Raw genomic sequence first — 576,716 nt, 5'->3', positions numbered from 1 at the left:
ATTTAGTTCCGGGAGATTACTGGCTCTGTGGCAGGAATTGGGCTGCTGAAGGCTTCTTTCTCTGGGCCAGTTTCTCTTTTGGATGACGCAGCATCAGGCACCTCCACAAACACATCATTTGCAGAGTGCTTCTAGATTTGCTTGACCCCCTAGAAATCCATCTGTTGTGTTACTCTCACTGATCCTGGTCCTCAGAGTGGCTGTGTCTCTCCTTTCTCTGTCACCTTTGGCAGTGATCTGATGTCCCATTGTGTGTTCCCCATCACTGGGGTGTGTACCTCACCAGACTCAACTTGGGAGTCTTAACACTGTTTACTGGAGAGTGAAATGGAGGCACAGGAAATTAAAGAGAGGGAGGTCTCGGTCTTATGCCAGTGCTACCTGGGACTCTTTGATAGGAGAGTGGCCTCTGCTTCCTGGTCCCCCTTCTCTGAAGGATCCCCTGAGAGAAGGAAGGGGATGGTCCAGGAAGGGGAAGGGATGGGCTCTGGGGACCCTTTGGGCCTTGGAGATTAAACTTGGAGCTTTGGGAAATTTTCAGCAGGCCAAGATTCAACTGTGCACTTAAATTCTGTAGAGATGGAGCATGTCCAGCTTCCCCTTTCCCCTCCTCACAAACCTATAATCCTTTTTCCAGCGACATACCTCTCATGAACACATACTGTGTGCCAGGAACTCTGGTGGGTGGTGTGGGGATCCTGATGGAACCAACAGATCTCTTCAAGAGCATCTGGGAGGAAATGGCATTAATTACAGTACCAGGGAGGAAGAGCTCAGCACATGAAGTGGTCCAAATTAAATGGTATGAAACTGGGCAGGCTTTGTGCACAAGAGATAAAGCAGTGTTGAAGACAGTAGCCATGTATCCTCAGGCCTGAAATACAGTCTTTCAACTAGTTTATGAACCTGGAAGTGGCTCCCACTTTCCTGCTCTGTGAAGAGTACTAAGTTTAACTTCTGCCTGTCTCCATTCCATTCAACATGGGCATGTGAACTTTTCCATCATTGATCCCATGAGCTCCCTAAATCAAAGGGCCAAGAAAGGCCGGCAGAAAGGGGACCTGGATTTCTGGCAGACAATTTCCCCAAAGGAGCCCTTAGCAGACTTGGCTGCATTCAGGGAGTTCCTTTGAGGACAATGAAACAGAAGTTCACCATGTGCTTATTGGAGGTTACAGCCTGCTAAACAATGATGGGGCACGTTACCCAGAAACATCTAGCTATTTCCTTTGCCAGCCACAAGCATGTAAGTTGAAAGGTCTGAGGGAGGAGTTCATTTCGTCTTCCCTTCCTCCCTCCCTTCTTCCCTTCCTCCCTCCCTTCATTCCCTCCTTCCCCATCTCTCTCTTTCTTGACAGGTGTCAGAGGCCGAAGTTGGGGGAAAAGGTTTGTTCAAGCTCCCCATTTTAACAAAATGAGGAAGAGAGAAACTCTACACCAGATAACTAATCAGAAACGTTGTTTTTGCTTTGGTAGTTACTCTAAGGAAAAAACTGTTTGGGGGACAGGGATGAGGGGGTGTGGATTGAATCCGAGCAAATTTTAAAATGCAGCCTGGCACAGCTGCAGTGCGAGCATTCGTTAGGTAAACGGTGGTTTACCTAGCCCTCGGAATGGTCCAGAGAAGTGAGCACGTGAGGACAGCGCCTAATGCCGGCGGTCTCCAGGCTAGCGGCGGAGCGCGAGGTGTTTCAGTGGCTTGACTAGGGGCAGAGCGCGGGTCCCCCACTCCCTGGGGATCCACGGCACCTTGCTTGCTGGGGCCCAGGGTCCACCCCACCCTCCCAGCGTGGCGGCAGTGCCATCTGCGAGCTCCCAGCGCCGATCTCACGCACCCATTTTTCCAACCACCACCCCTCCTCAAAGTGAAGAGGTGGACGCCTGGCATGCGCGTCCTGCTTCTTCCGCCCGGGCTCTCCCGTCTCCTCCACTTTTGCGCCCGACGTCCCAGGACAGCGGAGCAGGACACGACCCTGGGAGGGCGCAGCCTGTGCGCCTCGAGCGTGCTCAGGGCTCGGCGAGGATGCTTAGCTGACTGCAATGGCCGGGATGCAGACCCCAGCTCAAATCCCTGAGAAGAATATCCTCCTCCCCTTCCTTCTGTCTCCCTTCTCCTGCCCGGCTCTGCCCAGCTCAGCCCCGCTCCTCTCCAGCTCGGACACGGGTACTAAGCGATCCTTCGCGCGCCACTTTGAGAGGAACTTTGGCCGGCTCCCTGCGCCAGCCATAGAGGGATGTTAACGAGGGAGGGTGACCCTGCGCTAAGAGCCGGCAGGCTCCTGCGCTGCGATTGGCTGAGGCGAGGCGGAAGGATGGCGTAATGCAAATGAAGGGGCGGGCCCTTGCCACGCGGGCCCCGCCTCCTCCCCTTGGGGTTAGTGTGCTTGTGTTTAGCTCCGCGGAGAGTCAAACTGGATTCCATAGGGAAAGCCTGCAAATCACTTCTATTTTAGCAAAGAGAAAACAGAATCTCCGTTCAGTAGGGTCCGCCTCTCTCTCTCCCTCACCTCTCCTTTCCTCTCTGTCTTTCCCTACCCTCCCCCCTTTCCCCACCCCACTCTCCCTCTCTGGTTTATCTGTCTGGGGCAACCAGCGTCCTCCTCATCTATACGCACTGAAAGGAAAGAAACATCTTTGGTTGTGAGAGAAGGAGGAAAACAAAAAACAAAAAAAGGGAGAGAGAGGAAAAACTTGCCTGGTAGTGGAAAATGACACTTGAAGTAGCAAAGCCGGCAGCACGAGTTGAGTCTATTGTTTCTTAAATTGCCATCAGGGTTGGTTTATTTTTTCTTCCTGCTTCTTCAAGTGAACGGTACCTCTACAAGAGGAAACTCCAGCCCCTCCTGTCTTCCACTGGCCTGTGATCATTACAAAAAGAAAAAGAAAAAGAAAAGCACCCAAGCCAAAAATTAACCAACCAAACAATCCCCAACAGCCAAGCATACATCTCTGTTTTTTAAATTTTGGTCTTTTTATTGGATTTTCCCTTCCTTTTCTCTCTCCTTTTTTTTTTTTTCCTTCGGGTTATGCCTGGTCTGTAACTGTTTTCATTTTGTTTCAAGCCTGAAGAGGCATCTCACCAGTATGATGTTGGATATCTGTGTTTTTGTGTGATTGCTGTTTCTTTTCAGGCCACCTGTCTTTTCTTTTCTTTTCTTTTTTTTTTTTGCGGTACGCGGGCCTCTCACTGTTGTGGCCTCTCCCGTTGCGGAGCACAGGCTCCGGACGCGCAGGCTCAGCGGCCATGGCTCACGGGCCCAGCCGCTCCGCGGCATGTGGGATCTTCCCGGACTGGGGCACGAACCCGCGTCCCCTGCAGCGGCAGGCGGACTCCCAACCACTGCGCAACCAGGGAAGCCCTTGTCTTTTCTTTCTTTCCTTCCTTTTCCTTTCCTTTCCTATTTTTTCTGTTCTTTTTCTTTCTTTCTTTCTTTCTTTTCCTTGCCTTTTCTTCTCTATTTCTTTCTTCCTCCTTCCTCTCTCTTCGTTCTTCTTTTCCTTCCTCCTTTCTTTCTTTCCTTTTCCCCTTCTTTAAAAACTTTCCTTCTCCTTCCTTTCCTCCCTTACTTCCCCCTTCTTTTCTTCCTCCTTTTCCTTCCTTCCTTTCTTCCTCCTTTCTTTACTTCCTTTCTTTCCCCCTTTCTTCTCCTTCCCTCTTCTTTCTTCACTCTTTCTTTCTCTTTCCTCTTTTTCCTTCTCTTAACTCCTTTTTCTCCCCTTTTCTCTTTCCATGTCCCCCTAGAATCATCTCTTATTTCTCCTCTCTGGTTCTCCCTCCCTCTCCCTTTAGCTTTCAGTTTTTCTTGGTCCACCCGAAGAACAGCAACTCCTAACTTTAATTCTGATGTCTCCTAAAAGTCTTCCCCACCGTCTAGGACCATGGCCCCTTCTAGCCCCTCTGCCACTCTCAGCTCCTGGATGCTAGGCTGTATGGCCTAGAGGCACTGCTTTTGGAGATGGACCTGGGGGAACTTTCCTGGGCACCCTCAGTACCCTTTCTGGGGACTCCTGGTCCCAAGTGAGATATATGGTCGCCCCCCCTCTTTTTTTAGGCCACCTGCTGGGCTTGGGGGAATGGGAGATCTAGTGGCTCCGTGCTCTCTCCGGCCCAGAGAGGGCGGAAGGGGAAGAATGAAGATGACTAATTACATCACCCTCATCTTCTCCGGGCTGGGGACAAGTGTCCACAACACTGTTCCCATCCCCGATGATAATAAAAATGGGGGTAGTTGGTAGTGAGAGTGAGTTGGGTAACTGGGCTAGAAACGAAAGGGTGTGTGTGTGTGTGTGTGTGTGTGCGCGCGTGTGTGTGTGTGCGCGCCCTTGTGTTGGCCAGGGTGGGCTGTCAGTGGCCGCCCTGTGCCCCCGGCGCCCCAGGCTTCACCCCCCGGGAGGGCGCGCTCAACTGTCAGCCCTTATCCATAGGATTTCTGGAAAGGGTGTGAGGATTTCTGCGGAACAGCGAACCTTTGTCAGGACAGGTCTTTTTTTAAAATCCCCAATTCCCTTTCCCACAGCGACCACTCCTGACTGCTCTGAGTTCCACCCTCAGATCCTTTGTCTCCACATGCTTTTTTCTGGGCGGGGGGACGGGACAGACGGCTCCCCGAGGCCGGGCACCCGAGGCTGGGCAGGGGCGGCAGGGGGCGCATGAGGTTTCCCGGAGGATGGCTGCTGCAGCGAGGAGCTGAGCTTGTTCCCCATCCATTCGCACCTGCGCACGGGAGATTCAAGGGGGTGTCGAGAACCAACTCCCATGCCCACTCTCCCCCTAAGTTGTAAACGACCGGCTTTGTTCCACGATCGCGTGTCCCCTCATCCACCGCTACTTTTCTTCCTCCCCACGCAGTGCGCGTCAGGTCGGAGTAAACGCGTACAGCGTTTTGTCTCTTGCTCAAAACCCAAACAAAACTTTCACACCTCTTCGTCTGGCTCGGGGGGCGCGCACGTCCTCGGCGGGGAGGAATGGCCAGGCGACAGCACGCATGTCCTGTCGCCGGCTGGGCCCGGGGCGCCTGAGGGTGTGTGTAGGGGCCCCATGGGGCGTTTTGGGGGCAGAGGAGGCGGGTATTTGAGGGTTCGCGCGTGTGTAAGGGGTGACAAGGGGTCGCGGGTGTTGTCCCGCTGAGCCGTCTAACTGCGTCTTTGGCCGCAGCGGGGTGGGTCTGGCCCGGGCTCACTTTCAGAAGCAGCCACCTTCCAATCTGCAGAAATCCAACTTCTTCCACTTCGTCCTGGCCCTCTACGACAGACAGGGCCAGCCCGCGGAGATCGAGGGGGCAGCCTTTGCGGGGTTCGTGGAGAAGGAAAAAGTAAGTGGGTGCAGCGCCGCTGCCCCTCGCCCCCGGCCGGGGAGCAGGCCCAGGCGCCTCGGGAGGCGCGCTCCCCCGCGAAGGCGAAGCATCCGTAACACGCCCCGCTCGCGGTCCCCCAAGCCGCTTCCCGTTCCGGGCGAACGCGGGCTCCTCGTTCCTGAGGTTCTGCTCCAAAAAAGTTCGTGCTGAGTCCCGAAAGATGGAGAGAGGCGAGGCCGGCTTCGCACTCCAGAGTCAAGGGCGCCGGGATGAATCCGCCCTCGACCGCGCGACCACGTGCAGCTCCTGCCTCTGCTGGCGCGGGCTCGAGCTCCCAGGCCCTAGGAACGGGATCGCCCGTGCGCACCCCACGGAGTTTTTTGGAAAGTTGGAGCAGTAAGGGGCTCCGGGCGGCAGAGGGATCCCAGTTGGTCGCAATTTCTGCTGCTCCCGGGCCTGTCTGGCTCCCAGGCCAGGGGTCCGCGCTTGGGGAAAGTTGCCTCGAAGTCGGTCCACTAGCTCACACCGACCTCCCTCCTGCGCCTCTAGTGTCTTTGCTTCCTGCTGCGACCCAGGACGCCAGCAGCGAAAAGACCAATAACGGGATTCACCACCGGCTCCAGCTCCCCCACAGCAGTGCTGAGGCTCCCGTCGGGGCTGCGCCGGCACCCCGGGGCTCCGGGCAAGGGTGGGGGGCGCGGGAAGCTTCAGGTGGACGAGGACCCGGAGCAAAGCTCAGTCGTCCGCCATCCTCGGGGTAAACCGGCCTCTCCTAAGTTTTGCCCGAAGAGGCTTCACCTGAGGAGGCCCTGAGTGGCTCGAGGGCGGCCGCATTAGCGAGCGCGTACCTGGGCCCAGGTGTGGCGCCTCGGCCCCGCTGGGCCGCTTTCTTTCTTCTTCCCCGTCCTAAGGCCGGGTTCCTCGGCTTAGCATAGATTTCATGCCCAGGTCCCTTGCGTTCAGCGGGCGAGAGCGGTCAGGGCCTTGGTGGCTCCCAAGAGCACGCAGAGGGACTCCAGCCGTGGGAAGGGAGAGAACCCGGGCGGAGGGGTGGTCCGCCCGGTTCCCAGCTGCTGTGCTTGGGGGCGGAGCTGCCTTCCAAATGTGCTCGGGCTGGGCCAGAGGCCCTCGTCCGGAAACTGGGGAAGGGGGTCCTGGCTGTGCTTCTCTGGGACAGTCGGCCTTCCATCAGCCTCGGAGCCCCATTCTTTGTTTCCTGCAGATCCTCTCTCACTTAATTCTCCTTCGTTCCCCTATCCCCCGTCCCTCCCCCAGGAATGAGGACGCAGCGGGATTTCTACGTTCGCCTCATTGACTCCGTGACAAAACAAGTGACTTTCTTAAATTCGCGCTGCGGGGGTGACTACGGTCGCGAAATTTGGGAGAGTCAAGAAGCCGGCTACTCCTTAGCGGGAGGGCTGGGACTCGAACTCTCAATGCCAGGGCGGACCGCGCTCTTAGCGCAGCCTTGCAAGCGCCCCAAAGCACGTTGACTCGCCGCGCGGGAGATGGCTGGGCGGCCCCTTCTTCTCAAGGGAACTTCAGACCTTGCGATTTGAGACTACGGGTTGCTGCACGGGGAGAGTACGGGCTGAACTTCCTTTGACCTGGCCGGGGGGCCCCAGGGGGCGCAAAGTTGCCCAGAGACCCTGGTGCAGACCGGGCTGAACTTGTGAAACCCAAACCCTCAGGGCCTCCCCCGGGGGCCAGAGGTAGAGGAAGCGGGTGAGGGGCAAAAGCAGCTTCCCCAGGAACGGTGAGGTGGTCTGAGAGCGTGCTTGACCCACTCTACACATTTTTTAGAGAAGAGATGGTGGTGGTGGTAGTGCTGGAAGATGGAGCGACAATTGTCAGAAGATATCTTGCACATATCCCCCTGCTTTTGCCTCCAAGTTTGGCAAGAAGCCAGGCAGCGTGAGCGAGCTTGTGCTCTTAAAGGTACATAGACGGCATTTTCTTACGCTTCCAACACGCGGGCGCCGAGCGGTATACATTAAAGGTGAGATATGGTTTAAAAGACACAGTTATGAGCCGAGTCAGAAAAGAGGTCTGACGTTTTTACGAGGCGCATGAACATTTTTTCTTTTCAAGAAAAAGTTTAGGAATTAAATATCTGGTTAGGTAGTTGGAGGATTTCGTGACAAAAAAGAAGACAGTTTTGGGCTTCTCTGGTGGCGCAGTGGTTGGGAGTCCGCCTGCCGATGCGGGGGACGCGGGTTCGTGCCCCGGTCCGGGAGGATCCCACGTGCCGCGGAGCGGCTGGGCCCGTGAGCTATGGCCGCTGGGCCTGCGCGTCCGCAGCCTGTGCTCTGCGGCAGGAGAGGCCACGGCAGTGGGAGGCCCGCGTACCGCAAAAAACAAAAAACAAAAAGAAGACAGTTTTATTGGGTGGGGGACAGAAATCAGAACAAAGAGAAAAGTTACCCATTGTGTACTAACCACCAATTCAGTGAGAGGGTTAAGACTGGTTTGCTTGATGGAGGTTTTAAAAGATTCCCTTTAAAATAAGGGGTGTAGTTTTCATAGATGCTGGCTTGGAAGGTTTCAAATTAGAGTATACATGCATATTTAAAAATTATTTTTAGATACCCATAGCTTAAATATGTTGTACCAAATGCACATTAATAACCTGTTGGGAGTTTTTAAATCTACTCAGCAGGAACCAATTTAATAACAGCTAATTGTAATTATTACCTTCATATTTCATTTTGAAACAAGTGAAAAACATGAGGGTATGACATGTATTTTTTAAAATGATAAATACATATCTCTTGAGATCTATTTCAAGTTATTAGCCTAAAATATTTGACTTTCTTGAAGCTCTGTTTTATTTCTTAGTTGATTGTTCAGAGTAAACGCACATTTATACTTTTGGTATTATTATTGTTTTTTATTATTATTACTATACTGGTTTTGATCATTACATAGGATAATTCCCTTTGATTTGGACGCTCTGTATTTTGTTAAATTTTTTTCCTGCCAAGCAAAAAAATGCAAGAGCCTGATTTCAGTAATTTTTAAAACAAATGATATCAAAACAAAAATGTCTTAAGTGGAGTTTTGTCTTTAAAAAATTGTCTTTGATACCCTGGATACCTTTTCCTGCCATTCCCATCAGAGGAAAGAAAAGCTGGGAGGGGGAGAGGGAAAGTATGGCTTCTAATACATGTTCCTTAGGTACTGATTAGAGTTTATTTTTTAAAGAATAAAAAGTCCCCACAAACCAGTATGTAAGACTTGTCTGCTTGTGAAACATTGGCCACTTAAATATTAAATTATCGGCAACTCTACGAAGGGGACCCCTATTTAGGAGGGGACCCCTAAAAACTTCCAGCACAATGGGAAGTCTAAGGTACGATAATCAGAACTGCTGTTGTAGTTCTCTTTCCAGCTAATCTTTATATATTTGTTTTGATGTTCCTGGTACTTTAAGTTATTGATGCAAGTGGACAGTTGTAAGGAACACAAAATTAGGACATGTCTGACGTGATACCTTCTCTCAAAACTTTATTTTAGACCCCGTAAACCAAAAGTGCCACAAGAATTGATCTTCCCATTATGAGATGAACCGACTTTACACACTCTTCTAAGGAGGAAGAATAATCTTGATTCTTATAAAGCAATACATCTAATATCATTTTACTAACAAGGTCATAGAGCTTAAGGAAAACTATAGCTTAAGGCATTCTTTGACTGCACGGTTTCATAAATTCTATCGTGGTGGAGATGGGGCCAGAATAAGATACAGTGTAGTAGCAGCAGGTATAAGAGAGTTACTTGCCATACTGTGACATCTCACTGAAAGTTAAAATTATAAATGTAGGCAATTATATATTTTGGTGGGGAGTGAGCTGAACAAAAGGCTTAGTAATTATCTGAATTTAGTCTAAAAATATCAAGAAAAAAGATTTTTTCCAGGCGTACCTGTTTGCTTTCATAATAGTTGTCTAATGCTCATAATAGTTGTCTAATGCCTTCTCTGTAGCTTTTACTTTGAAAGGCAATCCCTGCCCGTTATCCAGTTGCTTGTTCCTTGATTCTGTGCTGTAAGAGTTTGGGAAGTAGGTTAGCTTCTTGTGTACACAGCTAATACAGTAGTCTTCAAAAAGCAGATCAGCGTGAAGAGCATGACTTTCCTTAGCTGTGACACAATTATTACGTTTTAGCTTTGATGAGTAAAACAGTGGATTCTCATCTAGCTTGAAATTATTCTGTGATAATTAAATGCCAAGTCTGATTTTTAAATTTCTTAAATTTTTGATTTAAGTGTGCAGTGACCCCTTCAATCAAAAGTAAGTCTTGACAGAAGGTGACTGATTAAACAGTTACTTTTTTTTTCCCCTTGTGAAATTCTTCCAGGTAGATTGACTCAGGATTTTGATATTTAGAGTGCAGAATGGAATAATTTCAGTGATTGATGAGTTCTAATAACATCATAAATTTCAGTGGGAATAGCTAAGCATAGTTCAAGTGTCTCTTAGCTGCTTATTTATCATAACATTTTTCACGTCAGAGATGCAGCTTTATGTATGTGATGTCATATCTTTGACTCACAAGTTGGGGTTAAAACTTGAAGGGAATCTTTGGCAAGCAAAATTCAAAACTAGCTGTGCACTTTATAGTTTCATAGAATGTTTGTGATCTTGGGTGGAGTTAGCAGCATTGAGATCAAACAGAAATGTACTCAATCAACCAAGATGTATTGGTAGGACACAGTATTTCACACCTTTTCAAAGTGTCTCATTACACTATTTGGGGTAATGACTCTTAATTTTGGACTCTACCAGGAAAGGGAAAGCTTTATTAGAAGTGAATGTGTAAGGATCTGAGCCCTCTTATCCCTATGCTTTTCTTATAAAACACTAAGGATATAATTATATTTAAAATATTTGTCCACCAACTAGAAAATAAGAAGCTTGCTTTTGGGAGGGGTTTTTCAAAACCAAGTTTAGCTGGACTAAAAATAGGGGTTTTTTTTGTTTTTTGTCATTGCTGTTTTTGGTATTCCATTAGTGAGCATGCAGAAAGGCCTGTAGGATCCAGAAGTTTATGGCTGTTGCATCTGGAAACAGTATCTACTGCAGAAGCTCAAATGAACTTAGTGGGAGAGGTCTGAGTTTTAATGTGCCTCAGTTCAGATTTTCCTGTACTATCTGAGATATAATTACATTCTGTGATTGCTTCAGTGAGTTATCTTTAAATAGTTTTTTTAAAAAAAAAACTTTAACTTATCTGCCCTCTTACCATCTTGCTTTGAAGAAAGGGACATTTTTATAATTCAATGAGAGAGTACCAAATTCCATAAAGCTATCAAAAACAAAACGTTCCCTGCCCCCAAACCACAGCTCTTTTTTGGAAAGGGAAAAATAATAAGTCACATAATCCTTGTGTGTATGGATTTGAAGGTAGGTGATATTGTGAGGGGACCCCTAAAAAGTCCCAGCACAGTGGGAAGTCTAAGGTACAATAATCAGAACTGCTGTCATAGTTCTCTTTCCAGCTAATCTTTATATATTTGTTTTGATGTTCCTGGTACTTTAAGTTATTGATGCAAGTGCATTTTCTCCTATTGATTGTTTCATCATATCCTGCCACAGCTACATAGATTTGATTAACAGCCCTTTCTGTTCATGGTTCTTCATTGGTAGATAAGCACTTTTTTTTTTTTTTTTTTTTTTTGCGGTACGTGGTCCTCCCACTGTTGTGGCCTCTCCCATTGCGGAGCACAGACTCCGGACGCGTAGGTCCAGCAGCCATGGCTCACGGCCCCAGCCGCTCCGTGGCATGTGGGATCTTCACAGACCGGGGCACGAACCCGCATCCCCTGCATCGGCAGGCGGACTCTCAACCACTGCGCCACCAGGGAAGCCTGATAAGCACATTTTTAGTGTATCAGTATGTTCCTAAGGAATTCACCTAGGCCAGCAGAGAGGTTCTTTCGTATATTTGGGGAAACAAACAAACAAAAAATGACACGGCAAGTTTATAGTTAGAAGCCATATTTTAGCATCTGTCTCTCTTCTTTGGTAACATGTCAAAAATGCAGGTGAGGGCTTCCCTGGTGGTGCAGTGGTTGTGAGTCTGCCTGCCGATGCAGGGGACACGGGTTCGTGCCCCAGTCCGGGAAGATCCCACATATCCCGGAGTGGCTGGGCCCGTGAACCATGGCCGCTGAGCCTGCACATCTGGAGCCTGTGCTCCACAACGGGAGAGGCCACAACAGTGAGAGGCCCGCGTACCACAAAAAAAAAAAAAAAAAAAAAAAAAATGCAGGTGATTTGAATTTCCTTGCACATAGAAGAATGAAGAAGTTTGGAATTTTTATGCATGATCAGGACCTGTGTTTGGGAAAATAAATGTAAACTCATCACAGTGGAAAATGTGTTGTTTGGAGTCTGGGGGTGAAAACAAAGCTGATGGTTTTGGAGAGATTGCCAGAGCCAGATGGCCTAGTACTTTCCCAGTCTGGCGGTCCAACTGCTCCCTCCTGGATAATATACAGCCATTTGTTTGGGGATATTTACACTAGAGCTGTTTCCATGTGAATGTTTGAACAACATTAAAAACGAACATATTAGTAGTGGTGAATTTATCGAATTTGTATGACTACACAGATAATCTGTTCTTGTGTCTTATATTGCTGAGAGGAATGAAGGAGTGTCTGGATGTTGGGGAATTGTTTATATAGTTGTTGAGCAAGAATGATTTGGTCTTAGTTATTAAACTATGTAAGCATTTGGAAACTAATTGAAGTAATGGCAGCACATACCTGGAAGCTCAGTTGTGAAAATTAAATGAATTCATACATGGAAAATGCTTAGAACAGTGACTAGCATACATTAAGTGCTTAATAAATTAGCTGCTTTTATTATTACTATTATTACCCCATTGAGTTGACAAAGCCAGTTGTATCTACTAATTTGGTGTAAATGTAGTTATCATATGAGTGAAATATCTTTTATTACTGCTAGAAAGAAATATTGTATGATATTGTTAGAATGATTCAGTTTTTATCTTGGTGTTTGAATAATATGAGAGATTTTATTTGAGACACAAAAGATGCATTCTGAAGCTAACTGCTTTTGGTACACATTCTCTTGTTATTCAGGGCTGTGATGTAACTGAACAGCATACTGAATATGATATTCCTATGCAACTTTCCTAATTCAGTTCTGCAAACAGGCCTGCTTAGCTGCTGAGCTTAAATTACATCTTTGTAATTTGTTCACTAGTAGCCAAGCTGCTAATTGAAGCAAAATAATTTTTTATTTCGCTATTAATTTTGGATTGCTGTTTCACACAGTTGTTTATGAAACGTCAAATTTGTAGTGTTTTCTTTGGCACAGGTTAATTTTTCACTAAGGCTCCCTCACCTATTGGAAATTTCTCGAACTGCATTAGTTAACACTTTTTTTTTTTTTTAATGACAAGCAGTGGAACTTGGTGGTTGAAAGTAATGATTAATATTACAGCATGTTGATAATGTAGGTGTTCATATTTTTTTATTAGTTTTGATTCTTGGTGACTTGCTGCCAAAGTCGTGTTGACAGTCTGTATTTAGAGGACACTTTACTTCTGGTTGAAGGAGATACTTTGTACATTCATGAATGTATTCTTTAAGGTGACAAATTAGGTTTGGCGTTTTATACTGTATTTGGAAAAAAGAGTGATGTATTTTCAAGGTTACTGTTTTGATTTAAATGGAAAATTAGGAGTTTTTGTTAGTTATAGGTTACATATCTACCTGTCTTCCTTCCTCCTTTCCTTCCTTCTTCCCTCCCTTTCTTCCTTTCTTTCCTTTCATTCTTTCTGTCTTTCTAAATTAATGATGACAAGTCTCCGATTGTTGGTTTGTAAACCAAGGAAGACTCCTAATGAAAACACTTTGTTCCTAAAAACCTTTCAGATTTTAATGAACCAAAGTCAAAAGTATTCTCTTTGTTCACTTTATTTTTGCATGGAGCACAAAGAGTTAAAATTATTTGAAAAGTAAACAAAGAAAACTGTGCTCAATTATCTGTATTTCTTTCGGCGTGCCATTGAAGTGTGATCCCTGTGTAAGTTCACCATGTATTTTTTGTTTTACTATGTGGTCTTTATCCATAGTAAGTTTCAATTAACTTTTAAGACCCAGTGATATTTTCGAAAGATGGAGATGAACCACATTTCACAAGATGCCTTCTAAAACACTGGCAACAGAGGCAGATTTTTTCTATTGATTGATTTCTTTTCAAAGATTGATTTCTTTTCAAAGATGGTATAGGTTAGTGTGTAATTGGGCATTTGAAACTGATGGCATTTCATCCTCTCACAGCAAACCTTCTGGCACTATTGTGTAAGAATGTGAAAGTTTAACAATTCCTATTTTTTCCTTCATTTTTGTTAATTATAAAAAATTATTCTTGAAAAACCCCTCAATCAGAAAGTCAACAGAGTATTAAAAATAATTGTGACATTTTCATTATGCTCATTAGAGGAGAACATTGAGGCTAGTATATCAGAATAAATCTGCTCCAAATATGTCAAGTTTTGACAACTTGTTTATCAATTTCACTGTTTTTAAAGTTGAGATGAAGTTCGTGCTGTGTATTTTTTTACTTTTTTTCCTGTACAAGCATTCCTGCCACCTTAAGGGATTTATTTGCATTGGCAGGATTAATGTAAATGTCGTTTTCTATTTGATATTGTATTTTGTTGTTGTTGTTGTCGTTTCTTAGGTTAAAACCTCAACTTGCTTCACCATCAATTCATTTATTTAAATAATACATTTGATATGCTTCCTCTCCCCCTCCTGCCCATCTCTGTAACAGGCCTCCCATCCTTACTCCTTCCTGATGAACACGCTGATTTCTTTAAACCACTGTTGTTTTTGTCACTCTCACGGCAGACTTACCTTCCTCCCAGTGAGCAGAAGTATGACTTACTATGGAGGATGAAGATAAGCCTTCTTCTTGGTGTTCCATTGTCTAGGTCCTAAACCAGCTGTCTGTTAAAATCGTTTCACTTAAAGTAGTCAATGCTGTTTATATGCTTCTGTGATCTCCCTACTGATCCGGCCTCAACGAACTTCATTCACACCCCACAGAGGCATATATTAAATTGGGAAAACAAGCAGAAACTTCTCCCTAAGCTGGTGTTAGAGGACCCCTTTCCTTTTAGGCTCGGAGTCTGCATTTGCTGAACTGTGAACCAGTCTCGACGTGTGTACTAAATGTACACGGTAGAGATTTGATGTGTGTGAAAGCTGGAGGGAGAACTTGTTGACATTTTTAAAAAGTCTGTTTTATTGTTGACACTCTACATTGGAGACATTCATCAAAATAGATTTATCCTGTTGTCCCATGTTGGATCTCATCAGAATGTCGATTTCTTGGACCATACTTTTATATGATAGTGTGGTATGTGTGTGTGGTGTGTGTGTGTGTGTCTGTGTGTTTTAACAAGCTTTTTCTGTAACAAAAACTCCTTAGGCGAGGTTGGAGGTGGAGCTGCCTTGGACGGAGTTTCACTGTATAGCTAACTCTATTACACTGAGGTTCTAGATTATTACTCTGTTTCCAGGATTTTAGTTCTACTCCTTAGGAGAGAGGAAAGACTCTCTGTTTCACTTGTTTTTATCTCAGAAGTCACAGAAGCAGCAAGCACTTCTTTGTGTTTATGTGCTGAAAAGTATTGTTCTGCTGAGGCCCCAAGAAAAGGAACAGAAGAAACTTCATGTTTCCTTCCGTCCCCAGAGTTTAACTATTTCTGAGCAAATCCAAACTCATGCTTTCATTTTTCTATGCTTGATGTACAGAAAGATTCTCCATTTTGACTCTGCTGCCAGAAGCGAAGTGGCAGGTTGACATTTGGTAGAGATGTATTACGGAGGCCCTGGGCCTTCAACGAATGATGTTCAGTCACCAAAGACAAAAACTTGGAATACCTGGGAGACCATGGATCATCTACTCTTTGGGGGGATCGTCAACATATTTTCACTACAGCATATGTTTTTTTTGGGGGGGGGGATACGCGGGCCTCTCACTGTTGTGGCCTCTCCGTTGCGGAGCACAGGCTCCAGTTGAGCAGGCTCAGCAGCCATGACTCACGGGCCTAGCTGCTCCACGGCATGTGGGATCTTCCTGGACCGGGGCACGAACCCGTGTCCCCTGCATTGTCAGGCGGACTCTCAACCAATGAGCCACCAGGGAAGCCCCCTGCAGCATATCTTTAATTGAGTATCATCACGGGCCCACTGATTTCAGTGGAACCAGCAGCCTCAGCAAAAAATAATATTGGTATTATCTAGAAAGACTCAAAATGAGAAGGTCTGATGTAATTGATACTCTTTTCTCCTCCCAAAACCATTTTTTTTAAAACAGGAAGGAAAACCCCATTAATACCTGTGAATTTCATTTACCAAGTTACTTGTATTAGTTTAGCATGACAGAAAACTAAAGTTGAACCAGAGGTTTTCAGGGGTATTAAGAGAACATACAAAACATGTAGTGATATTAGGATTTTGCAGAAATGCATGACAGAATTTTTTAGCACCATGTATGAGATCTAATCAGTTATTTACAGTGTTTCTTTGATTTTTTAAAGCAGTGATTGCAGTAAATAAAGCAGGCAGATGTAAGTTTTGGTTTTTAAAACATTTTCAATTTACTTAATGCATTTTCTTGAGTAAAGCAGCTTCTTGGGTATTTAAAAGGCCTTTTAAGATTGCAGGAATGCATCATCAGTGCATGCTAAAACTAATGGGTGAAAATTTAAGTCATAATACGATGTGAACATAATCTAGATGATTTCCCCAGAAGATAGTTATGAATTACTTCAAGTAGTAACTTTACAGTACACAAAGCTGGCTGTGCTCTCTGATGGGTGGCAGGTACCCCCTTAACCAAATGGTCAGAGTTTACTGGCATTAGTGGAACGAGTTGACAGTGTGATGTCATACAGGGAGAAGAACTCAGCATCATGTCTGTGGTATTCTGGCCCTGAATTACATAACTTTAGTCTAAGCCTGAGGAAACATTAGACAAATCCAAAATGAGGATGTTCTACAAAATGGCCTGTATTCTTCAAAAATGTCAATATCATGAAATACAAAGACTCAGGAATATTCCTTTTTTAAGGAGATATGACAACTGAATGCTGTGATTGGTATTGGTTTTGTTGTTGTTTGCTATAAAGGACATTATTGGGTATTTGGTGAATCTCAGGTGTTGATTATTGTATTGTATCAATGTTAATTTTCTGATTCAGATAATTGCGCTATGGTTATGTAAGAGAATTCCTTGTTTTAAGGAAATACATTCTGAAGTATTTAGGGCATGTCTGCAGTTAACTAATAAATGGCTCAGGAAAAGAAAATAGAGAAAGAAAGAAGAATAAAGCAAATTTACTAAAATGTAAACACTTGAGGCATCTGGGTAAAGAGTATCTTGGAATTCTTTATATATCCTTACAACTTTTCTATACATCTAAAATTATGGCAAAATGAAACATTAAAAAATATAGGGTTATAACAGGCTAACCATAAAAAATACTTTTGATGGGCCAGTGGTAGAGAAATATTTTCTCCTTATACAGGTACTTTTTCTCATTTTTTAATTTGTTGCAATTTTTGTTTTGTAATGGAGTTAGGTAACAAAGCAAGAGCCTGCTCTGAGGGTCTGCACACATAGTGTCATAAGCTGTCCTCCATCATTTACAGTTCTAAAAGTCTCAGGTTCATAAACAAGCACATTCCGGACAACTATAAGTTAGTTCCTGCAGTTTTTGTGTGTCCTAAAAAAAGGATAGTCTCTGGTTAATTTAAGTAGTTTCGTCACCAAGAAATTGAGAGTTATCTGAATGTGTGAAAGTAATTTTATTAACAATTTGAAGCTGTGTTATATTAGTATTATGCAGTGCTACATTGTTTAGTTAAAATGTATCCCCATGCAGAGCACTGCTCTACCCATAGCTGTGAGCTTTTCTCTGGCCCAGGTATTAACATGTAGATCTTCCAGTAAGCAGAGGTCTCAAGGAAACTTCCAGTGACCTTATGTAACATGTTTGTACACATATTACTAAAAACATCTTGGCTGGTGAGGTGGTTTGGGACTCCAAAGTTTGAGAGTCAGATGTAATTCTTCTTAGTTGAGGGAGATAACTATGGCTTAACTCCCCGCCCAACCCTGCCCTTCCCCCAGCATATGCGGGCCAGTATTACTGTTTGCGTGGTTATACACCCCAGAGAGCACATGTTTTCAACCTGTAGGCAGGAAGGATTTCCCCATTGATGAAGCATCGCAAGACAGTGAGTGGACTCATAACCATACCCTCAATTGTTTTCTGCTACTTACCTCTAGAATATTACATGTTGGAGTTGGAAGTAGTAAAATGAGGCAACAAATACGAATCACTTAAAAATAAAATCCATGTGCTTTTCTATATTTTAAGTCACTAGTATCTCAATCTGCTAAGCCTTCTGGGTTTTTCCTTCCCCGTTGGTTAGATTTATTTTTATTCTGAATTGAAGAGAGAATTGTGGTTGTCTTGACGACAGAAGCCCATCTCATACAAGGATCCAAAGATGTGTGTTATAATAAGGTGGTTGATGGGACAGAGAGGCACATATCCCCTTCCACTCAATTTGGGTTGATCCTTAACAACTGTCTTAAAACAATCAGCCCAGTGAGGCCTTTGGCTCTGAAAGCTAGTTGGCCTTGCAGCAGTGGTGAATGGTCAAGAACTCGATTGTGGTAGTTAGTCCTCTGCTACTTGGTTCCATTCTTAGCTCATATCGTGCCTTTGTTTACAGGCCATAGTATATTGAAGGCCAAGACAAGAACCCAGAAATGTGCCGAGCCTTGCTCACACACGAAATCATGTGCAGGTAAGAAATACCTTGTTCTTTCCCTTTAATTAGCAAAGAGAAGATGAATTTATATCTCAAATCTAGGTGAATTCAGGTCTATTTTTTGGGTATATGTTTATCTTCTGTTAGACAATATAAAAACTGCTAGATGTATTTGGTAGTAAAGTGTCAGGCATCACAGTGGTTCTCGATTATTTATTAGATTTCATCCTAAAAGATGTATGTTTCCATTTTGATATCACATTGTTAATGGGTGCAAAGCAGTGCTGTCCCCTTTTTCCTTTCAATCAAGTAAAATACAATATAACCCTTTTAGTGTTAATATATGTGCTCAACTGCATTGCTAGTAAAATAAGAGTTCTATTGATGTCAGCAGAAACCTCTGTTTGGATAAGACATGAAAGTTATAGTTCCCCTTCATAATTCTTCCACTTAAAAATGTGACCATCCATACATAGGCATCATTCCTCCCCACACGAACCCTGAAGCTGATCTCTTAATCTTAGTTACCTTTTATATAACTATGACAATGTAGCTAACATTGCTTAAATGTAGTGAGCTTTTGGAAGGATGGCAAAGATGAGTCACTGAAAAGTATAAACATTCATGTTTTCCACAAATGAGTATCTTTATTTTTGTCTGAAGCTACATTTGAAACCAGGTAAGCAGACCACATTCACTTCCATGGCCTCAGCCAACCCTCCACATGGAAGAGAGTAAACCAGAGAATAGCCTTTTAACTTGTAGTTTAGGATTCTAATTCTTCGTAAAATAGCACTGGCACCTTGCTTCTGATATATTCTGAGTAATTGGATAAAGCATGACGATGACGCTCTGCATCAGGGAAGGGCTACTAATGGCTTTGTCAACCACGCAGGCTCTCCTGGCACAGAGCGTTCTCAGCTCCTGGCTGTTACTGACCAAACCATTTAGGACTTTCAGCTGCCGCTTCGGCATGGGTGGGTTTATTTGCTGCCCACGGACCTGTGGGGAAAGCAATCTGAAAACTCTACAGGTGGAAATAAAATAGAAAAGAGATTAATGTGTTTCCTTAGTGAAGTCCCAAATAGTAACTTCTTCTGTAATAAGAAAAAAAAAATACTTAAAGATATACTATGCCTTTCACACACAAGCCTACACTCTATTAATGCAGTTTATATTTTTCTTGTTCTTAAAATTCATTGGTCCAAAGTACTTTTGGGTAACCCTATTGCATGAGCTGTCTAAAAGGCTTACTGCCATGGGATTGTGATTATTGTCTCTCTTTGAGACAAAACCCCTTTGACTTGATGGCACAGAACTCTTTCCATGGAATTCTGGGAGAAGTTCTGCATTTTTGGTAAACTGGAATCTATTATACCAATCATCATTATTTCATTTTGCTAATACTTGGTGATGAAACTCTTAAAAAGTATGGCCCCGTGAAGGATTTTTTTTTTTTTTTTTTTTTTTTTTGCAGTATGTGGGCCTCTCACTGTTGTGGCCTCTCCCGTTGTGGAGCACAGGCTCCGGACTCGCAGGCTCAGCGGCCATGGCTCACGGGCCCAGCCGCTCCGTGGCACGTGGGATCTTCCCGGACCGGGGCACGAACCCGTGTCCCCTGCATCGGCAGGCGGACTCTCAACCACTGCGCCACCAGGGAAGCCCCAAAAGAAACAATTATTGCTGTTACATGAAACATTTAAAAATAACTAGAATTATGACCGATAACATTTTACCAGGACATACTAGATTTTTAGGAATTCCATGTAATTTAACATACTAATCAAACATTTTTCTCTGAGATGGCTCAGGGGCCTTCTAAAGCATCTCAAAGTTAGCTGGAGATCAAAGGAACTGTTAGAATTGGCCAAACACTTATTCACTTAACCAAAGCAAGGAGATTTCAAACAAAAATACAGATCACAGACACAGGGAAAGGAACTCACAAGCTGTTATCAAAAGCAGTGTTCCAAGAAAACTTTGGAGGGAGAAACCAAAGCCAGTCTTGCCCTAACCCACTTCCAACAAAATCCATTTACCCAACTAAATTTAATCCAATTTTAGAAAATCCTGATCATGCACAACTTGTTTTCTCAGTGTTTCCTTTTCACAAATTTTCATCACCTTCTGTATCCATCTTATTTTGCCCCTTATTTTCTTCCGCATCCAGAAACAAACAGCTCTAGTAACTTTCTTTTCTCTTTGTACTATCAGCCTGGTACCCAGCTGCTCACTTTGTTTATTACGTAGCTTCATAAATGCTTGAACATATGGAACTTCTTTTGTCTTTCTCTTCCAGTTACAAAATAACTCTAGCTGAAGGGTAGTACAGTCATTTAGGCTACCATTCAAAGACCACCTTTCCTCATTTTCAAGAATGTATCCATATGTTGGCCGAACAAAATTACAATAGAATTTCATTCTTTTCCTAGTCTTAGGTTTACAACTACAGGTTGACCAGTCTGCCAGGATTTTTCCCATTGGCTATCAGATGGAATTGAAGAAGAAGCACTTCCTATGTTTGAACCATAGAACACTCATACGCGGACTAAGAACAAAACAAAATCCTCACCACTAAGGGAAGCCTAAAACCAAAGGAACCAAAAGTCAAACAGAAACCAAAAAGCAAACAGCACAAGACTCAAGTCAGCTTCCAAGTCTCAACTTAGCCTGTGACCTCTGTCCAAGTGGTGCACCTTCCAAATGAAATTTCCTGGAATGAAAAGTCACCCAAATGGGAACTAAAGTTCCCCCAAATGTACAGGGCTAAAAGGACCTTAGAGTGCATGCTAGGGGAGTTACCACATGCTGGCTGAGGTATCACAACATCCCAAATGCTACTTTTCTGGTTTCCCAAAATAATCCCTTGGAGTAGGACATTCGGGGCAGTCCAGGAAGGAGGAAGAGAGGAACATCCTCTAGGCAAAGATGGCCTTGGCAGTTGCTAGGGTGGTCCCTCTTCTGCCATCTTCTCCTGCCCCAGAGTTCCAACTGCTGGGATGGCAGATGGGGTATGACTGGGGCTTGGCCTCTCCAGGCAAGGGTCCCAGGCAGTCTGGCCTCTGAAGGAATTCTCCAACCCTACACTCTCTCAAAAGAGGCTGGCATGGAGAAAATCATAGAGTGTCCAATCAAGTCACGGGATCCACAGGGGCCATCCCCAAGTCAGCCCCATATTGGGTACTAAATTTGATGCCGAAAGCTCGACCTCTGTGCACCAGTGGCAAATCAAATCTCAGAGACAGAGGTTTGGAAGAAGTAGAAAAGAATAGCTTTACTGCTTTGCCAGCCAAAGGGGGACACACAAAACTCATGCCCTCAAAAACTGTGTGTCCCAATGCAGGAGGATCTGGTGAGGAGTTTTACAGCAATGGTTTAAGGACACAGTTGCTCCTAAGGATTAGTGTGTGTACAGGGCCTTAACTCCCTTTAATCTGGCCTCAGATGGTCTCTTGATGAGCTTCTCTGGAATGAAGAATGCTAAAATCTTCTATTTTGTGGGGGTTTCAGTTTGGTAAAGAGCCCAAAGATACTCTTACGGACATCCCTTTAAGGCCCTGAGGCTGTCCTTAACAAAGGCCCTCAACTTATCTTTAACTGAGGCCCTGACACTCTCCTTAACTAAGGACTGAGGCTGTCTCTAACTAAGGCCCTGAGTCTGTCTTTAACTAATGGCCTCACTCTTTCCCTAACTAAGGCCCTGACACAGTCCCTGACACGGCCCCTAATAACATGAGCTGTCCCTCATTAATGCCCTGATGCGGCCCATAACTGATGTACTGAAGATGGCACTAAGGTCCTGACCATGGCACTAAGGTCCTGACCATGGCACTAATGACCCAAAATGTCTCTTACCAAGACCCTCAAGTTACCTCTAACTGAGGCCCTAAAGATGTCCATAACTAAGTCCCTGACACTATCTCTAAGACCCTCAAGTTATCTTTAACTGAGGCCATGACAATATCCCTATCAAAGGACTTGATGCTGTCTCTAACTAAGGCCCTGAGTCTATCTATACCTAATGGCCTCACTCTTTCCCTAACTACGCCCTGATGCCGTCCCTAACCAAGGCCGTGACATTCTTCTTAACTAAGGACTTGCCGCTGTCCCTACCTAAAACCCTGACACTGTCTGTAACTAATGACCTGACTCCTTCCCTAACTAACACCCTAGTTTTGGCCCTAACTAACGCCCTGACACTGATTCTAATTATGGCCATGATGCTGGCTCTAAGGCCCAGAATATATCCCTAAGTAACAGCCTGAATTTTGTCTAACTAAGGCTCTCACGTTATCTCTAACTTAGGCCCTGACACTGTCCCTTATAGTCTAAGCTGTCACTAAATAATGCCCTGATCCTGTCGATAACTAAGGCCCTGAATATGTCCCTAAGTACATCTCTGACGATGTCCCTAACAGCCTGAACTGTCTCTTCAAGTTATCTCTGAGGCTCTGACACTGGCCCTTACTAAGGCCTCACCCTGGGGTTGTCCCAGGCTGCTGGGCAGTTTTCTCTTGTCCGCATCTCTAGCCAGCTGCCTGCCATTGGCCATTCTAAGATTCTGCGATGCAGTGGTCCCACGTGGGATGTGCCTGTGTAGGCTCACCGGCGGGAGGAGAGTCATGGCCACTCTGCCCTCCAGGGGACTGCGGCTCAGGAATCTGTCAGCCAGTGTCTGGACACAGGGTTCTGTGTCCTTGTTTGTTGTAAATCCCTTGGAGTTACCTCTAACATTTTTTAAATGGATCTCCCCCTCAGCATATTTATGATTTAAATTATTTACCACATTAAAATTCAGGAATGACACTGTTAGAATGAGCAGCAAGACACCAGATGTCCCCCCCACCAATGATCTATTACTTGGAGGATTTAAAATTCTAATGAGAAAACACTCACTCTCCTCACCCTCTTGGGTGTCAGCACAAGGCGGGAATCAGCTGCATTCTTTATTTATCCCTCTGATTTTCCAGAACCTTTCCTTCAAGGAGAAATCTCTGGGCTCTGCGGGAACTGTGAGTGGTGACCATGAGGTAAATCTGAGACTGAAAAGCAAGAGGAAGAGAGATAGAGGAGAAGTTGAGAATCGGTGATGGGGAGAAGCAGGGGCATCCACGTTCAATCGCAGGCTGAGAGTCTGGGTTCATCTCCAACGAAGCTAAGGACCACCAGGGTCTGGCCCCACTGGCCTTGTCACCTGGTGTGGGGACTGGGGACAGCCAAACCCCCATGGCCACTCTCAGAGAAATAAAGAAGTTGGGAGGGCACCCCTGAGAGCCCGATTGAAAATGGTCATGCTGTGAAATAATAAGATGCCCTTTTCAGAAAAGTGAAGACTGTCCTCTTGGGTCTCAAAGACTTGCAAATACTCTGTGTCCTTCTGGAGGCATGTTGAAGCCTTCAGCCTTTGAGGGCAGTAATGGGAGTGCAGCTGGGCTCAAAACCATCCAGCACTCACTCCTTGAGGGTGCTGAGGATAACCAGTGTCCACACCCTGGGTGCTGTGGGGCCTGAAATCCCCTTATCACCTAGGACAGGAGGGGCCACACAGACACTCCACTGGACCACCACGGGGCTTGGCTGGTGGGCTACAGTCTTTTATCAGATACATGGTTTGCAAACATCTTGTGCCATTTTGGATGGTGGATTATCTTATTCCTTGCTCCTTTTATACACAACTGTTTTTCAATTTGAGGGAGTCCAATTCATCTATTTTGTCTTTTGTTGCTTGTGCTTTTGGTAGCAAATCTAAGAAATCACGACCAAATCGAAGGTCATGAAGATTTATTCTCATGTTTTCTTCTATGAGTTTTTAAATTTTGGTTCTTACATCTAGGCCGTTGGTCCATTTTGTGTTGATTTTGTATACGGGGTGGGGGGAGGTAAGGGTCCAACTTTATTCTTCTGCATGTGGGTATCCAGTTGTTCCAGCACCTGTGCTGTTTGGGAGGAAATACCTGCAAATGATGTGACCAAAAAGGGCGTAATTTCTAAAGTATACAAACAGCTGATACAACTCAAAAACTAAAAAAATTAAAAAGTGGGCAGGAGGTCTAAATATACATTTTTCCAAAGAAGACATACAGATGGCCAATAGGCACATGAAAAGATGCTCCACATCGCTAATTATGAGAGAATGGAAATCAAAACTACAGTGAGTTATCACCTCATAGTGGTCAGAATGGCCATCATTAAAATGTCTACAAATAGGGCTTCCCTGGTGGCGCAGTGGTTGAGAGTCCGCCTGCCGATGCAGGGGACTCGGGTTCGTGCTCTGGTCCGGGAGGATCCCACATGCCGCGGAGCGGCTGAGCCCGTGAGCCATGGCTGCTGAGCCTGCGCGTCTGGAGCCTGTGCTCTGCAACGGGAGAGGCCACAACAGTGAGAGGTCCGCGTACCGCAAAAAAAAAAAAAAAAAAAAGGATGTCTACAAATAAATGCTGAAGGGGGTGTGGAGAAAAGGAAACCCTCCTACACTGTTGGTGGCGATGTAAATTGATACAGCCACTATGGAAAACAGTATGGAGGTTCCTCAAAAAACTAAAAATAGAATTACCATATGAACCAGCAATCCCACTCCTGGGCATATATCCTGACAAAACTATAATTCAAAGAGATACGTGCACCCTAGCGTTCACAGCAGCACTATTCACAATAGCCAAGACATGGAAGCAAGCTGAGTGTCCCTCAAAAGATGAATGGCTATAGAAGATGTGGTACATATATACAATGGAATATTACTCAGCCATAACACAGAATGAAGTAATGCCATTTGCAGCTATATGGATGGACCTAGAGATTATCACACTAAATGAAGTAAGTCATAGAACGACAAATACCATATGCTATCACTTATATGTGGAATCTAAAATGAGACCCAAATGAACCTATATACAAACAAAAACAGACTCACAGATTTAGAAAACAGACTTGTGGTTGCCAAGGGGAAGACAGGGGGGAGGGATGGATTGGGAGTTTGGGATTAGTAGAAGCAAACTATTATATATAGGGTGGATAAACAACAAGGTCTTACTGTACAGCACAGGGAACTATATTCAATACCCTGTAATAAACCATAATGCAAAAGAATATGAAAAACAGTATGTATATATGTATGTGTGTGTGTGTATATATATATCTGAATCACTTTGTTGTACAGCAGAAATTAACACAACTTTGTAAGTCAACTATACTTCAATAAAATAATTTTTTTTTTAAATTAGGTTGAGATTATACCATCAATTAATTTGAAGGCACTTTTATAAAGTAGGCCTTATTTCTTTTGTCCTTTCATCCTGGGACAAATGTATAAGAGATAGAAACTAACCTGGATTACTCCAGGCTGAACTCATATCACACAGAACTTTAATTGTTGAACAAACCATTAATACCAGTTACACCATGGGACGTCCTGATCCAATATCAAGTTTGTAAACCTTGTATCAAGCCTGCAGAATCCACTAAATTTGGAAATTCAAACTGAAATGAAGCCAACTATCCCATGACTTCTCTAAAACTAGTTCTACAACAATCAATTGGAAACCATATGCAATCAAATGAATGTAGACAGAAACAACTATACCCTTCCTTTTTTTTTACATTTTAGATGAAGACGGTATTTAAGGTGATGTCTTGGGCCATTCCAAGGTGTTACTCAATTTCCTGGGTATCTCCCATGCAAACAGGATGTACACGTGTTAGTTAACGTGTTTGTGCAACTACATGAAGGTAGTTAATACCACAAAACTGGATACGTAAAATGAATTAAATGCTAAAGTCATGTTTTGTATTTGTAATGACAATGAAAAAAAAAGTGTAGTGCTGACATTTGTTACAAAAACGAACGTTAAAAACATCCTTAGTGAAAAAAGCCATACAGAAAAGGCCACCCAGGGCTTCCCTGGTGGCGCAGTGGTTGAGAGTCCGCCTGCCGATGCAGGGGACACGGGTTCGTGCCCCAGTCCAGGAGGATCCCACATGCCACGGAGCAGTTGGGCCCGTGAGCCATGGCCACTGAGCCTGCACGTCCAGAGCCTGTGCTCCGCAATGGGAGAGGCCACAACAGTGAGAGGCCCGCGTACTGCAAGGGGGGGAAAAAAAACAAAACAAAAGGCCACCCAGATCCCCTACTCATCTTGTCTGCTTCAAATCCATCAAGGTTGTCCAAATGAGGGGAAAACTCAGTAATGGTTCCAGAAAAAGAAAACTGGATCGGGATGGAAAAAGACATTTTCATACAGTTGGGAGAGCAGATGAAAGTTGAAGTGGGCCTGTGTATTAAATTATAATGTGGACATCATGATTTCCTCATTTAGGGATTATGTGTTGGTTCCTTGGGTAAAACACACTGAGCATTTTGTGTGAAGTGGCAAATGTGAGTACTTTTTGCCATTACTGAAACTTTTCTGTACATTTTTAGTTGCTGGAAAGTAAATTACTTTTCTAAACAACCATGTCAGTACCATGCCAGAAAATCAGATAAGACAGCCATCAAACTTAGTTATAGAGGCCAAGACTTACCCAGACCAAGTTCAACCAAAGTTGTGATACTTATTTCCCTTGTAGGAGTCCGCATGGTATTAACAGGCACCATGGGAAGAGTATATTAGTAGCTACCATGTCTTGGGTCCTGTGGATGACCTGGGGTGCAGTAGAAACGGTGAGATTTTAGTATTACAATTTTTCACATTACTTCAAAAAATATGTTAAAAAATAAATTCAGTAAAGTTGCAAAATATGGAATCAATATATACAAATCAGCTTTATTTCTGCACACTAATAATGAACCACCAGCAAGAAAAATCGAGAAAACAATCCCATTTACAATTCCATCAAAAAGAACAAACTATTTAGGAATAAATTTAACCAAGGACACGAAAGACCTGTACTCAGAAAACTATAAAGCACTGATAAAGAAATTGAAGACACAATAGAAAACAATATTCCATGCTCATGCATCAGAAAAATTACTATTATTAAAAATGTTTATTCTACCCAAAGCCATCAACAAACAGTGCCAGGAAAACTAGACACCAGACCCCAAAGAACGACACTGGTCACCATCTACACTGCACATAAAACTAACTAAAGTGCACAATATTCCACATTAAACCCTTTCTCTCCTGAGTCCCCTGAAGATGCACCCCACCCAGCCAGCAGTCAGCTGCACAGGAAGATTCTCCACACTTGCTCATTTTTTCCTCTTGTGGAGTCTCCTCACCAGTGGTTCCTGAGAAAACCCAGCTCCTGTTAGTGTGGACAATGCCTCATGGTCCAGAAACCTAAGCCCTGACAGGAGACAAAGCTCCTGTCTGCTTGTCACAGAGCAAAGTCTGTGGGCAGGGTGCACCTGTGCCCCCAGGGTCAGACAGGTGGGTTCGGCGCCCCCTGTGGGACGTCAGAGAAGTGCCGGGAGCGCCGCACTCACAAACCCAGAGGCCTCATCCGGAAGGCAGCTCTGCTGTACATACTAAGTTTGGAAATCCAAACTGAAATGGAGCCAAGTATCTCACTGTATCTTCTCAAAACATGGTTAAGGAACAATTAATCAGAAACCATATGTAATGAAATGAATGTAGACACAAACTTCACAACTTAAACCAAAATTCACTCAAAATTGCCCACAGAGAAATTTAAATTACCAAACTATAAAAATCCTAGGAAACAAAAAGAAAATCTACATGACCTTGGGTCTGGTGACCTTATTCAGAAAACCGAAAGACAAACCACAAACTGCAAGAAACTATTTCCAAAGCACGTATCTGATAAAGGATCTGTACTCAAATTATGCCAACAACACCATTAAAATTTGGGAAAGATTGAAACACACACCTGGCCCAAGAAGATAAACAGGCAGTAAATAAGCATACAAGAATATACTCAAAATGCTGGTGGAATGCATGTACAACCAACTTCGGAAGACAGTTTGGCAGTTTTTTCCAAATCTAAACAGTCTCACCCTAGGATCCAAGAAGTGTACCTCTTGTATTTAGACAATTGCTTTGAAAAACTGTGTTCAAACCAAAACTAGCATCAAGTAATGCACAGCAGCTCTATTCATAATGGCTAAAAACTTAAAGATATCAGGATGTCCTTCTGTAGATGAATTCATAAGCAAATTAGGGCACATACATGTCAAGGGGAGCAGAATACACCACCCCAAAATATGCCCATTTGACAAAAGGATTATTTTGGACTGATTAATTTAAGAAACAGACCCAGGAGAATCTTTCAAAATCAAGCAGAAAATGCCCTTTTATGAGGTAAATTTACAATTATTAAGGATATCTCCATTTGTAAGGGTATGTCCCTCTCTGGACCAGGAATTGAATGATGACTAAATATCAAGAAAACCTTGTTGGGACTTCCCTGCTGGTCCAGTGGTTAAGACTCCATGCTCCCAATGCAGGGGGCCAGGGTTCAACCCCTGGTCAGGGAACTAGATCCCGCATGCTGCAAATAAGAGCCCACATGCCGCAACTAAAGATTCCACAGGCCTCAACTAAGACCCAGCGCAGCTAAATAAATAAATGTTAAAAAAAAAAGCTTGTCAATGAAACAGGCCTGGATATAAATCTGTGTAACAACCATACCCTTGTTTTCTGTGCTTTGCCTAATAACCTCCCTTAAATGGCTTCCTCCATTCCCTAACATCTATTTTTGTTCTCAGCAGAAGCATTTAAGGTAATGGCTTGGGCCATTTCAGGGAGTGACTCAGTTTTCCTGGGTATCTTTCAAGTATACAGGAGGTATGGATGGTATATATTAAACTTCTGATTGTTTTCTCCAGTTCGTCTCCTTTTCATTATAAGGGAGATCTCAATGAAGAACACAGAAGAGTAGAGGGGAAATTATTTTTTCTCTCATATACATGCAATGCAATAGTATTCAGCGATATAAAGGAATGGACCATCAACCCAGGCAAAAAAAAAAAAAAAAAATAGATGCATCTAACACTTACATTGCTAAGTGAAAGAATCCAGTCTTAAGTGCTACACACTGTATGACCTCATTTATATGACATTCTAGAAAAGGCAACACTGACATGGCAAACAGTTTATGGAATATGTGGTTGAAACAGTCCGTATAATACTTTAGTGGTGAATAGCTGTCACTATGTATTTGTCTACACCCACAGATTTTTACAACCCAACAAGTAAATTACAATCTATTCAAATTTAGCTACTTAGGATATGGGAGTGTCAAAGACTGGCATACAGAATGTAACAAAGAATCTAACTGATTTACAAATGTATGAAAAAACTCACTGTTGGTGGTGGGACAAAATGGGCTGACCTAAGTTAACTTTGGAAATGAGCGGACTCTGTAGGCCAAAGGCAAAATATACCGTACATACACAGTGGACTCTAAGTTCTTTCCCATGAGGGGTAGCAGCTAACAGTACTGAAACTACTATATCAGTAATCGAATGGAACAAGCAGTGAATTTAATAAACGACAAATGGTGGAAACCAGGTTTCTGACCACTGGAGTGGGAAGTCACAGACAAAGAGAGAAGGTTACAATATCCATGTCATAACAGATCAGGTTGGAAATATCAGTATAAACTATCTTTAGCCTAACAGAGATACACCTAATTATAAAGATTTCCATGTGGAACTATGTGTATATGCATAGGCTGGGATACATGCACATATTTCCATGCACTGTCAGCTGAGCATATTTAGCTCCCACATGCAAGTTTTTAATACCAGTCTCTAATAAAAGGAACAAGGGCTCTCAGAAGAAAGGGCTGATGCTAGGACTGAGACAGTAAATATATGAAGCAGGATAATCTTAAAATATCAGAAAGTAAAGAAGTACCAAAAATTTAAAAAAAACCACAAAAGAAAAATTATGTAAAATGAAAACAGGAGCAAATGGAAAAAAGCTCTCAACAGCCAAAGCAAGAATGAACTAAGCAGTCTAATAATGTAGTGCTGGATTATAAACAAAAGTTAAAAGTTAAAGTTTCATGTGTCCAAACTGGTAAAAATAAATTACATAGTTTTTGATGAATGGTGTTAAATAGAAATCTCCTACGCAGAAAGTTTCTAAACAATTCATATAGACACTCAGCTGTCCATCAAGGATGTGAAGCTAACCCCTCTCTCCTCAAGTGTGGGTTCTGCATTATGAATTCCTCCTACATAAGACACACAGGATGGACATGGAAAAAAATTAACCTCACTGTGGGAAAACTTGACAAACACTACTTCAGCTAGGTGACCAAAATTAAGAATATAAGTGAGAAGTTCCCTTAAGATCCTGTCCTCTTGATATATAGTGAAGAGGAAGCACTTCACCTCTGTGATCTGCTTTTTCAAAGCCAAGTCTAACCATGACAAAACCACCAAGCAAATCCCAGTGCCCGGCAGTCTATAAAATCCCTGACAAGTCCTCCTCCACACTGTCAAGGTCATGGAAACAAGGAGAGTCTGAGCAACTGTCAAAGCCCAGAAGAGACTAAACAGACATGATGACCCCACGTCCTCTGAGATCCTGGAACAAGGAAAGGTATAACAAAGGGAACGTGAATAGGGACTTCAGTTAATAATAAAGTATCAATATTTCTTCATTATTTGTGATGATTCTGTAGAAAATCAGACAGGAAAAATTAAAAGTTAAATAAGAGAAAACTACTGCAACAGGAAATCTAGAGGAAACGGGTGATTTCTTTGTAGAAACACGTTACCAAAATGAACCCTAAATTAAGGAAAACACAAAAAGAGCAATTAATCACTGAGGAACCTCTTCCCCATACTGGTTATCCTATCACTGTTCCAGGGTTTCCCTCTCCCAGGACAGGGAAGGAGCAGGGACAGAGCTGTTTGGCAGTTCCCCTAGTATATGACCTCACCCAGTGTCTTCATCTCCCCCAGCCGCGCCTACCCAGTGTGAACACCTGAGGATGGATCAGGGAGTATTGATTCAGATGTGTCAATTAGGACTTTTTTTTATTCCCAGCGACTGGACACACTTACTGAAGTAAAATAAATTAGTATTTATTGTAAGGGTAGAAATACATTAATACTTGCAAGTGGCAAGTTGAAGAATGGGTTTGGACCTGGCAGGTCCAGTGGCTCACACTCTCTCCGTGTGATCTTGCTTCTCTCCAAACCTCTGTCCTGCTCAGTGCCTTTGGGGGACCCCATTCACAGGCACAGGCTCTCTCACTGCCCTTGGGCCAACAGCTATGCTAGGCTGACAACCACTCACCATCCATTTTCCGAGAAAGGGTTTCTCCTTTTCCTGGATTCCAAGAAAGTCATGGTTTTAAATGCCTTTGGTCTGGCTTGGGTTACAGTCTCATACTTCCCCCATCACCAGAAGATGGAAAATGGGACTGGCTAGATGTGGGCTGTAAACCCATCTTCGAGCTGGGTGGAACATGGGGTCATCCTTCTGGAACTGTTTGGACTGGAAGCAGGTGAGATGCAATTCCCAAAGGAAAACTGAGGCACTTGGGCACGGGAACAGATGCTGGCTGGGAGAAAGCAACAGATTCTAGGTCAATGACAGCTCACTGTACAGCATAGAATCTGACACAAAAGGAAGAAAGGGGTTCACTTAGGGTCAGGGGCTGCAGCTACTTATCTAGTGCTTTTACTGTCCTCCCAAGACTGCAAGTAGTTCTTTCACTTGCTGAAAAGTCAGGATTATTGGTGGTGGTAAACTCAAGTCTCCTGCCTTGGGCACCAGGTCCTCACATCTCAGAGGTTGGCCCAGAACAGCCCATGTGCCCTCAGAAGACACACAGACCTCATTCCTGCCCCTGAGAGGTGGGAGCCCTGGAGCTATGCCATCTCCCTGGCCATATTAATCACCCATCCCTGAAAAACAATACTGCTCCTTTTCCAGTTTCTTCTGTCTCCTTTACTAAGGGAAGAAACCAAATGCTAGGGTGGTAAGGGAACTCTTGTGCAATGAAGTAACAGGAGGTTCAAGAATTATTCCATGCCATGGAACCCATAATTGGCAGGCTTTCCAGAGGTCACATGGATGCATATGGCTCTCCAAGACAATGCAGTCTCAGTGTGAATCTCCCATTGGGAGGTCCAGTTGCTCCCATATCTTTGATTCTTAATGAATATGAAGGTCAAAAGTTTCTAACGACTGAAAGGGCAAAGGATTGCAGGGCCATGGTCTGCTGTATGGTTGTTGTGTCAGGGACACACTCCAATGTTTAGAGGATTATTACCTCTCTTGGCAAGCTACAAGGCTGTGAGGGGGAGGCCTTTTTCTCAACCACAGGGATGTTGGTAGTTGAAACTTCTCAAAGGAATGTCTACACTGCCCAGGTAGCTGTTCAATTGCCCGGCAGCATGGTCAGCTCAGTAACTATACATGAGGGCCTGACAATGCCCAGGCTGGACTGAGCTAGAGGACCACAGATGCCTGCCTGGATAGTGAGAGGTCAAGGGCTGTCCTACCTGAGACTTGATCATCTATTCATGCCCACTCAGATTGCACAAAGGATGCCTCCAGTTCCAGGAAGGCCCCACCAGCCCTTAAGAAGGCAGCATCTGGGAGCTGGCAGGTCACTGCACCCAGTCCTGTATAAATCCACACATGTCCACTGAGTGCCCTCCTGTCTGGGCTGTGCTGGAACCTGGGGCTGCCCAGGCAGAGTAGGGCCAGCATCACCCTTCCCAGGTGGGAGGGCAGAAGGAAACCATGCATGACTTCTGACACCCTCCCTAATCCTTGACAGAGGTTGAGGTGGATAAGAAACAGTCCGAGACAAGAACAGACATTTCATTCTTCTCTCAGAGCCCAGGACTGGGGAAAGGGAGGCCAGAAAAACAGTTATTGACCTCAGCTCCCTGACTCCTCTTTGACCCTGGGCAAGTCCTATCCATTCTGGAGGCTTCAGAGAGAAGAATAGGGGAGGGCAGTGAGGGCCAATTATGCTTAAACCTAACTCTAACCTTAACCCTATGAACCCTAACCTCTAACCGTAACCCCCTAACAACCCTAGCCCCAGACCCCTAGACCCTCGCCCCTGACCCCCAAACTCTAATCCCTGACCATGACCTTTAACCACAACCCTCTACAATGACTCTCCAACAATGACCCATAACCCTAAACCGTGACCCCTGAACCCTCACACTGACTCAACCCCAGGCCTAAAGCCTGGTCTAGTGGGTACCGAGAAAGGACTCTATGAACTCTCAAATAAACCAAGGAATTAAATCTTCCTGACCACGAATTTAGCAATGGTTTCTTAGATTTGACAGTAAAGCATAAGAAATGAAAGAAAAAAGTAAATTGGATTTCCTCAAAATTACAAACCTTTGTGCATCAAAAGAGGCTATCCAGAAAGTAAAAAGACAGCCCACAGAATGGAAAGAAATATTATATTGGCACATTATATATCTGATAAGACTCTTTATCTAGAATAGACCCAGGACTTTTACAACTCATCAACAAAAAAGACAAACAATACAATTTTTGAAAGGGACAAATGACTTGCATGGACTGTTCTCCAGGCAAGACATACAAATGGTCAACAAGGACATGAAAAGATGTCAAACATCAGTAGTCATGATGAAAATGCAAATAAAAGCCACAATGTGATGCCCCTTCACACACACTAGAATAAATAAAAATAACAATAAAAATAATAAAAATAACAATAAAAATAAATTTTAAAATAAATAAATAAAAGTAACAAATGTTGGCAACAATGTAGAGACATTGGAACCCTTAAAAGTCACTTGTGGAGATGTACAATGGTGCAGTCTAGGTGTACAAAACTTTAGCATTTATTCAAAAATATAAAATATAATTACCATGTGGTTCAACAACTCTACTCCTACATATATACCCAAACAATGGAAAACAAGTGTTCAGACAAAAACTTGTACACCAACTATTCATAGCAGCACTATTCACAATAGCCCAAGGTAGAAAAGATTAAATGTCCATCAGCAGGTAAATGGATAAGCAAAATAAGGAAGATCAATAAGCTGCATTATTCTGCATATAAAGGAATAAAATAAAATTATACAGCTGCTGTGGAAAACAGTATGGTAGCTCCCCAAAAACGTAAACATGGAATTAACGTATGATCCCTTGATTCCACTCCAGGGTGTACACCCAAAATATTAGAAAGCAAGGACTGGAACAGACATTTGTACCCCATATTCATAGCAACATTATTCACAAGAGCCAAAAGGTGGAAGCAACACAACACATCCTTCAACAGATGAATGGATAAGTACAGTGTAGTATATATGCAATGGAATATGATTCAACCTTTAAAACTAAGGTAATTCTCACACATGCAACAGTGTGGATGAACCTTGAAGTCATTATGCTAAGTGAAACAAGCCAGACACAAAAGGACAAACCTTCTATGATTCCACTAGTATGAGGTATCCAGATAAGTCAAATTCAAAGACAAAGTAGAATAAGGTTGCCAGGGGTTGAGGTGAGTTAGTGTTTAATGACTACGGTTTCACATGGGGAAAATTAAAAAGCTCTGGAGATGGATGGTGAGGATATTTTTACAACAATGTGAATGTAGTTAATGCCACAGAACTGTGTACTTAAAAATGGTTTAAAGGGGGCTTCCCTGGTGGCACAGTGGTTAAGAATCCGCCTGCCAATGCAGGGGACACGGGTTCAAGCGCTGGTCCTGGAAGATCCCACATGCCGTGGAGCTGCTAAGCCCGTGCGCCACAACTACTGAAGCCAGCGTGCCTAGAACCCTTGCTCTGCAACAAGAGAAGCCACCGCAACGAGAAGCTTGCACACCACAATGAAGAGTAGTAGCCCCTGCTCGCCGCAAGTAGAGAAAGCCCGCACACAGCAATGAAGACCCAACACAGCCAAAAAATTAAAAATAAAATAAATTTTATTTAAATAAAGCTTTTAAAAATGGTTTAAATGGTAAATGTTATGTGTTTTTAATCACAATGAAAAAAATGAATGAAATAATGATCAATGTTACAATGCGGATAAACATTGAAAACATCCTAAGTGAAAGAAGCCATACAGAAAAAACACCCAGATCATGCTCATCTTGTACACTTTAAATCCAACAAGGTTTTTAAAGTGAGGAAAAGTCCCAGTGATGGTTCCAGGAAAAGAAAACTGTATTCGAATGGAAAATACATTTCCACAAAGCTGGGGCAGCTGGTAAAAGTTGAAGCGGGTCTGTGGATAGGATTATAATGTGGAAACCATAATTATTCCTCATTTTGGGGTTATGTGCTGGTTCCCTGGGAGAGTGGCCCTCCCACTCTCACAGGGTAAAACAAACTTGAGTATTCTGTGAATGTGGAAAACTTTATACTGCTATTTAAAGTTTTTTATACACTTGAAATTTACTAGAAAATAAAGTACTCATCAAAACAACCATGTCTCTCTCGCCTCGTCACAGCTTACCCTTCCCCCTCGCCATATCCTCAAGTCCACTCTCAAGAGAGAGGCTTGGGCATATATACAGTACCAAACGTAAGGTAGATAGATAGTGGGAAGCGGCCGCATAGCACAGGGATATCAGCTCGGTGCTTGGTGACCGCCTGGAGGGGTGGGATGGGGAGGGTGGGAGGGAGGGAGACGCAAGAGGGAAGGGATGTGGGAGCAGATGTATATGTATGACTGATTCACTTTGTTATAAAGCAGAAACTAATTTTAAAAATGTTAAAAAAAAAAAAACAACCATGTCATACCACACCAGAAATACAGACATCAAACTCTGTTATAGAGGCCAAGCCCTATCCAGATCCAGTTCACCCACAGTGGTGATGCTAATCACCCTTGTAGGAGTCCACATACTACAAGAGGCACCATGGGAAGATTATACTGGGAGGCACTATGTCTTGGGCGCTGTGGATGACCTGGATGTAGTTGAAACAGTGGGATTTCTGAATTCTAGTTTTCCACATCCAACCACCAAAAAACTATTACAACTAACAAATGAATTCAGTAAAGCTGCAAGATACCAAAAAAAATCAATGCACAAAAATCATTTGTGATTCTATACACTGATAATGAACCATCAGAAACAGAAATATTTTTTTAATTCCACTTACAATTGCATCCAAAAAGATAACTAGAAGTAAATTTAACCAAGGACGTGAAGGACCTGCACACTGAAAACTGGAAGACGCTGATAAAGGAAACTGAACAGATAAAAATAAATGGAAAGACACCCCGTGCTCATGGGTAAAAAGAATATTTTTATTCTTTTTATTTTTATTTTCTTTTTATTCTTTTTATATTTTCTTTTCATATAAATGCATATTTATGTGCATTCTAAGGTGGGACTTCCCTGGCCGTCCAGGGGTTGGGACTCTGCACTCCCACTGCAGGGGGCGCAGGTTCCATCCCTGGTTGCGGAACTAAGATCCCGCATCCTGCATGCCACATGGTGTGGCCCAAAGTTTTTTTAATTTTAAAAAAATATGCAAGAAAATGGGAATAGGAACATACATATCGATAATTACCTTAAATGTAAATGGACTAAATGCTCCCACCAAAAGACACAGATTGGCTGAATGGATACAAAAACAAGACCCATATATATGCTGTCTACAAGAGACCCACTTCAGACCTAGAGACACATACAGACAGAAAGTAAGGGGATGGAAAAAGATATTCCATACAAATGGAAACCAAAAGAAAGCTGGAGTAGCAATTCTCATATCAGGAAAAATAGACTTTAAAATAAAGACTACTAGAAGAGACAAAGAAGGACACTACATAATGATCAAGGGATCGATCCAAGAAGAAGATATAACAATTGTAAATATTTATGCACCCAACATAGGAGCACCTCAATACATAAGGCAAATACGAACAGCCATAAAAGGGGAAATCGACAGTAACACATTCATAGTAGGGGACTTTAACACCCCACTTTCACCAATGGACAGATCATCCAAAATGAAAATAAATAAGGAAACACAAGCTTTAAATGATACATTAAACAAGATGGACTTAACTGATATTTATAGGACATTCCATCCAAAAACAACAGAATACACATTTTTCTCAAGTGCTCATGGAACATTCTCCAGGATAGATCATATCTAGGGTCACAAATCAAGCCTTGGTAAATTTAAGAAAATTGAAATCGTATCAAGTATCTTTTCTGACCATAGTGCTATGAGACTAGATATCAATTACAGGAAAAGATCTGTAAAAAATACAAACACATGGAGGCTAAACAATACACTACTTAATAATGAAGTGATCACTGAAGAAATCAAAGAGGAAATTAAAAAATACCTAGAAACAAATGACAATGGAGACACGACGACCCAAAACCTATGGGATGCAGCAAAAGCACTTCTAAGACGGAAGTTTATAGCAATACAATCCCACCTTAAGAAACAGGAAACATCTCAAATAAACAACCTAACCTTGCACCTAAAGCAATGAGAGAAAGAAGAACAAAAACACCCGAAAGTTAGCAGAAGGAAAGAAATCATAAAAATCAGATCAGAAATAAATGAAAAAGAAATGAAGGAAACGATAGCAAAGATCAATAAAATTAAAAGCTGGTTCTTTGAGAAGATAAACAAAATTGATAAACCATTAGCCAGACTCATCAAGAAAAAAAGGGAGAAGACTCAAATCAATGGAATTAGAAATGAAAAAGGAGAAGTAACAACTGACACTGCAGAAATACAAAAGATCATAAGAGATTACCACAAGCAACTCTATGCCAACTAAATGGACAACCTGGAAATAAAGGGCAAATTCTTAGGAACGCACAACCTGCCAAGACTGAATCAGGAAGAAAAAGAAAATACGAACAGACCAATCACAAGCACTGAAATTGAAACTGTGATAAAAAATCTTCCAACAAACAAAAGCCCAGGACCAGATGGCTTCACAGGCGAATTCTATCAAACATTTAGAGAAGAGATAACACCTATCCTTCTCAAACTCTTCCAAAATATAGCAGAGGGAGGAACACTCCCAAACTCATTCTACGAAGCCACCATCACCTTGATACCAAAACCAGACAAGGATGTCACAAAGAAAGAAAACTACAGGCCAATATCACTGATGAACATAGATGCAAAAATCCTCAACAAAATACTAGCAAACAGAATCCAACAGCACATTAAAAGGATCATATACCATGATCAAGTGGGGTTTATTCCAGGAATGCAAGGATTCTTCAATATATGCAAATCAATCAACGTGATACACCATATTAACAAATTGAAGGAGAAAAACCATATGATCATCTCAATAGATGCAGAGAAAGCTTCTGACAAAATTCAACACCCATTTATGATAAAAACCCTGCAGAAAGTAGGCATAGAGGGAACTTTCCTCAACATAATAAAGACCATATATGGCAAACCCACAGCCAACATTGTCCTCAATGGTGAAAAACTGAAACCATTTCCACTAAGATCAGGAACAAGACAAGGTTGCCCACTCTCACCACTCTTATTCAACATAGTTTTGGAAGTTTTAGCCACAGCAATCAGAGAAGAAAAGGAAATAAAAGGAAACCAGATCAGAAAAGAAGAAGTAAAGCTGTCACTGTTTGCAGATGACACGATACTACATATAGAGAATCCTAAAGATGCTACCAGAAAACTACTAGAGCTAATCAATAAATTTGGTAAAGTAGCAGGATACAAAATTAATGCACAGAAATCTCTGGCATACCTATACACTAATGATGAAAAATCTGAAAGTGAAATCAAGAAAACACTCCCATTTACCATTGCAACGAAAAGAATAAAATATCTAGGAATAAACCTACCTAAGGAGACAAAAGACCTGTATGCAGAAAATTATAAGACACTTATGAAAGAAATTAAAGATGATACAAATAGATGGAGAGATATACCATGTTCTTGGATTGGAAGAATCAACATTGTGAAAATGACTCTACTACCCAAAGCAATCTACAGATTCAATGCAATCCCTATCAAACTACCACTGGCATTTTTCACAGAACTAGCACAAAAGATTTCACAATTTGTATGGAAACACAAAAGACCCCAAATAGCCAAAGCAATCTTGAGAACGAAAAATGGAGCTGGAGGAATCAGGCTCCCTGACTTCAGACTATACTACAAAGCTACAGTAATCAAGACAGTATGGTACTGGCACAAAAACAGAAAGATAGATCAATGGAACAGGATAAAATGCCCAGAGATAAACCCACGCACATACGGTCACCTTATCTTTGATAAAGGAGGCAGGAATGTACAGTGGAGAAAGGACAGCCTCTTCAATAAGTGGTGCTGGGAAAACTGGACAGGGACATGTAAAAGTATGAGATTAGATCACTCCCTAACACCATACACAAAAATAAGCTCAAAATGGATTAAAGACCTCAATGTAAGGCCAGAAACTATCAAACACTTAGAGGAAAACATAGGCAGAACACTCTATGACATAAATCACAGCAAGATCCTTTTGGACCCACCTCCTAGAGTAATGGAAATAAAGACAAAAATAAACACATGGGACCTAATGAAACTTAAAAGCTTTTTCACAGCAAAGGAAACCATAAACAAGACCAAAAGACAACCCTCAGAATGGGAGAAAATATTTGCAAATGAAGCAACTGACAAAGGATTAATCTCCAAAATTTATAAGCAGCTCATGCAGCTCAATAACAAAAAGACAAACAACCCAATCCAAAAATGGGCAGAAGGCCTAAATAGACATTTCTCCACAGAAGATATACAGACTGCCAACAAACACATGAAAGAATGCTCAACATCTTTAATCATTAGAGAAATGCAAATCAAAACTACAATGAGATATCATCTCACACCAGTCAGAGTGGCCATCATCAAAAAATCTAGAAACAATAAATGCTGGAGAGGGTGTGGAAAAAAGGGAACACTCTTACACTGGTGGTGGGAATGTGAATTGGTACAGCCACTATGGAGAACAGTATGGAGGTTCCTTAAAAAACTACAAATAGAACTACCATATGACCCAGCAATCACACTACTGGGCATATACCCTGAGAAAACCATAATTCAAAAAGAGTCATGTACCAAAATGTTCATAGCAGCCCTATTTACAATAGCCCGGAGATGTAAACAACCTAAGTGTCCATCATCGGATGAATGGATAAAGAAGATATGGCACATACATACAATGGAATCTTACTCAGCCACAAAAAGAAATGAAATTGAGCTATTTGTAATGAGCTGGATAGACCCAGAGTCTGTCATACAGAGTGAAGTAAGTCAGAAAGAGAAAGACAAATACCATATGCTAACACATATATATGGAATTTAAAGAAAAAAAAATGTCATGAAGAACCTAGGGGTAAGACAGGAATAAAGACACAGACCTACTAGAGAATGGACTTGAGGATATGGGGAGGGGGAAGGGTAAGCTGTGACAAAGCGAAAGAGAGGCATGGACATATATACACTACCAAACGTAAGGTACATAGCTAGTGGGAAGCAGCCGCAGAGCACAGGGAGATCAGCTCGGTGCTCTGTGACCGCCTGGAGGGGTGGGATAGGGAGGGTGGGAGGGAGACACAAGAGGGAGGGGATATGGGAACATATGTATATGTATAATTGATTCATTTTGTTATAAAGCAGAAACTAACACACCATTGTTAAGCAATTATACTCCAATAAAGATGTAAAAAAAATGCATTCTAGCCAAATTAATGTGCACATTCAATGCAATCCCTACCAAAAGTCCCATGACATTTTCCATAAAAACAGAACAAACAATCTTAAGACGTGTGTGGAACCACAATGGACACAGAAGAGCCAAAGCGACCCTGAGGAAGGAGAACGGGCGGAGGCATCTCGCTCCCTGACTTCACACTTCATTACGAAGCTGCAGTCCCAAAAAAGTGTGGAATTGGCACAAAAACAGGCACACGGACCAGAGGAACAGAGCAGAGAGCCCAGGAATCAACCTACAGGTATGTGATCAGTTGATTCACAAGAAAGGAGCCAAGAACATACACCAGGGAAAGGACAGTCCCCTCAGTGAACGGTGCTGGGAAAACCAGAGGCCACAGGCCAAAGAACAACGCTGCACTCTGTCTAAACCACACACAAAAGGGGCCAAAATCCCAGTTTTCCACATCAAGCCCTTCCTCTCCTGGGTCCTCTGAAGACAGACACCCTCAGCGGTCAGCCACGCACAGGAACCTTCTCCCCACTTTTCCTCACCTTCTCCCTCAGCAGCATCACCTCCCGGCAGGTCCTGAGGAGACCAGGCTCCTGTCAGCATGAACTGGACCCCCCAGTGTCCCAAAGCTGAAGCCCCAGCAGGTCCTGAGGAGACCCGGCTTCCGTTAGTGTGGACTCGACCCCGGGTTGTCCCGAAGCCCGGCTGTCAGCATGGACTCGGCCCCACGTGTCGCAGAAGCCAAAGCCCCAGCGGGTCCTGAGGAGGTAGGGCTCCCGTCAGCTGCGCGCCGCGCCAAGTCTGCAGGCAGAATGCGCCTTCCCACGGAGGCTCAGGGAGGCGGGCTCGCGTTCCCTGCCAGCCAATGGGAACGTGCAGACCAAGCCACCTCCCAGTTCAGTGGAGGCCCCGCCCCCTGAAGGCACTTCCCGCTGCATCCACTAAACTGTGGAAATGCAAACTGAAATACAGTCAAGTATCCTATGACTTCTCCAAAATAGTTAAGAAACAATTAACTGCAAACTGTATGAAATGAAATGACTAGACACAAACTTTAAAACTTACACCAAACTCACTCAAATTTATTAACAGACACTGAAAATGTGAAACTATCAAAATTACAGAGATAAACACAGAAATACATGACCTTGGGTTTAGTCTCTCGATCACGAGCTTTGAGTTTTAACACATAACACAAAAAGCCAATCCACAAAAGAAAAAAGTAATATTATGGACTTTATCAAATTAAAGATTTCTACTCTCAAAGACATTATTCAGAAAATCAACAGACAAGACACAAACTGGGAGAAAAATATTTGCAAAACTTGTATCTGATAAAGGATCTGGACTCAGAATAGACAAAGACCTCTAAAACAACCCCATAAAAAAAAATGGGTGAGGATCTGATCTGAACAGACACCCAGACAAAAAAGATATACAGATAGTAAAAATCATACAAAAACAAGCTCAACATCATATACCATTAGGGAATTACAAATTAAAATCATGAGATATCACAGCACACCTATTAGCACTGCTAAACTCCAAAAATATGACAATACCAATTGCTAGAGGGTGAGGAACAACAGGAACTCTCCCTCATTGCCAGTGGGATGCATGTACAGCCACTTTGTAAGACAATTTGGCAGTTTTTTCCAAAGCTAAACAAGTCTCACCTTGGGATCCAACAATTGTGCTTCCAGTATTTGGGCAACTGCTTTGAAAATCTATGTCCAAATGCAAACAAGGATGCAATTATGCACAGGAGCACTATTCATAATGGCTAAAAACTTGAAGAAATCGGGATATCCTTCAAGAGATGAATGCATAAGCATCCATGTCAAGGCAAGTAGCATATGCCATCCCAAAATATCTCTCTCTGGCATGAGGATTATTTCAGTCTGATTTTTTAAGAAAAGGGAATCTCAGAAAACTGAGTAGAGACTGCCCTTTTGTGAAGGACATTTACAATAGAGAAATCTCCATTTATAAGGGTATGTCCCACTTTGCACCAGAAATAGAAGGATAATGAAATCTCAAGTAACACTTATCAATGGAGATGTCCGGACTTAAATGTGCAAACAATCATACCCTTGCTTACTGTGCCTTGCACAATAACCTGACATAACTGGCCTTCCCCCCTTCCCCAACATCTTTCTTCTGTTTTTAGCTGAAGACAGTATTTCAGGGGATCATTTCAGGGAGTGACTCAGTTTTCCTTGCTATCACCCCTGTATTCAGAAGGTATACATGTTATTAAATTTCTGTTTTTCTCCTGGTAATCTTGTCTTTTATTACAGGGGCAGGGGGCCCTCAACCAAGAACCTAGAAAAATAGAGGGGAAATTGTTTTTCCTCCCGTACACGTGCACTGGAATACTACTCAGCAGAAAGGAATGCACCATCAACCTATGGAAAGACATGGCTATATCCTCAGTATATATTGCTAAGTAAAAGAATCCAGTCTGAGGAGGCTGCACACAGTATGACCCCATTGATGACATTCCGGGAAAGGCAAAGCTACATAGATGATAAGCAGATCATGGGGTGGGGGGTTTGAAGTGTTCCACGTGATACTCTAGGGTGGATACCTGTCACTATGCATTTGTCTAAGCCCACAGATGTGCAGAGCCCAAGGGGCCAATCATAATCTATTCAAATTTAGTTATTTAGGATGTAGGCGTGTTGCAGGATGGAATACATAATGTGACAAGAGTCTAAATGTATTAGAAATATATGGAAATAACTCACTGTAGGGGATGGGGTAAAAGGTGCTGACCTAAGTTACCTTTGGAAGTGAATGGAATCTGTAGACTAAAGGCAAAATGGACCATATATAAACAGTGGGCTTTATTTTATGAAGCTCTTTCCAGGGTGTAGTAGCTAACAATTCTGAAACCTCTGCACATGTAACCTGGAAAGGAGCAATGCACAGATAAATGGCAGATGGTGGGAGCCAGGCTCCTTGCTGTGGGGGTGGGAAGTTACAGATAAGCAAGGGGAGAGCCTCTGCCCTCGTAATCCTGGATCTGGGCTTCCTGGAAGGATGCTGACTGGCTGGGGGAAACACACAGATCTTCACACTGGGAAGACCCTGCAGACACAGGAACTTCACGCCCCATCTTTCCACCCATATCTACTGGAAACACCCAGTCCTTTGTAATCAGTCACTTGCAGCTTTTAAGACATTCTCATCCCTAAGCAGATAAAGGAGCATAAGGGTCTTGCTTACCCCTAAGCTGTCCCAGAATCCAGGCCCTGGGGGTGGAGCCAGGTTGGGGGCTCCTGGGCCTCTGACCAGCAGGTGAGAGGAAGGAGGAGGACCAGACCTGAGGACAGAGGTTCCCTGAAGTCTGTGAGCCCCGGTGCCCCGATGGGATTCATTCCCAGTGCGGACATGGGCGGGGCCTGCAGTGGTTCTGTGTTCGCCCTGGGCCCCTTTGATGAAGCCATGGCAGCACTGGGCCCAGACGTCTCCTGGCGGTGTCTCAAACTCTGACACAACGGTTTTACAATGGAACAAGAGAATGAAGCTCAGCCCCTGACGGCCACTCGTTTCTGCCTCTGAGTTGCTTCCACCAGGACCGCAGTCACCTGCACGTAGTCTGCTGTGACCTAACTGCCCCCATTGGCCTTTCCTCTCCCTCCCTGTGATGATTCTAGTGACATTTCTAGCCCAGACCCCTCTCTCAGGCCAGAAGCCTCTGTCCAGCCACTGCATCCCCATCTCCCTTGGGGACTAACAGGCCCCCTCAGAGGACTGGGATCCCGCAGCTCCCCACACCCAGGAGCAGCCCCACCTTCTCAGGTTGCTGAGCCCAGGCACTGGGTGTAACCGAGCAGGACCCTATGGGGCCTTCCCAGGACAGACCCCTCCCCCACATCCTCTGCTGTAGGTCCTCTCTGCAGTACCTGGATGACAGTATCTGATGCACGCTTCCTGGGTTGTTTTACAGATGCTAAAACCACCACCAAGTGGAAGAAATTAACTACTTGATGATCACGAACAGGTAGCCCCAGAGATTCTGCTGCCTAAGAATTTATAATGTTAACGGCCTGTTACCTCATCTTCAACCAGAGAGTTGTGCACCAGCTGATCACATACCCTGCGACCCCCCTCCTTCACCTGGCCTTTAAAATGGCCTTGCTGAAATCCCTCAGGGAGTTCAGGGTTTTAGAGCACAAGCCACCTGGCCTCCTTGTATTGGCACTTTTACAATTAAAGCTGCACTTTTCTTCACCACAGCCGGTGTCAGTAGATTGGCTTTACTGCACTCGGGCAAGTGGACCCAAGTTTGGTTAGGTAACACTGGGGTCTCCAAGGCTCCCACTCACCTTGTGCCCCAGTGACTGTCATCTGCTCCTCCAGAGTCTTGTAGCAAAAACAGAAATGAAGTTTTCCCTCCCCTGAGAACAAGGAAAATAAAGGGAACTGTGAACAGGCTAGAGAAGAAACATAACCTGGCCTGAAAGAGTTCATCAATTCTTATTTTACTTTGTCACTAATTTGTAGTAACTAGATTGGTACTTTACAAAGCTAACCTCACTCCCTGACACTATGTAATTTACATTCGGCACCCATCACCCCTGACTCTGTGTGAGTTACATCCCCTGCCTCTCACTCCCTAACCTTATTATGTCCAGCACTTACATTCTATACGCCCCTCATAACAAATCACCCCCTAGTTTTTCATTTCAGAAACAAGTTCATCGGCCGATAAACCAGAGACAAACATACGCAATTACCAGACTGCTGGACCCCAATTACCAGGCAGCCTGACGCCAACTATGACTGTTTTGAAATAATGCAAAGGAAAGGAGGAATGCAAGACCTTCACTACTTTGATCCTTATCCTATACACCGGACTTCGAGAGCCCCACATATAAAATCTTCCCTGGGGCTTCCCTGGTGGCACAGTGGTTGGGAGTCCGCCTGCCGATGCAGGGGACACGGGTTCGTGCCCCGGTCCGGGAAGATCCCACATGCCGCGGAGCGGCTGGGCCCGTGAGCCATGGCCGCTGAGCCTGCGCGTCCGGAGCCTGTGCTCCGCGGCGGGAGAGGCCACAACGGTGAGAGGCCTGCGTATCGCAAAAAAAAAAAAAAAAAAAAAAAAAAAAAAAAATCTTCCCTGATTCTCAAGGAGGTGTGCCCAGTTCTTGAGGCGCTAGCTGGCTGTGTCTCCCCTGCTGCCTGGCAGGAAAAATAAAGCCATCTCTCTTTTCCTCCAAAATCCCTGTCTCCGTATTTCTGTTTGGCCTCGGTGCACAGGGAAGCCGATACTTCGACAACAGTCTGTGGCCAGCTCCCACACTAATTCACCTCTACGCCCACAGCCCTGGCCCAAGCCCGATCTTGTGCCCGGTTCCTCCATCAGGCCTGACAAAGCTCCCTGGCGGCACGGTGCATTTCATATCCCACCCCAATGTGGTCTTTCTGAAGCACAAATGAGACTGACTCTCTCCCACCTGTAATCCCCCGAAGTTTCCCCACTTTCGTTAGGGTATCTGCTGGGAGAGACATCTGCCAAGGCCTTGCGAGTCCCCAGAATCCCCACTAGGCTGCTGGCTCCTGGGTTCCCTGACAATGAGCACCTCGGCAGGCCAGGTGACATGGCAGGAAACCCCAGAACTGCTCACCTCAGGAGGGGACTGGCACTGCCACGGCCTGATCAAAGAGAGCAGAGAAGGGTTCCCCAGCTGGCACACAAACTCTGCATGAGTGGCCTCTCCTTGAGCCATTATATCACCTCGTGTGACTTGAGGGAAGGAAGGACCGAAGCACACTTGGTTCCTAAGGAGGATGGTATAGGCTCAGTCACGTCCCCTCAAATTCACAGGCTGAATCCCTAACCCACAGGACCCCAGGATGTGGCTGTATTTGGAGATGGGATTTTTAAAGAGGTGATCAAGGTAAAAATGAGGTCACTAGGGTGGATCCTAATCCAATAGGATTGATGTCCTACATACAAGAGGAGACTAGGACACAGATAGGCACAGGGGGAGACCATGTGAGGACCTGGGGAGAAGATGGCTGTCTAAGCACCAAGGAGAGAGGCCTGAGGAGAAGCCAGCGTGCAGACACCTTGATCTCTGACAGCATCCAGGACTGGGAGATAGGTCTGTTATGCCCTGTCTGTGGTATTTGATACGGCAGCCCCGAGCAGACTCACACGCAGAGTAACTCAGGGCTCAGACTGGACAGAGCCCACTCTCCATCCGCCTGTATGTGAGTCACAGGATCCTCAGGAACTGAGGAGGGGGTCCCTGATGGGAGGCACAAGATAGAAGATGCTAGGCATTAACATGACTGCATTCATGTTAAACGTGCCTGAAATCCATTCACACGAGATGGTTTTGTCTTGTATGTACATCGGCACCTTCAGTCTGAACTGAAGATCTTTGGCTTCACCACCTCCACTGAAAGCATTAGCTTCACCTGCTGTGGACTGTCTCCTATAGGATTTCCAGAACCACAAAGCACCGAAGCTTCACAGGCCCCAAGAGTCTGTGCACTAGCGTCCAGGCGACACTCACAGGAGAGCCGTGCAGCTGCCCGTGAGAAACCATTTCCCTTTTTCCTGTTCACAGCTACCCTGCACCTCCCAGCCTTCCCACCCCTTACAGCTGGGGTGCAGTGCCTCGTGTTACCAAGGGGAAGGGGTGGAGGTGGTGAGGGCCTTGACCAGCCTGCATCCTAGGATGGAGGGCATGATGCCCACCTGGTCACCCCACCCTGCTGGTTGGAGCCCTCACCTGGAAGCAGGGAGGAGAAACAAGGGGGACAGAGCCTGGGCCCCGACACCCACCTGCCCTGGACTCTCACAAGAAGGGGACAGAGACATCTTGAGCTTCAGCCCAGTTTTGGGAGATACTTTGTTCCAGCAACAAACATTTGCCTTAAAAGCCAAGGTGCTTTACAAACACCTCCCCAGCTGTCACAGAAAGGCTTAATCTCATCACACTTTTTGCAAACCCCAGCTCAAGGTGAGACCACCTCTCAGGTGATGGTGCTTCAGAGCAGCCCCTTTAAAAGATCCCTGGAGTTCAGCTCTCCCAGCCCTGCCTTCAGTTTAAGGGAGAAGTTTCCTTGACAACCTTGACAAACCTGCTCAGTTTCCTTAACAACCAAGCTTCGCAATCTCCCAAACTCTTCTCCTTCAAACATTCCTACTCTAGGCTTGATGAGCCTAAAGTGACAGTGCTGTCATCATGTGCCAGAGAGCGATTCTTCCAAGCCCACAGTTATTGGTTACATGATGCTATCGATGATGAAATCCCAGAAGAGCCAGCTTTGCAACATAACCACTTCTGGGCTTGGCACTGGGTCCCTTTCCACGGACAGAGTGGAGTGGCTGTTTCCACGTGCCCCATGGTGGAAGAGCTCACCTAATGGTACCAGGCCTTGATCCTTTCCAGGTGATTCCAGGGTCCTCATTCTCCCCAGACCCTCACCCACACGGCTGCTGTCTGTGCCAGTCTATACGGGACCTTGGTAATCTCCTAAAATGAGGGTTATTTTATACACAGATAATGGGTTGAATGCTGGCCCCAAAAGATGTGTCCCCCCAGAACACGTGAACAGGACCATATGTGGGAAAAGGGTCTTTGTATATATAGTTAAGGATCTCAAGATGAGGTCATCTTGGGTTAGGGTGGCCCGCAATCCAATTGAGAGAGTCCTTATGAGAGACAAAACAGGAGAGACTCAGACACAGAGGAGAAGCCATGTGATGACGAAGGCAGAGATGGGAGGGATGCAGCCTCAACACTGGGGACGCCTGGAGCCCCCAGAAGCTGGAAAAGGCAGGAAGAACCCTATCCTGGAGCCTCTGGAGGGACTCCCATCCTGCAACACCTTGATCTCAGATGTCTGGTCTCCAGGGCTGGGGGAGGATGAATTCCTGTTGTTTTAAACCACCCAGCTTCTCGTCAGTTTTTACAGAAGCCACAGAACAGTCACACAGACCCTACTCTGTAGGATCCTGGAAGTGCGGGTCTCACAAAAGGCAGATAGAGGCTGGATTACAGAACCCTTAGAGTCAGCACTGAGCCCCAGAAATCCTAAAGCAGTGGCTGGACACCAGAATGTTGAGGGGTCAGTTCGGATGCCCATCCCCAAGGGTACCGGCTGCACACGGCCTCCCCAGGTTTTTTCGCCTGTACCTGTTAGGGGTAAGTATTTTCATTCTGATTCAGGACTTCTGATGTCACCGTTCACGTTGCTAATTAAGAACCCACTAGTTACACAGATGAAAACCCTATCAGGACACTTGCTCCAGTGGTAAACAATTCTGAAGTTGGTCAGAGGTGGGGAATCGTCTCCCATGCAGCCAGCAGCCCCCCGGCAAGGAGCATCCTCATTGCAAAGCTGAGGGACTGTGCCGAGGCGTCTGTGAGTAAACGTGAGCTGAGCCCCAGGCCAGCTGCTGCTGAACTGTTCCCACCCTTCCCAGGTAAAACACCTGAATGTGTGCAAAGACGAAAGCCTAGAGGAAGGGCCGTGGAGCCACACCGGCCACAGCACGCAGGCCGACTTGGTGCCTGCAGGCCAGCCAGGATGATCCTGGCCCCGGGCGCTCTTCTGGAAGCTTTCCACTTCCCTGCCTGAGGTACCCCTCCTGTCCCGGCCCCCACTGCTTTTTTCCTTCCTCACCTCTGCCCGGGGAGAAATTCCAGCGGCAGGTATGGGTGACACATCCCCTTGCTTAGCAGGTGGCAGCCTGGCAACTCCCGCGGAAAGTCCAGCAGAGCCCCACGCACACCGGGCCACCCACAGAGCCGTGGGCCCTACTCCCTCCCACCAGCCCAGCCCCGAGACTGCTGACAGGGCAGAGAATATGGCATCAGGCACAGCTGCAGGTAATCTTGCTGCCTGGAGGGGTGTTTATATTGACCTCAACCCAGGCACACCTGGGGAGGGCTGGCCGGCAGGGTCAGGCTGCCCAGGTCAGCCAATCCTCGCCCCTCAGGGGCTCACAGTTGCAGAAAATGGGCCTTGCTGCACTGGCCAGGTCCAAGGAACAGGTGTGGCGTCCTGAGAGTCAGGATAGACGTGGGGCTGCAGCTCTGGCATGTTTTCTAATCATTTTAACTGGCCCATGAGTGGGAGAGAATTTCAAAAAGACCCTCTCCTCACAAAAGGAATCCAGGAGTCAGGGAGAGGAGGGGTGGTGGGTGGAGACAGAGGCCTGGTGCCCCGGCTGCAGTGGGAGCCTCTGGAAGACCCGATGGAAGGAGGCCGCACAGAGTGACGCCCAGGGTCACAGGCCTGTCGGAGCTGCTGTGTGTTAGTTCAGGTCCTGCTCTGAGGTGCTCAGGGTCAGCTCTGACCGACAGGTGGGCTGGGGGTGCTCTGCAATGCAGGCTACGTGCACGGTTCCTGTGTGCCCAGCCCTGCCGGGTGTGTGCCCAGCCCTGCCGGGTGCCTGCCCAGGGGAGCTCCGTATCCTGGGAGGGGCCTGAACACGAGAGCCCCGTGGGCTGCTGGGTAGCTGCACAGGTGAGCTCCATACCCTGGGAGGGGCCTGACCACGTGAGCCCTGCATCACCCTCCCCAGGAGGGAGGGTGTAGGGAAACCCTGCATGACCTCTGAGGCCCTAAGAACACTGGACTGAGGTTGAGTTCAATTGGGAACAGTGAGGGACCAGAGCAGACACTTCACTCATCTTCTATCAGGGCTCAGGGCTGGAGGAGCAGAAAACAACGGCCGAGCTCAGCCTTGACCCTAATCCCGACACTGATCCTCACCCTAGACTCTGATCCTGACCCTAAGCCCTGACCTAACCTTAGCCCTAACCCGTATCCTAAACCTGTACCTTACTGTAACCCATACTCTACCTATATCCTACCTGTACCCTAATTCTAGCCCATGTCCTAACACCCACTCCAACACAGGACCCTAACACCCTGAGACCAAAACCATAAACCTTAAGCAATAAACAAAACCACAACCATAACCAAAACCATAAACCATAAAATGTATTCATTAACCATATGCATAAATATGTCATAACTGTAAACGTAACCATAAGACGTAAACCATAACAGCAGCCATAAACCATACACAGCCCCAGCCCTAATGCTAACCCTCCAAACCACTTACACCAAGCCAAATCTAATCAAATTATACAAATACATCATAAAAAAGAAAACTACCCCAGCATACCTTATAAAGATGAATGTAAAAATCTATCACAAAATAATAGCAACAGGAAACCAAAAGAACATTAAATGGATAATGCCATAACCAAGTATCTCTACACCAGAAATTTCAGGTTGTTCAACATATTAAAATTAAGCAATGTAATAAACCACAATAAAAGTGTGAAGTAAAACACATGATCGTATCATTTAATGCAGAAAAAGCTACAATCAAAAACCAGTGTTATTTCATGATACAAACACTCAAGGAAGCAGGAATAAAAGGAAATTTGTTCAATATGGAAAGGAGTAGTACAAAAAGCCACAGCAAACATCATGCTCAATGTTAAAGACGGAAAGATTTACTCCTGAAATCAGGAATGAGGCCAGTAAGCTGGTCTTCATCATTGTTACTCAATAGGATGCCGGAAGTCCTACCCAGAGTATTGAGGAAAGAAATAAGAGGCATCCATGTGTGAATGGAAAAATTCAAACTGTGTCTCTTCACAGAACACAGATCACATCATTTTATATATAAAACTACCTATAATGAACAAAAAATTATTTGAGCTAGTCAGCTAATGCAGTAAAGTTATAGAACAAAATATCAATTCACAAAAATCTATCTTACATGTATACACGAGCAATAAATAACCAGAAAAAGCATTTATGATAACAATTTCACTGTAAATAATGTCAACGTCAATATTTAGGAATATATTTAGTCAAGATACAAGACTTGTTTTATGTGTGTAAATTTATATGTTTGAAATTACTGGAAAGTAAATTACTTTTCAAAACACCATGTCAATAGCATGTCCGAAAAGCAGAGAAAACATCAAGCTTCCATAGAGCAGCCAAGCCCTACCCAGATCCAGTTCACCCAAAGTCCACACGTCATTTAGAGGCACTGTGGGAAGGTTATATTAGGAGCCACTGTCCTCCGTGTTGTGGACGACCTAGATACAGTAGAAACGGTGGGATTTTGGAATTCCAATTTTCCACTTCGTTCCCCAAAAAAACTATTAGAACTAATAACTGAATTCGGTAAAGTTGCAAAATCAATACACAGAAATCAGTTGCATTTCCAAACACTAATAATGAACCATCAGAAAGATGCTCCTAAGACGCGTGTGGAGCCACAAAGGACCCCGAAGAGCCAAGGCGACCCTGAGGAAGGAGAACGGGCCCGAGGCGCCTCCCTCCCTGACTTCACACTACATGGCGAAGCTACAGTCCCCAAAACAGTGCGGAACTGGCTCAAAACAGGCGCACAGACCAGAGGGGCGGGACGGAGAGCCCAGAATCCACCCCGCACGGGGAGGGGGGGCGTTAATTTACGACAAGGGGGCCAAGGACACACCGAGCGGAAGGGCAGCCCCACGGTAAACGGTGCTGGGAAGACTGCACACCCCATAACCCACGCGGCTCCACCGCGCACCAGCCTGACCAAAACCCCAGCTTTGCACACCAAGCCCTTCTGGGTCGCACGAAGACGGGCCCCCTCAGCCGTCAGTCGCCCCCAGGAAGCTTCTCCCCACTTTTCCTCACTGTCTCCTCACCTTTTCCGCCGGCGTTGCCGGCGTCCTCAGGAAACCCAGCTCCCGTCAGCGTAGACGCAGCCCCACTTTGTCCTGAAGCCGAAACCCCAGCGAGTCCTGAGAAGACCGAGCTCCTGTCAGCAGAGACGCTGAGCCCAGCGTCCCAGCCGCAGCCCCGGCGGTGCCCGAGGAGACACAACCCCCCTCAGCTGCGCTCAGAGCCGAGTCCACGGGGAACGCGCATGCGCTGTGTGGGTCAGAGAGGCGGGCTCAGCGCCACCCTGTAGTCGGTGCGGGAAGTGGTCGGTTACTGGAGACAGCGCCCCCTGCTGGCGGAACCGCTGAATCTGTTGAACCGTGGAAATGCAAACTGAAATGGAGACAAATATCCCAAAAGTTTTCAGAAAACAGTTAGGGAACAATTAACTGAGAAAGGAGAAGAGGCTGGAGGCATCTCCCTACTGGACTTCACACACTGTTGAAAAGCTACAGTCGCCGAAACAGTGTGGAATTGGAACACAAACAGGTGCAAGGACCAGAGGGACCAGACAGAGAGCCCAGAATTCAACACGCACGGATGGGTTGGTTAATTTATGACAAAGGGGCCAAGGACACACCGAGGGGAAGGACAGTCCCCACCCGTAAACAGTGCTGGGAAAACTGGACACCCCATAACTCCAACAAATTGGAAACCATTTGGAATGCAATGAACGAAGGTGCAAACTTTACAACTTACACCAAATTCACTCAAAGTTATTCACAGACAAAATGTAAATACAAAACTATTCAAAATTATGGAAGCAAAAGTAGAAGACAATTGACAATGAGCTTGAGTTTGGTCATGTAGATCATGAGCTTTGGAGTTTTAACACACAACACAAAAAGGCAATCTACAAAGAAAAACAAGGAATACTGTGGACTTTATAAAATTAAAGATATCTACTCCATGAAAGACCTTACTCAGAAAAGCAAAAGACAAGTCACAAACTGGGAGAAAAATACTTACAAACACACATCTGAGGAAGGATTTGTCTCAAAACGTACGAAGAATGCTAACACAAACAACCCCATGAAAAATAGGGAAAGATCTGACTGGACACCTGGCCAAAGAAGATACACAGACAGTACACAGAACTATGCCCAGGACTAGGGGGCAGAAAAACAATGGTCCAGCTCAACTCCCTGAATAATGTGTGACCCTGGACTAGTCCTGTTCTTCCTGGAGGCATCAGAGAGATGGAGAGGGAAGAAGGGGAAGAGGGCCAGATATGCTGACACAGAACTCTAACCCTGACCACACTCCTCGCTTTCATTCAACATAATTAAATAAAAAGAAATAAGAGAAATCTGATGGCAGAGGAAAAAGTAAAACTGTCACTCTTTGTAGATGACATGACACTCTATGTAGAAAATGCCGTAGGCAACACCCAAAAGCAAATTGAACTCATCAGAAAACACAGTGAGGTTGCAGGATACAAAACTAATCTACAGAAATTGGTTGCATTTCTATACACTCACAACAAACTATCAGAATGAGAAATTAAGAAAACAATCCCATGGACAATGACATTAACAAAAATAAAATACCTAGAAGTACATCTAAGCCAGGAAGTAAAAGACCTGTACTCAGAAAACTGGAAGACATTGATGAAAGAAAATGAAGATGACACAAACAAATGGAATGATATGCTGTGCTCATGGAATGAAAGAATTCGTATTGTTAAAATGCTTCCACACCACCAAGGCAATTGAGAGATATGATGCCATTCCTCTCAAAATATCAGTGGATTTTCTCAGAACACTACAACAAAAAATTCTAAAATGTGTACGGAAACACAAAAGAACCTAAAGAGTCAATAAAATCTTAAGAAGAAGCACAAATTTGGACATATCATACTGTCTGATTTCAAACTATACTGCAAACCTAGAATCATCAAGACAGCATGGCATTGGCACAAACAAAATAAACATAGATACAAGGAACATAACTGAAAACACAGAAATAAACCCACGCTTATATGATCAATTCATCTATGGCAAAAGAGGTGAGAATATACAATGGGGAAAGGACAGCCTCTTCAATAAATGGTGTTGGGAAAAGTGTGCAGCTACATGCACAAAAATCACCATTGGATTCCTTTCTCATACCATCTACAAAAACAACCTCAAAATAAATCCAGCACTGCAAATACTTCAATCCTGAAGCCATAAAACTCCTATTAGAAAACATAGGAAGTACACTCTTTGACATCAATCTTAGCAATATTTTTTTGGATTGGTCTCCTCAAGCAAGGGAAACAAAAGCAAACTAAACCAAAAGGACTCTATCCAACCGAAAGTGTTTTCAACAGCAAAGCCAGCCATGCACAAAACCAAAAGAAAGCATACTGAACGTGAAAAAATATTTGCAAATAGTGTATCTGATAAGGGGTTCATATCAAAAACAGACCAAGAACTCACATAACTCAACTTCCCAAAAAACCCCTAGCCCTAACCCTAACCCTAACCTGTATAATTCTTCCTTTTAGGGGGAAACATTGTAGAAGGCAGACCAAGTTGCTGTTAGCAACAAGTTCTTGTCCTTTACCCGCAGTATTAAGTTTCTGGGGAGATTCAAACTGATCCTTGACTCTGAGTGTACTCATTTTAATCATTCCCTAGATTCACAATAAAAATAAGTACATTAATGCAGGAAATCAGCCCTTTCTAACTATTAATAATGAATTTTAGCCTTGCATATTCTTGAATAAACAGTTAAGAAAATGCTTTTCTAAAATTTTATTGTCTAAAATTATCTTGTCTTAATTTGTCTTTCTTGCAGGATTCAGAGGCTTTTCTCTCAAATCTAGTAGTTAGCAAGACCATCTTTGCTAAAGTAGACAGGTTAGCAGAAATCATCAATTTCTAGAGACCCAAGGATTTAAATAATTTTTTAAATGACTGCTCTCAACAAACTTATGGCTACCAGGGCGGAAGTGAGGAGGGAAGGGATAGCTAGGGAGTTTGGGATTGACATGTACACACTGCTATATTCAAAACGGATAACCAACAAGGAGCTACTGTATAGCACAGGGAACCCTGCTCAATGTCATGTGGCAGCCTGGATGGGAGGAGAGTCTGGGGGAGAATGGATACATGTATATGTATGGCTGAGTCGCTTTGCTGTGCACCTGAAACTATCACAACATTGTTAATCGGCTATACTCCAATATAAAATAAAAAGTTTAATAAAATAAAATAAAATGATCAAACAAATACATAAATAAATATAAAAACAAACGAATGGTCTCAGAAACTGAATTCACTTATGTCTCTAGTTAACAAAACTACACACCTCATTGCCAAAGAGGAGATGATACATAATCTACAATAAGGGTCTCCATGCCCTTAATGCTTTCCGAAAAGATTTAAAATCAGAAGTCATATATTAAAGAAGACTTTTATGATGTATATGTTGGTGTTGTTTTTTTTCTATTCTCAGCTCTTTTGTCTAAAATTTAAAAGGTAGTCAATATATTTGAGGCCCCTTTCGATCTTACTATTCCTCAATTTCATTATTAACCTTGCATTTGCAGTTGGTACAAAAATATATAATATATTTCTATTGTCTGAGTACTCAAAAAATTGTCAAAACTTACCTAAATATGTTTTTCTATCATTTGAAAACTTTTTAAGCTATTATTTGTTTTCATGCAGCTAACAACCCAAATTATAATAATCAAAAAGCAGTATGTGAGCATGAGTGCCTTGAGAAGGGGTCACCACATTGTCATCCTTGCAGTTCTCTATTTGTTGTGAGTTGTACAAACTTCTCCTTTCAGAGCAGTCATCTTGTTTTTGCCAGGAATATATTATGGGGCATGGTCCTTCTGATGTCTACTTATTCAGTGAGTGTGAGATGATTTGTATCACTTTCATTGGTTTATTTTGACTGTAATGTATTTTTTTCTGCATTAAAGTTTGAATTACGTAACAGAAAAAAAAAAAACAGTATATGCATGTTTACTTTCTATGGTTACCTGTGTCTCTAAACATTTTGTGGGATAGTGATTTAAGTGTTTTTTAAGTAAATAAGTTTTGTTGTAAAACTATTGATTATTTAGTAGAATTTAAAAAGCAACATAGAATCTATAAGAACATTTGGGATAAAGTTGTGATTTGTGAAGAATTTGTATTTTAGTATCGTGTCAGAAAGTCTCTAGATGGTGTACAGAGCTATCAAGTAGGCTATAGACTTTTTTTTGAGTCAAACTAGTTTTAAACACAGTAGCTTATTTTTACCCCCTTTCCTTGACTTGACCAGTCGTTAAACTAAATCAACTGACATTGTGTTGACACAGTTTAATACACCAAGTCATTTTGATAAGACTCCTTTGTGGCTTTAACTTCCATGTCTAATTACATCATTAACGCTCCAAATTCATTTTCTCCCTATAGGAACTTCAGTTCCATTATAATGCATGCTAGATAACAACCTAAGATGGATTAAAAATGACCAAAAAAAGAGACTTCAGGCCACCCTCTCGGTAAATGGTATAGCGTTGACATTTTTTTTCAAACAGAATTAAACAAAAGTAGTTTCACTGTCCAAAGAAACATCTGAGATCACTTACCATGAGCAAATTTTAGAAATTTTAAATTTTGATTTCAAAGAAAATAGAAAAGAAACCAATGTTAGGATATTTTAAATATGTTTAAATAAAGAAAGTGTAAGGTCTACTTTTTAAAAAATACAAATAAGGAGAGGCGGGGAAGGCATTCTGGAAACAGCAGTTCTCATAATTCATTTTCCATTTAATGGTCACTAAATTGTCATATTTCATGATCCCAGGGGCTGGAGACAATTGTGGAACCTCTATTTTTTTTTTTTCTGAGTCATTGTGAATAATAACATCGTACTGATCTAATTTTATTCTTTCGAAATGTAATGTCTTGGTTACATTAATAACAACATCTACTATCACTATCGTTAAAAACTAACCAAAAATATGGCAAGTTTAGAAACATCAGAAGTTCACACTAGCAGTAAGAATATGATTTTAATTTTCTTTTGAATGAAAAGGATAGAAAATAAAATCCTTTGCATTGTTACTTTGTAAACTGAGTTGGAATTAATTTGAATCTAGCTTCTCCTTAACTTCATCTTTCTAGGGACTCATTCACCTTGTAGTCGCCAAACCTAGACTATTTGGCCAAATATGTTGCTGTAAAGATCTAAAATGCTCCTTTTGTTTTCTATTTAACATGCTCACCCTCAAACTAAGCTTTTTGTGTGTTCTGATTTGGTGCCATTTGTAACTGTGTCCCAGTGGCCACATCCCACTTGACTTAATAAACTCCTTATCCATTTTTTTTGTTTTTTCTCTCCAAGCAAACTTAAGACCAATTTCTTAGTGTTACAAAGAAGACTCCATTATCCTAAGGCAGTGAAATGTATGATATGTTCAGAACCTAAAATCCTGGCTCCCATTTCAGACCTAAAGCTGGCATGCATGAAAAGGATAGAGCCACTTTGTTTTAATATGGAGAAGAGAGTACTTGACTTATTGTTTTCATTAGGTTACTAACCAGCAGGAGAGGTGATGGGCCACTGTTTTTTGTTTTTGCTTTTTTAACGAAACACCTTTTCCCTTTTATTTCTATATAATTTATGTTTTTAGAGTTCAATTGTTATTTCTGTAATTATCTTCAATTTCCATATGCTTATTATTGAATCACTGAAAAACTCGTCTTTATAATTCATATCATTCCATTCTCTCTCTTATAAGTGTTAAATGTATGATAAAAGTACATATTTTAAATTATCTTCCGCTCCTGGATATAACTGCAAGAAAAGTACTAATTTGTGGGTATTTAAGAAAAGCTGGAGAATAAACTCATGCTTTAAAATATCACGTCTCTTTTCAACTCTTTTATTGTTTATAACAAAAAGCCGTAGATAATTTTCATTTTTCTTTCAAAATCATGTTACCTCTCTAAACCTGTTTTTAAGCAGTGGGAAAACATTTTGTACGTTGCAACCGGTTGGCTTTTCCCCCTGGATTCTTTCTGATTCGGGGTTGGTGAAAGGCTGTACCTTGTTGTGTTTGACCAATGGTTTTCTAACTTAGCACACATGGGAATCACCTGCGGGGCTTGTTCCACCATGGATTTCTAGGCCCACCCCCAGAGTTCCTGACCCAGTAGGTGAGGCCCAAGAATTTGAATTCCAACAAGCTCTCAGGTGATGCGTATACTGCTGATCCATGCACTACACTTTGAGAATCACTCCTTGATGATACTTGCAGTAAATGTTAGAAAAGAACCATGTTGAGTTTTTTAAAGATATTTTTGTGAGAAAAAAATACTGAGTGAACATGGACATCAGTAAAGTTAGGACTGTGCTGCAGGGTGATTCTTATCCAGTGTCAATTGTTTTTGAATCTAGTTTTATCCTGCCCCCTGAGACGCAGAGAAATGTCACTTTTTGAGTGGACATAAAACAATGTCCCTAACTTGGAGTTTAGTATTTCCTATGTTGAAAGAATTGAATGACATCTCTTTGAAGACTGCAAAGGCTTTATTATCATCTTGCTATTTCCTCTATATAAGATTAGGAACGATGTTTTTATCTTTGTATCCATCATTCTGTTACATAGTAGAAACCTAGATAATTGTTGAGTTAAATTGTTTTAACCAATTAATCTTTTTCATCCTTCATTAGCATATCTTACCACAATTTTTAAAATATATTTATTTATTTATTTGTTTGTTTATTTATTTACTGGCTGCTTTGGGTCTTTGTTGCTGCACGCAGGATTTCTCTAGTTGTGGCGAGTGGGGCTACTCTTCGTTGCGGTGCGCGGGCTTCTCATTGTGGTGGCTTTTCTTGTTGCGGAGCATGGGCTCTAGGCACGTGGGCTTCAGTAGTTGTGGCACTGAAGTTGTGGCTCAGTAGTTGTGGCTCGCGGGCTCTAGAGCACAGGCTCAGTAGTTGTGGTGCATGAGCTTAGTTGCTCTGTGGCATGTGGGATCTTCTAAGACCACGGCTCGAACCCGTGTCCCCTGCATTGGCAGGCGGATTCTTAACCACTGCGCCACCAGGGAAGCCCTGCAATTTTGTTTTGATCCTCAACTTCCAACTTTTAATTATCCTGTAAGCATGCAGTTCAGTGGTATTAGTTATATGCACAGTATTGTACAACCATCACCACTATTTCCAAAACTTCATCATCCCAAACAGAGGCTCTGTAACCATTAGCAGTAGATCCCCACCCACCTCCTTCCCCAGCCCCTGGTAACTTCTGATCTCCTTTCTGTTTCTGTGAATTTGCCTACTCTAGATATTTCATATAAGTGGAGTCATACAATCTTTGTCCATTTTGTGGCTGGGTTATTTCACTTAGCATGTTTTCAAGGTTCATCCATGTTGTAGCATGCATCAGAACTTCATTCCTTTTATGGCTGAATAGCATTTCATTGTATGGATATACCACATTTTTTGTCTTCATTCATCTGTTGATAGTCACTTGAATTTTTCTTACCTTTTGACTATTGTGATTAGTGCTGCTGTGAACACGGGTGTACAACTGTTTGTTTGAAGCCCTGTTTTCAGTTCTTTTAGGTATATTGGCTTAAAAACAGCAACAACAAAAAGATTCAGAGGAAGTTGTAAAGACTGTGCAGACAGGGAGATCAGCTCGGTCCTTTGTGACCACCTAGAGGGGCGGGATAGGGAGGGTGGGAGGGAGGGAGATGCAAGAGGGAAGAGATATGGGAACATATGTATATGCATAACTGATTCATTTTGTTATAAAGCAGAAACTAACACACCATTGTAAAGCAATTATACTGCAATAAAGATGTTAAAAAAAAAAGATTGTGCAGAAAGGTCCTTTGTACCCTTCACTCAATTTGCACACTGGCTTTTAAAACCAAAAGGAAGTTTAGGCACAAAGGAATAATGTGGTAGACCAGAGAGAGATCAATTCCTGATAAAGCTGTTACTATTTAAATCTTATCTCACTAACCCTAAAGACAAATTCCAAAAGAACTCCTGTTCTCTTGGACCTACTGTCAGGGGGGTCCAGAGTCAATGGAATAGGAACCACTTGTGATCAGAGTGATAAGACCAAATGTCAACCATGTTCAATGTGTATCAAGTGCATAAGTCCCAGTAGTGCAATCAGCATTAAGTAAAGCACTCCTGTCTTCAGAATAGGTGGTCTTATATCTGAAACCCACTAAGGATGTTTTAGGGTTTTAGAACCCTAAAAGATCTAAAGCACATTTGTCATCAGTGGGACAAATAAAAAGAGTATTATTTAGATCTTGGGCCCAGTTGGTTCTAACCAGTTTATGTCATATCCTCAATGGCTATGTCATTATTATTATTATTATTATTTTGTGGTACACGGGCCTTTCACTGTTGTGGCCTCTTGGGTTGCGGAGCACAAGCTCCGGACGCGCAGGCTCAATGGCCATGGCTCACGGGCCCAGCCGCTCTGCAGCACGTGGGATCTTCCCCGGACCAGGGCACGAACCCGCGTCCCCTGCATCGGCAGGCAGACTCCCAACCACTGCGCCAACAGGGAAGCCCGGCTATGTCATTTTTTAAAGGTTGTGCTGTGCCTCCTTATCTCCTTTCTCACAAGTATTTTTTCAAGATTGAGTGTTGACCCTCAGGAATGGCTGTGGAGGGAGAATCTTAATGCACAGTGAAAGCACGGAAGTTAGGCTACATGTAAGGTGAATCTTGGACAAAAAAAAAATCTTGGTCAGCTCTACTGAATGTGGGTGGAGACTACTCAAGGCCATGCATACCAGGAGAATCTGAAGAGATGCCTTTCTGCCTACAACAAAAGCTACTGCCTTGAGGATATGGGGAGGGGGAAGGGTAAGCTGTGACAAAGCAAAAGAGGGGCATGGACATATATACACTACCAAACGTAAAATAGATAGCTAGTGGGAAGCAGCCGCATAGCACAGGGAGATCAGAATGGTGCTTTGTGACCGCCTGGAGGGGTGGGATAGGGAGGGTGGGTGGGAGGGAGACACAAGAGGAAAGGGATATGGGAACAGATGTATAGTATAACTGGTTCACTTTGTTATAAAGCAGAAACTAACACACCATTGTGAAGCAATTATACTCCAATAAAGTTGTAAAAAAAATAAAAATAAAAAAGCTACTGCCATTGTTTGGCCAAAAGTGGTGCTCCTGGACCACGGGGCCACGGGCATCTCCATTTCAGAAGAGTAGCTCTTCTCTGCATTTGCATAACTAAAAGTCCCCTTAAGGGGCTTCCCTAGAATGAAAATGGATTAACGTCAGCTTTGAAATGACAATTTTTCATTTCCTATCCGTGGCAAAGAGAGCTCAGCCGCAGGAAGTCGCTGTCTGTTCATTCAGCCAGGCTTCTCCCTGACATAGTCAGGCCCAGGGCAAGAGTGCAGATGGACACCCATAGACCATATGTCTAACATTTAAAAATTATAAGCCAATACAGGGAGCTATACTCAGTATCTTGTAACAACCTATATTGGAAAAGAATCTGAAAAACAGCGCATATGTATATATATAGATATAGATATACATATACATATATATATGAATGACTTTGCTGTACACTTGAAACTAACACATTGTAAATTAACTATACTTCAATTTTAAAAGGAGCATTAAAAATAAATAAATAAATATTAAAAATAAATAAAAAATTAAAAAGCTTTATTTTGTACTAATAATAAAAGTTGCTAAATAAACATTATTTATACATCACACACACAAAATAACCTGGGCCACCTTTTCAGAAACTTTAGGATGTAGAAATAACGTTCTCAACATGAGAAGCTTTATCTACAAGGAAGAAAGTAGGTGTCACAGAGACATCTTAATTTTTCTGTATTGCCATACATACAGCCTTGTTATTTAATACATGATGAGTACCAACCCTGTAGTAAAAGTCCTCTTTGTCTTTAAGACTAATATTTCTGAATTTAGTGCCCTGATTAATTTCGCATCTTAATTTGAACTTTGGACATTTTCCTTGAACTGTGAAAGAAAACTTTCTGGTTTCATAATGCCTTTTTAAAAAGTGCTTAAATGTCACTTGAAAGTACAGAAAGTTAAAAGGTTAAAGCAATATGATGTAAACTAATTTTACTTGATCAAGACTTTAGTATTGTATTCATTTAAAATTTTTGCGGATTTGAAGGATTAGATAAGTTTAAAAGAACTAACTAATCTTCAAGAAAGAGCTAAGATAATGCTGGGAAATAATAGACGTTTCTTAAAATGCATATCATGTCTGCCACTGCTGAATGCACAGTGTAATGCCTCACTACAGAATACTAAACAGCTGGTTTCCTGGTGTGTCCACATTGATTTCCATTGTGTGTAGAATGCAGGGCAGGTATTTTATTCGAAGTGTTCCCACTTAATGAAAACGCTATATAAGACCACATCCCCTTCGCTTTTTGAATGCAAATCTTGAAAGAGAAGGCTAATGTAATTTTCTTCTGCTGTCAGTACTTAGGGATTATGGTAAGAGTTTGGAAATAAATTCTTCCTCCAAGATTTAGATTCAAGTAGCAATATATTCTGGGCCAAAGCAGATAGGCAGATGCATAATGCCTCCCTGGCTGACAAAAATCTGACTATAAGAAGGTAAGCTTCGGGGCTTCCCTGGTGGCGCAGTGGTTGAGAGTCTGCCTGCTGATGCAGGGAACCTGGGTTCGTGCCCTGGTCCGGGACAATCCCACATGCCACGGAGCGGCTGGGCCCGTGAACCATGGCCGCGGAGCCTGCAGGTCTGGAGCCTGTGCTCCGCAACAGGAGAGGCCACAGCAGTGAGAGGCCCACGCACAGCACAAAAAAAAAAAAGAAGAAGTTAAGCTTCTAGAAGCCCACTTTTCACAACTAGTTGACAACTAAATTCTCAACATCTGGAAGGCAGCTATGCTCACCACTATACCACCAATGCTAAATTCTCAACATCTGTAACTAGTTTGCTTAATTTTATGTTATGGAAGTTTCACCTTAGGTTTTTTTTAAGATAAGATCACAACTCATGTAAATATAAAATACACATATCAAGGATTTTATTCAACTTACAATTAATAAGGGAACCAGTAAGATGTTAAAAGATGTTCCAAGGGATCTTTATATAAGAATAAAACTGCTAGTCAGATACAAAATTGGTTAATGTCCAACAAGGCCATGCATTGTAACGTCCTGAGGTTATCTATTTTGCCAGACAGGAGTTATTTGAATCACTAGTGGACAGAAATCTGTATTCATCTCTGCTCCTACAGAATTTTATTTATTTATTTTTTATAAATTTTATTTATTTTATCAATGTTATTTTTGGCTGCGTTGGGTCTTCATTGCTGTGCGCGGGCTTTTCTCTGGTTGCGGTGAGCAGGGGCTGCTCTTCATTGCGGTGCACGGGCTTCTCATTGCAGTGGCTTCTCTTGTTGCGGAGCATGGGCTCCAGGCGCCTGGGCTTCAGTAGTTGTGGCACGTGGGCTCAGTAGTTGTGGCTCGTGGGCTCTAGAGCACAGGCTCAGTAGTTGCAGAACACGGGCTTAGTTGCTCCATGGCATGTGGGATCTTCCCAGACCAGGGCTCGAACCCGTGTCCCCTGCATTGGCAGGCAGATTCTTAACCACTGTGTCACCAGGGAAGCCCCAGAATTTTAAAATAGCCCAGAAAGTGTCAAGATCAGCACTGCACTGAAAGAAAACCCAGCAATCTCTTTTACCTATTTCCAAGTTTTAAATACTTTTTCTATACTTAAAAGTGGTTTAGAGACTGTCATACAGAGTGAAGTAAATCAGAAAGAGAAAAACAAATATTGTATACTAATGCATATATGTGGAACCTAGAAAAATGGTACAGATGAACCGGTTTGCAGGGCAGAAATTGAGACACAGACGTAGAGAACAAATGTAGGGACACCAAGGGGGAAAAGCGGCTGGAGGTGGTGGTGGTGTGATGAATTGGGTGGTTGGGATTGACATGTATACACTGATGTGTGTAAAATGGATGACTAATAAGGACCTGCTGTATAAAAAAATAAATAAAACAAAAATTTTTAAAAGTGGTTTAAATGGTACATTTTATGTTATTACATTTTACTATAATAAGAAATCAAATGAGAAATATACATACATACATACATACATACATACATGTTTTTTCTGATATTGTATATGTCTGCCTCCCAGGGGACGAAGGGTTACTCATGTGGATGACAGTTAAATTCTCATTAGTGATGAACAAATGGTGATTCTGGTGTTATACACCAGTACTGCAGTGGATAGATAGTGTATATTCATCCCTGAAAGATGGATCTCCTCTTTGAGCTGGAAGCACTGGGTTTCTGTGCCTGCAAGGCCAGAGGTCAAACTTGGTAGAAAATTCACCAAGGCAACAAATGTGAACTGGTGAAGTCTTTCTCGATAGACAGCTCTTTGTACTCTCCCTGGTCAAAGAGAGAAGGAGTCCTTTTCTTATTTTGAACTTTAACAACTTCATGTTGGCCCTGAAGCATTTTTTTTTTCAGATCTTGAGATCAAATGTTTAACCATTTATCTATTTCTCTGACTTTTGGGATATACCATACTCTTGAAATAAGTTTACTAAACTCCATTTACTGTGGAATGTTTGCTGAGATATTCAGGCAAATTACTCACTACTTGAAGTCATTCGAAGTACACTCAATTGTGAGGTAAAAGTTGGATGGGATACAAGCGCCTATAGAACACGTGCCTTTGTAAGGAAGTTCTGTTCCTTCCCATGAGATAACTATCACTCATTTCCTTCCTGGTTTTTCAATTCCCATTCTCTTTGTGAACGTTTACGGCAGGGTTTTATGTTGGGGAGAACGTTGGCCGATATTACATTCAAGTGCTCTTTCTGTCAAAAGCGTTTTCAAGCTCTTTACTGGTTATAGTAGTTACACTACAGCTTGGTAGAGTTGCATTAGATGCTACTTCTTTTGAGATGGTATCCTCATGACATGTATGTTTATGAACTACCTGCTTCTCCGATATATGGTAAACTGACTGTCAAAACAGTTTCCTTGGAATCCCGGGGTTTGGATCAAAATCATCCAGTTTTGCTACTCAAAGTGAATTAAACTAGGACAATTGCTGAGAGCTGTTTCCATTTCCTTCTTCCAGATGCACCTGGAAGCACTGAGTCACAAAGTTGTTTTCAAAGTTTATGTCCTATAGTATTTCCCATCACTTTGGGCAAGAAAACTATCGGTGTCCTACACAGGCTAAGTGAAACGAGAGGGGGTGATTGTGCATAGATCTATCCAGGAGAGGACCTGTACAGACAGCCAGTACTCTGGGAGTCTCACTGCCAGTTACTGATGTGGAGATAATTTATTGAGACTTTTCTGCTGTGTTCCCACTGCCATGGAAGACTCAACAACAAACAAGCAAGGTATTTTCTCTCTTTTGTTCCAAGAAGCCTTTGTGTTTCATGGCCCATCTCCCTTTCCCAAAGGGCTACAGCCTTTGTGTTTCATGGCCCATCTCCCTTTCCCAAAGGGCTACGTCGTACGGGCTGAGAAGAGAAGTTATGGGAATGCTCTCCCCTCTACCTCTGGGTTCATTTGAGGAATAAGCAGTTTATTCAGGGAGCCAGATGTTGTCAGGGGATGGGGAGAAAAATTGGCATAACTCCCCTGGGGAGGAGAGAGTTGGTTACACCTGGAATAATTACACCTTGAAACCCACTCCACTTTTGGTTTTATTAATTATGAGATATAAGAAAATTTTATTGTTTAAGCCATTTCGAGTCTTAGTTTTCTGTTATTTTGCAGCCCCAAATATTGTAACATACTTACATATATAAAATCTGTCCAAAAATGTACACAAGTGAGACCATTCGGACACACTGCTCGGTACTTTGCTTTGTTTATTAAATATGTCTTGTGGCTGTTTCCATATCTCCGTGTACAGATCTACCCCTCCCCTTTTTAACGGGTGCATGGATTTTCAATGTATTAAATACCATCATTTATCAACCAGCCCCCAGTGATTGAATGGTTGTTTCCAGGATTTTTAATTTTTAACTTAAAAATTATTTTAATTATCTTTTCCATTTTTCCCCAGCTTTAATGAGGTTTGATTGACAAATAAAAACTATATATATTTGGCACTTCCCTGGTGGCACAGTGGTTAAGAATCCGCCTGCCAATGCAGGGAAAGCAGGCTCGAGCCCTGGTCCTGGAAGATCCCACATGCCGCGGAGCAACTAAGCCCGTGCGCCACAACTACTGAGCCTGCGCTCTAGAGCCCACGAGTCACAACTACTGAGCCCACGTGCCTGGAACCCACACACCGCAACGAAGAGTAGCCCCCACTCGCGACAACTAGAGAAAGCCCAGGCACAGCAGTGAAGACCCAACGTAAGCAAAAATAAATAAATAAATAGATAGATAGATAAAACTATATATATTTAAAGTGTACATGATTTTTTGAGAGTTTTGAAAATATTTTATTATTTCTGATGGTTATATAATTTTAATGATTTTATACACACTATACATTTAATACAGAGAAATAACAATATATATGTGTTTTGTTCCCTTTGAATCCACATTATCACGTAACTGTGTAAATAGCAGTTCTAACTGGGCCATGAACTGGGATTGGAAAAGACAAATGATTCAATAGAATCTTAACCTGTGCCTAGTTGAGCCTAATCTTCTTGTGGTAGGAGGAATCCAAAAAATTTTTCAAAGCCTTTGGAGTTAATTCTTAGCGTTACATGTTGTTCCACAGAAATGCAAGACTAGAGAGATCTATTGATAAAAGCTTGTCAGGAAGAGAATTTTATTTTTATTTTTTTTAATTGAGGTAACATTGGTTTATAACATTATACAAGTTTCATGTGTACAGCATTCTAATTTGACTTCTGTATACACTACAGTGTGCTCACCACCAAAAGTAGAGCTTCCATCTGTCACCATAGAGTTGACTCCATTTACCCATTTTGCCCTTCCCCCCACCCCCTTTCCCCTCTGGTAACCAGCAACCTGTTCTCTGTAGCTATGTGTTAGTCTTTGTTTTGTTTGTTCACTTACTACTTTTTAAAAAAATTTTATTGAAGTATAAGTTGATGTACAATGTTATGTTAATTTCTGCTGTATAACAAAGTGACTCTCTTATACATATATATTCTTTTTCATATTCTTTTCCATTATGGTTTATCACAGGTTACTAGTTTCCTGTACTATGCAGTAGGACCTTGTTGTTTATCCACTCTCTATATAATAGTTTGCATCTGCTAATCCCAAACTCCCACTCCATCCCTCCCCAACCCCTCTCCACACTTGGCAACCACAAGTCTGTTCTCTATGTCTGTGAGTCTGTTTCTATTTCATAGGTACGTCCATTTGTGTCATAGTTTAGATTCCACATATAAGTGAGATCATATGGTATTTGTCTTTCTCTGACTTAGTTCATGTAGTATGATAATCTCTAGGTCCATCCATGTTGTTGTAAATGGCATTATTTCATTCTTCTTAATGGCTGAGTAGTATTCCATTATATATATGTATGTACCACATCTTCTTTATCCATTCATCTGTCAATGGACATTTAGGTTGTTTCCATGTCCTGGCTATTGTGAACAGTGCTGCTATGAACATAGGGATGCATGTATCTTTTTGAATTATGGTTTTCTCCAGATATATGCCCAGGAGTGGGATTGCAGGATCATATAGTAACTCTATTTTTGGTTTTTTAGGGAATCTCCATACTGTTCTCCATAGTGGCTGCACCAATTCACATTCCCACCAACAGTCTAAGAGGGTTCCCTTTTTTCCACACCCTCTCCAGCATTAATTATTTGTAGAATTTTTAATGATTATTCGCCCCCAATTTAGAGATGAGAAAGCTAAGGCTCAGTGAGGTTCAGTGTACTGCCTACAACATGATGTTTTGATGTATGTGTACATTGTGAAATGCTGACCACAGTCGAGCTAATTAACATATCCATCACCTCATATAGTTACCTTTTGTGTGTGTGTGTGTGTGTGTGTGTGTGTGTGTGTGTGTGTTGAAAACGTTGATCATCTACTCTCAGGACTTTTCAATTATATAACACATTACTGTAGTTACCATGCTGTACATTAGAGCTCCAGAACTTATTCCTCTTGTAACTGAAAGTTTGTACCCTTGGACCAACATCTCTGTATTTCCTCCGCAGCACCCTCAATTTTTATTATTTTTACAGCTTTATTGACACACAATAAACTTCCCATATTTGAAGTGTACATGCTGATACATATACATCCCCGCAACTCTCGCCAACAGCAAATAGTAAACATATTGGTCACCCTCACAACATTCCTGGTGCCCCTTTCTTCCTGTCTCCCGCCACCAGCGCCAATCACCCTTCTTTTTAATGAAGCCATAGACTTTCATTGTGTTAGATACCATCATTTATTTATCAGTCTCCATTTCTGGGGGATGATTGTCCCTAGTTTTTGTGCTTAATTTTAATTTTTTTTTTTCCTATTACAGACACTGCTCCTGTAAACATCCTTGAACAGCTATCTTGGTTTGGTTGTTCTCTTAAAGACATAAAACCTCACTGACATTTCGCTTCTTATGTTCTTTAAAGTCACAGTTGAAATTAATATTCAGATGACCCACCAGGTACCTCTCATGCACCATATGAAAACTTTTCGGCCTCATGTATCACTTTTCCAGTCACCAAGGCAGTGATCATTTCTGTGTAGATGTGACGGATTTCAAGCTGGTGTGGCCACACCAGGTTCTGCCCTGGGTCTGCTTCACCGCTTCCCTCCTCCTGCCCTAGGGCTTCCCTGTTGACATAGCAGGACCCCAGCTTGGCACCCACATGAGTCTGTGCTACAGAAAGGGAGGGGGGTCAACATCCCAGGAGGCGAATGTTTGACCAGTTGGAGAAGGGAGTCAGGTGCTGCTTCTCCCCCAGCACCACCCCGCTCCCCGGGCAGACTGTCCTAAGGTGCCAGTTACATGACTTCTTGCAGGATGGTCCCCCAGGACTGAGCCGAGCACGCTGAGGAGCAGCAGGCTTAAGGATGCATCTCCCTCCTTCCAGCCTCCTTCCCCTGATCTCTCACTCCTCTGCTGCCTGGAATTACACTCCCTGACACAGTAGGAGCACGTAAGCTTTTGCCTCAAGCTGTGTTTTCTGGGGAATCCAGGCTAAGACAACTGGACTTTCCACATGGTTATACTGACTTTAAGCCATCTGTAAATCTTCCTAGTTATCAACGTTGTCATTAAATACTGAATTCTTGGGATTGTAAAGGACGGTATACAGCAAATGCAGACCTGCTCCCTACTCTTCTGGATAAGAGAGGTGTAAGAGGATAAGGGGTCCGGAAAGTAGCAGAGACTTTGACAAAAACGTGTCCTATAACCTTGTTCACTGTCTGCCTTCTCCCCCTCTTCTCTCCTCTGTGCCCTGATATCTGTCCTTCATCTCAACCATTCTTCTGAAGAGGCCCTTTGGAGGACATCCACACCACCCATCATGTCACATCCAGGCGTCAGGTGTCCTGTTGCTGTCTTACTTGGTCTCTCGGCAGCCTTTTGCTCAGTTAACTGCTGCCCGATGGAAGGCTTCTCTAGGCTTCGATGCCAGAGTTACCATCACACCCTACCTCAGGGACTGTTTCTGGACCAGCATTGTCAGACCACTGGCTGTTAATGGAGGGCCCAGGGTCTCTCCGCAGCCATCTTCAACTTCTTCATCTGTGCTCTCTCCGCAGATATGCTCATCCAATCCCATGGTTTTACATGTATCTGTAGGCGGATGACTTTCAAGTCCCTGTCTTATACCTTGTCTTTCTCTCTTGAACCTCAGACTCCAATCATCAACTCATTTCTACTTGAATATCTACTTGGATATTTCCATCTATCAACTCATTTGTCCTTGGATATCTCGAACATGTTGACTTTTCTTGGGTCAGCATCTTTCACATGCTAATCTCTCTTTTCTGAAATACTCTTCCCCAGATACTGACATGGTTGGCTCTCCTTGGGTGTTTTCTTATCACTTGGGTCTCTGCTCGGATATCATTCCTCCAAGAGGACTTCCCTGACCTCTCTGGTTAAGGTGGTCCTGGTCCTGAGATCCTCCATATCCCGTTACCCAGCTTTATTTTAGCCATGTCATTTATCACTGTCTGAAATTATCTCATTATTTGTTTCCTCCTTCTTTCTTCCTTTGTCTAAGTACAGACTGTCTCCCTCTCCTAGACTACTTGACCTTTGCCCTGTTTCCCTACTATATCCCTGGAGATTAGAATAGTGCCTGGAATACCATAGGAACTCATTCTTTGGCTACAACATACATATTTGTGGAATTAATGAATATGTGTGGTAGCATTCTGGGTTGGCTACTTCCCTGTGGCAGGCTGTTTTAAATGACTTGAAACAAAGGAGATCAGAGGATGGTTTGCAATCTTTGGAAATAACTGTCTTTTCTGCCCATTAAGAGGAAAATTTCCCTGGCCTTCCTTTCATTACTTTTATAATTATTATGCTTTTGCCCAAAGAATTAGGGTCACAAAAACCTTATTGGATTGTGAGGAATAAAAATCATCCTGTGTCTCCCCTGTGTATCTGATGGGTGTGGAGAATGTCGGAGCTTGGAAGAGAGGACCCAAGACGAAAAGGAGGGAATGTATGGTGAACCCAGAGAGCAGGAGTGTCCTGAGAACACTTTAGCCTCTGTGCTGGTTGGCTCAGTAGAGGGGTTAATATGTGGTCCTATCCCTGAAGCCTGGACACGGATCCCAACTTCAGACTTCCCTATTCAATAACTCTGTGCCCCTGAGTAAGTCAATTCACTTCTCTGTACTCCAGTTTTCCCATTTGTATGGAGATGATGATGAAGATAAAAATAAAATACCTCTGTCTAGGGTTTGTATAAGAATTAAATAAAATTATCTATCCCAGTAAAATATTTGACGGTTACCAAACTGGATTTCTAGCTAGTTTGCTAAAAGGGGCCAGACTTGAAGTGTCACAGAGAAAGTAAACTAATAGTTCTCCTAGGGGTATATTTAACTTTGCTTCACATTTATTAAACAGGTTAAAAATCCCCTTGGTCCCTCCTGCGCCCCTGCCATTTTGCTCCTTTCTCTCCTTTCCTGTCTCCTTCTTCTATTCCTCAGAGGTATAGAGGAAAAGAGGAAGAAAAGGGAGAAATAAGTATTCCCTCCAATATATTTTTTAAAGCTTTTATTCATTTGTTTTTTTAAGGAACTCTTAATACGTGACTTCCTGGAAAAGCCGCCGGCCCTCAGAAGCCACTAGAGGGCCAGCTCTGCTCGCTGGTCCCAGCCAGTTCTCCCACCACCTTTGCTGCGAGAAAGATCTGAAATCCCCTGCATTCCCAGTCCTGCTCTCCAAAGGAAAAGGTGCCATGTGCTGTGTAGGGTCTGCACTCTCTCAAACAGCAGCAGGAAACGGCTGATGTCTCCTTTCCGCGGCGGCCAGTGGCCCAGGTGCCGAGTGGCCAAGTCGCCCAGGGCCTTGGTGCCCATCCCGTGAGCTGCGGCACGCCCCACCCCACACCCCTGTATGAAGTGGGGCTGCAGGATGGGCAGGGGCCGAGCCCGTGGGAACTTCCCTTTGCCACATGGAGGGCCAGGACTGGAAGGAACCACGTCGGAGACCAGGAAGGAAAGGAGACAGACAGGTGGTCTTCTCCGCTCCTTCTCACAAGGTCGGGGTCAGCTATAAGGCGAGACCCAGAACCAGGGCTTAGGTGGCGGCCCTCCCCGCCCATCTCGAGCAGGGAATCAGAGGGCCCGCCTCGCTGTCTGGACCTCTCATGGACAGGAAGGGGTGTCCCTACCGCAGGCCTTTTAACCGCCCCTCACCACCGCAGACAACCTCTTGCCCATCAACTAAGGGGAAGGGGCTGCCTGTGTGTGTGTGTGTGTGTGTTGGGGGGGAGGGTTTGCTCCAAGATGAAGTCCAGAGGCCCCCGGGCCTAGTGAGGACTGTGGGACTGTGTATTAGTTCGCTCAGGGCACAATAATGAAATACCAGACCTGGTGGCTTAAATGACAGAAACTAATTTTCTCACAGATCTGGAGGCTGGAGGTCCAAGAGCAAGGTGTCTGCAGGGCTGGTGTCACCTGAGGCTTCTTGCTTCCTCTTCACGTGGTCATGCCTCTGCCCCAGGAGCCCCTTCCTCTTCTTTTATGGACACCAGGCACATTGGACTAGGGCCTCACTTTAACTGAATCACCTCTTTAAAGACCTGTCTCCAAATAGGTTACGCTCTGAGGTACTGGAGGTTAGGCCTCCATTGCATGAGTTTGGGGGACACTATTCAGCCCATAGTAGACTGTGACTCAGGGGGCTCAGTTCTCTTCAATGTCAAGAACAGCTTAAAAGTCCACCAACGTTCACATCCTCCAACTGGGATGACAAAGGCAAGGAGGGGAGGTGGGGGTGGGGAACTGCGGCCAGGACAGGGGTGACTGTCTTCTGGTGGCCAGTGGGAAGGCCAGGGAGGATTGTGAAGGTGCTGGTGGTGGACAGAGGGGTGGTGTGAGTTGTGCCCCACTTCGTGTGGTCAGTGCCCTGCTGTTGGTGGGCAGAGCTGGGGCTGTCCTCCTGCCCTGCAGAAACCCATGACATGACACAAGAAGACACCACCTGCTGTGGACACCTGGTCCCTCAAGTGGGGAATCCAATGCTCTTCTTGGTCTCACCTTCCTAGGATGAAGCCCTTTGTTTGTCACGGGAAGGATGGAGAATGAGAAGCGTACTCGGGGTCCAGTTCAGGCCAAGAAGACTCATTAGAAAATCCAGGAACGTTGTTAAAGGGTCCTAACTTGATAGGAGGGTGGGAAAACCAGGACCTTCCTTGACATGTAAAACCCTCCTCCCGTCCTCTTTCCTTCATTCCCATCTCTGGTGCTACTACACCTCAAGAGATCATAGCAAGATACGGCCTCCAGTATGATGGTCTAAAGATGCCACCTCTTCCCATCTGCTGTGATGCTGTGATATGTGTTTGTGTGTGTGTGTGTGTGTGTGTGTGTGTGTACAATCAGGCCACCCAAGACAGCTGTGCTCTTGCTCTCTGTACATCCCCTGCTGGACCAGTCCCTGCCTCACCTACACTCTACTCACTTGGCTGACCTTCCCTCTTAATCGTAGAGCTTGATCAGTAAATGCCTACATACCTGCCCCAGCCCAGCTAGTGACTGTGCTAATCTTTAGATCAGAACTATCCCCACCATGACAGCTTATCAAAGGGGCAGTGGGAAGCGGGCTCTGCTGCTGGTCTCGCTGGAGACCGCTGAGCCCCCTGACATCAATTCCCTCTCTGACTGGTAACCTCCTTGTCCCTCAGCAACGAAGGCTGCTGCCCTGTCCTGCGTGCCATCTGCACCCACGGCGGGGTGTTGCTCCGGGCCCTTGTGTACGATCCCTCATCCACTAAACCACTGATGTCTCTGTCGCTGACTCCAGACTCTTTCTTGCGTCTGGGCAAGTACAGGGCTTGCAGCCCAGCACGGAGTGCGTGTGAGTTCCAGCTTGGGGAGATTCGGGGCAGCTGCGGCGGTGTGGGGACGTCCTAGCTTTCCCCACCACTCGCTCCTCCAAGACCGGGGCCAGTTCCTAGCACTCACTCAGCTTCAGCCTTACGTGCATCTCCTCACGGTAGTCTTATCTATTACACCATCCTCCAAAGCAACTGGAACATTCTCAAGGCCACATTCTAAGGCTTCCCCCAGCCCACCCAGCTGTAAGATGAGAGCTCTGAGGGAGCAACTTGAAATTAAGTTATGAAGAGGCCACGATTCTGCTATTCTGAGGTGGCTGTGAAATAGCTTCACCATAGTGTTTATGGGAAGAAACTTCATTCTTTGGGAAATTAGGGGCTACAAAAAGATGTCTAATGATAGGAAAAAAAAAGCCAAAAAATGGATTTCTTGGAATCCAGAGATGACTGTACTATCCCCAACTCTCTCCTGTTTCTTGGGATGAGCTCAGTTTTTCCTTCCAAGGAACAGGCCAAATGTTTTCAAAGGACAAACTGTCTATGTCATTTTCCACAGCGGTGGCTAGTGTGAGCAACACAGTCCCAACATGGCTGAGAAGGCAAGAAAGGTGGTTTACGTGGGAGTGGAAAACAACTTGCCCTCCTACCGCCACCGCCCGCTGGGGTCACACTCAGAAGTGTTAGAAGGTGGAGATGGTGGAAAGTTTTCCTGGGATGCCAGGGGAGCGGTTGTGGACCAGGGGCTCAGGAGAGGCATGAATTCTGCTCTGGGAGTTTGGGCTACATTTTTCTGGGGAAAAAAGTCTGCAACCGTGTTTCTTGCTAAGTAGGCCTGCAATCAGGGAAACCAGAGTAACTCTGAGAGAAACTATGGGGCAACAAAGCCAGGGGTGTACTCTGCCTCTGGCCTCCCAGACGATTCCCCCTTCCCCTCAGCAGCAAGCTCATTACAACTGCCAATATTTCCAAGAGCCCTCCTAACCCGTCTTCCACAGCCTGCACTTTCCCCCACGCTGAGGGGCTTCTGCGCTGGTGGAGTTCAAAACGTGTTTATGACTAGTGAATAGCCCTGCTAGTTTAGGAAGATTTAAAACCACAGAAAAAATGTCAACGTGAGAAAAATAATTACCTGTTATTGGACTACCCAGAGAATATCACTGATAATATTGTAGCCTCCTGGTCTTACTTGTCAATGAATGCTTTAAAAAACTTTTAAAACATACATGATGTACACACACACACACACACACACACACACACACATATATAATATCCTTTTATCTTCACTTTTCCATTTAACATTATATCACGAGCATTTCTTCCGCGGGTGGTGCCCCCTTGAGAGAATTCCTCAGACGTCAGGGAAATGTTCCAGGCAGAGCCTGCGGGGACAGGTCGCCTCTCTTTCCCTCACTGAGAAAGCACAGGGGTCAGCAGTCAGGACTGAGCAGAAGCCCGGATCTTACCCCAGCTTGCTGCTCCCTTCCAGGTCAGTCAGAGCTGTTTGCCTGCTCATGCCAAGTTCCCTCCCATGGGAGCTGCTCAAGCTTTCCACAGTTTCAGCATCAACGATACTTTTGTCTGCTCCCCTTGGGGAGAGGGCTGGATAGTCTGCTTTTGTGTCCTTGATGGATCCAGCCCAAGTTCGATGGACCTGTGTACTTGCTCAGTTTCCCTTGATGGCCCGGTTCCAAGAACAGCTCAGAAGCCAAGGAAACCAAAATCCATGCCTCTGCAGCCAAAATGGACAGGCTGTTTCCTGATACTGTGTGTGTGTGTGTGTGTGTGCGTGCGTGTGTGTGCGTGCGTGTGTGTGTAGTCCCAACCTGTGATTTTATTTCTGTCATAGTATAAAAGAGCTCAGTGCACAGTTTTTCCCCTGCTTTCATGCAAATAGATGATCTATCCTTCCCCAGCTGACTCAGTTGTGAAGAATAAGTGTCTGTGAATGAAAATTTTTGCAAATGAATCCATCCAACAACTGAACTTTGTGGATGATGAAAATCATCAGTGTTTTAGTAGATGTATAGCTGTTTCCTCAGGTGTGAGCTATATGTATTGTAGGTAATTTGTTTCCTTTTTTAAAAAAAAAATATTTGTTTATTACTGTTTGTTTTGGGCTGTGTTGTGTCTTTGTAGCTGTGCACGGGCTTTCTCTAGTTGTGGCGAGCAGGGGCTACTGTTTGTTGCAGTGTGCAGGCTTCTCTTGTTGTAGAGCATGGGCTCTAGGCGCATGGGCTTCAGTAGTTGTGGCACATGGACTCAGTAGTTGTGGCATGTGGGCTCAGTGGTTGTGGCTCACGGACTCTAGAGTGCAGGCTCAGTAGTGGTGGTGCGTGGACTTTGTTGCTCCACGGCATGTGGGATCTTCCCAGACCAGGGCTCGAACCCGTGTCCCGTGCATTGGCAGGTGGATTCTTAACCATTGCACCACCAGGGAAGCCCTGGTACCAATGTTTGCAAATAACTTATTTTTTAAATTGTGATAAAAGGTTTACCATTTTAGCCATTTTAAAGTGTACAGTTCTGTGTCATGAAGCACGTTCACATTGTTGTACAACCATCACCACCTGTCCATCTCCAGAACTTTTTCATTTTTCCCAACTGAAACTCTATACCCATTAAATAATATCTCCCCGTTATCCCTTCCCCAGCCTCTAGCAACCATTCTTCTACTTTCTGGAAAATAACTCATTTTTCACATCAATTAGAGTGTATTCTAGGTTATGCTTATATCATTACTCACATTCATTCACTCATTTATTCATTTTACAAATATTTATTGAAGGCCCATACTGGTGAGTAGAACAAAACTTTCGCCCATGTGAAGCTTATGTTCTTAAACAATTAACTGATAAAAATAAAATAAGTGTAGGGTAGTAACAAATGCTATGTAGGGAAACAGTTACCAAGTGGTCCAACATGGTTTCTCACAGGATGTGAAATTGTTGATGGAGACTTAAGTGAAGTGAAAGAGAGTCATGCAAGAATGTAAGGGAGGAGAATGGGGGGAAGGTCCCGGGACGGGGGAAAGCCTGGAAGGAATAGATGCACCAACCCTGAGGAGGTGTATCAATTACAGGATTTTCTCTCCAGGTAGTAGAATATCCAATCAAGAATGGTTTATGGGGGTTTCCCTGGTGGCGCAGTGGATAAGAATCCGCCTGCCGATGCAGGGGACACGGGTTTGAGCCCTGGTCCAGGATGATCCCACATGCCACGGAGCAACTAAGCCCGTGCGCCATAACTACTGGACCTGCGCTCTAGAGCCCGCGAGCCGCAACTACTGAGCCTGCGCGCCACAGGTACTGAAGCCCGCGTGCCTAGGGTCTGTGCTCCGCAACAAGAGAAGCCACCGCAATAAGCCTGTGCACTGCAACGAAGGGTAACCCCTGCTCGCCGCAACTAGAGAAAGCCCGTGTGCAGCAATGAACACCCAACACAGCGAAAAATAAATAAATAAAATTAAAAAAAAAAAAAGAATGGCTTATGGGAATTCCCTGGTGGTCCAGTGGTTAAGACTCCACGCTTCCACTGCCAGGGTCCTGGATTTTTTTTTTTTTTTTTTTTTTTTTTTTGTGGTACGCGGGCCTCTCACTGTTGTGGCCTCTCCCGTTGCGGAGCACAGGCTCCGGATGCGCAGGCTCAGCAGCCATGGCTCACGGGCCCAGCCGCTCCACGGCATATGGGATCCTCCCAGACCGGGGCACGAACCCGTATCCCCTGCATCGGCAGGCGGACTCTCAACCACTGCGCCACCAGGGAGGGCCAGGGTCCTGGTTTTTGATCCCTGGTCGGGGAACTAAGATCCTGTAAGCCCATGGCATAGCCAAAAAAAAAAAAAAAGAAGAAGAATGGCTTAGACCACCCTTTCTCAAAGTGAGATCTGGGGATCCCCTGGGGATTCCCAAGACCCTTTTGAGACATCCATGAGGTTAAAGCATTTTCATAATAAGACCAAGACCACATTCATTATTTCACAAGTGTAAAGTGGAGGTATTCCAGCGGCTATATGATGTGTGATATCACAGAGATGAAGTGCAGAAGCAATTATTATTAGAGCCCAGCCATCTCCCATTAACTCAGACTTAAAGAGATTCGCAAAAAGGTAGAACAACCACTCTTCTTACTAATTTTTTCTTTTGGAACATATAATTATTTTTTCGTAAATCCATGTTGTTTATATGAACAACAAATGGGTTTATTATCTTTATTTATAAATATTTAAACTTTTTCTCTGTCTCAGTTTCTAGCATGGTAAATACTGAGCCATAGCACACATAGACAGAAGCTGTTTGGGATTCTCAGTAATTTTTTTTTTAAAGATGTATTTATTTATTTATTTATTTATTTATTTATTTATTTATTTTTGGCTGCGTTGAGACTTCAGTTGTGGCACACGGGATCTTCGTTGATGCACGCAGGATCTTTCACTGTGGCACGCAATCTTCTCTCTAGTTTTGGTGTGCAGGTTTTCTCTTCTCTAGTTGTGGCGTGCAGGCTCCAGGGCTCGTGGGCTCTGTAGTTTGTGGCATGCAGGCTCTCTCGTTGACGCGCATGAGCTCAGTAGTTGTGGCACATGGGCTTAGTTGCCCTGCGGCACATGGGATCTTAGTTCCCTGACCAGGGATCGAATCTGCGTCCCCTGCACTGGAAGACGGATTCTTTACCACTGGACCACCAGGGAAGTCCTGCCTCAATAATTTTTAAGAGCTGAAAGGGGCCCTGAAACCAGAAGTCTGAGAACCACTAGCTTAACCAATAAGGATATTTGTTATCTCACATGATCAGAGGTTCAAAGGCAGAGTGGTGGCTCCTGGGGTAGATGCAGTGGTTCAACCATGACATTGAGCACAAGGGTGCTTTCCAGCTTTCCACTTTTCCATCTGGCTACTCTCAGCTTGTCAGCAGCATCCCTTCTTCACGGTCAAGAGGCAGATGTTTGAGCAGTTATAGACATTGCAGATACGCACACATCTAGCCAAGAAAGGAATCTCCTCCCATGAGTCTCTACAGTAGGGGGAAATTTTTGCCTAAAAGCTTTCCTACAGAAACAGTTGGCCAGGATCAGGCCACACGCCCATACTCCAGCCTTAAGTCCTAGAGGTGAGTCTTGGCATTTTCAGCTTCTATGGAAGGGGTTTCTGCAGCACGAAGGGTGGGGGGAGGGTACTGTAGGGCTGGGGCATGGGAACAGCTTGGCCTGTTGGAGAAGCCACAGGCCATCCACAGTGGGAGCATGGGAACACTGTTGGTGACACGTGTGGAAGAACGTGAGGAGAAGGTTAGGATCTACTACTTTAGCTTAGAAAGTGTTATTATAGCTGGGTCCGAGGTTGACCTGGGTCCTAGGTAAGTTTTGATAAGGTTTAGTCAACAGCAAGAATGAGATCCAGCTGTTTTGCTGGATGAAAACTTGATACGAATTTAGAATCCATTATCCTAAATTCCTTAAAACTTAAGCCATAAACTCAGTGAGTTAAGGGTTGGACTTTTTGTGATACATTTTAATATCTTCACCAGACTTTTAATTAAAAGGTAATCTGATATACAATAGCCAAGATATGGAAGCAACCTAGGTGTCCATCAACAGGTGAATGGATGAAGACGTGGCACATATATACTATGGAATGCTACTCAGCCATAAAAAAGAATGAAATTTTGCCATTTGCAACAGCATGGATGGACTTGGAGGGCATTATGCTGAGTGAAATAAGTCAGAGAAAGACTTAGTTCTGTATGATATACTGTATGATATCACTTATATGTGGAATCTAAAACATACAACAAACTAGTGAATATAACAAAAAAGAAACAGACTCACAGATATAGAGAACAAACTAGTGGTTACCAGTGGGGAGAAGGAAGTGGGGAGCGGGCAAGGTAGGACTAGGGGACTAAGAGGTACAAACTACTATGTATAAAATAAATAAGCTACCAGGATATATTGTACAGCACAGGGAATACAGCCAATATTTTATAGAATAACTATAAATGAAATATAACACTTAAAATTGTAAATCACTATGTTGTACACCTGAAACTTATATAACATTGTACTATACCTCAATTGAAAAATAAAAAAAGTAATCTGATTAATGCAGGAGGAGCAGGAAAGGACTATGGGAAGGGTGGGTAAGGCATTTTGTAATTATGGCAGGAGTATCAGGCTTTTTACCTGGAAAGCCTGGGCTGGCCAGCAGTTACTTGCATCTTGGACTTGGGATGCACCTTCCCTAGGCAAAGGGCAGAGGTGCGGGTGACCCCTAAAGACAGTTCTTCCTCTGTGCTCTTTTCTAATTGGGACTGGACTCCAAAAAAGTGCCCAAACAAACCCAAGCCAGATGGATCACAATTTTGCTTGTCCTTTGTATTATCATTTCCCATCAATGATTTTTTTTTTCAAATAGTCAATCAAACGTTTATCGATACTCTTCTAAATACTGGACACTGGTTAATTGACCCTTGACACAAAAATAGACTTGAGTGTCATAAGCTCAAGAAATACCCAAGTGGAAAATTTTCATGGCCTTAAGAAGTTGGTTTTTAGATATAGTGTCACATGATTTCCTTTAGTCAAAATGACCCTGTATCTAAATATCTCTGTTAGAATGTACTTTGCTTGATTTTACAAAAGCCCTCAAAAGGGCAATCATGGGCTCTCATGATGGGAATTCTGATTTTGAAAATGATGACCCGGACATGGGAATGTCAGTGTGTTGATGGTGGGTGTATGTTCTAGAAGCAACGCAGTAAAGTCCGTCCGGTAAATTTGGTAATCTGGCCTAGTGCAGAAAACAAAATCAAGGCTGAAAATAATACAGATTTGTTGTTGTTACTGATGTTGTTTTGTAATTGAAGTTCTGTTTATTAGAGTTTTACTATTTAGGTCAGACATTTGCTGATTCAGTTTTTAAAGAATTTGCAAACATTGCTTCCTCGGGCGCCCCCAGCCTGGGGGTGTAGAGCACAGAGGCCTGAATAATAATTGTAGTTATAATAAGGCTGGGAGCACTGGACTTTTACCCCGCCCCCATCCGCAAGGCACCAGGCCTGGGGGCAGGGAGAAATGTGCTTGCAGTTTGGGCCTGCCAGCACTGTCAGCTGAGGTAGGATGCTTTGTCATGTAACGCAGGGCAAGGAAAATGTGCATGTTCACGAAGCACAGGGCTTAACGGATTAGTTTATGGGACCAGTCAAATCTGTGTTAATAGAAGGAATGCAAATTTCCTATGTACTCCAGACAGGAGAGGGTTTTGGATGAAAATTAATCCTGGTCAAGGCAAGAGATGTTTGATTTTAAATATGCTAAGAGAAACCAGCTGCAGCTCCAAATGGAACACCCCCCCATCTTTGAAATCAGAGTTCACTCCTCCCATCTCCCTGCAGCCCACTGGCTGCTCTGCAGAAGCATCAGTAATCTGGTAGAGACGAAAGGGCATCAACATCCTTTTGACACCAGCGGCTTGTGAAATTTGCAAGACACAGAGAAGGAGAAAGAGGGGAATTGAGGCTTGATCCTTTCAGTAAAGAAGGGTGATGGATGGGGGAGAGGGTAGGGGAAGAGTCTTGGAAGGGGAGGGGGTTTACGGGCAAGGGCTGCCTGAAGAGAGAGAAGGGAGAGATTTGAAAAAAAAAATCTCTTTCTACTACAACACAGAACATTCTAGATGTTGCTTCTAAATTCAAAAGAAAAATGATTGAACTATATTCAGGATTCTAATAGATTTAGTATACTTTACATGTAGCAAATGGCGAGGTGTTTGTGGCTAGGGTTTGCAGATGTATGGAAGGAGTGATGACCCGAATGTTTCTTGGATGTAATGTATTCTCCAGCAGGTATCAGAAATAGTTGGTTCCATACAAATGCAAGAAGTTCCCTAAGAGAAATGGCAAAGGGAACTTTGCAGGATGAGTGGCTGAACCAGCCTACATGGATGATTTAGGCTTCTCCAAAAGGCCTGCTCCTCTTGGGTGTGGATGCTGGACACTGGTTACTCTTAATTTCTTCTTCAAAGGTGAAAAATGGATGTAACATTGGCAGTAAGAGAGCCCATCCTTACCTCCGAGAGAAGAGTAGTGGCAACTCTGAGACAGATGGGGTCAGGGTAGTTGGCTCTGGTTTCTACACAGGCAGAGTGGGAGAATCTGTCCAACCTTCTCTCCCTGGCAAATCTGGCCTTGGATTCCAGCCCAGGCCAGGAGCTCCGTCAGGGCTGGGCTTGAGGGAGAGCATGCTTGGTCAGCAGTTATGAGGCAATGGAACAAAAGTGAAATTGGGTCCCAAGCAAGGGTGGGTCAGACCTGGGTTCTGGGTCATAGTGTAAAGTGGAAACTGGTCTTGAGTCTTGGGAAAGGGCAAACAAGGAAACAAGTTGGACTTGAAACATCACGTTTAAAACCAGGATTTGAAGGGGTAGGTTGGCAGCCCTGAATTGGCAAGAAGATGAGGCTGGGAGGATGAGCTCAGAAAGATCCCAGAAGAAAACCTACACAGGCAAGAACATTTATGGAGTGGAACGGATAGAACTGTTGAGAACCAGCATAAGGACTATGGAAACTAGGACCTGCTCTGGCCGGTGGAAAACAAGAATGGCTGCCAAAAAGAAAGGGCAAGGCTTCCCTGGTGACGCAGTGGTTGAGAGTCAGCCTGCCAATGCAGGGGACACGGGTTCGTGCCCTGGTCCGGGAAGATCCCACGTGCCACGGAGCGGCTGGGCCCGTGAGCCATGGCCGCTGAGCCTGCGCGTCCGGAGCCTGTGCTCCGCAACGGGAGAGGCCACAACATTGAGAGGCTCGCGTACGCCAAAAAAAAAAAAAAAAAGAAAGGTAAATCCTCTGGGCTACTTTCCCTGGGAAAAGGGAGGGCAAAGTCTAGTAGCATTCAGGAAGCCCTCCTCTCCTCCACTCCCCACCACGCCCTGGCCCTTTCAGCCCATACAGTGTCTCTAGTTGTCTTTGTGGAGCCCGTAACTGGACAGGTTTCCCTGGTGTGTGCTCACTCTTGGGTAGGTGTTCTTTGTGCTAACCACCCATAAGGAGGGGCTGCTGATGCCTGCTGGGGATCCTGGACCAGGAGGGACTCTCTGCCTGCTCTGCAGACCTCGAGGCTTCACACACACACACACACACACACACACACACACAGAGGGAACAGGAGATCTGTATATTCTGCGTATCTGTATCTCACTGGTTCTGTTTCTCCGGAGAACCCTGACTAACACCTTCTCTCACTCTCCCTTCATTCTCACTGCTTATCCTCTTTGACCCCTTTTCCCTCCAGTGTCCCTCCCCTGCTCCTTCTTCTTCCCTATCATTCTTTCCTACAGAAATAAGCATGTTGCAGTCCTTTTTATACCTCCTTTCAACTGTGCCTCTGAGTCTTCCATAGTGTAGAAGAAAAAGCTCCACATGTGAGTAAAGGCACTTGCATTTTAATCCTGGCTCTTTCATTTATTAGCTATGTTGAGCTGGACATGTGTCATCGCCATTGTAGTTAAGCTGAGTGGAAACCTCACTGCCCCAGGACCTGTGTCAACCCTGGAAATGTTCTAAGCCAGCTGTTTCCTCAGCTTCCTGAGAACAGAGTGTGTCTTACGCTATGACAGTAGCCTCGACCTCCAAGTATGCATGAGGCACACAGTAGGTGTTCAATATATGTGTGCCTTGTGTCAGGAGCACAATGTTATAAGCACCAACTTTGAGACCAGCTGTGCCACGAACCCACCTCTGAGACGCAGAAATGGTGCTTTACGGAGAATGCCTGGAATTTCTAAAAGCCTGGAAAATCACCCAATGTGTCTCTAAATCCAACTACAAATTTGCCTAGGCTCCCAGTCACAATGCCATCCTTGGTTTCTTTCATGTTTGTTACCCTCCTGGTTTTAATGTCTCTCTTGTATCCTGCCTTCCTAGATCCTGACCTTTGTCTCCTGATATATCTCTCATTTCACTCCTGGCTTTGGCTTTGGCCCATCTATCTCTTTGGCCTGAAGTCCCAGCTCCAAATTCTGCCTTGGAGTCCACAGCTGATTTCCCCCCATTCCTAGGCCCTTGCTGGATCGTGAAAAACTGCATCATCAGGAACAGTGCACAGGACCCCACTGTACATTGTACATGTATATTGGTGACTCAGTCTTTACCAGTCTGTGAATACAGGTAGAGCCTCATTTAAATGAATGCCCAAATCTTAGTTGCTCTGAGGTCTCACTGTTTCAATCTTTTATAGTAGCCTCTCCTATTTTTACAAAATCACTTAGGAAATACCAGGGTACTTAGACATATTCACAAACTAGTGCTGGTCACTGGTTGCCACTATGGCTACTTGAACTTGGGCCTAATGATCCAGATCCTAACAGTTGTACACATGCTGCTCCATGGGCAATACTTAGATTCCACTGCTATGACCACCACTAGATGCTGGTGGAACGGGAGACCCACCATGCACAATGCCAGTAAAACTGGAACATCCCCGGTGCTCTAAAAAGTCAGAAATCCCTTTTGCTACCTTGGGAAGCAGAAGGCTGCTTCTCTTCTTGCAAGAAGCAAGCTTACTATATGAGAGGTCTGCAGGACAGGCCCGAGTATGAGTAGTTACATCATCATACCTGGAAATAATCACTTTTCCCTAATTCTCAGACCCTTTCACTGCATCTAGCTTTCAGAATCATTGTAAAATTCAGGTGCCAAGACAAGTCAATGGGGGAAATATAGTCTTTTCAACAAGTGGTGCTGGGACAACTGAATATCCACATGTAAAAGAATCAAGTTGAATGCATATCATATACCATACACAAAAATCAACTCAAAATGGAAAAGAAACATAAATGTGAGAGCTAAAATTATAAAACCCTTAGGGACTTCCCTGGTGGTCCAGGGGTAAAGAATCTGCCTTACAATGCAGGGGACGTGGGTTCGATCCCTGGTCGGGGAACTAAGATCATGTATGCCACGGGGCAACTAAGCCTGCGCGCCACAACTACTGAGCTCACCTGCCTCAACTAGAAGCCCCATTCCGCAAACTACAGAGCTCACATGCTCTGGAGCCTGCACACCACAACTAGAGAAGAGAAAACCCACCGCCACAACTAGAGAGAAGCCTGCGCGCCACAACGAAGAGCCTGCGTGCCTCAATGAAGATCCCGCATGCCACAACTAAGACCCGACGCAGCCAAAAATAAATAAATAAAATTAAAAAAAAAAAAAAAGAATGGCTTATGGGAATTCCCTGGTGGTCCAGTGGTTAAGACTCCACGCTTCCACTGCCAGGGTCCTGGTTTTTGATCCCTGGTCGGGGAACTAAGATCCTGTAAGCCCATGGCATAGCCAAAAAAAAAAAAAAGAAGAAGAATGGCTTAGACCACCCTTTCTCAAAGTGAGATCTGGGGATCCCCTGGGGATTCCCAAGACCCTTTTGAGACATCCATGAGGTTAAAGCATTTTCATAATAAGACCAAGACCACATTCATTATTTCACAAGTGTAAAGTGGAGGTATTCCAGCGGCTATATGATGTGTGATATCACAGAGATGAAGTGCAGAAGCAATTATTATTAGAGCCCAGCCATCTCCCATTAACTCAGACTTAAAGAGATTCGCAAAAAGGTAGAACAACCACTCTTCTTACTAATTTTTTCTTTTGGAACATATAATTATTTTTTCGTAAATCCATGTTGTTTATATGAACAACAAATGGGTTTATTATCTTTATTTATAAATATTTAAACTTTTTCTCTGTCTCAGTTTCTAGCATGGTAAATACTGAGGCATAGCACACATAGACAGAAGCTGTTTGGGATTCTCAGTAATTTTTTTTTTTAAGATGTATTTATTTATTTATTTATTTATTTATTTATTTATTTATTTATGGCTGCGTTGAGACTTCAGTTGTGGCACACGGGATCTTCGTTGATGCACGCAGGATCTTTCACTGTGGCACGCAATCTTCTCTCTAGTTTTGGTGTGCAGGTTTTCTCTTCTCTAGTTGTGGCGTGCAGGCTCCAGGGCTCGTGGGCTCTGTAGTTTGTGGCATGCAGGCTCTCTCGTTGACGCGCATGAGCTCAGTAGTTGTGGCACATGGGCTTAGTTGCCCTGTGGCACATGGGATCTTAGTTCCCTGACCAGGGATCGAATCTGCGTCCCCTGCACTGGAAGACGGATTCTTTACCACTGGACCACCAGGGAAGTCCTGCCTCAATAATTTTTAGGAGCTGAAAGGGGCCCTGAAACCAGAAGTCTGAGAACCACTAGCTTAACCAATAAGGATATTTGTTATCTCACATGATCAGAGGTTCAAAGGCAGAGTGGTGGCTCCTGGGGTAGATGCAGTGGTTCAACCATGACATTGAGCACAAGGGTGCTTTCCAGCTTTCCACTTTTCCATCTGGCTACTCTCAGCTTGTCAGCAGCATCCCTTCTTCACGGTCAAGAGGCAGATGTTTGAGCAGTTATAGACATTGCAGATACGCACACATCTAGCCAAGAAAGGAATCTCCTCCCATGAGTCTCTACAGTAGGGGGAAATTTTTGCCTAAAAGCTTTCCTACAGAAACAGTTGGCCAGGATCAGGCCACACGCCCATACTCCAGCCTTAAGTCCTAGAGGTGAGTCTTGGCATTTTCAGCTTCTATGGAAGGGGTTTCTGCAGCACGAAGGGTGGGGGGAGGGTACTGTAGGGCTGGGGCATGGGAACAGCTTGGCCTGTTGGAGAAGCCACAGGCCATCCACAGTGGGAGCATGGGAACACTGTTGGTGACACGTGTGGAAGAACGTGAGGAGAAGGTTAGGATCTACTACTTTAGCTTAGAAAGTGTTATTATAGCTGGGTCCGAGGTTGACCTGGGTCCTAGGTAAGTTTTGATAAGGTTTAGTCAACAGCAAGAATGAGATCCAGCTGTTTTGCTGGATGAAAACTTGATACGAATTTAGAATCCATTATCCTAAATTCCTTAAAACTTAAGCCATAAACTCAGTGAGTTAAGGGTTGGACTTTTTGTGATACATTTTAATATCTTCACCAGACTTTTAATTAAAAGGTAATCTGATATACAATAGCCAAGATATGGAAGCAACCTAGGTGTCCATCAACAGGTGAATGGATGAAGACGTGGCACATATATACTATGGAATGCTACTCAGCCATAAAAAAGAATGAAATTTTGCCATTTGCAGCAGCATGGATGGACTTGGAGGGCATTATGCTGAGTGAAATAAGTCAGAGAAAGACTTAGTTCTGTATGATATACTGTATGATATCACTTATATGTGGAATCTAAAACATACAACAAACTAGTGAATATAACAAAAAAGAAACAGACTCACAGATATAGAGAACAAACTAGTGGTTACCAGTGGGGAGAAGGAAGTGGGGAGCGGGCAAGGTAGGACTAGGGGACTAAGAGGTACAAACTACTATGTATAAAATAAATAAGCTACCAGGATATATTGTACAGCACAGGGAATACAGCCAATATTTTATAGAATAACTATAAATGAAATATAATACTTAAAATTGTAAATCACTATGTTGTACACCTGAAACTTATATAACATTGTACTATACCTCAATTGAAAAATAAAAAAGGTAATCTGATTAATGCAGGAGGAGCAGGAAAGGACTATGGGAAGGGTGGGTAAGGCATTTTGTAATTATGGCAGGAGTATCAGGCTTTTTACCTGGAAAGCCTGGGCTGGCCAGCAGTTACTTGCATCTTGGACTTGGGATGCACCTTCCCTAGGCAAAGGGCAGAGGTGCGGGTGACCCCTAAAGACAGTTCTTCCTCTGTGCTCTTTGCTAATTGGGACTGGACTCCAAAAAAGTGCCCAAACAAACCCAAGCCAGATGGATCACAATTTTGCTTGTCCTTTGTATTATCATTTCCCATCAATGATTTTTTTTTTCAAATAGTCAATCAAACGTTTATCGATACTCTTCTAAATACTGGACACTGGTTAATTGACCCTTGACACAAAAATAGACTTGAGTGTCATAAGCTCAAGAAATACCCAAGTGGAAAATTTTCATGGCCTTAAGAAGTTGGTTTTTAGATATAGTGTCACATGATTTCCTTTAGTCAAAATGACCCTGTATCTAAATATCTCTGTTAGAATGTACTTTGCTTGATTTTACAAAAGCCCTCAAAAGGGCAATCATGGGCTCTCATGATGGGAATTCTGATTTTGAAAATGATGACCCGGACATGGGAATGTCAGTGTGTTGATGGTGGGTGTATGTTCTAGAAGCAACGCAGTAAAGTCCGTCCGGTAAATTTGGTAATCTGGCCTAGTGCAGAAAACAAAATCAAGGCTGAAAATAATACAGATTTGTTGTTGTTACTGATGTTGTTTTGTAATTGAAGTTCTGTTTATTAGAGTTTTACTATTTAGGTCAGACATTTGCTGATTCAGTTTTTAAAGAATTTGCAAACATTGCTTCCTCGGGCGCCCCCAGCCTGGGGGTGTAGAGCACAGAGGCCTGAATAATAATTGTAGTTATAATAAGGCTGGGAGCACTGGACTTTTACCCCGCCCCCATCCGCAAGGCACCAGGCCTGGGGGCAGGGAGAAATGTGCTTGCAGTTTGGGCCTGCCAGCACTGTCAGCTGAGGTAGGATGCTTTGTCATGTAACGCAGGGCAAGGAAAATGTGCATGTTCACGAAGCACAGGGCTTAACGGATTAGTTTATGGGACCAGTCAAATCTGTGTTAATAGAAGGAATGCAAATTTCCTATGTACTCCAGACAGGAGAGGGTTTTGGATGAAAATTAATCCTGGTCAAGGCAAGAGATGTTTGATTTTAAATATGCTAAGAGAAACCAGCTGCAGCTCCAAATGGAACACCCCCCCATCTTTGAAATCAGAGTTCACTCCTCCCATCTCCCTGCAGCCCACTGGCTGCTCTGCAGAAGCATCAGTAATCTGGTAGAGACGAAAGGGCATCAACATCCTTTTGACACCAGCGGCTTGTGAAATTTGCAAGACACAGAGAAGGAGAAAGAGGGGAATTGAGGCTTGATCCTTTCAGTAAAGAAGGGTGATGGATGGGGGAGAGGGTAGGGGAAGAGTCTTGGAAGGGGAGGGGGTTTACGGGCAAGGGCTGCCTGAAGAGAGAGAAGGGAGAGATTTGAAAAAAAAAATCTCTTTCTACTACAACACAGAACATTCTAGATGTTGCTTCTAAATTCAAAAGAAAAATGATTGAACTATATTCAGGATTCTAATAGATTTAGTATACTTTACATGTAGCAAATGGCGAGGTGTTTGTGGCTAGGGTTTGCAGATGTATGGAAGGAGTGATGACCCGAATGTTTCTTGGATGTAATGTATTCTCCAGCAGGTATCAGAAATAGTTGGTTCCATACAAATGCAAGAAGTTCCCTAAGAGAAATGGCAAAGGGAACTTTGCAGGATGAGTGGCTGAACCAGCCTACATGGATGATTTAGGCTTCTCCAAAAGGCCTGCTCCTCTTGGGTGTGGATGCTGGACACTGGTTACTCTTAATTTCTTCTTCAAAGGTGAAAAATGGATGTAACATTGGCAGTAAGAGAGCCCATCCTTACCTCCGAGAGAAGAGTAGTGGCAACTCTGAGACAGATGGGGTCAGGGTAGTTGGCTCTGGTTTCTACACAGGCAGAGTGGGAGAATCTGTCCAACCTTCTCTCCCTGGCAAATCTGGCCTTGGATTCCAGCCCAGGCCAGGAGCTCCGTCAGGGCTGGGCTTGAGGGAGAGCATGCTTGGTCAGCAGTTATGAGGCAATGGAACAAAAGTGAAATTGGGTCCCAAGCAAGGGTGGGTCAGACCTGGGTTCTGGGTCATAGTGTAAAGTGGAAACTGGTCTTGAGTCTTGGGAAAGGGCAAACAAGGAAACAAGTTGGACTTGAAACATCACGTTTAAAACCAGGATTTGAAGGGGTAGGTTGGCAGCCCTGAATTGGCAAGAAGATGAGGCTGGGAGGATGAGCTCAGAAAGATCCCAGAAGAAAACCTACACAGGCAAGAACATTTATGGAGTGGAACGGATAGAACTGTTGAGAACCAGCATAAGGACTATGGAAACTAGGACCTGCTCTGGCCGGTGGAAAACAAGAATGGCTGCCAAAAAGAAAGGGCAAGGCTTCCCTGGTGACGCAGTGGTTGAGAGTCAGCCTGCCAATGCAGGGGACATGGGTTCGTGCCCTGGTCCGGGAAGATCCCACGTGCCACGGAGCGGCTGGGCCCGTGAGCCATGGCCGCTGAGCCTGCGCGTCCGGAGCCTGTGCTCCGCAACGGGAGAGGCCACAACATTGAGAGGCTCGCGTACGCCAAAAAAAAAAAAGAAAGGTAAATCCTCTGGGCTACTTTCCCTGGGAAAAGGGAGGGCAAAGTCTAGTAGCATTCAGGAAGCCCTCCTCTCCTCCACTCCCCACCACGCCCTGGCCCTTTCAGCCCATACAGTGTCTCTAGTTGTCTTTGTGGAGCCCGTAACTGGACAGGTTTCCCTGGTGTGTGCTCACTCTTGGGTAGGTGTTCTTTGTGCTAACCACCCATAAGGAGGGGCTGCTGATGCCTGCGGGGGATCCTGGACGAGGAGGGACTCTCTGCCTGCTCTGCAGACCTCGAGGCTTCACACACACACACACACACACACACACACACACAGAGGGAACAGGAGATCTGTATATTCTGCGTATCTGTATCTCACTGGTTCTGTTTCTCCGGAGAACCCTGACTAACACCTTCTCTCACTCTCCCTTCATTCTCATTGCTTATCCTCTTTGACCCCTTTTCCCTCCAGTGTCCCTCCCCTGCTCCTTCTTCTTCCCTATCATTCTTTCCTACAGAAATAAGCATGTTGCAGTCCTTTTTATACCTCCTTTCAACTGTGCCTCTGAGTCTTCCATAGTGTAGAAGAAAAAGCTCCACATGTGAGTAAAGGCACTTGCATTTTAATCCTGGCTCTTTCATTTATTAGCTATGTTGAGCTGGACATGTGTCATCGCCATTGTAGTTAAGCTGAGTGGAAACCTCACTGCCCCAGGACCTGTGTCAACCCTGGAAATGTTCTAAGCCAGCTGTTTCCTCAGCTTCCTGAGAACAGAGTGTGTCTTACGCTATGACAGTAGCCTCGACCTCCAAGTATGCATGAGGCACACAGTAGGTGTTCAATATATGTGTGCCTTGTGTCAGGAGCACAATGTTATAAGCACCAACTTTGAGACCAGCTGTGCCACGAACCCACCTCTGAGACGCAGAAATGGTGCTTTACGGAGAATGCCTGGAATTTCTAAAAGCCTGGAAAATCACCCAATGTGTCTCTAAATCCAACTACAAATTTGCCTAGGCTCCCAGTCACAATGCCATCCTTGGTTTCTTTCATGTTTGTTACCCTCCTGGTTTTAATGTCTCTCTTGTATCCTGCCTTCCTAGATCCTGACCTTTGTCTCCTGATATATCTCTCATTTCACTCCTGGCTTTGGCTTTGGCCCATCTATCTCTTTGGCCTGAAGTCCCAGCTCCAAATTCTGCCTTGGAGTCCACAGCTGATTTCCCTCCATTCCTAGGCCCTTGCTGGATCGTGAAAAACTGCATCATCAGGAACAGTGCACAGGACCCCACTGTACATTGTACATGTATATTGGTGACTCAGTCTTTACCAGTCTGTGAATACAGGTAGAGCCTCATTTAAATGAATGCCCAAATCTTAGTTGCTCTGAGGTCTCACTGTTTCAATCTTTTATAGTAGCCTCTCCTATTTTTACAAAATCACTTAGGAAATACCAGGGTACTTAGACATATTCACAAACTAGTGCTGGTCACTGGTTGCCACTATGGCTACTTGAACTTGGGCCTAATGATCCAGATCCTAACAGTTGTACACATGCTGCTCCATGGGCAATACTTAGATTCCACTGCTATGACCACCACTAGATGCTGGTGGAATGGGAGACCCACCATGCACAATGCCAGTAAAACTGGAACATCCCCGGTGCTCTAAAAAGTCAGAAATCCCTTTTGCTACCTTGGGAAGCAGAAGGCTGCTTCTCTTCTTGCAAGAAGCAAGCTTACTATATGAGAGGTCTGCAGGACAGGCCCGAGTATGAGTAGTTACATCATCATACCTGGAAATAATCACTTTTCCCTAATTCTCAGACCCTTTCACTGCATCTAGCTTTCAGAATCATTGTAAAATTCAGGTGCCAAGACAAGTCAATGGGGGAAATATAGTCTTTTCAACAAGTGGTGCTGGGACAACTGAATATCCACATGTAAAAGAATCAAGTTGAATGCATATCATATACCATACACAAAAATCAACTCAAAATGGAAAAGAAACATAAATGTGAGAGCTAAAATTATAAAACCCTTAGGGACTTCCCTGGTGGTCCAGGGGTAAAGAATCTGCCTTACAATGCAGGGGACGTGGGTTCGATCCCTGGTCGGGGAACTAAGATCATGTATGCCACGGGGCAACTAAGCCTGCGCGCCACAACTACTGAGCTCACCTGCCTCAACTAGAGGCCCCATTCCGCAAACTACAGAGCTCACATGCTCTGGAGCCTGCACACCACAACTAGAGAAGAGAAAACCCACCGCCACAACTAGAGAGAAGCCTGCGCGCCACAACGAAGAGACTGCGTGCCTCAATGAAGATCCCGCATGCCCCAACTAAGACCCGACGCAGCCAAAAATAAATAAAATAAAATAAAATAAATAAATGATCAATAAATCTTAAAAAAATAAAATTATAAAACTCTTAGAAGAAAACCTAGGAATAAATCTTTATAATCTAGGGTTAGGCAATGATTTCTTAGATATGACACCAAATGCACAAACAATGAAAGGAAGAATTCATAAATTGGACTTTATCAAAACTAAGAACTTTTACACTTCAAATGACATCATCAGGAAAGGGAAAAGATAACTCACAGAACTGGAAAAGCTAGCATATTATATAACTGATAAGGGACTTGTATCCAGAATATTTAAAGAAAGAACTCTTAATAAGAAGAAAATAAATACTTCCATTTTAAAAATGGGCAAAGGATTTGAAGAAACATTTCTCGGAAAAGATATACACATGGCCAGTAAGCACATGAAAATATGTTTGACATCATTAGTCATTAGGGAAATGCACATTAAAACCAAAGTGAGATACCACTTTATACTTGCTAGGATGGCCAGCATAGAAAAGCCAATAAGAAGTGTTGGTGAGGATATAGGGAAAGTGCCGCTGGAATGTAAAATGGTGCCGTCGCTGTGGAAAAGTTTGGCAGCTTCTCAAAACGTTCCCACATGACCCAACAATTCTCTTAGAGAAACAAATATAAATGTCCCACAAAGACTTGCACCAAATGTTCATAGCAGCATTGCTCACAGTAGCCAAAAAGTGGAAACAACCCCCTTGCCCCTCAACTGGTGAATGGATAAATAAAAGGTGTTATATCCACACAGTATAATACGAAGAACAATAAAAAAGAATGAAGTACTGATACATGCTACAACATGGATGAACCTCAAAAGCATTAGGCTGAGTTGAAAGAATCCAGTCATAAAAGACCACGTATTACATGTCTCCATTTATATAAAATGTCCATAAAAGGCACATCTATAGAGACAAAAAGTAGTTTAGTGGTTACCAGAGATAAGGGGAAGGGTGGGGAGTGACTTTAAGTGGGTACGTGGTTTCTTTTTGCAGGGATGAAACGTTCTAAAGTTAGACAGCAGTGTTGGTTGCGCAACTCTGTAAAGGTACTGAAGACCATTGAATTGTATACATGGGTGAATTTTATGGTATGTAAATTATATCTCTATAAATTTTTTTAATAAATTTTTTTAAAGAAGTTTGATTAATTCAGGGATATTTGTCTCCGAGACAGATAAAACTTTTTGCAACTTAAAAAAATACATCAGTTACTTCAGGTGCAGTTCCTGGGGTCTATGACCTTTGTGAGAATCTACAAAAAGATTTTTGAGACCTAAAAAAACATGTATTGGCTTTAAACTGTAAAGACTTATCTGAAATAAATCAAAAGCTGACAAAATATAATAATACGTCAACGAACCAATGAAAGCCAACTCATATGAAAGTAATATGCATACACATACATTGATGTAATATGGGATGTAGGTGTATTTCACATGTGACATGAAGGAATGAGACCCCCAGGAGCAGGGTGCAAGGACCATGAGAGTCTTGGGACACGGAAGCTGCTTCACATAGCCTATTTTTTCTTTCCTTAAAGTGAGGTCTTTCTTAAGGCTTCTGTAGTCCTCCCCTGTAGAAATGCCCCTTTCTGGGCTCCCAAGTTCCTCAGACATAACAATAATAGACAGGGTTCAAGTTTTTGCCTTCCAGAAAGTTTGTTATCCTACATAAAGATCAGTGTACGCAAAGTAGTTTTATAATAGAGCAAATCAAGTGCTCTTATTCCACTCAACAGAGGAACCCAGCTCCACTGTGCAAGGCACCTGGTTCCAAACCACCCTGGAATGGCCCTTACCGTGTTGCAGAAAATATATGTCCACGCTTGTGTCCTCCACATTAAAAATAATGTGCTCAGGCTTCCCTGGTGGCGCAGTGGTTGAGAGTCCGCCTGCCGATGCAGGGGACACGGGTTCGTGCCCCGGTCCGGGAAGATCCCACATGCCGTGGAGCGGCTGGGCCTGTGAGCCATGGCCGCTGAGCCTGCACGTCCGGAGCCTGTGTTCTGCAACGGGAGAGGCCACAGCAGTGAGAGGCCCGCGTACCGAAGAAAAAAAAAAAAAAAAAAAATAGCGTGCTCCCTGAAGATTTGGATGTGTCTCACTTACTACTGGACCCCAGGGCCCAGCGCAGTGCCAGGCACATGCTCTGGGCGCAAAAAGAAATTTCTTAATAGGTAAGTTATTTTTATTTATAGTGTTCAGAGTGACAATCACCACGTGCCTGGGTTCTTGCTTTCACGTTCTAAACTTCTACCCTCACATACCAATAAAATGGCTCAAAAAGTAAATAAATTAAAAACTTTAAAAGTAAATAAATTCCAATCCTCTTTGGGAAAGAATATAAGAGAAAAAGTGTTATCAGATCACTATTGGACAACCATTATAGTAATATTTCATTCATGCAAGGATCATCAATGGATGCTAAGGTTAGCGGGTGAAAGTTGAAGGATTAAGAGGATATTTACACAGTCTCGAAGTATCTTTCCACAAGATGGTGATATCATGGTTTATAAGAAATAGCTATTTGGTCATTCAGATGACCAAAATATATATTTCTCATACATTCGGTCTTCACCTACAGTTCCTGGCTCACAGCTCCCCAAACCTTTGGAATTTCCTGAGCTATAAGAGCAACAGGATGATTATTTGGTCTCTTGTTTTCAGTTCCTGAAAATGCTTTGGGGAAGGTGACAAGAGTGGGCTCTGGTTGCCGGGAACACCAACCATGAAATCAGAGGGTTGGAACTTTCGGTACCATCCCCCATCTCAGTGGAGAGGAGAGGGGCTGGAGGTTGAATGAATAGCCAGTGGCCAATGATTTAATCAATCACGCCTGTGTAATGAAGCCTCCATAAAAACCCCAAAGGAGAGGGTTTGGAGAGCTTCCGGGCTGGTGAACACGTGGAGATTTGGTGAGAGTGGAGTGTTTGGAGAGACCCTTTCCCCATACCTCACCCTATGTATCTCTTCATCTAGCCATTGATTCATATCCTTTTATGATAAATCAGTCAGCTGGTGAGTAAACGGGTTTTCCTGAGTCCTGTGAGCCATTCTAGAAAATTAATCAAACCCGAGGAGGGGGTTGTGAGAATCTCTGATTTATAGTCAGTCGGTCAGAAGCACAGGTAATAATAACCTGGGCTTGTGACTGGCATCTGAAGTGGAGGGTGGTCTTGTGGGACTGAGCCCCCTACCTGTGGAATCTGATTCTATCTCCAAGTAGATAGCGTCAGAAATGAGTTGGAAAAAAAAAAAAAAAAAAAAAGAAATGAGTTGAATTCTTGGATACCCCATTGGTGTCAGAGAATTGCTTGTTGGTATTGGGAAGCCTACACACACACACACACACACACACACACACACACACACTGGAATTGGGTCTGGGAACCCTTTTTCAAGTTATTTATTAATTTTACAAAGAGAAAATAATAACTCTTCAGAGCAGACACCATCCCAACTGACAGCCAAAGTTAACATCACCAGTAATGGGACAAATTGCCACCTCTTGACATGCTGCACTGAGAATAACACAGCATTAGTTCTGGAGGATTCTGGTGCAAAATACACAAACTGAATCTAATCATGAGAAAAGCACCAGATGTACCCAAACTGAGGGACATTTTACAAAACAACTGACTCTTCAAAATGTCAGGGCTAGGAAAAAGAGGCCAAAACAGAAATGTTTCCAGGGTGAAGAGGACTAGGTAGACACTAAAACAGAATGCAGTCTATAATTTGGGGTTTTCTATTGTCTTTCTTTTAGGGGCATTAAGGACACTATTGGGCCAATTGGCCAAACCTGAAAAGAGTCTATAGTTTAGCTAATAGTATCGTATGAGGGTTAATTTTCTGATTTTGATTATCTTCCTGTGGCTATGTTGTACATAAGCCCTTGTTCAGGAAATACCCAGTTAAAGTGTTTACGGGTAAAGGGGCAATGTGTCTGCAACTTACTCTCAAGTGTTTCAGGAAAAACATTTGATATACAAAGAATGATAAAGTGAATGTGGTAAAACATTAACATTTGGGGAATGTGGGTAAAGGTCGTATGGAACTCCATGTACTATTCTTGCAATTTGCTGGGAAGTCGGCAATTATGCCAAAAAAAAAAAAAAAGGTGAGAAATGTTAAAATATCTTTTGTCTCTGGTCATTAAAGCCATTGTTGGATGTCATTTGTTGTGGCACTGAGGGAGTCTGGTAAACATGTGAAAACTCATCAAAAGGACTCGGAGTCATTAGCATTTCTTACCTTTCTATTTTCTCTCTTGGCAAGGCCCATCCTTTTGCGTGAGTCCAGATAAATTTGATTTCTGAGCAATGTGAATTTATAAATTCCATATGTTAGAATGTGCATTTGGATACATATCTTCCAAAATAACAGTGGCTTAAATGGGATAGAAGTTTAGTTTCTCTCTCGAGGAACAGAACTCAGCAGTCTGTCAGCCCAGGGCTGGTCTGGAGGGAGGCTCCTTTATCAATAAAGATCAAGTCTTACTGCTCTGATGTGCTCGGCGTGTGGCCTCATGATCCAAGTTGGTGACTGAGGCTCCAGACAGCACATCTCTATTCTAATCAGTAGGAAATGGGAAGGAACAAAGAAGGGTGTCCCACAGTCCCCACTTAAGGACGTTTTCTGGACATTGCACACAACAGTTTTGGTTACATCTCTTTGTTCCAAGGCAACTTCTAGCTGCAAGAGAGGCTGTGCATTGCACTCTGGGCAGTCACGTTCCATCCAAAAATTAAGGAGGAAGAGAATGGTTATTGGGATGTGAAATAAGTCCATGTTCCAAAGCGAGATAAAGGTACTCTATAAGGAAACTCTTGCAACTATGACTCAAGTGACAGTATTGGGGCTGCCTGGTGGCCTAAAGGATAGTAGATTTGGGGGTGGCCTAGGACATGTAAGTGGAGGAAAGAGCTGTTTGCAAAGAGGAGAAGAAAGTGGAAACAACCCTATGGATGCTGTGGGAAGTGAGATGAAATAGAGCTAAGACCTCTGCTTAAGTGACTAAGACTCCAGCTGAATAGGGAGAAAGGGAAGATAAGGAAAACCAGAAAACGGAAGAGACTGGGAAGAAAGGACAAGAGGGCCTGAGCAAGGGAGAGATCAGGAGTAACAGGGGGGTAAAGTCCAGCTGTTCTAGCTGCTGGAGGTTGGCTCTGGCGTCCCTGGCACTGTGGCCTCTTAACTCACCTGTAAGGAGAGTCCTGGGAAGCACAGCTTCGTCTGGTATAAGGAACCATCAGTCATTTGTAGTGTTGGAGACTCTCCTGACTTCATGAAAAGCCTTTATACAACTAAGCTGGGTGAGCAGACATGGTACCAGGGCCAGAAAAAAAGTTAGGCTACACTGAGAAGAAATCCTAATTGTGTGCTAGTAGGAGTTTTAATGACTCCTGATAGATCAACCCATGGCTTTGCTGCCGCCTTCAGGCATATCGCGGGGATGGCTGGAGGGCTCAGTGTGGTGGCTAAATACTGGGAAAGCTGCTCACAAGGCTTCTGAGTCAATAGAATTTTTTTTTTTTAGTCCTCTTGAAAAAAACTGCCTTTCCTCCAATAAATACTTCCCTGTGAGGAGAATCATCAGGGATACTTACCTTTCAGCCAAGCCTATGGGGCAAAAAGATGTATTGAGGTAAAATTATGCACTTGAAGTTTCCTAGGTCATAGGCAAGCTTGTTCATCAAGCACTTCATTTAGAGCAAAATGGTTACATTATAGCGTCCTAGAGCTGGAAGGGACCCTTCTCTTTGGGTATAAATATTTCTACAGAAGGCTGCAGAGACTGGAGTTTGCTTTGTTTATGGAAATCTGCTCCACCTCGCTCCTGAGAATTTCATGACGGTGGACCTTCCCTTTGCCAATAACTTCAGAGTCGAAGACTGGTGAATGTTTGCAAGTTTTGTGGAATGTTATGCAAATCTGGACCTGAACCCCTTTGAAGAGCTTCAGCCGAGGTTGAGGGCCTGTGCCTGCTCCCAGGACATCACTTCCCTGAGGCCTCAAACTGTTCTTTAAAAGGACGAGGGACACCAAGATACTAACCAGAGCAGTGACAAAGCAGCGGGAAAGTTCTGGCGCCTCAGTCTAGACCCAAGCATTGCAAACTGCTTGGCCTAATAAAAACACACTGAAGGCAACACATTTTTGTTTCGTAACATATGAGAGGGCAGGTTGCCAAGTACTTGGCTATGAATGTGGAATCCATTAAAAAAAAAAAATCCCTGCACTTTGTCACTGTCCTCATACTGGATTAACCCTATAGCATCAGAAATGACACCAGAGATTTACTCAAGTCATTTTAATGTGAAGCTTTCTCTCTCGGCAGTGACTTTCTGCAAAACTGGCAAAGCAGCTTCCAGGGAGTCCTTTCAGGTATGTACACTGGCCTGTAGGTGGAAAGTGTAAGAAACCTTCCCCAAACCTTTCTACTGAAGAGTTATCTGCTGGGGAGAAAGATTAAAGTTAAACTAAACAGAACAAAAAATGCCTAGGTGTTGTTTGTTTTCCTGAAAGTAAAATGTGACTTATAATTAAAACACACTTTTTTTTTTTTTAAAGGAGGACCTTAGGGGCCTTTTTTTTTTTTCCCCAGCTCATTCTTAGCCCAAACCCTCATGACTCCTTTTTATCTTTGGGGGTGATATTGAAGAGTGGAATCCTTCATCATTAAACTGAAGGAAGTTTAAAGACCATTCAATCCAACACCCCCAATTTGATGGGTAGGGAAGTGGAGTAATTAGCCCAGGGTCTCCTGGCAAACCAAAGCCTGGGTCACCCATCTCCGAGTCCCAGCATCTCCCAGTATCCTAACACTTCTGAAGAGTAGACTCGCCACAAGAGAATTCATCACTGAACTGTGTACTTCTTGCTGTCTCTGCGAGTGAAAAGCTCCACGCCAAAACTTCAACTACTAGAAATAAGGGAGTTAGACTTGTAGGCCCTAAATGCCATTGCCAGTTACAATAAGATCTAGGAAGAAAATGTCCTCAAACGTATTATCCTATTTTCCTGTGCCATTTTCCTGTTCAATTGTGAATGCCAAAAATAGGTTACCAAGGTGTTTCTGGTTTGTTTTGTTTGTTTGCTCGTGTGATATCAGTTCTTAACTGCAACACGGGAGGTGAAAGGCGGGAAGAAAAGAAATGGGTATTTTTTAAACTCTCTACTTTAAAACTGAAAGCTTTGAAAGGAGTAAGAGCTAGCCTTGCTGCAGACTTTCTCTATCCAAGCCATGGCTGGAGATGCCTGTAACCATCAAACAATCATTCCCATTTTACATATGGGGAAATGACAGCAGAGAGAGGCAGAGGACTTGCCCTGGGTCATCTGATGGCAGGAAACAGCATTTCAGGTGACTTGTTCCAGCATTTGTGCTTCTAGTCACAGATGATGGGACTCTTCTCCAGACCTATTGAGAGGTATGGGTTCTGTCTTCAAGTTGGCTGCTTCCTCTTCGACAGTTCTGTGGCCTTTATTTCCTTCCTGCTCTGCTGATTCAGGACCCCAGGAAGCCTGGCTTCCTGTCAAGATCATTTTGAGGACTGGCAGCAGAAATGCAGACTCAGCAAAGCAGTGCTCGCCATGGGAGAGGCTGCAAAAGGTCAGAGAACCAGAGGCAAAGGCAGACCCACAGAAGTGCTTGTGCACGCAAACATGTGCTGAAAATTACCTTCTAGGGGAGACAGGGAAAGGGGGTGGGTACAAGAACTGAAAAGCAAAACAACACGGATGAACCTGGGGGAGATTATGCCGAGAGAAATAAGCCAGACACGGACTGACAAACACTGCATGATCCCACTTACACATGGAACCTAAAAAAGTCAAACTCTTAGAACCAGAGAGTAGAATGGTGGTCGTCAGGGGCTGAGTGGGGAAAATGGGGAGATGTTGGGCAAAGGGCACAAACTTTCAGTTTGTAATAAGTTGACTAAGTTCTAAAGATCTACTGTATGGTACGGTGACTACAGTTAATAATATGGTACGATATACTTGAAACTGGCTAAGAGAGTAGATCTTAATTGTTCTCACTCCCCATCCCTCCCCCAAAAGGTTAAAGTGATGAGTGTATTAATTAACCTGATTGTGGTAATCATTTCACAATGTATATGTATGTTAAGTCATCATGTAGTACACCTTAAGGAACTTGCCTTGTACAACCTAAAAGAAAAAAGCGGGCTTCCCTGGTGGCACAGTGGTTGAGAGTCTGCCTGCCAATGCAGGAGACACGGGTTCGAGCCTTGGTCCGGGAAGATCCCACATGCCGCAGAGCAACTGGGCCCTTGAGCCACAACTACTGAGCCTGCTCGTCCGGAGCCTGTGCTCCGCAACAGGAGAGGCTGCGACAGTGAGAGGCCCGCACACCGCGATGAAGAGTGGTCCCCGCTTGCCACAACTAGAGAAAGGCCTCGCACAGAAACGAAGACCCAACGCAGCCAAATAAATAAATAAATAAATAAAATTTTTAGGGAAAAAAAAAGAAAAAAGCAAGAAACAGCAACTAGGTAAGTTTGGGGATGCCAGAAATTCTTTAAAAGTCTATTTATTTCCTTTTAGAAAGAAATATTTCTGCCTTTATTAGGAAGGAGAAAAATATAGTCTTTTGTTTGTTAAATCTATCCACTGAGTTTTAAATTTTTATTTATTTGTTTTTAAATTGGGATGAAATTCACAAAACATAAAATTAACCAAAGTGCACAATTCAGTGGCATTTAGTACACATTCGGGATGTGCAACCCCCAACTCTAGCTCGAAACATTTTCATCACTCCAAAAGAAAACTCCATACCCATCAAACAGTTGCTGCCTCTTCTTTCCTGCCCCCAACCCCTGGCAACAACAGAAACTTTTACATAGCGGCTTAATGAGTTTGGGGACTTTATCCCTCATGGATGGTGGGGAAGAGTGCATGACAGGACCGTAAAACTAGACTAAGGGGCTGCTTCTTCCATTCTGCCTTCACTGAGGCTGGAAAGGAAAAATCCAATGGTGGTTTTGGTGCAAAGATGCTGCTGCTTCTCCAGGGCAGACTGGTACCATGTGCCCACTCATACTGTCTCTTGCTGCAACCTGCACTTCTTGTCCCCCAGATTATCTCCCCCGACACCAAATAGTCTGGCCAGGGAGCAGTAGTAGGTAAATGTTAGGACCCTCCACAGAGCATCGAGGCTTAAAAAAAATAAGATTACATGATTAAAAAAAAAGCCAAAAACTCAAACATATAACATACAGGGTTTGCAAACATTCATCCCAATATTTTGTAACCTTTTCTGTTTTCTTTTGACCATTTTAATTGTGAAATAGAACACACACAAAAACATATGAAACAGAGATGGACAGCTCATTGTTTTATCACAAAGCAAAGATCCACATTCCAGAACATTACGTAAGGCAACTCAGAATGCTCACGTATGCTCCCTAACCTTCCTTTGGAGGTGACCTCAGGCCTGAATTTTATGGCAATCATCTCCTTGCTAAGCATGTATCTTTCAACACTATAGCTGGATTTTCTTGCATTTCGAACTTTGTATAAATGGACCACAGGGTATGGACTCTTTTGTAACTGATGTTTTTGGCTCAGCATCCTTTGTGAGATTCATTCATGTTGTTGAATATAACAGTTGTTCGTTCTTTTTCATGGCTGTGTAGTATGCCACTGTATGACTGTAGCAGTTTACTTACTTTTTTTATAGGTACGCTTTATTTTTTATTTTACTTTACTTTTTTGCGGTATGTGGGCCTCTCACTGTTGTGGCCTCTCCCGTTGCGAGGCACAGACTCCAGACGCGCAGGCTCAGCGGCCATGGCTCACAGGCCCAGCCGCTCTGTGGCATGTGGGATCTTCCCGGACAGGGGCACGAACCCATGTCCCCTGCATCAGCAGGGGGACTCTCAACAACTGTGCCATCAGAGAGGCCCTATAGGTTCACTTTTATATAGTTTCTTTTTACCAGCTTTATTGAGTTATAACTGACAGATAAAATTGTATACATTTAAGTTGTACAACATGATGATTTGATTGTTTACTTATTTTCCTGCTACGGCTAACAGGTTTTACCCAACTTCTGGCTATTACAAATAATGCTGCTATGAGCACTCTTGTGTATGTCTTTTTTTTTTTTTTTTTTTTTTTTTTGCGATACGCGGGCTTCTCACTGTTGTGGCCTCTCCCGCTGCAGAGCACAGGCTCCAGACGCGCAGGCTCAGCGGCCATGGCTCACGGGCCCAGCAGCTCCGCGGCATGTGGGATCTTCCCGGACTGGGGCACGAACCCATGTCCCCTGCATAGGCAGGCGGACTCTCAACCACTGCGCCACCAGGGAAGCCCTGTGTATGTCTTTTGATGTGCAAGTTCACATATTTCTGTTGGGCATATTCCTAAAGTGAGACTGCTGGTTTATAGCATAGGTTCATTTTAGCAGATGCCGCCAAACAGTTTTCAAAGTGGTTATACCAATCTAAACTTTCACCCAACTCTATTTGAGAGATTCCCTTGGTCCACATTCTTACCACCAGTCTGCTTTGTCAATCTTTTAGATTTTAGCCATTCTGCTTGGCGTGTCATGTTATCTCATTATGATTTTAATTTGTATATCCCTGATTATTGCTGAGGTTAAACACTTTGAACATGTTAATTGTTCATTTGGATTTTTTTTTTATTGCGGGGGAATTGCCTGTTGAAGTCTTTTACCTACTTTGGGGTTGTTTGTTTTTTCCTTTTTATCTGTGGGAGTTGTTTATATATTTCGGATATGAGCCTTTGTTATGTGTTGCAAATATCTCTTCCTACTTGTGACTTGCCTTTGTGCTCCTTTTCTTTCTTACTTCTTTCTTTCTTTCTTTCATCAAAGTATATCATGATATGTTTACATGCACAGAAATTCTTAATTTTATTTTATTTTATTTATTTATTTATTTATTTTTTTTTTTTTTTTGTTCACTGGCAAAGTTTCTTCTTCTCTGAAGTTTTTTTTTTTTTTTTTTTTTATTTATTTTTTTTTTATTTTTATTTTTTGCTTTATCACAAATTTAATCAGTTATATGTATACATATGTTCCCATATCCCCTCCCTTTTGCGTCTCCCTCCCACCCTCCCTATCCCACCCCTCCAGGCGGTCACAAAGCACCGAGCTGATCTCCCTGTGCTATGCGGCTGCTTCCCACTAGCTATCTACCTTACGTTTGGTAGTGTATATATGTCCATGCCGCTCTTTCACTTTGTCACAGCTTACCCTTCCCCCTCCCCATATCCTCAAGTCCATTCTCTAGTAGGTCTGTGTCTTTATTCCTGTCTTACCCCTATGTTCTTCATGACCTTTTTTTTTCTTAAATTCCATATATATGTGTCAGCATACAGTATTTGTCTTTCTCTTTCTGACTTACTTCACTCTGTATGACAGACTCTAGGTCCATCCACCTCATTACAAATAGTTCAATTTCATTTCTTTTTATGGCTGAGTAATATTCCATTGTATGTATGTGCCACATCTTCTTTACCCATTCATCCGATGATGGACACTTAGGTTGTTTCCATCTCCGGGCTATTGTAAATAGGGCTGCTATGAACATTTTGGTACATGTCTCTTTTTGAATTATGGTTTTCTCAGGGTATATGCCCAGTAGTGGGATTGCAGGGTCATATGGTAGTTCTATTTGTAGTTTTTTAAGGAACCTCCATACCGTTCTCCATAGTGGCTGTACCAATTCACATTCCCACCAGCAGTGCAAGAGTGTTCCCTTTTTTCCACACCCTCTCCAGCATTTATTGTTTCTAGATTTTTTGATGATGGCCATTCTGACTGGCGTGAGATGATATCTCATTGTAGTTTTGATTTGCATTTCTCTAATTAGTAAAGATGTTGAGCATCCTTTCATGTGTTTGTTGGCAGTCTGTATATCTTCTGTGGAGAAATGTCTATTTAGGTCTTCTGCCCATTTTTGGATTGGGTTGTTTGTTTTTTTGTTATTGAGCTGCATGAGCTGCTTATAAATTTTGGAGATTAATCCTTTGTCAGTTGCTTCATTTGCAAATATTTTCTCCCATTCTGAGGGTTGTCTTTTGGTCTTGTTTATGGTTTCCTTTGCTGTGCAAAAGCTTTTAAGTTTCATTAGGTCCCATGTGTTTATTTTTGTCTTTATTTCCATTTCTCTAGGAGGTGGGTCAAAAAGGATCTTGCTGTGATTTATGTCATAGAGTGTTCTGCCTATGTTTTCCTCTAAGAGTTTGATAGTGTCTGGCCTTACATTTAGGTCTTTAATCCATTTTGAGCTTATTTTTGTGTATGGTGTTAGGGAGTGATCGAATCTCATACTTTTACATGTCCCTGTCCAGTTTTCCCAACACCACTTATTGAAGAGACTGTCCTTTCTCCACTGTACATTCCTGCCTCCTTTATCAAAGATAAGGTGACCATATGTCCGTGGGTTTATCTCTGGGCTTTCTATCCTGTTCCATTGATCTATCTTTCTGTTTCTGTGCCAGTACCATACTGTCTTGATTACTGCAGCTTTGTAGTATAGTCTGAAGTCAGGGAGCCTGATTCCTCCAGCTCCATTTTTCGTTCTCAAGATTGCTTTGGCTATTCGGGGTCTTTTGTGTTTCCATACAAATTGTGAAATTTTTTGTTCTAGTTCTGTGAAAAATGCCAGTGGTATTTTGATAGGGATTGCATTGAATCTGTAGATTGCTTTGGGTAGTAGAGTCATTTTCACAATGTTGATTCTTCCAATCCAAGAACATGGTACATCTCTCCATCTATTTGTATCATCTTTAATTTCTTTCATCAGTGTCTTATAATTTTCTGCATACAGGTCTTTTGTCTCCTTAGGTAGGTTTATTCCTAGATATTTTATTCTTTTTGTTGCAATGGTAAATGGGAGTGTTTCCTTGATTTCACTTTCAGATTTTTCATCATTAGTATATAGGAATGCCAGAGATTTCTGTGCATTAATTTTGTATCCTGCAACTTTACCAAATTCATTGATTAGCTCTAGTAGTTTTCTGGTAGCATCTTTAGGATTCTCTATGTATAGTATCATGTCATCTGCAAACAGTGACAGCTTTACTTCTTCTTTTCCAATTTGGATTCCTTTTATTTGCTTTTCTTCTCTGATTGCTGTGGCTAAAACTTCCAAAACTATGTTGAATAAGAGTGGTGAGAGTGGGCAACCTTGTCTTGTTCCTGATCTTAGTGGAAATGGTTTCAGTTTTTCACCATTGAGGACGATGCTGGCTGTGGGTTTGTCATATATGGCCTTTATTATGTTGAGGAAAGTTCCCTCTATGCCTACTTTCTGCAGGGTTTTTATCATGAATGGGTGTTGAATTTTGTCGAAAGCTTTCTCTGCATCTATTGAGATGATCATATGGTTTTTCTCCTTCAATTTGTTAATATGGTGTATCACGTTGATTGATTTGCGTATATTGAAGAATCCTTGCATTCCTGGGATAAACCCCACTTGATCATGGTGTATGATCCTTTTAATGTGCTGTTGGATTCTGTTTGCTAGTATTTTGTTGAGGATTTTTGCATCTATGTTCATCAGTGATATTGGCCTGTAGTTTTTTTCTTTGTGACATCCTTGTCTGGTTTTGGTATCAAGGTGATGGTCGCCTCGTAGAATGAGTTTGGGAGTGTTCCTCCCTCTGCTATATTTTGGAAGAGTTTGAGAAGGATAGGCGTTAGCTCTTCTCTAAATGCTTGATAGAATTCGCCTGTGAAGCCATCTGGTCCTGGGCTTTTGTTTGTTGGAAGATTTTTTATCACAGTTTCAATTTCAGTGCTTGTGATTGGTCTGTTCATATGTTCTATTTCTTCCTGATTCAGTCTTGGCAGGTTGTGCATTTCTAAGAATTTGTCCATTTCTTCCAGGTTGTCCATTTTATTGGCATAGAGTTGCTTATAGTAATCTCTCACGATCTTTTGTATTTCTGCAGTGTCAGTTGTTACTTCTCCTTTTTCATTTCTAATTCTATTGATTTGAGTCTTCTCCCTTTTTTTCTTGATGAGTCTGGCTAATGGTTTATCAATTTTGTTTATCTTCTCAAAGAACCAGCTTTTAGTTTTATTGATCTTTGCTATTGTTTCCTTCATTTCTTTTTCATTTATTTCTGATCTGATTTTTATGATTTCTTTCCTTCTGCTAACTTTGGGATGTTTTTGTTCTTCTTTCTCTAATTGCTTTAGGTGCAAGGTTAGGTTGTTTAGTCGAGATATTTCCTGTTTCTTAAGGTGGGATTGTATTGCTATAAACTTCCCTCTTAGAACTGCTTTTGCTGCATCCCATAGGTTTTGGGTCGTCGTGTCTCCATTGTCATTTGTTTCTAGGTATTTTTTTATTTCCTCTTTGATTTCTTCAGTGATCACTTCGTTATTAAGTAATGTATTGTTTAGCCTCCATGTGTTTGTATTTTTTATAGCTCTTTTCCTGTAATTGATATCTAGTCTCATAGCATTGTGGTCAGAAAAGATACTTGATACAATTTCAATTTTCTTAAATTTACCAAGGCTTGATTTGTGACCCAAGATATGATCTATCCTGGAGAATGTTCCATGAGCACTTGAGAAAAATGTGTATTCTGTTGTTTTTGGATGGAATGTCCTATAAATATCAACTAAGTCCATCTTGTTTAATGTATCATTTAAAGCTTGTGTTTCCTTATTTATTTTCATTTTGGATGATCTGTCCATTGGTGAAAGTGGGGTGTTAAAGTCCCCTACTATGATTGTGTTACTGTCGATTTCTCCTTTTATGGCTGTTAGTGTTTGCCTTATGTATTGAGGTGCTCCTATGTTGGGTGCATAAATATTTACAATTGTTATATCTTCTTCTTGGATCGATCCCTTGATCATTATGTAGTGTCCTTCTTTGTCTCTTCTAGTAGTCTTTATTTTAAAGTCTATTTTGTCTGATATGAGAATTGCTACTCCAGCTTTCTTTTGGTTTCCATTTGCATGGAATATCTTTTTCCATCCCCTTACTTTCAGTCTGTATGTGTCTCTAGGTCTGAAGTGGGTCTCTTGTAGACAGCATATATATGGGTCTTGTTTTTGTATCCATTCAGCCAATCTGTGTCTTTTGGTGGGAGCGTTTAGTCCATTTACATTTAAGGTAATTATCGATATGTATGTTCCTATTCCCATTTTCTTAATTGTTTTGGGTTCGTTATTGTAGGTCTTTTCCTTCTGTTGTGTTTCTTGCCTAGAGAAGTTCCTTTAGCATTTGTTGTAAAGCTGGTTTGGTGGTGCTGAACTCTCTCAGCTTTTGCTTGTCTGTAAACGTTTTAATTTCTCCATCAAATCTGAATGAGATCCTTGCTGGGTAGAGTAATCTTGGTTGCAGGTTTCTCTCCTTCATCACTTTAATTATGTCCTGCCACTCCCTTCTGGCTTGTAGAGTTTCTGCTGAGAGATCAGCTGTTATCCTGATGGGGATTCCCTTGTGTGTTATTTGTTGTTTTTGCCTTGCTGCTTTTAATATGATTTCTTTGTGTTTAATTTTTGACAGTTTGATTAATATGTGTCTTGGCGTATTTCTCCTTGGATTTATTCTGTATGGGACTCTCTGTGCTTCTTGGACTTGATTAACTATTTCCTTTCCCATATTAGGGAAGTTTTCAACTATAATCTCTTCAAATATTTTCTCAGTCCCTTTCTTTTTCTCTTCTTCTTCTGGAACCCCTATAATTCGAATGTTGGTGCGTTTAATGTTGTCCCAGAGGTCTCTGAGACTGTCCTCTGTTCTTTTCATTCTTTTCTCTTTATTTTGCTCTGCATTAGTTATTTCCACTATTTTATCTTCCACCTCACTTATCCGTTCTTCTGCCTCAGTTATTCTGCTATTGATCCCATCTAGAGTATTTTTCATTTCATTTATTGTGTTTTTAATCGATGCTTGATTCATCTTTAGTTCTACTAGGTCCTTGTTAACTGTTTCTTGCATTTTGTCTATTCTATTTCCAAGATTTTGGATCATCTTTACTATCATTATTCTGAATTCTTTTTCAGATAGACTGCCTATTACCTCTTCATTTGTTAGGTCTGGTGGGTTTTTATCTTGCTCCTTCTCCTGCTGTGTGTTTTTCTGTCCTCTCATTTTGCTTATGTTACTGTGTTTGGGGTCTCCTTTTTGCCGGCTGCAGGTTCGTAGTTCCTGTTGTTTTTGGTGTCTGTCCCCAGTGGCTAAGGTTGGTTTAGTGGGTTGTGTAGGTTTCCTGGTCGAGGGGACTAGTGCCTGTGTTCTGGTGGATGAGGCTGGATCTTGTCTTTCTGGTGGGCAGGTCCACGTCTGGTGGTGTGTTTTGGGTTGTCTGCAGACTTTTTATGATTTTAGGCCACCTCTCTGCTAATGGGTGGCGTTGTGTTCCTGTCTTGCTAGTTGTTTGGCATAGGGTGTCCAGCACTGTAGCTTGCTGGTCGTTGAGTGAAGCTGGGTGCTGGTGTTGAGATGGAGATCTCTGGAAGATTTTCGCCGTTTGATATTATGTGGAGCTGGGAGGTCTCTTGTGGACCAGTGTCCTGAAGTTGGCTCTCCCACCTCGGAGGCACAGTACTGACTCCTGGCTCTTCAATTTGGGATGATTTGTTGTCTATTCATGTATTCCACAGATGCAGGGTACATCAAGTTGATTGTGGAGCTTTAATCCGCTGCTTCTGAGGCTGCTGGGAGAGGTTTCCCTTTCTCTTCTCTGTTCTCACAGCTCCCGGGTCTCAGCTTTGGATTTGGCCCCGCCTCTGCGTGTAGGTCGCCGGAGGGCGTCTGTTCTTCGCTCAGACAGGAAAGGGTTTCTTAATTTTAATACAGTTAAGTTTATTTATTTTCTTTTTGGTTAGTGGTTTTTATATGCTGTTGAAGAAGTCTTTTCTATCCTCAGGTCATGAAGATAAGTCTTCAATATTACCTTCTAGTTCTGAACTATCCAATATGGCAGCCACTTGTGGCTATTTAAATGAAAGTTAATTAAAATGAAATAAAAATTTAAAATATTCAGCCCTTCAGTTACCTGTATTGAACAGCACAGATGAGAGAATATTTCCATTTTCTTTTGGTCTGTACTGTTCTAGAAGCTTTATTGTCTTGTCTTTCCTAGTTAGACCTACAATCCACCTGGAGTTAATTTTTGTTTATGGGGCGGGGTGGAGGTAAGGTTTCATTTTTTTCTGTAAGGGCATCCAACTGTCCTAGAACCATATAATGACAAAGACTTTCATCACTGGTCTGCAGTTTCACCTTTGATGTAAATCAAGCATTCAAATGGGATCTGCTTGTCTCTGTGTCCTCTCGTTTCTATGTATTTGTACCCAAACCACATTGCCTTCATTTCTGTAGCTTTATAGTAAGTTTTAATATCTGGTAGAGCAAGTCCACCTACTTCCTGTTTCTTCAAGAGCGTCTTGATAATTCTTAGCCCTTTGCATCTCCTAATAAATTCCAGAATTGGTTTATCATTCTATTGTGTTTGTATCTTTTGGTCTATTTTATACTTTTTTATAATGTTTGCCTTTGTCCTGACCATATATATATATTGTATAGAATATAAAGTGTCTGTCCTCCAAATCTGTCAATCCTTGAATATAGTCCCACAGAATATTTGTTTACTTTCTATTTTCAAAAACTTACTATGGGCAATACTCTTTGGAAATAAATGTGTTGTATGAGCAAAAATATTGCAAGAAGTTCAAAATTTGGAAATTTTGATACGGTTGTATATAATCTATAGAGCATTTGTGGGTGAACTGATCTCCTGAAACTTTTTGGAGTCTTTAAACCCAGGATTATGGTATGCAGGTCAGGGTGTCCAGAAACAGATGTTTAATGGAGTTTGGAGCACAAGAGTTTATGAGGGAAAAGGAAAGCAGCAGAATTGGGCAGAGGAAGAAATCAGATCCAGACCTGACAAAGCTTTGGCTACCCTGGTGTGCTTGGGAGCATTTATTGTTGTGAGAGTGTCCGGTGTTGGGCTGAAATGTCCATATGTTGAGTCATGAAACCCAGGCTGCCCGGGAAGGGCAGGAAGAGAGCGACCCTAGGCAAAGCAGCACTCAGCAGCTGAGGCAGGCCCCCGGGAGCTGCACGTCCAGGCTGTGCATTCCCCACAGCTGGGCAGAGTGTCCTTCCCTGAAGGAGGACTGGGTGTGTCTGGCACTTCCAGGTCTACATAGCTCATTCTTAAGCTTTTTAATTTCCTCCTCCACCTTCTTTCCTGGCAATTCTGGGATTTCAACTTTTCTAACAGTGAGTTTGCACCCGAGACCCTTACCAGGATGTTGAATCCTGTATCCCAGGAGAGCACTCCCAAGTCAATAGACTCCTCTGAACCCACATTTATATTCTGGCCCCCTTGACCAAGCACCCTTAGAATCCAGTCCCTGGCATACTGGCTGGGCTTGCAGCACTTTTGTGGGATATAACCCCTCAGCGTGTCCCTAGCTGCCACAGACTGTGACTTAAGCTAGTGATAGGAATAGTGACTAAGGAGGGGGAATTCCGAGGAACCTAGGCTCTTCTGCATGGTGTTCCAGCACATGGGAGTGCTAGTTCTTACTGGGGATTTGGGGATGATGGGCCACTTCTGCAGGCTCAGAAGGTCCACAGGTGTCCAGGAAGCCAAAATCTTCAGTGTCATCGCCCATATGTCTCTATCCCATCCAGGGCCTGACCAGCCTCTGCTGGGCGTTTAGTCTTCATTGTCTTGTTCCTTAGCTTTCTCTGCCTTGTCGCTGTAGGAGACAAGAGCTTCATTTTATGCAACCAAGGAGGCCTCTGGTTTTCACACCTGGCTTTCAACTGCCCATTACCTTCAACTCTTTATCATCTCTCTGTAGAACATCAATGATGCATATCAATAGCCATCCAGACCAATCATCTCTATAAAAACTATTCCCCCCATACGTCTCAAGGGCCTGATACACGACCTCTGCCAGTGCTTTCACTTCGACCAGGTCACCTTCCTCATGTGCCAACAGAAGGATGTGAACAACAGAACCAGCACCTTGTGTCAAGGGCTGTCTGAGTCCCACCCACCTACCATCAGTAAGGGGGACCTCCTCGCTGGCTGGCTCTGAACCCCATCTTATCACCTGCTTCCTCAGATCTCTCCCGAGCCAGCCGTCACGGGTGAGAGTCTTCAGAAGCAGAGGCAGAGACCGACTTTGAAGTGCAAGATGTTTATGAGGGCTCGACACTTGGGGAAGGGAGGGGAGGCAGCAAGGTCAGGCACAGCAAAGGCTCAAACAGCAATGCTGGCCCCATGGCACTCCGTCAGCGCAGCAGGGAGTGGCCAAGAGCTTTGGAATATCGTGCATTAGCAGAAAATGGCCCTAAGTATGTCCCTGTCCCGTGTGTCACTGGATGTATGCTCATGTAACCTCAGGCAAGGCAGCTCTCTGCAGCTGGAGGCTGCGTGCAGGCCACATCTGCATGGCTGAGCAGAAAGCTCTTTTATTTTTGTTTTTTTGCGGTACGTGGGCCTCTCACTGTTGTGGCCTCTCCTGTTGTGGAGCACAGGCTCCGGACGCACAGGATCAGCGGCCATGGCTCACGGGCCCAGCCGCTCCGCGGCATGTGGCATCTTCCCGGACCGGGGCACGAACCCGTGTCCCCCACATCGGCGGGCGGACTCTCAACCATTGCACCACCAGGGAAGCCCACGCTCTCTCTTGAAGGGCATCTAGATGACAGCTCCATGTCTGCCACACATGATGCCTCTCATTTATGTCGATTTCCACAATGGTTAGTTCTGCATAGAGTTCTGGTACACATTCCAACAGATACCTAACTATGTATTCACTATTTTACTACTGTTGTAAGATTTATTATTTTTTTTGATGATTTCCCGTTATTTAAAAAAAACTTTTGTAACTAACCTATAGTTGATTTACAATATTGTGTTAGTTTTCAGTGTACAGCAAAGTGATTATTCTTTTTCAGACTCTTTTCCATTACAGGTTATTACAAGATATTGAATATAGTTCCCTGTGCTCTACAGTGAATCCTTGCTGTTTATCTATTTTATGTACAGTTGTGTGTATCTGTTAATCTCAAACCCCTAGTTTATCCCTCGCCCCCTTCCCCTTTGGTAACCATAAGTTTGTTTTTTATGTCTGTGAGTCTGTTTCTGTTTTGTAAATAAGTTCATTTGTATTATCTTTTTTTAGATTCCATATACGTGATATCATATAATATTTACCTTTCTCTGACTTACTTCACTTAGTATGATAATCTCTAGGTCCATCCATGTTGCTGCAATGGCATTATTTCATTCTTTAATGGCTGAGCAATATTCCATTCATCTGTCGATGGACATTTAGGTTGCTTCCATGTCTTGGCTATTGTAAATAGTGCTGCTATGAACATTGGTGTGCATGTATATCTTTTTAGACTTTTTATATTCTACCTGATTATTCTTTTATATAGTATATACTAGTATGTAGAAATACATTTTAATATTGATGTTAGTAACCTTACTCACCTCATTTGTTAATTCTAATTGTTTACTTGTGGATTTTTAAACGTATGTATCAGGTCATCTTGTAAACAGTGTTTCTTCTTTTCCATACGTATACCTTTTACTTTTTTCTTGTACTGCTTTCTGCACGGGCCTGGTCCTCCATTATGATGGTAAATAGAAGTGGTCAGAGCAGGCATCCTTGTTGCCAGTTCAAAGGGAGAGCTTTCAACATTTCACTACTTGGTATGATGTTTGAAGCTTTCTACACTATTTGGTGTGTTTGTTGAAAATTTTGCACACACTTTATCAAGCTCAGAAAATTCCTTTTTATTCCTATTTTACTAGTACATACATTAAAAAATCATAAATAGTGCTAAATATTATTCAACATTTTTTTCTGACTGATTTTTATTTATTTATTTATTTTGCGGTACACAGGCCTCTCACTGTTATGGCCTCTCCCGTTGCGAAGTACAGGCTCTGGACACGCAGGCTCAGCGGCCATGGCTCACGGGGCCAGCCGCTCCGCGGCATGTAAAATCTTCCCAGATCGGGGCACGAACCTGTGTCCCGTTCGTCGGCAGGTGGACTCTCAACCACTGCGCCACCAGGGAAGCCCCTGACTGATTTTTGAACGTTAAATTAAACTAACATTCATAGAAAAGCCCACCTTGGTTGTGATGTATATTAACTTCTTTACATATTGCTGGATTCATTCTGCTGATCATTTGTGTAGTTTTACATTAAAGTTTATGAGTGAGATTAGCCTGTTATTTTTCTTTTTGGTAATGTCTTTGTTAGGTTTTGGTATCAAGTTTGTGCGGACCTCATTAAATGGTTAGGTATTATTTCCTTTTTCTATTCTTTGAAGGAAAATTAGATTGGTGCTATTATTTCCTTAAATATAACTCAGTGAACTCACTGATGAAGCTGTCTGGGCCTGGAGTTTTCTTTGCAGGAAGATTTTATATTATAGAACTAATTTAAAATAGTAGATATAGGACTAGTCTGGTTTTATATTTCTAGTTGTGCCAGTTTGGAAAATTGTATTTTCAAGGAACTTGTCTATTTCAATCAAATTTTCAGACTTATTGGATACAGCTGTTCATGACGTTATCTCAGTGTCTTTTTAATGATTGAAAAATCTGTAGAAATGTTCCCTTTTTCATTTTTTTGGCACTATTTGTGCTTTAACTAGTCCCAGGAGGAGTTTACTAATTTTATTAGTCTTTTCAAAGAATTAACTTTTGACTGTTTCCATTTATTTGCACTTTCTTTGTGCGTAAAGGAATCTCTCAGAAGAATACTTTGCTTATAGTTTTTTTTTTTTTTTTTTTTTTTTTTTTTGCGGTACGGTGGCCTCTCACCGTTGTGGCCTCTCCCGTTGCATAGCACAGGCTCCGGACGCGCAGGCTCAGCGGCCATGGCTCACGGGCCCAGCCGCTCCACGGCATATGGGATCCTCCCAGACCAGGGCACGAACCCGTGTCCCCCGCATCGGCAGGAGGACTCCCAACCACTGCGCCACCAGGGAAGCCCCTGCTTATACTTTTTTTTTAAAACTTCCTTTATATCTTCAGAAAGGAAACTAACATTTTTTAAAATATTCTTTTCTTTTAAATATGTTTATTTTATTTTATTTTTGGCTGCGCTGGGTCCTTGCTGCTGTGCGTGGCGTTTCTCTAGTTGTGGTGAGCGGGGGCTACTCTTTGTTGTGGCGCATGGGCTTAGTTGTGCCGCGTCATGTGGGATCTTCCTGGGGCAGGGCTCGAACCCATGTGCCCTGCACTGGCAGGCAGATTCTTAACCACTGCGCCACCAGGGAAGCCCCTACTTTGCTTATTCTTATATCAGGCTCATTTTTTTTTATTACATGCTTTTAAAAATGTTCCGTGTTTGCACGGCTCTAGCTACATCTTAATTCTGGGATGTAATATTTTCAAAAACTTCTAGTGTAAAATATTTTCTAGTTCCCACTGTGATTTTCTAAATCCACGAGTTATTTAGGAGTATATAGAATTTTCAAATATGTAGATATTTGCTTACGTTTTTTCTTGTTTTCTATCTTAATTGCATCACTGTCTGAGAATGTACTCTGTATGATTTAGAGCATTTGAATTTGTTAAGACTTGTTATATGGCCCAGCATTTTCATAAACATTCCATGTAGACTGGAGAAGAATTTGTGATCTGCACTTGTGGCTGCAGTATTCTCTATATATCTCTTAGGTAAGGTCTGCTTAACCAGTTGTTCAGATCTATTTCTTACTAGCTCTCCATCTGCTCGTTTTAACAGTTACTGATATATGCATCTTCCACTATATTTGTAGATTTGTCTCTACCTTCTTGCAATTCTGTCCATGGTTTTGCTTTCTATATTTTGAGGCTATGTGTATTAGGCACACACAAATTCAGAACTCTTATGTCTTCTTGGTGAATGAAGCATACCATCATTATGAAGCATCCCTCTTTACTTCCAGTCATGCGTTTTTGCCATAAGGCCTACTTTCTTTTGGTAGTTTTTCCATGGTTTGTCGTTTTAAATTTTTGTTCTTCTTTCAAAAATTGTGGTGCAATGCACAATTTACTGTCTTAACCATTAATTTTTTTAAAAATTGCAGTAAAAACTCTGCTAACATGAAGTTTACCATTTTAGTCATTTTAAAGTGTACAGTAAAGTACATTTACATTGTTCTGCAATTAATCTCCAGAAGTCTTTTCATCTTACCACACTGAAGATGCTATATGTGTATCCAGTTAACAATTCCCCACCTTTCCTCTCCACCCCCTGCTTGGCAATCACCCTTCCTACTCTCCAAGAATTTGTCTACTCTAGATGCCCTCATACAAATACAAGCAGACAGTTATTTGTTTCTTGCTGCTGGTTTATTCCACATAGCACAATGTTGTCAAGGTTCATCCATGTTATAGCATGTGTAGCATTTCCTCCCTTTTTAAGGCTGAGTAATATTCCATGGTGTGTATATACCACATTAAAAAAAATCTATTCATCTGTTGATGGACGCTTGGGTTGCTCCAACACTTTAGTGATTGTGAATAATGCTGCTATGAACATGAGTGTTTAATATCTGTTTGAGTCCTTGCTTTCAATTCTTTTGGTTATATAACCAGAAGTGGAAGTGCTGGGTCATATGGTCATTGTTTAATTTTTTGAGAAACTGCCATAATGTTTTCCATAGTGGTCGCACCATTTTACATTCCTACCAGCAATGCACAAGTATTTTAATTTCACTACATCTTTGCCAACACTTGTTATTTTCTGTTTTTTGTTTTTGTTTTGATAACAGTTGTCTTAATGTGTGCGAGGTGATACTTACTCTGGACTTAATTTGCTGTCAAAAGCAAAGGACCTTAGGGCACAAGGACCCCAAATCTTAGAATCACCTCCCTGTTCTGTTTACCCCTGATAGTTTTCACTCTTATTAACCTACCAGATGTTTCCAAACAGATGTTTTGAGGAATACATTGTCTCTTTTGTTTTAGTAGTCCTTAGTGGGAGGGTTAGTCTGAATTATCTGGACCACCATCACTTCTTTTCTGTATTGCAAGAAGAAATGAAGTGGGCCTTAAAGGTAGAAGGAGAGTAGGAGTCCATGGATTTAATATTTCTTTATTTTTTAAACCATGATATTTCAAACATCTATATTTTAAGTAACCTGGAGTAGATATCCTGGCTGAGTACTCGTAGTAGCTCACATTAACAGGCAGTGAATTTTTTTTTTTTTTTTTAGATTAAGTGGGAATACAAAGAGAAGAAAATCCATGGAAGAAAAAGGAGTGGAAGAAGAAGGGGAGAGAGAAGGAGGACCTAGAGGGATAGAGATGGAGAAGGCAGAAAAGCGGGAAGAAGAAAAGAGAAAGATGAAGCGGGGAGAACAGAATTAAAGGAAGCTCCATTTAGTTTTACCAAGACCTGTAGCCAGTGCTTCCGTAGAAATCCAGAGTTACTACCTGCTTAACAAGCAAACAAACAAAAAATTCCTTTCACATTGTCCTTTCCTTGCCAACCATTCACTTATTTTCATGACTGGTCGTGGAAAAAGGAAACTAATTCATTCACTCAACAAATATTTATTAGGTACCCACTATATGCCAAGCTCTGTTCTGGGCACTGAGGAGAAACAAATGAACAAAACCTACACAAGCCCTTGCCCTTACTGAACTTCTGTTCTACTGGGCCACTGTACCCAAGGTACAGTGATTGAGGTGCTAAATGCTGTAACAAACAGATCACAACTTCTCAGCAGGTTAACATAATAAAGGTCTGTTGTCTGCTCAGCTGAGAGTCCTTGCATGTACTTTTGGTCATGCAGATCTGCCCTGCTCATTCAGAGTCACACTTCTGCTTCACGTCTATTGGCAAGAACTAGTCACATGGCCCCAAAGGCAAGGGCATGGCTGGGAAATGTAGTTCCCAGTAACAAACACAAGTCTTTGGTGACCAGCAAACTGATTCTTCACATGGAACGATACAGACAAGAAACTGAATAACAAATTATTTATTACTTTAGGAGGTGATAAATGCTATGGGGAAAATGCAGGAAAGAAATAGAGTGTCTGGGAGGGGGGAGTATTGAAAATTTAAATAGACTGGCGAGAGATGGACTCACTGGGCTGAGCAAAGCTTGAAGGAAGCAGAGGAGTGAGCCATGTGAATATAGGGGAGACGGTGTTACTGGAAGAGGAAGCACTCAAAAAGGAGCCCATTATGGCTGAAACAGAGCCAGCGGAGAGAGGCAGGAGATGAGGTCAAACAAATCAGAGGCAAATCGTGTGGGACTCTAGATTTATCCTCTGAATGAGATGAGAAGAAATCAGATGGGTGTGAGCAGAGGAGAGCTAGGATTCGATCTGCACTTTATCGAGACCAGTGTGGTGGCTACGTTGGGAATACACTGAATGGGGGCAAAGAGAAGGAGATAAAAGTGCATGGGACCAGAGTGGCAACTATGGAGGTGATGAGAGATGTAGGTTGCTAGATACAATTTGAAGGCAAAGCAGGATTTGTAGATGGATTGCAGATGGAGTTTGAGAGAAAGACAGGAGTGACTGTGGCCTGAGCAATTAAGAGGTGGAGCTAGGGAAGACCATGGTGGATCACATTTGTGGGGGGAACTCAAGAACTCACCTCTGGACATGTTGAGCTTGCGACGTCCATTAGAGATTCATGTGGAGACGCTAAGAAGCTGCTAGACTAGGGTCTGAAGCTCAGGAGAAAGCCCTGGGCTTGAGCTTCAGGTTTAGAGTCCTTTCTCAGGGTAAAGGCTCTACTCAAAGCCTTGAGACCAAAAGAGAAGGGCAGGCAGTGTAGTTGAAAAAGAGAGACCAAGGACTGAACCTTAGGTCTGGACAGAATAAGATGTGGCCATTGCTGGGGATGGGGAGGAAAAAAGTGAGGGAAGGAAGCGGGCGTGAGTGGGGGATTATTTGGGGCTGTGGTTCATCAGATCAGAATCAGAATGGAGCACCATTAATGGTGACCAAGGGGTCTGTTTCCCCCCAACTCCACTCCAACCTGCCTGCCTCTAGCTGTGTACAATCCCAGTGGTCTGATGATGGGCAGGGCCGTCAGCTGCTCATTCCATGCTTCTGCACTCTTTCACCACCACCCCTCGCTCTCATAAAGGTTTGGTCATTCATTCAACAAATCTTTGCTGAATGCCTATGTATGTGCCAGGCCCTGAGTGAACAAGCTAGACAAGGCCTGTGCCCTTATGGAGCTTATACTCCATAAGGGGGCTGGGGCAGATAATAAACAATCAACAAAGAGACAAACAAGAACATTCCTAATCCAGGGTAAAAGAATAGAGAATGCCCTGCTTTGGTGAAGGGGATCATGAAAATTCTCTTTCAGGAGGGGACATCCGAGCTGAGACCTGAGCGCTAAAAGGATGATGGCTATCAGATCTGGGGGGTCAAGGATCTGGCTGGAGGGAGGCTTGCAGTGCTGCAGGGGAATGTTGAAGGCCAGTGTGCTGATCATGGTGAGGAGCCCCCTCACATGGGACCTTGTAGGCTATGGTTAGGAATTTGGTTTTATTCTAAGTGTGACGAGGGCAGAGGACTCACGTGACAACATTTCACAGACCTCACTGGGTTGGTCAGATGGAGAGCAGACAGTAGGGGGCAGAGTGGAGGCAGCGAAAGGAGTTAGGAGGGTTTTCTAGCTGAGGCCACAGGTGGCATCTTGCACTAGGATGGGCCAGGATGCACGTTGTCTTGGACGAACGGGTGGGTCGGGCAGTCATACATATATCAAGCTCTTCTCTGGGTCCAGGCCTATGCAAGGCCAAGAAAAGCACCTCCTAAAGAAACATGGGCGAGGTACAGTCCTTGCCCTCAGCTTACTGAATGCTGAATTACAGGAAACTCAGACCACACATATTAAGGTGCCGGGTAAACACAAAGCAACCAGTAAGTCAGTGCATAGGAGGGGCTGACTAGGTGCAGAAGGGGGACTGGAAACAGTAACTGGCTACCGCGCAAAGGGGAGACTTTGGAGCCTTCTCCAGACGGGCGGGGCGGCTCATTCTCCAGCGGGCAGCGGCAGAGGGTCGCGAGCAGCGCTGCTTCCCCGCCCCCAGCCCACGGCCCCGCGTGGCGGCCGGGCCTGGATTGTCCAAGAACTTGGCCCCGGGCTCCAGTTTCCCAACTCACTCGGAGCTCAGAGAAGCGGTGACTCAGGCGAGGGCCCTCCCGGCACGCCACGTTCTCAGCCGGCCTGCAGTGACTCACCACCTCGCTCCCTCCCTCACCGCTGACCCCGGGCCAATCCCTTAAGGAGTCTACACCCCACTCTTCTCACTTGGCCGGGACAATTGCCTGGTGGAGTTTTTAGCTCCCCGGGGGCAGGGCTTCTGTCAGCAACCGTCCAGGTTCCTCGAGAGAGGCTTCTCCTAGGGTCTGGTGGAGCGTAAAACCTTTGGGTGGACCCGAAGGCCCCAGGCCCTCCCCGTGCACCGAAGGAGGGCTTTAATGCCTGTGCATTCTTCTAATTTCAGAGCCTTTCAACAGCATTTTATACCGAATACAATTTCGCAAGTCTTGGTGTCCTGGAGGAATTTTCCCTTGGACACCTCTTGGTCAAAATTTGCTTGGGGAAAACAAAAAAGCAACCAGAGTAGGCCCCCAAAGTCTGCAAAGCAGAGACCAGTGGCAATGGGAGGTGAGAGTGCGGCGGACTGACCAACGGGCCCCGGGGCCAGGGGACCACCGCGCGAGGGCGCGTGCCGAAGCTCTGCTCGACCGCGCAACCGAACGCGGGCGGCGAGAATCGCGAGAGCGCTCAGCTCCCCTGCAGCGAGCCCTCGGGCAGGAGCAGAGGCCCAGGCGGCGGGCGTGGGCTGCGGGGTCGCTCGCTTGGTTGTCCGGCTGGCATCTCGGCGCCCCTACTTCCAGCGCGCCCCGTCGCAGCCAGGCGACCTGAGCGTCCCCCAACCAGCCTTGGGCCGGAGTGCTGCCCGCAGTCGTCCGCTCGCCCGGCCGCCGGCGCTCGCCGCCCGGGCGCCAGCGCTCGCCGCCCGGCTGGGACCCGGCAGGTGGACTGCGGCGGGCGCACCCTCCTTCCGGCCCCGGCCCCTCTCCCGGACCCTCCCTCGAGCCCTGGCGCGCCTCTGCTCCCCGGCCAGAGCTCGCAATCTGCGCCCCCGAGTCACCTGCCTCGGGAAGTCCCAGTTCGCAAGCAGCCCGGACTGTAAAAGGGTGGATTCGGCAGAGCCCAAAACCAGATTTCTAGGGGAGGGGTGGGGTCCCCATCTAGAGGGTCGCAGACCGCATTACCGGCCGAGGGGAGGAGACAGCGGAAGGGAGAGTCAACAGGGGTAAAAGTTGCTTTTCGCTTAGTACTCACCCTACCCCTCCCTAACGCGCTGCGATGCCGGTAGGCTCGGGGACACAGTGTCCGCCCAGGTTCCGGAGCCCGACGGCCCCGGAACGGTTTGGCAGGACAGAGGCATCTTTCCATACGCGGATGCTGCAGTCAGAGCGCCGCTTGGCCTGCAGGGCTGCCGGGCTCCGGGGCCCAGAGGGCGACCCCCGGCTGCCCGGGGGCGGGAAGCAGAAGCCCGCCTCCGGGCACCGAAGATCTAGAGCAATAACAGACGCATAAATAAACCAATGAGCGGCTCTTTGCTGCCAGCAGCAGGGAAACCTCGGGCTGATTAAATGCAGACGCGGGGTGTCTGCCAGGACAGGAGGGCGGCGGGGTAGAGGGAACCGGCGTGGAGGCGAAGGGTGGGCGGAAGGGAGGCCGGGGCAGGAGCGACGGGAAAGACCCAAAGCCACGTTTTTAAACATGGGGGTCGGTTTTAAAGGCAAACAGTACGGGGGAGGGGGGGCCCGGGCTGCGGGCCTCTGGACCTTTTTTAATACATATTACTTTTACTACATATTAATTTGTAATATTACATATTACTATGTATTACTTTTTAAATACATATTACATAGTAATACATATTACATATTACTTTTAATACATATTACCATGTGAAGTGTTAGTATTCACTTCAAAGTGAAGTTGGTGGTTGGCCACTGTACAGGTTGTCACACGAAGCATTCTAAAATGGGAAACGCCATAGTACTGAAGTTTGTGGTGAAGCGAGGGTCTGTGTCTTTGAACACATAGCTTTTTTAGTCTGTCCTTTTGTCTGGGAAGCTGGGACACTATTTTTAGGTAAGGCGGGAGTTTTGGGGAGTCAGTAAGTGCCTCTCTATCAGCTGGTGTGCTTGATTTTTGCAGTTGTGAGCAAGAAGTTTCCTTTCTAATACCATAAGTATTCAATCTACATTGTTTTAAAGTCTGTGTACATTTATGGACAGTCCAGTGTTTTACTGGAGAAGGGAGTGATGCCAAAATAACAGGGGAAATCATTTCTACTTACAAAGGACCTTGTGTAGTTTAAAAATATAGAGCATATTCATGAAAGGCTAAGAATATTGCAGAGGGACCTACAAATAAGTCGACCAGATCTTACACATGCACTTTTGTCCTCTGTTTAAGAAGTAGGCATGGTATTGATATTAAATGCAAATTAGTCTATAATTATCTGTCAGACTATATTTAAGATTCTAAATACAGGCCCAGCACAAGAAGTAAGGACCTTTGCCTGTTGTTTTAAATGCTTAACAGTTTTAAATGCATAGTAGATTTGGGGCCAGGTTTATCAACTTGTCGATAAACAAGAGATGGGGAGGAGCTACTTAAAAATTATAAACAAATTGTTATGGCTGTTTATTTCCATCAACTTAGATAAGTATACATGCGGATATAATTTGATTTCTAAATAATAGTTTGAATTGTTTTCTAGGAGAGAAGTATGATATGTGTGGAGAGTGTGGCCGCAGCACCTTGTAGTTCATTTAAATTGCTGGGTGTAGTCAGGATGACTTCGGTAGCACTGGCTAGGAGCCGCATAAAACTTAGTGGTCTGTCACTTCACCGGTGGCTGCGATTATACTTTTGAGCTATCCTGAATTTAATAAGGTTAATATTCCTCTTTCAAAAAGAAATAGTAGATATAACATGAAGATTTTTAATTTATATGTCTATATATGTGTGCATATATATTTATATATGTATATATCTTTATTTTAAAAGCTACCAATTGTCTAAAGCAAATTGAAAGTTTTTCAGCATACTACTAAAGAGTCATACCAACTTGTTTACTGGTGTAAATTGTACTGGGTCAGTTTCTCCATGGGCAGGAAGTTGTCTGGTAAAGCCAGAATTTGTGTGTTCAACTTGTTTTGACCCCCAGAAACCCTGATTCATCATTAGGTTCTTCAAAGAATGCAGGCACATTTTTTTGAGTAAACCATTGTGACGTGTGAATGTTTGTGATTTTTGTTATTTCTGTGCCATATTTTAGGTGTTCCCAGAACATCTGAATTTGCCTTTTTGCTTTCTTCTGTCGATATTCTCCTAGTGGTGAAAATATTCCTCTGAGGCGAGCTTCCTTTCAGTAGGCAATATGTGTAACTAATATAGTTTAAAAACTTATTTATTTTTATGTAAAACTGATGCATGCTATGGTAAACAAATCCAAGCAGTGCTAAGTGTATATAAGAAAAAAGATAAAAAGCCTCTGCTCTCCTTCCTCCATCGTTAGCCATGTCCCCCTAATCTGACCGTAGAAAGCAGTTGGTGTTACTTGGTGTTTGGAAGACCTCTCTTGACTCGGTGCGCGGGCAGTAGTGAAAGCAGAGGGAGAGGTCATGGAAGGCATGGCCACGGAACCCGTTTAGATGTTAGGCAGGTATTCCACCCTTATTTCCTGTGATGTTAATTAATATTGATAATCTTAAACTTCCATTAGTTTAAGATAACTGTAATTGAATTGTTAGTGAAACACTCAAACAGTTAATTGCATTGTCAGGTTGGTAAAGTTTTGATTTGTTGATCTTGTAAGGAAATAAATATTTGGAACTTGAATTCACGTAACCTTAGGGCTGGGAGTAATGTTGGTAATTATCATCTGTGGAATTTTATGATGAGATGCACAGTATACTTACTATAGGCTTTTTATAACTCATGATCTTTCCTTTAGTTTTCAGAACAACTCCAAGATAGCTGTTATTTCTGCTTTGCAGAGGAAATTTAGGTTAAATGTGAATTAACGAACATAATGTCGCAAGACCAGTAAGTAGTGGTGCTGGCGTTGTGCCTTGGAAAGGGTGTTCTCTTTCCATTGCAGTATGCTCTGCTGCTTCTATCTAGTCTGTCTTATTTTCCAATGAGGAAATTGAGGCCTGGAGAAGTCAAGTGACTTTCCCAAGGTCATACAGCTGATTAGTAGTAACATTAAACCAAACTTTTTATCTCTGGACCCTTATCTCAGGACTCTTGGTCCTGGCTGGTTATGCTACATTTTAGTGAAGTACTGTGGACCAAAGGACCATATGCTGTGACCACTTGATACAAATGCTTCAGAACTGATACATCAGCAGTGGTGTTTTCTAGTATGTATTAAAAGGTTCCTTCCCTCTCTTTCAGAAATTATAAAGGGCTCTGATGGGCTCTTTGGGTGATACCCAGTGCAGTGAACTGCAGGTGAGTAAGGTCTGGGAGAGCCTTATTTACAAAGCAAGGACTTGGTAATGCCTGAGGAAAAGACAAAAGGGACTTAATCTAGAGGAGGGTGTCTGGTCAGCAAGATGAGGTGGGACAAGGTGGAGGAAGTAGGGCCCTGGTGCAGCAGTGGTGACCTGACTGAATTGGCTTCTTCTGGGGCCGACTGGATGATGGTGAACCTACTCCAAACAGACTGCCTGATGCTTTGTCAGTTTGTTTGAAGAGAAGTGAGGGTAGGCTAATCTTCCACTTCTGTTTTGAATGAGTAACTGCACAGGGATTCAACCTATCTGCATATGATTGGATCTTCAGAGGTCCTTCAGTTTTTGTGTCAACATTCTTGAGTGTTGATCACCCTGTGCTCTGATGAACAGGTTAAGTATTAAATTGTTTGTTTTTCCTGTTATCTACTATGTGTGTATTGTCATGAATGACTATATATCTGCGGATCTGGATACCAGGAACATATCAATGGAAGCAGAAGGTTAAACTTTTTTCCTAATGGTTGTATTAGTCCTTCAAATTATTTGTTTATTGCTGAAATGCCCTAAGACTGACATTTTAGTCTTGAGTATTTCACAGTAATTAATCTTCTTGGTCCATTATAGTATCTTGGCCATTCAGTATTAAACTAAGAAAATGGTAATACTACAGAAAAACAATTAGAAGACTGTTTTAATATTGTCCTTGTGGGGCATCAGTGCTAAAATTATTTGTTGATATATTTTTAATGCTAGTCCCAGAGACTTTAATGAGACAATGCTATATACTTTTAGGGTTTTTAATTAAACTTAGGCTTGGCTACTTACTGATTGCTAAAGTAAAACATTGTTGTAGGGGTTCTTTGTTTCTTGAGTTAGGGTAGTTTGCACGATTCATCCCCCACAGGTTCATGGGGATGATCAGAAGGCTAGTTCAGCTGGTTTCTTGGTCCTTGGAAAGCTGGGGTCTGGGTTGTCATAGGTTATTGTGATAAGAAGTACATGAGCGTTCTCAGTTAAGGCCAAAGTGAGCAGTAAAAGAGAGGTGTGGACCTCTTCCTGAGACGATATCGAGTTTGCATCCTGGGACCCCTAAGTTTCCTCAGTATGGTAGAACTTTCTCTCTTAAATTATAAAATAATTTAAGAATTGTTATTAAGTAAATTGTTAAATATTTGTGTTACTACCCCTAAAACAGTTGATTTTCTTTTTGGCATCCTGCTAAATATATATATATATATAGATAGATATGTATCTCTATATATCTATATATATATACATACACACACATATATTATTGTACTCGTTTTTAATTATAATGTATATAATTTGAATTTTTCCTACTTATTAGATTATGAAACATTTCCATGTTATAGTTGTCACAATTTTAATTGACATGATTACAATTTGAGAGGCTGCAAAATATTTCATCAAGTCATGCCGTCAATAATTTACTTAAATCTTTTTATGTTAGATATTTATGTTGCTGGCTCGTTTTCAGTTAATACTTTAATGTACATTATTGTAGATATTATTGTATTTTTCTTCTGGCTAATTATATCTCTAGGATAAATTTTTGAATGCATTATTGTGTTAAATGGTATGAATGTTTTTATGGCTTTTGATATATATCACCATACTGTTTTTCAAGAATGTTATACCAGTTTGTACTACGAACAGATACACAGATGTACCTGTTTCACCATAACTGGATATAAATACATTTTTTCCTTAAAAGGTTTTGCTTATTTAATAGTGTAAAGTGGCATTTGTACTTCTTTGTTCTATAATGTTGAATTTTTCTCTTTGAGTCTCTTCATGGTGAATTGTTTTTTCATATCCTTTGCTATTTTAATCAGTAAAATACCGATGTGGGCTTTGGATGGTAAGGCAAGTATAACCAGCTAATAAACAGGTGATTATTAAAAAGATGATCAGAACATGTTCGGGAAGAATATTCAGAGAGAGTCTAGTCTGGATGGTAAGTTTTCTTGAGAACATAGTGGTTGAAGGGGAACGGGTGAGTTATTCCAAGGTTCAGCTCGGCACATGTTTAGTGCGCATCCATTGTGTACCACGTGTTGCGTCCTCTTAGTGCTCCTCAAGTCATCGTGGCGTATACTTGGCTGAAGGAGGAGGCTGCTTGAGGCTGCTTGAGGCTTGACTTGTGGGACTTTGGCTGCTGAAGTCTCTTTGTGGAGGGCTGAGGGGATGACTGACTAGAACCTCTTTAGCTCATTCGGGGCATACCACAGTGCCACGGCACAGTCTTTGAGAAGCTCTGTTCTGAAGGATACAAAGATGAATAAAGCATCATTTCCTCTGACAAGGAGCGAATCACCTAGTAGAGAGAGTAGGGGCACCAAAACAAGGAAGGACTAATAGAAATTTGAAGGGCGCTGTAAGAGGGGTTCAGACAAGGTGCTTAGGGGTTCAGTGGAGGGAGTGATACTGCACCCTTGGGGATGTAAGGGAACACTTCAACTGAGGAGGTGGCATTTAAATTGCACCACTGTGAAATTGAGGCGCCAGGGCAAGAAGAGGGCATTCTGGAGGGAAGGGTAGCTTGAGCAAAGGCTCAGGGGTGGTGTTGGAAATGAGGTGGATGTCCGGAAACTGAGTATCCAAATTACCCGGACCCTGGGTTACATGAAAAAACATAGTGGACAGTGAGGCTGTTGAGACGTCACGACTGGGTTTTGGAGAATGCATATGCTGGATGTTCAGTGAGGAGAAACTAGAGACAGGGTTTTCAGTCGGGTTCATGGTACTCCTCCAGGTGAGGGATGATGAGTGCCTGAGTTAGTGTGCTTGGGAATGAAAGGAGGTGGTGGAGTCAAGAGATACTTTGGAGGTTGAACAGAGAGATGTGCTGACTGATTAGGTAGGAGGGGAAGGAACAGTCAGTTCTGTGTCTTAAGTCAGAGATGATGCTGAGGTATTTGTGGTTGGATGGCTGGCAGAATGGGACAGCAGGAATACAGAAGTCAGGAGGAAGAGCAGGTCTTAGGGGTTTAGAATAGAGAAAAGATGATTTTCGTTTTGCGTGTTGAGTTTAAGGAACTAGTAGAAAGGTGAAATCAGAATCTTAACACTGGAAGGAACAGATGAGGAAGTTCAGGGCCCAGAGGAGCTAGAGGGACCAGTGAGGTCTCACAGTTAGATAAAGCAGAGTGAAGACGGAAGCTTCCTGATTCCAGTGCAGCACTCTCTTCAGTGCCTCAGACTGAGAAACTTCTCTGCTGTGGTGTTTTCCTCGCACCCAGGTGTGCTCAATAGGAAGTTGGAAATGGCAGAAATTATGTTGGGAGTGAAGAGTTTATTTTTTAATTACATTTTTTTATTATGGAAAATTTCAGATGTATAGAAGTGGAAAGGGTATAATCAATCCCACTGTACCCGTTGTTCAACTTTAATAGTTAGTAATGTTGTTTCATCTGTTTCCTCCGTCTCCATCAATTCCATTGAGGCATTCGGATAAAGTGTTTTGGTGAACTTGAACTCTGGGTATCTGTAGTTAAGGAGAATTGAACAGTTCAGTAGGGTATGTTCTGAGCTTTCTGGGTGGGGGTCTAGAGTGAACAGAAGTAGCATTAATTGCCAAGATTCTTGGGCAAATCACTTACATCTTCTGAGCCTTCGTTTGTCTGTGAGACGGAGGTAATAATGGCAGCGTCACAGAATCACCTGAGATAAGGTGTAGAAAACCCTCTGTGAGCCTGAAGTGTTATGCAGATTTTAGTTGTTGGTAATAACATTAAGGTAGTGCTATTCTTTCGGGCTTCTGTGTTGCTGGCATTCAATACATTTTTATTATTCAACAAAGAATTATGTGAGGTACCTGAGGCTTCAACAGGGAACAAAACAGACAAAATCTCAGTTCTCCTGGAACTCATGTTCTAGGTCTGGAGTATAATATGAAGCTAATACCTTAATAGTGATTAGTGTGGGCCAGACACTGTTCTGAGTGCCTTCATATTTTACCCTATTTAATTCTTGCAGTAATGCCTTGAAGTGTAGCACTGTTATGATTCCCATTTTGCAGATTTGGAAATCAAAGCAGATTTTTAAGCAGATTGCCTCAGGTCACAATGCCAGGATTCAGATTCAGGTAGAGCTGGCTTCAAGCCTATACTCTTACCCCTGTGCCATTAAAATGCTTTAGCTCATTCATGGTGTACTAGTGTTTGGTACAAATAAAAAAGGTAGGCCCTGATTGAAATTATTCCTAAACAAGTAAGTGTTCTCTTCTTGTGGGAGAAAAAAAGGACAAAAACAAATGAAAAAAATGGCAGTACATAGTTCTCTGTGGATGGGGGCATATTAATATTCTTACATAGAAAAGAATGTTTCTTCCTAACTTTTTATAGGCTTCACCAACTTTCTTGGTTCCTTTAGATACAAATGGCCACCTCAGTGGAACGAAGTCATTTTCCTGCTGGTACTTGGGAAGAGTCGCTTCTTGAATGAATCTCCTTCTTGCTTACAATTCTTCCTTTTTCTCCTACTACTCTCTTTCCTTACCTTGGGGCAGTTCCCTTCTCTGATTTCCCCTGTTGTCTGATCCTCCTTTTCCTCACAGCTGTGGTGTCCCTTCCTAGTGTCATCAGCTGCCCATGTTCTCAGGGATTTCCTTCCTTCTGCCTTTGCCTTCTCTTCCCTAGCCTGCCTCTGTCCGTCTTCTTGGGCCTTACCCTCTGTTGTGGCTCTTCTGAGTTTCTTCAGTGGGACTAACGTCAGGACCAATTTCCCGCCTCTGGCTCTGGCTCTGCCCTGCCAGCTCGTGGTTCTCCTTCCTGGGCAGGGAAGATGGGAAAATGGGCAGTGAGCATTCCTTAAGTTTGCATCAGGATTAGGATAGGGCCTCACTCCTTTTAAGGAGGGTTAGGAGGGTATTATGGCTTGCATACCTGTGGGTTTTTTTTTTTTTTGAATATTGTTAAAATATACATAACATAAAATTTACCATTTTCATCATTTTAGCATACAATCCAGTGTCATTAAGTGCATTCACGGAGACAGAGGAAGATGGCGGAAGAGTAAGACGCGGAGATCACCTTCCTCCCCACAGATACATCAGAAATTCATCTACACGTGGAACAACTCCAACAGAACACCTACTGAACGCTGACAGAAGACCTCAGACCCCCCAAAAGGCAAGAAACTCCCCACATACCTGGGTAGGTCAAAAGAAAAAAAGAATAAACAGAGACAATAGGATATGGACGGGACCTGCACCAGTCGGAGGGAGCCGTGAAGGAGGGAATGTTTCTACACACTACAAGCCCCTTCGCGGGCGGAGACTGCGGGTGGCGGAGGGGGAAAGCTTCGGAGTAGCGGAGGAGAGCACAGCAACAGGGGTGCGGAGGGCAAAGCGGAGAGATTTTGGCACAGAGGATCGGTGCCCTCAGGCACACACCAGCCCGAGAAGCTTGTCTGCTCGGCCCACGGGGCGGGCGGGGCTGGGGGCTGAGGCTCGGGTATCGGCTTTCAGTCGGAGCGCAGGGAGAGGACTGGGGCTGGCGGCAGGAAGAGAGCCTGAAGGGGTTAGTGCTAGCCCGGAGGGAGTCCGGGGAAAGGGTCTGGAGCTACCGGAGAGGCAAGAGACTTTTTTCCCTTTTGTTGTCTGGTGCGCGAGGAGAGGGCATTCTCCTCCCGCCGCTCTGCCTGAGTGAGCCAGAGCCCCCGAATCAGCAGCTCCTTTAAACCCGTCCTGTCTGAGCGAAGAACGGACGCCCTCCGGCGACCTACGCGCAGAGGCGGGGCCAGGTCCAAGGCTGAGACCCGGGAGTTGTGAGAGCAGAGACAGGGAAATCTCTCTGTGCAGCCTCGGAGGCAGTGGATTAAAGCTCCACGGTCCATTTGATGTGCCCTGCGTCTGTGGAGTGTATGAATGGACAGCGAATCATCCCAAATTGAGGAAGTGGACTTTGAGGACAAGATTTAAGACTTTCCCCCCTTTTTACAACAAATTATCCCAAATTAAGGAGGTGGACTTAGCAAGATTTCAGACTTCTCGCCCTTTTCCTCTTTTTACAACGAATTATCCCAAATCGAGGAGGTGGTCTTGGAGAGCAAGATTTTTGATTTTTCCCCCTGCTCTCTTTTTGTGACTGTGTATGTGTAATCTTCTGTGTAAGATTCTCTCTGTATAGCTTTGCTTCCACCATATGTCCCAGGGTTCTATCGGTCCGTGTTTTTTTTTTTTTCAATAATTAATTTTAATAACGCTACTATATTTCAGACTTTATTCTATTTTACTTTACCTGCTCTTTCTTTTTTTCCTACCTTCCCTTCCTCCCTCCCTCCCTCCACTCCTCCTTTCCTTCTTTCTTTTTCTTTCCTCCCTCCCTCCCTCCCACCCTTCTTCTTTCCACTTTCTTTTTCTTTCCTTCCTCCCTCCCTCCCTCCTGTCTTTCTTTCTTTCTTCCCTTCCTCGCTCCCTCCCTCCCTTCTTCCATTCACTCTTCCTTTTGCTTTCATTCCTCCCTCCCTCCCTCCTTTCTTTCTTTCTTTCTTTCCATCCTCCCTCCCTCCCTCCCTCCTTTCTTTCTTTCTTCCTTCCTTCCTTCCTTTCTTCCCTTCTTCCTTTCTTTCCCTCTCTCTTTCTTTCTTCTACTAATTCTTTCTTTCTACTTTTTCTCACTGTCATTCTGAGCCGGGTGGATGAAAGACTCGTGGTGCTGCAGCTAGGAGTCAGTGCTGTGCCTCTGAAGTGGGAGAGCCAACCTCAGGACACTGGTCCACAAGAGACCTCCCAGCTCCACATAATATCAAGCAGCGAAAATCTCCCAGGGATCTCCATCTCAACACCAGCACCCAGCTTCAGTCAACGACCAGCAAGCTACAGTGCTGGTCACCCTATGCCAAACAACTAGCAAGGCAGGAACACAACCCCACCCATTAGCAGAGAGGCTACCTAAAAACATAATAAGGCCACAAGCACCCCAAAACACACCACCAGACGTGGACCTGTCCACCAGAAAGACAAGATCGAGCCTCAACCACCAGAACACAGGCATTAGTCCCCCCCACCAGGAAGCCTACACAACCTACTGAAACAACCTTAGCCACGGGGGACAGACACCAAAAACAACGGGAACTACGAATCTGCAGCCTGCAAAAAGGAGACCCCAAACACAGTAACATAAGCAAAATGAGAAAGCAGAAAAACACACAGCAGGTGAAGGAGCAAGATAAAAACCTACCAGACCTAACAAATGAAGAGGTAATAGGCAGTCTACCTGAAAAAGAATTCAGAATAATGATAGTAAAGATGATCCAAAATCTTGGAAATAAGATAGACAAAATGCAAGAAACAGTTAACAAGGACCTAGAAGAACTAAAGATGAATCAAGCATCGATTAAAAACACAATAAATGAAATGAAAAATACTCTAGATGGGATCAATAGCAGAATAACTGAGGCAGAAGAACGGATAAGTGAGGTGGAAGATAAAATAGTGGAAATAACTGATGCAGAGCAAAATAAAGAAAAAAGAATGAAAAGAATAGAGGACAGTCTCAGAGACCTCTGGGACAACATTAAACGCACCAACATTCGAATTATAGGGGTTCCAGAAGAAGAAGAGAAAAAGAAAGGGACTGAGAAAATATTTGAAGAGATTATAGTTGAAAACTTCCCTAATATGGGAAAGGAAATAGTTAATCAAGTCCAGGAGGCACAGAGAGTCCCATACAGAATAAATCCAAGGAGAAATACGCCAAGACACATATTAATCAAACTGTCAAAAATTAAACACAAAGAAATCATATTAAAAGCAGCAAGGGAAAAACAACAAATAACACACAAGGGAGTCCCCATCAGGTTAACAGCTGATCTCTCAGCAGAAACTCTACAAGCCAGAAGGGAGTGGCAGGACATAATTAAAGTGATGAAGGAGAGAAACCTGCAACCAAGATTACTCTACCCAGCAAGGATCTCATTCAGATTTGATGGAGAAATTAAAACGTTTACAGACAAGCAAAACCTGAGAGAGTTCAGCACCACCAAAACAGCTTTACAGCAAATGCTAAAGGAACTTCTCTAGGCAAGAAACACAACAGAAGGAATATACCTACAATAACGAACCCAAAGCAATTAAGGAAATGGGAATAGAAACATACATATCAATAATTACCTTAAATGTAAATGGACTAAATGCTCCCACCAAAAGACACAGAGTGGCTGAATGGATACAAAAACAAGACCCATATATATGCTGTCTACAAGAGACCCACTTCAGACCTAGAGACACATACAGATTGAAAGTAAGGGGATGGAAAAAGATATTCCATGCAAATGGAAATCAAAAGAAAGCTGGAGTAGCAATTCTTATATCAGACAAAATAGACTTTAAAATAAAGACTATTAGAAGAGACAAAGAAGGACACTACATAACGATAAAGGGATCGATCCAAGAAGACGATATAACAATTGTAAATATTTATGCACCCTGAATACATAAGGCAAATACTAACAGCCATAAAAGGGGAAATCGACAGTAACACAATCATAGTAGGGGACTTTAACACCCCACTTTCACCAATGGACAGATCATCCAAAATGAAAATAAATAAGGAAACACAAGCTTTAAATGATACATTAAACAAGATGGACTTAGTTGATATTTATAGGACATTCCATCCAAAAACAACAGAATACACATTTTTCTCAAGTGCTCATGGAACATTCTCCAGGATAGATCATATCTTGGGTCACAAATCAAGCCTTGGTAAATTTAAGAAAATTGAAATTGTATCAAGTATCTTTTCCGACCACAATGCTATGAGACTAGACATCAATTACAGGAAAAGATCTGTAAAAAATACAAACACATGGAGGCTAAACAATACACTACTCAATAACGAAATGATCACTGAAGAAATCAAAGAGGAAATAAAAAAATACCTAGAAACAAATGACAATGGAGACACGATGACCCAAAACCTATGGGACGCAGCAAAAGCAGTTCTAAGGGGGAAGTTTATAGCAATACAATCTCACCTTAAGAAACAGAAAACATCTCGAGTAAACAACCTAACCCTGCACCTAAAGCAATTAGAGAAAGAAGAACAAAAAACCCCCAAAGTTAGCAGAAGAAAAGAAATCATAAAGATCAGATCAGAAATAAATGAAAAAGAAATGAAGGAAACAATAGCAAAGATCAATAAAACTAAAAGCTGGTTCTTTGAGAAGATAAACAAAATTGACAAACCATTAGCCAGACTCATCAAGAAAAGAAGGGAGAAGACTCAAATCAATAGAATTAGAAATGAAAAAGGAGAAGTAACGACTGACACTGCAGAAATACAAAAGATCATGAGAGATTACTATAAGCAACTCTATGCCAATAAAATGGACAACCTGGAAGAAATGGACAAATTCTTAGAAATGCACAACCTACCAAGACTGACTCAGGAAGAAATAGAAAATATGAATAGACCAATCACAAGCACTGAAATTGAAACTGTGATTAAAAATCTTCCATCAAACAAAAGCCCAGGACCAGATGGCTTCACAGGCGAATTCTATCAAACATTTAGAGAAGAGCTAACAGCCATCCTTCTCAAACTCTTCCAAACAATATCAGAGGAAGGAACACTCCCAAACTCATTCTACGAGGCCACCATCACCTTGATACCAAAACCAGGCAAGGATGTCACAAAGAAAGAAAACTACAGGCCAATATCACTGATGAACATAGATGCAAAAATCCTCAACAAAATACTAGCAAACAGAATCCAACAGCACATTAAAAGGATCATACACCATGATCAAGTGGGGTTTATTCCAGGAATGCAAGGATTCTTCAATATACGCAAATCAATCAATGTGATACACCATATTAACAAGTTGAAGGAGAAAAACCATATGATCATCTCAATAGATGCAGAGAAAGCTTTCGACAAAATTCAACACCCATTTATGATAAAAACCCTGCAGAAAGTAGGCATAGAGGGAACTTTCCTCAACATAATAAAGGCCATATATGACAAACCCACAGCCAACATTGTCCTCAATGGTGAAAAACTGAAACCATTTCCACTAAGATCGGGAACAAGACAAGGCTGCCCACTCTCACCACTCTTATTCAACCTAGTTTTGGAAGTTTTAGCCACAGCAATCAGAGAAGAAAAGGAAATAAAAGGAATCCAAATTGGAAAAGAAGAAGTAAAGCTGTCACTGTTTGCAGATGACATGATACTATACATAGAGAATCCTAAAGATGCTACCAGAAAACTACTAGAGCTAATCAATGAATTTGGTAAAGTAGCAGGATACAAAATTAATGCACAGAAATCTCTGGCATTCCTGTACACTAATGATGAAAAATCTGAAAATGAAATCAAGAAAACACTCCCATTTACCATTGCAACAAAAAGAATAAAATATCTAGGAATAAACCTACCTAAGGAGACAAAAGACCTTTATGCAGAAAATTATAAGACACTGATGAAAGAAATTAAAGATGATATAAATAGATGGAGAGATATACCATGCTCCTGGATTGGAAGAATCAATATTGTGAAAATGACTCTACTACCCAAAGCAATCTACAGATTCAATGCAATCCCTATCAAACTACCACTGGCATTTTTCACAGAAGTAGAACAAAAAATTTCAAAATTTGTTTGGAAAAACAAAAGACCCCGAATAGCCAAAGCAATCTTGAGAACGAAAAACGGAGCTGGAGGAATCAGGCTGCCTGACTTCAGACTATACTACAAAGCTACAGTAATTAAGACAGTGTGGTTCTGGCATAAAAACAGAAAGATAGATCAGTGGATCAGGATAGAAAGCCCAGAGATAAACCCACGCACATATGGCCAACTTATCTTTGATAAAGGAGGCAGGAATGTACAGTGGAGAAAGGACAGCCTCTTCAATAAGTGGTGCTGGGAAAACTGGACAGGGACATGTAAAAGTATGAGATTAGATCATTCCCTAACACCATACACAAAAATAAGCTCAAAATGGATTAAAGACCTAAATGTAAGGCCAGAAACTATCAAACTCTTAGAGGAAAACATAGGTAGAACACTCTATGACATAAATCACAGCAAGATCCTTTTGGACCCACCTCCTAGAGAAATGGAACTAAAAACAAAGATAAACAAATGGGACCTAATGAAACTTCAAAGCTTTTGCACAGCAAAGGAAACCATAAACAAGACCAAAAGACAACCCTCAGAATGGGAGAAAATATTTGCAAATGAAGCAACTGACAAAGGATTAATCTCCAAAATTTATAAACAGCTCATGCAGCTCAATAGCAAAAAAACAAACAACCCAATCCAAAAATGGGCCGAAGACTTAAATAGGCATTTCTCCAAAGAAGATATACAGACTGCCAACAAACACATGAAAGAATGCTCAACATCATTGATCATTAGAGAAATGCAAATCAAAACTACAATGAGATATCATCTCACACCAGTCAGAATGGCCATCATCAAGAAATCTAGAAACAATAAATGCTGGAGAGGGTGTGGAGAAAAGGGAACACTCTTGCACTGCTGGCGGGAATGTGGATTGGTACAGCCGCTATGGAGAACAGTGTGGAGGTTCGTTAAAGAACTAAAAATGGAACTACCATATGACCCGGCAATCCCACTACTAGGCATATACCCTGAGAAAACCATAATTCAAAAAGAGACATGTACCAAAATGTTCATTGCAGCTCTATTCACAATAGCCCGTAGCTGGAAACAACCTAAGTGTCCATCATCGGATGAATGGATAAAGAAGATGTGGCACATATATACAATGGAATATTACTCAGCCATAAAAAGGAACGAAACTGAGCTATTTGTAATGAGGTGGATAGACCTAGAGTCTGTCATACAGAGTGAAGTAAGTCAGAAAGAGAAAGACAAATACCATATGCTAACACATATATATGGAATTAAAAAAAAAAATGTCATGAAGAACCTAGGGGTAAAACGGGAATAAAGACACAGACCTACTTGAGAACGGACTTGAGGATATGGGGAGGGTGAAGGGTAAGCTGTGACAAAGCGAAAGAGAGGCATGGACATATATACACTACCAAACGTAAGGTAGATAGATAGTGGGAAGCAGCCGCAGAGCACAGGGAGATCTGCTCGGTGCTTTGTGACCGCCTGGAGGGGTGGGATAGGGAGGGTGGGAGGGAGGGAGACGCAATAGGGAAGGGATGTGGGAACAGATGTGTATGTATGACTGATTCACTTTGTTATAAAGCAGAAACTAATAAAAAAAATAAAAATAAAAAAAAATAAAAAAACAAAAAAATAAATAAATAAATAAAAAGAAGTGCATTCACATTGTTGTACAACCATCACCACCATCCATCTTCAGAACTCCATCATCTTCCCTAATTGAAGTCTGTTCTCATTAAACACTAACCCTCCATCCCCCTCTCCCTCAAGCACCTGGCAAACATCATTCTACTTTCTGTTTCTAAGAATTTGAATAGGGTCCATTCATACCATAGGTACCTCATGTAAGTGCACTGATACAATATTTGTCCTTTTGTGACTGGCTAATTTCATTTAGCATGTCTTCAAGGTTCATCCATATTGTAGCATGTGGCAGCATTTTCTTCCTTTTTCAGGCTAAATACTATGAAATTGTATGTAATACCACATTTTTAAAAATCCATCCAGTTCTTGATAGACACTCAGGTTGCTTCCACCTTTTGGCTGTTGTGAATAATGTTGCTGTGAACTTGGGTGTATACATATCTGTTCAGGTCCCTACTTTCAGTTCTTTCGGGAAATACCCAGAAGAATTGTTAGATCATATGGTAATTCTGTGTTTAATTTTTTGAGGAATCCCCATATTGTATTCCATAGCAGTAGCACCGTTTGATGTCCACCAGAAATGTAAAAGGGTTCCAATTTCTCCACATCCTCGCAAACAGTTATTTTCTATTTTTTTGATAGTAGCCATCCTAATGGGTGTGAAATGATAATATATACTTGTTTTCAAAGGTGTTTTATGTAGAATAATAGAATTTCAGGACTAGAAATGGTATTAAAGGTTTCTGGTTCAATTAGCTGTAGACAGCAACAAATGTTCTCATATGTCTTAGCATTTTCACTTCTTTCTCAGTTGGAGAAAGGCATTTTGGGCAGATGGGTCTCTACTGGATCTTCGGCTCAAGATGAACTATGTCTGACCCAGGCAGGGTACATGGAATGCAGCTTTGCAAGAGATCTGCTCTTCTCTTCTGCCAGTGACTCTCTTTCTTATACTTCTTTACAGTTTCCAACTGTGTCTTCTGGGTTATTTAATCTTCTTTCCAGCTTCTTTAAGGGATAAGGTAATTGTATTCAAATAAACATTTTTATTTAAAAAAAACTAGGTAAGTTAGCAATTAATGAGCCAAGATCAGTATAAACTGCTCAGATGATTAAAAAGACTGTATTCAATATCAATTTGAAGGAAACCTAAATATTACTCCTGGATGTTAGCTATAATTCCTTACTATGTAAAATAAGTCACCCCTTTTCAATTTTTTTTTTTAATTTGGAGGAGATGAGTTAAGCAGCATAAAATAAAATATATTTTATATGTACGAGAAGATTATAACTTCTGGATTAGTTTGGGTTTTGAATCTTTTTTAAGTTAAAGAAAACTGTTAGTTTAATTTATATTATGAAAATCTTTACGCCTACAGCAAAGTTGTAAGAATAGTACAATCAATACCCAATTGTTAGCGTTATGTCATAAATTGCCTTGTCTCTCTTTCTCTGTCAAATAGATAGAATTTTTTTTTCCCTGAGCCAGCTGAAACTAAGTGGCAGAAATCTTAGATGGCATTTCATTCATACTTCATCATGTGTCTCCTAAGAATGAGGACATATTTCTTCATAAACATAATACCATTATCACACCTAAGAAGATAATTCAGTAACACTAATAGTTATACTATCAGATATCAAGTCCATGTATAATTTTTCCTATTTCTTCCCAAAATATATTTTATTTCTTTAGTTTGTTTTTGACTCTTTAGTTTCTTTTTTTTAAATTAATTTATATATTTTTGGCTGCGTTGGGTCTTCGTTGCTGTGTGTGGGCTTTCTCTAGTTGTGGCGAGCAGGGGCTACTCTTCATTGCAGTGCACGCGCTTCTCACTGTGGTGGCTTCGCTTGTTGTGGAGCACGGGCTCTAGGCGTGGGGGCTTCAGCAGTTGTGGGGCATGGGCTTAGTTGCTCTACAGCATGTTGGATCATCCCGGACCAGGGCTCAAACCCGTGTCCCCTGCACTGGCAGGAGGATTCTCAACCACTGCCCCACCAGTTATTCTTTTATAAAAAAATTATTTCCTCATTTGTTTTTATGTGATGATGCCTTTATTTATTTATTTTTATTATTGTTTATTTTTGGCTGTGTTGGGTCTTTGTTGCTTGCTGCGCGCGGGTTTTCTCTAGTTGTGGCAAGTGGGGGCTACTCTTTATTGTGGTGCACGGAATTTCATTGTGGTGGCTTCTCTTGTTGCGGAGCATGGGCTCTAAGTGCGCAGGCGTCAGCAATTGCAGCACCTGGGCTCAGTAGTTGCGGCACACAGGCCCTAGAGTGCGCGGGCTTCAGTAGTTGCGGCGTGTGGCCTCAGTAGTTGTGGCTCGCGGGCTCTAGAGCGCAGGCTCAGTAGTTGTGATGTAAGGGCTTAGTTGCTCTGCGGCAATCAGGATATTCTCGGACCAGGGCTGGAACACATGTCCCCTGCATTGGCAGATGGATTCTTAAACACTGCACCACCAGGAACGTCCCAGACGTTCCTTTTTTTAATGACAATTTTGAAGAGTCCTGGTTCATGTATTTCATAGACTGTCCCTCAACCTGGATTTGTGTGATGTTCTCCTCATGACTGGAATGGAGTTAGGGTTTTGGGGAAGGAGATATTTACTTTTCATATTTTGTTTCATCTCTCTCTCTTGGCTTTTTATATAAGATATTCAGTACATATAGATTTATATTTTAAAAAGTATGCTTGTAGACTATTATTTTATAATCTGCTTGCTATTTTGTAATCTGCTTGGGATGATGGTTGTCGTGGTGTTGGTATGATTTTTTTTTTTTTTTTCTGTATGCGGGCCTCTCACTGTTGTGGCCTCTCCCGTTGCAGAGAACAGGCTCCGGATGCGCAGGCTCAGCCGCCATGGCTCACGGGACTAGCCACTCCGCGGCATGTGGCATCTTCCTGGACCGGGGCACGAACCCGTGTCCCCTGCATCGGCAGGCGATCTCTCAACCACTGTGCCACCAGGGAAGCCCGGTACACTTTTGTTGTAATTATGCAGTTGGCTCTCTTGCGTTCATTTATATTTTATTTATAAAGCTCCACTGCTTTGGATTATGATGTGTTTACAAGGCTACACAGATAGTCTGGAAGGGAAATGCAGAAATACAAATGACAGAAAATATTTTATAATAATAAAATTTTCTTGGCAAGCAGCAAACTTTTCTCAAAGTCAGTCTTTTAATATAATTTGCTTGCTTCATAAATATGGTTTTTTTTGTTTTTTCATATCTTTATTGATTAGTAAGCATGTTAAATGACTTGGGAGGAATCTCACTCTCTTCAAGAAATAATTTGGAATTATTGATCCAGAATGCTGACAGTTCTCAAAAATGGGTCAGGATAATCAAAGTAATAGATGGAAAAAAAATCTCAATTTTAGCTCTTGATATAACTTTTCTTAAAATTAGGGTTCTTTTTTATAAATTAACTTACTAAAAGAGATGGTGGAAGGTCCATCAAGATGTTTATTTTATGTATTTCAAGCATTTTACTCTGCGGTATTGAATTCTATTCATTCTGGAATTTAGGAGAATTTACCTCTTTATGAAAGAGATTATTGAAAGTAGAAAATGATTGATGACCTTCGCTTCCAGTTTTCTTCTCAATAGACTTAGTCTCTCTTTTAATGCTTCTTGCATACTCAGTAATTTTATAACTTTTAGAGAAAAATGCAAGTCTGGCTGAATATTAAGCACAGTACAATAAATAAAGCTTTTTTACTTTGCAGACTATTTTACATGTGTGTCCCATAGATTCATCAGAGATTCTAGTTTTGGATAAAGGCAAGTACATTTAAAGACAATACAACATCCCTGTCTATGACATTGGCATTCAAATGAGAAGTGAATTTGGTTCAGGACAGTTCTTGAAATGCTTAGCATTTAGGTTATTTTAGGTCAACTCTTTGGGAAATTCAATTAGAGTATTTATTAAATGGTTTTAGTGAGCTGATTGGTTGTCATGTCATGTCATAGTTGGTATAAAACATGACTCCTATTTCTAAAATAGTTGTGTTGGTCAGATAAGGCATCTTACATGATGTATTTAATCCAAGATAATGGATGAGTAAGAGGCAGGTCATTCTCTAGGAAGTAATTTTGGTTTTGAGAGAGGCATTCTTAGGGAAGTAGGCCTTGAATTGTTCATTTAGAGCTGGGCAGGATTGAGATCCGGAGAGAGGAGGGTAAGGATATTTGGGTAGAGGGAAGGGCATTGGCAGAGCCTCAGATGCCTGATGTTTACTGGGGCCTTTGTGGGAATGGTGGGAAAGTTGGGTTGCAGTCAGCCTGTGGGTGGCCTGGACGTTGGGTAATAAGCGTGGCTGTCAGTTTATGGGCGCCCTCTCTAGAGTGGTCTGTAACTTGCTTCCTCCCTGAGGAAGTGTGACACGCTTTTGCTAGCTGCAGTGTTTTCCCCACAGCTGTGCTGTCCATTGAGGAGAAGGGGGCCTGCTCTGCCATGGCTTCCTTAATCCTCAGGGTATGGCGTGTGAGTTATTTTAATAATGTATCAATCTGCCTTTTCTTTCTTTTGTCACAATGCATTTACTTTCTAACGTGGTCTTGTTTTCAGGGTAATAATTGGGTCTCCACAGGAAAAATCATAATGTATGAGGCAAATTACTGACTTAAAAAATGAATCTCTAATATTTTTCTAGTAGCTCTTCTTTTGTTTAAATTTTTGTTTTGTTAGTTATGTAAAGAAACTTATGTATACTAATTTCTGCTTAGGTGGATAGTGGTACTGTTTAGCACATCTCATTGGTCTTCTGAAACCTTTACAAATGCAGTTTGATTCATTCCAGCCAAGTTAATTATGAGGTACATCATTTTTTTCCACTAATGGAGATAAATGTAAAAGACAGAGATACAGAAATCATCTTCAGTTTAGATTGAAGAAATTTTCGTTACTACTGTTTTTTCCTGCTATTTGATCACAGTTTATTTTTATTTTTTGAAGTCTGTCTCTAATCAAATAAGATTTAATGTTTTAGCAGTAAAAGCGGACCCTGATTGAATTAATAAGAATAGTTAATTTAAGGACAATAATTGATTTTTAAAAATATAAAAGTACATTTCATGACTTGATTTCAAGATGATCTGGTGGTATTCTTATACTGTCGCAGAAGGAAGTCCACAGTGGGATGAGAATGATGCCTACAAATCACCACCCTTATTATCTATTACTGAACATGCCTTAGTCCAGGCCAGTCTGCCTATCACCTCTGTGGTACACTGTTCATTTCATTTTCTTCCAGGATTTACTTTTGGTCCTGGACCAATTATCTAGCTGTGATGGGATTCTTCAAAAGTATCCTACATTTTGTACTTAGTGAACTAGTGATTGTTCTGTTTGCAGACATTCTTTCTGAGGCTCTACTCTTGCCTCGAAAACCTACATTTGCAGAAAGGGAAATGTATAGGTTTTCCTTTTAAATGTATTTATTTTTATTTATTTTTTATTTATTTTTGGCTGTGTTGGGTCTTCGTTTCTGTGCAAGGGCCTTCTCTAGTTGCGGCGAGCGGGGGCCACTCCTCATCGTGGTGCGTGGGCCTCTTACTGCCGTGGCCCCTCTTGTTGCAGAGCACAGGCTCTAGACGCGCAGGCTCAGTAGTTGTGGCTCACGGGCCCAGTTGCCCCGTGGCATGTGGGATCGTCCCATTCCAGGTCTCGAACCCGTGTCCCCCCCATTGGCAGGCAGACACTCAACCACTGCACCACCAGGGAAGCCCAGGTTTTCCTTTTATTAACAAATGTATCCTTCTTTATTTCTTTCTAGTTTTTAAAAACCGTGTCCATTGTGACATTGAGATTCATATTTAAAAATAATTTTAAAATTTTATTCTTAAAATTATCATACAGTAAAACTAACTTTTTTCTTTTATAATGTTAATTTAACACGTGTAGTTTGTGCAACCATCACTACAATCAGAATACAGAATAATATTATCACCCCCCTGAATTCCCTGATGCTATCCTTTTATAGTTAACTGTCCCCATCCTATAACCTCTGCAACCACTGACCTTTTCTCCATCCCTATAGTTTTGTCTTTTTGAGAATGTCCTATAAGTGGAATCATACATGTAAGCTTTTGAGACTGGGTTCTTTTACTGTGTCTTTGAGATTCATCTAAGTTATGGCATGTATTGAAAGTTTATTCCTTTTTATTACTGAGTAGTTTTCCATTGTCACTCATTAAAGGACATTTGCGTTGTTTCCAATTTTTAACATTTAGGAATAGAGCTGCTGTAAACATTTGTGTACAGACTTTTGTGCAAACATAGTTTTCATTTCTCTATCTCTAGGGTAGCTGTCTCTGGGGAGAGGGGATTGCTGGGTGATATAGTGAGTATATTTTTAACTTTATAAGAAACTGTCAACGCTTTTTCCAGAGTGTCTGTACCATTTTGTATTCTCCCACTAGCAATGTACGAGAATTCCACCTATTCCACATCACTGACACTATCAGTGATTTTAATTTAGCCATTCTAATAGGTATGTGGTAATATCTTATCATGGTTTTAATTTGCATTTCTCTGATGACTAATGCCATTGGACATCTTTTCATGTGCTTATTTGCCATCATTAGATCCTCTTAGTGGAGTGCCGTTGAAATCTTTTGCCTAGCTTTTAATTGGGTTGTTTTCTTATTGTTGAGTTTTGAGAATTCTTTATATATTTGGATACAAATCCTTTTTCAGGTATGTTATTTGCCGTTGTTTTTTTCTCAGGCTTTAGCTTGGCTTCGTATCCTTCTAACATAATAGTGTCTTTCAAAGAGGAAAAAGGTTTAATTTTGAGAAAGTCCAGTTCATAAATTTTTTTCTTTTTTATATTATACTAAGATGGGTAGGTTTTTAAATAAGTTTCTCATCTATAAAAGTGGTGAAAAGTAATTTAGTGATGGGAATATCCTCATAAAGTTGACTTTGTGGAAGGTGCAAATGTTATTTTCTGGAAAGGTAGTACTAATTAATATACCTCTTAGTCTTGGGAACATCTAGGACTTTTGTTTAACCAAAGGATGCAATTGGTTGAGGTTTGTGAGGCTTTTCACACTTTTTCAAAAAATGATAATCACTAATGTGGTTAAATATGTATACTTTCATAATGCAGACCTATGTAGGAATTAGTCCTTAAGACTCTTCCAGGGTTAAAATAGTGGTATATTACATTCCCATTTGATGCTTTTGGGAGTGCCTGAGTTTGAGTTTCTGCTTCACTGGAACAATATTCGAACTCTGAGTGTAGGTTCAGATTCAGTGTCTTGGCTAAAAGCACGAGCTGCATCAGAATGTCTGCATTTGAATCCTGCCTTTTATTTACAGTGTAACTGTGGGTGAGTAACTTAACTTGTCTGTGCTTCAGTTTCCTTATCTGTTAGTGTGAATGATAATAATAATATCCACCTTTTAAGGTCATTATGAGGACTCAAGCACATTACATAATATAGTCATTTCAACGGCCTCTGGCCCACAGTAAGCATTCAGCAAATGGCTCTTGTTATTATTCTTATTATTATTGCTGAAATAGCTTTATGATAAAATTGTTTAAACAAATGTTTTGGAATATTTTCAAGAGTCAGAATAAGCACATATCACACTAAGTCATTTCTCTCCAATGCCCACTTTTTTCTCTTTGCACTTGTTATTATTAATCAATACCTGTGACCAGTGTTTTTAATAATCATGTATATATACACTGTTTTACAAGACAGCTATCAGTTCATTCCATTTTTTCACATCCTGTGAGGTACTAATCAGATATACACATATACATCAGTTCGCTTCAGCTGCCTGAAATATCAACCTAAATTGGCTTAAGCTGGAAAGAAATTTGAGTTAGGCTCACCTAACTGCAAAGTCAGGCACAGCTAGCTGGATTCAGGGCTCAAGTAAAGTCATCAGGACTCAGGTTCTCCCCACGAGTCAACTCTGCCTTTTCCTGTATGGACTTCAGTTGTAGGAACTGTATGTTAGAAAATCGGCTGTAGCATATTCACCCCCTGTAGCCTGTCAGCGTTTAGATTCAGCCGGAAAGAGCGCCTGTCTCTTTCCCAGAAGCCTCAGCAAAAGTCTCATTGGCTCTTATGGGGTCACATGTCTGACCTGGAGCCAATCGCTGTTTGAGGCTGTGAGACTGGGATTGGCCAGTTCTGGTCACGTGGCACCCGTGGCTCTTTGGCGGAGTCGATCCCACCAGAGCCACGCTGACTGAGAGGCGGGGAGAGGTGCCTACTCTGAGGGAATTTGTGGACTTTTATTACCAGAAAAAGGGATGGACGCTGGCTGGTCAAACGACTAATGTGCTGTTAGGCTCTTTTTGTAGATCGGCAACGGATCACAGGGGTTAATGGATTTGAATTAGACCGGATTTGAATTAGAACCTTGGTTACTGATTCCAGCTTTTTTGTCTGTGAAGTTACATCCTCCAGGAGTGCCATTCCCCACAGGGGCAGGCGTTTGCAGAAAGTTAGTGTTGTGTATTCTTTTGGTGAAAGTTGGATAATTTTTAACAGGAAGAGAAAGAGTCAAGGCAAATAGGGGTGGCCTTCTCAATGGGTGGACGTGGTGCTTCTTCCCACACTGGTGGGTTTAAGCGACTCAGCGCCCTTCTCCGGGCCTTTCTGTCCCCATGGCAGAGGCTGTACAAGACCCAGCCTGGTCAGTGTCTGTCTGCTATGTGGCAGGGTTGCATGCTGTAGACACGGGTGTATCCGTGTATCCTGGCCAAGAGTGTTGGCTACACGGTGATGTGTGTCTGGTGCTGGCGTCGTATAGAGGTAGTTTCTAGATCTCTGTATTTTTTATAGTCCATTTTAGTGTGGCTTGAGACATTGTCTCACTTTGACTTCGGCTGGCAGTTTCTATTTTATGTTTTTCATGAAGACGCTTGAACTTCTTCAGGAGTATGTGTAGCCAGGTCATGCTGTTTTCTGAAGAACCAGAGAAGACAGTTACCAGAGACCTGCCTTGTATGGAGAGCTACGCTACAGAAGTAGCCACAGTGAGGTTCAGGGAGACCGCAGTTAGAATTGAACTGTTGGGACCTGATTAATTGTGGTAGGCATCTTCATATCCAGTGCTGAGGTGGGCACCTGAGCCTACATATCAGAGACATTAACTCTTGAAATTAAGTCACTTCCCCCCATAGCTCCGGGAGTTAGTAATTCTGTCCCTAATCTCTACTTCTGTGTTACTTTTATTGAGATATCCCTGGCTAATATGTTTGGTGATTAATGTTGATGGTAGGCTTTGTGATCTCCCCTCAGAGCCAGTTTTAGGGGTTAGCTTGTCTTTGTCAGCGATGTACAAGTACACTTGTTTCTCCAGTGGCTATTGGAGAGCATAATCATTATTATGATTGCATAATCATAACCATTATTAGTTTACCGAGATGTTGAAAATGGGTGAAAATAATTCCTCTGTCAAGTAGATAAAGTAGTTACATAGCATGATATTTTATTTTCTATAAATACAGTGTTGTATGTTGAAATCTGTAAAGTGATTTCCACTTTGTATAAATTGAAAATATGGAATTTTAGTGAAATAACACTAGCTAACACTTACTGAGCACTCACTGTATGCCAGGCATTCTTTTAAGCACTTTACACGTATTATTTCGCTTAATTCTTAAGTGAAAATAAATAACCATAGGAGGTAGGTATTAGTTGTCTCCTTGCCATTTTAGAGGTGAGCAAGTTGAGATACTTGAGGCTAAGTCATTTGCTCCAGGTCACACAGCTGGTGAGTGACACAGTTGGTGAGTGACAGCTGGTGAGTTCTGAATGTAAGTCCTCTGGCTCCAAGTCTGTGCTTTGGATCACTATGCTGTGTTCTGTCCCTAGTAAAGATTTTAGCTCATGTGTTGTTAGTTTTTCTTTTCATTTTGCTTCCTTTTGTAATATTTTCTAGATGTGGGCTAAGAGTTTTATAGAGAAGATTTGCTAAATCTAGGACCTTTGGAATCCATGGATTTATCCATCTTCTGTTGCTGTTATTTGGCAAGCAAACACTATATGCTTGTTTATATCAGTAGGTGTCAACCAGGAATGATTTTGCCACCCCAGGGGACATTTGCTGATGTCTGGAGACAGACATCTTTAGTTGTCGTAAGTCAGGAGACGTGCTCCTGGCACCTAGTGGTCAGAGGCCGGGATGCTGCTGAAACATTTATGAGGCACAGGACAGCCTTCCGCGACAAAGAATTGTTCAGCCCAAAATGTCAATAACATCAACTCTGGCCTATAGAATAAGTGACTGATGATCTTGTAATGCCATTCTGATCTCTAATGGGCAAAGTCACATTACTAATGTAGAAATGATTACTTTTGATGTTTGTTTGATAATTGATTTCCTGAAATTAATGCATGTTTGTATAAGGGACATAAACATCAACCATAACTTAAATATTGAAGTTCCCTTAAAGTAAACTGGGAATTACAGCCCACTGAGGGAGAGCTGAGGAAGTTTAAAGGGAGGCCATGTAATGTCTGAGGATGCAATACTCTAAATATTTGTTGGATTACCTTGTGAATTACACAATTAGATTTCATTTTTTTTGTGTTGTATTAACTTGTCAAATGTATAAACATTTTAAATATCCTGTAAGTTTTAAAACCGTGTTTTGGTATTTTTTAATTAAAAATTTCATACTGAGAAAAGTGGAGAATATTACATTGTACCCCGTGTATGTACCACCCATATTTAACAAATGCTAACAAATACTGAAGTCCATTTTGAGCTCTTTCTCATCCCATCCCTTAGGTGTTTCTACATTTTTTATTATACCAAACATCTCAAAAGTTGAAGGGGCCTGGAACTCTTCCGACGTCTGTCGTCAGGCCTCACTCACTGCTGCTGCCTTTTGTCTGCCTGTCAGCTTCTCCCCTCATCTTTCACTGCAATATATAGGCGGTAGAGGGCGGAGCCGGGTTGTCTTTTCAAAGCTGGAAAGGCCAGGCCGAGAGTGGATGCGTAGCCTGGAGGGAGGCGGGAGGACAATAAGTATGGGTTTCCCCCAATGACTGAAAGCAGAGCGTTCCCATGAAACCTTTCATAAGCCGAAGTGGCATAAAGTGAAGAAGCAGTGACCATAGGACACATCTTGCCAACGGAAGCACAAAATAAATTGAGCTAAAGTACAGAAGCTCAGTGACAGTTCAAAGCTATGGTGGCTTGATGCTGAGGTGCTGAGTGTGGTTCCCAGGAAGGAGCTGGGTGGTGCCCCTTGCACCCGCTTTTGCAGCCCACAGTGCGAATTGCCTCTGTACGGGCTGCTGCACAACACATGCCGGGCACTGTTCTCATTTCCCCCCCTTTTTTTGTGAAAATAGATACCTCTTTGGATTTCTTTTGGTTGGGAAAACAGGCGCTAACGTGGGTCTTTCTTAAGAGCGAAGTGGCATAAATTGAGCTTTGGAAGGATGGAGGAGACCTGTACTTTGGGGCCGTTTGGTGAGGTAGAAAGTGGGGAGAGTGAGTGAGGTTGGGAACAGGCAAGAAGAGCAGTCTCGGAGCCAACAGACATGGTGGTGGGAGGTCTGCAAGCATGGTCCGCCGGAGCAATGTTGTGACTGTCAGGTCAGAGGATCTTATGTCTTCTTTGCCCAGGATTGCTGCTCCCTGCATTATGAGTGGTATAGCTCAGGAGAGGCTGTGCTTGAATTCTCAATCTCTATTACTTGGACTGCTTAGTGGTGTGTTATTAATGGCAATGCCTGCTTATCACCAGTTGTTCACAGGACTTCTACATGATAGGTTCCTTCTTTTTTTTTTTTTTTTTTTTTGACCACAACATGCCGCCTGCGGGATCTTAGTTCCCGACCAGGGATCAAACCCTCCCCCCGCCCCTTTCCGCCGTGGAGGAAGCGCGGAGTCCCAACCACTGCACTGCCCGATAGGTTTCTTCTTTATTTAAACACCTCCCATCATGCTCCATTGCTATGGAATAAAGCCCTCACTTCTTGTGACATTGGAGGACATTCATAGCTCCTATCCCTCCTTCTCTGACACACCTGGAGTGTATCATGTGCTTTTTCTTGTCTTGGTGACTTCTTGTGCATTCTCTCTGATAAACTCCCCTGTGCTCTCCCTATCAACTCTGCACAGTGAACTTGTGTTCTTCTTTTGAGGGCAGCTCATGCCTTTCGGCAGATGGAAGGTATTTCTTGTTATTTTTCATTTGTGCTTTGCCTGTCTTGCTAGAATCTGAGTTTCTTGAAAGCAGTGATGGCATGCTTCCTCTTTGAGTTTAGTGCTGCTAACACAGGGCCTGGCCTCAGGAAATGTTTGCTGAACTGAATTAATAGCCAGTTCGAACTTGCCCTTGAGCCAGTGTTTTGTACTGGTGGGAAAAATCCTACACGGTGTGGACTTTGATTCTCTGAAGTGTCAGTTACAGTATTGTAAGACGGAAGATAGGAGTCTGGGATAGGAAACAGTTTTGCACTTTCCGTTTTTTTTTTTTTTTTTTTTTTTTTTTTTTTTTGCGGTACGCGGGCCTCTCACTGTTGTGGCCTCTCCCATTGTGCAGCACAGACTCCGGACGCGCAGGCACAGCAGCCATGGCTCATGGGCCCAGCCACTCTGAGGCATGTGGGATCTTCCTGAACCGGGATATGAACCCGTGTCCCCTGCATCGGCAGGCGTTCTCTCAAACACCGTGCCACCAGGGAAGCCCTAGATTTTTTTTGTTAATGCAGAGCCTAGTTTACTACCCACTCCCCCGATATTGTTATCTACTTTAATTATGTGTTCTTTTTAAATTTTAATTATTTATTTATTTGGTTGCACCGGGTCTTAGTTGCAGCAGGTTGGCTCCTTAGTTGCGGCTCAAGGGCTCCCCAGTTGCAGCAGGCAGGCTCCTTTAGTTGCGGCTCGCAGGTTCCTTAACTGTGGTGTGTGAACTCTTAGTTGCAGCATGCATGTGAGACCTATTTCCCTGACCAGGGATCGAACCCGGGCTCCCTGCATTGGGAGCACAGAGTCTTAACCACTGCACCAGCAGGGAAGTTCCAATTATGTGTTCCTTTATTCATTGGCATGTATACATAATTCTTATCTTTTTCCCCTGTATTTTTATAAATACAGAAAAGTGAATAACATCTTAAAATAAAATGAAGGAAAGGCCTAATGTATCTGAGTTTTTCTCAGTAGCACGAAGGGAGATGTTTGCCAGCAAGAACTGTGGCAAGGTTATCCCAGATGTCAACTGTCTCTACTACCAGGGGCTCAGAGCCCTTCTGAAGCTGCCTAATTGTCCAGGACAGCTCCATTATGACTCACCGTACAGGGCCTAGCCTCTCATGCGACACTCAACATTTAAAAATTAGTCTTCATTTCTCCTTCCCAGCAGGCAGCTTCAGTTGGAGAAAGTAATTTCATTGTCTTATGTACTCATTCATTCACTCAGTCAACAGACCATCACTCCTCTATTATATGCCAAGATCTATGCTTGCTTCTGGTAACAAGGAAAGAATAATATATGGTTCCTTCAAGCACTTAAGGAGCTCATAAACTAGTGACAGAGGAAAATGCACAAACCAATCCATAAAGAATTAACAATGCTTTGACTTTATTTGTATTATTTGAATTTTTATGACTATATTTATATACTACACCCTGTTCAAAGTGGAAATAGATATTTAAGAAAGAACTAGTGATGTAAAAAATCCACAGTAATATGTAAGTTATTTAGAGAGTTAAGACTGGAAATATTTGCACTCTCAAAGAAGCTTGTTAATGCAGATGAACCCCTAATTCTTTTGGTTGCTTTATTTACATTTATACAGGTATAGGTATTCCCTCTTCTAACAGGGGTTAGTAACTTGGGGAGGGGGTGCTACAGATTAAGGTCCTGATTCAGTGGCAGGTCCATCTTACCTCCTCCTTCAGGTCATATTTTCAAGCAGGAGCTACAGGATGAGACGAGTAAAACAGTTCACTTCCTTTGCTTACCCCCAGCCCCATAATAGGCTTCTGCTGGGCTTCCTTGGTTGTTTTCATCATCACTTTCACCACCAGAGGTCAGGGAACCTTCCGGTTAATCAGGGGCCCTGGAAATGATGCAGAAAAGTACTGACTTAAAAATAATAAATAACATTTATTTAGGGCTGACTGTGAGCTCATTGCTTAAAATGTCCTACTTAATCTTCACAACCACTCTATGAAATTGGTGTTGATAAATCTCAGGTATATCCAAAACAAGTCTCTATGTAGGATTGTGATATTTTTAGGACTTTTATGTCTTTAGGTTCGTCTTGGCACCAGACATAAGGCAGTTCAACATAATACGCTGGCCCTAAACAGCTCCAGATGCCAAGAATTGGCAAATCACTACTTTGGTTTCAATGGGTGGTCAAAAAGGATCATCAATGTAAACTCTGTAGATTTTCTTTGACTAACCAGACTCCTTTCAACATTGAACTCCTAGACTTTAGAGAGAAGAATAGAACAGGGCTATGAGGAGGAGATGTGAGAGCCTTCCACATGGAAGTATGTGAGCATTGGCCTGCCACCTAGAATTAGTGATAATCTTAATGACTTGGATGGCGGTGTCCATAATTTTCTCCAGTATTTGTATGGTATATAATAAAAAATAGTTTTCCATATCTAGTCATTCATTTGCAAGTCTCAACTTGATTTTGAAGCTATTGCATACCTAAACTATTACCTGGGATTGCTGGAGTTTCGTTTTTATTTCTAACAACAGGATATTTTGAAGTCTAGCGTTTAATTCATAATCCTAACAGCTTCAGGATCTTTCTAACCTTGAAGAAAGGGAAAATGAATATATTGTGACACCAATTCAGAAGCAAAGCCTGAAGTTCTTCTGTGCTTTCGAGCTGGTGTTGCCCTCCCATGAGTGCAGGAGTCCCGGAGTTGTCATGGCTGAGGAACCTTTGGATAAGTTGGAGGAAGGTCTGTTTTCCAGTATGTTTGTGTGTGGGGAGGTGAGGGAGTGGGATTTCTCTTTTTTCCTTTCTTTCTGAAACTCACCTTTTCAGATACATCATCACTTTTCTAAGCCACTAAAGCCCTGGGCAGATTTTTTCTGCCTGACAATATAGGTATTTATCTTAGGCAATACCTGACAGCACCTTAAACTTTAGAATTTTAGAACTGACCGCCTGCCAAGAAGCTTAGGAGGAGGGAAAATTAGTTAGTTTTTGTTGTTGTTGTTGTTAATAATTTGTTATGTGCTAAAATATTCCTTCAAATACAGATGTCTTCTGGCCTTCAGTTATCCCAACAAAATCATTGTCTAAAGATTGAAATAAACTCTTGTGTCAACATTCAGTCCTTTGCCTCCTATAGTAGGGCCTGAGCAGAAAAAGTTAATGTAGATCCCTAGAAAGGGGATTCCGATTGGTACTGAGTATTTTCCTAGAATCCATGGCACTTGGGCTTAGGGTTTTAACTCAGAGGCAGAGCTGTTAGCGAATGGAGTGGAGGAGGCTCCACCATCCACCTGAGTGGGTGATGGTTGAGGAGAGGCCAGATCATCTGCACTACCACCAAATCTATCTCACTGTATGAATCCAGCCCTTTACGCACAGGAGAGCAGGGTCTGTAGCAGTGCAGCCTCAGCTTGTCCATTTGAAATCTGTGAGTAGTATGAGATTTGTGCCACGTACTTGGTTTGCATTTCCCATCGAGTATTTTAGGAACTTCCAGAATAGATCTGAGCAGTAAAAATGTGCCATGCCAAGGTATACCTACAAAAGAGACATTCACCCGTACCCCAGTGTTGTGCCTGCCCTTAGTCACTAAGATAATGATCTAAGAATCACAGATGCATTTTTAGTTTTACACACATAACCTAGAAATCAGTTATTCAGACAGGCATTTTAAATTCATCTGTTTTGGTTGGATTTAGGGTCATTATCATTCCCTATGGAAAGGAAGGTAACCCAGAAGCTTGCTCTTCAGAAGGCTATGACAGATGCATTCCAGAAACTGCTGATTGTGGCTTTAGGTAAGACCTTTTTGATTATCCTTGAAGTACGTCAGTTTCAGTGAGCAAATAATGTTACTTGAAAAGTTAATTGGATGAAAATAATGGTTATCTAAAACATTACATATTCTTTCATTCACCAGATGCTTTCACAGCAGCAGTCTTAAATTTGTTCTTTGTGGGATTTATGAGAAAAATGACAGCAAATATTATTGTCCCCAGTGTTTAGATGTAGAGTGACTTGCCACAGTACATACAGGAAGTGTTTGATCCAGTTCTTCCCCAATTGCTTGCTTATCTTACAGAATAGTGTACTGATTATAAGCCTTGGACACCTGTGTTTGAGCCCTAACTTTGTCTCTTAGATTTTGTTGTTGTTGTTGTTGTTGCAATTTTAGGTTTTTCTAGCCAGAGACATTTGAAGGTATTTAATATGTCTAAGCTGCAATTTCTTTATCTGCAAATAGGATTAGTAATACAGCTTATCACCTAATGGAGGATATTGTAAGAGTAAATGAGATGATGAATATAGAAAGCTTAGAACTATGCCTGAAACATAGTAAGCAGAGAAAATATATTGACTATGATTATTATCGTTTTTTTCTTGTTGAAGAGTTTATTAGATTATGTTTTTGAAATCAGTTTAATTTCAGTTTTCATTTCTGATATATTGGGTGAATATGATTCTTATATAATAATTGGCTACGTTTTTGTGAGCCTTGAAAGTGGTCATGCTACTGAATAGCGTTGATTGTGTTCCCTATCGAGTTATACAGCGGTGAGAATGTCACAGGCTGTGCCCAAAGGAAACTTTATGATCAGTAGATTCCCGGAACAGAATTGCTCCCCTGCTTCACAGCCCTTCAGGCTTAGAGAAAATCCGAGCTAAGTTGTCAGAGACCTTATTTGCTTGTAAGAGTTGACCCTGGATTGGTCTTGGCCTTCCAGCCTGGGCAGTCCTTCCAGTGAAGTTTGACTTCCCTGGTCATCAGGCAGAATCTCCATCAGCTGTCAACTCTGGGTAACAACCTTTAAGAACCAAACTAAATGTCTGGGTTGTTTGTCCCTAATATGCCAAGGTATTCCTTATATGTACTCCAAACTCCTTAGACCAAAAAGCCTGGTGGCTCTAGCTTGCCTTGAGGAAAGCTGTATTGTCCAAAAGGTACATGGGCCAGTCTCTGCCAGTAGAGTGTTCAAATGCTGTCTCTCTCTGTCTCTGTCTCCAAAGCTTTGTTCATTGTATCTGGTAGAATTTTGGTCCCAAGGAGTAGGCACTTGCCTTGCTTCTAATATGAAGTATCTATTATAGTCCAGTGGTATCTCTCCAGGTTTGAACTCATTTTGACGCCCACCTAATGCCTTCCTATTTCATTGTATTGTGATTGAACATTTTTGTTTCCACAGCTTTTAATTTCTATGTCATTATTCCTTAGTTCTTATTTCTAAGATCATAAAGGTTTTTGAACCAAAGTTGATACTTCTTATCTATTTTTTCACAAATAATTATGATAAAAACTGGAGTATCAGATGAGGGAACTTCTAGGAAAATGCTCTTATTTTCTGCTTTTAGAAATCAAAAGAATGTCTAATTATTGGGTGCTACCATTGTATACAGGAAGTTTTAGAACAAGAAAACTTCTGAATTGATCCTTGTTAACTTTATTTCAGATATTGGTAAAACAGCCGTGGCATATAGACTCTGTGAAGAGGTCACAGATGCTAGAACCAAAGAGGAACTACAGGATTTAATTCAAGTATGTGGAGATACAAACTCAAGGGGTACACAGCCAGTGTAGCCATAATTCAAAACAAGCAGCAGGATTTGGAAGACTTTGGCATGTCTACTCAGCTCTGTCTTCCTTAGGAAAATGTGAAACTCTGAAACTGCTTTTGAGGCAGGGAATTTCTAGGACTTTTCCAAGTCCCGAGCCTTGTCTCTGGCCCGTTATTTGAAGTTTGGAGAGCAGGATTGAGGGCCATCAGTGTACGTCTACAGTTGTGGACACAGGAGAAGACACAGGCCCTTTAGAACTCCCCTCAAATAGAATTGCAGGGATTTGGGAACAAAGTAACTATGGCCTTAAGCGTGATTATGCTACAGTGTTTTAAAACTATTCATGCCTTTCAAGTAAGGTACATTACCCAGATCTCAGCATCTCATATATATCTTGTGTTAAATATTTTGCCGAAGAACCTTTCTGTAAACCAATTATATGGATGCCTCGAATTAGGGATTAAGTTGTCAACGTAATTTCTAAAAGAAAACATTAATGTATTCTATATAGGATTTTTATTAAAAAGGAGCCAAAAATGTGTTTCATGTCATTGAGAGCTTATTTTGGGGCTAGTTTTCTGATTATTTAACTCACCCCAACGTTGCAAAGTTTGTTTTGAAGGGAAGAAAGTAGAGAAAGAAAAGGTGGTTATGTTCTGAAAAATGTAAAAATTTTGAAGGTTTTTCCTGTACAAAATAATTATTTTAATTCAATTGAAATCAGTCAAGGAAACTTCAAACGTATCCATGTTTAATCCATTAAGAAGTCCAGCTTCCTGTGAAATGTGAGAAGAAAGGACTCCGTATTGATAGTAAAGATTTCGGAAAACTGATTATAACAACAGATCCATTCCTACATGAGGCCAATCTTGGAATCAGTTCCATTGAGAAACCATTATGTGCTAGGCACTGGAAATAAGATGAAGCTCCTTCTCTCTTGGAGTTTAGGTGTTACAGGTGTACCAGACAACTAAAAAGGACTAAAATTAAATAGATTATGAAAAGGACTGTGAAGAAAGTAAACTGGGTGCTAGTTACAGTATTTGAAGAAAATTACTTAACATGCTGACTTTAACATTCTAAGTGTCTTCTCCATGTCTGCACACAGGGTAGACCTCTGAAAAGTGACACAGTAGTTTTTTCTAGATTAAAGGTTCTGTTGAGACAAGGTGGGATGGGGGAAGTTTTCCCATGCTAATATAAAGGGCCATTCACTTGGTTTTAGACCCTCTTTCCCAGAATGAATTGCTCACCTGCCCCAAACCCCTCCTACAGAAGTTCTGGAGTCATCACTGATTCAGTGGTAACCTCTGATGACAGAATGGTGAATTGATAATGAGACGTGAATACTGAGAGTTTGGAGGAAATGGCAACATTTTAGAATAATTGTAAGGTGTGTTCCCCTCCCGCCACCGTGACTGGTGCTCATTTTGCAGGTCAGCTACTTTTCTTGTCAGGCCTGTAGGCAAAGGGAGGAAGAATGTCTCTCAGACTTCAGCTTCGAGGAGGAAGAGTTCAGATTGCCAGAACTGCACTAGCACTTTTGAATTTCCCAGAATGCCACATCCTGTGGTTTCCTCGGGAAGCTCTGCATCCTTCCCAACCCCCCTCCACCCCTGGGCTGCTGGAGTTTGGGGCCACTGGGGTCTGCAGCCCAAATCCCGCCTCATTGTTTGGGGCCTGGGAGGTCAGGGCGGGGTTGGGAAGGGGGCCCGGCAGGAGGTAATTGTTGCCTTTGCAAGGGGAAGGGTGGCTTGTGCCCTGGGGACTCTGGGAAAAAGGCTCACTCTGCTGGCGTGCATTGGATCTCCGCAGGAGCCTAATAAAGGTGGAGTGGACGTTAGGTGGGGGAGGGGCGCGCGGTTGCTAACGGTTGCTAACGGTGAGCCCTCGCGTTGCAGCGCTGGCATAACGGTTCAGTTCGGCTCTGAAGGAGGATGTGGCTCTGGCTTCTCGCTGGCCTGGGTCGCTGTGCCTGGGAGCCGCCACATGTTATGTCCTGGCTGTGCCTCTGTGTCGCTGCTGCGCCCCACGGCTCCTCCTCACATGGCAACGACGGTGGCTTCTAGTCCAGGCAGTTCAGCCTCCGGAGTGGGCCCTGGGCCCCGTCCAGGTGACCCCCTACCCCCCGCGGCTGACCGAGACTTGGTCTTCATGCGCTTGAGACAGCCCTCCCAAATTGCCCCATGCCCTTACACCCCTGGCAGAAGCCGGGGGCTTTAATTACTTGACGTCCTCGTCTCCAGTCCATATGTTGGCACCACCCCATCAGGAGTTGACTGAGACTGAGGCTCCATACGCGGACACGGATTCCGTTGGAGAGCTCCCTACAGGGCCAGATCAGTTTGTTGTTCCACATCAGTATCTGAATAACGAGCAAATCCAACATTAAAAGCTCCCAGAGGCGGTTCCAGTGCTAGAGTGGGATCAGAATCAGCCCTTGGTTCTGCCTCCTCGACACAAAAGTAAGACTAAACACATAGGTCTAGATCAGGCTGAAGGTCACCAATCATTTGAAATACTCGTTCCACCTCTAGGTAGTAAGAGCTCAAAACCAATGAGCTTTATTGTTTCACCCCCAAACCTGAAGAACGTTCTAGCTCAGCATCGACGGCTTGCCAAAGTTGTTGTTGGAACTATAGGCCAATTTGAGAGTCTAGAACAACAGTTGCAGGGTGATTATTCACATCCCAGTATGGATGCATTTTATCCTGAGGAGAGCATACCTAGGGATTTTCTGGGGAGCACAGATGAACCGCCAGCGCCCCCTGAGGAAGCTGAAATTTCTCCATCCCAGCAGGAGGCCCAAAATCGTCATCCAGAGCTCACTGAGGAGGCTGAATCTTTACCTCATCAAGAGGCCCCTGCTCAGCATCCACAGACCCCTGAGGACGTTGAATCTTTTTCACCGCAGGCAGAGGCCCAGGCTCAGCATGCAGAGCCCACTGAAGAGGTAGAACCACCTCCACTTCCTTAGGAGGCTCCATCTCAGCCTTCAGTGGCCCCTGAGTAACTAGAAACTTCAAGTCCTCAGGAGGCCCTCGCCCGGCCTTTGGAGACACTTAAGGAGGTTTGACCATGTTTGACCATGTATTCATCATGGGGTAAATGAAGCTCAGCAGTCACACTTGTACAATGTCACTGTTAAATCTCTGGCTCTGGCACTTCCCATAAATCCACAGGTCACTAAAGAGGTTGAACCTTCTCCAGTCCAGCAGAAGACCCCATCTCAGCCTCCAGAGCTCATTAAGGAAGTTGTAGCTCAGTCTCCATTGTACCCCGAGGTGACAGTTCCAGCACAGAGCAGGATCATGCTGAGCATCCAACATCACCCAGTATCAAGAGCAGTGGTTCTCAACCAGGGTGATTTTGCACACAGGTGACATTTGGTAGTGTCTGGAGACAGTTTTGCTTGTCAGAACTGTATATGCTACCGGCATCTAGTGGACAGAGACCAGAGATGCTACTAAACATCCAACAGTGTACAGGAGAGCCTCCCACAGCAATGAATTATCCAGCCCAAAATGTCAATGGTGCTGCCTAGCTAGAGAAATAAAGATCACTTAACACAAGTATTTAATGAGCATTTAGTATTTTGTATCTAATTCACCACATATATAATCATGAAAGTATAAATCATAATATCTCCCACAGTGAGATTTCTTTAGTGTATGGAGGGAGTAGTGATGTTATGTTTCATCATATATAAATTAGAATTATTGCCAAAGGATAAATGTTCTGAAAGAATATCTATTTTTCTAATTCTTTTGCTCGTGTTTTTCTTTGTAGAGATCTTGGTTGCAATTTACTCACAGAACTGAGCTTTGGAACGTTTCAGGCCTGGCATGGAATGCAGTTTTTACACAAGTTGTAAGTGAAATAGAAGATGAATACATGTAAAAAACTGTGTGTAAAAACAATCATGCAGTTATTGGTTAGCTGGGTGTAAGTAAGCCCAGTATGAATTCTGGAAAGTACGTCTTCAGAGCCATTTATTTTTTTTTTCAAATGAGAAAACTATGGTACAAAGAGGCCAAGAGACTTGTTTAACTCATATATGTGAAAGGCTCTTCTTTCTATAGTACTGATCTTTGGCATGGTCAATAAAAGGCACCAAACAAAAACACTCAGATTAGCATTGTCATGGAATCCCACTGATGCCTCTCCAATATGCGAATGGTCCAGGAAGTTCCACTTTTGAATTTCACTTTGATTCCTTTTCATGTGCAAAGTTCCTAACTGCTTAAAATGTATGCAACACAGAGCTGCAGAGAACTAAGTTTAGCAGGGTATGCTTCAGGGAGCAAAAGTATGGGTGCTTCCCCAGGCATTATTAGCTCTTTTAAATGGTAAAGCAGAAAGAATTCCTGAACACCCACCACAGGGCTCTCCCCAGCCACCCAGAACATTATGTTTCAAAAAAGCATATATTGCTGAAGTGAATTATCTGTGGCCAATAGGAACCTTTGAGGTATGGAAAAATACGTTGTTTGTGTTCAGCTGCAGTGTGAAAAATATAAGGAAAATACTTTGCTGTGGCCTAATTCAATATATTTTCTTTGCTGACTACTCTTCAATAAGAAGTGTGGGTTTTACACCCCTTCAGCTCAAAACTTCTCTGATTTCTCATGACACAAGGAAATGATAGTGGGTACGTTGAATGGCCCGAAGGCGATTTTAGACTCAAGGTAAAGAGCTCTTCTACACCTGGCTTTGGAAAAGACTCTCTTACCTGTCTTGTGGTTCAGAAATCCCGTTTCACACAGTTCACACATTTTGGGTTAATGAAGGTGTTGAGGCTGTGTCTGGAGCTGGATTAACAATTCCTGCAGATGCCTATCTTTAGCGGCCTCCTTCCTTTCCCTTGTTAGTTTGCTGACCCCTACCTTGGGGAGAGAGCACCAAGGGTCGGTTTTTCTTTTGTTAGCACACCAGAGAGCAGGCGCGTGAGGTCCCTTCACCAGGAGGTTTTAGTAGCGTCAGTACAACGTCTTAAACTCACCACCTTTCCTAAACATCCTATAACACCAAGAGTTCCTTATAAGAATCAGAGTTTCATTATAGTTATGTAGGCAACACAGGAAAATACATTGTGGAAATAAATAAATAAATCACAGTTTAAAAATTAATGAATTCATTCCAAAACATTCACTGAGTGCCATGCCCACTGTCTGTCAACACTGTACTAAGTGCTGGGGATACAAAGACGCATAGGGCAGGGACTTTGTCCCCAAGAAGCTTTCATACTGGAAGGAGAAATATGGATGTTGATGGGCAAACATATATGAGAGCCATTCTAGCATCTATGCAGCAGGGTAACAAGGAGAGGGAGGGGGGTGATGAAGTAGCAAATGGGTGGTATGTTAGAAAAGATTTGTAATGGAAGAGGCACCAACTTGTTCCTTTGGAATTTGTGCTCCTCTTAAATGACAGAAAAAGGTAGTGAAAGAATCAGAACTATCTGGTGTTGTAAATAAATTAGTACTGTACTCCGAAAACTCATTCACAGTTACTTTCAAAAGATTGTCACAGTATAGTAAGTCTTTGTTTTGGACTAAGTCTTTCTAATAGACAAAGCTAATTTGCTTCAGGATACATTTGCCATGGTGAGATATAAACTTTATTGTATCTCTTACCAACGGCAAGCCACCAAGGGAAGATGCCACCCTCGAGTTAAATCATTTTACTCCCTATAATGACATATTACTGGGGTGTTTATAAGTTGCTTGCATTAAATAAGTTTGGAAAAGGGCCCCAGCTGAGGTGGATTTATCATGAATTCAATGAACCTTAGGCTTCAGGGCTCCTCACTTGCATAGGTCCCTTCCAAGGTCTTGAGAGGGGTCCTAGCGATTTTTCTATTTATAACTTTGCATGTTTTTATTAGATAGGATTTCCCAAAGTAGATGAGGTTCAGGCCCCACAAAACCTTGATTCATCATCGGGTGTCAGGTAATTATAAGTCAGTAGGTTTCTTGAATGAAGCCTCTATGTTATTGAGAAATATCAGGTGAAGTAGTTAGCAGTGTGGTAGTCTATTTTAAATCCGAAATCTACCTCAAAGATGAGCCAAGAGCTTATTAATTAATAAATTACCACTTTTTGAATGGTGGTAGTAATCATATCTCTTTCAGATAAAATCCGGAATGAAATATACTATGGAAAACCGGCAGTGGTTGATAATCCTAAACGTTAAGTATGCTTTTTTTTTTCTGACTGTAAAGTGTTTCTCCTTCATTCACCTATGCACGTCCAGACTGATGGCTAATTTTTAAAAATTCTTTTAGTCACTTCATTGGATCTAACAATACAAGCTCCATGATTTTAGAAACTGAAGGACTCTACAATGTAGAAAGGCTATATAACTTAACCAGACAGAGCACATTCACATGCTGGCTTGTCCTTGGTACATCAATATTGTACCAGGAACATAAGCACGAAGAGAGAATAAGAGGAAAATCAAAGCCTTATCCCTATTGGATTATTTACCCCATTGTTGAGACTATCAGTGCGGGAGGTGTGGCCACACTATGAAGGCAAATTGAGCTGCGGTCGCAGAGCCGCCCTAATGCTCCCCCAGTCAGCTAGCATTGGTTTCCTTTACATAGCTATGTACACACAAAAGCTTACACACTTCAGGGTGTTGTCATCACTTTTTGCTATGTACTAGAATCCTGGCGGCTTCTCAGATTTAGAAAGGCATAAACACTAAAAGCAAAAGTAACTCGGGGCTGCCCTTTGGGGTGATTCAGGGTGGCTGTTTTATTTGTAATAGTTCAAAATTTTGAGATTGTCACACTTAGCAACTACTATACTTCTCTTTTCCCAACTGCATCTTATTCTTCCCACCTGTAGTATTTTCTCCCATTCTATATGTTTATTCATTTTCTTGATAGTGTCCTTTGAAGCACAAACTTTTTAGTTTTTATAAAATCCAATTCATCTATTTTTCCTTTGGTTGTTTGTGCTTCTGGTATCATACCTAAGAAACTGTTGTCTAAAGCAAGGTCATAAAGATTTACTCCTGTGTTTTCTTCTAAGAGTTTTATAGGCTTACCTCTTACATTTGGATATTTGATCCATTTGGAGTTAATTTTCATATACGGTGTGAAGTGTAGGAATCCAGCTTCATTATTTTGTGTGTGGATGTACAGTTGTCCCAGCATCATTTGAAAAGACTGATCCATCCACATTGAATTGTTTTGGCACCCTTGTTGCAAATCAATAGACCATAAATATGAGGGTTTATTTCTATATTGTCAATTCTGTTCCATTGATTTACATGTCTGTTCTTATTCCAGTACCACACTGTGATTGCAGTAGCTTTGAACTGAGTTTGGAAACCAGGATGTGTGAGTCCTCCCACTTTGTTCTTTACCAACATTGTTCTGGTTATTCTGTTTCCTTGAATTGCCATAGGAATTTTAGAAACAGCTTGGCAATTTCTGGAAAGAAGTGAGCGGGGATTTTGATAGGAATTGCAATGGAACCATAGGTCGATTTGGGAAGTAGTGAAATTTTAATAAGATTATCTTCCAGTCCATGATTCCAGCATGTCTTTATATTTATTTAGATCTTCTTCAATTTCTTTCAACAGTTTTGTACTTTTCAGTGTGAATCTTGCACTTACTTGGTAAAATTTTTCCCTAAGTATTATATTTCTTTTGATGCTGTTACACATGGAATTGTTTTCTTAATTTCATTTTTCGATTACTCATTGCTGGTGTGTAGAAATACTATTGATCTTATATCCTACAACCTTGCTGAACTCATTTATTAATGTTAACAGTTATTTTCCTAGATGCCCAGGAATATGTCTTGTGGTCTTCCAGTTTCCCAGGAATACATTGGAATATTTCAAAGTCTCTGTGGACATCTCATTCCTCAGCTTTTCTTTTAAAGCTTTGCGGTTGGGTTGTTTTTTGCCCCAAACTGTTATCCCTTGCCTCATGCCACCGCCATGTTAAAATATTGGCTTGAAAATGTTTTCCAGAAATGCCACCTGAGCAGAGGCTTTTCTCACTCGACAGCCCTCAGTCAGGTCAAAGGCAAGCCTTTCAAGTGAGGTCTTCCAGGGGACCACCAGACATGTAAAACAATGACAGTTCTTTGGGAATGAGGCTTTGAAGGACCTCCCAGTCCATGCTGCTCGTTCTGGTACCAGGGATGCGGGCTGTTTTTCAAGGCTACCACTGGCATGGAGACCAAAGGTCAAGGGCAACTTAAAGCAACACAGATCTCATTGTTCTTACAGAAATTAATTTGTTTTCCTTGAATAAATTGCTCCCCGATTTACTGCCAGCATGTTGGTTAAATTTCCAGAGTTCAGAAGAAGTTGATTCTGACCACTTTTGCCAGTTTTGTTGTTGTTGTTATTGTTGCTTCTATGCAGGGATGAATTTTCAGATGTCCTTCCTCCATCATTTTTACTGATTTTCCTGCAATTTTTAAAAAAAATCTATAAAGTCTCAATGACTATAGGCTGATTAAATATTTATCACGAGAGATGATTAAGGAAAAAATAAATAAAAAGAGAAATAAATAAATAAATAAAAAGAGAAAATATAATTCTCATAGAGGCTTTCCCAGATGGGTAGATGAAGTTTGAAAAGGTATTTCTGTATTTAGTGCTGTCAAAATTAAGGTTAAAGTAACAGATGTTTTTTTTTTTAAAAAAAAAACCCTTTTTTTTCATTCAGGTTAAACACAGGCTTTAGAGTCAGAACTGAGTTCAAATTCCAGCTCTGCTTCTTACGAGCTTGATGACTTAAGACAAGTTATGTAACTTCTCTGTGCCTCAGTTTCCTCATTTGTTCAATTGTGTAATATATATATATCACATAAGGTTACTGTGAGGATGAAATGTTAAATGCTGATCACATAGGCATGGCAACCCAAAAGATATTAGTTTTGATAATTATCTTTATAATATTCTGCGAAAGTACACTAATAATTCTTGAGTAGAGTTAACCTAAAGTCAGATATTCTTTTCTTTCTTCCTGTTTCTTTTCTGTTTTTTTCCCTCTTATTTGTTTTAAAGAACTAAGGGGAAAAAAAGAGAAAGAAAGAAAGAACTATGAAGAAAATCTATTCCAACATTTTGGAATAAAATTTTGTTCCCCCAAATTAATTTGTTTATTTACTGATATATAAACAAAATGTTATTTATTTATTCAGCAAACATTTATAAAATGCCTAGTAAATATTAGGCACTATGTCAGGCACAGGAATAATAATGACAATAAAGTGTGGTCCCTGCTCTCAAGTTGCTGACAATCTAGGAGAGTGACAAGTAAACAGTTGATTACATACACAGTAACAAAGGCTATGGCACAAGAGTACACATGGGACTCTGTGATGGGAGTATGGCTTTCACCAGTTCCTCTTGGATTTATCTCTTCTTTGGCTCCAGAACCAAGGAATTAGCCTTATTTCTGTCTTTAGCTGGGTAGTTTAAATCATGAAATTTTTCAAAATTTGTAGAGATGAAAGAAAAACACCTTGAATTATGGAGGACACTAGAAATAGTACTTTTTTTACAGAGCAAGGGCTTCCTACCAGCATAGTCACTTCGAGGGTTTTTAACGTGAAAAGTAGTTGGCATATTTTTTCTTTGCTAGCCACTTTTTTCTATTTTATTGTTTGTTTGTTTGTTTCTCTTCTCCACTTTATCATCTAGAGACCTGGGTAGTTCCCAGTGAAAGAGTGTTTGACGGATTCTAAGGGTGATTTGTAGGTAAAGACAGAAAATGATTTTTTTAACCTTCAAGTTCCATACCAAAAAAAATGAATATAAACTTTCATGGAAGTAATTGAAAATACAGATAATTTTAATTCCATTCCATTTTTCAGAATTCTCAATCGTAATCCTTTGACAACAGTTGAAGATTCTTGTCTTTTTAAAGTGCCAGCATTAAAATATTTGTAAGTATTGTAACAGTTTCATGGCTCATGAGATAATTTCTGTTCCTTTTTACTTTCGTCAAAAATTGAGTACTTTGGCTAAACAGTCATAATTTAGATTTTAACTGGGTTATTGAAAGTAGGAGTTATTGGCAAAGAAAAGGATTAAGAAAGAATATATATGGGTAAGAGAGCCAGCAGAGGATGAGAACAGTGTTGAAGAACACATATAGATATGGAACATGAAGATGCATATAGGAATAGTATTTATCCAAGAAAGCAAAAAGGAATAAGGGGTACATTATTTTTTTAAAAAAGAGTGATCAAAAGAGGTAGATGCAATTGAAAATGAGAAGTGAGGATAATAGAAAATGATTGTACTGTTCAGCACCAAGGTCATTAATTTGATGATGCAAATTTAAATTTCTTCAAAAAGAGCTCTTTGGAATTATCATCTATGGCAAGTAAGAAGCCAAAGTGGAAGTAATCACATGTTAAGTATCTTTTTCAGTTTAGAAATTTTGTCTTTGGGTTTTATATCATGCATGTTTGGGCTTCTCCTTCAGAGACATGGGAACAGCACAAGTGTCACTTACAGCAATTGAAAGCATCCTCATGATGACCCTTGAATTGGAAACACTGTAAGTTGATTTTTCTTACATTGATTTCCACTCCATTGTATTTTTAGGTTTGTTTGATTATCTTCTTAATTCAGGTTTATTTATGTATAATTTTCATTTAACAAAATTCACTCTTTTTAAATATACAGTGTGATGTGTTTTGACAAACGTATAGTTCTGTAGCCACCACCACATTTGAGGTAAAGAAAACTTCTGCACTCCCAAAAGACCCCTCATGTCCCTCTGTAGTCAATCCATCGTCCTGTCACTACCAGCCCCTGGCAACCACCAACCTGATTTTTGTCCATATAATGTTGCCTTTTCCAGAATATTTGATAAATGAAATCATGTGGTACGTAGCTTTTTGTTTTTGGCTTCTTTCACTTAGCCAGTCTCTTTGGAGATTCATCTGTTTTGTTGCACCTGTCAGTAGCTCATTCCTTTTGAGCGCTGAGCAGTATTCTAGTTGTGTGGATACACAGTTTGTTTACACATTCATCGTTTGATGAACATTTGAGTTTCTTCTAGTTTTTTGGCTATTATGAACAAAGCCTCTGAAAACACTCACATGTGTGTGTGAACATATGTCTTGTGTGAGCATATGTTTTCATTTCTTTGGGGTAAAATACCTCAGGGTGGGATTGCTTCATCATATGCTAAGTGCCTATTGAACTTTTTAAGAAACTGGTAAACTGTTTTCTAAAGTGCCTGTGCCATGTTGCTTTCCCACAAGCAGTCTATGAGAGTTGCAGACGCTCTACATCTTCACCTGATCCTTATATTTGTTTTTTAAAAAAATCTTAGCCTTTCTAGTAGGTGTGTAGTTGAATCTCGTGGTTTTTGCCACAGTTTGCATTTCTGTAATAGCTGATGATGTTGAGTGTCTATTCATGTGCAAATATCTTTGTAAATGAAGTGTCTGTTCAAATCCATTTTTTAATTGGATATTTATATTGAGATTTAAGAGTGCTTTATATAAAAAGCAATGGAAAAAGTCCTTGCTCTCAGATATGTGTTTAGTAAATATCTTCTCCCAGATTGTGACTTATCTTCATTACATTAAAGGGCCTCTGAAAACTAGAAGTGTTAAATTTTTTTTGATGAACTCTAATTTAGCAATTTTTCTTAATTTTTCATATTTATTTAATTTATTTATTTGGTTGTGCTGGGTCTTAGTTGCGGCAGATGGGCCCCTTAGTTGTGGCTCATGGGCTTCTTAGATCTGGCATGCAAACTCATAGTTGAGGCATGCATGTGGGACCTAGATCCCTGACCAGGGATCGAACCCGGGCCCCCAGCTTTGGGAACTCGGAGTCTTAACCACCAGGGAAGTCCCTTAGCAATTTTTCTTAGATGGTTTCTGCTTTTTTGCATCTTAATCTAAGAAATCTTTCTCTGAGACCCCATTGTCTAACCCAAAATCGCAAAGATTTTCTCCTACGTTTTCTTCCAGACGTTGTATAGCTACATTTAGGTCTATGTTTCATTTTGAGTTAATTTTCATATATGTTGTGAGGGAAGGGTCAAGTTTTATTTTTTTGCAGTTTAAAAAACTATTTCTGTAGGACCCTATTGTGACAGTTTATTACACAACTTACTGCACCTTAAATTGTGCCATCCCCCCTCCAATATGGCAAGCTAATAGAAACTTTCTGTTACGCCAACGCTAGTTGAGGGGATTGCATGAGATTAGTATGCGGAAACGGCCCTGCATTTAGCAGTCTGTTCCAACTGTCTTTGTCAGGTAACCTGACAAATGACTGTCTTCACCGTGCCGTCATGCATTGGTCACTGCTCTAGCCTCATCTTCCTCAGCGTCCCACAGCATCTGCCACAATTGCGATCCCTCTCTTGTCAGCTAGATGCCCTCCTGTCTGTATATTAAAAATTATTTCCCTGTGTAACGACGATACTGTTAATACACAGTATTGAAGAAATTAAATTCCTACACAATAATATTACCTAATAAAGTGTTGCTATTCAAATTTCCCCAATTGTCTCTCTTATATAATATCATTTCTTTTAACAGCTTTTTGAGGTATAATTGACATGCAATAATCTGTGTTCACACACACACATACATACACACCATGAAGACATCACGAAAATCAAAATGTCCATCACCTCAGAAAGTTTCTTAATGTCTCTTTGTAATTCTTCCTTCCCATCGTTCCTTGCACTTCCCAATCACCATGCAACCATTGATCTGCTTTCTGTTTGCATTTTCTAGAATTTTGTGTAAATGGAATCATACAGTGTATACTTTTTTCTAACTGGCTTCTAACCCAGCATGATTATTTTAATCTTCATCCATATTGTTGTATATATCAGTAATTCATTTCTGTTTATTGCTGAATAGCATTCCTTCATATGGATATACCACCATTTATCTACTGACCATTGATGGACATTTGAGTTGTTTCAGTCTTTGTCTATTACAGATAAAGTTGCTATGAATATTTGTGTACAAGTCTTGTATGGATGTATACTTCCATTTCTCCTGGGTAAATGCCTGCCTGTAGAATGGCTGCATCATTGGTAAGTGTATGTTTAAGTTTTAAAAAAATACCTATTTTCCATAGTGGTTTGATCATTTTACATCTCTACCAGCAGTGTATGAGAGCTGCATTTTCTTCATGTTGTGGCCAACATTTACTATGCTCAGTATTTTTAATTTTAGATAGTTTAATAGGTGTGTAGTTGTATCTCACTGTAGCATCCCTAATGATTAATCATGTCAAACATCTTTTCATATGCTTATTTTCCATCTGTATATCTTTGAATCTTTTATCTATATTTTTCTGGAGTTTTGAGAGTTCTTTATATATTCTGGAAATTAGTCCTTTATCCAATATGTAAGTTGCTAAGTATTTTCTCCCATTCTGTGACTCATCTTTTCATTCTCTCAGGAGTGTCTTTTGCAGGGCAGAAATTCTTAATTTCGATGGTGTCTAATTTATCTATTTTTTTCTTTTATGCATTATGCGTTTGGTGTTGTATCTAAGAAACCTTGCCGAACTCAAGGTCATAAAATTTTTCACCTGTTTTGTTCTAGACGTTTTATAGTTTTATGTTTTACATTTAGATCTTTGAACCAATTTGAGTTCATTTCTGTAAATGGTTTAGTTGGAAGTTCATTTTTTTTTCTTTTTGCCCCTGGATATTCAGTTGTTCCAGCATCATTTGTTGAAAAGACTATCATTTCTCCACTGAAATGCCTTTGAACCTGAAAGTCAGTTCTCAACTTATCTCTACTTCAGAACTTTGTATTCTGTTCCTCTGGTCTTTTAGTCTGTCTTTACACTACTATCACAATGTCTTGAAGGTGTAGCTTCATAATCCTTGAAATCAGTTACTGTTAGTTCTTCAACTTTGTTCTTTCTCAAAGTTGTTTTAGTTATTCTAAATTTTATTTCCATATGAATTTTAGAATTAGCTTGTCAATGTCTATAGAAAAGCCTACTGGGGTTTTGATGTATAAATCGATTTGGGGAGAATTGATGTCTCAACAATATTGAATCTTCTGATCCATGAATACTTTATATCTCTCCATTTATTTAGGTCTTTCTTAATTTCCCCCGGCAATATTTTACAGTTTTCAGTGTGCAAGTCTTTTGTCAGATTTATTCTAAGCATTTTATATGTTTGATTCTTTTATAAGTAGCATTTTAAAACTTTGATCTCTGATTGTTTGTTGAGACAAATTCATCTTTTTGTATGTTGATCTTGTACCCTGCAAACTTGATAAACTCATTTATTAGTTCCAGTATCATTTTCGTAGATTCTATCAGGTTTTCTACATAATCATGTTATCTGCAAATAAAGATAGTTTTACTTCTTCCTTTCCATTCTGAATATCTCTTTTCTTTTTGTTGCCCTATTGCACTGACTAGAACCTTCAGTGCAATGTCAAATAGAAGCAATGAGAGCAGATATCCTTGCCTTGTTCCTGATCCTGGTGAGAAAGTACTTTGTCCTTCACCATTAAGTATGATGTTAGGTTTTTTGCAGAAGTCATTTATCAAGTTAAGGAAGTCTCCTTCCATTCCTAGTCTACTGAGGGCTGTTTTTTTCTTTAATCAGGAATGTGTGTTAGATGTTTTCATTCTTTTCCTGCATCTATTGCAATGATTATATGATTTTTCCCTTCTTTACTTAATTTGCTTATTTATTTTTGGTTGAATTGGGTCTTCATTGTTGTATGTATCCAGTATTCTTAATCTTTTATGTAGATCCATATTCCAATCTGGTGTCATTTTCCTTCTGCTTAAAAATACTTCTTTTAACATTTCTTATTGTGAAAGTCTACTAGTAATGAATTCTTTCAGCTTCTGTATGTCTGAGATAGTCTTTATTTTGCTTTTATTTGGACAGATCTGGGTATAAAATTCTAGCTTGATAGAATTCAATTCCCTACTTTAAAGATGTTATTCCACTGAGTTCTCGTTTACGATGGTTCAAGCAAGAATTCTGCTGTCATTGTTATCTTTGTTCCTCTGTACGTAGTGTATAATTTTTTCCTCTGGCTCCTTTTAAATTCTTCTCTTTATTGCTGGTTTTGAGCAATTCGATTATTTTTCGTGCCTTGGTGTAGTTTTGTCCATGTTTCTTCTGCTTAAAGTTCATTGATCTTCTTGATTTTGTGGGTTTATAGTGTTTACCAATTTGGAAAAATTTTGGCTATTATTTCTTCAAATTTTTATATTTCTCCTCTCCTTCATGGACTCTAAGTACACATGTATTAGGCCACTTGAAGTTGTTGCACAAGTCACTGAGGCTCTATTCATTTTGTTGTTGTTTTGTTACTCCTTTTGTTTCATTTTGGATAGTTTCTGTTGCTATGCCTTAATGTTCACTGACCTTCTGCCGTGTCTAATTAGCCTTTAACCTCCTGCAATATCTTTTTCATTTAGACATTGTTTTTAATCTCTAGAAGCTCAATTTAGGTCTGTTTTACATTTTCCATGCCTGTACTTAACATTTTCAGTGTTTAGTCTGGTTTTTTTAACATAGGAAATACAGTTAGAATAACTTTTCTTCATGTATAATAACTTTTTAAAAGTTCTTTTCTGCCAATTCTAACATCTGTATAGATTATGGGGTATTGTCGATTGATTGCCTTTTCTCCTCAGTATGGGTCATATTTTCCTACTTCTTTGCATGCTTGGCAATTTTTCATATGATCCCAGATATTGTGAGTTTTAGTTTATTGTGTGCTATGTATATTTATATTCCTGTAAAATGCCTGGGCTTTGTTTTGGGTGAAATTAGGTTACTCAAAACAATTTTATTCTTTTAGGTCTAGCTTTTAAGGTTCGTTGGGTAGGAGTCCAAGTAGCCTTTAGTCTGGAGCTCATTATTTGCAACTACTGAGACAAGTCCTTTCTGAGTATCATGAGGTTTTCCAGTCTGACTTGTAGGAACAGGTACTATTCCTACAACCGTGTGTGATATCCAGTTGTTCTTCTTATTAATCCTTTCATGTGGTTCTTTTCCTGGCATCAAGTTATTCCTCACACAAATGTACTGACCCATACTTTGTTGAATTCTCAAGAGATCCCTCTGCATATCTCCAGAGTTCTTTGTCTGTGCACTTCTTTTCTCTCTGATACTCTGCTTTGTGAACTCTAGTCACCTTGGTTTTCCCAGACTCTTATCTCCATTTCGTCTGTCAGGGAGCCCACTAGTCTCTGTCTGGACTTCTCTTCCCTGTACCATGACGTGGATACTCTCTCAGAGAAGTAAGGGCAATTATAGGGATCACTTCATTTATTTCCCATCTCCTCGGGAATCACTGAAATTTATTGCCTGAGGTTCAGTTTCTTGAAAACTGTTGTTTCATATGTTCCATCTGATTTTTTCCTTGTTTCAGGTGGGAGGTTAAGTTGGCCCTTGTACTTCATCTTGGCCGGAAGCCAATAACATTCTTTAAGTCTGTTTTGTTTTGATACAGGATCCAATTAAAGATTAGGCATTGCATGTCATGTCTGTGTTTCCGTTAATCTAGAATTTTTCCCTACTATTTTTTTTGGTCTTTTATGACATTGGCTTTTTTGAAGAGTCTAAGCCAGTTGTCTTGTAAATTGCCCCACAATCTGTTATTTGTCTGTTTCCTCATTAGAGTCAAAGTAAACATTTTGGGGAAGAATACTATGTAGGTGATGTATTCTTCATACTTCATCACTTCAGGTGGCCCAGTGCTAAGTTTGATCACTTGATTAAGGTGGTCTATTCCATATCTCTCCATTGTAAAGTTATTTTTCCCCTTGGTAATTGATAAATAATATGTGGGGTGATCCTTGGGATCAGTGAAGATCCTACTTTCAAACAACTCTTCACCCAACTGTGCATCAATGATAATCCTTGTCTGAATCGATTATTACATTGATAGTTGCAAAATAACACTTTCCTAATTCTATCCTTCCTTTTGCATTTATTAGCTGACATTATTCTATAAAGAAGAGCTCCCCCACTTTTCATTTGGAGTATCATTATGAACTCATGTGCTTTTTTTTCAATTAACTATGTTATACCTTATTATAATGATAATGTTATTCTTTGGAATTTTCCTTTTGTCCAGATTTGGTCAATGCGATCTCTGTTATTGTTTAGCCACATGATGCTATTTTATTACTAAAATAATTTCTAATATATTACTCCTCACAAATAGGACCTGAGAAAGTGACTCCAGAATGTGCGGTCTTATTCATACTCTTCTTAGAAGTCTGCCTTCTTCCTGTGTACTCTCAACCCAAAGTGAGGCTTTCTGGTTGGAAGGAGATACTTCTGAATTAAACTACAGATCAGTGTGACCTAATTCTAATCCCTATTCCCTTTTTTCTAGGCATATCATACCTACTGCCATCCTAATTCTTCTGTTGGGCACCTCTCTCCTCCTCTATATTTATTTACAACAGTCAAGGGCAGCAATTGGCCAACCGGCCCCTATCCAGTTCTATAGTCCATATGCCCCAAGAACTCCTTTTTGCACTGGTCTGTGGTGGCCTTGGCCTACCTCTTCTACCTACTCAGGTAACTCTTTTACCACGAATTTAATTACCTGTGTTTCCATTTATAGGATCTTACCCAGCCATATGGCCTGCTGCCTCTGCCAATTTAAAGATACTATTGAGGTTGTCTGTGAGACAGTCAAGCTGCGTTGTGACAGTGAACGCCTGAGGGACGTCACACGTTGTGGTGAGTCTCAATTGCGGGATAATACATTTTTAATTTTTAATTTAATTTTTTATTTTTAATCAAGGATGATACATTTTAAAACTAATGATGTAATTACATTATTTTAATACATTCCTTCAGAGTTCCAGCTCCCTAAATTTCTAAGAATTACCCCCTTGCTAAAAATCAGATTCTTGGTTACATTATGAAGCTAAGAATAGCTCAGTTACATTATTAGCTTCATAATGTAACTGATCTGCATATATAAAGGAACAAGAGAAAGGAATGGAAGGGGGAAGGGAATTCACATTAATGGCCACATATCCTATGCTGTGCTCTCTGCAAATGAGAACTTATTCACATACTACATAACAGTTTGTAAACTGATTTTATATACATTAGGTCTCAAGTACCCTTTGTCTTATAAGACAGGTGTAAATATAGTTTTGTTTATTTTGTTTGTTTGTGCAATTTTATAAAGAATACAAGTGATGCTGTTTTATGTCCTATATGGAGCCTGAGAGTTTTTGGTCCCATAACCAGAAGCTGCTACTAAGCCCTTCTAATGCATGGGAGAGCTAGTTATTTCTTTGACTGTCCAGCTCTGAACTTGCTCTGAATCGCAAGTTTTTCTATCCACAAAACACTCAGGGGCTTTCAACTATTTTTCTATATATTAGATTTATGGGCACTAACTTGATGACTTCCAAAATGTGCTTTCATGCCCAGGTAGCTTGAATACAGGTCTCTTTCAGTGATCTAGAGCACATCATAAATAATAACACTTTGCCACTTATATAAAGACAATATTACTGATTTTTCAACACAGTTTTTTTTTTCTTCCCTTTGGCCACAAAGCTGGTGGGATCTTAGTTTCCCCACCAGGTATTGAACCCGGGCCACAGCAGGGAAAGTGCCAGGTCCTAACCACTAGACCACCTGGGAACTCCCCCAAACATTTTTTTTACTAATTATATTACTCCCTTCTCCCCCAGAAGTGGGCAGAAAAGGCATTTTTAATCTCCTTTTACAGGTGAGGAAAAACAAGATCAGAGGTGTTAAGTGCTATGACCCTAGTGCCCCGATCTCCTGTCCCCAGTTTGGGGCTCTCTGCTAGCCTCTGCTCCTCCTTTTTCATGACCCTTCCCTCCTCCTTTGACCCTCACCAAAAATACTTTTAATCCTTTTGGAAGACAAGCCCAGCTACACAATGGTACACATTACCTTCACACAGTCAGAAGATTTGGATGGTTCCCCAAGTAGAGCTGGAAATATTAGAAGTAAAATGAATTGAAAGCAAAGTAGCCATCTGACAGAAGTTGCTTTTTCCCGTCTACATTTTAGGGCCTCAAGTATTATTCCATTGATTTGTTGAACATTCCACATGGGCATACAATCTGGCAAATCTCTTAACTTATACGCGAGATCCCTGCCCAAATTTTAGCAAAGAGCCAGGGCGGACATAGTGTTTTTTTCTGTATAGAGCCTTCTGTTATGGGGACTGGGATATATAGAAGCAGGGACTAAGCAAAGGACTCAGTGGGTAGTTGGAGAAGGACATGTCCAGATGACGACCTGTTAGCGGTGGTTGTTGTCGTGGAGATCTGTGATAGCAGCAAGAACACAAGCACACTGAAGAGGTGGAGAGAGGAAGCCTCACACTCCTGTGCCTTTGAGGCAGGACAGGATGGGGTATATGAATGTGAGGAGTCACAGTAGATCTGCAGAGAGTCCAGCTGATTAGGGGAACATTTGTCTTCCAACCTTGGCTTTTCTTGAGTACTGGCCCCTGGGAACCAGTGGAGTAATCCTGAATATAGTTCCTATATTTCACGCTACAGAATTTTCTGAGTAGATAGCCCCTTTTTCAAGAGAGATCTTTTTCACATTTTGTTGTTGCCAGTCATAGGCTTAAGTGTGGGTTTCTTTTTCTCCTAAGTGGCACTCAAACTTTGACTGATTCCTAATTTCGTTGGCTGTGGACTGACAAAAGGCTGTCCCATCAGGCTTCAATGATCAAAAACAGTCCCTTCTTTTTTGACAGATGAAGAAACATCTATAGAGAATGCAGGAGGATCATTGATGAAGGTGTTACAAGCCCAGCAGAAGAACAACAGCACCGAGCTGACTATTGAGTCAGAGAGGATGTCCTCACATAAGAGTGCTGTCAGCTTGTCAGGCTTCATGAATGAGCAGCTGGACTTTAATAATAAAAGTGATATTATCAGTACACTAAATTACATACTGCCTTATATCTCAAAGGGAAATCTAGGAGATGTGGAATCAACATTATTACCATTCATTCAACTTCTTTTCTCAAATACACAAGATGGAGATATGCCGCTGGGCCTTTTGAAAAACAATACAAGGAGCCCTTTTGTTAAACCTGTACCCAACCATTCAACTAATAAAAACAAATTGAGGGAACTCCATTTTGTGGAAAATTTGTTAGATGCAGAAACTCAAGAAAAAATCGATGAGGTTAAAAAGGAAGTAAAACCTGCCACGCGTACGTGTTGCAACCTTTTAAGTGCCATGTTTACACGCTACATCTTACAAAAGAAATTGGAAACTGCCCAACCACAGACAGACAGCCTAGCAAAGATTGAGAGAACAGAGGAAAAGCTGCTGAGAGTGAACAAGGTCCTCACGGGGCATACAGAAAATGCACCTCAAAGCAGTGGGAGATGAGAGCGTCAGGAGGAAACAGAATGCCCAGCCATCTGTGGCGAACACTGCCAAAGAATGAAAGCTCAGGAGGCCATCCCCAAGAAAGCTGAAACAGCTTCTCGTGGTGCAGAGGCCCAGGAAGCTGGTGGGAAAGTCCTCCAATGCAGAGTCTTCATTCATAAAGGAACACAAGGCCGCAGGCGCCTCTTCCCTCAAACCGTACTTCAAGGGCAGGCCTTGTGCCTCCATCCCGCCAAAATCCCCATCTGAGGTTAAAAGCAAATCAAAAGATTAATCCAACACTATTCATGTTTTTGAAGATGCAAAGGCAAGACTTAGAAATATTAAGGACTTTGAATTAATCTCACATTCTGGAAAAAAAATACATCTTCCATAAAATTAGGTCTCATCGGGTCCACAGAAAACCCAAAGTTAAAAGGAGTCGAGGGGCTTCCCTGGTGGCACAGTGGTTGGGAGTCCGCCTGCCGATGCAGGAGACACGGGTTCGTGTCCTAGTCCGGGAAGATCCCACATGCCGTGGAGCGGCTGGGCCCGTGAGCCATGGCCGCTGAGCCTGCGCGTCCGGAGCCTGTGCTCCGCAATGGGAGAAGCCACAACGGTGAGAGGACTGTGTACCGCAGAAAAAAAAAAAAAGGGAGTCGAAAGTTCAGAAAGAAAAGCTCACTTGATAGAATGATGCTTGCAAGCCCTCCGTTCTCTGTCGTGAGGAGTCTCATAAATTCCCCTCCATGAGAGGCTGTTTCATCTTCAGGAGAAGTGACTTCTCAGGAAAATCCTTTTCCAGAATTATTTTCTCTTTCAGACCCTTCTGCAGAAAACACTACTTCAGAAAACAATACTGCACAAAATGTTTCTGAAGCAATTATTTCTACAGGAAATGCTACTCTGCCAGGAGGAACCGGCCCTGGAAACACTACCCATAGGACCGTCTCTGCTGCACATTCTACTGTTGCTGCAGACAACAGTATGCCAGCTGTTCAACACACCAACAAAACACAATAGGAACACCACAACATGGTCACTGAATTATCCTCTAAGCCCACAGGCTTCACTTTCCCAGGGCTCGCATCCCCGGGTGATCAAGTTGAAACTCAGCTAAACCAGCAGCTCTGGTCCCTCATCCCCAACAATGACGTGCAAAGGCTCATTTCTCATGTTATCCAGACTTTGAAAATAGACTGCTCGGACACCCACGTGCAGCTGGCCTGTGCCAACCTCATCTCTAGAACAGGCCTCCTGATGAAGCTTCTCAGCAAGCAGCAAGAAGTAAATGTGTCCAAAGCGGAATGGGATATGGACCAGTGGAAAGCTGACAACTATATCAGTGAGAGCACAGAAGCCCAGAGTGAGCAGAAAGAGCAGGAGTCAAGTGAGGTGAGGATAACCCCTGACACATGGGACTTGGACTTTTACTCAGTTTAGGACATGCCATTAACGTGCCCAGGTGGGAATACCACGGGCTCCTAGTCAGTATCTTATCTTCAGCCATGAAACGGGCTAAGACAGTGATCACCAACTTTGCTCATTGAGAGAGTGTGTCACTATTCCTAGGGTAGATGCGAAAAGGACATAACACAAGATAAATAAATTGTAGATAGATTGTAGAAGAAAATGCTAATGATAAGACTAATAACATTAAATTTGGCTTGTTCTTATAGAAGCTACTCGCCTGAAAGGATTGGGTTTCATAGTAGTTTAAGAATAGTTAGCTATCGTTTAGAATAGGATTAAGAATCGTAAGTTTTCATCCCTTCTATCTCCTTGTTTTTAAAAATTGTTATATATTTTTTTAGCTCCCAAAAGAAGTTCCAGGTTATGACTATAACAACAAACTCACCTTGGAAGTATCTGTACCTGTAGTAGTGACGATTTGTGTTACAATTCTCTGTCTCATTGAGGTAAGGACAATAATTAATTCAGATTCAGAACCCAGAAACTGAGAATCAAATTCACCTTTCCACCTGCTACTACTTGATTCTTCCCTTTAGCCATGAGGACTGACATACACTTTGTTCTTTTAATGAAAAGTATATTCCCAGGATGTTTTTTTTGTGTGGTTTTTTTTTTTTTTTTTTTTTTTTTTTTGGCTACGTTGGGTCTTCATTGCGGTGCATGGGCTTCTTACTGAGGTGGCGTCTCTTGTTGTGGAGTACGGGCTGTAGCTGCACGGGCTCAGGAGTTGTGGCACACTGACTTAGTTGCTCCGCAGCATGTGGGACCTCCCCAGGCCAGGGATCGAACCTGTGTGCCCTGTGCTGGCAGGCGGATCCTTAACCATTGCACCACCAGGGAAGTCCCCACAGGATTTTTAAAAGGAACTTCACTCCCAGGAGATCCCTATGGAATTGGATCCATGATAACAAGCTATTGGACTATTTTGACACGTGAAGTTTATAAGAAGGCTAGAGTTGACATGATAGTAAATTTTCTTCTAACTCAAAAAAGTATGCTGATTTGATGTACTCACCAGTCACTCTCATTCTACTGTTGATTTCTTTCCTTCTTGGCTGAAGTGATGAGAGATATAGGATCTCCATACTCAAGGAGCTCTCAGTCACCCTGGGAGGGCTAAAAGGACATGCCTAAAAGACAAAAGTGTGATCTCGTCAATTCCTCAGGTTTACTTAGCAGCTTTCTTCTCCGGTGTATTAGGAATTGTATAGATAGTTTCCATTAAAACACTGCAAGTAAAATCTTGCAGCAGGCTACCCTAAAATATTTATAGTAGCCTATTCCTGGAGCTAGCCTGTTTACCTTTTGTTCAGTTACATAGTGGTTTATTCCTTTTCCCAGCAGGCAGTTGCTAACATGAAAAGAGTGATTTTAATAGGCTGACAGTCTTGATTCTACCCTACCACTCCACATTACTTTAGTTATCTTTTCTCCTGTAATGGCAGCCCTCCATTCCAGCCAAAGCAGCTCCTCACTATACGCTAGTTACACCATACCCATTCCTACTTTTGTCTGTGCCTTTGTCCTTCTAAAATTCCTTTATTTTGCTTTGCCTGTGGAACTCCTATGAATCTCTGAAAAGCCAACTCAAGTTCAGATATCTTTCTCTGTAAAGCCTTCCCTGAATACTCCAGCCCTCCTGATCCTAGTCCTGTGAGGTTTGTCACCATTTCTTAGGGGCCATAACAAAGCAGTCCCCTCCCCTCAGAACTCACCAAAGTGGTAAGCAGTTTTTTGAAAGGCAGCCCCCCAGGAGAGAACCACCAAAGTTAGCACATCATGGAGCTGAGGAGAGATGTGTAAGGACCAATGGCTACCTGGCCTATCACACTTGAATAAAACCTGACATGATGTACTAACTTCTAAAGAGAAATGTGTCTATCTGCAGGAGGGTTGGTCACTCGTGAAAGCATAGAAAAGGTGAGGAGAGACCAACATGGGCAGTGCCCATCCTCACATTGCCCAAGAGTAGAGATGGCACCTTAGGCAGCATAACTGAAGAGTCAGGCCCACTAGCCAGGCTGTCTGTTGAGGAGATGGATGGATCCAGTTACCTCAGGCCTTCCCATTAAAGTCTGGATTCAGCTGATTCCTTTTCTAATTCTGTTCTCACCAAGTAGCCTTCGATTCTGTGATTGTGCTTTAGTGTGCCACGGAGGCCTGTCCCCACAGAAGGTAATTCTCTGATTGTGTAGACACAGATGCCCTGTGTGTAGAACAGATGTATTTCTCATTGTCAAGTAATTTGGCATTCTGATGTTTGATCAATCCTGTGATATTGCTAAAGTGAGACTGCCACAACAGGAAGACGTGAGTTCTCTCTTGGTGAGGAAGAGTATGATTTCTGAGCCTAGGAGGCTGGGGACTAGCTTGCTAGTCATTGGCCATTGCCCAGACTGTACCCTCTACATCTCAGGTGGCATATGGCCTTTGGCATTTTTAGAATTTCTGTAAAGTCCCCTTTTTATTGTTTTTAACTTCTTGCATTTGTTTTCTTTTGTTTTGTTTGGGCCTCTGTGATCTTAGTTCCCCAAGTAGGGATTGGACCTGTGCCCTCGGCAGTGAAAGGGAGGAGTCCTAACCGTTATTTCCTCTCCCCACATATATGATAAGCTTTTTGAGGACAGGGTCCATGCAGTGTTCTTCCTATGGTAGACAATAATGGTGTTCAACGGAAGAGAGATGAGGCGTTATGTCAATTCCACAGTGAGGAATAATTCAACCGAATATTTATTTGAAGTAGGATAGAGTCCAGCAATAGACCCCTGTGTTCTTAAGACTTTTGAAATGCCATGTTTTAATATTGCAATCAGCAGAAGAAAATGAATAAATGGTGATAGAATAGCTGCCTAACTACTTGGGGGGTAAATAGCAGATCCCCATGTTTCATCTTAAATAAGCATATATCCATAAGTGTGAAAAAAGACCACATAAAGGTATTAGAAGAAAATAAAAGCAATATTTCTATCATCTTCTGGTGGGAAAGAGCCTTCAGAGCCTGATGCCACAAGCAGAGTCTTTGATATATTCCACCATCTTGTCTGTGACACCAGCTTAGCACTGATTCATGCCAAGCGTAAGACGAAGAGTTTTCCATATATTGTCTGATTTAAAGCCCACAGTCCTGTGAGGATGATATTACTATCCCTCCTTCATAGATGAAGGAGATCAGTGTAAGGCCCCAGCGGCCAAACCAAAAGCAGAAGGCAGTTTCACCCGACTGCAAAGCTGGTGCTCCCTACTCCACTCTTTTGTCTTGTCTCCTTAGAGACAAAAACACTGGAAATATTCGAAACACTGAAATTCAGTGAAAGCCAGTATTTCTTTACCATAAAGAGTTTTTGTTTGTTTGTTTCGAAGTGGTGGGGTTTGGCCATGCTGTGCAGCTTGCAGGATCTTAGTTCCTTGACAAGGGATTGAACCTCGGGCCACAGCAGTGAAAGAGCCAAGCCCTAACCACTGGACCACCAGGGAACTCCCAAGAGTTTTATAAGTCAACAAGAAGAAGACAAACAGTCCAGGGGAAAAGGGGGCAAGGGCTGTGAAGAGTAGGAGGTGTGTTGACAGTCTGCCACCATATCTGCGTGTCGTCTCCTCATGGCTCATGTGGGGTGGGTTTTGTTAGCCAGGCCTTTGTCACCTCGTGACGTAAAAATCATCTCTAATATTATCTTCAAGTACTTTTATAATCTGTCCAGAATTTGTTGTATTTGTTTGTTTGTGTGGTTGAGGTAGGGGATCTAACTTTTTCCCCCTACATGAAGATCTGATTCTTTTCAAATCTTTCACTGAATGGTTTATTCTTTCTTCCCTGGTCTAATATGCTATCTTCATCTGGATGCTGTTCTGTGATCCAGTAATCTTGTCCTGTACCAGTACTGATATCACAATGCTTAATTCAGTCACTCTATAACATATTTTATATCTGGTAGGACAAGGTCCTAATCTTTGACCTTCTTTTGCATACATTTCATAACTATTCTTACATATATTCTCTACCAAATGTCAGCTGGCCAGGTTTTATTTAGAAATTATTTTGGCTATAAATGGATTGCATTGAATTTTTAGTTTCATTTGAAGAGAATTGACCTCTTTACAACATTCTAGGAGGATGGTATCTCATGCCATGTAAGTACTTCTTAATGTCCTTCAAAAAAGTTTTAATATTTTCATCACATAGGTCTTACAAATTTGTGGTTAAATTTATTCCTAGGTACGTCATGCATTTTTATTGATAGAGTAAATTGGGTGTTTCTTCTGTTTTTTAGTTAGTTAGTTGTGTTATAAGGGAAAGCTATTGAGGCTAATATGTTGATCTCTTGATTTTGTATGGAGCCATCTTACTCATGTTACTTCCAATAAAATTTCAGTTGATTCTTTTGGTCTTTTTAGGTCCCTTGTTTCATATGCAAATATGTTTGTCTCTTCTTTCCAATACTTCATTTTTCTTATCGTACTGATTAAGACCTCCTCCATAATACTCAATAGTAGCAGTAATGATTGGGCATCCTACTCTTGTTCTTGACTTTAAAACAATGCTTAGGTTTCTGCCAGATACTTTTATTTTCTTTTCCTACTTCTAAGAGTTTTTATTAGGAATTATCTGTTGAACGTTATCTAAAACAGTCAATAAAATATATCGCCAGCTGCATGCAAGACCCTAAGTTAGGTACTGTGGAAGAGTCGAAGGATTATTAAACAGGGTAGAATTCCTTTCCTTGAAAGAGTTATCATCTTACTGGATAGATAAGATTTAAAGTAAAAAGGAATGAATAAGGATTTGGAAATAGTTGTAATGGATCATCATGATCCTGTTTTCTTTCAAGACAGATTTCTTCTCATAGAATTGCAAAAGAGGAAGATAGAAAAAGAAGCCGAAGGTAAATATTGGTCTTTGAAAGCAGAATTTTACAACTAGAGGAGAACTTAGAACTCATCTATTTCAATTTCCTCACCAAAGGCAGGAAGAACGCTTAATTACCCTAATGGTTTACCCTAGTTTATTTATCAGCAGAAGTAGCTCCCCAGCCGAAGCTGAGTTAGAACAGGACTGGCACACATTCATCTGCTTTCACTAGTCCTTTAAGGAAAGAGGGTGGACGGGGAGAGGTTTTGGTTGTACCTGTTCCTGCTGGGCTGATGCCTGGCTCCCAGGCATCAGGCCAGGCCAGAGGCCTTCTAGGAGGCTCTGGGGTAGGGAGGGCCACATGGTTGGGGATTTAGGGGCTGGCCTCACTCAAAGCTGACGAAAGGTAGAACATATGAGTCCCTTCTGGAAAGTGGCAAGAAAACTTCCCTCTCATCCTACTGTTTTTCAGGCCCCTACTCTCTATTCCCTTTATCCAAACCTCATAGAATTTTAACCGGGAGAAACTTTAGACAGTAGTTTGTCTCTTCCTTTTGTAATAAGGAACTGGAGAAAGAGAAAGGGAAAATATCTTGCCCCATGGTCATACTGCTAGTGATTACCAAGAAGAAGATGGTCCCTTTCCACTGAGGACTTCTCTACTGATCACACACTGTGCTTGGGCTGTGAGCTACGTTTTATGTCACAGTTGAGTAGACACATACTATATGGACATAAGTAGTTTCTGAAACAAAGTTATTGCGCACTGTGATTTTTTTCTATTCTGTTTGTATTCGAAAAGAGTATTTTGTGCATCCCTGCTGGTCACGGCCTTTAAACGGATTCCACAATTCACTGACACCTGAGTGACAGCCTGCAGAGTGAAAGTCAGAGAGCTATAGATGACTTTGCTCGTTGGGTTCAGGTGTTTACTTGGTGTGATTCAACTTATAGGATAGAGCAGCCAGGAAAATAAAATCACCTTCTCCCCACACCCACACCCCCAGCAAATGCTGCATGTGCAACTAAGTCCGAAGCGGACTGGTGTGAAGCGCGTCTAAGGGAGTAACAAGTTTCTGCCCAGTGCCGTTGTGCAGTGTTTTCACTGCACGAGGGCAGTTGGCCAAGGGCAAAGAAAGGTGAACGGGGCTGAAAATCCTGCCTATGCTCCATGCTAAGCCACATACAAATGTCTCTCCAGAGACACTTGGGGTCCATTTTGGACAGACACAGAGAACTTCTGGAAGGCCTGCATGCATGCAATGATTTTCATGATCCCGGGTCTGTGGTGATTTTGCTCATTGTGATTATGGACTGAGGTACCCATTTAGTCCTAATGAAAGCAGAGATAACACATTGTGAGAGAGATGAAAAGTGACGTGTAATACTAACTGTGTGTGTTTTCCTCCAAGGGGCTTTTTTGATTTCTGCTGCGTAAGAGAGGCTCAGGGGAAAGTGAGAGTCAGGTAGATGTGAGGAGGATAAAGTACTGTGGCCAGAGAAAGCAGGGGAGATGCAGAATTAATATTTCCCTTTCTGTGTTCTAGGAGGGCTTTTTTGGGAGAAGGCGGCCACTTTGGCTTAGGGATATGTATAGGCCTCTCAGCGCCACACGCAAGGAAAACATGGCACAAAAGCTACACGACAGGGAGTCTTCTGATGAGGATGCGATATTTCTGCATCCCAGCAGGAGGCCCAAACTCGTCATCCAGAGCTCACTGAGGAGGCTGAATCTTTACCCAGCAGGAAGGCCCTGCTCAGCATCCACAGACCCCTGAGGACGTTGAATCTTTTTCACCCCAGGCAGAGGCCCAGGCTCAGCATCCAGAGCCCACTGAAGTGGTAGAACAACCTCCACTTCCGCAGGAGGCTCCATCTCAGCCTTCAGAGGCCCCTGAGGAAGTAGAAACTACAAGTCCTCAGGAGGCCCTCACCCAGCCTTTGGAGACACTTAAGGAGGTTGTAGTTCGACTAGAAGCACATCAAGTGGTAAATGATACTCAGGAGTCACACTTGTACAATGTCACTGTTAAATCTCTGGCTCTGGCACTTCCCATAAGTCCACAGGTCACTAAAGAGGTTGAACCTTCTCCAGTCCAGGAGGAGACCCCATCTCAGCCTCCAGAGCGCCCTGAGGAGATTGAACCTTCTCTACTCCATCAAGAGGCCCAACTCAGGCTCCTGAGAGCCCCGAGAAGGTTGAACCTTCTCCCGTCCAGTAGGAGGCCCCATCTCAGCCTCCAGAGCACCCTGAGGAGATTGATCCTTCTCTACTCCATCAAGAGGCCCCAACTGAGGCTCCAGCTTTCCCTACTGAATATGTACTTCAAATTCCAGTGACTGATGAGGTAGCATCTCTACCTGGCGTTCAGCATCACGCTCATTCAAACTTGCCCAGTGTTCCACTTCAACCTCTGGATTTGGAATTTACCATCAATCCAGAGGCCACTACGGAAGCTGAGTTTCCTACAGCTCAGCAGGAGGCCCTGGCTCCACCTCTTGAGCATCCTGAGGAGACAGGATCTTCTCCAACCCAACAAGAGACCACAGCTAGGCCTCCAGAGCCTCCTAGAGAGGATGAGCCTTCAAGGGAGCAGTAGCAGCCAGCTCAGCCTTCTGAGCCTCCTGGGGAAGTTGAACCTTCTCCAACCCAGCAGGAGCCCACAGGTCAGCCTCCAGAGCCTCTTGTGGAAGCTGGGCCTTCTCCAAGTGAACAGGAACAACCGACTCAGCCTTCTGAGCCTACAGAGCCTCCTGAGGAGGTGAAAGCAGCAACCCAGCAGGAGACCCCAGCTCAGCTTTCAGAGTCTTTTGGAGAAGCTGAAACTTCTGCAACCCACGAGGAAGCCTCAGCTCAGTCTCTAGAGCCTCCTAATGAGGCAGAATCTTCTCCAACCCAGCAGGAGATCCCAGCTCTGTCTCCTCCGGAGATAGGACCTTCTGCAACCCTGCAGGAGCAACCAGCTCAGCCTCCAGAGCCTTCTTCAGGGGAGGTGGAACCTTCTCCAACTCAACAGGAACAGCCAGCTCAACCTCCAGAGCATCATGAAATGACAGTTTCACCTCCAAGTCACCCTCATGCTCAGCATTCAAAGTTATCCAGTGTCGCTGTCAAACCTGCAGATGTGGAGCTTACCATCACAAAAGAACCCACTCCAGAGGTGGGACCTTCTCCAAATCAGCACAAGCCTTCAGCTCAGCCCTCAGTGCCCCTTACTAATGCAGAATTTTCTACAACCTAGCATGAGGCCCCCACGCTGCCTTCACAGCCACCTGAGGAGTTTGAACTTTTGCCAGTTCAACAGGAGGCTCCAGCCCAATCTCCAGAAGCCGGTATACATAATAAACCTTCAGTACAAGAGGAGACCCCAGCTCAGTATCCAGAGCATCCTGGAGAAGAAGTTATTCCTGCCACAAGCCAGCAGGAGGCTCCAGATCAGCATCCACAGGCTCCTGAGGTTGTACCTTCTCCACCTCAGCAGGAAGACACAGCTCAGCATCCAGAGTGTCCTGGTGAGGTTGAATCTGCTCCAACTCAGTCTCCAGAGCTCTCTAATATGACTGTAGTTTTCTCTCCAGAGCGTCATGTGACAACAGTTTCTCCTCTAGGTCAGGATCGAGCTCAGCTTCTGCAGCGGCCCAATGTCACTGTTAAACCTGTGGATCTTGCACTTATCGTAACTCCAGCGTTCACCAATGGGGTTGAAACTTCTCCACCCCAACAAGAAACCTCGGCTCAGTCTACAGTGTCCCCTGAGCAATTGGTACCTTTGTCAGTTCAGCAAGAGTTTTCAGATCAGCATGCAACCCCCTGTGAAAATGTTGAACCTTCTCCGGTCCAGCAGGGAGCCCCAACTCAACCTCAAGGGCTTCCTGAGGAAACTGAACCTTCTCCAAGCCAGCAGGAGAGCTCAGCTCAGCATCCAAAGCCCACTGAGTGGGTTGCACCTTCTCCAGTCCAGCATCAGCACCCAAGTCAGCCTCCAGGGGCCTCTACGGATGGTGCAGCTGAATCTTCAGCGCATAATGAAGTGACATTCTCACCTCTAGGTCCAGGTGGAGTTGAACATCCAGTGTTGCCTAACATCCCAGTTCAACCCGTGGATCTGGCGGTTCTCTTAACTCTAGAGCCCACTAAAGAGGTTGAACATCCTCCAGTGCAGCAGGAGGACCCTACGCACACTCCAGATCCCCCTGGAGGGGTAGAGCTTTCTTTAGTCCAGGAGGAGGCACCAGCTCAGTCTCCAGTTCCCCAGCGGGGCTCAGCTACATCTCCTTAGCCCCCTAAGGAAGTGATACCTTCTCCCACACAGCAGGAGTTTCATGCTCAGTCATCAGAGCTCCTTGCAAAGGTGGAACCATTTCCAGTCCCTCAAGGGACCTTTCCTCAGCTTGTGCAGCCCCCTGAGAATATGAAATCTTCTCCAGTCCAACAGGAGTTCCCAGACCTACCTCTGGAACCCCTTAAAGAGACAGAACCTTCTCCAGCCCAGCAGGAGGCCCCATCTCAGTCTACAGAGCCACCTAAGGAGGTTGTAGCATAAACTCCAGTGCATTATGGGATGACAGTTCCAACACTAGGACAGGATCAAGCTCAGCATTCAAACTTGCCCAGTGTCACAGTTAAACCTTTGGACCAGGGGCTTCCCACAGCTCCAGAACCTACAACGTAGGCTGAACATTCCGCAACCCTGCAGCAGACTGCAGTTCCTCCAACTTACCCTGAGGTGGCATTTCCAAATCCAGAGTAAGTTCAGGCTCAGCATCCAACCTGGAGTGAGACCACAGTTCAACCTTTGGACCTGGAACTTACGTGAACTCTGGAATCCAGTATGGAGGTTGAACCTTCTCCAACCATGCAGCAGACCCAAGCTCAGCCTCCAGAGCTCATTAAGGAAGTTGTAACTCAATCTCCATTGTATCCCGAGGTGACAGTTCCAGCACCAGATCAGGATCATACTGAGCATCCAATGTCACCAAGTATCACAGTTAAACCTTTGGACCTGGAGCTTACCACAACTCCAGAACCTACTAAAGAGTCTGAACATTCTACAGCCTGGCAGAAGACTACAGGTCCCCCTCCAAAACACCCTGAGGTGAAACTTGCACAACCAAACCTGACTCAAGTCACAGTTCCACCTGTGGACCTGGGAGTTAACATATCTCAGCAACCAAAGCCATCTGAGGCAGTTCTTTTTCCTTTGACTCAGTATTCAGTATCCACAGGTCTTCCTGGTGTAAAATATACCCCAGAAAAGAAACAGCCAGAACAGAATGCCACCACAAACATCAGCATATGTGAGCTCTGTACCTGCAAAAATGAGACGCTGTCGTGTGTTGGTCTCAGCCCAAAGCAGAAGCTCCACAGAGTGCCTGAGCCAGAGCCTAACGCCTACAACGGCACCTTCACCATCATGTAAGAATCGCCATTCCTCATCTGTTCTCTGCATCCTACCTGACATGGCAGCCTTTCTTCAGGTCTTCCTGGGTCCTCCTTATGTCCCCAATCCACATTGACTGACTTTCTGTTTCCATCTTTTGTTTGTCTATGATTCCTTATCTTCATTCTCCTTCTTACTATTTTTCCCTCTCCTCCAGTCTTTTAATTGCCCTTATTTTTCCCCCATTATTTAATTCCCTAACATCTACTCTTCTCCCATCTTTACTCCATCCTCTTTACAGCAACATGTCCCTCTCCCCATCTCATTGGTGGTAATACAACAAAGTGGTTAACAGTAGAGATTCCGGAGCCAGACTACCCGGGTTTGAACCCAGGTCACTCATTTATTAGCTTTAGGACACAATTTCCTACCTGTAAAATGGGGATTATGGTAGTTATCATCTCATCTCATAGGATGACGCTTATGACTCCTCAACAGAATTGGATGCCAGGGAAATTCTGTTCCCTGAGAAAGAGAATATTTAACTTTTTCACTTAATTTTTAACAGAATTAATTTTCCTTAATTTTAAATAATTTACATTCTAATAGGCATTTGGCTAGTGGCTACTGTAATTGACAATGGAGCTCTAGGGCCTTGAGGATAATGGATTTAGCTAGACAGCAATGGAGGGAAAGCAGGGATAGTTTAGTTCCTCATCAGGCCCTGTGGAATGGGGCTGGGGTGGATGTCCTCAAACAACCAGAGAACACTTCTCTTGTCTCTTTATTCCTCATGCATATCTGTCCCCTCTTTTTCTAGGTTTCTCATCACACACTGATATCCCCACTACTTGATGGTCTCCGGTGAGTTGTTGGATGTCTCTCAGTGAAGGCGCCTGGGAGACAGAGCTTCGCACTTGTCCCTGCCTGCTGTCTCTGCCGGGCGTCAAAGACCACACGCCCTAGCCGGGTGCCTGACCCAGGACAGTAGGGCTTCCAGCTGGTTTTGGGAGGCGTAGACATCTGGCGATAGTTCTGGCAGGCTGGAGGAACTGTATCAGTGGGGTGGTACATCCAGTCTTGGCTGCCTGTTCACTACGAGGAGGTTAGCAGGTCACTGTAGGCCCCCTGAGCCTTGGCAGAGCAGGAGTTGTGACTGGGTGGGACAGAAGTCCATGGTATGTGCTGCCCTGCATCTTCCTTTCAAGGAACTGTCTCAGATATAAATGATTTTTGGGTCTGATGTGGGTCCAAAACTTGGACAAAGTCAGTTACAAGAGGAACAGAATTTTTTTTTTTAGCCAAGCCATGGAGCTTGCGGGGTCTGAGTTCCCCGACCAGTGATTGAACCCCAGGCACAGCAGTTAAAGCGCCAAGTCCCAACAACTGGGCTACCAGGGAACAGAATTGGATGCCAGGGAAATTCTGTTCCCTGAGAAAGAATTTTTAACTTAATTTTTAACAACTAATTTTCCTTAATTTTAACTAATTTACATTCTAATAGGCATTTGGCTAGTGGCTACTGTAATTGACAGTAGCAGCTATAGGGCCTTGGGGATAACAGATTTAGCTAGACAGTGATGGAGTGAAAGCCGGGATAGTTTAGGTCCTCATCAGGCCCTGTGGGATGGGGCTGGGGTGGATGTCTTCAAAGACCCACAGAACACTTCTCTTGTCTCTTTATTCCTCATGCTTATCTGTCCCCTCTCTAAGTTTCTCATCACACAATGATATCCCCACTACTTGACCATCTCCGGTGAGTTGTTGGATGTCTCTCGGTGAAGGCACCTGGGAGACAGCTTCGCACTTGTCCCTACCTGCTCTGAACTGTCTCTGGCAGGCGTCAAAGACCACACGCCCAGGCCGGTTGCCTGACCCAGGACAGTAGGGCTTCCAGCTGGTTTTGGGAGGCGTAGACATCTGGCGATAGTTCTGTCAGGCTGGAGGAACTGTATCCATGCGGTTGTACACCCAGTCTTGGCTGCCTGTGCGCTGCGAGGAGGTTAGCAGGGCATTGTAAGCCACTTGAGCCTTGGGAGAGCAGGAGTTCTGCCTGCGTGGGAGAGAAATCCATTGTATGTGCTGCCTTGCATCCTCCTTTCGAGGAACTGCCTCAGATATAAATGACTTTTGGGTCTGATGTGGGCCCAAAACTTGGACAGAGTCAGTTCCCAGAGGGTTCTTGTGGAGGCCAGGGTTTGGGATAAGGCCTGAGTTGTTATGGAGGCCTGGTCTCTTGGGTAAGCCAGAGTCTTGAGTAAGGGCTGGACCCTTATGGGGGCCAGGATCTCGATTAATTCCTGTGTCCTTGTGGAAGTTAGGGTCATGGGTATGTTCTGAGCTTCTGTAAATTCCAGCATCTTGGGTAAGGCCACATCTCCTTTTGACTTCAGTGGCTTGGGTAAGGCCTGGATCCTTATGGAGGTCAGAATCTTGAGTAAGGCCTTGGCTTCTGCAGATGCCAGAATCTTGGGTCAGACCTGGATTCTTGTAGTCTCCTGAGTCTTGGGTAAGTCTTGAGCCCTTATAGATGCGAGGGGTTTGCACAAGGCCTGGGTTCTTATGGAGACCAGATTCCTGGCAAAGGACTGAGCTCTTGTTGATTGCAGAGTCTTGGGCAATGTATGGACTCTTCTGTGGCCCAGAGTCTTGGGTAAAGTCTGGACTCCCAGAGACTCCTGAATCTTGGGCATTACCTGTACTCTTGTCACATCCAGAATCTTGAGAAGGGTGTGGGCTATTATGGAAGCCTGTTTTTTGGGAGAGCGCTTGACTTTTATAGAGTACAGTCTCTTGGTTTCGCTCTAGATTCCTATAGACTCCAGAATCGTGCATGAAGCCTGAGCTCCTATTAATGTGAGCAGTTTAGGAGAAATGATGTGTTCTTGCAGAGACTAGAGAGTTGCGTGAGATATGGGCTTTTAAAGAAACGTCCATGTAGAGTAGAACCTAACATCTTCTGGGAGCCAGAATCTTGGGTAATGACTCGATTCTTCTGAAGTTCAGAGTCTTGGGAAAGGCTTCGATTCTTTCAGAGGTAAGGGTCTTGGGTAAGGGCTGGAAGCTTGTGGAGGCCTGGATCTTGAGCAAGGCCTTGGTTCTTGGGGAGGCCTGCGTCTCGGGTAAGGCCTGGGTTCTTGTGGAGGCCTGGATTTGTGGTAAGTCCTGGGTTTCTGGAAACTCTACAGTCTTGCCACATCCAGAGTTTTGAGAAGGGTGTGGGCTATTTTGGGAAAGGCCATGACTTTTATAGGGTACAGTCTCTTGGTTTCGCTCTAGATTCCTATAGACTCCAGAATCCTGCATATAGCCTGAGCTCCTGTGAATGTAAGGAATTTGGAGAAATGATGTGTTCTTGTGGAGACCAGAGGGTTGGGTGTGATACTGCCTTTTAAACAAAGGTCCATGTAGAGTAGAACCTAAGACCTTCTGGGAGCCAGAATCTTGGGTAATGACTGGGTTCTTCTGAAGTTCAGAGTCTTGGGAAAGGCTTGGATTCTTGCAGAGGTAAGAGTCTTAGGTAAGGCCTCGAAGCTTGTGTAGGCCTGGATCTTGAGCAAGGCCTGGGTTCTTGGGGCTGCCTCAGTCTCCAGTAAGGCCTAGGTTCTTGTGGAAGCCTGGGTCTTGGATAAGGCCTTGGTTCTTGTGGAGGACTGGATTTAGGGTAAGGCTTGGGTTTCTAGAAACTCTACAGCCTTTTGAAGAGCCTGAGGCGCTTTGGAGGACAGAGCCTTGGTTGAGGCCTAGACTCTCATGAAGTTCAGCGGTTTGTGGCTTGTTTGGGGTTTGGGAAGTAGTGAATAACTGGGGAGGGATGGCAACCTGGGGAGAGAGGACAGACTGAGGAGACTTGGAGGGTGGGGGATAGGTGGGGGGTTCATATTAAGGTCTAGGGCTTCTGGTGGTTGCTGTGTTGATGAAGGACAAAGGATCTGGGAGAAACAAGAGGCAGAGAAAGAGTGCATGGTGGAGGCATGGTGCATGGTGAGCTCTGGGCACTGGTCGGAGAATAGAAGCAAGGTTGAGAAGGTGCATCATCCTTGGAGTACACTAGGAATTTGGGGTACAGTGGAGTCTGGAGGTCCGTGTTTCTCTTCTCAGACCTGCAAGGATGGAAGCTACAGTAAGGGAAGGTCTTGGACTGTACAAATTTGTCTTTGGCACCATTTGAGATCTTCCATTCCATATTCCCCAACTCCATGTAACCCAATATGGGTCCTGTGGAGGGCTTGGCACTGTCCCCACTACATTGCTTCAGTGTTTGCTCAGCTGTACCAGAGCTCACCAGACCATGCCCCTCTTGGGGCCTGGAGAGGGTACCCAAGTCATTTCTGGAGTACCCAGAGTTCTGAGGGGGACACACATGGAATAAGTTCTGCTTTACACTGCGGGCGTCTTAGACCACATGGCCAGTGGAGAGGCCTTGGCTGAAGGCAGACAAGGTAGAGGGAGTAGAATCTAGGATGGGGGTAGGGGTGTTCGAAGGGACTAGTGTGGTCGTCAGTGCCATGACCAGTGCTGGGACAGTGGTTGTGGCAGAGATCGGGACAGGGGCTGTTGTAGGGGCTAGGGCAGGAGTAGTAGCAGGGGCAGAAGTTGGGAGAGGGACCAGAGTGTTGGCATGGGTATAGGTCAGATGAGCATGGGTCAGGGTGCAGAGAGAAGTGTGGCCCAGGAATTGGGCTGAGGCATGTGAGGGGGCCTTGGCTGGCGTATGGGCTATGGTATGCTCAGGGCCATGGACTTGGGCAGGGCTGTGCTCAGGGTTGAGGGCTGTGTAGGGTGTCTGAGCCGAGGGGGTGGTGTGCTCAGGGGGGTGGAATGTGGAGCAAGTCTGGGTCTGAGGTTTCACGTGCTCGGAGGGTTGGGCGGAGGAGAAGGTCTGGGCTTTGTCAGGAGTGTTCCCAGTGGTGTGCACTAGGGAGAAGGCCTGGGCCTTGGCGGAAGTGTGCTCATGTGCGTGGCCTTGGGAGCAGGTCTCGGCCTGGGGGTGGTGTGTGCTCAGTGGGATGACCTGAGGAGCAGGTCTGGGCCTTGGCAGGAGCATGTGCAGGGAGCTGAACTGGGGAGCAGGTCTGTGCCCACGCTGGGGCCTGGACTGTGTCATAGCCTGGGGTCTTAGTCTTGCTCTCTTGGGGCAGGCGGAGTGGAACCACGTCCACCTTGCTCATTCTGTGGAGCTTGGAAGATGTCTCTTACCTGGAGTTAAAGGTGGCTTGGGACTTTAAGGCTGTGACTGGAGGGGCGTCCCCAGCTCCCACTACCCCCTCCTTCCACAGTCCCCGTGGAGCCTCCGTGGAAGCCGGAGCCCGTCCACACTGAGGCGGCATCCAGCAGCACTTAGAAGCCGTCTCATCATCTGTTTCTGGTATCCAGGAGTCAAGGTGTTTTGGGTGCCCGAGCAGGAAGCTTGGGCAATGGCGGAAGCGGGGAGAAACTCTTGAGCATATGTTCTTGGGTTCCACCGAGCAGTGCATGCACATACGATGGCTGCCTACACAGCTGTCTTGCTTGTCTGTGGGGAAAGGCGAGATGGGACAGGGCCTGGGGTCCTGAGGGGCTGAGAATCAAGGCAGGGATAGAAGAAAGGGGACAGGCCTACATCCCTTGTGCACATGCTGGTGCCCACTTACCTTTGGGGAAAATACGGTTGAAACCTGCCGGCAAGAATCACTTCAGTTGCATCCAGAGCTGAGGGAAGCAAGGGAGCGTGGAGTTCGGGATCAGGTTGAGCCCTGAAATCCAACCCTTGTCCGGCCACACCCCAGCAGCCCTACCACCTCAGCCCCTTCAAGACCCCAGGGCTCCCCCAACCCCGCTGCCCAGATCCTGCCCTGACCAGAGTCACCACATTGATCCCCACGTTGAGCAAGATGAAGCTGACCAGGATCAGAAGAATTGAGTCTCCTAGGTCTTGGCATTTCCTGGGGGTGGTGCCAGAGCACGGCTGGGCTCAGTAATGGGTTTGCTTACCCATGGCCGGATATCCCAGGACTGCCTGGGTCCCCTGGCCTCCATATGTATACTGGGAACCAGACTGGGTCATAATGGGGCAGGTGGTGGGGTCACAGTGAGGGAGGGGGACGAAAAGCAGGGCCCAGGGTGGCATTCCTTGGTTATCAGGGTCAGGTAAGCTGAGCCTGGACAGTCAAACAGGGCCTGGAGGCCGGCACCCCTCCCGTCGAGCGGATTACTTCCTTCTGAATCTCAGCTCTAGGACATAGACCACGACTCTCAGCCCTTCCCTCTAGGATGAAACTAGAGCCTATATAGGCATGTTATTGCTCTAGATTAAGAGTTCTCGACCCACGCTCCCACCTTCTCTGTTGATACCTGTTAAGCAGGAGCTCTGGAAAGGAGCCAGCTATGATTCACAAGAACTAAGTTCTGGATGGATCAAGAGCCACTTCTTGTTTGCCCTAGACAATTTTCCAAAAATCGTATTCTTCCTATAGAATGCTAACCTTATTTTTTTACATGCAGTTTCTAGCTCCTGCAACTCAGCTGGGGTCCTGCCAGGGAACAGAGGCTGAGGAAGGGCAGAGGAGTTTCGCAAGGAATCCCTGGCTCATAGAAGGGCAGCTAGGATGGGAAAGGGGCCAGAGCCATGGCATGGCTGGACCTGTGCCTGGGTTGGGGGGGACATGAACACCTAGCTACCTCAGCAGGAATTCCTTCCAGGTCCCCTTTAAAGCTGAGGTCTTTAGGGTAATGGGTCTAGAATAAAAAAGACAAATGGGACATAGCTTTGAGCCCCCTCAAATGAGATACCACTTCAGCAATAAGTCCCACCCTCCTCCCCTACAGGTCAGGCCAAGGAGGGTGAGGGCCTCTTTGTCTCTAGACCACATACACCCCTCCAGCTTCTAACTGAATAGAACTTGCTTTACCTCAGCTGGCTGTTAGGTACCCAAAAAGGCTCTGCTCCCGGGGGACCAGTCTCCACTCCATGCTTTCTCAATTAAAGACGATTTATACAATTGAAGTGTTGTCTGCCATCTGTGGGTAGCAGACTTTGGCAGTTGCTCGGGGAGGGATGAAGTCCCAGGGGCGGGGCGGGTAGGCTGGCGGCTGCCCCCCAATAACAGGTGCACATTCCTGGGCGCCTCGTCACTTCCCTTGCGCTGCTGTCCTGGCGGATCACGCATGGGGACTCACTGAGCGACGCGGCGGGCTATGACCCCAGGTGGTGCTGCTGCTGGGGGCGTTGGGGCGCCTTTCGCCCCGGGTAAGTCTGGGCTTCAAAGGGACAGTGACAGGGCCAGAGGTCGTGGCCGGGCACCAGGGCTTCACTCAGTTCTCTCCTCCTCCAGGCGCCCGCGGCTCGGAGGCAGACAGCCGAGTCCGCGAGAAACTTTTCTCAGGCTATGATAGCTCGGTGAGGCCGGCGCGGGAGGTGGGAGACCGTCTCGGGGTCAGCCTTGGTCTCAACCTAGCGCAATTAATCAGCCTGGTGAGGGCGCACGCGGGGAGCTGAGGTCTGGCCCACGAGCCGGCTGGGGTGCGTGGCTTTAGGCAGGGCAGTACCCAGGGACCACTGGGGATGGGGTCCGGGGCGAGGCCAGGCTGGGTGACTGACGGGCCGTTAGTAGAGATTGGGTTGAAATCGGACCAATGGACAAGCTGTGGGCGTGGCTGCTGGACGGGCCAGGATTGAGCCGGGCAGGATGATGAACGGGCCTGTGGGCGGATCTCAAAGTGGAGCTGGGGCCGATGGACAGGCCAGAGAGCGGACTTTGAGGCGGGGTCACAGGCTGGGGCGGACCTTGGTGCCGGACAAGGTCAATAAACAACAGCGGGCAGAGATTCACTCCGGCTGGGGCTGGGACAGATAAATGAACTGGCTGGCTGTATGGCCAGCAGGACGTTTACGAGATAGAGGCGGAGCTTAAGCCAACGCAGTTTATAGGAGGTCGGCTTGAACCGAAGAGGGTGCGACTCAGAAAAAGAGGGGAGTTTCCAGGGAGAGTTTACCCACCGAGCCCCTCATTTCTCTACACTGCCATCATATCTACCCTTTAAACTTTTCCCTTCTAGAACGAGAAGGATGAGGAGATGAGCACAAAGGTCTCCTTAGACCTGGTACGGAGACCCCCGCAGGGTGGAAAGGGCGGGCGTCCCGCTGCCTTTACAATTTCCTCGAATGTCCCGCCCAGTAAGATTTTTTTTTTTTTTTTTTTTTTTTTTTTTTGCATCACGACCTCAGAAAACACATTTATAACTGAAACAGAAGCTTCAGGAAACAATACCTGTCTTTACTATGGGAGCTGCATTCCATGCATTTTTCATTCTAAAAATTTTTTAACACTGGTTTGGGGCCACTCATTTGATTCCGGACCTATGAAAAGGGTCGTTAACTGCAGTTTGAAAACCACTGTTTTAGAGGCTAGCGTGCAACCCCCTCGTTTTTACAGAAAAAAGAAATTGGGGCCCGATGAGAGAGAAGGGGAAATTAGTTGATAGGGTCCCAAAGAGTGCAGCTGGAGTCTTAAACAGAGCCCCGGCCTCCGGAACCACAGACCATGCCTGCGCGGCTCTCCTCCCTTGCATTCCCTGCCTGGGCTTCCTTCGCACATCCCAAGACTTCTTCCAGCCCCCAGCCCCAGACGGCCCCTCAGCCTCTGCTTCCCTAGGAGTGGACTGACGACAGGCTGAGCTGGGACTCTGAGGAGCACGAGGGCATCACTTCACTCCGCATCACTGCCGAATCCGTGTGGCTACCAGACGTGGTGCTCCTAAACAAGTAAGGATGTTCCCAAAGTCTGGGAGGTGGGGCAGGGCCTCTGGAGGGGCGCGGCCTCCGGAGGGAGGGGCCTGATCCCAGATGAGAAGATTCTTTCCCTGCAGCAACAACGGAAATGTTGACGTTGCTCTGGACATCAGCATCGTGGTGTCCTCCGACGGCTCCGTGCGCTGGCAGCCCCCGGGCACCTATCGCAGCAGCTGCAGCATCCAGGTGTCCGGGCCCCACCTGAGAAGCTCAAGGCGCTCCTAGGAACCCTCACTCGGATATCCCTCCTCCATTATCCCCATGACCCTCACGTCTCTCTTACGCTTCTGATTTTCCTTTGAGTTTCGTCTTCTCTGTCCACTTTCATTGACTTCCAGTCTTCCTCAGTGACCGCCCCCCTCCATTGTCCATGACTTCCCCGCATAACCTTCTTATTCCTCTGTGACTCCACTTCTCTGGGATCTTCCCCTGGTGGTCCCTATCTCCCTAGTGCCCCATATCCTCTGACCCCTGTCTGCCCTGTGACCTCCCCAACTCCCCCAGCCCTGACCAGCTCTCTGGCAGCTCTAGTGACTCTCCACTCCATCCCGGTCACCTACTTCCCCTTTGACTGGCAGAACTGCACCATGGTGTTCAGTTCCTATAGCTATGACAGCTCAGAAGTCAGTCTGCAGACCGGCTTGGGTCCCGATGGGCAGGAGCGGCAGGAAGTGCACATTCATGAAGGCACCTTTATTGGTGAGTGGGCATGGCTCCCATGTCCATGGGCTTTATGATTTCCAGTTTCTAACAGGCTGATAAATATACTCCATCAGTGAGTCGCTGTGGGTTCAGCAAGATAGGTGTAACTGTCTATATTTTATGGTTATGGAAATTGAGACTTGCTCAGATTTATTAGAGATGGGCTGTCCAGCCCAGGGACCGTAGCTAGCCCCTTATTACATCAGTCCCCCCTGCTCTAGGATGTGGCAGAGAAAGCCATATCTGGGAATTCCCTGGCGGTCCAGTGGTTAGGACGCCACACTTTCACTGCTGAGGGCCCGGGTTCAATCCCTCGTTGGGGAACTAGGATCCCACAAGCAGCGCAGTGGTGCAGTGAGGCAAAAAAAAAAAAAAAAAAAAAAAACAGAAAGCCGTATCTGGCACCAAAAAAGACAGGTTCCACATCTGTGTCACCTTCTCTTCTCCCTCCCCCGCCCACGAGAATGGTCAATGGGAGATTATTCACAAGCCTTCTCGGCTAATCCAGCCTCCAGTGGATCCTAGGGGAGGGGGGGAAAGATGGCGTGAAGAAGTCACCTTCTACCTCATCATTCGCCGGAAGCCTCTCTTTTACCTGGTCAACGTCATTGCCCCACGCATCCTCATCACTCTTCTGACCATCTTCGTCTTCTACCTGCCACCAGATGCAGGTAAGAGGGGAAGGGGCCCAGCACTCCTTCTTACCAATTTCTCAGGTTCTTCCTCTTCGCCTATAATACAGGGAAGGTTTTCGTGCCAACTGAAGCCTTCATGAACTGTGCTTCAGCAGTCTGACCCAGGTTTTCCTTTCAGGAAGAGCGTTTGCCTCTGCATCCAGATTTCCCCTCCAACCTCAAGCTCTACCTCCCCTCTGCTGCTCACTTCTCTGCACCCAGTAACTTCTGAACTCTTCCCTTCAGAGTCCTAGGATCTCATCCTTGGAACTGCCACTCCTCTGACCAACAAACTCCCAGGCTTAGCTAACGCTTCCTTTCCCTTTCCCCATTCCTGGCATCCTCCCCACCCCCCACCCCCCACCCCCCGCTTGTCAAATGCCGCCTACTAGTCCCTTAACCTCCTATCTCCCTTGGAAATAATAGCCAACATTTCTCTGGGAGACAGCACAATATGCTAACAGAGTAACCTTGGGCAAATTCCTTAATCTCTTAGTGCCCTGATCTGGAAATAGGCCAGTCGTTGTCCCTCCCCCATAGGACTATTTTGAGGATTAACGGAGTTAATAGAACTATGCCTGGTACTCTGTAAGCTTTGTGTAAGTGTAGGTATAGTCTTTTCTAATTTTGAGCACTTGCTATAAGATAATACAAACAATGTGTTACATATATTAACTCAGTTCTAATCTTCACAACTCTGTGAGGTAAGTACTGAATTGTCTTCCCGTTTCACAGAGGCTAAGTGAGTTGAAGTCATTCACCTGACATTACACAGAGAGAGGCAGTGTTGCTCTTCCAACCCTGCTTAGTACTAGTCTGATTCAGAGACTGATATCCTAAACACTCATATTCAAAACATGCTTTCCTGGGAGTTCCCTGGTAGCCTAGTGGTTAGGATTCTGGGCTTTTACTGCTGTGGCCTGAAAAACAAAACAAAACAAACAGAAAACACACTCTTTCCTTCTCTGTGTAATCAAGCCCTCTCTCAGTCTAGGGAAGGAGAGTGATGAATCTCTAGAACACACTTCCACATGTAACTTCTCCTTCTTCCTGGAGCAAGGCAAATCTTGGGACCCAATATTACAAGACTCAAGTAGAACAGACCATAATAGTTATTTATTTCAATACCTTCCATGAAGTTTTCAGTGCCTGTTGTATGCCACAGTAATAACCAGCCACCTGGCATATTCTTATATACTAGGTTTCATTTTCAGATCCTTCGATTTGCTATATAGTTCCTGCTACAGGGGTTGGTCCATTCATTCATTTAACAATATTTGTTAAACATCTGTAATGTGCAAGGCACTGGGAATGCATCAGTGAATAAAACAGACAAAATCCCTGCCCTTGTGGAGTTTATGTTCTAGTGGGGCAGACAGTCAGTAAACAAAATAAATAAACCCATTGGATAGTATATTATTATTTTTTAAATTAATTAATTAATTTAGGCTGCGTTGGGTCTTTGTTGCTGCGCGGGGGCTTTCTCTAGTTGTGGTGAACAGGGGCTACTTTCGTTGCAGTGCACGGGCTTCTCATTGCGGTGGCTCCTCTTGTTGTGGAACACGGAATCTAGGTGCACGGGCTTCAGTAGTTGTGGCACCTGGGCTCAGTAGTTGCGGCTCACGGGCTCTAGAGCACAGGCTCAGTAGTTGTGGTGCACGGGCTTAGTTGCTCTGCGGTATGTGGGATCTTCCTGGACCAGGACTCAAACCCGTGTCTCCTGCATTGGCAGGCAGATTTCTAACCACTGTGCCACCAGGGTAGTCTTAGATAGTATATTAGGAGAGGTCAATTCCTAAGAAGGAAAAACAGGAAAAGGGTTTGGGGAGGATGAGAATGGGGGTAGGGGTTGCAATTTATTTATTTATTTAAACAATTTTGTTGAAATATAGTTGATTTACAATGTTGTGTTTCATTTCTGCTGTACAGCAAAGTGACTCATTTATATATATATATATATATATGTGTGTATATATATATATACACATATATATATATATATATATTTTTTTTTCATATTCTTTTCTGCTATGGTTTATCACAGGGGTTGCAATTTAAAAATAGGATGGTCAGTGAATGCCTCACTAAAAAGGGAATGTTTGATCAATATTTGAACAAAGACTTGAAGGAAGTGAGAGAATGACCCTGGTAGATATGTGGGGGAAGAAATTACCAGGAGGAGTTAACAGTGAATGCAAAGGCTCTGAGGTGGGCGTGTGCCTTGCATATTCAAGAAATAACCAATGAAGTAATAACTGAAAGAAGTAAGCAAGAGAGAAAACAGTATGAGATGTAGTCAGAGAGCAAATGGGAAGGCCTTGTAGACTTCAGTAAGGACTTTTATGCTAAAGGCTATGGGAAACCACTGGAGTGATATGATCTGATTTACATTTTAACGGGATCAATCCGGCTGCTCTGTTGAGAACAGTCAGCAGGGGGGCAAAGGATGAAGCAAAGAGGAGGCCTTTATAATAACTCAGATCTGAGGTAATGGTGGCTTGTACCAGGATGGTAGTGGTAGATGGGATAAGTCATCAGTTTCAGGATATATTTTGAAGGTAGAGCCAATAGGGTTTGGTATGGATTGCATATGGGATGAGAGAGAGGAGAGCTGAGAATGATTCCGAGGGATTTGGCCTGAGCCACAGGAAAGATCGAGTTGTCATTTATGAACTGAGGAAGACAGTGGGAGGAGTCGGTGGTGAGGGAATTAAGTTTTGGACATGTTAAGTTCGAGATGTCTATTGGACACCCAAATGGAGAGGTTAAGTAGGCAGGTGGATACAAGTGTGGAATTTAGGGGAATCAGTCCAGGTTGGAGGTATAAATGTAGGAGTTATTTGCATGCAGTTGGCCCTTCCAAAAGCCTGTCCTTGAGTGGGCTGGAAACACGGTCACTGATTATGCCAGGGAGATTGCTTTCTGGCAAAGCCTAATCCTTCCGCCTTCCCCTCTGTCCCCCAAGTAGAGCAGATGGGGCTCTCGATCTTTGCCCTGCTGACCCTTACTGTGTTCCTGCTGCTGCTGGCAGACAAAGTGCCTGAGACCTCCCTGTCTGTCCCCGTCATTATCAAATACCTCATGTTTACCATGGTCCTCGTCACCTTCTCAGTCATCCTTAACATCGTAGTCCTCAACCTGCACCATCGCTCACCCCACACCCACCAAATGCCCCTTTGGGTCCGTCAGGTAAGAAGATCTCCTCTCCAACCTGTGTTAACTCTCAATCCTAGTATTTGGCTTTTTGTCCAGGTATCGCTCCTCACTCCCACCAACTTTCAACCTTCCCTTTCACAGACCTGAGGGAGAACAACAACTCCTGGTAGAGCGTCAAAGTGCCAAGGTCTTTGGGTGTTGAAATGTTGCCCAATTAATTTTATCCTCCCATCATTAACATTGCGTAGATCCCAGACTCTCTTCATCAATACTGCCCATCGTGGGTCCCAAGGAAGCATTCTCAGGGTTAGGTACTATCAGGGTGGAAGCCCTCAGAACTTTTCTTTCCAGTCAGGATGCCTCCTAACCCCCTTAAGGACTCTTGGGCTGTGTAGTTGCATTTCATCTGTGGGATGCATGCACGCATGAGCAGGAATGGGCACGTGCCGTGGGGGTGGTTGGCGGCTTCCCTTCTGGTCTGAAAGCATAAGAGCCCCCTCCAACACGCCTCTTCTTCTACTCTGCAGATCTTTATCCACAAACTCCCTCCGTATCTGGGTCTGAAGAGACCCAAACCTGAGAGAGACCAGATACCGGAGCCACCTCCTATACCTCTCAGGGATTCTCCAGGAAGTGGCTGGGGTCGGGGAACAGATGAATATTTCATCCGCAAGCCACCACATGATTTTCTCTTCCCCAAACCCAACAGGTAGTATCTACTCCCCATGGCCCACGTAGAAGGGAGAGGGCGAACTACAGTTCCCAGAAGACTGTGCGGAGGCAGGCGTCCTAAGCTCTCAGAGGATGTCGTGGTTGAGCATCATGGGAGTTGTAGTCCTCCTTCTGTTGCCCACTTTGCGGGGAGGTGGGAACTAAAGCGTAAGGGAATAGGAGGAATTGCGGAAGGCTAGAGAGGTCGCCGCTGTTGAAGAGAACCTGAAGGGCTCTCTCACGTTTGGAAACCTGGATGGGCGTTGGAGGAGGGAGTTGGGGCGGGGCCTAGAGCACCCACGCAGGCCGTCTTTGTGCCCCGGTCGTGGCCAAACAGACTCGCCTCTTCCACGTTCCAGCCTGAACTGTCTTCCCCGGACCTGCGGCCATTTATCGATGGTCCAAGCCGGGCTCTGTGCCTGCCTCCCGACCTACGGGAGGTTGTTTCTTCAATCAGCTACACCGCTCAACAGCTGTGGGAACAGGAGGACCACGAAGCTGTGACTCCAAAGAGGGTGGGCTAAGGCAAGGCCTGGGCGGCCTTGGCTCCACTGGCAAACTTAGGCTCCGCCCCCAGAACTCGATTTCTTTTTCTGATTGGAAGTTTGCCTCACTTGGTCCCGCCCCCTGGCTTCCCACTTGTTCTTTACTCACATCCGTCGCCCGCAGTTTCGCTCTCTGCTATTCTGCGGGCCCGCCCTTGTCTCAAAGCCGTGGTTGGAGGGCGTGGGTGCAGTACAGGGACTTTGGGCCGCCTTCCCTGGGGGTTTGGAGCTCAGGAACAGTTTCCTCTTCCTACCCCCAGCTGAAGGAGGACTGGCAGTTTGTGGCCATGGTGGTGGACCGCCTCTTCCTGTGGACCCTCGTCATCTTTCTGGACGCCACGTACCACTTGCCCCCTCCCGACCCCTTTCCTTGAGGACGAGAGGGCCGAGACCGAGGTCCTCGGCCACTTGAATTGAGAGTTCGGTAGTACTCTCAAGGCCTATCCCTTTCTGCATCTTAACTCCTTCACTAGGAGTCCAATCCTCTCATTTCGTTTCTAGGGAGGAAGCCCAAGTGGGACTGGGCGGCTGGGGGTCTTGGGCACACGTGAAATGCACTATCCGCTTATTTACTCTTTGGCTTCTTGAAGAAGCTCCATTGGATATTCACATCTAGGTTGGCAATGAATGGAACAAAGAACAAGCACTAGATTGTAAGCCTTCTGAGGGCAGGAACTATGGCTGTTCACTGTAATATCCCCAGCACCTAGCACAGATCTTAACCTATACAGCCGGTACCTCTGACTGAATGAATAGGGAAATTTTTTTTTCTGTAAGGAAATACACTAAGTAATAGTGCTTATGTTTGCATGTTGGGACTAGTGGTCGTTTTTTCTTTGTTTTGACCTTTCTGTACTTTATTGTATTTTGTAATATGTATTATCTTTAGGATAAGAAAAGGTTCTTTCTAAAAGGATGCATTTGTAATGAGGATAAAAAAGCACACTGTAAAAACCTCAAGTTCCAGCTTTGGTGCTCAAACTTTGGACAAGCTACTAAACTGCTCTGTGCCTCAGTTTCTCCATCTGTAAAATGAAGCGAATAATAGTATCTGCTCCCTAGTCTGAGGATCATATGAGAAGATGAGAACAAAAGCATTATACAGTATACATAAGAGGTTACAAACTGGTGTGTTTTGTGTGGCCCATGTTGTTGGCCAGCAGAGTTTAAAATTTGAATTGGTTTGCTACTTTTTTTTTTTTTTTTTCTTGTGGTACGCGGGCCTCTCACTGTTTTGGCCTCTCCCATTGCGGAGCACAGGCTCTGGACGCGCAGGCTCAGCGGCCATGGCTCACGGGTCCAGCCGCTCCGCGGCATGTGGGATCTTCCCAGACCGGGGCACGAACCCATGTTCCCTGCATCGGCAGGTGGACTCTCAACCACTGCGCCACCAGGGAAGCCCTGGTTTGCTACTTTTAAAATGTGGATATTTCACAGAGAAATTTGGATTTTTGGCTTCTCTTGAAACTTTTAAAGAACTACAGGCTAGTTCTAAGAAGCCCAACAGGCTACATAAGCTGCCCTAATGTCTCGAACAATGAAATGGAGGAAATGCTATATGCATGATCCAGTCACTATGAAGAATGTCTCTCATCTGTAGCAACCCTGCTTGCAAATCAAGTTAAGCAAGGCCCCATGGAGACAGAAGGAGAGACTGAACTCTGGTGACAAGGCTCCATGTAGTGGGAGCCGAGGGCAGAGACGGCCACATAAAGGGCCTGCTGATTGGATGAAAGATTGGGCACCTCTGCATTGTGACTGCCTGCAACCTGCCTCATTATGACCATGCTCCCTCACCTGTTGGTGGGTGTCCCCAGGTCCTGGCATGAATTCACTGTGGGTCAGGGCCGGTGGGCAGGGGGCATCCCACGGTCCAGGTGGCCCTAGGACGCCCCCCCCACCATGGAAAACCGGCTCTGGTATGACAACTTGGGGTGCTGCCATCAATACCAAGAAAGTACCCAGAATGTGGAGGACTAACTACTCCTGCTGCTGGGCCTTGTCATTCTTGTCAGCATTGGGATCAGCATGGCAACTATGGTCAGCGATGGTTGGGGACCACCAGTAGGGGTGAAGAGGGCAGAGGGTGGGAACCAGCTGCAGACTGCACCTCCGTCTGCAGCAACGGTCTTGGCTGGGAATGGGGGTGAGGGTATAGAGCCTGGCCTTCATTTTCACCCACCCCACCCCACCCCACCCCAGATATGGCATGGTCTCCAGAATGCCTTAGACAAGGCCATGTATTGGATTAATCAGAAAAGTAAGTACAGAAGACAGGTAGGGGGCACACCACCCCCGCCATTCCCAGGGCCCTAGAAACCAAGGTCCCCAGGTTCCCAACCCTGAACTCTTCTGACAGTTGCCCTGCCCTCATGGACTCTCGCTTCCCACAGATGAAATCTCGCAGGCTTGTGAAAGTTCCCCCAAACAGCCTCCAGCCAAGCCCAAAGACATCCACGTCCACTGCACCCTGGACTCTGTGGAAGTGAGAATGGCCCGGCCAACTAGCTACTCCTCGTCCTCCTACCATCATCTCCTCAACTGTAGCTGCAGCTGCAGCTGCCGCCCCTGCACCCACCAGCGGAGGCCGAAGATCCGCAGACAATTCCCCTACAGCCGCTCAGGCTTCCGTAGGCCGCATCACAGCCACGGGATGTCACAGCTGCGGCTGATGCCCTCCTTTGATTGGGAGGACCCGGACTTCTGTCTGGAGGAGGAGGACGACCTTTCCTTCCCACAACCAAAGTACCCGTGGGGGTGCTGGGGAGGGCTCTACCAGCAGATGGGCCTGCCCTCCAACGTGGGCCTCTGGGGCCGCCAGGGTGGCATCCTGGCCAGCCTGCCACCACCCTGTCTCTACCTGTCGCCCGAGCTGCACCGCATGCCCAAGCATGTGGAGGCCAAGTCTGAGCTAAGGCTTCAGTCCTTCGGGGCCCCCTGCTCACCATCCCGCATCTAGGGCCACGTGGACACTGACCAGTGGACCTCGTCTCCACCACTTCCCTGATGGCTGCCCCCTAATCCTCATGGGTCCCTGGGGGGCACAGCACTTACCCCACAAGGGGCCATCTCCCGTATGTCTCCTGGGATCAGCAGTGGCGTGGTCTGGAGGGCTCTGAGCCTCCATCCGCCCTGGTGCCTCGGTGCCTCGGGCAGCGCAACTCCCCCCCGGCCCACGGACAGAGCCTCCCCAGCTGTGCTCACAGCCAGCGCAACCGCAGCCCGCGCCCCTCCTCGGGACACTTGAACTACTCCCTGGATCCCCACGAGATGCGGCGCCGCAGGCCGAATGGGCAGAGATGCTGCCTGTGAGGCGCCCTCTGGCCACCTCCGCCTCCCTCACGGTGCTGGCCGAGGCCTCTACCAGCGGGCCTCGGATCCCAGCTCAGCGCTGCTCCTCCGCCCCTCCCAGACTCTGCCCGACGTCCAGGCTACCGAACACCCTCCACCCCTGCCCACCTTCATGCCACTCAGCTGGAACCCGTGGGACAATGCCAACTACCGGGTATATGACAGACTGGAGCTGAAGTGGCAAGTGCAGGAAGCCAAGTGCGGGCCAACTCGCTGCTACCTTCCACCTCGGCCTTGAGGCCCTCCCTGCATGGAAGCCAGGCTGGGAAAATGAACTGGCCAACAGCTAATGGGGGCGGGTGGGGGGCAGCATGGCATGGAGAGAGGAATAAAGAGCGCCAGGGTCCAGAAAACATTGGCGGTCTGTGGCTTGGAAGCACCACTCCTTCTGCCAGCTTGGGTCCCTGCCCTTGGCTTCCTGCAATAAGAAGCCAGTGTCCCCTTCTTGGCCTGAGGGTCCCCTTGGTTTAGTGGCCACAGCCCTGCCAGCAGGCCCCTCCTGGTCCGATACCATGCACTAAGTAGATCTGCAGCTGCAGACTCCAAACCACTGGTCTCTGGGCACCTCCTCTGTGTCTCAGCTGTCCCTGTCCCCAAAGAGCCTGATAAAAGATTCTGCTTCCAAACTGGGAGGTTCCACATCTGGGCAGGTCCAGCTCCACAGCCAGTGAAGGGCATGAAGAAGGCTGAGGCTCTGGACTCCAGCCAGGCCTTCAGCAGGTCTCTGAGGCCAAGGTCTTCCTAGTCTCAGGAGGGGCCAAGAGATGGAATGTGTCATTTGAACAAGTGAATCAGCGGGCGGTGAGCAAATGACTGACTGCTCGAGGGGAGGTGAGCCGGCCTCCGGGCCCTGTTTGACTGTCCAGGCTCAGCTTACCTGACCCTGGTAACCAGGGAATGCCATACTGGGCCCTCCTTTTCATCCCCCTCCTTCACTGTGACACCACCACCTGCCCCATTATGACCCAGTCTGGCTCCCTGTATATATATGGAGACCAGGGGACCCAGGCAGTCCTGAGACACCAGGCCATGGCTGAGTAAACCCATTACCTACCCAAGCCGTGCTCTGGCACCACCCCCAGGAAATCGCAGGACCTACGAGACTCAATTCTTCTGATCCTGGTAAGCTTCATCTTGCTCAGTGTGTGAATCAATGTGGTGACTCTGGTGAGGGCAGGATCTGGGCAGTGGGGTTGGGGGAGCCCTGGGGTCTTGAAGGGGCTGAAATGGGTGGGCTGCTGCGCTGTGGCCGGACAAGTGTTGGATTTCAGGGCTCACCCTGATCCCGGCCTCCACCCTCCCTTGCTTCCCTCAGCTCTGGATGCATCTGAAGAGATTCTTGCGGGCAAGTTTCAACTGTATTTTCCCCAAAGGTAAGTGGGCGCCAGGGTGGGCTCAGGGTATGTGGGCCTGTCCCCTTTCTTCAATCGCTGCCTTGATTCTCAGCCCCTCAGGAACCCAGGCCCTGTCCAATCCCGCCTTTCCCCACAGACAAGCAAGACAGCTGTGTAGGCAGCCATCGCATGTGCATGCGCTGCTCCGTGGATCCCAGGAACATACGCTCAAGAGTTCCTCCCCGCTTCCGCCATCACCCGAGCTTCCTGCTCAGGCACCCAAACCACCTTGACTCCTGGATACCAGAAACAGATGATGAGACGGCTTCTAAGTGCTGCTGGATGCCGCCTCAGTGTGGACGGGTTTGGGCTTCCACGGAGGCTCCACGGGGACTGTGGAAGTAGGGGGTAGTGGGAGCTGGGGACGCCCCTCCGGTCACAGCCTTAAAGTCCCAAGACACCTTTAACTCCAGGTAAGAGACATCTTCCAAGCTCCGCAGGAGAAGCAAGGTGGACGTGGCTCCACTCCGCCTGCCCCAAGAGAGCAAGACTAAGACCCCAGACTATGAGCCAGCCCAGGCCCCAGCCCGGGCCCAGACCTGCCCCCCAGTTCAGCTCCCTGCACATTCTCCTGCCAAGGCCCAGACCTTCTCCTACAAGCACCCCCCTGAGCACACTACCCCCCAAGCCAAGACCCGCTCCCCAGCCCTCACCCCTGAGCACAGCCCCGCCCAGGTCCATGGCCCTGAGCACACCTCAGCCCATACCCCAGCCCAGACCCAAGCCCAGGCCCCCTCACATGCCTCAGCCCAGTCCCTGGTTCATACATCTCTCTGCACCCTGAACCATGCTCATCTGACCTATACCCATGCCAACACTGTGGTCCCTCCCCAAACTTCTGCCCCTGCCACTACTCTTGCCCTAGCCCCTACACAAGCCCCTGTCCCGATCTCTGCCACAACCTCCGTCCCAGCACTGGTCATGGCCCTGACGACCACTCCAGTCCCTTCCACCACCCCTACCCCCATCCTAGATTCTATTCCCTCTACCTTGTCTGACTTCAGGCAAGGCCTCTCCTCTGGCCATGTGGTCTACGATGCCCGCAGCGTAAAGCAGAATTTATTCCATGTGTGTCCCCCTCAGAACTCTGGGTACTCCAGAAATGACTTGGGTACCCTCTCCAGGCCCCAAGAGGGGCATGGTCTGGTGAGCTCTGGTACAGCTGAGCAAACACTGAAGCAATGTAGTGGGGACAATGCCAAGCCCTCCACAGGACCCATATTGGGTTACATGGAGTTGGGGAATATGGAATGGAAGATCTCAAATGATGCCACAGACAAATTTGTACAATCCAAGACCTTCACTTACTATAGCTTCCACCCTTGCCGGTCTGAGAAGAGAAACAGGGATCCCCAGACTCCAGTCTACCCCCAATTCCTGGTGTACTCCAAGGATGCTGCACCTTCTCAACCTTGCTTCCATTCTGTGACCAGTGCCCAGAGCTCACCATGCACCATGCCTCCCCCATGCACTCTTTCTCTGCTTCTTGATTCTCCCAGATCCTTTGTCCTTCATCAACACAGCAACCACCAGAAGCCCTCCACCTTAATACAAACCCCCACCTTTCCCACAACCTCCAAGTCTCCTCAGTCTGTCCTCTCTCCCCAGGGCCCCATCCCTCCCCAGTTATCCACTACTTCCCAAACCCAAAACTAGCCCCAACCTCCTGAACTTCATGGGAGTCTAGGTCTCAACCAAGGCTCTGTCCTCCAAAGGACCCCAGGCCTTACCGGAGACACAGGCCTCCCCAAGAACCCAGGCCTTGTTCAAGATCCAGTCCTCCAGGATCTTCGGGTCCTTAACGAACATCCTTACCTCTGCAAGAATCCAAGCCTTTCCCAAGATTCTGACCTTCACAAGAAGCCAGTCATTACGCAAGGTTCTGGCTCCCAGCAGATCTTAGGTTCTACTCTACATGGACGTTTCTTTATAAGGCCATACATCACCCAACCCTCTGACCTCCACAAGAACACATCATTTCTCCAAAGTTCTTACATTAATAGGAGCTCAGGCTTCATGCACGATTCTGGAGTCTATAGGAATCTAGAACAAAACCAAGAGCCTGTACTCAATAAAAGTCGAGGGCTTTCTCAACAAACTCACTTCCATAATAGCCCACACCCTTTTCAAGATTCTGGATGTGACAAGAGTACAGGTAATGCCCAAGATTCAGGAGTCTCTAGGAGTCCAGACTTTACCCAAGATTCTGGGCCACAGAAGAGTCCATACCTTGCCCAAGACTCTGCAGTCAACAAGAGCTCAGTCCTTTGCCAGGAATCTGGTCTCCATAAGAGCCCAGCCCTTGTGCAAACCCCTCGCCTCCATAAGGGCTCAAGCCTTACCCAAGACTCAGGAGACTACAAGAATCCAGGTCTGACCCAAGATTCTGGAGTCTGCAGGAGCCAAGGCCTTACTCAAGATTCTGACCTCCATAAGAATCCAGGCCTTACCCAAACCACTGAAGTCAAAAGGAGATGTGGCCTTACCCAAGATGCTGGAATTTACAGGAGCTCAGATCATACCCGTGACCCTAAGTTCCAAAAGAACTCAGGAATTAATCGAGATCCTGGCCCCCATAAGGGTCCAGCCCTTACTCAAGACTCTGGCTTACCCAAGAGACCAGGCCTCCATAACAACTCAGGCCTTATCCCAAACCCTGGCCTTCACAAGAAACCTCTAGGAACTGACTCTGTCCAAGTTTTGGGCCCACATCAGACCCAAAATTCATTTATATCTGAGGCAGTTCCTCGAAAGGAGGATGCAGGGCAGCACATACCATGGACTTCTGTCCCACCCAGTCACAACTCCTGCTCTGCCAAGGCTCAGGGGGCCTACAATGACCTGCTAACCTCCTCGCAGCGAAAAGGCAGCCAAGACTGTGTGTACCACCGCATGGATACAGTTCCTCCAGCCTGCCAGAACTATCGCCAGATGTCTATGCCTCCAGAAACCAGCTGGAAGCCCTACTGTCCTGGTTCAGGCATCCGGCTAGGGTGTGTGGTCTTTGACGCCCGCCGGAGACAGCGGGCAGGGACAAGTGCAAAGCTCTGTCTCCCAGGTGCCTTCACCGAGAGACTTCCAACTGCCGGAGTCAAGCTCCAGCGAGTCCGGGGATAACCGAGGGATGGGTAGCATCGGGGAAGGAAATAAATCTATCACACTTCTTAAAGAATCAGCATTGCATGTTTCTCTCTCTTCTTTATTGTTTACAATCACAGGTTTATATATTGTAGTTGATTACTTTACCAGGTACGTGACCAAACAATCTTAGCACAATCAAACCTCAAAATGTTCTATAAAGATTTTTTTAAAAAAAATATCCCCTAGTTTCTAGATGTCCTATTAAAATATTTCATCCTTTTACAATGGTTCCATGAAAATATTTACAATGTACCCTGCATGCCCTTTCTCGTTGTTTCCTTGAACTGAGACAGTGTTTTCTCCCTATCCTAGCAACCAATTCTGCTCTAAGCATTTGCTTTTCTATAATTAATCTTCGTTTATAATAGAACCATAAATTTCTATATCATCAGGAACTTCGGCCCATGGCCATAACTCCATACTCGAGGGTGTTTTTCATGAAAACATCCCCTTAGTTCCAGGCTCTTATTTCTTTACCCATTTCCCCGGGGCTTTAGTGGGTACTTCCCATTCTGTGGTAGTTTCAGGAGGGGGAGTCCTAGAGGAATTTTTCTTTCACGTGGAGCAACATCCCCCCAAAATTGCCCCTATATTTAAATTTATTATCATAAAACATAACAACAGAGCTGTAGTCCACCTTCCTGGCACGCCGCTGCCTTGCAGTTTCGCCTTCCGTTGCTTCATGACTTTGTCATGGTGCAATGGCTCCAGGATGGCTTCCAACATCCAACAACTCAACAGAGACCATCAAGGAGTGGGGATATCAGTGTGTGATGAGAAACTTAGAAAAAGAGGTGACAGATAAGCATGAGGAATAAAGAGACAAGAGAATTGTTCTGTGGGTCTTTGAAGACATCCACCCCAGCCCCATCCCACAGGGCCTGATGAGGACCGAAACTATCCCTGCTTTCCCTCCATCGCTGTCTAGCTAAATCCGTTATCCCCAAGGCCCTAGAACTGCACTGTCAATTACAGTAGCCACTAGCCAAAGGCCTATTAGAATGTAAGTTAGTTAAAATTAAGGAAAATTAATTCTATTAAAAATTAAGTTAAAAAGTTAAAAATTCTCTTCCTCAGGGAACAGAATTTCCCTGACATCCAATTCTGTTCCCTGGCGGTGCAGTTGTTGGGACTTGGTGCTTTCACTGCTGTGGCTGGTTTTCAATCCCTGGTCAGGGAACTCAGACCCCGCAAGCTTCATGGATTGGCCAGAAAAAAAATTCTGTTCCTCACTGCCATGATCTTCTAAGTGCTCAGTAGCCACGTGGGGCTAGCGGCTACTGTATTGGACGGCACAGATTTAGAACATTTCCATCATCATGGAAAATGCTATTGCAGAGCAGTGCTTTAGAGTTTAGAGCAATTTGCCTTTCCCTGTCACCCACCCCCAGCATCTTAAAGCTCCCGCAGAGGGCAGAGAACTTAGTTCTTTTTAGGGTGGCTCAGAAGCCACCCTCTGGGGAGGAGGTAACATGTAGGGATGGATGCCCAATGCCTGATTTCCCCAGACTGTGAGAAAGAGCCCAGGCTTCAGTTTTCCTCATCTGGTCTCTTGAGTCACGACCACATGTATGGAAACTTGCCCCCACATGCTGGGCTGTGTTTGGGGCTCTTGGTTACTGAGGGAGAAGACCTCTCTTTGTCAGTGAGTAGGAAACCTTGTGTTTTAGGCTCCCCAAATTGAGGCCTGGATTCTGAGGGTCCCCTCCTTCATAGGCCTCTAATTTTTTCGAGGTGTCTGCACTTAATTTTCTTGCTCATGGACGTAGGCCTAGTTCACTGTGGAGACAGAACCCTGGGGAAAAGGAATGTAAGAATTCCTGGTCCAGTATGCATTGGTCTAATCTGTGAGCGTGTCTCTGGTGTCCTATCTTTCTGTCCTATTATTCTGGCTCCTAGTTTCATCCTGGACTTAAGCTGTGTCCACGATAGCACTGTTTGCTGAAAGCCATTTCCTTCCCCTGATAATTTTTCATTGTCCTGCCCTAGCCCAGCTGGGGTTTCCTCTGGACTTGATTTTCAGTCCTGATAACTCTTCTGTATACACACATAAGCTGCGACATTCCAAAGTGTTTTCCCTGCCACCACTTGTGTGTCTGAGGTGGGCAACACTAATATGTCCCTTCCCTGAGTCAGATGTCCATCCCTGGGTCACTACATGCACACTATCGGCATGTTCTTGTCTAACGTTACCACCACCGATTCCAAGGAGATACGTCCCAGCTGGAGAGCCCATTTCCAACACCTCTCTGGCTCAGCTCCGACCTTGGGCAAGTCATGTGCAACCTTTCTAGGCTTGCAGTCTCATCTCTATCTGAAGTTGTAATTGCACGCAAGAACCCTTCTAGATTAAAATGACCAGGGCGCCTCTACTCCCAAGTGAGATGTAGAGTCCCCTATTTCTCCGCATGCCCTAGTGTATGCCCCTCATTATTGTTATTCAGATCCGTCCTATTAGGCCTCTGTTCTAAACCCAAGGAGTGTTTGTGCGGTTGACCTGACCTTGTAAAGACACAGAATAGTTTATCTCTATAGAAGCTACAACTTCCATCAGGCACTACTTCAAGGGAACGGGAAAGGATGTGGGTGCGTGGCCCCAACGCCCTGGTAGCTTTGAAGACAAACTACAACTCACAGGATAGCCGCGAGATCTCCGCAGAGCGAAAGGAGTGACTGAACTGTGAGTGGAGGCCGGGCTGGTCCGGAACCACCCCGACAGTCTCCCAAAAGAGGCGTGGTTATAATTTAGGGGCGTGGCCTTGCCGGCAGCAGGAAGAAGTTACCTGTTGAATCTTCCTCTCCATTCACTTCCCAGCCTTTGTAGCTAACACTAAGAGGGAAGCCGCAAACCACTACCCTCTTCTGAAAAACAGGTAAGGGGACGTAGGCAAGGGGCAGCGAAGGAGGCTATTGCATTCCTTCAGAGGGGCCAAACAGCTACTTTCTACCTGCTGAGTCAGGTGAACCGTTCCATGGGGACGGGGACCAACACATGAGGAAAGGGCAAGGACGGAGGAGGTATCTATTTGTTCGCTTTCAAGACTAAATATAGGGCCCTTCGTCTGCAGACCCATTGGCGCACTGTGTCTTGGGAACCCTCCTGGCCTCTGGAAGAGCAAAGAATGGGGGCCAGTTTTCCACAGCAAAAGGAACGGCCCGTCTGGGCTTCCTCCCCTCTGTGTATTTCCTAGCTCCAAAACGACAGAGCCGTATGGTTTCTGCGGTGTGGGGGAGTGCTCCCTGGTGGGGCCCACCGCGCCCAGCCCCTGCCCGGCCGCTCACGGACATCGACTTCTGCTCTGGGGCACAGCAGTAAGAACTAACCCAGCTGATCCAGGAGCTGGGTGTGCAGGCGAGCTGGAGTGAAGGTCCCAAGCCAGGACCAGATCTCCTCCAGGCCAAGGACTTTGCTTGGTAAGTAACCATCCCAGCCTTCGGGAACTTGCAGCTCTCAGCTCCGCCTCACCCTGCCCCAGCTCTGGATCACGCCTTTTACGATCCCTTCTCTTTCCTTAGGTCAACGTGGTGACTCTGGTCAGGGCAGGATCTGGGCAGTGGTGTTGGGGGAGCCCTAGGGTCTTGAAGGGGCTGAGGTGGGAGGGCTGCTGGGGTGTGGCCGGGCAAGGGTTGGATTCCAGGGCTCACGCTGCTCCCGGCCTCCCCCGTCCCCTGCTTTCTTCAGCTATGGAGGCATCTGAAGGGGCCCTTGTGGGCACTTTTCAATCATATTTTCCCCAAAGGTGAGTGGACACCAGCGTGTGCTAAGGGGATGTGGGCCTGTCCCGGTCCCATCTCGCCTTTCCCCGCAGACAAGCAAGACAGCTGTGTAGGCAGCCATCGCATGTGCATGTGCTGCTCCATGGATCCCAAGAACCTGTGCTCAAGAGTTCCTCCCCGCTTCCGCCATCGCCCAAGCTTCCTGCTCGGGCACCCAAACCACCTTGACTCCTGGATACCAGACAAAATGATGAGAAGGCCTCTAAGTGCTGCTGGATGCCGCCTCAGTGTGGATGGGCTTGGGCTTCCATGGAGGCTCCACGGGGACTGTGGAAGGAGGGGGTAGTGCGAGCTGGGGAGGCCCCTCTGGTCACAGCCTTAAAGTCCCAAGCCACCTTTAACTGCAGGTAAGAGACATCTTCCAAGCTCCGCAGGATGAGCAAGGTGGACGTGGTTCCACTCTGCCTGCCCCAAGAGAGCAAGACTAAGACCCCAGACTATGACCCAGCCCAGGCCCCAGCCCGGGCCCAGACCTGAACCCCATTTCAGCTCCCGGCGCATTCTCCTGCCAAGGCCCAGATTTTCTCCTCAGCCCATGCCCCTGAGCAGAAGCCCCCCACCCCAGGCCGAGACTTGTTCCCGAGGCCACGCCCATGAGCACACTTCCTCCAAGGCCCAGGGATTCTGCCTAGTTCACCCCACTGGGAACACTCCTTCCAAAGCTCAGACCTTCTTCTCCACCTACTCCTCTGAGCACGCTCCAGCTCAGGCCCAGACTTGCTCCACATTCCAGCCCCCTGCGCACACCATCCCCCAGGCCCAGACCCCCTCCGAACCCTCAGCCCTCAGCACGGCCCTGTCCATTTCCATGACCCTGAGCATACCACAGCCCATACCCCAACCCAGGTCCAAGCCCAGGCCCCCTCAACATGCCTCAGCCCAGTCCCTGGGTCACAATTCTCTCTGCACCCTGACCTATGCTCGTCTGACCTATACTCATGCCAACACTCTGGCCCGTCCCACAACTTGTGCCCCAGTCCCTCCCCCAACTTCTGACCCTGCAACTACTCCTGCCCTAGCCCCTACACTAGCACCTGTAACAAACTCTGCCACAACCTCTGTCCCAGCACTGGTCATGGCCCTAACAACCACTCCAGTCCCTTCCACCACCCCACCGCCATCCTAGATTCTATTCCCTCTAACTTGTCTGCCTTCAGCCAAGGCAGCTCCTCCGGCCATGTGGTCTACGGTGCCCACAGGGTTAAGCAGAACTTATTCCATGTGTGTCCCCCTCAGAACTCTGGGTACTCCAGAAATGACTTGGGTACCCTCTCCAGGCCCCAAGAGGGGCATGGTCTGGTGAGCTCTGGTACAGCTGAGCAAACACTGAAGCAATGTAGTGGGGACAGTGCCAAGCCCTCCACAGGATCCATATTGGGTTACGTGGAGTTGGGGAATATGGAATGGAAGATCTCAAATGGTGCCAAAGACAAATTTGTACAGTCCAAGACCTTCCCTTACTGTAGCTTCCATCCTTGCAGGTCTGAGAAGAGAAACACGGATCCCCAGACCCCAGTCTACCCCTAATTCTTGGTGTACTCCAACATGCTGAACTTTCTCAACCTTGCTTCCATTCTCTGACCAGTGCCCAGAGCTCACCATGCACCATTTCTCCCAAATGCACTCTTTCTCTGCCTCTTGTTTCTACCAGATCCTTTGTCCTTCATCAAAACAGCAACCACCAGAAGCGCTCCAACTTAATACGAACCCCCACCTTTCCCCCAACCTCCTAGTCTCCTCACTCTGTCCTCTCTCCCCAGGTTCCCATCCCACCCCAGTTATCCGCTACTTCCCGAACCAAAAACCAGCCCCTGAACTTCATGAGAGTCTAGGCCTCAAGCAAGGCTCTATCCTCCAAAGGACCCGAGGCCATTCAAAAGACTGTAGAGTTTCAGAAAACCAGGACTTACCCCAAATCCACGCCTCCACAAGAACCCAGGCCTTACCTGAGATGCAGGCCTCCCCAAGAACCAAGGCCTTGCTCAAGATCCAGGCCTCCACAAGCTTCCAGCCCTTACCCAAGACCCTTACCTCTGCAAGAATCGAAGCCTTTCCCAAGACTCTGAACTTCAGAAGAATCCAGTCATTACCCAAGATTCTGACTCCCAGAAGATCTTAGGTTCTACTCTACATGGACGTTTCTTTAAAAGCCCATATCTCATGCAACTCTCTGGTCTCTGCAAGAACACATCATTTCTCCAAACTTCTTACATTAATAGGAGCTCAGGCTTCATGCACGATTCTGGAGTCTATAGGAATCTTGAGAGAAACCAAGGGACTGTACTCTATAAAAGTCAAGTGCTCTCCCAAAAAACAGGCTTCCATAATAGCCCACACCCTTCTCAAGATTCTGGATGCGACAAGATTACAGGTAATGCCCAAGATTCAGGAGTCTCTGGGAGTCCAGACTTTACCCAAGACTCTGGGCCACAGAAGAGTCCATACATTGCCCAAGACTCTGCAATCAACAAGAGCTCAGTCCTTTGCCAGGAATCTGGTGTCCATAAGAACCCAGGCCTTGTGCAAACCCCTCGCATCTATAAGGGCTCAAGACTTACCCAAGACTCAGGAGACTACAAGAATCCAGGTCTGACCCAAGATTCTGGCATCTGCAGAAGCCAAGGCCTTACTCAAGATTCTGACCTCCATAAGAATCCAGGCCTTACCCAAGCCACTGAAGTCAAAAGGAGATGTGGCCTTACCCAAGATGCTGGAATTTACAGAAGCTCAGAACATACCCATGACCCTAACTTCCACAAGGACACAGGAATTAATCGAGATCCTGGCCCCCATAAGGGTCCAGCCCTTACTCAAGACTCTGGCTGACCCAAGAGACCAGGCCTCCATAACAACTCAGGCCTTATCCCAAACCCTGGCCTCCACAAGAACCCAGGCATTGCTCAAGATCCAGGCCTACACAAGCTTCGAGGCCTTACCCAAGACTCTTACCTCTGCAAGAATCCAAGACTCTGAACTTCAGAAGAACCCAGTCATTACCCAAGATTCTGGCTCCCAGAAGGTCTTAGGTCCTACTCTACATAGACGTTTGTTTAAAAGGCAGTATCACACCCACCCTCCGGTCTCCACAAGAACACATCATTTCTCCAAATTCCTTACATTCAGAGGAGCTCAGGCTATATGCAGGATTCTGGAGTCTATAGGAATCTAGAGCGAAACCAAGAGGCTGTACTCTATAAAAGTCAAGGCCTTTTCCAAAATAGCCCACACCCTTCTCAAGACTCTGGATGTGGCAAGACTGTAGAGTTTCCAGAAACCCAGGACTTACCCCAAATCCAGGCCTCCCCAAGAACCCAGGCCTTACCCGAGATGCAGGCTTCCCCAAGAACCAAGGCCTTGCTCAAGATCCAGGCCTCCACAAGCTTCCAGCCCTTACCCAAGACCCTTACCTCTGCAAGAATCGAAGCCTTTCCCAAGACTCTGAACTTCAGAAGAATCCAGTCATTACCCAAGATTCTGGCTCCCAGAAGATCTTAGGTTCTACTCTACATGGACGTTTCTTTAAAAGCCCATATCTCACGCAACTCTCTGGTCTCTGCAAGAACACATCATTTCTCCAAACTTCTTACATTAATAGGAGCTCAGGCTTCATGCACGATTCTGGAGTCTATAGGAATCTTGAGCGAAACCAAGGGACTGTACTCTATAAAAGTCAAGCGCTCTCCCAAAAAACAGGCTTCCATAATAGCCCACACCCTTCTCAAGATTCTGGATGTGACAAGAGTACAGGTAATGCCCAAGATTCAGGAGTCTCTGGGAGTCCAGACTTTACCAAAGACTCTGGGCCACAGAAGAGTCCATACATTGCCCAAGACTCTGGGCCACAGAAGAGTCCATACATTGCCCAAGACTCTGCAATCAACAAGAGCTCAGTCCTTTGCCAGGAATCTGGTGTCCATAAGAACCCAGGCCTTGTGCAAACCCCTCGCATCTATAAGGGCTCAAGACTTACCCAAGACTCAGGAGACTACAAGAATCCAGGTCTGACCCAAGATTCTGGCATCTGCAGAAGCCAAGGCCTTACTCAAGATTCTAACCTCCATAAGAATCCAGGCCTTACCCAAGCCACTGAAGTCAAAAGGAGATGTGGCCTTACACAAGATGCTGGAATTTACAGAAGCTCAGAACATACCCATGACCCTAACTTCCACAAGGACACAGGAATTAATCGAGATCCTGGCCCCCATAAGGGTCCAGCCCTTACTCAAGACTCTGGCTTACGAAAGAGACCAGGCCTCCATAACAACTCAGGCCTTATCCCAAACCCTGGACTCCACAAGAACCCTCTGGGAACTGACTCTGTCCAAGTTTTGGGCCCACATCAAACCCAATAGTCATTTATATCTGAGGCAGTTCCTCAAAAGTAGGATGCAAGGCAGCACATACAATGCATTTCTCTCCCACCCAGTCAGAACTCCTGCTCTCCCAAGGCTCAAGTGGCCTACAATGACCTGCTAACCTCCTCACAGCGCACACCAGCAAAGACTGGGTGTACCACCTCATGGATACAGTTCCACCAGCCTGACAAAACTATCGCCAGATGTCTACGCCTCCCAAAACCAGCTGGAAGCCCTACTGTCCTGGGTCAGGCAACCGGCTAGGGCATGTGGTCTTTGTCGCCTGTCAGAGACAGTTCAGAGCAGGCAGGGACAAGTGCGAAGCTCTGTCTCCCAGGCGCCTTTACCGAGAGACATCCAACAACTCACCGGAGACCGTCAAGGAGTGGGGATATCAGTGTGTGATGAGAAACTTAGAAAAAGAGGGGACAGATAAGCATGAGGAATAAAGAGACAAGAGAATTGTTCTGTGGGTCTTTGAAGACATCCACCCCAGCCCCATCCCACAGGGCCTGATGAGGACCTAAACTATCCCTGCTTTCACTCCATCGTCGTCTAGCTAAATCTGTTATCCCCAAGGCCCTATAGCTGCTACTGTCAATTACAGTAGCCACTAGCCAAAGGCCTATTAGAATGTAAATTAGTTAAAATTAAGGAAAATTAATTGTTAAAAATTAAGTTAAAAATTCTTTCTCAGGGAACAGAATTTCCCTGGCATCCAATTCTGTTCCCTGGTAGTCCAGTTGTTGGGACTTGGTGCTTTAACTGCTGTGCCTGGGGTTCAATCCCTGGTCGGGGAACTCAGACCCCGCATGCTGCATGGCTTGGCCAAAAAAAAAAAAAAAAAAAAATTCTGTTCCTCTTGGAACTGACTCTGTCCAAGTTTTGGGCCCACATCAGACCCAAAAGTCATTTATATCTGAGACAGTTCCTGGAAAGGAGGATTCAAGTCAGTACATACCATGGACTTCTGTCTCACCCAGTCACAACTCCTGCTCTGCCAAGGCTCAGGGGGCCTACAGTGACCTGCTAACCTCCTTGTAGTGAACAGGCAGCCAAGACTGGATGTACCACCCCATTGATACAGTTCCTCCAGCCTACCAGAACTATCACCAGATGTCTACGCCTTCCGAAACCAGCTGGAAGCCCTACTGTCCTGGGTCAGGCACCCGGCTAGGGCGTGTGGTCTTTGACGCCCGGCAGAGACAGCAGGCAGGGACAAGTGCGAAGCTCTGTCTGGGGCGTGTGGTCTTTGACGCCCGCCAGAGACAGCAGGCAGGGACAAGTGTGAAGCTCTGTCTCCCAGGCGCCTTCACTGAGAGACATCCAACAACTCACCGGAGACCATCAAGTAGTGGGGCTATCAGTGTGTGATGAGAAACCTAGAAAAAGAGGGGACAGATATGCATGAGGAATAAAGGGACAAGAGAATTGTTCTGTGGTTGTTTGAGGACATCCACCCCAGCCCCATCCCACAGGGCCTGATGAGGACCTAAACTATCCCTGCTTTCCCTCCATTGCTGTCTAGCTAAATCCGTTATCCCCGAGGCCCTAGAGCTCCATTGTCAATTACAGTAGCCACTAGCCAAATGCCTATTCGAATGTAAATTATTTAAAATTAAGGAAAATTAATTCTGTTAAAAATTAAGTGAAAAAGTTAAATATTCTCTTTCTCAGGGAACAGAATTTCCCTGGCATCCAATTCTGTTGAGGAGTCATAAGCGTCATCTTATGAGATGAGATGATAACTACCATAATCCCCATTTTACAGGTAGGAAATTGTGTCCTAAAGCTAATAAATGAGTGACCTGGGTTCAAACCCGGGTAGTCTGGCTCCGGAATCTCTACTGTTAACCACTTTGTTGTATTACCACCAATGAGATGGGGAGAGGGACATGTTGCTGTAAAGAGGATGGAGTAAAGATGGGAGAAGAGTAGACGTTAGGGAATTAAATAATGGGGGAAAAATAAGGGCAATTAAAAGACTGGAGGAGAGGGAAAAATAATAAGAAGGAGAATGAAGATAAGGAATCATAGACAAACAAAAGATGGAAACAGAAAGGCAGTCAATGTGGATTGGGGACATAAGGAGGACCCAGGAAGACCTGAAGAAAGGCTGCCATGTCAGGCAGGATGCAGAGAACAAATGAGGAATGGCGATTCTTACATGATGGTGAAGGTGCCGTTGTAGGCGTTAGGCTCTGGCTCAGGCACTCTGTGGAGCTTCTGCTTTGGGCTGAGACCAACACACGACAGCGTCTCATTTGTGCAGGTACAGAGCTCACATATGCTGATGTTTGTGGTGGCATTCTGTTCTGGCTGTTTCTTCTCTGGGGTATATTTTACACCAGGAAGACCTGTGGATACTGAATACTGAGTCAAAGGAAAAAGAACTGTCTCAGATGGCTTTGGTTGCTGAGATATGTTAACTCCCAGGTCCACAGGTGGAACTGTGACTTGAGTCAGGTTTGGTTGTGCAAGTTTCACCTCAGGGTGTTTTGGAGGGGGAGCTGTAGTCTTCTTCCAGGCTGTAGAATGCTCAGACTCTTTAGTAGGTTCTGGAGTTGTGGTAAGCTCCAGGTCCAAAGGTTTAACTGTGATACTTGGTGATGTTGGATGCTCAGTATGATCCTGATCTGGTGCTGGAACTGTCACCTCGGGATACAATGGAGGTTGAGTTACAACTTCCTTAATGAGCTCTGGAGGCTGAGCTTGGGTCTGCTGCATAGTTGGAGAAGGTTCAACCTCCATACTGGATTCCAGAGTTCACGTAAGTTCCAGGTCCAAAGGTTGAACTGTGGTCTCACTCCAGGTTGGATGCTGAGCCTGAACTTGCTCTGGATTTGGAAATGTCACCTCAGGGTAAGTTGGCGGAACTGCAGTCTGCTGCAGGGCTGCGGAATGTTCAGCCTACGTTGTAGGTTCTGGAGCTGTGGGAAGCCCCTGGTCCAAAGGTTTAACTGTGACACTGGGCAAGTTTGAATGCTGAGCTTGATCCTGTCCTAGTGTTGGAACTGTCATCCCATAATGCACTGGAGTTTGTGCTACAACCTCCTTAGGTGGCTGTGTAGACTGAGATGGGGCCTCCTGCTGGGCTGGAGAAGGTTCTGTCTCTTTAAGGGGTTCCAGAGGTAGGTGTGGGAGCTCCTGTTGGACTGGAGAAGATTCCATATTCTCAGGGGGCTGTAGAAGCTGAGGAAAGGTCCCTTGAGGGACTGGAAATGGTTCCACCTTTGAAAGGAGCTCTGATGACTGAGCATGAAACTCCTGCTGTGTGGGAGAAGGTATCACTTCCTTAGGGGGCTCAGGAGATGTAGCTCAGCCCCCCTGGGGAACTGGAGACTGAGCTGGTGCCTCCTCCTGGACTAAAGAAAGCTCTACCCCTCCAGGGGGATCTGGAGTGTGCGTAGGGTCCTCCTGCTGCACTGGAGGATGTTCAACTCCACCTGGACCTAGAGGTGAGAATGTCACTTCATTATGCACTGAAGATTCAGCTGCACCATCCGTAGAGGCCCCTGGAGGCTGACTTGGGTGCTGATGCTGGACTGGAGAAGGTGCAACCCACTCAGTGGGCTTTGGATGCTGAGCTGAGCTCTCCTGCTGGCTTGGAGAAGGTTCAGTTTCCTCAGGAAGCCCTTGAGGTTGAGTTGGGGCTCCCTGCTGGACCGGAGAAGGTTCAACATTTTCACAGGGGGTTGCATGCTGATCTGAAACCTCTTGCTGAACTGACAAAGGTACCAACCGCTCAGGGGACATTGTAGACTGAGCCGAGGTTTCTTGTTGGGGTGGAGAAGTTTCAACCCCATTAGTGAACGCTGGAGTTACGATAAGTGCAAAATCCACAGGTTTAACAGTGACATTGGGCCGCTGCAGAAGCTGAGCTCAATCCTGACCTAGAGGAGAAGCTGTTGTCACATGAAGCTCTGGAGGGAAAACTACAGTCACATTAGAGAGCTCTGGAGACTGAGTTGGAGCAGATTCAACCTCACCAGGACACTCTGGATGCTGAGCTGTGTCTTCCTGCTGAGGTGGAGAAGGTACAAGCTCAGGAGCCTGTGGATGCTGATCTGGAGCCTCCTGCTGGCTTGTGGCAGGAATAACTTCTTCTCCAGGATGCTCTGGATACTGAGCTGGGGTCTCCTCTTGTACTGAAGGTTTATTATGTATACCGGCTTCTGGAGATTGGGCTGGAGCCTCCTGTTGAACTGGCAAAAGTTCAAACTCCTCAGGTGGCTGTGAAGGCAGCGTGGGGGCCTCATGCTGGGTTGTAGAAAATTCTGCATTAGTAAGGGGCACTGAGGGCTGAGCTGAAGGCTTGTGCTGATTTGGAGAAGGTCCCACCTCTAGAGTGGGTTCTTTTGTGATGGTAAGCTCCACATCTGCAGGTTTGACAGCGACACTGGATAACTTTGAATGCTGAGCATGAGGGTGACTTGGAGGTGAAACTGTCATTTCATGATGCTCTGGAGGTTGAGCTGGCTGTTCCTGTTGAGTTGGAGAAGGTTCCACCTCCCCTGAAGAAGGCTCTGGAGGCTGAGCTGGTTGCTCCTGCAGGGTTGCAGAAGGTCCTATCTCCGGAGGAGACAGAGCTGGGATCTCCTGCTGGGTTGGAGAAGATTCTGCCTCATTAGGAGGCTCTAGAGACTGAGCTGAGGCTTCCTCGTGGGTTGCAGAAGTTTCAGCTTCTCCAAAAGACTCTGAAAGCTGAGCTGGGGTCTCCTGCTGGGTTGCTGCTTTCACCTTCTCAGGAGGCTCTGTAGGCTCAGAAGGCTGAGTCGGTTGTTCCTGTTCACTTGGAGAAGGCTCAGCTTCCACAAGAGGCTCTGGAGGCTGACCTGTGGGCTCCTGCTGGGTTGGAGAAGGTTCAACTTCCCCAGGAGGCTCAGAAGGCTGAGCTGGCTGCTACTGCTCCCTTGAAGGCTCATCCTCTCTAGGAGGCTCTGGAGGCCTAGCTGTGGTCTCTTGTTGGGTTGGAGAAGATCCTGTCTCCTCAGGATGCTCAAGAGGTGGAGCCAGGGCCTCCTGCTGAGCTGTAGGAAACTCAGCTTCCGTAGTGGCCTCTGGATTGATGGTAAATTCCACATCCAGAGGTTGAAGTGGAACACTGGGCAAGTTTCAATGAGGGTGACGCTGAACGCCAGGTAGAGATGCTACCTCATCAGTCACTGGAATTTGAAGTACATACTCAGTAGAGAAAGCTAGAGCCTCACTTGGGGCCTCTTGATGGAGTAGAGAAGGATCAATCTCCTCAGGGTGCTCTGGAGGCTGAGATGGGGCCTCCTGCTGGACTGGAGAAGGTTCAAACTCCTCGGGGCTGTCAGGATCCTGAGTTGGGGCCTGTTGAAGGAGTAGAGAAGGTTCATTCTCCTCAGGGTGCTCTGGAGGCTGAGATGGGGTCTCCTCCTGGACTGGAGAAGGTTCAACCTCTTTAGTGACCTGTGCAGTTATGGTAAGTGCCAGATCCAGAGATTTAACAGTGCCATTGTACAAGTTTGACTGCTGAGTTTCATTTACCACTTGATGAGCTTCTAGTCAAACTACAACCTCCTTAAGTGTCTCCAAAGGCTGGGTGAGGGCCTCCTGAGGACTTGTAGTTTCTAGTTCCTCAGGGGCCTCTGAAGGCTGAGATGGAGCCTCCTGCGGAAGTGGAGGTGGTTCTACCACTTCAGTGGGCTCTGGATGCTGAGCCTGGGCCTCTGCCTGGGGTGAAAAAGATTCAACGTCCTCAGGGGTCTGTGGATGCTGAGCAGGGCCCTCCTGCTGGGTAAAGATTCAGCCTCCTCAGTGAGCTCTGGATGACGAGTTTGGGCCTCCTGCTGGGATGCAGAAATATCGCATCCTCATCAGAAGACTCCCTGTCGTGTAGCTTTTGTGCCATGTTTTCCTTGCGTGTGGCGCTGAGAGGCCTATACATATCCCTAAGCCAAAGTGGCCGCCTTCTCCCGAAAAAGCCCTCCTAGAACACAGAAAGGGAAGTATTAATTCTGCATCTCCCCTGCTTTCTCTGGCCACAGTACTTTATCCTCCTCACATCTACCTGACTCTCACTTTCCCCTGAGCTTCTCTTACGCAGCAGAAATCAAAAAAAGCCCCTTGGAGGAAAACACACACAGTTAGTGTTACATGTCACTTTTCATCTCTCTCACAATGTGTTATCTCTGCTTTCATTAGGACTAAATGGGTACCTCAGCCCATAATCACAATGAGCAAAATCACCACAGACCCGGGATCATGAAAATCATTGCATGCATGCTGGCCTTCCAGAAGTTCTCTGTGTCTGTCCAAAATGGACTCCAAGTGTCTCTGGAGAGACATTTGTACGTGGCTTAGCATGGAACATAGGCAGGATTTTCAGCCCCGTTCACCTTTCTTTGCCCTTGGCCAACTGCCCTCGTGCAGTGAAAACACTGCACAACGGCACTGGGCAGAAACTTGTTACTCCCTTAGACGCGCTTCACACCAGTCGGCTTCGGACTTAGTTGCACATGCAGCATTTGCTGGGGGTGTGGGTGTGGGGAGAAGGTGATTTTATTTTCCTGGCTGCTCTATCCTATAAGTTGAATCACACCAAGTAAACACCTGAACCCAACGAGCAAAGTCATCTATAGCTCTCTGACTTTCACTCTGCAGGCTGTCACTCAGGTGTCAGTGAATTGTGGAAGCATTTTAAAGGCTGTGACCAGCAGGGAAGCACAAAATACTCTTTTCGAATACAAACAGAATAGAAAAAAATCACAGTGCACAATAAGTTTGTTTCAGAAACTACTTATGTCCGTATAGTATGTGTCTACTCAACTGTGACATAAAACGTAGCTCACAGCCCAAGCACAGTGTGTGATCAGTAGAGAAGTCCTCAGTGGAAAGGGACCATCTTCTTCTTGATAATCACTAGCAGTATGACCAAGGGGCAAGATATTTTCCCTTTCTCTTTTCTCCAGTGCCTTATTACAAAAGGAAGAGACAAACTACTGTCTAAAGTTTCTCCCGGTTAAAATTCTATGAGGTTTGGATAAAGGGAATAGAGAGTAGGGGCCTGAAAAACAGTAGGATGAGAAGGGAAGTTTTCTTGCCACTTTCCAGAAGGGACTCATATGTTCTCCCTTTCGTCAGCTTTGAGTGAGGCCAGCCCCTAAATCCCCAACCATGTGGCCCTCCCTACCCCAGAGCCTCCTAGAAGGCCTCTGGCCTGGCCTGATGCCTGGGAGCCAGGCATCAGCCCAGCAGGAACAGGTACAACCAAAACCTCTCCGCGTCCACCCTCTTTCCTTAAAGGACTGGTGCAAGCAGATGAATGTGTGCCAGTCCTGTTCTAACTCAGCTTGGGCTCAGGAGCTACTTCTGCTGATAAATAAACTAGGGTAAACTATTAGGGTAATTAAGCGTTCTTCCTGCCTTTGGTGAGGAAATTGAAATAGATGAGTTCTAAGTTCTCCTCTAGTTGTAAAATTCTGCTTTCAAAGACCAATATTTACCTTCTGCTTCTTTTTCTATCTTCCTCTTTTGCAATTCTATGAGAAGAAATCTGTCTTGAAAGAAAACAGGATCATGATTATCCATTACAACTATTTCCAAATCCTTATTCATTCCTTTTTACTTTAAATCTTATCTATCCAGTAAGATGATAACTCTTTCAAGGAAAGGAATTCTACCCTGTTTAATAATCCTTTGACTCTTCCACAGTACCTAACTTAGGGTCTTGCATGCAGCTGGCGATATATTTTATTGACTGTTTTAGATAACGTTCAACAGATAATTCCTAATAAAAACTCTTAGAAGTAGGAAAAGAAAATAAAAGTATCTGGCAGAAACCTAAGCATTGTTTTAAAGTCAAGAACAACAGTAGGATGCCCAATCATTACTGCTACTATTGAGCATTGTGGAGGAGGTCTTAATCAGTACGATAAGAAAAACAGAAGTATTGGAAAGAAGAGACAAACATATTTGCATATGAAACAAGGAACCTAAAAAGACCAAAAGAATCAACTGAAATTTTATTGGAAGTAACATGAGTAAGATGGCTCCATACAAAATCAAGAGATCAACATATTAGCCTCAATAGCTTTCCAATATAACACAACTAACTAACTAAAAAACAGAAGAAACACCCAATTTACTATATCAATAAAAATGCATAAAGTACCTAGGAATAAATTTAACCACAAATTTGTAAGACCTATGTGATGAAAATATTACAGCTTTTTTGAGGGACATTAAGAAGTACTTACATGGCATGAGATACTATCCTCCTAGAATGTTGTAAAGGGGTCAATTCCCTTCACATGAAACTAAAAATTCAATGCAGTCCATTTATAGCCAAAATAATTTTTAAATAAAACCTGGCCAGCTGACATTTGGTAGAGAATATATGTAAGAATAGTTATGAAATGTATGCAAAAGAAGGTCAAAGAGTAGGACCTTGCCCTACCAGATATAAAATATGTTATAGAGCAACTGGAATTAAGCAGTGTGATGTTAATACTGGTACAGGACAAGATAACTGGATCACAGAACAGCATCCTGATGAAGATAGCATATTAGACCAGGGAAGAAAAAATAAACCATTCAGTGAAAGATTTGAAAAGAATCAGATCTTCATGTAGGAGGAAAAAGTTAGATCCCTTACCTCAACCACACAAACAAACAAATACAACAAATTCTGGACAGATTATAAAAGTACTTGAAGAAAATATTAGAGATGATTTTTGCGTCATGAGGTGACAAAGGCCTGGCTAACAAAACCCACCCCACATGAGCCATGAGCAGACGACAGGCAGATAGGGTGGCAATCTGTCAACACACCTCCTACTCTTCACAGCCCTTGCCCCCTTTTCCCCTGGGCTGTTTGTCTTCTTCTTGTTGACTTATAAAACTCTTGGGGGTTCCCTGGTGTCCAGTGGTTAGGGCTTGGCTCTTTCACTGCTGTGGCCCGAGGTTCAATCCCTTGTCAAGGAACTAAGGTCCTGCAAGCTGCACAGCATGGCCAAACCCCACCACTTCGAAACAAACAAACAAAAACTCTTTATGGTAAAGAAATACTGGCTTTCATTGAATTTCAGTGTTTCGAATATTTCCAGTGTTTTTGTCTCTAAGGAGACAAGACAAAAGAGTGGAGTAGGGAGCACCAGCTTTGCAGTCGGGTGAAACTGCCTTCTGCTTTTGGTTTGGCCGCTGGGGCCTTACACTGATCTCCTTCATCTATGAAGGAAGGATAGTAATATCATCCTCACGGGACTGTGGGCTTTAAATCAGACAATATATTGAAAACTCTTCATCTTACGATTGGCATGAATCAGTGCTAAGCTGGTGTCACAGACAAGATGGTGGAATATAGCAAAGACTCTGCTTGTGGCATCAGGCTCTGAAGGCTCTTTCCCACCAGAAGATTATAGAAATATTGCTTTTATTTTCTTCTAATACCTTTATGTGGTCTTTTTTCACATTCATGGATATATGTTTGTTTAAGATGAAACATGGGGATCTGCTATTTACCCCCCAAATAGTTAGGCAGCTATTCTATCACCATTTATTCATTTTCTTCCGCTGATTGCAATATTAAAACATGACATTTCAAAAGTCTTAAGAACACAGGGGTCTATTGCTGGACTCTATCCTACTTCAAATAAATATTCGGTTGAATTATTCCTCACTGTGGAATTGGCATAACGCCTCATCTCTCTTCCGTTGAACACCATTATTGTCTACCATAGGAAGAGCACTGCATGGCCCCTGTCCTCCAAAACCTTATCGTATATGTGGGGAGAAGAAATAATGGTTAGGACTCCTCGCTTTCACTGCCGAGGGTACAGGTCCAATCCCTACTTGGGGAACTAAGATCACACAGGCCCAAACAAAACAAAACAAAACAAAGCAAATGCAAGAAGTTAAAAACAATAAAAAGGGGACTTTACAGAAATTCTAAAAATGCCAAAGGCCATATGCCCCCTGAGATGTAGAGGGTACAGTCTGGGCAATGGCCAATGACTAGCAAGCTAGTCCCCAGCCTCCTAGGCTCAGAAATCATACTCTTCCTCACCAAGAGAGAACTCACATCTTCCTGTTGTGGCAGTCTCACTTTAGCAATAGCACAGGATTGATCAAACATCAGAATGCCAAATTATTACTTGACAATGAGAAATACATCTGTTCTACACACAGGACATCTGTGTCTACACACTCAGAGAATTACCTTCTGTGGGGACAGGCCTCCGTGGCACACTAAAGCACAATCACAGAATCGAAGGCTACTTGGTGAGAACAGAATTAGAAAAGGAATCAGCTGAATCCAGACTTTAATGGGAAGGCCTGAGGTAACTGGATCCATCCATCTCCTCAACAGGCAGCCTGGCTACTGGGCCTGACTCTTCAGTTATGCTGCCTAAGGTGCCATCTCTACTCTTGGGCAATGTGAGGATGGGCACTGCCCATGTTGGTCTCTCCTCACCTTTTCTATGCTTTCACGAGTGACCAACCCTCCTGCAGATAGACACATTTCTCTTTAGAAGTTAGTACATCATGTCAGGTTTTATTCAAGTGTGATAGGCCAGGAAGCCATTGGTCCTTACACATCCCTGCTCAGCTCCATGATGTGCTAACTTTGGTGGTTCTCTCTTGGGGGGCTGCCTTTCAAAAAACTGCTTACCACTTTTGTGAGTTCTGAGGGGAGGGGACTGCTTTGCTATGGCCCCTAAGAAATGGTGACAAACCTCACAGGACTAGGATCAGGAGGGCTGGAGTATTCAGGGAAGGCTTTACAGAGAAAGATATCTGAACTTGAGTTGGCTTTTCAGAGATTCATAGGAGTTCCACAGGCAAAGCAAAATAAAGGAATTTTCGATGGACAAAGGCACAGACAAAAGTAGGAATGGGTATGGTGTAACTAGCGTATAGTGAGGAGCTGCTTTGGCTGGAATGGAGGGCTGCCATTACAGGAGAAAAGATAACTAAAGTAATGTGGAGTGGTAGGGTAGAATCAAGACTGTCAGCCTATTAAAATCACTCTTTTCATGTTAGCAACTGCCTGCTGGGAAAAGGAATAAACCACTATGTAACTGAACAAAAGGTAAACAGGCTAGCTCCAGGATTAGGCTACTATAAATATTTTAGGGTAGCCTGCTGCAAGATTTTACTTGCAGTGTTTTAATGGAAACTATCTATACAATTCCTAATACACCGGAGAAGAAAGCTGCTAAGTAAACCTGAGGAATTGACGAGATCACACTTTTGTCTTTTAGGCATGTCCTTTTAGCCCTCCCAGGGTGACTGAGAGCTCCTTGAGTATGGGGATCCTATATCTCTCATCACTTCAGCCAAGAAGGAAAGAAATCAACAGTAGAATGAGAGTGACTGGTGAGTACATCAAATCAGCATACTTTTTTGATTTGAAGAAAATGTACTATCATGTCAACTCTGGCCTTCTTATAAACTTAACGTGTCAAAATAGTCCAATAGCTTGTTATCATGGATCCAATTCCATAGGGATCTCTTGGGAGTGAAGTTCCTTTTAAAAATCCTGTGGGGACTTCCCTGGTGGTGCAATGGTTAAGGATCCGCCTGCCAGCACAGGGCACACAGGTTCGATCCCTGGCCTGGGGAGGTCCCACATGCTGCGGAGCAACTAAGTCAGTGTGCCACAACTCCTGAGCCCGTGCAGCTACAGCCCGTACTCCACAACAAGAGACGCCACCTCAGTAAGAAGCCCATGCACCGCAATGAAGACCCAACGCAGCCAAAAAAAAAAAAAAAAAAAAAAAAAATCCTGGGAATATACTTTTGATTAAAAGAACAAAGTGTATGTCAGTCCTCATGGCTAAAGGGAAGAATCAAGTAGTAGCAGGTGGAAAGGTGGATTTGATTCTCAGTTTCTGGGTTCTGAATCTGAATTAATTCTTGTCCTTACCTCAATGAGACAGAGAATTGTAACACAAATCGTCACTACTACAGGTACAGATACTGCCAAGAGGAGTTTGTTGTTATAGTCATAACCTGGAACTTCTTTTGGGAGCTAAAAAATATATATAACAATTTTTAAAAACAAGGAGATAGAAGGGATGAAAACTTACGATTCTTAATCCTATTCTAAACGATAGCTAACTATTCTTAAACTACTATGAAACCCAATCCTTTCAGGAGAGTAGCTTCTATAAGAACAAGACAAATTTAATGTTATTAGTCTTATCATTAGCATTTTCTTCTACAATCTATCTACAATTTATTTATCTTGTGTTGTGTCCTTTTCGCGTCTACCCTAGGAATAGTGACACACTCTCTCAATGAGCAAAGTTGGAGATCACTGTCTTAGCCCGTTTCATGGCTGAAGATAAGATACTGACTAGGAGCCCATGGTATTCCCGCTTGGGCACGTTAATGGCATGTCCTAAACTGAGTAAAAGTCCAAGTCCCATGTGTCAGGGGTTATCCTCACCTCACTTGACTCCTGCTCTTTCTGCTCACTCTGGGCTTCTGTGCTCTCACTGATATGGTTGTCAGCTTTCCACTGGTGCATATCCCATTCCGCTTTGGACACATTTACTTCTTGCTGCTTGCTGAGAAGCTTCATCAGGAGGCCTGTTCTAGAGATGAGGTTGGCACAGGCCAGCTGCACGTGGGTGTCCGAGCAGTCTATTTTCAAAGTCTGGATAACATGAGAAATGAGCCTTTGCACGTCATTGTTGGGGATGAGGGACCAGAGCTGCTGGTTTAGCTGAGTTTCAACTTAATCACCCGGGGATGCGAGCCCTGGGAAAGTGAAGCCTGTGGGCTTAGAGGATAATTCAGTGGCCATGTTGTGGTGCTCCCATTGTGTTTTGTTGGTGTGTTGAACAGCTGGCATACTGTTGTCTGCAGCAACAGTAGAATGTGCAGTGGAGACGTTCCTATGGGTAGTGTTTCCAGGGCCGGTTCCTCCTGGCAGAGTAGCGTTTCCTGTAGAAATAATTGCTTCAGAAACGTTTTGTGCAGTATTGTTTTCTGAAGTAGTGTTTTCTGCAGAAGGGTCTGAAAGAGAAAATAATTCTGGAAAAGGATTTTCCTGAGAAGTCACTTCTCCTGAAGATGAAACAGCCTCTCGTGGAGGGGAATTTATGAGACTCCTCACGACAGAGAACGGAGGGCTTGCAAGCATCATTCTATCAAGTGAACTTTTCTTTCTGAACTTTCGACACCCTTTTTTTTTTTTTTTTTTTTTGTGGTACACAGGCCTCTCACCGTTGTGGCCTCTCCTGTTGCGGAGCACAGGCTCCGGACACACAGGCTCAGAGGCCATGACTCACGGGCCCAGCCGCTCCACGCCATGTGGGATCTTCCCGGACCAGGACACGAACCCGTGTCTCCTGCATCGGCAGGCGGACTCCCAACCACTGTGCCACCAGGGAAGCCCCTCGACTCCTTTTAACTTTGGGTTTTCTGTGGACCTGATGAGACCTAATTTTATGGAAGATGTATTTTTTTTTCCAGAATGTGAGATCAATTCAAAGTCCTTAATATTTCTAACACTTGCCTTTGCATCTTCGAAAACATGAATAGTGTTGGATAAGTCTTTTGATTTGCTTTTAAACTCAGATGGGGATTTTGACGGGATGGAGGCACAAGGCTTGCCCTTGAAGTACGGTTTCAGGGAAGAGGAGCCTGCGGCCTTGTGTTCCTTTATGAATGAAGACTCTGCATTGGAGGACTTTCCCACCAGCTTCCTGGGCCTCTGCACCATGAGAAGCTGTTTCAGCTTTCTTGGGGATGGCCTCCTGAGCTTTCATTCTTTGGCAGTGTTCGCCACAGATGGCTGGGCATTCTGTTTCCTCCTGACGCTCTCATCTCCCACTGCTTTGAGGTGCATTTTCTGTATGCCCCTTGAGGACCTTGTTCACTCTCAGCAGCTTTTCCTCTGTACTCTCAATCTTTGCTAGGCTGTCTTTCTGTGGTTGGGTAGTTTCTAATTTCTTTTGAAAGATGTAGCGTGTAAACATGACACTTAAAATGTTGGAACGCGTACGCGTGGCAGGTTTTTCTTCCTTTTTAACCTCATCAATTTTTTCTTGAGTTTCTGCATCTAACAAATTTTCCACAAAATGGAGTTCCCTCAATTTGTTTTTATTAGTTGAATGGTTGGGTACAGATTCAACATAAGGGCTCCTTGTACTGTTTTTCAAAAGGCCCAGTGACATATCTCCATCTTGTGTATTTGAGAAAAGAAGTTGAATGAATGGTAATAATGTTGATTCCACATCTCCTAGATTTCCCTCTGAGATATAAGGCAGTATGTAATTTAGTGTACTGATAATATCACTTTTATTATTAAAGTCCAGCTGCTCATTCAGGAAGCCTGACAAGCTGACAGCACTGTTATGTGAGGACATCCTCTCTGACTCAATAGTCAGCTCGGTGCTGTTGTTCTTCTTCTGGGCTTGTAACACCTTCATCAACGATCCTCCTGCATTCTCTATAGATGTTTCTTCATCTGTCAAAAAAGAAGGGACTGTTTTTGATCATTGAAGACTGATGGGACAGCCTTTAGTCAGTCCACAGCCAACGAAATTAGGAATCAGTCAAAGTTTGAGTGCCACTTAGGAGAAAAAGAAACCCACACTTAAGCCTATGACTGGCAACAACAAAATGTGAAAAAGATCTCTCTTGAAAAAGGGGCTATCTACTCAGAAAATTCTGTAGCGTGAAATATAGGAACTATATTCAGGATTACTCCACTGGTTCCCAGGGGCCAGTACTCAAGAAAAGCCAAGGCTGGAAGACAAATATTCCCCTAATCAGCTGGACTCTCTGCAGATCTACTGTGACTCCTCACATTCATATACCCCATCCTGTCCTGCCTCAAAGGCACAGGAGTGTGAGGCTTCCTCTCTCCACCTCTTCAGTGTGCCTGTGTTCTTGCTGCTATCACAGATCTCCACGACAACAACCGCCGCTAACAGGTCGTCATCTGGACATGTCCTTCTCCAACTACCCACTGAGTCCTTTGCTTAGTCCCTGCTTCTATATATCCCAGTCCCCATAACAGAAGGCTCTATACAGAAGAAAACACTATGTCCGCCCTGGCTCTTTGCTAAAATTTGGGCAGGGATCTCGGGTATAAGTTAAGAGATTTGCCAGATTGTATGCCCATGTGGAATGTTCAACAAATCAATGGAATAATACTTGAGGCCCTAAAATGTAGAAGGCAAAAAGCAACTTCTGTCAGATGGCTACTTTGTTTTCAATTCATTTTACTTCTAATATTTCCAGCTCTACTTGGGGAACCATCCAAATCTTCTGACTGCGTGAAGGTAATGTGTACCATTGTGTAGCTGGGCTTGTCTCCCAAAAGGATTAAAAGTATTTTTGGTGAGGGTCAAAGGAGGAGGGAAGGGTCATGAGAAAGGAGGAGCAGAGGCTAGCAGAGAGCCCCAAACTGGGGACAGGAGATCGGGGCACTAGGTTCATAGCACTTAACACCTCTGATCTTGTTTTTCCTCACCTGTAAAAGGAGACGAAAAATGCCTTTTCTGCCCACTTCTGGGGGGGAAGGGAGTAATATAATTAGTAAAAAAAATGTTTGGGGGAGTTCCCAGGTGGTCTAGTGGTTAGGACCTGGCACTTTCCCTGCTGTGGCCTGGGTTCAATACCTGGTGGGGAAACTAAGATCCCACCAGCTTTGTGGCCAAAGGGAAGAAAAAAAAAAACTGTGTTGAAAAATCAGCAATATTGTCTTTATATAAGTGGCAAAGTGTTATTATTTATGATGTGCTCTAGATCACTGAAAGAGACCTGTATTCAAGCTACCTGGGCATGAAAGCACATTTTGGAAGTCATCAAGTTAGTGCCCATAAATCTAATATATAGAAAAATAGTTGAAAGCCCCTGAGTGTTTTGTGGATAGAAAAACTTGCGATTCAGAGCAAGTTCAGAGCTGGACAGTCAAAGAAATAACTAGCTCTCCCATGCATTAGAAGGGCTTGGTAGCAGCTTCTGGTTATGGGACCAGAAACTCTCAGGCTCCAGATAGGACATAAAACAGCATCACTTGTCCTCTTTATAAAATTGCAGAAACAAACAAAATAAACAAAAATATATTTACAACTGTCTTATAAGACAAAGGGTACTTGAGACCTAATGTATATAAAATCAGTTTACAATCTGTGATGTACTATGTGAATAAGTTCTCATTTGCAGAGAGCACAGCATAGGATATGTGGCCATTAATGTGAATTCCCTTCCCCCTTCCATTCCTTTCTCTTGTTCCTTTATATATGCAGATCAGTTACATTATGAAGCTAATAATGTAACTGAGCTATTCTTAGCTTCATAATGTAACCAAGAATCTGATTTTTAGCAAGGGGGTAATTCTTAGAAATTTAGGGAGCTGGAACTCTGAATGAATGTATTAAAATAATGTAATTACATCATTAGTTTTAAAATGTATCATCCCTGATTAAAAATAAAAATTTAAATTAAAAATGTATTATCCCGCAATTGAGACTCACCACAACGTGTGACGTCCCTCAGGCGTTCACTGTCACAACGCAGCTTGACTGTCTCACAGACAACCTCAATAGTATTTTTAAATTGGCAGAGGCAGCAGGCCATATGGCTGGGTAAGATCCTATAAATGGAAACACAGGTAATTAAATTCGTGGTAAAAGAGTTACCTGAGTAGGTAGAAGAGGTAGGCCAAGGCCACCACAGACCAGTGCAAAAAGGAGTTCTTGGGGCATATGGACTATAGAACTGGATAGGGGCCGGTTGGCCAATTGCTGCCCTTGACTGTTGTAAATAAATATAGAGGAGGAGAGAGGTGCCCAACAGAAGAATTAGGATGGCAGTAGGTATGATATGCCTAGAAAAAAGGGAATAGGGATTAGAATTGGGTGACATTGATGTGTAGTTTAATTCAGAAGTATCTTCTTCCAACCCGAAAGCCTCACTTTCGGTTGAGAGTACACAGGAAGAAGGCAGACTTCTAAGAAGAGTATGAATAAGACCGCACATTCTGGAGTCATTTTCTCAGTTCCTATTTGTGAGGAGTAATATATTAGAAATTATTCTAGTAATAAAAAAGCATCAGGTGGCTAAACAATAACAGAGATCGCATTGACCAAATCTGGACAAAAGGAACATTCCAAAGAATAACATTATCATTATAATAAGGTATAACATAGTTAATTGAAAAAAAAGCACATGAATTCATAATGATACTCCGAATGAAAAGTGGGGGAGCTCTTCTTTATAAAATGATGTCAGCTAATAAATGCAAAAGGAAGGATAGAATTAGGAAAGTGTTATTTTGCAACTATCAATGTAATAATCGATTCAGACAAGGATTATCATTGATGCACAGTTGGGTGAAGAGTTGTTTGAAAGTAGGATCTTCACTGATCCCAAGGATCACCCCACATATTATTTATCAATTACCAAGGGGAAAAATAACTTTACAATGGAGAGATATGGAATAGACCACCTTAATCAAGTGATCAAACTTAGCACTGGGCCACCTGAAGTGATGAAGTATGAAGAATACATCACCTATATAGTATTCTTCCCCAAAATGTTTGCTTTGAATCTAATGAGGAAACAGACAAATACAGATTGTGGGGCAATTTACAAGACAACTGGCTTAGACTCTTCAAAAAAGCCAATGTCATAAAAGACCAAAAAAATAGTAGGGAAAAATTATAGATTAACGGAAACACAGACATGACATGCAATGCCTAATCTTTAATTGGATCCTGTATCAAAACAAAACAGACTTAAAGAATGTTATTGGCTTCTGGCCAAGATGAAGTACAAGGGCCATCTTAACCTCCCACCTGAAACAAGGAAAAAATCAGATGGAACATATGAAACAACAGTTTTCCAGAAACTGAACCTCAGGCAATAAATTTCAGTGATTCCCGAGGAGATGGGAAATAAATGAAGTGATCCCTATAATTGCCCTTACTTCTCTGAGAGAGTATCCACGTCATGGTACAGGGAAGAGAAACCCAGACAGAGATTAGTGGGCTCCCTGACAGATGAAATGGAGATAAGAGTCTGGGAAAACCAAGGTGACTAGAGTTCACAAAGCAGAGTATCAGAGAGAAAAGAAGTGCACAGACAAAGAACTCTGGAGATATGCAGAGGGATCTCTTGAGAATTCAACAAAGTATGGGTCAGTACATTTGTGTGAGGAATAACTTGATGCCAGGAAAAGAACCACATGAAAGGATTAATAAGAAGAACAACTGGATATCACACAGGGTTGTAGGAATAGTACCTGTTCCTACAAGTCAGACTGGAAAACCTCATGATACTCAGAAAGGACTTGTCTCAGTAGTTGCAAATAATGAGCTCCAGACTAAAGGCTACTTGGACTCCTACCCAACGAACCTTAAAAGCTAGACCTAAAAGAATAAAATTGTTTTGAGTAACCTAATTTCACCCAAAACAAAGCCCAGGCATTTTACAGGAATATAAATATACATAGCACACAATAAACTAAAACTCACAATATCTGGGATCATATGAAAAATTGCCAAGCATGCAAAGAAGTAGGAAAATATGACCCATACTGAGGAGAAAAGGCAATCAATCGACAATACCCCATAATCTATACAGATGTTAGAATTGGCAGAAAAGAACTTTTAAAAAGTTATTATACATGAAGAAAAGTTATTCTAACTGTATTTCCTATGTTAAAAAACCCAGACTAAACACTGAAAATGTTAAGTACAGGCATGGAAAATGTAAAACAGACCTAAATTGAGCTTCTAGAGATTAAAAACAATGTCTAAATGAAAAAGATATTGCAGGAGGTTAAAGGCTAATTAGACACGGCAGAAGGTCAGTGAACATTAAGGCATAGCAACAGAAACTATCCAAAATGAAACAAAAGGAGTAACAAAACAACAACAAAATGAATAGAGCCTCAGTGACTTGTGCAACAACTTCAAGTGGCCTAATACATGTGTACTTAGAGTCCATGAAGGAGAGGAGAAATATAAAAATTTGAAGAAATAATAGCCAAAATTTTTCCAAATTGGTAAACACTATAAACCCACAAAGTCAAGAAGATCAATGAACTTTAAGCAGAAGAAACATGGACAAAACTACACCAAGGCACAAAAAATAATCGAATTGCTCAAAACCAGCAATAAAGAGAAGAATTTAAAAGGAGCCAGAGGAAAAAATTATACACTACGTACAGAGGAACAAAGATAACAATGACAGCAGAATTCTTGCTTGAACCATCGTAAACGAGAACTCAGTGGAATAACATCTTTAAAGTAGGGAATTGAATTCTATCAAGCTAGAATTTTATACCCAGATCTGTCAAAACAAAAGCAAAATCAAGACTATCTCAGACATACAGAAGCTGCAAGAATTCATTACTAGTAGACTTTCACAATAAGAAATGTTAAAAGAAGTATTTTTAAGCAGAAGGAAAATGACACCAGATTGGAATATGGATCTACATAAAAGATTAAGAATACTGGATACATACAACAATGAAGACCCAATTCAACCAAAAATAAATAAGCAAATTAAGACAAGAAGGGAAATATCATATAATCATTGCAATAGATGCAGGAAAAGAATGAAAACATCTAACACACATTCCTGATTAAAGAAAAAAACAGCCCTCAGTAGACTAGGAATGGAAGGAGACTTCCTCAACTTGATAAATGACTTCTACAAAAAACCTAACATCATACTAAATGGTGAAGGACAAAGTACTTTCTCACCAGGATCAGGAACAAGGCAAGGATATCTGCTCTCATTGCTTCTATTTGACATTGCACTGAAGGTTCTAGCCAGTGCAATAGGGCAAAAAAAAGAAAAGACATATTCAGAATGGAAAGGAAGAAGTAAAACTATCTTTATTTGCAGATAACATGATTATGTAGAAAACCTGATAGAAGCTACGAAAATGCTACTGGAACTAATAAATGAGTTTATCAAGTTTGCAGGGTACAAGATCAACATACAAAAAGATGAATTTGTCTCAACAAACAATCAGAGATCAAAGTTTTAAAATGCTACTTATAAAAGAATCAAACATATAAAATACTTAGAATAAATCTGACGAAAGACTTGCACACTGAAAACTGTAAAATATTGCCGGGGGAAATTAAGAAAGACCTAAATAAATGGAGAGATATAAAGTATTCATGGATCAGAAGATTCAATATTGTTGAGACATCAATTCTCCCCAAATCGATTTATACATCAAAACCCCAGTAGGCTTTTCTATAGACATTGACAAGCTAATTCTAAAATTCATATGGAAATAAAATTTAGAATAACTAAAACAACTTTGAGAAAGAACAATGTTGAAGAACTAATAGTAACTGATTTCAAAGATTATGAAGCTACATCTTCAAGACATTGTGATAGTAGTGTAAAGATAGACAAAAAGACCAAAGGAACAGAATACAAAGTTCTCAAGTAGAGAGATGTGGAGAAACGACTTTCAGGTTCAAAGGCATTTCAGTGGAGAAATGATACTCTTTTCAACAAATGATGCTGGAACAACTGAATATCCAGGGGCAAAAAAAAAAAAAAAAGAACTTCCATCTAAACCATATACAGAAATGAACTCAAATTGGTTCAAAGATCTAAATGTAAAACATAAAACTATAAAACGTCTAGAACAAAACAGGTGAAAAATTTTATGACCTTGAGTTCGGCAAGATTTCTTAGATACAACACAAAAAGCATAATGCATAAAAGAAAAAATACATAAATTAGACACCATCAAAATTAAGAATTTCTGCCCTGCAAAAGACACTCCTGAGAGAATGAAAATGTGAGTCACAGAATGGGAGAGAATACTTAGCAATTTACATATTGGATAAAGGACTAATTTCAAGAATATATAAAGAACTCTCAAAACTCCAGAAAAATATAGATAAAAGATTCAAAGATATACAGATGGAAAATAAGCATATGAAAAGATGTTTGACACGATTAATCATTAGGGATGCTACAGTGAGATACAACTACACACCTATTAAACTATCTAAAATTAAAAATACTGAGCATAGCAAATGTTGGCCACAGCGTGAAGAAAATGCAGCTCTCATACACTGCTGGTAGAGATGTAAAATGATCAAACCACTATGGCAACTAGGTATTTTTTAAAAACTTAAACATAACCTTACGAATGATGCAGCCATTCTACAGGCAGGCATTTACCCAGGAGAAATGGAAGTATACATCCATACAAGACTTGTACACAAATATTCATAGCAACTTTATCTGTAATAGACAAAGACTGAAACAACTCAAATGTCCATCAATGGTCAATAGATAAATGGTGGTATATCCATATAAAGGAATACTATTCAGCAATAAACAGAAATGAATTACTGATATATACAGCAATATGGATGAAGATTAAAATAATCATGCTGGGTTAGAAGCCAGTTGGAAAAAAGTATACACTGTATGATTCCATTTACATAAAATTCTAGAAAATGCATACAGAAAGCAGATCAATGGTTGCATGGTGATTGGGAAGTGCAAGGAATGATGGGAAGGAAGAATTACAAAGAGATATTAAGAAACTTTCTGAGGTGATGGACATTTTGATTTTCGTGATGTCTTCATGGTGTGTATGTATGTGTGTGTGTGAACACAGATTATTGCATGTCAATTGTACCTCAAAAAGCTGTTAAGAGAAATGATATTATATAAGAGAGACAATTGGGGAAATTTGAATAGCAACACTTTATTAGGTAATATTATTGTGTAGGAATTTAATTTCTTCAATACTGTGTATTAACAGTGTCAGTAACAGTCGTTACACAGGGAAATAATTTTTAATATACAGACAGGAGGGCATCTAGCTGACAAGAGAGGGATCGCAATTGTGGCAGATGCTGTGGGACGCTGAGGAAGATGAGGCTAGAGCAGTGACCAATGCGTGACGGCACGGTGAAGACAGTCATTTGTCAGGTGACCTGACAAAGACGGTTGGAACAGACTGCTAAATGCAGGGCCGTGTCCACATACTAATCTCATGCAATCCCCTCAACTAGCGTTGGCGTAACAGACGGTTTCTATTAGCTTGCCATATTGGAGGGGGAATGGCACAATTTAAGGTGCAGTAAGATGTGTAATAAACTGTCACAATAGGGTCCTACAGAAATAGATATTTAAACCGCAAAAAAATAAAGCTTGACCCTTCCCTCACAACATATATGAAAATTAACTCAAAATGAATCATAGACCTAAATGTAGCTATACAATGTCTGGAAGAAAACGTAGGAGAAAATTTTTGTGATTTCGGGTTAGACAGTGGGGTCTCAGAGAAAGATTTCTTAGATTAGACACAAAAAAGCAGAAAGCATCTAAGAAAAATTGCTAAGGGACTTCCCTGGTGGTTAAGACTGCGAGTTCCCAATGCTGGGGGCCCGGGTTCGATTCCTGGTCAGGGAACTAGGTCCCACATGCATGCCTCAACTATGAGTTCGCATGCCAGATCTAAGAAGCCCATGAGCCGCAACTAAGGGACCCATCTCCCGCAACTAAGACCCAGCACAACCAAATAAATTAATTAAATAAATATGAAAAATTAAGAAAAATTACTAAATTAGAGTTCATCAAAAAAAATTTAACACTTCTAGTTTTCAGAGACCCTTTAATATAATGAAGATAAGTCACAATCTGGGAGAAGATATTTGCTAAACACATATCTGAGAGCAAGGACTTTTCCGATTGCTTTTTATATAAAGCACTCTTAAATCTCAATATAAATATCCAATTAAAAAATGGATTTGAACAGACACTTCATTTAAAAAGATATTTGCACATGAATAGACACTCAACATCATCAGCTATTACAGAAATGCAAACTGTGGCAAAAACCACGAGATTCAACTACACACCTACTAGAAAGGCTAAGATTTTTTTAAAAAACAAATATAAGGATCAGGTGAAGATGTAGAGCGTCTGCAACTCTCATAGACTGCTTGTGGGAAAGCAACATGGCACAGGCACTTTAGAAAACAGTTTACCAGTTTCTTAAAAAGTTCAATAGGCACTTAGCATATGATGAAGCAATCCCACCCTGAGGTATTTTACCCCAAAGAAATGAAAACATATGCTCACACAAGACATATGTTCACACACACATGTGAGTGTTTTCAGAGGCTTTGTTCATAATAGCCAAAAAACTAGAAGAAACTCAAATGTTCATCAAACGATGAATGTGTAAACAAACTGTGTATCCACACAACTAGAATACTGCTCAGCACTCAAAAGGAATGAGCTACTGACAGGTGCAACAAAACAGATGAATCTCCAAAGAGACTGGCTAAGTGAAAGAAGCCAAAAACAAAAAGCTACGTACCACATGATTTCATTTATCAAATATTCTGGAAAAGGCAACATTATATGGACAAAAATCAGGTTGGTGGTTGCCAGGGGCTGGTAGTGACAGGACGATGGATTGACTACAGAGGGACATGAGGGGTCTTTTGGGAGTGCAGAAGTTTTCTTTACCTCAAATGTGGTGGTGGCTACAGAACTATACCTTTGTCAAAACACATCACACTGTATATTTAAAAAGAGTGAATTTTGTTAAATGAAAATTATACATAAATAAACCTGAATTAAGAAGATAATCAAACAAACCTAAAAATACAATGGAGTGGAAATCAATGTAAGAAAAATCAACTTACAGTGTTTCCAATTCAAGGGTCATCATGAGGATGCTTTCAATTGCTGTAAGTGACACTTGTGCTGTTCCCATGTCTCTGAAGGAGAAGCCCAAACATGCATGATATAAAACCCAAAGACAAAATTTCTAAACTGAAAAAGATACTTAACATGTGATTACTTCCACTTTGACTTCTTACTTGCCATAGATGATAATTCCAAAGAGCTCTTTTTGAAGAAATTTAAATTTGCATCATCAAATTAATGACCTTGGTGCTGAACAGTACAATCATTTTCTATTATCCTCACTTCTCATTTTCAATTACATCTACCTCTTTTGATCACTCTTTTTTAAAAAAATAATGTACCCCTTATTCCTTTTTGCTTTCTTGGATAAATACTATTCCTATATGCATCTTCATGTTCCATATCTATATGTGTTCTTCAACACTGTTCTCATCCTCTGCTGGCTCTCTTACCCATATATATTCTTTCTTAATCCTTTTCTTTGCCAATAACTCCTACTTTCAATAACCCAGTTAAAATCTAAATTATGACTGTTTAGCCAAAGTACTCAATTTTTGACGAAAGTAAAAAGGAACAGAAATTATCTCATGAGCCATGAAACTGTTACAATACTTACAAATATTTTAATGCTGGCACTTTAAAAAGACAAGAATCTTCAACTGTTGTCAAAGGATTACGATTGAGAATTCTGAAAAATGGAATGGAATTAAAATTATCTGTATTTTCAATTACTTCCATGAAAGTTTATATTCATTTTTTTTGGTATGGAACTTGAAGGTTAAAAAAATCATTTTCTGTCTTTACCTACAAATCACCCTTAGAATCCGTCAAACACTCTTTCACTGGGAACTACCCAGGTCTCTAGATGATAAAGTGGAGAAGAGAAACAAACAAACAAACAATAAAATAGAAAAAAGTGGCTAGCAAAGAAAAAATATGCCAACTACTTTTCACGTTAAAAACCCTCGAAGTGACTATGCTGGTAGGAAGCCCTTGCTCTGTAAAAAAAGTACTATTTCTAGTGTCCTCCATAATTCAAGGTGTTTTTCTTTCATCTCTACAAATTTTGAAAAATTTCATGATTTAAACTACCCAGCTAAAGACAGAAATAAGGCTAATTCCTTGGTTCTGGAGCCAAAGAAGAGATAAATCCAAGAGGAACTGGTGAAAGCCATACTCCCATCACAGAGTCCCATGTGTACTCTTGTGCCATAGCCTTTGTTACTGTGTATGTAATCAACTGTTTACTTGTCACTCTCCTAGATTGTCAGCAACTTGAGAGCAGGGACCACACTTTATTGTCATTATTATTCCTGTGCCTGACATAGTGCCTAATATTTACTAGGCATTTTATAAATGTTTGCTGAATAAATAAATAACATTTTGTTTATATATCAGTAAATAAACAAATTAATTTGGGGGAACAAAATTTTATTCCAAAATGTTGGAATAGATTTTCTTCATAGTTCTTTCTTTCTTTCTCTTTTTTTCCCCTTAGTTCTTTAAAACAAATAAGAGGGAAAAAAACAGAAAAGAAACAGGAAGGAAGAAAAGAATATCTGACTTTAGGTTAACTCTACTCAAGAATTATTAGTGTACTTTCGCAGAATATTATAAAGATAATTATCAAAACTAATATCTTTTGGGTTGCCATGCCTATGTGATCAGCATTTAACATTTCATCCTCACAGTAACCTTATGTGATATATATATATTACACAATTGAACAAATGAGGAAACTGAGGCACAGAGAAGTTACATAACTTGTCTTAAGTCATCAAGCTCGTAAGAAGCAGAGCTGGAATTTGAACTCAGTTCTGACTCTAAAGCCTGTGTTTAACCTGAATGAAAAAAAAGGTTTTTTTTTTTTTTAAAAAAACAACATCTGTTACTTTAACCTTAATTTTGACAGCACTAAATACAGAAATACCTTTTCAAACTTCATCTACCCATCTGGGAAAGCCTCTATGAGAATTATATTTTCTCTTTTTATTTATTTATTTATTTCTCTTTTTATTTATTTTTTCCTTAATCATCTCTCGTGATAAATATTTAATCAGCCTATAGTCATTGAGACTTTATAGATTTTTTTTAAAAATTGCAGGAAAATCAGTAAAAATGATGGAGGAAGGACATCTGAAAATTCATCCCTGCATAGAAGCAACAATAACAACAACAACAAAACTGGCAAAAGTGGTCAGAATCAACTTCTTCTGAACTCTGGAAATTTAACCAACATGCTGGCAGTAAATCGGGGAGCAATTTATTCAAGGAAAACAAATTAATTTCTGTAAGAACAATGAGATCTGTGTTGCTTTAAGTTGCCCTTGACCTTTGGTCTCCATGCCAGTGGTAGCCTTGAAAAACAGCCCGCATCCCTGGTACCAGAACGAGCAGCATGGACTGGGAGGTCCTTCAAAGCCTCATTCCCAAAGAACTGTCATTGTTTTACATGTCTGGTGGTCCCCTGGAAGACCTCACTTGAAAGGCTTGCCTTTGACCTGACTGAGGGCTGTCGAGTGAGAAAAGCCTCTGCTCAGGTGGCATTTCTGGAAAACATTTTCAAGCCAATATTTTAACATGGCGGTGGCATGAGGCAAGGGATAACAGTTTGGGGCAAAAAACAACCCAACCGCAAAGCTTTAAAAGAAAAGCTGAGGAATGAGATGTCCACAGAGACTTTGAAATATTCCAATGTATTCCTGGGAAACTGGAAGACCACAAGACATATTCCTGGGCATCTAGGAAAATAACTGTTAACATTAATAAATGAGTTCAGCAAGGTTGTAGGATATAAGATCAATAGTATTTCTACACACCAGCAATGAGTAATCGAAAAATGAAATTAAGAAAACAATTCCATGTGTAACAGCATCAAAAGAAATATAATACTTAGGGAAAAATTTTACCAAGTAAGTGCAAGATTCACACTGAAAAGTACAAAACTGTTGAAAGAAATTGAAGAAGATCTAAATAAATATAAAGACATGCTGGAATCATGGACTGGAAGATAATCTTATTAAAATTTCACTACTTCCCAAATCGACCTATGGTTCCATTGCAATTCCTATCAAAATCCCCGCTCACTTCTTTCCAGAAATTGCCAAGCTGTTTCTAAAATTCCTATGGCAATTCAAGGAAACAGAATAACCAGAACAATGTTGGTAAAGAACAAAGTGGGAGGACTCACACATCCTGGTTTCCAAACTCAGTTCAAAGCTACTGCAATCACAGTGTGGTACTGGAATAAGAACAGACATGTAAATCAATGGAACAGAATTGACAATATAGAAATAAACCCTCATATTTATGGTCTATTGATTTGCAACAAGGGTGCCAAAACAATTCAATGTGGATGGATCAGTCTTTTCAAATGATGCTGGGACAACTGTACATCCACACACAAAATAATGAAGCTGGATTCCTACACTTCACACCGTATATGAAAATTAACTCCAAATGGATCAAATATCCAAATGTAAGAGGTAAGCCTATAAAACTCTTAGAAGAAAACACAGGAGTAAATCTTTATGACCTTGCTTTAGACAACAGTTTCTTAGGTATGATACCAGAAGCACAAACAACCAAAGGAAAAATAGATGAATTGGATTTTATAAAAACTAAAAAGTTTGTGCTTCAAAGGACACTATCAAGAAAATGAATAAACATATAGAATGGGAGAAAATACTACAGGTGGGAAGAATAAGATGCAGTTGGGAGAAGAGAAGTATAGTAGTTGCTAAGTGTGACAATCTCAAAATTTTGAACTATTACAAATAAAACAGCCACCCTGAATCACCCCAAAGGGCAGCCCCGAGTTACTTTTGCTTTTAGTGTTTATGCCTTTCTAAATCTGAGAAGCCGCCAGGATTCTAGTACATAGCAAAAAGTGATGACAACACCCTGAAGTGTGTAAGCTTTTGTGTGTACATAGCTATGTAAAGGAAACCAATGCTAGCTGACTGGGGGAGCATTAGGGCGGCTCTGCGACCGCAGCTCAATTTGCCTTCATAGTGTGGCCACACCTCCCGCACTGATAGTCTCAACAATGGGGTAAATAATCCAATAGGGATAAGACTTTGATTTTCCTCTTATTCTCTCTTCGTGCTTATGTTCCTGGTACAATATTGATGTACCAAGGACAAGCCAGCATGTGAATGTGCTCTGTCTGGTTAAGTTATATAGCCTTTCTACATTGTAGAGTCCTTCAGTTTCTAAAATCATGGAGCTTGTATTGTTAGATCCAATGAAGTGACTAAAAGAATTTTTAAAAATTAGCCATCAGTCTGGACGTGCATAGGTGAATGAAGGAGAAACACTTTACAGTCAGAAAAAAAAAAGCATACTTAACGTTTAGGATTATCAACCACTGCCGGTTTTCCATAGTATATTTCATTCCGGATTTTATCTGAAAGAGATATGATTACTACCACCATTCAAAAAGTGGTAATTTATTAATTAATAAGCTCTTGGCTCATCTTTGAGGTAGATTTCGGATTTAAAATAGACTACCACACTGCTAACTACTTCACCTGATATTTCTCAATAACATAGAGGCTTCATTCAAGAAACCTACTGACTTATAATTACCTGACACCCGATGATGAATCAAGGTTTTGTGGGGCCTGAACCTCATCTACTTTGGGAAATCCTATCTAATAAAAACATGCAAAGTTATAAATAGAAAAATCGCTAGGACCCCTCTCAAGACCTTGGAAGGGACCTATGCAAGTGAGGAGCCCTGAAGCCTAAGGTTCATTGAATTCATGATAAATCCACCTCAGCTGGGGCCCTTTTCCAAACTTATTTAATGCAAGCAACTTATAAACACCCCAGTAATATGTCATTATAGGGAGTAAAATGATTTAACTCGAGGGTGGCATCTTCCCTTGGTGGCTTGCCGTTGGTAAGAGATACAATAAAGTTTATATCTCACCATGGCAAATGTATCCTGAAGCAAATTAGCTTTGTCTATTAGAAAGACTTAGTCCAAAACAAAGACTTACTATACTGTGACAATCTTTTGAAAGTAACTGTGAATGAGTTTTCGGAGTACAGTACTAATTTATTTACAACACCAGATAGTTCTGATTCTTTCACTACCTTTTTCTGTCATTTAAGAGGAGCACAAATTCCAAAGGAACAAGTTGGTGCCTCTTCCATTACAAATCTTTTCTAACATACCACCCATTTGCTACTTCATCACCCCCCTCCCTCTCCTTGTTACCCTGCTGCATAGATGCTAGAATGGCTCTCATATATGTTTGCCCATCAACATCCATATTTCTCCTTCCAGTATGAAAGCTTCTTGGGGACAAAGTCCCTGCCCTATGCGTCTTTGTATCCCCAGCACTTAGTACAGTGTTGACAGACAGTGGGCATGGCACTCAGTGAATGTTTTGGAATGAATTCATTAATTTTTAAACTGTGATTTATTTATTTATTTCCACAATGTATTTTCCTGTGTTGCCTACATAACTATAATGAAACTCTGATTCTTATAAGGAACTCTTGGTGTTATAGGATGTTTAGGAAAGGTGGTGAGTTTAAGACGTTGTACTGACGCTACTAAAACCTCCTGGTGAAGGGACCTCACGCGCCTGCTCTCTGGTGTGCTAACAAAAGAAAAACCGACCCTTGGTGCTCTCTCCCCAAGGTAGGGGTCAGCAAACTAACAAGGGAAAGGAAGGAGGCCGCTAAAGATAGGCATCTGCAGGAATTGTTAATCCAGCTCCAGACACAGCCTCAACACCTTCATTAACCCAAAATGTGTGAACTGTGTGAAACGGGATTTCTGAACCACAAGACAGGTAAGAGAGTCTTTTCCAAAGCCAGGTGTAGAAGAGCTCTTTACCTTGAGTCTAAAATCGCCTTCGGGCCATTCAACGTACCCACTATCATTTCCTTGTGTCATGAGAAATCAGAGAAGTTTTGAGCTGAAGGGGTGTAAAACCCACACTTCTTATTGAAGAGTAGTCAGCAAAGAAAATATATTGAATTAGGCCACAGCAAAGTATTTTCCTTATATTTTTCACACTGCAGCTGAACACAAACAACGTATTTTTCCATACCTCAAAGGTTCCTATTGGCCACAGATAATTCACTTCAGCAATATATGCTTTTTTGAAACATAATGTTCTGGGTGGCTGGGGAGAGCCCTGTGGTGGGTGTTCAGGAATTCTTTCTGCTTTACCATTTAAAAGAGCTAATAATGCCTGGGGAAGCACCCATACTTTTGCTCCCTGAAGCATACCCTGCTAAACTTAGTTCTCTGCAGCTCTGTGTTGCATACATTTTAAGCAGTTAGGAACTTTGCACATGAAAAGGAATCAAAGTGAAATTCAAAAGTGGAACTTCCTGGACCATTCGCATATTGGAGAGGCATCAGTGGGATTCCATGACAATGCTAATCTGAGTGTTTTTGTTTGGTGCCTTTTATTGACCATGCCAAAGATCAGTACTATAGAAAGAAGAGCCTTTCACATATATGAGTTAAACAAGTCTCTTGGCCTCTTTGTACCATAGTTTTCTCATTTGAAAAAAAAAAATAAATGGCTCTCAAGACGTACTTTCCAGAATTCATACTGGGCTTACTTACACCCAGCTAACCAATAACTGCATGATTGTTTTTACACACAGTTTTTTACATGTATTCATCTTCTATTTCACTTACAACTTGTGTAAAAACTGCATTCCATGCCAGGCCTGAAACGTTCCAAAGCTCAGTTCTGTGAGTAAATTGCAACCAAGATCTCTACAAAGAAAAACACGAGCAAAAGAATTAGAAAAATAGATATTCTTTCAGAACATTTATCCTTTGGCAATAATTCTAATTTATATATGATGAAACATAACATCACTACTCCCTCCATACACTAAAGAAATCTCACTGTGGGAGATATTATGATTTATACTTTCATGATTATATATGTGGTGAATTAGATACAAAATACTAAATGCTCATTAAATACTTGTGTTAAGTGATCTTTATTTCTCTAGCTAGGCAGCACCATTGACATTTTGGGCTGGATAATTCATTGCTGTGGGAGGCTCTCCTGTACACTGTTGGATGTTTAGTAGCATCTCTGGTCTCTGTCCACTAGATGCCGGTAGCATATACAGTTCTGACAAGCAAAACTGTCTCCAGACACTACCAAATGTCACCTGTGTGCAAAATCACCCTGGTTGAGAACCACTGCTCTTGATACTGGGTGATGTTGGATGCTCAGCATGATCCTGCTCTGTGCTGGAACTGTCACCTCGGGGTACAATGGAGACTGAGCTACAACTTCCTTAATGAGCTCTGGAGGCTGAGATGGGGTCTTCTGCTGGACTGGAGAAGGTTCAACCTCTTTAGTGACCTGTGGATTTATGGGAAGTGCCAGAGCCAGAGATTTAACAGTGACATTGTACAAGTGTGACTGCTGAGCTTCATTTACCCCATGATGAATACATGGTCAAACATGGTCAAACCTCCTTAAGTGTCTCCAAAGGCCGGGCGAGGGCCTCCTGAGGACTTGAAGTTTCTAGTTACTCAGGGGCCACTGAAGGCTGAGATGGAGCCTCCTAAGGAAGTGGAGGTGGTTCTACCTCTTCAGTGGGCTCTGCATGCTGAGCCTGGGCCTCTGCCTGCGGTGAAAAATATTCAACGTCCTCAGGGGTCTGTGGATGCTGAGCAGGGGCCTCTTGATGAGGTAAAGATTCAGCCTCCTCAGTGAGCTCTGGATGACGATTTTGGGCCTCCTGCTGGGATGGAGAAATTTCAGCTTCCTCAGGGGGCGCTGGCGGTTCATCTGTGCTCCCCAGAAAATCCCTAGGTATGCTCTCCTCAGGATAAAATGCATCCATACTGGGATGTGAATAATCACCCTGCAACTGTTGTTCTAGACCCTCAAATTGGCCTATAGTTCCAACAACAACTTTGGCAAGCCGTCGATGCTGAGCTAGAACGTTCTTCAGGTTTGGGGGTGAAACAATAAAGCTCATTGGTTTTGAGCTCTTACTACCTAGAGGTGGAACAAGTATTTCAAATGATTGGTGACCTTCAGCCTGATCTAGACCTATGTGTTTAGTCTTACTTTTGTGTCGAGGAGGCAGAACCAAGGGCTGATTCTGATCCCACTCTAGCACTGGAACCGCCTCTGGGAGCTTTTAATGTTGGATTTGCTCGTTATTCAGATACTGATGTGGAACAGCAAACTGATCTGGCCCTGTAGGGAGCTCTCCAACGGAATCCGTGTCCGCGTATGGAGCCTCAGTCTCAGTCAACTCCTGATGGGGTGGTGCCAACATATGGACTGGAGACGAGGACGTCAAGTAATTAAAGCCCCCGGCTTCTGCCAGGGGTGTAAGGGCATGGGGCAATTTGGGAGGGCTGTCTCAAGCGCATGAAGACCAAGTCTCGGTCAGCCGCGGGGGGTAGGGGGTCACCTGGACGGGGCCCAGGGCCCACTCCGGAGGCTGAACTGCCTGGACTAGAAGCCACCGTCGTTGCCATGTGAGGAGGAGCCGTGGGGCGCAGCAGCGACACAGAGGCACAGCCAGGACATAACATGTGGCGGCTCCCAGGCACAGCGACCCAGGCCAGCGAGAAGCCAGAGCCACATCCTCCTTCAGAGCCGAACTGAACCGTTATGCCAGCGCTGCAACGCGAGGGCTCACCGTTAGCAACCGTTAGCAACCGCGCGCCCCTCCCCCACCTAACGTCCACTCCACCTTTATTAGGCTCCTGCGGAGATCCAATGCACGCCAGCAGAGTGAGCCTTTTTCCCAGAGTCCCCAGGGCACAAGCCACCCTTCCCCTTGCAAAGGCAACAATTACCTCCTGCCGGGCCCCCTTCCCAACCCCGCCCTGACCTCCCAGGCCCCAAACAATGAGGCGGGATTTGGGCTGCAGACCCCAGTGGCCCCAAACTCCAGCAGCCCAGGGGTGGAGGGGGGTTGGGAAGGATGCAGAGCTTCCCGAGGAAACCACAGGATGTGGCATTCTGGGAAATTCAAAAGTGCTAGTCCAGTTCTGGCAATCTGAACTCTTCCTCCTCGAAGCTGAAGTCTGAGAGACATTCTTCCTCCCTTTGCCTACAGGCCTGACAAGAAAAGTAGCTGACCTGCAAAATGAGCACCAGTCACGGTGGCGGGAGGGGAACACACCTTACAATTATTCTAAAATGTTGCCATTTCCTCCAAACTCTCAGTATTCACGTCTCTATCAATTCACCACTCTGTCATCAGAGGTTACCACTGAATCAGTGATGACTCCAGAACTTCTGTAGGAGGGGTTTGGGGCAGGTGAGCAATTCATTCTGGGAAAGAGGGTCTAAAACCAAGTGAATGGCCCTTTATATTAGCATGGGAAAACTTCCCCCATCCCACCTTGTCTCAACAGAACCTTTAATCTAGAAAAAACTACTGTGTCACTTTTCAGAGGTCTACCCTGTGTGCAGACATGGAGAAGACACTTAGAATGTTAAAGTCAGCATGTTAAGTAATTTTCTTCAAATACTGTAACTAGCACCCAGTTTACTTTCTTCACAGTCCTTTTCATAATCTATTTAATTTTAGTCCTTTTTAGTTGTCTGGTACACCTGTAACACCTAAACTCCAAGAGAGAAGGAGCTTCATCTTATTTCCAGTGCCTAGCACATAATGGTTTCTCAATGGAACTGATTCCAAGATTGGCCTCATGTAGGAATGGATCTGTTGTTATAATCAGTTTTCCGAAATCTTTACTATCAATACGGAGTCCTTTCTTCTCACATTTCACAGGAAGCTGGACTTCTTAATGGATTAAACATGGATACGTTTGAAGTTTCCTTGACTGATTTCAATTGAATTAAAATAATTATTTTGTACAGGAAAAACCTTCAAAATTTTTACATTTTTCAGAACATAACCACCTTTTCTTTCTCTACTTTCTTCCCTTCAAAACAAACTTTGCAACGTTGGGGTGAGTTAAATAATCAGAAAACTAGCCCCAAAATAAGCTCTCAATGACATGAAACACATTTTTGGCTCCTTTTTAATAAAAATCCTATATAGAATACATTAATGTTTTCTTTTAGAAATTACGTTGACAACTTAATCCCTAATTCGAGGCATCCATATAATTGGTTTACAGAAAGGTTCTTCGGCAAAATATTTAACACAAGATATATATGAGATGCTGAGATCTGGGTAATGTACCTTACTTGAAAGGCATGAATAGTTTTAAAACACTGTAGCATAATCACGCTTAAGGCCATAGTTACTTTGTTCCCAAATCCCTGCAATTCTATTTGAGGGGAGTTCTAAAGGGCCTGTGTCTTCTCCTGTGTCCACAACTGTAGACGTACACTGATGGCCCTCAATCCTGCTCTCCAAACTTCAAATAACGGGCCAGAGACAAGGCTCGGGACTTGGAAAAGTCCTAGAAATTCCCTGCCTCAAAAGCAGTTTCAGAGTTTCACATTTTCCTAAGGAAGACAGAGCTGAGTAGACATGCCAAAGTCTTCCAAATCCTGCTGCTTGTTTTGAATTATGGCTACACTGGCTGTGTACCCCTTGAGTTTGTATCTCCACATACTTGAATTAAATCCTGTAGTTCCTCTTTGGTTCTAGCATCTGTGACCTCTTCACAGAGTCTATATGCCACGGCTGTTTTACCAATATCTGAAATAAAGTTAACAAGGATCAATTCAGAAGTTTTCTTGTTCTAAAACTTCCTGTATACAATGGTAGCACCCAATAATTAGACATTCTTTTGATTTCTAAAAGCAGAAAATAAGAGCATTTTCCTAGAAGTTCCCTCATCTGATACTCCAGTTTTTATCATAATTATTTGTGAAAAAATAGATAAGAAGTATCAACTTTGGTTCAAAAACCTTTATGATCTTAGAAATAAGAACTAAGGAATAATGACATAGAAATTAAAAGCTGTGGAAACAAAAATGTTCAATCACAATACAATGAAATAGGAAGGCATTAGGTGGGCGTCAAAATGAGTTCAAACCTGGAGAGATACCACTGGACTATAATAGATACTTCATATTAGAAGCAAGGCAAGTGCCTACTCCTTGGGACCAAAATTCTACCAGATACAATGAACAAAGCTTTGGAGACAGAGACAGAGAGAGACAGCATTTGAACACTCTACTGGCAGAGACTGGCCCATGTACCTTTTGGACAATACAGCTTTCCTCAAGGCAAGCTAGAGCCACCAGGCTTTTTGGTCTAAGGAGTTTGGAGTACATATAAGGAATACCTTGGCATATTAGGGACAAACAACCCAGACATTTAGTTTGGTTCTTAAAGGTTGTTACCCAGAGTTGACAGCTGATGGAGATTCTGCCTGATGACCAGGGAAGTCAAACTTCACTGGAAGGACTGCCCAGGCTGGAAGGCCAAGACCAATCCAGGGTCAACTCTTACAAGCAAATAAGGTCTCTGACAACTTAGCTCGGATTTTCTCTAAGCCTGAAGGGCTGTGAAGCAGGGGAGCAATTCTGTTCCGGGAATCTACTGATCATAAAGTTTCCTTTGGGCACAGCCTGTGACATTCTCACCGCTGTATAACTCGATAGGGAACACAATCAACGCTATTCAGTAGCATGACCACTTTCAAGGCTCACAAAAACGTAGCCAATTATTATATAAGAATCATATTCACCCAATATATCAGAAATGAAAACTGAAATTAAACTGATTTCAAAAACATAATCTAATAAACTCTTCAACAAGAAAAAAACGATAATAATCATAGTCAATATATTTTCTCTGCTTACTATGTTTCAGGCATAGTTCTAAGCTTTCTATATTCATCATCTCATTTACTCTTACAATATCCTCCATTAGGTGATAAGCTGTATTACTAATCCTATTTGCAGATAAAGAAATTGCAGCTTAGACATATTAAATACCTTCAAATGTCTCTGGCTAGAAAAACCTAAAATTGCAACAACAACAACAACAACAAAATCTAAGAGACAAAGTTAGGGCTCAAACACAGGTGTCCAAGGCTTATAATCAGTACACTATTCTGTAAGATAAGCAAGCAATTGGGGAAGAACTGGATCAAACACTTCCTGTATGTACTGTGGCAAGTCACTCTACATCTAAACACTGGGGACAATAATATTTGCTGTCATTTTTCTCATAAATCCCACAAAGAACAAATTTAAGACTGCTGCTGTGAAAGCATCTGGTGAATGAAAGAATATGTAATGTTTTAGATAACCATTATTTTCATCCAATTAACTTTTCAAGTAACATTATTTGCTCACTGAAACTGACGTACTTCAAGGATAATCAAAAAGGTCTTACCTAAAGCCACAATCAGCAGTTTCTGGAATGCATCTGTCATAGCCTTCTGAAGAGCAAGCTTCTGGGTTACCTTCCTTTCCATAGGGAATGATAATGACCCTAAATCCAACCAAAACAGATGAATTTAAAATGCCTGTCTGAATAACTGATTTCTAGGTTATGTGTGTAAAACTAAAAATGCATCTGTGATTCTTAGATCATTATCTTAGTGACTAAGGGCAGGCACAACACTGGGGTACGGGTGAATGTCTCTTTTGTAGGTATACCTTGGCATGGCACATTTTTACTGCTCAGATCTATTCTGGAAGTTCCTAAAATACTCGATGGGAAATGCAAACCAAGTACGTGGCACAAATCTCATACTACTCACAGATTTCAAATGGACAAGCTGAGGCTGCACTGCTACAGACCCTGCTCTCCTGTGCGTAAAGGGCTGGATTCATACAGTGAGATAGATTTGGTGGTAGTGCAGATGATCTGGCCTCTCCTCAACCATCACCCACTCAGGTGGATGGTGGAGCCTCCTCCACTCCATTCGCTAACAGCTCTGCCTCTGAGTTAAAACCCTAAGCCCAAGTGCCATGGATTCTAGGAAAATACTCAGTACCAATCGGAATCCCCTTTCTAGGGATCTACATTAACTTTTTCTGCTCAGGCCCTACTATAGGAGGCAAAGGACTGAATGTTGACACAAGAGTTTATTTCAATCTTTAGACAATGATTTTGTTGGGATAACTGAAGGCCAGAAGACATCTGTATTTGAAGGAATATTTTAGCACATAACAAATTATTAACAACAACAACAACAAAAACTAACTAATTTTCCCTCCTCCTAAGCTTCTTGGCAGGCGGTCAGTTCTAAAATTCTAAAGTTTAAGGTGCTGTCAGGTATTGCCTAAGATAAATACCTATATTGTCAGGCAGAAAAAATCTGCCCAGGGCTTTAGTGGCTTAGAAAAGTGATGATGTATCTGAAAAGGTGAGTTTCAGAAAGAAAGGAAAAAAGAGAAATCCCACTCCCTCACCTCCCCACACACAAACATACTGGAAAACAGACCTTCCTCCAACTTATCCAAAGGTTCCTCAGCCATGACAACTCCGGGACTCCTGCACTCATGGGAGGGCAACACCAGCTCGAAAGCACAGAAGAACTTCAGGCTTTGCTTCTGAATTGGTGTCACAATATATTCATTTTCCCTTTCTTCAAGGTTAGAAAGATCCTGAAGCTGTTAGGATTATGAATTAAACGCTAGACTTCAAAATATCCTGTTGTTAGAAATAAAAACGAAACTCCAGCAATCCCAGGTAATAGTTTAGGTATGCAATAGCTTCAAAATCAAGTTGAGACTTGCAAATGAATGACTAGATATGGACAACTATTTTTTATTATATACCATACAAATACTGGAGAAAATTATGGACACCGCCATCCAAGTCATTGAGATTATCACTAATTCTAGGTGGCAGGCCAATGCTCACATACTTCCATGTGGAAGGCTCTCACATCTCCTCCTCATAGCCCTGTTCTATTCTTCTCTCTAAAGTCTAGGAGTTCAATGTTGAAAGGAGCCTGGTTAGTCAAAGAAAATCTACAGAGTTTACATTGATGATCCTTTTTGACCACCCATTGAAACCAAAGTAGTGATTTGCCAATTCTTGGCATCTGGAGCTGTTTAGGGCCAGCGTATTATGTTGAACTGCCTTATGTCTGGTGCCAAGATGAACCTAAAGACATAAAAGTCCTAAAAATATCACAATCCTACATAGAGACTTGTTTTGGATATACCTGAGATTTATCAACACCAATTTCATAGAGTGGTTGTGAAGATTAAGTAGGACATTTTAAGCAATGAGCTCACAGTCAGCCCTAAATAAATGTTATTTATTATTTTTAAGTCAGTACTTTTCTGCATCATTTCCAGGGCCCCTGATTAACCGAAAGTTTCCCTGACCTCTGGTGGTGAAAGTGATGATGAAAACAACCAAGGAAGCCCAGCAGAAGCCTATTATGGGGCTGGGGGTAAGCAAAGGAAGTGAACTGTTTTACTCGTCTCATCCTGTAGCTCCTGCTTGAAAATATGACCTGAAGGAGGAGGTAAGATGGAACTGCCACTGAATCAGGACCTTAATCTGTAGCACCCCCTCCCCAAGTTACTAACCCCTGTTAGAAGAGGGAATACCTATACCTGTATAAATGTAAATAAAGCAACCAAAAGAATTAGGGGTTCATCTGCATTAACAAGCTTCTTTGAGAGTGCAAATATTTCCAGTCTTAACTCTCTAAATAACTTACATATTACTGTGGATTTTTTACATCACTAGTTCTTTCTTAAATATCTATTTCCACTTTGAACAGGGTGTAGTATATAAATATAGTCATAAAAATTCAAATAATACAAATAAAGTCAAAGCATTGTTAATTCTTTATGGATTGGTTTGTGCATTTTCCTCTGTCACTAGTTTATGAGCTCCTTAAGTGCTTGAAGGAACCATATATTATTCTTTCCTTGTTACCAGAAGCAAGCATAGATCTTGGCATATAATAGAGGAGTGATGGTCTGTTGACTGAGTGAATGAATGAGTACATAAGAAAATGAAATTACTTTCTCCAACTGAAGCTGCCTGCTGGGAAGGAGAAATGAAGACTAATTTTTAAATGTTGAGTGTCGCATGAGAGGCTAGGCCCTGTACGGTGAGTCATAATGGAGCTGTCCTGGACAATTAGGAAGCTTCAGAAGGGCTCTGAGCCCCTGGTAGTAGAGACAGTTGACATCTGGGATAACCTTGCCACAGTTCTTGCTGGCAAACATCTCCCTTCGTGCTACTGAGAAAAACTCAGATACATTAGGCCTTTCCTTCATTTTATTTTAAGATGTTATTCACTTTTCTGTATTTATAAAAATACAGGGGAAAAAGATAAGAATTATGTATACATGCCAATGAATAAAGGAACACATAATTGGAACTTCCCTGCTGGTGCAGTGGTTAAGACTCTGTGCTCCCAATGCAGGGAGCCCGGGTTCGATCCCTGGTCAGGGAAATAGGTCTCACATGCATGCTGCAACTAAGAGTTCACACACCACAGTTAAGGAACCTGCGAGCCGCAACTAAAGGAGCCTGCCTGCTGCAACTGGGGAGCCCTTGAGCCGCAACTAAGGAGCCAACCTGCTGCAACTAAGACACGGTGCAACCAAATAAATAAATAATTAAAATTTAAAAAGAACACATAATTAAAGTAGATAACAATATCGGGGGAGTGGGTAGTAAACTAGGCTCTGCATTAACAAAAGAAATCTAGGGCTTCCCTGGTGGCACGGTGTTTGAGAGAACGCCTGCCGATGCAGGGGACACGGGTTCATGTCCCGGTTCAGGAAGATCCCACATGCCGCAGAGTGGCTGGGCCCATGAGCCATGGCTGCTGTGCCTGCGCGTCCGGAGTCTGTGCTGCACAACGGGAGAGGCCACAACAGTGAGAGGACCGCGTACCGCAAAAAAAAAAAAAAAAAAAAAAAAAAAACGGAAAGTGCAAAACTGTTTCCTATCCCAGACTCCTATCTTCCGTCTTACAATACTGTAACTGACACTTCAGAGAATCAAAGTCCACACCGTGTAGGATTTTTCCCACCAGTACAAAACACTGGCTCAAGGGCAAGTTCGAACTGGCTATTAATTCAGTTCAGCAAACATTTCCTGAGGCCAGGCCCTGTGTTAGCAGCACTAAACTCAAAGAGGAAGCATGCCATCACTGCTTTCAAGAAACTCAGATTCTAGCAAGACAGGCAAAGCACAAATGAAAAATAACAAGAAATACCTTCCATCTGCCGAAAGGCATGAGCTGCCCTCAAAAGAAGAACACAAGTTCACTGTGCAGAGTTGATAGGGAGAGCACAGGGGAGTTTATCAGAGAGAATGCACAAGAAGTCACCAAGACAAGAAAAAGCACATGATACACTCCAGGTGTGTCAGAGAAGGAGGGATAGGAGCTATGAATGCCCTCCAATGTCACAAGAAGTGAGGGCTTTATTCCATAGCAATGGAGCATGATGGGAGGTGTTTAAATAAAGAAGGAACCTATCGGGCAGTGCAGTGGTTGGGACTCCGCGCTTCCTCCACGGCGGAAAGGGGCGGGGGGAGGGTTTGATCCCTGGTCGGGAACTAAGATCCCGCAGGCGGCATGTTGTAGTCAAAAAAAAAAAAAAAAAAAAAGAAGGAACCTATCATGTAGAAGTCCTGTGAACAACTGGTGATAAGCAGGCATTGCCATTAATAACACACCACTAAGCAGTCCAAGTAATAGAGATTGAGAATTCAAGCGTAGCCTCTCCTGAGCTATACCACTCATAATGCAGGGAGCAGCAATCCTGGGCAAAGAAGACATAAGATCCTCTGACCTGACAGTCACAACATTGCTCCGGCGGACCATGCTTGCAGACCTCCCACCACCATGTCTGTTGGCTCCGAGACTGCTCTTCTTGCCTGTTCCCAACCTCACTCACTCTCCCCACTTTCTACCTCACCAAACGGCCCCAAAGTACAGGTCTCCTCCATCCTTTCAAAGCTCAATTTATGCCACTTCGCTCTTAAGAAAGACCCACGTTAGCGCCTGTTTTCCCAACCAAAAGAAATCCAAAGAGGTATCTATTTTCACAAAAAAAGGGGGGGAAATGAGAACAGTGCCCGGCATGTGTTGTGCAGCAGCCCGTACAGAGGCAATTCGCACTGTGGGCTGCAAAAGCGGGTGCAAGGGGCACCACCCAGCTCCTTCCTGGGAACCACACTCAGCACCTCAGCATCAAGCCACCATAGCTTTGAACTGTCACTGAGCTTCTGTACTTTAGCTCAATTTATTTTGTGCTTCCGTTGGCAAGATGTGTCCTATGGTCACTGCTTCTTCACTTTATGCCACTTCGGCTTATGAAAGGTTTCATGGGAACGCTCTGCTTTCAGTCATTGGGGGAAACCCATACTTATTGTCCTCCCGCCTCCCTCCAGGCTACGCATCCACTCTCGGCCTGGCCTTTCCAGCTTTGAAAAGACAACCCGGCTCCGCCCTCTACCGCCTATATATTGCAGTGAAAGATGAGGGGAGAAGCTGACAGGCAGACAAAAGGCAGCAGCAGTGAGTGAGGCCTGACGACAGACGTCGGAAGAGTTCCAGGCCCCTTCAACTTTTGAGATGTTTGGTATAATAAAAAATGTAGAAACACCTAAGGGATGGGATGAGAAAGAGCTCAAAATGGACTTCAGTATTTGTTAGCATTTGTTAAATATGGGTGGTACATACACGGGGTACAATGTAATATTCTCCACTTTTCTCAGTATGAAATTTTTAATTAAAAAATACCAAAACACGGTTTTAAAACTTACAGGATATTTAAAATGTTTATACATTTGACAAGTTAATACAACACAAAAAAAATGAAATCTAATTGTGTAATTCACAAGGTAATCCAACAAATATTTAGAGTATTGCATCCTCAGACATTACATGGCCTCCCTTTAAACTTCCTCAGCTCTCCCTCAGTGGGCTGTAATTCCCAGTTTACTTTAAGGGAACTTCAATATTTAAGTTATGGTTGATGTTTATGTCCCTTATACAAACATGCATTAATTTCAGGAAATCAATTATCAAACAAACATCAAAAGTAATCATTTCTACATTAGTAATGTGACTTTGCCCATTAGAGATCAGAATGGCATTACAAGATCATCAGTCACTTATTCTATAGGCCAGAGTTGATGTTATTGACATTTTGGGCTGAACAATTCTTTGTCGCGGAAGGCTGTCCTGTGCCTCATAAATGTTTCAGCAGCATCCCGGCCTCTGACCACTAGGTGCCAGGAGCACGTCTCCTGACTTACGACAACTAAAGATGTCTGTCTCCAGACATCAGCAAATGTCCCCTGGGGTGGCAAAATCATTCCTGGTTGACACCTACTGATATAAACAAGCATATAGTGTTTGCTTGCCAAATAACAGCAACAGAAGATGGATAAATCCATGGATTCCAAAGGTCCTAGATTTAGCAAATCTTCTCTATAAAACTCTTAGCCCACATCTAGAAAATATTACAAAAGGAAGCAAAATGAAAAGAAAAACTAACAACACATGAGCTAAAATCTTTACTAGGGACAGAACACAGCATAGTGATCCAAAGCACAGACTTGGAGCCAGAGGACTTACATTCAGAACTCACCAGCTGTCACTCACCAACTGTGTCACTCACCAGCTGTGTGACCTGGAGCAAATGACTTAGCCTCAAGTATCTCAACTTGCTCACCTCTAAAATGGCAAGGAGACAACTAATACCTACCTCCTATGGTTATTTATTTTCACTTAAGAATTAAGCGAAATAATACGTGTAAAGTGCTTAAAAGAATGCCTGGCATACAGTGAGTGCTCAGTAAGTGTTAGCTAGTGTTATTTCACTAAAATTCCATATTTTCAATTTATACAAAGTGGAAATCACTTTACAGATTTCAACATACAACACTGTATTTATAGAAAATAAAATATCATGCTATGTAACTACTTTATCTACTTGACAGAGGAATTATTTTCACCCATTTTCAACATCTCGGTAAACTAATAATGGTTATGATTATGCAATCATAATAATGATTATGCTCTCCAATAGCCACTGGAGAAACAAGTGTACTTGTACATCGCTGACAAAGACAAGCTAACCCCTAAAACTGGCTCTGAGGGGAGATCACAAAGCCTACCATCAACATTAATCACCAAACATATTAGCCAGGGATATCTCAATAAAAGTAACACAGAAGTAGAGATTAGGGACAGAATTACTAACTCCCGGAGCTATGGGGGGAAGTGACTTAATTTCAAGAGTTAATGTCTCTGATATGTAGGCTCAGGTGCCCACCTCAGCACTGGATATGAAGATGCCTACCACAATTAATCAGGTCCCAACAGTTCAATTCTAACTGCGGTCTCCCTGAACCTCACTGTGGCTACTTCTGTAGCGTAGCTCTCCATACAAGGCAGGTCTCTGGTAACTGTCTTCTCTGGTTCTTCAGAAAACAGCATGACCTGGCTACACATACTCCTGAAGAAGTTCAAGCGTCTTCATGAAAAACATAAAATAGAAACTGCCAGCCGAAGTCAAAGTGAGACAATGTCTCAAGCCACACTAAAATGGACTATAAAAAATACAGAGATCTAGAAACTACCTCTATACGACGCCAGCACCAGACACACATCACCGTGTAGCCAACACTCTTGGCCAGGATACACGGATACACCCGTGTCTACAGCATGCAACCCTGCCACATAGCAGACAGACACTGACCAGGCTGGGTCTTGTACAGCCTCTGCCATGGGGACAGAAAGGCCCGGAGAAGGGCGCTGAGTCGCTTAAACCCACCAGTGTGGGAAGAAGCACCACGTCCACCCATTGAGAAGGCCACCCCTATTTGCCTTGACTCTTTCTCTTCCTGTTAAAAATTATCCAACTTTCACCAAAAGAATACACAACACTAACTTTCTGCAAACGCCTGCCCCTGTGGGGAATGGCACTCCTGGAGGATGTAACTTCACAGACAAAAAAGCTGGAATCAGTAACCAAGGTTCTAATTCAAATCCGGTCTAATTCAAATCCATTAACCCCTGTGATCCGTTGCCGATCTACAAAAAGAGCCTAACAGCACATTAGTCGTTTGACCAGCCAGCGTCCATCCCTTTTTCTGGTAATAAAAGTCCACAAATTCCCTCAGAGTAGGCACCTCTCCCCGCCTCTCAGTCAGCGTGGCTCTGGTGGGATCGACTCCGCCAAAGAGCCACGGGTGCCACGTGACCAGAACTGGCCAATCCCAGTCTCACAGCCTCAAACAGCGATTGGCTCCAGGTCAGACATGTGACCCCATAAGAGCCAATGAGACTTTTGCTGAGGCTTCTGGGAAAGAGACAGGCGCTCTTTCCGGCTGAATCTAAACGCTGACAGGCTACAGGGGGTGAATATGCTACAGCCGATTTTCTAACATACAGTTCCTACAACTGAAGTCCATACAGGAAAAGGCAGAGTTGACTCGTGGGGAGAACCTGAGTCCTGATGACTTTACTTGAGCCCTGAATCCAGCTAGCTGTGCCTGACTTTGCAGTTAGGTGAGCCTAACTCAAATTTCTTTCCAGCTTAAGCCAATTTAGGTTGATATTTCAGGCAGCTGAAGCGAACTGATGTATATGTGTATATCTGATTAGTACCTCACAGGATGTGAAAAAATGGAATGAACTGATAGCTGTCTTGTAAAACAGTGTATATATACATGATTATTAAAAACACTGGTCACAGGTATTGATTAATAATAACAAGTGCAAAGAGAAAAAAGTGGGCATTGGAGAGAAATGACTTAGTGTGATATGTGCTTATTCTGACTCTTGAAAATATTCCAAAACATTTGTTTAAACAATTTTATCATAAAGCTATTTCAGCAATAATAATAAGAATAATAACAAGAGCCATTTGCTGAATGCTTACTGTGGGCCAGAGGCCGTTGAAATGACTATATTATGTAATGTGCTTGAGTCCTCATAATGACCTTAAAAGGTGGATATTATTATTATCATTCACACTAACAGATAAGGAAACTGAAGCACAGACAAGTTAAGTTACTCACCCACAGTTACACTGTAAATAAAAGGCAGGATTCAAATGCAGACATTCTGATGCAGCTCGTGCTTTTAGCCAAGACACTGAATCTGAACCTACACTCAGAGTTCGAATATTGTTCCAGTGAAGCAGAAACTCAAACTCAGGCACTCACAAAAGCATCAAATGGGAATGTAATATACCACTATTTTAACCCTGGAAGAGTCTTAAGGACTAATTCCTACATAGGTCTGCATTATGAAAGTATACATATTTAACCACATTAGTGATTATCATTTTTTGAAAAAGTGTGAAAAGCCTCACAAACCTCAACCAATTGCATCCTTTGGTTAAACAAAAGTCCTAGATGTTCCCAAGACTAAGAGGTATATTAATTAGTACTACCTTTCCAGAAAATAACATTTGCACCTTCCACAAAGTCAACTTTATGAGGATATTCCCATCACTAAATTACTTTTCACCACTTTTATAGATGAGAAACTTATTTAAAAACCTACCCATCTTAGTATAATATAAAAAAGAAAAAAATTTATGAACTGGACTTTCTCAAAATTAAACCTTTTTCCTCTTTGAAAGACACTATTATGTTAGAAGGATACGAAGCCAAGCTAAAGCCTGAGAAAAAAACAACGGCAAATAACATACCTGAAAAAGGATTTGTATCCAAATATATAAAGAATTCTCAAAACTCAACAATAAGAAAACAACCCAATTAAAAGCTAGGCAAAAGATTTCAACGGCACTCCACTAAGAGGATCTAATGATGGCAAATAAGCACATGAAAAGATGTCCAATGGCATTAGTCATCAGAGAAATGCAAATTAAAACCATGATAAGATATTACCACATACCTATTAGAATGGCTAAATTAAAATCACTGATAGTGTCAGTGATGTGGAATAGGTGGAATTCTCGTACATTGCTAGTGGGAGAATACAAAATGGTACAGACACTCTGGAAAAAGCGTTGACAGTTTCTTATAAAGTTAAAAATATACTCACTATATCACCCAGCAATCCCCTCTCCCCAGAGACAGCTACCCTAGAGATAGAGAAATGAAAACTATGTTTGCACAAAAGTCTGTACACAAATGTTTACAGCAGCTCTATTCCTAAATGTTAAAAATTGGAAACAACGCAAATGTCCTTTAATGAGTGACAATGGAAAACTACTCAGTAATAAAAAGGAATAAACTTTCAATACATGCCATAACTTAGATGAATCTCAAAGACACAGTAAAAGAACCCAGTCTCAAAAGCTTACATGTATGATTCCACTTATAGGACATTCTCAAAAAGACAAAACTATAGGGATGGAGAAAAGGTCAGTGGTTGCAGAGGTTATAGGATGGGGACAGTTAACTATAAAAGGATAGCATCAGGGAATTCAGGGGGGTGATAATATTATTCTGTATTCTGATTGTAGTGATGGTTGCACAAACTACACGTGTTAAATTAACATTATAAAAGAAAAAAGTTAGTTTTACTGTATGATAATTTTAAGAATAAAATTTTAAAATTATTTTTAAATATGAATCTCAATGTCACAATGGACACGGTTTTTAAAAACTAGAAAGAAATAAAGAAGGATACATTTGTTAATAAAAGGAAAACCTGGGCTTCCCTGGTGGTGCAGTGGTTGAGTGTCTGCCTGCCAATGGGGGGGACACGGGTTCGAGACCTGGAATGGGACGATCCCACATGCCACGGGGCAACTGGGCCCGTGAGCCACAACTACTGAGCCTGCGCGTCTAGAGCCTGTGCTCTGCAACAAGAGGGGCCACGGCAGTAAGAGGCCCACGCACCACGATGAGGAGTGGCCCCCGCTCGCCGCAACTAGAGAAGGCCCTTGCACAGAAACGAAGACCCAACACAGCCAAAAATAAATAAAAAATAAATAAAAATAAATACATTTAAAAGGAAAACCTATACATTTCCCTTTCTGCAAATGTAGGTTTTCGAGGCAAGAGTAGAGCCTCAGAAAGAATGTCTGCAAACAGAACAATCACTAGTTCACTAAGTACAAAATGTAGGATACTTTTGAAGAATCCCATCACAGCTAGATAATTGGTCCAGGACCAAAAGTAAATCCTGGAAGAAAATGAAATGAACAGTGTACCACAGAGGTGATAGGCAGACTGGCCTGGACTAAGGCATGTTCAGTAATAGATAATAAGGGTGGTGATTTGTAGGCATCATTCTCATCCCACTGTGGACTTCCTTCTGCGACAGTATAAGAATACCACCAGATCATCTTGAAATCAAGTCATGAAATGTACTTTTATATTTTTAAAAATCAATTATTGTCCTTAAATTAACTATTCTTATTAATTCAATCAGGGTCCGCTTTTACTGCTAAAACATTAAATCTTATTTGATTAGAGACAGACTTCAAAAAATAAAAATAAACTGTGATCAAATAGCAGGAAAAAACAGTAGTAACGAAAATTTCTTCAATCTAAACTGAAGATGATTTCTGTATCTCTGTCTTTTACATTTATCTCCATTAGTGGAAAAAAATGATGTACCTCATAATTAACTTGGCTGGAATGAATCAAACTGCATTTGTAAAGGTTTCAGAAGACCAATGAGATGTGCTAAACAGTACCACTATCCACCTAAGCAGAAATTAGTATACATAAGTTTCTTTACATAACTAACAAAACAAAAATTTAAACAAAAGAAGAGCTACTAGAAAAATATTAGAGATTCATTTTTTAAGTCAGTAATTTGCCTCATACATTATGATTTTTCCTGTGGAGACCCAATTATTACCCTGAAAACAAGACCACGTTAGAAAGTAAATGCATTGTGACAAAAGAAAGAAAAGGCAGATTGATACATTATTAAAATAACTCACACGCCATACCCTGAGGATTAAGGAAGCCATGGCAGAGCAGGCCCCCTTCTCCTCAATGGACAGCACAGCTGTGGGGAAAACACTGCAGCTAGCAAAAGCGTGTCACACTTCCTCAGGGAGGAAGCAAGTTACAGACCACTCTAGAGAGGGCGCCCATAAACTGACAGCCACGCTTATTACCCAACGTCCAGGCCACCCACAGGCTGACTGCAACCCAACTTTCCCACCATTCCCACACAGGCCCCAGTAAACATCAGGCATCTGAGGCTCTGCCAATGCCCTTCCCTCTACCCAAATATCCTTACCCTCCTCTCTCCGGATCTCAATCCTGCCCAGCTCTAAATGAACAATTCAAGGCCTACTTCCCTAAGAATGCCTCTCTCAAAACCAAAATTACTTCCTAGAGAATGACCTGCCTCTTACTCATCCATTATCTTGGATTAAATACATCATGTAAGATGCCTTATCTGACCAACACAACTATTTTAGAAATAGGAGTCATGTTTTATACCAACTATGACATGACATGACAACCAATCAGCTCACTAAAACCATTTAATAAATACTCTAATTGAATTTCCCAAAGAGTTGACCTAAAATAACCTAAATGCTAAGCATTTCAAGAACTGTCCTGAACCAAATTCACTTCTCATTTGAATGCCAATGTCATAGACAGGGATGTTGTATTGTCTTTAAATGTACTTGCCTTTATCCAAAACTAGAATCTCTGATGAATCTATGGGACACACATGTAAAATAGTCTGCAAAGTAAAAAAGCTTTATTTATTGTACTGTGCTTAATATTCAGCCAGACTTGCATTTTTCTCTAAAAGTTATAAAATTACTGAGTATGCAAGAAGCATTAAAAGAGAGACTAAGTCTATTGAGAAGAAAACTGGAAGCGAAGGTCATCAATCATTTTCTACTTTCAATAATCTCTTTCATAAAGAGGTAAATTCTCCTAAATTCCAGAATGAATAGAATTCAATACCGCAGAGTAAAATGCTTGAAATACATAAAATAAACATCTTGATGGACCTTCCACCATCTCTTTTAGTAAGTTAATTTATAAAAAAGAACCCTAAATTTAAGAAAAGTTATATCAAGAGCTAAAATTGAGATTTTTTTTCCATCTATTACTTTGATTATCCTGACCCATTTTTGAGAACTGTCAGCATTCTGGATCAATAATTCCAAATTATTTCTTGAAGAGAGTGAGATTCCTCCCAAGTCATTTAACATGCTTACTAATCAATAAAGATATGAAAAAACAAAAAAAACCATATTTATGAAGCAAGCAAATTATATTAAAAGACTGACTTTGAGAAAAGTTTGCTGCTTGCCAAGAAAATTTTATTATTATAAAATATTTTCTGTCATTTGTATTTCTGCATTTCCCTTCCAGACTATCTGTGTAGCCTTGTAAACACATCATAATCCAAAGCAGTGGAGCTTTATAAATAAAATATAAATGAACGCAAGAGAGCCAACTGCATAATTACAACAAAAGTGTACCGGGCTTCCCTGGTGGCACAGTGGTTGAGAGATCGCCTGCCGATGCAGGGGACACGGGTTCGTGCCCCGGTCCAGGAAGATGCCACATGCCGCGGAGTGGCTAGTCCCGTGAGCCATGGCGGCTGAGCCTGCGCATCCGGAGCCTGTTCTCTGCAACGGGAGAGGCCACAACAGTGAGAGGCCCGCATACAGAAAAAAAAAAAAAAATCATACCAACACCACGACAACCATCATCCCAAGCAGATTACAAAATAGCAAGCAGATTATAAAATAATAGTCTACAAGCATACTTTTTAAAATATAAATCTATATGTACTGAATATCTTATATAAAAAGCCAAGAGAGAGAGATGAAACAAAATATGAAAAGTAAATATCTCCTTCCCCAAAACCCTAACTCCATTCCAGTCATGAGGAGAACATCACACAAATCCAGGTTGAGGGACAGTCTATGAAATACATGAACCAGGACTCTTCAAAATTGTCATTAAAAAAAGGAACGTCTGGGACGTTCCTGGTGGTGCAGTGTTTAAGAATCCATCTGCCAATGCAGGGGACATGTGTTCCAGCCCTGGTCCGAGAATATCCTGATTGCCGCAGAGCAACTAAGCCCTTACATCACAACTACTGAGCCTGCGCTCTAGAGCCCGCGAGCCACAACTACTGAGGCCACACGCCGCAACTACTGAAGCCCGCGCACTCTAGGGCCTGTGTGCCGCAACTACTGAGCCCAGGTGCTGCAATTGCTGACGCCTGCGCACTTAGAGCCCATGCTCCGCAACAAGAGAAGCCACCACAATGAAATTCCGTGCACCACAATAAAGAGTAGCCCCCACTTGCCACAACTAGAGAAAACCCGCGCGCAGCAAGCAACAAAGACCCAACACAGCCAAAAATAAACAATAATAAAAATAAATAAATAAAGGCATCATCACATAAAAACAAATGAGGAAATAATTTTTTTATAAAAGAATAACTGGTGGGGCAGTGGTTGAGAATCCTCCTGCCAGTGCAGGGGACACGGGTTTGAGCCCTGGTCCGGGATGATCCAACATGCTGTAGAGCAACTAAGCCCATGCCCCACAACTGCTGAAGCCCCCACGCCTAGAGCCCGTGCTCCACAACAAGCGAAGCCACCACAGTGAGAAGCGCGTGCACTGCAATGAAGAGTAGCCCCTGCTCGCCACAACTAGAGAAAGCCCACACACAGCAACGAAGACCCAACGCAGCCAAAAATATATAAATTAATTAAAAAAAAGAAACTAAAGAGTCAAAAACAAACTAAAGAAATAAAATATATTTTGGGAAGAAATAGGAAAAATTATACATGGACTTGATATCTGATAGTATAACTATTAGTGTTACTGAATTATCTTCTTAGGTGTGATAATGGTATTATGTTTATGAAGAAATATGTCCTCATTCTTAGGAGACACATGATGAAGTATGAATGAAATGCCATCTAAGATTTCTGCCACTTAGTTTCAGCTGGCTCAGGGAAAAAAAAATTCTATCTATTTGACAGAGAAAGAGAGACAAGGCAATTTATGACATAACGCTAACAATTGGGTATTGATTGTACTATTCTTACAACTTTGCTGTAGGCGTAAAGATTTTCATAATATAAATTAAACTAACAGTTTTCTTTAACTTAAAATAGATTCAAAACCCAAACTAATCCAGAAGTTATAATCTTCTCGTACATATAAAATATATTTTATTTTATGCTGCTTAACTCATCTCCTCCAAATTAAAAAAAAAAATTGAAAAGGGGTGACTTATTTTACATAGTAAGGAATTATAGCTAACATCCAGGAGTAATATTTAGGTTTCCTTCAAATTGATATTGAATACAGTCTTTTTAATCATCTGAGCAGTTTATACTGATCTTGGCTCATTAATTGCTAACTTACCTAGTTTTTTTTAAATAAAAATGTTTATTTGAATACAATTACCTTATCCCTTAAAGAAGCTGGAAAGAAGATTAAATAACCCAGAAGACACAGTTGGAAACTGTAAAGAAGTATAAGAAAGAGAGTCACTGGCAGAAGAGAAGAGCAGATCTCTTGCAAAGCTGCATTCCATGTACCCTGCCTGGGTCAGACATAGTTCATCTTGAGCCGAAGATCCAGTAGAGACCCATCTGCCCAAAATGCCTTTCTCCAACTGAGAAAGAAGTGAAAATGCTAAGACATATGAGAACATTTGTTGCTGTCTACAGCTAATTGAACCAGAAACCTTTAATACCATTTCTAGTCCTGAAATTCTATTATTCTACATAAAACACCTTTGAAAACAAGTATATATTATCATTTCACACCCATTAGGATGGCTACTATCAAAAAAATAGAAAATAACTGTTTGCGAGGATGTGGAGAAATTGGAACCCTTTTACATTTCTGGTGGACATCAAACGGTGCTACTGCTATGGAATACAATATGGGGATTCCTCAAAAAATTAAACACAGAATTACCATATGATCTAACAATTCTTCTGGGTATTTCCCGAAAGAACTGAAAGTAGGGACCTGAACAGATATGTATACACCCAAGTTCACAGCAACATTATTCACAACAGCCAAAAGGTGGAAGCAACCTGAGTGTCTATCAAAAACTGGATGGATTTTTAAAAATGTGGTATTACATACAATTTCATAGTATTTAGCCTGAAAAAGGAAGAAAATGCTGCCACATGCTACAATATGGATGAACCTTGAAGACATGCTAAATGAAATTAGCCAGTCACAAAAGGACAAATATTGTATCAGTGCACTTACATGAGGTACCTATGGTATGAATGGACCCTATTCAAATTCTTAGAAACAGAAAGTAGAATGATGTTTGCCAGGTGCTTGAGGGAGAGGGGGATGGAGGGTTAGTGTTTAATGAGAACAGACTTCAATTAGGGAAGATGATGGAGTTCTGAAGATGGATGGTGGTGATGGTTGTACAACAATGTGAATGCACTTCTTTTTATTTATTTATTTATTTTTTTGTTTTTTTATTTTTTTTTATTTTTATTTTTTTTATTAGTTTCTGCTTTATAACAAAGTGAATCAGTCATACATACACATCTGTTCCCACATCCCTTCCCTATTGCGTCTCCCTCCCTCCCACCCTCCCTATCCCACCCCTCCAGGCGGTCACAAAGCACCGAGCAGATCTCCCTGTGCTCTGCGGCTGCTTCCCACTATCTATCTACCTTACGTTTGGTAGTGTATATATGTCCATGCCTCTCTTTCGCTTTGTCACAGCTTACCCTTCACCCTCCCCATATCCTCAAGTCCGTTCTCAAGTAGGTCTGTGTCTTTATTCCCGTTTTACCCCTATGTTCTTCATGACATTTTTTTTTTTAATTCCATATATATGTGTTAGCATATGGTATTTGTCTTTCTCTTTCTGACTTACTTCACTCTGTATGACAGACTCTAGGTCTATCCACCTCATTACAAATAGCTCAGTTTCGTTCCTTTTTATGGCTGAGTAATATTCCATTGTATATATGTGCCACATCTTCTTTATCCATTCATCCGATGATGGACACTTAGGTTGTTTCCAGCTACGGGCTATTGTGAATAGAGCTGCAATGAACATTTTGGTACATGTCTCTTTTTGAATTATGGTTTTCTCAGGGTATATGCCTAGTAGTGGGATTGCCGGGTCATATGGTAGTTCCATTTTTAGTTCTTTAACGAACCTCCACACTGTTCTCCATAGCGGCTGTACCAATCCACATTCCCGCCAGCAGTGCAAGAGTGTTCCCTTTTCTCCACACCCTCTCCAGCATTTATTGTTTCTAGATTTCTTGATGATGGCCATTCTGACTGGTGTGAGATGATATCTCATTGTAGTTTTGATTTGCATTTCTCTAATGATCAATGATGTTGAGCATTCTTTCATGTGTTTGTTGGCAGTCTGTATATCTTCTTTGGAGAAATGCCTATTTAAGTCTTCGGCCCATTTTTGGATTGGGTTGTTTGTTTTTTTGCTATTGAGCTGCATGAGCTGTTTATAAATTTTGGAGATTAATCCTTTGTCAGTTGCTTCATTTGCAAATATTTTCTCCCATTCTGAGGGTTGTCTTTTGGTCTTGTTTATGGTTTCCTTTGCTGTGCAAAAGCTTTGAAGTTTCATTAGGTCCCATTTGTTTATCTTTGTTTTTAGTTCCATTTCTCTAGGAGGTGGGTCCAAAAGGATCTTGCTGTGATTTATGTCATAGAGTGTTCTGCCTATGTTTTCCTCTAAGAGTTTGATAGTTTCTGGCCTTACATTTAGGTCTTTAATCCATTTTGAGCTTATTTTTGTGTATGGTGTTAGGGAATGATCTAATCTCATACTTTTACATGTCCCTGTCCAGTTTTCCCAGCACCACTTATTGAAGAGGCTGTCCTTTCTCCACTGTACATTCCTGCCTCCTTTATCAAAGATAAGTTGGCCATATGTGCGTGGGTTTATCTCTGGGCTTTCTATCCTGATCCACTGATCTATCTTTCTGTTTTTATGCCAGAACCACACTGTCTTAATTACTGTAGCTTTGTAGTATAGTCTGAAGTCAGGCAGCCTGATTCCTCCAGCTCCGTTTTTCGTTCTCAAGATTGCTTTGGCTATTCGGGGTCTTTTGTTTTTCCAAACAAATTTTGAAATTTTTTGTTCTACTTCTGTGAAAAATGCCAGTGGTAGTTTGATAGGGATTGCATTGAATCTGTAGATTGCTTTGGGTAGTAGAGTCATTTTCACAATATTGATTCTTCCAATCCAGGAGCATGGTATATCTCTCCATCTATTTATATCATCTTTAATTTCTTTCATCAGTGTCTTATAATTTTCTGCATAAAGGTCTTTTGTCTCCTTAGGTAGGTTTATTCCTAGATATTTTATTCTTTTTGTTGCAATGGTAAATGGGAGTGTTTTCTTGATTTCATTTTCAGATTTTTCATCATTAGTGTACAGGAATGCCAGAGATTTCTGTGCATTAATTTTGTATCCTGCTACTTTACCAAATTCATTGATTAGCTCTAGTAGTTTTCTGGTAGCATCTTTAGGATTCTCTATGTATAGTATCATGTCATCTGCAAACAGTGACAGCTTTACTTCTTCTTTTCCAATTTGGATTCCTTTTATTTCCTTTTCTTCTCTGATTGCTGTGGCTAAAACTTCCAAAACTAGGTTGAATAAGAGTGGTGAGAGTGGGCAGCCTTGTCTTGTTCCTGATCTTAGTGGAAATGGTTTCAGTTTTTCACCATTGAGGACAATGTTGGCTGTGGGTTTGTCATATATGGCCTTTATTATGTTGAGGAAAGTTCCCTCTATGCCTACTTTCTGCAGGGTTTTTATCATAAATGGGTGTTGAATTTTGTCGAAAGCTTTCTCTGCATCTATTGAGATGATCATATGGTTTTTCTCCTTCAACTTGTTAATATGGTGTATCACATTGATTGATTTGCGTATATTGAAGAATCCTTGCATTCCTGGAATAAACCCCACTTGATCATGGTGTATGATCCTTTTAATGTGCTGTTGGATTCTGTTTGCTAGTATTTTGTTGAGGATTTTTGCATCTATGTTCATCAGTGATATTGGCCTGTAGTTTTCTTTCTTTGTGACATCCTTGCCTGGTTTTGGTATCAAGGTGATGGTGGCCTCGTAGAATGAGTTTGGGAGTGTTCCTTCCTCTGATATTGTTTGGAAGAGTTTGAGAAGGATGGGTGTTAGCTCTTCTCTAAATGTTTGATAGAATTCGCCTGTGAAGCCATCTGGTCCTGGGCTTTTGTTTGATGGAAGATTTTTAATCACAGTTTCAATTTCAGTGCTTGTGATTGGTCTATTCATATTTTCTATTTCTTCCTGAGTCAGTCTTGGTAGGTTGTGCATTTCTAAGAATTTGTCCATTTCTTCCAGGTTGTCCATTTTATTGGCATAGAGTTGCTTATAGTAATCTCTCATGATCTTTTGTATTTCTGCAGTGTCAGTCGTTACTTCTCCTTTTTCATTTCTAATTCTATTGATTTGAGTCTTCTCCCTTCTTTTCTTGATGAGTCTGGCTAATGGTTTGTCAATTTTGTTTATCTTCTCAAAGAACCAGCTTTTAGTTTTATTGATCTTTGCTATTGTTTCCTTCATTTCTTTTTCATTTATTTCTGATCTGATCTTTATGATTTCTTTTCTTCTGCTAACTTTGGGGGTTTTTTGTTCTTCTTTCTCTAATTGCTTTAGGTGCAGGGTTAGGTTGTTTACTCGAGATGTTTTCTGTTTCTTAAGGTGAGATTGTATTGCTATAAACTTCCCCCTTAGAACTGCTTTTGCTGCGTCCCATAGGTTTTGGGTCATCGTGTCTCCATTGTCATTTGTTTCTAGGTATTTTTTTATTTCCTCTTTGATTTCTTCAGTGATCATTTCGTTATTGAGTAGTGTATTGTTTAGCCTCCATGTGTTTGTATTTTTTACAGATCTTTTCCTGTAATTGATGTCTAGTCTCATAGCATTGTGGTCGGAAAAGATACTTGATACAATTTCAATTTTCTTAAATTTACCAAGGCTTGATTTGTGACCCAAGATATGATCTTTCCTGGAGAATGTTCCATGAGCACTTGAGAAAAATGTGTATTCTGTTGTTTTTGGATGGAATGTCCTATAAATATCAACTAAGTCCATCTTGTTTAATGTATCATTTAAAGCTTGTGTTTCCTTATTTATTTTCATTTTGGATGATCTGTCCATTGGTGAAAGTGGGGTGTTAAAGTCCCCTACTATGATTGTGTTACTGTCGATTTCCCCTTTTATGGCTGTTAGTATTTGCCTTATGTATTCAGGGTGCATAAATATTTACAATTGTTATATCGTCTTCTTGGATCGATCCCTTTATCGTTATGTAGTGTCCTTCTTTGTCTCTTCTAATAGTCTTTATTTTAAAGTCTATTTTGTCTGATATAAGAATTGCTACTCCAGCTTTCTTTTGATTTCCATTTGCATGGAATATCTTTTTCCATCCCCTTACTTTCAATCTGTATGTGTCTCTAGGTCTGAAGTGGGTCTCTTGTAGACAGCATATATATGGGTCTTGTTTTTGTATCCATTCAGCCACTCTGTGTCTTTTGGTGGGAGCATTTAGTCCATTTACATTTAAGGTAATTATTGATATATATGTTTCTATTCCCATTTCCTTAATTGCTTTGGGTTCGTTATTGTAGGTATATTCCTTCTGTTGTGTTTCTTGCCTAGAGAAGTTCCTTTAGCCTTTGCTGTAAAGCTGGTTTGGTGGTGCTGAACTCTCTCAGCTTTTGCTTGTCTGTAAAGGTTTTAATTTCTCCATCAAATCTGAATGAGATCCTTGCTGGGTAGAGTAATCTTGGTTGCAGGTTTCTCTCCTTCATCACTTTAATTATGTCCTGCCACTCCCTTCTGGCTTGTAGAGTTTCTGCTGAGAGATCAGCTGTTAACCTGATGGGGACTCCCTTGTGTGTTATTTGTTGTTTTTCCCTTGCTGCTTTTAATATGATTTCTTTGTGTTTAATTTTTGACAGTTTGATTAATATGTGTCTTGGCGTATTTCTCCTTGGATTTATTCTGTATGGGACTCTCTGTGCCTCCTGGACTTGATTAACTATTTCCTTTCCCATATTAGGGAAGTTTTCAACTATAATCTCTTCAAATATTTTCTCAGTCCCTTTCTTTTTCTCTTCTTCTTCTGGAACCCCTATAATTCGAATGTTGGTGCGTTTAATGTTGTCCCAGAGGTCTCTGAGACTGTCCTCTATTCTTTTCATTCTTTTTTCTTTATTTTGCTCTGCATCAGTTATTTCCACTATTTTATCTTCCACCTCACTTATCCGTTCTTCTGCCTCAGTTATTCTGCTATTGATCCCATCTAGAGTATTTTTCATTTCATTTATTGTGTTTTTAATCGATGCTTGATTCATCTTTAGTTCTTCTAGGTCCTTGTTAACTGTTTCTTGCATTTTGTCTATCTTATTTCCAAGATTTTGGATCATCTTTACTATCATTATTCTGAATTCTTTTTCAGGTAGACTGCCTATTACCTCTTCATTTGTTAGGTCTGGTAGGTTTTTATCTTGCTCCTTCACCTGCTGTGTGTTTTTCTGCTTTCTCATTTTGCTTATGTTACTGTGTTTGGGGTCTCCTTTTTGCAGGCTGCAGATTCGTAGTTCCCGTTGTTTTTGGTGTCTGTCCCCCGTGGCTAAGGTTGTTTCAGTAGGTTGTGTAGGCTTCCTGGTGGGGGGGACTAATGCCTGTGTTCTGGTGGTTGAGGCTCGATCTTGTCTTTCTGGTGGACAGGTCCACGTCTGGTGGTGTGTTTTGGGGTGCTTGTGGCCTTATTATGTTTTTAGGTAGCCTCTCTGCTAATGGGTGGGGTTGTGTTCCTGCCTTGCTAGTTGTTTGGCATAGGGTGACCAGCACTGTAGCTTGCTGGTCGTTGACTGAAGCTGGGTGCTGGTGTTGAGATGGAGATCCCTGGGAGATTTTCGCTGCTTGATATTATGTGGAGCTGGGAGGTCTCTTGTGGACCAGTGTCCTGAGGTTGGCTCTCCCACTTCAGAGGCACAGCACTGACTCCTAGCTGCAGCACCACGAGTCTTTCATCCACCCGGCTCAGAATGACAGTGAGAAAAAGTAGAAAGAAAGAATTAGTAGAAGAAAGAAAGAGAGAGGGAAAGAAAGGAAGAAGGGAAGAAAGGAAGGAAGGAAGGAAGAAAGAAAGAAAGGAGGGAGGGAGGGAGGGAGGATGGAAAGAAAGAAAGAAAGAAAGGAGGGAGGGAGGGAGGAATGAAAGCAAAAGGAAGAGTGAATGGAAGAAGGGAGGGAGGGAGCGAGGAAGGGAAGAAAGAAAGAAAGACAGGAGGGAGGGAGGGAGGAAGGAAAGAAAAAGAAAGTGGAAAGAAGAAGGGTGGGAGGGAGGGAGGGAGGAAAGAAAAAGAAAGAAGGAAAGGAGGAGTGGAGGGAGGGAGGGAGGAAGGGAAGGTAGGAAAAAAAGAAAGAGCAGGTAAAGTAAAATAGAATAAAGTCTGAAATATAGTAGCGTTATTAAAATTAATTATTGAAAAAAAAAAAAACACGGACCGATAGAACCCTGGGACATATGGTGGAAGCAAAGCTATACAGAGAGAATCTTACACAGAAGATTACACATACACAGTCACAAAAAGAGAGCAGGGGGAAAAATCAAAAATCTTGCTCTCCAAGACCACCTCCTCGATTTGGGATAATTCGTTGTAAAAAGAGGAAAAGGGCGAGAAGTCTGAAATCTTGCTAAGTCCACCTCCTTAATTTGGGATAATTTGTTGTAAAAAGGGGGGAAAGTCTTAAATCTTGTCCTCAAAGTCCACTTCCTCAATTTGGGATGATTCGCTGTCCATTCATACACTCCACAGACGCAGGGCACATCAAATGGACCGTGGAGCTTTAATCCACTGCCTCCGAGGCTGCACAGAGAGATTTCCCTGTCTCTGCTCTCACAACTCCCGGGTCTCAGCCTTGGACCTGGCCCCGCCTCTGCGCGTAGGTCGCCGGAGGGCGTCCGTTCTTCGCTCAGACAGGACGGGTTTAAAGGAGCTGCTGATTCGGGGGCTCTGGCTCACTCAGGCAGAGCGGCGGGAGGAGAATGCCCTCTCCTCGCGCACCAGACAACAAAAGGGAAAAAAGTCTCTTGCCTCTCCGGTAGCTCCAGACCCTTTCCCCGGACTCCCTCCGGGCTAGCACTAACCCCTTCAGGCTCTCTTCCTGCCGCCAGCCCCAGTCCTCTCCCTGCGCTCCGACTGAAAGCCGATACCCGAGCCTCAGCCCCCAGCCCCGCCCGCCCCGTGGGCCGAGCAGACAAGCTTCTCGGGCTGGTGTGTGCCTGAGGGCACCGATCCTCTGTGCCAAAATCTCTCCGCTTTGCCCTCCGCACCCCTGTTGCTGTGCTCTCCTCCGCTACTCCGAAGCTTTCCCCCTCCGCCACCCGCAGTCTCCGCCCGCGAAGGGGCTTGTAGTGTGTAGAAACATTCCCTCCTTCACGGCTCCCTCCGACTGGTGCAGGTCCCGTCCATATCCTATTGTCTCTGTTTATTCTTTTTTTCTTTTGACCTACCCAGGTATGTGGGGAGTTTCTTGCCTTTTGGGGGGTCTGAGGTCTTCTGTCAGCGTTCAGTAGGTGTTCTGTTGGAGTTGTTCCACGTGTAGATGAATTTCTGATGTATCTGTGGGGAGGAAGGTGATCTCCGCGTCTTACTCTTCCGCCATCTTCCTCTGTCTCCGTGAATGCACTTAATGACACTGGATTGTATGCTAAAATGATGAAAATGGTAAATTTTATGTTATGTATATTTTAACAATATTCAAAAAAAAAAAAACCCACAGGTATGCAAGCCATAATACCCTCCTAACCCTCCTTAAAAGGAGTGAGGCCCTATCCTAATCCTGATGCAAACTTAAGGAATGCTCACTGCCCATTTTCCCATCTTCCCTGCCCAGGAAGGAGAACCACGAGCTGGCAGGGCAGAGCCAGAGCCAGAGGCGGGAAATTGGTCCTGACGTTAGTCCCACTGAAGAAACTCAGAAGAGCCACAACAGAGGGTAAGGCCCAAGAAGACGGACAGAGGCAGGCTAGGGAAGAGAAGGCAAAGGCAGAAGGAAGGAAATCCCTGAGAACATGGGCAGCTGATGACACTAGGAAGGGACACCACAGCTGTGAGGAAAAGGAGGATCAGACAACAGGGGAAATCAGAGAAGGGAACTGCCCCAAGGTAAGGAAAGAGAGTAGTAGGAGAAAAAGGAAGAATTGTAAGCAAGAAGGAGATTCATTCAAGAAGCGACTCTTCCCAAGTACCAGCAGGAAAATGACTTCGTTCCACTGAGGTGGCCATTTGTATCTAAAGGAACCAAGAAAGTTGGTGAAGCCTATAAAAAGTTAGGAAGAAACATTCTTTTCTATGTAAGAATATTAATATGCCCCCATCCACAGAGAACTATGTACTGCCATTTTTTTCATTTGTTTTTGTCCTTTTTTTCTCCCACAAGAAGAGAACACTTACTTGTTTAGGAATAATTTCAATCAGGGCCTACCTTTTTTATTTGTACCAAACACTAGTACACCATGAATGAGCTAAAGCATTTTAATGGCACAGGGGTAAGAGTATAGGCTTGAAGCCAGCTCTACCTGAATCTGAATCCTGGCATTGTGACCTGAGGCAATCTGCTTAAAAATCTGCTTTGATTTCCAAATCTGCAAAATGGGAATCATAACAGTGCTACACTTCAAGGCATTACTGCAAGAATTAAATAGGGTAAAATATGAAGGCACTCAGAACAGTGTCTGGCCCACACTAATCACTATTAAGGTATTAGCTTCATATTATACTCCAGACCTAGAACATGAGTTCCAGGAGAACTGAGATTTTGTCTGTTTTGTTCCCTGTTGAAGCCTCAGGTACCTCACATAATTCTTTGTTGAATAATAAAAATGTATTGAATGCCAGCAACACAGAAGCCCGAAAGAATAGCACTACCTTAATGTTATTACCAACAACTAAAATCTGCATAACACTTCAGGCTCACAGAGGGTTTTCTACACCTTATCTCAGGTGATTCTGTGACGCTGCCATTATTACCTCCGTCTCACAGACAAACGAAGGCTCAGAAGATGTAAGTGATTTGCCCAAGAATCTTGGCAATTAATGCTACTTCTGTTCACTCTAGACCCCCACCCAGAAAGCTCAGAACATACCCTACTGAACTGTTCAATTCTCCTTAACTACAGATACCCAGAGTTCAAGTTCACCAAAACACTTTATCCGAATGCCTCAATGGAATTGATGGAGACGGAGGAAACAGATGAAACAACATTACTAACTATTAAAGTTGAACAACGGGTACAGTGGGATTGATTATACCCTTTCCACTTCTATACATCTGAAATTTTCCATAATAAAAAAATGTAATTAAAAAATAAACTCTTCACTCCCAACATAATTTCTGCCATTTCCAACTTCCTATTGAGCACACCTGGGTGCGAGGAAAACACCACAGCAGAGAAGTTTCTCAGTCTGAGGCACTGAAGAGAGTGCTGCACTGGGAATCAGGAAGCTTCCGTCTTCACTCTGCTTTATCTAACTGTGAGACCTCACTGGTCCCTCTAGCTCCTCTGGGCCCTGAACTTCCTCATCTGTTCCTTCCAGTGTTAAGATTCTGATTTCACCTTTCTACTAGTTCCTTAAACTCAACACGCAAAACGAAAATCATCTTTTCTCTATTCTAAACCCCTAAGACCTGCTCTTCCTCCTGACTTCTGTATTCCTGCTGTCCCATTCTGCCAGCCATCCAACCACAAATACCTCAGCATCATCTCTGACTTAAGACACAGAACTGACTGTTCCTTCCCCTCCTACCTAATCAGTCAGCACATCTCTCTGTTCAACCTCCAAAGTATCTCTTGACTCCACCACCTCCTTTCATTCCCAAGCACACTAACTCAGGCACTCATCATCCCTCACCTGGAGGAGTACCATGAACCCGACTGAAAACCCTGTCTCTAGTTTCTCCTCACTGAACATCCAGCATATGCATTCTCCAAAACCCAGTCGTGACGTCTCAACAGCCTCACTGTCCACTATGTTTTTTCATGTAACCCAGGGTCCGGGTAATTTGGATACTCAGTTTCCGGACATCCACCTCATTTCCAACACCACCCCTGAGCCTTTGCTCAAGCTACCCTTCCCTCCAGAATGCCCTCTTCTTGCCCTGGCGCCTCAATTTCACAGTGGTGCAATTTAAATGCCACCTCCTCAGTTGAAGTGTTCCCTTACATCCCCAAGGGTGCAGTATCACTCCCTCCACTGAACCCCTAAGCACCTTGTCTGAACCCCTCTTACAGCGCCCTTCAAATTTCTATTAGTCCTTCCTTGTTTTGGTGCCCCTACTCTCTCTACTAGGTGATTCGCTCCTTGTCAGAGGAAATGATGCTTTATTCATCTTTGTATCCTTCAGAACAGAGCTTCTCAAAGACTGTGCCGTGGCACTGTGGTATGCCCCGAATGAGCTAAAGAGGTTCTAGTCAGTCATCCCCTCAGCCCTCCACAAAGAGACTTCAGCAGCCAAAGTCCCACAAGTCAAGCCTCAAGCAGCCTCAAGCAGCCTCCTCCTTCAGCCAAGTATACGCCACGATGACTTGAGGAGCACTAAGAGGACGCAACACGTGGTACACAATGGATGCGCACTAAACATGTGCCGAGCTGAACCTTGGAATAACTCACCCGTTCCCCTTCAACCACTATGTTCTCAAGAAAACTTACCATCCAGACTAGACTCTCTCTGAATATTCTTCCCGAACATGTTCTGATCATCTTTTTAATAATCACCTGTTTATTAGCTGGTTATACTTGCCTTACCATCCAAAGCCCACATCGGTATTTTACTGATTAAAATAGCAAAGGATATGAAAAAACAATTCACCATGAAGAGACTCAAAGAGAAAAATTCAACATTATAGAACAAAGAAGTACAAATGCCACTTTACACTATTAAATAAGCAAAACCTTTTAAGGAAAAAATGTATTTATATCCAGTTATGGTGAAACAGGTACATCTGTGTATCTGTTCGTAGTACAAACTGGTATAACATTCTTGAAAAACAGTATGGTGATATATATCAAAAGCCATAAAAACATTCATACCATTTAACACAATAATGCATTCAAAAATTTATCCTAGAGATATAATTAGCCAGAAGAAAAATACAATAATATCTACAATAATGTACATTAAAGTATTAACTGAAAACGAGCCAGCAACATAAATATCTAACATAAAAAGAATTAAGTAAATTATTGACGGCATGACTTGATGAAATATTTTGCAGCCTCTCAAAGTGTAATCATGTCAATTAAAATTGTGACAACTATAACATGGAAATGTTTCATAATCTAATAAGTAGGAAAAATTCAAATTATATACATTATAATTAAAAACGAGTACAATAATATATGTGTGTGTATGTATATATATATAGATATATAGAGATACATATCTATCTATATATATATATATATTTAGCAGGATGCCAAAAAGAAAATCAACTGTTTTAGGGGTAGTAACACAAATATTTAACAATTTACTTAATAACAATTCTTAAATAATTTTATAATTTAAGAGAGAAAGTTCTACCATACTGAGGAAACTTAGGGGTCCCAGGATGCAAACTCGATATCGTCTCAGGAAGAGGTCCACACCTCTCTTTTACTGCTCACTTTGGCCTTAACTGAGAACGCTCATGTACTTCTTATCACAATAACCTATGACAACCCAGACCCCAGCTTTCCAAGGACCAAGAAACCAGCTGAACTAGCCTTCTGATCATCCCCATGAACCTGTGGGGGATGAATCGTGCAAACTACCCTAACTCAAGAAACAAAGAACCCCTACAACAATGTTTTACTTTAGCAATCAGTAAGTAGCCAAGCCTAAGTTTAATTAAAAACCCTAAAAGTATATAGCATTGTCTCATTAAAGTCTCTGGGACTAGCATTAAAAATATATCAACAAATAATTTTAGCACTGATGCCCCACAAGGACAATATTAAAACAGTCTTCTAATTGTTTTTCTGTAGTATTACCATTTTCTTAGTTTAATACTGAATGGCCAAGATACTATAATGGACCAAGAAGATTAATTACTGTGAAATACTCAAGACTAAAATGTCAGTCTTAGGGCATTTCAGCAATAAACAAATAATTTGAAGGACTAATACAACCATTAGGAAAAAAGTTTAACCTTCTGCTTCCATTGATATGTTCCTGGTATCCAGATCCGCAGATATATAGTCATTCATGACAATACACACATAGTAGATAACAGGAAAAACAAACAATTTAATACTTAACCTGTTCATCAGAGCACAGGGTGATCAACACTCAAGAATGTTGACACAAAAACTGAAGGACCTCTGAAGATCCAATCATATGCAGATAGGTTGAATCCCTGTGCAGTTACTCATTCAAAACAGAAGTGGAAGATTAGCCTACCCTCACTTCTCTTCAAACAAACTGACAAAGCATCAGGCAGTCTGTTTGGAGTAGGTTCACCATCATCCAGTCGGCCCCAGAAGAAGCCAATTCAGTCAGGTCACCACTGCTGCACCAGGGCCCTACTTCCTCCACCTTGTCCCACCTCATCTTGCTGACCAGACACCCTCCTCTAGATTAAGTCCCTTTTGTCTTTTCCTCAGGCATTACCAAGTCCTTGCTTTGTAAATAAGGCTCTCCCAGACCTTACTCACCTGCAGTTCACTGCACTGGGTATCACCCAAAGAGCCCATCAGAGCCCTTTATAATTTCTGAAAGAGAGGGAAGGAACCTTTTAATACATACTAGAAAACACCACTGCTGATGTATCAGTTCTGAAGCATTTGTATCAAGTGGTCACAGCATATGGTCCTTTGGTCCACAGTACTTCACTAAAATGTAGCATAACCAGCCAGGACCAAGAGTCCTGAGATAAGGGTCCAGAGATAAAAAGTTTGGTTTAATGTTACTACTAATCAGCTGTATGACCTTGGGAAAGTCACTTGACTTCTCCAGGCCTCAATTTCCTCATTGGAAAATAAGACAGACTAGATAGAAGCAGCAGAGCATACTGCAATGGAAAGAGAACACCCTTTCCAAGGCACAACGCCAGCACCACTACTTACTGGTCTTGCGACATTATGTTCGTTAATTCACATTTAACCTAAATTTCCTCTGCAAAGCAGAAATAACAGCTATCTTGGAGTTGTTCTGAAAACTAAAGGAAAGATCATGAGTTATAAAAAGCCTATAGTAAGTATACTGTGCATCTCATCATAAAATTCCACAGATGATAATTACCAACATTACTCCCAGCCCTAAGGTTACGTGAATTCAAGTTCCAAATATTTATTTCCTTACAAGATCAACAAATCAAAACTTTACCAACCTGACAATGCAATTAACTGTTTGAGTGTTTCACTAACAATTCAATTACAGTTATCTTAAACTAATGGAAGTTTAAGATTATCAATATTAATTAACATCACAGGAAATAAGGGTGGAATACCTGCCTAACATCTAAACGGGTTCCGTGGCCATGCCTTCCATGACCTCTCCCTCTGCTTTCACTACTGCCCGCGCACCGAGTCAAGAGAGGTCTTCCAAACACCAAGTAACACCAACTGCTTTCTACGGTCAGATTAGGGGGACATGGCTAACGATGGAGGAAGGAGAGCAGAGGCTTTTTATCTTTTTTCTTATATACACTTAGCACTGCTTGGATTTGTTTACCATAGCATGCATCAGTTTTACATAAAAATAAATAAGTTTTTAAACTATATTAGTTACACATATTGCCTACTGAAAGGAAGCTCGCCTCAGAGGAATATTTTCACCACTAGGAGAATATCGACAGAAGAAAGCAAAAAGGCAAATTCAGATGTTCTGGGAACACCTAAAATATGGCACAGAAATAACAAAAATCACAAACATTCACACGTCACAATGGTTTACTCAAAAAAATGTGCCTGCATTCTTTGAAGAACCTAATGATGAATCAGGGTTTCTGGGGGTCAAAACAAGTTGAACACACAAATTCTGGCTTTACCAGACAACTTCCTGCCCATGGAGAAACTGACCCAGTACAATTTACACCAGTAAACAAGTTGGTATGACTCTTTAGTAGTATGCTGAAAAACTTTCAATTTGCTTTAGACAATTGGTAGCTTTTAAAATAAAGATATATACATATATAAATATATATGCACACATATATAGACATATAAATTAAAAATCTTCATGTTATATCTACTATTTCTTTTTGAAAGAGGAATATTAACCTTATTAAATTCAGGATAGCTCAAAAGTATAATCGCAGCCACCGGTGAAGTGACAGACCACTAAGTTTTATGCGGCTCCTAGCCAGTGCTACCGAAGTCATCCTGACTACACCCAGCAATTTAAATGAACTACAAGGTGCTGCGGCCACACTCTCCACACATATCATACTTCTCTCCTAGAAAACAATTCAAACTATTATTTAGAAATCAAATTATATCCGCATGTATACTTATCTAAGTTGATGGAAATAAACAGCCATAACAATTTGTTTATAATTTTTAAGTAGCTCCTCCCCATCTCTTGTTTATCGACAAGTTGATAAACCTGGCCCCAAATCTACTATGCATTTAAAACTGTTAAGCATTTAAAACAACAGGCAAAGGTCCTTACTTCTTGTGCTGGGCCTGTATTTAGAATCTTAAATATAGTCTGACAGATAATTATAGACTAATTTGCATTTAATATCAATACCATGCCTACTTCTTAAACAGAGGACAAAAGTGCATGTGTAAGATCTGGTCGACTTATTTGTAGGTCCCTCTGCAATATTCTTAGCCTTTCATGAATATGCTCTATATTTTTAAACTACACAAGGTCCTTTGTAAGTAGAAATGATTTCCCCTGTTATTTTGGCATCACTCCCTTCTCCAGTAAAACACTGGACTGTCCATAAATGTACACAGACTTTAAAACAATGTAGATTGAATACTTATGGTATTAGAAAGGAAACTTCTTGCTCACAACTGCAAAAATCAAGCACACCAGCTGATAGAGAGGCACTTACTGACTCCCCAAAACTCCCGCCTTACCTAAAAATAGTGTCCCAGCTTCCCAGCCAAAAGGACAGACTAAAAAAGCTATGTGTTCAAAGACACAGACCCTCGCTTCACCACAAACTTCAGTACTATGGCGTTTCCCATTTTAGAATGCTTCGTGTGACAACCTGTACAGTGGCCAACCACCAACTTCACTTTGAAGTGAATACTAACACTTCACATGGTAATATGTATTAAAAGTAATATGTAATATGTATTACTATGTAATATGTATTTAAAAAGTAATACATAGTAATATGTAATATTACAAATTAATATGTAGTAAAAGTAATATGTATTAAAAAAGGTCCAGAGGCCCGCAGCCCGGGCCCCCCCTCCCCCGTACTGTTTGCCTTTAAAACCGACCCCCATGTTTAAAAACGTGGCTTTGGGTCTTTCCCGTCGCTCCTGCCCCGGCCTCCCTTCCGCCCACCCTTCGCCTCCACGCCGGTTCCCTCTACCCCGCCGCCCTCCTGTCCTGGCAGACACCCCGCGTCTGCATTTAATCAGCCCGAGGTTTCCCTGCTGCTGGCAGCAAAGAGCCGCTCATTGGTTTATTTATGCGTCTGTTATTGCTCTAGATCTTCGGTGCCCGGAGGCGGGCTTCTGCTTCCCGCCCCCGGGCAGCCGGGGGTCGCCCTCGGGGCCCCGGAGCCCGGCAGCCCTGCAGGCCAAGCGGCGCTCTGACTGCAGCATCCGCGTATGGAAAGATGCCTCTGTCCTGCCAAACCGTTCCGGGGCCGTCGGGCTCCGGAACCTGGGCGGACACTGTGTCCCCGAGCCTACCGGCATCGCAGCGCGTTAGGGAGGGGTAGGGTGAGTACTAAGCGAAAAGCAACTTTTACCCCTGTTGACTCTCCCTTCCGCTGTCTCCTCCCCTCGGCCGGTAATGCGGTCTGCGACCCTCTAGATGGGGACCCCACCCCTCCCCTAGAAATCTGGTTTTGGGCTCTGCCGAATCCACCCTTTTACAGTCCGGGCTGCTTGCGAACTGGGACTTCCCGAGGCAGGTGACTCGGGGGCGCAGATTGCGAGCTCTGGCCGGGGAGCAGAGGCGCGCCAGGGCTCGAGGGAGGGTCCGGGAGAGGGGCCGGGGCCGGAAGGAGGGTGCGCCCGCCGCAGTCCACCTGCCGGGTCCCAGCCGGGCGGCGAGCGCTGGCGCCCGGGCGGCGAGCGCCGGCGGCCGGGCGAGCGGACGACTGCGGGCAGCACTCCGGCCCAAGGCTGGTTGGGGGACGCTCAGGTCGCCTGGATGCGACGGGGCGCGCTGGAAGTAGGGGCGCCGAGATGCCAGCCCGACAACCAAGCGAGCGACCCCGCAGCCCACGCCCGCCGCCTGGGCCTCTGCTCCTGCCCGAGGGCTCGCTGCAGGGGAGCTGAGCGCTCTCGCGATTCTCGCCGCCCGCGTTCGGTTGCGCGGTCGAGCAGAGCTTCGGCACGCGCCCTCGCGCGGTGGTCCCCTGGCCCCGGGGCCCGTTGGTCAGTCCGCCGCACTCTCACCTCCCATTGCCACTGGTCTCTGCTTTGCAGACTTTGGGGGCCTACTCTGGTTGCTTTTTTGTTTTCCCCAAGCAAATTTTGACCAAGAGGTGTCCAAGGGAAAATTCCTCCAGGACACCAAGACTTGCGAAATTGTATTCGGTATAAAATGCTGTTGAAAGGCTCTGAAATTAGAAGAATGCACAGGCATTAAAGCCCTCCTTCGGTGCACGGGGAGGGCCTGGGGCCTTCGGGTCCACCAAAAGGTTTTACGCTCCACCAGACCCTAGGAGAAGCCTCTCTCGAGGAACCTGGACGGTTGCTGACAGAAGCCCTGCCCCCGGGGAGCTAAAAACTCCACCAGGCAATTGTCCCGGCCAAGTGAGAAGAGTGGGGTGTAGACTCCTTAAGGGATTGGCCCGGGGTCAGCGGTGAGGGAGGGAGCGAGGTGGTGAGTCACTGCAGGCCGGCTGAGAACGTGGCGTGCCGGGAGGGCCCTCGCCTGAGTCACCGCTTCTCTGAGCTCCGAGTGAGTTGGGAAACTGGAGCCCGGGGCCAAGTTCTTGGACAATCCAGGCCCGGCCGCCACGCGGGGCCGTGGGCTGGGGGCGGGGAAGCAGCGCTGCTCGCGACCCTCTGCCGCTGCCCGCTGGAGAATGAGCCGCCCCGCCCGTCTGGAGAAGGCTCCAAAGTCTCCCCTTTGCGCGGTAGCCAGTTACTGTTTCCAGTCCCCCTTCTGCACCTAGTCAGCCCCTCCTATGCACTGACTTACTGGTTGCTTTGTGTTTACCCGGCACCTTAATATGTGTGGTCTGAGTTTCCTGTAATTCAGCATTCAGTAAGCTGAGGGCAAGGACTGTACCTCGCCCATGTTTCTTTAGGAGGTGCTTTTCTTGGCCTTGCATAGGCCTGGACCCAGAGAAGAGCTTGATATATGTATGACTGCCCGACCCACCCGTTCGTCCAAGACAACGTGCATCCTGGCCCATCCTAGTGCAAGATGCCACCTGTGGCCTCAGCTAGAAAACCCTCCTAACTCCTTTCGCTGCCTCCACTCTGCCCCCTACTGTCTGCTCTCCATCTGACCAACCCAGTGAGGTCTGTGAAATGTTGTCACGTGAGTCCTCTGCCCTCGTCACACTTAGAATAAAACCAAATTCCTAACCATAGCCTACAAGGTCCCATGTGAGGGGGCTCCTCACCATGATCAGCACACTGGCCTTCAACATTCCCCTGCAGCACTGCAAGCCTCCCTCCAGCCAGATCCTTGACCCCCCAGATCTGATAGCCATCATCCTTTTAGCGCTCAGGTCTCAGCTCGGATGTCCCCTCCTGAAAGAGAATTTTCATGATCCCCTTCACCAAAGCAGGGCATTCTCTATTCTTTTACCCTGGATTAGGAATGTTCTTGTTTGTCTCTTTGTTGATTGTTTATTATCTGCCCCAGCCCCCTTATGGAGTATAAGCTCCATAAGGGCACAGGCCTTGTCTAGCTTGTTCACTCAGGGCCTGGCACATACATAGGCATTCAGCAAAGATTTGTTGAATGAATGACCAAACCTTTATGAGAGCGAGGGGTGGTGGTGAAAGAGTGCAGAAGCATGGAATGAGCAGCTGACGGCCCTGCCCATCATCAGACCACTGGGATTGTACACAGCTAGAGGCAGGCAGGTTGGAGTGGAGTTGGGGGGAAACAGACCCCTTGGTCACCATTAATGGTGCTCCATTCTGATTCTGATCTGATGAACCACAGCCCCAAATAATCCCCCACTCACGCCCGCTTCCTTCCCTCACTTTTTTCCTCCCCATCCCCAGCAATGGCCACATCTTATTCTGTCCAGACCTAAGGTTCAGTCCTTGGTCTCTCTTTTTCAACTACACTGCCTGCCCTTCTCTTTTGGTCTCAAGGCTTTGAGTAGAGCCTTTACCCTGAGAAAGGACTCTAAACCTGAAGCTCAAGCCCAGGGCTTTCTCCTGAGCTTCAGACCCTAGTCTAGCAGCTTCTTAGCGTCTCCACATGAATCTCTAATGGACGTCGCAAGCTCAACATGTCCAGAGGTGAGTTCTTGAGTTCCCCCCACAAATGTGATCCACCATGGTCTTCCCTAGCTCCACCTCTTAATTGCTCAGGCCACAGTCACTCCTGTCTTTCTCTCAAACTCCATCTGCAATCCATCTACAAATCCTGCTTTGCCTTCAAATTGTATCTAGCAACCTACATCTCTCATCACCTCCATAGTTGCCACTCTGGTCCCATGCACTTTTATCTCCTTCTCTTTGCCCCCATTCAGTGTATTCCCAACGTAGCCACCACACTGGTCTCGATAAAGTGCAGATCGAATCCTAGCTCTCCTCTGCTCACACCCATCTGATTTCTTCTCATCTCATTCAGAGGATAAATCTAGAGTCCCACACGATTTGCCTCTGATTTGTTTGACCTCATCTCCTGCCTCTCTCCGCTGGCTCTGTTTCAGCCATAATGGGCTCCTTTTTGAGTGCTTCCTCTTCCAGTAACACCGTCTCCCCTATATTCACATGGCTCACGCCTCTGCTTCCTTCAAGCTTTGCTCAGCCCAGTGAGTCCATCTCTCGCCAGTCTATTTAAATTTTCAATACTCCCCCCTCCCAGACACTCTATTTCTTTCCTGCATTTTCCCCATAGCATTTATCACCTCCTAAAGTAATAAATAATTTGTTATTCAGTTTCTTGTCTGTATCGTTCCATGTGAAGAATCAGTTTGCTGGTCACCAAAGACTTGTGTTTGTTACTGGGAACTACATTTCCCAGCCATGCCCTTGCCTTTGGGGCCATGTGACTAGTTCTTGCCAATAGACGTGAAGCAGAAGTGTGACTCTGAATGAGCAGGGCAGATCTGCATGACCAAAAGTACATGCAAGGACTCTCAGCTGAGCAGACAACAGACCTTTATTATGTTAACCTGCTGAGAAGTTGTGATCTGTTTGTTACAGCATTTAGCACCTCAATCACTGTACCTTGGGTACAGTGGCCCAGTAGAACAGAAGTTCAGTAAGGGCAAGGGCTTGTGTAGGTTTTGTTCATTTGTTTCTCCTCAGTGCCCAGAACAGAGCTTGGCATATAGTGGGTACCTAATAAATATTTGTTGAGTGAATGAATTAGTTTCCTTTTTCCACGACCAGTCATGAAAATAAGTGAATGGTTGGCAAGGAAAGGACAATGTGAAAGGAATTTTTTGTTTGTTTGCTTGTTAAGCAGGTAGTAACTCTGGATTTCTACGGAAGCACTGGCTACAGGTCTTGGTAAAACTAAATGGAGCTTCCTTTAATTCTGTTCTCCCCGCTTCATCTTTCTCTTTTCTTCTTCCCGCTTTTCTGCCTTCTCCATCTCTATCCCTCTAGGTCCTCCTTCTCTCTCCCCTTCTTCTTCCACTCCTTTTTCTTCCATGGATTTTCTTCTCTTTGTATTCCCACTTAATCTAAAAAAAAAAAAAAAAATTCACTGCCTGTTAATGTGAGCTACTACGAGTACTCAGCCAGGATATCTACTCCAGGTTACTTAAAATATAGATGTTTGAAATATCATGGTTTAAAAAATAAAGAAATATTAAATCCATGGACTCCTACTCTCCTTCTACCTTTAAGGCCCACTTCATTTCTTCTTGCAATACAGAAAAGAAGTGATGGTGGTCCAGATAATTCAGACTAACCCTCCCACTAAGGACTACTAAAACAAAAGAGACAATGTATTCCTCAAAACATCTGTTTGGAAACATCTGGTAGGTTAATAAGAGTGAAAACTATCAGGGGTAAACAGAACAGGGAGGTGATTCTAAGATTTGGGGTCCTTGTGCCCTAAGGTCCTTTGCTTTTGACAGCAAATTAAGTCCAGAGTAAGTATCACCTCGCACACATTAAGACAACTGTTATCAAAACAAAAACAAAAAACAGAAAATAACAAGTGTTGGCAAAGATGTAGTGAAATTAAAATACTTGTGCATTGCTGGTAGGAATGTAAAATGGTGCGACCACTATGGAAAACATTATGGCAGTTTCTCAAAAAATTAAACAATGACCATATGACCCAGCACTTCCACTTCTGGTTATATAACCAAAAGAATTGAAAGCAAGGACTCAAACAGATATTAAACACTCATGTTCATAGCAGCATTATTCACAATCACTAAAGTGTTGGAGCAACCCAAGCGTCCATCAACAGATGAATAGATTTTTTTTAATGTGGTATATACACACCATGGAATATTACTCAGCCTTAAAAAGGGAGGAAATGCTACACATGCTATAACATGGATGAACCTTGACAACATTGTGCTATGTGGAATAAACCAGCAGCAAGAAACAAATAACTGTCTGCTTGTATTTGTATGAGGGCATCTAGAGTAGACAAATTCTTGGAGAGTAGGAAGGGTGATTGCCAAGCAGGGGGTGGAGAGGAAAGGTGGGGAATTGTTAACTGGATACACATATAGCATCTTCAGTGTGGTAAGATGAAAAGACTTCTGGAGATTAATTGCAGAACAATGTAAATGTACTTTACTGTACACTTTAAAATGACTAAAATGGTAAACTTCATGTTAGCAGAGTTTTTACTGCAATTTTTAAAAAAATTAATGGTTAAGACAGTAAATTGTGCATTGCACCACAATTTTTGAAAGAAGAACAAAAATTTAAAACGACAAACCATGGAAAAACTACCAAAAGAAAGTAGGCCTTATGGCAAAAACGCATGACTGGAAGTAAAGAGGGATGCTTCATAATGATGGTATGCTTCATTCACCAAGAAGACATAAGAGTTCTGAATTTGTGTGTGCCTAATACACATAGCCTCAAAATATAGAAAGCAAAACCATGGACAGAATTGCAAGAAGGTAGAGACAAATCTACAAATATAGTGGAAGATGCATATATCAGTAACTGTTAAAACGAGCAGATGGAGAGCTAGTAAGAAATAGATCTGAACAACTGGTTAAGCAGACCTTACCTAAGAGATATATAGAGAATACTGCAGCCACAAGTGCAGATCACAAATTCTTCTCCAGTCTACATGGAATGTTTATGAAAATGCTGGGCCATATAACAAGTCTCAACAAATTCAAATGCTCTAAATCATACAGAGTACATTCTCAGACAGTGATGCAATTAAGATAGAAAACAAGAAAAAACGTAAGCAAATATCTACATATTTGAAAATTCTATATACTCCTAAATAACTCGTGGATTTAGAAAATCACAGTGGGAACTAGAAAATATTTTACACTAGAAGTTTTTGAAAATATTACATCCCAGAATTAAGATGTAGCTAGAGCCGTGCAAACACGGAACATTTTTAAAAGCATGTAATAAAAAAAAATGAGCCTGATATAAGAATAAGCAAAGTAGGGGCTTCCCTGGTGGCGCAGTGGTTAAGAATCTGCCTGCCAGTGCAGGGCACATGGGTTCGAGCCCTGCCCCAGGAAGATCCCACATGACGCGGCACAACTAAGCCCATGCGCCACAACAAAGAGTAGCCCCCGCTCACCACAACTAGAGAAACGCCACGCACAGCAGCAAGGACCCAGCGCAGCCAAAAATAAAATAAAATAAACATATTTAAAAGAAAAGAATATTTTAAAAAATGTTAGTTTCCTTTCTGAAGATATAAAGGAAGTTTTAAAAAAAAAGTATAAGCAGGGGCTTCCCTGGTGGCGCAGTGGTTGGGAGTCCTCCTGCCGATGCGGGGGACACGGGTTCGTGCCCTGGTCTGGGAGGATCCCATATGCCGTGGAGCGGCTGGGCCCGTGAGCCATGGCCGCTGAGCCTGCGCGTCCGGAGCCTGTGCTATGCAACGGGAGAGGCCACAACGGTGAGAGGCCATCGTACCGCAAAAAAAAAAAAAAAAAAAAAAAAAAAAAACTATAAGCAAAGTATTCTTCTGAGAGATTCCTTTACGCACAAAGAAAGTGCAAATAAATGGAAACAGTCAAAAGTTAATTCTTTGAAAAGACTAATAAAATTAGTAAACTCCTCCTGGGACTAGTTAAAGCACAAATAGTGCCAAAAAAATGAAAAAGGGAACATTTCTACAGATTTTTCAATCATTAAAAAGACACTGAGATAACGTCATGAACAGCTGTATCCAATAAGTCTGAAAATTTGATTGAAATAGACAAGTTCCTTGAAAATACAATTTTCCAAACTGGCACAATTAGAAATATAAAACCAGACTAGTCCTATATCTACTATTTTAAATTAGTTCTATAATATAAAATCTTCCTGCAAAGAAAACTCCAGGCCCAGACAGCTTCATCAGTGAGTTCACTGAGTTATATTTAAGGAAATAATAGCACCAATCTAATTTTCCTTCAAAGAATAGAAAAAGGAAATAATACCTAACCATTTCATGAGGTCCGCACAAACTTGATACCAAAACCTAACAAAGACATTACCAAAAAGAAAAATAACAGGCTAATCTCACTCATAAACTTTAATGTAAAACTACACAAATGATCAGCAGAATGAATCCAGCAATATGTAAAGAAGTTAATATACATCACAACCAAGGTGGGCTTTTCTATGAATGTTAGTTTAGTTTAACGTTCAAAAATCAGTCAGGGGCTTCCCTGGTGGCGCAGTGGTTGAGAGTCCGCCTGCCGACGCAGGGGACACAGGTTCGTGCCCCGATCTGGGAAGATTTTACATGCCGCGGAGCGGCTGGGCCCGTGAGCCATGGCCGCTGAGCTTGCGTGTCCAGAGCCTGTACTTCGCAACGGGAGAGGCCATAACAGTGAGAGGCCTGTGTACCGCAAAATAAATAAATAAATAAAAATCAGTCAGAAAAAAATGTTGAATAATATTTAGCACTATTTATGATTTTTTAATGTATGTACTAGTAAAATAGGAATAAAAAGGAATTTTCTGAGCTTGATAAAGTGTGTGCAAAATTTTCAACAAACACACCAAATAGTGTAGAAAGCTTCAAACATCATACCAAGTAGTGAAATGTTGAAAGCTCTCCCTTTGAACTGGCAACAAGGATGCCTGCTCTGACCACTTCTATTTACCATCATAATGGAGGACCAGGCCCGTGCAGAAAGCAGTACAAGAAAAAAGTAAAAGGTATACGTATGGAAAAGAAGAAACACTGTTTACAAGATGACCTGATACATACGTTTAAAAATCCACAAGTAAACAATTAGAATTAACAAATGAGGTGAGTAAGGTTACTAACATCAATATTAAAATGTATTTCTACATACTAGTATATACTATATAAAAGAATAATCAGGTAGAATATAAAAAGTCTAAAAAGATATACATGCACACCAATGTTCATAGCAGCACTATTTACAATAGCCAAGACATGGAAGCAACCTAAATGTCCATCGACAGATGAATGGAATATTGCTCAGCCATTAAAGAATGAAATAATGCCATTGCAGCAACATGGATGGACCTAGAGATTATCATACTAAGTGAAGTAAGTCAGAGAAAGGTAAATATTATATGATATCACGTATATGGAATCTAAAAAAAGATAATACAAATGAACTTATTTACAAAACAGAAACAGACTCACAGACATAAAAAACAAACTTATGGTTACCAAAGGGGAAGGGGGCGAGGGATAAACTAGGGGTTTGAGATTAACAGATACACACAACTGTACATAAAATAGATAAACAGCAAGGATTCACTGTAGAGCACAGGGAACTATATTCAATATCTTGTAATAACCTGTAATGGAAAAGAGTCTGAAAAAGAATAATCACTTTGCTGTACACTGAAAACTAACACAATATTGTAAATCAACTATAGGTTAGTTAAAAAAGTTTTTTTTAAATAACGGGAAATCATCAAAAAAAAATAATAAATCTTACAACAGTAGTAAAATAGTGAATACATAGTTAGGTATCTGTTGGAATGTGTACCAGAACTCTATGCAGAACTAACCATTGTGGAAATCGACATAAATGAGAGGCATCATGTGTGGCAGACAGGGAGCTGTCATCTAGATGCCCTTCAAGAGAGAGCGTGGACTTCCCTGGTGGTGCAATGGTTGAGAGTCCGCCCGCCGATGTGGGGGACACGGGTTCGTGCCCCGGTCCGGGAAGATGCCACATGCCGCGGAGCGGCTGGGCCCGTGAGCCATGGCCGCTGATCCTGTGCGTCCGGAGCCTGTGCTCCACAACAGGAGAGGCCACAACAGTGAGAGGCCCACGTACCGCAAAAAAACAAAAATAAAAGAGCTTTCTGCTCAGCCATGCAGATGTGGCCTGCACGCAGCCTCCAGCTGCAGAGAGCTGCCTTGCCTGAGGTTACATGAGCATACATCCAGTGACACACGGGACAGGGACATACTTAGGGCCATTTTCAGCTAATGCACGATATTCCAAAGCTCTTGGCCACTCCCTGCTGTGCTGACGGAGTGCCATGGGGCCAGCATTGCTGTTTGAGCCTTTGCTGTGCCTGACCTTGCTGCCTCCCCTCCCTTCCCCAAGTGTCGAGCCCTCATAAACATCTTGCACTTCAAAGTCGGTCTCTGCCTCTGCTTCTGAAGACTCTCACCCGTGACGGCTGGCTCGGGAGAGATCTGAGGAAGCAGGTGATAAGATGGGGTTCTGAGCCAGCCAGCGAGGAGGTCCCCCTTACTGATGGTAGGTGGGTGGGACTCAGACAGCCCTTGACACAAGGTGCTGGTTCTGTTGTTAACATCCTTCTGTTGGCACATGAGGAAGGTGACCTGGTCGAAGTGAAAGCACTGGCAGAGGTCGTGTATCAGGCCCTTGAGACGTATGGGGGGAATAGTTTTTATAGAGATGATTGGTCTGGATGGCTATTGATATGCATCATTGATGTTCTACAGAGAGATGATAAAGAGTTGAAGGTAATGGGCAGTTGAAAGCCAGGTGTGAAAACCAGAGGCCTCCTTGGTTGCATAAAATGAAGCTCTTGTCTCCTACAGCGACAAGGCAGAGAAAGCTAAGGAACAAGACAATGAAGACTAAACGCCCAGCAGAGGCTGGTCAGGCCCTGGATGGGATAGAGACATATGGGCGATGACACTGAAGATTTTGGCTTCCTGGACACCTGTGGACCTTCTGAGCCTGCAGAAGTGGCCCATCATCCCCAAATCCCCAGTAAGAACTAGCACTCCCATGTGCTGGAACACCATGCAGAAGAGCCTAGGTTCCTCGGAATTCCCCCTCCTTAGTCACTATTCCTATCACTAGCTTAAGTCACAGTCTGTGGCAGCTAGGGACACGCTGAGGGGTTATATCCCACAAAAGTGCTGCAAGCCCAGCCAGTATGCCAGGGACTGGATTCTAAGGGTGCTTGGTCAAGGGGGCCAGAATATAAATGTGGGTTCAGAGGAGTCTATTGACTTGGGAGTGCTCTCCTGGGATACAGGATTCAACATCCTGGTAAGGGTCTCGGGTGCAAACTCACTGTTAGAAAAGTTGAAATCCCAGAATTGCCAGGAAAGAAGGTGGAGGAGGAAATTAAAAAGCTTAAGAATGAGCTATGTAGACCTGGAAGTGCCAGACACACCCAGTCCTCCTTCAGGGAAGGACACTCTGCCCAGCTGTGGGGAATGCACAGCCTGGACGTGCAGCTCCCGGGGGCCTGCCTCAGCTGCTGAGTGCTGCTTTGCCTAGGGTCGCTCTCTTCCTGCCCTTCCCGGGCAGCCTGGGTTTCATGACTCAGCATATGGACATTTCAGCCCAACACCGGACACTCTCACAACAATAAATGCTCCCAAGCACACCAGGGTAGCCAAAGCTTTGTCAGGTCTGGATCTGATTTCTTCCTCTGCCCAATTCTGCTGCTTTCCTTTTCCCTCATAAACTCTTGTGCTCCAAACTCCATTAAACATCTGTTTCTGGACACCCTGACCTGCATACCATAATCCTGGGTTTAAAGACTCCAAAAAGTTTCAGGAGATCAGTTCACCCACAAATGCTCTATAGATTATATACAACCGTATCAAAATTTCCAAATTTTGAACTTCTTGCAATATTTTTGCTCATACAACACATTTATTTCCAAAGAGTATTGCCCATAGTAAGTTTTTGAAAATAGAAAGTAAACAAATATTCTGTGGGACTATATTCAAGGATTGACAGATTTGGAGGACAGACACTTTATATTCTATACAATATATATATATGGTCAGGACAAAGGCAAACATTATAAAAAAGTATAAAATAGACCAAAAGATACAAACACAATAGAATGATAAACCAATTCTGGAATTTATTAGGAGATGCAAAGGGCTAAGAATTATCAAGACGCTCTTGAAGAAACAGGAAGTAGGTGGACTTGCTCTACCAGATATTAAAACTTACTATAAAGCTACAGAAATGAAGGCAATGTGGTTTGGGTACAAATACATAGAAACGAGAGGACACAGAGACAAGCAGATCCCATTTGAATGCTTGATTTACATCAAAGGTGAAACTGCAGACCAGTGATGAAAGTCTTTGTCATTATATGGTTCTAGGACAGTTGGATGCCCTTACAGAAAAAAATGAAACCTTACCTCCACCCCGCCCCATAAACAAAAATTAACTCCAGGTGGATTGTAGGTCTAACTAGGAAAGACAAGACAATAAAGCTTCTAGAACAGTACAGACCAAAAGAAAATGGAAATATTCTCTCATCTGTGCTGTTCAATACAGGTAACTGAAGGGCTGAATATTTTAAATTTTTATTTCATTTTAATTAACTTTCATTTAAATAGCCACAAGTGGCTGCCATATTGGATAGTTCAGAACTAGAAGGTAATATTGAAGACTTATCTTCATGACCTGAGGATAGAAAAGACTTCTTCAACAGCATATAAAAACCACTAACCAAAAAGAAAATAAATAAACTTAACTGTATTAAAATTAAGAATTTCTGTGCATGTAAACATATCATGATATACTTTGATGAAAGAAAGAAAGAAAGAAGTAAGAAAGAAAAGGAGCACAAAGGCAAGTCACAAGTAGGAAGAGATATTTGCAACACATAACAAAGGCTCATATCCGAAATATATAAACAACTCCCACAGATAAAAAGGAAAAAACAAACAACCCCAAAGTAGGTAAAAGACTTCAACAGGCAATTCCCCCCCAATAAAAAAAAAATCCAAATGAACAATTAACATGTTCAAAGTGTTTAACCTCAGCAATAATCAGGGATATACAAATTAAAATCATAATGAGATAACATGACACGCCAAGCAGAATGGCTAAAATCTAAAAGATTGACAAAGCAGACTGGTGGTAAGAATGTGGACCAAGGGAATCTCTCAAATAGAGTTGGGTGAAAGTTTAGATTGGTATAACCACTTTGAAAACTGTTTGGCGGCATCTGCTAAAATGAACCTATGCTATAAACCAGCAGTCTCACTTTAGGAATATGCCCAACAGAAATATGTGAACTTGCACATCAAAAGACATACACAGGGCTTCCCTGGTGGCGCAGTGGTTGAGAGTCCGCCTGCCTATGCAGGGGACATGGGTTCGTGCCCCAGTCCGGGAAGATCCCACATGCCGCGGAGCTGCTGGGCCCGTGAGCCATGGCCGCTGAGCCTGCGCGTCTGGAGCCTGTGCTCTGCAGCGGGAGAGGCCACAACAGTGAGAAGCCCGCGTATCGCAAAAAAAAAAAAAAAAAAAAAAAAAAAGACATACACAAGAGTGCTCATAGCAGCATTATTTGTAATAGCCAGAAGTTGGGTAAAACCTGTTAGCCGTAGCAGGAAAATAAGTAAACAATCAAATCATCATGTTGTACAACTTAAATGTATACAATTTTATCTGTCAGTTATAACTCAATAAAGCTGGTAAAAAGAAACTATATAAAAGTGAACCTATAGGGCCTCTCTGATGGCACAGTTGTTGAGAGTCCCCCTGCTGATGCAGGGGACATGGGTTCGTGCCCCTGTCCGGGAAGATCCCACATGCCACAGAGCGGCTGGGCCTGTGAGCCATGGCCGCTGAGCCTGCGCGTCTGGAGTCTGTGCCTCGCAACGGGAGAGGCCACAACAGTGAGAGGCCCACATACTGCAAAAAAATAAAGTAAAATAAAAAATAAAGCGTACCTATAAAAAAAGTAAGTAAACTGCTACAGTCATACAGTGGCATACTACACAGCCATGAAAAAGAACGAACAACTGTTATATTCAACAACATGAATGAATCTCACAAAGGATGCTGAGCCAAAAACATCAGTTACAAAAGAGTCCATACCCTGTGGTCCATTTATACAAAGTTCGAAATGCAAGAAAATCCAGCTATAGTGTTGAAAGATACATGCTTAGCAAGGAGATGATTGCCATAAAATTCAGGCCTGAGGTCACCTCCAAAGGAAGGTTAGGGAGCATTCGTGAGCATTCTGAGTTGCCTTACGTAATGTTCTGGAATGTGGATCTTTGCTTTGTGATAAAACAATGAGCTGTCCATCTCTGTTTCATATGTTTTTGTGTGTGTTCTATTTCACAATTAAAATGGTCAAAAGAAAACAGAAAAGGTTACAAAATATTGGGATGAATGTTTGCAAACCCTGTATGTTATATGTTTGAGTTTTTGGCTTTTTTTTTAATCATGTAATCTTATTTTTTTTAAGCCTCGATGCTCTGTGGAGGGTCCTAACATTTACCTACTACTGCTCCCTGGCCAGACTATTTGGTGTCGGGGGAGATAATCTGGGGGACAAGAAGTGCAGGTTGCAGCAAGAGACAGTATGAGTGGGCACATGGTACCAGTCTGCCCTGGAGAAGCAGCAGCATCTTTGCACCAAAACCACCATTGGATTTTTCCTTTCCAGCCTCAGTGAAGGCAGAATGGAAGAAGCAGCCCCTTAGTCTAGTTTTACGGTCCTGTCATGCACTCTTCCCCACCATCCATGAGGGATAAAGTCCCCAAACTCATTAAGCCGCTATGTAAAAGTTTCTGTTGTTGCCAGGGGTTGGGGGCAGGAAAGAAGAGGCAGCAACTGTTTGATGGGTATGGAGTTTTCTTTTGGAGTGATGAAAATGTTTCGAGCTAGAGTTGGGGGTTGCACATCCCGAATGTGTACTAAATGCCACTGAATTGTGCACTTTGGTTAATTTTATGTTTTGTGAATTTCATCCCAATTTAAAAACAAATAAATAAAAATTTAAAACTCAGTGGATAGATTTAACAAACAAAAGACTATATTTTTCTCCTTCCTAATAAAGGCAGAAATATTTCTTTCTAAAAGGAAATAAATAGACTTTTAAAGAATTTCTGGCATCCCCAAACTTACCTAGTTGCTGTTTCTTGCTTTTTTCTTTTTTTTCCCCTAAAAATTTTATTTATTTATTTATTTATTTGGCTGCGTTGGGTCTTCGTTTCTGTGCGAGGCCTTTCTCTAGTTGTGGCAAGCGGGGACCACTCTTCATCGCGGTGTGCGGGCCTCTCACTGTCGCAGCCTCTCCTGTTGCGGAGCACAGGCTCCGGACGAGCAGGCTCAGTAGTTGTGGCTCAAGGGCCCAGTTGCTCTGCGGCATGTGGGATCTTCCCGGACCAAGGCTCGAACCCGTGTCTCCTGCATTGGCAGGCAGACTCTCAACCACTGTGCCACCAGGGAAGCCCGCTTTTTTCTTTTAGGTTGTACAAGGCAAGTTCCTTAAGGTGTACTACATGATGACTTAACATACATATACATTGTGAAATGATTACCACAATCAGGTTAATTAATACACTCATCACTTTAACCTTTTGGGGGAGGGATGGGGAGTGAGAACAATTAAGATCTACTCTCTTAGCCAGTTTCAAGTATATCGTACCATATTATTAACTGTAGTCACCGTACCATACAGTAGATCTTTAGAACTTAGTCAACTTATTACAAACTGAAAGTTTGTGCCCTTTGCCCAACATCTCCCCATTTTCCCCACTCAGCCCCTGACGACCACCATTCTACTCTCTGGTTCTAAGAGTTTGACTTTTTTAGGTTCCATGTGTAAGTGGGATCATGCAGTGTTTGTCAGTCCGTGTCTGGCTTATTTCTCTCGGCATAATCTCCCCCAGGTTCATCCGTGTTGTTTTGCTTTTCAGTTCTTGTACCCACCCCCTTTCCCTGTCTCCCCTAGAAGGTAATTTTCAGCACATGTTTGCGTGCACAAGCACTTCTGTGGGTCTGCCTTTGCCTCTGGTTCTCTGACCTTTTGCAGCCTCTCCCGTGGCGAGCACTGCTTTGCTGAGTCTGCATTTCTGCTGCCAGTCCTCAAAATGATCTTGACAGGAAGCCAGGCTTCCTGGGGTCCTGAATCAGCAGAGCAGGAAGGAAATAAAGGCCACAGAACTGTCGAAGAGGAAGCAGCCAACTTGAAGACAGAACCCATACCTCTCAATAGGTCTGGAGAAGAGTCCCATCATCTGTGACTAGAAGCACAAATGCTGGAACAAGTCACCTGAAATGCTGTTTCCTGCCATCAGATGACCCAGGGCAAGTCCTCTGCCTCTCTCTGCTGTCATTTCCCCATATGTAAAATGGGAATGATTGTTTGATGGTTACAGGCATCTCCAGCCATGGCTTGGATAGAGAAAGTCTGCAGCAAGGCTAGCTCTTACTCCTTTCAAAGCTTTCAGTTTTAAAGTAGAGAGTTTAAAAAATACCCATTTCTTTTCTTCCCGCCTTTCACCTCCCGTGTTGCAGTTAAGAACTGATATCACACGAGCAAACAAACAAAACAAACCAGAAACACCTTGGTAACCTATTTTTGGCATTCACAATTGAACAGGAAAATGGCACAGGAAAATAGGATAATACGTTTGAGGACATTTTCTTCCTAGATCTTATTGTAACTGGCAATGGCATTTAGGGCCTACAAGTCTAACTCCCTTATTTCTAGTAGTTGAAGTTTTGGCGTGGAGCTTTTCACTCGCAGAGACAGCAAGAAGTACACAGTTCAGTGATGAATTCTCTTGTGGCGAGTCTACTCTTCAGAAGTGTTAGGATACTGGGAGATGCTGGGACTCGGAGATGGGTGACCCAGGCTTTGGTTTGCCAGGAGACCCTGGGCTAATTACTCCACTTCCCTACCCATCAAATTGGGGGTGTTGGATTGAATGGTCTTTAAACTTCCTTCAGTTTAATGATGAAGGATTCCACTCTTCAATATCACCCCCAAAGATAAAAAGGAGTCATGAGGGTTTGGGCTAAGAATGAGCTGGGGAAAAAAAAAAAAGGCCCCTAAGGTCCTCCTTTAAAAAAAAAAAAAGTGTGTTTTAATTATAAGTCACATTTTACTTTCAGGAAAACAAACAACACCTAGGCATTTTTTGTTCTGTTTAGTTTAACTTTAATCTTTCTCCCCAGCAGATAACTCTTCAGTAGAAAGGTTTGGGGAAGGTTTCTTACACTTTCCACCTACAGGCCAGTGTACATACCTGAAAGGACTCCCTGGAAGCTGCTTTGCCAGTTTTGCAGAAAGTCACTGCCGAGAGAGAAAGCTTCACATTAAAATGACTTGAGTAAATCTCTGGTGTCATTTCTGATGCTATAGGGTTAATCCAGTATGAGGACAGTGACAAAGTGCAGGGATTTTTTTTTTTAATGGATTCCACATTCATAGCCAAGTACTTGGCAACCTGCCCTCTCATATGTTACGAAACAAAAATGTGTTGCCTTCAGTGTGTTTTTATTAGGCCAAGCAGTTTGCAATGCTTGGGTCTAGACTGAGGCGCCAGAACTTTCCCGCTGCTTTGTCACTGCTCTGGTTAGTATCTTGGTGTCCCTCGTCCTTTTAAAGAACAGTTTGAGGCCTCAGGGAAGTGATGTCCTGGGAGCAGGCACAGGCCCTCAACCTCGGCTGAAGCTCTTCAAAGGGGTTCAGGTCCAGATTTGCATAACATTCCACAAAACTTGCAAACATTCACCAGTCTTCGACTCTGAAGTTATTGGCAAAGGGAAGGTCCACCGTCATGAAATTCTCAGGAGCGAGGTGGAGCAGATTTCCATAAACAAAGCAAACTCCAGTCTCTGCAGCCTTCTGTAGAAATATTTATACCCAAAGAGAAGGGTCCCTTCCAGCTCTAGGACGCTATAATGTAACCATTTTGCTCTAAATGAAGTGCTTGATGAACAAGCTTGCCTATGACCTAGGAAACTTCAAGTGCATAATTTTACCTCAATACATCTTTTTGCCCCATAGGCTTGGCTGAAAGGTAAGTATCCCTGATGATTCTCCTCACAGGGAAGTATTTATTGGAGGAAAGGCAGTTTTTTTCAAGAGGACTAAAAAAAAAAATTCTATTGACTCAGAAGCCTTGTGAGCAGCTTTCCCAGTATTTAGCCACCACACTGAGCCCTCCAGCCATCCCCGCGATATGCCTGAAGGCGGCAGCAAAGCCATGGGTTGATCTATCAGGAGTCATTAAAACTCCTACTAGCACACAATTAGGATTTCTTCTCAGTGTAGCCTAACTTTTTTTCTGGCCCTGGTACCATGTCTGCTCACCCAGCTTAGTTGTATAAAGGCTTTTCATGAAGTCAGGAGAGTCTCCAACACTACAAATGACTGATGGTTCCTTATACCAGACGAAGCTGTGCTTCCCAGGACTCTCCTTACAGGTGAGTTAAGAGGCCACAGTGCCAGGGACGCCAGAGCCAACCTCCAGCAGCTAGAACAGCTGGACTTTACCCCCCTGTTACTCCTGATCTCTCCCTTGCTCAGGCCCTCTTGTCCTTTCTTCCCAGTCTCTTCCGTTTTCTGGTTTTCCTTATCTTCCCTTTCTCCCTATTCAGCTGGAGTCTTAGTCACTTAAGCAGAGGTCTTAGCTCTATTTCATCTCACTTCCCACAGCATCCATAGGGTTGTTTCCACTTTCTTCTCCTCTTTGCAAACAGCTCTTTCCTCCACTTACATGTCCTAGGCCACCCCCAAATCTACTATCCTTTAGGCCACCAGGCAGCCCCAATACTGTCACTTGAGTCATAGTTGCAAGAGTTTCCTTATAGAGTACCTTTATCTCGCTTTGGAACATGGACTTATTTCACATCCCAATAACCATTCTCTTCCTCCTTAATTTTTGGATGGAACGTGACTGCCCAGAGTGCAATGCACAGCCTCTCTTGCAGCTAGAAGTTGCCTTGGAACAAAGAGATGTAACCAAAACTGTTGTGTGCAATGTCCAGAAAACGTCCTTAAGTGGGGACTGTGGGACACCCTTCTTTGTTCCTTCCCATTTCCTACTGATTAGAATAGAGATGTGCTGTCTGGAGCCTCAGTCACCAACTTGGATCATGAGGCCACACGCCGAGCACATCAGAGCAGTAAGACTTGATCTTTATTGATAAAGGAGCCTCCCTCCAGACCAGCCCTGGGCTGACAGACTGCTGAGTTCTGTTCCTCGAGAGAGAAACTAAACTTCTATCCCATTTAAGCCACTGTTATTTTGGAAGATATGTATCCAAATGCACATTCTAACATATGGAATTTATAAATTCACATTGCTCAGAAATCAAATTTATCTGGACTCACGCAAAAGGATGGGCCTTGCCAAGAGAGAAAATAGAAAGGTAAGAAATGCTAATGACTCCGAGTCCTTTTGATGAGTTTTCACATGTTTACCAGACTCCCTCAGTGCCACAACAAATGACATCCAACAATGGCTTTAATGACCAGAGACAAAAGATATTTTAACATTTCTCACCTTTTTTTTTTTTTTTTGGCATAATTGCCGACTTCCCAGCAAATTGCAAGAATAGTACATGGAGTTCCATACGACCTTTACCCACATTCCCCAAATGTTAATGTTTTACCACATTCACTTTATCATTCTTTGTATATCAAATGTTTTTCCTGAAACACTTGAGAGTAAGTTGCAGACACATTGCCCCTTTACCCGTAAACACTTTAACTGGGTATTTCCTGAACAAGGGCTTATGTACAACATAGCCACAGGAAGATAATCAAAATCAGAAAATTAACCCTCATACGATACTATTAGCTAAACTATAGACTCTTTTCAGGTTTGGCCAATTGGCCCAATAGTGTCCTTAATGCCCCTAAAAGAAAGACAATAGAAAACCCCAAATTATAGACTGCATTCTGTTTTAGTGTCTACCTAGTCCTCTTCACCCTGGAAACATTTCTGTTTTGGCCTCTTTTTCCTAGCCCTGACATTTTGAAGAGTCAGTTGTTTTGTAAAATGTCCCTCAGTTTGGGTACATCTGGTGCTTTTCTCATGATTAGATTCAGTTTGTGTATTTTGCACCAGAATCCTCCAGAACTAATGCTGTGTTATTCTCAGTGCAGCATGTCAAGAGGTGGCAATTTGTCCCATTACTGGTGATGTTAACTTTGGCTGTCAGTTGGGATGGTGTCTGCTCTGAAGAGTTATTATTTTCTCTTTGTAAAATTAATAAATAACTTGAAAAAGGGTTCCCAGACCCAATTCCAGTGTGTGTGTGTGTGTGTGTGTGTGTGTGTGTGTGTGTGTGTAGGCTTCCCAATACCAACAAGCAATTCTCTGACACCAATGGGGTATCCAAGAATTCAACTCATTTCTTTTTTTTTTTTTTTTTTTCCAACTCATTTCTGACGCTATCTACTTGGAGATAGAATCAGATTCCACAGGTAGGGGGCTCAGTCCCACAAGACCACCCTCCACTTCAGATGCCAGTCACAAGCCCAGGTTATTATTACCTGTGCTTCTGACCGACTGACTATAAATCAGAGATTCTCACAACCCCCTCCTCGGGTTTGATTAATTTTCTAGAATGGCTCACAGGACTCAGGAAAACCCGTTTACTCACCAGCTGACTGATTTATCATAAAAGGATATGAATCAATGGCTAGATGAAGAGATACATAGGGTGAGGTATGGGGAAAGGGTCTCTCCAAACACTCCACTCTCACCAAATCTCCACGTGTTCACCAGCCCGGAAGCTCTCCAAACCCTCTCCTTTGGGGTTTTTATGGAGGCTTCATTACACAGGCGTGATTGATTAAATCATTGGCCACTGGCTATTCATTCAACCTCCAGCCCCTCTCCTCTCCACTGAGATGGGGGATGGTACCGAAAGTTCCAACCCTCTGATTTCATGGTTGGTGTTCCCGGCAACCAGAGCCCACTCTTGTCACCTTCCCCAAAGCATTTTCAGGAACTGAAAACAAGAGACCAAATAATCATCCTGTTGCTCTTATAGCTCAGGAAATTCCAAAGGTTTGGGGAGCTGTGAGCCAGGAACTGTAGGTGAAGACCGAATGTATGAGAAATATATATTTTGGTCATCTGAATGACCAAATAGCTATTTCTTATAAACCATGATATCACCATCTTGTGGAAAGATACTTCGAGACTGTGTAAATATCCTCTTAATCCTTCAACTTTCACCCGCTAACCTTAGCATCCATTGATGATCCTTGCATGAATGAAATATTACTATAATGGTTGTCCAATAGTGATCTGATAACACTTTTTCTCTTATATTCTTTCCCAAAGAGGATTGGAATTTATTTACTTTTAAAGTTTTTAATTTATTTACTTTTTGAGCCATTTTATTGGTATGTGAGGGTAGAAGTTTAGAACGTGAAAGCAAGAACCCAGGCACGTGGTGATTGTCACTCTGAACACTATAAATAAAAATAACTTACCTATTAAGAAATTTCTTTTTGCGCCCAGAGCATGTGCCTGGCACTGCACTGGGCCCTGGGGTCCAGTAGTAAGTGAGACACATCCAAATCTTCAGGGAGCACGCTATTTTTTTTTTTTTTTTTTTTTCCTTCGGTACGCGGGCCTCTCACTGCTGTGGCCTCTCCCGTTGCAGAACACAGGCTCCGGACGTGCAGGCTCAGCGGCCATGGCTCACAGGCCCAGCCGCTCCACGGCATGTGGGATCTTCCCGGACCGGGGCACGAACCCGTGTCCCCTGCATCGGCAGGCGGACTCTCAACCACTGCGCCACCAGGGAAGCCTGAGCACATTATTTTTAATGCGGAGGACACAAGCGTGGACATATATTTTCTGCAACACGGTAAGGGCCATTCCAGGGTGGTTTGGAACCAGGTGCCTTGCACAGTGGAGCTGGGTTCCTCTGTTGAGTGGAATAAGAGCACTTGATTTGCTCTATTATAAAACTACTTTGCGTACACTGATCTTTATGTAGGATAACAAACTTTCTGGAAGGCAAAAACTTGAACCCTGTCTATTATTGTTATGTCTGAGGAACTTGGGAGCCCAGAAAGGGGCATTTCTACAGGGGAGGACTACAGAAGCCTTAAGAAAGACCTCACTTTAAGGAAAGAAAAAATAGGCTATGTGAAGCAGCTTCCGTGTCCCAAGACTCTCATGGTCCTTGCACCCTGCTCCTGGGGGTCTCATTCCTTCATGTCACATGTGAAATACACCCACATCCCATATTACATCAATGTATGTGTATGCATATTACTTTCATATGAGTTGGCTTTCATTGGTTCGTTGACGTATTATTATATTTTGTCAGCTTTTGATTTATTTCAGATAAGTCTTTACAGTTTAAAGCCAATACATGTTTTTTTAGGTCTCAAAAATCTTTTTTGTAGATTCTCACAAAGGTCATAGGCCCCAGGAACTGCACCTGAAGTAACTGATGTATTTTTTTAAGTTGCAAAAAGTTTTATCTGTCTCGGAGACAAATATCCCTGAATTAATCAAACTTCTTTAAAAAAATTTATTAAAAAAATTTATAGAGATATAATTTACATAGCATAAAATTCACCCATGTATACAATTCAATGGTCTTCAGTACCTTTACAGAGTTGCGCAACCAACACTGCTGTCTAACTTTAGAACGTTTCATCCCTGCAAAAAGAAACCACGTACCCACTTAAAGTCACTCCCCACCCTTCCCCTTATCTCTGGTAACCACTAAACTACTTTTTGTCTCTATAGATGTGCCTTTTATGGACATTTTATATAAATGGAGACATGTAATACGTGGTCTTTTATGACTGGATTCTTTCAACTCAGCCTAATGGTTTTGAGGTTCATCCATGTTGTAGCATGTATCAGTACTTCATTCCTTTTTATTGTTCTTCGTATTATACTGTGTGGATATAACACCTTTTATTTATCCATTCACCAGTTGAGGGGCAAGGGGGTTGTTTCCACTTTTTGGCTACTGTGAGCAATGCTGCTATGAACATTTGGTGCAAGTCTTTGTGGGACATTTATATTTGTTTCTCTAAGAGAATTGTTGGGTCATGTGGGAACGTTTTGAGAAGCTGCCAAACTTTTCCACAGCGACGGCACCATTTTACATTCCAGCGGCACTTTCCCTATATCCTCACCAACACTTCTTATTGGCTTTTCTATGCTGGCCATCCTAGCAAGTATAAAGTGGTATCTCACTTTGGTTTTAATGTGCATTTCCCTAATGACTAATGATGTCAAACATATTTTCATGTGCTTACTGGCCATGTGTATATCTTTTCCGAGAAATGTTTCTTCAAATCCTTTGCCCATTTTTAAAATGGAAGTATTTATTTTCTTCTTATTAAGAGTTCTTTCTTTAAATATTCTGGATACAAGTCCCTTATCAGTTATATAATATGCTAGCTTTTCCAGTTCTGTGAGTTATCTTTTCCCTTTCCTGATGATGTCATTTGAAGTGTAAAAGTTCTTAGTTTTGATAAAGTCCAATTTATGAATTCTTCCTTTCATTGTTTGTGCATTTGGTGTCATATCTAAGAAATCATTGCCTAACCCTAGATTATAAAGATTTATTCCTAGGTTTTCTTCTAAGAGTTTTATAATTTTATTTTTTTAAGATTTATTGATCATTTATTTATTTTATTTTATTTTATTTATTTTTGGCTGCGTCGGGTCTTAGTTGGGGCATGCGGGATCTTCATTGAGGCACGCAGGCTCTTCGTTGTGGCGCGCAGGCTTCTCTCTAGTTGTGGCGGTGGGTTTTCTCTTCTCTAGTTGTGGTGTGCAGGCTCCAGAGCATGTGAGCTCTGTAGTTTGCGGAATGGGGCTTCTAGTTGAGGCAGGTGAGCTCAGTAGTTGTGGCGCGCAGGCTTAGTTGCCCCGTGGCATACATGATCTTAGTTCCCCGACCAGGGATCGAACCCACGTCCCCTGCATTGTAAGGCAGATTCTTTACCCCTGGACCACCAGGGAAGTCCCTAAGGGTTTTATAATTTTAGCTCTCACATTTATGTTTCTTTTCCATTTTGAGTTGATTTTTGTGTATGGTATATGATATGCATTCAACTTGATTCTTTTACATGTGGATATTCAGTTGTCCCAGCACCACTTGTTGAAAAGACTATATTTCCCCCATTGACTTGTCTTGGCACCTGAATTTTACAATGATTCTGAAAGCTAGATGCAGTGAAAGGGTCTGAGAATTAGGGAAAAGTGATTATTTCCAGGTATGATGATGTAACTACTCATACTCGGGCCTGTCCTGCAGACCTCTCATATAGTAAGCTTGCTTCTTGCAAGAAGAGAAGCAGCCTTCTGCTTCCCAAGGTAGCAAAAGGGATTTCTGACTTTTTAGAGCACCGGGGATGTTCCAGTTTTACTGGCATTGTGCATGGTGGGTCTCCCGTTCCACCAGCATCTAGTGGTGGTCATAGCAGTGGAATCTAAGTATTGCCCATGGAGCAGCATGTGTACAACTGTTAGGATCTGGATCATTAGGCCCAAGTTCAAGTAGCCATAGTGGCAACCAGTGACCAGCACTAGTTTGTGAATATGTCTAAGTACCCTGGTATTTCCTAAGTGATTTTGTAAAAATAGGAGAGGCTACTATAAAAGATTGAAACAGTGAGACCTCAGAGCAACTAAGATTTGGGCATTCATTTAAATGAGGCTCTACCTGTATTCACAGACTGGTAAAGACTGAGTCACCAATATACATGTACAATGTACAGTGGGGTCCTGTGCACTGTTCCTGATGATGCAGTTTTTCACGATCCAGCAAGGGCCTAGGAATGGGGGGAAATCAGCTGTGGACTCCAAGGCAGAATTTGGAGCTGGGACTTCAGGCCAAAGAGATAGATGGGCCAAAGCCAAAGCCAGGAGTGAAATGAGAGATATATCAGGAGACAAAGGTCAGGATCTAGGAAGGCAGGATACAAGAGAGACATTAAAACCAGGAGGGTAACAAACATGAAAGAAACCAAGGATGGCATTGTGACTGGGAGCCTAGGCAAATTTGTAGTTGGATTTAGAGACACATTGGGTGATTTTCCAGGCTTTTAGAAATTCCAGGCATTCTCCGTAAAGCACCATTTCTGCGTCTCAGAGGTGGGTTCGTGGCACAGCTGGTCTCAAAGTTGGTGCTTATAACATTGTGTTCCTGACACAAGGCACACATATATTGAACACCTACTGTGTGCCTCATGCATACTTGGAGGTCGAGGCTACTGTCATAGCGTAAGACACACTCTGTTCTCAGGAAGCTGAGGAAACAGCTGGCTTAGAACATTTCCAGGGTTGACACAGGTCCTGGGGCAGTGAGGTTTCCACTCAGCTTAACTACAATGGCGATGACACATGTCCAGCTCAACATAGCTAATAAATGAAAGAGCCAGGATTAAAATGCAAGTGCCTTTACTCACATGTGGAGCTTTTTCTTCTACACTATGGAAGACTCAGAGGCACAGTTGAAAGGAGGTATAAAAAGGACTGCAACATGCTTATTTCTGTAGGAAAGAATGATAGGGAAGAAGAAGGAGCAGGGGAGGGACACTGGAGGGAAAAGGGGTCAAAGAGGATAAGCAGTGAGAATGAAGGGAGAGTGAGAGAAGGTGTTAGTCAGGGTTCTCCGGAGAAACAGAACCAGTGAGATACAGATACGCAGAATATACAGATCTCCTGTTCCCTCTGTGTGTGTGTGTGTGTGTGTGTGTGTGAAGCCTCGAGGTCTGCAGAGCAGGCAGAGAGTCCCTCCTCGTCCAGGATCCCCCGCAGGCATCAGCAGCCCCTCCTTATGGGTGGTTAGCACAAAGAACACCTACCCAAGAGTGAGCACACACCAGGGAAACCTGTCCAGTTACGGGCTCCACAAAGACAACTAGAGACACTGTATGGGCTGAAAGGGCCAGGGCGTGGTGGGGAGTGGAGGAGAGGAGGGCTTCCTGAATGCTACTAGACTTTGCCCTCCCTTTTCCCAGGGAAAGTAGCCCAGAGGATTTACCTTTCTTATTTTTTTTTTTTTTTTGGCGTACGCGAGCCTCTCAATGTTGTGGCCTCTCCCGTTGCGGAGCACAGGCTCCGGACGCGCAGGCTCAGCGGCCATGGCTCACGGGCCCAGCCGCTCCGTGGCACGTGGGATCTTCCCGGACCAGGGCACGAACCCGTGTCCCCTGCATTGGCAGGCTGACTCTCAACCACTGCGTCACCAGGGAAGCCTTGCCCTTTCTTTTTGGCAGCCATTCTTGTTTTCCACCGGCCAGAGCAGGTCCTAGTTTCCATAGTCCTTATGCTGGTTCTCAACAGTTCTATCCGTTCCACTCCATAAATGTTCTTGCCTGTGTAGGTTTTCTTCTGGGATCTTTCTGAGCTCATCCTCCCAGCCTCATCTTCTTGCCAATTCAGGGCTGCCAACCTACCCCTTCAAATCCTGGTTTTAAACGTGATGTTTCAAGTCCAACTTGTTTCCTTGTTTGCCCTTTCCCAAGACTCAAGACCAGTTTCCACTTTACACTATGACCCAGAACCCAGGTCTGACCCACCCTTGCTTGGGACCCAATTTCACTTTTGTTCCATTGCCTCATAACTGCTGACCAAGCATGCTCTCCCTCAAGCCCAGCCCTGACGGAGCTCCTGGCCTGGGCTGGAATCCAAGGCCAGATTTGCCAGGGAGAGAAGGTTGGACAGATTCTCCCACTCTGCCTGTGTAGAAACCAGAGCCAACTACCCTGACCCCATCTGTCTCAGAGTTGCCACTACTCTTCTCTCGGAGGTAAGGATGGGCTCTCTTACTGCCAATGTTACATCCATTTTTCACCTTTGAAGAAGAAATTAAGAGTAACCAGTGTCCAGCATCCACACCCAAGAGGAGCAGGCCTTTTGGAGAAGCCTAAATCATCCATGTAGGCTGGTTCAGCCACTCATCCTGCAAAGTTCCCTTTGCCATTTCTCTTAGGGAACTTCTTGCATTTGTATGGAACCAACTATTTCTGATACCTGCTGGAGAATACATTACATCCAAGAAACATTCGGGTCATCACTCCTTCCATACATCTGCAAACCCTAGCCACAAACACCTCGCCATTTGCTACATGTAAAGTATACTAAATCTATTAGAATCCTGAATATAGTTCAATCATTTTTCTTTTGAATTTAGAAGCAACATCTAGAATGTTCTGTGTTGTAGTAGAAAGAGATTTTTTTTTTCAAATCTCTCCCTTCTCTCTCTTCAGGCAGCCCTTGCCCGTAAACCCCCTCCCCTTCCAAGACTCTTCCCCTACCCTCTCCCCCATCCATCACCCTTCTTTACTGAAAGGATCAAGCCTCAATTCCCCTCTTTCTCCTTCTCTGTGTCTTGCAAATTTCACAAGCCGCTGGTGTCAAAAGGATGTTGATGCCCTTTCGTCTCTACCAGATTACTGATGCTTCTGCAGAGCAGCCAGTGGGCTGCAGGGAGATGGGAGGAGTGAACTCTGATTTCAAAGATGGGGGGGTGTTCCATTTGGAGCTGCAGCTGGTTTCTCTTAGCATATTTAAAATCAAACATCTCTTGCCTTGACCAGGATTAATTTTCATCCAAAACCCTCTCCTGTCTGGAGTACATAGGAAATTTGCATTCCTTCTATTAACACAGATTTGACTGGTCCCATAAACTAATCCGTTAAGCCCTGTGCTTCGTGAACATGCACATTTTCCTTGCCCTGCGTTACATGACAAAGCATCCTACCTCAGCTGACAGTGCTGGCAGGCCCAAACTGCAAGCACATTTCTCCCTGCCCCCAGGCCTGGTGCCTTGCGGATGGGGGCGGGGTAAAAGTCCAGTGCTCCCAGCCTTATTATAACTACAATTATTATTCAGGCCTCTGTGCTCTACACCCCCAGGCTGGGGGCGCCCGAGGAAGCAATGTTTGCAAATTCTTTAAAAACTGAATCAGCAAATGTCTGACCTAAATAGTAAAACTCTAATAAACAGAACTTCAATTACAAAACAACATCAGTAACAACAACAAATCTGTATTATTTTCAGCCTTGATTTTGTTTTCTGCACTAGGCCAGATTACCAAATTTACCGGACGGACTTTACTGCGTTGCTTCTAGAACATACACCCACCATCAACACACTGACATTCCCATGTCCGGGTCATCATTTTCAAAATCAGAATTCCCATCATGAGAGCCCATGATTGCCCTTTTGAGGGCTTTTGTAAAATCAAGCAAAGTACATTCTAACAGAGATATTTAGATACAGGGTCATTTTGACTAAAGGAAATCATGTGACACTATATCTAAAAACCAACTTCTTAAGGCCATGAAAATTTTCCACTTGGGTATTTCTTGAGCTTATGACACTCAAGTCTATTTTTGTGTCAAGGGTCAATTAACCAGTGTCCAGTATTTAGAAGAGTATCGATAAACGTTTGATTGACTATTTGAAAAAAAAAAATCATTGATGGGAAATGATAATACAAAGGACAAGCAAAATTGTGATCCATCTGGCTTGGGTTTGTTTGGGCACTTTTTTGGAGTCCAGTCCCAATTAGCAAAGAGCACAGAGGAAGAACTGTCTTTAGGGGTCACCCGCACCTCTGCCCTTTGCCTAGGGAAGGTGCATCCCAAGTCCAAGATGCAAGTAACTGCTGGCCAGCCCAGGCTTTCCAGGTAAAAAGCCTGATACTCCTGCCATAATTACAAAATGCCTTACCCACCCTTCCCATAGTCCTTTCCTGCTCCTCCTGCATTAATCAGATTACCTTTTTTATTTTTCAATTGAGGTATAGTACAATGTTATATAAGTTTCAGGTGTACAACATAGTGATTTACAATTTTAAGTATTATATTTCATTTATAGTTATTCTATAAAATATTGGCTGTATTCCCTGTGCTGTACAATATATCCTGGTAGCTTATTTATTTTATACATAGTAGTTTGTACCTCTTAGTCCCCTAGTCCTACCTTGCCCGCTCCCCACTTCCTTCTCCCCACTGGTAACCACTAGTTTGTTCTCTATATCTGTGAGTCTGTTTCTTTTTTGTTATATTCACTAGTTTGTTGTATGTTTTAGATTCCACATATAAGTGATATCATACAGTATATCATACAGAACTAAGTCTTTCTCTGACTTATTTCACTCAGCATAATGCCCTCCAAGTCCATCCATGCTGTTGCAAATGGCAAAATTTCATTCTTTTTTATGGCTGAGTAGCATTCCATAGTATATATGTGCCACGTCTTCATCCATTCACCTGTTGATGGACACCTAGGTTGCTTCCATATCTTGGCTATTGTATATCAGATTACCTTTTAATTAAAAGTCTGGTGAAGATATTAAAATGTATCACAAAAAGTCCAACCCTTAACTCACTGAGTTTATGGCTTAAGTTTTAAGGAATTTAGGATAATGGATTCTAAATTCGTATCAAGTTTTCATCCAGCAAAACAGCTGGATCTCATTCTTGCTGTTGACTAAACCTTATCAAAACTTACCTAGGACCCAGGTCAACCTCGGACCCAGCTATAATAACACTTTCTAAGCTAAAGTAGTAGATCCTAACCTTCTCCTCACGTTCTTCCACACGTGTCACCAACAGTGTTCCCATGCTCCCACTGTGGATGGCCTGTGGCTTCTCCAACAGGCCAAGCTGTTCCCATGCCCCAGCCCTACAGTACCCTCCCCCCACCCTTCGTGCTGCAGAAACCCCTTCCATAGAAGCTGAAAATGCCAAGACTCACCTCTAGGACTTAAGGCTGGAGTATGGGCGTGTGGCCTGATCCTGGCCAACTGTTTCTGTAGGAAAGCTTTTAGGCAAAAATTTCCCCCTACTGTAGAGACTCATGGGAGGAGATTCCTTTCTCGGCTAGATGTGTGCGTATCTGCAATGTCTATAACTGCTCAAACATCTGCCTCTTGACCGTGAAGAAGGGATGCTGCTGACAAGCTGAGAGTAGCCAGATGGAAAAGTGGAAAGCTGGAAAGCACCCTTGTGCTCAATGTCATGGTTGAACCACTGCATCTACCCCAGGAGCCACCACTCTGCCTTTGAACCTCTGATCATGTGAGATAACAAATATCCTTATTGGTTAAGCTAGTGGTTCTCAGACTTCTGGTTTCAGGGCCCCTTTCAGCTCTTAAAAATTATTGAGGCAGGACTTCCCTGGTGGTCCAGTGGTAAAGAATCCGTCTTCCAGTGCAGGGGACGCAGATTCGATCCCTGGTCAGGGAACTAAGATCCCATGTGCCACAGGGCAACTAAGCCCATGTGCCACAACTACTGAGCTCATGCGCATCAACGAGAGAGCCTGCATGCCACAAACTACAGAGCCCACGAGCCCTGGAGCCTGCACGCCACAACTAGAGAAGAGAAAACCTGCACACCAAAACTAGAGAGAAGATTGCGTGCCACAGTGAAAGATCCTGCGTGCATCAACGAAGATCCCGTGTGCCACAACTGAAGTCTCAACGCAGCCAAAAATAAATAAATAAATAAATAAATAAATAAATAAATAAATACATCTTAAAAAAAAAAATTACTGAGAATCCCAAACAGCTTCTGTCTATGTGTGCTATGCCTCAGTATTTACCATGCTAGAAACTGAGACAGAGAAAAAGTTTAAATATTTATAAATAAAGATAATAAACCCATTTGTTGTTCATATAAACAACATGGATTTACGAAAAAATAATTATATGTTCCAAAAGAAAAAATTAGTAAGAAGAGTGGTTGTTCTACCTTTTTGCAAATCTCTTTAAGTCTGAGTTAATGGGAGATGGCTGGGCTCTAATAATAATTGCTTCTGCACTTCATCTCTGTGATATCACACATCATATAGGCGCTGGAATACCTCCACTTTACACTTGTGAAATAATGAATGTGGTCTTGGTCTTATTATGAAAATGCTTTAACCTCATGGATGTCTCAAAAGGGTCTTGGGAATCCCCAGGGGATCCCCAGATCTCACTTTGAGAAAGGGTGGTCTAAGCCATTCTTCTTCTTTTTTTTTTTTTTTTGGCTATGCCATGGGCTTACAGGATCTTAGTTCCCCGACCAGGGATCAAAAACCAGGACCCTGGCCCTCCCTGGTGGCGCAGTGGTTGAGAGTCCGCCTGCCGATGCAGGGGATACGGGTTCGTGCCCCGGTCTGGGAGGATCCCATATGCCGTGGAGCGGCTGGGCCCGTGAGCCATGGCTGCTGAGCCTGCGCATCCGGAGCCTGTGCTCCGCAACGGGAGAGGCCACAACAGTGAGAGGCCCGCGTACCAAAAAAAAAAAAAAAAAAAAAAAAAAAAAAAAATCCAGGACCCTGGCAGTGGAAGCGTGGAGTCTTAACCACTGGACCACCAGGGAATTCCCATAAGCCATTCTTTTTTTTTTTTTAATTTTATTTATTTATTTTTCGCTGTGTTGGGTGTTCATTGCTGCACACGGGCTTTCTCTAGTTGCGGCGAGCAGGGGTTACCCTTCGTTGCAGTGCACAGGCTTATTGTGGTGGCTTCTCTTGTTGCGGAGCACAGACCCTAGGCACGCGGGCTTCAGTACCTGTGGCACGCAGGCTCAGTAGTTGCGGCTCGCGGGCTCTAGAGCGCAGGCCCAGTAGTTATGGCGCACGGGCTTAGTTGCTCCGTGGCATGTGGGATCATCCTGGACCAGGGCTCAAACCCGTGTCCCCTGCATCGGCAGGCGGATTCTTATCCACTGCGCCACCAGGGAAACCCCCATAAACCATTCTTGATTGGATATTCTACTACCTGGAGAGAAAATCCTGTAATTGATACACCTCCTCAGGGTTGGTGCATCTATTCCTTCCAGGCTTTCCCCCGTCCCGGGACCTTCCCCCCATTCTCCTCCCTTACATTCTTGCATGACTCTCTTTCACTTCACTTAAGTCTCCATCAACAATTTCACATCCTGTGAGAAACCATGTTGGACCACTTGGTAACTGTTTCCCTACATAGCATTTGTTACTACCCTACACTTATTTTATTTTTATCAGTTAATTGTTTAAGAACATAAGCTTCACATGGGCGAAAGTTTTGTTCTACTCACCAGTATGGGCCTTCAATAAATATTTGTAAAATGAATAAATGAGTGAATGAATGTGAGTAATGATATAAGCATAACCTAGAATACACTCTAATTGATGTGAAAAATGAGTTATTTTCCAGAAAGTAGAAGAATGGTTGCTAGAGGCTGGGGAAGGGATAACGGGGAGATATTATTTAATGGGTATAGAGTTTCAGTTGGGAAAAATGAAAAAGTTCTGGAGATGGACAGGTGGTGATTGTTGTACAACAATGTGAACGTGCTTCATGACACAGAACTGTACACTTTAAAATGGCTAAAATGGTAAACCTTTTATCACAATTTAAAAAATAAGTTATTTGCAAACATTGGTACCAGGGCTTCCCTGGTGGTGCAATGGTTAAGAATCCACCTGCCAATGCACGGGACACGGGTTCGAGCCCTGGTCTGGGAAGATCCCACATGCCGTGGAGCAACAAAGTCCACGCACCACCACTACTGAGCCTGCACTCTAGAGTCCGTGAGCCACAACCACTGAGCCCACATGCCACAACTACTGAGTCCATGTGCCACAACTACTGAAGCCCATGCGCCTAGAGCCCATGCTCTACAACAAGAGAAGCCTGCACACTGCAACAAACAGTAGCCCCTGCTCGCCACAACTAGAGAAAGCCCGTGCACAGCTACAAAGACACAACACAGCCCAAAACAAACAGTAATAAACAAATATTTTTTTTTTAAAAAAGGAAACAAATTACCTACAATACATATAGCTCACACCTGAGGAAACAGCTATACATCTACTAAAACACTGATGATTTTCATCATCCACAAAGTTCAGTTGTTGGATGGATTCATTTGCAAAAATTTTCATTCACAGACACTTATTCTTCACAACTGAGTCAGCTGGGGAAGGATAGATCATCTATTTGCATGAAAGCAGGGGAAAAACTGTGCACTGAGCTCTTTTATACTATGACAGAAATAAAATCACAGGTTGGGACTACACACACACGCACGCACACACACGCACGCACACACACACACACACACACAGTATCAGGAAACAGCCTGTCCATTTTGGCTGCAGAGGCATGGATTTTGGTTTCCTTGGCTTCTGAGCTGTTCTTGGAACCGGGCCATCAAGGGAAACTGAGCAAGTACACAGGTCCATCGAACTTGGGCTGGATCCATCAAGGACACAAAAGCAGACTATCCAGCCCTCTCCCCAAGGGGAGCAGACAAAAGTATCGTTGATGCTGAAACTGTGGAAAGCTTGAGCAGCTCCCATGGGAGGGAACTTGGCATGAGCAGGCAAACAGCTCTGACTGACCTGGAAGGGAGCAGCAAGCTGGGGTAAGATCCGGGCTTCTGCTCAGTCCTGACTGCTGACCCCTGTGCTTTCTCAGTGAGGGAAAGAGAGGCGACCTGTCCCCGCAGGCTCTGCCTGGAACATTTCCCTGACGTCTGAGGAATTCTCTCAAGGGGGCACCACCCGCGGAAGAAATGCTCGTGATATAATGTTAAATGGAAAAGTGAAGATAAAAGGATATTATATATGTGTGTGTGTGTGTGTGTGTGTGTGTGTACATCATGTATGTTTTAAAAGTTTTTTAAAGCATTCATTGACAAGTAAGACCAGGAGGCTACAATATTATCAGTGATATTCTCTGGGTAGTCCAATAACAGGTAATTATTTTTCTCACGTTGACATTTTTTCTGTGGTTTTAAATCTTCCTAAACTAGCAGGGCTATTCACTAGTCATAAACACGTTTTGAACTCCACCAGCGCAGAAGCCCCTCAGCGTGGGGGAAAGTGCAGGCTGTGGAAGACGGGTTAGGAGGGCTCTTGGAAATATTGGCAGTTGTAATGAGCTTGCTGCTGAGGGGAAGGGGGAATCGTCTGGGAGGCCAGAGGCAGAGTACACCCCTGGCTTTGTTGCCCCATAGTTTCTCTCAGAGTTACTCTGGTTTCCCTGATTGCAGGCCTACTTAGCAAGAAACACGGTTGCAGACTTTTTTCCCCAGAAAAATGTAGCCCAAACTCCCAGAGCAGAATTCATGCCTCTCCTGAGCCCCTGGTCCACAACCGCTCCCCTGGCATCCCAGGAAAACTTTCCACCATCTCCACCTTCTAACACTTCTGAGTGTGACCCCAGCGGGCGGTGGCGGTAGGAGGGCAAGTTGTTTTCCACTCCCACGTAAACCACCTTTCTTGCCTTCTCAGCCATGTTGGGACTGTGTTGCTCACACTAGCCACCGCTGTGGAAAATGACATAGACAGTTTGTCCTTTGAAAACATTTGGCCTGTTCCTTGGAAGGAAAAACTGAGCTCATCCCAAGAAACAGGAGAGAGTTGGGGATAGTACAGTCATCTCTGGATTCCAAGAAATCCATTTTTTGGCTTTTTTTTTCCTATCATTAGACATCTTTTTGTAGCCCCTAATTTCCCAAAGAATGAAGTTTCTTCCCATAAACACTATGGTGAAGCTATTTCACAGCCACCTCAGAATAGCAGAATCGTGGCCTCTTCATAACTTAATTTCAAGTTGCTCCCTCAGAGCTCTCATCTTACAGCTGGGTGGGCTGGGGGAAGCCTTAGAATGTGGCCTTGAGAATGTTCCAGTTGCTTTGGAGGATGGTGTAATAGATAAGACTACCGTGAGGAGATGCACGTAAGGCTGAAGCTGAGTGAGTGCTAGGAACTGGCCCAGGTCTTGGAGGAGCGAGTGGTGGGGAAAGCTAGGACGTCCCCGCACCGCCGCAGCTGCCCCGAATCTCCCCAAGCTGGAACTCACACGCACTCCGTGCTGGGCTGCAAGCCCTGTACTTGCCCAGACGCAAGAAAGAGTCTGGAGTCAGCGACAGAGACATCAGTGGTTTAGTGGATGAGGGATCGTACACAAGGGCCCGGAGCAACACCCCGCCGTGGGTGCAGATGGCACGCAGGACAGGGCAGCAGCCTTCGTTGCTGAGGGACAAGGAGGTTACCAGTCAGAGAGGGAATTGATGTCAGGGGGCTCAGCGGTCTCCAGCGAGACCAGCAGCAGAGCCCGCTTCCCACTGCCCCTTTGATAAGCTGTCATGGTGGGGATAGTTCTGATCTAAAGATTAGCACAGTCACTAGCTGGGCTGGGGCAGGTATGTAGGCATTTACTGATCAAGCTCTACGATTAAGAGGGAAGGTCAGCCAAGTGAGTAGAGTGTAGGTGAGGCAGGGACTGGTCCAGCAGGGGATGTACAGAGAGCAAGAGCACAGCTGTCTTGGGTGGCCTGATTGTACACACACACACACACACACACACACACACAAACACATATCACAGCATCACAGCAGATGGGAAGAGGTGGCATCTTTAGACCATCATACTGGAGGCCGTATCTTGCTATGATCTCTTGAGGTGTAGTAGCACCAGAGATGGGAATGAAGGAAAGAGGACGGGAGGAGGGTTTTACATGTCAAGGAAGGTCCTGGTTTTCCCACCCTCCTATCAAGTTAGGACCCTTTAACAACGTTCCTGGATTTTCTAATGAGTCTTCTTGGCCTGAACTGGACCCCGAGTACGCTTCTCATTCTCCATCCTTCCCGTGACAAACAAAGGGCTTCATCCTAGGAAGGTGAGACCAAGAAGAGCATTGGATTCCCCACTTGAGGGACCAGGTGTCCACAGCAGGCGGTGTCTTCTTGTGTCATGTCATGGGTTTCTGCAGGGCAGGAGGACAGCCCCAGCTCTGCCCACCAACAGCAGGGCACTGACCACACGAAGTGGGGCACAACTCACACCACCCCTCTGTCCACCACCAGCACCTTCACAATCCTCCCTGGCCTTCCCACTGGCCACCAGAAGACAGTCACCCCTGTCCTCGCCGCAGTTCCCCACCCCCGCTTCCCCTCCTTGCCTTTGTCATCCCAGTTGGAGGATGTGAACGTTGGTGGACTTTTAAGCTGTTCTTGACATTGAAGAGAACTGAGCCCCCTGAGTCACAGTCTACTATGGGCTGAATAGTGTCCCCCAAACTCATGCAATGGAGGCCTAACCTCCAGTACCTCAGAGCGTAACCTATTTGGAGACAGGTCTTTAAAGAGGTGATTCACTTAAAGTGAGGCCCTAGTCCAATGTGCCTGGTGTCCATAAAAGAAGAGGAAGGGGCTCCTGGGGCAGAGGCATGACCACGTGAAGAGGAAGCAAGAAGCCTCAGGTGACACCAGCCCTGCAGACACCTTGCTCTTGGACCTCCAGCCTCCAGATCTGTGAGAAAATTAGTTTCTGTCATTTAAGCCACCAGGTCTGGTATTTCATTATTGTGCCCTGAGCGAACTAATACACAGTCCCACAGTCCTCACTAGGCCCGGGGGCCTCTGGACTTCATCTTGGAGCAAACCCTCCCCCCCAACACACACACACACACACACAGGCAGCCCCTTCCCCTTAGTTGATGGGCAAGAGGTTGTCTGCGGTGGTGAGGGGCGGTTAAAAGGCCTGCGGTAGGGACACCCCTTCCTGTCCATGAGAGGTCCAGACAGCGAGGCGGGCCCTCTGATTCCCTGCTCGAGATGGGCGGGGAGGGCCGCCACCTAAGCCCTGGTTCTGGGTCTCGCCTTATAGCTGACCCCGACCTTGTGAGAAGGAGCGGAGAAGACCACCTGTCTGTCTCCTTTCCTTCCTGGTCTCCGACGTGGTTCCTTCCAGTCCTGGCCCTCCATGTGGCAAAGGGAAGTTCCCACGGGCTCGGCCCCTGCCCATCCTGCAGCCCCACTTCATACAGGGGTGTGGGGTGGGGCGTGCCGCAGCTCACGGGATGGGCACCAAGGCCCTGGGCGACTTGGCCACTCGGCACCTGGGCCACTGGCCGCCGCGGAAAGGAGACATCAGCCGTTTCCTGCTGCTGTTTGAGAGAGTGCAGACCCTACACAGCACATGGCACCTTTTCCTTTGCAGAGCAGGACTGGGAATGCAGGGGATTTCAGATCTTTCTCGCAGCAAAGGTGGTGGGAGAACTGGCTGGGACCAGCGAGCAGAGCTGGCCCTCTAGTGGCTTCTGAGGGCCGGCGGCTTTTCCAGGAAGTCACGTATTAAGAGTTCCTTAAAAAAACAAATGAATAAAAGCTTTAAAAAATATATTGGAGGGAATACTTATTTCTCCCTTTTCTTCCTCTTTTCCTCTATACGTCTGAGGAATAGAAGAAGGAGACAGGAAAGGAGAGAAAGGAGCAAAATGGCAGGGGCGCAGGAGGGACCAAGGGGATTTTTAACCTGTTTAATAAATGTGAAGCAAAGTTAAATATACCCCTAGGAGAACTATTAGTTTACTTTCTCTGTGACACTTCAAGTCTGGCCCCTTTTAGCAAACTAGCTAGAAATCCAGTTTGGTAACTGTCAAATATTTTACTGGGATAGATAATTTTATTTAATTCTTATACAAACCCTAGACAGAGGTATTTTATTTTTATCTTCATCATCATCTCCATACAAATGGGAAAACTGGAGTACAGAGAAGTGAATTGACTTACTCAGGGGCACAGAGTTATTGAATAGGGAAGTCTGAAGTTGGGATCCGTGTCCAGGCTTCAGGGATAGGACCACATATTAACCCCTCTACTGAGCCAACCAGCACAGAGGCTAAAGTGTTCTCAGGACACTCCTGCTCTCTGGGTTCACCATACGTTCCCTCCTTTTCGTCTTGGGTCCTCTCTTCCAAGCTCCGACATTCTCCACACCCATCAGATACACAGGGGAGACACAGGATGATTTTTATTCCTCACAATCCAATAAGGTTTTTGTGACCCTAATTCTTTGGGCAAAAGCATAATAATTATAAAAGTAATGAAAGGAAGGCCAGGGAAATTTTCCTCTTAATGGGCAGAAAAGACAGTTATTTCCAAAGATTGCAAACCATCCTCTGATCTCCTTTGTTTCAAGTCATTTAAAACAGCCTGCCACAGGGAAGTAGCCAACCCAGAATGCTACCACACATATTCATTAATTCCACAAATATGTATGTTGTAGCCAAAGAATGAGTTCCTATGGTATTCCAGGCACTATTCTAATCTCCAGGGATATAGTAGGGAAACAGGGCAAAGGTCAAGTAGTCTAGGAGAGGGAGACAGTCTGTACTTAGACAAAGGAAGAAAGAAGGAGGAAACAAATAATGAGATAATTTCAGACAGTGATAAATGACATGGCTAAAATAAAGCTGGGTAACGGGATATGGAGGATCTCAGGACCAGGACCACCTTAACCAGAGAGGTCAGGGAAGTCCTCTTGGAGGAATGATATCCGAGCAGAGACCCAAGTGATAAGAAAACACCCAAGGAGAGCCAACCATGTCAGGATCTGGGGAAGAGTATTTCAGAAAAGAGAGATTAGCATGTGAAAGATGCTGACCCAAGAAAAGTCAACATGTTCGAGATATCCAAGGACAAATGAGTTGATAGATGGAAATATCCAAGTAGATATTCAAGTAGAAATGAGTTGATGATTGGAGTCTGAGGTTCAAGAGAGAAAGACAAGGTATAAGACAGGGACTTGAAAGTCATCCGCCTACAGATACATGTAAAACCATGGGATTGGATGAGCATATCTGCGGAGAGAGCACAGATGGAGAAGTTGAAGATGGCTGCGGAGAGACCCTGGGCCCTCCATTAACAGCCAGTGGTCTGACAATGCTGGTCCAGAAACAGTCCCTGAGGTAGGGTGTGATGGTAACTCTGGCATCGAAGCCTAGAGAAGCCTTCCATCGGGCAGCAGTTAACTGAGCAAAAGGCTGCCGAGAGACCAAGTAAGACAGCAACAGGACACCTGACGCCTGGATGTGACATGATGGGTGGTGTGGATGTCCTCCAAAGGGCCTCTTCAGAAGAATGGTTGAGATGAAGGACAGATATCAGGGCACATAGGAGAGAAGAGGGGGAGAAGGCAGACAGTGAACAAGGTTATAGGACACGTTTTTGTCAAAGTCTCTGCTACTTTCCGGACCCCTTATCCTCTTACACCTCTCTTATCCAGAAGAGTAGGGAGCAGGTCTGCATTTGCTGTATACCGTCCTTTACAATCCCAAGAATTCAGTATTTAATGACAACGTTGATAACTAGGAAGATTTACAGATGGCTTAAAGTCAGTATAACCATGTGGAAAGTCCAGTTGTCTTAGCCTGGATTCCCCAGAAAACACAGCTTGAGGCAAAAGCTTACGTGCTCCTACTGTGTCAGGGAGTGTAATTCCAGGCAGCAGAGGAGTGAGAGATCAGGGGAAGGAGGCTGGAAGGAGGGAGATGCATCCTTAAGCCTGCTGCTCCTCAGCGTGCTCGGCTCAGTCCTGGGGGACCATCCTGCAAGAAGTCATGTAACTGGCACCTTAGGACAGTCTGCCCGGGGAGCGGGGTGGTGCTGGGGGAGAAGCAGCACCTGACTCCCTTCTCCAACTGGTCAAACATTCGCCTCCTGGGATGTTGACCCCCCTCCCTTTCTGTAGCACAGACTCATGTGGGTGCCAAGCTGGGGTCCTGCTATGTCAACAGGGAAGCCCTAGGGCAGGAGGAGGGAAGCGGTGAAGCAGACCCAGGGCAGAACCTGGTGTGGCCACACCAGCTTGAAATCCGTCACATCTACACAGAAATGATCACTGCCTTGGTGACTGGAAAAGTGATACATGAGGCCGAAAAGTTTTCATATGGTGCATGAGAGGTACCTGGTGGGTCATCTGAATATTAATTTCAACTGTGACTTTAAAGAACATAAGAAGCGAAATGTCAGTGAGGTTTTATGTCTTTAAGAGAACAACCAAACCAAGATAGCTGTTCAAGGATGTTTACAGGAGCAGTGTCTGTAATAGGAAAAAAAAAAATTAAAATTAAGCACAAAAACTAGGGAAAATCATCCCCCAGAAATGGAGACTGATAAATAAATGATGGTATCTAACACAATGAAAGTCTATGGCTTCATTAAAAAGAAGGGTGATTGGCGCTGGTGGCGGGAGACAGGAAGAAAGGGGCACCAGGAATGTTGTGAGGGTGACCAATATGTTTACTATTTGCTGTTGGCGAGAGTTGCGGGGATGTATATGTATCAGCATGTACACTTCAAATATGGGAAGTTTATTGTGTGTCAATAAAGCTGTAAAAATAATAAAAATTGAGGGTGCTGCGGAGGAAATACAGAGATGTTGGTCCAAGGGTACAAACTTTCAGTTACAAGAGGAATAAGTTCTGGAGCTCTAATGTACAGCATGGTAACTACAGTAATGTGTTATATAATTGAAAAGTCCTGAGAGTAGATGATCAACGTTTTCAACACACACACACACACACACACACACACACACACACACACACAAAAGGTAACTATATGAGGTGATGGATATGTTAATTAGCTCGACTGTGGTCAGCATTTCACAATGTACACATACATCAAAACATCATGTTGTAGGCAGTACACTGAACCTCACTGAGCCTTAGCTTTCTCATCTCTAAATTGGGGGCGAATAATCATTAAAAATTCTACAAATAATTAATGCTGGAGAGGGTGTGGAAAAAAGGGAACCCTCTTAGACTGTTGGTGGGAATGTGAATTGGTGCAGCCACTATGGAGAACAGTATGGAGATTCCCTAAAAAACCAAAAATAGAGTTACTATATGATCCTGCAATCCCACTCCTGGGCATATATCTGGAGAAAACCATAATTCAAAAAGATACATGCATCCCTATGTTCATAGCAGCACTGTTCACAATAGCCAGGACATGGAAACAACCTAAATGTCCATTGACAGATGAATGGATAAAGAAGATGTGGTACATACATATATATAATGGAATACTACTCAGCCATTAAGAAGAATGAAATAATGCCATTTACAACAACATGGATGGACCTAGAGATTATCATACTACATGAACTAAGTCAGAGAAAGACAAATACCATATGATCTCACTTATATGTGGAATCTAAACTATGACACAAATGGATGTACCTATGAAATAGAAACAGACTCACAGACATAGAGAACAGACTTGTGGTTGCCAAGTGGGGAGAGGGGTTGGGGAGGGATGGAGTGGGAGTTTGGGATTAGCAGATGCAAACTATTATATAGAGAGTGGATAAACAACAAGGTCCTACTGCATAGTACAGGAAACTAGTATCCTGTGATAAACCATAATGGAAAAAATATGAAAAAGAATATATATGTATAAGAGAGTCACTTTGTTATACAGCAGAAATTAACATAACATTGTACATCAACTTATACTTCAATAAAATTTTTTTAAAAAGTAGTAAGTGAACAAACAAAACAAAGACTAACACATAGCTACAGAGAACAGGTTGCTGGTTACCAGAGGGGAAAGGGGGTGGGGGGAAGGGCAAAATGGGTAAACGGAGTCAACTCTATGGTGACAGATGGAAGCTCTACTTTTGGTGGTGAGCACACTGTAGTGTATACAGAAGTCAAATTAGAATGCTGTACACATGAAACTTGTATAATGTTATAAACCAATGTTACCTCAATTAAAAAAAATAAAAATAAAATTCTCTTCCTGACAAGCTTTTATCAATAGATCTCTCTAGTCTTGCATTTCTGTGGAACAACATGTAACGCTAAGAATTAACTCCAAAGGCTTTGAAAAATTTTTTGGATTCCTCCTACCACAAGAAGATTAGGCTCAACTAGGCACAGGTTAAGATTCTATTGAATCATTTGTCTTTTCCAATCCCAGTTCATGGCCCAGTTAGAACTGCTATTTACACAGTTACGTGATAATGTGGATTCAAAGGGAACAAAACACATATATATTGTTATTTCTCTGTATTAAATGTATAGTGTGTATAAAATCATTAAAATTATATAACCATCAGAAATAATAAAATATTTTCAAAACTCTCAAAAAATCATGTACACTTTAAATATATATAGTTTTATCTATCTATCTATTTATTTATTTATTTTTGCTTACGTTGGGTCTTCACTGCTGTGCCTGGGCTTTCTCTAGTTGTCGCGAGTGGGGGCTACTCTTCGTTGCGGTGTGTGGGTTCCAGGCACGTGGGCTCAGTAGTTGTGACTCGTGGGCTCTAGAGCGCAGGCTCAGTAGTTGTGGCGCACGGGCTTAGTTGCTCCACGGCATGTGGGATCTTCCAGGACCAGGGCTCGAGCCTGCTTTCCCTGCATTGGCAGGCGGATTCTTAACCACTGCGCCACCAGGGAAGTGCCAAATATATATAGTTTTTATTTGTCAATCAAACCTCATTAAAGCTGGGGAAAAATGGAAAAGATAATTAAAATAATTTTTAAGTTAAAAATTAAAAATCCTGGAAACAACCATTCAATCACTGGGGGCTGGTTGATAAATGATGGTATTTAATACATTGAAAATCCATGCACCCGTTAAAAAGGGGAGGGGTAGATCTGTACACGGAGATATGGAAACAGCCACAAGACATATTTAATAAACAAAGCAAAGTACCGAGCAGTGTGTCCGAATGGTCTCACTTGTGTACATTTTTGGACAGATTTTATATATGTAAGTATGTTACAATATTTGGGGCTGCAAAATAACAGAAAACTAAGACTCGAAATGGCTTAAACAATAAAATTTTCTTATATCTCATAATTAATAAAACCAAAAGTGGAGTGGGTTTCAAGGTGTAATTATTCCAGGTGTAACCAACTCTCTCCTCCCCAGGGGAGTTATGCCAATTTTTCTCCCCATCCCCTGACAACATCTGGCTCCCTGAATAAACTGCTTATTCCTCAAATGAACCCAGAGGTAGAGGGGAGAGCATTCCCATAACTTCTCTTCTCAGCCCGTACGACGTAGCCCTTTGGGAAAGGGAGATGGGCCATGAAACACAAAGGCTGTAGCCCTTTGGGAAAGGGAGATGGGCCATGAAACACAAAGGCTTCTTGGAACAAAAGAGAGAAAATACCTTGCTTGTTTGTTGTTGAGTCTTCCATGGCAGTGGGAACACAGCAGAAAAGTCTCGATAAATTATCTCCACATCAGTAACTGGCAGTGAGACTCCCAGAGTACTGGCTGTCTGTACAGGTCCTCTCCTGGATAGATCTATGCACAATCACCCCCTCTCGTTTCACTTAGCCTGTGTAGGACACCGATAGTTTTCTTGCCCAAAGTGATGGGAAATACTATAGGACATAAACTTTGAAAACAACTTTGTGACTCAGTGCTTCCAGGTGCATCTGGAAGAAGGAAATGGAAACAGCTCTCAGCAATTGTCCTAGTTTAATTCACTTTGAGTAGCAAAACTGGATGATTTTGATCCAAACCCCGGGATTCCAAGGAAACTGTTTTGACAGTCAGTTTACCATATATCGGAGAAGCAGGTAGTTCATAAACATACATGTCATGAGGATACCATCTCAAAAGAAGTAGCATCTAATGCAACTCTACCAAGTTGTAGTGTAACTACTATAACCAGTAAAGAGCTTGAAAACGCTTTTGACAGAAAGAGCACTTGAATGTAATATCGGCCAACGTTCTCCCCAACATAAAACCCTGCCGTAAACGTTCACAAAGAGAATGGGAATTGAAAAACCAGGAAGGAAATGAGTGATAGTTATCTCATGGGAAGGAACAGAACTTCCTTACAAAGGCACGTGTTCTATAGGCGCTTGTATCCCATCCAACTTTTACCTCACAATTGAGTGTACTTCGAATGACTTCAAGTAGTGAGTAATTTGCCTGAATATCTCAGCAAACATTCCACAGTAAATGGAGTTTAGTAAACTTATTTCAAGAGTATGGTATATCCCAAAAGTCAGAGAAATAGATAAATGGTTAAACATTTGATCTCAAGATCTGAAAAAAAAAATGCTTCAGGGCCAACATGAAGTTGTTAAAGTTCAAAATAAGAAAAGGACTCCTTCTCTCTTTGACCAGGGAGAGTACAAAGAGCTGTCTATCGAGAAAGACTTCACCAGTTCACATTTGTTGCCTTGGTGAATTTTCTACCAAGTTTGACCTCTGGCCTTGCAGGCACAGAAACCCAGTGCTTCCAGCTCAAAGAGGAGATCCATCTTTCAGGGATGAATATACACTATCTATCCACTGCAGTACTGGTGTATAACACCAGAATCACCATTTGTTCATCACTAATGAGAATTTAACTGTCATCCACATGAGTAACCCTTCGTCCCCTGGGAGGCAGACATATACAATATCAGAAAAAACATATATGTATGTATGTATGTATGTATGTATATTTCTCATTTGATTTCTTATTATAGTAAAATGTAATAACATAAAATGTACCATTTAAACCACTTTTAAAAATTTTTGTTTTATTTATTTTTTTATACAGCAGGTCCTTATTAGTCATCCATTTTACACACATCAGTGTATACATGTCAATCCCAACCACCCAATTCATCACACCACCACCACCTCCAGCCGCTTTTCCCCCTTGGTGTCCCTACATTTGTTCTCTACGTCTGTGTCTCAATTTCTGCCCTGCAAACCGGTTCATCTGTACCATTTTTCTAGGTTCCACATATATGCATTAGTATACAATATTTGTTTTTCTCTTTCTGATTTACTTCACTCTGTATGACAGTCTCTAAACCACTTTTAAGTATAGAAAAAGTATTTAAAACTTGGAAATAGGTAAAAGAGATTGCTGGGTTTTCTTTCAGTGCAGTGCTGATCTTGACACTTTCTGGGCTATTTTAAAATTCTGGGGCTTCCCTGGTGACACAGTGGTTAAGAATCTGCCTGCCAATGCAGGGGACACGGGTTCGAGCCCTGGTCTGGGAAGATCCCACATGCCATGGAGCAACTAAGCCCGTGTTCTGCAACTACTGAGCCTGTGCTCTAGAGCCCACGAGCCACAACTACTGAGCCCACGTGCCACAACTACTGAAGCCCAGGCGCCTGGAGCCCATGCTCCGCAACAAGAGAAGCCACTGCAATGAGAAGCCCGTGCACCGCAATGAAGAGCAGCCCCTGCTCACCGCAACCAGAGAAAAGCCCGCGCACAGCAATGAAGACCCAACGCAGCCAAAAATAACATTGATAAAATAAATAAAATTTATAAAAAATAAATAAATAAAATTCTGTAGGAGCAGAGATGAATACAGATTTCTGTCCACTAGTGATTCAAATAACTCCTGTCTGGCAAAATAGATAACCTCAGGACGTTACAATGCATGGCCTTGTTGGACATTAACCAATTTTGTATCTGACTAGCAGTTTTATTCTTATATAAAGATCCCTTGGAACATCTTTTAACATCTTACTGGTTCCCTTATTAATTGTAAGTTGAATAAAATCCTTGATATGTGTATTTTATATTTACATGAGTTGTGATCTTATCTTAAAAAAAACCTAAGGTGAAACTTCCATAACATAAAATTAAGCAAACTAGTTACAGATGTTGAGAATTTAGCATTGGTGGTATAGTGGTGAGCATAGCTGCCTTCCAGATGTTGAGAATTTAGTTGTCAACTAGTTGTGAAAAGTGGGCTTCTAGAAGCTTAACTTCTTCTTTTTTTTTTTTGTGCTGTGCGTGGGCCTCTCACTGCTGTGGCCTCTCCTGTTGCGGAGCACAGGCTCCAGACCTGCAGGCTCCGCGGCCATGGTTCACGGGCCCAGCCGCTCCGTGGCATGTGGGATTGTCCCGGACCAGGGCACGAACCCAGGTTCCCTGCATCAGCAGGCAGACTCTCAACCACTGCGCCACCAGGGAAGCCCCGAAGCTTACCTTCTTATAGTCAGATTTTTGTCAGCCAGGGAGGCATTATGCATCTGCCTATCTGCTTTGGCCCAGAATATATTGCTACTTGAATCTAAATCTTGGAGGAAGAATTTATTTCCAAACTCTTACCATAATCCCTAAGTACTGACAGCAGAAGAAAATTACATTAGCCTTCTCTTTCAAGATTTGCATTCAAAAAGCGAAGGGGATGTGGTCTTATATAGCGTTTTCATTAAGTGGGAACACTTCGAATAAAATACCTGCCCTGCATTCTACACACAATGGAAATCAATGTGGACACACCAGGAAACCAGCTGTTTAGTATTCTGTAGTGAGGCATTACACTGTGCATTCAGCAGTGGCAGACATGATATGCATTTTAAGAAACGTCTATTATTTCCCAGCATTATCTTAGCTCTTTCTTGAAGATTAGTTAGTTCTTTTAAACTTATCTAATCCTTCAAATCCGCAAAAATTTTAAATGAATACAATACTAAAGTCTTGATCAAGTAAAATTAGTTTACATCATATTGCTTTAACCTTTTAACTTTCTGTACTTTCAAGTGACATTTAAGCACTTTTTAAAAAGGCATTATGAAACCAGAAAGTTTTCTTTCACAGTTCAAGGAAAATGTCCAAAGTTCAAATTAAGATGCGAAATTAATCAGGGCACTAAATTCAGAAATATTAGTCTTAAAGACAAAGAGGACTTTTACTACAGGGTTGGTACTCATCATGTATTAAATAACAAGGCTGTATGTATGGCAATACAGAAAAATTAAGATGTCTCTGTGACACCTACTTTCTTCCTTGTAGATAAAGCTTCTCATGTTGAGAACGTTATTTCTACATCCTAAAGTTTCTGAAAAGGTGGCCCAGGTTATTTTGTGTGTGTGATGTATAAATAATGTTTATTTAGCAACTTTTATTATTAGTACAAAATAAAGCTTTTTAATTTTTTATTTATTTTTAATATTTATTTATTTATTTTTAATGCTCCTTTTAAAATTGAAGTATAGTTAATTTACAATGTGTTAGTTTCAAGTGTACAGCAAAGTCATTCATATATATATGTATATGTATATCTATATCTATATATATACATATGCGCTGTTTTTCAGATTCTTTTCCAATATAGGTTGTTACAAGATACTGAGTATAGCTCCCTGTATTGGCTTATAATTTTTAAATGTTAGACATATGGTCTATGGGTGTCCATCTGCACTCTTGCCCTGGGCCTGACTATGTCAGGGAGAAGCCTGGCTGAATGAACAGACAGCGACTTCCTGGGGCTGAGCTCTCTTTGCCACGGATAGGAAATGAAAAATTGTCATTTCAAAGCTGACGTTAATCCATTTTCATTCTAGGGAAGCCCCTTAAGGGGACTTTTAGTTATGCAAATGCAGAGAAGAGCTACTCTTCTGAAATGGAGATGCCCGTGGCCCCGTGGTCCAGGAGCACCACTTTTGGCCAAACAATGGCAGTAGCTTTTTTATTTTTATTTTTTTTACAACTTTATTGGAGTATAATTGCTTCACAATGGTGTGTTAGTTTCTGCTTTATAACAAAGTGAACCAGTTATACTATACATCTGTTCCCATATCCCTTTCCTCTTGTGTCTCCCTCCCACCCACCCTCCCTATCCCACCCCTCCAGGCGGTCACAAAGCACCATTCTGATCTCCCTGTGCTATGCGGCTGCTTCCCACTAGCTATCTATTTTACGTTTGGTAGTGTATATATGTCCATGCCCCTCTTTTGCTTTGTCACAGCTTACCCTTCCCCCTCCCCATATCCTCAAGGCAGTAGCTTTTGTTGTAGGCAGAAAGGCATCTCTTCAGATTCTCCTGGTATGCATGGCCTTGAGTAGTCTCCACCCACATTCAGTAGAGCTGACCAAGATTTTTTTTTTGTCCAAGATTCACCTTACATGTAGCCTAACTTCCGTGCTTTCACTGTGCATTAAGATTCTCCCTCCACAGCCATTCCTGAGGGTCAACACTCAATCTTGAAAAAATACTTGTGAGAAAGGAGATAAGGAGGCACAGCACAACCTTTAAAAAATGACATAGCCGGGCTTCCCTGTTGGCGCAGTGGTTGGGAGTCTGCCTGCCGATGCAGGGGACGCGGGTTCGTGCCCTGGTCCGGGGAAGATCCCACGTGCTGCAGAGCGGCTGGGCCCGTGAGCCATGGCCATTGAGCCTGCGCGTCCGGAGCTTGTGCTCCGCAACCCAAGAGGCCACAACAGTGAAAGGCCCGTGTACCACAAAATAATAATAATAATAATAATGACATAGCCAATGAGGATATGACATAAACTGGTTAGAACCAACTGGGCCCAAGATCTAAATAATACTCTTTTTATTTGTCCCACTGATGACAAATGTGCTTTAGATCTTTTAGGGTTCTAAAACCCTAAAACATCCTTAGTGGGTTTCAGATATAAGACCACCTATTCTGAAGACAGGAGTGCTTTACTTAATGCTGATTGCACTACTGGGACTTATGCACTTGATACACATTGAACATGGTTGACATTTGGTCTTATCACTCTGATCACAAGTGGTTCCTATTCCATTGACTCTGGACCCCCCTGACAGTAGGTCCAAGAGAACAGGAGTTCTTTTGGAATTTGTCTTTAGGGTTAGTGAGATAAGATTTAAATAGTAACAGCTTTATCAGGAATTGATCTCTCTCTGGTCTACCACATTATTCCTTTGTGCCTAAACTTCCTTTTGGTTTTAAAAGCCAGTGTGCAAATTGAGTGAAGGGTACAAAGGACCTTTCTGCACAATCTTTTTTTTTTAACATCTTTATTGCAGTATAATTGCTTTACAATGGTGTGTTAGTTTCTGCTTTATAACAAAATGAATCAGTTATGCATATACATATGTTCCCATATCTCTTCCCTCTTGCATCTCCCTCCCTCCCACCCTCCCTATCCCGCCCCTCTAGGTGGTCACAAAGGACCGAGCTGATCTCCCTGTCTGCACAGTCTTTACAACTTCCTCTGAATCTTTTTGTTGTTGCTGTTTTTAAGCCAATATACCTAAAAGAACTGAAAACAGGGCTTCAAACAAACAGTTGTACACCCGTGTTCACAGCAGCACTAATCACAATAGTCAAAAGGTAAGAAAAATTCAAGTGACTATCAACAGATGAATGAAGACAAAAAATGTGGTATATCCATACAATGAAATGCTATTCAGCCATAAAAGGAATGAAGTTCTGATGCATGCTACAACATGGATGAACCTTGAAAACATGCTAAGTGAAATAACCCAGCCACAAAATGGACAAAGATTGTATGACTCCACTTATATGAAATATCTAGAGTAGGCAAATTCACAGAAACAGAAAGGAGATCAGAAGTTACCAGGGGCTGGGGAAGGAGGTGGGTGGGGATCTACTGCTAATGGTTACAGAGCCTCTGTTTGGGATGATGAAGTTTTGGAAATAGTGGTGATGGTTGTACAATACTGTGCATATAACTAATACCACTGAACTGCATGCTTACAGGATAATTAAAAGTTGGAAGTTGAGGATCAAAACAAAATTGCAGGGCTTCCCTGGTGGCGCAGTGGTTAAGAATCCGCCTGCCAATGCAGGGGACACGGGTTCGAGCCGTGGTCTTAGAAGATCCCACATGCCACAGAGCAACTAAGCTCATGCACCACAACTACTGAGCCTGTGCTCTAGAGCCCGCGAGCCACAACTACTGAGCCACAACTTCAGTGCCACAACTACTGAAGCCCACGTGCCTAGAGCCCATGCTCCGCAACAAGAAAAGCCACCACAATGAGAAGCCCGCGCACCGCAACGAAGAGTAGCCCCACTCGCCACAACTAGAGAAATCCTGCGTGCAGCAACAAAGACCCAAAGCAGCCAGTAAATAAATAAACAAACAAATAAATAAATAAATATATTTTAAAAATTGTGGTAAGATATGCTAATGAAGGATGAAAAAGATTAATTGGTTAAAACAATTTAACTCAACAATTATCTAGGTTTCTACTATGTAACAGAATGATGGATACAAAGATAAAAACATCGTTCCTAATCTTATATAGAGGAAATAGCAAGATGATAATAAAGCCTTTGCAGTCTTCAAAGAGATGTCATTCAATTCTTTCAACATAGGAAATACTAAACTCCAAGTTAGGGACATTGTTTTATGTCCACTCAAAAAGTGACATTTCTCTGCGTCTCAGGGGGCAGGATAAAACTAGATTCAAAAACAATTGACACTGGATAAGAATCACCCTGCAGCACAGTCCTAACTTTACTGATGTCCATGTTCACTCAGTATTTTTTTCTCACAAAAATATCTTTAAAAAACTCAACATGGTTCTTTTCTAACATTTACTGCAAGTATCATCAAGGAGTGATTCTCAAAGTGTAGTGCATGGATCAGCAGTATACGCATCACCTGAGAGCTTGTTGGAATTCAAATTCTTGGGCCTCACCTACTGGGTCAGGAACTCTGGGGGTGGGCCTAGAAATCCATGGTGGAACAAGCCCCGCAGGTGATTCCCATGTGTGCTAAGTTAGAAAACCATTGGTCAAACACAACAAGGTACAGCCTTTCACCAACCCCGAATCAGAAAGAATCCAGGGGGAAAAGCCAACCGGTTGCAACGTACAAAATGTTTTCCCACTGCTTAAAAACAGGTTTAGAGAGGTAACATGATTTTGAAAGAAAAATGAAAATTATCTACGGCTTTTTGTTATAAACAATAAAAGAGTTGAAAAGAGACGTGATATTTTAAAGCATGAGTTTATTCTCCAGCTTTTCTTAAATACCCACAAATTAGTACTTTTCTTGCAGTTATATCCAGGAGCGGAAGACAATTTAAAATATGTACTTTTATCATACATTTAACACTTATAAGAGAGAGAATGGAATGATATGAATTTTAAAGACGAGTTTTTCAGTGATTCAATAATAAGCATATGGAAATTGAAGATAATTACAGAAATAACAATTGAACTCTAAAAACATAAATTATATAGAAATAAAAGGGAAAAGGTGTTTCGTTAAAAAAGCAAAAACAAAAAACAGTGGCCCATCACCTCTCCTGCTGGTTAGTAACCTAATGAAAACAATAAGTCAAGTACTCTCTTCTCCATATTAAAACAAAGTGGCTCTATCCTTTTCATGCATGCCAGCTTTAGGTCTGAAATGGGAGCCAGGATTTTAGGTTCTGAACATATCATACATTTCACTGCCTTAGGATAATGGAGTCTTCTTTGTAACACTAAGAAATTGGTCTTAAGTTTGCTTGGAGAGAAAAAACAAAAAAAATGGATAAGGAGTTTATTAAGTCAAGTGGGATGTGGCCACTGGGACACAGTTACAAATGGCACCAAATCAGAACACACAAAAAGCTTAGTTTGAGGGTGAGCATGTTAAATAGAAAACAAAAGGAGCATTTTAGATCTTTACAGCAACATATTTGGCCAAATAGTCTAGGTTTGGCGACTACAAGGTGAATGAGTCCCTAGAAAGATGAAGTTAAGGAGAAGCTAGATTCAAATTAATTCCAACTCAGTTTACAAAGTAACAATGCAAAGGATTTTATTTTCTATCCTTTTCATTCAAAAGAAAATTAAAATCATATTCTTACTGCTAGTGTGAACTTCTGATGTTTCTAAACTTGCCATATTTTTGGTTAGTTTTTAACGATAGTGATAGTAGATGTTGTTATTAATGTAACCAAGACATTACATTTCGAAAGAATAAAATTAGATCAGTACGATGTTATTATTCACAATGACTCAGAAAAAAAAAAAAAATAGAGGTTCCACAATTGTCTCCAGCCCCTGGGATCATGAAATATGACAATTTAGTGACCATTAAATGGAAAATGAATTATGAGAACTGCTGTTTCCAGAATGCCTTCCCCGCCTCTCCTTATTTGTATTTTTTAAAAAGTAGACCTTACACTTTCTTTATTTAAACATATTTAAAATATCCTAACATTGGTTTCTTTTCTATTTTCTTTGAAATCAAAATTTAAAATTTCTAAAATTTGCTCATGGTAAGTGATCTCAGATGTTTCTTTGGACAGTGAAACTACTTTTGTTTAATTCTGTTTGAAAAAAAATGTCAACGCTATACCATTTACCGAGAGGGTGGCCTGAAGTCTCTTTTTTTGGTCATTTTTAATCCATCTTAGGTTGTTATCTAGCATGCATTATAATGGAACTGAAGTTCCTATAGGGAGAAAATGAATTTGGAGCGTTAATGATGTAATTAGACATGGAAGTTAAAGCCACAAAGGAGTCTTATCAAAATGACTTGGTGTATTAAACTGTGTCAACACAATGTCAGTTGATTTAGTTTAACGACTGGTCAAGTCAAGGAAAGGGGGTAAAAATAAGCTACTGTGTTTAAAACTAGTTTGACTCAAAAAAAAGTCTATAGCCTACTTGATAGCTCTGTACACCATCTAGAGACTTTCTGACACGATACTAAAATACAAATTCTTCACAAATCACAACTTTATCCCAAATGTTCTTATAGATTCTATGTTGCTTTTTAAATTCTACTAAATAATCAATAGTTTTACAACAAAACTTATTTACTTAAAAAACACTTAAATCACTATCCCACAAAATGTTTAGAGACACAGGTAACCATAGAAAGTAAACATGCATATACTGTTTTTTATTTTCTGTTACGTAATTCAAACTTTAATGCAGAAAAAAATACATTACAGTCAAAATAAACCAATGAAAGTGATACAAATCATCTCACACTCACTGAATAAGTAGACATCAGAAGGACCATGCCCCATAATATATTCCTGGCAAAAACAAGATGACTGCTCTGAAAGGAGAAGTTTGTACAACTCACAACAAATAGAGAACTGCAAGGATGACAATGTGGTGACCCCTTCTCAAGGCACTCATGCTCACATACTGCTTTTTGATTATTATAATTTGGGTTGTTAGCTGCATGAAAACAAATAATAGCTTAAAAAGTTTTCAAATGATAGAAAAACATATTTAGGTAAGTTTTGACAATTTTTTGAGTACTCAGACAATAGAAATATATTATATATTTTTGTACCAACTGCAAATGCAAGGTTAATAATGAAATTGAGGAATAGTAAGATCGAAAGGGGCCTCAAATATATTGACTACCTTTTAAATTTTAGACAAAAGAGCTGAGAATAGAAAAAAAACAACACCAACATATACATCATAAAAGTCTTCTTTAATATATGACTTCTGATTTTAAATCTTTTCGGAAAGCATTAAGGGCATGGAGACCCTTATTGTAGATTATGTATCATCTCCTCTTTGGCAATGAGGTGTGTAGTTTTGTTAACTAGAGACATAAGTGAATTCAGTTTCTGAGACCATTCGTTTGTTTTTATATTTATTTATGTATTTGTTTGATCATTTTATTTTATTTTATTAAACTTTTTATTTTATATTGGAGTATAGCCGATTAACAATGTTGTGATAGTTTCAGGTGCACAGCAAAGCGACTCAGCCATACATATACATGTATCCATTCTCCCCCAGACTCTCCTCCCATCCAGGCTGCCACATGACATTGAGCAGGGTTCCCTGTGCTATACAGTAGCTCCTTGTTGGTTATCCGTTTTGAATATAGCAGTGTGTACATGTCAATCCCAAACTCCCTAGCTATCCCTTCCCTCCTCACTTCCGCCCTGGTAGCCATAAGTTTGTTGAGAGCAGTCATTTAAAAAATTATTTAAATCCTTGGGTCTCTAGAAATTGATGATTTCTGCTAACCTGTCTACTTTAGCAAAGATGGTCTTGCTAACTACTAGATTTGAGAGAAAAGCCTCTGAATCCTGCAAGAAAGACAAATTAAGACAAGATAATTTTAGACAATAAAATTTTAGAAAAGCATTTTCTTAACTGTTTATTCAAGAATATGCAAGGCTAAAATTCATTATTAATAGTTAGAAAGGGCTGATTTCCTGCATTAATGTACTTATTTTTATTGTGAATCTAGGGAATGATTAAAATGAGTACACTCAGAGTCAAGGATCAGTTTGAATCTCCCCAGAAACTTAATACTGCGGGTAAAGGACAAGAACTTGTTGCTAACAGCAACTTGGTCTGCCTTCTACAATGTTTCCCCCTAAAAGGAAGAATTATACAGGTTAGGGTTAGGGTTAGGGCTAGGGGTTTTTTGGGAAGTTGAGTTATGTGAGTTCTTGGTCTGTTTTTGATATGAACCCCTTATCAGATACACTATTTGCAAATATTTTTTCACGTTCAGTATGCTTTCTTTTGGTTTTGTGCATGGCTGGCTTTGCTGTTGAAAACACTTTCGGTTGGATAGAGTCCTTTTGGTTTAGTTTGCTTTTGTTTCCCTTGCTTGAGGAGACCAATCCAAAAAAATATTGCTAAGATTGATGTCAAAGAGTGTACTTCCTATGTTTTCTAATAGGAGTTTTATGGCTTCAGGATTGAAGTATTTGCAGTGCTGGATTTATTTTGAGGTTGTTTTTGTAGATGGTATGAGAAAGGAATCCAATGGTGATTTTTGTGCATGTAGCTGCACACTTTTCCCAACACCATTTATTGAAGAGGCTGTCCTTTCCCCATTGTATATTCTCACCTCTTTTGCCATAGATGAATTGATCATATAAGCGCGGGTTTATTTCTGTGTTTTCAGTTATGTTCCTTGTATCTATGTTTATTTTGTTTGTGCCAATGCCATGCTGTCTTGATGATTCTAGGTTTGCAGTATAGTTTGAAATCAGACAGTATGATATGTCCAAATTTGTGCTTCTTCTTAAGATTTTATTGACTCTTTAGGTTCTTTTGTGTTTCCGTACACATTTTAGAATTTTTTGTTGTAGTGTTCTGAGAAAATCCACTGATATTTTGAGAGGAATGGCATCATATCTCTCAATTGCCTTGGTGGTGTGGAAGCATTTTAACAATACGAATTCTTTCATTCCATGAGCACAGCATATCATTCCATTTGTTTGTGTCATCTTCATTTTCTTTCATCAATGTCTTCCAGTTTTCTGAGTACAGGTCTTTTACTTCCTGGCTTAGATGTACTTCTAGGTATTTTATTTTTGTTAATGTCATTGTCCATGGGATTGTTTTCTTAATTTCTCATTCTGATAGTTTGTTGTGAGTGTATAGAAATGCAACCAATTTCTGTAGATTAGTTTTGTATCCTGCAACCTCACTGTGTTTTCTGATGAGTTCAATTTGCTTTTGGGTGTTGCCTACGGCATTTTCTACATAGAGTGTCATGTCATCTACAAAGAGTGACAGTTTTACTTTTTCCTCTGCCATCAGATTTCTCTTATTTCTTTTTATTTAATTATGTTGAATGAAAGCGAGGAGTGTGGTCAGGGTTAGAGTTCTGTGTCAGCATATCTGGCCCTCTTCCCCTTCTTCCCTCTCCATCTCTCTGATGCCTCCAGGAAGAACAGGACTAGTCCAGGGTCACACATTATTCAGGGAGTTGAGCTGGACCATTGTTTTTCTGCCCCCTAGTCCTGGGCATAGTTCTGTGTACTGTCTGTGTATCTTCTTTGGCCAGGTGTCCAGTCAGATCTTTCCCTATTTTTCATGGGGTTGTTTGTGTTAGCATTCTTCGTACGTTTTGAGACAAATCCTTCCTCAGATGTGTGTTTGTAAGTATTTTTCTCCCAGTTTGTGACTTGTCTTTTGCTTTTCTGAGTAAGGTCTTTCATGGAGTAGATATCTTTAATTTTATAAAGTCCACAGTATTCCTTGTTTTTCTTTGTAGATTGCCTTTTTGTGTTGTGTGTTAAAACTCCAAAGCTCATGATCTACATGACCAAACTCAAGCTCATTGTCAATTGTCTTCTACTTTTGCTTCCATAATTTTGAATAGTTTTGTATTTACATTTTGTCTGTGAATAACTTTGAGTGAATTTGGTGTAAGTTGTAAAGTTTGCACCTTCGTTCATTGCATTCCAAATGGTTTCCAATTTGTTGGAGTTATGGGGTGTCCAGTTTTCCCAGCACTGTTTACGGGTGGGGACTGTCCTTCCCCTCGGTGTGTCCTTGGCCCCTTTGTCATAAATTAACCAACCCATCCGTGCGTGTTGAATTCTGGGCTCTCTGTCTGGTCCCTCTGGTCCTTGCACCTGTTTGTGTTCCAATTCCACACTGTTTCGGCGACTGTAGCTTTTCAACAGTGTGTGAAGTCCAGTAGGGAGATGCCTCCAGCCTCTTCTCCTTTCTCAGTTAATTGTTCCCTAACTGTTTTCTGAAAACTTTTGGGATATTTGTCTCCATTTCAGTTTGCATTTCCACGGTTCAACAGATTCAGCGGTTCCGCCAGCAGGGGGCGCTGTCTCCAGTAACCGACCACTTCCCGCACCGACTACAGGGTGGCGCTGAGCCCGCCTCTCTGACCCACACAGCGCATGCGCGTTCCCCGTGGACTCGGCTCTGAGCGCAGCTGAGGGGGGTTGTGTCTCCTCGGGCACCGCCGGGGCTGCGGCTGGGACGCTGGGCTCAGCGTCTCTGCTGACAGGAGCTCGGTCTTCTCAGGACTCGCTGGGGTTTCGGCTTCAGGACAAAGTGGGGCTGCGTCTACGCTGACGGGAGCTGGGTTTCCTGAGGACGCCGGCAACGCCGGCGGAAAAGGTGAGGAGACAGTGAGGAAAAGTGGGGAGAAGCTTCCTGGGGGCGACTGACGGCTGAGGGGGCCCGTCTTCGTGCGACCCAGAAGGGCTTGGTGTGCAAAGCTGGGGTTTTGGTCAGGCTGGTGCGCGGTGGAGCCGCGTGGGTTATGGGGTGTGCAGTCTTCCCAGCACCGTTTACCGTGGGGCTGCCCTTCCGCTCGGTGTGTCCTTGGCCCCCTTGTCGTAAATTAACGCCCCCCCTCCCCGTGCGGGGTGGATTCTGGGCTCTCCGTCCCGCCCCTCTGGTCTGTGCGCCTGTTTTGAGCCAGTTCCGCACTGTTTTGGGGACTGTAGCTTCGCCATGTAGTGTGAAGTCAGGGAGGGAGGCGCCTCGGGCCCGTTCTCCTTCCTCAGGGTCGCCTTGGCTCTTCGGGGTCCTTTGTGGCTCCACACGCGTCTTAGGAGCATCTTTCTGATGGTTCATTATTAGTGTTTGGAAATGCAACTGATTTCTGTGTATTGATTTTGCAACTTTACCGAATTCAGTTATTAGTTCTAATAGTTTTTTTGGGGAACGAAGTGGAAAATTGGAATTCCAAAATCCCACCGTTTCTACTGTATCTAGGTCGTCCACAACACGGAGGACAGTGGCTCCTAATATAACCTTCCCACAGTGCCTCTAAATGACGTGTGGACTTTGGGTGAACTGGATCTGGGTAGGGCTTGGCTGCTCTATGGAAGCTTGATGTTTTCTCTGCTTTTCGGACATGCTATTGACATGGTGTTTTGAAAAGTAATTTACTTTCCAGTAATTTCAAACATATAAATTTACACACATAAAACAAGTCTTGTATCTTGACTAAATATATTCCTAAATATTGACGTTGACAGTATTTACAGTGAAATTGTTATCATAAATGCTTTTTCTGGTTATTTATTGCTCGTGTATACATGTAAGATAGATTTTTGTGAATTGATATTTTGTTCTATAACTTTACTGCATTAGCTGACTAGCTCAAATAATTTTTTGTTCATTATAGGTAGTTTTATATATAAAATGATGTGATCTGTGTTCTGTGAAGAGACACAGTTTGAATTTTTCCATTCACACATGGATGCCTCTTATTTCTTTCCTCAATACTCTGGGTAGGACTTCCGGCATCCTATTGAGTAACAATGATGAAGACCAGCTTACTGGCCTCATTCCTGATTTCAGGAGTAAATCTTTCCGTCTTTAACATTGAGCATGATGTTTGCTGTGGCTTTTTGTACTACTCCTTTCCATATTGAACAAATTTCCTTTTATTCCTGCTTCCTTGAGTGTTTGTATCATGAAATAACACTGGTTTTTGATTGTAGCTTTTTCTGCATTAAATGATACGATCATGTGCTTTACTTCACACTTTTATTGTGGTTTATTACATTGCTTAATTTTAATATGTTGAACAACCTGAAATTTCTGGTGTAGAGATACTTGGTTATGGCATTATCCATTTAATGTTCTTTTGGTTTCCTGTTGCTATTATTTTGTGATAGATTTTTACATTCATCTTTATAAGGTATGCTGGGGTAGTTTTCTTTTTTATGATGTATTTGTATAATTTGATTAGATTTGGCTTGGTGTAAGTGGTTTGGAGGGTTAGCATTAGGGCTGGGGCTGTGTATGGTTTATGGCTGCTGTTATGGTTTACGTCTTATGGTTACGTTTACAGTTATGACATATTTATGCATATGGTTAATGAATACATTTTATGGTTTATGGTTTTGGTTATGGTTGTGGTTTTGTTTATTGCTTAAGGTTTATGGTTTTGGTCTCAGGGTGTTAGGGTCCTGTGTTGGAGTGGGTGTTAGGACATGGGCTAGAATTAGGGTACAGGTAGGATATAGGTAGAGTATGGGTTACAGTAAGGTACAGGTTTAGGATACGGGTTAGGGCTAAGGTTAGGTCAGGGCTTAGGGTCAGGATCAGAGTCTAGGGTGAGGATCAGTGTCGGGATTAGGGTCAAGGCTGAGCTCGGCCGTTGTTTTCTGCTCCTCCAGCCCTGAGCCCTGATAGAAGATGAGTGAAGTGTCTGCTCTGGTCCCTCACTGTTCCCAATTGAACTCAACCTCAGTCCAGTGTTCTTAGGGCCTCAGAGGTCATGCAGGGTTTCCCTACACCCTCCCTCCTGGGGAGGGTGATGCAGGGCTCACGTGGTCAGGCCCCTCCCAGGGTATGGAGCTCACCTGTGCAGCTACCCAGCAGCCCACGGGGCTCTCGTGTTCAGGCCCCTCCCAGGATACGGAGCTCCCCTGGGCAGGCACCCGGCAGGGCTGGGCACACACCCGGCAGGGCTGGGCACACAGGAACCGTGCACATAGCCTGCATTGCAGAGCACCCCCAGCCCACCTGTCGGTCAGAGCTGACCCTGAGCACCTCAGAGCAGGACCTGAACTAACACACAGCAGCTCCGACAGGCCTGTGACCCTGGGCGTCACTCTGTGCGGCCTCCTTCCATCGGGTCTTCCAGAGGCTCCCACTGCAGCCGGGGCACCAGGCCTCTGTCTCCACCCACCACCCCTCCTCTCCCTGACTCCTGGATTCCTTTTGTGAGGAGAGGGTCTTTTTGAAATTCTCTCCCACTCATGGGCCAGTTAAAATGATTAGAAAACATGCCAGAGCTGCAGCCCCACGTCTATCCTGACTCTCAGGACGCCACACCTGTTCCTTGGACCTGGCCAGTGCAGCAAGGCCCATTTTCTGCAACTGTGAGCCCCTGAGGGGCGAGGATTGGCTGACCTGGGCAGCCTGACCCTGCCGGCCAGCCCTCCCCAGGTGTGCCTGGGTTGAGGTCAATATAAACACCCCTCCAGGCAGCAAGATTACCTGCAGCTGTGCCTGATGCCATATTCTCTGCCCTGTCAGCAGTCTCGGGGCTGGGCTGGTGGGAGGGAGTAGGGCCCACGGCTCTGTGGGTGGCCCGGTGTGCGTGGGGCTCTGCTGGACTTTCCGCGGGAGTTGCCAGGCTGCCACCTGCTAAGCAAGGGGATGTGTCACCCATACCTGCCGCTGGAATTTCTCCCCAGGCAGAGGTGAGGAAGGAAAAAAGCAGTGGGGGCCGGGACAGGAGGGGTACCTCAGGCAGGGAAGTGGAAAGCTTCCAGAAGAGCGCCCGGGGCCAGGACCATCCTGGCTGGCCTGCAGGCACCAAGTCGGCCTGCGTGCTGTGGCTGGTGTGGCTCCACAGCCCTTCCTCTAGGCTTTCGTCTTTGCACACATTCAGGTGTTTTACCTGGGAAGGGTGGGAACAGTTCAGCAGCAGCTGGCCTGGGGCTCAGCTCACGTTTACTCACAGACGCCTCGGCACAGTCCCTCAGCTTTGCAATGAGGATGCTCCTTGCCGGGGGGCTGCTGGCTGCATGGGAGACGATTCCCCACCTCTGACCAACTTCAGAATTGTTTACCACTGGAGCAAGTGTCCTGATAGGGTTTTCATCTGTGTAACTAGTGGGTTCTTAATTAGCAACGTGAACGGTGACATCAGAAGTCCTGAATCAGAATGAAAATACTTACCCCTAACAGGTACAGGCGAAAAAACCTGGGGAGGCCGTGTGCAGCCGGTACCCTTGGGGATGGGCATCCGAACTGACCCCTCAACATTCTGGTGTCCAGCCACTGCTTTAGGATTTCTGGGGCTCAGTGCTGACTCTAAGGGTTCTGTAATCCAGCCTCTATCTGCCTTTCGTGAGACCCGCACTTCCAGGATCCTACAGAGTAGGGTCTGTGTGACTGTTCTGTGGCTTCTGTAAAAACTGACGAGAAGCTGGGTGGTTTAAAACAACAGGAATTCATCCTCCCCCAGCCCTGGAGACCAGACATCTGAGATCAAGGTGTTGCAGGATGGGAGTCCCTCCAGAGGCTCCAGGATAGGGTTCTTCCTGCCTTTTCCAGCTTCTGGGGGCTCCAGGCGTCCCCAGTGTTGAGGCTGCATCCCTCCCATCTCTGCCTTCGTCATCACATGGCTTCTCCTCTGTGTCTGAGTCTCTCCTGTTTTGTCTCTCATAAGGACTCTCTCAATTGGATTGCGGGCCACCCTAACCCAAGATGACCTCATCTTGAGATCCTTAACTATATATACAAAGACCCTTTTCCCACATATGGTCCTGTTCACGTGTTCTGGGGGGACACATCTTTTGGGGCCAGCATTCAACCCATTATCTGTGTATAAAATAACCCTCATTTTAGGAGATTACCAAGGTCCCGTATAGACTGGCACAGACAGCAGCCGTGTGGGTGAGGGTCTGGGGAGAATGAGGACCCTGGAATCACCTGGAAAGGATCAAGGCCTGGTACCATTAGGTGAGCTCTTCCACCATGGGGCACGTGGAAACAGCCACTCCACTCTGTCCGTGGAAAGGGACCCAGTGCCAAGCCCAGAAGTGGTTATGTTGCAAAGCTGGCTCTTCTGGGATTTCATCATCGATAGCATCATGTAACCAATAACTGTGGGCTTGGAAGAATCGCTCTCTGGCACATGATGACAGCACTGTCACTTTAGGCTCATCAAGCCTAGAGTAGGAATGTTTGAAGGAGAAGAGTTTGGGAGATTGCGAAGCTTGGTTGTTAAGGAAACTGAGCAGGTTTGTCAAGGTTGTCAAGGAAACTTCTCCCTTAAACTGAAGGCAGGGCTGGGAGAGCTGAACTCCAGGGATCTTTTAAAGGGGCTGCTCTGAAGCACCATCACCTGAGAGGTGGTCTCACCTTGAGCTGGGGTTTGCAAAAAGTGTGATGAGATTAAGCCTTTCTGTGACAGCTGGGGAGGTGTTTGTAAAGCACCTTGGCTTTTAAGGCAAATGTTTGTTGCTGGAACAAAGTATCTCCCAAAACTGGGCTGAAGCTCAAGATGTCTCTGTCCCCTTCTTGTGAGAGTCCAGGGCAGGTGGGTGTCGGGGCCCAGGCTCTGTCCCCCTTGTTTCTCCTCCCTGCTTCCAGGTGAGGGCTCCAACCAGCAGGGTGGGGTGACCAGGTGGGCATCATGCCCTCCATCCTAGGATGCAGGCTGGTCAAGGCCCTCACCACCTCCACCCCTTCCCCTTGGTAACACGAGGCACTGCACCCCAGCTGCAAGGGGTGGGAAGGCTGGGAGGTGCAGGGTAGCTGTGAACAGGAAAAAGGGAAATGGTTTCTCACGGGCAGCTGCACGGCTCTCCTGTGAGTGTCGCCTGGACGCTAGTGCACAGACTCTTGGGGCCTGTGAAGCTTCGGTGCTTTGTGGTTCTGGAAATCCTATAGGAGACAGTCCACAGCAGGTGAAGCTAATGCTTTCAGTGGAGGTGGTGAAGCCAAAGATCTTCAGTTCAGACTGAAGGTGCCGATGTACATACAAGACAAAACCATCTCGTGTGAATGGATTTCAGGCACGTTTAACATGAATGCAGTCATGTTAATGCCTAGCATCTTCTATCTTGTGCCTCCCATCAGGGACCCCCTCCTCAGTTCCTGAGGATCCTGTGACTCACATACAGGCGGATGGAGAGTGGGCTCTGTCCAGTCTGAGCCCTGAGTTACTCTGCGTGTGAGTCTGCTCGGGGCTGCCGTATCAAATACCACAGACAGGGCATAACAGACCTATCTCCCAGTCCTGGATGCTGTCAGAGATCAAGGTGTCTGCACGCTGGCTTCTCCTCAGGCCTCTCTCCTTGGTGCTTAGACAGCCATCTTCTCCCCAGGTCCTCACATGGTCTCCCCCTGTGCCTATCTGTGTCCTAGTCTCCTCTTGTATGTAGGACATCAATCCTATTGGATTAGGATCCACCCTAGTGACCTCATTTTTACCTTGATCACCTCTTTAAAAATCCCATCTCCAAATACAGCCACATCCTGGGGTCCTGTGGGTTAGGGATTCAGCCTGTGAATTTGAGGGGACGTGACTGAGCCTATACCATCCTCCTTAGGAACCAAGTGTGCTTCGGTCCTTCCTTCCCTCAAGTCACACGAGGTGATATAATGGCTCAAGGAGAGGCCACTCATGCAGAGTTTGTGTGCCAGCTGGGGAACCCTTCTCTGCTCTCTTTGATCAGGCCGTGGCAGTGCCAGTCCCCTCCTGAGGTGAGCAGTTCTGGGGTTTCCTGCCATGTCACCTGGCCTGCCGAGGTGCTCATTGTCAGGGAACCCAGGAGCCAGCAGCCTAGTGGGGATTCTGGGGACTCGCAAGGCCTTGGCAGATGTCTCTCCCAGCAGATACCCTAACGAAAGTGGGGAAACTTCGGGGGATTACAGGTGGGAGAGAGTCAGTCTCATTTGTGCTTCAGAAAGACCACATTGGGGTGGGATATGAAATGCACCGTGCCGCCAGGGAGCTTTGTCAGGCCTGATGGAGGAACCGGGCACAAGATCGGGCTTGGGCCAGGGCTGTGGGCGTAGAGGTGAATTAGTGTGGGAGCTGTCCACAGACTGTTGTCGAAGTATCGGCTTCCCTGTGCACCGAGGCCAAACAGAAATACGGAGACAGGGATTTTGGAGGAAAAGAGAGATGGCTTTATTTTTCCTGCCAGGCAGCAGGGGAGACACAGCCAGCTAGCGCCTCAAGAACTGGGCACACCTCCTTGAGAATCAGGGAAGATTTTTTTTTTTTTTTTTTTTTTTTTTTTTGCGATACGCAGGCCTCTCACCGTTGTGGCCTCTCCCGCCGCGGAGCACAGGCTCCGGACGCGCAGGCTCAGCGGCCATGGCTCACGGGCCCAGCCGCTCCGCGGCATGTGGGATCTTCCCGGACCGGGGCACGAACCCGTGTCCCCTGCATCGGCAGGCGGACTCCCAACCACTGTGCCACCAGGGAAGCCCCAGGGAAGATTTTATATGTGGGGCTCTCGAAGTCCGGTGTATAGGATAAGGATCAAAGTAGTGAAGGTCTTGCATTCCTCCTTTCCTTTGCATTATTTCAAAACAGTCATAGTTGGCGTCAGGCTGCCTGGTAATTGGGGTCCAGCAGTCTGGTAATTGCGTATGTTTGTCTCTGGTTTATCGGCCGATAAACTTGTTTCTGAAATGAAAAACTAGGGGGTGATTTGTTATGAGGGGCGTATAGAATGTAAGTGCTGGACATAATAAGGTTAGGGAGTGAGAGGCAGGGGATGTAACTCAGAGTCAGGGGTGATGGTTGCCGAATGTAAATTACATAGTGTCAGGGAGTGAGGTTAGCTTTGTAAAGTACCAATCTAGTTACTACAAATTAGTGACAAAGTAAAATAAGAATTGATGAACTCTTTCAGGCCAGGTTATGTTTCTTCTCTAGCCTGTTCACAGTTCCCTTTATTTTCCTTGTTCTCAGGGGAGGGAAAACTTCATTTCTGTTTTTGCTACAAGACTCTGGAGGAGCAGATGACAGTCACTGGGGCACAAGGTGAGTGGGAGCCTTGGAGACCCCAGTGTTACCTAACCAAACTTGGGTCCACTTGCCCGAGTGCAGTAAAGCCAATCTACTGACACCGGCTGTGGTGAAGAAAAGTGCAGCTTTAATTGTAAAAGTGCCAATACAAGGAGGCCAGGTGGCTTGTGCTCTAAAACCCTGAACTCCCTGAGGGATTTCAGCAAGGCCATTTTAAAGGCCAGGTGAAGGAGGGGGGTCGCAGGGTATGTGATCAGCTGGTGCACAACTCTCTGGTTGAAGATGAGGTAACAGGCAGTTAACATTATAAATTCTTAGGCAGCAGAATCTCTGGGGCTACCTGTTCATGATCATCAAGTAGTTAATTTCTTCCACTTGGTGGTGGTTTTAGCATCTGTAAAACAACCCAGGAAGCGTGCATCAGATACTGTCATCCAGGTACTGCAGAGAGGACCTACAGCAGAGGATGTGGGGGAGGGGTCTGTCCTGGGAAGGCCCCATAGGGTCCTGCTCGGTTACACCCAGTGCCTGGGCTCAGCAACCTGAGAAGGTGGGGCTGCTCCTGGGTGTGGGGAGCTGCGGGATCCCAGTCCTCTGAGGGGGCCTGTTAGTCCCCAAGGGAGATGGGGATGCAGTGGCTGGACAGAGGCTTCTGGCCTGAGAGAGGGGTCTGGGCTAGAAATGTCACTAGAATCATCACAGGGAGGGAGAGGAAAGGCCAATGGGGGCAGTTAGGTCACAGCAGACTACGTGCAGGTGACTGCGGTCCTGGTGGAAGCAACTCAGAGGCAGAAACGAGTGGCCGTCAGGGGCTGAGCTTCATTCTCTTGTTCCATTGTAAAACCGTTGTGTCAGAGTTTGAGACACCGCCAGGAGACGTCTGGGCCCAGTGCTGCCATGGCTTCATCAAAGGGGCCCAGGGCGAACACAGAACCACTGCAGGCCCCGCCCATGTCCGCACTGGGAATGAATCCCATCGGGGCACCGGGGCTCACAGACTTCAGGGAACCTCTGTCCTCAGGTCTGGTCCTCCTCCTTCCTCTCACCTGCTGGTCAGAGGCCCAGGAGCCCCCAACCTGGCTCCACCCCCAGGGCCTGGATTCTGGGACAGCTTAGGGGTAAGCAAGACCCTTATGCTCCTTTATCTGCTTAGGGATGAGAATGTCTTAAAAGCTGCAAGTGACTGATTACAAAGGACTGGGTGTTTCCAGTAGATATGGGTGGAAAGATGGGGCGTGAAGTTCCTGTGTCTGCAGGGTCTTCCCAGTGTGAAGATCTGTGTGTTTCCCCCAGCCAGTCAGCATCCTTCCAGGAAGCCCAGATCCAGGATTACGAGGGCAGAGGCTCTCCCCTTGCTTATCTGTAACTTCCCACCCCCACAGCAAGGAGCCTGGCTCCCACCATCTGCCATTTATCTGTGCATTGCTCCTTTCCAGGTTACATGTGCAGAGGTTTCAGAATTGTTAGCTACTACACCCTGGAAAGAGCTTCATAAAATAAAGCCCACTGTTTATATATGGTCCATTTTGCCTTTAGTCTACAGATTCCATTCACTTCCAAAGGTAACTTAGGTCAGCACCTTTTACCCCATCCCCTACAGTGAGTTATTTCCATATATTTCTAATACATTTAGACTCTTGTCACATTATGTATTCCATCCTGCAACACGCCTACATCCTAAATAACTAAATTTGAATAGATTATGATTGGCCCCTTGAGCTCTGCACATCTGTGGGCTTAGACAAATGCATAGTGACAGGTATCCACACTAGAGTATCACGTGGAACACTTCAAACCCCCCACCCCATGATCTGCTTATCATCTATGTAGCTTTGCCTTTCCCGGAATGTCATCAATGGGGTCATACTGTGTGCAGCCTCCTCAGACTGGATTCTTTTACTTAGCAATATATACTGAGGATATAGCCATGTCTTTCCATAGGTTGATGGTGCATTCCTTTCTGCTGAGTAGTATTCCAGTGCACGTGTACGGGAGGAAAAACAATTTCCCCTCTATTTTTCTAGGTTCTTGGTTGAGGGCCCCCTGCCCCTGTAATAAAAGACAAGATTACCAGGAGAAAAACAGAAATTTAATAACATGTATACCTTCTGAATACAGGGGTGATAGCAAGGAAAACTGAGTCACTCCCTGAAATGATCCCCTGAAATACTGTCTTCAGCTAAAAACAGAAGAAAGATGTTGGGGAAGGGGGGAAGGCCAGTTATGTCAGGTTATTGTGCAAGGCACAGTAAGCAAGGGTATGATTGTTTGCACATTTAAGTCCGGACATCTCCGTTGATAAGTGTTACTTGAGATTTCATTATCCTTCTATTTCTGGTGCAAAGTGGGACATACCCTTATAAATGGAGATTTCTCTATTGTAAATGTCCTTCACAAAAGGGCAGTCTCTACTCAGTTTTCTGAGATTCCCTTTTCTTAAAAAATCAGACTGAAATAATCCTCATGCCAGAGAGAGATATTTTGGGATGACATATGCTACTTGCCTTGACATGGATGCTTATGCATTCATCTCTTGAAGGATATCCCGATTTCTTCAAGTTTTTAGCCATTATGAATAGTGCTCCTGTGCATAATTGCATCCTTGTTTGCATTTGGACATAGATTTTCAAAGCAGTTGCCTAAATACTGGAAGCACAATTGTTGGATCCCAAGGTGAGACTTGTTTAGCTTTGGAAAAAACTGCCAAATTGTCTTACAAAGTGGCTGTACATGCATCCCACTGGCAATGAGGGAGAGTTCCTGTTGTTCCTCACCCTCTAGCAATTGGTATTGTCATATTTTTGGAGTTTAGCAGTGCTAATAGGTGTGCTGTGATATCTCATGATTTTAATTTGTAATTCCCTAATGGTATATGATGTTGAGCTTGTTTTTGTATGATTTTTACTATCTGTATATCTTTTTTGTCTGGGTGTCTGTTCAGATCAGATCCTCACCCATTTTTTTTTATGGGGTTGTTTTAGAGGTCTTTGTCTATTCTGAGTCCAGATCCTTTATCAGATACAAGTTTTGCAAATATTTTTCTCCCAGTTTGTGTCTTGTCTGTTGATTTTCTGAATAATGTCTTTGAGAGTAGAAATCTTTAATTTGATAAAGTCCATAATATTACTTTTTTCTTTTGTGGATTGGCTTTTTGTGTTATGTGTTAAAACTCAAAGCTCGTGATCGAGAGACTAAACCCAAGGTCATGTATTTCTGTGTTTATCTCTGTAATTTTGATAGTTTCACATTTTCAGTGTCTGTTAATAAATTTGAGTGAGTTTGGTGTAAGTTTTAAAGTTTGTGTCTAGTCATTTCATTTCATACAGTTTGCAGTTAATTGTTTCTTAACTATTTTGGAGAAGTCATAGGATACTTGACTGTATTTCAGTTTGCATTTCCACACTTTAGTGGATGCAGCGGGAAGTGCCTTCAGGGGGCGGGGCCTCCACTGAACTGGGAGGTGGCTTGGTCTGCACGTTCCCATTGGCTGGCAGGGAACGCGAGCCCGCCTCCCTGAGCCTCCGTGGGAAGGCGCATTCTGCCTGCAGACTTGGCGCGGCGCGCAGCTGACGGGAGCCCTACCTCCTCAGGACCCGCTGGGGCTTTGGCTTCTGCGACACGTGGGGCCGAGTCCATGCTGACAGCCGGGCTTCGGGACAACCCGGGGTCGAGTCCACACTAACGGAAGCCGGGTCTCCTCAGGACCTGCTGGGGCTTCAGCTTTGGGACACTGGGGGGTCCAGTTCATGCTGACAGGAGCCTGGTCTCCTCAGGACCTGCCGGGAGGTGATGCTGCTGAGGGAGAAGGTGAGGAAAAGTGGGGAGAAGGTTCCTGTGCGTGGCTGACCGCTGAGGGTGTCTGTCTTCAGAGGACCCAGGAGAGGAAGGGCTTGATGTGGAAAACTGGGATTTTGGCCCCTTTTGTGTGTGGTGTAGACAGAGTGCAGTGTTGTTCTTTGGCCTGTGGCCTCTGGTTTTCCCAGCACCGTTCACTGAGGGGACTGTCCTTTCCCTGGTGTATGTTCTTGGCTCCTTTCTTGTGAATCAACTGATCACATACCTGTAGGTTGATTCCTGGGCTCTCTGCTCTGTTCCTCTGGTCCGTGTGCCTGTTTTTGTGCCAATTCCACACTTTTTTGGGACTGCAGCTTCGTAATGAAGTGTGAAGTCAGGGAGCGAGATGCCTCCGCCCGTTCTCCTTCCTCAGGGTCGCTTTGGCTCTTCTGTGTCCATTGTGGTTCCACACACGTCTTAAGATTGTTTGTTCTGTTTTTATGGAAAATGTCATGGGACTTTTGGTAGGGATTGCATTGAATGTGCACATTAATTTGGCTAGAATGCATTTTTTTTACATCTTTATTGGAGTATAATTGCTTAACAATGGTGTGTTAGTTTCTGCTTTATAACAAAATGAATCAATTATACATATACATATGTTCCCATATCCCCTCCCTCTTGTGTCTCCCTCCCACCCTCCCTATCCCACCCCTCCAGGCGGTCACAGAGCACCGAGCTGATCTCCCTGTGCTCTGCGGCTGCTTCCCACTAGCTATGTACCTTACGTTTGGTAGTGTATATATGTCCATGCCTCTCTTTCGCTTTGTCACAGCTTACCCTTCCCCCTCCCCATATCCTCAAGTCCATTCTCTAGTAGGTCTGTGTCTTTATTCCTGTCTTACCCCTAGGTTCTTCATGACATTTTTTTTTCTTTAAATTCCATATATATGTGTTAGCATATGGTATTTGTCTTTCTCTTTCTGACTTACTTCACTCTGTATGACAGACTCTGGGTCTATCCAGCTCATTACAAATAGCTCAATTTCATTTCTTTTTGTGGCTGAGTAAGATTCCATTGTATGTATGTGCCATATCTTCTTTATCCATTCATCCGATGATGGACACTTAGGTTGTTTACATCTCCGGGCTATTGTAAATAGGGCTGCTATGAACATTTTGGTACATGACTCTTTCTGAATTATGGTTTTCTCAGGGTATATGCCCAGTAGTGTGATTGCTGGGTCATATGGTAGTTCTATTTGTAGTTTTTTAAGGAACCTCCATACTGTTCTCCATAGTGGCTGTACCAATTCACATTCCCACCACCAGTGTAAGAGTGTTCCCTTTTTTCCACACCCTCTCCAGCATTTATTGTTTCTAGATTTTTTGATGATGGCCACTCTGACTGGTGTGAGATGATATCTCATTGTAGTTTTGATTTGCATTTCTCTAATGATTAAAGATGTTGAGCATTCTTTCATGTGTTTGTTGGCAGTCTGTATATCTTCTGTGGAGAAATGTCTATTTAGGCCTTCTGCCCATTTTTGGATTGGGTTGTTTGTCTTTTTGTTATTGAGCTGCATGAGCTGCTTATAAATTTTGGAGATTAATCCTTTGTCAGTTGCTTCATTTGCAAATATTTTCTCCCATTCTGAGGGTTGTCTTTTGGTCTTGTTTATGGTTTCCTTTGCTGTGAAAAAGCTTTTAAGTTTCATTAGGTCCCATGTGTTTATTTTTGTCTTTATTTCCATTACTCTAGGAGGTGGGTCCGAAAGGATCTTGCTGTGATTTATGTCATAGAGTGTTCTGCCTATGTTTTCCTCTAAGTGTTTGATAGTTTCTGGCCTTACATTTAGGTCTTTAATCCATTTTGAGCTTATTTTTGTGTATGGTGTTAGGGAGTGATCTAATCTCATACTTTTACATGTCCCTGTCCAGTTTTCCCAGCACCACTTATTGAAGAGGCTGTCCTTTCTCCACTGTACATTCCTGCCTCCTTTATCAAAGATAAGGTGACCGTATGTGTGTGGGTTTATCTCTGGGCATTTTATCCTGTTCCATTGATCTATCTTTCTTTTTTGTGCCAGTACCATACTGTCTTGATTACTGTAGCTTTGTAGTATAGTCTGAAGTCAGGGAGCCTGATTCCTCCAGCTCCATTTTTCGTTCTCAAGATTGCTTTGGCTATTTGGGGTCTTTTGTGTTTCCATACAAATTGTGAAATCTTTTGTGCTAGTTCTGTGAAAAATGCCAGTGGTAGTTTGATAGGGATTGCATTGAATCTGTAGATTGCTTTGGGTAGTAGAGTCATTTTCACAATGTTGATTCTTCCAATCCAAGAACATGGTATATCTCTCCATCTATTTGTATCATCTTTAATTTCTTTCATAAGTGTCTTATAATTTTCTGCATACAGGTCTTTTGTCTCCTTAGGTAGGTTTGTTTATTCCTAGATATTTTATTCTTTTCGTTGCAATGGTAAATGGGAGTGTTTTCTTGATTTCACTTTCAGATTTTTCATCATTAGTGTATAGGTATGCCAGAGATTTCTGTGCATTAATTTTGTATCCTGCTACTTTACCAAATTTATTGATTAGCTCTAGTAGTTTTCTGGTAGCATCTTTAGGATTCTCTATATGTAGTATCGTGTCATCTGCAAACAGTGACAGCTTTACTTCTTCTTTTCTGATCTGGTTTCCTTTTATTTCCTTTTCTTCTCTGATTGCTGTGGCTAAAACTTCCAAAACTATGTTGAATAAGAGTGGTGAGAGTGGGCAACCTTGTCTTGTTCCTGATCTTAGTGGAAATGGTTTCAGTTTTTCACCATTGAGGACAATGTTGGCTGTGGGTTTGCCATATATGGTCTTTATTATGTTGAGGAAAGTTCCCTCTATGCCTACTTTCTGCAGGGTTTTTATCATAAATGGGTGTTGAATTTTGTCAGAAGCTTTCTCTGCATCTATTGAGATGATCATATGGTTTTTCTCCTTCAATTTGTTAATATGGTGTATCACGTTGATTGATTTGCATATATTGAAGAATCCTTGCATTCCTGGAATAAACCCCACTTGATCATGGTGTATGATCCTTTTAATGTGCTGTTGGATTCTGTTTGCTAGTATTTTGTTGAGGATTTTTGCATCTATGTTCATCAGTGATATTGGCCTGTAGTTTTCTTTCTTTGTGACATCCTTGTCTGGTTTTGGTATCAAGGTGATGGTGGCTTCGTAGAATGAGTTTGGGAGTGTTCCTCCCTCTGCTATATTTTGGAAGAGTTTGAGAAGGATAGGTGTTATCTCTTCTCTAAATGTTTGATAGAATTCGCCTGTGAAGCCATCTGGTCCTGGGCTTTTGTTTGTTGGAAGATTTTTTATCACAGTTTCAATTTCAGTGCTTGTGATTGGTGTGTTCGTATTTTCTTTTTCTTCCTGATTCAGTCTTGGCAGGTTGTGCATTCCTAAGAATTTGCCCTTTATTTCCAGGTTGTCCATTTAGTTGGCATAGAGTTGCTTGTGGTAATCTCTTATGATCTTTTGTATTTCTGCAGTGTCAGTTGTTACTTCTCCTTTTTCATTTCTAATTCCATTGATTTGAGTCTTCTCCCTTTTTTTCTTGATGAGTCTGGCTAATGGTTTATCAATTTTGTTTATCTTCTCAAAGAACCAGCTTTTAATTTTATTGATCTTTGCTATCGTTTCCTTCATTTCTTTTTCATTTATTTCTGATCTGATTTTTATGATTTCTTTCCTTCTGCTAACTTTCGGGTGTTTTTGTTCTTCTTTCTCTCATTGCTTTAGGTGCAAGGTTAGGTTGTTTATTTGAGATGTTTCCTGTTTCTTAAGGTGGGATTGTATTGCTATAAACTTCCGTCTTAGAAGTGCTTTTGCTGCATCCCATAGGTTTTGGGTCGTCGTGTCTCCATTGTCATTTGTTTCTAGGTATTTTATAATTTCCTCTTTGATTTCTTCAGTGATCACTTCATTATTAAGTAGTGTATTGTTTAGCCTCCATGTGTTTGTATTTTTTACAGATCTTTTCCTGTAATTGATATCTAGTCTCATAGCACTATGGTCAGAAAAGATACTTGATACGATTTCAATTTTCTTAAATTTACCAAGGCTTGATTTGTGACCCTAGATATGATCTATCCTGGAGAATGTTCCATGAGCACTTGAGAAAAATGTGTATTCTGTTGTTTTTGGATGGAATGTCCTATAAATATCAGTTAAGTCCATCTTGTTTAATGTATCATTTAAAGCTTGTGTTTCCTTATTTATTTTCATTTTGGATGATCTGTCCATTGGTGAAAGTGGGGTGTTAAAGTCCCCTACTATGAATGTGTTACTGTCGATTTCCCCTTTTATGGCTGTTCGTATTTGCCTTATGTATTGAGGTGCTCCTATGTTGGGTGCATAAATATTTACAATTGTTATATCTTCTTCTTGGATCGATCCCTTGATCATTATGTAGTGTCCTTCTTTGTCTCTTCTAGTAGTCTTTATTTTAAAGTCTATTTTTCCTGATATGAGAATTGCTACTCCAGCTTTCTTTTGGTTTCCATTTGTATGGAATATCTTTTTCCATCCCCTTACTTTCTGTCTGTATGTGTCTCTAGGTCTGAAGTGGGTCTCTTGTAGACAGCATATATATGGGTCTTGTTTTTGTATCCATTCAGCCAATCTGTGTCTTTTGGTGGGAGCATTTAGTCCATTTACATTTAAGGTAATTATCGATATGTATGTTCCTATTCCCATTTTCTTGCATATTTTTTTAAAATTAAAAAAACTTTGGGCCACACCATGTGGCATGCAGGATGCGGGATCTTAGTTCCGCAACCAGGGATGGAACCTGCGCCCCCTGCAGTGGGAGTGCAGAGTCCCAACCCCTGGACGGCCAGGGAAGTCCCACCTTAGAATGCACATAAATATGCATTTATATGAAAAGAAAATATAAAAAGAATAAAAAGAAAATAAAAATAAAAAGAATAAAAATATTCTTTTTACCCATGAGCACGGGGTGTCTTTCCATTTATTTTTATCTGTTCAGTTTCCTTTATCAGCGTCTTCCAGTTTTCAGTGTGCAGGTCCTTCACGTCCTTGGTTAAATTTACTTCTAGTTATCTTTTTGGATGCAATTGTAAGTGGAATTAAAAAAAATATTTCTGTTTCTGATGGTTCATTATCAGTGTATAGAATCACAAATGATTTTTGTGCATTGATTTTTTTTGGTATCTTGCAGCTTTACTGAATTCATTTGTTAGTTGTAATAGTTTTTTGGTGGTTGGATGTGGAAAACTAGAATTCAGAAATCCCACTGTTTCAACTACATCCAGGTCATCCACAGCGCCCAAGACATAGTGCCTCCCAGTATAATCTTCCCATGGTGCCTCTTGTAGTATGTGGACTCCTACAAGGGTGATTAGCATCACCACTGTGGGTGAACTGGATCTGGATAGGGCTTGGCCTCTATAACAGAGTTTGATGTCTGTATTTCTGGTGTGGTATGACATGGTTGTTTTTTTTTTTTTAACATTTTTTAAATTAGTTTCTGCTTTATAACAAAGTGAATCAGTCATACATATACATCTGCTCCCACATCCCTTCCCTCTTGCGTCTCCCTCCCTCCCACCCTCCCCATCCCACCCCTCCAGGCGGTCACCAAGCACCGAGCTGATATCCCTGTGCTATGCGGCCGCTTCCCACTATCTATCTACCTTACGTTTGGTACTGTATATATGCCCAAGCCTCTCTCTTGAGAGTGGACTTGAGGATATGGCGAGGGGGAAGGGTAAGCTGTGACGAGGCGAGAGAGACATGGTTGTTTTGATGAGTACTTTATTTTCTAGTAAATTTCAAGTGTATAAAAAACTTTAAATAGCAGTATAAAGTTTTCCACATTCACAGAATACTCAAGTTTGTTTTACCCTGTGAGAGTGGGAGGGCCACTCTCCCAGGGAACCAGCACATAACCCCAAAATGAGGAATAATTATGGTTTACACATTATAATCCTATCCACAGACCCGCTTCAACTTTTACCAGCTGCCCCAGCTTTGTGGAAATGTATTTTCCATTCGAATGCAGTTTTCTTTTCCTGGAACCATCACTGGGACTTTTCCTCACTTTAAAAACCTTGTTGGATTTAAAGTGTACAAGATGAGCATGATCTGGGTGGTTTTTCTGTATGGCTTCTTTCACTTAGGATGTTTTCAATGTTTATCCGCATTGTAACATTGATCATTATTTCATTCATTTTTTTCATTGTGATTAAAAACACATAACATTTACCATTTAAACCATTTTTAAAAGCTTTATTTAAATAAAATTTATTTTATTTTTAATTTTTTGGCTGTGTTGGGTCTTCATTGCTGTGTGCGGGCTTTCTCTACTTGCGGCGAGCAGGGGCTACTACTCTTCATTGTGGTGTGCAAGCTTCTCGTTGCGGTGGCTTCTCTTGTTGCAGAGCAAGGGTTCTAGGCACGCTGGCTTCAGTAGTTGTGGCGCACGGGCTTAGCAGCTCCACGGCATGTGGGATCTTCCAGGACCAGCGCTTGAACCCGTGTCCCCTGCATTGGCAGGCGGATTCTTAACCACTGTGCCACCAGGGAAGCCCCCTTTAAACCATTTTTAAGTACACAGTTCTGTGGCATTAACTACATTCACATTGTTGTAAAAATATCCTCACCATCCATCTCCAGAGCTTTTTAATTTTCCCCATGTGAAACCGTAGTCATTAAACACTAACTCACCTCAACCCCTGGCAACCTTATTCTACTTTGTCTTTGAATTTGACTTATCTGGATACCTCATACTAGTGGAATCATAGAAGGTTTGTCCTTTTGTGTCTGGCTTGTTTCACTTAGCATAATGACTTCAAGGTTCATCCACACTGTTGCATGTGTGAGAATTACCTTAGTTTTAAAGGTTGAATCATATTCCATTGCATATATACTACACTGTACTTATCCATTCATCTGTTGAAGGATGTGTTGTGTTGCTTCCACCTTTTGGCTCTTGTGAATAATGTTGCTATGAATATGGGGTACAAATGTCTGTTCCAGTCCTTGCTTTCTAATATTTTGGGTGTACACCCTGGAGTGGAATCAAGGGATCATACGTTAATTCCATGTTTACGTTTTTGGGGAGCTACCATACTGTTTTCCACAGCAGCTGTATAATTTTATTTTATTCCTTTATATGCAGAATAATGCAGCTTATTGATCTTCCTTATTTTGCTTATCCATTTACCTGCTGATGGACATTTAATCTTTTCTACCTTGGGCTATTGTGAATAGTGCTGCTATGAATAGTTGGTGTACAAGTTTTTGTCTGAACACTTGTTTTCCATTGTTTGGGTATATATGTAGGAGTAGAGTTGTTGAACCACATGGTAATTATATTTTATATTTTTGAATAAATGCTAAAGTTTTGTACACCTAGACTGCACCATTGTACATCTCCACAAGTGACTTTTAAGGGTTCCAATGTCTCTACATTGTTGCCAACATTTGTTACTTTTATTTATTTATTTTAAAATTTATTTTTATTGTTATTTTTATTATTTTTATTGTTATTTTTATTTATTCTAGTGTGTGTGAAGGGGCATCACATTGTGGCTTTTATTTGCATTTTCATCATGACTACTGATGTTTGACATCTTTTCATGTCCTTGTTGACCATTTGTATGTCTTGCCTGGAGAACAGTCCATGCAAGTCATTTGTCCCTTTCAAAAATTGTATTGTTTGTCTTTTTTGTTGATGAGTTGTAAAAGTCCTGGGTCTATTCTAGATAAAGAGTCTTATCAGATATATAATGTGCCAATATAATATTTCTTTCCATTCTGTGGGCTGTCTTTTTACTTTCTGGATAGCCTCTTTTGATGCACAAAGGTTTGTAATTTTGAGGAAATCCAATTTACTTTTTTCTTTCATTTCTTATGCTTTACTGTCAAATCTAAGAAACCATTGCTAAATTCGTGGTCAGGAAGATTTAATTCCTTGGTTTATTTGAGAGTTCATAGAGTCCTTTCTCGGTACCCACTAGACCAGGCTTTAGGCCTGGGGTTGAGTCAGTGTGAGGGTTCAGGGGTCACGGTTTAGGGTTATGGGTCATTGTTGGAGAGTCATTGTAGAGGGTTGTGGTTAAAGGTCATGGTCAGGGATTAGAGTTTGGGGGTCAGGGGCGAGGGTCTAGGGGTCTGGGGCTAGGGTTGTTAGGGGGTTACGGTTAGAGGTTAGGGTTCATAGGGTTAAGGTTAGAGTTAGGTTTAAGCATAATTGGCCCTCACTGCCCTCCCCTATTCTTCTCTCTGAAGCCTCCAGAATGGATAGGACTTGCCCAGGGTCAAAGAGGAGTCAGGGAGCTGAGGTCAATAACTGTTTTTCTGGCCTCCCTTTCCCCAGTCCTGGGCTCTGAGAGAAGAATGAAATGTCTGTTCTTGTCTCGGACTGTTTCTTATCCACCTCAACCTCTGTCAAGGATTAGGGAGGGTGTCAGAAGTCATGCATGGTTTCCTTCTGCCCTCCCACCTGGGAAGGGTGATGCTGGCCCTACTCTGCCTGGGCAGCCCCAGGTTCCAGCACAGCCCAGACAGGAGGGCACTCAGTGGACATGTGTGGATTTATACAGGACTGGGTGCAGTGACCTGCCAGCTCCCAGATGCTGCCTTCTTAAGGGCTGGTGGGGCCTTCCTGGAACTGGAGGCATCCTTTGTGCAATCTGAGTGGGCATGAATAGATGATCAAGTCTCAGGTAGGACAGCCCTTGACCTCTCACTATCCAGGCAGGCATCTGTGGTCCTCTAGCTCAGTCCAGCCTGGGCATTGTCAGGCCCTCATGTATAGTTACTGAGCTGACCATGCTGCCGGGCAATTGAACAGCTACCTGGGCAGTGTAGACATTCCTTTGAGAAGTTTCAACTACCAACATCCCTGTGGTTGAGAAAAAGGCCTCCCCCTCACAGCCTTGTAGCTTGCCAAGAGAGGTAATAATCCTCTAAACATTGGAGTGTGTCCCTGACACAACAACCATACAGCAGACCATGGCCCTGCAATCCTTTGCCCTTTCAGTCGTTAGAAACTTTTGACCTTCATATTCATTAAGAATCAAAGATATGGGAGCAACTGGACCTCCCAATGGGAGATTCACACTGAGACTGCATTGTCTTGGAGAGCCATATGCATCCATGTGACCTCTGGAAAGCCTGCCAATTATGGGTTCCATGGCATGGAATAATTCTTGAACCTCCTGTTACTTCATTGCACAAGAGTTCCCTTACCACCCTAGCATTTGGTTTCTTCCCTTAGTAAAGGAGACAGAAGAAACTGGAAAAGGAGCAGTATTGTTTTTCAGGGATGGGTGATTAATATGGCCAGGGAGATGGCATAGCTCCAGGGCTCCCACCTCTCAGGGGCAGGAATGAGGTCTGTGTGTCTTCTGAGGGCACATGGGCTGTTCTGGGCCAACCTCTGAGATGTGAGGACCTGGTGCCCAAGGCAGGAGACTTGAGTTTACCACCACCAATAATCCTGACTTTTCAGCAAGTGAAAGAACTTCTTGCAGTCTTGGGAGGACAGTAAAAGCACTAGATAAGTAGCTGCAGCCCCTGACCCTAAGTGAACCCCTTTCTTCCTTTTGTGTCAGATTCTATGCTGTACAGTGAGCTGTCCTTGACCTAGAATCTGTTGCTTTCTCCCAGCCAGCATCTGTTCCCATGCCCAAGTGCCTCAGTTTTCCTTTGGGAATTGCATCTCACCTGCTTCCAGTCCAAACAGTTCCAGAAGGATGACCCCATGTTCCACCCAGCTCGAAGATGGGTTTACAGCCCACATCTAGCCAGTCCCATTTTCCATCTTCTGGTGATGGGGGAAGTATGAGACTGTAACCCAAGCCAGACCAAAGGCATTTAAAACCATGACTTTCTTGGAATCCAGGAAAAGGAGAAACCCTTTCTCGGAAAATGGATGGTGAGTGGTTGTCAGCCTAGCATAGCTGTTGGGCCAAGGGCAGTGAGAGAGCCTGTGCCTGTGAATGGGGTCCCCCAAAGGCACTGAGCAGGACAGAGGTTTGGAGAGAAGCAAGATCACACGGAGAGAGTGTGAGCCACTGGACCTGCCAGGTCCAAACCCATTCTTCAACTTGCCACTTGCAAGTATTAATGTATTTCTACCCTTACAATAAATACTAATTTATTTTACTTCAGTAAGTGTGTCCAGTCGCTGGGAATAAAAAAAAGTCCTAGTTGACACATCCGAATCAATACTCCCTGATCCACCCTCAGGTGTTCACACTGGGTAGGCGTGGCTGGGGGGAGATGAAGACACTGGGTGAGGTCATATACTAGGGGAACTGCCAAACAGCTCTGTCCCTGCTCCTTCCCTGTCCTGGGAGAGGGAAACCCTGGAACAGTGATAGGATAACCAGTATGGGGAAGAGGTTCCTCAGTGATTAATTGCTCTTTTTGTGTTTTCCTTAATTTAGGGTTCATTTTGGTAACGTGTTTCTACAAAGAAATCACCCGTTTCCTCTAGATTTCCTGTTGCAGTAGTTTTCTCTTATTTAACTTTTAATTTTTCCTGTCTGATTTTCTACAGAATCATCACAAATAATGAAGAAATATTGATACTTTATTATTAACTGAAGTCCCTATTCACGTTCCCTTTGTTATACCTTTCCTTGTTCCAGGATCTCAGAGGACGTGGGGTCATCATGTCTGTTTAGTCTCTTCTGGGCTTTGACAGTTGCTCAGACTCTCCTTGTTTCCATGACCTTGACAGTGTGGAGGAGGACTTGTCAGGGATTTTATAGACTGCCGGGCACTGGGATTTGCTTGGTGGTTTTGTCATGGTTAGACTTGGCTTTGAAAAAGCAGATTACAGAGGTGAAGTGCTTCCTCTTCACTATATATCAAGAGGACAGGATCTTAAGGGAACTTCTCACTTATATTCTTAATTTTGGTCACCTAGCTGAAGTAGTGTTTGTCAAGTTTTCCCACAGTGAGGTTAATTTTTTTCCATGTCCATCCTGTGTGTCTTATGTAGGAGGAATTCATAATGCAGAACCCACACTTGAGGAGAGAGGGGTTAGCTTCACATCCTTGATGGACAGCTGAGTGTCTATATGAATTGTTTAGAAACTTTCTGCGTAGGAGATTTCTATTTAACACCATTCATCAAAAACTATGTAATTTATTTTTACCAGTTTGGACACATGAAACTTTAACTTTTAACTTTTGTTTATAATCCAGCACTACATTATTAGACTGCTTAGTTCATTCTTGCTTTGGCTGTTGAGAGCTTTTTTCCATTTGCTCCTGTTTTCATTTTACATAATTTTTCTTTTGTGGTTTTTTTTAAATTTTTGGTACTTCTTTACTTTCTGATATTTTAAGATTATCCTGCTTCATATATTTACTGTCTCAGTCCTAGCATCAGCCCTTTCTTCTGAGAGCCCTTGTTCCTTTTATTAGAGACTGGTATTAAAAACTTACATGTGGGAGCTAAATATGCTCAGCTGACAGTGCATGGAAATATGTGCATGTATCCCAGCCTATGCATATACACATAGTTCCACATGGAAATCTTTATAATTAGGTGTATCTCTGTTAGGCTAAAGATAGTTTATACTGATATTTCCAACCTGATCTGTTATGACATGGATATTGTAACCTTCTCTCTTTGTCTGTGACTTCCCACTCCAGTGGTCAGAAACCTGGTTTCCACCATTTGTCATTTATTAAATTCACTGCTTGTTCCATTCGATTACTGATATAGTAGTTTCAGTACTGTTAGCTGCTACCCCTCATGGGAAAGAACTTAGAGTCCACTGTGTATGTACGGTATATTTTGCCTTTGGCCTACAGAGTCCGCTCATTTCCAAAGTTAACTTAGGTCAGCCCATTTTGTCCCACCACCAACAGTGAGTTTTTTCATACATTTGTAAATCAGTTAGATTCTTTGTTACATTCTGTATGCCAGTCTTTGACACTCCCATATCCTAAGTAGCTAAATTTGAATAGATTGTAATTTACTTGTTGGGTTGTAAAAATCTGTGGGTGTAGACAAATACATAGTGACAGCTATTCACCACTAAAGTATTATACGGACTGTTTCAACCACATATTCCATAAACTGTTTGCCATGTCAGTGTTGCCTTTTCTAGAATGTCATATAAATGAGGTCATACAGTGTGTAGCACTTAAGACTGGATTCTTTCACTTAGCAATGTAAGTGTTAGATGCATCTATTTTTTTTTTTTTTTTTGCCTGGGTTGATGGTCCATTCCTTTATATCGCTGAATACTATTGCATTGCATGTATATGAGAGAAAAAATAATTTTCCCTCTACTCTTCTGTGTTCTTCATTGAGATCTCCCTTATAATGAAAAGGAGACGAACTGGAGAAAACAATCAGAAGTTTAATATATACCATCCATACCTCCTGTATACTTGAAAGATACCCAGGAAAACTGAGTCACTCCCTGAAATGGCCCAAGCCATTACCTTAAATGCTTCTGCTGAGAACAAAAATAGATGTTAGGGAATGGAGGAAGCCATTTAAGGGAGGTTATTAGGCAAAGCACAGTAAACAAGGGTATGGTTGTTACACAGATTTATATCCAGGCCTGTTTCATTGACAAGCTTTTTTTTTTAACATTTATTTATTTAGCTGTGCTGGGTCTTGGTTGAGGCCTGTGGAATCTTTAGTTGCGGCATGTGGGCTCTTATTTGCAGCATGCGGGATCTAGTTCCCTGACCAGGGGTTGAACCCTGGCCCCCTGCATTGGGAGCATGGAGTCTTAACCACTGGACCAGCAGGGAAGTCCCAACAAGGTTTTCTTGATATTTAGTCATCATTCAATTCCTGGTCCAGAGAGGGACATACCCTTACAAATGGAGATATCCTTAATAATTGTAAATTTACCTCATAAAAGGGCATTTTCTGCTTGATTTTGAAAGATTCTCCTGGGTCTGTTTCTTAAATTAATCAGTCCAAAATAATCCTTTTGTCAAATGGGCATATTTTGGGGTGGTGTATTCTGCTCCCCTTGACATGTATGTGCCCTAATTTGCTTATGAATTCATCTACAGAAGGACATCCTGATATCTTTAAGTTTTTAGCCATTATGAATAGAGCTGCTGTGCATTACTTGATGCTAGTTTTGGTTTGAACACAGTTTTTCAAAGCAATTGTCTAAATACAAGAGGTACACTTCTTGGATCCTAGGGTGAGACTGTTTAGATTTGGAAAAAACTGCCAAACTGTCTTCCGAAGTTGGTTGTACATGCATTCCACCAGCATTTTGAGTATATTCTTGTATGCTTATTTACTGCCTGTTTATCTTCTTGGGCCAGGTGTGTGTTTCAATCTTTCCCAAATTTTAATGGTGTTGTTGGCATAATTTGAGTACAGATCCTTTATCAGATACGTGCTTTGGAAATAGTTTCTTGCAGTTTGTGGTTTGTCTTTCGGTTTTCTGAATAAGGTCACCAGACCCAAGGTCATGTAGATTTTCTTTTTGTTTCCTAGGATTTTTATAGTTTGGTAATTTAAATTTCTCTGTGGGCAATTTTGAGTGAATTTTGGTTTAAGTTGTGAAGTTTGTGTCTACATTCATTTCATTACATATGGTTTCTGATTAATTGTTCCTTAACCATGTTTTGAGAAGATACAGTGAGATACTTGGCTCCATTTCAGTTTGGATTTCCAAACTTAGTATGTACAGCAGAGCTGCCTTCCGGATGAGGCCTCTGGGTTTGTGAGTGCGGCGCTCCCGGCACTTCTCTGACGTCCCACAGGGGGCGCCGAACCCACCTGTCTGACCCTGGGGGCACAGGTGCACCCTGCCCACAGACTTTGCTCTGTGACAAGCAGACAGGAGCTTTGTCTCCTGTCAGGGCTTAGGTTTCTGGACCATGAGGCATTGTCCACACTAACAGGAGCTGGGTTTTCTCAGGAACCACTGGTGAGGAGACTCCACAAGAGGAAAAAATGAGCAAGTGTGGAGAATCTTCCTGTGCAGCTGACTGCTGGCTGGGTGGGGTGCATCTTCAGGGGACTCAGGAGAGAAAGGGTTTAATGTGGAATATTGTGCACTTTAGTTAGTTTTATGTGCAGTGTAGATGGTGACCAGTGTCGTTCTTTGGGGTCTGGTGTCTAGTTTTCCTGGCACTGTTTGTTGATGGCTTTGGGTAGAATAAACATTTTTAATAATAGTAATTTTTCTGATGCATGAGCATGGAATATTGTTTTCTATTGTGTCTTCAATTTCTTTATCAGTGCTTTATAGTTTTCTGAGTACAGGTCTTTCGTGTCCTTGGTTAAATTTATTCCTAAATAGTTTGTTCTTTTTGATGGAATTGTAAATGGGATTGTTTTCTCGATTTTTCTTGCTGGTGGTTCATTATTAGTGTGCAGAAATAAAGCTGATTTGTATATATTGATTCCATATTTTGCAACTTTACTGAATTTATTTTTTAACATATTTTTTGAAGTAATGTGAAAAATTGTAATACTAAAATCTCACCATTTCTACTGCACCCCAGGTCATCCACAGGACCCAAGACATGGTAGCTACTAATATACTCTTCCCATGGTGCCTGTTAATACCATGCGGACTCCTACAAGGGAAATAAGTATCACAACTTTGGTTGAACTTGGTCTGGGTAAGTCTTGGCCTCTATAACTAAGTTTGATGGCTGTCTTATCTGATTTTCTGGCATGGTACTGACATGGTTGTTTAGAAAAGTAATTTACTTTCCAGCAACTAAAAATGTACAGAAAAGTTTCAGTAATGGCAAAAAGTACTCACATTTGCCGCTTCACACAAAATGCTCAGTGTGTTTTACCCAAGGAACCAACACATAATCCCTAAATGAGGAAATCATGATGTCCACATTATAATTTAATACACAGGCCCACTTCAACTTTCATCTGCTCTCCCAACTGTATGAAAATGTCTTTTTCCATCCCGATCCAGTTTTCTTTTTCTGGAACCATTACTGAGTTTTCCCCTCATTTGGACAACCTTGATGGATTTGAAGCAGACAAGATGAGTAGGGGATCTGGGTGGCCTTTTGTTTTGTTTTTTTTCCCCCCCTTGCAGTACGCGGGCCTCTCACTGTTGTGGCCTCTCCCATTGCGGAGCACAGGCTCTGGACGTGCAGGCTCAGTGGCCATGGCTCACGGGCCCAACTGCTCCGTGGCATGTGGGATCCTCCTGGACTGGGGCACGAACCCGTGTCCCCTGCATCGGCAGGCGAACTCTCAACCACTGCGGCACCAGGGAAGCCCTGGGTGGCCTTTTCTGTATGGCTTTTTTCACTAAGGATGTTTTTAACGTTCATTTTTGTAACAAATGTCAGCACTACACTTTTTTTTTCATTGTCATTACAAATACAAAACATGACTTTAGCATTTAATTCATTTTACGTATCCAGTTTTGTGGTATTAACTACCTTCATGTAGTTGCACAAACACGTTAACTAACACGTGTACATCCTGTTTGCATGGGAGATACCCAGGAAATTGAGTAACACCTTGGAATGGCCCAAGACATCACCTTAAATACCGTCTTCATCTAAAATGTAAAAAAAAGGAAGGGTATAGTTGTTTCTGTCTACATTCATTTGATTGCATATGGTTTCCAATTGATTGTTGTAGAACTAGTTTTAGAGAAGTCATGGGATAGTTGGCTTCATTTCAGTTTGAATTTCCAAATTTAGTGGATTCTGCAGGCTTGATACAAGGTTTACAAACTTGATATTGGATCAGGACGTCCCATGGTGTAACTGGTATTAATAGTTTGTTCAACAATTAAAGTTCTGTGTGATATGAGTTCAGCCTGGAGTAATCCAGGTTAGTTTCTATCTCTTATACATTTGTCCCAGGATGAAAGGACAAAAGAAATAAGGCCTACTTTATAAAAGTGCCTTCAAATTAATTGATGGTATAATCTCAACCTAATTTTAAAAAAAAAATATTTTATTGAAGTATAGTTGACTTACAAAGTTGTGTTAATTTCTGCTGTACAACAAAGTGATTCAGATATATATATACACACACACACATACATATATACATACTGTTTTTCATATTCTTTTGCATTATGGTTTATTACAGGGTATTGAATATAGTTCCCTGTGCTGTACAGTAAGACCTTGTTGTTTATCCACCCTATATATAATAGTTTGCTTCTACTAATCCCAAACTCCCAATCCATCCCTCCCCCCTGTCTTCCCCTTGGCAACCACAAGTCTGTTTTCTAAATCTGTGAGTCTGTTTTTGTTTGTATATAGGTTCATTTGGGTCTCATTTTAGATTCCACATATAAGTGATAGCATATGGTATTTGTCGTTCTATGACTTACTTCATTTAGTGTGATAATCTCTAGGTCCATCCATATAGCTGCAAATGGCATTACTTCATTCTGTGTTATGGCTGAGTAATATTCCATTGTATATATGTACCACATCTTCTATAGCCATTCATCTTTTGAGGGACACTCAGCTTGCTTCCATGTCTTGGCTATTGTGAATAGTGCTGCTGTGAACGCTAGGGTGCACGTATCTCTTTGAATTATAGTTTTGTCAGGATATATGCCCAGGAGTGGGATTGCTGGTTCATATGGTAATTCTATTTTTAGTTTTTTGAGGAACCTCCATACTGTTTTCCATAGTGGCTGTATCAATTTACATCGCCACCAACAGTGTAGGAGGGTTTCCTTTTCTCCACACCCCCTTCAGCATTTATTTGTAGACATCCTTTTTTTTTTTTTTTTTTTTTGCGGTACGCGGACCTCTCACTGTTGTGGCCTCTCCCGTTGCAGAGCACAGGCTCCAGACGCGCAGGCTCAGCAGCCATGGCTCACGGGCTCAGCCGCTCCGCGGCATGTGGGATCCTCCCGGACCAGAGCACGAACCCGCGTCCCCTGCATCGGCAGGCGGACTCTCAACCACTGCGCCACCAGGGAAGCCCTATTTGTAGACATTTTAATGATGGCCATTCTGACCACTATGAGGTGATAACTCACTGTAGTTTTGATTTCCATTCTCTCATAATTAGCGATGTGGAGCATCTTTTCATGTGCCTATTGGCCATCTGTATGTCTTCTTTGGAAAAATGTATATTTAGACCTCCTGCCCACTTTTTAATTTTTTTAGTTTTTGAGTTGTATCAGCTGTTTGTATACTTTAGAAATTACGCCCTTTTTGGTCACATCATTTGCAGGTATTTCCTCCCAAACAGCACAGGTGCTGGAACAACTGGATACCCACATGCAGAAGAATAAAGTTGGACCCTTACCTCCCCCCACCCCGTATACAAAATCAACACAAAATGGACCAATGGCCTAGATGTAAGAACCAAAATTTAAAAACTCATAGAAGAAAACATGAGAATAAATCTTCATGACCTTCGATTTGGTCGTGATTTCTTAGATTTGCTACCAAAAGCACAAGCAACAAAAGACAAAATAGATGAATTGGACTCCCTCAAATTGAAAAACAGTTGTGTATAAAAGGAGCAAGGAATAAGATAATCCACCATCCAAAATGGCACAAGATGTTTGCAAACCATGTATCTGATAAAAGACTGTAGCCCACCAGCCAAGCCCCGTGGTGGTCCAGTGGAGTGTCTGTGTGGCCCCTCCTGTCCTAGGTGATAAGGGGATTTCAGGCCCCACAGCACCCAGGGTGTGGACACTGGTTATCCTCAGCACCCTCAAGGAGTGAGTGCTGGATGGTTTTGAGCCCAGCTGCACTCCCATTACTGCCCTCAAAGGCTGAAGGCTTCAACATGCCTCCAGAAGGACACAGAGTATTTGCAAGTCTTTGAGACCCAAGAGGACAGTCTTCACTTTTCTGAAAAGGGCATCTTATTATTTCACAGCATGACCATTTTCAATCGGGCTCTCAGGGGTGCCCTCCCAACTTCTTTATTTCTCTGAGAGTGGCCATGGGGGTTTGGCTGTCCCCAGTCCCCACACCAGGTGACAAGGCCAGTGGGGCCAGACCCTGGTGGTCCTTAGCTTCGTTGGAGATGAACCCAGACTCTCAGCCTGCGATTGAACGTGGATGCCCCTGCTTCTCCCCATCACCGATTCTCAACTTCTCCTCTATCTCTCTTCCTCTTGCTTTTCAGTCTCAGATTTACCTCATGGTCACCACTCACAGTTCCCGCAGAGCCCAGAGATTTCTCCTTGAAGGAAAGGTTCTGGAAAATCAGAGGGATAAATAAAGAATGCAGCTGATTCCCGCCTTGTGCTGACACCCAAGAGGGTGAGGAGAGTGAGTGTTTTCTCATTAGAATTTTAAATCCTCCAAGTAATAGATCATTGGTGGGGGGGACATCTGGTGTCTTGCTGCTCATTCTAACAGTGTCATTCCTGAATTTTAATGTGGTAAATAATTTAAATCATAAATATGCTGAGGGGGAGATCCATTTAAAAAATGTTAGAGGTAACTCCAAGGGATTTACAACAAACAAGGACACAGAACCCTGTGTCCAGACACTGGCTGACAGATTCCTGAGCCGCAGTCCCCTGGAGGGCAGAGTGGCCATGACTCTCCTCCCGCCAGTGAGCCTACACAGGCACATCCCACGTGGGACCACTGCATCGCAGAATCTTAGAATGGCCAATGGCAGGCAGCTGGCTAGAGATGCGGACAAGAGAAAACTGCCCAGCAGCCTGGGACAACCCCAGGGTGAGGCCTTAGTAAGGGCCAGTGTCAGAGCCTCAGAGATAACTTGAAGAGACAGTTCAGGCTGTTAGGGACATCGTCAGAGATGTACTTAGGGACATATTCAGGGCCTTAGTTATCGACAGGATCAGGGCATTATTTAGTGACAGCTTAGACTATAAGGGACAGTGTCAGGGCCTAAGTTAGAGATAACGTGAGAGCCTTGGTTAGACAAAATTCAGGCTGTTACTTAGGGATATATTCTGGGCCTTAGAGCCAGCATCATGGCCATAATTAGAATCAGTGTCAGGGCGTTAGTTAGGGCCAAAACTAGGGTGTTAGTTAGGGAAGGAGTCAGGTCATTAGTTACAGACAGTGTCAGGGTTTTAGGTAGGGACAGCGGCAAGTCCTTAGTTAAGAAGAATGTCACGGCCTTGGTTAGGGACGGCATCAGGGCGTAGTTAGGGAAAGAGTGAGGCCATTAGGTATAGATAGACTCAGGGCCTTAGTTAGAGACAGCATCAAGTCCTTTGATAGGGATATTGTCATGGCCTCAGTTAAAGATAACTTGAGGGTCTTAGAGATAGTGTCAGGGACTTAGTTATGGACATCTTTAGGGCCTCAGTTAGAGGTAACTTGAGGGTCTTGGTAAGAGACATTTTGGGTCATTAGTGCCATGGTCAGGACCTTAGTGCCATGGTCAGGACCTTAGTGCCATCTTCAGTACATCAGTTATGGGCCGCATCAGGGCATTAATGAGGGACAGCTCATGTTATTAGGGGCCGTGTCAGGGACTGTGTCAGGGCCTTAGTTAGGGAAAGAGTGAGGCCATTAGTTAAAGACAGACTCAGGGCCTTAGTTAGAGACAGCCTCAGTCCTTAGTTAAGGAGAGTGTCAGGGCCTCAGTTAAAGATAAGTTGAGGGCCTTTGTTAAGGACAGCCTCAGGGCCTTAAAGGGATGTCCGTAAGAGTATCTTTGGGCTCTTTACCAAACTGAAACCCCCACAAAATAGAAGATTTTAGCATTCTTCATTCCAGAGAAGCTCATCAAGAGACCATCTGAGGCCAGATTAAAGGGAGTTAAGGCCCTGTACACACACTAATCCTTAGGAGCAACTGTGTCCTTAAACCATTGCTGTAAAACTCCTCACCAGATCCTCCTGCATTGGGACACACAGTTTTTGAGGGCATGAGTTTTGTGTGTCCCCCTTTGGCTGGCAAAGCAGTAAAGCTATTCTTTTCTACTTCTTCCAAACCTCTGTCTCTGAGATTTGATTTGCCACTGGTGCACAGAGGTCGAGCTTTCGGCATCAAATTTAGTACCCAATATGGGGCTGACTTGGGGATGGCCCCTGTGGATCCCGTGACTTGATTGGACACTCTATGATTTTCTCCATGCCAGCCTCTTTTGAGAGAGTGTAGGGTTGGAGAATTCCTTTAGAGGCCAGACTGCCTGGGACCCTTGCCTGGAGAGGCCAAGCCCCAGTCATACCCCATCTGCCATCCCAGCAGTTGGAACTCTGGGGCAGGAGAAGATGGCAGAAGAGGGACCACCCTAGCAACTGCCAAGGCCATCTTTGCCTTGAGGATGTTCCTCTCTTCCTCCTTCCTGGACTGCCCCGAATGTCCTACTCCAAGGGATTATTTTGGGAAACCAGAAAAGTAGCATTTGGGATGTTGTGATACCTCAGCCAGCATGTGGTAACTCCCCTAGCATGCACTCTAAGGTCCTTTTAGCCCTGTACATTTGGGGGAACTTTAGTTCCCATTTGGGTGACTTTTCATTCCAGGAAATTTCATTTGGAAGGTGCACCACTTGGACAGAGGTCACAGGCTAAGTTGAGACTTGGAAGCTGACTTGAGTCTTGTGCTGTTTGCTTTTTGGTTTCTGTTTGACTTTTGGTTCCTTTGGTTTTAGGCTTCCCTTAGTGGTGAGGATTTTGTTTTGTTCTTAGTCCGCGTATGAGTGTTCTATGGTTCAAACATAGGAAGTGCTTCTTCTTCAATTCCATCTGATAGCCAATGGGAAAAATCCTGGCAGACTGGTCAACCTGTAGTTGTAAACCTAAGACTAGGAAAAGAATGAAATTCTATTGTAATTTTGTTCGGCCAACATATGGATACATTCTTGAAAATGAGGAAAGGTGGTCTTTGAATGGTAGCCTAAATGACTGTACTACCCTTCAGCTAGAGTTATTTTGTAACTGGAAGAGAAAGACAAAAGAAGTTCCATATGTTCAAGCATTTATGAAGCTACGTAATAAACAAAGTGAGCAGCTGGGTACCAGGCTGATAGTACAAAGAGAAAAGAAAGTTACTAGAGCTGTTTGTTTCTGGATGCGGAAGAAAATAAGGGGCAAAATAAGATGGATACAGAAGGTGATGAAAATTTGTGAAAAGGAAACACTGAGAAAACAAGTTGTGCATGATCAGGATTTTCTAAAATTGGATTAAATTTAGTTGGGTAAATGGATTTTGTTGGAAGTGGGTTAGGGCAAGACTGGCTTTGGTTTCTCCCTCCAAAGTTTTCTTGGAACACTGCTTTTGATAACAGCTTGTGAGTTCCTTTCCCTGTGTCTGTGATCTGTATTTTTGTTTGAAATCTCCTTGCTTTGGTTAAGTGAATAAGTGTTTGGCCAATTCTAACAGTTCCTTTGATCTCCAGCTAACTTTGAGATGCTTTAGAAGGCCCCTGAGCCATCTCAGAGAAAAATGTTTGATTAGTATGTTAAATTACATGGAATTCCTAAAAATCTAGTATGTCCTGGTAAAATGTTATCGGTCATAATTCTAGTTATTTTTAAATGTTTCATGTAACAGCAATAATTGTTTCTTTTGGGGCTTCCCTGGTGGCGCAGTGGTTGAGAGTCCGCCTGCCGATGCAGGGGACACGGGTTCGTGTCCCGGTCCGGGAAGATCCCACGTGCCACGGAGCGGCTGGGCCCGTGAGCCATGGCCGCTGAGCCTGCGTGTCCGGAGCCTGTGCTCCACAACGGGAGAGGCCACAACAGTGAGAGGCCCACATACTGCAACAACAACAACAACAAAAAATCCTTCACGGGGCCATACTTTTTAAGAGTTTCATCACCAAGTATTAGCAAAATGAAATAATGATGATTGGTATAATAGATTCCAGTTTACCAAAAATGCAGAACCTCTCCCAGAATTCCATGGAAAGAGTTCTGTGCCATCAAGCCAAAGGGGTTTTGTCTCAAAGAGAGACAATAATAACAATCCCATGGCAGTAAGCCCTTTAGACAGCTCATGCAATAGGGTTACCCAAAAGTGCTTTGGACCAATGAATTTTAAGAACAAGAAAAATATAAACTGCATTAATAGAGTGTAGGCTTGTGTGTGAAAGGCATAGTATATCTTTAAGTATTTTTTTTTCTTATTACAGAAGAAGTTACTATTTGGGACTTCACTAAGGAAACACATTAATCTCTTTTCTATTTTATTTCCACCTGTAGAGTTTTCAGATTGCTTTCCCCACAGGTCCGTGGGCAGCAAATAAACCCACCCATGCCGAAGCGGCAGCTGAAAGTCCTAAATGGTTTGGTCAGTAACAGCCAGGAGCTGAGAACGCTCTGTGCCAGGAGAGCCTGCGTGGTTGACAAAGCCATTAGTAGCCCTTCCCTGATGCAGAGCGTCATCGTCATGCTTTATCCAATTACTCAGAATATATCAGAAGCAAGGTGCCAGTGCTATTTTACGAAGAATTAGAATCCTAAACTACAAGTTAAAAGGCTGTTCTCTGGTTTACTCTCTTCCATGTGGAGGGTTGGCTGAGGCCATGGAAGTGAATGTGGTCTGCTTACCTGGTTTCAAATGTAGCTTCAGACAAAAATAAAGATACTCATTTGTGGAAAACATGAATGTTTATACTTTTCAGTGACTCATCTTTGCCATCCTTCCAAAAGCTCACTACATTTAAGCAATGTTAGCTACATTGTCATAGTTATATAAAAGGTAACTAAGATTAAGAGATCAGCTTCAGGGTTCGTGTGGGGAGGAATGATGCCTATGTATGGATGGTCACATTTTTAAGTGGAAGAATTATGAAGGGGAACTATAACTTTCATGTCTTATCCAAACAGAGGTTTCTGCTGACATCAATAGAACTCTTATTTTACTAGCAATGCAGTTGAGCACATATATTAACACTAAAAGGGTTATATTGTATTTTACTTGATTGAAAGGAAAAAGGGGACAGCACTGCTTTGCACCCATTAACAATGTGATATCAAAATGGAAACATACATCTTTTAGGATGAAATCTAATAAATAATCGAGAACCACTGTGATGCCTGACACTTTACTACCAAATACTCACATCTAGCAGTTTTTATATTGTCTAACAGAAGATAAACATATACCCAAAAAATAGACCTGAATTCACCTAGATTTGAGATATAAATTCATCTTCTCTTTGCTAATTAAAGGGAAAGAACAAGGTATTTCTTACCTGCACATGATTTCGTGTGTGAGCAAGGCTCGGCACATTTCTGGGTTCTTGTCTTGGCCTTCAATATACTATGGCCTGTAAACAAAGGCACGATATGAGCTAAGAATGGAACCAAGTAGCAGAGGACTAACTACCACAATCGAGTTCTTGACCATTCACCACTGCTGCAAGGCCAACTAGCTTTCAGAGCCAAAGGCCTCACTGGGCTGATTGTTTTAAGACAGTTGTTAAGGATCAACCCAAATTGAGTGGAAGGGGATATGTGCCTCTCTGTCCCATCAACCACCTTATTATAACACACATCTTTGGATCCTTGTATGAGATGGGCTTCTGTCGTCAAGACAACCACAATTCTCTCTTCAATTCAGAATAAAAATAAATCAAACCAACTGGGAAGGAAAAACCCAGAAGGCTTAGCAGATTGAGATACTAGTGACTTAAAATATAGAAAAGCACATGGATTTTATTTTTAAGTGATTCGTATTTGTTGCCTCATTTTACTACTTCCAACTCCAACATGTAATATTCTAGGGGTAAGTAGCAGAAAACAATTGAGGGTATGGTTATGAGTCCACTCACTGTCTTGCTATGCTTCATCAATGGGGAAATCCTTCCTGCCTACAGGTTGAAAACATGTGCTCTCTGGGGTGTATAACCACGCAAACAGTAATACTGGCCCGCATATGCTGGGGGAAGGGCAGGGTTGGGCGGGGAGTTAAGCCATAGTTATCTCCCTCAACTAAGAAGAATTACATCTGACTCTCAAACTTTGGAGTCCCAAACCACCTCACCAGCCAAGATGTTTTTAGTAATATGTGTACAAACATGTTACATAAGGTCACTGGAAGTTTCCTTGAGACCTCTGCTTACTGGAAGATCTACATGTTAATACCTGGGCCAGAGAAAAGCTCACAGCTATGGGTAGAGCAGTGCTCTGCATGGGGATACATTTTAACTAAACAATGTAGCACTGCATAATACTAATATAACACAGCTTCAAATTGTTAATAAAATTACTTTCACACATTCAGATAACTCTCAATTTCTTGGTGACGAAACTACTTAAATTAACCAGAGACTATCCTTTTTTTAGGACACACAAAAACTGCAGGAACTAACTTATAGTTGTCCGGAATGTGCTTGTTTATGAACCTGAGACTTTTAGAACTGTAAATGATGGAGGACAGCTTATGACACTATGTGTGCAGACCCTCAGAGCAGGCTCTTGCTTTGTTACCTAACTCCATTACAAAACAAAAATTGCAACAAATTAAAAAATGAGAAAAAGTACCTGTATAAGGAGAAAATATTTCTCTACCACTGGCCCATCAAAAGTATTTTTTATGGTTAGCCTGTTATAACCCTATATTTTTTAATGTTTCATTTTGCCATAATTTTAGATGTATAGAAAAGTTGTAAGGATATATAAAGAATTCCAAGATACTCTTTACCCAGATGCCTCAAGTGTTTACATTTTAGTAAATTTGCTTTATTCTTCTTTCTTTCTCTATTTTCTTTTCCTGAGCCATTTATTAGTTAACTGCAGACATGCCCTAAATACTTCAGAATGTATTTCCTTAAAACAAGGAATTCTCTTACATAACCATAGCGCAATTATCTGAATCAGAAAATTAACATTGATACAATACAATAATCAACACCTGAGATTCACCAAATACCCAATAATGTCCTTTATAGCAAACAACAACAAAACCAATACCAATCACAGCATTCAGTTGTCATATCTCCTTAAAAAAGGAATATTCCTGAGTCTTTGTATTTCATGATATTGACATTTTTGAAGAATACAGGCCATTTTGTAGAACATCCTCATTTTGGATTTGTCTAATGTTTCCTCAGGCTTAGACTAAAGTTATGTAATTCAGGGCCAGAATACCACAGACATGATGCTGAGTTCTTCTCCCTGTATGACATCACACTGTCAACTCGTTCCACTAATGCCAGTAAACTCTGACCATTTGGTTAAGGGGGTACCTGCCACCCATCAGAGAGCACAGCCAGCTTTGTGTACTGTAAAGTTACTACTTGAAGTAATTCATAACTATCTTCTGGGGAAATCATCTAGATTATGTTCACATCGTATTATGACTTAAATTTTCACCCATTAGTTTTAGCATGCACTGATGATGCATTCCTGCAATCTTAAAAGACCTTTTAAATACCCAAGAAGTTGCTTTACTCAAGAAAATGCATTAAGTAAATTGAAAATGTTTTAAAAACCAAAACTTACATCTGCCTGCTTTATTTACTGCAATCACTGCTTTAAAAAATCAAAGAAACACTGTAAATAACTGATTAGATCTCATACATGGTGCTAAAAAATTCTGTCATGCATTTCTGCAAAATCCTAATATCACTACATGTTTTGTATGTTCTCTTAATACCCCTGAAAACCTCTGGTTCAACTTTAGTTTTCTGTCATGCTAAACTAATACAAGTAACTTGGTAAATGAAATTCACAGGTATTAATGGGGTTTTCCTTCCTGTTTTAAAAAAAAAATGGTTTTGGGAGGAGAAAAGAGTATCAATTACATCAGACCTTCTCATTTTGAGTCTTTCTAGATAATACCAATATTATTTTTTGCTGAGGCTGCTGGTTCCACTGAAATCAGTGGGCCCGTGATGATACTCAATTAAAGATATGCTGCAGGGGGCTTCCCTGGTGGCTCATTGGTTGAGAGTCCGCCTGACAATGCAGGGGACACGGGTTCGTGCCCCGGTCCAGGAAGATCCCACATGCCGTGGAGCAGCTAGGCCCGTGAGTCATGGCTGCTGAGCCTGCTCAACTGGAGCCTGTGCTCCGCAACAGAGAGGCCACAACAGTGAGAGGCCCGCGTATCCCCCCCCCAAAAAAAAAACATATGCTGTAGTGAAAATATGTTGACGATCCCCCCAAAGAGTAGATGATCCATGGTCTCCCAGGTATTCCATGTTTTTGTCTTTGGTGACTGAACATCATTCGTTGAAGGCCCAGGGCCTCCGTAATACATCTCTACCAAATGTCAACCTGCCACTTCGCTTCTGGCAGCAGAGTCAAAATGGAGAATCTTTCTGTACATCAAGCATAGAAAAATGAAAGCATGAGTTTGGATTTGCTCAGAAATAGTTAAACTCTGGGGACGGAAGGAAGCATGAAGTTTCTTCTGTTCCTTTTCTTGGGGCCTCAGCAGAACAATACTTTTCAGCACATAAACACAAAGAAGTGCTTGCTGCTTCTGTGACTTCTGAGATAAAAACAAGTGAAACAGAGAGTCTTTCCTCTCTCCTAAGGAGTAGAACTAAAATCCTGGAAACAGAGTAATAATCTAGAACCTCAGTGTAATAGAGTTAGCTATACAGTGAAACTCCGTCCAAGGCAGCTCCACCTCCAACCTCGCCTAAGGAGTTTTTGTTACAGAAAAAGCTTGTTAAAACACACAGACACACACACACACACCACACACACATACCACACTATCATATAAAAGTATGGTCCAAGAAATCGACATTCTGATGAGATCCAACATGGGACAACAGGATAAATCTATTTTGATGAATGTCTCCAATGTAGAGTGTCAACAATAAAACAGACTTTTTAAAAATGTCAACAAGTTCTCCCTCCAGCTTTCACACACATCAAATCTCTACCGTGTACATTTAGTACACACGTCGAGACTGGTTCACAGTTCAGCAAATGCAGACTCCGAGCCTAAAAGGAAAGGGGTCCTCTAACACCAGCTTAGGGAGAAGTTTCTGCTTGTTTTCCCAATTTAATATATGCCTCTGTGGGGTGTGAATGAAGTTCGTTGAGGCCGGATCAGTAGGGAGATCACAGAAGCATATAAACAGCATTGACTACTTTAAGTGAAACGATTTTAACAGACAGCTGGTTTAGGACCTAGACAATGGAACACCAAGAAGAAGGCTTATCTTCATCCTCCATAGTAAGTCATACTTCTGCTCACTGGGAGGAAGGTAAGTCTGCCGTGAGAGTGACAAAAACAACAGTGGTTTAAAGAAATCAGCGTGTTCATCAGGAAGGAGTAAGGATGGGAGGCCTGTTACAGAGATGGGCAGGAGGGGGAGAGGAAGCATATCAAATGTATTATTTAAATAAATGAATTGATGGTGAAGCAAGTTGAGGTTTTAACCTAAGAAACGACAACAACAACAACAAAATACAATATCAAATAGAAAACGACATTTACATTAATCCTGCCAATGCAAATAAATCCCTTAAGGTGGCAGGAATGCTTGTACAGGAAAAAAAGTAAAAAAATACACAGCACGAACTTCATCTCAACTTTAAAAACAGTGAAATTGATAAACAAGTTGTCAAAACTTGACATATTTGGAGCAGATTTATTCTGATATACTAGCCTCAATGTTCTCCTCTAATGAGCATAATGAAAATGTCACAATTATTTTTAATACTCTGTTGACTTTCTGATTGAGGGGTTTTTCAAGAATAATTTTTTATAATTAACAAAAATGAAGGAAAAAATAGGAATTGTTAAACTTTCACATTCTTACACAATAGTGCCAGAAGGTTTGCTGTGAGAGGATGAAATGCCATCAGTTTCAAATGCCCAATTACACACTAACCTATACCATCTTTGAAAAGAAATCAATCTTTGAAAAGAAATCAATCAATAGAAAAAATCTGCCTCTGTTGCCAGTGTTTTAGAAGGCATCTTGTGAAATGTGGTTCATCTCCACCTTTCGAAAATATCACTGGGTCTTAAAAGTTAATTGAAACTTACTATGGATAAAGACCACATAGTAAAACAAAAAATACATGGTGAACTTACACAGGGATCACACTTCAATGGCACGCCGAAAGAAATACAGAGAATTGAGCACAGTTTTCTTTGTTTACTTTTCAAATAATTTTAACTCTTTGTGCTCCATGCAAAAATAAAGTGGACAAAGAGAATACTTTTGACTTTGGTTCATTAAAATCTGAAAGGTTTTTAGGAACAAAGTGTTTTCATTAGGAGTCTTCCTTGGTTTACAAACCAACAATCGGAGACTTGTCATCATTAATTTAGAAAGACAGAAAGAATGAAAGGAAAGAAAGGAAGAAAGGGAGGGAAGAAGGAAGGAAAGGAGGAAGGAAGACAGGTAGATATGTAACCTATAACTAACAAAAACTCCTAATTTTCCATTTAAATCAAAACAGTAACCTTGAAAATACATCACTCTTTTTTCCAAATACAGTATAAAACGCCAAACCTAATTTGTCACCTTAAAGAATACATTCATGAATGTACAAAGTATCTCCTTCAACCAGAAGTAAAGTGTCCTCTAAATACAGACTGTCAACACGACTTTGGCAGCAAGTCACCAAGAATCAAAACTAATAAAAAAATATGAACACCTACATTATCAACATGCTGTAATATTAATCATTACTTTCAACCACCAAGTTCCACTGCTTGTCATTAAAAAAAAAAAAAAAGTGTTAACTAATGCAGTTCGAGAAATTTCCAATAGGTGAGGGAGCCTTAGTGAAAAATTAACCTGTGCCAAAGAAAACACTACAAATTTGACGTTTCATAAACAACTGTGTGAAACAGCAATCCAAAATTAATAGCGAAATAAAAAATTATTTTGCTTCAATTAGCAGCTTGGCTACTAGTGAACAAATTACAAAGATGTAATTTAAGCTCAGCAGCTAAGCAGGCCTGTTTGCAGAACTGAATTAGGAAAGTTGCATAGGAATATCATATTCAGTATGCTGTTCAGTTACATCACAGCCCTGAATAACAAGAGAATGTGTACCAAAAGCAGTTAGCTTCAGAATGCATCTTTTGTGTCTGAAATAAAATCTCTCATATTATTCAAACACCAAGATAAAAACTGAATCATTCTAACAATATCATACAATATTTCTTTCTAGCAGTAATAAAAGATATTTCACTCATATGATAACTACATTTACATCTATATTAGTAGATACAACTGGCTTTGTCAACTCAATGGGGTAATAATAGTAATAATAAAAGCAGCTAATTTATTAAGCACTTAATGTATGCTAGTCACTGTTCTAAGCATTTTCCATGTATGAATTCATTTAATTTTCACAACTGAGCTTCCAGGTATGTGCTGCCATTACTTCAATTAGTTTCCAAATGCTTACATAGTTTAATAACTAAGACCAAATCATTCTTGCTCAACAACTATATAAACAATTCCCCAACATCCAGACACTCCTTCATTCCTCTCAGCAATATAAGACACAAGAACAGATTATCTGTGTAGTCATACAAATTCGATAAATTCACCACTACTAATATGTTCGTTTTTAATGTTGTTCAAACATTCACATGGAAACAGCTCTAGTGTAAATATCCCCAAACAAATGGCTGTATATTATCCAGGAGGGAGCAGTTGGACCGCCAGACTGGGAAAGTACTAGGCCATCTGGCTCTGGCAATCTCTCCAAAACCATCAGCTTTGTTTTCACCCCCAGACTCCAAACAACACATTTTCCACTGTGATGAGTTTACATTTATTTTCCCAAACACAGGTCCTGATCATGCATAAAAATTCCAAACTTCTTCATTCTTCTATGTGCAAGGAAATTCAAATCACCTGCATTTTTTTTTTTTTTTTTTTGTGGTACGCGGGCCTCTCACTGTTGTGGCCTCTCCCGTTGTGGAGCACAGGCTCCAGATGTGCAGGCTCAGCGGCCATGGTTCACGGGCCCAGCCACTCCGGGATATGTGGGATCTTCCCGGACTGGGGCACGAACCCGTGTCCCCTGCATCGGCAGGCAGATTCACAACCACTGCACCACCAGGGAAGCCCTCACCTGCATTTTTGACATGTTACCAAAGAAGAGAGACAGATGCTAAAATATGGCTTCTAACTATAAACTTGCTGTGTCATTTTTTGTTTGTTTGTTTCCCCAAATATACGAAAGAACCTCTCTGCTGGCCTAGGTGAATTCCTTAGGAACATACTGATACACTAAAAATGTGCTTATCGGGGTTCCCTGGTGGCGCAGTGGTTGAGAGTCCGCCTGCCGATGCAGGGGATGCGGGTTCGTGCCCCGGTCTGTGAAGATCCCACATGCCACGGAGCGGCTGGGGCCGTGAGCCATGGCTGCTGGACCTACGCGTCCGGAGTCTGTGCTCCGCAATGGGAGAGGCCACAACAGTGGGAGGCCCACGTACCGCAAAAAAAAAAAAAAAAAAAAAGTGCTTATCTACCAATGAAGAACCATGAACAGAAAGGGCTGTTAATCAAATCTATGTAGCTGTGGCAGGATATGATGAAACAATCAATAGGAGAAAATGCACTTGCATCAATAACTTAAAGTACCAGGAACATCAAAACAAATATATAAAGATTAGCTGGAAAGAGAACTATGACAGCAGTTCTGATTATTGTACCTTAGACTTCCCACTGTGCTGGGACTTTTTAGGGGTCCCCTCACAATATCACCTACCTTCAAATCCATACACACAAGGATTATGTGACTTATTATTTTTCCCTTTCCAAAAAAGAGCTGTGGTTTGGGGGCAGGGAACGTTTTGTTTTTGATAGCTTTATGGAATTTGGTACTCTCTCATTGAATTATAAAAATGTCCCTTTCTTCAAAGCAAGATGGTAAGAGGGCAGATAAGTTAAAGTTTTTTTTTTAAAAAAAACTATTTAAAGATAACTCACTGAAGCAATCACAGAATGTAATTATATCTCAGATACTACAGGAAAATCTGAACTGAGGCACATTAAAACTCAGACCTCTCCCACTAAGTTCATTTGAGCTTCTGCAGTAGATACTGTTTCCAGATGCAACAGCCATAAACTTCTGGATCCTACAGGCCTTTCTGCATGCTCACTAATGGAATACCAAAAACAGCAATGACAAAAAAAAAAAAAAAAACCCTATTTTTAGTCCAGCTAAACTTGGTTTTGAAAAACCCCTCCCAAAAGCAAGCTTCTTATTTTCTAGTTGGTGGACAAATATTTTAAATATAATTATATCCTTAGTGTTTTATAAGAAAAGCATAGGGATAAGAGGGCTCAGATCCTTACACATTCACTTCTAATAAAGCTTTCCCTTTCCTGGTAGAGTCCAAAATTAAGAGTCATTACCCCAAATAGTGTAATGAGACACTTTGAAAAGGTGTGAAATACTGTGTCCTACCAATACATCTTGGTTGATTGAGTACATTTCTGTTTGATCTCAATGCTGCTAACTCCACCCAAGATCACAAACATTCTATGAAACTATAAAGTGCACAGCTAGTTTTGAATTTTGCTTGCCAAAGATTCCCTTCAAGTTTTAACCCCAACTTGTGAGTCAAAGATATGACATCACATACATAAAGCTGCATCTCTGACGTGAAAAATGTTATGATAAATAAGCAGCTAAGAGACACTTGAACTATGCTTAGCTATTCCCACTGAAATTTATGATGTTATTAGAACTCATCAATCACTGAAATTATTCCATTCTGCACTCTAAATATCAAAATCCTGAGTCAATCTACCTGGAAGAATTTCACAAGGGGAAAAAAAAAGTAACTGTTTAATCAGTCACCTTCTGTCAAGACTTACTTTTGATTGAAGGGGTCACTGCACACTTAAATCAAAAATTTAAGAAATTTAAAAATCAGACTTGGCATTTAATTATCACAGAATAATTTCAAGCTAGATGAGAATCCACTGTTTTACTCATCAAAGCTAAAACGTAATAATTGTGTCACAGCTAAGGAAAGTCATGCTCTTCACGCTGATCTGCTTTTTGAAGACTACTGTATTAGCTGTGTACACAAGAAGCTAACCTACTTCCCAAACTCTTACAGCACAGAATCAAGGAACAAGCAACTGGATAACGGGCAGGGATTGCCTTTCAAAGTAAAAGCTACAGAGAAGGCATTAGACAACTATTATGAGCATTAGACAACTATTATGAAAGCAAACAGGTACGCCTGGAAAAAATCTTTTTTCTTGATATTTTTAGACTAAATTCAGATAATTACTAAGCCTTTTGTTCAGCTCACTCCCCACCAAAATATATAATTGCCTACATTTATAATTTTAACTTTCAGTGAGATGTCACAGTATGGCAAGTAACTCTCTTATACCTGCTGCTACTACACTGTATCTTATTCTGGCCCCATCTCCACCACGATAGAATTTATGAAACCGTGCAGTCAAAGAATGCCTTAAGCTATAGTTTTCCTTAAGCTCTATGACCTTGTTAGTAAAATGATATTAGATGTATTGCTTTATAAGAATCAAGATTATTCTTCCTCCTTAGAAGAGTGTGTAAAGTCGGTTCATCTCATAATGGGAAGATCAATTCTTGTGGCACTTTTGGTTTACGGGGTCTAAAATAAAGTTTTGAGAGAAGGTATCACGTCAAACATGTCCTAATTTTGTGTTCCTTACAACTGTCCACTTGCATCAATAACTTAAAGTACCAGGAACATCAAAACAAATATATAAAGATTAGCTGGAAAGAGAACTACAACAGCAGTTCTGATTATCGTACCTTAGACTTCCCATTGTGCTGGAAGTTTTTAGGGGTCCCCTCCTAAATAGGGGTCCCCTTCGTAGAGTTGCCGATAATTTAATATTTAAGTGGCCAATGTTTCACAAGCAGACAAGTCTTACATACTGGTTTGTGGGGACTTTTTATTCTTTAAAAAATAAACTCTAATCAGTACCTAAGGAACATGTATTAGAAGCCATACTTTCCCTCTCCCCCTCCCAGCTTTTCTTTCCTCTGATGGGAATGGCAGGAAAAGGTATCCAGGGTATCAAAGACAATTTTTTAAAGACAAAACTCCACTTAAGACATTTTTGTTTTGATATCATTTGTTTTAAAAATTACTGAAATCAGGCTCTTGCATTTTTTTGCTTGGCAGGAAAAAAATTTAACAAAATACAGAGCGTCCAAATCAAAGGGAATTATCCTATGTAATGATCAAAACCAGTATAGTAATAATAATAAAAAACAATAATAATACCAAAAGTATAAATGTGCGTTTACTCTGAACAATCAACTAAGAAATAAAACAGAGCTTCAAGAAAGTCAAATATTTTAGGCTAATAACTTGAAATAGATCTCAAGAGATATGTATTTATCATTTTAAAAAATACATGTCATACCCTCATGTTTTTCACTTGTTTCAAAATGAAATATGAAGGTAATAATTACAATTAGCTGTTATTAAATTGGTTCCTGCTGAGTAGATTTAAAAACTCCCAACAGGTTATTAATGTGCATTTGGTACAACATATTTAAGCTATGGGTATCTAAAAATAATTTTTAAATATGCATGTATACTCTAATTTGAAACCTTCCAAGCCAGCATCTATGAAAACTACACCCCTTATTTTAAAGGGAATCTTTTAAAACCTCCATCAAGCAAACCAGTCTTAACCCTCTCACTGAATTGGTGGTTAGTACACAATGGGTAACTTTTCTCTTTGTTCTGATTTCTGTCCCCCACCCAATAAAACTGTCTTCTTTTTGTTTTTTGTTTTTTGCGGTACGCGGGCCTCCCACTGCCGTGGCCTCTCCTGCCGCAGAGCACAGGCTGCGGACGCGCAGGCCCAGCGGCCATAGCTCACGGGCCCAGCCGCTCCGCGGCACGTGGGATCCTCCCGGACCGGGGCACGAACCCGCGTCCCCCGCATCGGCAGGCGGACTCCCAACCACTGCGCCACCAGAGAAGCCCAAAACTGTCTTCTTTTTTGTCACGAAATCCTCCAACTACCTAACCAGATATTTAATTCCTAAACTTTTTCTTGAAAAGAAAAAATGTTCATGCGCCTCGTAAAAACGTCAGACCTCTTTTCTGACTCGGCTCATAACTGTGTCTTTTAAACCATATCTCACCTTTAATGTATACCGCTCGGCGCCCGCGTGTTGGAAGCGTAAGAAAATGCCGTCTATGTACCTTTAAGAGCACAAGCTCGCTCACGCTGCCTGGCTTCTTGCCAAACTTGGAGGCAAAAGCAGGGGGATATGTGCAAGATATCTTCTGACAATTGTCGCTCCATCTTCCAGCACTACCACCACCACCATCTCTTCTCTAAAAAATGTGTAGAGTGGGTCAAGCACGCTCTCAGACCACCTCACCGTTCCTGGGGAAGCTGCTTTTGCCCCTCACCCGCTTCCTCTACCTCTGGCCCCCGGGGGAGGCCCTGAGGGTTTGGGTTTCACAAGTTCAGCCCGGTCTGCACCAGGGTCTCTGGGCAACTTTGCGCCCCCTGGGGCCCCCCGGCCAGGTCAAAGGAAGTTCAGCCCGTACTCTCCCCGTGCAGCAACCCGTAGTCTCAAATCGCAAGGTCTGAAGTTCCCTTGAGAAGAAGGGGCCGCCCAGCCATCTCCCGCGCGGCGAGTCAACGTGCTTTGGGGCGCTTGCAAGGCTGCGCTAAGAGCGCGGTCCGCCCTGGCATTGAGAGTTCGAGTCCCAGCCCTCCCGCTAAGGAGTAGCCGGCTTCTTGACTCTCCCAAATTTCGCGACCGTAGTCACCCCCGCAGCGCGAATTTAAGAAAGTCACTTGTTTTGTCACGGAGTCAATGAGGCGAACGTAGAAATCCCGCTGCGTCCTCATTCCTGGGGGAGGGACGGGGGATAGGGGAACGAAGGAGAATTAAGTGAGAGAGGATCTGCAGGAAACAAAGAATGGGGCTCCGAGGCTGATGGAAGGCCGACTGTCCCAGAGAAGCACAGCCAGGACCCCCTTCCCCAGTTTCCGGACGAGGGCCTCTGGCCCAGCCCGAGCGCATTTGGAAGGCAGCTCCGCCCCCAAGCACAGCAGCTGGGAACCGGGCGGACCACCCCTCCGCCCGGGTTCTCTCCCTTCCCACGGCTGGAGTCCCTCTGCGTGCTCTTGGGAGCCACCAAGGCCCTGACCGCTCTCGCCCGCTGAACGCAAGGGACCTGGGCATGAAATCTATGCTAAGCCGAGGAACCCGGCCTTAGGACGGGGAAGAAGAAAGAAAGCGGCCCAGCGGGGCCGAGGCGCCACACCTGGGCCCAGGTACGCGCTCGCTAATGCGGCCGCCCTCGAGCCACTCAGGGCCTCCTCAGGTGAAGCCTCTTCGGGCAAAACTTAGGAGAGGCCGGTTTACCCCGAGGATGGCGGACGACTGAGCTTTGCTCCGGGTCCTCGTCCACCTGAAGCTTCCCGCGCCCCCCACCCTTGCCCGGAGCCCCGGGGTGCCGGCGCAGCCCCGACGGGAGCCTCAGCACTGCTGTGGGGGAGCTGGAGCCGGTGGTGAATCCCGTTATTGGTCTTTTCGCTGCTGGCGTCCTGGGTCGCAGCAGGAAGCAAAGACACTAGAGGTGCAGGAGGGAGGTCGGTGTGAGCTAGTGGACCGACTTCGAGGCAACTTTCCCCAAGCGCGGACCCCTGGCCTGGGAGCCAGACAGGCCCGGGAGCAGCAGAAATTGCGACCAACTGGGATCCCTCTGCCGCCCAGAGCCCCTTACTGCTCCAACTTTCCAAAAAACTCCGTGGGGTGCGCACGGGCGATCCCGTTCCTAGGGCCTGGGAGCTCGAGCCCGCGCCAGCAGAGGCAGGAGCTGCACGTGGTCGCGCGGTCGAGGGCGGATTCATCCCGGCGCCCTTGACTCTGGAGTGCGAAGCCGGCCTCGCCTCTCTCCATCTTTCGGGACTCAGCACGAACTTTTTTGGAGCAAAACCTCAGGAACGAGGAGCCCGCGTTCGCCCGGAACGGGAAGCGGCTTGGGGGACCGCGAGCGGGGCGTGTTACGGATGCTTCGCCTTCGCGGGGGAGCGCGCCTCCCGAGGCGCCTGGGCCTGCTCCCCGGCCGGGGGCGAGGGGCAGCGGCGCTGCACCCACTTACTTTTTCCTTCTCCACGAACCCCGCAAAGGCTGCCCCCTCGATCTCCGCGGGCTGGCCCTGTCTGTCGTAGAGGGCCAGGACGAAGTGGAAGAAGTTGGATTTCTGCAGATTGGAAGGTGGCTGCTTCTGAAAGTGAGCCCGGGCCAGACCCACCCCGCTGCGGCCAAAGACGCAGTTAGACGGCTCAGCGGGACAACACCCGCGACCCCTTGTCACCCCTTACACACGCGCGAACCCTCAAATACCCGCCTCCTCTGCCCCCAAAACGCCCCATGGGGCCCCTACACACACCCTCAGGCGCCCCGGGCCCAGCCGGCGACAGGACATGCGTGCTGTCGCCTGGCCATTCCTCCCCGCCGAGGACGTGCGCGCCCCCCGAGCCAGACGAAGAGGTGTGAAAGTTTTGTTTGGGTTTTGAGCAAGAGACAAAACGCTGTACGCGTTTACTCCGACCTGACGCGCACTGCGTGGGGAGGAAGAAAAGTAGCGGTGGATGAGGGGACACGCGATCGTGGAACAAAGCCGGTCGTTTACAACTTAGGGGGAGAGTGGGCATGGGAGTTGGTTCTCGACACCCCCTTGAATCTCCCGTGCGCAGGTGCGAATGGATGGGGAACAAGGTCAGCTCCTCGCTGCAGCAGCCATCCTCCGGGAAACCTCATGCGCCCCCTGCCGCCCCTGCCCAGCCTCGGGTGCCCGGCCTCGGGGAGCCGTCTGTCCCGTCCCCCCGCCCAGAAAAAAGCATGTGGAGACAAAGGATCTGCGGGTGGAACTCAGAGCAGTCAGGAGTGGTCGCTGTGGGAAAGGGAATTGGGGATTTTAAAAAAAGACCTGTCCTGACAAAGGTTCGCTGTTCCGCAGAAATCCTCACACCCTTTCCAGAAATCCTATGGATAAGGGCTGACGGTTGAGCGCGCCCTCCCGGGGGGTGAAGCCTGGGGCGCCGGGGGCACAGGGCGGCCACTGACAGCCCACCCTGGCCAACACAAGGGCGCGCACACACACACACGCGTGCACACACACACACACACACACACCCTTTCATTTCTAGCCCAGTTACCCAACTCACTCTCACTACCAACTACCCCCATTTTTATTATCATCGGGGATGGGAACAGTGTTGTGGACACTTGTCCCCAGCCCGGAGAAGATGAGGGTGATGTAATTAGTCATCTTCATTCTTCCCCTTCCGCCCTCTCTGGGCCGGAGAGAGCACGGAGCCACTAGATCTCCCATTCCCCCAAGCCCAGCAGGTGGCCTAAAAAAAGAGGGGGGGCGACCATATATCTCACTTGGGACCAGGAGTCCCCAGAAAGGGTACTGAGGGTGCCCAGGAAAGTTCCCCCAGGTCCATCTCCAAAAGCAGTGCCTCTAGGCCATACAGCCTAGCATCCAGGAGCTGAGAGTGGCAGAGGGGCTAGAAGGGGCCATGGTCCTAGACGGTGGGGAAGACTTTTAGGAGACATCAGAATTAAAGTTAGGAGTTGCTGTTCTTCGGGTGGACCAAGAAAAACTGAAAGCTAAAGGGAGAGGGAGGGAGAACCAGAGAGGAGAAATAAGAGATGATTCTAGGGGGACATGGAAAGAGAAAAGGGGAGAAAAAGGAGTTAAGAGAAGGAAAAAGAGGAAAGAGAAAGAAAGAGTGAAGAAAGAAGAGGAAGGAAAGAAGGAAGAGGGAAGGAGAAGAAAGGGGGAAAGAAAGGAAGTAAAGAAAGGAGGAAGAAAGGAAGGAAGGAAAAGGAGGAAGAAAAGAAGGGGGAAGTAAGGGAGGAAAGGAAGGAGAAGGAAAGTTTTTAAAGAAGGGGAAAAGGAAAGAAAGAAAGGAGGAAGGAAAAGAAGAACGAAGAGAGAGGAAGGAGGAAGAAAGAAATAGAGAAGAAAAGGCAAGGAAAAGAAAGAAAGAAAGAAAGAAAAAGAACAGAAAAAATAGGAAAGGAAAGGAAAAGGAAGGAAAGAAAGAAAAGACAAGGGCTTCCCTGGTTGCGCAGTGGTTGGGAGTCCGCCTGCCGCTGCAGGGGACGCGGGTTCGTGACCCAGTCCGGGAAGATCCCACATGCCGCGGAGCGGCTGGGCCCGTGAGCCATGGCCGCTGAGCCTGCGCGTCCGGAGCCTGTGCTCCGCAACGGGAGAGGCCACAACAGTGAGAGGCCCGCGTACCGCAAAAAAAAAAAAAAAAGAAAAGAAAAGACAGGTGGCCTGAAAAGAAACAGCAATCACACAAAAACACAGATATCCAACATCATACTGGTGAGATGCCTCTTCAGGCTTGAAACAAAATGAAAACAGTTACAGACCAGGCATAACCCGAAGGAAAAAAAAAAAAGGAGAGAGAAAAGGAAGGGAAAATCCAATAAAAAGACCAAAATTTAAAAAACAGAGATGTATGCTTGGCTGTTGGGGATTGTTTGGTTGGTTAATTTTTGGTTTGGGTGCTTTTCTTTTTCTTTTTCTTTTTGTAATGATCACAGGCCAGTGGAAGACAGGAGGGGCTGGAGTTTCCTCTTGTAGAGGTACCGTTCACTTGAAGAAGCAGGAAGAAAAAATAAACCAACCCTGATGGCAATTTAAGAAACAATAGACTCAACTCGTGCTGCCGGCTTTGCTACTTCAAGTGTCATTTTCCACTACCAGGCAAGTTTTTCCTCTCTCTCCCTTTTTTTGTTTTTTGTTTTCCTCCTTCTCTCCCAACCAAAGATGTTTCTTTCCTTTCAGTGCGTATAGATGAGGAGGACGCTGGTTGCCCCAGACAGATAAACCAGAGAGGGAGAGTGGGGTGGGGAAAGGGGGGAGGGTAGGGAAAGACAGAGAGGAAAGGAGAGGTGAGGGAGAGAGAGAGGCGGACCCTACTGAACGGAGATTCTGTTTTCTCTTTGCTAAAATAGAAGTGATTTGCAGGCTTTCCCTATGGAATCCAGTTTGACTCTCCGCGGAGCTAAACACAAGCACACTAACCCCAAGGGGAGGAGGCGGGGCCCGCGTGGCAAGGGCCCGCCCCTTCATTTGCATTACGCCATCCTTCCGCCTCGCCTCAGCCAATCGCAGCGCAGGAGCCTGCCGGCTCTTAGCGCAGGGTCACCCTCCCTCGTTAACATCCCTCTATGGCTGGCGCAGGGAGCCGGCCAAAGTTCCTCTCAAAGTGGCGCGCGAAGGATCGCTTAGTACCCGTGTCCGAGCTGGAGAGGAGCGGGGCTGAGCTGGGCAGAGCCGGGCAGGAGAAGGGAGACAGAAGGAAGGGGAGGAGGATATTCTTCTCAGGGATTTGAGCTGGGGTCTGCATCCCGGCCATTGCAGTCAGCTAAGCATCCTCGCCGAGCCCTGAGCACGCTCGAGGCGCACAGGCTGCGCCCTCCCAGGGTCGTGTCCTGCTCCGCTGTCCTGGGACGTCGGGCGCAAAAGTGGAGGAGACGGGAGAGCCCGGGCGGAAGAAGCAGGACGCGCATGCCAGGCGTCCACCTCTTCACTTTGAGGAGGGGTGGTGGTTGGAAAAATGGGTGCGTGAGATCGGCGCTGGGAGCTCGCAGATGGCACTGCCGCCACGCTGGGAGGGTGGGGTGGACCCTGGGCCCCAGCAAGCAAGGTGCCGTGGATCCCCAGGGAGTGGGGGACCCGCGCTCTGCCCCTAGTCAAGCCACTGAAACACCTCGCGCTCCGCCGCTAGCCTGGAGACCGCCGGCATTAGGCGCTGTCCTCACGTGCTCACTTCTCTGGACCATTCCGAGGGCTAGGTAAACCACCGTTTACCTAACGAATGCTCGCACTGCAGCTGTGCCAGGCTGCATTTTAAAATTTGCTCGGATTCAATCCACACCCCCTCATCCCTGTCCCCCAAACAGTTTTTTCCTTAGAGTAACTACCAAAGCAAAAACAACGTTTCTGATTAGTTATCTGGTGTAGAGTTTCTCTCTTCCTCATTTTGTTAAAATGGGGGGCTTGAACAAACCTTTTCCCCCAACTTCGGCCTCTGACACCTGTCAAGAAAGAGAGAGATGGGGAAGGAGGGAATGAAGGGAGGGAGGAAGGGAAGAAGGGAGGGAGGAAGGGAAGACGAAATGAACTCCTCCCTCAGACCTTTCAACTTACATGCTTGTGGCTGGCAAAGGAAATAGCTAGATGTTTCTGGGTAACGTGCCCCATCATTGTTTAGCAGGCTGTAACCTCCAATAAGCACATGGTGAACTTCTGTTTCATTGTCCTCAAAGGAACTCCCTGAATGCAGCCAAGTCTGCTAAGGGCTCCTTTGGGGAAATTGTCTGCCAGAAATCCAGGTCCCCTTTCTGCCGGCCTTTCTTGGCCCTTTGATTTAGGGAGCTCATGGGATCAATGATGGAAAAGTTCACATGCCCATGTTGAATGGAATGGAGACAGGCAGAAGTTAAACTTAGTACTCTTCACAGAGCAGGAAAGTGGGAGCCACTTCCAGGTTCATAAACTAGTTGAAAGACTGTATTTCAGGCCTGAGGATACATGGCTACTGTCTTCAACACTGCTTTATCTCTTGTGCACAAAGCCTGCCCAGTTTCATACCATTTAATTTGGACCACTTCATGTGCTGAGCTCTTCCTCCCTGGTACTGTAATTAATGCCATTTCCTCCCAGATGCTCTTGAAGAGATCTGTTGGTTCCATCAGGATCCCCACACCACCCACCAGAGTTCCTGGCACACAGTATGTGTTCATGAAAGGTATGTCGCTGGAAAAAGGATTATAGGTTTGTGAGGAGGGGAAAGGGGAAGCTGGACATGCTCCATCTCTACAGAATTTAAGTGCACAGTTGAATCTTGGCCTGCTGAAAATTTCCCAAAGCTCCAAGTTTAATCTCCAAGGCCCAAAGGGTCCCCAGAGCCCATCCCTTCCCCTTCCTGGACCATCCCCTTCCTTCTCTCAGGGGATCCTTCAGAGAAGGGGGACCAGGAAGCAGAGGCCACTCTCCTATCAAAGAGTCCCAGGTAGCACTGGCATAAGACCGAGACCTCCCTCTCTTTAATTTCCTGTGCCTCCATTTCACTCTCCAGTAAACAGTGTTAAGACTCCCAAGTTGAGTCTGGTGAGGTACACACCCCAGTGATGGGGAACACACAATGGGACATCAGATCACTGCCAAAGGTGACAGAGAAAGGAGAGACACAGCCACTCTGAGGACCAGGATCAGTGAGAGTAACACAACAGATGGATTTCTAGGGGGTCAAGCAAATCTAGAAGCACTCTGCAAATGATGTGTTTGTGGAGGTGCCTGATGCTGCGTCATCCAAAAGAGAAACTGGCCCAGAGAAAGAAGCCTTCAGCAGCCCAATTCCTGCCACAGAGCCAGTAATCTCCCGGAACTAAATAGGAGGAAGGCAACCTCCACATCCACCAGGCCACGGGAGGAAAAACAAATGGGGGCAGGTATCTTTTGCTACAGCCAAGTCCATTTCGCTATGCAGAGGCAGCAGATACTTCACCTGGGATGCTGAGTGTACTTTATTTTAATCAAGCAGAGTGTATTTGTAGTTTTTCTTCTGGGCATCCTTGTGCTTTCAACCTTGCTCGCTTACCCAGTAAGAAATGTTTAAGTAGGAAGGAAGTTAAAGAGAAGGTGGAAAAGAGACGAAGAGGGTGATAGAAAATGGGGAACAACACCCAGGCCACCAGAATGGTACCTTTTTGTGGATTTCCTCTGGTGAATAATGAACTAGCACTGGCAGTTTGAAACTTCGAAAAATCCCTTAAATGCTTTTCAGTCTTCCCTCATGTAAGGTTTGCACCACCTGCAGAAAGCAAAACGTGTGTGTACAGGGGTGACTATAAAGTATGTACTGAGACTGTCTTCATCCTTTTTACATTATAGTCACATCCTCTGTGGAGAGACAAACTTGTACATTTAGCATTGCCCATGCTTTATAGCATATCTGTGATATGGCTTTAGGATAACCTATAACGGTAATCACTTATAAGGTAAACCCTGCTTATCAGCTTAATCAAATGGGGAAAGGAGGAATTTTGTTAGAAATGCAGATTTCCAGGCCTTGTCTAGACCTACAGAATTAGGGAGGAAGAAAGTGAGGGGTAAAGAACATGTATATGAGGAAAATATACAGCAGAATGGGATTATATGTGGAAGGAGCAATTGGAAGCGCTTGATATTTCCCCTGGAGTGAAGACTCGCTTGGGGCTTCTCAGAGTTTCTTCCGCCTGGCGGTGGGTGCGCTTCAGCATCCACCCACTTCCTCTCCGTTGCTCCAGACAGCAGACAAGGCTGCCCAGCCTTCGGGGTCTCCCCGCCCTGGGAGCAACTCAGGCCCTGTGCGCAAGCCCTTCTCCCCACCCCGACCTTGGAAACCATCTCACTCCTGGCTATTCCAACCCTCTTACGTCACAAAGAGATCAATTCCGTTTCCTGAAGAGCATCAGTCGCCGCGGTAACTTCCGGGAAGTGCAAATGGAAACACACCCGCTCCCCAAAAGAGCGGAGACAAGATAAACACCGCCCAGCTAAGACTAGGGGGACGTCCCAGGGAAAGAGGGAATCTTCTCCGCGAGTCCGCCCCCAGGAGGCCAGACTTGGGAGCTGTCATTCAGAAAATTCCCTCGTTTCGGTCCCCCTTAGGGAGACACGCTCCCAGAAAGGCCGCCTGTTGGGGAAATGCCCCTTGCCTTTTGCCACTAGCCAGAGACCAGAGTGAAACCGGAGGAAAGATGCCTCCTCCAAAGCTGGGAAGAAGGGAAAAGGGAAAGACGGGGTGATGAAGGCCAAAGGTGCGAAGTCCTCCCGCACGCGGCCGGCTCCGAAGGCGGCCCTGCGTGGCCTAGAGTCCCGGGCAGGGTTGGACAGAGGCCAAGGCACTGCCCCAGAGAGGAGAGAGATAGGTGGGTGGAGGGTGGTGGCCCGGGGCCCTGGGAAAGAGAGGACCTGTGTGGGACGTGGTTCTGCAGCGATCCCTGAGCAGCACCCAGATGCTGACAGGGGTGGTCAAACAACGGATCCCGGTCGCCCGTGGCAAATCCCTGCCCCTCCCTTCCTAATGACACTACCCGCTGCCCTGGCCACGGTTCCAGCGGAAATCGTCTGCCCTCCGTCCTTGCTCTCAGTCCTCTCTGGCAAGTGGCAAAGGGAAGGGGGCATTTCCCTGTACCATGAACCCTGATTCCGACACCCAGTTCTGCAGAGAAGCCCCAGCTTGCTCGTCCAGTCTGGCTGATACTTCCAGACCCTGGGAGCGTGCCTCTTCCCACAGCACGGACAGGGAAACTGAGGCCTAGAGAGGGACAAAGTCACCCACAGAGAGCTAGGAGGTAGAAGTCAGGCAAATAACACCGCTGGGGCTCTGGCTTGGGAGTGCTTAGTCTGCCTGGGACGAGGGCTTGAGGCCAGGGGTTCTAATGAACTTTTCCCGGATCGAGCCTGCAGACTCTCGGGTTTCCTCTGGGATGGTCCCCAGATAAGAATAGATCCCATTTGTTGGAGGTTTTATGGGCATAAACTCACTGAATTCCCACAACAGACAAACAAGGTAGGTAAGTTCACCCCTATTTTACAGGTGAGAAAACTGACGCTCCGTGATTAAAATGAAACTTGCCCACAGCTGCATTGCTAATAAACTCGCCGAGCCGAAATTTCTCCAGAGCCTATATATGCTGTGAACCTTGGATCCAAACCACTCACCCAGCTTCGGTGCTCATCTCCCGCATTCGCCTTGGTGCTTGCCCCCCATGGCTCGAAGATCCTTTTAGCTCTTGGGCCTGTAGTTATCCTGGATGACAAAGGAGCATGGGTGCAAGTTGTCCCCCCGAAGGCAGGCAGCAGAGAGTAGAGAGGAGGGTAAACGGTTCTGAAAAGCCATAATACGCGGACTGCATGCGCATTGCAGTGGTCGGATACAGATGCCTGCGTCTCTTGGGGCCGCCAGTGGCAGGGCGCGCTAGGGCGCCAGCTATATCCCTGGCTCTGCCACATTTGTTATGTGACCTCCAGTTAGCCGCTTCTCCCCAGCCCTAGCTGAAATTTTAGAGCTCCAGGCGCATGCAAAGTTGCCTAATTGAAATAGACTAAATAAAAGACTGTGGGGAAGACCGGGACGCCCATCAGAGGGTAAAAATCTGGACACCTGCGGATGTGCTTTAATGGAGGAAGGCCACATGGCCTTGGAATGACCATAGCTAAAAGCTGAAGTTACTCTGTGCAGAGACAACACAGTTAGGGGTACTGCCAGAAAGGTCCCAGTCCAAGGCTGCCCCAGGGCGCGAACTTACCCCTCCCCGGACCCTTCCACACAGTCCTCCAGCTGGTGGGATTGGAATTGATCAGGCTGCTTGATTCTGGAGTCTGAATGGCCCTCTCTCCCCGCACGGAAGGAGACTCCAGGGTGGGAGAACAGGGTTGCCGGGCTGTTTGGAAATTAACATCCCTTCAGTAGTGCAGATCCGAAAGAAGGAAATTGAGGCCTCTGAGGATTTGGAGCGGAAGGGAAGGAAAAGGCCTGTTTGCTTAGAGGAAAGTAGAAGGGAGGAGGAGTTTAGCAGACAAGCCCGAGATGTCGCAGTCACAAAAAGTTCTTGAGTGTGTTTTCTTTAAGGTGCAATTCACTGGGTGTTTACGCACCGCTCCGCGCTTGGAGGTCTTTGCTGGATGTGTGTGATGTGAGTGTGCAAGTATGTTTGTACAAACGAAGAGTGGTTGTATATCGTGGGTCTGTGGAATACGACTCTGTGGCATTGAGTGACTTCGCACACTTGGGTGCATGTGTGCACGTGTGCTTGAGGAGGATTGTTGCACACAAAAGTGAGTACATGAGTGCATGTGTATAGTGTGTGCATGTGTCACGTGTAGACATTCCTCCTTTATGTGAGCGGGTGTGCATGTAATGTGTGTGCAAAAGCATGGTACCTGTGTCTGAGCCTGAGCTTATATGTGATTCGTGTGTCCATATGTGCATGTGAAATCCAGCAAAGTAGTCCCCCAAAGATCTCAGGTCCAGTCAAAGGAAAGGTGCAGACAGGCTGCGGACTGAGCGCCCCATGGCAGGTGTGGAAACTGTGGATCCTTTGACCTGCAGGTAGCAGGAGGTCGCCCACGGGGCGCAGGTGCCGCCCAGAGGCTACAGGTTAGCGCCCAGCTCGGTTCCAGGCGGGCGAGGCAGGTTCCACCGGCATCCGCAAATTATGCGGAATGCGCACGCACTGATCCCTGGTGGACAGTTCCGCACTCTCAATTGTTCCTCGCGCACAGTTTCTGATTATTGATGCCGTGTGTCCTAGAAGAGACTGCTTCGGGTTATCTGCATATTTATTATCTTTATCACCGTCATTATTTGGTGGCTGTATGAAGATGGTGCCAAGCCCACCAAGACCGCCATGCCCCACCTCCCCGAGGCTGCCCTGGACGCGCAGTGACCCGCGGGTGCCCGAATCTTCCCTTTATTTGGAGCCACAGCGCCACCTGGCGACCACACTGCCTCCCTCCCATCACTGCCGCCCATGGCAGAGCCTTTCTTGGTCCAGACCACCCAAGTTCCCATTCTTGGCTTTCCATTCGCTTTTCATGGGAGAAGAGTAGATGTTAAGGAATTCGGTAATGGGGTAAAAAATGGAGAAGGAAAAAATAAGGGCAATTAAAAGTAAAAGACTGGAGGAGAGGAGAAATAGTAAGAAGGAGAATGAAGATAAGGAATCATTGACAAACAAAAGGTGGAAATAGAAAGTAAGTCAATGTGGATCAGGGAGATAAGAAAGACTTGAAGAAAGGCTGCTAGTTCAGGCAGAATGGGGAGAACAAATAAGGAAAGGCAATTCTTACATGACGGTGAAGATGCCATTGTAGGTGTTAGGTTCTGGCTTAGGCACACTGTGGAGCTTCTGATTTGGGCTGAGACCAACACATGACAACGTCTCATTTTTTCAGGTACAGAGCTCACATATGCTGATGTTTGTGGTGGCATTCTGTTATGGCTGCTTCTTTTCTGGGATATATTTTATACCAGGAATACCTTTTGATAATGAATACTGAGTCAAAGGTAAAAGAACTGTCTCAGATGGCCTTGGTTGCTGAGATATGTTAACTCCAAGGTCCACAAGCTGAACTGTGATTGTGTCAGGTTTGGTTGTGAAAGTGTTACCTCAGGGTGTTTTGGAGGGGGAGCTGTAGTCTGCTGTAGGGATGTAGAATGTCCAGCCTCCACAGTGGGTTCTGGAGTTGTGGTTTGCTCTAGGTCCACATGATGAACTGTGACGCTGGATGATGTTGAATACAGACCTTGATGCTTGCTTAGAGTTGGAACTGTCATCTCCTGCTGGAATGGAGATTGTACTACAACGTCCTGAGGTGCCTCTTGAGGCTGAGTAGGGGTCTTCTGCGTGATTGGAGAAGGTAGAGTCTCCGTATTGGATCCTGTAGTAATGGTAAGCTCCACATCCATAGGTTGAATTGTGACTTGAGTCAGGTTTGTCTGTGCAAGTGTCAACAGTTCACCTGACTCAGCAGGTAGAAAGTAGCTGTTTGGCCCCTCTGAAGGAATGCAATAGCCTCCTTCACTGCCCCTTGTCTACGTCCCCTTACCTCCTTTTCTGAAGAGGTTAGTGGTTTGCGGCTTCCCTCTTAGGGTTAGCTACAAAGGCTGGGAAGTGAATGGAGAGGAAGATTCAACAGGTAACTTCTTCCTGCTGCCGGCAAGGCCACGCCCCTAAATTATAACCACGCCTCTTTTGGGAGAATGTCGGGGTGGTTCCGGACCAGCCCGGCCTCCAGTCAGAGTTCAGTCACTCCTTTCGCTCTGCGGAGATCTCGCGGCTATCCTGTGAGTTGTAGTTTGTCTTCAAAGCTACCAGGGCGTTGGGGCCATGCTCCCACATCCTTTCCCATTCCCTTGTAGTAGTGCCTGATGGAAGTTGTAGTTACTATAGAGAGAAACTATTCTGTGTCTTTACAAGGTCAGGTCAACCGCACAAACACTCCTTGGGGTTAGAACAGAGGCCTAATAGGACGGATCTGAATAACAATAATGAGGGGCATACACTAGGGCATGCGGAGAAATAGGTGACTCTACATCTCACTTGGGAGTAGAGGCGCCCTGGTCATTTTAATCTAGTAGGGTTCTTGCATGCAATTACAACTTCAGATAGAGATGAGACTGCAAGCCTAGAAAGGTTGCACATGACTTGCCCAAGGTCGGAGCTGAGCCAGAGAGGTGTTGGAAATGGGCTCTCCAGCTGGAACGTATCTCCTTGGATTCGGTGGTGGTAACGTTAGACAAGAACATGCCGATAGTGTGCATGTAGTGACCCAGGGATGGACATCTGACTCAGGGCAGGGACATATTAGTGTTGCCCACCTCAGACACACAAGTGGTGGCAGGGAAAACACTTTGGAATGTCGCAGCTTATGTGTGTATACAGAAGAGTTATCAGGACTGAAAATCAAGTCCAGAGGAAACCCCAGCTGGGCTAGGGCAGGGCAATGAAAAATTATCAGCAGAAGGAAATGGCTTTCAGCAAACAGTGCTATCATGGACACAGCTTAAGTCCAGGATGAAACTAGGAGCCAGAATAATAGGACAGAAACATAGGACACCAGAGACACGCTCACAGATTAGACCAATGCATACTGGACCAGGAATTCTTACATTCCTTATTCCCAGGGTTCTGTCTCCACAGTGAACTAGGCCTAAGTCCATGGGCAAGAAAATTAAGTGCAGACACCTCGAAAAAATTAGAGGCCTATGAAGGAGGGGACCCTCAGAATCCAGGCCTCAATTTGGGGAGCCTACAACACAAGGTTTCCTAGTCCCTGACAAAGAGAGGACTTCTCCCTCAGTAACCGAGAGCCCCAAACACAGCCCAGAACGGGGGAGGCAAGTTTCCATACATCTGATCATGACCCAAGAGACCAGATGAGGAAAACTGAAGCCTGGGCTCTTTCTCACAGGCTGGGGAAATCAGGCATTGGGTGTCCATCCCTACATCTTACGTTCTCCCCAGAGGGTGGCTTCTGAGCCACCCTAAAACGAACTAAGTTTTCTGCACTCTGGGGGAGCTTTAAGATGCTTGGGGGTGTGTGACAGGGAAAGGAAAATTGCTCTAAACTCTAAAGCACTGCTCTGCAATAGCATTTTCCATGATGATGGAAATGTTCTAAATCTGTGCCGTCCAATGCAGTAGCCACTAGCTCCATGTGGCTACTGAGCACTTAGAAGATCATGGCACTGAGGACCAGAATTTTCTGTTTTGTTTCTGTCTAAGCCATGAAGCTTGTGGGGTCTGATTTCCCCGACCAGCGATTGAACCCCAGCTACAGCAGTGAAAGCACCAAGTCTCAACAACTGGACTGCCAGAGAACAGAATTGGATGCCAGGGAAATTCTGTTCCCTGAGGAAGAGAATTTTTAAACTTTAACTTAATTTTTAATAGAATTAATTTTCCTCAATTGTAATTAATTTACATTCTAATAGGCATTTGGATAGTGGCTTCTGTAATTGACAATGCAGCTCTAGGGCCTTGGGGATAACGGATTTAGCTAGACAGCGATGGAGGGAAAGCAGGGATAGTTTAGGACCTCATCAGGACCAGTGTGATCGGGCTGGGTTGAATGTCCTCAAACAACCACAGAAGAATTCTCTTGTCTCTTTATTTCTCATGCTTATCTGTTCCCTCTTTTTCTAAGTTTCTTATCACACTCTGATATCCCCACTCCTTGATGGTCTCCAGTTAGTTGTTGGATGTCTCTTGATGAAGGCGCCTGAGAGACAGAGCTTCGCACTTGTCCCTGCCTGCTCTGTCTCTGGCGGGAGTCAAAGATCACACGCCCAGGCCGCATACCTGATAGTTGTGGCAGGCTGGAGGAACTGTATCCATGGGGTGGTACACCTAGTCTTGGCTGCCTGCTTGCTGCGAGGAGGTTAGCAGGTCATTGTAGGCCCCCTGAGCCTTGGCAGAGCAGGAGTTGTGACTGGGTGGGACAGAAGTCCATGGTATGTGCTGCCCTTCATCCTGCTTTCGAGGAACTGCCTCAGATATAAATGACTTTTGGGTCTGATGTGGGCCCGAAACATGGACAGAGTCAGTTCTTAGAGGGTTCTTGTGTAGGCCAGGATCTCGATTAATTCCTGAGTACTTGTGGAAGTTAGGGTCATGGATATGGTCTGAGCTCCTGTAAATTCCACCACCTTGGGTAAGGCCACATCTCCTTTTGACTTCAGTGGCTTGGGAAACACCTGGATTCTTATGGAGGTCAGAATCTTGAGTAAAGACTTGGCTCCTGCAGACTCCAGAATCTTGGGTCAGACCTGGATTCTTGTAGTCTCCTGAGTCTAGGGTAAGGCTTGAGCCCTTATGGAGGCGAGGGGTTTGCACAAGGCCTAGGCTCTTATGGAGACCACATTTCTGGCAAAGGAGTGAGCTCTTGTTGACTGCAGAGTCTTGGGCAAGATATGGACTCTTCTGTGTCCCAGAATCTTGGGTAAAGTCTGGACTCCTAGAGACTGCTGAATCTTGGGCATTACCTGTACTCTTGTCACGTCCAGAATCTTGAAAAGGGCGTGGGCTATGATGGAAGCGAGTTTTTTCAGAAAGCCCTCGACTTCTATAGAGTACAGTTTCTTGGTTTCGTTCTAGATTCCTATAGACTCCAGAATCATGCATAAAGGCTGAGCTCCTCTGAAAGTAAGAACTTTGGAGAAATGATGTGTTCTTGTGGAGGTCAGAGGGTTGGATGATATATAGCCTTTTAAAGAAACGTCCATGCAGAGTAGAACCTAAGATCTTCTGGGAGCTAGAATCTTGGGTAATGACTGGATTCTTCTGAAGGTCAGAGTCTTGGGAAAGGCTTGGATTCTTGCAGAGGTAAGCGTCTTCGGTAAGGCTTCGAAGTTCGTGGAGGCGTGGATCTTGAGCAAGGCCTGGATTCTTGGGGAGGCCTGTGTCTCCAGTAAGGCCCTGGTTCTTGTGGAAGCCCGGATTTGGAGTAAGGCCTTCATTTCTGGAAACTCTACAGCCTTTAGAAGCTCCTGGGGTCCTTTGGAAGACAGAGCCTTGGTTGAGGCCTAGACTCTCATGAATTTCATGGGTTTGGGGATTGTTTGGGGTTTGAGAAATACTGGATAACTGGGGAGGGATTGGGCCCTGGGGAGAGAGGACAGACTGAGGAGACTTGGAGGTTGGGGGAAATGTGGGGGTTTGTATTAAGGTGGAGGGCTTCTGGTGGTTGCTGTGTTGATGAAGGACAAAGGAACTGCGAGAAACAAGAGGCAGAGAAAGAGTGTGTGGGGGAGGAATGGGGCATGGTGAGCTCTGGGCACCGGTCGGAGAATGGAAGCAAGGTTGAAAAGGTGTAGCATCATTGGAGTACACCAGGAATTTGGGGTAGACGGGAGTCTGGGCATCCGTGTTTCTCTTCTCAGAACTGCAAGGATGGAAGCTACAGTAAGCGAAGGTCTTGGACTGTACAAATTTGTCTTTGGCATCATTTGAGATCTTCCATTCCATATTCCCCAACTCCACATAACCCAGTATGGATCCTGTGGAGGGCTTGGCACTGTCCCCACTACATTGCTTCAGTGTTTGCTCAGCTGTACCAGAGCTCACCAGACCATGCCCCTCTTGGGGCCTGGAGAGGGTACCCAAGTCATTTCTGGAGTACCCAGAGTTCTGAGGGGGACACACATGGAATAAGTTCTGCTTTATGCTGCGGGCATCGTAGACCACATGGCCAGAGGAGAGGACTTGGCTGAAGGCAGACAATGTAGAGGGAATAGAATGTAGCATGGGGGTATGGGTGTTGGAAGGGACTGGAGTGGTCGTCAGGGCCATGACCAGTGCTGGGACAGAGGTTGTGGCAGAGATCGGGACAGGGGCTGGTGTAGGGTCTAGGGCAGGAGTAGTAGCAGGGGCAGAAGTTGGGGGAGGGACCAGAGTGTTGGCATGGGTATAGGTCAGATGAGCATGGGTCAGGGTGCAGAGAGAAGTGTGGCCCAGGGAATGGGCTGAGGCATGTGAGGGGGCCTGGGCTTGGGCCTGGGCTGGGGTATAGGCTGAGGTGTGCTCAGGGCCATGGACCTGGGCAGGGCTGAGCTCAGGGTTTAGGGCTGTGGAGGGTGTCTGGACCTGGGCGATAGTGTCCTCAGGGGGTTGTAATGTGAAGCAAGTCTGGGCCTGAGGTTGGGCGTGCACAGAGGGGTGCTTGTAGGAGAAGTTCTGGGCCTTGGCAGGAGAATGTGCAGGGAGCTGAACTGGGGGGCAGGTCTGGACCCGGGCTTTGGCCTGGGCTGTGTCATAGTCTGGGGTCTTAACCTTGGTCTTTGGGGCAGGCGCATTGGAACCATGTCCCCCTTGCTTATCCTGCGGAGCTTGGAAGATGTCTCTCACCTGGAGTTAAAGGTGGCTTGGGACTTTAAGGCTGTGACCGCAGGGGCCTTCCGAGCTCCCAATACCCCTTCCTTCCACAGTCCCCGTGGAGCCTCCTTGGAAGCCCAAGCCGTCCGCACTGAGGAGGCATCCAGCAGCCCTTAGAAGCCGTCTCATTATCTCTTTCTGGTATCCAGCAGTCAAGGTGTTTTGGGTGCCTGAGCCAGAAGCTTGGGTGATGGCGGAACCAGGGACAAACTCTTGAACACAGGTTCCTTGGATCCACGGGGCAGTGCATGCACATGCGATGTCTGCCTACACAGCTGGCTTGCTTGTCTGCAGGGAAAAGTGGATTGGGACAGGGCCTGGGTTCCTGAGGGCCTGAGAATCAAGTCAGGGATAGAAGAAAGGTGACAGGCCCATATCCCCTGAGCCCACGCTGGCGCCCACTCACCTTTGGGGAAAATACGATTGAAACGTGCCCGCAAGAATCTCTTCAGATGCATCCAGAGATGAGGGAAGCAGGGGAGGGGGGAGGACGGGATCAGGGTGAACCCTGAAATCCAACCCTTGTCTGGCCTCACCCGAGAAGCCCTCCCACCTCCGACCCTTTACAACTCCAGTGCTTCCCCTAACCCACTGCCCAGATCCTGCCCTCACCATAGTCACCGCATTAATCCCCAAGTTGAGCAAGATGAAGCTGAAAAGGATCAGAAGAATTGAACCTCCTAGGTCCTGCCATTTCCGGGGGTGGTGCCAGAGCACGTCTGGGGTAGGTAATGGGATTGCTCAGCCATGGCTGGTGGTCCCAGGACTGCCTGGGTCCCCTGGCCTCCATATATATACTGGGAGACAGACTGGGTCATAATGGGGCAGGTGGTGGCGTCACAGTGAGGGAGGGGGACGAAAAGGTGGGCCAGGCGTGGCATTCCCTGGTTACCCAAGTGAGGTAAGCTGAGACTGGACAGCCAAACAGGGAACGGATTCCGGCACACCTCCCCTCGAGCTGTCAAACATTCGCTCACCGCCCACTGACTCACTTGTTCAAATGTCACATTCCATCTCTTGGCCCCTCCTGAGACTAAAAAGACCTTGGCCTCAGAGCCCTGCGGAAGGCCTGGCTGGAGTCCAGAGCCTCAGCCTTCTTCATGCCCTTCACTGGCTGTGGAGCTGGACCTGCCCAGATGTGGAACCTCCCAGTTTGGAAGCAGCTTCTTGTATGAGGCTCTTTGGGGACAGGGACAGCTGAGACACAGAGGAGGTGCCAAGAGACCAGTGGTTTGGAGACTGCAGCTGCAGATCTACTTAGTGCATGGTATCGGACCAGGAGGGGCCTGCTGGCAGGACTGTGGCCACTAAACCAAGGGGACCCTCAAGCCCAGATGGGGACACTGGCTTCTTATTGCAGGAAGCCAAAGGCAGGGACCCAAGCTGGCAGAAGGAGTGGCGCTTCCAAGCCACAGACCGCCAATGTTTTCTGGACCATGGCGCTCTTTATTCCTCTCTCCATGCCCTGCCGCTCCCCACCCGCCCCCATTAGCTGCTGGCCAGTTCATTTTCCCAGTCTGGCTTCCGTGCAGAGAGGGCCTCGAGGCCGAGGTGGAAGGTAGCAGCGAGTTGGCACGCGCTTGGCTTCCTGCACTTGCCGCTTCAACTCCAGGCTGTCATACACCTGGTAGTTGGCATTTCCCCCTGGGTTCCGGCTGAGTGGCATGAAGGTGGGCGTGGGTGGAGGGCGTTCGGTAGCCTGGACGTCGGGCAGAGTCTGGGAGGGGTGGAGGAGCAGCGCTGAGCTGGGATCCGAGGCCCACTGGTAGAGGCCTCGGCCAGCACCGTGAGGGAGGCGGAGGCGGCCAGAGGGTGCCGCACAGGCAGCATCTCTGCCCATTCGGCCGCCCAGCGCCGCACCTCGTGGGGATCCCGGGAGTAGTTCAAGTGTCCCGTGGAGTGGTGCGGGCTGTGGTTGGGCTGGCTGTGAGCACAGCTGTGGAGGCTCCGTCCGTGGGCCGGTGGGGAGTTGCGCTGCCATGCTTCGGGCCTGTAGCTCTGAGGCACCAGAGCTGATGGAGGCTCAGAACCCTCCAGACCACGCCACCGCTGATCCCAGGAGTCATACGGGAGATGGCCCCCTGAGGGGTAAGTTCTGTGACCCCAGGGACCCACGAGCTCTTAGGGGGCAGCCGTCGGGTAAGTGATGGAGACGAGGTCCACTGGTCAGCATCCACATTGCCCCAGATGCGGGATGGCGAGCAAGGGGCCCCGAAGGACTGCAGCCCTAGCTCAGACTTGGCCTCCACACACTTGGGCATGCGGTGCAGCTCGGGCCACAGGTAGAGACAGGCTGGTGGCTGGATGGCCAGGATCCCACCCTGTCGACCCCAGAGGCCCACGTTGGAGGGCAGACCCATCTGCTGGTAGAGCCCTCCCCAGCACCCCCACGGGTACTTGGGTTGTGGGAAGGAAAGTTGGTCCTCCTCCTCCAGGTAGGAGTCCGGGTCCTCCCAGTTAAAGGAGGGCATCGGAGGCAGCTGTGACATCCCGTGGAGGCGATGTGGCCTACGGAAGCCTGAGCAGCTGGAGGGGAATTTTCTAAATTCTTGGGCCTCCCCTGGTGGCTTCAGGGGTGGCGACTGCAGCTGCGGCTACGGTTGCGGAGATGGTGGTAGGAGGACGAGGAGTTGCAAGTGGGCCGGGCCATTCTCACTTCCACAGGGTCCAGGGTGCAGTGGATGTGGATGTCTTGGGCCTTGGCTGGAGGATGTTTGGAGGAACTTTCACAAGCCTGTGAGATTTCATCTGTGGGAGGCGAGAGTCCGTGAGGGCAGGGCAACTGTCAGAAGATTTCAGGGTTGGGAACCTGGGAGCCTGGGTTTCTAGGGCCCTGGGAATGGCGAGGCGGGGTGCCCCCTAGCTGTCTTCTATAGTTACTTTTCTGAATAATACAATACATGGTCTTGTCTAAGGCATTCTGGAGCCCATGCCATATCTGGTGTGGGGTGGGGTGGGGTGGGTGAAAATGAAGGCCAGGCTCTCTACCCTCACCACCACTCCCAGCCAAGACCGTTCCTGCAGACGGAGGTGCAGGCTGCAGCTGGTTCCCACCCTCAGCCATCTTCACCCCTACTGGTGATCCCCAACCATCGCTGACCATAGTTGCCATGCTGATCCCAATGCTGACAAGAATGACAAGGCCCAGCAACAGGAGTAGGAAGTCCTCCGCATTCTGGGTACTTTCTTGGTATTGATGGCAGCACCCCAGGTTGTCATACCAGAGCTGGTGTTCCATGGTGGGCGGGTCCTAGGGCCGCCTGAACCGTGGGACGCCCCACCTCCCCCAACCCCACCGGCCCTGACCCACACTGCACTCATGCCAGGACCTGGGGACACCCACCAACAGGTGAGGGAGCATGGTCATAATGAGGCCCATTGCAGGGAGTCACAATGCGGAGTTGTCCAATCTTTCATCCACTCAACTGGTCCTTTAGGTGGCCGTCTCTGCCCTCGGCTCCCACTACATGGAGCCTAGTCCCCAGAGTTCAGTCTGTCCTTCTGTCTCCATGGGGCCTTGCTTAACTTGATTTGCAAGCAGGGTTGCTACAGATGAGAGACAGTCTTCATAGTGACTGGATCATGCATATAGGATTTCCTCCATTTCATTGTTCAAGACATTAGGACCGCTTACGTAGCCTGTTGGGCTTCTTAGAACTAGCCTGCAGTTCTTTAAAAGTTTCAAGAGAAGCCAGAAATCCAAATTGCTCTGTGAAATAGCCACATTTTAAAAGTAGCAAACCAATTCAAATTTTAAACTCTGCTGGCCAACAACATGGGCCACACAAAACACACCAGTTTGTAACCTCTGATGTATACTGTATAATGCTTTTGTTCTCATCTTCTCATATGATCCTCAGACTAGGCAGCAGATACTATTATTCGCTTCATTTTACAGATGGAGAAACTGAGGCACAGAGCAGTTTAGTAGCTTGTCCAAAGTTTGAGCATCACAGCTGGAACTTGAGGTTTTTACACTGTGCTTTTTTATCCTCATTACAAATGCATCCTTTTAGAAAGAACCTTTTCTTATCCTAAAGATAATACATATTACAAAATACAATAAAGTACAGAAAGGTCAAAACAAAGAAAAAACGACCACTAGTCCCAACATGCCAACATAAGCACTATTACTTAGTGTATTTCCTTACAGAAAAAATAATTTCCCTATTCATTCAATCAGAGGTACCGGCTGTATAGGTTAGGATCTGTGCTAGGTGCTGGGGATATTACAGTGAACAGCCATAGTTCCTGCCCTCAGAAGGCTTACAATCTAGTTCTTGTTCTTTGTTCCATTCATTGCCAACCTAGATGTGAATATCCAACGGGGCTTCTTCAAGAAGCCAAAGAGTAAATAAGCGGATAGTGCATGTCAGGTGGGCCCAAGGCCCCCAGCTGCCCAGTCCCACTTGGGCTTCCTCCCTAGAAACGAAACGAGGAGAGGATTGGACTCCTAGTGAAGGAGTTAAGATGCAGAAAGGGATAGGACTTGAGAGTACTATCAAACTCTCAATTCAAGTGGCCGAGGACCTCGGTCTCGGCCCTCTCGTCCTCAAGGAAAGGGGTCGGGAGGGGGCAAGTGGTACGTGGCGTCCAGAAAGATGACGAGGGTCCACAGGAAGAGGCGGTCCACCACCATGGCCACAAACTGCCAGTCCTCCTTCAACTGGGGGTAGGAAGATTAAACTGTTCCTGGGCTCCAGACAACCAGGGAAGGCGGCCTCAAGGCCCTGTACCGCACCCAGGTCCTAATACCACAGCTTTGAGACAAGGGCGGGACCGCAGAATAGCAGAGAGCGAAACTGCGGGCGACGGATGTGAGTAAAGAACAAGTGGGAAGCCAGGGGGCGGGACCAAGTGAGGCAAACTTCCAATCAGAAAAAAAATCGAGTTCTGGGGGCGGAGCCTAAGTTTGCCGGTGGAGCCAAGGCCACCCAGGCCTTGCCTTAGCCCACCCTCTTTGGAGTCACAGCTTCGTGGTCCTCCTGTTCCCGCAGCTGTTGAGCGGTGTAGCTGATTGAAGAAACGACCTCCCGTAGGTCGGGAGGCAGGCACACAGCCCGGCTTTGGACCATCGATAAATGGCCGCAGGTCCGGGGCAGACAGTTCAGGCTGGAACGTGGAAGAGGCGAGTCTGTTTGGCCACAACCGGGGCACAAAGACGGCCTGCGTGGGTGCTCTAGGCCCCGCCCCAACTCCCTCCTCCAACGCCCATCCAGGTTTCCAAACGTGAGAGAGCCCTTCAGGTTCTCTTCAACAGCGGCGACCTCTCTAGCCTTCCGCAATTCCTCCTATTCTCTTACGCTTTAGTTCCCACCTCCCTGCAAAGTGGGCAACAGAAGGGGGACTACAACTCCCATGATGCTCAACCACGACATCCTCTGAGAGCTTAGGACGCCTGCCTCCGCACAGTCTTCTGGGAACTGTAGTTCGCCCTCTCCCTTCTACGTGGGCCATGGGGAGTAGATACTACCTGTTGGGTTTGGGGAAGAGAAAATCATGTGGTGGCTTGCGGATGAAATATTCATCTGTTCCCCGACCCCAGCCACTTCCTGGAGAATCCCTGAGAGGTATAGGAGGTGGCTCCAGTATCTGGTCTCTCTCAGGTTTGGGTCTCTTCAGACCCAGATACGGAGGGAGTTTGTGGATAAAGATCTGCAGAGTAGAAGAAGAGGCGTGTTGGAGGGGGCTCTTATGCTTTCAGACCAGAAGGGAAGCCGCCAACCACCCCCACGGCACGTGCCCATTCCTGCACATGCGTGTATGCATCCCACAGATGAAATGCAACTACACAGCCCAAGAGTCCTTAAGGGGGTTAGGAGGCATCCTGACTGGAAAGAAAAGTTCTGAGGGCTTCCACCCTGATAGTACCTAACCCTGAGAATGCTTCCTTGGGACCCACGATGGGCAGTATTGATGAAGAGAGTCTGGGATCTACGCAATGTTAATGATGGGAAGATAAAATTAATTGGGCAACATTTCAACACCCAAAGACCTTGGCACTTTGACACTCTACCAGGAGTTGTAGTTCTCCCTCAGGTCTGTGAAAGGGAAGGTTGAAAGTTGGTGGGAGTGAGGAGCGATACCTGGACAAAAAGCCAAATACTGGGATTGAGAGTTAACACAGGTTGGAGAGGAGATCTTCTTACCTGACGGACCCAAAGGGGCATTTGGTGGGTGTGGGGTGAGCGATGGTGCAGGTTGAGGACTACGATGTTAAGGATGACTGAGAAGGTGACGAGGACCATGGTAAACATGAGGTATTTGATGATGACGGGGACAGACAGGGAGGTCTCAGGCACTTTGTCTGCCAGCAGCAGCAGGAACACAGTAAGGGTCAGCAGGGCAAAGATCGAGAGCCCCATCTGCTCTACTTGGGGGACAGAGGGGAAGGCGGAAGGATTAGGCTTTGCCAGAAAGCAATCTCCCTGGCATAATCAGTGACCGTGTTTCCAGCCCACTCAAGGACAGGCTTTTGGAAGGGCCAACTGCATGCAAATAACTCCTACATTTATACCTCCAACCTGGACTGATTCCCCTAAATTCCACACTTGTATCCACCTGCCTACTTAACCTCTCCATTTGGGTGTCCAATAGACATCTCGAACTTAACATGTCCAAAACTTAATTCCCTCACCACCGACTCCCCACACAGTCTTCCTCAGGTCATAAATGACAACTCGATCTTTCCTGTGGCTCAGGCCAAATCCCTTGGAGTCATTCTCAGCTCTCCTCTCTCTCATCCCATATCCAATCCATACCAAACCCTATTGGCTCTACCTTCAACATATATCCTGAAACTGTTGACCTATCCCATCTACCACTACCATCCTGGTACAAGCCACCATTACCTCAGATCTGAGTTATTACAAAGGCCTCCTCTTTGCTTCATCCTTTGCCCCCCTGCTGACTGTTCTCAACAGAGCAGCCACATTGATCCCATTAAAATGTAAATCAGATCAACCAAGAGCCCCAAACACAGCCCACAATGGGGGAGGCAAGTTTGCATACATCTGGTCGTGACCCAAGAGACCAGATGAGGAAAACTGAAGCCTGGGCTCTTTCTCACAGGCTGGGGAAATCAGGCATTGGGTGCCCATCCCTACATCTTACCTCCTCCCCAGAGGGTGGCTTCTGAGCCACCCTAAGAAGAACTAAGTTCTCTGCGCTCTGGGGGAGCTTTAAGATGCTGGGGGTGGGTGACAGGGAAAGGAAAATTGCTCTAAGCTCTAAAGCACTGCTCTCCAATAGCATTTTTCATGATGATGGAAATGTTCTAAATCTGTGCCATCCAATGCGGTAGCCACTAACTCCATGTGGCTACTGAGCACTTAGAAGATCATGGCACTGAGGAAGAGAATTTCTGTTTTTTTTCTGGCCAAGCCATGAAGCTTGCGGGGTCTGAATTCCCTGACCAGGGATTGAACCACCGCCACATCAGTGAAAACGCCACGTCCCAACAACTGGACTGCCAGGGAACAGAATTGGATGTCAGGGAAATTCTGTTCCCTGAGGAAGAGAAGTTTTAGCTTTTTAACTTAATTTTTAATAGAATTAATTTTCCTTAATTTTAAGTAATTTACATTCTAATAGGCCTTTGGCTAGTGGCTACTGTAATTGACAGTGCAGCTCTAGGGCCTTGGGGATAACGGATTTAGCTAGAGAGCGATGGAGGGAAAGGAGGGATAGTTTCGGTCCTCATCAGGCCCTGTGGGATGGGGCTGGGTTGGATGTCCTCCAAAGTCCACAGAACACTTCTCTTGTCTCTTTATTCCTCATGCTTACCTGTCCCCTCTTTTTCTATGTTTCTCACCACACACTGATATCCCCACTCCTTGATGGTCTCCGGTGAGTTGTTGGATGTTGGAAGCCATCCTGGAGCCATTGCACCATGACAAAGTCATGAAGCAACGGAAGGCGAAACTGCAAGGCAGCGCCGTGCCAGGAAGGTGGACTACAGCTCTGTTGTTATGTTTTATGATAATAAATTTAAATATAGGGGCAATTTTGGGGGGATGTTGCTCCACGTGAAAGAAAAATTCCTCTAGGACTCCCCCTCCTGAAACTACCACAGAATGGGAAGTACCCACTAAAGACCCGGGGAAATGGGTAAAGAATTAAGAGCCTGGAACTAAAGGGATATTTTTATGAAAAACACCCTCTAGTATGGAGTTATGGCCATGGGCTGGAGTTCCTGATGACATAGGAAATTTATGGTTCTATTATAAAGGAAGATTAATTATAGAAAAGCAAATGCCTAGAGCAGAATTAGTTGCTAGGATAGGGAGAAAGCACTGTCTCAGTTGAAGGAAACAACGAGAAAGGGCATGCAGGGTACATTGTAAATATTTTCGTGGAACCATTGTAAAAGGTTGCCCATGCAAGAAGAGAAATAGGAACAAGTAGCTTCAACTTTTACAATTAAAATAATCATATAACTGCTTGGCTTGGTTACTAAGAAATAACCTGTGATTAATGGGAACTTGGGAAATATTTTAATAGGACATCTAGAAACTAGGGCATATTTAAAAAAAAAATCTTTAGAGAACATTTTGAGGTTTGATTGTGCTAAGATTGTTTGGTCACATACCTGGTAATGTAATCAACTACAATATATAAACCTGTGATTGTAAACAATAAAGAAGAGAGAGAAACATGCAATGCTGATACTTTAAGAAGTGTAATAGATTTATTTCCTTCGCCGACGCTATCTATCCCTCGGGTATCCCTTGACTCGCTGGAGCTGGACTCCGGCAGTTGGATGTCGCCCTATGAAGGCGCCTGGGAGACAGAGCTTCGCACTTGTCCCTGTCTGCTGTCTCTGGCGGGCGTCAAAGACCAAACGCCCTAGAGAGAGCTTCACACTTGTCCCTGTCTGCTGTCTCTGGCGGGCGTCAAAGACCACATGCCCTAGAGAGAGCTTCGCACTTGTCCCTGTCTGCTGTCTCTGGCGGGCGTCAAAGACCACACGCCCTAGAGAGAGCTTCGCACTTGTCCCTGTCTGCTGTCTCTGGCAGGCGTCAAAGGCCACACGCCCTAGAGAGAGCTTCGCACTTGTCCCTGTCTGCTGTCTCTGGCGGGCGTCAAAGACCACACGCCCTAGCCAGGTGCCTGCTGGTTTTGGGAGGTGTAGACATCTGGCCATAGTTCTGGCAGGCTGGGGGAACGGTATCGGGTGGTACACCCAGGCTTGGCTGCCTGTTCGCTGCGAGGAGGTTAGCAGGTCATTGTAGGGCCCCTGAGCCTTGGCAGAGCAGGAGTTGTGACTGGCTGGGACAGAAGTCCATGGTATGTGCTGCCCTGCATCCTCCTTTCGAGGAACTGTCTCAGATATAAATGAATTTTGGGTCTGACGTGGGCCCCAAACTTGGACAGAGTCAGTTCCTAGAGGGTTCTTGTGGAGGCCTGAGTTGTTATGGAGGCCTCGTCTCTTGGATAAGCCAGAGTCTTGAGTAAGGGCTGGACTCTTATGGGGGCCAGGATCTCGATTAATTCCTGAGTCTTTGTGGAAGTTAGGGTCATGGGTATGTTCTGAGCTCCTGTAAATTCCAGCATCTTGGGTAAGTCCAGGATTCGTATGGAGGTCAGAATCTTGAGTAAGGCCTTGGCTCCTGCAGACTCCAGAATCTTGGGTCAGGCCTGGATTCTTGTAGTCTCCGGAGTCTCGGGTAAGGCTTGAGCCCTTATGGAGGCGAGCGGTTTGCACAAGACCTGGGCTCTTATGGAGATCAGACTCCTGGCAAAGGACTGAGCTCTTGTTGACTGCAGAGTCTTGGGCATGGCATGGACTCTTCTGTGGCCAAGAATCTTGGGTAATGACTGGATTCTTCTGAAGGTCAGAGTCTTGGGAAAGGCTTGGATTCTTGCAGAGGTAAGGGTCTGCGGTAAGGCCTCGAAGTTCGTGGAGGCCTGGATCTTGAGCAAGGCCTGGGTTCTTGGGGAGGCCTGTGTCTCCGGTAAGGCCTGGGGTCCTTTGGAGGACAGAGCATTGGTTGAGACCTAGACTCTCATGAAGTTCTGGGGGTTGGGGCTGGTTTGGGGTTTGGGAAGTGGTGGATAACTGGGGAGGGATGGGGCCCTGGGGAGAGAGGACAGACTGAGGAGACTTGGAGGTTGGGGGAAAGGTGAGGGTTTGTATTAAGGTGGAGGGCTTCTGGTGGTTGCTGTGTTGATGAAGGACAAAGGATCTGGGAAAACAAGAGGCAGAGAAAGAGTGCATGGTGGAGGCATGGTGCATGGTGAGCTCTGGGCACTGGTCGGAGAACGGAAGCAAGGTTGAGAAGGTGCAGCATCCTTGGAGTACACCTGGAATTTGGGGTAGACTGGAGTCTGGGGATCCGTGTTTCTCTTCTCAGACTGGCAAGGATGGGAGCTACGGTGAGCGAAGGTCTTGGACTGTACAAATTTGTCTTTGGCATCATTTGGGATCTTCCATTCCATATTCCCCAACTCCACGTAACCCAGTATGGACCCTGTGGAGGGCTTGGCACTGTCCCCACTACATTGCTTCAGTGTTTGCTCAGCTGTACCAGAGCTCACCAGACCATGCCCCTCTTGGGGCCTGGAGAGGGTACCCAAGTCATTTCTGGAGTACCCAGAGTTCTGAGGGGGACACACACGGAATAAGTTCTGCTTCATGCTGCGGGCATAGTAGACCACATGGCCAGAGGAGAGGCCTTAGTCGAAGGTAGACAAGGTAGAGAGAATAGAATCTAGGATGGGGGTACGGGTGGTGGAAGGGACTGGAGTGGTCGTCAGGGCCATGACCAGTGCTGGGACAGAGGTTGTGGCAGAGATCGGGACAGGGGCTGGTGTAGGGGCTAGGGCAGGAGTAGTAGCAGGGGCAGAAGTTGGGGGAGGGACCAGAGTGTTGGCATGGGTATAGGTCAGATGAGCATGGGTCAGGGTGCAGAGAGAAGTGTGGCCCAGGAATTGGGCTGAGGCATGTGAGGGGGCCTGGGCTTGGGCCTGGGCTGGGGTATGGGCTGAGGTATGCTCCGGGCCATGGACCTGGGCAGGGCTGTGCTCAGGGTTGAGGGCTGGTGAGGGGGTCTGGGCCTGGGGGGTAGTGTGCTCAGGGAGGTGGAATGTGGAGCAAGTCTGGGCCTGAGGTGGGGCGTGCACAGAGGGGTGCTTGTAGGAGAAGGTCTGGGCCTTGGCAGGAGAATGTGCAGGGAGCTGAACTGGGGGGCAGGTCTGGGCCCGGGCTGGGGCCTGGGCTGAGTCATAGTCTGGGGTCTTAGTCTTGCTCTCTTGGGGCAGGCAGAGTGGAACCACGTCCACCTTGCTTCTCCTGCGGAGCTTGGAAGATGTCTCTCACCTGGAGTTAAAGGTGGCTTGGGACTTTAAGGCTGTGAACGGAGGGGCCTCACCAGCTCCCACTACCCCCTCCTTCCACAGTCCCCGTGGAGCCTCCGTGGAAGCCCGAGCCCGTCCACACTGAGGCGGCGTCCAGCAGCACTTAGAAGCCGTCTCATCATCTGTTTCTGGTATCCGGGATTCAAGGTGGTTTGGGTGCCTGTGCAGGAAGCTCGGGCGATGGCGGAAGCGGGGAGAAACTCTTGAACGCAGCTTCTTGGGATCCACGGAGCAGCGCATGCGATGGCTGCCTACACAGCTGGCTTGCTTGTCTGCAGGGAAAGGCGAGATGGGACAGGGCCTGGGTTCTTGAGGGGCTGAGAATCGAGGCAGGGATAGAAGAAAGGGGACAGGCCCACATCCCCTGAGCCCACACTGGCGCCCACTTACCTTTGGGGAAAATATGGTTGAAACCTGCCCGCAAGAATCTCTTCAGATGCATCCAGAGCTGAGGGAAGCAAGGGAGCGTGGAGTTTGGGATCAGGGTGAGCCCTGAAATCCAACCCTTGTTCGGCCACACTACAGCAGCCATCCCATCTCAGCCCCTTCTAGACCCCAGGACTCCCCCAACCACACTGCCCAGATCCTGCCCTCACCAGATTCACCACGTTCATCCACACATTGAGCAAGATGATGCTGACCAGGATCAGAAGAATTGAGTCTCCTAGGTCTTGGCATTTCCTGGGTGTGGTGCCAGAGCACGCCTCGGCTAGGTAATGGGTTTGCTCAGCCATGGCCGGGGGTCCCAGGACTGCCTGAGTCCGCTGGCCTCCATATATATAGACTGGGAGACAGACTGGGTCATAATGGGGCAGGTGGTGGCGTCACAGTGAGGGAGGGGGATGAAAAGGAGGGCCAGGCGTGGCATTCCATGGTTCCCCGGGTGAGGTAAGCTGAGCCTGGACAGCCAAACAGGGCCCGGAGGCCGGCACACCTCCCCTCGAGCTGTCAAACATTCGCTCACCGCCCACTGACTCACTTGTTCAAATGTCACGTTCCATCTCTTGGCCCCTCCTGAGACTAGAAAGACCTTGGCCTCAGAGCCCTGCGGAAGGCCTGGCTGGAGTCCAGAGCCTCAGCCTTCTTCATGCCCTTCACTGGCTGTGGAGCTGGACCTGCCCAGATGTGGAACCTCCCAGTTTGGAAGCAGCTTCTTGTATGAGGCTCTTTGGGGACAGGGACAGCTGAGACACAGAGGAGGTGCCAAGAGACCAGTGGTTTGGAGACTGCAGCTGCAGATCTACTTAGTGCATGGTATCAGACCAGGAGGGGCCTGCTGGCAGGACTGTGGCCACTAAACCAACGGGACCCTCAGGCCCAGGAGGGGACACTGGCTTCTTATTGCAGGAAGCCAAAGGCAGGGACCCAAGCTGGCAGAAGGAGTGGCGCTTCCAAGCCACAGACCGCCAATGTTTTCTGGACCATGGCGCTCTTTATTCCTCTCTCCATGCCCTGCCGCTCCCCACCCGCCCCCATTAGCTGCTGGCCAGTTCATTTTCCCAGTCTGGCTTCCGTGCAGAGAGGGCCTCGAGGCCGAGGTGGAAGGTAGCAGCGAGTTGGCCCGCGCTTGGCTTCCTGCACTTGCCGCTTCAACTCCAGGCTGTCATACACCTGGTAGTTGGCATTTCCCCCTGGGTTCCGGCTGAGTGGCATGAAGGTGGGCGTGGGTGGAGGGCGTTCGGTAGCCTGGACGTCGGGCAGAGTCTGGGAGGGGTGGAGGAGCAGCGCTGAGCTGGGATCCGAGGCCCACTGGTAGAGGCCTCGGCCAGCACCGTGAGGGAGGCGGAGGCGGCCAGAGGGTGCCGCACAGGCAGCATCTCTGCCCATTCAGCCGCCCAGCGCCGCACCTCGTGGGGATCCCGGGAGTAGTTCAAGTGTCCCGTGGAGTGGTGCGGGCTGTGGTTGGGCTGGCTGTGAGCACAGCTGTGGAGGCTCCGTCCGTGGGCCGGTGGGGAGTTGCGCTGCCATGCTTCGGGCCTGTAGCTCTGAGGCACCAGAGCTGATGGAGGCTCAGAACCCTCCAGACCACGCCGCCGCTGATCCCAGGAGTCATACGGGAGATGGCCCCCTGAGGGGTAAGTTCTGTGACCCCAGGGACCCACGAGCTCTTAGGGGGCAGCCGTCGGGTAAGTGATGGAGACGAGGTCCACTGGTCAGCATCCACATTGCCCCAGATGCGGGATGGCGAGCAAGGGGCCCCGAAGGACTGCAGCCCTAGCTCAGACTTGGCCTCCACACGCTTGGACATGCGGTGCAGCTCGGGCGACAGGTAGAGACAGGCTGGTGGCTGGATGGCCAGGATCCCACCCTGTCGACCCCAGAGGCGCACGTTGGAGGGCAGACCCATCTGCCGGTAGAGCCCTCCCCAGCACCCCCACGGGTACTTGGGTTGTGGGAAGGAAAGTTGGTCCTCCTCCTCCAGGTAGGAGTCCGGGTCCTCCCAGTTAAAGGGGGGCATCGGAGGCAGCTGTGACATCCCGTGGAGGCGATGCGGCCTACGGAAGCCTGAGCAGCTGGAGGGGAATTTTCTAAATTCTTGGGCCTCCCCTGGTGGCTTCAGGGGTGGCGGCTGCAGCTGCGGCTACGGTTGCGGAGATGGTGGTAGGAGGACGAGGAGTAGCAAGTGGGCCGGGCCATTCTCACTTCCACAGGGTCCAGGGTGCAGTGGATGTGGATGTCTTGGGCTTTGGCTGGAGGATGTTTGGAGGAACTTTCACAAGCCTGTGAGATTTCATCTGTGGGAGGCGAGAGTCCGTGAGGGCAGGGCAACTGTCAGAAGATTTCAGGGTTGGGAACCTGGGAGCCTGGGTTTCTAGGGCCCTGGGACTGGCGAGGCGGGGTGCCCCCTAGCTGTCTTCTATAGTTACTTTTCTGAATAATACAATACATGGTCTTGTCTAAGGCATTCTGGAGCCCATGCCATATCTGGTGTGGGGTGAGGTGGGGTGGGTGAAAATGAAGGCCAGGCTCTCTACCCTCACCACCACTCCCAGCCAAGACCGTTCCTGCAGACGGAGGTGCAGGCTGCAGCTGGTTCCCACCCTCAGCCATCTTAACCCCTATTGGTGATCCCCAACCATCGCTGACCATAGTTGCCATGCTGATCCCAAAGCTGACAAGAATGACAAGGCCCAGCAACAGGATTAGGAAGTCCTCCGCATTCTGGGTACTTTCTTGGTATTGATGGCAGCACCCCAGGTTGTCATACCAGAGCTGGTGTTCCATGGTGGGCGGGTCCTAGGGCCGCCTGAGCCGTGGGACGCCCCACCCCCCTCAACCCCACCGGCCCTGACCCACACTGCACTCATGCCAGGACCTGGGGACACCCACCAACAGGTGAGGGAGCATGGTCATAATGAGGCCCATTGCAGGGAGTCACAATGCGGAGTTGTCCAATCTTTCATCCACTCAGCTGGTCCTTTAGGTGGCCGTCTCTGCCCTCGGCTCCCACTACATGGAGCCTAGTCCCCAGAGTTCAGTCTGTCCTTCTGTCTCCATGGGGCCTTGCTTAACTTGATTTGCAAGCAGGGTTGCTACAGATGAGAGACAGTCTTCATAGTGACTGGATCATGCATATAGGATTTCCTCCATTTCATTGTTCAAGACATTAGGACCACTTACGTAGCCTGTTGGGCTTCTTAGAACTAGCCTGCAGTTCTTTAAAAGTTTCAAGAGAAGCCAGAAATCCAAATTGCTCTGTGAAATAGCCACATTTTAAAAGTAGCAAACCAATTCAACTTTTAAACTCTGCTGGCCAACAACATGGGCCACACAAAACACACCAGTTTGTAACCTCTGATGTATACTGTATAATGCTTTTGTTCTCATCTTCTCATATGATCCTCAGACTAGGCAGCAGATACTATTATTCGCTTCATTTTACAGATGGAGAAACTGAGGCACAGAGCAGTTTAGTAGCTTGTCCAAAGTTTGAGCATCACAGCTGGAACTTGAGGTTTTTACAGTGTGCTTTTTTATCCTCATTACAAATGCATCCTTTTAGAAAGAACCTTTTCTTATCCTAAAGATAATACATATTACAAAATACAATAAAGTACAGAAAGGTCAAAACAAAGAAAAAACGACCACTAGTCCCAACATGCCAACATAAGCACTATTACTTAGTGTATTTCTTTACAGAAAAAATAATTTCCCTATTCATTCAATCAGAGGTACCGGCTGTATAGGTTAGGATCTGTGCTAGGTGCTGGGGATATTACAGTGAACAGCCATAGTTCCTGCCCTCAGAAGGCTTACAATCTAGTTCTTGTTCTTTGTTCCATTCATTGCCAACCTAGATGTGAATATCCAACGGGGCTTCTTCAAGAAGCCAAAGAGTAAATAAGCGGATAGTGCATGTCAGGTGGGCCCAAGGCCCCCTGCTGCCCAGTCCCACTTGGGCTTCCTCCCTAGAAACGAAACGAGGAGAGGATTGGACTCCTAGTGAAGGAGTTAAGATGCAGAAAGGGATAGGACTTGAGAGTACTATCAAACTCTCAATTCAAGTGGCCGAGGACCTCGGTCTCGGCCCTCTCGTCCTCAAGGAAAGGGGTCGGGAGGGGGCAAGTGGTACGTGACGTCCAGAAAGATGACGAGGGTCCACAGGAAGAGGCGGTCCACCACCATGGCCACAAACTGCCAGTCCTCCTTCAACTGGGGGTAGGAAGATTAAACTGTTCCTGGGCTCCAGACAACCAGGGAAGGCGGCCTCAAGGCCCTGTACCGCACCCAGGTCCTAATACCACAGCTTTGAGACAAGGGCGGGACCGCAGAATAGCAGAGAGCGAAACTGCGGGCGACGGATGTGAGTAAAGAACAAGTGGGAAGCCAGGGGGCGGGACCAAGTGAGGCAAACTTCCAATCAGAAAAAAAAATCGAGTTCTGGGGGCGGAGCCTAAGTTTGCCGGTGGAGCCAAGGCCACCCAGGCCTTGCCTTAGCCCACCCTCTTTGGAGTCACAGCTTCGTGGTCCTCCTGTTCCCGCAGCTGTTGAGCGGTGTAGCTGATTGAAGAAACGACCTCCCGTAGGTCGGGAGGCAGGCACACAGCCCGGCTTGGACCATCGATAAATGGCCGCAGGTCCGGGGCAGACAGTTCAGGCTGGAACGTGGAAGAGGCGAGTCTGTTTGGCCACGACCGGGGCACAAAGACGGCCTGCGTGGGTGCTCTAGGCCCCGCCCCAACTCCCTCCTCCAACGCCCATCCAGGTTTCCAAACGTGAGAGAGCCCTTCAGGTTCTCTTCAACAGCGGCGACCTCTCTAGCCTTCCGCAATTCCTCCTATTCCCTTACGCTTTAGTTTCCACCTCCCCGCACAGTGGGCAACAGAAGGGGTACTACAACTCCCATGATGCTCAACCACGACATCCTCTGAGAGCTTAGGACGCCTGCCTCCGCACAGTCTTCTGGGAACTGTAGTTCGCCCTCTCCCTTCTACGTGGGCCATGGGGAGTAGATACTACCTGTTGGGTTTGGGGAAGAGAAAATCATGTGGTGGCTTGCGGATGAAATATTCATCTGTTCCCCGACCCCAGCCACTTCCTGGAGAATCCCTGAGAGGTATAGGAGGTGGCTCCGGTATCTGGTCTCTCTCAGGTTTGGGTCTCTTCAGACCCAGATACGGAGGGAGTTTGTGGATAAAGATCTGCAGAGTAGAAGAAGAGGCGTGTTGGAGGGGGCTCTTATGCTTTCAGACCAGAAGGGAAGCCGCCAACCACCCCCACGGCACGTGCCCATTCCTGCGCATGCGTGTATGCATCCCACAGATGAAATGCAACTACACAGCCCAAGTGTCCTTAAGGGGGTTAGGAGGCATCCTGACTGGAAAGAAAAGTTCTGAGGGCTTCCACCCTGATAGTACCTAACCCTGAGAATGCTTCCTTGGGACCCACGATGGGCAGTATTGATGAAGAGAGTCTGGGATCTACGCAATGTTAATGATGGGAAGATAAAATTAATTGGGCAACATTTCAACACCCAAAGACCTTGGCACTTTGACACTCTACCAGGAGTTGTAGTTCTCCCTCAGGTCTGTGAAAGGGAAGGTTGAAAGTTGGTGGGAGTGAGGAGCGATACCTGGACAAAAAGCCAAATACTGGGATTGAGAGTTAACACAGGTTGGAGAGGAGATCTTCTTACCTGACGGACCCAAAGGGGCATTTGGTGGGTGTGGGGTGAGCGATGGTGCAGGTTGAGGACTACGATGTTAAGGATGACTGAGAAGGTGACGAGGACCATGGTAAACATGAGGTATTTGATAATGACGGGGACAGACAGGGAGGTCTCAGGCACTTTGTCTGCCAGCAGCAGCAGGAACACAGTAAGGGTCAGCAGGGCAAAGATCGAGAGCCCCATCTGCTCTACTTGGGGGACAGAGGGGAAGGCGGAAGGATTAGGCTTTGCCAGAAAGCAATCTCCCTGGCATAATCAGTGACCGTGTTTCCAGCCCACTCAAGGACAGGCTTTTGGAAGGGCCAACTGCATGCAAATAACTCCTACATTTATACCTCCAACCTGGACTGATTCCCCTAAATTCCACACTTGTATCCACCTGCCTACTTAACCTCTCCATTTGGGTGTCCAATAGACATCTCGAACTTAACATGTCCAAAACTTAATTCCCTCACCACCGACTCCCCACACAGTCTTCCTCAGGTCATAAATGACAACTCGATCTTTCCTGTGGCTCAGGCCAAATCCCTTGGAGTCATTCTCAGCTCTCCTCTCTCTCATCCCATATCCAATCCATACCAAACCCTATTGGCTCTACCTTCAACATATATCCTGAAACTGATGACCTATCCCATCTACCACTACCATCCTGGTACAAGCCACCATTACCTCAGATCTGAGTTATTACAAAGGCCTCCTCTTTGCTTCATCCTTTGCCCCCCCTGCTGACTGTTCTCAACAGAGCAGCCACATTGATCCCATTAAAATGTAAATCAGATCAAGAGCCCCAAACACAGCCCAGAATGGGGGAGGCAAGTTTGCATACATCTGGTCGTGACCCAAGAGACCAGATGAGGAAAACTGAAGCCTGGGCTCTTTCTCACAGGCTGGGGAAGTCAGGCATTGGGTGCCCATCCCTACATCTTACCTCCTCCCCAGAGGGTGGCTTCTGAGCCACCCTAAAAAGAACTAAGTTCTCTGCGCTCTGGGGGAGCTTTAAGATGCTGGGGGTGGGTGACAGGGAAAGGAAAATTGCTCTAAGCTCTAAAGCACTGCTCTCCAATAGCATTTTTCATGATGATGGAAATGTTCTAAATCTGTGCCATCCAATGCGGTAGCCACTAGCTCCATGTGGCTACTGAGCACTTAGAAGATCATGGCACTGAGGAAGAGAATTTCTTTTTTTTTTTCTGGCCAAGCCATGAAGCTTGCGGGGTCTGAATTCCCTGACCAGGGATTGAACCACCGCCACATCAGTGAAAGCGCCACGTCCCAACAACTGGACTGCCAGGGAACAGAATTGGATGTCAGGGAAATTCTGTTCCCTGAGGAAGAGAAGTTTTAGCTTTTTAACTTAATTTTTAATAGAATTAATTTTCCTTAATTTTAAGTAATTTACATTCTAATAGGCCTTTGGCTAGTGGCTACTGTAATTGACAGTGCAGCTCTAGGGCCTTGGGGATAACGGATTTAGCTAGAGAGCGATGGAGGGAAAGCAGGGATAGTTTCAGTCCTCATCAGGCCCTGTGGGATGGGGCTGGGTTGGATGTCCTCCAAAGTCCACAGAACACTTCTCTTGTCTCTTTATTCCTCATGCTTACCTGTCCCCTCTTTTTCTATGTTTCTCACCACACACTGATATCCCCACTCCTTGATGGTCTCCGGTGAGTTGTTGGATGTTGGAAGCCATCCTGGAGCCATTGCACCATGACAAAGTCATGAAGCAACGGAAGGCGAAACTGCAAGGCAGCGCCGTGCCAGGAAGGTGGACTACAGCTCTGTTGTTATGTTTTATGATAATAAATTTAAATATAGGGGCAATTTTGGGGGGATGTTGCTCCACGTGAAAGAAAAATTCCTCTAGGACTCCCCCTCCTGAAACTACCACAGAATGGGAAGTACCCACTAAAGACCCGGGGAAATGGGTAAAGAATTAAGAGCCTGGAACTAAAGGGATATTTTTATGAAAATCACCCTCTAGTATGGAGTTATGGCCATGGGCTGGAGTTCCTGATGACATAGGAAATTTATGGTTCTATTATAAAGGAAGATTAATTATAGAAAAGCAAATGCCTAGAGCAGAATTAGTTGCTAGGATAGGGAGAAAGCACTGTCTCAGTTGAAGGAAACAACGAGAAAGGGCATGCAGGGTACATTGTAAATATTTTCGTGGAACCATTGTAAAAGGTTGCCCATGCAAGAAGAGAAATAGGAACAAGTAGCTTCAACTTTTACAATTAAAATAATCATATAACTGCTTGGCTTGGTTACTAAGAAATAACCTGTGATTAATGGGAACTTGGGAAATATTTTAATAGGACATCTAGAAACTAGGGCATATTTAAAAAAAAAATCTTTAGAGAACATTTTGAGGTTTGATTGTGCTAAGATTGTTTGGTCACATACCTGGTAATGTAATCAACTACAATATATAAACCTGTGATTGTAAACAATAAAGAAGAGAGAGAAACATGCAATGCTGATACTTTAAGAAGTGTAATAGATTTATTTCCTTCGCCGACGCTATCTATCCCTCGGGTATCCCTTGACTCGCTGGAGCTGGACTCCGGCAGTTGGATGTCGCCCTATGAAGGCGCCTGGGAGACAGAGCTTCGCACTTGTCCCTGTCTGCTGTCTCTGGCGGGCGTCAAAGACCAAACGCCCTAGAGAGAGCTTCACACTTGTCCCTGTCTGCTGTCTCTGGCGGGCGTCAAAGACCACATGCCCTAGAGAGAGCTTCGCACTTGTCCCTGTCTGCTGTCTCTGGCGGGCGTCAAAGACCACACGCCCTAGAGAGAGCTTCGCACTTGTCCCTGTCTGCTGTCTCTGGCGGGCATCAAAGACCACACGCCCTAGAGAGAGCTTCGCACTTGTCCCTGTCTGCTGTCTCTGGCGGGCGTCAAAGACCACACGCCCTAGCCAGGTGCCTGCTGGTTTTGGGAGGTGTAGACATCTGGCCATAGTTCTGGCAGGCTGGGGGAACGGTATCGGGTGGTACACCCAGGCTTGGCTGCCTGTTCGCTGCGAGGAGGTTAGCAGGTCATTGTAGGGCCCCTGAGCCTTGGCAGAGCAGGAGTTGTGACTGGCTGGGACAGAAGTCCATGGTATGTGCTGCCCTGCATCCTCCTTTCGAGGAACTGTCTCAGATATAAATGAATTTTGGGTCTGACGTGGGCCCCAAACTTGGACAGAGTCAGTTCCTAGAGGGTTCTTGTGGAGGCCTGAGTTGTTATGGAGGCCTCGTCTCTTGGATAAGCCAGAGTCTTGAGTAAGGGCTGGACTCTTATGGGGGCCAGGATCTCGATTAATTCCTGAGTCTTTGTGGAAGTTAGGGTCATGGGTATGTTCTGAGCTCCTGTAAATTCCAGCATCTTGGGTAAGTCCAGGATTCGTATGGAGGTCAGAATCTTGAGTAAGGCCTTGGCTCCTGCAGACTCCAGAATCTTGGGTCAGGCCTGGATTCTTGTAGTCTCCGGAGTCTCGGGTAAGGCTTGAGCCCTTATGGAGGCGAGCGGTTTGCACAAGACCTGGGCTCTTATGGAGATCAGACTCCTGGCAAAGGACTGAGCTCTTGTTGACTGCAGAGTCTTGGGCATGGCATGGACTCTTCTGTGGCCAAGAATCTTGGGTAATGACTGGATTCTTCTGAAGGTCAGAGTCTTGGGAAAGGCTTGGATTCTTGCAGAGGTAAGGGTCTGCGGTAAGGCCTCGAAGTTCGTGGAGGCCTGGATCTTGAGCAAGGCCTGGGTTCTTGGGGAGGCCTGTGTCTCCGGTAAGGCCTGGGGTCCTTTGGAGGACAGAGCATTGGTTGAGACCTAGACTCTCATGAAGTTCTGGGGGTTGGGGCTGGTTTGGGGTTTGGGAAGTGGTGGATAACTGGGGAGGGATGGGGCCCTGGGGAGAGAGGACAGACTGAGGAGACTTGGAGGTTGGGGGAAAGGTGAGGGTTTGTATTAAGGTGGAGGGCTTCTGGTGGTTGCTGTGTTGATGAAGGACAAAGGATCTGGGAAAACAAGAGGCAGAGAAAGAGTGCATGGTGGAGGCATGGTGCATGGTGAGCTCTGGGCACTGGTCGGAGAACGGAAGCAAGGTTGAGAAGGTGCAGCATCCTTGGAGTACACCTGGAATTTGGGGTAGACTGGAGTCTGGGGATCCGTGTTTCTCTTCTCAGACTGGCAAGGATGGGAGCTACGGTGAGCGAAGGTCTTGGACTGTACAAATTTGTCTTTGGCATCATTTGGGATCTTCCATTCCATATTCCCCAACTCCACGTAACCCAGTATGGACCCTGTGGAGGGCTTGGCACTGTCCCCACTACATTGCTTCAGTGTTTGCTCAGCTGTACCAGAGCTCACCAGACCATGCCCCTCTTGGGGCCTGGAGAGGGTACCCAAGTCATTTCTGGAGTACCCAGAGTTCTGAGGGGGACACACACGGAATAAGTTCTGCTTCATGCTGCGGGCATAGTAGACCACATGGCCAGAGGAGAGGCCTTAGTCGAAGGTAGACAAGGTAGAGAGAATAGAATCTAGGATGGGGGTACGGGTGGTGGAAGGGACTGGAGTGGTCGTCAGGGCCATGACCAGTGCTGGGACAGAGGTTGTGGCAGAGATCGGGACAGGGGCTGGTGTAGGGGCTAGGGCAGGAGTAGTAGCAGGGGCAGAAGTTGGGGGAGGGACCAGAGTGTTGGCATGGGTATAGGTCAGATGAGCATGGGTCAGGGTGCAGAGAGAAGTGTGGCCCAGGAATTGGGCTGAGGCATGTGAGGGGGCCTGGGCTTGGGCCTGGGCTGGGGTATGGGCTGAGGTATGCTCCGGGCCATGGACCTGGGCAGGGCTGTGCTCAGGGTTGAGGGCTGGTGAGGGGGTCTGGGCCTGGGGGGTAGTGTGCTCAGGGAGGTGGAATGTGGAGCAAGTCTGGGCCTGAGGTGGGGCGTGCACAGAGGGGTGCTTGTAGGAGAAGGTCTGGGCCTTGGCAGGAGAATGTGCAGGGAGCTGAACTGGGGGGCAGGTCTGGGCCCGGGCTGGGGCCTGGGCTGAGTCATAGTCTGGGGTCTTAGTCTTGCTCTCTTGGGGCAGGCAGAGTGGAACCACGTCCACCTTGCTTCTCCTGCGGAGCTTAGAAGATGTCTCTCACCTGGAGTTAAAGGTGGCTTGGGACTTTAAGGCTGTGAACGGAGGGGCCTCACCAGCTCCCACTACCCCCTCCTTCCACAGTCCCCGTGGAGCCTCCGTGGAAGCCCGAGCCCGTCCACACTGAGGCGGCGTCCAGCAGCACTTAGAAGCCGTCTCATCACCTGTTTCTGGTATCCGGGATTCAAGGTGGTTTGGGTGCCTGTGCAGGAAGCTCGGGCGATGGCGGAAGCGGGGAGAAACTCTTGAACGCAGCTTCTTGGGATCCACGGAGCAGCGCATGCGATGACTGCCTACACAGCTGGCTTGCTTGTCTGCAGGGAAAGGCGAGATGGGACAGGGCCTGGGTTCTTGAGGGGCTGAGAATCAAGGCAGGGATAGAAGAAAGGGGACAGGCCCACATCCCCTGAGCCCACACTGGCGCCCACTTACCTTTGGGGAAAATATGGTTGAAACCTGCCCGCAAGAATCTCTTCAGATGCATCCAGAGCTGAGGGAAGCAAGGGAGCGTGGAGTTTGGGATCAGGGTGAGCCCTGAAATCCAACCCTTGTTCGGCCACACTACAGCAGCCATCCCATCTCAGCCCCTTCTAGACCCCAGGACTCCCCCAACCACACTGCCCAGATCCTGCCCTCACCAGATTCACCACGTTCATCCACACATTGAGCAAGATGATGCTGACCAGGATCAGAAGAATTGAGTCTCCTAGGTCTTGGCATTTCCTGGGTGTGGTGCCAGAGCACGCCTCGGCTAGGTAATGGGTTTGCTCAGCCATGGCCGGGGGTCCCAGGACTGCCTGAGTCCGCTGGCCTCCATATATATAGACTGGGAGACAGACTGGGTCATAATGGGGCAGGTGGTGGCGTCACAGTGAGGGAGGGGGATGAAAAGGAGGGCCAGGCGTGGCATTCCATGGTTCCCCGGGTGAGGTAAGCTGAGCCTGGACAGCCAAACAGGGCCCGGAGGCTGGCACACCTCCCCTCGAGCTGTCAAACATTCGCTCACCGCCCACTGACTCACTTGTTCAAATGTCACGTTCCATCTCTTGGCCCCTCCTGAGACTAGAAAGACCTTGGCCTCAGAGCCCTGCGGAAGGCCTGGCTGGAGTCCAGAGCCTCAGCCTTCTTCATGCCCTTCACTGGCTGTGGAGCTGGACCTGCCCAGATGTGGAACCTCCCAGTTTGGAAGCAGCTTCTTGTATGAGGCTCTTTGGGGACAGGGACAGCTGAGACACAGAGGAGGTGCCAAGAGACCAGTGGTTTGGAGACTGCAGCTGCAGATCTACTTAGTGCATGGTATCAGACCAGGAGGGGCCTGCTGGCAGGACTGTGGCCACTAAACCAACGGGACTCTCAGGCCCAGAAGGGGACACTGGCTTCTTATTGCAGGAAGCCAAAGGCAGGGACTCAAGCTGGCAGAAGGAGTGGCGCTTCCAAGCCACAGACCGCCAATGTTTTCTGGACCATGGCACTCTTTATTCCTCTCTCCATGCCCTGCCGCTCCCCACCCGCCCCCATTAGCTGCTGGCCAGTTCATTTTCCCAGTCTGGCTTCCGTGCAGAGAGGGCCTCGAGGCCGAGGTGGAAGGTAGCAGCGAGTTGGCCCGCGCTTGGCTTCCTGCACTTGCCGCTTCAACTCCAGGCTGTCATACACCTGGTAGTTGGCATTTCCCCCTGGGTTCCGGCTGAGTGGCATGAAGGTGGGCGTGGGTGGAGGGCGTTCGGTAGCCTGGACGTCGGGCAGAGTCTGGGAGGGGTGGAGGAGCAGCGCTGAGCTGGGATCCGAGGCCCACTGGTAGAGGCCTCGGCCAGCACCGTGAGGGAGGCGGAGGCGGCCAGAGGGTGCCGCACAGGCAGCATCTCTGCCCATTCGGCCGCCCAGCGCCGCACCTCGTGGGGATCCCGGGAGTAGTTCAAGTGTCCCGTGGAGTGGTGCGGGCTGTGGTTGGGCTGGCTGTGAGCACAGCTGTGGAGGCTCCGTCCGTGGGCCGGTGGGGAGTTGCGCTGCCATGCTTCGGGCCTGTAGCTCTGAGGCACCAGAGCTGATGGAGGCTCAGAACCCTCCAGACCACGCCGCCGCTGATCCCAGGAGTCATACGGGAGATGGCCCCCTGAGGGGTAAGTTCTGTGACCCCAGGGACCCACGAGCTCTTAGGGGGCAGCCGTCGGGTAAGTGATGGAGACGAGGTCCACTGGTCAGCATCCACATTGCCCCAGATGCGGGATGGCGAGCAAGGGGCCCCGAAGGACTGCAGCCCTAGCTCAGACTTGGCCTCCACACGCTTGGACATGCGGTGCAGCTCGGGCGACAGGTAGAGACAGGCTGGTGGCTGGATGGCCAGGATCCCACCCTGTCGACCCCAGAGGCGCACGTTGGAGGGCAGACCCATCTGCCGGTAGAGCCCTCCCCAGCACCCCCACGGGTACTTGGGTTGTGGGAAGGAAAGTTGGTCCTCCTCCTCCAGGTAGGAGTCCGGGTCCTCCCAGTTAAAGGGGGGCATCGGAGGCAGCTGTGACATCCCGTGGAGGTGATGCGGCCTACGGAAGCCTGAGCAGCTGGAGGGGAATTTTCTAAATTCTTGGGCCTCCCCTGGTGGCTTCAGGGGTGGCGGCTGCAGCTGCGGCTACGGTTGCGGAGATGGTGGTAGGAGGACGAGGAGTAGCAAGTGGGCCGGGCCATTCTCACTTCCACAGGGTCCAGGGTGCAGTGGATGTGGATGTCTTGGGCTTTGGCTGGAGGATGTTTGGAGGAACTTTCACAAGCCTGTGAGATTTCATCTGTGGGAGGCGAGAGTCCGTGAGGGCAGGGCAACTGTCAGAAGATTTCAGGGTTGGGAACCTGGGAGCCTGGGTTTCTAGGGCCCTGGGACTGGCGAGGCGGGGTGCCCCCTAGCTGTCTTCTATAGTTACTTTTCTGAATAATACAATACATGGTCTTGTCTAAGGCATTCTGGAGCCCATGCCATATCTGGTGTGGGGTGAGGTGGGGTGGGTGAAAATGAAGGCCAGGCTCTCTACCCTCACCACCACTCCCAGCCAAGACCGTTCCTGCAGACGGAGGTGCAGGCTGCAGCTGGTTCCCACCCTCAGCCATCTTAACCCCTATTGGTGATCCCCAACCATCGCTGACCATAGTTGCCATGCTGATCCCAAAGCTGACAAGAATGACAAGGCCCAGCAACAGGATTAGGAAGTCCTCCGCACTCTGGGTACATTCTTGGTATTGATGGCAGCACCCCAGGTTGTCATACCAGAGCTGGTGTTCCATGGTGGGCGGGTCCTAGGGCCGCCTGAGCCGTGGGACGCCCCACCCCCCTCAACCCCACCGGCCCTGACCCACACTGCACTCATGCCAGGACCTGGGGACACCCACCAACAGGTGAGGGAGCATGGTCATAATGAGGCCCATTGCAGGGAGTCACAATGCGGAGTTGTCCAATCTTTCATCCACTCAGCTGGTCCTTTAGGTGGCCGTCTCTGCCCTCGGCTCCCACTACATGGAGCCTAGTCCCCAGAGTTCAGTCTGTCCTTCTGTCTCCATGGGGCCTTGCTTAACTTGATTTGCAAGCAGGGTTGCTACAGATGAGAGACAGTCTTCATAGTGACTGGATCATGCATATAGGATTTCCTCCATTTCATTGTTCAAGACATTAGGACCACTTACGTAGCCTGTTGGGCTTCTTAGAACTAGCCTGCAGTTCTTTAAAAGTTTCAAGAGAAGCCAGAAATCCAAATTGCTCTGTGAAATAGCCACATTTTAAAAGTAGCAAACCAATTCAACTTTTAAACTCTGCTGGCCAACAACATGGGCCACACAAAACACACCAGTTTGTAACCTCTGATGTATACTGTATAATGCTTTTGTTCTCATCTTCTCATATGATCCTCAGACTAGGCAGCAGATACTATTATTCGCTTCATTTTACAGATGGAGAAACTGAGGCACAGAGCAGTTTAGTAGCTTGTCCAAAGTTTGAGCATCACAGCTGGAACTTGAGGTTTTTACAGTGTGCTTTTTTATCCTCATTACAAATGCATCCTTTTAGAAAGAAACTTTTCTTATCCTAAAGATAATACATATTACAAAATACAATAAAGTACAGAAAGGTCAAAACAAAGAAAAAACGACCACTAGTCCCAACATGCCAACATAAGCACTATTACTTAGTGTATTTCTTTACAGAAAAAATAATTTCCCTATTCATTCAATCAGAGGTACCGGCTGTATAGGTTAGGATCTGTGCTAGGTGCTGGGGATATTACAGTGAACAGCCATAGTTCCTGCCCTCAGAAGGCTTACAATCTAGTTCTTGTTCTTTGTTCCATTCATTGCCAACCTAGATGTGAATATCCAACGGGGCTTCTTCAAGAAGCCAAAGAGTAAATAAGCGGATAGTGCATGTCAGGTGGGCCCAAGGCCCCCAGCTGCCCAGTCCCACTTGGGCTTCCTCCCTAGAAACGAAACGAGGAGAGGATTGGACTCCTAGTGAAGGAGTTAAGATGCAGAAAGGGATAGGACTTGAGAGTACTATCAAACTCTCAATTCAAGTGGCCGAGGACCTCGGTCTCGGCCCTCTCGTCCTCAAGGAAAGGGGTCGGGAGGGGGCAAGTGGTACGTGGCGTCCAGAAAGATGACGAGGGTCCACAGGAAGAGGCGGTCCACCACCATGGCCACAAACTGCCAGTCCTCCTTCAACTGGGGGTAGGAAGATTAAACTGTTCCTGGGCTCCAGACAACCAGGGAAGGCGGCCTCAAGGCCCTGTACCGCACCCAGGTCCTAATACCACAGCTTTGAGACAAGGGCGGGACCGCAGAATAGCAGAGAGCGAAACTGCGGGCGACGGATGTGAGTAAAGAACAAGTGGGAAGCCAGGGGGCGGGACCAAGTGAGGCAAACTTCCAATCAGAAAAAAAAATCGAGTTCTGGGGGCGGAGCCTAAGTTTGCCGGTGGAGCCAAGGCCACCCAGGCCTTGCCTTAGCCCACCCTCTTTGGAGTCACAGCTTCGTGGTCCTCCTGTTCCCGCAGCTGTTGAGCGGTGTAGCTGATTGAAGAAACGACCTCCCGTAGGTCGGGAGGCAGGCACACAGCCCGGCTTGGACCATCGATAAATGGCCGCAGGTCCGGGGCAGACAGTTCAGGCTGGAACGTGGAAGAGGCGAGTCTGTTTGGCCACGACCGGGGCACAAAGACGGCCTGCGTGGGTGCTCTAGGCCCCGCCCCAACTCCCTCCTCCAACGCCCATCCAGGTTTCCAAACGTGAGAGAGCCCTTCAGGTTCTCTTCAACAGCGGCGACCTCTCTAGCCTTCCGCAATTCCTCCTATTCCCTTACGCTTTAGTTTCCACCTCCCCGCACAGTGGGCAACAGAAGGGGTACTACAACTCCCATGATGCTCAACCACGACATCCTCTGAGAGCTTAGGACGCCTGCCTCCGCACAGTCTTCTGGGAACTGTAGTTCGCCCTCTCCCTTCTACGTGGGCCATGGGGAGTAGATACTACCTGTTGGGTTTGGGGAAGAGAAAATCATGTGGTGGCTTGCGGATGAAATATTCATCTGTTCCCCGACCCCAGCCACTTCCTGGAGAATCCCTGAGAGGTATAGGAGGTGGCTCCGGTATCTGGTCTCTCTCAGGTTTGGGTCTCTTCAGACCCAGATACGGAGGGAGTTTGTGGATAAAGATCTGCAGAGTAGAAGAAGAGGCGTGTTGGAGGGGGCTCTTATGCTTTCAGACCAGAAGGGAAGCCGCCAACCACCCCCACGGCACGTGCCCATTCCTGCGCATGCGTGTATGCATCCCACAGATGAAATGCAACTACACAGCCCAAGAGTCCTTAAGGGGGTTAGGAGGCATCCTGACTGGAAAGAAAAGTTCTGAGGGCTTCCACCCTGATAGTACCTAACCCTGAGAATGCTTCCTTGGGACCCACGATGGGCAGTATTGATGAAGAGAGTCTGGGATCTACGCAATGTTAATGATGGGAAGATAAAATTAATTGGGCAACATTTCAACACCCAAAGACCTTGGCACTTTGACACTCTACCAGGAGTTGTAGTTCTCCCTCAGGTCTGTGAAAGGGAAGGTTGAAAGTTGGTGGGAGTGAGGAGCGATACCTGGACAAAAAGCCAAATACTGGGATTGAGAGTTAACACAGGTTGGAGAGGAGATCTTCTTACCTGACGGACCCAAAGGGGCATTTGGTGGGTGTGGGGTGAGCGATGGTGCAGGTTGAGGACTACGATGTTAAGGATGACTGAGAAGGTGACGAGGACCATGGTAAACATGAGGTATTTGATAATGACGGGGACAGACAGGGAGGTCTCAGGCACTTTGTCTGCCAGCAGCAGCAGGAACACAGTAAGGGTCAGCAGGGCAAAGATCGAGAGCCCCATCTGCTCTACTTGGGGGACAGAGGGGAAGGCGGAAGGATTAGGCTTTGCCAGAAAGCAATCTCCCTGGCATAATCAGTGACCGTGTTTCCAGCCCACTCAAGGACAGGCTTTTGGAAGGGCCAACTGCATGCAAATAACTCCTACATTTATACCTCCAACCTGGACTGATTCCCCTAAATTCCACACTTGTATCCACCTGCCTACTTAACCTCTCCATTTGGGTGTCCAATAGACATCTCGAACTTAACATGTCCAAAACTTAATTCCCTCACCACCGACTCCCCACACAGTCTTCCTCAGGTCATAAATGACAACTCGATCTTTCCTGTGGCTCAGGCCAAATCCCTTGGAGTCATTCTCAGCTCTCCTCTCTCTCATCCCATATCCAATCCATACCAAACCCTATTGGCTCTACCTTCAACATATATCCTGAAACTGATGACCTATCCCATCTACCACTACCATCCTGGTACAAGCCACCATTACCTCAGATCTGAGTTATTACAAAGGCCTCCTCTTTGCTTCATCCTTTGCCCCCCCTGCTGACTGTTCTCAACAGAGCAGCCACATTGATCCCATTAAAATGTAAATCAGATCAAGAGCCCCAAACACAGCCCAGAATGGGGGAGGCAAGTTTGCATACATCTGGTCGTGACCCAAGAGACCAGATGAGGAAAACTGAAGCCTGGGCTCTTTCTCACAGGCTGGGGAAGTCAGGCATTGGGTGCCCATCCCTACATCTTACCTCCTCCCCAGAGGGTGGCTTCTGAGCCACCCTAAAAAGAACTAAGTTCTCTGCGCTCTGGGGGAGCTTTAAGATGCTGGGGGTGGGTGACAGGGAAAGGAAAATTGCTCTAAGCTCTAAAGCACTGCTCTCCAATAGCATTTTTCATGATGATGGAAATGTTCTAAATCTGTGCCATCCAATGCGGTAGCCACTAGCTCCATGTGGCTACTGAGCACTTAGAAGATCATGGCACTGAGGAAGAGAATTTCTTTTTTTTTTTCTGGCCAAGCCATGAAGCTTGCGGGGTCTGAATTCCCTGACCAGGGATTGAACCACCGCCACATCAGTGAAAGCGCCACGTCCCAACAACTGGACTGCCAGGGAACAGAATTGGATGTCAGGGAAATTCTGTTCCCTGAGGAAGAGAAGTTTTAGCTTTTTAACTTAATTTTTAATAGAATTAATTTTCCTTAATTTTAAGTAATTTACATTCTAATAGGCCTTTGGCTAGTGGCTACTGTAATTGACAGTGCAGCTCTAGGGCCTTGGGGATAACGGATTTAGCTAGAGAGCGATGGAGGGAAAGCAGGGATAGTTTCAGTCCTCATCAGGCCCTGTGGGATGGGGCTGGGTTGGATGTCCTCCAAAGTCCACAGAACACTTCTCTTGTCTCTTTATTCCTCATGCTTACCTGTCCCCTCTTTTTCTATGTTTCTCACCACACACTGATATCCCCACTCCTTGATGGTCTCCGGTGAGTTGTTGGATGTTGGAAGCCATCCTGGAGCCATTGCACCATGACAAAGTCATGAAGCAACGGAAGGCGAAACTGCAAGGCAGCGCCGTGCCAGGAAGGTGGACTACAGCTCTGTTGTTATGTTTTATGATAATAAATTTAAATATAGGGGCAATTTTGGGGGGATGTTGCTCCACGTGAAAGAAAAATTCCTCTAGGACTCCCCCTCCTGAAACTACCACAGAATGGGAAGTACCCACTAAAGACCCGGGGAAATGGGTAAAGAATTAAGAGCCTGGAACTAAAGGGATATTTTTATGAAAATCACCCTCTAGTATGGAGTTATGGCCATGGGCTGGAGTTCCTGATGACATAGGAAATTTATGGTTCTATTATAAAGGAAGATTAATTATAGAAAAGCAAATGCCTAGAGCAGAATTAGTTGCTAGGATAGGGAGAAAGCACTGTCTCAGTTGAAGGAAACAACGAGAAAGGGCATGCAGGGTACATTGTAAATATTTTCGTGGAACCATTGTAAAAGGTTGCCCATGCAAGAAGAGAAATAGGAACAAGTAGCTTCAACTTTTACAATTAAAATAATCATATAACTGCTTGGCTTGGTTACTAAGAAATAACCTGTGATTAATGGGAACTTGGGAAATATTTTAATAGGACATCTAGAAACTAGGGCATATTTAAAAAAAAAATCTTTAGAGAACATTTTGAGGTTTGATTGTGCTAAGATTGTTTGGTCACATACCTGGTAATGTAATCAACTACAATATATAAACCTGTGATTGTAAACAATAAAGAAGAGAGAGAAACATGCAATGCTGATACTTTAAGAAGTGTAATAGATTTATTTCCTTCGCCGACGCTATCTATCCCTCGGGTATCCCTTGACTCGCTGGAGCTGGACTCCGGCAGTTGGATGTCGCCCTATGAAGGCGCCTGGGAGACAGAGCTTCGCACTTGTCCCTGTCTGCTGTCTCTGGCGGGCGTCAAAGACCAAACGCCCTAGAGAGAGCTTCACACTTGTCCCTGTCTGCTGTCTCTGGCGGGCGTCAAAGACCACATGCCCTAGAGAGAGCTTCGCACTTGTCCCTGTCTGCTGTCTCTGGCGGGCGTCAAAGACCACACGCCCTAGAGAGAGCTTCGCACTTGTCCCTGTCTGCTGTCTCTGGCGGGCATCAAAGACCACACGCCCTAGAGAGAGCTTCGCACTTGTCCCTGTCTGCTGTCTCTGGCGGGCGTCAAAGACCACACGCCCTAGCCAGGTGCCTGCTGGTTTTGGGAGGTGTAGACATCTGGCCATAGTTCTGGCAGGCTGGGGGAACGGTATCGGGTGGTACACCCAGGCTTGGCTGCCTGTTCGCTGCGAGGAGGTTAGCAGGTCATTGTAGGGCCCCTGAGCCTTGGCAGAGCAGGAGTTGTGACTGGCTGGGACAGAAGTCCATGGTATGTGCTGCCCTGCATCCTCCTTTCGAGGAACTGTCTCAGATATAAATGAATTTTGGGTCTGACGTGGGCCCCAAACTTGGACAGAGTCAGTTCCTAGAGGGTTCTTGTGGAGGCCTGAGTTGTTATGGAGGCCTCGTCTCTTGGATAAGCCAGAGTCTTGAGTAAGGGCTGGACTCTTATGGGGGCCAGGATCTCGATTAATTCCTGAGTCTTTGTGGAAGTTAGGGTCATGGGTATGTTCTGAGCTCCTGTAAATTCCAGCATCTTGGGTAAGTCCAGGATTCGTATGGAGGTCAGAATCTTGAGTAAGGCCTTGGCTCCTGCAGACTCCAGAATCTTGGGTCAGGCCTGGATTCTTGTAGTCTCCGGAGTCTCGGGTAAGGCTTGAGCCCTTATGGAGGCGAGCGGTTTGCACAAGACCTGGGCTCTTATGGAGATCAGACTCCTGGCAAAGGACTGAGCTCTTGTTGACTGCAGAGTCTTGGGCATGGCATGGACTCTTCTGTGGCCAAGAATCTTGGGTAATGACTGGATTCTTCTGAAGGTCAGAGTCTTGGGAAAGGCTTGGATTCTTGCAGAGGTAAGGGTCTGCGGTAAGGCCTCGAAGTTCGTGGAGGCCTGGATCTTGAGCAAGGCCTGGGTTCTTGGGGAGGCCTGTGTCTCCGGTAAGGCCTGGGGTCCTTTGGAGGACAGAGCATTGGTTGAGACCTAGACTCTCATGAAGTTCTGGGGGTTGGGGCTGGTTTGGGGTTTGGGAAGTGGTGGATAACTGGGGAGGGATGGGGCCCTGGGGAGAGAGGACAGACTGAGGAGACTTGGAGGTTGGGGGAAAGGTGGGGGTTTGTATTAAGGTGGAGGGCTTCTGGTGGTTGCTGTGTTGATGAAGGACAAAGGATCTGGGAAAACAAGAGGCAGAGAAAGAGTGCATGGTGGAGGCATGGTGCATGGTGAGCTCTGGGCACTGGTCGGAGAACGGAAGCAAGGTTGAGAAGGTGCAGCATCCTTGGAGTACACCTGGAATTTGGGGTAGACTGGAGTCTGGGGATCCGTGTTTCTCTTCTCAGACTGGCAAGGATGGGAGCTACGGTGAGCGAAGGTCTTGGACTGTACAAATTTGTCTTTGGCATCATTTGGGATCTTCCATTCCATATTCCCCAACTCCACGTAACCCAGTATGGACCCTGTGGAGGGCTTGGCACTGTCCCCACTACATTGCTTCAGTGTTTGCTCAGCTGTACCAGAGCTCACCAGACCATGCCCCTCTTGGGGCCTGGAGAGGGTACCCAAGTCATTTCTGGAGTACCCAGAGTTCTGAGGGGGACACACATGGAATAAGTTCTGCTTCATGCTGCGGGCATAGTAGACCACATGGCCAGAGGAGAGGCCTTGGTCGAAGGTAGACAAGGTAGAGAGAATAGAATCTAGGATGGGGGTACGGGTGGTGGAAGGGACTGGAGTGGTCGTCAGGGCCATGACCAGTGCTGGGACAGAGGTTGTGGCAGAGATCGGGACAGGGGCTGGTGTAGGGGCTAGGGCAGGAGTAGTAGCAGGGGCAGAAGTTGGGGGAGGGACCAGAGTGTTGGCATGGGTATAGGTCAGATGAGCATGGGTCAGGGTGCAGAGAGAAGTGTGGCCCAGGAATTGGGCTGAGGCATGTGAGGGGGCCTGGGCTTGGGCCTGGGCTGGGGTATGGGCTGAGGTATGCTCCGGGCCATGGACCTGGGCAGGGCTGTGCTCAGGGTTGAGGGCTGGTGAGGGGGTCTGGGCCTGGGGGGTAGTGTGCTCAGGGAGGTGGAATGTGGAGCAAGTCTGGGCCTGAGGTGGGGCGTGCACAGAGGGGTGCTTGTAGGAGAAGGTCTGGGCCTTGGCAGGAGAATGTGCAGGGAGCTGAACTGGGGGGCAGGTCTGGGCCCGGGCTGGGGCCTGGGCTGAGTCATAGTCTGGGGTCTTAGTCTTGCTCTCTTGGGGCAGGCAGAGTGGAACCACGTCCACCTTGCTTCTCCTGCGGAGCTTGGAAGATGTCTCTCACCTGGAGTTAAAGGTGGCTTGGGACTTTAAGGCTGTGAACGGAGGGGCCTCACCAGCTCCCACTACCCCCTCCTTCCACAGTCCCCGTGGAGCCTCCGTGGAAGCCCGAGCCCGTCCACACTGAGGCGGCGTCCAGCAGCACTTAGAAGCCGTCTCATCATCTGTTTCTGGTATCCGGGATTCAAGGTGGTTTGGGTGCCTGTGCAGGAAGCTCGGGCGATGGCGGAAGCGGGGAGAAACTCTTGAACGCAGCTTCTTGGGATCCACGGAGCAGCGCATGCGATGGCTGCCTACACAGCTGGCTTGCTTGTCTGCAGGGAAAGGCGAGATGGGACAGGGCCTGGGTTCTTGAGGGGCTGAGAATCGAGGCAGGGATAGAAGAAAGGGGACAGGCCCACATCCCCTGAGCCCACACTGGCGCCCACTTACCTTTGGGGAAAATATGGTTGAAACCTGCCCGCAAGAATCTCTTCAGATGCATCCAGAGCTGAGGGAAGCAAGGGAGCATGGAGTTTGGGATCAGGGTGAGCCCTGAAATCCAACCCTTTTTCGGCCACACTACAGCAGCCATCCCATCTCAGCCCCTTCTAGACCCCAGGACTCCCCCAACCACACTGCCCAGATCCTGCCCTCACCAGATTCACCACGTTCATCCACACATTGAGCAAGATGATGCTGACCAGGATCAGAAGAATTGAGTCTCCTAGGTCTTGGCATTTCCTGGGTGTGGTGCCAGAGCACGCCTCGGCTAGGTAATGGGTTTGCTCAGCCATGGCCGGGGGTCCCAGGACTGCCTGAGTCCGCTGGCCTCCATATATATAGACTGGGAGACAGACTGGGTCATAATGGGGCAGGTGGTGGCGTCACAGTGAGGGAGGGGGATGAAAAGGAGGGCCAGGCGTGGCATTCCATGGTTCCCCGGGTGAGGTAAGCTGAGCCTGGACAGCCAAACAGGGCCCGGAGGCCGGCACACCTCCCCTCGAGCTGTCAAACATTCGCTCACCGCCCACTGACTCACTTGTTCAAATGTCACGTTCCATCTCTTGGCCCCTCCTGAGACTAGAAAGACCTTGGCCTCAGAGCCCTGCGGAAGGCCTGGCTGGAGTCCAGAGCCTCAGCCTTCTTCATGCCCTTCACTGGCTGTGGAGCTGGACCTGCCCAGATGTGGAACCTCCCAGTTTGGAAGCAGCTTCTTGTATGAGGCTCTTTGGGGACAGGGACAGCTGAGACACAGAGGAGGTGCCAAGAGACCAGTGGTTTGGAGACTGCAGCTGCAGATCTACTTAGTGCATGGTATCAGACCAGGAGGGGCCTGCTGGCAGGACTGTGGCCACTAAACCAACGGGACCCTCAGGCCCAGGAGGGGACACTGGCTTCTTATTGCAGGAAGCCAAAGGCAGGGACCCAAGCTGGCAGAAGGAGTGGCGCTTCCAAGCCACAGACCGCCAATGTTTTCTGGACCATGGCGCTCTTTATTCCTCTCTCCATGCCCTGCCGCTCCCCACCCGCCCCCATTAGCTGCTGGCCAGTTCATTTTCCCAGTCTGGCTTCCGTGCAGAGAGGGCCTCGAGGCCGAGGTGGAAGGTAGCAGCGAGTTGGCCCGCACTTGGCTTCCTGCACTTGCCGCTTCAACTCCAGGCTGTCATACACCTGGTAGTTGGCATTTCCCCCTGGGTTCCGGCTGAGTGGCATGAAGGTGGGCGTGGGTGGAGGGCGTTCAGTAGCCTGGACGTCGGGCAGAGTCTGGGAGGGGTGGAGGAGCAGCGCTGAGCTGGGATCCGAGGCCCACTGGTAGAGGCCTCGGCCAGCACCGTGAGGGAGGCGGAGGTGGCCAGAGGGTGCCGCACAGGCAGCATCTCTGCCCATTCGGCCGCCCAGCGCCGCACCTCGTGGGGATCCCGGGAGTAGTTCAAGTGTCCCGTGGAGTGGTGCGGGCTGTGGTTGGGCTGGCTGTGAGCACAGCTGTGGAGGCTCCGTCCGTGGGCCGGTGGGGAGTTGCGCTGCCATGCTTCGGGCCGGTAGCCCTGAGGCACCAGAGCTGATGGAGGCTCAGAGCCCTCCAGACCACGCCGCCGCTGATCCCAGGAGTCATACGGGAGATGGCCCCCTGAGGGGTAAGTTCTGTGTCCCCCAGGGACCCATGAGCTCTTAGGGGGCAGCCGTCGGGTAAGTGATGGAGACGAGGTCCACTGGTCAGCATCCACATTGCCCCAGATGCGGGATGGCGAGCAAGGGGCCCCGAAGGACTGCAGCCCTAGCTCAGACTTGGCCTCCACACGCTTGGACATGCGGTGCAGCTCGGGCAACAGGTAGAGACAGGCTGGTGGCTGGATGGCCAGGATCCCACCCTGTCGACCCCAGAGGCCCACGTTGGAGGGCAGACCCATCTGCCGGTAGAGCCCTCCCCAGCACCCCCACGGGTACTTGGGTTGTGGGAAGGAAAGTTGGTCCTCCTCCTCCAGGTAGGAGTCCGGGTCCTCCCAGTTAAAGGGGGGCATCGGAGGCAGCTGTGACATCCCGTGGAGGCGATGCGGCCTACGGAAGCCTGAGCAGCTGGAGGGGAATTTTCTAAATTCTTGGGCCTCCCCTGGTGGCTTCAGGGGTGGCGGCTGCAGCTGCGGCTACGGTTGCGGAGATGGTGGTAGGAGGACGAGGAGTAGCAAGTGGGCCGGGCCATTCTCACTTCCACAGGGTCCAGGGTGCAGTGGATGTGGATGTCTTGGGCTTTGGCTGGAGGATGTTTGGAGGAACTTTCACAAGCCTGTGAGATTTCATCTGTGGGAGGCGAGAGTCCGTGAGGGCAGGGCAACTGTCAGAAGATTTCAGGGTTGGGAACCTGGGAGCCTGGGTTTCTAGGGCCCTGGGACTGGCGAGGCGGGGTGCCCCCTAGCTGTCTTCTATAGTTACTTTTCTGAATAATACAATACATGGTCTTGTCTAAGGCATTCTGGAGCCCATGCCATATCTGGTGTGGGGTGAGGTGGGGTGGGTGAAAATGAAGGCCAGGCTCTCTACCCTCACCACCACTCCCAGCCAAGACCGTTCCTGCAGACGGAGGTGCAGGCTGCAGCTGGTTCCCACCCTCAGCCATCTTAACCCCTATTGGTGATCCCCAACCATCGCTGACCATAGTTGCCATGCTGATCCCAAAGCTGACAAGAATGACAAGGCCCAGCAACAGGATTAGGAAGTCCTCCGCACTCTGGGTACTTTCTTGGTATTGATGGCAGCACCCCAGGTTGTCATACCAGAGCTGGTGTTCCATGGTGGGCGGGTCCTAGGGCCGCCTGAGCCGTGGGACGCCCCACCCCCCTCAACCCCACCGGCCCTGACCCACACTGCACTCATGCCAGGACCTGGGGACACCCACCAACAGGTGAGGGAGCATGGTCATAATGAGGCCCATTGCAGGGAGTCACAATGCGGAGTTGTCCAATCTTTCATCCACTCAGCTGGTCCTTTAGGTGGCCGTCTCTGCCCTCGGCTCCCACTACATGGAGCCTAGTCCCCAGAGTTCAGTCTGTCCTTCTGTCTCCATGGGGCCTTGCTTAACTTGATTTGCAAGCAGGGTTGCTACAGATGAGAGACAGTCTTCATAGTGACTGGATCATGCATATAGGATTTCCTCCATTTCATTGTTCAAGACATTAGGACCACTTACGTAGCCTGTTGGGCTTCTTAGAACTAGCCTGCAGTTCTTTAAAAGTTTCAAGAGAAGCCAGAAATCCAAATTGCTCTGTGAAATAGCCACATTTTAAAAGTAGCAAACCAATTCAACTTTTAAACTCTGCTGGCCAACAACATGGGCCACACAAAACACACCAGTTTGTAACCTCTGATGTATACTGTATAATGCTTTTGTTCTCATCTTCTCATATGATCCTCAGACTAGGCAGCAGATACTATTATTCGCTTCATTTTACAGATGGAGAAACTGAGGCACAGAGCAGTTTAGTAGCTTGTCCAAAGTTTGAGCATCACAGCTGGAACTTGAGGTTTTTACAGTGTGCTTTTTTATCCTCATTACAAATGCATCCTTTTAGAAAGAACCTTTTCTTATCCTAAAGATAATACATATTACAAAATACAATAAAGTACAGAAAGGTCAAAACAAAGAAAAAACGACCACTAGTCCCAACATGCCAACATAAGCACTATTACTTAGTGTATTTCTTTACAGAAAAAATAATTTCCCTATTCATTCAATCAGAGGTACCGGCTGTATAGGTTAGGATCTGTGCTAGGTGCTGGGGATATTACAGTGAACAGCCATAGTTCCTGCCCTCAGAAGGCTTACAATCTAGTTCTTGTTCTTTGTTCCATTCATTGCCAACCTAGATGTGAATATCCAACGGGGCTTCTTCAAGAAGCCAAAGAGTAAATAAGCGGATAGTGCATGTCAGGTGGGCCCAAGGCCCCCAGCTGCCCAGTCCCACTTGGGCTTCCTCCCTAGAAACGAAACGAGGAGAGGATTGGACTCCTAGTGAAGGAGTTAAGATGCAGAAAGGGATAGGACTTGAGAGTACTATCAAACTCTCAATTCAAGTGGCCGAGGACCTCGGTCTCGGCCCTCTCGTCCTCAAGGAAAGGGGTCGGGAGGGGGCAAGTGGTACGTGGCGTCCAGAAAGATGACGAGGGTCCACAGGAAGAGGCGGTCCACCACCATGGCCACAAACTGCCAGTCCTCCTTCAACTGGGGGTAGGAAGATTAAACTGTTCCTGGGCTCCAGACAACCAGGGAAGGCGGCCTCAAGGCCCTGTACCGCACCCAGGTCCTAATACCACAGCTTTGAGACAAGGGCGGGACCGCAGAATAGCAGAGAGCGAAACTGCGGGCGACGGATGTGAGTAAAGAACAAGTGGGAAGCCAGGGGGCGGGACCAAGTGAGGCAAACTTCCAATCAGAAAAAAAAATCGAGTTCTGGGGGCGGAGCCTAAGTTTGCCGGTGGAGCCAAGGCCACCCAGGCCTTGCCTTAGCCCACCCTCTTTGGAGTCACAGCTTCGTGGTCCTCCTGTTCCCGCAGCTGTTGAGCGGTGTAGCTGATTGAAGAAACGACCTCCCGTAGGTCGGGAGGCAGGCACACAGCCCGGCTTGGACCATCGATAAATGGCCGCAGGTCCGGGGCAGACAGTTCAGGCTGGAACGTGGAAGAGGCGAGTCTGTTTGGCCACGACCGGGGCACAAAGACGGCCTGCGTGGGTGCTCTAGGCCCCGCCCCAACTCCCTCCTCCAACGCCCATCCAGGTTTCCAAACGTGAGAGAGCCCTTCAGGTTCTCTTCAACAGCGGCGACCTCTCTAGCCTTCCGCAATTCCTCCTATTCCCTTACGCTTTAGTTTCCACCTCCCCGCACAGTGGGCAACAGAAGGGGTACTACAACTCCCATGATGCTCAACCACGACATCCTCTGAGAGCTTAGGACGCCTGCCTCCGCACAGTCTTCTGGGAACTGTAGTTCGCCCTCTCCCTTCTACGTGGGCCATGGGGAGTAGATACTACCTGTTGGGTTTGGGGAAGAGAAAATCATGTGGTGGCTTGCGGATGAAATATTCATCTGTTCCCCGACCCCAGCCACTTCCTGGAGAATCCCTGAGAGGTATAGGAGGTGGCTCCGGTATCTGGTCTCTCTCAGGTTTGGGTCTCTTCAGACCCAGATACGGAGGGAGTTTGTGGATAAAGATCTGCAGAGTAGAAGAAGAGGCGTGTTGGAGGGGGCTCTTATGCTTTCAGACCAGAAGGGAAGCCGCCAACCACCCCCACGGCACGTGCCCATTCCTGCGCATGCGTGTATGCATCCCACAGATGAAATGCAACTACACAGCCCAAGAGTCCTTAAGGGGGTTAGGAGGCATCCTGACTGGAAAGAAAAGTTCTGAGGGCTTCCACCCTGATAGTACCTAACCCTGAGAATGCTTCCTTGGGACCCACGATGGGCAGTATTGATGAAGAGAGTCTGGGATCTATGCAATGTTAATGATGGGAAGATAAAATTAATTGGGCAACATTTCAACACCCAAAGACCTTGGCACTTTGACACTCTACCAGGAGTTGTAGTTCTCCCTCAGGTCTGTGAAAGGGAAGGTTGAAAGTTGGTGGGAGTGAGGAGCGATACCTGGACAAAAAGCCAAATACTGGGATTGAGAGTTAACACAGGTTGGAGAGGAGATCTTCTTACCTGACGGACCCAAAGGGGCATTTGGTGGGTGTGGGGTGAGCGATGGTGCAGGTTGAGGACTACGATGTTAAGGATGACTGAGAAGGTGACGAGGACCATGGTAAACATGAGGTATTTGATAATGACGGGGACAGACAGGGAGGTCTCAGGCACTTTGTCTGCCAGCAGCAGCAGGAACACAGTAAGGGTCAGCAGGGCAAAGATCGAGAGCCCCATCTGCTCTACTTGGGGGACAGAGGGGAAGGCGGAAGGATTAGGCTTTGCCAGAAAGCAATCTCCCTGGCATAATCAGTGACCGTGTTTCCAGCCCACTCAAGGACAGGCTTTTGGAAGGGCCAACTGCATGCAAATAACTCCTACATTTATACCTCCAACCTGGACTGATTCCCCTAAATTCCACACTTGTATCCACCTGCCTACTTAACCTCTCCATTTGGGTGTCCAATAGACATCTCGAACTTAACATGTCCAAAACTTAATTCCCTCACCACCGACTCCCCACACAGTCTTCCTCAGGTCATAAATGACAACTCGATCTTTCCTGTGGCTCAGGCCAAATCCCTTGGAGTCATTCTCAGCTCTCCTCTCTCTCATCCCATATCCAATCCATACCAAACCCTATTGGCTCTACCTTCAACATATATCCTGAAACTGATGACCTATCCCATCTACCACTACCATCCTGGTACAAGCCACCATTACCTCAGATCTGAGTTATTACAAAGGCCTCCTCTTTGCTTCATCCTTTGCCCCCCCTGCTGACTGTTCTCAACAGAGCAGCCACATTGATCCCATTAAAATGTAAATCAGATCAAGAGCCCCAAACACAGCCCAGAATGGGGGAGGCAAGTTTGCATACATCTGGTCGTGACCCAAGGGACCAGATGAGGAAAACTGAAGCCTGGGCTCTTTCTCACAGGCTGGGGAAATCAGGCATTGGGTGCCCATCCCTACATCTTACCTCCTCCCCAGAGGGTGGCTTCTGAGCCACCCTAAAAAGAACTAAGTTCTCTGCGCTCTGGGGGAGCTTTAAGATGCTGGGGGTGGGTGACAGGGAAAGGAAAATTGCTCTAAGCTCTAAAGCACTGCTCTCCAATAGCATTTTTCATGATGATGGAAATGTTCTAAATCTGTGCCATCCAATGCGGTAGCCACTAGCTCCATGTGGCTACTGAGCACTTAGAAGATCATGGCACTGAGGAAGAGAATTTCTTTTTTTTTTTCTGGCCAAGCCATGAAGCTTGCGGGGTCTGAATTCCCTGACCAGGGATTGAACCACCGCCACATCAGTGAAAGCGCCACGTCCCAACAACTGGACTGCCAGGGAACAGAATTGGATGTCAGGGAAATTCTGTTCCCTGAGGAAGAGAAGTTTTAGCTTTTTAACTTAATTTTTAATAGAATTAATTTTCCTTAATTTTAAGTAATTTACATTCTAATAGGCCTTTGGCTAGTGGCTACTGTAATTGACAGTGCAGCTCTAGGGCCTTGGGGATAACGGATTTAGCTAGAGAGCGATGGAGGGAAAGCAGGGATAGTTTCAGTCCTCATCAGGCCCTGTGGGATGGGGCTGGGTTGGATGTCCTCCAAAGTCCACAGAACACTTCTCTTGTCTCTTTATTCCTCATGCTTACCTGTCCCCTCTTTTTCTATGTTTCTCACCACACACTGATATCCCCACTCCTTGATGGTCTCCGGTGAGTTGTTGGATGTTGGAAGCCATCCTGGAGCCATTGCACCATGACAAAGTCATGAAGCAACGGAAGGCGAAACTGCAAGGCAGCGCCGTGCCAGGAAGGTGGACTACAGCTCTGTTGTTATGTTTTATGATAATAAATTTAAATATAGGGGCAATTTTGGGGGGATGTTGCTCCACGTGAAAGAAAAATTCCTCTAGGACTCCCCCTCCTGAAACTACCACAGAATGGGAAGTACCCACTAAAGACCCGGGGAAATGGGTAAAGAATTAAGAGCCTGGAACTAAAGGGATATTTTTATGAAAAACACCCTCTAGTATGGAGTTATGGCCATGGGCTGGAGTTCCTGATGACATAGGAAATTTATGGTTCTATTATAAAGGAAGATTAATTATAGAAAAGCAAATGCCTAGAGCAGAATTAGTTGCTAGGATAGGGAGAAAGCACTGTCTCAGTTGAAGGAAACAACGAGAAAGGGCATGCAGGGTACATTGTAAATATTTTCGTGGAACCATTGTAAAAGGTTGCCCATGCAAGAAGAGAAATAGGAACAAGTAGCTTCAACTTTTACAATTAAAATAATCATATAACTGCTTGGCTTGGTTACTAAGAAATAACCTGTGATTAATGGGAACTTGGGAAATATTTTAATAGGACATCTAGAAACTAGGGCATATTTAAAAAAAAAATCTTTAGAGAACATTTTGAGGTTTGATTGTGCTAAGATTGTTTGGTCACATACCTGGTAATGTAATCAACTACAATATATAAACCTGTGATTGTAAACAATAAAGAAGAGAGAGAAACATGCAATGCTGATACTTTAAGAAGTGTAATAGATTTATTTCCTTCGCCAACGCTATCTATCCCTCGGGTATCCCTTGACTCGCTGGAGCTGGACTCCGGCAGTTGGATGTCGCCCTATGAAGGCGCCTGGGAGACAGAGCTTCGCACTTGTCCCTGTCTGCTCTCTCTGGCGGGCGTCAAAGACCAAACGCCCTAGAGAGAGCTTCACACTTGTCCCTGTCTGCTGTCTCTGGCGGGCGTCAAAGACCACATGCCCTAGAGAGAGCTTCGCACTTGTCCCTGTCTGCTGTCTCTGGCGGGCGTCAAAGACCACACGCCCTAGAGAGAGCTTCGCACTTGTCCCTGTCTGCTGTCTCTGGCGGGCATCAAAGACCACACGCCCTAGAGAGAGCTTCGCACTTGTCCCTGTCTGCTGTCTCTGGCGGGCGTCAAAGACCACACGCCCTAGCCAGGTGCCTGCTGGTTTTGGGAGGTGTAGACATCTGGCCATAGTTCTGGCAGGCTGGGGGAACGGTATCGGGTGGTACACCCAGGCTTGGCTGCCTGTTCGCTGCGAGGAGGTTAGCAGGTCATTGTAGGGCCCCTGAGCCTTGGCAGAGCAGGAGTTGTGACTGGCTGGGACAGAAGTCCATGGTATGTGCTGCCCTGCATCCTCCTTTCGAGGAACTGTCTCAGATATAAATGAATTTTGGGTCTGACGTGGGCCCCAAACTTGGACAGAGTCAGTTCCTAGAGGGTTCTTGTGGAGGCCTGAGTTGTTATGGAGGCCTCGTCTCTTGGATAAGCCAGAGTCTTGAGTAAGGGCTGGACTCTTATGGGGGCCAGGATCTCGATTAATTCCTGAGTCTTTGTGGAAGTTAGGGTCATGGGTATGTTCTGAGCTCCTGTAAATTCCAGCATCTTGGGTAAGTCCAGGATTCGTATGGAGGTCAGAATCTTGAGTAAGGCCTTGGCTCCTGCAGACTCCAGAATCTTGGGTCAGGCCTGGATTCTTGTAGTCTCCGGAGTCTCGGGTAAGGCTTGAGCCCTTATGGAGGCGAGCGGTTTGCACAAGACCTGGGCTCTTATGGAGATCAGACTCCTGGCAAAGGACTGAGCTCTTGTTGACTGCAGAGTCTTGGGCATGGCATGGACTCTTCTGTGGCCAAGAATCTTGGGTAATGACTGGATTCTTCTGAAGGTCAGAGTCTTGGGAAAGGCTTGGATTCTTGCAGAGGTAAGGGTCTGCGGTAAGGCCTCGAAGTTCGTGGAGGCCTGGATCTTGAGCAAGGCCTGGGTTCTTGGGGAGGCCTGTGTCTCCGGTAAGGCCTGGGGTCCTTTGGAGGACAGAGCATTGGTTGAGACCTAGACTCTCATGAAGTTCTGGGGGTTGGGGCTGGTTTGGGGTTTGGGAAGTGGTGGATAACTGGGGAGGGATGGGGCCCTGGGGAGAGAGGACAGACTGAGGAGACTTGGAGGTTGGGGGAAAGGTGAGGGTTTGTATTAAGGTGGAGGGCTTCTGGTGGTTGCTGTGTTGATGAAGGACAAAGGATCTGGGAAAACAAGAGGCAGAGAAAGAGTGCATGGTGGAGGCATGGTGCATGGTGAGCTCTGGGCACTGGTCGGAGAATGGAAGCAAGGTTGAGAAGGTGCAGCATCCTTGGAGTACACCTGGAATTTGGGGTAGACTGGAGTCTGGGGATCCGTGTTTCTCTTCTCAGACTGGCAAGGATGGGAGCTACGGTGAGCGAAGGTCTTGGACTGTACAAATTTGTCTTTGGCATCATTTGGGATCTTCCATTCCATATTCCCCAACTCCACGTAACCCAGTATGGACCCTGTGGAGGGCTTGGCACTGTCCCCACTACATTGCTTCAGTGTTTGCTCAGCTGTACCAGAGCTCACCAGACCATGCCCCTCTTGGGGCCTGGAGAGGGTACCCAAGTCATTTCTGGAGTACCCAGAGTTCTGAGGGGGACACACATGGAATAAGTTCTGCTTCATGCTGCGGGCATAGTAGACCACATGGCCAGAGGAGAGGCCTTGGTCGAAGGTAGACAAGGTAGAGAGAATAGAATCTAGGATGGGGGTACGGGTGGTGGAAGGGACTGGAGTGGTCGTCAGGGCCATGACCAGTGCTGGGACAGAGGTTGTGGCAGAGATCGGGACAGGGGCTGGTGTAGGGGCTAGGGCAGGAGTAGTAGCAGGGGCAGAAGTTGGGGGAGGGACCAGAGTGTTGGCATGGGTATAGGTCAGATGAGCATGGGTCAGGGTGCAGAGAGAAGTGTGGCCCAGGAATTGGGCTGAGGCATGTGAGGGGGCCTGGGCTTGGGCCTGGGCTGGGGTATGGGCTGAGGTATGCTCCGGGCCATGGACCTGGGCAGGGCTGTGCTCAGGGTTGAGGGCTGGTGAGGGGGTCTGGGCCTGGGGGGTAGTGTGCTCAGGGAGGTGGAATGTGGAGCAAGTCTGGGCCTGAGGTGGGGCGTGCACAGAGGGGTGCTTGTAGGAGAAGGTCTGGGCCTTGGCAGGAGAATGTGCAGGGAGCTGAACTGGGGGGCAGGTCTGGGCCCGGGCTGGGGCCTGGGCTGAGTCATAGTCTGGGGTCTTAGTCTTGCTCTCTTGGGGCAGGCAGAGTGGAACCACGTCCACCTTGCTTCTCCTGCGGAGCTTGGAAGATGTCTCTCACCTGGAGTTAAAGGTGGCTTGGGACTTTAAGGCTGTGAATGGAGGGGCCTCACCAGCTCCCACTACACCCTCCTTCCACAGTCCCCGTGGAGCCTCCGTGGAAGCCCGAGCCCGTCCACACTGAGGCGGCGTCCAGCAGCACTTAGAAGCCGTCTCATCACCTGTTTCTGGTATCCGGGATTCAAGGTGGTTTGGGTGCCTGTGCAGGAAGCTCGGGCGATGGCGGAAGCGGGGAGAAACTCTTGAACGCAGCTTCTTGGGATCCACGGAGCAGCGCATGCGATGACTGCCTACACAGCTGGCTTGCTTGTCTGCAGGGAAAGGCGAGATGGGACAGGGCCTGGGTTCTTGAGGGGCTGAGAATCAAGGCAGGTATAGAAGAAAGGGGACAGGTCCACATCCCCTGAGCCCACACTGGCGCCCACTTACCTTTGGGGAAAATATGGTTGAAACCTGCCCGCAAGAATCTCTTCAGATGCATCCAGAGCTGAGGGAAGCAAGGGAGCGTGGAGTTTGGGATCAGGGTGAGCCCTGAAATCCAACCCTTGTTCGGCCACACTACAGCAGCCATCCCATCTCAGCCCCTTCTAGACCCCAGGACTCCCCCAACCACACTGCCCAGATCCTGCCCTCACCAGATTCACCACGTTCATCCACACATTGAGCAAGATGATGCTGACCAGGATCAGAAGAATTGAGTCTCCTAGGTCTTGGCATTTCCTGGGTGTGGTGCCAGAGCACGCCTCGGCTAGGTAATGGGTTTGCTCAGCCATGGCCGGGGGTCCCAGGACTGCCTGAGTCCGCTGGCCTCCATATATATAGACTGGGAGACAGACTGGGTCATAATGGGGCAGGTGGTGGCGTCACAGTGAGGGAGGGGGATGAAAAGGAGGGCCAGGCGTGGCATTCCATGGTTCCCCGGGTGAGGTAAGCTGAGCCTGGACAGCCAAACAGGGCCCGGAGGCTGGCACACCTCCCCTCGAGCTGTCAAACATTCGCTCACCGCCCACTGACTCACTTGTTCAAATGTCACGTTCCATCTCTTGGCCCCTCCTGAGACTAGAAAGACCTTGGCCTCAGAGCCCTGCGGAAGGCCTGGCTGGAGTCCAGAGCCTCAGCCTTCTTCATGCCCTTCACTGGCTGTGGAGCTGGACCTGCCCAGATGTGGAACCTCCCAGTTTGGAAGCAGCTTCTCGTATGAGGCTCTTTGGGGACAGGGACAGCTGAGACACAGAGGAGGTGCCAAGAGACCAGTGGTTTGGAGACTGCAGCTGCAGATCTACTTAGTGCATGGTATCAGACCAGGAGGGGCCTGCTGGCAGGACTGTGGCCACTAAACCAACGGGACCCTCAGGCCCAGAAGGGGACACTGGCTTCTTATTGCAGGAAGCCAAAGGCAGGGACCCAAGCTGGCAGAAGGAGTGGCGCTTCCAAGCCACAGACCGCCAATGTTTTCTGGACCATGGCGCTCTTTATTCCTCTCTCCATGCCCTGCCGCTCCCCACCCGCCCCCATTAGCTGCTGGCCAGTTCATTTTCCCAGTCTGGCTTCCGTGCAGAGAGGGCCTCGAGGCCGAGGTGGAAGGTAGCAGCGAGTTGGCCCGCGCTTGGCTTCCTGCACTTGCCGCTTCAACTCCAGGCTGTCATACACCTGGTAGTTGGCATTTCCCCCTGGGTTCCGGCTGAGTGGCATGAAGGTGGGCGTGGGTGGAGGGCGTTCGGTAGCCTGGACGTCGGGCAGAGTCTGGGAGGGGTGGAGGAGCAGCGCTGAGCTGGGATCCGAGGCCCACTGGTAGAGGCCTCGGCCAGCACCGTGAGGGAGGCGGAGGCGGCCAGAGGGTGCCGCACAGGCAGCATCTCTGCCCATTCTGCCGCCCAGCGCCGCACCTCGTGGGGATCCCGGGAGTAGTTCAAGTGTCCCGTGGAGTGGTGCGGGCTGTGGTTGGGCTGGCTGTGAGCACAGCTGTGGAGGCTCCGTCCGTGGGCCGGTGGGGAGTTGCGCTGCCATGCTTCGGGCCTGTAGCTCTGAGGCACCAGAGCTGATGGAGGCTCAGAACCCTCCAGACCACGCCGCCGCTGATCCCAGGAGTCATACGGGAGATGGCCCCCTGAGGGGTAAGTTCTGTGACCCCAGGGACCCACGAGCTCTTAGGGGGCAGCCGTCGGGTAAGTGATGGAGACGAGGTCCACTGGTCAGCATCCACATTGCCCCAGATGCGGGATGGCGAGCAAGGGGCCCCGAAGGACTGCAGCCCTAGCTCAGACTTGGCCTCCACACGCTTGGACATGCGGTGCAGCTCGGGCGACAGGTAGAGACAGGCTGGTGGCTGGATGGCCAGGATCCCACCCTGTCGACCCCAGAGGCGCACGTTGGAGGGCAGACCCATCTGCCGGTAGAGCCCTCCCCAGCACCCCCACGGGTACTTGGGTTGTGGGAAGGAAAGTTGGTCCTCCTCCTCCAGGTAGGAGTCCGGGTCCTCCCAGTTAAAGGGGGGCATCGGAGGCAGCTGTGACATCCCGTGGAGGCGATGCGGCCTACGGAAGCCTGAGCAGCTGGAGGGGAATTTTCTAAATTCTTGGGCCTCCCCTGGTGGCTTCAGGGGTGGCGGCTGCAGCTGCGGCTACGGTTGCGGAGATGGTGGTAGGAGGACGAGGAGTAGCAAGTGGGCCGGGCCATTCTCACTTCCACAGGGTCCAGGGTGCAGTGGATGTGGATGTCTTGGGCTTTGGCTGGAGGATGTTTGGAGGAACTTTCACAAGCCTGTGAGATTTCATCTGTGGGAGGCGAGAGTCCGTGAGGGCAGGGCAACTGTCAGAAGATTTCAGGGTTGGGAACCTGGGAGCCTGGGTTTCTAGGGCCCTGGGACTGGCGAGGCGGGGTGCCCCCTAGCTGTCTTCTATAGTTACTTTTCTGAATAATACAATACATGGTCTTGTCTAAGGCATTCTGGAGCCCATGCCATATCTGGTGTGGGGTGAGGTGGGGTGGGTGAAAATGAAGGCCAGGCTCTCTACCCTCACCACCACTCCCAGCCAAGACCGTTCCTGCAGACGGAGGTGCAGGCTGCAGCTGGTTCCCACCCTCAGCCATCTTAACCCCTATTGGTGATCCCCAACCATCGCTGACCATAGTTGCCATGCTGATCCCAAAGCTGACAAGAATGACAAGGCCCAGCAACAGGATTAGGAAGTCCTCCGCACTCTGGGTACTTTCTTGGTATTGATGGCAGCACCCCAGGTTGTCATACCAGAGCTGGTGTTCCATGGTGGGCGGGTCCTAGGGCCGCCTGAGCCGTGGGATGCCCCACCCCCCTCAACCCCACCGGCCCTGACCCACACTGCACTCATGCCAGGACCTGGGGACACCCACCAACAGGTGAGGGAGCATGGTCATAATGAGGCCCATTGCAGGGAGTCACAATGCGGAGTTGTCCAATCTTTCATCCACTCAGCTGGTCCTTTAGGTGGCCGTCTCTGCCCTCGGCTCCCACTACATGGAGCCTAGTCCCCAGAGTTCAGTCTGTCCTTCTGTCTCCATGGGGCCTTGCTTAACTTGATTTGCAAGCAGGGTTGCTACAGATGAGAGACAGTCTTCATAGTGACTGGATCATGCATATAGGATTTCCTCCATTTCATTGTTCAAGACATTAGGACCACTTACGTAGCCTGTTGGGCTTCTTAGAACTAGCCTGCAGTTCTTTAAAAGTTTCAAGAGAAGCCAGAAATCCAAATTGCTCTGTGAAATAGCCACATTTTAAAAGTAGCAAACCAATTCAACTTTTAAACTCTGCTGGCCAACAACATGGGCCACACAAAACACACCAGTTTGTAACCTCTGATGTATACTGTATAATGCTTTTGTTCTCATCTTCTCATATGATCCTCAGACTAGGCAGCAGATACTATTATTCGCTTCATTTTACAGATGGAGAAACTGAGGCACAGAGCAGTTTAGTAGCTTGTCCAAAGTTTGAGCATCACAGCTGGAACTTGAGGTTTTTACAGTGTGCTTTTTTATCCTCATTACAAATGCATCCTTTTAGAAAGAACCTTTTCTTATCCTAAAGATAATACATATTACAAAATACAATAAAGTACAGAAAGGTCAAAACAAAGAAAAAACGACCACTAGTCCCAACATGCCAACATAAGCACTATTACTTAGTGTATTTCTTTACAGAAAAAATAATTTCCCTATTCATTCAATCAGAGGTACCGGCTGTATAGGTTAGGATCTGTGCTAGGTGCTGGGGATATTACAGTGAACAGCCATAGTTCCTGCCCTCAGAAGGCTTACAATCTAGTTCTTGTTCTTTGTTCCATTCATTGCCAACCTAGATGTGAATATCCAACGGGGCTTCTTCAAGAAGCCAAAGAGTAAATAAGCGGATAGTGCATGTCAGGTGGGCCCAAGGCCCCCAGCTGCCCAGTCCCACTTGGGCTTCCTCCCTAGAAACGAAACGAGGAGAGGATTGGACTCCTAGTGAAGGAGTTAAGATGCAGAAAGGGATAGGACTTGAGAGTACTATCAAACTCTCAATTCAAGTGGCCGAGGACCTCGGTCTCGGCCCTCTCGTCCTCAAGGAAAGGGGTCGGGAGGGGGCAAGTGGTACGTGGCGTCCAGAAAGATGACGAGGGTCCACAGGAAGAGGCGGTCCACCACCATGGCCACAAACTGCCAGTCCTCCTTCAACTGGGGGTAGGAAGATTAAACTGTTCCTGGGCTCCAGACAACCAGGGAAGGCGGCCTCAAGGCCCTGTACCGCACCCAGGTCCTAATACCACAGCTTTGAGACAAGGGCGGGACCGCAGAATAGCAGAGAGCGAAACTGCGGGCGACGGATGTGAGTAAAGAACAAGTGGGAAGCCAGGGGGCGGGACCAAGTGAGGCAAACTTCCAATCAGAAAAAATAATCGAGTTCTGGGGGCGGAGCCTAAGTTTGCCGGTGGAGCCAAGGCCACCCAGGCCTTGCCTTAGCCCACCCTCTTTGGAGTCACAGCTTCGTGGTCCTCCTGTTCCCGCAGCTGTTGAGCGGTGTAGCTGATTGAAGAAACGACCTCCCGTAGGTCGGGAGGCAGGCACACAGCCCGGCTTGGACCATCGATAAATGGCCGCAGGTCCGGGGCAGACAGTTCAGGCTGGAACGTGGAAGAGGCGAGTCTGTTTGGTCACGACCGGGGCACAAAGACGGCCTGCGTGGGTGCTCTAGGCCCCGCCCCAACTCCCTCCTCCAACGCCCATCCAGGTTTCCAAACGTGAGAGAGCCCTTCAGGTTCTCTTCAACAGCGGCGACCTCTCTAGCCTTCCGCAATTCCTCCTATTCCCTTACGCTTTAGTTTCCACCTCCCCGCACAGTGGGCAACAGAAGGGGTACTACAACTCCCATGATGCTCAACCACGACATCCTCTGAGAGCTTAGGACGCCTGCCTCCGCACAGTCTTCTGGGAACTGTAGTTCGCCCTCTCCCTTCTACGTGGGCCATGGGGAGTAGATACTACCTGTTGGGTTTGGGGAAGAGAAAATCATGTGGTGGCTTGCGGATGAAATATTCATCTGTTCCCCGACCCCAGCCACTTCCTGGAGAATCCCTGAGAGGTATAGGAGGTGGCTCCGGTATCTGGTCTCTCTCAGGTTTGGGTCTCTTCAGACCCAGATACGGAGGGAGTTTGTGGATAAAGATCTGCAGAGTAGAAGAAGAGGCGTGTTGGAGGGGGCTCTTATGCTTTCAGACCAGAAGGGAAGCCGCCAACCACCCCCACGGCACGTGCCCATTCCTGCGCATGCGTGTATGCATCCCACAGATGAAATGCAACTACACAGCCCAAGAGTCCTTAAGGGGGTTAGGAGGCATCCTGACTGGAAAGAAAAGTTCTGAGGGCTTCCACCCTGATAGTACCTAACCCTGAGAATGCTTCCTTGGGACCCACGATGGGCAGTATTGATGAAGAGAGTCTGGGATCTACGCAATGTTAATGATGGGAAGATAAAATTAATTGGGCAACATTTCAACACCCAAAGACCTTGGCACTTTGACACTCTACCAGGAGTTGTAGTTCTCCCTCAGGTCTGTGAAAGGGAAGGTTGAAAGTTGGTGGGAGTGAGGAGCGATACCTGGACAAAAAGCCAAATACTGGGATTGAGAGTTAACACAGGTTGGAGAGGAGATCTTCTTACCTGACGGACCCAAAGGGGCATTTGGTGGGTGTGGGGTGAGCGATGGTGCAGGTTGAGGACTACGATGTTAAGGATGACTGAGAAGGTGACGAGGACCATGGTAAACATGAGGTATTTGATAATGACGGGGACAGACAGGGAGGTCTCAGGCACTTTGTCTGCCAGCAGCAGCAGGAACACAGTAAGGGTCAGCAGGGCAAAGATCGAGAGCCCCATCTGCTCTACTTGGGGGACAGAGGGGAAGGCGGAAGGATTAGGCTTTGCCAGAAAGCAATCTCCCTGGCATAATCAGTGACCGTGTTTCCAGCCCACTCAAGGACAGGCTTTTGGAAGGGCCAACTGCATGCAAATAACTCCTACATTTATACCTCCAACCTGGACTGATTCCCCTAAATTCCACACTTGTATCCACCTGCCTACTTAACCTCTCCATTTGGGTGTCCAATAGACATCTCGAACTTAACATGTCCAAAACTTAATTCCCTCACCACCGACTCCCCACACAGTCTTCCTCAGGTCATAAATGACAACTCGATCTTTCCTGTGGCTCAGGCCAAATCCCTTGGAGTCATTCTCAGCTCTCCTCTCTCTCATCCCATATCCAATCCATACCAAACCCTATTGGCTCTACCTTCAACATATATCCTGAAACTGATGACCTATCCCATCTACCACTACCATCCTGGTACAAGCCACCATTACCTCAGATCTGAGTTATTACAAAGGCCTCCTCTTTGCTTCATCCTTTGCCCCCCCTGCTGACTGTTCTCAACAGAGCAGCCACATTGATCCCATTAAAATGTAAATCAGATCAAGAGCCCCAAACACAGCCCAGAATGGGGGAGGCAAGTTTGCATACATCTGGTCGTGACCCAAGAGACCAGATGAGGAAAACTGAAGCCTGGGCTCTTTCTCACAGGCTGGGGAAATCAGGCATTGGGTGCCCATCCCTACATCTTACCTCCTCCCCAGAGGGTGGCTTCTGAGCCACCCTAAAAAGAACTAAGTTCTCTGCGCTCTGGGGGAGCTTTAAGATGCTGGGGGTGGGTGACAGGGAAAGGAAAATTGCTCTAAGCTCTAAAGCACTGCTCTCCAATAGCATTTTTCATGATGATGGAAATGTTCTAAATCTGTGCCATCCAATGCGGTAGCCACTAGCTCCATGTGGCTACTGAGCACTTAGAAGATCATGGCACTGAGGAAGAGAATTTCTTTTTTTTTTTCTGGCCAAGCCATGAAGCTTGCGGGGTCTGAATTCCCTGACCAGGGATTGAACCACCGCCACATCAGTGAAAGCGCCACGTCCCAACAACTGGACTGCCAGGGAACAGAATTGGATGTCAGGGAAATTCTGTTCCCTGAGGAAGAGAAGTTTTAGCTTTTTAACTTAATTTTTAATAGAATTAATTTTCCTTAATTTTAAGTAATTTACATTCTAATAGGCCTTTGGCTAGTGGCTACTGTAATTGACAGTGCAGCTCTAGGGCCTTGGGGATAACGGATTTAGCTAGAGAGCGATGGAGGGAAAGCAGGGATAGTTTCAGTCCTCATCAGGCCCTGTGGGATGGGGCTGGGTTGGATGTCCTCCAAAGTCCACAGAACACTTCTCTTGTCTCTTTATTCCTCATGCTTACCTGTCCCCTCTTTTTCTATGTTTCTCACCACACACTGATATCCCCACTCCTTGATGGTCTCCGGTGAGTTGTTGGATGTTGGAAGCCATCCTGGAGCCATTGCACCATGACAAAGTCATGAAGCAACGGAAGGCGAAACTGCAAGGCAGCGCCGTGCCAGGAAGGTGGACTACAGCTCTGTTGTTATGTTTTATGATAATAAATTTAAATATAGGGGCAATTTTGGGGGGATGTTGCTCCACGTGAAAGAAAAATTCCTCTAGGACTCCCCCTCCTGAAACTACCACAGAATGGGAAGTACCCACTAAAGACCCGGGGAAATGGGTAAAGAATTAAGAGCCTGGAACTAAAGGGATATTTTTATGAAAAACACCCTCTAGTATGGAGTTATGGCCATGGGCTGGAGTTCCTGATGACATAGGAAATTTATGGTTCTATTATAAAGGAAGATTAATTATAGAAAAGCAAATGCCTAGAGCAGAATTAGTTGCTAGGATAGGGAGAAAGCACTGTCTCAGTTGAAGGAAACAACGAGAAAGGGCATGCAGGGTACATTGTAAATATTTTCGTGGAACCATTGTAAAAGGTTGCCCATGCAAGAAGAGAAATAGGAACAAGTAGCTTCAACTTTTACAATTAAAATAATCATATAACTGCTTGGCTTGGTTACTAAGAAATAACCTGTGATTAATGGGAACTTGGGAAATATTTTAATAGGACATCTAGAAACTAGGGCATATTTAAAAAAAAAATCTTTAGAGAACATTTTGAGGTTTGATTGTGCTAAGATTGTTTGGTCACATACCTGGTAATGTAATCAACTACAATATATAAACCTGTGATTGTAAACAATAAAGAAGAGAGAGAAACATGCAATGCTGATACTTTAAGAAGTGTAATAGATTTATTTCCTTCGCCGACGCTATCTATCCCTCGGGTATCCCTTGACTCGCTGGAGCTGGACTCCGGCAGTTGGATGTCGCCCTATGAAGGCGCCTGGGAGACAGAGCTTCGCACTTGTCCCTGTCTGCTGTCTCTGGCGGGCGTCAAAGACCAAACGCCCTAGAGAGAGCTTCACACTTGTCCCTGTCTGCTGTCTCTGGCGGGCGTCAAAGACCACATGCCCTAGAGAGAGCTTCGCACTTGTCCCTGTCTGCTGTCTCTGGCGGGCGTCAAAGACCACACGCCCTAGAGAGAGCTTCGCACTTGTCCCTGTCTGCTGTCTCTGGCAGGCGTCAAAGGCCACACGCCCTAGAGAGAGCTTCGCACTTGTCCCTGTCTGCTGTCTCTGGCGGGCGTCAAAGACCACACGCCCTAGAGAGAGCTTCGCACTTGTCCCTGTCTGCTGTCTCTGGCGGGCGTCAAAGACCACACGCCCTAGAGAGAGCTTCGCACTTGTCCCTGTCTGCTGTCTCTGGCAGGCGTCAAAGACCACACGCCCTAGCCAGGTGCCTGCTGGTTTTGGGAGGTGTAGACATCTGGCCATAGTTCTGGCAGGCTGGGGGAACGGTATCGGGTGGTACACCCAGGCTTGGCTGCCTGTTCGCTGCGAGGAGGTTAGCAGGTCATTGTAGGGCCCCTGAGCCTTGGCAGAGCAGGAGTTGTGACTGGCTGGGACAGAAGTCCATGGTATGTGCTGCCCTGCATCCTCCTTTCGAGGAACTGTCTCAGATATAAATGAATTTTGGGTCTGACGTGGGCCCCAAACTTGGACAGAGTCAGTTCCTAGAGGGTTCTTGTGGAGGCCTCGTCTCCTGGATAAGCCAGAGTCTTGAGTAAGGGCTGGACTCTTATGGGGGCCAGGATCTCGATTAATTCCTGAGTCTTTGTGGAAGTTAGGGTCATGGGTATGTTCTGAGCTCCTGTAAATTCCAGCATCTTGGGTAAGTCCAGGATTCGTATGGAGGTCAGAATCTTGAGTAAGGCCTTGGCTCCTGCAGACTCCAGAATCTTGGGTCAGGCCTGGATTCTTGTAGTCTCCGGAGTCTCGGGTAAGGCTTGAGCCCTTATGGAGGCGAGCGGTTTGCACAAGACCTGGGCTCTTATGGAGGTCAGACTCCTGGCAAAGGACTGAGCTCTTGTTGACTGCAGAGTCTTGGGCATGGCATGGACTCTTCTGTGGCCAAGAATCTTGGGTAATGACTGGATTCTTCTGAAGGTCAGAGTCTTGGGAAAGGCTTGGATTCTTGCAGAGGTAAGGGTCTGCGGTAAGGCCTCGAAGTTCGTGGAGGCCTGGATCTTGAGCAAGGCCTGGGTTCTTGGGGAGGCCTGTGTCTCCGGTAAGGCCTGGGGTCCTTTGGAGGACAGAGCATTGGTTGAGACCTAGACTCTCATGAAGTTCTGGGGGTTGGGGCTGGTTTGGGGTTTGGGAAGTGGTGGATAACTGGGGAGGGTTGGGGCCCTGGGGAGAGAGGACAGACTGAGGAGACTTGGAGGTTGGGGGAAAGGTGGGGATTTGTATTAAGGTGGAGGGCTTCTGGTGGTTGCTGTGTTGATGAAGGACAAAGGATCTGGGAAAACAAGAGGCAGAGAAAGAGTGCATGGTGGAAGCATGGTGCATGGTGAGCTCTGGGCACTGGTCGGAGAACGGAAGCAAGGTTGAGAAGGTGCAGCATCCTTGGAGTACACCTGGAATTTGGGGTAGACTGGAGTCTGGGGATCCGTGTTTCTCTTCTCAGACTGGCAAGGATGGGAGCTACGGTGAGCGAAGGTCTTGGACTGTACAAATTTGTCTTTGGCATCATTTGGGATCTTCCATTCCATATTCCCCAACTCCACGTAACCCAGTATGGACCCTGTGGAGGGCTTGGCACTGTCCCCACTACATTGCTTCAGTGTTTGCTCAGCTGTACCAGAGTTCACCAGACCATGCCCCTCTTGGGGCCTGGAGAGGGTACCCAAGTCATTTCTGGAGTACCCAGAGTTCTGAGGGGGACACACATGGAATAAGTTCTGCTTCATGCTGCGGGCATAGTAGACCACATGGCCAGAGGAGAGGCCTTGGTCGAAGGTAGACAAGGTAGAGAGAATAGAATCTAGGATGGGGGTACGGGTGGTGGAAGGGACTGGAGTGGTCGTCAGGGCCATGACCAGTGCTGGGACAGAGGTTGTGGCAGAGATCGGGACAGGGGCTGGTGTAGGGGCTAGGGCAGGAGTAGTAGCAGGGGCAGAAGTTGGGGGAGGGACCAGAGTGTTGGCATGGGTATAGGTCAGATGAGCATGGGTCAGGGTGCAGAGAGAAGTGTGGCCCAGGAATTGGGCTGAGGCATGTGAGGGGGCCTGGGCTTGGGCCTGGGCTGGGGTATGGGCTGAGGTATGCTCCGGGCCATGGACCTGGGCAGGGCTGTGCTCAGGGTTGAGGGCTGGTGAGGGGGTCTGGGCCTGGGGGGTAGTGTGCTCAGGGAGGTGGAATGTGGAGCAAGTCTGGGCCTGAGGTGGGGCGTGCACAGAGGGGTGCTTGTAGGAGAAGGTCTGGGCCTTGGCAGGAGAATGTGCAGGGAGCTGAACTGGGGGGAAGGTCTGGGCCCGGGCTGGGGCCTGGGCTGAGTCATAGTCTGGGGTCTTAGTCTTGCTCTCTTGGGGCAGGCAGAGTGGAACCACGTCCACCTTGCTTCTCCTGCGGAGCTTGGAAGATGTCTCTCACCTGGAGTTAAAGGTGGCTTGGGACTTTAAGGCTGTGAACGGAGGGGCCTCACCAGCTCCCACTACCCCCTCCTTCCACAGTCCCCGTGGAGCCTCCGTGGAAGCCCGAGCCCGTCCACACTGAGGCGGCGTCCAGCAGCACTTAGAAGCCGTCTCATCATCTGTTTCTGGTATCCGGGATTCAAGGTGGTTTGGGTGCCTGTGCAGGAAGCTCGGGCGATGGCGGAAGCGGGGAGAAACTCTTGAACGCAGCTTCTTGGGATCCACGGAGCAGCGCATGCGATGGCTGCCTACACAGCTGGCTTGCTTGTCTGCAGGGAAAGGCGAGATGGGACAGGGCCTGGGTTCTTGAGGGGCTGAGAATCGAGGCAGGGATAGAAGAAAGGGGACAGGCCCACATCCCCTGAGCCCACACTGGCGCCCACTTACCTTTGGGGAAAATATGGTTGAAACCTGCCCGCAAGAATCTCTTCAGATGCATCCAGAGCTGAGGGAAGCAAGGGAGCGTGGAGTTTGGGATCAGGGTGAGCCCTGAAATCCAACCCTTGTTCGGCCACACTACAGCAGCCATCCCATCTCAGCCCCTTCTAGACCCCAGGACTCCCCCAACCACACTGCCCAGATCCTGCCCTCACCAGATTCACCACGTTCATCCACACATTGAGCAAGATGATGCTGACCAGGATCAGAAGAATTGAGTCTCCTAGGTCTTGGCATTTCCTGGGTGTGGTGCCAGAGCACGCCTCGGCTAGGTAATGGGTTTGCTCAGCCATGGCCGGGGGTCCCAGGACTGCCTGAGTCCGCTGGCCTCCATATATATAGACTGGGAGACAGACTGGGTCATAATGGGGCAGGTGGTGGCGTCACAGTGAGGGAGGGGGATGAAAAGGAGGGCCAGGCGTGGCATTCCATGGTTCCCCGGGTGAGGTAAGCTGAGCCTGGACAGCCAAACAGGGCCCGGAGGCCGGCACACCTCCCCTCGAGCTGTCAAACATTCGCTCACCGCCCACTGACTCACTTGTTCAAATGTCACGTTCCATCTCTTGGCCCCTCCTGAGACTAGAAAGACCTTGGCCTCAGAGCCCTGCGGAAGGCCTGGCTGGAGTCCAGAGCCTCAGCCTTCTTCATGCCCTTCACTGGCTGTGGAGCTGGACCTGCCCAGATGTGGAACCTCCCAGTTTGGAAGCAGCTTCTTGTATGAGGCTCTTTGGGGACAGGGACAGCTGAGACACAGAGGAGGTGCCAAGAGACCAGTGGTTTGGAGACTGCAGCTGCAGATCTACTTAGTGCATGGTATCAGACCAGGAGGGGCCTGCTGGCAGGACTGTGGCCACTAAACCAACGGGACCCTCAGGCCCAGGAGGGGACACTGGCTTCTTATTGCAGGAAGCCAAAGGCAGGGACCCAAGCTGGCAGAAGGAGTGGCGCTTCCAAGCCACAGACCGCCAATGTTTTCTGGACCATGGCGCTCTTTATTCCTCTCTCCATGCCCTGCCGCTCCCCACCCGCCCCCATTAGCTGCTGGCCAGTTCATTTTCCCAGTCTGGCTTCCGTGCAGAGAGGGCCTCGAGGCCGAGGTGGAAGGTAGCAGCGAGTTGGCCCGCACTTGGCTTCCTGCACTTGCCGCTTCAACTCCAGGCTGTCATACACCTGGTAGTTGGCATTTCCCCCTGGGTTCCGGCTGAGTGGCATGAAGGTGGGCGTGGGTGGAGGGCGTTCAGTAGCCTGGACGTCGGGCAGAGTCTGGGAGGGGTGGAGGAGCAGCGCTGAGCTGGGATCCGAGGCCCACTGGTAGAGGCCTCGGCCAGCACCGTGAGGGAGGCGGAGGCGGCCAGAGGGTGCCGCACAGGCAGCATCTCTGCCCATTCGGCCGCCCAGCGCCGCACCTCGTGGGCATCCCGGGAGTAGTTCAAGTGTCCCGTGGAGTGGTGCGGGCTGTGGTTGGGCTGGCTGTGAGCACAGCTGTGGAGGCTCCGTCCGTGGGCCGGTGGGGAGTTGCGCTGCCATGCTTCGGGCCGGTAGCCCTGAGGCACCAGAGCTGATGGAGGCTCAGAGCCCTCCAGACCACGCCGCCGCTGATCCCAGGAGTCATACGGGAGATGGCCCCCTGAGGGGTAAGTTCTGTGTCCCCCAGGGACCCATGAGCTCTTAGGGGGCAGCCGTCGGGTAAGTGATGGAGACGAGGTCCACTGGTCAGCATCCACATTGCCCCAGATGCGGGATGGCGAGCAAGGGGCCCCGAAGGACTGCAGCCCTAGCTCAGACTTGGCCTCCACACGCTTGGACATGCGGTGCAGCTCGGGCAACAGGTAGAGACAGGCTGGTGGCTGGATGGCCAGGATCCCACCCTGTCGACCCCAGAGGCCCACGTTGGAGGGCAGACCCATCTGCCGGTAGAGCCCTCCCCAGCACCCCCACGGGTACTTGGGTTGTGGGAAGGAAAGTTGGTCCTCCTCCTCCAGGTAGGAGTCCGGGTCCTCCCAGTTAAAGGAGGTCATCGGAGGCAGCTGTGACATCCCGTGGAGGCGATGCGGCCTACGGAAGCCTGAGCAGCTGGAGGGGAATTTTCTAAATCCTTGGGCCTCCCCTGGTGGCTTCAGGGGTGACGGCTGCAGCTGCGGCTACGGTTGCGGAGATGGTGGTAGGAGGACGAGGAGTAGCAAGTGGGCCGGGCCATTCTCACTTCCACAGGGTCCAGGGTGCAGTGGATGTGGATGTCTTGGGCCTTGGCTGGAGGATGTTTGGAGGAACTTTCACAAGCCTGTGAGGTTTCATCTGTGGGAGGCGAGAGTGCGTGAGGGCAGGGCAACTGTCAGAAGATTTCAGGGTTGGGAACCTGGGAGCCTGGATTTCTAGGGCCCTGGGAATGGCGAGGCGGGGTGCCCCCTAGCTGTCTTCTATAGTTACTTTTCTGAATAATACAATACATGGTCTTGTCTAAGGCATTCTGGAGCCCATGCCATATCTGGTGTGGGGTGGGGTGGGGTGGGTGAAAATGAAGGCCAGGCTCTCTACCCTCACCACCACTCCCAGCCAAGACCGTTCCTGCAGACGGAGGTGCAGGCTGCAGCTGGTTCCCACCCTCAGCCATCTTCACCCCTACTGGTGATCCCCAACCATCGCTGACCATAGTTGCCATGCTGATCCCAATGCTGACAAGAATGACAAGGCCCAGCAACAGGAGTAGGAAGTCCTCCGCATTCTGGGTACTTTCTTGGTATTGATGGCAGCACCCCAGGTTGTCATACCAGAGCTGGTGTTCCATGGTGGGCGGGTCCTAGGGCCGCCTGAGCCTTGGGACGCCCCACACCCCCCAACCCCACCGACCCTGACCCACACTGCACTCATGCCAGGACCTGGGGACACCCACCAACAGGTGAGGGAGCATGGTCATAATGAGGCCCATTGCAGGGAGTCACAATGCGGAGTTGTCCAATCTTTCATCCACTCAGCTGGTCCTTTATGTGGCCGTCTCTGCCCTCGGCTCCCACTACATGGAGCCTAGTCCCCAGAGTTCAGTCTGTCCTTCTGTCTCCATGGGGCCTTGCTTAACTTGATTTGCAAGCAGGGTTGCTACAAATGAGAGACAGTCTTCATAGTGACTGGATCATGCATATAGGATTTCCTCCATTTCATTGTTCAAGACATTAGGACCGCTTACGTAGCCTGTTGGGCTTCTTAGAACTAGCCTGCAGTTCTTTAAAAGTTTCAAGAGAAGCCAGAAATCCAAATTGCTCTGTGAAATAGCCACATTTTAAAAGTAGTAAACCAATTCAAATTTTAAACTCTGCTGGCCAACAACATGGGCCACACAAAACACACCAGTTTGTAACCTCTGATGTATACTGTATAATGCTTTTGTTCTCATCTTCTCATATGATCCTCAGACTAGGCAGCAGATACTATTATTCGCTTCATTTTACAGATGGAGAAACTGAGGCACAGAGCAGTTTAGTAGCTTGTCCAAAGTTTGAGCATCACAGCTGGAACTTGAGGTTTTTACAGTGTGCTTTTTTATCCTCATTACAAATGCATCCTTTTAGAAAGAACCTTTTCTTATCCTAAAGATAATACATATTACAAAATACAATAAAGTACAGAAAGGTCAAAACAAAGAAAAAACGACCACTAGTCCCAACATGCCAACATAAGCACTATTACTTAGTGTATTTCTTTACAGAAAAAATAATTTCCCTATTCATTCAATCAGAGGTACCGGCTGTATAGGTTAGGATCTGTGCTAGTTGCTGGGGATATTACAGTGAACAGCCATAGTTCCTGCCCTCAGAAGGCTTACAATCTAGTTCTTGTTCTTTGTTCCATTCATTGCCAACCTAGATGTGAATATCCAACGGGGCTTCTTCAAGAAGCCAAAGAGTAAATAAGCGGATAGTGCATGTCAGGTGGGCCCAAGGCCCCCAGCTGCCCAGTCCCACTTGGGCTTCCTCCCTAGAAACGAAACGAGGAGAGGATTGGACTCCTAGTGAAGGAGTTAAGATGCAGAAAGGGATAGGACTTGAGAGTACTATCAAACTCTCAATTCAAGTGGCCGAGGACCTCGGTCTCGGCCCTCTCGTCCTCAAGGAAAGGGGTCGGGAGGGGGCAAGTGGTACGTGGCGTCCAGAAAGATGACGAGGGTCCACAGGAAGAGGCGGTCCACCACCATGGCCACAAACTGCCAGTCCTCCTTCAACTGGGGGTAGGAAGATTAAACTGTTCCTGGGCTCCAGACAACCAGGGAAGGCGGCCTCAAGGCCCTGTACCGCACCCAGGTCCTAATACCACAGCTTTGAGACAAGGGCGGGACCGCAGAATAGCAGAGAGCGAAACTGCGGGCGACGGATGTGAGTAAAGAACAAGTGGGAAGCCAGGGGGCGGGACCAAGTGAGGCAAACTTCCAATCAGAAAAAAAATCGAGTTCTGGGGGCGGAGCCTAAGTTTGCCGGTGGAGCCAAGGCCACCCAGGCCTTGCCTTAGCCCACCCTCTTTGGAGTCACAGCTTCGTGGTCCTCCTGTTCCCGCAGCTGTTGAGCGGTGTAGCTGATTGAAGAAACGACCTCCCGTAGGTCGGGAGGCAGGCACACAGCCCGGCTTGGACCATCGATAAATGGCCGCAGGTCCGGGGCAGACAGTTCAGGCTGGAACGTGGAAGAGGCGAGTCTGTTTGGCCACGACCGGGGCACAAAGACGGCCTGCGTGGGTGCTCTAGGCCCCGCCCCAACTCCCTCCTCCAACGCCCATCCAGGTTTCCAAACGTGAGAGAGCCCTTCAGGTTCTCTTCAACAGCGGCGACCTCTCTAGCCTTCCGCAATTCCTCCTATTCCCTTACGCTTTAGTTTCCACCTCCCCGCACAGTGGGCAACAGAAGGGGTACTACAACTCCCATGATGCTCAACCACGACATCCTCTGAGAGCTTAGGACGCCTGCCTCCGCACAGTCTTCTGGGAACTGTAGTTCGCCCTCTCCCTTCTACGTGGGCCATGGGGAGTAGATACTACCTGTTGGGTTTGGGGAAGAGAAAATCATGTGGTGGCTTGCGGATGAAATATTCATCTGTTCCCCGACCCCAGCCACTTCCTGGAGAATCCCTGAGAGGTATAGGAGGTGGCTCCGGTATCTGGTCTCTCTCAGGTTTGGGTCTCTTCAGACCCAGATACGGAGGGAGTTTGTGGATAAAGATCTGCAGAGTAGAAGAAGAGGCGTGTTGGAGGGGGCTCTTATGCTTTCAGACCAGAAGGGAAGCCGCCAACCACCCCCACGGCACGTGCCCATTCCTGCGCATGCGTGTATGCATCCCACAGATGAAATGCAACTACACAGCCCAAGAGTCCTTAAGGGGGTTAGGAGGCATCCTGACTGGAAAGAAAAGTTCTGAGGGCTTCCACCCTGATAGTACCTAACCCTGAGAATGCTTCCTTGGGACCCACGATGGGCAGTATTGATGAAGAGAGTCTGGGATCTATGCAATGTTAATGATGGGAAGATAAAATTAATTGGGCAACATTTCAACACCCAAAGACCTTGGCACTTTGACACTCTACCAGGAGTTGTAGTTCTCCCTCAGGTCTGTGAAAGGGAAGGTTGAAAGTTGGTGGGAGTGAGGAGCGATACCTGGACAAAAAGCCAAATACTGGGATTGAGAGTTAACACAGGTTGGAGAGGAGATCTTCTTACCTGACGGACCCAAAGGGGCATTTGGTGGGTGTGGGGTGAGCGATGGTGCAGGTTGAGGACTACGATGTTAAGGATGACTGAGAAGGTGACGAGGACCATGGTAAACATGAGGTATTTGATAATGACGGGGACAGACAGGGAGGTCTCAGGCACTTTGTCTGCCAGCAGCAGCAGGAACACAGTAAGGGTCAGCAGGGCAAAGATCGAGAGCCCCATCTGCTCTACTTGGGGGACAGAGGGGAAGGCGGAAGGATTAGGCTTTGCCAGAAAGCAATCTCCCTGGCATAATCAGTGACCGTGTTTCCAGCCCACTCAAGGACAGGCTTTTGGAAGGGCCAACTGCATGCAAATAACTCCTACATTTATACCTCCAACCTGGACTGATTCCCCTAAATTCCACACTTGTATCCACCTGCCTACTTAACCTCTCCATTTGGGTGTCCAATAGACATCTCGAACTTAACATGTCCAAAACTTAATTCCCTCACCACCGACTCCCCACACAGTCTTCCTCAGGTCATAAATGACAACTCGATCTTTCCTGTGGCTCAGGCCAAATCCCTTGGAGTCATTCTCAGCTCTCCTCTCTCTCATCCCATATCCAATCCATACCAAACCCTATTGGCTCTACCTTCAACATATATCCTGAAACTGATGACCTATCCCATCTACCACTACCATCCTGGTACAAGCCACCATTACCTCAGATCTGAGTTATTACAAAGGCCTCCTCTTTGCTTCATCCTTTGCCCCCCCTGCTGACTGTTCTCAACAGAGCAGCCACATTGATCCCATTAAAATGTAAATCAGATCAAGAGCCCCAAACACAACCCAGAATGGGGGAGGCAAGTTTGCATACATCTGGTCGTGACCCAAGGGACCAGATGAGGAAAACTGAAGCCTGGGCTCTTTCTCACAGGCTGGGGAAATCAGGCATTGGGTGCCCATCCCTACATCTTACCTCCTCCCCAGAGGGTGGCTTCTGAGCCACCCTAAAAAGAACTAAGTTCTCTGCGCTCTGGGGGAGCTTTAAGATGCTGGGGGTGGGTGACAGGGAAAGGAAAATTGCTCTAAGCTCTAAAGCACTGCTCTCCAATAGCATTTTTCATGATGATGGAAATGTTCTAAATCTGTGCCATCCAATGCGGTAGCCACTAGCTCCATGTGGCTACTGAGCACTTAGAAGATCATGGCACTGAGGAAGAGAATTTCTTTTTTTTTTTCTGGCCAAGCCATGAAGCTTGCGGGGTCTGAATTCCCTGACCAGGGATTGAACCACCGCCACATCAGTGAAAGCGCCACGTCCCAACAACTGGACTGCCAGGGAACAGAATTGGATGTCAGGGAAATTCTGTTCCCTGAGGAAGAGAAGTTTTAGCTTTTTAACTTAATTTTTAATAGAATTAATTTTCCTTAATTTTAAGTAATTTACATTCTAATAGGCCTTTGGCTAGTGGCTACTGTAATTGACAGTGCAGCTCTAGGGCCTTGGGGATAACGGATTTAGCTAGAGAGCGATGGAGGGAAAGCAGGGATAGTTTCAGTCCTCATCAGGCCCTGTGGGATGGGGCTGGGTTGGATGTCCTCCAAAGTCCACAGAACACTTCTCTTGTCTCTTTATTCCTCATGCTTACCTGTCCCCTCTTTTTCTATGTTTCTCACCACACACTGATATCCCCACTCCTTGATGGTCTCCGGTGAGTTGTTGGATGTTGGAAGCCATCCTGGAGCCATTGCACCATGACAAAGTCATGAAGCAACGGAAGGCGAAACTGCAAGGCAGCGCCGTGCCAGGAAGGTGGACTACAGCTCTGTTGTTATGTTTTATGATAATAAATTTAAATATAGGGGCAATTTTGGGGGGATGTTGCTCCACGTGAAAGAAAAATTCCTCTAGGACTCCCCCTCCTGAAACTACCACAGAATGGGAAGTACCCACTAAAGACCCGGGGAAATGGGTAAAGAATTAAGAGCCTGGAACTAAAGGGATATTTTTATGAAAAACACCCTCTAGTATGGAGTTATGGCCATGGGCTGGAGTTCCTGATGACATAGGAAATTTATGGTTCTATTATAAAGGAAGATTAATTATAGAAAAGCAAATGCCTAGAGCAGAATTAGTTGCTAGGATAGGGAGAAAGCACTGTCTCAGTTGAAGGAAACAACGAGAAAGGGCATGCAGGGTACATTGTAAATATTTTCGTGGAACCATTGTAAAAGGTTGCCCATGCAAGAAGAGAAATAGGAACAAGTAGCTTCAACTTTTACAATTAAAATAATCATATAACTGCTTGGCTTGGTTACTAAGAAATAACCTGTGATTAATGGGAACTTGGGAAATATTTTAATAGGACATCTAGAAACTAGGGCATATTTAAAAAAAAAATCTTTAGAGAACATTTTGAGGTTTGATTGTGCTAAGATTGTTTGGTCACATACCTGGTAATGTAATCAACTACAATATATAAACCTGTGATTGTAAACAATAAAGAAGAGAGAGAAACATGCAATGCTGATACTTTAAGAAGTGTAATAGATTTATTTCCTTCGCCGACGCTATCTATCCCTCGGGTATCCCTTGACTCGCTGGAGCTGGACTCCGGCAGTTGGATGTCGCCCTATGAAGGCGCCTGGGAGACAGAGCTTCGCACTTGTCCCTGTCTGCTGTCTCTGGCGGGCGTCAAAGACCAAACGCCTTAGAGAGAGCTTCACACTTGTCCCTGTCTGCTGTCTCTGGCGGGCGTCAAAGACCACATGCCCTAGAGAGAGCTTCGCACTTGTCCCTGTCTGCTGTCTCTGGCGGGCGTCAAAGACCACACGCCCTAGAGAGAGCTTCGCACTTGTCCCTGTCTGCTGTCTCTGGCGGGCATCAAAGACCACACGCCCTAGAGAGAGCTTCGCACTTGTCCCTGTCTGCTGTCTCTGGCGGGCGTCAAAGACCACACGCCCTAGCCAGGTGCCTGCTGGTTTTGGGAGGTGTAGACATCTGGCCATAGTTCTGGCAGGCTGGGGGAACGGTATCGGGTGGTACACCCAGGCTTGGCTGCCTGTTCGCTGCGAGGAGGTTAGCAGGTCATTGTAGGGCCCCTGAGCCTTGGCAGAGCAGGAGTTGTGACTGGCTGGGACAGAAGTCCATGGTATGTGCTGCCCTGCATCCTCCTTTCGAGGAACTGTCTCAGATATAAATGAATTTTGGGTCTGACGTGGGCCCCAAACTTGGACAGAGTCAGTTCCTAGAGGGTTCTTGTGGAGGCCTGAGTTGTTATGGAGGCCTCGTCTCTTGGATAAGCCAGAGTCTTGAGTAAGGGCTGGACTCTTATGGGGGCCAGGATCTCGATTAATTCCTGAGTCTTTGTGGAAGTTAGGGTCATGGGTATGTTCTGAGCTCCTGTAAATTCCAGCATCTTGGGTAAGTCCAGGATTCGTATGGAGGTCAGAATCTTGAGTAAGGCCTTGGCTCCTGCAGACTCCAGAATCTTGGGTCAGGCCTGGATTCTTGTAGTCTCCGGAGTCTCGGGTAAGGCTTGAGCCCTTATGGAGGCGAGCGGTTTGCACAAGACCTGGGCTCTTATGGAGATCAGACTCCTGGCAAAGGACTGAGCTCTTGTTGACTGCAGAGTCTTGGGCATGGCATGGACTCTTCTGTGGCCAAGAATCTTGGGTAATGACTGGATTCTTCTGAAGGTCAGAGTCTTGGGAAAGGCTTGGATTCTTGCAGAGGTAAGGGTCTGCGGTAAGGCCTCGAAGTTCGTGGAGGCCTGGATCTTGAGCAAGGCCTGGGTTCTTGGGGAGGCCTGTGTCTCCGGTAAGGCCTGGGGTCCTTTGGAGGACAGAGCATTGGTTGAGACCTAGACTCTCATGAAGTTCTGGGGGTTGGGGCTGGTTTGGGGTTTGGGAAGTGGTGGATAACTGGGGAGGGATGGGGCCCTGGGGAGAGAGGACAGACTGAGGAGACTTGGAGGTTGGGGGAAAGGTGAGGGTTTGTATTAAGGTGGAGGGCTTCTGGTGGTTGCTGTGTTGATGAAGGACAAAGGATCTGGGAAAACAAGAGGCAGAGAAAGAGTGCATGGTGGAGGCATGGTGCATGGTGAGCTCTGGGCACTGGTCGGAGAATGGAAGCAAGGTTGAGAAGGTGCAGCATCCTTGGAGTACACCTGGAATTTGGGGTAGACTGGAGTCTGGGGATCCGTGTTTCTCTTCTCAGACTGGCAAGGATGGGAGCTACGGTGAGCGAAGGTCTTGGACTGTACAAATTTGTCTTTGGCATCATTTGGGATCTTCCATTCCATATTCCCCAACTCCACGTAACCCAGTATGGACCCTGTGGAGGGCTTGGCACTGTCCCCACTACATTGCTTCAGTGTTTGCTCAGCTGTACCAGAGCTCACCAGACCATGCCCCTCTTGGGGCCTGGAGAGGGTACCCAAGTCATTTCTGGAGTACCCAGAGTTCTGAGGGGGACACACATGGAATAAGTTCTGCTTCATGCTGCGGGCATAGTAGACCACATGGCCAGAGGAGAGGCCTTGGTCGAAGGTAGACAAGGTAGAGAGAATAGAATCTAGGATGGGGGTACGGGTGGTGGAAGGGACTGGAGTGGTCGTCAGGGCCATGACCAGTGCTGGGACAGAGGTTGTGGCAGAGATCGGGACAGGGGCTGGTGTAGGGGCTAGGGCAGGAGTAGTAGCAGGGGCAGAAGTTGGGGGAGGGACCAGAGTGTTGGCATGGGTATAGGTCAGATGAGCATGGGTCAGGGTGCAGAGAGAAGTGTGGCCCAGGAATTGGGCTGAGGCATGTGAGGGGGCCTGGGCTTGGGCCTGGGCTGGGGTATGGGCTGAGGTATGCTCCGGGCCATGGACCTGGGCAGGGCTGTGCTCAGGGTTGAGGGCTGGTGAGGGGGTCTGGGCCTGGGGGGTAGTGTGCTCAGGGAGGTGGAATGTGGAGCAAGTCTGGGCCTGAGGTGGGGCGTGCACAGAGGGGTGCTTGTAGGAGAAGGTCTGGGCCTTGGCAGGAGAATGTGCAGGGAGCTGAACTGGGGGGCAGGTCTGGGCCCGGGCTGGGGCCTGGGCTGAGTCATAGTCTGGGGTCTTAGTCTTGCTCTCTTGGGGCAGGCAGAGTGGAACCACGTCCACCTTGCTTCTCCTGCGGAGCTTGGAAGATGTCTCTCACCTGGAGTTAAAGGTGGCTTGGGACTTTAAGGCTGTGAATGGAGGGGCCTCACCAGCTCCCACTACCCCCTCCTTCCACAGTCCCCGTGGAGCCTCCGTGGAAGCCCGAGCCCGTCCACACTGAGGCGGCGTCCAGCAGCACTTAGAAGCCGTCTCATCACCTGTTTCTGGTATCCGGGATTCAAGGTGGTTTGGGTGCCTGTGCAGGAAGCTCGGGCGATGGCGGAAGCGGGGAGAAACTCTTGAACGCAGCTTCTTGGGATCCACGGAGCAGCGCATGCGATGACTGCCTACACAGCTGGCTTGCTTGTCTGCAGGGAAAGGCGAGATGGGACAGGGCCTGGGTTCTTGAGGGGCTGAGAATCAAGGCAGGGATAGAAGAAAGGGGACAGGTCCACATCCCCTGAGCCCACACTGGCGCCCACTTACCTTTGGGGAAAATATGGTTGAAACCTGCCCGCAAGAATCTCTTCAGATGCATCCAGAGCTGAGGGAAGCAAGGGAGCGTGGAGTTTGGGATCAGGGTGAGCCCTGAAATCCAACCCTTGTTCGGCCACACTACAGCAGCCATCCCATCTCAGCCCCTTCTAGACCCCAGGACTCCCCCAACCACACTGCCCAGATCCTGCCCTCACCAGATTCACCACGTTCATCCACACATTGAGCAAGATGATGCTGACCAGGATCAGAAGAATTGAGTCTCCTAGGTCTTGGCATTTCCTGGGTGTGGTGCCAGAGCACGCCTCGGCTAGGTAATGGGTTTGCTCAGCCATGGCCGGGGGTCCCAGGACTGCCTGAGTCCGCTGGCCTCCATATATATAGACTGGGAGACAGACTGGGTCATAATGGGGCAGGTGGTGGCGTCACGGTGAGGGAGGGGGATGAAAAGGAGGGCCAGGCGTGGCATTCCATGGTTCCCCGGGTGAGGTAAGCTGAGCCTGGACAGCCAAACAGGGCCCGGAGGCTGGCACACCTCCCCTCGAGCTGTCAAACATTCGCTCACCGCCCACTGACTCACTTGTTCAAATGTCACGTTCCATCTCTTGGCCCCTCCTGAGACTAGAAAGACCTTGGCCTCAGAGCCCTGCGGAAGGCCTGGCTGGAGTCCAGAGCCTCAGCCTTCTTCATGCCCTTCACTGGCTGTGGAGCTGGACCTGCCCAGATGTGGAACCTCCCAGTTTGGAAGCAGCTTCTTGTATGAGGCTCTTTGGGGACAGGGACAGCTGAGACACAGAGGAGGTGCCAAGAGACCAGTGGTTTGGAGACTGCAGCTGCAGATCTACTTAGTGCATGGTATCAGACCAGGAGGGGCCTGCTGGCAGGACTGTGGCCACTAAACCAACGGGACCCTCAGGCCCAGAAGGGGACACTGGCTTCTTATTGCAGGAAGCCAAAGGCAGGGACCCAAGCTGGCAGAAGGAGTGGCGCTTCCAAGCCACAGACCGCCAATGTTTTCTGGACCATGGCGCTCTTTATTCCTCTCTCCATGCCCTGCCGCTCCCCACCCGCCCCCATTAGCTGCTGGCCAGTTCATTTTCCCAGTCTGGCTTCCGTGCAGAGAGGGCCTCGAGGCCGAGGTGGAAGGTAGCAGCGAGTTGGCCCACGCTTGGCTTCCTGCACTTGCCGCTTCAACTCCAGGCTGTCATACACCTGGTAGTTGGCATTTCCCCCTGGGTTCCGGCTGAGTGGCATGAAGGTGGGCGTGGGTGGAGGGCGTTCGGTAGCCTGGACGTCGGGCAGAGTCTGGGAGGGGTGGAGGAGCAGCGCTGAGCTGGGATCCGAGGCCCACTGGTAGAGGCCTCGGCCAGCACCGTGAGGGAGGCGGAGGCGGCCAGAGGGTGCCGCACAGGCAGCATCTCTGCCCATTCTGCCGCCCAGCGCCGCACCTCGTGGGGATCCCGGGAATCGTTCAAGTGTCCCGTGGAGTGGTGCGGGCTGTGGTTGGGCTGGCTGTGAGCACAGCTGTGGAGGCTCCGTCCGTGGGCCGGTGGGGAGTTGCGCTGCCATGCTTCGGGCCTGTAGCTCTGAGGCACCAGAGCTGATGGAGGCTCAGAACCCTCCAGACCACGCCGCCGCTGATCCCAGGAGTCATACGGGAGATGGCCCCCTGAGGGGTAAGTTCTGTGACCCCAGGGACCCACGAGCTCTTAGGGGGCAGCCGTCGGGTAAGTGATGGAGACGAGGTCCACTGGTCAGCATCCACATTGCCCCAGATGCGGGATGGCGAGCAAGGGGCCCCGAAGGACTGCAGCCCTAGCTCAGACTTGGCCTCCACACGCTTGGACATGCGGTGCAGCTCGGGCGACAGGTAGAGACAGGCTGGTGGCTGGATGGCCAGGATCCCACCCTGTCGACCCCAGAGGCGCACGTTGGAGGGCAGACCCATCTGCCGGTAGAGCCCTCCCCAGCACCCCCACGGGTACTTGGGTTGTGGGAAGGAAAGTTGGTCCTCCTCCTCCAGGTAGGAGTCCGGGTCCTCCCAGTTAAAGGGGGGCATCGGAGGCAGCTGTGACATCCCGTGGAGGCGATGCGGCCTACGGAAGCCTGAGCAGCTGGAGGGGAATTTTCTAAATTCTTGGGCCTCCCCTGGTGGCTTCAGGGGTGGCGGCTGCAGCTGCGGCTACGGTTGCGGAGATGGTGGTAGGAGGACGAGGAGTAGCAAGTGGGCCGGGCCATTCTCACTTCCACAGGGTCCAGGGTGCAGTGGATGTGGATGTCTTGGGCTTTGGCTGGAGGATGTTTGGAGGAACTTTCACAAGCCTGTGAGATTTCATCTGTGGGAGGCGAGAGTCCGTGAGGGCAGGGCAACTGTCAGAAGATTTCAGGGTTGGGAACCTGGGAGCCTGGGTTTCTAGGGCCCTGGGACTGGCGAGGCGGGGTGCCCCCTAGCTGTCTTCTATAGTTACTTTTCTGAATAATACAATACATGGTCTTGTCTAAGGCATTCTGGAGCCCATGCCATATCTGGTGTGGGGTGAGGTGGGGTGGGTGAAAATGAAGGCCAGGCTCTCTACCCTCACCACCACTCCCAGCCAAGACCGTTCCTGCAGACGGAGGTGCAGGCTGCAGCTGGTTCCCACCCTCAGCCATCTTAACCCCTATTGGTGATCCCCAACCATCGCTGACCATAGTTGCCATGCTGATCCCAAAGCTGACAAGAATGACAAGGCCCAGCAACAGGATTAGGAAGTCCTCCGCACTCTGGGTACTTTCTTGGTATTGATGGCAGCACCCCAGGTTGTCATACCAGAGCTGGTGTTCCATGGTGGGCGGGTCCTAGGGCCGCCTGAGCCGTGGGACGCCCCACCCCCCTCAACCCCACCGGCCCTGACCCACACTGCACTCATGCCAGGACCTGGGGACACCCACCAACAGGTGAGGGAGCATGGTCATAATGAGGCCCATTGCAGGGAGTCACAATGCGGAGTTGTCCAATCTTTCATCCACTCAGCTGGTCCTTTAGGTGGCCGTCTCTGCCCTCGGCTCCCACTACATGGAGCCTAGTCCCCAGAGTTCAGTCTGTCCTTCTGTCTCCATGGGGCCTTGCTTAACTTGATTTGCAAGCAGGGTTGCTACAGATGAGAGACAGTCTTCATAGTGACTGGATCATGCATATAGGATTTCCTCCATTTCATTGTTCAAGACATTAGGACCACTTACGTAGCCTGTTGGGCTTCTTAGAACTAGCATGCAGTTCTTTAAAAGTTTCAAGAGAAGCCAGAAATCCAAATTGCTCTGTGAAATAGCCACATTTTAAAAGTAGCAAACCAATTCAACTTTTAAACTCTGCTGGCCAACAACATGGGCCACACAAAACACACCAGTTTGTAACCTCTGATGTATACTGTATAATGCTTTTGTTCTCATCTTCTCATATGATCCTCAGACTAGGCAGCAGATACTATTATTCGCTTCATTTTACAGATGGAGAAACTGAGGCACAGAGCAGTTTAGTAGCTTGTCCAAAGTTTGAGCATCACAGCTGGAACTTGAGGTTTTTACAGTGTGCTTTTTTATCCTCATTACAAATGCATCCTTTTAGAAAGAACCTTTTCTTATCCTAAAGATAATACATATTACAAAATACAATAAAGTACAGAAAGGTCAAAACAAAGAAAAAACGACCACTAGTCCCAACATGCCAACATAAGCACTATTACTTAGTGTATTTCTTTACAGAAAAAATAATTTCCCTATTCATTCAATCAGAGGTACCGGCTGTATAGGTTAGGATCTGTGCTAGGTGCTGGGGATATTACAGTGAACAGCCATAGTTCCTGCCCTCAGAAGGCTTACAATCTAGTTCTTGTTCTTTGTTCCATTCATTGCCAACCTAGATGTGAATATCCAACGGGGCTTCTTCAAGAAGCCAAAGAGTAAATAAGCGGATAGTGCATGTCAGGTGGGCCCAAGGCCCCCAGCTGCCCAGTCCCACTTGGGCTTCCTCCCTAGAAACGAAACGAGGAGAGGATTGGACTCCTAGTGAAGGAGTTAAGATGCAGAAAGGGATAGGACTTGAGAGTACTATCAAACTCTCAATTCAAGTGGCCGAGGACCTCGGTCTCGGCCCTCTCGTCCTCAAGGAAAGGGGTCGGGAGGGGGCAAGTGGTACGTGGCGTCCAGAAAGATGACGAGGGTCCACAGGAAGAGGCGGTCCACCACCATGGCCACAAACTGCCAGTCCTCCTTCAACTGGGGGTAGGAAGATTAAACTGTTCCTGGGCTCCAGACAACCAGGGAAGGCGGCCTCAAGGCCCTGTACCGCACCCAGGTCCTAATACCACAGCTTTGAGACAAGGGCGGGACCGCAGAATAGCAGAGAGCGAAACTGCGGGCGACGGATGTGAGTAAAGAACAAGTGGGAAGCCAGGGGGCGGGACCAAGTGAGGCAAACTTCCAATCAGAAAAAAAAATCGAGTTCTGGGGGCGGAGCCTAAGTTTGCCGGTGGAGCCAAGGCCACCCAGGCCTTGCCTTAGCCCACCCTCTTTGGAGTCACAGCTTCGTGGTCCTCCTGTTCCCGCAGCTGTTGAGCGGTGTAGCTGATTGAAGAAACGACCTCCCGTAGGTCGGGAGGCAGGCACACAGCCCGGCTTGGACCATCGATAAATGGCCGCAGGTCCGGGGCAGACAGTTCAGGCTGGAACGTGGAAGAGGCGAGTCTGTTTGGTCACGACCGGGGCACAAAGACGGCCTGCGTGGGTGCTCTAGGCCCCGCCCCAACTCCCTCCTCCAACGCCCATCCAGGTTTCCAAACGTGAGAGAGCCCTTCAGGTTCTCTTCAACAGCGGCGACCTCTCTAGCCTTCCGCAATTCCTCCTATTCCCTTACGCTTTAGTTTCCACCTCCCCGCACAGTGGGCAACAGAAGGGGTACTACAACTCCCATGATGCTCAACCACGACATCCTCTGAGAGCTTAGGACGCCTGCCTCCGCACAGTCTTCTGGGAACTGTAGTTCGCCCTCTCCCTTCTACGTGGGCCATGGGGAGTAGATACTACCTGTTGGGTTTGGGGAAGAGAAAATCATGTGGTGGCTTGCGGATGAAATATTCATCTGTTCCCCGACCCCAGCCACTTCCTGGAGAATCCCTGAGAGGTATAGGAGGTGGCTCCGGTATCTGGTCTCTCTCAGGTTTGGGTCTCTTCAGACCCAGATACGGAGGGAGTTTGTGGATAAAGATCTGCAGAGTAGAAGAAGAGGCGTGTTGGAGGGGGCTCTTATGCTTTCAGACCAGAAGGGAAGCCGCCAACCACCCCCACGGCACGTGCCCATTCCTGCGCATGCGTGTATGCATCCCACAGATGAAATGCAACTACACAGCCCAAGTGTCCTTAAGGGGGTTAGGAGGCATCCTGACTGGAAAGAAAAGTTCTGAGGGCTTCCACCCTGATAGTACCTAACCCTGAGAATGCTTCCTTGGGACCCACGATGGGCAGTATTGATGAAGAGAGTCTGGGATCTACGCAATGTTAATGATGGGAAGATAAAATTAATTGGGCAACATTTCAACACCCAAAGACCTTGGCACTTTGACACTCTACCAGGAGTTGTAGTTCTCCCTCAGGTCTGTGAAAGGGAAGGTTGAAAGTTGGTGGGAGTGAGGAGCGATACCTGGACAAAAAGCCAAATACTGGGATTGAGAGTTAACACAGGTTGGAGAGGAGATCTTCTTACCTGACGGACCCAAAGGGGCATTTGGTGGGTGTGGGGTGAGCGATGGTGCAGGTTGAGGACTACGATGTTAAGGATGACTGAGAAGGTGACGAGGACCATGGTAAACATGAGGTATTTGATAATGACGGGGACAGACAGGGAGGTCTCAGGCACTTTGTCTGCCAGCAGCAGCAGGAACACAGTAAGGGTCAGCAGGGCAAAGATCGAGAGCCCCATCTGCTCTACTTGGGGGACAGAGGGGAAGGCGGAAGGATTAGGCTTTGCCAGAAAGCAATCTCCCTGGCATAATCAGTGACCGTGTTTCCAGCCCACTCAAGGACAGGCTTTTGGAAGGGCCAACTGCATGCAAATAACTCCTACATTTATACCTCCAACCTGGACTGATTCCCCTAAATTCCACACTTGTATCCACCTGCCTACTTAACCTCTCCATTTGGGTGTCCAATAGACATCTCGAACTTAACATGTCCAAAACTTAATTCCCTCACCACCGACTCCCCACACAGTCTTCCTCAGGTCATAAATGACAACTCGATCTTTCCTGTGGCTCAGGCCAAATCCCTTGGAGTCATTCTCAGCTCTCCTCTCTCTCATCCCATATCCAATCCATACCAAACCCTATTGGCTCTACCTTCAACATATATCCTGAAACTGATGACCTATCCCATCTACCACTACCATCCTGGTACAAGCCACCATTACCTCAGATCTGAGTTATTACAAAGGCCTCCTCTTTGCTTCATCCTTTGCCCCCCCTGCTGACTGTTCTCAACAGAGCAGCCACATTGATCCCATTAAAATGTAAATCAGATCAAGAGCCCCAAACACAGCCCAGAATGGGGGAGGCAAGTTTGCATACATCTGGTCGTGACCCAAGAGACCAGATGAGGAAAACTGAAGCCTGGGCTCTTTCTCACAGGCTGGGGAAATCAGGCATTGGGTGCCCATCCCTACATCTTACCTCCTCCCCAGAGGGTGGCTTCTGAGCCACCCTAAAAAGAACTAAGTTCTCTGCGCTCTGGGGGAGCTTTAAGATGCTGGGGGTGGGTGACAGGGAAAGGAAAATTGCTCTAAGCTCTAAAGCACTGCTCTCCAATAGCATTTTTCATGATGATGGAAATGTTCTAAATCTGTGCCATCCAATGCGGTAGCCACTAGCTCCATGTGGCTACTGAGCACTTAGAAGATCATGGCACTGAGGAAGAGAATTTCTTTTTTTTTTTCTGGCCAAGCCATGAAGCTTGCGGGGTCTGAATTCCCTGACCAGGGATTGAACCACCGCCACATCAGTGAAAGCGCCACGTCCCAACAACTGGACTGCCAGGGAACAGAATTGGATGTCAGGGAAATTCTGTTCCCTGAGGAAGAGAAGTTTTAGCTTTTTAACTTAATTTTTAATAGAATTAATTTTCCTTAATTTTAAGTAATTTACATTCTAATAGGCCTTTGGCTAGTGGCTACTGTAATTGACAGTGCAGCTCTAGGGCCTTGGGGATAACGGATTTAGCTAGAGAGCGATGGAGGGAAAGCAGGGATAGTTTCAGTCCTCATCAGGCCCTGTGGGATGGGGCTGGGTTGGATGTCCTCCAAAGTCCACAGAACACTTCTCTTGTCTCTTTATTCCTCATGCTTACCTGTCCCCTCTTTTTCTATGTTTCTCACCACACACTGATATCCCCACTCCTTGATGGTCTCCGGTGAGTTGTTGGATGTTGGAAGCCATCCTGGAGCCATTGCACCATGACAAAGTCATGAAGCAACGGAAGGCGAAACTGCAAGGCAGCGCCGTGCCAGGAAGGTGGACTACAGCTCTGTTGTTATGTTTTATGATAATAAATTTAAATATAGGGGCAATTTTGGGGGGATGTTGCTCCACGTGAAAGAAAAATTCCTCTAGGACTCCCCCTCCTGAAACTACCACAGAATGGGAAGTACCCACTAAAGACCCGGGGAAATGGGTAAAGAATTAAGAGCCTGGAACTAAAGGGATATTTTTATGAAAAACACCCTCTAGTATGGAGTTATGGCCATGGGCTGGAGTTCCTGATGACATAGGAAATTTATGGTTCTATTATAAAGGAAGATTAATTATAGAAAAGCAAATGCCTAGAGCAGAATTAGTTGCTAGGATAGGGAGAAAGCACTGTCTCAGTTGAAGGAAACAACGAGAAAGGGCATGCAGGGTACATTGTAAATATTTTCGTGGAACCATTGTAAAAGGTTGCCCATGCAAGAAGAGAAATAGGAACAAGTAGCTTCAACTTTTACAATTAAAATAATCATATAACTGCTTGGCTTGGTTACTAAGAAATAACCTGTGATTAATGGGAACTTGGGAAATATTTTAATAGGACATCTAGAAACTAGGGCATATTTAAAAAAAAAATCTTTAGAGAACATTTTGAGGTTTGATTGTGCTAAGATTGTTTGGTCACATACCTGGTAATGTAATCAACTACAATATATAAACCTGTGATTGTAAACAATAAAGAAGAGAGAGAAACATGCAATGCTGATACTTTAAGAAGTGTAATAGATTTATTTCCTTCGCCGACGCTATCTATCCCTCGGGTATCCCTTGACTCGCTGGAGCTGGACTCCGGCAGTTGGATGTCGCCCTATGAAGGCGCCTGGGAGACAGAGCTTCGCACTTGTCCCTGTCTGCTGTCTCTGGCGGGCGTCAAAGACCAAACGCCTTAGAGAGAGCTTCACACTTGTCCCTGTCTGCTGTCTCTGGCGGGCGTCAAAGACCACACGCCCTAGAGAGAGCTTCGCACTTGTCCCTGTCTGCTGTCTCTGGCGGGCGTCAAAGACCACACGCCCTAGAGAGAGCTTCGCACTTGTCCCTATCTGCTGTCTCTGGCGGGCATCAAAGACCACACGCCCTAGAGAGAGCTTCGCACTTGTCCCTGTCTGCTGTCTCTGGCAGGCGTCAAAGACCACACGCCCTAGCCAGGTGCCTGCTGGTTTTGGGAGGTGTAGACATCTGGCCATAGTTCTGGCAGGCTGGGGGAACGGTATCGGGTGGTACACCCAGGCTTGGCTGCCTGTTCGCTGCGAGGAGGTTAGCAGGTCATGGTAGGGCCCCTGAGCCTTGGCAGAGCAGGAGTTGTGACTGGCTGGGACAGAAGTCCATGATATGTGCTGCCCTGCATCCTCCTTTCGAGGAACTGTCTCAGATATAAATGAATTTTGGGTCTGACGTGGGCCCCAAACTTGGACAGAGTCAGTTCCTAGAGGGTTCTTGTGGAGGCCTCGTCTCTTGGATAAGCCAGAGTCTTGAGTAAGGGCTGGACTCTTATGGGGGCCAGGATCTCGATTAATTCCTGAGTCTTTGTGGAAGTTAGGGTCATGGGTATGTTCTGAGCTCCTGTAAATTCCAGCATCTTGGGTAAGTCCAGGATTCGTATGGAGGTCAGAATCTTGAGTAAGGCCTTGGCTCCTGCAGACTCCAGAATCTTGGGTCAGGCCTGGATTCTTGTAGTCTCCGGAGTCTCGGGTAAGGCTTGAGCCCTTATGGAGGCGAGCGGTTTGCACAAGACCTGGGCTCTTATGGAGATCAGACTCCTGGCAAAGGACTGAGCTCTTGTTGACTGCAGAGTCTTGGGCATGGCATGGACTCTTCTGTGGCCAAGAATCTTGGGTAATGACTGGATTCTTCTGAAGGTCAGAGTCTTGGGAAAGGCTTGGATTCTTGCAGAGGTAAGGGTCTGCGGTAAGGCCTCGAAGTTCGTGGAGGCCTGGATCTTGAGCAAGGCCTGGGTTCTTGGGGAGGCCTGTGTCTCCGGTAAGGCCTGGGGTCCTTTGGAGGACAGAGCATTGGTTGAGACCTAGACTCTCATGAAGTTCTGGGGGTTGGGGCTGGTTTGGGGTTTGGGAAGTGGTGGATAACTGGGGAGGGATGGGGCCCTGGGGAGAGAGGACAGACTGAGGAGACTTGGAGGTTGGGGGAAAGGTGAGGGTTTGTATTAAGGTGGAGGGCTTCTGGTGGTTGCTGTGTTGATGAAGGACAAAGGATCTGGGAAAACAAGAGGCAGAGAAAGAGTGCATGGTGGAGGCATGGTGCATGGTGAGCTCTGGGCACTGGTCGGAGAATGGAAGCAAGGTTGAGAAGGTGCAGCATCCTTGGAGTACACCTGGAATTTGGGGTAGACTGGAGTCTGGGGATCCGTGTTTCTCTTCTCAGACTGGCAAGGATGGGAGCTACGGTGAGCGAAGGTCTTGGACTGTACAAATTTGTCTTTGGCATCATTTGGGATCTTCCATTCCATATTCCCCAACTCCACGTAACCCAGTATGGACCCTGTGGAGGGCTTGGCACTGTCCCCACTACATTGCTTCAGTGTTTGCTCAGCTGTACCAGAGCTCACCAGACCATGCCCCTCTTGGGGCCTGGAGAGGGTACCCAAGTCATTTCTGGAGTACCCAGAGTTCTGAGGGGGACACACATGGAATAAGTTCTGCTTCATGCTGCGGGCATAGTAGACCACATGGCCAGAGGAGAGGCCTTGGTCGAAGGTAGACAAGGTAGAGAGAATAGAATCTAGGATGGGGGTACGGGTGGTGGAAGGGACTGGAGTGGTCGTCAGGGCCATGACCAGTGCTGGGACAGAGGTTGTGGCAGAGATCGGGACAGGGGCTGGTGTAGGGGCTAGGGCAGGAGTTGTAGCAGGGGCAGAAGTTGGGGGAGGGACCAGAGTGTTGGCATGGGTATAGGTCAGATGAGCATGGGTCAGGGTGCAGAGAGAAGTGTGGCCCAGGAATTGGGCTGAGGCATGTGAGGGGGCCTGGGCTTGGGCCTGGGCTGGGGTATGGGCTGAGGTATGCTCCGGGCCATGGACCTGGGCAGGGCTGTGCTCAGGGTTGAGGGCTGGTGAGGGGGTCTGGGCCTGGGGGGTAGTGTGCTCAGGGAGGTGGAATGTGGAGCAAGTCTGGGCCTGAGGTGTGGCGTGCACAGAGGGGTGCTTGTAGGAGAAGGTCTGGGCCTTGGCAGGAGAATGTGCAGGGAGCTGAACTGGGGGGCAGGTCTGGGCCCGGGCTGGGGCCTGGGCTGAGTCATAGTCTGGGGTCTTAGTCTTGCTCTCTTGGGGCAGGCAGAGTGGAACCACGTCCACCTTGCTTCTCCTGCGGAGCTTGGAAGATGTCTCTCACCTGGAGTTAAAGGTGGCTTGGGACTTTAAGGCTGTGAACGGAGGGGCCTCACCAGCTCCCACTACCCCCTCCTTCCACAGTCCCCGTGGAGCCTCCGTGGAAGCCCGAGCCCGTCCACACTGAGGCGGCGTCCAGCAGCACTTAGAAGCCGTCTCATCATCTGTTTCTGGTATCCGGGATTCAAGGTGGTTTGGGTGCCTGTGCAGGAAGCTCGGGCGATGGCGGAAGCGGGGAGAAACTCTTGAACGCAGCTTCTTGGGATCCACGGAGCAGCGCATGCGATGACTGCCTACACAGCTGGCTTGCTTGTCTGCAGGGAAAGGCGAGATGGGACAGGGCCTGGGTTCTTGAGGGGCTGAGAATCAAGGCAGGGATAGAAGAAAGGGGACAGGCCCACATCCCCTGAGCCCACACTGGCGCCCACTTACCTTTGGGGAAAATATGGTTGAAACCTGCCCGCAAGAATCTCTTCAGATGCATCCAGAGCTGAGGGAAGCAAGGGAGCGTGGAGTTTGGGATCAGGGTGAGCCCTGAAATCCAACCCTTGTTCGGCCACACTACAGCAGCCATCCCATCTCAGCCCCTTCTAGACCCCAGGACTCCCCCAACCACACTGCCCAGATCCTGCCCTCACCAGATTCACCACGTTCATCCACACATTGAGCAAGATGATGCTGACCAGGATCAGAAGAATTGAGTCTCCTAGGTCTTGGCATTTCCTGGGTGTGGTGCCAGAGCACGCCTCGGCTAGGTAATGGGTTTGCTCAGCCATGGCCGGGGGTCCCAGGACTGCCTGAGTCCGCTGGCCTCCATATATATAGACTGGGAGACAGACTGGGTCATAATGGGGCAGGTGGTGGCGTCACAGTGAGGGAGGGGGATGAAAAGGAGGGCCAGGCGTGGCATTCCATGGTTCCCCGGGTGAGGTAAGCTGAGCCTGGACAGCCAAACAGGGCCCGGAGGCCGGCACACCTCCCCTCGAGCTGTCAAACATTCGCTCACCGCCCACTGACTCACTTGTTCAAATGTCACGTTCCATCTCTTGGCCCCTCCTGAGACTAGAAAGACCTTGGCCTCAGAGCCCTGCGGAAGGCCTGGCTGGAGTCCAGAGCCTCAGCCTTCTTCATGCCCTTCACTGGCTGTGGAGCTGGACCTGCCCAGATGTGGAACCTCCCAGTTTGGAAGCAGCTTCTTGTATGAGGCTCTTTGGGGACAGGGACAGCTGAGACACAGAGGAGGTGCCAAGAGACCAGTGGTTTGGAGACTGCAGCTGCAGATCTACTTAGTGCATGGTATCAGACCAGGAGGGGCCTGCTGGCAGGACTGTGGCCACTAAACCAACGGGACCCTCAGGCCCAGGAGGGGACACTGGCTTCTTATTGCAGGAAGCCAAAGGCAGGGACCCAAGCTGGCAGAAGGAGTGGCGCTTCCAAGCCACAGACCGCCAATGTTTTCTGGACCATGGCGCTCTTTATTCCTCTCTCCATGCCCTGCCGCTCCCCACCCGCCCCCATTAGCTGCTGGCCAGTTCATTTTCCCAGTCTGGCTTCCGTGCAGAGAGGGCCTCGAGGCCGAGGTGGAAGGTAGCAGCGAGTTGGCCCGCGCTTGGCTTCCTGCACTTGCCGCTTCAACTCCAGGCTGTCATACACCTGGTAGTTGGCATTTCCCCCTGGGTTCCGGCTGAGTGGCATGAAGGTGGGCGTGGGTGGAGGGCGTTCGGTAGCCTGGACGTCGGGCAGAGTCTGGGAGGGGTGGAGGAGCAGCGCTGAGCTGGGATCCGAGGCCCACTGGTAGAGGCCTCGGCCAGCACCGTGAGGGAGGCGGAGGCGGCCAGAGGGTGCCGCACAGGCAGCATCTCTGCCCATTCTGCCGCCCAGCGCCGCACCTCGTGGGGATCCCGGGAGTAGTTCAAGTGTCCCGTGGAGTGGTGCGGGCTGTGGTTGGGCTGGCTGTGAGCACAGCTGTGGAGGCTCCGTCCGTGGGCCAGTGGGGAGTTGCGCTGCCATGCTTCGGGCCTGTAGCTCTGAGGCACCAGAGCTGATGGAGGCTCAGAACCCTCCAGACCACGCCGCCGCTGATCCCAGGAGTCATACGGGAGATGGCCCCCTGAGGGGTAAGTTCTGTGACCCCAGGGACCCACGAGCTCTTAGGGGGCAGCCGTCGGGTAAGTGATGGAGACGAGGTCCACTGGTCAGCATCCACATTGCCCCAGATGCGGGATGGCGAGCAAGGGGCCCCGAAGGACTGCAGCCCTAGCTCAGACTTGGCCTCCACACGCTTGGACATGCGGTGCAGCTCGGGCGACAGGTAGAGACAGGCTGGTGGCTGGATGGCCAGGATCCCACCCTGTCGACCCCAGAGGCCCACATTGGAGGGCAGACCCATCTGCCGGTAGAGCCCTCCCCAGCACCCCCACGGGTACTTGGGTTGTGGGAAGGAAAGTTGGTCCTCCTCCTCCAGGTAGGAGTCCGGGTCCTCCCAGTTAAAGGGGGGCATCGGAGGCAGCTGTGACATCCCGTGGAGGCGATGCGGCCTACGGAAGCCTGAGCAGCTGGAGGGGAATTTTCTAAATTCTTGGGCCTCCCCTGGTGGCTTCAGGGGTGGCGGCTGCAGCTGCGGCTACGGTTGCGGAGATGGTGGTAGGAGGACGAGGAGTAGCAAGTGGGCCGGGCCATTCTCACTTCCACAGGGTCCAGGGTGCAGTGGATGTGGATGTCTTGGGCCTTGGCTGGAGGATGTTTGGAGGAACTTTCACAAGCCTGTGAGATTTCATCTGTGGGAGGCGAGAGTCCGTGAGGGCAGGGCAACTGTCAGAAGATTTCAGGGTTGGGAACCTGGGAGCCTGGGTTTCTAGGGCCCTGGGACTGGCGAGGCGGGGTGCCCCCTAGCTGTCTTCTATAGTTACTTTTCTGAATAATACAATACATGGTCTTGTCTAAGGCATTCTGGAGCCCATGCCATATCTGGTGTGGGGTGAGGTGGGGTGGGTGAAAATGAAGGCCAGGCTCTCTACCCTCACCACCACTCCCAGCCAAGACCGTTCCTGCAGACGGAGGTGCAGGCTGCAGCTGGTTCCCACCCTCAGCCATCTTAACCCCTATTGGTGATCCCCAACCATCGCTGACCATAGTTGCCATGCTGATCCCAAAGCTGACAAGAATGACAAGGCCCAGCAACAGGATTAGGAAGTCCTCCGCATTCTGGGTACTTTCTTGGTATTGATGGCAGCACCCCAGGTTGTCATACCAGAGCTGGTGTTCCATGGTGGGCGGGTCCTAGGGCCGCCTGAGCCGTGGGACGCCCCACCCCCCTCAACCCCACCGGCCCTGACCCACACTGCACTCATGCCAGGACCTGGGGACACCCACCAACAGGTGAGGGAGCATGGTCATAATGAGGCCCATTGCAGGGAGTCACAATGCGGAGTTGTCCAATCTTTCATCCACTCAGCTGGTCCTTTAGGTGGCCGTCTCTGCCCTCGGCTCCCACTACATGGAGCCTAGTCCCCAGAGTTCAGTCTGTCCTTCTGTCTCCATGGGGCCTTGCTTAACTTGATTTGCAAGCAGGGTTGCTACAGATGAGAGACAGTCTTCATAGTGACTGGATCATGCATATAGGATTTCCTCCATTTCATTGTTCAAGATATTAGGACCGCTTACGTAGCCTGTTGGGCTTCTTAGAACTAGCCTGCAGTTCTTTAAAAGTTTCAAGAGAAGCCAGAAATCCAAATTGCTCTGTGAAATAGCCACATTTTAAAAGTAGTAAACCAATTCAAATTTTAAACTCTGCTGGCCAACAACATGGGCCACACAAAACACACCAGTTTGTAACCTCTGATGTATACTGTATAATGCTTTTGTTCTCATCTTCTCATATGATCCTCAGACTAGGCAGCAGATACTATTATTCGCTTCATTTTACAGATGGAGAAACTGAGGCACAGAGCAGTTTAGTAGCTTGTCCAAAGTTTGAGCATCACAGCTGGAACTTGAGGTTTTTACAGTGTGCTTTTTTATCCTCATTACAAATGCATCCTTTTAGAAAGAACCTTTTCTTATCCTAAAGATAATACATATTACAAAATACAATAAAGTACAGAAAGGTCAAAACAAAGAAAAAACGACCACTAGTCCCAACATGCCAACATAAGCACTATTACTTAGTGTATTTCTTTACAGAAAAAATAATTTCCCTATTCATTCAATCAGAGGTACCGGCTGTATAGGTTAGGATCTGTGCTAGGTGCTGGGGATATTACAGTGAACAGCCATAGTTCCTGCCCTCAGAAGGCTTACAATCTAGTTCTTGTTCTTTGTTCCATTCATTGCCAACCTAGATGTGAATATCCAACGGGGCTTCTTCAAGAAGCCAAAGAGTAAATAAGCGGATAGTGCATGTCAGGTGGGCCCAAGGCCCCCAGCTGCCCAGTCCCACTTGGGCTTCCTCCCTAGAAACGAAACGAGGAGAGGATTGGACTCCTAGTGAAGGAGTTAAGATGCAGAAAGGGATAGGACTTGAGAGTACTATCAAACTCTCAATTCAAGTGGCCGAGGACCTCGGTCTCGGCCCTCTCGTCCTCAAGGAAAGGGGTCGGGAGGGGGCAAGTGGTACGTGGCGTCCAGAAAGATGACGAGGGTCCACAGGAAGAGGCGGTCCACCACCATGGCCACAAACTGCCAGTCCTCCTTCAACTGGGGGTAGGAAGATTAAACTGTTCCTGGGCTCCAGACAACCAGGGAAGGCGGCCTCAAGGCCCTGTACCGCACCCAGGTCCTAATACCACAGCTTTGAGACAAGGGCGGGACCGCAGAATAGCAGAGAGCGAAACTGCGGGCGACGGATGTGAGTAAAGAACAAGTGGGAAGCCAGGGGGCGGGACCAAGTGAGGCAAACTTCCAATCAGAAAAAAAAATCGAGTTCTGGGGGCGGAGCCTAAGTTTGCCGGTGGAGCCAAGGCCACCCAGGCCTTGCCTTAGCCCACCCTCTTTGGAGTCACAGCTTCGTGGTCCTCCTGTTCCCGCAGCTGTTGAGTGGTGTAGCTGATTGAAGAAACGACCTCCCGTAGGTCGGGAGGCAGGCACACAGCCCGGCTTGGACCATCGATAAATGGCCGCAGGTCCGGGGCAGACAGTTCAGGCTGGAACGTGGAAGAGGCGAGTCTGTTTGGCCACAACCGGGGCACAAAGACGGCCTGCGTGGGTGCTCTAGGCCCCGCCCCAACTCCCTCCTCCAACGCCCATCCAGGTTTCCAAACGTGAGAGAGCCCTTCAGGTTCTCTTCAACAGCGGCGACCTCTCTAGCCTTCCGCAATTCCTCCTATTCCCTTACGCTTTAGTTTCCACCTCCCCGCACAGTGGGCAACAGAAGGGGTACTACAACTCCCATGATGCTCAACCACGACATCCTCTGAGAGCTTAGGACGCCTGCCTCCGCACAGTCTTCTGGGAACTGTAGTTCGCCCTCTCCCTTCTACGTGGGCCATGGGGAGTAGATACTACCTGTTGGGTTTGGGGAAGAGAAAATCATGTGGTGGCTTGCGGATGAAATATTCATCTGTTCCCCGACCCCAGCCACTTCCTGGAGAATCCCTGAGAGGTATAGGAGGTGGCTCCGGTATCTGGTCTCTCTCATGTTTGGGTCTCTTCAGACCCAGATACGGAGGGAGTTTGTGGATAAAGATCTGCAGAGTAGAAGAAGAGGCGTGTTGGAGGGGGCTCTTATGCTTTCAGACCAGAAGGGAAGCCGCCAACCACCCCCACGGCACGTGCCCATTCCTGCGCATGCGTGTATGCATCCCACAGATGAAATGCAACTACACAGCCCAAGTGTCCTTAAGGGGGTTAGGAGGCATCCTGACTGGAAAGAAAAGTTCTGAGGGCTTCCACCCTGATAGTACCTAACCCTGAGAATGCTTCCTTGGGACCCACGATGGGCAGTATTGATGAAGAGAGTCTGGGATCTACGCAATGTTAATGATGGGAAGATAAAATTAATTGGGCAACATTTCAACACCCAAAGACCTTGGCACTTTGACACTCTACCAGGAGTTGTAGTTCTCCCTCAGGTCTGTGAAAGGGAAGGTTGAAAGTTGGTGGGAGTGAGGAGCGATACCTGGACAAAAAGCCAAATACTGGGATTGAGAGTTAACACAGGTTGGAGAGGAGATCTTCTTACCTGACGGACCCAAAGGGGCATTTGGTGGGTGTGGGGTGAGCGATGGTGCAGGTTGAGGACTACGATGTTAAGGATGACTGAGAAGGTGACGAGGACCATGGTAAACATGAGGTATTTGATAATGACGGGGACAGACAGGGAGGTCTCAGGCACTTTGTCTGCCAGCAGCAGCAGGAACACAGTAAGGGTCAGCAGGGCAAAGATCGAGAGCCCCATCTGCTCTACTTGGGGGACAGAGGGGAAGGCGGAAGGATTAGGCTTTGCCAGAAAGCAATCTCCCTGGCATAATCAGTGACCGTGTTTCCAGCCCACTCAAGGACAGGCTTTTGGAAGGGCCAACTGCATGCAAATAACTCCTACATTTATACCTCCAACCTGGACTGATTCCCCTAAATTCCACACTTGTATCCACCTGCCTACTTAACCTCTCCATTTGGGTGTCCAATAGACATCTCGAACTTAACATGTCCAAAACTTAATTCCCTCACCACCGACTCCCCACACAGTCTTCCTCAGGTCATAAATGACAACTCGATCTTTCCTGTGGCTCAGGCCAAATCCCTTGGAGTCATTCTCAGCTCTCCTCTCTCTCATCCCATATCCAATCCATACCAAACCCTATTGGCTCTACCTTCAACATATATCCTGAAACTGATGACCTATCCCATCTACCACTACCATCCTGGTACAAGCCACCATTACCTCAGATCTGAGTTATTACAAAGGCCTCCTCTTTGCTTCATCCTTTGCCCCCCCTGCTGACTGTTCTCAACAGAGCAGCCACATTGATCCCATTAAAATGTAAATCAGATCAAGAGCCCCAAACACAGCCCAGAATGGGGGAGGCAAGTTTGCATACATCTGGTCGTGACCCAAGAGACCAGATGAGGAAAACTGAAGCCTGGGCTCTTTCTCACAGGCTGGGGAAATCAGGCATTGGGTGCCCATCCCTACATCTTACCTCCTCCCCAGAGGGTGGCTTCTGAGCCACCCTAAAAAGAACTAAGTTCTCTGCGCTCTGGGGGAGCTTTAAGATGCTGGGGGTGGGTGACAGGGAAAGGAAAATTGCTCTAAGCTCTAAAGCACTGCTCTCCAATAGCATTTTTCATGATGATGGAAATGTTCTAAATCTGTGCCATCCAATGCGGTAGCCACTAGCTCCATGTGGCTACTGAGCACTTAGAAGATCATGGCACTGAGGAAGAGAATTTCTTTTTTTTTTTCTGGCCAAGCCATGAAGCTTGCGGGGTCTGAATTCCCTGACCAGGGATTGAACCACCGCCACATCAGTGAAAGCGCCACGTCCCAACAACTGGACTGCCAGGGAACAGAATTGGATGTCAGGGAAATTCTGTTCCCTGAGGAAGAGAAGTTTTAGCTTTTTAACTTAATTTTTAATAGAATTAATTTTCCTTAATTTTAAGTAATTTACATTCTAATAGGCCTTTGGCTAGTGGCTACTGTAATTGACAGTGCAGCTCTAGGGCCTTGGGGATAACGGATTTAGCTAGAGAGCGATGGAGGGAAAGCAGGGATAGTTTCAGTCCTCATCAGGCCCTGTGGGATGGGGCTGGGTTGGATGTCCTCCAAAGTCCACAGAACACTTCTCTTGTCTCTTTATTCCTCATGCTTACCTGTCCCCTCTTTTTCTATGTTTCTCACCACACACTGATATCCCCACTCCTTGATGGTCTCCGGTGAGTTGTTGGATGTTGGAAGCCATCCTGGAGCCATTGCACCATGACAAAGTCATGAAGCAACGGAAGGCGAAACTGCAAGGCAGCGCCGTGCCAGGAAGGTGGACTACAGCTCTGTTGTTATGTTTTATGATAATAAATTTAAATATAGGGGCAATTTTGGGGGGATGTTGCTCCACGTGAAAGAAAAATTCCTCTAGGACTCCCCCTCCTGAAACTACCACAGAATGGGAAGTACCCACTAAAGACCCGGGGAAATGGGTAAAGAATTAAGAGCCTGGAACTAAAGGGATATTTTTATGAAAAACACCCTCTAGTATGGAGTTATGGCCATGGGCTGGAGTTCCTGATGACATAGGAAATTTATGGTTCTATTATAAAGGAAGATTAATTATAGAAAAGCAAATGCCTAGAGCAGAATTAGTTGCTAGGATAGGGAGAAAGCACTGTCTCAGTTGAAGGAAACAACGAGAAAGGGCATGCAGGGTACATTGTAAATATTTTCGTGGAACCATTGTAAAAGGTTGCCCATGCAAGAAGAGAAATAGGAACAAGTAGCTTCAACTTTTACAATTAAAATAATCATATAACTGCTTGGCTTGGTTACTAAGAAATAACCTGTGATTAATGGGAACTTGGGAAATATTTTAATAGGACATCTAGAAACTAGGGCATATTTAAAAAAAAAATCTTTAGAGAACATTTTGAGGTTTGATTGTGCTAAGATTGTTTGGTCACATACCTGGTAATGTAATCAACTACAATATATAAACCTGTGATTGTAAACAATAAAGAAGAGAGAGAAACATGCAATGCTGATACTTTAAGAAGTGTAATAGATTTATTTCCTTCGCCGACGCTATCTATCCCTCGGGTATCCCTTGACTCGCTGGAGCTGGACTCCGGCAGTTGGATGTCGCCCTATGAAGGCGCCTGGGAGACAGAGCTTCGCACTTGTCCCTGTCTGCTGTCTCTGGCGGGCGTCAAAGACCAAACGCCCTAGAGAGAGCTTCACACTTGTCCCTGTCTGCTGTCTCTGGCGGGCGTCAAAGACCACATGCCCTAGAGAGAGCTTCGCACTTGTCCCTGTCTGCTGTCTCTGGCGGGCGTCAAAGACCACACGCCCTAGAGAGAGCTTCGCACTTGTCCCTGTCTGCTGTCTCTGGCGGGCATCAAAGACCACACGCCCTAGAGAGAGCTTCGCACTTGTCCCTGTCTGCTGTCTCTGGCGGGCGTCAAAGACCACACGCCCTAGCCAGGTGCCTGCTGGTTTTGGGAGGTGTAGACATCTGGCCATAGTTCTGGCAGGCTGGGGGAACGGTATCGGGTGGTACACCCAGGCTTGGCTGCCTGTTCGCTGCGAGGAGGTTAGCAGGTCATTGTAGGGCCCCTGAGCCTTGGCAGAGCAGGAGTTGTGACTGGCTGGGACAGAAGTCCATGGTATGTGCTGCCCTGCATCCTCCTTTCGAGGAACTGTCTCAGATATAAATGAATTTTGGGTCTGACGTGGGCCCCAAACTTGGACAGAGTCAGTTCCTAGAGGGTTCTTGTGGAGGCCTGAGTTGTTATGGAGGCCTCGTCTCTTGGATAAGCCAGAGTCTTGAGTAAGGGCTGGACTCTTATGGGGGCCAGGATCTCGATTAATTCCTGAGTCTTTGTGGAAGTTAGGGTCATGGGTATGTTCTGAGCTCCTGTAAATTCCAGCATCTTGGGTAAGTCCAGGATTCGTATGGAGGTCAGAATCTTGAGTAAGGCCTTGGCTCCTGCAGACTCCAGAATCTTGGGTCAGGCCTGGATTCTTGTAGTCTCCGGAGTCTCGGGTAAGGCTTGAGCCCTTATGGAGGCGAGCGGTTTGCACAAGACCTGGGCTCTTATGGAGATCAGACTCCTGGCAAAGGACTGAGCTCTTGTTGACTGCAGAGTCTTGGGCATGGCATGGACTCTTCTGTGGCCAAGAATCTTGGGTAATGACTGGATTCTTCTGAAGGTCAGAGTCTTGGGAAAGGCTTGGATTCTTGCAGAGGTAAGGGTCTGCGGTAAGGCCTCGAAGTTCGTGGAGGCCTGGATCTTGAGCAAGGCCTGGGTTCTTGGGGAGGCCTGTGTCTCCGGTAAGGCCTGGGGTCCTTTGGAGGACAGAGCATTGGTTGAGACCTAGACTCTCATGAAGTTCTGGGGGTTGGGGCTGGTTTGGGGTTTGGGAAGTGGTGGATAACTGGGGAGGGATGGGGCCCTGGGGAGAGAGGACAGACTGAGGAGACTTGGAGGTTGGGGGAAAGGTGAGGGTTTGTATTAAGGTGGAGGGCTTCTGGTGGTTGCTGTGTTGATGAAGGACAAAGGATCTGGGAAAACAAGAGGCAGAGAAAGAGTGCATGGTGGAGGCATGGTGCATGGTGAGCTCTGGGCACTGGTCGGAGAATGGAAGCAAGGTTGAGAAGGTGCAGCATCCTTGGAGTACACCTGGAATTTGGGGTAGACTGGAGTCTGGGGATCCGTGTTTCTCTTCTCAGACTGGCAAGGATGGGAGCTACGGTGAGCGAAGGTCTTGGACTGTACAAATTTGTCTTTGGCATCATTTGGGATCTTCCATTCCATATTCCCCAACTCCACGTAACCCAGTATGGACCCTGTGGAGGGCTTGGCACTGTCCCCACTACATTGCTTCAGTGTTTGCTCAGCTGTACCAGAGCTCACCAGACCATGCCCCTCTTGGGGCCTGGAGAGGGTACCCAAGTCATTTCTGGAGTACCCAGAGTTCTGAGGGGGACACACATGGAATAAGTTCTGCTTCATGCTGCGGGCATAGTAGACCACATGGCCAGAGGAGAGGCCTTGGTCGAAGGTAGACAAGGTAGAGAGAATAGAATCTAGGATGGGGGTACGGGTGGTGGAAGGGACTGGAGTGGTCGTCAGGGCCATGACCAGTGCTGGGACAGAGGTTGTGGCAGAGATCGGGACAGGGGCTGGTGTAGGGGCTAGGGCAGGAGTAGTAGCAGGGGCAGAAGTTGGGGGAGGGACCAGAGTGTTGGCATGGGTATAGGTCAGATGAGCATGGGTCAGGGTGCAGAGAGAAGTGTGGCCCAGGAATTGGGCTGAGGCATGTGAGGGGGCCTGGGCTTGGGCCTGGGCTGGGGTATGGGCTGAGGTATGCTCCGGGCCATGGACCTGGGCAGGGCTGTGCTCAGGGTTGAGGGCTGGTGAGGGGGTCTGGGCCTGGGGGGTAGTGTGCTCAGGGAGGTGGAATGTGGAGCAAGTCTGGGCCTGAGGTGGGGCGTGCACAGAGGGGTGCTTGTAGGAGAAGGTCTGGGCCTTGGCAGGAGAATGTGCAGGGAGCTGAACTGGGGGGCAGGTCTGGGCCCGGGCTGGGGCCTGGGCTGAGTCATAGTCTGGGGTCTTAGTCTTGCTCTCTTGGGGCAGGCAGAGTGGAACCACGTCCACCTTGCTTCTCCTGCGGAGCTTGGAAGATGTCTCTCACCTGGAGTTAAAGGTGGCTTGGGACTTTAAGGCTGTGAATGGAGGGGCCTCACCAGCTCCCACTACCCCCTCCTTCCACAGTCCCCGTGGAGCCTCCGTGGAAGCCCGAGCCCGTCCACACTGAGGCGGCGTCCAGCAGCACTTAGAAGCCGTCTCATCACCTGTTTCTGGTATCCGGGATTCAAGGTGGTTTGGGTGCCTGTGCAGGAAGCTCGGGCGATGGCGGAAGCGGGGAGAAACTCTTGAACGCAGCTTCTTGGGATCCACGGAGCAGCGCATGCGATGACTGCCTACACAGCTGGCTTGCTTGTCTGCAGGGAAAGGCGAGATGGGACAGGGCCTGGGTTCTTGAGGGGCTGAGAATCAAGGCAGGGATAGAAGAAAGGGGACAGGCCCACATCCCCTGAGCCCACACTGGCGCCCACTTACCTTTGGGGAAAATATGGTTGAAACCTGCCCGCAAGAATCTCTTCAGATGCATCCAGAGCTGAGGGAAGCAAGGGAGCGTGGAGTTTGGGATCAGGGTGAGCCCTGAAATCCAACCCTTGTTCGGCCACACTACAGCAGCCATCCCATCTCAGCCCCTTCTAGACCCCAGGACTCCCCCAACCACACTGCCCAGATCCTGCCCTCACCAGATTCACCACGTTCATCCACACATTGAGCAAGATGATGCTGACCAGGATCAGAAGAATTGAGTCTCCTAGGTCTTGGCATTTCCTGGGTGTGGTGCCAGAGCACGCCTCGGCTAGGTAATGGGTTTGCTCAGCCATGGCCGGGGGTCCCAGGACTGCCTGAGTCCGCTGGCCTCCATATATATAGACTGGGAGACAGACTGGGTCATAATGGGGCAGGTGGTGGCGTCACAGTGAGGGAGGGGGATGAAAAGGAGGGCCAGGCGTGGCATTCCATGGTTCCCCGGGTGAGGTAAGCTGAGCCTGGACAGCCAAACAGGGCCCGGAGGCTGGCACACCTCCCCTCGAGCTGTCAAACATTCGCTCACCGCCCACTGACTCACTTGTTCAAATGTCACGTTCCATCTCTTGGCCCCTCCTGAGACTAGAAAGACCTTGGCCTCAGAGCCCTGCGGAAGGCCTGGCTGGAGTCCAGAGCCTCAGCCTTCTTCATGCCCTTCACTGGCTGTGGAGCTGGACCTGCCCAGATGTGGAACCTCCCAGTTTGGAAGCAGCTTCTCGTATGAGGCTCTTTGGGGACAGGGACAGCTGAGACACAGAGGAGGTGCCAAGAGACCAGTGGTTTGGAGACTGCAGCTGCAGATCTACTTAGTGCATGGTATCAGACCAGGAGGGGCCTGCTGGCAGGACTGTGGCCACTAAACCAACGGGACCCTCAGGCCCAGAAGGGGACACTGGCTTCTTATTGCAGGAAGCCAAAGGCAGGGACCCAAGCTGGCAGAAGGAGTGGCGCTTCCAAGCCACAGACCGCCAATGTTTTCTGGACCATGGCGCTCTTTATTCCTCTCTCCATGCCCTGCCGCTCCCCACCCGCCCCCATTAGCTGCTGGCCAGTTCATTTTCCCAGTCTGGCTTCCGTGCAGAGAGGGCCTCGAGGCCGAGGTGGAAGGTAGCAGCGAGTTGGCCCACGCTTGGCTTCCTGCACTTGCCGCTTCAACTCCAGGCTGTCATACACCTGGTAGTTGGCATTTCCCCCTGGGTTCCGGCTGAGTGGCATGAAGGTGGGCGTGGGTGGAGGGCGTTCGGTAGCCTGGACGTCGGGCAGAGTCTGGGAGGGGTGGAGGAGCAGCGCTGAGCTGGGATCCGAGGCCCACTGGTAGAGGCCTCGGCCAGCACCGTGAGGGAGGCGGAGGCGGCCAGAGGGTGCCGCACAGGCAGCATCTCTGCCCATTCTGCCGCCCAGCGCCGCACCTCGTGGGGATCCCGGGAGTAGTTCAAGTGTCCCGTGGAGTGGTGCGGGCTGTGGTTGGGCTGGCTGTGAGCACAGCTGTGGAGGCTCCGTCCGTGGGCCGGTGGGGAGTTGCGCTGCCATGCTTCGGGCCTGTAGCTCTGAGGCACCAGAGCTGATGGAGGCTCAGAACCCTCCAGACCACGCCGCCGCTGATCCCAGGAGTCATACGGGAGATGGCCCCCTGAGGGGTAAGTTCTGTGACCCCAGGGACCCACGAGCTCTTAGGGGGCAGCCGTCGGGTAAGTGATGGAGACGAGGTCCACTGGTCAGCATCCACATTGCCCCAGATGCGGGATGGCGAGCAAGGGGCCCCGAAGGACTGCAGCCCTAGCTCAGACTTGGCCTCCACACGCTTGGACATGCGGTGCAGCTCGGGCGACAGGTAGAGACAGGCTGGTGGCTGGATGGCCAGGATCCCACCCTGTCGACCCCAGAGGCCCACGTTGGAGGGCAGACCCATCTGCCGGTAGAGCCCTCCCCAGCACCCCCACGGGTACTTGGGTTGTGGGAAGGAAAGTTGGTCCTCCTCCTCCAGGTAGGAGTCCGGGTCCTCCCAGTTAAAGGGGGGCATCGGAGGCAGCTGTGACATCCCGTGGAGGCGATGCGGCCTACGGAAGCCTGAGCAGCTGGAGGGGAATTTTCTAAATTCTTGGGCCTCCCCTGGTGGCTTCAGGGGTGGCGGCTGCAGCTGCGGCTACGGTTGCGGAGATGGTGGTAGGAGGACGAGGAGTAGCAAGTGGGCCGGGCCATTCTCACTTCCACAGGGTCCAGGGTGCAGTGGATGTGGATGTCTTGGGCCTTGGCTGGAGGATGTTTGGAGGAACTTTCACAAGCCTGTGAGATTTCATCTGTGGGAGGCGAGAGTCCGTGAGGGCAGGGCAACTGTCAGAAGATTTCAGGGTTGGGAACCTGGGTGCCTGGGTTTCTAGGGCCCTGGGACTGGCGAGGCGGGGTGCCCCCTAGCTGTCTTCTATAGTTACTTTTCTGAATAATACAATACATGGTCTTGTCTAAGGCATTCTGGAGCCCATGCCATATCTGGTGTGGGGTGAGGTGGGGTGGGTGAAAATGAAGGCCAGGCTCTCTACCCTCACCACCACTCCCAGCCAAGACCGTTCCTGCAGACGGAGGTGCAGGCTGCAGCTGGTTCCCACCCTCAGCCATCTTAACCCCTATTGGTGATCCCCAACCATCGCTGACCATAGTTGCCATGCTGATCCCAAAGCTGACAAGAATGACAAGGCCCAGCAACAGGATTAGGAAGTCCTCCGCATTCTGGGTACTTTCTTGGTATTGATGGCAGCACCCCAGGTTGTCATACCAGAGCTGGTGTTCCATGGTGGGCGGGTCCTAGGGCCGCCTGAGCCGTGGGACGCCCCACCCGCCTCAACCCCACCGGCCCTGACCCACACTGCACTCATGCCAGGACCTGGGGACACCCACCAACAGGTGAGGGAGCATGGTCATAATGAGGCCCATTGCAGGGAGTCACAATGCGGAGTTGTCCAATCTTTCATCCACTCAGCTGGTCCTTTAGGTGGCCGTCTCTGCCCTCGGCTCCCACTACATGGAGCCTAGTCCCCAGAGTTCAGTCTGTCCTTCTGTCTCCATGGGGCCTTGCTTAACTTGATTTGCAAGCAGGGTTGCTACAGATGAGAGACAGTCTTCATAGTGACTGGATCATGCATATAGGATTTCCTCCATTTCATTGTTCAAGACATTAGGACCACTTACGTAGCCTGTTGGGCTTCTTAGAACTAGCCTGCAGTTCTTTAAAAGTTTCAAGAGAAGCCAGAAATCCAAATTGCTCTGTGAAATAGCCACATTTTAAAAGTAGCAAACCAATTCAAATTTTAAACTCTGCTGGCCAACAACATGGGCCACACAAAACACACCAGTTTGTAACCTCTGATGTATACTGTATAATGCTTTTGTTCTCATCTTCTCATATGATCCTCAGACTAGGCAGCAGATACTATTATTCGCTTCATTTTACAGATGGAGAAACTGAGGCACAGAGCAGTTTAGTAGCTTGTCCAAAGTTTGAGCATCACAGCTGGAACTTGAGGTTTTTACAGTGTGCTTTTTTATCCTCATTACAAATGCATCCTTTTAGAAAGAAACTTTTCTTATCCTAAAGATAATACATATTACAAAATACAATAAAGTACAGAAAGGTCAAAACAAAGAAAAAACGACCACTAGTCCCAACATGCCAACATAAGCACTATTACTTAGTGTATTTCTTTACAGAAAAAATAATTTCCCTATTCATTCAATCAGAGGTACCGTCTGTATAGGTTAGGATCTGTGCTAGGTGCTGGGGATATTACAGTGAACAGCCATAGTTCCTGCCCTCAGAAGGCTTACAATCTAGTTCTTGTTCTTTGTTCCATTCATTGCCAACCTAGATGTGAATATCCAACGGGGCTTCTTCAAGAAGCCAAAGAGTAAATAAGCGGATAGTGCATGTCAGGTGGGCCCAAGGCCCCCAGCTGCCCAGTCCCACTTGGGCTTCCTCCCTAGAAACGAAACGAGGAGAGGATTGGACTCCTAGTGAAGGAGTTAAGATGCAGAAAGGGATAGGACTTGAGAGTACTATCAAACTCTCAATTCAAGTGGCCGAGGACCTCGGTCTCGGCCCTCTCGTCCTCAAGGAAAGGGGTCGGGAGGGGGCAAGTGGTACGTGGCGTCCAGAAAGATGACGAGGGTCCACAGGAAGAGGCGGTCCACCACCATGGCCACAAACTGCCAGTCCTCCTTCAACTGGGGGTAGGAAGATTAAACTGTTCCTGGGCTCCAGACAACCAGGGAAGGCGGCCTCAAGGCCCTGTACCGCACCCAGGTCCTAATACCACAGCTTTGAGACAAGGGCGGGACCGCAGAATAGCAGAGAGCGAAACTGCGGGCGACGGATGTGAGTAAAGAACAAGTGGGAAGCCAGGGGGCGGGACCAAGTGAGGCAAACTTCCAATCAGAAAAAAAAATCGAGTTCTGGGGGCGGAGCCTAAGTTTGCCGGTGGAGCCAAGGCCACCCAGGCCTTGCCTTAGCCCACCCTCTTTGGAGTCACAGCTTCGTGGTCCTCCTGTTCCCGCAGCTGTTGAGCGGTGTAGCTGATTGAAGAAACGACCTCCCGTAGGTCGGGAGGCAGGCACACAGCCCGGCTTGGACCATCGATAAATGGCCGCAGGTCCGGGGCAGACAGTTCAGGCTGGAACGTGGAAGAGGCGAGTCTGTTTGGCCACGACCGGGGCACAAAGACGGCCTGCGTGGGTGCTCTAGGCCCCGCCCCAACTCCCTCCTCCAACGCCCATCCAGGTTTCCAAACGTGAGAGAGCCCTTCAGGTTCTCTTCAACAGCGGCGACCTCTCTAGCCTTCCGCAATTCCTCCTATTCCCTTACGCTTTAGTTTCCACCTCCCCGCACAGTGGGCAACAGAAGGGGTACTACAACTCCCATGATGCTCAACCACGACATCCTCTGAGAGCTTAGGACGCCTGCCTCCGCACAGTCTTCTGGGAACTGTAGTTCGCCCTCTCCCTTCTACGTGGGCCATGGGGAGTAGATACTACCTGTTGGGTTTGGGGAAGAGAAAATCATGTGGTGGCTTGTGGATGAAATATTCATCTGTTCCCCGACCCCAGCCACTTCCTGGAGAATCCCTGAGAGGTATAGGAGGTGGCTCCGGTATCTGGTCTCTCTCAGGTTTGGGTCTCTTCAGACCCAGATACGGAGGGAGTTTGTGGATAAAGATCTGCAGAGTAGAAGAAGAGGCGTGTTGGAGGGGGCTCTTATGCTTTCAGACCAGAAGGGAAGCCGCCAACCACCCCCACGGCACGTGCCCATTCCTGCGCATGCGTGTATGCATCCCACAGATGAAATGCAACTACACAGCCCAAGAGTCCTTAAGGGGGTTAGGAGGCATCCTGACTGGAAAGAAAAGTTCTGAGGGCTTCCACCCTGATAGTACCTAACCCTGAGAATGCTTCCTTGGGACCCACGATGGGCAGTATTGATGAAGAGAGTCTGGGATCTACGCAATGTTAATGATGGGAAGATAAAATTAATTGGGCAACATTTCAACACCCAAAGACCTTGGCACTTTGACACTCTACCAGGAGTTGTAGTTCTCCCTCAGGTCTGTGAAAGGGAAGGTTGAAAGTTGGTGGGAGTGAGGAGCGATACCTGGACAAAAAGCCAAATACTGGGATTGAGAGTTAACACAGGTTGGAGAGGAGATCTTCTTACCTGACGGACCCAAAGGGGCATTTGGTGGGTGTGGGGTGAGCGATGGTGCAGGTTGAGGACTACGATGTTAAGGATGACTGAGAAGGTGACGAGGACCATGGTAAACATGAGGTATTTGATAATGACGGGGACAGACAGGGAGGTCTCAGGCACTTTGTCTGCCAGCAGCAGCAGGAACACAGTAAGGGTCAGCAGGGCAAAGATCGAGAGCCCCATCTGCTCTACTTGGGGGACAGAGGGGAAGGCGGAAGGATTAGGCTTTGCCAGAAAGCAATCTCCCTGGCATAATCAGTGACCGTGTTTCCAGCCCACTCAAGGACAGGCTTTTGGAAGGGCCAACTGCATGCAAATAACTCCTACATTTATACCTCCAACCTGGACTGATTCCCCTAAATTCCACACTTGTATCCACCTGCCTACTTAACCTCTCCATTTGGGTGTCCAATAGACATCTCGAACTTAACATGTCCAAAACTTAATTCCCTCACCACCGACTCCCCACACAGTCTTCCTCAGGTCATAAATGACAACTCGATCTTTCCTGTGGCTCAGGCCAAATCCCTTGGAGTCATTCTCAGCTCTCCTCTCTCTCATCCCATATCCAATCCATACCAAACCCTATTGGCTCTACCTTCAACATATATCCTGAAACTGATGACCTATCCCATCTACCACTACCATCCTGGTACAAGCCACCATTACCTCAGATCTGAGTTATTACAAAGGCCTCCTCTTTGCTTCATCCTTTGCCCCCCCTGCTGACTGTTCTCAACAGAGCAGCCACATTGATCCCATTAAAATGTAAATCAGATCAAGAGCCCCAAACACAGCCCAGAATGGGGGAGGCAAGTTTGCATACATCTGGTCGTGACCCAAGAGACCAGATGAGGAAAACTGAAGCCTGGGCTCTTTCTCACAGGCTGGGGAAATCAGGCATTGGGTGCCCATCCCTACATCTTACCTCCTCCCCAGAGGGTGGCTTCTGAGCCACCCTAAAAAGAACTAAGTTCTCTGCGCTCTGGGGGAGCTTTAAGATGCTGGGGGTGGGTGACAGGGAAAGGAAAATTGCTCTAAGCTCTAAAGCACTGCTCTCCAATAGCATTTTTCATGATGATGGAAATGTTCTAAATCTGTGCCATCCAATGCGGTAGCCACTAGCTCCATGTGGCTACTGAGCACTTAGAAGATCATGGCACTGAGGAAGAGAATTTCTTTTTTTTTTTCTGGCCAAGCCATGAAGCTTGCGGGGTCTGAATTCCCTGACCAGGGATTGAACCACCGCCACATCAGTGAAAGCGCCACGTCCCAACAACTGGACTGCCAGGGAACAGAATTGGATGTCAGGGAAATTCTGTTCCCTGAGGAAGAGAAGTTTTAGCTTTTTAACTTAATTTTTAATAGAATTAATTTTCCTTAATTTTAAGTAATTTACATTCTAATAGGCCTTTGGCTAGTGGCTACTGTAATTGACAGTGCAGCTCTAGGGCCTTGGGGATAACGGATTTAGCTAGAGAGCGATGGAGGGAAAGCAGGGATAGTTTCAGTCCTCATCAGGCCCTGTGGGATGGGGCTGGGTTGGATGTCCTCCAAAGTCCACAGAACACTTCTCTTGTCTCTTTATTCCTCATGCTTACCTGTCCCCTCTTTTTCTATGTTTCTCACCACACACTGATATCCCCACTCCTTGATGGTCTCCGGTGAGTTGTTGGATGTTGGAAGCCATCCTGGAGCCATTGCACCATGACAAAGTCATGAAGCAACGGAAGGCGAAACTGCAAGGCAGCGCCGTGCCAGGAAGGTGGACTACAGCTCTGTTGTTATGTTTTATGATAATAAATTTAAATATAGGGGCAATTTTGGGGGGATGTTGCTCCACGTGAAAGAAAAATTCCTCTAGGACTCCCCCTCCTGAAACTACCACAGAATGGGAAGTACCCACTAAAGACCCGGGGAAATGGGTAAAGAATTAAGAGCCTGGAACTAAAGGGATATTTTTATGAAAAACACCCTCTAGTATGGAGTTATGGCCATGGGCTGGAGTTCCTGATGACATAGGAAATTTATGGTTCTATTATAAAGGAAGATTAATTATAGAAAAGCAAATGCCTAGAGCAGAATTAGTTGCTAGGATAGGGAGAAAGCACTGTCTCAGTTGAAGGAAACAACGAGAAAGGGCATGCAGGGTACATTGTAAATATTTTCGTGGAACCATTGTAAAAGGTTGCCCATGCAAGAAGAGAAATAGGAACAAGTAGCTTCAACTTTTACAATTAAAATAATCATATAACTGCTTGGCTTGGTTACTAAGAAATAACCTGTGATTAATGGGAACTTGGGAAATATTTTAATAGGACATCTAGAAACTAGGGCATATTTAAAAAAAAATCTTTAGAGAACATTTTGAGGTTTGATTGTGCTAAGATTGTTTGGTCACATACCTGGTAATGTAATCAACTACAATATATAAACCTGTGATTGTAAACAATAAAGAAGAGAGAGAAACATGCAATGCTGATACTTTAAGAAGTGTAATAGATTTATTTCCTTCGCCGACGCTATCTATCCCTCGGGTATCCCTTGACTCGCTGGAGCTGGACTCCGGCAGTTGGATGTCGCCCTATGAAGGCGCCTGGGAGACAGAGCTTCGCACTTGTCCCTGTCTGCTGTCTCTGGCGGGCGTCAAAGACCAAACGCCTTAGAGAGAGCTTCACACTTGTCCCTGTCTGCTGTCTCTGGCGGGCGTCAAAGACCACACGCCCTAGAGAGAGTTTCGCACTCGTCCCTGTCTGCTGTCTCTGGCGGGCGTCAAAGACCACACGCCCTAGAGAGAGCTTCGCACTTGTCCCTGTCTGCTGTCTCTGGCGGGCATCAAAGACCACACGCCCTAGAGAGAGCTTCGCACTTGTCCCTGTCTGCTGTCTCTGGCGGGCGTCAAAGACCACACGCCCTAGCCAGGTGCCTGCTGGTTTTGGGAGGTGTAGACATCTGGCCATAGTTCTGGCAGGCTGGGGGAACGGTATCGGGTGGTACACCCAGGCTTGGCTGCCTGTTCGCTGCGAGGAGGTTAGCAGGTCATTGTAGGGCCCCTGAGCCTTGGCAGAGCAGGAGTTGTGACTGGCTGGGACAGAAGTCCATGGTATGTGCTGCCCTGCATCCTCCTTTCGAGGAACTGTCTCAGATATAAATGAATTTTGGGTCTGACGTGGGCCCCAAACTTGGACAGAGTCAGTTCCTAGAGGGTTCTTGTGGAGGCCTCGTCTCTTGGATAAGCCAGAGTCTTGAGTAAGGGCTGGACTCTTATGGGGGCCAGGATCTCGATTAATTCCTGAGTCTTTGTGGAAGTTAGGGTCATGGGTATGTTCTGAGCTCCTGTAAATTCCAGCATCTTGGGTAAGGCCAGGATTCGTATGGAGGTCAGAATCTTGAGTAAGGCCTTGGCTCCTGCAGACTCCAGAATCTTGGGTCAGGCCTGGATTCTTGTAGTCTCTGGAGTCTCGGGTAAGGCTTGAGCCCTTATGGAGGCGAGCGGTTTGCACAAGACCTGGGCTCTTATGGAGATCAGACTCCTGGCAAAGGACTGAGATCTTGTTGACTGCAGAGTCTTGGGCATGGCATGGACTCTTCTGTGGCCAAGAATCTTGGGTAATGACTGGATTCTTCTGAAGGTCAGAGTCTTGGGAAAGGCTTGGATTCTTGCAGAGGTAAGGGTCTGCGGTAAGGCCTCGAAGTTCGTGGAGGCCTGGATCTTGAGCAAGGCCTGGGTTCTTGGGGAGGCCTGTGTCTCCGGTAAGGCCTGGGGTCCTTTGGAGGACAGAGCATTGGTTGAGACCTAGACTCTCATGAAGTTCTGGGGGTTGGGGCTGGTTTGGGGTTTGGGAAGTGGTGGATAACTGGGGAGGGATGGGGCCCTGGGGAGAGAGGACAGACTGAGGAGACTTGGAGGTTGGGGGAAAGGTGGGGGTTTGTATTAAGGTGGAGGGCTTCTGGTGGTTGCTGTGTTGATGAAGGACAAAGGATCTGGGAAAACAAGAGGCAGAGAAAGAGTGCATGGTGGAGGCATGGTGCATGGTGAGCTCTGGGCACTGGTCGGAGAACGGAAGCAAGGTTGAGAAGGTGCAGCATCCTTGGAGTACACCTGGAATTTGGGGTAGACTGGAGTCTGGGGATCCGTGTTTCTCTTCTCAGACTGGCAAGGATGGGAGCTACGGTGAGCGAAGGTCTTGGACTGTACAAATTTGTCTTTGGCATCAGTTGGGATCTTCCATTCCATATTCCCCAACTCCACGTAACCCAGTATGGACCCTGTGGAGGGCTTGGCACTGTCCCCACTACATTGCTTCAGTGTTTGCTCAGCTGTACCAGAGCTCACCAGACCATGCCCCTCTTGGGGCCTGGAGAGGGTACCCAAGTCATTTCTGGAGTACCCAGAGTTCTGAGGGGGACACACATGGAATAAGTTCTGCTTCATGCTGCGGGCATAGTAGACCACATGGCCAGAGGAGAGGCCTTGGTCGAAGGTAGACAAGGTAGAGAGAATAGAATCTAGGATGGGGGTACGGGTGGTGGAAGGGACTGGAGTGGTCGTCAGGGCCATGACCAGTGCTGGGACAGAGGTTGTGGCAGAGATCGGGACAGGGGCTGGTGTAGGGGCTAGGGCAGGAGTAGTAGCAGGGGCAGAAGTTGGGGGAGGGACCAGAGTGTTGGCATGGGTATAGGTCAGATGAGCATGGGTCAGGGTGCAGAGAGAAGTGTGGCCCAGGAATTGGGCTGAGGCATGTGAGGGGGCCCGGGCTTGGGCCTGGGCTGGGGTATGGGCTGAGGTATGCTCCGGGCCATGGACCTGGGCAGGGCTGTGCTCAGGGTTGAGGGCTGGTGAGGGGGTCTGGGCCTGGGGGGTAGTGTGCTCAGGGAGGTGGAATGTGGAGCAAGTCTGGGCCTGAGGTGGGGCGTGCACAGAGGGGTGCTTGTAGGAGAAGGTCTGGGCCTTGGCAGGAGAATGTGCAGGGAGCTGAACTGGGGGGCAGGTCTGGGCCCGGGCTGGGGCCTGGGCTGAGTCATAGTCTGGGGTCTTAGTCTTGCTCTCTTGGGGCAGGCAGAGTGGAACCACGTCCACCTTGCTTCTCCTGCGGAGCTTGGAAGATGTCTCTCACCTGGAGTTAAAGGTGGCTTGGGACTTTAAGGCTGTGAACGGAGGGTGCTCCCCAGCTCGAACTACGCCCTCCTTTCACAGTCCCTGTAGAGCCTCCGTGGAAGCCCAAGCCCGTCCACACTGAGGCGACATCCAGCAGCTCTTAGAAGCCATCTCATCATCTGTTTCTGGTATCCAGGGGTCAAGTTGGTTTGGGTGCCTGTCCAGGAAGCTTGGGCGATGCTGGAAGTGGGGAGAAACTCTTGAGCACATATTCTTGGGATCCACGGAGCAGCGCATGCACATGCGATGGCTGCCTACACAGCTGGCTTCCTTGTCTGTGGGGAAATGCGAGATGGGACAGGGCCTGGGTTCCTGTGGGGCTGAGAATCAAGACAGGGATTGCAGAAAGGGGACAGGCCCACATCCCCTGAGCCCACACTGGCGCCCACTTACCTTTGGGGAAAATACGGTTGAAACCTGCCCGCAAGAATCTCTTCAGATGCATCCGGAGCTGAGGGAAGCAAGGGAGGGGCGAATTCGGGATCAGGGTGAGCCCTGAAATCCAACCCTTGTCTGGCCACACCGCAGCAGCCCTCCCATGTCAGCCCCTTCAAGATCCCAGGTCTCCCCCAACCCCACTGCCAAGATCCTGCCCTCACCCGAGTCACCACTTTGATCCCCACGTTGAGCAAGATGAAGCTGACCAAGATCAGAAGAATTGAGTCTCTTAAGTCCTGCCATTTCCTGGGGGTGGTGCCAGAGCACGGCTGGGGTAGTTAATGGGTTCGCTCATCCATGGCCGGGGGTCCCAGGACTGCCTGAGTCCCTTGGCCTCCATATATATACTGGGAGCCAGAGTGAGTCATAATGGGGCAAGGGGTGGTGTCACAGTGAGGCAGGGGGATGAAAAGCAGGGACCAGCGTGGCATTCCCTGGTTACCAGGGTCAGGTAAGCTGAGCCTGGTCAGTCAAACAGGGCCCGGAGGCTGGCATTCCTCCCCTCGAGCGGTGAAACATTCGCTCACCGCCCGCTGACTCACTTGTTCAAATGACACATTCCAACTCTTGGCCCCTCCTGAGACTATTAAGACCTTGGCCTCAGAGCCCTGCGGAAGGACTGGTTGGAGTCCAGATCCTCAGCCTTCTTCATGCCCTTCACTGGGCGTGGAGCTGGACCGGCCCAGATGTGCAACCTCCCAGTTTGGAAGCAGCTTCTTGTATGAACCTCTTTGTCAACAGGGACAACTGAGACAAAGAGGAGGTGCCCAGAGACCAGTGGTTTGGAGTCTGCAGCTGCAGGTCTACTTAGTGCATGGTATCGGAAGAGGAGGGGCCTGCTGGCAGGACTGTGGCCACTAAACCAAGGGGACCCTCAGGCCCAGAAGGGGACACTGGCTTCTTATTGCAGGAAGCCAAGGGCAGGGAACAAGGCTGGCAGGAGTGGTGCTTCCAAGCCACAGACCACCAATGTTTCCTGGACTCTGGTGCTCTTTATCCCTCTCTCCATGGCCAGCCGCCCCCCGACCCTGCCCCCATTTGCTGCTGGCCAGTTCATTTTCCCAGTCTGGCTTCAATGCAGGGAGGGCCTCGAGGCCGAGGTGGAAGGTAGCAGCGAGTTGGCCCGCGCTTGTCTTCCTGCACTTGCTGCTTCAGCTCCAGGCTGTCATACACCTGGTAGTTGGCATTTCCCCCCGGGTTCCCGTGGAGTGGCATGAAGGTGGGCTGGGGTGGAGGGTGCTCAGTAGCCTGGACGTCTGGCAGAGTCTGGAAGGGGCGGAGGAGCAGTGCTGAGCTGGGATCTGAGGCCCACTGGTAGAGGCCTCGGCCAGCACCGTGAGGGAGGCGGAGGCGGCCAGAGGGTGCCGCACAGGCAGCATCTCTGCCCATTCAGCTATCGGCGCCACACCTCGTGGGGATCCCGGGAGTAGTGCAAGTGTCCCGTGGAGGGGCGCAGGCTGTGGTTGGTCTGGCTGTGAGTACAGCTGTGGAGGCTCCGTCCTTGGGCTGGGGGGGATTTGGGCTGCCAGGCTTCGGGCCGGCAGCTCCGAGGCACCAGAGCGGATGGAGGCTCAGAGGCATCCAGACCACGCTGCCGCTGATCCCAGGAGTCATACGGGAGATGGCCCCTTGAGGGGTAAGTGCTGTGCACCACAGGGACCCACGAGCGGTTAGGGGGCAGCCGTCGGGGAAGTGGTGGAGAAGAGGTCCACTCGTCAATGTCCATGTTGCCCCAGATGCGGGATGGTGAGCAGGGGGCCCCGAAGGACTGCAGACTTAGCTCGGACTTGGTCTCCACACGCTTGGGCATGCGGTGCAGCTCGGGCGACACGTAGACAGGGTGGTGGTAGGCTGGCCAGGATCCCACCTTGGTGACCCCAGAGGCCCATGTTGGAGGGCAGGCCCATCTGCTGGTAGAGCCCTCCCCAGCACCCCCAAGGGAACTTGGGTTGTGGGAAGGAAAGGTCGTCCTCCTCCTCCAGGTAAGAGTCCAGGTCCTCCCAATCAAAGGAGGGTATCAGCCGCAGCTGTGACATCCCGTGGCTGCGATGCAGCCTACAGAAGCCTGAGCGGCTGTAGGGGAACTGTCTGCGGATCTTCGGCCTCCGCTGGTGGCTACAGGGGCGGCGGCTGCAGCTGCAGCTACAGTTGCGGAGATGATGGTAGGAGGACGAAGAGTAGCAAGTGGGCCGGGCCATTCTCACTTCCACAGGGTCCAGGGTGCAGTGCATGTGGATGTCTTGGGCCTTGGCTGGAGGATGTTTGGGGGAACTTTCACAAGCCTGCGAGATTTCATCTGGGGCAGATGAGAGTCCATGAGCACAGGGCAACTGTCAGAAGAGTTCAGGGTTGGGAACCTGGGGACCTGGGTTTCTAGGGCCCAGGGAATGGCAGGGTCGGGTTGCCCCCTACCTGTCTTCTGTACTTACTTTTCTGATTAATCCAATACATGGACTTTTCTAAGGCTTTCTGGAGCCCATGCCATATCTGGCGTGGGGTGGGGTGCGGTGGGTGAAAATGAAGGCCAGGCTCTCTACCTTCACCCCCATTCCAAGCCAAGAACATTGCTGCAGACGGTGGTGCAGGCTGCAGCTGGTTCCCACCCTCAGCCCTCTTCACCCCTACTGGTGATCCCCAACCATCATTGACCATAGTTGCCAAGCTGATCCCAATGCTGACAAGAATGACAAGGCCCAGCAGCAGGAGTAGGAAGTCCTCCTCATTCTGGGTACTTTCTTGGTATTCATGGCAGCACCCCAGGTTGTCATAACAGAGCCGGTTTTCCATGGTGAGTGGGGGGTCCTAGGGCCACCTTGACCACGGAACGCCCCCGGCCCACCGGCTCTGACCCACACTGCACTCATGCCAGGACCTGGGGACACCCACCAACAGGTGAGGGAGCATGGTCATAATGAGGCATGTTGCAGGGAGTCAAAATGCAGAGGGGTCCAATCTTTCATCCACTTAGCTGGCCCTTTATGTGGCAGTCTCTGCCCTCGGCTCCCACTACATGGAGCCTTGTCCCCAGAGTTCTGTCTGTCCTTCTGTCTCCATGGGGCCTTGCTTAACTTGATTTGCAAGCAGGGTTGCTACAGATGAGAGACAGTCTTCATAGTGACTGGATCATGCATATAGGATTTCCTCCATTTCATTGTTCAAGACATTAGGACCGCTTACGTAGCCTGTTGGGCTTCTTAGAACTAGCCTGCAGTTCTTAAAAAGTTTCAAGAGAAGCCAGAAATCCAAATTGCTCTGTGAAATAGCCACATTTTAAAAGTAGCAAACCAATTCAAATTTTAAACTCTGCTGGCCAACAACATGGGCCACACAAAACACACCAGTTTGTAACCTCTGATGTATACTGTATAATGCTTTTGTTCTCATCTTCTCATATGATCCTCAGACTAGGCAGCAGATACTATTATTTGCTTCATTTTACAGATGGAGAAACTGAGGCACAGAATAGTTTAGTAGCTTGTCCAAAGTCTGAGCACCAAAGCTGGAACTTGAGGTTTTTACAGTGTGCTTTTTTACCCTCATTATAAATGCATCCGTTTACAAATAACCTTTTCTAATCCTAAAGATAATACATATTACGAAATACAATAACCTACAGAAAGGTCAAAACAAAGAAAAAATGACCACTAGTCCCAACATGCAGTCATAAGCACTATTACTTAGTGTATTTCCTTATAGAAAAAAAAATTTCCCTATTCATTCAATCAGAGGTAACGGCTGTATAGGTTAGGATCTGTGCTCGGTGCTGGGGATATTACAGTGGACAGCCATAGTTCCTGCCCTCAGAAGGCTTACAATCTAGTTCTTGTTCTTTGTTCCATTCATTGCCAACCTAGATGTGAATATCCAATGGGGCTTCTTCAAGAAGCCAAAGAGTAAATAAGCGGATAGTTCATTTCACGTGGGCCCAAGGCCCCCAGCTGCCCAGTCCCACTTGGGCTTCCTCCCTAGAAACGAAATGAGGAGAGGATTGGACTCCTAGTGAAGGAGTTAAGATGCAGAAAGGGATAGGACTTGAGAGTACTATCAAACTCTCAATTCAAGTGGCCGAGGACCTCGGTCTCGGCCCTCTCGTCCTCAAGGAAAGGGGTCCGGAGGGGGCAAGTGGTACGTGGCGTCCAGAAAGATAACGAGGGTCCACAGGAAGAGGCGTTCCGCCACCATGGCCACAAACTGCCAGTCCTGCTTCAGCTGGGCGTAGGACGATTAAACTGTTCCTGAGCTCCAGACCCCCAGAGAAGGCGGCCTCAAGGCCCTGTACTGCACCCAGGTTCTTCTACCATGGCTTTGAACCAAGGGCAGGCCCACAGAATAGCAGAGTGTGAAACTGCGGGCGACGGATGTGAGTAAAGAACAGGTCGGCTGCTTCCCACTACCTATCTACCTTACGTTTGGTTGTATATATATGTCCATGCCTCTCTCTCACTTTGTCACAGCTTACCCTTCCACCTCTCCATATCCTCAAGTCCATTCTCAAGTAGGTCTGTGTCTTTATTCCTGTTTTACACGTGGGTTCTTCATAAGCTTTTTTTTTTAAATTCCATATATATGTGATAGCATACGGTATTTGTCTTTCTCTTTCTGACTTACTTCACTCTGTATGTAAGCTTTTTACATTCATCATCTCATTTACTCTTACAATATCCTCCATTAGGTGATAACCTGTATTAATAATGTTATTTGCAGATAAAGAAATTGCACCTTAGAGATATTAAATACCTTCAAATGTTTCTGGCTACAAAAACTTAAAATTGCAACAACAACAGCAAAAAAAAAATCTAAGAGACTAAGTTAGGACTCAAACACAGGTGTCCAAGGCTTATAATCACTACAGTATTCTGTATGATAAGCAAGCAATTGGGGAAGAACTGGATCAAACACTTTCTGTATGAACTGAGGCAAGTCACTCTACATCTAAACACTGGGGACAATAGTATCTGCTGTCATTTTTCTCACAAATGCCACAAAGAACAAATTTAAGACTGCTGCTTTGAAAGCATCTGGTGAATGAAAGAATACGTAATGTTTTAGATAACCATTATTTTCATCCAATTAACTTTTCAAGTAACTTTATTTGCTCACTGAAATTGAAGTACTTCAAGGACAATCAAAAAGGTCTTACCTAAAACCACAATCAGCAGTTTCTGGAATGCATCTGTCATAGCCTTCTGAATAGCAAGCTTCTGGGTTACCTTCCTTTCCATAAGGAATGATAATGACCCTAAATCCAACCAAAACAGATGAATTTTAAGTGTCTGTCTGAATAACTGATTTCTAGGTTACGTGTTTAAAACTAAAAATGCATCTCTGATTCTTAGATCATTATCTTAGTGATTAACGGCAGGCACAACACTGGGGTACGGGTGAATGTCTCTGTTGTAGGTATATCCTGGCATGGCACATTTTTACTGCTCAGATCTATTCTGGAAGTTCCTAAAATACTCGATCGGAAATGCAAACCAAGAACATGGCACAAATCTCATACTACTCACAGATTTCAAATGGACAAGCTGAGGCTGCACTGCTACAGACCCTGCTCTCCTGTGCGTAAAGGGCTTGATTCATACACTGAGATAGATTTGGTGATAGTGCAGATGATCTGGTCGCTCCTCAACCATCACCCACTCAGGTGGATGGTGGAGCCTCCTCCACTCCATTCGCTAACAGCCCTGCCTCTGAGTTAAAACCCTAAGCCCAAGTGCCATGGATTCTAGGAAGAAACTCACTACCAATCAGAATCCCCTTTCTAGGGATCTACATTTACTTTTTCTGCTCAGGCCCTTCTATAGGAGGCAAAGGACTGAATATATACACAAGAGTTTATTTCAATCTTTAGACAATGATTCTGTTGGGATAACTGAAGGCCAGGAGACATCTGTATTTAAAGAAATATTTTAGCACATAACAATTAACAACAAAAAAAAAACTAACTAATTTTCCATCCTCCTAAGCTTCTTGGCAGGCAGTCAGTTCTAAAATTCTAAAGTTTAAGGTGCTGTCAGGTATTGCCTAAGATAAAAACCTATATTGTCAGGCAGAAAAAATCTGCCCAGGGCTTTAGTGGCTTAGAAAAGGTGATGATGTATCTGAAAAGGTGAGTTTCAGAAAGAAAGGAAAAAAGAGAAATCCCACTCCCTCACCTCCCCACACACAAACATACTGGAAAACAGACCTTCCTCCAACTTATGCAAAGGTTCCTCAGCCATGACAACTCCGGGACTCCTGCACTCATGGGAGGGCAACACCACCTCGAAAGCACAGAAGATCTTCAGGCTTTGCTTCTGAAGTGGTGTCACAATATCTTCATTTTCCCTTTCTTCAAGGTTAGAAAGATCCTGAAGCTGTTAGGATTATGAATTAAACGCTAGACTTCAAAATATCCTGTTGTTAGAAATAAAAACGAAACTCCAGCAATCCCAGGTAAAAGTTTAGGTATGCAATAGCTTCAAAATCAAGTGAGACTTGCAAATGAATGACTAGATATGGACAACTATTTTTTATTATATACCATACAAATACTGGAGAAAATTATGGACACCACCATCCAAGTCATTGAGATTATCACTAATTCTAGGTGGCAGGCCAATGCTCACATACTTCCATGTGGAAGGCTCTCACATCTCCTCCTCATAGCCCTGTTCTATTCTTCTCTCTAAAGTCTAGGAGTTCAATGTTGAAAGGAGTCTGGTGAGTCAAAGAAAATCTATAGTTTACCTTGATGATCCTTTTTGACCACCCATTGAAACCAAAGTAGTGATTTGCCAATTCTTGGCATCTGGAGCTGTTTAGGGCCAGCGTATTATGTTGAACCGCCTTATGTCTGGTGCCAAGACGAACCTAAAGACATAAAAGTCCTAAAAATATCACAATCCTACATAGAGATTATTTTGGATATACCTGAGATTTACCAATAACAATTTCATAGAGTGGTTGTGAAGATTAAGTAGGACATTTTAAGCAATGAGCTCACAGTCAGCCCTAAATAAATGTTATTTTTTTTTAAGTCAGTACTTTTCTGCATCATTTCCAGGGCCCCTGATTAACCGGAAGGTTCCCTGACCTCTGGTGGTGAAAGTGATGATGAAAACAACCAAGGAAGCCCAGCAGAAGCCTATTATGGGGCTGGGAGTAAGCAAAGGAAGTGAACTGTTTTACTCCTCTCATCCTGTAGCTCCTGCTTGAGAATATGACCTGAAGAGGAGGTAAGATGGACCTGCCACTGAATCAGGACCTTAATCTGTAGCACCCCCTCCCCAAGTTACTAACTCCTGTTAGAAGAGGGAATACCTATACCTCTATAAATGTAAATAAAGCAACCAAAAGAATTAGGGGTTCATCTGCATTAACAAGCTTCTTTGAGAGTGCAAATATTTCCAGTCTTAACTCTCTAAATAACTTACATATTACTGTGGATTTTTTACATCACTAGTTCTTTCTTAAATATCTATTTCCACTTTGAACAGGGTGTAGTATATAAATATAGTCATAAAAATTCAAATAATACAAATAAAGTCAAAGCATTGTTAATTCTTTATGGATTGGTTTGTGCATCTTCCTCTGTCACTAGTTTATGAGCTCCTTAAGTGCTTGAAGGAACCATATATTATTCTTTCCTTGTTACCAGAAGCAAGCATAGATCTTGGCATATAATAGAGGAGTGATGGTCTGTTGACTGAGTGAATGAATGAGTACATAAGACAATGAAATTACTTTCTCCAACTGAAGCTGCCTGCTGGGAAGGAGAAATGAAGACTAATTTTTAAATGTTGAGTGTCGCATGAGAGGCTAGGCCCTGTACGGTGAGTCATAATGGAGCTGTCCTGGACAATTAGGAAGCTTCAGAAGGGCTCTGAGCCCCTGGTAGTAGAGACAGTTGACATCTGGGATAACCTTGCCACAGTTCTTGCTGGCAAACATCTCCCTTCGTGCTACTGAGAAAAACTCAGATACATTAGGCCTTTCCTTCATTTTATTTTAAGATGTTATTCACTTTTCTGTATTTATAAAAATACAGGGGAAAAAAGATAAGAATTATGTATACATGCCATGAATAAAGGAACACATAATTGGAACTTCCCTGCTGGTGCAGTGGTTAAGACACTGTGCTCCCAATGCAGGGAGCCCGGGTTCGATCCCTGGTGAGGGAACTAGGTCTCACATGCATGTATCAAGTAAGAGTTCACACGCCACACTTAAGGAACCTGCAAGCCGCAACTAAAGGAGCCTGCCTGCTGCAACTGGGGAGCCCTTGAGCCGCAACTAAGGAGCCAACCGGCTGCAACTAAGACCCGGTGCAACCAAATAAATAAATAATTAAAATTTAAAAAGAACACATAATTAAAGTAGATAACAATATTGGGGGTGTGGGTAGTAAACTAAGGCTCTGCATTAACAAAAGAAATCTAGGGCTTTCCTGGTGGCACGGTGTTTGAGATTCCGCCTGCCGATGCAGGGGACACGGGTTAGTGTCCCGGTTCAGGAAGATCCCACATGCCGCAGAGTGGCTGGGCCCATGAGCCATGGCTGCTGTGTCTGCGCGTTCGGAGTGTGTGCTGCGCAACGGGAGAGGCCACAACAGTGAGAGGCCCACATACTGCAAAAAAAAAAAAAAAGAAAACCAGAAGGTGCAAAACTGTTTACTATCCCAGACTCCTATCTTCCGTCTTACAATACTGTAACTGACACTTCAGAGAATCAAAGTCCACACCATGTAGGATTTTTCCGACCAGTACAAAACACTGGCTCAAGGGCAAGTTCGAACTGGCTATTAATTCATTTCAGCAAACATTTCCTGAGGCCAGGCCCTGTGTTAGCAGCACTAAACTCAAAGAGGAAGCATGCCATCGCTACTTTCAAGAAACTTAGATTCTAGCAAGACAGGCAAAGCACAAATGAAAAATAACAAGAAATACCTTTCATCTGCCGAAAGGCATGAGCTGCCCTCAAAAGAAGAACACAAGTTCACTGTGCAGAGATGATAGGGAGAGCACAGGGGAGTTTATCAGAGAGAATGCACAAGTCACCAAGAAAGGAAAAAGCACATGATACACTCCAGGTGTGTCAGAGAAGGAGGGAAAGGAGCTAAGAATGCCCTCCAATGCCACAAGAAGTGAGGGCTTTATTCCATAGCAATGGAGCATGATGGGAGGTGTTTAAATAAAGAAGGAACCTATCGGGCAGTGCAGTGGTTGGGAATCCGCGCTTCCTCCACGGCGGAAAGTGTCGGGGGCAGGGTTTGATCCCTGGTCGGGGAACTAAGATCCCGCAGGCGGCATGGTGTGGTCAAAAAAAAAAAAAAAAAAGAAGGAACCTATCATGTAGAAGTACTGTGAACAACTGGTGGTAAGCAGGCATTGCCATTAATAACACACCACTAAGCAGTCCAAGTAATAGAGATTGAGAATTCAAGCGCAGCCTCTCCTGAGCTATACCACTCATAATGCAGGGAGCAGCAATCCTGGGCAAAGAAGACCTAAGATCCTCTGACCTGACAGTCACAACATTGCTCCGGCGGACCATGCTTGCAGACCTCCCACCACCATGTCTGTTGGTTCCGAGACTGCTCTTCTTGCGTGTTCCCAACCTCGCTCACTCTCCCCACTTTCTACCTCACCAAACGGCCCCAAGGTACAGGTCTCCTCCATCCTTCCAAAGCTCAATTTATGCCACTTCGCTTTTAAGAAAGACCCACGTTAGCACCTGTTTTCCCTACCAAAAGAAATCCAAAGAGGTATCTGTTTTCACAAAAAAGGGGGGAAAATGAGAACAGTGCCCGGCACGTGTTGTGCAGCAGCCCATACAGAGGCAATTCACACTGTGCGCTGCAAAAGCGGGTGCAAGGGGCACCACCCAGCTCCTTCCTGGGAACCACACTCAGCACCTCAGCATCAAGCCACCATAGCTTTGAACTGTCACTGAGCTTCTGTACTTTAGCTCAATTTATTTTGTGCATCCGTTAGCAAGATGTGTCCTATGGTCACTGCTTCTTCGCTTTATGCCACTTCGGCTTATGAAAGGTTTCATGGGAACGCTCTGCTTTCAGTCATTGGGGGAAACCCATACTTATTGTCCTCCCACCTCCCTCCAGCCTACACATCCACTCTTGGCCTGGCCTTTCCAGCTTTGAAAAGACAACCTGGCTCCGCCCTCTACCGCGTATATACTGCAGTGAAAGATGAGGGGAGAAGCTGACAGGCAGACAAAAGGCAGCATCAGTGAGTGAGGCCTGACGACAGACAACGGAAGAGTTCCAGGCCCCTTCAACTTTTGAGATGTTTGGTATAATAAAAAATGTAGAAACACCTAAGGGATGGGATAAGAAAGAGCTCAAAATGGACTTCAGTATTTGTTAGCATTTGTTAAATATGGGTGGTACATACACGGGGTACACTGTAATATTCTCCACTTTTCTCAGTATGAAATTTTTAATTAAAAATATACCAAAACACGGTTTTAAAAATTAGAGGATATTTAAAATGTTTATACATTTGACAAGTTAATACAACACAAAAAATGAAATCTAATTGTGTAATTCACAAGGAAATCCAACAAATATTTAGAGTATTGTATCCTCAGGCATTACATGGCCTCCCATTAAACTTCCTCAGCTCTCCCTCAGTGGGCTGTAATTCCCAGTTTACTTTAAGGGAACTTCAATATTTAAGTTATGATTGGTGTTTATGTCCCTTATACAAACATGCATTAATTTGGGGAAATCAATTATCAAACAAACATCAAAAGTAATCATTTCTACATTACTAATGTGACTTTGCCCATTAGAGATCAGAATGGCATTACAAGATCATCAGTCACTTATTCTATAGGCCAGAGTTGACGCTATTGACATTTTGGGCTGAACAATTCTTTGTCACGGAAGGCTGTCCTGTGCCTCATAAATGTTTCAGCAGCATCCCGGCCTCTGACCACTAGGTGCCAGGAGCACGTCTCCTGACTTACGACAACTAAAGATGTCTGTCTCCAGACATCAGCAAATGTCCCCTGGGGGGCAAAATCTTTCCAGGTTGACACCTACTGATATAAACAAGCATATAGTGTTTGCTTGCCAAATAACAGCAACAGAAGATGGATAAATCCATGGATTCCAAAGGTCCTAGAATCAGCAAATCTTCTCTATAAAACTCCTAGCCCACATCTAGAAAATATTACAAAAGGAAGCAAAATGAAAAGAAAAACTAACAACACATGAGCTAAAATCTTTACTAGGCACAGAACACAGCACAGTGATCCAAAGCACAGACTTGGAGCCAGAGGACTTACATTCAGAACTCACCAGCTGTCACTCACCAACTGTGTCACTCACCAGCTGTGTGACCTGGAGCAAATGACTTAGCCTCCAGTATCTCAACTTGCTCACCTCTAAAATGGCAAGGAGACAACTAATACCTACCTCCTATGGTTATTTATTTTCACTTAAGAATTAAGCGAAATAATACATGTAAAGTGCTTAAAAGAATGCCTGGCATACAGTGAGTGCTCAGTAAGTGTTAGCTAGTGTTATTTCACTAAAATTCCATATTTTCAATTTATACAAAGTGGAAATCACTTTACAGATTTCAACATACAACACTGTATTTATAGAAAGTAAAATATCATGCTATGTAACTACTTTATCTACTTGACAGAGGAATTATTTTCACCCATTTTCACCATCTCAGTAAACTAATAATGGTTATGATTATGCAATCATAATAATGATTATGCTCTCCAATAGCCACTGGAGAAACAAGTGTACCTGTACATCGCTGACAAAGACAAGCTAACCCCTAAAACTGGCTCTGAGGGGAGATCACAAAGCCTACCATCAACATTAATCACCAAACATATTAGCCAGGGATATCTCAATAAAAGTAACACAGAAGTAGAGATTAGGGACAGAATTACTAACTCCGGGAGCTATGGGGGGAAGTGACTTAATTTCAAGAGTTAATGTCTCTGATATGTAGGCTCAGGTGCCCACCTCAGCACTGGATATGAAGATGCCTACCACAATTAATCAGGTCCCAACAGTTCATTTCTAACTGCGGTCTCCCTGAACCCCACTGTGGGTACTTCTGTAGCGTAGCTCTCCATACAAAGCAGGTCTCTGGTAACTCTGTTCTCTGGTTCTTCAGGAAACAGCATGACCTGGCTACACATACTCCTGAAGAAGTTCAAGCATCTTCTTGAAAAACATAAAATAGAAACTGCCAGCCGAAGTCAAAGTGAGACAATGTCTCAAGCCACGCTAAAATGGGCTAAAAAAAACACAGAGATCTAGAAACTACCTCTATACAACGCCAGCACCAGACACACCTCACCATGTAGCCAACACTCTTGGCCAGGATACACGGATACACCCGTGTCTGCAGCATGCAACCCTGCCACGTAGCGGACAGACACTGACCAAGCTGGGTCTTGTACAGCCTCTGCCATGGGGACAGAAAGGCCCAGAGAAGGGCGCTGAGTCGCTTAAACCCACCAGTGTGGGAAGAAGCACCACGTCCACCCATTGAGAAGGCCACCCCTATTTGCCTTGACTCTTTCTCTTCCTGTTAAAAATTATCCAACTTTCACCAAAAGAATACACAATACAAACTTTCTGCAAACTCCTGCCCCTGTGGGGAACGGCATTCCTGGAGGATGTAACTTCACAGACAAAAAAGCTGGAATCAGTAACCAAGGTTCTAATTCAAATCCGGTCTAATTCAAATCCATTAACCCCTGTGATCCGTTGCCGATCTACAAAAAGAGCCTAACAGCACATTAGTCGTTTGACCAGCCAGCGTCCATCCCTTTTTCTGGTAATAAAAGCCCACAAATTCCCTCAGAGTAGGCACCTCTCCCCGTCTCTCAGTCAGCGTGGTTCTGGTGGGATCGAATCCACCAAAGAACCACGGGTGCCACGTGACCAGAACTGGCCAATCCCAGTCTCACAGCCTCAAACAGCGATTGGCTCCAGGTCAGACATGTGACCCCATAAGAGCCAATGAGACATCATGAGACTTTTGCTGAGGCTTCTGGGAAAGAGACAGGCGCTCTTTCCGGCTGAATCTAAATGCTGACAGGCTACAGGGGGTGAATATGCTACAGCCAATTTTCTAACATACAGTTCCTACAACTGAAGTCCATACAGGAAAAGGAAGAGTTGACTCGTGGGGAGAACCTGAGTCCTGATGACTTTACTTGAGCCCTGAATCCAGCTAGCTCTGCCTGACTTTGCAGTTAGGTGAGCCTAACTCAAATTTCTTTCCAGCTTAAGCCAATTTAGGTTGATATTTCAGGCAGCTGAAGTGAACTGATGTATATGTGTATATCTGATTAGTACCTCACAGGATGTGAAAAATGGAATGAACTGATAGCTGTCTTGTAAAACAGTGTGTATATACATGATTATTAAAAACACTGGTCACAGGTATTGATTAATAATAACAAGTGCAAAGAGAAGAAAGTGGGCATGGGAGAGAAATGACTTAGTGTGATATGTGCTTATTCTGACTCTTGAAAATATTCCAAAACATTTGTTTAAACAATTTTATCATAAAGCTATTTCAGCAATAATAATAAGAATAATAACAAGAGCCATTTGCTGAATGCTTACTGTGGGCCAGAGGCTGTTGAAATGACTATATTATGTAATCTGCTTGATTCCTCATAATGACCTTACAAGGTGGATGTTATTATTATCATTCCCACTAACAGATAAGGAAACTGAAGCACAGACAAGTTAAGTTACTCACCCACAGTTACACTGTAAATAAAAGGCAGGATTCAAATGCAGACATTCTGATGCAGCTCGTGCTTTTAGCCAAGACACTGAATCGGAACCTACACTCAGAGTTCTAATGCTGTTCCAGTGAAGCAGAAACTCAAACTCAGGCACTCCCCAAAGCATCAAATGGGAATGTAATATACCACTATTTTAACCCTGGAAGAATCTTAAGGACTAATTCCTACATAGTTCTGCATTATGAAAGTATACATATTTAACCACATTAGTGATTATCATTTTTTGAAAAAGTGTGAAAACCCTCACAAACCTCAACCAATTGCATCCTTTGCTTAAACAAAAGTCCTAGATGTTCCCAAGACTAAGAGGTATATTAATTAGTACTACCTTTCCAGAAAATAACATTTGCACCTTCCACAAAGTCAACTTTATGAGGACATTCCCATCACTAAGTTACTTTTCACCACTTTTATAGAACAGAAACTTATTTTAAAATCTACCCATCTTAGTATAATATAAAAAAGAAAAAAATTTATGAACTGGACTTTCTCAAAATTAAACCTTTTTCCTCTTTGAAAGACACTATTATGTTAGAAGGATACGAAGCCAAGCTAAAGACTGAGAAAAAACCAACGGCCCATCACAATTTTCCACAACTACTGAGGCCACACGTAGCAACTACTGAAGCCCGCACACTCTAGGGCCTGTGTGCCGCAACTACTGAGCCCAGTTGCTGCAATTACTGAAGCCCGCACACTTAGAGCCCGTGTTCCACAACAAGAGAAGCCACCACAATGAGAAGTCCGCAGAGCACAACAAAGAGTATTCCCTACTTGCCACAACCAGAGAAAGCCCGTGCGCAACAACAAAGACCCAACACAGCCAAATATAAACGATAATAAAAATAAATAAATAAAGGCATCATCACATAAAAACAAATGAGGAAATAATTTTTTTAAAAAAAGAATAAGTGGTGGGGCAGTGGTTAAGTATCCGCCTGACAGTGCAGGGGACACGGGTTGGAGCCCTGGTCCGGGAAGATCCCAAATGCTGCAGAGCAACTAATCCCGTGAGCCACAACTACTGAGCCTGTGCTTCTGGAGCCTGTGCTCTGCAACAAGAGGGGCCACGGCAGTGAGAGGCCCACGCACCACGATGAGGAGTGGGCCCTGCTCGCCGCACCTAGAGAAGGCATTTGCACAGAAACGAAGATCCAACACAGACAAAAATAAATAAAAAATAAATACATTTCAAAGGAAAACCTATACATTTCCCTTTCTGCAAATGTAGGTTTTCGAGGCAAGAGTAGAGCCTCAGAAAGAATGTCTGCAAACAGAACAATCACTAGTTCACTAAGTACAAAATGTAGGACACTTTTGAAGAATCCCATCACAGCTAGATAATTGGTCCAGGAACTAAAGTAAACACTGGAAGAAAAATGAAATCAATAGTGTACCACAGAGGTGGTAGGCAGACAGGCCTGGACTAAGACATGTTCAGTAATAGATAATAAGGGTGGTGATTTGTAAACATCATTCTTGTCCCACTGTGGACTTCCTTCTGCCACAGTATAAGGATACCACCAGATCATATTGAAATCAAGTCAAGAAATGTACTTTTATATTTTTAAAAATCAATTATTGTCCTTAAATTAACTTTTCTTATTAGTTTAGTGATGGTCCTCTATTACTTCTAAAACATTAAATCTTATTTGATTAGAGACAGACTTCAAAACATAAAAATAAACTGTGATCAAACAGCAGGAACAAACAGTAGTAACTAAAATTTCTTCAATCTAAACTGAAGATGATTTCTGTATCTCTGTCTTTTATAGTTGTCTCCATTAGGGGAAAAAAATATGTACCTCATAATTAACTTGACTGGAGTGAATCACACTGCATTGGTAAAAGTTTCAGAAGACAAATCAGCTGTGCTAAACAGTACCACTATCCACCTGAGCAGAAATTACTCTCCATAAGTTTCTTCACATAAGTAACAAAACAAAAATTTAAACAAAAGAAGAACTACTAGAAAAAAATTAGAGATTCAATTTTTAAGTCAGTAATTTGCCTTTAGTCAGTAATTTGCCTCATACATTATTATTTTCCCTGTGGAAACCCAATTATTATCCTGAAAACAAGACCACTTTAGAAAGCAAATGCATTGTGATAAAAGAAAGAAAAGGCAGACTGATACATTATTAAAATAACTCATACGCCATATCCTGAGGAGTAAGGAAGCCATGGAAGAGCAGGCCCCCTTCTCCTCAATAGACAGCACAGCTGTGGGGAAGACACTGCAGCTAGCAGAAGCGTGTCACACTTCCTCAGGGAGGAAGCAAGTTACAGAACACTCTACAGAGGGCGCCCATAAACTGACGGCCACGCTCATTACACAACAACATCCAGGGCACCCACAGGCTGACTGCAACCCAACTTTCCCCCCATTCCCACACAGGCCCCAGGAACCGTCAGGCCTCTGAGGCTCTGCCAATGCCCTTCCCTCTACCTAAATATCCTTTCCCTCCTCTCTCCAGACCTCAATCCTGCTCAGCTCTAAATGAACACTTCAAGGGCTATTTCCCTAAGAATGCCTCTCTCAAAACCAAAATTACTTCCCCTAGAATGATCTGCCTCTTACTCATCCATCATTATCTTGGATTAAATACAACATGTAAGATGCTTATCTGACTAGCACAACTATTTCATAAATAGGAGTTATGTTTTATATCATCTATGACATGACATGACAACCATTCAGCTCACTAAAACCATTCAATAAATACTCTAATTGAATTTCCCAAAGACTTGACCTAAAATAACCTAAATGCCAAGCATTCCGAGAACCGACCTGAACAAAATTCACTTCTCATTCGAATGCCAATGTCATACACAGGGATGTTGTATTGTCTTTAAATGTACTTGCCTTTATCCAAAATTAGAATCTCTGATGAATCTATGGGACACACAAGTAAAATATTCTGCAAAGTAAAAGATCTTTATTTATTGTACTGTGCTTAATATTCAGCCAGACCTGCATTTTTCTATAAAACTTATACAATTACTGAGTATGCACGAAGCATTAGAAGAGAGACTAAGTCTATTGAGAAGAAAACTGGAAGCGAAGGTCATCAATCATTTTCTACTTTGAATAATCTCTTTCATAAAGAGATAAATTCTCCTAAATTCCAGAATGAATGGAATTCAATACAGCAAAGTAAAATGCTTTAAATACATAAAATAAATACCTTGATGGACCTTCCACCATCTGTTTTAGTTATTTCAATTATTTAAAAAAAAACCTAATTTAAGAAAAGTTATATCAAGAGCTAAAATTGAGATTTTTTTCTCCATCTATTACTTTAATTTTCCTGACCCGTTTTTGAGAATTCTCAGCATTCTGGATCAATAATACCAAATAATTTCTTGAAGAGACTGAGATTCCCCCCTAGTCATTTAACACGCTTACTAATCAATAAAGATATGAAAAAACAAAAAAAAATATTTATGAAGCAAGCAAATTATATTAAAAGACTGACTTTGAGAAAAGGTGCTGCTTGCCAACAAAATTTTATTATTATAAAACATTTTCTGTCATTTGTATTTCTGCATTTTCCCTTCCAGATTATCTGTGTAGCCTTGTAAACACATCATAATCCAAAGCAGTTGAGCTTTATCAATAAAATGTAAATCAACGCAAGAGAGCCAACTGCATAATTAAAACAAAAGTGTACCGGGCTTCCCTGGTGGAGCAGTGGTTGAGAGCCTGCGTGCCGATGCAGGGGACACGGGTTCGTGCCCCGGTCCGGGAAGATCCCGCATGCCGCGGAGCAGCAAGGCCTGTGAGTCATGGCCACAGAGCCTGCGTGTTCGGAGCCTGTGTTCCGCAACGGGAGAGGACACAACAGTGAGAGGTCCGCGTACTGAAAAAAAAAAAATAGCATAGCACCATCATCCCAAGCATATTACAAAGTAGCAAGCAGATTATAAAATAATAGTCTACAAGCCTGCTTTTTTAAATATATATCTAAATGCATTGAATATCTTATATAAAAAGCCAAGAGATAGAGATGAAACAAAATATTAAAAGTAAACATCTCCCTCCCCAAAACAGTAACTCCCTTCCAGTCATGAGGAGAACATCACACAAACCCAAGTTGAAGGACAGTCTATGAAATACGTGAACCAGGACTCCTCAAAATTGTCATTAAGAAAAGGAAAGTCTGGGACTTTCCTGGTGGTGCAGTGGTTAAGAATCCGTCTGCCAATGCAGGGGACACGGGTTCCAGCCGTGGTCCGGGAAGATCCCACATGCCGCAGAGCAACTAAGCCCGTACGTCACAACTACTGAGCCTGCGCTCTACAGCCCGCGAGCCACAACTACTGAGGCCACACGCCGCAACTACTGAAGCCCGCACACTCTAGGGCCTGTGTGCCGCAACTACTGAGCCCAGGTGCTGCAATTACTGAAGCCCGCACACATAGAGCCCGTGCTCCGCAAAAAGAGAAGCCACCACAATCAGAAGTCCGCGCACCACAACAAAGAGTAGCCCCCACTTGCCACAACCAGAGAAAGACAGCGCGCAGCAACAAAGACCCAACACAGCCAAATATAAACAATAATAAAAATAAATAAATAAAGGCATCTTCACATAAAAACAAATAAGGAAATATATTTTTTTAAAAGAATAACTGTTGGGGCAGTGGTTAAGAATCCACCTGCCAGTGCAGGGGACATGGGTTTGAGCCCTGGTCCGGGAGGATCCCACATGCTGCAGAGCAATTAAGCCCGTGAGCCACAACTACTGATCCTGCACGTCTGGAGCCTGTGCTCCGCAACAAGAGGGGCCGCGGCAGTGAGAGGCCCATGAACCACAATGAGGAGTGGTCCCTGCTCACCGCAACTAGAGAAGGCCCTCGCACAGAAACGAAGACCGAACACAGCCAAAAATAAATAAAAAAATAAATAAAAATAAATACATTTGAAAGGAAAACGTATACATTTCCCTTTCTGCAAATGTAGGTTTTCGAGGCAAGAGTAGAGCCTTAGAACGAATGTCTGCAAACAGAACAATCACTAGTCCACGAAGTACAAAATGTAGGATACTTTTGAAGAATCCCATCACAGCTAGATAATTGGTGCAATATCAAAAGTAAATACTGGAAGAAAAATGAAATCAATAGTGTACCACAGAGGTGGTAGGCAGACTGGCCTGGACTAAGACATGTTCAGTAATAGATAATAAGGGTGCTGATTTGTAAGCATCATTCTCGTCCCACTGTGGACTTCCTTCTGCGACAGTATAAGGATACCACCAGACCATCTTGAAATCAAGTCATTAAATGTACTTTTATATTTTTAAAAATCAATGATTGTCCTTAAATTAACATTTCTTATTAGTTTAGTGATGGTCCTCTATTACTTCTAAAACATTAAATCTTATTTGATTAGAGACAGACTTCAAAAAATAAAAATAAACTGTGATCAAATAGCAGGAACAAACAGTAGTAACTAAAATTTCTTCAATCTAAACTGAAGATGATTTCTGTATCTCTGTCTTTTACATTTGTCTCCATTAGGGGAAAAAATTATGTAATCATAATTAACATGGCTGGAATGAATCAGACTGCATTTGTGAAAGCTTCAGAAGACCAATGAGCTGTGCTAAACAGTACCACTATCCACCTGAGCAGAAATTACTCTCCATAAGTTTCTTTACATAACGAACAAAACAAAAATTTAAACAAAAGAAGAATTACTAGAAAAAATTAGAGATTCAATTTTTAATTCAGGAATTTGCCTTTAGTCAGTAATGTGCCTCATACATTATTATTTTCCCTGTGAAAACCCAATTATTATCCTGAAAACAAGACCACTTTAGAAAGCAAATGCATTGTGACAAAAGAAAGAAAAGGCAGATTGATACATTATTAAAATAACTCACACGCCATACCCTGAGGAGTAAGGAAGCCATGGCAGAGCAGGCCCCCTTCTCCTCCGTGGACAGCACAGCTGTGGGGAAGACACTGCAGCTAGCAGAAACGTGTCACACTTCCTCAGGGAGGAAGCAAGTTACAGACCACTCTAGAGAGGGCGCCCATAAACTGACGGCCACGCTCATTACCCAACGTCCAGGCCACCCACAGGCTGACTGCAACCCAACTTTCCCCCCATTCCCACACAGGCCCCAGGAACCGTCAGGCCTCTGAGGCTCTGCCAATGCCCTTCCCTCTACCTAAATATCCTTTCCCTCCTCTCTCCAGACCTCAATCCTGCTCAGCTCTAAATGAACACTCCAAGGCCTATTTCCCTAAGAATGCCTCTCTCAAAACCAAAATTACTTCCCCTAGAATGATCTGCCTCTTACTCATCCATCATTATCTTGGATTAAATACAACATGTAAGATGCCTTATCTGACCAACACAACTATTTTAGAAATAAGAGTCATGTTTTATACCATCTATGACATGACATGAAAACCATTCAGCTCACTAAAACCATTCAATAAATACTCTAATTGAATTTCCGCAAGAGTTGACCTAAAATAACCTAAATGCCAAGCATTCCAAGAACCGTCCTGAACCAAATTCACTTCTCATTCGAATGCCAATGTCATAGAGAGGGATGTTGTATTGTCTTTCAATGTACTTGCCTTTATCCAAAATTAGAATCTCTGATGAATCTATGGGACACACGTGGAAAATATTCTGCAAAGTAAAAAAGCTTTATTTATTGTACTGTGCTTAATATTCAGCCAGACCTGCATTTTTCTCTAAAACTTATACAATTACTGAGTATGCAAGAAGCATTAGAAGAGAGACTAAGTCTATTGAGAAGAAAACTGGAAGCGAAGGTCATCAATCATTTTCTACTTTGAATAATCACTTTCATAAAGAGATAAATTCTCCTAAATTCCAGAATGAATGGAATTCAATACAGAAAAGTAAAATGCTTTAAATACATAAAATACATATCTTGATGGACCTTCCACCATCTGTTTTAGTAACTTAAATTATAAAAAAATCTGTAAATTCAAGAAATGTTATATCAACAGCTAAAATTGAGATTTTTTTCCATCTATTAGTTTGATTTTCCTGACACATTTGTGAAAATTGTCAGCATTCTGGATCAATAATTCCAAATTATTTCTTGAAGAGAGTGAGATTCCTCCCTAGTCATTTAACATGCTTACTAATCAATAACGATATGAAAAAACAAAAAAAAAACCATATTTATGAAGCAAGCAAATTATATTAAAAGACTGACTTTGAGAAAAAGTTACTGCTTGCCAACAAAATTTTATTATTATAAAACATTTTCTGTCATTTGTATTTCTTAATTTTCCCTTCCAGATTATCTGTGTAGCCTTGTAAACACAGCATAATCCAAAGCAGTTGAGCTTTATCAATAAAATGTAAATCAACGCAAGAGAGCCAACTGCATAATTAAAACAAAAGTGTACCGGGCTTCCCTGGTGGAGCAGTGGTTGAGAGCCTGCCTGCCGATGCAGGGGATATGGGTTCGTGCCCCGGTCTGGGAAGATCCCACATGCTGCGGAGCGGCTAGGCCTGTGGAACATGGCCACTGACCCTGCGCGTCCAGAGCCAGTGCTCCGCAACGGGAGAGGCCACAACAGTGAGAGGACCACGTACTGAAAATAAATAAAGTATACCACCATCATCCCAAGCAGATTACAAAATAGCAAGCAGATTACAAAATAATAGTCTACAAGCCTGCTTTTTTAAATATATATCTAAATGCATTGAATATCTTATATAACAAGCCAAGAGATAGAGATGAAACAAAATATTAAAAGTAAACATCTCCCTCCCCAAAACACTAACTGCCTTCCAGTCACGAGGAGAACATCACACAAACCCAAGTTGAAGGACAGTCTATGAAATACGTGAACCAGGACTCCTCAAAATTGTCATTAAGAAAAGGAAAGTCTGGGACTTTCCTGGTGGTGCAGTGGTTAAGAATCCGTCTGCCAATGCAGGGGACACGGGTTCCAGCCGTGGTCCGGGAAGATCCCACATGCCGCAGAGCAACTAAGCCCGTACGTCACAACTACTTAGCCTGCGCTCTACAGCCCGCGAGCCACAACTACTGAGGCCAAACGCCGCAACTACTGAAGCCCGCACACTCTAGGGCCTGTGTGCCGCAACTCCTGAGCCCAGGTGCTGCAATTACTGAAGCCCGCACACTTAGAGACCGTGCTCCACAACAAGAGAAACCACAACAACCAGCAGTCCATGCACCACAACAAAGAGTAGCCCCCACTTTCCACAACCAGAGAAAGACAGCGCGCAGCAACAAAGACCCAACACAGCCAAATATAAACAATAATAAAAATAAATAAATAAAGGCATCATCACATAAAAACAAATGAGGAAATTATTTTTTTTAAAAAGAATAACTGGTAGGGCAGTGGTTAAGAATCCGCTTGCCAGTGCAGGGGACACAGGTTTGAGCCCTGCTCCGGGAAGATCCCACATGCTGCAGAGCAACTAAGCCCGTGCGCCACAACAGCTGAAGCCCGCACGCCTAGAGCCTGTGCTCCACAACAAGGGAAGCAACCATAGTGAGAAGCAAGTGCACCGCAATGAAGAGTAGCCCCTCCTCGCCGCAACTAGAGAAAGCCTGCACACAGCAATGAAGATCCAATGCATCCAAAAATAAATAAATTAAATTAATTAATTTAAAGAAAGAAACTAAAGAGTCAAAAACAAACGAAACAAATAAAATACACTTTGGGAAGATATAGGAAAAATTATTCATGGACTTGATATCTGATAGTGTAACTATTAGTGTTACTGAATTATCTTCTTAGGTGTGAGAATGGTATTATGTTTATGAAGAACTATGTCCTCATTCTTAGGAGACACATGATGAATTAGGAACGAAATGCCATCTAAGATGTCTGCCACTTACTTTTAGCTGGCTCAGGAAAAAAAAATTCTATCTATTTGACAGAGAAAGACATACAAGGCAAATTATGACATAACACTAACAACTGGGTATTGATTATACTATTCTTACAACTTTGCTGTAGGCGTATAGGTTCTCATAATATAAATTAAACTAACAGTTTTCTTTAACTTAAAAAAGATTCAAAACCCAAACTAATCCAGAAGTTATAATCTTCTCATAAATATAAAATATATTTTATTTTATGCTGCTTAACTCATCTCCTCCAAATTTAAAAAAAAAATTGAAAAGGGATGACTTATTTTACATAGTAAGGAATTATAGCTAACATCCAGGAGTAATATTTAGGTTTCCTTCAAATTGATATTGAATACAGTCTTTTAATCATCTGAGCAGTTTATACAGATCTTGGGCTCATTAACTGCTAACTTACCTAGTTTTATTTAAATAAGAATGTTTATTTGAATACAATTAACTTATCCCTTAAAGAAGCTGGAAAGAAGATTAAATAACCCAGAAGACACAGTTGGAAACTGTAAAGAAGTATAAGAAAGAGAGTCACTGGCAGAAGAGAAGAGCAGATCTCTTGCAAAGCTGCATTCCATGTACCCTGCCTGGGTCAGACATAGTTCATCTTGAGCCGAAGATCCAGTGGAGACCCATCTGCCCAAAATGCCTTTCTCCAACTGAGAAAGAAGTGAAAATGCTAAGACATACGAGAACATTCGTTGCTGTCTACAGCCAATTGAATTGGAAATCTTTAATACCATTTCCAGTCCTGAAATTCTATTATTCTACATAAAACACCTTTAAAAACAAGTATATATTATCATTTCACACCCATTAGGATGGCTACTATAAAAAAAAATAGAAAATAACTGTTTGAGAGGGTGTGGAGAAATTGGAACCCTTTTACATTTCTGGTGGACATCAAACGGTGCTACTGCTATGGAATACTATATGGGGATTCCTCAAAAAATTAAACACAGAATTACAAAAGGATCTACCAATTCCACTTCTGGGTATTTCCCGAAAGAACTGAAAGTAGGGACCTGAACAGATGTGTATACACCCAAGTTCACAGCAACATTATTCACAACAGCCAAAAGGTGGAAGCAACCTGAGTGTCTATCAAAAACTGGATGGATTTTTAGAAATGTGGTATTTACATACAATGGCATAGTATTTAGCCTTAAAAAGGAAGAAAATGCTGCCACAGGCTACAATATGGATGAACCTTGAAGACATGCTAAGTGAAATTAGCCAGTCACAAAAAGACAAATATTGTATCAGTGCACTTATATGAGGTACCTATGGTATGAATGGACCCTATTCAAATTCTTAGAAACAGAAAGTAGAATGATGTTTACCAGGTGCTTGAGGGAGAGGGGGATGGAGGGTTAGTGTTTAATGAGAACAGACTTCAATCAGGGAAGATGATGGAGTTCTGGAGATGGATGGTGGTGATGGTTGTACAACAATGTGAATGCACTTAATGACACTGAATTGTATGCTAAAATGATGAAAATGGTAAATTTTATGTTATGTATATTTTAACAATATTCAAAAAAAAACCCCACAGGTATGCAAGCCATAATACCCTCCTAACCCTCCTTAAAAGGAGTGAGGCCCTATCCTAATCCTGATGCAAACTTAAGGAATCCTCACTGCCCATTTCCCCATCTTCCCTGCCCAGGAAGGAGAACCACGACCTGGCAGGGCAGAGCCAGAGCCAGAGGCGAGAAATTGGTCCTGACGTTAGTCCCACTGAAGAAACTCAGAAGAGCCACAACAGAGGGTAAGGCCCAAGAAGACGGACAGAGGCAGGCTAGGGAAGAGAAGGCAAAGGCAGAAGGAAGGAAATCCCTGAGAACATGGGCAGCTGATGTGACTGGGAAGGGACACCACAGCTGTGAGCAAAAGGAGGATCAGACAACAGGGGAAATCAGAGAAGGGAACTGCCCCAAGGTAAGGAAAGAGAGTGGTAGGAGAAAAAAGAAGAATTGTAAGCAAGAAGGAGATTCATTCAAGAAGAGACTCTTCCCAAGTACCAGCAGGAAAATGACTTCGTGCCACTGAGGTGGCCATTTGTATCTAAAGGAACCAAGAAAGTTGGTGAAGCCTATAAAAAGTTAGGAAGAAACATTCTTTTCTATGTAAGAATATTAATATACCCCCATCCACAGAGAACTATGTACTGCCATTTTTTTTCATTTGTTTTTGTCCTTTTTTTCTCCCACAAGAAGAGAACACTTACTTGTTTAGGAATAATTTCAATCAGGGCCTACCTTTTTTATTTGTACCAAACACTAGTACACCATGAATGAGCTAAAGCGTTTTAATGGCACAGGGGTAAGAGTATAGGCTTGAAGCCAGCTCTGCCTGAATCTGAATCCTGGCATTGTGACCTGAGGCAATCTGCTTAAAAATCTGCTTTGATTTCCAAATCTGCAAAATGGGAATCATAACAGTGCTACACTTCAAGGCATTACTGCAAGAATTAAATAGGGTAAAATATGAAAGCACTCAGAACAGTGCATGGCCCACACTAATCACTATTAAGGTATTAGCTTCCTATTATACTCCAGACCTAGAACATGGGTTCCAGGAGAGCTGAGATTTTGTCTGTTGTGTTCCCTGTTGAAGCCTCAGGTACCTCACATAATTCTTTGTTGAATAATAAAAATGTATTGAATGCCAGCAACACAGAAGCCCAAAGGAATAGCACTACCTTTCTGTTATTACCAACAACTAAAATCTGCATAACACTTCAGGCTCACAGTTCACACAGCATTTTCTACACCTTATCTCAGGTAATTCTGTGACACTGCCATTATTACCTCCATCTCACAGACAAACGAAGGCTCAGAAGACATAAGTGATTTGCCCAGGAATTCTGGCAATTAATGCTACTTCTGTTCACTCTACACCCCCACCCAGAAAGCTCAGAACATACCCTACTGAACTGTTCAATTCTCCTTAACTACAGATACCCAGAGTTCAAGTTCACCAAAACACTTTATCCAATTTGCTTCAATAGAATTGATGGAGAGGGAGGAAACAGATGAAACAACATTACTAACTATTAAACTTGAACAACGGGTACAGTGGGATTGATTATACCCTTTCCACTTCTATACATCTGAAATTTTCCATAATAAAAAAATGTAATTAAAAAATAAACTCTTCACTCCCAACATAAGCTCTGCCACTTCCAACTTCCTATTGAGCACACCTGGGTGCGAGGAAAACACCACAGCAGAGAAGTTTCTCAGTCTTAGGCACTGAAGAGAGTGCTGGACTGGAATCATGAAGCTTCAGTCTTCACTCTGCTTTATCTAACTGTGAGACCTCACTGGTCCCTCAAGCTCCTCTGGGCCCCGAACTTCCTCATCTGTTCCTTCCAGGGTTAAGATTCTGATTGCACCTTTCTACTAGTTCCTTAAACTCAACACACAAAACCAAAATCGTCTTTTCTCTATTCTAAACCCCTAAGACCTGCTCTTCCTCCTGACTTCTGTATTCCTGCTGTCCCATTCTGCCAGCCATCCAACCACAAATACCTCAGCATCATCTCTGACTTAAGACACAGAACTGACTGTTCCTTCCCCTCCTACCTAATCAGTCACCACATCTCTCTGCTCAACCTCCAAAGTATCTCTTGACTCCACCACCTCCTTTCATTCCCAAGCACACTAACTCAGGCACTCATCATCCCTCACCTGGAGGAGTACCATGAACTCGACTGAAAACCCTGTCTCTAGTTTCTCCTCACTGACCATCCATCATATGCATTCTCCAAAACCCAGTCATGACCTCTCAACAGCCTCACTGTCCACTATGTTTTTTCATGTAACCCAGGGTCCGGGTAATTTGGATACTCAGTTTCCGGACATCCACCTCATTTCCAACACCACCCCCTCAGCCTTTGCTCAAGCTACCCTTCCCTCCAGAATGCCCTCTTCTTGCCCTGGCGCCTCAATTTCACAGTGGTGCAATTTAAATGCCACCTCCTCAGTTGAAGTGTTCCCTTACATCCCCAAGGGCGCAGTATCACTCCCTCCACTGAACCCCTAAGCACCTTGTCTGAACCCCTCTTACAGCGCCCTTCAAATTCCTATTAGTCCTTTCTTGTTTTGGTGCCCCTACTCTCTCTACTAGATGATTCGCTCCTTGTCAGAGGAAATGATGCTTTATTCATCTTTGTATCCTTCAGAACAGAGTTTCTCAAAGACTGTGCCATGGCACTGTGGTATGCCCTGAATCAGCTAAAGAGGTTCTAGTCACTCATCCCCTCAGCCCTCCACAAAGAGACGTCAGCAGCCAAAGTCCCACAAGTCAAGCCTCAAGCAGCCTCAAGCAGCCTCCTCCTTCAGCCAAGTATACGCCATGATGACTTGAGAAGCACTAAGAGGACGCAACACGTGGTACACAACGGATGCGCACTAAACATGTGCTGAGCTGAACCTTGGAATAACTCACCCGTTCCCCTTCAACCACTATGTTCTCAAGAAAACTTACCATCCAGACTAGACTCTCTGAACATTCTCCCCGAACATGTTCTGATCATCTTTTTAATAATCACCTGTTTATTAGCTGGTTATACTTGTCTTACCATCCAAAGCCCACATCGATAGTTTACTGATTAAAATAGCAAAGGATATGAACAAACAATTCACCATGAAGAGACTCAAAGAGAAAAATTCAACATTATACAACAAAGAAGTACAAATGCCACTTTACACTATTAAGTAAGCAAAATCATTTAAGGAAAAAATGTATTTATATCCAGTTATGGTGAAACAGGTACATCTGTATATCTGTTCGTAGTACAAACTGGTATAACATTCTTGAAAAACAGTATGGCGATATATATCAAAAGCCATAAAAACATTCATACCATTTAACACGATAATGCATTCAAAAATTTATCCTAGAGATATAATTAGCCAGAAAAAAATACAATAATAACTACAATAATGAAGATTGAAGTATTAACTGAAAACCAGCCAGCAACATAAATATTTAACATAAAAAGATTTAAGTAAATTATTGATGGCATGACTTGATGAAATATTTTCCAGCCTCTCAAAGTGTAATCATGTCAATTAAAATTGTGACAACCATAACATGGAAATGTTTCATAATCAAATAAGTAGAAAAAATTCAAATTATATGCATTATAATTAAAAATTAGTACAATAATATATGTGTGTGTGTGTGTGTGTGTGTATATATATATATATATGTATATATTTAACAGAATGACAAAAAGAAAATCAACTGTTTTAGGGGTAGTAGCCCAAATATTTAACAATTTACTTAATAGCAATGCTTAAATTATTTTATAATTTAACAGAGAAAGTTCTACCATATTGAGGAAACTTAGGGGTCCCAGGATGCAAACTCGATATCGTCTCAGGAAGAGGTCCACACCTCTCTTTTACTGCTCACTTTGGCCTTAACTCAGAACGCTCATGTACTTCTTATCACAATGACCTATGACAACCCAGATCCCAGCTTTCCAAGGACCGAGAAACCAGCTCAACTAGCCTTCTGATCATCCCCATGAACCTGTGGGGGATGAATCGTGCAAACTTCCCTAACTCAAGAAACAAAGAACCCCTACAACAATGTTTTACTTTAGCAATCAATAAGTAGCCAAGCCTAAGTTTAATTATAAACCCTAAAAGTATATAGCATTGTCTCATTATAGTCTCTGGGACTAGCATTAACAATATATGAAAAAAATAATTTTAGCACTGATGCCCCACAAGGACAATATGAAAACTGTCTTCTAATTGTTTTTTCTGTAGTATTACCATTTTCTTAGTTTAATACTGAATGGCCAAGATACTATAATGGACCAAGAAGATTAATTACTGTGAAATAATAAATACTCAAGACTAAAATAACACTCTTAGGGCATTTCCGCGGTAAACAAATAATCTAAAGGACTAATACAACCATTAGGAAAAACGTTTAACCTTCTGTTTCCATTGTAATGTTCCTGGTATCCAGATCCTCAAAAATGCGGATATATAGTCATTCATGACAATACACACATAGTACATAACAGGAAAACAAACAATTTAATACTTAACCCGTTCATCAGAGCACTGGGTGATCAACACTCAAGAATGTTGACACAAAAACTGAAGGACCTCTGAAGATCCAATCATATGCAGATAGGTTGAATCCCTGTGCAGTTACTCATTCAAAACAGAAGTGGAAGATTAACCTACCCTCACTTCTCTTCAAACAAACTGACAAAGCATCAGGCAGTCTGTTTGGAGTAGGTTCACCATCATCCAGTCGGCTCCAGAAGTAACCAATTCAGCCAGGTCACCACTGCTGCACCAGGGCCCTACTTCCTCCACCTTGTCCCACCTCATCTTGCTGACCAGACACCCTCCTCTAGATTAAGTCCCTTTTGTCTTTTCCTCAGGCATTACCAAGTCCTTGCTGCTTTGTAAATAAGGCTCTCCCAGACCTTACTCACCTGCAGTTCACTGCACTGGGTATCACACAAAGAGCCCATCAGAGCTCTTTATAATTTCTGAAAGAGAGAGGAGGAACCTTTTAATACATACTAGAGAACACCACTGCTGATGTATCAGTTCTGAAGCATTTGTATCCAGTGGTCACAGCGTATGGTCCTTTGGTCCAAAGTACTGCAGTAAAATGTAGCATAACCAGCCAGGACCAAGAGTCCTGAGATAAGGGTCCAGAGATAAAAGTTTGCTTTAATGTTGCTACTAATCAGCTGTGTGACCTTGGGAAAGTCACTTGACTTCTCCAGGCCTCAATTTCCTCATCTGGACAATAAGACAGACTAGATAGAAGCTATAGTAAGTATACTGTGCATCTCATCATAAAATTCCACAGATGATAATTACCAACATTACTCCCAGCCCTAAGGTTATGTGAATTCAAGTTCCAAATAGTTATTTCCTTACAAGATCAACAAATCAAAACTTTACCAACCTGACAATGCAATTAACTGTTTGAGTGTTTCACTAACAATTCAATTACAGTTATCTTAAACTAATGGAAGTTTAAGATTATCAATATTAATTAACATCACAGGAAATAAGGGTGGAATACCTGCCTAACATCTAAACGGGTTCAGTGGCCATGCCTTCCATGACTTCTCCCTCTGCTTTCACTACTGCCCGCGCACCTAGGCAAGAGAGGTCTTCCAAACACCAAGTAACACCAACTGCTTTCTACGGTCAGATTAGGGGGACATGGCTAACGATGGAGGAAGGAGAGCAGAGGCTTCTTATCTTTTTTCTTATATACACTTAGCACTGCTTGGATTTGTTTACCATAGCATGCATCAGTTTTACATAAAAATAAATAAGTTTTTAAACTATATTAGTTACACATATTGCCTACTGAAAGGAAGCTCGCCTCACAGGAATATTTTCACCACCAGGAGAATATCGACAGAAGAAAGCAAAAAGGCAAATTCAGATGTTCTGAGAACACCTAAAATATGGCACAGAAATAACAAACATCACAAACATTCACACGTCACAATGGTTTACTCAAAAAAATGTGCCTGCATTCTTTGAAGAACCTAATGATGAATCAGGGTTTCTGGGGGTCAAAACAAGTTGAACACACAAATTCTGGCTTTACCAGACAACTTCCTGCCCTTGGAGAAACTGACCCAGTACAATTTACACCAGTAAACAAGTTGGTATGACCTTTAGTAGTATGCTGAAAAACTTTCAATTTGCTTTAGACAATTGGTACCTTTTAAAATAAAGATATATACATATATAAATATATATGCACACATATATAGACATATAAATTAAAAATCTTCATGTTATATCTACTATTTCTTTTTGAAAGAGGAATATTAACCTTATTAAATTCAGGATAGCTCAAAAGTATAATCTCAGCCACCGGTGAAGTGACAGACCACTAAGTTTTATGCGGCTCCTAGCCAGTGCTACCAAAGTCATCCTGACTACACACAGCAGTTTAAATGAACTACAAGCTGCTGCGGCCACACTCTCCACACATATCATACTTCTCTCCTAGAAAACAATTCAAACTATTATTTAGAAATCAAATTATATTTGCATGTATACTTATCTAAGTTGATGGAAATAAACAGCCATAACAATTTGTTTATATTTTTTTAAGTAGCTCCTCCCCATCTCTTGTTTATCGACAAGTTGATAAATTGGCCCCAAATCTACTATGCATTTAAAACTGCTAAGCATTTAAAACAACAGGCCAAAGGACCTTACATCTTGTGCTGGGCCTGTATTTAGAATCTTAGGGCTTCCCTGGTGGCACAGTGGTTGAGAGTCCGCCTGCCGATGCAGGGGACACGGGTCCGTGCCTCAGTCCGGGAAGACTCCACATGCCGCGGAGCGGCTGGGCCCGTGAGCCATGGCCGCTGAGCCTGCATGGTCGGAGCCTGTGCTCCGCAACGGGAGGGGCCACAACAGTGAGAGGCCCGCGTACCGCAAAAAAAAAAAAAAGAATCTTAAATATAGTCTGACAGATAATTATAGACTAAGTTGCATTTAATATCAATACCATGCCTACTTCTTAAACAGAGGACAAAAATGCATGTGTAAGATCTGGTCTACTTATTTGTAGGTCCCTCTGCAATATTCTTAGCCTTTCATGAATATGCTCTATATTTTTAAACTACACAAGGTCCTTTGCAAGTAGGAATGATTTCCCCTGTTATGTTGGCTTCACTCCCTTCTCCAGTAAAACATTGGACTGTCCATAAATGTATACAGACTTTAAAACAATGTAGATTGAATACTTACGGTATTAGAAATGAAACTTCTTGCTAACAACTGCAAAAATCAAGCACATCAGCTGATAGAGAGGCACTGACTGACTCCCCAAAACTCCCGCCTTACCTAAAAATAGTGTCCCAGCTTCCCAGCCAAAAGGACAGACTAAAAAAGCTATGTCTTCATTCAACTCAAAGACACAGACCCTCGCTTCACCACACACTTCAGTACTATGGCATTTCCCATTTTAGAATGCTTCGTGTGACAACCTGTTCGGTGGCCAACCACCAACTTCACTTTGAAGTCAATACTAACACTTCACATGGTCTACACGTGTGAAAATTGTGGAAAATGTCTTGACACAGCTCAGGCCAAACAACACTAGCCACACAAGATGACCTATTTCTAAATATTCCCTTTTGGATTATAAACAAACATCTCCATAGGCCCAAAAGTAGATCATTGGTTCTTTCCACAAAGTAATATGTATTTAAAAAAAAGATAAAAGGTACAGATTGGGAGGTCTAAGGCATGAATATGCCTCCATCTGTAAGCTGAAAATAAATAAATTTTAAAATCCATATTTGCTCTGCTAAGAATAAAAATAAAAATATATGTAATACACACAAGCACTTCTGAGTTTCAAACACATGCAAATGTGGTGTGTGCACTTACAAAAAGATCTTGGTTTATGTCCACCTTCCCCTCCCAAGTTTTTTTTTTAAGGCAAAAATGTCAATTGTATGCCTCAATCTGGAATAAAATAAAGCACAGCTTACTCTTCTTAAACAGATGTGTCATAGAGATGAAAACTTTGTGAGTGAATTTCAAAATTCAAAGGCTACTCAGATGTGTTAAAGGAAAAATAAACAAAACCCTGCAGTAACCAATCTACCGTAACAACTTACATTTTCTCAATAAACCATAGTAAAATATTTTACAGACACACACACTCACACACACTGTAGTATAGTACATCTACAATGACTAAAATAAAAAAAAAATAAAAAGATATATTTTTAAAGTTGAGAAAATTGCTTGTGAAGAATGTAAAATTAGCAACACTGTCCTTCTCACCAGTACAGAATACTGACTGTTCATTGACCCTGTATTCATAACGTTCTATAAATCCAAAGCCTTATGAGTTAGATTAAATAAAGCAACACTCTGAATTCACACACTACATGTGACCAGAAGATAATGACAAGCCAGTCTTATCCCTAATAACCTAACCAAAATGCAACACTATCATTTTTATTTCCAAATAATTATGAGAGAGCCAAGCACTGTTCCATTTTTCAGAAAATAAAAGCACGATTTGCCTGAAATCATTCTTTCCAATGAAAAGGGTGTACTTTACATGAGTCCCACAAACTGTAGACGCACAAAATCCGCATACGCAATCACTAACACTCAATGCAGACTAAGTGATGGACACCAAAGCACAGATAAAATTAAGACATTCAATTAAAGTTACACAAGGGAATTTCAATAGGCAAACTATAATTACCCCTGGTGAAGATACTCATCAAGGATGGCTGCAAATAACATTTGGCTCTGGATAAGCTCCAGTAGCTGAAAAGTTTGGTATACTTGACACAGTTGTCCTTTCCAAATCTAGCCCTGCCTCTACTCCCACTTGACTGAGTGAGTGATTTGGAAATAAAGATGGCCCCATCAAGTTACTTAGTTTCAGTCTCACCCTCATGACTTGATTAAAATAAAGAAGGAAAAAAGGTAAATCATTTTTAACTGCAGTCTCACCTTACACATCTCACCAGCACTGTAGTTCTTTAGTCATCAATGACTTCATCCAATTCCTGAGATAAACAGAAAAGTAAAATGTGTCTAGACAACACCAGTAAGAGACATGTAGCAAACATTCTATCAGCCTCAAGTGAAAGGGCATATAAATTTCAAATGGAAAAGTTACCAAAATGGTACAGTATGCAGCTTTGTAAATGAGTCTGTTTGCTTTACTTTAAAACAAAAACATTTCCTCTCTGTGTGATAAAAGAATAATTAGAAAGTGTTCTTAAAATCCAAACATAAAAATGTCATATCTGACTGACCTTACTTTCAATAAATCAAATGAAAAAGAAGGAGAAAAAAGAAGAGATGACGGAGAAGAAATCCACTCATACGAGTTGAAGAGAGGGCAGAATGAAGAACAAACTGCCAGGACGACGCCTTCCTCCCCCCTCCCCCGCCCAACTCTAGGCATCCACTGTCTCTGCAGTTACACATCTATTAACGATTTGCCTGAAAAGTGTAAGTGGTGAGGGTGAAGGAACAACAATTTTGAGTTTCAAACACAACCTGAGGGTCTCAATCCAAGAAGAATCCTAAGACCCTGATTTTCTAGCCTGGCTGGACGATCCTCAGCAAAGGGGAGGGTGCACAAGGCTCAAATAATTTGGGGGGAGAGCAATCAAAGTTCCTTAGATAAAGCTGCAGTCCCTTAGCTCAAGAAAATCCTCTGTTTTTATTTTTGTTGATGTGCTTGTGGCCCAATGAGAATTTCCGAGGAGGGGGTGGAGAAAGGGGGTAAAGAAAGTGAAGCTCAGGCAACAGCCCTCGGCGGGCGAGGGAGGGGTGCACCCCTGACCCACTTTTCCCCGCGCTCACCCTCCGGCCCCCGCCCCACCCCGCGTGGAAGTCCGAGCCCAGAGGGGGCAAGCGAGCGGGGCGTCGGAGGCCTGCACGCTCCCCACCCCAGCCGCGACCCGGAGGAGGGGAGCGTGCAAGGCGGCTCGACTCCCCCTCCCGGCGTGCCGTGGGCTGGACAAGCCTCCCGCACGCTCGCGGCCGGGGTCTGCGAGGCCCCCTCCACGGCCTGGGCCAAGGGCTCCGCGGCCCCCCAGTGGAGGGAAAGGGGGCCAGGGAGGGAAAGAAGCTGTAAGCAGCCCCAGCGTCCGGGCCTCGCCTCGAAGAGCCCCGCTTCCCAGGCCCCGCCGCGGGCCGTCTGGGCCCCAGGCCCGCCCCGCGGCCGACCCTCCCGGGACTTGGAGGACCGGAGGGGAGTCCGGTCCTCTCTCCGGAGGGCTCCGGCAGCTCGCGGAGCAATCTCAGCAGCAGAGAAGGGGGAATTCAGGACTTACCTGAATTACTTTGTACGCCATCTTGGATCCACTATGGCAACGCCCCCACAAAGCATTATGGGTAAGAAAGAGCCTTTACAGTGACCGCCCCCCTCCCTCTGCCTCGGACTCCCGCCTCTCGCCGCCGGCACCTTCCCTGGGGCCGCACCTCCCACCTGGAAAGTTCCCCGGGGTGGCTTGGAGGCCAGAGGCCCGCAGCCCTGTCCCCACCTCCCCTGTACTGTTTTCCTTTAAAACCGCCCCCATGTTTAAAAATGTGGCTTTGGGTCTTTCCCGTCGCTCCTGCCCTGGCCTCCCTTCCCCCCACCCTTCGCCTCCACGCCGGTTCCCTGTACCCTGCTGCCCTCCTGTCCTGGCAGACACCCCGCATCTGCATTTAATCAGCCCGAGGTTTCTCTGCTGCTGGCAGCAAAGAGCCGCTCATTGCTTTATTTATCCGTCTGTTATTGCTCTAGATCTTCGTTGCCCGGAGGCGGGCTTTGTTGCCCGGAGAGAGGTCGCCATCGGGGCCCTGGAGCCTGGCAGCCCTGCAGGCCAACCGGCGCTCTGACTGCAGCATCCGCGTATGGAAAGATGCTTCTGTCCTGCCAAACCGTTCCGGGGCCGTCGGGCTCTGGAACCTGGGGGGACACTGTGTCCCTGAGCCTACCCGCATCTCAGCGCGTTAGGGAGGGGGAGGGGGAGTACTAAGCGAAAAGCAACATTTACCCCTGTTGACTCTCCCTTCCGCTGTCTCCTCCCCTCGGCCAGTAATGCGATCTGCGACCCTCTAGATGGGGACCCCACCCCTCCCCTAGAAATGTGGTTTTGGGCTCTGCCGAATCCACCCTTTTACAGTGCGGGCTGCTTGTGAACTGGGACTTCCCGAGGCAGGTAACACGGGGGCGCAGATAGCGAGCTCTGGCCGTCGAGCAGAGGCGCGCCAGGGCTCGAGGGAGGGTCCGGGAGAGGGGCCGGGGCCAGAAGGAGGGTGCGCCCGCCGCAGTCCACAGTCCACCTGCCGGGTCCCAGCCGGGTGGCGAGCGCCGGCGGCCGGGCGAGCGGAGGACTGCGGGCAGAACTCTGGCCCAAGGCTGGTTGGGGGCCGCTCAGGTCGCCTGGCTGCGATGGGGCGCGCTGGAAGTAGGGGCGCCTAGACGCCAGCCGGGGAAGCAGGCGAGTGACCCCGCAGCCCACGCCCGCCGCCTGGGCCTCTGCTCCTGCCCGAGGGCTCGCTGCAGGGGAGCTGAGCGCTCTCGCGATTCTCGCCGCCCGCTTTCGGTTGCCCGGGCGAGCAGAGCTTCGGCCCGCGCCCTCACGCGGTGGTCGCTTGCTCCGGGGCCCGATGGTCAGTCCGCCGCACACTCGCCTCCCATTGCCACTGGTCTCTGCTTTTCAGACTTTGGGGGCCTACTCTGGTTGCTTTTTTGTTTCCCCCAAGCAAATTTTGACCAAGAGGTGTCCAAGGGAAAATTCCTCCAGGACACCAAGACTTGCGAAATTGTATTCGGTATAAAATGCTGTTGAAAGGCTCTGAAATTAGAAGAATGCAGAAGCATTAAAGCCCTCCTTCGGTGCACGGGGAGGGCCTGGGGCCTTCGGGTCCACCCAAGGGTTTTACGCTCCACCAGAACCTAGGAGAAGCCTCTCTCGAGGAACCTGGATGGTTGCTGACAGAAGCCCTGCCCCCGGGGAGCTAAAAAACTCCACCAGGCAGTTGTCCCGGCCAAGTGAGAAGAGTGGGGTGTAGACTCCTTAAGGGATTGGCCCGGGGTCAGCGGTGAGGGAGGGAGCGAGGTGGTGAGTCACTGCAGGCCGGCTGAGAACGCGGCGTGCCAGGAGGGCCCTCGCCTGAGTCACCGCTTCTCTGAGCTCCGAGTAAGTTGGGAAACTGGAGCCCGGAGCCAAGTTCTTGGACAATCCAGGCCCTGCCACGCGGGTCCGTGGGCTGGGGGTGGGGAGGCAGCGCTGCTCGCGACCCTCTGCCGCTACCCGCTGGAAAATGAGCCGCCCCACCCGTCTGGAGAAGGCTCCAAAATCTCCCCTTTACGCGGTAGCCAGTTACTGTTTCCAGTCCCCCTTCTGCACCTAGTCAGCCCCTCCTATGCACTGACTTACTGGTTGCTTTGTGTTTACCCGGCACCTTAATATGTGTGGTCTGAGTTTCCTGTAATTCAGCATTCAGTAAGCTGAGGGCAAGGACTGTACCTCGCCCATGTTTCTTTAGGAGGTGCTTTTCTTGGCCTTGCATAGGCCTGGACCCAGAGAAGAGCTTGATATATGTATGACTGCCTGACCCACCCGTTCGTCCAAGACAACGTGCATCCTGGCCCATCCTAGTGCAAGATGCCACCTGTGGCCTCAGCTAGAAAACCCTCCTAACTCCTTTCGCTGCCTCCACTCTGCCCCCTACTGTCTGCTCTCCATCTGACCAACCCAGTGAGGTCTGTGAAATGTTGTCACGTGAGTCCTCTGCTTTAACCCACGGGAGGTGTCCTCATCACACTTAGAATAAAACCAAATTCCTAACCATAGCCTACAAGGTCCCATGTGAGGGGGCTCCCCACCATGATTAGCACACTGGCCTTCAACATTCCCTTGCAGCACTGCAAGCCTCCGTCCAGCCAGATCCTTGACCCCCAGATCTGATGGCCATCATCCTTTTAGCACTCAGATCTCAGCTCGGATGTCCCCTCCTGGAAGAGAATTTTCATGATCCCCTTCACCAAAGCAGGGCATTCTCTATTCTCTTACCCTGCATTAGGAATGTTCTTGTTTTTCTATTTGTTGATTTTTTATTATCTGCCCCAGCCCCCTTATGGAGTATAAGCTCCATAAGGGCACAGGCCTTGTCTAGCTTGTTTACTCAGGGCCTGGCACATATATAGGCATTCAGTAAAGATTTGTTGAATGAATGACCAAACCTTTATGAGAGCGAGGGGTGGTGGTGAAAGAGTGCAGAAGCATGGAATGAGCAGCTGATGGCCCTGTCCATCATCAGACCACTGGGATTGTACACAGCTAGAGGCAGGCAGGTAGGAGTGGAGTTGGGGGGAAACAGACCCCTTGGTCACCATTAATGGTGCTCCATTCTGATTCTGATCTGATGAACCACAGCCCCAAATAATTCCCCACTCACGCCCGCTTCCTTCCCTCACTTTTTTTCTCCCCATCCCCAGCAATGGCCACATCTTATTCTGTCCAGACCTAAGGCTCAGCCCTTGGGTCTCTCTTTTTCAACTACACTGCCTGCCCTTCTCTTTCAGTCTCAAGGCTTTGAGTAGAGCCTTTACCCTGAGAAAGGACTCTAAACCTGTAGCTCAAGCCCAGGGCTTTCTCCTGAGCTTCAGACCCTAGTCCAGCATCATTTTAGCGTCTCCACATGAAACTCACATGGACGTCGCAAGCTCAACATGTCCAGAGGTGAGTTCTTGAGTTCCCCCCACAAACGTGTTCCACCATGGTCTTCCCTAGCTCCATCTCTTAATTGCTCAGGCCACAGTCACTCCTGTCTTTCTCTCAAACTCCATCTTCAATCCATCTACAAATCCTGCTTTGCCTTCAAATTGTATCTAGCAACCGACATCTCTCATCACCTCCATTGTTGCCACTCTCGTCCCATGCACTTTGATCTCCTTCCCTTTGCCCCCATTCAGTGTATTCCCAACGTAGCCACCACACTGGTCTCGATAAAGTGCAGATCGATTCCTAGCTCTCCTCTGCTCACACCCATCTGATTTCTTCTCATCTCATTCAGAGGATAAATCTAGAGTCCCACACGATTTGCCTCTGATTTGTTTGACCTCATCTCCTGCCTCTCTCCGCTGGCTCTGTTTCAGCCATAATGGGCTCCTTTTTGAGTGTTTCCTCTTCCAGTAACACCATCTCCCCTATATTCACATGGCTCACTCCTCTGCTTCCTTCAAGCTTTGCTCAGCCCAGTGAGTCCATCTCTCACCAGTCTATTTAAATTTTCAATACTCCCCCCTCCCAGACACTCTCTTTCCTGCATTTTTCCCATAGCATTTATCACCTCCTAAAGTAATAAATAATTTGTTATTCAGTTTCTTGTCTGTATCTTTCCATGTGAAGAATCAGTTTGCTGGTCACCAAAGACTTGTGTTTGTTACTGGGAACTACATTTCCCAGCCATGCCCTTGCCTTTGGGGCCATGTGACTAGTTCTTGCCAATAGACGTGAAGCAGAAGTGTGACTCTGAATGAGCAGGGCAGATCTGCATGACCAAAAATACATGCAAGGACTCTCAGCTGAGCAGACCACAGACCTTTATTATGTTAACCTGCTGAGAAGTTGTGATCTGTTTGTTACAGCATTTAGCACCTCAATCACTGTACCTTGGGTACAGTGGCCCACTAGAGCAGAAGCTCAGTAAGGGCAAGGGCTTGTGTAGGTTTTGTTCGTTTGTTTATCCTCAGTGCCCAGAACAGAGCTTGGCATATAGTGGGTACCTAATAAATATTTGTTGAGTGAATGAATTAGTTTCCTTTTTCCACGACCAGTCATGAAAATAAGTGAATGGTTGGCAAGGAAAGGACAATGTGAAAGGAATTTTTTGTTTGTTTGCTTGTTAAACAAGTAGTAACTCTGGATTTCTACAGAAGCACTGTCTACAGGTCTTGGTCAAACTAAATGGAGCTTCCTTTAATTCTGTTCTCCCTGCTTCATCTTTCTCTTTTCTTCTTCCCACTTTTCTGCCTTCTCCATCTCTATCCCTCTAGGTCCTCCTTCTCTCTCCCCTTCTTCTTCCACTCCTTTTTCTTCCATGATTTTTCTTCTCTTTTTATTCCCACTTAATCTAAAAAAAATTCACTGCCTGTTAATGTGAGCTACTGTGAGTACTCAGCCAGGATGTCTACTCCGGGTTACTTAAAATAGAGACGTGGGAAATAACGTGGTTTAAAAAATAAAGAAATATTAAATCCATGGACTCCTACTCTCCTTCTACCTTTAAGGCCCACTTCATTTCTTTTTGAAATACAGAAAAGAAGTGATGGTGGTCCAGATAATTCAGACTAACCCTCCCACCAAGGACTACTAAAACAAAATAGACAATGTATTCCTCAAAACATCTGCTTGGAGACATCTGGTGGGTTAATAAGAGTGAAAACTCTCAGGGGTAGACACAACAGGGAGGTGATTCTAAGGTTTGGGGTCCTTGTGCCCTAAGGTCCTTTGCTTTTGACAGCAACTTAAGTCCAGAGTAAGTATCACCTCGCACACATTAAGACAACTGTTATCAAAACAAAAACAAAAAACAGAAAATAACAAGTGTGGGCAAAGATGTAGTGAAATTAAAATACTTGTGCATTGCTGGTAGGAATGTAAAGTGGTGCGACCACTATGGAAAACATTATGGCAGTTTCTCAAAAAATTAAACAATGACCATATGACCCAGCACTTCCACTTCTGGGTATATAACCAAAAGAATTGAAAGCAAGGGCTCAAACAGATATTAAACACTCATGTTCATAGCAGCATTATTCACAATCACAAAAAGGTGGGAGCAACCCAAGCATCCATCAAGAGATGAAAAGATTTTTTTAATGTGGTATATACACACCATGGAATAGTACTCAGCCTTAAAAAGGGAGGAAATGCTACACATGCTACAACATGGATGAACCTTGACAACATTGTACTATGTGGAATAAACCAGCAGCAAGAAACAAATAACTGTCTGCTTGTATTTGTATGAGGGCATCTAGAGTAGACAAATTCTTAGAGAGTAGGAAGGGTGATTGCCAAGCAGGGGGTGGGAAGGAAGGATGGGGAATTGTTAACTGGATACACATATAGCGTCTTCAGTGTGGTAAGATGAAAAGACTTCTGGAGATTAATTGCAGAACAATGTAAATGTACTTTACTGTACACTTTAAAATGACTAAAATGGTAACCTTCCTGTTAACAGAGATTTTACCGCAATTTTTAAAACTTTTAATGGTTAAGACAGTAAATTGTGCATTGCACCACAATTTTTGAAAGAAGAACAAAAATTTAAAAAGACAAACCATGCAAAAACTACCAAAAGAAAGTAGGCATTATGGCAAAAAAGCATGAGTGGAAGTAAAGAGGGATGCTTCATAATGATGGTATGCTTCATTCACCAAGAAGACATAACAGTTCTGAATTTGTGTGTGCCTAATACACATAGCCTCAAAATATAGAAAGCAAAACCATGGACAGAATTGCAAGAAGGTAGAGACAAATCTACAAATATAGCGGAAGATGCATATATCAGTAACTGTTAAAACGAGGAGATGGAGAGCTAGTAAGAAATAGATCTGAACAACTGGATAAGCAGACCTTACCTAATAGATATATAGAGAATACTGCAGCCACAACTGCAGATCACAAATTCTTCTCCAGTCTACATGGAATGTTTATGAAAATGCTGGGCCATATAACAAGTCTCAACAAATTCAAATGCTCTAAATCATACAGAGTACATTCTCAGAGAGTGATGCAATTAAGATAGAAAACAAGAAAAAAAGTAAGAAAATATCTACATATTTCAAAATTCTTTTTTTTTTTGCGTTATGCGGGCCTCTCACTGTTGGGGCCTCTCCCGTTGTGGAGCACAGGCTCTGGACGCACAGGCTCAGCCGCCATGACTCATGGGCCCAGACGCTCCGCGGCATGTGGGATCTTCCCAGACCTGAGCACGAACCCGTGTCCCCTGCATCGGCAGGCGGACGTTCAACCACTGCGCCATCAGGGAAGCCCAAGAGATGGTTATTATGTAGTCATTAAGAACAATGAGTTTGGGAATTCCCTGGCGGTCCAGTGGTTAGAACTCTGGCGCTTTCACTGCTGAGGTCCGGGTTCAGCCCCAGTTTGGGGAACTAAGATCCCACAAGGTGCTCGCAGCGGGCCAGAAAAAAACCAATGAAGCAATGAGGTCAATCCATAAGTACACACATGGAAAGATGCCTACAGTACATTAGGAAAAAAGGCAACATGCAGATCAATAAGAGTAATATCCCAATTAGGTTAAATACCAAAATAAAGCAAAACAGAAATCCTGAATGTGTTTATATATGTATAGGAAAATCTGGAAGGCTGCAAACTGATTGTTAATAATGGAGTTACCTTTCATAGTGTTGGATTATCACTTTTTTTTTCACATCGTACGCGGGCCTCTCACTGTTGTGGCCTCTCCCGTTGCAGAGCCCAGGCTCCAGATGCGCAGGCTCAGCGGCCATGGGTCACGGCCCGAGCCGCTCCGTGGCACGTGGGGTCTTCCCAGACCTCGGCACGAACCGGTGCAGGCAGACTCTCAACCACTGTGCCACCAGGGAAGACCAGATTATCACTTTTTAAATTATGTACTTCTTTGTATTTTTTTTTGTCAAAGACATGTATTACTTATATAATTTTTAAATTTTGTTTATTTATTTAATTTATTTTTCGCTGTGTTGGGTCTTTGCTGCTGGGCGTGGGCTTTCTCTAGTTGCAGCAAGCGGGAGCTACTCTTCATTGTGGTGCGTGAACTTCTCATTGTGGTGGCTTCTCTTGTTGCGGAGCACAGGCTCTAGGCACGTAGGCTTCAGTCGTTGTGGCATGTGGGCTCAGTAGTTGTGGCGCACGGGCTTAGTTGCTCCGCGGCATGCCTGATCTTCCCGGACAAGAGCTCAAACACGTGTCCCCTGCATTGGCAGGTGGATTCTTAACCATTGCGCCACCAGGGAAGTCCGTATAATTTTTTTAAATAGGTAAAAAACATGAATAACCAAAGCAGCACTGTAATATTAGAATTGACTTGAACAGTTAGAGGTGCTTAAATACAATTTTGTTACTTTCCTTTTATTTTTGTGACCTTAAGGTTAAAGTATGTTATTGAAATGCCATGTAGATGAAGATTTTTCAAATGTATGAAAACGTAATAGTATTTCCATAGCCAGTTTTTCCATATTTTAATTTTTCTTTTATTTATTTTTAAATTTGTTTCCCATGTTTTAATTTTGTATGAAGTTATTTTTAAGAACAATTCCATTTTCTACAATAATCAAGGATATAACCCCATTGGTCCAAAAGTAAATAGGTGAAGATTAGTATTTTACACTTATAGGCAGGATATCTAATTTATTTTACTGTGACATCAATTTTTAAAAAAAATACCAAAAGAAGGGAAGATTGATTAGAGATCTTGCAATAACAACTCTCAATTACGGCTTCCCTGGTGGCGCAGTGGTTGAGAGTCTGCCTGCCGATGCAGGGGACACGGGTTTGTGCCCCAGTCCGGGAAGATCCTACATGCCGTGGAGTGGCTAGGTCCGTGAGCCATGGCCACTGAGCGTGCGCGTCCGGAGCCTGTGCTCCACAACAGGGGAGGCCACAACAGTGAGAGTCCCGTGTACCGAAAAAAAAAAAAACTTGGGAATTCCCCGGTGGTCCAGTGGTTAGGACTCCATGCTCTCACTGCTGCAGGCCTGGGTTCAATCCCTGGTCAGGGAACTAAGATCCCACAAGCCACATTGTGCAGCCAAAAAATTTAAAATTAAAAAAAATGTTTAAAAAAATCCATCTTGCTGGAATATTTTCAGAATTCAAATAATGACAACTATTGTGATTTGATTTCCATTTTAGAAAGTTAGCTCTTTAAATCAACTCACAGTGTAGAGTGAATCAGAAAGGGAGGAGATTAATGAGACCAGTTAAGAGGTTGTAGTTTTAGCAAAGAATGAAAACTACCTGAACTAGGATAGCAGCATTAAAAAATAAGGATGGTGCAGATTCAAAAGTTGTGGGCAGTGTGAGTTGAGGGAAGGGGAGAAGTTAGGGCAGAGGACATGGAGAAGCAGCCCTGGGGGCAGCTACCACTTAAATGGGATCCTCTGCACGGGTTTTGTCTGCAGGTTGGTTTGTGCCCAGGCCCCAGTGTAACCAGACCGGTTGGTCACAAGTACCCCAGTATCTACTGCCTTGGAGCCTGTATTCATCTCCCCAGGCTGCCGTAACAAAATACCACAGGCTGGGTGGCTTAAACAACACATACTCACTTCTCACAGTTCTGGAGGCTGAGAACTCCAAGATCAAGGTGCCGGCAGACTGGGTTGCTGGTGAAGGCCCTCTTCCTGGCTTGCAATGACTGCCTTCTTACTGTGTCCTCACATGACAGAAAGAGACTGGGAGTTCCCTGGTTGCCTAGTGGTTAGGATTCCCGGCTTTCACTACCGTGGCCCGGGTTCAGTCCCTGGTTGGGGAACTGAGATCCTGCAAGCCTCACGGTGTGGCCAAAAAGAAAAAAAAAGAGAGAGAGACTGATATCTCTATTTCTGTTCTTATAAAGCCACTAATCCTATCTGGAGGGGCCCACCCTTATGACCCTATCTAACCCTAATTATCTCTCAAAAGCCCCATCTCCAAATATAGTCACATTGGAAGTTGGGCTTCAAGGTATGAATGAGGGAAGGGGACATGTGTCCATAGCACAATGTAAAGTCCATGGAAGGAGTCGGACTCTTTTCTGAGTGAGTGTGTGTGTGTGTATTAGATTGGATTTTTTGCCTTTTGTCTGCTATCTTCTTTCCTTTTTCCTTCCTTTATAATTGTACTACAACTCTTTTTGTTTTGGGCATTCAGTTTGGCAATATTTAGTAAATTTTCAGCTGTGGCCCAGCTATTTCACTTCTCTGAGTGTCCATGTAAAGGAAAAACATACTCCTGTGTGTTTCCTCTGCTCTCAGTATTCTACTAAAATGCTGATTCACTTTTTAAAAATTAATTAATTAATTAATTAATTAATTTTTTAAATTTTATTTTTGGCTGCATTGGGTCATCATTAGCTATGCGCCAGCTTTCTCTAGTTGTGGCGAGCATGGGCTACTCTTCATTGTGGTGCACAGACTTCTTGCAGTGGCTTCTCTTGTTGTGGAGAATGGGCTCTAGGTGCACAGGCTTCAGTAATTGTGGCATGCGGGCTCAGTAGTTGTGGTGCACGGGCTTAGTTGCTCCACGGCATGTAGGATCTTCCCAGACCAGGGCTCAAACCCGTGTCCCCTACATTGGCAGGCAGTTTTTTATTTATTTTATTATTTATTTATTTATTTATTTATTTATTTATTTATTTATTTATTACGGTACGCAGGCCTCTCACTGTTGTGGCCTCTCCGATCGTGGAGCACAGGTTCTGGACACGCAGGCTCAGTGGCCATGGCTCACGGGCCCAGTCGCTCTGCGGCATGTGGGATCTTCCCGCACTGGGGCAGGAACCCGTGTCCCCTGCATTGGCAGGTGGATTCCCAACCACTGCGACACCAGCGAAACCCTGGCAGGTGGTTTTTAACCACTGTGCCACTAGGGAAGTCCCTGATTCACTTCTTTTTCCCAATTCATTCTTAATTAATTTATTAATTTATTTATTTTTGGCTGCATTGGGTCTTTGTTGTTGCATGCCGCTTTCTCTAGTTATGGTGAGCAGGGGCTACTCTTCGTTGCAGTGCACAGGCTTCTCACTGTGGTGGCTTCTCTTGTTGCAGAGCACGGGCTCCAGACACGCGGGCTTCAGTAGTTGTGGCACACGGGCTTGGTAGTTGCGGCCTATGGGCTCTAGATCACGGCTCAGTACTTGTGTCACACAGGCTTAGCTGCTCCACGGCATGTGGGATCTTCCCAGACCAGGTTTCAAACTCATGTCCCCTGCATTGGCAGGCAGATTCTTAACCAATGGGCCACCAGGGAAGTCCCTCCTGACTCACTTTTGACACTAGATGTGTGTGGGTTTTCCACACATCAGGCAGGAATTGTTAAATAAATTATAGTGTATCTATACTATAAACTGGTATTCAGCCAAAAATAAAGTAGAGCTGTATCCACTGAGGTGCAAATATATCTATGACCACATCATTTACCAAAAAAAGCAAGTTCCTATATAAAATGTAGAGTCTGGTTTTATTTCTTTATTTTATTTTTTAAATATTTATTTATTTATTTGGTTGCACTGGGTCTTAGTTTCCGCAGGCAGTCTCCTTAGTTATGGCTCACTGGCTCCTTAGTTGTGGCATGTGAACTATTAATTGTGGCTGTAGAAAGAGAATCAGTAGGGCTTTGCATCTGCCCTGGGGTGCACCGAGGTTGCGAGCCCAGGTGACTGATGGGGGTGCCGGGCATGGGCTGGGGGACAGGCGGTGTTTGTATTAGATCCATCAAGCTGGAACTAACCCTCCATCCCAGAGGAGAAGCCCAGCAGGTACAGGGGCCTCCGCTGGTTTTGTGTTCTCTGCCTTCAGAAGAAGAGCTGTTTGCCTGCGTACCACAAAAAAAAAAAAGGAGAGCTGTTTGTAATCCTGGGGAAACTTGGGGTGTTCCGGTGTCACAGCTGTTCGGTGACCTGTGTCACCTGAGCTGCAGTATTTGTGTGGCTCCAGCAGCTTCTGGGCCTCGGGCAGGATGTACTTGCACCTCCCCCCGGGAGACAGCCACTCCGGGTCAGGGGTGCACAGAAGTGATGAGAGGAGAGACCAGCCCTCCCTCTGCATGTCGCCTCCTGCCGCCCTTCCCAGACCCCTTTTCCTCCTCCCCGCCCGTGGCCCCTGCCCTGTCCCTTCCCCTCTAACATGTTTGACTGGCGCTTACTTTTTTCCCACCCAGGAATGTGGCATCACCCCAGAAAGTGAGAACCTGACCTTGTCATCGAAAGGAGCTGTTGACCAGTCGTCCTGCACAGGGATGCCTCTCTCCTCCACAATTTCCTCCCCAGAAGGTACATGATGGTGGGTGGGAACAACTGCAGGTCCTTCCCCATCAGCCGAGTCCATAGTGCTTCTAATATTTCCTCCCGGATGGACTAGGGAGCAGCAAATTAATACCTAAGCGGAAGATAGAATAGGCCCCGGCTTGAGAGGAAGTGAGACTCGCTCCCTTGCAACGAGAGGGCGGTCTAGCGGCTGAGCTGGGGGAGAAGCAGGTATCTCACTCCCAGTCCTGCTGTCATAAGTGTTTCTTTAACATTATGACAGGGAAAAGCAAATCCCTCATCCCTGAGGTTGAGTTTGGAGCTCTAAAGCATAAAGTAGTCAAACCTTGGAAAACCTTCCATCTAAACCCTATTTGGTGAGGGCCAGGCCAGGCCGCTGGTGTCCTCACTGCCCGGGTGCAGCGAGAGAGCTCTGCTCCCAGTCCACTCACAGCAGCCGGGCCTGACCTCCGTGCCCTTCCTCCAACTCCTGTCTCCAAAGACCCTGCCAGCAGCAGTCTGGCCCAGTCGGTCATGTCCATGGTGTCCTCCCAGATCAGCACCGACACCGTCTCTTCCATGTCCGGCTCCTACATCGCCCCTGGCACGGAGGAGGACGGGGAGGCTCTCCCCTGCCCCCGGGCCGCCAGCAGGACCCCCTCAGAAGAAGCAGAGTTAAGAGAGGAGCATGGGATCGCCCTCGTCGCTCTGCTCTGCTCTGTATTCGAGTCCCAAGGAGCTCAGTCCAGGGCCTGCCAGGGAGATAGGCAAAGCCCCCCAGTGCTCGGGAGGGGAGCCCTGGAAAACAGGGTACCGTGTCATTGAATCAAAGACTCCCTAAGATGTGATCTTCCATGTGGCACCACTTCTGTCCTGAGGACTTGGTTTGCGTTTGTTGCCAGGCGAGCTGGGTAGGAGAGCCGGTGACATCTGCACCTTGACTTTTGTTGCTCCTTTGCAGGTGACGCCAGCGGCGTCTCCCGACTGCAACTTTGAGGGCCTCGCCGCCACCGCCGAAGAGCAGGATGCAGAGGTAAGAGCAAGGTGGACGCTGGTGCCCCTCCCCGGTCAGAGGGACTGCCGGCGCTGGCAGAGGATGCAAATAGGATGGGGGCTGTTCTGGAAGAAGCCTTCCAAGCTGCTGCACTTGGATCTGTTAGAGGCAGGGTGCAGACAGAGGGACCGTCCGATTAGCAGAGGGCGCTGGTCTGAGCGTAATAGGTGTGGGGTGAGTTCCAGAGGGAAGTCTTCCAGGGCAGACCCTTGAGAGGGTGTTTGTCCTCCAATTCACTGAGTATTTACCTGGCACAGGCATCTCACATCTTCCTGGCACTGGGGGACACAAAGACCGAGTGACATGGCTTTTGCCTGCCCACGCCCCCAATCCACCTATCCCACCCATCCCGGAGCTCCGTCTGATGGAGGAATCAGAGTTATAACTCAGCGTGAGAAGTGCTCTGACGGAGGTGTGGCCGAAGTATATGGAATGCCCAGCTCCCAGTGGGGACTCTACAACTTTCTCTTGAGCCAGATGTTCTCAAAGGAGTATCTGGATGGGATTGGGGATCCTAAAGGGTTTCTGAAAGTTTTATGATCTCACGGTTTGCTTTTTCATTTGACAACTTTTATTTCCACCTGAGAGAAACAGTGTGAGCTAAACTATTACCAAGGCTATTCCTGACAGTCCCAGGGTCCCTCTGTAAGGTGCCTCAGACCTGGTCCCTCTGTAACGTGCCTCAGACCTGGTCCCTATGGGCCGATCCTGCCTCGCCAAGCAAAATCTGCCTCTGCTGGGCCTCCCAGCCATCTCACATGGACAGGAAATGTATGCATACCATGAGGGTGATTAGTTCTGTCTTTTGACAATCAGTAGACTCATTTCACTGCTTTATGGACTCACAGTGCCTTCCTTCTCTCCTAGGGAAATGATGTTCTAGAAGAAGAGGACAGATCACCCACACAAGAAGATGGTAAAAGACCTGGTCTTTTGCTCCCTTTTATTATATTTCTTTCCCGGGTATTCTCTAAAGGGTAGAGAAAGGGGCACTGGTGTGACTTGGTGGCACTGCTCAAGGGTGTGGCTTTGGGGAAAGGTTGTCTTCTTGATGGAATATCAAAGCAAGCAGGGTATCTGAGGACCTCAGCAGCCTTCTTGGCTCTTTCTGGGCCTCTGAGCCAAGGCTGCAGTAGATACATGTAGTTCTCCACCTACGTTGAGTAGATCCTGAAGCTTCTTGGGCAACTGTCATCACCTTCCTTCCTGCTTCAGCTTCTCAGCTGAGTCTCACAGAACTGCTCTAGCAGCCCCAAAGTTCATCTGCAGCAGGAGAACAGCTTCCTCCCCTTGGGGAACCGACTGTTAGGCAGTAGGTTTTCCTGCTTTAGTGAAGAAAACGGCTGATATTACAGTAGCAGAAGGATCAAAGCCCTGGTGGCATAGCAAATGTGAGGTGAAGGGACGTTAGCAGCTCAGCGTACACTAGTGTTTGTAGGCTATTGGAACGATTCTCTTTACCATCATTCAGGCCTCAAGTAGATAGTTTTTTTAAATTGGAATAGTTGGTTTACAATGTTGTGTTAGTTTCTGCTGTACAGCAATGTGAATCAATTATACATATACATATATGCACTCTTTTTTTTAGATACTTTTCCCATATAGGCCATTACAGGGAACTGAGTAGAGTCCCCTGTGCTCTACAGCAGGTCCTTATTAGTTATCTATTTTATATATAGTAGTGTGTATATGTCAATCCCAATCCCCAATTTATCCCTCCCCTCCCATGCCCCCCGCCATAACCATAAGTTTGTTTTCTACATCTGTGACTCTATTTCTGTTTTGTAAATAAAGTCAATCATATCTTCAGTCGGAAGAATTTTGTTTCTAGTAAGCCGAGAAGCGAAGGAACGACCTACATATAGAGCAAGGAAGTGGGGGGTGGAGGTGACCTGGGAATCCCACCTGGGAGTGTAAGACCAGGCGTCCCAGGAACCGGTGTCTCTTCCCTCTGCTCCTCTGAGGTGCCTCCACAGAAGGGCAACCTCCAGAGCAAACCTGGATCCCAGCCTGGATGCAGATGTCACACTAGTCACCTCTGCTTTGTCCATGGCAGTTGCTTGGGGGGCGGTGTGGTGTGCAGGGGGTGCGCATGTGCACATGGCCACTCTCTCCTGGCCAAGTAGTGCCTGAGGAGGGGTGGTCGCCCAGGCTGTGGCTGTGCCGCACGCGCACGCCAACCAAGCCTGGGTTGGGCACTACCTCCCCTCGGTTGATGTCTTCAGGGCACAAGGCTCCGAGTTCTCCATTGTGATTGTCGTCCCCAGTAGAATATTTGCTTCTAAAAGGCACCGGGCAGTACGTGGTTTCCGCCTGACATTCCATATGTGGTTTCCACCTGACATGCCGTACGCAGTAGATGTATGTTTCTTCCTCTCCCTTTCACCAAGGAAAAAAAACCGGGTGGGGAGCTTGAAAAAATAACATTGAAAACTGTCCCCTTCCCATCTTACATGACTGTAGGTTTCTGGTCAGCCCCTTAAAACATCCTCAGAATAGCAAATTAAGTCTCAAAGGAAATAAATCATAATTTTACAAACAATGCAATTCTTTGATTTGAGGTGCAAAATTACAGGACCAAAGAGCTTTAATTGCCATTTTATGTATTAGTCATTTCGCAGAGCCTTGTGGTCATAAACACACCCCACATGCACCGACATACTCAGGCCGGAGCCCGGGGTCACTTCCCCCGTGGGTCTCCTAGCTCTTCCAGACTGGCTTAGCTCTGCTCTGGGCCCGGGTCTGCATGTCCGAATCCCACAGACCTCCCCAGGGTCTGATTTCCCAGGAATGAAGGCTGGAAAGGGGCCAGTTAAGGAAACAGAGCAGAACAGAGCGAGAACACAAGCGTACCCACACAGTTTCCTTTATTGTCCAATCTCCCCACTTAATTATTGTCTTTTTTTTAACATATGATTTGATGTTTTTTGTCTCCATCCTTAAGATTTTTATTTTAAGGACAGCAAAGCAGAGAAAAACACAGCGAGGTCCTCTCTAACTGCCTTAACTCCATTACAGGCCAGAGGACATTCGCATTTCTAGGTATGGAGTGTGACAATAACAATGACTTTGACATTGCCAGCATGAAAGCACTGGACAATAAGCTGTGCTCTGCGGTCTGCTTACCCGGTGAGTGGCAGTCTGCTGAACATGAACTTGGTGGGAGACGCTCCCCTGCTCGCACCCCTGCTCTCACCTTGGGACACCCATCTCCTGCCCTGCAGTTCCTGCAAGAAGGCATGGGCTTTGCTAAGGTGCTGGGAGCCAGTTGCTGAAAGGAAGTGAGGCGGCCTCGGGAGAGTCCTTGGGCAAAGAGCGACTCTGCTCTAAGCGAAACTATTTGGGCATGGAGAAAGGCGCAAAAATACCTCCAAAGCCTTCCGATTTGACCTGACCGTGTCCCCTCCATCATGATCTTGCAGGTCCCATGGCAGGGGGCCTGGTCTTGTTTCCATCAACAGGCAGTTTAAGGCAGACACGGCCTCTGTGATAAGGTCTTGGAAAGAGAGCCTGAGCCCTTGAAAAGGGAACCTGTAGCCCCTCAGAGGACAGTGTTTAGTTAGGATCAGAGAGGAATTTCAAAGCCAGCATTTTAGAGACTAGCTCTGTGACCCAGTGAGCCCTGGGCTACCACCAGTTGCCTTGTGCTCCCTAGATTTGGATCCCAAAGGAACGATCAGGGGTCGAGGGTGACTCTTCTCCCTGGAGCCCTAACTCTATAAATTCAATCAGGGTCATCAACGTGCCCCTTATTCCTTCTCATGACACTAAACTGAATCCGGGATGAGTTCTCAGGAGGAGCCCACCTGTCAGTCACACTCTGGGCACTGATGTCCCTCTGCTCCGTGCTCACCAAGGGCTTCACCAACCATGGCTCTAAAGCCCCGTCTTGCCCAGTGGACTAGGTCGAAATTGCCCCTCCTGGGTTCACGGCAGAGACTGCCTTCATGTTGCATGGTTTGTAATCTCTTAAACATGCCCTGGACATGCTTAAGCTTCAGGACAGCGACGTCCCATCGTGGGTCCAGTGCTTTACTCCCTTGGCAACGTGGCTACAGGTGCTGGAGGGACACAAACTCCTGTGGTTGCCACTCTCCATCAGCTTGCAAAAGACCCAGGTCCTCACCCCTCTGGCCCCATGCAGGCTTGTGGTGGAGGAAGCCGTAATCCCCAGAGACACCTCCCACGGCCTTCCCAGGGGCTCGCCAGCCTTTCCACTTAGCGTTGACCCAGCCAGGCCTGGGCCAGAGCGGCTGAGCTCCAGGGTACACTTCACTTCCTGCCTTCCCACTCTTTACCTGGCTTCTGTCTGTCCATTTGTTTCTCATGTCTTTTTGCCAAATGTACGTCTGTCTGTCAAGTTTGTTTATTTTGAAACTCATTTAGGTTATCCAAACTTCATGTGAAAGTTCATGTTCACCCACTCCCAACCCCAAGCTTGCTGGGCGCGCGCACATCCGAGGGGCCCTCGCTGAGGCTTCCATTCCTAACTGGCAAGAGCCTGTATTTAATATGCTGAAATTTTCCAGGAAAAAAAAATATTTGTGAGACTAGATTAATCCCTGTTCCACAAAAGCGGGGATGCTTCTGTGGCAAAGGTTACGGGCACGATTTGTTTTGGTCACTAGTTGGGGAAGATGCCATCTCTGCCCTCACTCCGCCCTGAGTCTGTGGCAGCCGTGCCGGCCAGCCGCTCACTGGGCTTCAAGAGAGGAATCTAGGCTCCTGCATCCCCGCAGTGGCTCCCCACCAACCCCCGTGTTTGGCAGAGAGAGCTCCTGGGAATTCTTTCAGCCACCCATGCTGGTGGAAACTGACCCCAGGCCTTGTGCTTCCTCCTCTCCCTAACTCCTTCTGGCCAACCTGCTGGTGGGTGTTTATTCCACTCTGGGATTGCGGCAGGGGAGCGAGACCTGGAAGGAAAACAATGCCTGGGCTTCTTTACGGTGATCTTGGGAGCCAGCCATTCTCAGATTAAACAGGCTTCACCGTTCAGGCCAGACATGAAACCGAATGACAGTGGTGGCTGCCGGGACAGGGAGTTGAGGGTCGCATCGTAGCCTTACCCCGAGGTCTCAAGGGCTCTTACAGGAGAAGGAAAGTGCATCTGCTCTCTTGGTAAAATTTTTCTCGGGTTCTGCTGTTAGCGTCACGCTGGTAGTAAAGAGCTGGGGAACTCTCTGGAAGCATCTGTCGGGTTAATGTCGGGTTAATGACAGGAGCATCCACTGTGGTAGGTCCCGTGGAATCAACAGACTTCACCACGCTCAGCTGTAAGTTCAAAGTTCCATCCTATGACTGAGGTGCCTCAGGCTGGCTTGGCCGTCAGGACAGCTTCTCAGGCACTTGGTCCCCCTCTCCACGCTGTTTCCCTCCCCACACGGATGCCACTCCCCTCACGGAGCGCCCACAAGGAGGGAGCCCGGGGAGCATCCCATGGTCCACCCTCCCCAGGCCCACAGGTGCTCTGCCACTCCTGGCGGCAAGGATGGCTCAGATTCCCATCCTTGCTGCTCTCGTCACCCTTGTGGGAGTGATGCTGAGAAAGCACCTGTGTCATTCCAGCACCTCTTCCCCTAAGAAGCCTCTGGGTCTTCTTTGGCCCCAAGACCAATGCGGTGGGGGGGGGCGATGGTATGTTCTGAGATTGTTCTGCAAGGTTCTCAAAGGGAGGAAATCTGAGTTGACCATTGTAGGTGGTGAGCCGATTAGAATCGCGAGGCCGTGCTAGGTAGACGGGCCTCCAAGGAATCTGATGGAGTATCACACAGGCGGCAGGATAGTGGCCAGGGGACCAGTGACAATTCTGTGAAAAGGCTCTGGGGAGTGTGATGGGAAAAAGCAAAGATAATTTGAGTTTATTAGTGGAAATACAAATGTTTTTGTTTTGTTTTGTTTTGTTTTTTGTGGTACGTGGGCCTCTCACTGTTGTGGCCTCTCCTGTTGCAGAGCACAGGCTCCGGACGCGCCGGCTCAGCGGCCATGGCTCATGGCCCAAGCCGCTCCACGGCATGTGTGATCTTCCCGGACCGGGGCACGAACCCATGTCCCCTGCATCGGCAGGCGGACTCTCAACCAAGGGTAAGCTGTGACAAAGCGAAAGAGAGGCATGGACATATATACACTACCAAACGTAAGGTAGGTAGATAGTGGGAATCAGCCGCAAAGCACAGGGAGATCAGCTCGGTGCTTTGTGACCGCCTGGAGGGGTGGGATGGGGAGGGTGGGAGGGAGGGAGATGCATGAGGGAAGGGATGTGGGAACAGATGTATATGTATGACTGATTCACTTTGTGATAAAGCAGAAACTAATAAAAAAATAAAAATAAAAGAAAAATAAAATAATAAATACTTGGGAAGAAAAAAAGTACTTTGACTCAAGACAAGCTGGACATGGAGGAGTGAGAGAGGGCAAGGGGTAGAGGGAAAGACATGTTTCTGGGTGGGAGCTGGTGTACCATCCCCCGGGCACAGCTCCTGCGCAGAGGCTTGATAAGGAGCCCTCACCTCCACCCACCCACAGCAATCAGAGAAGAAAAGGAAATAAAAGGAATCCAAATTGGAAAAGAAGAAGTAAAGCTGTCAATGTTTGCAGATGACATGATACTATACATAGAGAATCCTAAAGATACTACCAGAAAACTACTAGAGCTAATCAATGAATTTGGTAAAGTAGCAGGGTATAAAATTAATGCACAGAAATCTGTGGCATTCCTGTACACTAATGATGAAGAATCTGAAAGTGAAATCAAGAAAACACTGCCATTTACCATTGCAACAAAAAGAATAAAATACCTAGGAATAAACCTACCTAAGGAGACAAAAGACCTGTATGCAGAAAATTATAAGACACTGATGAAAGAAATTAAAGATGATACAAATAGATGGAGAGATGTACCATGCTCCTGGATTGGAAGAATCAATATTGTGAAAACGACTCTACTACCCAAAGCAATCTACAGGTTCAATGCAATCCCTATCAAACTACCACTGGCATTTTTCACAGAACTAGAACAAAAAATTTCAAACTTTGTTTGGAAAAACAAAAGACTCCGAATAGCCAAAGCAATCTGGAGAACGAAAAACGGAGCTGGAGGAATCAGGCGCCCTGACTTCAGACTACACTACAAAGCTACAGTAATCAAGACAGTGTTTTACTGCCACAAAAACAGAAAGATAGATCAATGGAACAGGATAGAAAGCCCAGAGATAAACCCACACACATACGGTCAACTTATCTTTGATAAAGGAGGCAGGAATGTACAGTGGAGAAAGGACAGCCTCTTCAATAAGTGGTGCTGGGAAAACTGGACAGGGACATGTAAAAGTATGAGATTAGATCATTCCCTAACACCATACACAAAAATAAGCTCAAAATGGATTAAAGACCTAAATGTAAGGCCAGAAACTATCAAACTCTTAGAGGAAAACATAGGCAGAACACTCTATGACATAAATCACAGCAAGATCCTTTTGGACCCACCTCCTAGAGAAATGGAAATAAAAACAAAGATAAACAAATGGGACCTAATGAAACTTCAAAGCTTTTGCACAGCAAAGGAAACCATAAACAAGACCAAAAGACAACCCTCAGAATGGGAGAAAATATTTGCAAATGAAGCAACTGACAAAGGATTAATCTCCAAAATTTAAAAACAGCTCATGCAGCTCAATAGCAAAAAAACAAACAACCCAATCCAAAAATGGGCAGAAGACTTAAATAGGCATTTCTCCAAAGAAGATATACAGACTGCCAACAAACACATGAAAGAATGCTCAACATCATTAATCATTAGAGAAATGCAAATCAAAACTACAATGAGATATCATCTCATACCAGTCAGAATGGCCATCATCAAGAAATCTAGAAACAATAAATGCTGGAGAGGGTGGGGAGAAAAGGGAACACTCTTGCACTGCTGGTGGGAATGTGAATTGGTACAGCCACTATGGAGAACAGTATGGAGGTTCCTTAAAAGACTAAAAATAGAACTACCATATGACCCAGCAATCCCACTACTAGGCATATACCCTGAGAAAACCATAATTCAAAAAGAGGCATGTACCAAAATGTTCATTGCAGGTCTATTCACAATAGCCCGGAGATGGAAACAACCAAAGTGTCCATCATCGGAAGAATGGATAAAGAAGATGTGGCACATATATACAATGGAATATTACTCAGCCATAAAAAGGAACGAAACTGAGCTATTTGTAATGAGGTGGATAGACCTAGAGTCTGTCATACAGAGTGAAGTAAGTCAGAAAGAGAAAGACAAATACCGTATGCTAACACATATATATGGAATTTAAAAAAAAGTCATGAAGAACCTAGGGGTAAAACAGGAATAAAGACACAGACCTACTTGAAAATGGACTTGAGGATATGGGGAGGGGGAAGGGTAAGCTGTAACAAAGCGAAAGAGAGGCATGGACATATATACACTACCAAACGTAAGGTAGATAGATAGTGGGAAGCAGCCACAAAGCACAGGGAGATCAGCTCGGTGCTTTGTGACCGCCTGGAGGGGTGGGATGGGGAGGGTGGGAGGGAGGGAGATGCATGAGGGAAGGGATGTGGGAACAGATGTATATGTATGACTGATTCACTTTGTTATAAAGCAGAAACTAATAAAAAATAATAAAAATAAAAATAAAAACAATAAATACTTGGAAAGAAAAAAAAAAACTTTGACTCAAGACAAGCTGGACATGGAGGAGTGAGAGAGGGCAAGGGGTAGAGGGAAAGACATGTTTCTGGGTGGGAGCTGGTGTACCATCCCTCGGGCACAGCTCCTGCGCAGAGCCCTGATAAGGAGCCCTCACCTCCACCCACCCCCTTCAACCAGAGAACTTCCAACTGCAGCTCCTCAGTACCTGAAGAGCAGGAAAGCTGGTGACTGGAGGGAGGCTGGGGGACGGGAGGAGGAAGGACCACAGTCCAGCGTTAGTCCGTCACTTAAAGGCTGGTGAAATTAATGGGGCAAATGACCCCAGTAAAAGAATTTGGCAAGTCCACGGCTTTCCTGGGTTTCACCCACCGGCTCTGTTTCCTCGGCTATCTGGAAAGAAGGGAGAGCACTTCCGAAGAAGCCTCTGGAATGTCAGCTTCTGGGAATCTTGCTGAGGACGGGGCGGGGAGGGAGCGCTTTCCGGGAAACACTGGATTACCCTAGCCGCCTTGGGGTGTCTGCGACCGGGGCTGCGGTTTCTGCGGACCTGAGCGGCAGGTGGCATCGGAGAGTCAGACCTGCTTGCGGGCACCAAGACGACACTCGGTCGGTAGACAGGGACAGGCCGCAGAAACGTGAGCAAGTGCCACTCGCAGCCCAGAGGAGAGGAAAGGAAAGCCCCAAGCATGCACCCAGCCCTGGCCCCCGTGCCACGGGCTGCGTCCCAGGAGCCGTCGCCACCTCTGAGCAGCCCAGCTGGGAAGGGGGTGGGGCGGAGTACGGATCCCGCGGCAAACTGCTCACCGAGGGCCCCGGGGCCTCTGCGGGAGCGCCGAGCCGCGCGCCTCTCCGAGCCCTGCGCGGGGCCCTCGGGCAGGAATGCGCGGAGCCTGGACGCGGTGGCGGGTAGGGGGCTGGGTCGCGCGCGGGAGAGGGCGGCAGGAGGGAGTTGGAAGAGAGTTACCGCGTGAGAGAGCGGTTAAGAGCCCGCGGTCTCTTTGGAGACGCCCTGGCCAACGGCAGAAGCGGAAGCTGTTTATATGGGCGGGGCGTCGCCACGGCAGCAGCAGACGCCTTGCGAGCGGCTACTGAGTGCCGGTCCCCGGCCGCTGGCTTTCAGAGAGGCGCCGTCGGGCGTGAGTGGCGACGAGGATTGCTGGCTGGGCCCTCGAGCTGGGAGCAGAGAGCCGCGGTGAGGGTGGGCGGTGGGAGGAATTTCTTTGAGAACCTTCCTTTGGCCCGGGCTGCGCTCTGAGCCACGTAAGGGACGGGGAGGGCTGCAGGCCTTGGGAAGGGAGGGCGTCAGTAGCAGCCCGCTCTCCCATCCGTCCCCGACGGAAGTGGTGGGCCCGGGGACTGACATCAGAGGCGTTTGGGGGACACTCACTTCCCGCCCCCTTATAACTCTCTGTATTGTTTCCTTCCTTCCCCTTGATCCCATTCCTAATATCCCTTTTCAAAGATCGGACGACCTCCCCCGCCCCCCGACCCGTCGTACTGCCCTCCTGGACTCTCTCGCCCCATTTCCATTGGTTGTGGACGGAGAGAGGGGTGTTAATTCCCTGCTTTGAGGGAGAAAGGGGTGGCCTCGCATGCCCCTACACTATTCCCTCGTTTGGCTACTTAAGTCTCCTCTAAAAGATCAAAGAGGAAAAGAGCGAGGCGAACCCCATGTGTGTCGGACCCCCGGGCACACCTTCTGTTTCCCAGACCTCGGCAGTAAAAGATCCTCCCCAGCTGCAGGAAGGATTTTAGTAAGAGCCTCCCCCCTCGCACACACTCTCCCCTCGGGAGTGGGGAAAGAGGGCTCAGTCCCCTCTCTGGTCCCCGCAGGCACCACATTCAGTTTGGAGGAGGCTACCCCCGGATCGCGGGATGGAAGCCCGCTTCCGGGAGGCTGCGTAACTGAAGCCGCGGGAGTCAGCGGGCCGGAGAGCTCGGCGGCCACCCTCGGGTCGGCTCGGCTCGTGGATGTTGACAGCCCCCTCGGAGAGTCCCCGCAGATATGGCGGAGAGCTGGCTATGCGTCTCGGGAGCAGGGGCAGCGGAGGAGGCCGGACCGGAAGGCGGCCTGGAGGAGTCCAACACCCTGAATGACAGCCTGACCATCCTGCAGTGGCTGCAGGAATTCTCCCTTATCAACGCCAAGGTCCCCGCCCTGCCTTCGGGGAACACCGACCCCCACGGCTACCACGAGCTGTCAGGCTCGGCCGAGCCGGGGTCTCCCCTGGCGGTGGACCCCGCCTGCCTGGGGCAGCCGCACACGCCTGGCAAGCCCACGTACTCGTGCACGCCGCGGAGCGCCCCCTCGGGGCTGCAGGCCTCGCCTACCGACGACGTGGACTACGCCACCAACCCGCACGTGAAGCCGCCCTACTCGTATGCCACGCTCATCTGCATGGCCATGCAGGCCAGCAAGGCCACCAAGATCACCCTGTCGGCCATCTACAAGTGGATCACGGACAACTTCTGCTACTTCCGCCACGCTGATCCCACCTGGCAGGTAGGGGAGGCGCTCCCTCCCTCCCTCCCCATGCCCGCACGGACTGGACTCACATCCCAGATGCGCAGGCCAAGTAGGCGCGGTACGGCCAGGGCCCCGAGAGAGGAAGGCCATCGAGGAAGGACCTCAAGGGAGCCCAGTGCTTGGACTGATGCCCCTTTGACTTCAGAGACGGAGGAGGGAGGATGTTCAGAGGGCTGTAGGGGTGCCGACATAGAGGTTCAAGTGGAAAGAACTTGTCACTCATCCGGCAGGCTCAGCCCAAAGACCAGGGCTGAACTATGCGTGGACACAGCCCCCCAGGGTAGGTTGATGGACTGAGGGACACATTTTTGTCCCAAGTCCTGGAATTCCTAGACACTACCCTCCTCGAGGTCAGTTTGCCAGGGCCTGACTGGAGGCAGAGCATCGTTCCTGCCAGGCTCTGCATCCTGCCTGCTTTCAGTTGGCTGGAGGGGTTCTGGGAGGGGAGAGAGGCGTGCTGCGGGGTGTGAAGGCCATCTGTGTCCCAGTGGAAGGGCTACGGGGCCTTCTGAAAGCTGCTGTGCCTGCCCCCACCCCAAGCCCTCCCTAGTTTCCTGCCTACACTCCTCCCCCTCTTCTCATCAACCTCCCTGGGGGGACAATTACCTCAGCCACGTGCTTTCCACAGGGGCTCTTTCCTCCCACACTGGCTTCATGTTCCAAGTCTCCGGAACCTGGCACAGAGCAGCCAAAGGGCCCAGGCCACCATGTAAACATCCCAGTCTTGCCAGGGGGCACTACTCACCTGCTGGCCCCACCCACCAGGCCCCAGAGCCCTGTGCCCCAGCGTGGTTTGGACTGTGCACCCAGGCGTGAACAAGGCAGGATGGTGATTCAGGCTGGGCACACACTGCCCTGAGCATCTTCGACCATCAGGATCAGGGGCTACTTGGGCACAGAGACCCTGAAGATGCACAGATCCTTCCCTGTGGCACAGGTCACAGGATCACAGCTCCTGTGGTCCCAGCTATTCCACGTTTGCTTGGGCCCTGACCCTGGGGCAGGTACCATTTGTAACCTTGGTGAGAAAGCAGAGACCCTCCACCACCCCCCACCCTACCCCAAGCCTGAGAGGCCCCAGGAATGAGCGCTATGCTCTTGGCTGGGTAATAATCAACTGAGGCCTCAGAGCCTGGGGTGGGAGGAGGGGGACATGGTGGGTGAGGGTCCAGGCCAGCAGCTGGCTCTAGAAACAAGGAAAGTCATCAGATCCTCCCACACTTCATCCCCCCACCCCCACACACACACCCTCACACCCACTAACTCATTTCACAAACAGAGAAGGTCAGCCAGGCCCAGGCAGAGGGAGATGGCCGTCCAGGCCCTGGGGGAGCCAAGGCCTTTGACCAGAGGCCGCAAGCGGCGGGGTAAGGGAGGGAGGGCAGGACAGGGTGGCACTGAGAGCCACCCTGTGGCTCAGGGCTCGGATGACTGAGCAGGCAGATATCCTGGCAAAAGGGAACAAAAGCCCCCAACAGCACTCCCAGCGCCTGGTGCCCCGTGCCTGGTGCCCCAGAGCCTCCCGGTCGGAGCAGCTCCTCTTTCTCCCCTGCCCCCATCAGAGAGAAGGTGGTGGTGGGACTGGCAGTGGCGCTAGGAACCCCCCATCACTGAACCCACCCACTCTCCCAGCTGTCTTCCTTCTCTCCTACGTCCCTGTGTCCAGAACTCCATCCACCACAACCTGTCCCTGAACAAGGGCTTCATCAAGGTGCCTCGGGAGAAGGACGAGCCAGGCAAGGGGGGCTTCTGGCGCATTGACCCCCAGGACGCCGAGCGGCTGCTGAGTGGGGCCTTGAAGAAGCGGCGGCTGCCCCCCGTCCACATCCACCCGGCCTTTGCCGGCCAGGCCGCGCCGGAGCCCAGCGCCGCCCCATGGGCCGGGCCACTGACCGTGAGCACGGAGGCCCAGCAGCTGCTGCGGGAGCTCGAGGAGGCCACTGGGGAGGCGGGCTGGGGTGCAGGCGAGGGCAGGCTGGGGCGTAAGCGTCAACAGCCGCTGCCCAAGCAGGAGGCCAAGGTCCCGCGGCCCTCCAGCCCCCTGCTGCTGACGCAGGAGGAGCAGGGTGAGCTGGAAACCCTCAAGGGCAACTTTGACTGGGAGGCCATCTTGGACGCTAGCACGCTGGACGGGGAGCTGGGCACGCTGGAGACCTCGGAGCTGATCCCGCCGCTGAGCCCTGCCTCACACGGGGACGTGGACCTCCCCATCCACGGCCACCACATCGAGTGCCCTGTTACCTGGAGGCCTCCAGTGGAGCAGGCTACCGACAGCCTGGACTTTGATGAGACCTTCCTGGCCACATCCTTCCTGCAGCACCCCTGGGACGAGAGCACCCGTAGCTCCCTGCCCCCCGAGCCCCTCTTTGAGGCTGGGGATGCCACACTGGCCTCTGACCTGCATGACTGGGCCAGCCTGGGCGCCTTCTTGTAAGAAGCCAGGCCCTGCCCCACCTCCAGACAGCACCAAAGTCTGGGCCCAGACTGCCCCCCTCCCCACCAGTGCAGGCCCATGGACACCCTACTGCCCAGGCAGGGGCTGGGCCAGGTCACCCCACCAGGCCACATGGCCCCCAGCCCAGGCCATCCTCAGATTCTAGTCCAGCAGGCTGAGAATTGGGGCCCAGGACCAAAATTGCTGCCTCCGCTCCCCAGCCCCCCATACACACAGTGTTTCATTGATCCACTTCTTCGCTGCCCCAGAGACACGCTAAGGGCCCTGCACTATGAGAGCTGCGGCTTGGAGGGGCCCTGGCCAAGCTGGAAACATCAGTACAGGGCCCGCCCCAGAACACCTTAGCTTCGAAGCTTCTCTCTCTCCTGCTCTCCTCCCCAGGTCTCTATCCAGAGAAAGTTCCCAGGTACAAGAAATACTGATTAGGTGACTACAAATTAACACCCAAGAGGCCTCTCCTGGCAGTCTGTGAGTAGGAGCTAGGTGGAGGGGGGAAGAGAGAGGAGACAGAAACGAGGCCGGGGTGCTTGGTGGAGCCAGGAGATTTTCTAAGGCCTCTGGGATCTTCTGGCTTCATCCCTAGAGATGGGGCAGACGGTATGTGTCTCTAATCTTTGAGCCCAACTTGAGGCTGAGAGCAGCGGGGAGTTGGGGATCTGGGGGTTAGGGGCTGGGGCAGCCAAGCTGCAGACTGAAAGGGGACAGACAGACTAATGTAGTGAGTGTAGCTACAGCTGAGGCTTAACTGGGAGGGACGCAGTGCTTGCTAGAACCACTGGGACCAGGAAGGGGAGATGGCCCCGTGCCCTTGCTTGCACTCCTGCGGGGGAGTGTCTTCCTCCACCATAAACCCCTGGGCTGCATCCCACATCCACTCTCCTAACCCATCGGGCAATTTAACCTTTTTCATAGAAAGTTATTTACAATAAAATCATTTTTAAAAATAAAGTTTTAAAAAAATCTCAAAATGGACCTGCTTGCAACTTTCTCTGGGGAAAAGCATGGGCCAGTTTTGGGGAGGCCACGGCCCAAGGGGGAATGGCTGGGAGGAAGATGGGGGGCACCAAAGGCCTGCAGAGTGTCCCCTGATGCACTCCTCATGATCTCTGGGTCCCCAGAGAGAAAGGGGCTGAGAGGCGGCCCTCGGGGGTCACCTGCAGACAGGGCCTCGGCACCTCTATATGTGCAATGGGGAGACTGTACCCACAGGCCCGAGGAGCAGGCGGCAAAGGAGGCACAGCCCCCTCCCTGGCCCTGGGGACTCACTCACAAAGGCCGTTCTTGCCCAGGGCTCGGCTCACGTTCCCCACATTGCCCAAGTTGAGGGCCTGCCCAGACTCACCTGCGGTCCTCGCCTGGGCCTGTCTCCAGCTCCTCCCTCCCTTGGTCCCTTCCTGAAGGGACAGGGTGTGAGGTCAGAGGGCCCCAGCCCCTGTGGCCCCACTTGCCACCCTGGGGTTCATTCACCCCGCCCAGGGCCTTCCCTCCAATGCAGGATGGGGCTGAGGGAGGACATCAGGGCAGACGGAAGATGGGGTGCCTAGACCCTACAGCTCCAGCCTGTGAGGAATCAACGTAGCAGAGTTCTGATGGGGAAACTGAGGCACAGCAAATATGTGACACTCAGCAGGCACCTTTCAACCCCCTCACCCCAGCTTTGCCTGGAACCCATCTCTCCCCCGAGCCCGCACCTGGCCCCGCCAGCACGCCCTTGTGGTGCACAGCCCCTTCCCCCAGCACTCACGTGCACGTGCGCACAGACACACACACACACACACAAACGGGCACTGTCCTACACAATCCTGCCCAGCCTCCACGGGCCCCTTTCTCCTGAAGCCCCTTTCTTTCCTTTCACTCGAGGCTGGCTCCAGGACAACATGGCATTCCCCCGCCAACTTGTTGCTTTCCCTTGCAAATTATTCCAAATATTTCAGAAGGGTGCACACACTGCAGGGCCAGCCGGGTTGGGGCCTTACAGAGCTCAGGAGGCAGCCCATCCCCTTCCCACCGCTTGCTGAGGAGGCTGCCCCAACCTCCCTCTGAGACTCCCTTCACCCCCTAAGCAACGACTCCCTCCCTTTCCCCACCACCCTCCGGCCTTCCTCCCCACGCTCCCCAGCACTGGGGGAACATGGGGGCTCCAGCCTCTCCACTGGTCCCCAGGCTCAGCCTCCAGCCCCCGCCAAAAGGGGTACACCCTGGATTGACAGGTGGGGCCGGTCACTGTCCCCCCTCCTCACCCTCTGCCTGGGCCCATGCTGGGGGAAGAGGGGCAAGGTCAGGGGCTGGCAGAACTGCCTGCCAGGTAAGGAAAGGCTGAAGAAGCTTCTGGTTGCCAGGAAGAATCACCAGGAGCTCCTGAAAATCCCTATGCTTGGGACTAGCGTCTCCGGGGCTGGGACCCACACACTGGCACTTTTAAGGGTCCATGGATGCTGCCAACGAGCAGCCAAAGCTAAGAGGGGGCTCTGAAGTGGCCAGAACACAGGGCTTCACACACCCTTTCAGCAGGCAGCGTTTGGGGGTTGGTGGTGGAGGGGGCGGGAAGCGTGAGTGCATCCTGTCCCTCCTATTCATCCCTGCCCGGGCCCTTGGCTGGGTGGCTTTTTCAAAAAACGTTCAGTGACTCCGTATTTCTTTAGAGATTCAATGTAATCCAAGTCAATATATATTTTGCGCCCTTAACAGTAAGTTGCAGACAGGCTGCCCCATTAGCACTAGATACTTTAGTGTGTGTTTCCTTAGAACAAGGACACGCCTCCATAATCCCAGTACCACCATCACAATCAGGAAATGAACACTGACCTGGTAATCCCATGTAACCGCAGACCCCCTTCACGTCTTGCAGATCACCCCAGTAATGCTCCTCTCCATTCCAGCATCCCAATCCAGGACCCCATGTTGCACTGAGTTGTCCTTTCTCTTTTTCCCTGTGTGGCTTTGAGCCCATGACTCAAGCTCTCTGGGCACGTTTCGCATTTCCTTTGATCTCCACTTTTGAGGTGAGAAGCCCTTCAGCCACTTCACCCTCAGGTGTGGTACAGTCCCTTCCCAAAGCAAGAAGCCAGCTTTCTGTCTCCTCACTTTCCACCTCTTCCCTATCCTCCCTCCCCCATGTATCGCCAGCCAGGAAAGGGATGAGGGGCAATGTTCAAGAACTCAGTCTTTGGGGACCCTCCCCGTCTGCCCACGGGACAGGCCACCCCCAGCTCCAGTGACGGGAAGGCCCCTGGGATGGGATTCCATGCTGGCCTGAAGCAAATGCGCCAGGCCTCCTGAAGAGCTGAGCTGAGGGCAGGAAACACTCTTCTCCCCGCCTCTGTCCCCCTCAACATACCGGGAACCCAGACTTGCAGAAGGAATCAGGTGAGCTGGAGGGCAGGAAAGAAGGCCTGTGAGGGTGGGTGGGAGGAGATGGTCAGGAGTCAGGCGAGCTTCCATCCCCGGGCTGAGGCCCAAAGGTTAACAGGTGTATTTGGACTCCTGGCAGGCGGGAGTGGGCTGGCCCTGCGGGGCAGGCCTGGGCCTGTCGGGGGTGGGGCTGTGGAGAGGGGCTGCATTACCAATGGGGTGGGAGAGGAGCCCCAGTTCCTGCTGACATTCTTGTGTCATGAAGAGGAAAACACAGGTGACAAGGGAGGGGAGGCACTTGGACAGGGGAGGGGAGGCACTTGGACAGGGGAGAGCGCTTTGTGAGGCCACCCAGGCTGGGCCTGCGCTGGCCAGTGTGAGCCAAGGAGGTGCATGGAAGCCCTGGGGGTCACCTTCCTCCTGGGGCACGTGTGTCCAGCCCACTCTGAGGCTCCCAGGTGGGACAGGTCAGAGCCACCATGACTGGCAGGCTGGGCCTGAGCTTTCCCAGTGAGTGCAGGAGCTGGGAGGGAGCAGCTGAAGGGTTGGTTCCCCCAGAAGGCAGCCAGGCTGAGCGGCAGGGGAGGGGAGGCGGGGTACACATTAACCAAGGCAGGAGACAGGGCCGCAGGTCTCGCTGCTGCCCCCCGACTCCAGCTCCAGGCAGAGCCCTGTCACCCAGATGCTGATCTGAGGACAGGACAGCAGCCAGGGTCCGAGCCCCAGACCCCTTCCTCCTTGAAGGAAGCAGCTCGCTGAGCTCCCAGGAAAGCAAGAGCTCCAGGAACTGGGGTGCGCAGGCTGCTTGCACACATCCCACCCTACCCACGGTCCCCAAGACCCTTTGAAGCCACAGTGGATTGCCGGCAGCCCTCCCAGCGCTGCTATTCGCCCAGGGAATTAAGCTGAGGCTGAGAGGCTGCCAACTGGTCTCCGCCCTTCACCCAGCCACCCCCCTTCTGTCAGGGGCTCTGCCCCCTTGCCCAGACCACCCTGCACCCCACTCCTGCCTCACTCTGCGTACCAAGCCCTATCCCCAACCCTAGCGGCATCCCAGTTCCCTCCAACTTGCTTAAAGTGAACTGTGGGCGGGGTAGGTGGGAGGGGCAGGGTGGCCTGCAGACGCCGCCTCTGAGAGTTTCAGCCTCAGAAGTCCACGAGTCTGCAGACCCCTGTGGGCAGATAACCTGCCGCATTCCTACGTTTGCTACATCCAGCACAGGGCCCGGCGTTTTAAGTATTGAATGAATGAATGAGCTGCTGAGCAGATCGTCAAAAGGTGGAAAAACAGCCAAGTCTCCTTGGAAAAATGTGACCTCAGACAGTAAACACTAAGGAGTTCTCGGTCACTGGGCCCCGGGTGCTTCCTGATGCCCCCAGGGGTGCAGAGCATTCAGCCAGGGGGGCCTCTGAGGAAACCCCACCCTGCCCTGTCCTGGAAACTATTAAGAGGCCACGCTTGCTGACTCTGTGGGCTTGTGTGAGGTAATAAAGGAGGGAGTAGGGCCCCGAGTGCCAGCTGAAGCTTGAGTGGGGCGTGTGGCTGGTGTGAGCCAGCGGAGGGCGAAGGGAGTGGGATCCGGGACAAGAGGGAAGGGGTGGAGGGCAGCGGGAGAGGCCTGGCCTTTCTCATTCTCAGCTGCTCCTTTTTGGTCCCCAGCTGCCCTGGAGCCTAGGCCCTGGGGATAAGGATCACAGAGGCCCGAGATGCAGGGTTGGTGCGGTGAAACCAGCATTCAACCCCTTCACACGCATATCTTTTATTACCCCACCCAAGCCCACAGGGTCAGCAAATGGTCTTTGACATGTTTGCACCCGACAACAAGGTCACCAGTTCAGAGCTGTGCCCAGCTCAGCTGTCCCTGCTGGGCTCACCCCACTTTACACCAGGACAGGCCCTCGGGCCACTGAGCTCGACAGCTGTGGAGCCCAGCAACTCAGGGTCCAAGCTGGGGCTGGGAGCTCTGTGAGGGGCCCGAGAGTCCCTGGTGCCTCCTGTTTGGCTAAAGATGAAGCCTGGCCTGATGGAGATGGCCCGGGAGGCTGGGCCCAGAGCTGGCACTGTGCCACAGGGGCGGGTGGGCTTGGGCCTACAGTTCAAGGCCAGTTTTGGAGAGAAGGGTGGGGTGTCCAGGTGTGGTGGGCGGACCTCACAGGGGGCTGGGGCTCAACCCCCAGCCACATTCCCTGGCTCAGTTTCATGTGTGGGTTCTATTACAAGGGGGATTAAGGGTCTCCCAGGCAAAGAGGAAGAGAAACAGCAACTAGGCCCAACGACCTCCATGCAGGGAGAAGTGGGTCACAAAGAGAAGGCAAACCCCACCCTGGCCCCCCACCCAAATGCTCAGCTCTAAGGCCCTGCCACCCTTGGGTCCAGGAAGCTTTATCTGAAGGACAAGTCGCCTTCCAGACTCCTGTATGAAGATGACCCGTGGTGACCTCCAAGGGGACTTGGGAAGAGACAGGTATAAGTGACAACCAAAGATGTGGCTACAAAATGAAAATGAATCCCACCTGGAGAAATGGAGGACCGTGTGAAGGAGTGGAGAGTGGCAGACATGTGTTGAATTCACAGGGAATGAATAACCATATGGATTAGTAAATGAAGTGGAGCCATCTGGGGGAGGGGGAGATGACAATGGCGTTAGTCCTGTCCTGCGGAGGTCACCCCAGGTTATGCAGTGGAGATGGTGGAATCTGTTGGCGAACAAACATGATGCTCAAAACCGGAAGGAGATAGAGCCAGGACAAAGACACAGTCCCAGGGGACCTGGTGAATGTAAAGGCGGCAACCCAGGTGCACAGACTCTTCCAGAAGGGAGACCAGAGAGGAGAGCAGAGAGTAAGGAGCCTGGGGAAGGGCCACCATTAGGGCAGGAGGGAGCCCCCTCCCCCACCCCTCCCCCCTCGCCCCCTACACACACCTACACGGACGCACCTCTTCCTGGCTGGCCCGGCCCCACGGAGCCTGCAGTGAGAGTCAACAGGCCAGAGTGGGCTCCGGAAGGAAGGAAGCCAGCATTCGCCCAGGGAAGGCCTGTAGCCTCCCACAGGGCATTTCATTAGCACGACAGGGGTAGAACCCAGAGTTGGAGAGTAGGCAGCAAACTCCGAGCTCAGATCAGGGTGAAAGGGAGGAGAGGGCGGGCAGTGATGAAGACAGGACCAAGGGAAGCTTTTTTTTCTGTGGGCCTCTCATTGCTGTGGCCTCTCCTGTTGTGGAGCACACGCTCCGGATGTGCAGGCTCAGCAGCCATGGCCCATGGGCCCAGCTGCTCCGTGGCATGTGGGAGCTTCCCGGAACGTGGCACGAACCCGCGTCCCCTGCATTGGCAGGCAGACTCTCAACCACTGCACCACCAGGGAAGCCCTAAGGGAACCTTTTTTAAGATGGGGTGACCTGCGTGTGCTTGAAGGAAGGAAGGGGCTAGCCCGGGGAGAGGGTGAATTGCAGATGCTGGGGAGATGGGATGCTGGGAGAGCAAGGACGGACCCTTCTGGTGGGAGCAGGAGGCAAAGGGTCTCAGAGGAGGCAGGAAGGGTGAGCTCTGCCCCAGCCCAGGGCAGCAGTCACTCTGCAGTGCCTCTTGCTTGCAGAGGGAAGAAGAAGGTGGCAGGGCGGGGGTGGGTGAGGAGTAGCAGGGGCGGGGGCTGTGCCGGGATGCATAAGAGGACTGTGGGGATCTCTGGTTCTGGCTCCAGCTAGAGGGCAGCGCAATGGGAGTAAGGAGGGAGGAGAGATCTGGAGGGACGTCGGAGGGCACTCAGGATCCGGGGACACGAAAAGGAGGAACGGGAACAAGGGGAGACCATCCTTGGCCCTTGAAACTCTGCAATGGGCCAGCCCCACCGGCATGTCTGCCTCCAGCTGGCAGGACTCAGGGGGATTCCCAGCTGCGTGGAGGAAGGCCAGGGTCCAAGGTGCTGGAAACCCTGGTCAGTCATCACCTGGTTGCTTGGTCAATGTTTCCTTTCGTCTGTGGACCTGAGTCTGCGTGGACACAAAGATGGGTGAGACCTGTTCTTAGAGAGACTTCCCAACCCACAGAGCTGGGTGGCGGCGTGGTCTTGCCAGGACAACTCTCCAATTTCATTCCCACGATCAGGCAGAGGGGTTTTCTGAGGGCTTGCAAGCCACAACAAGAGATGACTGGGAACTGGTGGCCGGCGGTGCCATCGTCCCCTGAGTGGGGAATGCAGCATGAAAGAGAAGGGAAGGGGGGGAGTTGGACTGGGGGTACAGAGAGTTTGAGGCACATGTGGCACAGTTGAGGGGTGCCTGAGAGGCTTCTGGGTAATGAGGGATGGCTCTAGGAGACTCAGCTTGGAAAAGGAACCACACTGTGTGAGCAGAGCCCAGTCAGCCCCTCCTGGCCCCTCCAATCCCCAAGCAACAATTCGATTTCTACCACCATAGGTCAGCTTTTCCTATTCTACAATTTCATATAAATGGCATCATACACTTTTACTCTGTGTTTGGCTTCTTTCACTGAACATATTATTTTTGAAATTTAACTACGTTGTCACATGCATCAGTAGTTTGTTCCTTTTCACGGCTGAGTAGTATTCCATCAGATGACTAGAGCAATTTGTTTATCCATTCTCCACTAGATGAATACCTGGGCTGCTTCCAGTTTGGGGCTATTGTAAATGAAGCTGCTATGAACATTCTTGTACGAGGTTTTTTGTGGGGTTTTTTTTGTTTTGTTTGCTGTACCACATGGCAAGCGGGATTTTAGTTCCCCGAAAAGTGATTGAACTTCGGCCCCCTGCAGTGGAAGGGCGGAGTCTTAACCATTGGACCACCAGAGAAGTCTCAGGGTTTTTTTGTAGTAGGGCTTTTTAAAAAAATCCTTTTCATTTGAAAGGCTCTTGGGAAGAGAAGACATAAACATGTGTGGCCCAGCTGCCATGCTTCACTGGACTATGCTGAGTTGATTCTTAAAAGGGTCAGCAGGGGGTATCCAGCAAGACGCAGAGAGGACAGGAGTTACAGGAAGAAGGAGAGGAGGTGGGAAAGGGCATGCAGGTGGACACCCAGCTGGCTGGCTCAGTGCAGGGGAGGGTTAGTGAGACTCTTCTCAAGTACACTTCTGGCCATGTCACTCATCTGTGGAGAACCCTACAATGACTTCCCTCGCCTACAGAAGACTCTAAACACCATCAAGATCCGCCCCTGCTCGCCACTCATCTTCCCACCTACCCCTCCCTCCGTGATCAGTCACACTGATGTATCGCCCAGAATCACTGTTTCCTCCCTCTGTCTCCTACCCCTGCCCTCTTCCCTGCGCAAACACTCTCCCACTTCACCTGCGTAACTTTTCAGGACCTAGTTTCAGGGTCCTATCATGAGTCCCCAGTTGTGGTCCCCCAGCTGGAAGGACCCTAACATCCTGCTAGAACTCACACCAACCCTTTTCGCACTTCTGCTTGAGAAGGCAGTTGGTTACACATATTGGGGTCCCCAGACTGGTACCCAAACTGAGGACAGCACCAGCGGGGCCACATCCTCAAGGAAGGGTGGGGCTGGCTGGAGCAGTGTCCTCAGCCAATGGCTCTGCCTCCAGCTGGCCAGAGTTCTGGAAAGCCCACCCACCACGGTCTGCTCTTGACCCTGAACCCTTTTATTTGGTGGATCTAGAACTCAGTTTGGGGCATGACCTCCATCACAACCCCTTTTCCTTCTTCACCCCAGCAGTTTCTTGCATGACTCAAGGTCAGAGGACAAGTTCTGGGGGTTCTGTCCTCCTCCTGCCCGGTGCTCATGCCCTTCCCCTGCTGCCAGCACAGAATGCCCAACTCGGGGCTCCTGGCAGCTGTCTGGAATTCAGGTTTGTTGGAGAATGTCTTGGGCTGAGCCCTGAGCTCCAGGAGTCCACCACATCAGCTGGCTGGGCCTCTGGCAGACCCCAGGGTCTTCAAGCCCAGACTCCGGGGGATGAAGGGACAACGTTGGTCTGTTTGCTGCCTCTGCGGGAGCGAGGGGGCAGCTGGAATGGTCCTCAGTCATAGAGGCCTAGACCTTAATCTGCAGGAAGGATTAGGAGCCTTCTGGTATCACCTGCAGAAGAGGAAACTAAGGCACAGAGAGGGGACCCAGCTCTGAGGATGTTAGCACAGGTGATGTTGGCTTCTCCTGGGCACAACTGGCGGGGGACCCATCTGGACATCTGCCACCTCTCCACCCACTGCCATCCTCCAGCGCCCTTTATTTCACCATGTTGGCAGCATGGGCCTCTCCTGCTGGACTGGGAGCTCCAGGAAGTCAGAGGCAGTGCCTGGTTCTTCATGGCACCTGCCAGGAGTTGGGAGTGGCACACGGTGTGTGCTCAACAGAGCATGGCGGAATGGATGGAAGGGGTGGGAGTGCACGCCCCAATTCTCACAGTGACTTAGATCCAGAAGCAGCACTCTGAGCTGGGCAGACAGTTGAGAGCCAGAGGTAAGGCAGCTCAGCCTGTCTTCCCTGCCCTCAGGGACCCCACGCCTTGCCTCCCAGATCACCCCTCTTCCTTGTCCTTATTAAAAAGTCCTTGCTGAAGATGTGATTGTGTGTGGTGCCCTGCCGGTGGTGTACACTGAGAACCGCATGTGCCCGTCACTGGTCTCTGTGCTCATTCACTCATTAAACAAATCTCAGGCACATGGGAAGACACTTCCACTGGGTGTGGAGGGCATACACACAACAGAAGACCAAACGCATAGAGCAAGTGGGTCCCAAGAGTGCACCAAGGGAATTCCCTGGCGGTCCAGTGGTTAGGTCTCTGCACTTCCACTGCCCGGGGTCCAGGTTTGATCCCTGGTCTGGGAACTAAGATCCCCCAAGCCATGCACAGCCAAAAAAAAAAAAAAAGATTGCACAGGGGAGGTCCCCCTTCCCAGGCAGTGTCATCTCACTCAATCCCCTGCCTCAGGGCAGCTTTCAAGTCAGGGAAGGAGGCCTCCTGGTTTCCCATGGCAAAGGAAGGAACCATCTGTCCTCAGCACCTTTGGGGGAAGAACTGGCACTCAGCCTGCTCCTGGCAGGACTTTCCTGTGGCCCCTCCCTCCCAGCCAGCAGATCTAGAGTCCCCCCCATCCTGGGCACCACTACCTGAACAACGCCATTTTCTCTCTCTGCCAGCTCCCTGTGTCCACTCTAGTTATCATACAGGTCATGACCATAGCCTGCTCACTTAGGTCCCAGCCCCAGGTCACCCTGCTGAGGCACCTCACCAAATACAGTCTAACTCTAGCCGATGCTTGGTCCCAGTGGCCACTCAGCCAGTCTCCTCTCTGGACACCCTGCCTACTTCCCAGCTGCCATAAGGCTGGGCCCTCTTCCTGGGGTCCCTCTTCCCATCCTTCACAATCCAATCCACACAGTTGTGCCCTCCAAAGTCTCCCTGATCTGCCCAGTGGTCTGGGAACACTGTTTCCCCCAGGCCAGGCCTGGAGACCTTTGTCCCTCCTGTGGCCTGAATTCCACAGGCCAGCAGTGCACCCCAAATTCCCAGATATTTCCTAGAGAACTATCTTACCCACAAACTTCACCAGTAAGAAAGACAGATACTGTATGATCTCACTTAGATGTGGAATTTAGAAAAACTATCAAACTCAAAGAAAAAGAGATCATATTTGTGGTTACATCAAGCAGGGGTGGGGGCAGGGGGAATCGGAAGAAGGTGATTAAAAGGGTACAAACTTCCAGTTATCAGATAAGTGAGAGCTAGGGATGGGGACTTCCCTGGTGGTCCAGTGGCTAAGACTCCACTCTCCCAATGCAGGGGGCCCGGGTTTGATCCCTGGTCAGGGAACTAGATGCCATGTGCTACAACTAAGAGTTCACATGCTGCAACTCAGGATCCCACAACTAAGACCCAGCACAGCCAAATAAGTTTTAAAAAAATTAGGGATGTAATGTACAACATGATGACTCTAGTTAACACTGCTATGTGATAGATAGGAATGTTGTCAACAGAGTAGATCCTGAGTTCTCATTGCAAGGAGAATTT

General features: G+C 45.9%; 15 protein-coding genes, 2 long non-coding RNA genes and 10 pseudogenes across 31 annotated transcripts in view; 6 read left to right on the top strand and 21 right to left on the bottom strand.

Moving 5' to 3' along the window:
- Positions 1–6,787, top strand: part of LOC307067417 (uncharacterized protein SPEM2-like) — a 20,058-nt pseudogene extending 13,271 nt beyond the window's left edge. Inside the window, exons 4-7 of the transcript in view lie at positions 5,156–5,293; positions 5,436–5,690; positions 5,870–6,051; positions 6,570–6,787. The product of the transcript in view is annotated as an uncharacterized protein SPEM2-like (transcript). The remainder of the gene's footprint in view (positions 1–5,155; positions 5,294–5,435; positions 5,691–5,869; positions 6,052–6,569) is intronic.
- Positions 1–155,711, top strand: part of LOC307067913 (RAD52 motif-containing protein 1-like) — a gene marked incomplete at both ends in the record, with an annotated part of 278,899 nt that extends 123,188 nt beyond the window's left edge. The window contains 2 exons of the mRNA XM_079725538.1: positions 154,068–154,153; positions 155,610–155,711. Coding sequence (XP_079581664.1) covers positions 154,068–154,153; positions 155,610–155,711 — 188 coding nt within the window. The remainder of the gene's footprint in view (positions 1–154,067; positions 154,154–155,609) is intronic.
- LOC307068481 lies at positions 18,768–52,508 on the bottom strand. Of its 3 annotated transcripts, XR_013811448.1 has the most exons (4): positions 52,427–52,465; positions 26,641–26,760; positions 23,020–23,165; positions 18,768–19,150 (listed from the first exon to the last, which is right to left on the bottom strand). It is a non-coding gene; the product is annotated as an uncharacterized lncRNA (long non-coding RNA). The 3 variants fall into 3 exon arrangements; XR_013811447.1 differs by lacking the exon at positions 26,641–26,760 and having other exon boundaries at positions 52,427–52,508; XR_013811449.1 differs by lacking the exons at positions 26,641–26,760; positions 52,427–52,465 and adding an exon at positions 24,287–24,327.
- A 32,466-nt stretch (positions 155,712–188,177) lies between the features above and the next one.
- On the bottom strand, positions 188,178–189,441 carry LOC307067912 (uncharacterized protein; the record flags this gene model as incomplete). The annotated part of the gene is made up of 2 exons (XM_079725537.1): positions 188,178–189,090; positions 189,437–189,441. 2 exons carry the CDS (start codon positions 189,439–189,441, stop codon positions 188,178–188,180), a joined length of 918 nt encoding a protein of 305 aa, XP_079581663.1.
- Positions 189,442–190,131: 690 nt separating this feature from the next.
- Positions 190,132–192,219, bottom strand: LOC307067911 (uncharacterized protein SPEM3-like; the record flags this gene model as incomplete). Its single annotated transcript, XM_079725536.1, is given in 4 exon segments — positions 190,132–190,638; positions 190,642–191,275; positions 191,442–191,757; positions 192,216–192,219. Coding segments are annotated over 4 exon segments (1,461 nt in total).
- A 2,078-nt stretch (positions 192,220–194,297) lies between these two features.
- On the top strand, positions 194,298–201,174 carry LOC307068466 (acetylcholine receptor subunit beta-like; the record flags this gene model as incomplete). The annotated part of the gene is made up of 9 exons (XM_079726341.1): positions 194,298–194,324; positions 194,876–194,985; positions 195,090–195,198; positions 195,564–195,711; positions 196,176–196,385; positions 199,354–199,577; positions 200,072–200,253; positions 200,593–200,755; positions 201,061–201,174. The coding sequence occupies 9 exons, from the start codon at positions 194,298–194,300 to the stop codon at positions 201,172–201,174; spliced, it is 1,287 nt and encodes a 428-aa protein (XP_079582467.1).
- A 1,411-nt stretch (positions 201,175–202,585) lies between these two features.
- On the top strand, positions 202,586–208,662 carry LOC307067910 (uncharacterized protein SPEM2-like; annotated as a pseudogene). Its single transcript has 9 exons — positions 202,586–202,603; positions 202,688–202,840; positions 203,003–203,060; positions 203,194–204,450; positions 205,234–205,273; positions 205,467–205,524; positions 205,643–205,848; positions 206,125–206,220; positions 208,366–208,662. The product of its transcript is annotated as an uncharacterized protein SPEM2-like (transcript).
- Positions 208,663–249,472: 40,810 nt separating this feature from the next.
- Positions 249,473–516,825, bottom strand: LOC307067909 (RAD52 motif-containing protein 1-like; the record flags this gene model as incomplete). The annotated part of the gene is made up of 6 exons (XM_079725535.1): positions 249,473–249,574; positions 251,029–251,114; positions 509,577–509,675; positions 510,627–510,795; positions 511,169–511,291; positions 516,772–516,825. The coding sequence occupies 6 exons, from the start codon at positions 516,823–516,825 to the stop codon at positions 249,473–249,475; spliced, it is 633 nt and encodes a 210-aa protein (XP_079581661.1).
- LOC307068479 lies at positions 339,278–373,035 on the top strand. Of its 3 annotated transcripts, XR_013811442.1 has the most exons (4): positions 339,332–339,359; positions 365,022–365,141; positions 368,617–368,762; positions 372,626–373,035. It is a non-coding gene; the product is annotated as an uncharacterized lncRNA (long non-coding RNA). The 3 variants fall into 3 exon arrangements; XR_013811441.1 differs by lacking the exon at positions 365,022–365,141 and having other exon boundaries at positions 339,278–339,359; XR_013811443.1 differs by lacking the exons at positions 339,332–339,359; positions 365,022–365,141 and adding an exon at positions 367,382–367,495.
- On the bottom strand, positions 406,374–413,419 carry LOC307067416 (annotated as a pseudogene). Its single transcript has 4 exons — positions 413,142–413,419; positions 411,821–412,712; positions 406,777–406,955; positions 406,374–406,487 (listed from the first exon to the last, which is right to left on the bottom strand). The product of its transcript is annotated as an uncharacterized misc_RNA (transcript).
- Positions 413,431–416,407, bottom strand: LOC307067415 (uncharacterized protein SPEM2-like; annotated as a pseudogene). The gene is made up of 5 exons: positions 416,267–416,407; positions 416,047–416,104; positions 414,646–415,914; positions 413,776–413,860; positions 413,431–413,451 (listed from the first exon to the last, which is right to left on the bottom strand). The product of its transcript is annotated as an uncharacterized protein SPEM2-like (transcript).
- On the bottom strand, positions 417,719–424,762 carry LOC307067414 (uncharacterized protein; the record flags this gene model as incomplete). Its single annotated transcript, XM_079724880.1, is given in 6 exon segments — positions 417,719–417,832; positions 418,123–418,278; positions 422,784–423,358; positions 423,361–423,841; positions 423,845–424,055; positions 424,485–424,762. Coding segments are annotated over 6 exon segments (1,815 nt in total).
- On the bottom strand, positions 424,774–439,094 carry LOC307067413 (annotated as a pseudogene). Its single transcript has 13 exons — positions 438,954–439,094; positions 438,734–438,791; positions 437,353–438,601; positions 436,437–436,546; positions 435,828–436,137; positions 429,466–429,643; positions 429,096–429,175; positions 427,820–427,838; positions 427,610–427,759; positions 427,390–427,447; positions 425,989–427,257; positions 425,119–425,203; positions 424,774–424,794 (listed from the first exon to the last, which is right to left on the bottom strand). The product of its transcript is annotated as an uncharacterized misc_RNA (transcript).
- On the bottom strand, positions 440,406–442,218 carry LOC307068473 (acetylcholine receptor subunit beta-like; the record flags this gene model as incomplete). The annotated part of the gene is made up of 4 exons (XM_079726348.1): positions 440,406–440,519; positions 440,825–440,987; positions 441,327–441,508; positions 442,003–442,218. The coding sequence occupies 4 exons, from the start codon at positions 442,216–442,218 to the stop codon at positions 440,406–440,408; spliced, it is 675 nt and encodes a 224-aa protein (XP_079582474.1).
- LOC307067412 (uncharacterized protein) lies at positions 445,236–447,449 on the bottom strand (the record flags this gene model as incomplete). Its single annotated transcript, XM_079724879.1, is given in 4 exon segments — positions 445,236–445,352; positions 445,471–446,045; positions 446,048–446,742; positions 447,172–447,449. Coding segments are annotated over 4 exon segments (1,665 nt in total).
- Positions 447,461–450,437, bottom strand: LOC307067411 (uncharacterized protein SPEM2-like; annotated as a pseudogene). Its single transcript has 5 exons — positions 450,297–450,437; positions 450,077–450,134; positions 448,676–449,944; positions 447,806–447,890; positions 447,461–447,481 (listed from the first exon to the last, which is right to left on the bottom strand). The product of its transcript is annotated as an uncharacterized protein SPEM2-like (transcript).
- LOC307067410 (acetylcholine receptor subunit beta-like) lies at positions 451,749–458,900 on the bottom strand (the record flags this gene model as incomplete). Its single annotated transcript, XM_079724878.1, has 5 exons — positions 451,749–451,862; positions 452,168–452,330; positions 452,670–452,851; positions 453,346–453,569; positions 458,675–458,900. The coding sequence occupies 5 exons, from the start codon at positions 458,898–458,900 to the stop codon at positions 451,749–451,751; spliced, it is 909 nt and encodes a 302-aa protein (XP_079581004.1).
- LOC307067409 (uncharacterized protein SPEM2-like) lies at positions 458,912–461,137 on the bottom strand (annotated as a pseudogene). The gene is made up of 3 exons: positions 460,127–461,137; positions 459,257–459,341; positions 458,912–458,932 (listed from the first exon to the last, which is right to left on the bottom strand). The product of its transcript is annotated as an uncharacterized protein SPEM2-like (transcript).
- Positions 463,201–470,243, bottom strand: LOC307067408 (acetylcholine receptor subunit beta-like; the record flags this gene model as incomplete). The annotated part of the gene is made up of 5 exons (XM_079724877.1): positions 463,201–463,314; positions 463,619–463,781; positions 464,121–464,302; positions 464,797–465,020; positions 470,126–470,243. 5 exons carry the CDS (start codon positions 470,241–470,243, stop codon positions 463,201–463,203), a joined length of 801 nt encoding a protein of 266 aa, XP_079581003.1.
- Positions 470,255–473,054, bottom strand: LOC307067407 (uncharacterized protein SPEM2-like; annotated as a pseudogene). The gene is made up of 4 exons: positions 472,985–473,054; positions 471,470–472,738; positions 470,600–470,684; positions 470,255–470,275 (listed from the first exon to the last, which is right to left on the bottom strand). The product of its transcript is annotated as an uncharacterized protein SPEM2-like (transcript).
- On the bottom strand, positions 474,543–476,355 carry LOC307068472 (acetylcholine receptor subunit beta-like; the record flags this gene model as incomplete). The annotated part of the gene is made up of 4 exons (XM_079726347.1): positions 474,543–474,656; positions 474,962–475,124; positions 475,464–475,645; positions 476,140–476,355. 4 exons carry the CDS (start codon positions 476,353–476,355, stop codon positions 474,543–474,545), a joined length of 675 nt encoding a protein of 224 aa, XP_079582473.1.
- On the bottom strand, positions 479,373–481,568 carry LOC307067406 (uncharacterized protein; the record flags this gene model as incomplete). Its single annotated transcript, XM_079724876.1, is given in 4 exon segments — positions 479,373–479,471; positions 479,590–480,164; positions 480,167–480,861; positions 481,291–481,568. Coding segments are annotated over 4 exon segments (1,647 nt in total).
- On the bottom strand, positions 481,580–484,553 carry LOC307067405 (uncharacterized protein SPEM2-like; annotated as a pseudogene). The gene is made up of 4 exons: positions 484,406–484,553; positions 482,795–484,063; positions 481,925–482,009; positions 481,580–481,600 (listed from the first exon to the last, which is right to left on the bottom strand). The product of its transcript is annotated as an uncharacterized protein SPEM2-like (transcript).
- On the bottom strand, positions 485,868–487,680 carry LOC307068471 (acetylcholine receptor subunit beta-like; the record flags this gene model as incomplete). The annotated part of the gene is made up of 4 exons (XM_079726346.1): positions 485,868–485,981; positions 486,287–486,449; positions 486,789–486,970; positions 487,465–487,680. The coding sequence occupies 4 exons, from the start codon at positions 487,678–487,680 to the stop codon at positions 485,868–485,870; spliced, it is 675 nt and encodes a 224-aa protein (XP_079582472.1).
- LOC307067404 (uncharacterized protein) lies at positions 490,698–492,911 on the bottom strand (the record flags this gene model as incomplete). Its single annotated transcript, XM_079724875.1, is given in 4 exon segments — positions 490,698–490,814; positions 490,933–491,507; positions 491,510–492,204; positions 492,634–492,911. Coding segments are annotated over 4 exon segments (1,665 nt in total).
- Positions 492,923–507,223, bottom strand: LOC307067403 (uncharacterized protein SPEM2-like; annotated as a pseudogene). Its single transcript has 6 exons — positions 507,086–507,223; positions 506,866–506,923; positions 506,344–506,732; positions 494,138–495,018; positions 493,268–493,352; positions 492,923–492,943 (listed from the first exon to the last, which is right to left on the bottom strand). The product of its transcript is annotated as an uncharacterized protein SPEM2-like (transcript).
- A 45,569-nt stretch (positions 516,826–562,394) lies between the features above and the next one.
- LOC307068458 (forkhead box protein J1-like) lies at positions 562,395–565,350 on the top strand (the record flags this gene model as incomplete). The annotated part of the gene is made up of 2 exons (XM_079726331.1): positions 562,395–562,892; positions 564,583–565,350. The coding sequence occupies 2 exons, from the start codon at positions 562,395–562,397 to the stop codon at positions 565,348–565,350; spliced, it is 1,266 nt and encodes a 421-aa protein (XP_079582457.1).
- Positions 565,351–576,716: the final 11,366 nt, after the last annotated feature.

Source organism: Hyperoodon ampullatus (genome assembly GCF_949752795.1).
Source record: "Hyperoodon ampullatus genome assembly, chromosome: 19".
NCBI classification, from domain to species: domain Eukaryota; kingdom Metazoa; phylum Chordata; class Mammalia; order Artiodactyla; family Ziphiidae; genus Hyperoodon; species Hyperoodon ampullatus.
This window is presented reverse-complemented; position numbering and strand designations above follow the sequence as displayed.